Genomic DNA, 405,000 nt, shown 5'->3' with positions numbered 1-405,000 from the left:
GGACCCCGCCGCCACCTACATTAAATGTCTAAACCCCTAATGTGAGCCCCCTACACCGTCGCCACATACATTAAAATTATTAACCACTAATGTAATCCCCCTACACCGCCGCCATCTATATTAAAATTATTACCCCCTAATGTGAGCCCCCTACACCGTCGCCACCTACATTAAAATTATTAACCACTAATGTAATCCCCTTACACCGCCGCCATCTATATTAAAATTATTACCCCCTAATGTGAGCCCCCTACACCGCCGCTACCTATTTAAACTATATTAACCCCTAATGTGAGCCCCCTACACCGCCGCCACCTATATTAAAATCATTAACCCCTAATCTAATCCCCCTATACCGCCGCCACCTATATTAAATTAATTAACCCCTAATCTAATCCCCTATACCGCCGCCACCTATATTAAATTAATTAACCCCTAAAATACTAAAATTTCCCTACCACTAAACCTAAGTCCAACCCTACAAATAGCCCTGAAAAGGGCTTTTTGCGTGGCATTGCCCCAAAGTAACCAGCTCTATTGCCAGCCCTTAAAAGGGCTTTTTGCGGGGCATTGCCCCAAAGTAACCAGCTCTTTTACAAGCCCTTAAAAGGGCTTTTTGCGGGGGATTGTCACAAAGTAATCAGCTCTTTTGCCTGTAATCTAAATCCACCTATACCGCTGCTACCTATAATAAATGTATTACCCCCTAATCTAATCCCCCTACACTGCCGCCACCTATATTAAATATATTAACCCCTATTCTGACCTCCCTACACCGCCGCCACCTATATTAACTATATTAACCCTAATTATATTAGGGTTAATATAGTTAATATAGTTATTATATTATATATATTAACTATATTAACCTTATCTAACTCTAACACACCTAACTTAATTATTATTAAAATAAATCTAATTAATATTAATAATATTAACTAAATTATTCCTATTTAAAACTAAATACTTACCTATAAAATAAATCCTAAGATAGCTAAAATATAATTAATAATTACATTGTAGCTATTTTAGGGTTTATATTTATTTTGCAGGTAACTTGGTATTTATTTTAACTAGATACAATAGCTATTAAATAGTTAATAACTATTTAATAGCTACCTAGTTAAAATAATTACCAATTTACCTGTAAAATAAATCCTAACCTAAGTTACAAATACACCTACACTATCAATAAATTAATTAAATAAACTACAAATATCTAAACTAAAATACACTTAAATACACTAAACTAAATTACAAAAAAACAAAACACTAAATTACAAAAAAAAAGAGATTACAAGATTTTTAAGCTAATTACACCTATTCTAAGCTCCCTAATAAAATAACAAAGCCCCCCAAAATAAAACAAATTCCCTACCCTAATCTAAATTACAAAAGTAAACAGCTCTATTACCAGCCCTTAAAAGGGCCTTTTGTGGGGCATTGGCCCAAAGTAATCAGCTCTCTTGCCTGTAAAAAAAACAACAACACCCCCCATTACAACCCACATACCCCTACTCTAACCCACCCAATCCCCCCTTAAAAAAACCTAAGTCTAACCCCCAAGTGCTCCTTACCTGTCCTGAAGACCGGCGGAGAAGGTCCTGTTCCAGGCGGTGAAGTCTTCTTCCAGGCGGCGACCTCTACTTCTTCCAGGATCCAGCCGGCGCGGAGTGGAGGAGTTGAAGACCGATGACCGCGGAGCTGAAGACCGTCCATCTGGAGCTGAAGACAGGCGATGCTGTAACTGAAGATCGGCGATGCTGGAACTGAAGACCGCTGGAACTGAAGACCGGAGCGTGGAGGATCCTCTTCATACGATCGCTGCCGTACACTGAATAGGAATTCAAGGTACGCAATTAAAAATGGCGTCCCTTGAATTCCTATTGGCTGATTTGAGCCTTCAAATTCAAATCAGCCAATTGGATGCGAGCTACTTTAATTCTATTGGAATTTTATTATTTTGGGGGACTTTGTTATTTTATTAGGGGGCTTAGAATAAGTGTAATTAGCTTAAAAATCTTGTAATCTTTTTTTATTTTTTGTGTTTTAGTGTTTGTTTTTTTTGTAATTTACTTTAGTGTATTTAATTATATTTTAGTTTAGATATTTGTAGTTTATTTAATTAATTTATTGATAGTGTAGGTGTATTTGTAACTTAGGTTAGGATTTATTTTACAGGTAAATTGGTAATTATTTTAACTAGGTAGCTATTAAATAGTTATTAACTATTTAATAGCTATTGTACCTAGTTAAAATAAATACCAAGTTACCTGTAAAATAAATATAAACCCTAAAATAGCTACAATGTAATTATTAATTATATTGTAGCTACTATCTTAGGGTTTATTTTATAGGTAAGTATTTAGTTTTAAATAGGAATAATTTGGTTAATATTATTAATATTATTTAGATTTATTTTAATAATAATTAAGTTAGGTGTGTTAGAGTTAGATAAGGTTAATATAGTTAATATATATAATATAATAACTATATTAACTATATTAGCCCTAATATAATTAGGGTTAATATAGTTAATATAGGTGGCGGCGGTGTAGGGAGGTCAGAATAGGGGTTAATATATTTAATATAGGTGGCGGCAGTGTAGGGGGATTAGATTAGGGGGTAATACATTTATTATAGGTAGCGACGGTATAGGTGGATTTAGATTACAGGCAAAAGAGCTGATTACTTTGTGACAATCCCCCGCAAAAAGCCCTTTTAAGGGCTGGTAAAAGAGCTGGTTACTTTGGGGCAATGCCCCGCAAAAAGCCCTTTTAAGGGCTGGCAATAGAGCTGGTTACTTTGGGGCAATGCCACGCAAAAAGCCCTTTTCAGGGCTATTTGTAGGGTTGGACTTAGGTTTAGTGGTAGGGAAATTTTAGTATTTTAGGGGTTGATTAATTTAATATAGGTGGCGGCGGTATAGGGGGATTAGATTAGGGGTTAATTAATTTAATATAGGTGGTGGCGGTATAGGGGATTAGATTAGGGGTTAATGATTTTAATTTAGGTGGCGGCGGTGTAGGGCGCTCACATTAGGGGTTAATATAGTTTAAATAGGTGGCGGCGGTGTAGGGGGGATCATATTAGGGGGTAACATAGTTAATGTAGGTGGCGGCGGTGTAGGGGGCTCACATTAGGGGTTAATATAGTTTAAATAGGTGGCTGCGGTGTAGGGGGAACATATTAGGGGGTAAAACATTTCATGTAGCTAGCGGCGGTGTAGGGGGCTCAGATTAGGGGGTAATATAGATAATGTATCTGGCGGCGGGGTCCGGGAGCGGCGGTTTAGGGGTTAATATATTTATTATTAGGAGTGAGAGGGGGGATTGCGGATAGAGGGGTATACGTGTCGGGCTATGTTTGGGAGGCATGTTAGACAGTAACGGGAGATTTAATAACTTAGTCAGGTTTTTTATGCGGCGGCAGTTTCTAAAGTGCCGTAAATCACTGGCGACTCCAGAAATTTGTACTTACGCAGATTTCTAGACATCGCTGGTTTGTTAGACTTACGGCACTTTAGCATCTGACAGCGCCGTATATGTGATAGCTCGAGTTGCGAGCTGAAACTACGGGTGGCGCAGGTTTCCACGCTTGCGCCGAAACCTGCGCCATATATCGGATCGCGGCCCATATGCATATGCCCATATACATATATACACATATAAATCATATGCTCATACACATACATACATATACACATATAAATCATATGTTTATACACACACATACATACATATACATATATAAATCATATGCTTATACACACACATAAATACATATACACATATAAGTCATATGCTTATACACACACATACATACATATTTATATACACATATACATCATATACTTATACACATACATACATACATTTATATCCTGCCACACATAAACACATACACACACTAACAGATATGAATCTAGAAAAATAATTGTACTACCTTACCCAGTAGCTCTTAATTTAAAGGTACAAGGTTAAAAAAATAAATGAGGTGGAGGGAAGAGTTTGAATTTTAAATTTACCTTTAGAGGCAGCTTAAACCCGGAATTTCCCTATTTTTTTATTGTTTGAGTAGGAACTAATAATTCCCCCCCCCGTTTGTTTTAGGGTCAAAACTGAAGTTTTATGGTTCACACAGAACATGCAATTTTAGGGGTTAATATATTTATTATTAGGAGTGAGAGGGGGGATTGCGGATAGAGGGGTATACGTGTCGGGCTATGTTTGGGAGGCGTGTTAGACAGTAACGGGAGATTTAATAACTTAGTCAGGTTTTTTATGCGGTGGCAGTTTCTAAAGTGCCGTAAATCACTGGCGACTCCAGAAATTTGTACTTACGCAGATTTCTAAACATCGCTGGTTTGTCAGACTTACGGCACTTTAGCATCTGATGGCGCCGTATATGTGATAACTCGAGTTGCGAGCTGAAACTACGGGCGGCGCAGGTTTCCACGCTTGCGCCGAAACCTGCGCCATATATCGGATCGCTGCCCATATGCTTATATTATTATTATTATTATACTTTATTTATGAAGTGCCAACATATTCCGCAGCGCTGTCCATGGATACAATTAATTTAAATAAAACAATATAAGACTTGTAAGAGACAGGACAAAATTTACAAACATATACAGTAGGGATTGAGGGCCCTATCTACATACATATACACATATAAATCATATGCTTATACACACACATACACATATAAATCATATGCTTATACACATAAATACATATACACATATAAATCATATGCTTATACACACACATACATACATATACACATATAAATCATATGCTTATACACATACATACATACATATACACATATAAATCATATGCTTATACACACACATACATATACACATATAAATCATATGTTTATACACACACATACATACATATACATATATAAATCATATGCTTATATACACACATAAATACATATACACATATAAGTCATATGCTTATACACACACATAAATACATATACACATATAAGTCATATGCTTATACACACACATACATACATATTTATATACACATATACATCATATACTTATACACATACATACATACATACATACATTTATATCCTGTCACACATAAACACATACACACACTAACAGATATGAATCTAGAAAAATAGTGGGGGAACTCTGTTCCCATGCGTTTCCGCTCGACTTGACCCCTGGATCTGATATTACCTGAAACTCAACCATTTTAATAGACTGTGGTTTAAAAGCACAAAACCAGCTACTTCAAATAAACAAATAAACTTAAAAATGCAATTTCTCATACATTTTATACTCTGCAGCTGGTATAACAAGTCTTTAAAAATACATTAATATAAAAACAATTTTACAGTGTGCTGTCCCTTTAAAGGGACAGTAAATGTTTAGTAAAAGTATAGTGAATTTAAAGTATTACATCACAGATTACCCGTAGGCAGGGCCAGCTCTATAATCAGACCAGAAAAAGCCAAATAAAATTTGTCATGGGTTTATCAAGTCCTTATAGCTGTTGAATTTGATAAATACAAAAAAGTCCTGTAAATATGTAATTAGGTACCAAAAATGTAAGCCATGATCAGAAAAATAGAACTAGCATTTATTAAAGGGACAGAAAACAGTGTATAATTACTATATATTTCTTGTGTCTTGCTATACAATATCATGTCAGCAAAGTCTAAACATTTGTAAAACAAATTAACACGTTGTTTGCTGCAATTGTTTTACAAAAGCCAAACTCCAACCACCACTTAGCCATATTTAGAGGCTCCAATACAGGATTCAGTCTGCAGCTGACAAGACAAGGCGCAGTAATATTGCTAATATAAAAGGCATTGTTTTGCAAATGTTATCTTGCCATTTTTCGATTATTATAGCCCTTTAAAGGGACAGTAAATGTTTAGTAAAAGTATAGTGAATTTAAAGTATTACATCACAGATTACCCGTAGGCAGGGCCAGCTCTATAATCAGACCAGAAAAAGCCAAATAAAATTTGTCATGGGTTTATCAAGTCCTTATAGCTGTTGAATTTGATAAATACAAAATAGTCCTGTAAATATGTAATTAGGTACCAAAAATGTAAGCCATGATCAGAAAAATAGAACTAGCATTTATTAAAGGGACAGAAAACAGTGTATAATTACTATATATTTCTTGTGTCTTGCTATACAATATCATGTCAGCAAAGTCTAAACATTTGTAAAACAAATTAACACGTTGTTTGCTGCAATTGTTTTACAAAAGCCAAACTCCAACCACCACTTAGCCATATTTAGAGGCTCCAATACAGGATTCAGTCTGCAGCTGACAAGACAAGGCGCAGTAATATTGCTAATATAAAAGGCATTGTTTTGCAAATGTTATATATTAAAGGGACAGCACACTGTAAAATTGTTTTTATATTAATGTATTTTTAAAGACTTGTTATACCAGCTGCAGAGTATAAAATGTATGAGAAATTGCATTTTTAAGTTTATTTGTTTATTTGAAGTAGCTGGTTTTGTGCTTTTAAACCACAGTCTATTAAAATGGTTGAGTTTCAGGTAATATCAGATCCAGGGGTCAAGTCGAGCGGAAACGCATGGGAACAGAGTTCCCCCACTATTTTTCTAGATTCATATCTGTTAGTGTGTGTATGTGTTTATGTGTGACAGGATATAAATGTATGTATGTATGTATGTGTATAAGTATATGATGTATATGTGTATATAAATATGTATGTATGTGTGTGTATAAGCATATGACTTATATGTGTATATGTATTTATGTGTGTGTATAAGCATATGACTTATATGTGTATATGTATTTATGTGTGTATATAAGCATATGATTTATATATGTATATGTATGTATGTGTGTGTATAAACATATGATTTATATGTGTATATGTATGTATGTGTGTGTATAAGCATATGATTTATATGTGTATATGTATGTATGTATGTATGTGTATAAGCATATGATTTATATGTGTATATGTATGTATGTGTGTGTATAAGCATATGATTTATATGTGTATATGTATTTATGTGTATAAGAATATGATTTATATGTGTATATGTATGTGTGTGTGTATAAGCATATGATTTATATGTGTATGTGTGTGTATAAGCATATGATTTATATGTGTATATGTATGTAGATAGGGCCCTCAATCCCTACTGTATATGTTTGTAAATTTTGTCCAGTCTCTTACAAGTCTTATATTGTTTTATTTAAATTAATTGTATCCATGGACAGCGCTGCGGAATATGTTGGCACTTCATAAATAAAGTATAATAATAATAATAATATAAGCATATGGGCCGCGATCCGATATATGGCGCAGGTTTCGGCGCAAGCGTGGAAACCTGCGCCGCCCGTAGTTTCAGCTCGCAACTCGAGCTATCACATATACGGCGCCGTCAGATGCTAAAGTGCCGTAAGTCTGACAAACCAGCGATGTTTAGAAATCTGCGTAAGTACAAATTTCTGGAGTCGCCAGTGATTTACGGCACTTTAGAAACTGCCGCCGCATAAAAAACCTGACTAAGTTATTAAATCTCCCGTTACTGTCTAACACGCCTCCCAAACATAGCCCGACACGTATACCCCTCTATCCGCAATCCCCCCTCTCACTCCTAATAATAAATATATTAACCCCTAAAATTGCATGTTCTGTGTGAACCATAAAACTTCAGTTTTGACCCTAAAACAAACGGGGGGGGGGGGAATTATTAGTTCCTACTCAAACAATAAAAAAATAGGGAAATTCCGGGTTTAAGCTGCCTCTAAAAGTAAATTTAAAATTCAAACTCTTCCCTCCACCTCATTTATTTTTTTAACCTTGTACCTTTAAATTAAGAGCTACTGGGTAAGGTAGTACAATTATTTTTCTAGATTCATATCTGTTAGTGTGTGTATGTGTTTATGTGTGGCAGGATATAAATGTATGTATGTATGTGTATAAGTATATGATGTATATGTGTATATAAATATGTATGTATGTGTGTGTATAAGCATATGACTTATATGTGTATATGTATTTATGTGTGTGTATAAGCATATGATTTATATATGTATATGTATGTATGTGTGTGTATAAACATATGATTTATATGTGTATATGTATGTATGTATGTGTATGAGCATATGATTTATATGTGTATATATGTATATGGGCATATGCATATGGGCCGCGATCCGATATATGGCGCAGGTTTCGGCGCAAGCGTGGAAACCTGCGCCACCCGTAGTTTCAGCTCGCAACTCGAGCTATCACATATACGGCGCTGTCAGATGCTAAAGTGCCGTAAGTCTGACAAACCAGCGATGTCTAGAAATCTGCGTAAGTACAAATTTCTGGAGTCGCCAGTGATTTACGGCACTTTAGAAACTGCCGCCGCATAAAAAGTCATTTTTCGATTATTATAGCCCTGTGTGTTTAACTCCTGCAATTGGATTAAACACACAGTAAAAGTACCGCTTGGAACTCGCGGTGCACTGCTGGTCCCGTGCCGAAAACACAGCTGATCCAATCAGCAGTGCTAGTTGCACTTCTGAGTTGTGCGACTAGCACTGCTGATTGCAGCAGCGGGGAGTTCTGCTCAGAACCAGCAGTGCTCTGCAGGTCCAGAGCAGCACTTTTACTGTGTGTTTAACCCAATTAAATTACCTGCTCTAATGGATTAGAGCATGTCATTTTTTTATTATAATGCTCTTTTATTAAACCAAAAAGTACAGGGCTTGTAGTAACTCCCAGTGTCCAAACTAAAGTGCCACATTAAAGTCAAATGAATAAGTCCAATTTAAAAATTTGAAAATCTGTGGTTAAATTAGCCTGAAAACAATCTGCAGATTCGTTTTTTTTTAATGATCTTAGTTATTTAAATATCGAATAAATATGTTTAAAGTCTTAGTTTCTACAAAGTAGTTTAGTTTCTATAAAGTAATGGGTGTCACCTTGTTGGAACCAGTTTCCTCTCATCTCCCTTGCTGAGGATTATTAGGGACAGATTTAAAATGGGCAATACAGTGTCCAACACTGCACTGTGCTAACAAATATGCAGAATATGGTTATATAATATAGTTTTATTTATTACAGTAGAATAGGGATTCCCTAAGCCATTGTTTGCACAGTTCAGTGTCTCTAATTATCCTCAGAATATGAGATTAGATAAGGGGAAACCTAGATTCCAATATGGCAGTGCCCTTTACTTTTTATAGAAGCTCAGAGAAATTGGAAAGTATCCAAAAAAAGAGACAACCTAAAATAATGAAATTAATATTTTTTTGCAGCACATAATTCATTTTATATACAATCTTAGATAAATGTCCCATTGACAAAAGCTATTGCAGTACCACAAGCAGAATGAGTACATTTCTTTCATCAGACCAGTACCTGGAGTCATTGTGGGCGTGATTATTATAATATACAGGGCTGGGTCATGTATAGTAGGGGCTGGTTAGTGTGGAAAGAGAGAGGGTGCACCCCAGGATGCGGGCGTGGTTTATAGGCTGATGGGCGTGGTTTATGTTCATTGAGTTTCTCAGAGCTGTGAGGAGGCAGATTGAAATCTGAAGGAGAGAAGGGAGACAGCGCAGGGTGATTACTATGAGACAACCCTGAGTTATCCCACGAGATGTCTCCAGGAGTAACCCCATGACAGACCAGGAGTGACCCAGGAGACAGAAAAATACTGATCCTGCTAAGGAGTAATCCTATCACACCCGGAGTGACCTGGGCACAAGGTTAGGGAGCCAACCAGCAAATACTAATATCTCAAAGATCAGCTGGTGTCTGGAAATGCACCTCTACACACCCACAGACTGAGACAGCACCCCAGGATTTACAGAGGGGTGGTCAGGGATCACCTGTGAGTGCCAGTCTGGGCAGTGCCAACTTCCTATGGATTAATGGATTGGGGCTGGTAAAGCAGGTTCTGGAAGCTTTCACTGCAGGTAAGACAGATGTGATCAAAAAATGTTACCTCTGTTTTTGCTGTAGGATAAAGCAGTTTTTACTGAAAATAGCCTCTTTGTTTCCCTAATCCAGTATCATGGCATCCAAATACACATTAGTTACATCAGTGGTTGGCACTGAGCTGTTTATATTCACTTTACCCTCTTAAAAAAAGCAAAACGATAAGGAGTAATCAGATTCCCAAAATCTATGATCTTGTGTGTGTTATGTTCACAGGTTTTAGTATACAACAGGGCACAGAAAATCAGTAAATGTAACTTTCCCAAATCAGGAATGCAGAATAGTCACTGGCATTTTACTGCCAGACAGAATTGCTTTCTGCCAACTAAAGGGTTATAAGATGAAAAATGTGTGAAAAGTGAGTGAATAACATATTCACAATGTTTTTGCAACTGGGGATGCACATTTTTATATAGTGGGGAGGAAAAATTCAAAATTATTTTATTAATCAATAAACGTTATCCACAAAGGAAAAAGAGAATGGTGTGTCAGGCTAACACATGGTACTTATGCCTGACTGTTCAGAGAACAGTAGTGGTGTGAGCTTGTAATTTAGCAAATTGTTATGTTTATTATTATAAGATTTTCTCCTAGTATGAACCTGTCTCTTTTTCCAGTGCTGAAATGAATAGACCCATTCCATTAAATACTATACTAGGGCATTGCATATAACAGTGTAAATTTGGCAACAGGAGCCTTCACTCCACATCTGTGCTCTTTTTTTGTTAGAAGGTATAACATTACAAAAGGGTTATCGCTTTATAAATTATTTAAATGTCACCTGGTTTTAGTGTCTTTGGAAATGCATTTTTATTTTTTCCATATATATATATAATTGGAATATCTTCAATATCTTATCTCTCTCTGTTGGTTGTTCAGTCCCTGCTAAACATTTTTCTGTTTGAGTTGTGGTAATAAAAATACCATGGATTAAAGTGCTTTATTTTCATTGTCCAAGGATTTATTGCTATAAATAAAAGAATGTGCTTTTGGTGGCTGCCCTTGAAAGATTTTGGTGATGTTGAAACAGGCTTATAAATCAAGTAAAATTTAACTAGTGCCTAAGTGCTGGGAAAATACTTTACAAAGCCTATCTGCATATTAGCCATAGTGTTATGAGCTGAGGGTTTCATTGGCTTTGTACCTATATTTGTGGGGCAGCAGATGACTGATAGGTTTGCCTGTAAACACTATATCTGTTTGTGTGCTGTTGAAATGAGGGTATTGACTTGCAGACTATCAGTCTTTTTTTAACCCTTGTGCTATGCATTCCCTTCAATAGAAACAAAGAGTATTGAACCTTCATGTCTGGCGCACACTGCCCAGAATGGAAAGTATGTCATATTAACATGAGTGTGATCTGGGTAGTCATTGTAAAGGAGCAAGTATTTGCATGTGAAGGTCAGATAGGGAACAAATATACTCAACCTCACTAAGTAATGAGATTGAATCCATCCACTGAATGAAATGTGAATATATTACTGATGTAAGTTCACTTCTTGTTTCAGAGTAAATAAAGAGTGTACAGTGACAGTTGTTGGCTGCCTTAGCTTGTCCATTTAGGTCAAAGGACAGTTGCATCAACCTGGCAAAATGAATCGGATGTAGCAGATGTCTGATCCCAGCATTTTAAGTTATTGCAATCTAAACAAACTAGTTTACAGAGCTGATGTATTTTGAATATCAGCTCTGCGTGGGTCACTGACTGTCATTGTGCTACATTGGATTGTATAATTGTATTTCTTTGGTAGAGTATGGGTTCAAATATAAGGTCAGTTGGGATAGAAGGGAGTTGTTGGATCTGAAATTTGTTAGGTTCTTGGCTTGTCCAATTAAAGTTTTGGAATTTCAGAATCCTCACTACATTGGACTTAATTCATTGTCTGCTGTTGTGCTACATTGTATTGTGTGCTGGTAATCAAAGGGTTAACATACATCAGCCAGTTGGCATAGTAAGGAGTTGCTGGCTGTAACATAGCTTAGGTTATTGTCTTGTGTTTTTTAAGGATTTATTCAGGGATTTTTACCTCAATGAATTTCTTGTCCATCAGCCAGTAATTCCTTTAAAATCATTGTGCCCTAAAGCTTGTTTAGTCTGTTATCACTTGTATGCAGCGCTACAGAAAATGTTGGTGCTTTATCCATTTGCTGCTTTTTTACAATTACGCCTCCCACATCTGTGCTTCTACAGCAAGCAGCACAGCATCTTTGTTGCAACAAGCAATTTTATAGTGGCATCTGCATTTTATGACCCTAACCATGAAATTGGAGAAAGCAGCCTTATCTGCAGCTATGCAGTTCATATAATTAAGTGGAATTTAAAGGGGGAAAACACTGATCAGCCATACAGGTTTTTTTTGGATGCATGGAAGTTTTTACCAGCCTGTAGTATAAGTTCTGCAAGTGGAGAGGTCTGTATTAAAGAGATGAGGCTAAGGAGGATGGGGGTCTCTCCTTTGTTCCTATTGTTATGGGGAGGTGAATGAGCTGTGAAGCTGGGGGGAGGGTAGTTGTGATCTATTCAGCTTGGCAATAACAGCTGCTACTTCATTGCTGTATCTCAGGCAGGGGGGGGGGGATTCACAGAGTCCTGGATGTTGCATTGAAGTGGAAGAAAATACCAGCATAGTCTTGCTTATTTGTCTTATGCAATGATGCTTCTTAGGTTTGAGGACTTGTAAGACACCTGCTAAACATCAGGAAAGTAAACATTTAACTTTCATGGTTCAGAAAGAACATTCAATTTAAAAAGACTTTTCAATGTACTTCTGTTATCAAATATACATATTTAATATTTCCTACTTTGAAAAGCATACCTAAGTAGTCTCTGCTTCACAAATGTACTACTTGGATATAGCTGGTGATTGGTGGCTACACACACATGTATCTTGTCACTGGCTCACCAGATGTGTCCAACTAGTTCCCAGTAATGCAATTGCTGCTCTGGAGCTGATTTAACTATTTTGCTGCTCTGGAGCTGATTTAACTATGTTTTTAACACTTTTGCATATTTCTGAAGTTGTTTTTTTCTTCTTTTTTAATAAATAATATTTTGGGTCCATCATATGACAAGTTCTGTTGATAGCCAAGGGGTTAAACATTATAAACAAGTTCTCCAAGCTATTTCTATGATGAAATCTAGACAGCTTTATGTTCTGTTGCAGCACAGTCAGTCCACAGTTTCACCCCATCTCACAGACTGTTTACATTTCTATCCAAAGACTAATGTATTGATGATTGAGTGAATAGCTTGCAAAAGGGGTAGAGAGGGCAAACTTCTTTCTAAACTCAAAGGGTTAGATTCTATTCCAGTTTATTTTTTATTTTAATTTAACCATACAGGGACTTTGGAAAATGCATACAAAGCAGGGGTCGGCAAATCTGTTTAAAATTTTAGGAGCCAGTAAAAAAAATTAGGAGCCAGACTGTGGTATTTGTTCATAGATATATGGACAATAACTCAAAAAGTTAGGAACCGGGTTAAAATTCCAGGAGCCAGCTGATCCCTGACTTCTAAATTTGTTGAGCCCTGATTAAAGTGATCTTAAACTGTAAATATATGTAGAATATAATAATGTATTCAAATCATAGGCTAACCTTAGAATAATATGAAGATGTATTTTTTTACAGTTATATTTATTGTTACAGTATTGAAAATACAATCGTAATGTTTAGATTCTATAATGTGACGGGAGCTGCCATGTTTGAACCTAGGTTTCCCCCCATATCTGCTGAGGATAATTAGATACAGATATAAATCAGATGTTCATTTACTATTGCCTGTTTTTATACCTGGTCTTAAAGGGACACTCAATCAAAATTAAACTTTCATTATTCAGATAGAGCATGCCATTTTAAAAATCTTTCCAATTTACTTCCATTAACTAAATGTGCACAGTCTTTTTATATTTAAACTTTTTGAGTCACCAGCTTCTACTGAGCATGTGCAAGAATAAGTGTGTATGCATTTGTGAATGGCTGATGGCTGTCACATGGTACGTGTATGCATTTGTGATTGGCTGATGGCTGTCACATGGTACAGGGGGAGTGGAAAAAGACATGACTTTTAAAATTGTCAGAAAAAAATCTACTACTCATTTGAAGTTCAGACTAAGTGCTATTGCATTGTCTTGTTATCTTGCATTTGTTGATTATGCAAATTAACTGTGTTGACTGCTCCTTTAATTGTCTTGCACAGGATAGAGCAATACGTAAAAAACCTAAGTTAGAATATGGCGGCACCCATTAAAGGGATACTGAACCCAAATTTTTTCTTTTGTTATTTAGATAGAGCATGCAATTTTAAGCAACTTTCTAATTTACTCCTATTATCAATTTGTCTTTGTTCTCTTGCTATCTTTATTTGAAAAAGAAAGTTCAGACCCTGGACAGCACTTGTTTATTGGTGGATGAATTTATCCACCAATCAGCAAGGACAACCCAGGTTGTTCATCAAAAATGGGCCGGCATCTAAACTTACATTCTTGCTTTTCAAATTAAAATACCAAGAGAATGAAGAACGTTTGAAAATAGGAGTAAATTAGAAAGTTGCTTAAAATTGCATGCTCTGTCTGAATCACAAAAGAAAACATGTGGGTTCAGTGTCCCTTTAAAGGACCAGTATATACAGTAGATTTGCATAATCAACAAATGCATGATAGCAAGACCATGCAATAGCACTTAGTCTGAACTTCAAATGATTTGAAAGTTATGTCTATTTCCACACCTCCTGTATCATGTGACAGCCATTAGCCAATCACAAATGCATATAAGTATATTCTGTGAATTCTTGCACATGCTCAGTAGGAGCTGGTGACTCAAAAAGTGTAAATATAAAAAGACTGTGCACATTTTTGTTAATGGAAGTAAAATGGAAAGTTGTTTAAAATTGCATGCTCTATCTGAATTATGAAAGCTTCATTTTGACTTGAGTGTCCCTTTAAACTCAGTGGAATTTTGAAAATGAATATTTTTTTGGGGGGAAAGGGGACACAATAGACAATGGAAGTATACTGTAAGGATATATTTATTATTATTGCACATAATTAAATGTTTTATATACAATCACAAACTGAATAATGCCCCTTTAATAGCCGCAGTGTTTTGTATAGCCAGTTTGCATAGACTGTCCATGACTTTTGCTCTTTTTTTCCCAAGAGAGGGATCTTTTTTTGGTTATCTATTTATGTGTACTATTTTGTACTATTGAGAGTTTCCAGAATTCACTGATAAGTAGAAACTACAGGCAAGACACTTAGGTGGCTGTAAATAGAGACAATTTCGGTTATCTTCTGTATATAAGCACCAGCAGATAAACCAGAACATTGTGTATTGTTACTGAGATACAAATTATGTTACATTAGAGCTGAATAAAATCCAGGGAGAAAGTAACTTTAGCTTTAAAAAAAAAATTGGTTATGGCTCCTATACTTTTGGATTCTATATTCACCCCAATATAAAATCATCCTTTTATTTTGTAGCTTGAAACTGATTAAGAAAGGTGAGGAAAGAATCAGCAACATATTTGTCCTCATTCTTCTTTTAATCCAGAGGTTGACAGATTTATATGAAACTGAGAACCAACCAGAATATTAGGAGCCAGCCTCAAATTTTACATAGGAGCCAATATATATACCTGAACTAGCTCTCCCCTGCTGTGAAAAGCAAATACAAAAGCATGTGATTAGAAGCGGCCTTCAAGGGTTTAGAAATTATCATATGAGCCTTCCTAGCTCTAGCTTTCAACTAAGAATACCAAAAGAACAAAGCAAAATTGGTGTTAAAAGTAAATTGGAAAGTTGTTTAAAATTACATGCCCTATTTGAAACATGAAAGTTTTTTTTGGACTTGACTGTCCCTTTGGAATGTTACATTCTTGCAGTTTTCAGGGATTCAGGCTTACAAAGTGCTTACACTCACATAGAAGTAAATATTCACAGCCAAGCATGGAGGGAGCAAAGTTTTTAATATTAAAGCTGAACAAAAGATAGATATTTGCACAGCAGTCAATTGGACCAGGACATAACCAATCTATGGGATCAAAAGTATTTTATTTCGTTTTGATGCTATTCTGTTTATATCTAAAATAATCTAACTGGATTCTAAATATGAGATACATTTGTCAAACCAATACTGTAAAAATGTCTCCATTTTAATGAGTTTTTAGTTATCCATTTTCACCAAATATCTCTTTTATCTTTATTTTGTAATTTGAAATAGCTGCTTTTGCACCACCTATACTGAAATTGACAATACTGTGGTATTCCTTATGGGGGGGAAAAACCCATATAAACAGAAGTCAGCAGCAACAGAAATCAGTATCCCAGTGTCTTGTATTTGTTGAGTATAACTACCAGTTCCGTTATAGTTGTGTTTTGCAGTGTGTCATTTAAAATATGTATGCGTATTATAGTATATCTTAAAGGGTCATTCTACTCCAATTTGTTTATTATTAAAAAGGATAGATAATCTCTTTATTATCCATTCCCCAGTTTTGCATAACCAACATACAGGGAGTGCAGAATTATTAGGCAAATGAGTATTTTGACCACATCATTCTCTTTATGCATGTTGTCTTACTCCAAGCTGTATAGGCTCGAAAGCCTACTACCAATTAAGCATATTAGGTGATGTGCATCTCTGTAAGGAGAAGGGGTGTGGTCTAATGACATCAACACCCTATATCAGGTGTGCATAATTATTAGGCAACTTCCTTTCCTTTGGCAAAATGGGTCAAAAGAAGGACTTGACAGGCTTAGAAAAGTCAAAAATAGTGAGATATCTTGCAGAGGGATGCAGCAATCTTAAAATTGCAAAGCTTCTGAAGCGTGATCATCGAACAATCAAGCGTTTCATTCAAAATAGTCAACAGGGTCGCAAGAAGCGTGTGGAAAAACCAAGGCGCAAAATAACTGCCCATGAACTGAGAAAAGTCAAGCGTGCAGCTGCCAAGATGCCACTTGCCACCAGTTTGGCCATATTTCAGAGCTGCAACATCACTGGAGTGCCCAAAAGCACAAGGTGTGCAATACTCAGAGACATGGCCAAGGTAAGAAAGGCTGAAAGACGACCACCACTGAACAAGACACACAAGCTGAAACGTCAAGACTGGGCCAAGAAATATCTCAAGACTGATTTTTCTAAGGTTTTATGGACTGATGAAATGAGAGTGAGTCTTGATGGGCCAGATGGATGGGCCCGTGGCTGGATTGGTAAAGGGCAGAGAGCTCCAGTCCGACTCAGACGCCAGCAAGGTGGAGGTGGAGTACTGGTTTGGGCTGGTATCATCAAAGATGAGCATGTGGGGCCTTTTCGGGTTGAGGATGGAGTCCAGCTCAACTCCCAGTCCTACTGCCAGTTTCTGGAAGACACCTTCTTCAAGCAGTGGTACAGGAAGAAGTCTGCATCCTTCAAGAAAAACATGATTTTCATGCAGGACAATGCTCCATCACACGCGTCCAAGTACTCCACAGCGTGGCTGGCAAGAAAGGGTATAAAAGAAGAAAATCTAATGACATGGCCTCCTTGTTCACCTGATCTGAACCCCATTGAGAACCTGTGGACCATCATCAAATGTGAGATTTACAAGGAGGGAAAACAGTACACCTCTCTGAACAGTGTCTGGGAGGCTGTGGTTGCTGCTGCACGCAATGTTGATGGTGAACAGATCAAAACACTGACAGAATCCATGGATGGCAGGCTTTTGATTGTCCTTGCAAAGAAAGGTGGCTATATTGGTCACTGATTTGTTTTTGTTTTGTTTTTGAATGTCAGAAATGTATATTTGTGAATGTTGAGATGTTATATTGGTTTCACTGGTAAAAATAAATAATTGAAATGGGTATATATTTGTTTTTTGTTAAGTTGCCTAATAATTATGCACAGTAATAGTCACCTGCACACACAGATATCCCCCTAAAATAGCTAAAACTAAAAACAAACTAAAAACTACTTCCAAAAATATTCAGCTTTGATATTAATGAGTTTTTTGGGTTCATTGAGAACATGGTTGTTGTTCAATAATAAAATGAATCCTCAAAAATACAACTTGCCTAATAATTCTGCACTCCCTGTAGTTATATTAATATACTTTTTAAATCTGTGATTACCTTGTATCTAAGCTTCTGCAGACTGCCCCCTTATCTCAGTTCTTTTAACAGACTTGCATTTTAGCCAATCAGTGCTGACTCATAAATAACTCCACGGGAGTGAACACAATATTATCAATATGGCACACATGAACTAGCGCTGTTTATCTGTGAAAAACTGTTGAAATTCACTGAGATTACAGGAAGCCTTCAAGGGCTTAGAAATTAGCATATGAGCCAACCTAGTTTTAGCATTCAACAAAAAATACCAAGAGAACAAAGCAAATTTGATGATAAACTAAATTGGAAAGTTATTTAAAATTGCATGCCCTATCTAAATCATGAGTCGTATAATTTTGAATAGACTGCCCCTTTAAATAAAGTTACCTCTATTTCTGCAGCATCTGCCAGGTTTCCAATTCTGGACCATTTATTTTAAAACTATTTACAGCCAATCCAGCCAATCAGAGGCGATGGAACTGTTATCTTCAATTGGAGGCCACTCTTGACTTTGTTTATTGCTTTATAGAGACAATGCACATGTGTACAGTGTTTCACTTTCTAGCGTTTAAATGGGAGAGCAAGTCATGCAAAAAACTGCCTGTTTATCATAAACCTATGATAATGCTTATTAGAAGTGTATTAGCAAATTTAAAATGCAAAAAATGTTTCTATTCAGGTTTCTGCAACACAAAATCCTTCACGCAGGAAAAATAATTAAATCCTAGTGAACCTTTGCAGTTTTTCCTTATTTTCTTAGTGAGACAATGACAAAAGGCATATGTGTGTAGCGACCAATCAGCAGCTGGCTCCTGGTAGTGCATTGTTGCCCTTGAGTTTACCTACCTGCTTTTCCACAAAGCATACCAAGAGAACAAAGCAAATTTGATATTTATGTATTATTTTTATTTATATTATGTACAGTGTTTGGCAGATATGCTCTATTGAGTTTTTGGTTCTATGCTTGAGTTGTCACTATGTCCCTTTAAACACACAGACTTGCAGGGGGCACTAGTGATAAAATTACATATGATAACAAATTAGAGTGTGTCAGTTTTTTACACTATAATAGTCCTTTTTTATGAGATGATCTGAGCTGGCATCTAAGCATTAGGTCATAGGATGAGGCACTGGGTATCTATTCCGTGCTAAGAATCTAAAGTATTTCTAGCACTACTGACTTGCGTGGAGGTCACATTCCTTCTTGCAGTTAACCTGTAACACAGCCGAAGGTCTTTACAACAGGTGTGCAAATGGAACTTCACAGGCCTTTGTGAGCTAAGGTCACATCTGAATCAAAGGGGTTAAATGGTCAGCTTAATCAAACTTTTGCTAAGGGCTTTAATTAACCCCTTGATTGCCAGTGAAGAACCCAAGATGTTACAGTAGTTATTAAAAAAATCTCCATAGTAGTTGAAGAATTTGTGTATATACAGCTCTGGAAAAAATTAAGAGACCAATGCAAAATTATCAGTTTTTCTAGTTTTACTATTTATAGGTATGTGTTTGAGTAAAATTAACATTTTTGTTTTATTCTATAAACTACTGACAACATTTCTCCCAAATTCCAAATAAAATAATGCAAAGAAAACAAGTTCATATAAAAATTAATTTTTAAACAAGACAATACTAATGTTTTAACTTAGCAAGAGTTCAGAAATTATTATTTGGTGGAATAACCCTGATTATTAATCACACTTTTCATGTGTCTTGGCATGCTCTCCACCAGTCTTTCACATTGCTGGTGGGTAATTCAAGCTCGGCTTTGTTTGATGGCTTGTGACCATCCATCTTCCTCTTGATCACATTCCAGAGGTTTTCAATGGTGTTCAGGTCTGGAGATTGGGCTGGCCACGACAGGGTCTTGATCTGGCGGTCCTCTGTCCACACCTTGATTGACCTGGCTGTGTGGCACGGAGCGTTGTCCTGCTGGAAATACCAATCCTCCGAGTTGGAGAACATTTTCAGAGCAGAATGAAACAAGTTTTCTTCCAGGATAACTTTGTACGTTGTTTGATTCATGCGTCCTTCACAAAGATAAATCTGCCCAATTCCAGATCATCTTCTCTGATTAGTCCAATTTTCAGCTTTGCCCAACACCTGGTCATCTAAAGGTTAGCCGATGACCTGGAGAGGCCTACAAGTCACAGTATCTCGCACCCACTGTGATATTTTGTGGAGGATCGGTGATGATCTGGGGTGCTTCAGCAAGGCTGGAATTGGGCAGATTTTTATATATATTTATTTGTGTACCTAGGCTAGTCCACAATGCTGTAAGCTAAGACAATGATGGGCAAACAGGATTGTTTGGATGACCATACGCACAATCCCAAACCTCAGAATGGCAGAACTGTACTAGTAATCCATATTTATTTGAACAAAAGTATTTAAAAGAACATTGAAGACTTACATTTTTTTATGCATGAAAATGGAAATACATTTTTAAAAATTCTATTTTTATTCATGAAATACATTTTTTTTAGTCCATTTAACCATTTTTTCTGTGAGAGAGTTTGGTTATGGTAAACATCTGTGGCCAGGAAGTGCAGGTGTTTGTGGATTAAAGGGACAGTTTACTCAAAAATTTTCTCCCCTTTAATTTGTTCCCAATGATCCACTTTACCTGCTGGAGTGTATTAAATTGTTTACAAGTAGCTCCTTTACCCTTATATTGGCATTTGAAATTGTTAATTTAGCATGTGGTATCCCCACCTATTCTGAAAGTTTGTGGCCGCGCGTACCAGCTATAGATAAGCTTTGTAAACACAGCCAGCAGAAGAAATTACACTCCCAGTGTGATAAAGCAGAGATAAGGTAATAAAATGTTGATTTTCCATTGTTCTCTCAAAGTATTGGTGATTGTTTTAAGGACAGATATAAGATAAAGAAGCAGGTATATGTGCACAATGTGATACAGTAATGAGATCTGATTATACCTACAAGCTCAACCTATTTTATTAGGTTGTGGCTTCAAAACACAAAATCAGAGCTTTAATATACAGAAATAAACCTTAAAATGCTAATTTTCATACATTTTTTACTCTGCAGTTGGTAAAAAAAGCAATTGTAAACACATTAAGGGAAAAACTATTTTACAGTATACTGTCCCTTTAAGCACTATCAAAAGCTTTCAAGTGCCACAATTGGCCCCCAGGCTGACAAATTTCAATGTTTTTTTAATAATTTATTATGCTGCAATTGAATCTATTCCAAACAGGGTGATGTTTTAAGTAATTTGGCTTAAAAATAAAATAGTTCAAATCTTTTCAGAACAATTCAGATTGTTTAAATGTCATTACTGACTTCTAATAAATATGGATACATTAAATGGATAGAAAGGTGAATGCATATTTAAATAGAATCATTTTGGCTAATGGCACAAGGGTTGTACTGAAAATAATGCTTGTCATGTCATAAGTTCTTTATTAACAACATGAGACATAGAACTAAATACATGTGTAGACTTACTATGCATGTGCGTCACTGTTGAACCCACTTCTCAAAGTCCCTTTGGAAAAAGTCTTTGGGGCACTTCCTCACCCAACATCTGATCAAACATCTGACAAAAAAAATAGATTTCTGTGATTCGGAAAGTTTTTATTTAAGACATGTAAAGTAATTTAGTGCACTGGAAGTTTATCTGGCCAGATGGCAGTGATTATGTATATAATGTCCTGATTCTCACTGTGCTTTTAGTTTACATCAGTATTTTTCACCCTGGGTGTAAGTTGTTGAGGGTGTTACAGAGACTAGCTTTTTTTTTAGCATTTAAAGGACAGTCGTGTGTATATATATATATTGTTATTTTGATATATATATATATATATATATATATATATATATATATATATATATATATATAGCAGCAGTTTTGCAAGAATGTTATCCATTTGGAAGACCACTATGTGGCAGCACTATTTAATGCTATATAGCGCTCCAGATGACTACCTAGGTATCTCTTCGATTTGATACTAATTTGATAATAGTCGTAAATTGGAAACATTTTTAAAATATGTATGCTCAGTCTGTCTAATTCACAAAAGAACATTTTTGGGTTTCATATCCCTTTAATTATACATAGTAAAACAGCTTTGCAATATAGTATCATTATTTATTTTACCCGTTTTCATATCATTTATGAATATCTAAATCAGAGTATATCATTTTAAACAATTTCCAATTCATTTCTATTATCTAATTTGTTTCATTCTCTTGGTATATTTTGTTGAAAAGCATACCTAGTTATGCTCATGAGCAGCAATGCACTACTGGGAGCTAGATGCCGATTGATGGCTGCACATATAGGCCTCTTTTCGTTGACTAACCCCATTTGTTCCGCTAGCTCCCAGTAGTGCTTGGCTACTTATTCAACAAAAGTTACCAAGAGAATGAAGCAAAGTTGATAATATAAGTAAATTGGAAAATTGTATATTATATCGGAATCAGCAAGTGCTACCCAGTGTTCCAAACCAAAAATGGCCTGGCTCCTAAGCTTACATCCCTGCTTTTTAAATAAGGATACCAAGAGAATGAAGAAAAATAGATAATATGAATAAGTTAGAAAGTTGCTAAAAATTGCATACTCTATCTGAATCATGAAAGAAAAAAAATGTGTTTCATATCCCTTTAAAGGGACACTGAACCCAAATTTGGTCTTTTGTGATTCAGATAGAGCATGCAATTTTAAGCAACTTTCTAATTGACTCCTATTATCAATTTTTCTTCATTCTCTTGCTATCTTTATTTGAAAAAGAAGGCATCTAAGCTTTTTTTGGGTTCAGAACTCTGGAGAGCATGTTTTTATTGGTGGATGAATTTATCCACCAATCAGCAAGGACAACCCAGGCTGTTCACCAAAAATGGGCCGGCATCTAAACTTACATTCTTGCATTTCCAATAAAGATATAAAGAGAATAAAGAAAATTTGATAATAGGAGTAAATTAGAAAGTTGCTTAAAATTTCATGTTCTATCTGAATCCCGAAATCATTTTTTTGGGTTCAGTGTCCCTTTAAGTCTGAAATTTATGATTTTCCTGATCTGTAAACTGAAAGAGCATATGGCAGGGTTCACAAGCCTAACACTGTCACAAACCTCTCGGTAATTTGCAGTTTGTTATTTATCCATTGTTTGGCATCAGCAGAAATTATTATTTTGTTAACACAACAACAGTGACATGCTTAGTCACTTAAGATTGGCTCCTCCAATAAGGAATTTGGTGGGTGGAGTCTGACCATTGAAAAATAACTGCAGCAAACAGTGTTAACCTGAATAGCTTTCAGACTTTGCTGATATCTTAACCTATGGGAGGAAGCAGAAAAAATGTGTAATTATAGGGTGTTTACTGTTCCTTTACTGTGTTAAAGAGACATGAAACCCACATATTTTTTTCATGATTTTTAGAAAGAGCATACAATTTAAAAAAAAACTTTCTAATTTACTTCTATTATCTAATTTGCTTCATTCTCTTGATATTCTTTGCTGAGAAGCATATCTAAATAGGCTCAATAGCTGCTGATTGGTGGCTGCACAAAGATGCTTGGTGTGATTGGCTCACCCATGTGCAGTGCTATTTCTTCAACAAAGGATATCTAAAAAATGAAGCAAATTAGATAATAATAGTAAATTAGAAAGTTGTTAAAAATTGCATGTTCTCTATCTGAATCATGAAATAAAAACATTTCGGTTTCTTATCCCAGTAATCTCAAATATGTACAAAAAGTCATAAGTTAAAAAAACAAACACTTGGCAGAGTTATCCACAGAAAATGCTACCAGCCGTGTGGCATTATGAAGTAGCAAGGTGGCATTTTATAGTAGCTGGGTAGGGATAGTGTCATATTTACTAATATTATATAATTTTTCTGCTATCCAAAGCACAAATTAATTGCATAATTTAACATCAATGTATTTAATGATAATTTGTGATTACATTTTTTAGCCATGTGGTCAGTAAAATCAGCTGGGTGATGCACCCGCTAAAAAAGGTCTTGGGGAAACACTGCTTGTCTAGATTACTAGTGGCAGTGATAACTGTAACTGGACGACCTGCCTTCCCAGGAAATGCTCAGTTATCTGCGCTCTGTAAAGCACAGATACCCCCTGTCCCCAGGCAGATCACATTTCATGCATCGCTGATAGTGTCATGTCAATATTTGTGCCACATTGGCACCATTAAACCGGTCACTGCCTGAGGCCTACTGAATTATTGTTAGTGCTGAATGCATGAATTCCCTTTCTGCATGACACCGTATTGTTTATTTAAAGGGACTCACTCATGTAGGAAAGAGGTAAGAGTTTATATAAAGAAATACTGGTGTGCTGCAAAAAAAACGCAAGTTCAGCTAAAAACTAACCTTTTTTTTCTACAGGATTTAAATTGTATTTATTTTATTTTTAAAAGCCAAAATATTATTTTTTTAAATATTTTTATTATTATTATCATCACAAATAAATACATTTACATGTAACAGAGACACAGCTCCTAAATAAATAAATATATATATATATTATATATAAAACAAATAAAAAAAATAATAAAAAAATAATATACTGTATATATATATATATATATATATATATATACACACAGTATATATAATATATATATATATATATATATATAAATACTGTAAATCATAATACGTTTTTCATTACATATATTAAAATTGAGAGAATTATAGTTACAGGAAAATAATATTACTCGGAAAAAAAAATAAGCTTGTAATTAATACAGTAGATCTCTACAAGATTATATTCATACCACAAAAAATAATAGTTTGTGTAAATATCCCTATTCAGTAGAATTCTCTCCTTGTTTTATTAAAAAAGAGGTCAACTAGTTTTACAACTGTTTAGACTTGGCTGATATGTTATTCTATATATTTATATATTCTATATATATTTCTAAGCAGAAATGCCTTCCAGTTACAAGGTATTTAGGGGTCGACTTATCAATGTCTTCGCCCCCCTACGACTGCAGGTTCTCACTAAAGAACCTGCAGTCCATATTTATGAAGCAGCGGTCTTAGGTGGCGAATTTCAACCTCCCCGGTCTCGTCTGATTCGAGAGATTGACAGGGGCGGTGTTGCACAAGAGTGCAAAATTTCATATGTATGCCCCTGTCCGCCGTAACTTGATAAATCGACCCCTTAATATTCCTTCTTGACTTCTACAAATGGGTTAAACACATAGGTAAATTTCAACTCAAGAGCCACAATCATTGCTGTTTCTGAGCAGGAATCCGGCAGTTATTGGTGAGTATCTGCATTTACTACTCCTGATTGGCTGTCCAGCAGTTTTTCGAGCTTGTGGCATCTAAGTGAGACTTTACTTACGTGGAGGTTAAACACCTAGTTGCACAGACTTAGTTATTCAAAAATGACATGCTATAATGAAATATAACATTGATTTCAATTCAATTAATTGAAATTTCTGGTCAAAAAAATGTATGGCAGCTTTGTTTTTTCTCTTTTAATGCTATTCTTATCCATTAGAAGAGACGCCATTCAGACTAGTAAAACCTCAACGAAGATATCAGAAAAGGGCTTATTGCTGGCTTTAGGAGGGATTTTTGCAAAGATTTTCTCAAATCTTCACGGAAGGAAAAGATAAAAAGAGATATTCAGCCAGAGCAAAAATAAAACACAATGGCTAATTACTTCTGTATTGATGATGGCTGCCTGCTATGTTTAAATGCATTTTGTTTTTGTTTTTTTATCTAATCAATAATACTGTATCAAAGCACGATGTGGGCAATTAGCAATTTCTTACCACTTTGATTCATTTTAAGATTTACATTTTTAGAAATTCCATAGTAAATATTGTGATGTCGGTTTTTAAAGGGATATTATAGTGCAGTAATAATAATAATTGTACTATTGCTTGCGTATAACTGTGTTTAAACTTTGCAAATTATCTCCAGAACAGCAATGCACTACTGAACACTGGTGAGCCATTGATTAAAGGCATATGTGTGTAGTTACCAGCTATCTTCCAGTAGTACATTGTTTCTCCAGAAGTTACCTAGTATTCTTTTAAAGTGAAGGTCAATTTCGATGAATTAGTGCCCAGTTTTTAATAATCCTATTAAAAACAAAGGCACTTTAATTCATCAAAATTGACATTTCACTTGTTTTCTTCAAAAACTTACCTTTTAATCCTGACAGCCGCTGCAGCGCTTCCTCTGCCCGTCGCAAGCCTTCTTCACAGGTCCAAATGACAAATCCAGCTTTCTCCAATCACGGCATTGCCTCAGGTCATGTTTCCCCGGGAGGGGGGGGGAGCCGTGATTGGAGGAAGCCGGATTCATCATTTCTAATGTATGAAGAGGCTTCCAATGGCCGGGGGAATCGCTGGAGCGACTGTCAGGATTAAGAGGTAAGTTTTTAAAGAATTTTGATGAATTTAAGTGCCCTTGTTTTTAATAGGATTATTAAAGACTGGGCACTAATTCATCGAAATTGACCTTCACTTTAAATGTAAGCATCAAAAATGAATCACTGTGTTGCGAAAAAGATCTGTATACAACAAAAAAATGTATTAAACAATTTAAGAATAAATAAGGGTTTGATCAAAATCGTTTAGAAAAACTCAGAAAATGATTTATATACAAACATCCCCATAGACTTTAATTGTGATTTTCAGTAGAGAATCATCAATTGACTTCTTAGTTTCTTAGCAACACCCCTTGGAATACTTTTTGAGTGTTTTGTTTATCTTTGTCTGTACAGTTTTAAATGAGACCCTGCACATATTAAGCAATTTCTTGTGAAGGGCGAGATTCTGAATTTCACGGAATGTTACACCAGCCTCCATGATGCAGTGCTTTAATTTCAGGTTTAAATTACAGGAAGAGCAGGCAAATAAAAAATGAAAGCATGCTGTAAAGTTGTTTTACTATGTATAACTAAACATTTTTTGGTGAACTAGGCATGATGTGCATGCGTGTACGTAGTTAGCAAATGAATGCTGAAACCACCAGTGGCATTTGGCTCTTTTTTGGAGCCGGATTTCTTCTTGTGAAAGTGATCTGTGCAAATCCAGATCTTTGCGTGTTGCTCTTTTGCAATAAGAAAGCTGACTGCTACGGGCGGCGGCCATTTTTGGCATTTGTTTAGTAACAAAGTACCCAAATCTACATGGCTATGGGGAACCAAAAATAAAATACTCATAGGTCACAGTAACAATGGCCTCATCCTAAATATCCCAGTGGGCGTATACAAGGTACCAAAAATATTTTAGTAACTGGAAAGAAAATAGACAATATAGGGGAAAAAAATACATTCTTAGTGTATTGTCAGCCAATATTCTCTGCTATTTATACATACAGAGGACCTTAAGAGATAAGAGAATTGTGAGGTCTCATGAACGATAGGGAGTCTATTTTATAAACATTATATTTTAGAAGTGATACATTTTTTTTCTCAAGTGTTTCTTCTGTGCTAGACATAAACCAAACATTTTAATGTGTGCATAAAGGGGCAGTCTACACCAGAATTGTTATTGTTTAAAAAGATAGATAATCCCTTTATTACCCATTCCCCAGTTTTGCATAACCAACACTGTTATATTAATATACATTTTACCTCTGTGATTGCAGTGTATGTAAGCCTCTGCAGACTACCCCCTTATTTCAGTTCTGTTGACAGACTTGCATTTTAGCCAATTAGTGCTGACTCCTGGGTAACTCCACGGGCGTGAGCACAATGTTATCTATATGGCGTACATGAACTAATGCCTTCTAGTTGTGGGAAAAATGTAGATGCATTCAGATAAGAGGTGGCCTTCAAGGACTAAGACATTTGCATATGAGCCTCCTAGGTTTAGCTTTCAACTAAGAATACCAAGAGAACAAATCAAAATTGATAATACAAGTAAATTAGAAAGTTGTTTAAAATTAATGCCCTATCTGCCCTATCCCTATTTTTGACTAGACTGTCCCTTTAATCGTAAGAAGAAAGCATCTTTATTCATGAAGAAAAATCCTTAATACTTTGTTTATAAAGGAAAAATACCATGTCTTTGTAGATTTGAGTGAACATTGTGTCAGTGGGGATTCTAAAAACATGTAGTTAGAGATTATCACCAACATAAATGCTATCCTGCAATAAGTATTTAACCATTTGCTTGCTAGAGAGGGATGGGACAGCTTTATACTGTAGGTCTTATTAATGAGTATAAACTGTTAGCAGTTAAAGGGACAGTCTACAATTTTTATTGTTTTAGAAAGATAGATAATCCCTTTATTACCCATTCCCCAGTTTTGCACAACCAACACTGTTATAGTAATATACTTTTTACCTTTGTGATTACTTTGTATCTAAGCATCTTCTGACAGCCCCCTGATCACATGATTGTTTATTTATTATCTATTGACTTGCATTTAGTACTGTGTTGTGCTAAATTTTAAATAACTCCACGGGTGTGAGCACAATGTTATCTATATGGCCCACATGAACTATCAGTCTCTTGTGCAATACAAACAAAAAAGCATGTGATAAGAGGCTGTCTGTAGTGGCTTAGAAACAGACAGAAATTTAGAGGTTTGTAGGTTATAAAGTATATTAATATAACAATGTTGGTTGTACAAAGCTAGGGAATGGGTAGTAAAGGCATCATCTAACTTTTTAAACAATAACATTTTTACTGTTGACTGTCCCTTTAAGGTAACACTAAAGTCATTCTTCTAAATGTGAATCAGAAATGAATCAATGCATTGTAAATGGGATGCATGAAATACGTTTTAAAAACACTAAATGAATATAAAAGTGCTAACAGAAAATTGCTAATGTGTAAGAGAAGTGTTTACTGTCCTCAGGGCACACTACTAGGAAAGATTTTAAGGATATCCGAACTACAGCACAGGTTAAATAATCAGCTAATCAGTAACTATGATTATTAACCTGATGTCACCCAATGTAGACCAGAACCTCTGGCCTTGAGGACTGGAGTTGAGAAACTCTGTGCTAGAGTATTGTTTTATTATGCATATAACTGTGTTTAATCCCTGTATAGTTACAGTCTGCTCCAGAACAGTAATATACAACTGGGAGCTAGGTGAACACATCTGGTGAGCCAATGACAAGAGGCACGTGTGTATAGCCACTTATCACCAGCTAGCTCCCAGTAGTGCATTGCATCGCCAGAGCCTACCTACATATGCTTTTCAACAAATGATACAATGAAACTGAGTCCATTTAATAATAGAAGTAAATATAAAAATGTATCTTAAAATTGGATGCTCTATCTGAATCATGAATGTCTCTTCTGATATAGGACTGTCTGGACATAAGTAAGATTCGGGGCCACAGATACACAGCTTTCCATGTAATATTTCACATGTAGCTTTTTCCAAGTACACATTCCTTTTATTTTCACCTCTCTGTCTGACCTTGATGGATGTAATGATTAAACAACGCTGAATAGTTTAATGCCGTCAATGAAGTACCAGCAACGTAATAGCAAACCTCAGGATACTTTTTAAATGAATGGTTTTGCCTTAAAATGCTGCACATTCTAGCAACACATTGATCCACTCAGCACTTTAACACCTTGGAAGCTTTGGAGAACTGCAACATATAAGTTGTAACTCTGTCAGGCTACAAAGAGGTAACAGATTTCTTAGTCTTTGTCATCATTTTGAAAAGGTTCTGAAAATGCAAACATTGCATCAATTGCTAATGTTGTAACTAAGGCCAAATTCTCTAAACCGCTAATCTGCTATGGTCTTCTGACAAGATTATATAAAGAGTCCATGCTTCAAGGTCATTGACAATTCTTGATGAGAGAGTAAGCACCCAATTCTCTAATGTTTACCAGCACAGAGTGAAATCATCACACTGATCCTCACACACAAAGGGCTCAATTTATCAAGCCGTCTCCTCCCCTATGACTGCAGGTTCTCACAAGGCAACCTGCAGTCAGTATTTAGCAGCGGTCAATCCTGCCCGTGCGTGATTGGTGTGTGCAGGCAGGGGGCAGGATTGCATGCGAGCGCAAAATAGCGCTCCTGTGCAATGTTGAATTCCGCCAGCGGATTGCTGCCCGCCGTAGGTGAGCTGTGGCTGACAGGGGTGCATATGTCCGCCCTTGCTTGATAAATCTAGCCCAAAATGTTGACTCAACCTGCCTGTACCACATTCAAATCAGATTCTAGTGTTTCCAGTGTACTTTACGTTACACTCACTTCTAGTTTTGCTTACATGTCTTTTTCTATGCATGCGAGACAAATTTGTCAAATTACATTTGTCAAGAAAAAATATCAGCAAGACATGCAGGTGTAAAAGTGAGAACTTCTGACAGAGCCAAGACACCCCTGTATATCTCATTCTAAAAGGTTACGAGATTCATTTTACAATAGAAAAATAATGTATTCTTTTTTATTGTTCTTTTTGGTACAATTTTACATTTGTATCTTAAAATAAGATTATACTTTTTTTCTTGCATATTTTAAGTAATAATTTTTCAGTGTATTTTGTTAAAATTTGCAGTTTGCTGTGTACTTTTAATACAAGTGGTAATATGTGCTATGAAGAATTCTGTGTACTTCATACTAACAATACGCTTTTTAAACTGCTTACTTTATCAAGCACTTATAGCTCGATTTATCAATCCATGGCGGACAGGGGTACATATTCGCTCCTGTCCGCCCAAGCTCTCCTCTGGCAGGCACCAATCCGTTGCTGGAATTTAAAGGGACATGAAACCCAATTTTTTTTCTTTCATGATTTAGAAAGAACATGCAATTTTAAACAACTCTAATTTACTTCTATTATCTAATTTGCTTCATTCTCTGCTGACATTCTCTGCTGAAAAGCATATCTAGATAGGCTCAGTAGCTGCTGATTGATAGCTGCTCATAGATGCCTCGTGAGATTGGCTCACCCATGTGCATTGCTATTTCTTCAACAAAGAATATCTAAAAAAACAAAGCAAATTAGATAATAGAAGTAAATTGGAATGTTGTTTCAAATTGTATTCTTTACCTTAAAGGACCAGTCAACACAGTAGATTTGCATAATCAACAATTGCAAGATAACAAGACAGTGCAATAGCACTTAGTCTTAACTTCAAATGAGTAGTAGATTTTTTTTCTGACAATTTTAAAAGTTATGTCTTTTTCCACTCCCCCTGTACCATGTGACAGCCATCAGCCAATCACAAATGCATACACGTACCATGTGACAGCCATCAGCCATTCACAAATGCATACATACTTATTCTTGCACATGCTCAGTAGGAGCTGGTGACACAAAATGTTTAAATATAAAAAGACTGTGCACATTTTGTTAATGGAAGTAAATTGGAAAGTTGTTTAAAATGGCTTGCTCTATCTGAATAATGAAAGTTTAATTTTGATTGAGTGTCCCTTTAAAGGGACATTATACACTATTTTTTTTCTTTGCATACATGTTTTGTAGATGATCTATTTATATAGCCCATACAGTTTTGCTTATTTTTAAATAACATTGCTCTGATTTTCAGACTCCTAACCAAGCCCCAAAGTTTTATGAGAATACCATCAGCTACCTACTCCAGCTTGCTCCTGTGTAAAGGGTCTTTTCATATGCAAAAGAAGGGGGAGAGGGAGAGTGTCTTATTTCCCACCAGGGCCGTCTTTAATATTGACTGGACCCTGGGCAAAAATTTTCTTGGGCCCCCCCCCCCCATGCAATTACGCTCTCCACCCAACATTCCAAAAAACAACTAAATCAATTTTTTTTTAATTATTAGTCCAGCAGTGGATTATCCACTGCGGAGCTAATCATTTAAAAAAATGAAATAAATTGCAATATGTGAAACTGGACCTAAGCAGTACTAATAAGTAAATAAATATATAAATTCCTCCACTGTGGATTCATTTAATATTCTTTTGAATGTGATTCTGGTGTGAGGTTAGCTGGTTAAAGAGATTTAGGGCAGCAACAGGAGCAAAGCAAGGTAAACAATGAGGAGGAAGCATGGAGGTGCAGTATAAGTTTACTGACTGGAACAACAGAACTACTATGGGAAGCTGTAAAATTTGAGACAGAGAGAAAACATAAACTATAAAAATAAACCTTACATTAATGTGTGAAGTATCAGCATGACACTATACATCAGCCACAGCAACACATGTCACTTCTTTGCTAGAAACAAGTTCCCTCTCACCCTGCACTAGACAATGCTGCATGGGGAGGGGTGTGTGTGCACTCACTTATTCTTCCCACTGACACCTTTCTACAAAGCACTGTTCCCCTAACAAACTTCAGTTAGTTGATCTTAGGGCCACAGCAGAAAGAGCAGGGCTAAGGGGACCAGCAGACTGGATGCTGTCTGTCCAAGGCTGCATGGATACAGTGTGAGATGAGTCACCCAGCCTCAAGACTGAATAGAGCAGTGTATGCAGCTGCACAGATGCTCAAATCCTCATGTGCTTGCCGCACCAGCTTTCTGCTGCATGCGCCTACAGTCAGCCCTACCCAGAAACAATCCCCACCACCAGAGCAGTTACCTGGTAACAGTGGTAACCCCAGTAGGACCTTATATGATGCTGTGGGAATGGCTGAATGCCGAGTTAGGACTTTGCATTCAGTGCTGCACAGTGCACATCTAAAACAGCATATGGCAATAGCTTGGCATGTCACATGACACCGGCACGGTCTGGCACAGTTTTAAAAAAATAAATATAAACAGAGTACTTTTGACTGTGACAGTATTAGGACTGAATGTGTGTGTTCCCCATGTCACATCAGCAGTCTGGTATGACCATAAAAAAAAAAAAAAAAAAAAAAAAAAATTTTTTTTTTTTTTTTTTAGGACTCTTGGGCCCCTCAACAGAAACTGGGCCCTGGGCAGCTGCCCCTTTTGCCCTGTGTTAAAGACGGTCCTGTTTCCCACTTGCAGAGGGCTTTCCAGCTACCTTTTCAACAGAGCTAAACTGAGAGCTTCTAAGTAAGTTTTTAAACAGTTTTATACTGGATTTTTATATCAGTATCTGTGCATCTTATTCTTTATAGTAGTGTCTATTACATGCAGTTATATGAAAATGAGTGTATACTGTCCTTTTAAATACACTTTTGAAACAGTTATAGCTTTTATTAGAAGCATTTGTGCTAATACATGTATATTACAAAAATGTTTCTACTCAAAACTAAAATGTCCCTTTAATCAGGAAAGAACATTTTTGGGTTTAGTGTCCCTTAAACATTGCACGCGATCACTCCTTTGCACTCATGTGCAACCCTGCCCCCTGCCCACACACAGCCAATCACTAGTGGGCAGGAGCTATCAATCTTCCCGGCCGGACGAGACCGGGGAGATTTAAATTCTCCACCTTTTTGTATGGCTCGTACTGTACATAAAGTTTAAATATAACAAATTTCAACATGCTTCCTGGAAAATAGATGTTTGTTTTTATGTTTCAGCCTAAAAGTGGTCTGCTTTGGAGCAGGAAATTGATGATTTGTGGATCCAATTTCTTAAAATTGAAAATGAAGGCAAATTTGTAAAATCTAGGTGTATGAATTCCCAAACACATCTCCCACGCACGCGTTATCTTTTACACATGCACTTGCTATCTTTAACAGTTCTTGGTAAGTAAACAGCACTGTATAGAGACAGTAAACATAGGAATGATTAGCAATGCATGTTAAAGGGACATAAATGATATGCGTAGGCTGCATATCTACAACCCCAGCTTACTCCCTTGCAACAGTGGCAACAATAAAGCATTGTTTAAATTAGGGTTGGACAAACCCAGGAACCACAGAGCCATTGGCTCCTAGAATTTTACCCCGGCACCTGACAATTTGGGTTATTCTTCATATATCTATCTATATGCAAATAATGCTGTCTGGCTCCTAAACGTATGTCTGGCTTGTCCTAAATATGCTTACTGGCTCCTAATTTTTAAACAGATTTGTAGATCCCTGGCTTAAAGTGAGGGTTAACACCTTGAGATTTTAATATCAAATGTTTGGTTATGTGTATTAAACAACTTTTATCATTTATTTTGCCCCTTTTCATGTAATTTAGTTCTGAAAATTTTGGATTTTCTTATTCTCAGCTGGAAATGCACCCTGGTAAATTATCAGGCAAACCATACTACATATATTTCTTTAATTGACTTTAATAGAAAAGAACTGCAAAACAATGCATTTAACACTAGCATAATGATAATCAGTTCAGCCTTGCTTCCCTTTGATCGCAAGATTACCTGCCTCACCTTTTTTATTTTGTTATTAAATTGTTCCCATAACAATTTTAACAAATATAAATCCTTAGCTATAATCTATTACAACTCGTTGTACGTGTATTACTGTAAGATCTATTCCTAGAATCTTTTGATTATTCTACATATATTTACGTAAAATAAACAATAGTCTTTCTTGAGTTTTGTAAATATTTCAGCAAGAAGCAATTTGACAATCTTCACATTTTATATGTAGTTGAAAATCTGCTGGTGTCTCACTGCTAGTTTTCTTGGAAATTTTGACCAAAGTGTGTGTGGTGTGTTGAGTGTTTGTGTGTGCAGCATATAGTTTGAGTGTATAGAATATTATTAGTGTGTAGATATGCGTGTAGTTTGTGTGATTGTGTGTGTAGAATATGTGTATATGTGTGTAGTTTGTATGGGTAGAATATGTAGTTGGTGTATATGTGTGTAGTTTGTGTGATTGTGTGTGTAGAATATGTGAAGTGTGTGTATATGAGTGTAGTTTGTGTGGGTAGAATATGTGAAGTGTGTCTATATGTGTGTAGTTTGTGTGATTGTGTGGGTATAATATGTGTAGTGTGTGTATATGTGTGTAGTTTGTGTGTGGGTAGAATATGTGAAGTGTGTGTATAAGCATGTAGTTTGTGTGTGGGTAGAATATGTGAAGTGTGTCTATATGTGTGTAGTTTGTATAATTGTGTGTGTAGAATATGTGAATTGTGTGTATTTGCGTGTAGTTTGTGTGTGGGTAGAATATGTGAATTGCGTGTATATGAGTGTAGTTTGTGTGGGTAGAATATGTGAAGTGTGTGTATATGCGTGTAGTTTGTGTGTGTGGGTAGAATATGTGAAGTGTGTGTATATGAGTGTAGTTTGTGTGGGTAGAATACGTGAAGTGTGTCTATATGTGTGTAGTTTGTGTGATTGTGTGGGTAGAATATGTGAAGTGTGTCTATATGTGTGTAGTTTGTGTAATTGTGTGGGTAGAATATGTGAAGTGTGTGTATATGCGTGTAGTTTGTGTGTGGGTAGAATATGTGAAGTTTGTGTGATTGTGTGGGTAGAATATGTAGTGGGTGTATATGCGTGTAGTTTGTGTGTGGGTAGAATATGTGACGTGGGTGTAAATGTGTGTAATTTGTGTGTGGGTAGAATGTGTAGTGGGTGTATATGTGTGTAGTTTTTGTGGGTAGAATATGTGTAGTGTGTGTATATGTGTGTAGTTTGTGTGATTGTGTGGGTAGAATATGTGTAGTGGGTGTATATGTGTAGTGGGTGTATATGTGTGTAGTGTGTGTGGGTAGAATATGTGAAGTGTGTGTATATGCGTGTAGTTTGTGTGATTGTGTGGGTAGAATATGTGTAGTATTTGTATATGTGTGTAGTTTGTATGGGTAGAATATGTAGTGGGTGTATATGTGTGTAGTTTGTGTGATTGTGTGGGTAGAATATGTGTAGTGGGTGTATGTGCGTGTAGTTTTTGTGTATATGTGTGTAGTTTGTGTGTGTGGGTAGAATATTTGTAGTGGGTGTATATGTGTGTAGTTTGTGTGTGTGTATAATATGTGAAGTGGGTGTATATGTGTGTAGTTTGTGTGATTGTGTGGGTAGAATATGTGTAGTGGGTGTCTATGTGTGTAGTGTGTGTGTGGGTAGAATATGTGAAGTGTGTGTATATGCGTGTAGTTTGTGTGATTGTGTGGGTAGAATATGTGTAGTGGGTGTATGCGCATGTAGTTTGTGTGTATATGCATGTAGTTTGTGTGTGAGTGTGGGTAGAATGTGTATATGTGTGTAGTTTGTGAGTGTGGGTAGAATATGTTAAGTGTGTGTATATGCGTGCCGTTTGTGTGTGGGTAGAATATGTTAGGTGTGTGTATATGTGTGATTGTGTGGTTAGAATATGTGTGTAGTTTGTGAGTGTGGGTAGAATATGTGAAGTGTGTGTATATGTGTGTAGTTTGTGAGTGTGGCTAGAATATGTGAAGTGTGTGTATATGTGTGTAGTTTGTGAGTGTGGGTAGAATATGCTAAGTGTGTATACGTGCGATTGTGTGGGTAGAATATGTAAAGTGAGTGTACACGTGCGATTGTGTGGGTAGAATATGTAAAGTGAGCGTATACGTGCGATTGTGTGTGTAGAATATGTAAAGTGAGTGTATACGTGTGATTGTGTGGGTAGAATATGTAAAGTGAGTGTATATGTGCGATTGTGTGGGTAGAATATGTAAAGTGAGTGTACACGTGCGATTGTGTGGGTAGAATATGTAAAGTGAGTGTATACGTGTGATTGTGTGGGTAAAATATGTAAAGTGAGTGTATACGTGCGATTGTGTGGGTAGAATATGTAAAGTGAGTGTACACGTGCGATTGTGTGGGTAGAATATGTAAAGTGAGTGTACATGTGCGATTGTGTGGGTAGAATATGTAAAGTGAGTGTATACGTGCGATTGTGTGGGTAGAATATGTAAAGTGAGTGTATACGTGCAATTGTGTGGGTAGAATATGTAAAGTGAGTGTACACGAGCGAATGTGTGGGTAGAATATGTAAAGTGAGTGTATACGTGCGATTGTGTGGGTAGAATATGTAAAGTGAGTGTACACGTGCGATTGTGTGGGTAGAATATGTAAAGTGAGTGTATACGTGCAATTGTGTGGGTAGAATATGTAAAGTGAGTGTATACATGCGATTGTGTGGGTAGAATATGTAAAGTGAGTGTATACGTGCGAATGTGTGGGTAGAATATATGAAGTGTGTGGGTAGAATATGTGTAGTTTGTGTATATATATGTGTGTGGTTTGTGTGTGGGTAGAATATGTTAAGTGTGTGTATATGTGCGATTGTGTGGGTAAAATATGTAAAGTGAGTGTATACGTGCGATTGTGTGGGTAGAATATGTAAAGTGAGTGTATACGTGTGATTGTGTGGGTAGAATATATGAAGTGTGTGGGTAGAATATGTGTAGTTTGTGTATATATATATATATATATGTGTGTGGTTTGTGTGTGGGTAGAATATGTAAAGTGTGTGTATATGTGCGATGGTGTGGGTAGAATATGTAAAGTGAGTGTACACGTGCGATTGTGTGGGTAGAATATGTAAAGTGAGTATACACGTGCGATTGTGTGGGTAGAATATGTAAAGTGAGCGTACACGTGCGATTGTGTGGGTAGAATATGTAAAGTGAGCGTATACGTGCGATTGTGTGTGTAGAATATGTAAAGTGAGTGTATACGTGCGATTGTGTGGGTAGAATATGTAAAGTGAGTGTATATGTGCGATTGTGTGGGTAGAATATGTAAAGTGAGTGTACACGTGCGATTGTGTGGGTAGAATATGTAAAGTGAGTGTATACGTGTGATTGTGTGGGTAGAATATGTAAAGTGAGTGTACATGTGCGATTGTGTGGGTAGAATATGTAAAGTGAGTGTATACGTGCGATTGTGTGGGTAGAATATGTAAAGTGAGTGTACATGTGCGATTGTGTGGGTAGAATATGTAAAGTGAGTGTACATGTGCGATTGTGTGGGTAGAATATGTAAAGTGAGTGTATACGTGCGATTGTGTGGGTAGAATATGTAAAGTAGGTGTACACGTGCGATTGTGTGGGTAGAATATGTAAAGTGAGTGTATACGTGCGATTGTGTGGGTAGAATATGTAAAGTGAGTGTATATGTGCTATTGTGTGGGTAGAATATGTAAAGTGAGTGTACACGTGCGATTGTGTGGGTAGAATATGTAAAGTGAGTGTATACGTGCGATTGTGTGGGTAGAATATGTAAAGTGAGTGTACACGTGCGATTGTGTGGGTAGAATATGTAAAGTGAGTGTACACGAGCGAATGTGTCGGTAGAATATGTAAAGTGAGTGTATACGTGCGATTGTGTGGGTAGAATATGTAAAGTAGGTGTACACGTGCGATTGTGTGGGTAGAATATGTAAAGTGAGTGTATACGTGCGATTGTGTGGGTAGAATATGTAAAGTGAGTGTATATGTGCTATTGTGTGGGTAGAATATGTAAAGTGAGTGTACACGTGCGATTGTGTGGGTAGAATATGTAAAGTGAGTGTATACGTGCGATTGTGTGGGTAGAATATGTAAAGTGAGTGTACACGTGCGATTGTGTGGGTAGAATATGTAAAGTGAGTGTACACGAGCGAATGTGTCGGTAGAATATGTAAAGTGAGTGTATACGTGCGATTGTGTGGGTAGAATATGTAAAGTGAGTGTACACGTGCGATTGTGTGGGTAGAATATGTAAAGTGAGTGTACACGTGCGATTGTGTGGGTAGAATATGTAAAGTGAGTGTATACGTGCGATTGTGTGGGTAGAATATGTAAAGTGAGTGTATACATGCGATTGTGTGGGTAGAATATGTAAAGTGAGTGTATACGTGCGAATGTGTGGGTAGAATATATGAAGTGTGTGGGTAGAATATGTGTAGTTTGTGTATATATATATATATATGTGTGTGGTTTGTGTGTGGGTAGAATATGTTAAGTGTGTGTATATGTGCGATTGTGTGGGTAAAATATGTAAAGTGAGTGTATACGTGCGATTGTGTGGGTAGAATATGTAAAGTGAGTGTATACGTGTGATTGTGTGGGTAGAATATATGAAGTGTGTGGGTAGAATATGTGTAGTTTGTGTATATATATACATGTGTGTGGTTTGTGTGTGGGTAGAATATGTAAAGTGTGTGTATATGTGCGATGGTGTGGGTAGAATATGTAAAGTGAGTGTACACGTGCGATTGTGTGGGTAGAATATGTAAAGTGAGTATACACGTGCGATTGTGTGGGTAGAATATGTAAAGTGAGTGTACACGTGCGATTGTGTGGGTAGAATATGTAAAGTGAGTGCACACGTGCGATTGTGTGGGTAGAATATGTAAAGTGAGTGTACACGTGCGATTGTGTGGGTAGAATATGTAAAGTGAGTGCACACGTGCGATTGTGTGGGTAGAATATGTAAAGTGAGTGTACACGTGCGATTGTGTGGGTAGAATATGTAAAGTGAGTGTACACGTGCGATTGTGTGGGTAGAATATGTATTGTAAAGTGAGTGTATACGTGCGATTGTGTGGGTAGAATATGTAAAGTGAGTGTACACGTGCGATTGTGTGGGTAGAATATGTAAAGTGAGTGTACACGTGCGATTGTGTGGGTAGAATATGTAAAGTGAGTGTACACGTGCGATTGTGTGGGTAGAATATGTAAAGTGAGTGTACACGTGCAATTGTGTGGGTAGAATATGTAAAGTGAGTGTACACGTGCGATTGTGTGGGTAGAATATGTAAAGTGAGTGTACACGTGCGATTGTGTGGGTAGAATATGTAAAGTGAGTGTACACGTGCGATTGTGTGGGTAGAGTATGTAAAGTGAGTGTACACGTGCGATTGTGTGAGTAGAATATGTAAAGTGAGTGTACACGTGCGATTGTGTGGGTAGAATATGTAAAGTGAGTGTACACGTGCGATTGTGTGGGTAGAATATGTAAAGTGAGTGTATACGTGCGATTGTGTGGGTAGAATATGTAAAGTGAGTGTATACGTGCGATTGTGTGGGTAGAATATGTAAAGTGAGTGTACACGTGCGATTGTGTGGGTAGAATATATGAAGTGTGTGGGTAGAATATATGAAGTGTGTGGGTAGAATATGTGTAGTTTGTGTATATATATATATGTGTGTGTGGTTTGTGTGTGGGTAGAATATGTTAAGTGTGTGTATATGTGCGATTGTGTGGGTAAAATATGTAAAGTGAGTGTATACGTGCGATTGTGTGGGTAGAATATGTAAAGTGAGTGTATACGTGTGATTGTGTGGGTAGAATATATGAAGTGTGTGGGTAGAATATGTGTAGTTTGTGTATATATATACATGTGTGTGGTTTGTGTGTGGGTAGAATATGTAAAGTGTGTGTATATGTGCGATGGTGTGGGTAGAATATGTAAAGTGAGTGTACACGTGCGATTGTGTGGGTAGAATATGTAAAGTGAGTGTACACGTGCAATTGTGTGGGTAGAATATGTAAAGTGAGTGTACACGTGCGATTGTGTGGGTAGAATATGTAAAGTAGGTGTACACGTGCGATTGTGTGGGTAGAATATGTAAAGTGAGTGTATACGTGCGATTGTGTGTGTAGAATATGTAAAGTGAGTGTATACGTGCGATTGTGTGGGTAGAGTATGTAAAGTGAGTGTATACGTGCGATTGTGTGGGTAGAGTATGTAAAGTGAGTGTACACGTGCGATTGTGTGGGTAGAATATGTAAAGTGAGTGTACACGTGCGATTGTGTGGGTAGAATATGTAAAGTGAGTGTATACGTGCGATTGTGTGGGTAGAATATGTAAAGTGAGTGTATACGTGCGATTGTGTGGGTAGAATATGTAAAGTGAGTGTATACGTGCGATTGTGTGGGTAGAATATGTAAAGTAGGTGTACACGTGCGATTGTGTGGGTAGAATATGTAAAGTGAGTGTACACGTGCGATTGTGTGGGTAGAATATGTAAAGTGAGTGTACACGTGCGATTGTGTGGGTAGAATATGTAAAGTGAGTGTACACGTGCGATTGTGTGAGTAGAATATGTAAAGTGAGTGTACACGTGCGATTGTGTAAGTAGAATATGTAAAGTGAGTGTACACGTGCGATTGTGTGGGTAGAATATGTAAAGTGAGTGTACACGTGCGATTGTGTGGGTAGAATATGTAAAGTGAGTGTACACGTGCGATTGTGTGGGTAGAATATGTAAAGTGAGTGTACACGTGCGATTGTGTGGGTAGAATATGTAAAGTGAGTGTACACGTGCGATTGTGTGGGTAGAATATGTAAAGTGAGTGTATACGTGCGATTGTGTGGGTAAAATATATAAAGTGAGTGTATACGTGCGATTGTGTGGGTAGAATATGTAAAGTGAGTGTACACGTGCGATTGTGTGAGTAGAATATGTAAAGTGAGTGTACACGTGCGATTGTGTGGGTAGAATATGTAAAGTGAGTGTACACGTGCGATTGTGTGGGTAGAATATGTAAAGTGAGTGTACACGTGCGATTGTGTGGGTAGAATATGTAAAGTGAGTGTACACGTGCGATTGTGTGGGTAGAATATGTAAAGTGAGTGTACACGTGCGATTGTGTGGGTAGAATATGTAAAGTGAGTGTACACGTGCGATTGTGTGGGTAGAATATGTAAAGTGAGTGTATACGTGCAATTGTGTGGGTAGAATATGTAAAGTGAGTGTACACGTGCGATTGTGTGGGTAGAATATGTAAAGTGAGTGTACACGTGCGATTGTGTGGGTAGAATATGTAAAGTGAGTGTATACGTGCGATTGTGTGGGTAGAATATGTAAAGTGAGTGTACACGTGCGATTGTGTGGGTAGAATATGTAAAGTGAGTGTACACGTGCGATTGTGTGGGTAGAATATGTAAAGTGAGTGTACACGTGCGATTGTGTGGGTAGAATATGTAAAGTGAGTGTACACGTGCGATTGTGTGGGTAGAATATGTAAAGTGAGTGTACACGTGCGATTGTGTGGGTAGAATATGTAAAGTGAGTGTACACGTGCGATTGTGTGGGTAGAATATGTAAAGTGAGTGTACACGTGCGATTGTGTGGGTAGAATATGTAAAGTGAGTGCACACGTGCGATTGTGTGGGTAGAATATGTAAAGTGAGTGCACACGTGCGATTGTGTGGGTAGAATATGTAAAGTGAGTGTACACGTGCGATTGTGTGGGTAGAATATGTAAAGTGAGTGTACACGTGCGATTGTGTGGGTAGAATATGTAAAGTGAGTGTACACGTGCGATTGTGTGGGTAGAATATGTAAAGTGAGTGTACACGTGCGATTGTGTGGGTAGAATATGTAAAGTGAGTGTACACGTGCGATTGTGTGGGTAGAATATGTAAAGTGAGTGTACACGTGCGATTGTGTGGGTAGAATATGTAAAGTGAGTGTACACGTGCGATTGTGTGGGTAGAATATGTAAAGTGAGTGTACACGTGCGATTGTGTGGGTAGAATATGTAAAGTGAGTGTACACGTGCGATTGTGTGGGTAGAATATGTAAAGTGAGTGTACACGTGCGATTGTGTGGGTAGAATATGTAAAGTGAGTGTACACGTGCGATTGTGTGGGTAGAATATGTAAAGTGAGTGTACACGTGCGATTGTGTGGGTAGAATATGTAAAGTGAGCGTACACGTGCGATTGTGTGGGTAGAATATGTAAAGTGAGTGTACACGTGCGATTGTGTGGGTAGAATATGTAAAGTGAGTGTACACGTGCGATTGTGTGGGTAGAATATGTAAAGTGAGTGTACACGTGCGATTGTGTGGGTAGAATATGTAAAGTGAGTGTACACGTGCGATTGTGTGGGTAGAATATGTAAAGTGAGTGTACACGTGCGATTGTGTGGGTAGAATATGTAAAGTGAGTGTACACGTGCGATTGTGTGGGTAGAATATGTAAAGTGAGTGTACACGTGCGATTGTGTGGGTAGAATATGTAAAGTGAGTGTACACGTGCGATTGTGTGGGTAGAGTATGTAAAGTGAGTGTACACGTGCGATTGTGTGAGTAGAATATGTAAAGTGAGTGTACACGTGCGATTGTGTGGGTAGAATATGTAAAGTGAGTGTACACGTGCGATTGTGTGGGTAGAATATGTAAAGTGAGTGTATACGTGCGATTGTGTGGGTAGAATATGTAAAGTGAGTGTATACGTGTGATTGTGTGGGTAGAATATGTAAAGTGAGTGTACACGTGCGATTGTGTGGGTAGAATATATGAAGTGTGTGGGTAGAATATATGAAGTGTGTGGGTAGAATATGTGTAGTTTGTGTATATATATATGTGTGTGTGGTTTGTGTGTGGGTAGAATATGTTAAGTGTGTGTATATGTGCGATTGTGTGGGTAAAATATGTAAAGTGAGTGTATACGTGCGATTGTGTGGGTAGAATATGTAAAGTGAGTGTATACGTGTGATTGTGTGGGTAGAATATATGAAGTGTGTGGGTAGAATATGTGTAGTTTGTGTATATATATACATGTGTGTGGTTTGTGTGTGGGTAGAATATGTAAAGTGTGTGTATATGTGCGATGGTGTGGGTAGAATATGTAAAGTGAGTGTACACGTGCGATTGTGTGGGTAGAATATGTAAAGTGAGTGTACACGTGCAATTGTGTGGGTAGAATATGTAAAGTGAGTGTACACGTGCAATTGTGTGGGTAGAATATGTAAAGTGAGTGTACACGTGCGATTGTGTGGGTAGAATATGTAAAGTAGGTGTACACGTGCGATTGTGTGGGTAGAATATGTAAAGTGAGTGTATACGTGCGATTGTGTGTGGTAGAATATGTAAAGTGAGTGTATACGTGCGATTGTGTGGGTAGAGTATGTAAAGTGAGTGTATACGTGCGATTGTGTGGGTAGAGTATGTAAAGTGAGTGTACACGTGCGATTGTGTGAGTAGAATATGTAAAGTGAGTGTACACGTGCGATTGTGTGAGTAGAATATGTAAAGTGAGTGTACACGTGCGATTGTGTGGGTAGAATATGTAAAGTGAGTGTACACGTGCGATTGTGTGGGTAGAATATGTAAAGTGAGTGTATACGTGCGATTGTGTGGGTAGAATATGTAAAGTGAGTGTATACGTGCGATTGTGTGGGTAGGATATGTAAAGTAGGTGTACACGTGCGATTGTGTGGGTAGAATATGTAAAGTGAGTGTACACGTGCGATTGTGTGGGTAGAATATGTAAAGTGAGTGTACACGTGCGATTGTGTGGGTAGAATATGTAAAGTGAGTGTACACGTGCGATTGTGTGAGTAGAATATGTAAAGTGAGTGTACACGTGCGATTGTGTAAGTAGAATATGTAAAGTGAGTGTACACGTGCGATTGTGTGGGTAGAATATGTTAAGTGAGTGTATACGTGCGATTGTGTGGGTAGAATATGTAAAGTGAGTGTATACGTGCGATTGTGTGGGTAGGATATGTAAAGTAGGTGTACACGTGCGATTGTGTGGGTAGAATATGTAAAGTGAGTGTACACGTGCGATTGTGTGGGTAGAATATGTAAAGTGAGTGTACACGTGCGATTGTGTGGGTAGAATATGTAAAGTGAGTGTACACGTGCGATTGTGTGAGTAGAATATGTAAAGTGAGTGTACACGTGCGATTGTGTAAGTAGAATATGTAAAGTGAGTGTACACGTGCGATTGTGTGGGTAGAATATGTAAAGTGAGTGTACACGTGCGATTGTGTGGGTAGAATATGTAAAGTGAGTGTACACGTGCGATTGTGTGGGTAGAATATGTAAAGTGAGTGTACACGTGCGATTGTGTGGGTAGAATATGTAAAGTGAGTGTATACGTGCAATTGTGTGGGTAGAATATGTAAAGTGAGTGTACACGTGCGATTGTGTGGGTAGAATATGTAAAGTGAGTGTACACGTGCGATTGTGTGGGTAGAATATGTAAAGTGAGTGTATACGTGCGATTGTGTGGGTAGAATATGTAAAGTGAGTGTACACGTGCGATTGTGTGGGTAGAATATGTAAAGTGAGTGTACACGTGCGATTGTGTGGGTAGAATATGTAAAGTGAGTGTACACGTGCGATTGTGTGGGTAGAATATGTAAAGTGAGTGTACACGTGCGATTGTGTGGGTAGAATATGTAAAGTGAGTGCACACGTGCGATTGTGTGGGTAGAATATGTAAAGTGAGTGTACACGTGCGATTGTGTGGGTAGAATATGTAAAGTGAGTGTACACGTGCGATTGTGTGGGTAGAATATGTAAAGTGAGTGTACACGTGCGATTGTGTGGGTAGAATATGTAAAGTGAGTGTACACGTGCGATTGTGTGGGTAGAATATGTAAAGTGAGTGTACACGTGCGATTGTGTGGGTAGAATATGTAAAGTGAGTGTACACGTGCGATTGTGTGGGTAGAATATGTAAAGTGAGTGTACACGTGCGATTGTGTGGGTAGAATATGTAAAGTGAGTGTACACGTGCGATTGTGTGAGTAGAATATGTAAAGTGAGTGTACACGTGCGATTGTGTGGGTAGAATATGTAAAGTGAGTGTACACGTGCGATTGTGTGGGTAGAATATGTAAAGTGAGTGTACACGTGCGATTGTGTGGGTAGAATATGTAAAGTGAGTGTACACGTGCGATTGTGTGGGTAGAATATGTAAAGTGAGTGTACACGTGCGATTGTGTGGGTAGAATATGTAAAGTGAGTGTACACGTATGTATAAAGCCTTTTTAGATCATCTGTAACATGTTTGATCTTTGGCTAGTTACAGAGTCCATTGGCTTAGAATGATATAGATACCCTCAGCTGTAAAACTGCAAGGTGCACTGTTTGATTCATCTGCTCTCCACACCACCTCCCCCACAGGAGCAGCCTCACACTGCCTGATATCCTTTGGCTCTCTTTTTGTAGCCCCCCTCCTCCCCAGCTCCGCTCCTTTCAGACAGATGGTAGGGACACAACCCCTTTTGGAAGGTGTGAGGTTTTGCTTCTGTTGCTGATTGTACAAGGGGAGTACAGTAGGTTCTGATATTTTGCTAGTTATAAAATATGCAGACCCAGACACAGCTAAGAAGCAAAGTGAAGATGATTTATGTTATATTAAAGGGGCAATTAACACAAAAGCAATGCAAATTAAAGGAACATCAAACTTTTCTTTCATGATTCAGATAGAACATACAATTTTAAACAACTTTTCAATTTACAGCTATTATCAAAATTGTTTCATTCTCTTGCTATCCTTTGTTAAAGGAAAAGCAATGCACTACTGAGAGCTAGCTGAACACATTAGGTGAGCCAATAACTACAGTCATATATGTGCAGCCAACATTCACCAGCTAGCTCCCAGTAGTCCATTACTGCTCCTGAAAGTAGCAGCAATGAAGTAAATTGGAAAGTTGTATTCTCTATCGATATCATTAAATAACATTTTTGGGTTTCATGTCCCTTTAAGTTTGTTAGCTTAAAGAGACATCAAAGTAAAAATAAAAACTTTCATGGCTCAAATCGTCTTGCAGGGCTCAACAAACCCAGAAGTCAGGGGAATTTTTCTCCTGGCTCCTAACTTTTTAGGTTATTCTCCATATATCTATGTAGGGCCAGCAAGTGGTGATATAACAACAATAACAAGGGAGGCATTTTAGAGGTATGTAGTGAAATGAGTAAAAGACATTAACAAAATTCCAAACACAGCTTCCTGGGGATGAAGGTCCACATAAAGGGCCCGATCATCTATACCTCACTAGATCGGACAAGGTTTTTCTTGCAGACCCTCACGGGGGCTTCCCTTGTGAAATTATCATAAAAGAGGGACAGTCCCTGCAAGTGGCGACTGGCGAGATGTATCTTATTGAAAGCAATGGAGCTCGCTGGAAAGGGACACTTTGCTCAGTAGAGCGAAGTTAGCCGTGAGCACAGGGGGCGCACTTTAAAAAGTAAATCCTGCAGCCAATATTAATCACATTACGCTGCTTTCTGCGTATAGCATCCTAAAGTCGCCTATATTTTCATATACATGTGTTTTTCTATTAGGGTTATAAGTATTTGGAGTGTTTTGATAAAAGCTCTCCACCTTTTAGTTTGTGAGAAAAAAATGAGATCTGTAGTGCGAAAATCTTTACAGAATTACACTGGGATTAGAGAGACAATTTCATATACGCCCATGGAACACACTTTGTATTTTGTACTTATAAGTACAAATTACTGTGTGTGTTTTTTTGCGCATTCGGTGTACTTAAAATACGATTTATGCAGTGCATATTTTTAAAATTATTTATTAATGTGTAATTTATATACAAATTTTACATTTTTGATAACATACGATTTTTGGTGTAGAGATTTTGTTACGATTTTTGATGCTCCTACTGAGCATGTGCAAGCATTCACAGAATATACGTCTATGCATTTGTGATTGGCTGATGGCTGTCACATGATTACAGGAGGAGCAAAAATAGACGTAACTTTGAAATCTGTCTGAAAAAAAATCCACTACTCATTTTAAGTCCAGACTAAGTGCAATTGCATTGTCTTTTATTGTGCATTTGTTGGTTATGCAAATTTACTGTATTTACTGGTCCTTTAAAATATACATTTTATAGTGCAGTTTTATATGTATGCATCTGCTCCCTATACGAAAATGCACTATACGCCCCTTAGCGAGACATCCTGTTTTCAGGGTTAAAGTAACTTTAGATCATTCCACGAGGGAAATAGAATTATTGGCGAGCATTCTTTAATAATCTTTCCAGCCCAGAGACCTTAGATCATCGTGCCCTTTTTAAACCAGGAAGCTTCAAAATAAAGCAGAGTAGTTTTAGGTTTTGTTACTTTCCTTTAAAACTAACTTTGACAGAGGGATTAATAGGTCCTAACAATATATATATATATATAATCATCTCCTGGCAGAGACGGGAACAAAACTGCAGAATACAGCAGCCAATTTCTCTTGTTTAATTAAAAATACTGCTGTTTGTTCATTGCTCAGATTATCAGATGTTTAAAGGGACACTAAATTTTTTCTTTCATTATTCAGATAGAGTATGCGATTTTAAGCAACTTTCTAATTTACTCCTATTATCAATTTTCTTCATTCTCTTGTTATCTTTATTTGAAAAGCAGGAATGTGAAGTTTAGGAGACGGCCTTATTTTAGGTTCAGCACCCTGGATAGCGCTTGCTTATTGGTGGCTACATTTATCCACCAATCAGCAAGTGCTACCCAGGTTCTGAACCAAAAATGGGCCGGCTACTAAGCATTACATTCCTGCTTTTCAAATAAAGATAGCAAGAGAACGATGAAAATTGATAATAGGAGTAAATTAGAAAGTTGCTTAAAATTGCCTGCTCTATCTGAATCATGAAAGAAAAAACTGGGTTTAATATCCCTTTAAGGTTCAAGCGATTTTTTAGTTACCCACTTTGTTTCTTTTTCTTTAGAATGTATTAAAGTTTTAACATCTTTTATCACTATCAAAAGTATTTTAATGGGTCACTTAAAGGGACATGAAACCCAAAATGTTTCTTTCATGATTCCAAAAGAGAATACCATTTTAAAGAACGTTCCAGTTTACTTGTATTATCTAATTTGCTTCATTCCTTTGGTATCCTTTGTTGAAGTAGCAGCAATGCATAACTAGGAGCTAGCTGAACACATTGGGGGAACCAATAACATGAGACATATAGGTTCAGCCACCAATAAGCACCTCCTGAGTCTACCTAGGTATATTTTTCAACAAAGGATATGAGGGAACAAAACACATTAGATAATAGAAGTTAATTGGAAAGCTGTTTGAAATCACATGCTCTATCTGAATCATGAAAAAGAAAGTGGGTTTTCATGTCCCTTTAACTGCAATAGGAGTGTTGATTTCGAAGTTATTTGATTCCTAAGCAAAAAAGCAATTTTCTTTAAAATGTCATAGGTCATGGCTTGACAAATTCATGGAGTCAGGAAGCCTTGTTCCTAAATTTGTTATTGTATGTAACTCTCCATTAATTAGTGAATCAGAGTCACGGAATAACACACCTAGGAACAAGATGGGAAAGGACTTTAGTGAATTGCACCTATTGTACCTGAGATTGTCTGTTAGTGCAGGGGTAAGAAACCTTGGGCCCCCAGATGTTTTGCAACTACATTTCCCATGATGCTCAGACAGCCTAAAGAGAACCTCAGCATCATGGGAAATGGAGTTCCAAAACATCTGGGGACCCAAGGTTACTAACCCCTGTCTTAGTGAGACTGGTTGATACAGCACCTAAATAAAGACCCTTTAATTCAAGTAAATCGATGCATATTTTCACTTCTTCAGAAAACCAAGCAAAATCTTGTATATGTGTAATTCTCGTATCTTTGTTTATAAACCACATGAAAGTATGTTTTTGTCATTATGTTTTAAAAATAAAAACTGAAATTGCTCCTTGTTATTCTTCATTTATATCTTGTTGTTGTTGCAGGGTGTTCAGATTCAGAGGCCCATTTATCAAGTTCCGTTCGGAGCTTGTGGGCCCGTGTTTCTGGCGAGTCTTCAGACTCGCCAGAAATGCAAGTTATGGAGCAGCGGTCTAAACAACGCTGCTCCATAACCGTGTCCGTCTGCTCTGATGAGGCGGACAGAGATCACCACAATTCAACCTGAACGAGTACGATCGGGTTGATTGACACGGCCGCGAATCTGCAGGGGGCGGCGTCGCACCAGCGGCTCACAAGAGCTACTGGTGCAATGCTGAATACGGAGAGCGTATTGCTCTACGCATTCAGCGAGGTCTGTCGGACCTGATCCGCACTGTCTGATCAGGTCCGACAGACCTTTGATAAATAGGCCTCTAAGAGTACGTGCCATAAGATGTATATATTACATGTGCTACTGTCTTGGCTGGTTCTGCAGCATTACTTATAATAGAGTTCTCCAGAAAACAGACACATTTGGTAGCGTTTTTTGGTGCAAGTGAGCTCAAACGCCTTTTGTTCAGAATAGCAATTTTACACAGTACACTTGTACTTCACTTGATTAGGCTACTGGTTCCTGGATTTCAAGTGAATTGGTTGTATTGCTTGATTTTGAATAGGCACCTACTAGAGTATCTGGGCGGTGGGTGTGGAATACAGGAGGATTACTCTCTGGCTTTGTTGCATAGTGCAGTGTTCTTTATGTAATACATAAGTAGTGGAATGTTAACTCCCAGTGGGAATAAAGCTACTAGTCAGCAGTGCTGCTGCAATATGCTCCCCCCCCCCGCATTGTTAATAAAATAAATCAGTTTGAGCACTTTGGAGTGTAAATCAAGGGAATTAGTCCTCTAAGGTTTGTGAAACTAAAATAAGTAAGAAAGGGAATTTTATTTCGGATCAGATTGTCTGAAAGAATAATAAAGAAAATGTCTTCACTCTCTGTCCCATATTTGTCTCTTTTTCACACTTTGCTCCATTTCTTAAAGGAACAGTACAGTCAAAATTAAAATCTCACGACTCAGAGCGTACAATTTTTAATAACTTCAATTTTCTTCTGTTATGTAATGGGCAGTAGTGTTAGCAACTATGTATAGCATTGATGCAATATACTGTATGTGTGCATAGAAAGACCTGGAATTTTTCCTGTAATATACTGTATGTGTGCATAGAGAAGACCAGGAATTTGTCCTGTTATATACTGTATGTGTGCATAGAGAAGACCAGGAATTTGTCCTGTAATATACTGTATGTGTGCATAGAGAAGACCAGGAATTTGTCCTGTTATATACTGTATTTGTGCATAGAGAAGACCAGGAATTTGTCCTGTAATATACTGTATGTGTGCATAGAGAAGACCAGGAATTTGTCCTGTTATATACTGCATGTGTGCATAGAGAAGACCAGGAATTTGTCCTGTTATATACTGTATGTGTGCATAGAGAAGACCAGGAATTTGTCCTGTTATATACTGTATGTGTGCATAGAGAAGACCAGGAATTTGTCCTGTTATATACTGTATGTGTGCATAGAGAAGACCAGGAATTTGTCCTGTTATATACTGTATGTGTGCATAGAGAAGACCAAGCATTTGTCTTGTTATATACTGTATGTGTGCATAGAGAGACCAGAAATTTGTCCTGTTATATACTGTATGTGTGCATAGAGAGACCAGGAATTTGTCCTGTTATATACTGTATATGTGCATAGAGAGACCAAGCATTTGTCCTGTTATATACTGTATGTGTGCATACAGAGACCAGGAATTTGTCCTGTTATATACTGTATGTGTGCATAGAGAAGACCAGGAATTTGTCCTGTTATATACTGTATATGTGCATAGAGAGACCAAGCATTTGTCCTGTTATATACTGTATGTGTGCATAGAGAGACCAGGAATTTGTCCTGTTATATACTGTATGTGTGCATAGAGAGACCAGGAATTTGTCCTGTTATATACTGTATGTGTGCATAGAGAGACCAGGAATTTGTCCTGTTATATACTGTATGTGTGCATAGAGAGACCAGGAATTTGTCCTGTTATATACTGTATGTGTGCATAGAGAGACCAAGCATTTGTCCTGTTATATACTGTATGTGTGCATAGAGAAGACCAGGAATTTGTCCTGTAATATACTGTATGTGTGCATAGAGAAGACCAGGAATTTGTCCTGTAATATACTGTATGTGTGCATAGAGAAGACCAGGAATTTGTCCTGTAATATACTGTATGTGTGCATAGAGAAGACCAGGAATTTTTCCTGTTATATACTGTATGTGTGCATAGAGAAGACCAGGAATTTGTCCTGTTATATACTGTATGTGTGCATAGAGAAGACCAGGAATTTGTCCTGTTATATACTGTATGTGTGCATAGAGAAGACCAGGAATTTGTCCTGTTATATACTGTATTTGTGCATAGAGAAGACCAAGCATTTGTCTTGTTATATACTGTATGTGTGCATAGAGAGACCAGAAATTTGTCCTGTTATATACTGTATGTGTGCATAGAGAGACCAAGCATTTGTCCTGTTATATACTGTATGTGTGCATAGAGAGACCAGGAATTTGTCCTGTTATATACTGTATGTGTGCATAGAGAGACCAAGCATTTGTCCTGTTATATACTGTATGTGTGCATAGAGAAGACTAGGAATTTGTCCTGTTATATACTGTATGTGTGCATAGAGAAGACCAGGAATTTGTCCTGTTATATACTGTATGTGTGCATAGAGAAGACCAAGCATTTGTCCTGTTATATACTGTATGTGTGCATAGAGAAGACCAGGAATTTGTCCTGTTATATACTGTATGTGTGCATAGAGAGACCAGAAATTTGTCCTGTTATATACTGTATGTGTGCATAGAGAAGACCAGGAATTTGTCCTGTTATATACTGTATGTGTGCATAGAGAGACCAGAAATTTGTCCTGTTATATACTGTATGTGTGCATAGAGAAGACCAGGAATTTGTCCTGGTATATACTGTATGTGTGCATAGAGAAGACCAGGAATTTGTCCTGTTATATACTGTATGTGTGCATAGAATAGACCAGGAATTTGTCCTGTTATATACTGTATGTGTGCATAGAGAAGACCAGGAATTTGTCCTGTTATATACTGTATGTGTGCATAGAGAAGACCAGAAATTTGTCCTGTTATATACTGTATGTGTGCATAGAGAAGACCAGGAATTTGTCCTGTTATATACTGTATATGTGCATAGAGAGACCAAGCATTCGTCCTGTTATATACTGTATGTGTGCATAGAGAGACCAGGAATTTGTCCTGTTATATACTGTATGTGTGCATAGAGAAGACCAGGAATTTGTCCTGTTATATACTGTATGTGTGCATAGAGAGACCAGAAATGTGTCCTGTTATATACTGTATGTGTGCATAGAGAAGACCAGGAATTTGTCCTGTTATATACTGTATGTGAGCATAGAGAAGACCAGGAATTTGTCCTGTTATATACTGTATGTGTGCATAGAATAGACCAGGAATTTGTCCTGTTATATACTGTATGTGTGCATAGAGAAGACCAGGAATTTGTCCTGTTATATACTGTATTTGTGCATAGAGAAGACCAGGAATTTGTCCTGTTATATACTGTATGTGTGCATAGAGAAGACCAGGAATTTGTCCTGTTATATACTGTATGTGTGCATAGAGAAGACCAGGAATTTGTCCTGTTATATACTGTATATGTGCATAGAGAGACCAAGCATTTTTCCTGTTATATACTGTATGTGTGCATAGAATAGACCAGGAATTTGTCCTGTTATATACTGTATGTGTGCATAGAGAAGACCAGGAATTTGTCCTGTTATATACTGTATGTGTGCATAGAGAAGACCAGGAATTTGTCCTGTTATATACTGTATATGTGCATAGAGAGACCAAGCATTTGTCCTGTTATATACTGTATGTGCGCATAGAATAGACCAGGAATTTTTCCTGTTATATACTGTATGTGTGCATAGAGAAGACCAGGAATTTGTCCTGTTATATACTGTATGTGTGCATAGAGAGACCAGAAATTTGTCCTGTTATATACTGTATGTGTGCATAGAGAAGACCAGGAATTTGTCCTGTTATATACTGTATGTGTGCATAGAGAAGACCAGGAATTTGTCCTGTTATATACTGTATGTGTGCATAGAATAGACCAGGAATTTGTCCTGTTATATACTGTATGTGTGCATAGAGAAGACCAGGAATTTGTCCCGTTATATACTGTATGTGTGCATAGAGAAGACCAGGAATTTGTCCTGTTATATACTGTATGTGTGCATAGAGAAGACCAGGAATTTGTCCTGTTATATACTGTATGTGTGCATAGAGAAGACCAGGAATTTGTCCTGTTATATACTGTATGTGTGCATAGAGAGACCAGAAATTTGTCCTGCTATGCAAGTTACTTATTTGTAGCACACTGAGTGGAGCTGTCCAAATGTGTCATATTGTAATAGAAACACAAACCAGTAGTGGTGTAGTATGTGCAGTAAGTACATCAGCATCTTTTTTAGTATTTCAAATATAATTGCACTGCTTGTTTTAGATGTGGTACAAAAAAAAAGAAATTGTTGATGGCAGTGAAGCATGGGAAGGATCCCTATTGGCTAATTGTTGCACATGCGCTCCCAGAGAACACCCAACTGGGGTAAAGATACTGGCTAGTACTGAAGCTGAGTGCATCTGTTCTCTTGCAGTGGGAGTTTTGGTAAGAATAATGTACAGTTCAGTGTTCTCTTTCCCAATGACTGTAATATGGTAACCATCATTTTAAAATAGTCAGCAAAGTGTAAACAATCTGTCTCTAGTAATGAGTTGTGCACACACATGCACTTCCTGTTAGTTTAAATAATACTCTCTTTGTGCACAATATAAGTGATATCATTATTTGGAGTTTAATGGGGTGGGGGGGGGGGGGTTAAGGGACACTAAACCCTGCTTTTCAGCCCATTAAAGGAACAGGAACCCTATTTATTTTTCTTCCGTGATTCAGATAAACCATGACATTTTAAACAACTTTTCAATTTACTTCATTCTCTTAAAGGGACAGTATACACTCATTTTCATATAACTGCATGTAATAGACACTACTATAAAGAATAAGATGCACAGATACTGATATAAAAATCCAGTATAAAACTGTTTAAAAACTTACTTAGAAGCTCTCAGTTTAGCTCTGTTGAAAAGGTAGCTGGAAAGCCCACTGCAAGTGGGAAATAAGACACTCCCCCTTCTTTTGCATATGAAAAGACCATTTACACAAACAGGACCAAGCTGTGGTAGGTAGCTGACGGTATTCTTATAATACTTTGGGGCTTGGTTAGGAGTCTGAAAATCAGAGCAATGTTATTTAAAAATAAGCAAAACTATACATAAAAAAACAAATCTACAAAACATTTATGCAAAGAAAAAATTAGTGTATAATGTCCCTTTAATATCTTTTGTCAAAAAGCTTAGCTAAGTAGGCTCAGCACCTGGGTGCTTTTTGCTGATTGCTGGCTGCACACTGCTGCCAAATGGCTAAAGACCTATGCATGCTCCTGAGCTCACCTAAGATTACTCTTAAACAAAAGATACCAAGAGAACTAGGCAACATTTATAATAGAAGTAAATTGTAAAGTTGTTTAAAAAGTCATACTCTATTCAGTCAATTTAAAAAAAAAAAATGACTGTCTCTTTAAGACTCCTCTTTGGTCTGTTGATGTTTCACAGTATTGTGAAATCAAAGGAATGTCGGCCTTCTGTCTGTTGTGATTCCTTATCACTCCCACTCTGAGGGCAAGCGAGATAGGAGTACTCAAAATAAACACTGCAGCCCATTAACTTGCCCAGAAACCATTCCCTTTACAGCAAGATATCACTGTAGCGCTCCTCGCTATTGCACATGTGAGCACTAGCAAGCATGTGCCAAGCACTTTATTTCAACTCTTTCTCATGAAAGAAAAATAATCACAAATTAATTGATGAGCTTATGATAGTTTTTTGTTTTTTTTTTAAATACAACAGTGTATGCTGGTAAATTATTTATTTATAGTAAAGGGATAGTAAACACCAAAAATGTTATTGTTTAAAAAGATAGATAATCCCTTTATTTAAAATTTCCCAGTTTTGCATAAACAACATTGTTATAGAAATATATTTTTTACCTCTGTAATTACCTTGTATCTAAGCTTCTGCAGACGGCCTCCTTATTTCAGTTCTTTTACCAGACTTGTATTTTAGGCAATTAGTGCATGAGCACAATGTTATTTATATGAAACACATGAACTAATGCCAGAAAGAACAGGTAACACAGCCCAGCACACAGGCCACTGTAAGCCACGTAGGGTTACCACCACACCCCCAGATAAATCACAGAAAAACGAAACGAAGTGGCAGCATAAAGTGGAACAAAGAAGGTTTTATTCAGCACATAAAACACGCAACGTTTCGGGAACTTCTTCCCTGAGTCATGCCATAAAAAATGTGATACAGAGCATCCTTATATACCCCTCTGCAACCAGGGGGCAATAGAGGGATATTTACAAATTTAACTGTTTATCTACCAAACTAATACAGGTCAGTAGTATACTAGCAATACCCGGATGAATCAACATTGCTCAAACCTGACAACAAACATACAAAAAACATGCAATAATGCAGCAGTTTCACTTAAAAACAAAAAGCAGCCAACAATTACTTAGAAGGAATTTTTACTTAAGGGGATCTTTGCTTAAAGGGAAACTCTTACTTGAAGGGACATTTTACTAAAGGGACAATTTAACTTAGCTGGAATTACAAAAATACAGAGAGATCCCATTCCCTATTAAGGCCATCCTATCCAAGGGTACCAAACTCATGTATCCAAAAACACTCTCTTTGCTTTAAAAAGAGCTCTCTATTGCCTCCACTTGTGGGCCTAGGCATAAATTCAATGATCTGATGTCTAAGCTGATTAACAGCGTGAGCCATTCAATTAAAATGGCAAGCTACAGGGGCTAGTTTGTTATTGGTCCTAATCGTACTTTTATGTTCAATAATATGGTCCCTAATACAGCTAGTAGTTTCCCCTACATAGCCCCGCCCACACGGGCACTTGACAAGATTGTGATTGACAAGTAAAAAAAACATTAATTTTATATTTCCTGCCCGAACTCGGATGATAAAAAACCGAGCCCTTGATTAAATTACCACAGCAAGAACACCCCAGACAGGGATAACAACCATTATGTTTACTAGTCAAGTACACCCGTTTATTGTCAGCGACAGAGAACGAGCCAATATCAGCCCTAATTAGTTTTTGGTGTAGAATAGAGCCCTGTTTAAATGCAGGCATGGGGGTCACTGCAAATTCAGGAATATCAGGATTACATTTGGCAAGCAAAGGCCAATACTTCTTAATGATATTTTGTATTACATAACTTTGGGAATTAAACTCAGATACAAAGACCATCCACTGGTCATTTTGGCACTTATCCTTAATGGGCAAATTCTTTTTAGGACTCAACAGAGACTCTAGAAACAGAGGCCACCATATTCATCTCTTTCTCAATAATATGTTGCGGATAACCGCGTTCAACAAAACAGTCTCTCATTTCACTAAGCCTTAGGTCAAATAAACGCTTGTCAGTAACTATTCTACGAACAACAGCTGGCTCCTTGGCAAAGCCTTCAATAGGGCCAATGGATAAGCACTATTGAAATGTAAAATACTATTACGATCTGTGGATTTTCTAAACAGATCAATCTTTAAAGATCTTTTAGAATTAATGACCTTAGTGCCTAAAATACTACCTCTTCCTCACTATAAGTGAGTTTGAAATTCAAGTGACTGGTGGAACTATTAAGGTCATTTACAAAAGCCACAAGGGTTCCAACGTTGCCCAACCAAATTCCAAAGATATCATCAATATAGCGCCACCAACAACTGCCATATCAAATGAAATCTAAGTTGGAAAAGACAAACTTCTCCTCAAACATATTCATCAGCAAAAATTGCGTAACTGTAATTGTTGGAACCCATGGCAGTCCCCTGTATTTGTAGAAAATATTCATCCTCAAACAGGAAGTAGTTATAATAGAGTACAAACTCCAATAGTTGTATTAAAAATTCAATTTGAACACTGGAATATTCCTTATCATTACTTAATACATGAACTAACGGCCTCTAGCTATGAAAAATTGTCAATTGCATTCAGATAAGAGGCGGCCTTCAAGGGCTTAGAAATTAGCATATGAGCCTACCTAGGTTTAGCTTTCAACTAAGAATACCAAGAGAACAAAGAAAATTTGATGATAAAAGTAAATTATAAAGTTGTTTAAAATGACAAGCCCTATCTGAATCATGTAAGTTTAATTTGGACTTTACTATCCCTTTAACAAAGTGATAAAAAAAATTCTTGTAGATAAACAGTTATATGTAAGTGTTACTGTATATTTAGTGTAGGAATGTTTATAAGATTGAATGTTTAGATTTAATCAGAAAGTAAAGTCAAAATACAAATAACAATACAGACAGTAAGCATTTTTAAAACAATGTTTCAGTTTACTTTTAATATCAAACCTCTATTTTCTTGGTAACTTTTTGAAGAGTAAACCTAAATATGCTAATAAGAGCTCAGGAGCGTGCTTGTGTCTCTACCATTTTATGGCAGCAGTGTTTGCAACAGTGTAGAACAATGTTGCCTAGACTACTAAAGACACACACATGATCCTGAGATCCTACCTATTTTACTCTTCAACAAAGGATACCAAGAGAAATTGATAATAGAAGTAAGCTAAAGGTTGTATACAATTGTAAGTTAATTTTGCTCCCCTTTTATCCCCTTTTTGTAGGGGTTAACCTAAAAGATCCATTGTAAAAAGTGCAAAAAATACACAACCTATCAACTTTGATCGTGTCATTTTTTTTTTGTGTGCTACAAATTTAATTTATTTTCATAATCATCTATCTGCATTCATAATGAAACTTGTTTTAAAAAAATCATAATAAAAAATACTAAATTTAAACATGTTTTATGTTTTGTTTAGTCCCATAAACCAAAGCCTGATATTTTATTTAAAGGGACGCTGAACCCAATTTTATTTTTCCTTTCATGATTCAGATAGTGCATGAAATTTTAAGCAACTTTCTAATTTACTCCTATTATCATTTTTTCTTTGTTCTCTTGCTATCTTTATTTAAAAAGCAGGAATGTGATGCATAGTAGCCGGCCCATTTTTTGTTAATAACCTGGGTTATGCTTGCTTATTGGTGGGAAGATGTAAGCCTCCAATAAGCAAGCGCTATCCATGGTTCTGAATCTAAAATGGGCTGGCTGCTAAGATTTACATTCTTGCTTTTAAAATAAAGATAGCAAGAGAACAAAGAAAGATTGATAATAGGAGTAAATTAGAAAGTTGCTTAAAATGTCATGATCTATCAATCATGAAAGAAAAAAATTGGGTTCACAGTCCCTTTAATTAAAAAGAACACTTAAGTCAAAATGTAACTTTCAGGATTCAGATAGAAAAAGCAATTGCCTTTTAAAGTTCCCTTTGCATTGCTTAATTGATTGCACATTTTAACTATCCATAATTGTCTTCAGCAGAAGTGATAAGATAAGGGAAACATTAGGTTTCAAAATGGTAGTAGTCAATAAAGAAACTGACAGGAATTGGAAAGCCCACATTTTTCAGAGTTAATTTACAGGAAAAGGGAGCAAAATGAATAATAAAAGTATATTCCAAACTACACATAATTAAACATTGCATATTACAATCTTATAATGTCCCTTTATTATTTGGTGAACTCCAGCCTTCTGTCTGTGAACAAATTTAAATAAATATGATGCAATAGCCCTAGGGCAAATATTTCTTCTACAAAGGTGATAAATAGGTTAATGACAGAATAGATATTCTCCAGATTTACTGGGGAAGTTTGCACAAAGGACTTCAGTTATGCTGCTGACAGAAGAGGTTGAGCTGCTTCTGTCTTTCCCTAGGCAACGGCATCCGCGAACGCTAAGCATCCAGTTGGGTTCCTGAATTTGCTGATACAGTTTCTGATTGGTGCCTGATTGGCTGTGTCTTCCCAGACATTCTTTTATATGCAGAGCAGAGAGACAGACCAGGAGACTGCAACATTTAAAGATGTATAGAAAAAGCTATGTTAAATTATTATTATACTAGTTTCTTCCAGTGCACAAGGAAATAAGACATTTGTTAGATTTGGCACTGGAAGCAAATGTGCGAGGGGCATTGGACACAAAATGTAATTCCCCCAAACTGTTTAATTGTTCTTAGCAAAATAACATTGTAAAGCATTTTTATTACTTATTTTGCCAACCTTTCCTGTAATTCCAAAAGTACACCTGTACTAAGTATTGAGTTAAGGTGTTTCAGCCCTACCCATTGCTAACAGGTGCATAAAAAGCAGCACATATACATGACATTTCTATAAAAATTAATTGGCAGTACAGTGATTTGTCCTGGGAGGTCAGTCGCTTTAAATGTGGCACTGTCATGTCATTGTTGCCACAAGTCAGTTTGTGAAATTTCTTCCTTACTAAATGTACTGTAAGTGCTATTGGTGTGAAGTGGAAGCAACTATTAGCAACAGCCTAGTCACAAAGTGGTAGCCCTAGTAAAAAAGGATGATCTTCCTGGAGTCATTCTGAATAATCAATGACTCCAGACTAGTCATCAGAAGCCATTCTGAAGTATGCCCACAGGCCAAAATATTTAAATGAGATGACTCTAGAGGCATTCACTGGCTGTTCATGCTTGTGAAGTAATCAGTAAGGTAATCTGCTAATCATTCTGAAGTCATCACCCAAAATGTTTTACCTTAGCTGATGACTTTACAAGTCTGATGATGTGCAAATGACTTCTAAAGTAGTTTGATGATTATCAAATGACTCCAAGATGGTTTCTAAAGTTATCCTGTTTGTCTTGGGCGACCACACAAACTCACAGAGCTGGGTAAGGGTTGCCCAGTGCTGAAGCGTGTAGCACATCATATGTTGCATCACTCACTACAGAGTTCCAAACTGCCTCTAGAAACAACATCAGCACATGAACTGTGCCAGGAGCTTCATGAAATGGGTTTCCATTGCAAGCAGTAGTACATCAACATGTGCAATGCCAAGTGTTGGCTGGAGTGGTTTAAACCACACCGCGACTGGACTTTGGAGCAGTGGAAATGTGTTCTCTGGAGTGATAAATCAAGCTTCACTATCTTGCAGTCTGATGGAAAAAATGTGGGTGTGGCAGATGGCCAGGAGAATACTACTTACAAGAAAGCATAGCGCCTACTGTTAAGTTTGGTGGAGGAGGGATAAGGTCTGGAGTTGCCTTTCAGGCTTTGAGCTAGGCCTCTTAGTTCCAGTGAAGGGCCTTCTTAATGCTACAGGATACAAAGACATTTAAACAATTGGGTGCTTCACACTTTATGGCAACAGTTCAGGGAAGGCCTTTTCCTGTTTCAGCATGACTGGGCCCCTGTGCACAAAGCGAGCTCCATGAAGATATAGTTTGATGAGTTTGGTGTGTAGGACCTTAAGTGGTCTGCACAGAGCTCTGACCTAAACCCCACTAAACGCAGGTTGCAAACCAGACATTAGTATCTGACCTCTCAAATGCTGTTTTGAATGCAGACTGCCCCCTTATTTCAGTTTTCTTTTAACAGACTTGCATTTTAGCCAATCAGTGCTGACTCAAACATAACTCTATGGGAGTGAGCACAATGTTATATATATATCTTTCACATGAACTATCAATGTCTAACTGCAAAAAGCTAATAAAATGCCCTGAGATAAGAGGTGTCCTTCAATGTCTTAGAAATTAGCATCTGAGCCTACCTAGGTTTAGTTTCCATCAAAGAATACCAAAGATAAAAGAGAATTTGACAATAGAAATAAATAAGAACGTTGTTTAAAATGGCATGCCCTATCTGAATCATGAAAGTTTCATTTTGACTTTACTGTCCCCTTAAGGCACAGTGGGAGTAAATACATTAAACTGTCAGATACATCAAAATAATTAACTAAATCATGTCTGGAATGAAGATTTTACATGTAAAAAAAGTAAGGGAGAATAAATAAGGGAACCTGGGAGACTAATAAATAATGTATATAAAGTTTGGGCAAATAAGGGAGATCCTGAGGATAAGGAAGAGTTGGCAACCCCAGAAGTCACATTTGGACCCAGCATAACACTAGCTAAAACTGATATTTTTGGTATATTTGGCATGCACATCATGAATTTTGGGAGTAGATTTGCTTTTTTTCTAACAGTGCTCATTAATGTAGCAGGCGAGAGAGAGAGAGAGAGAGAGAGAGAGAGAGAGAGAGAGAGAGAGGAATAAGTATCAAATTTGCTGAGGGCAGCGATTCCTTGTGCTTGTTCTGTTTACACGGATGGTAATAAATGATGACATGAAGCTAAAGGTGGCGTTTAAACAGCTGTTCCCATATGGAAAACAATTGATAATATGTCTGCGTTGCCTTATGAATTGGTGCTGTAAGGATTTGACTATAACTTTACGTCAGCAAATTACACAGGTGAGGAACTTTTTTTCCAGTAATCTGAAAACCTAACAGTGTTATTGATCATAATTTGCAATCTCTGATTTCAAATGAACTCCATGGTGCTGATAGAGAGGATTGCAGACCTTTCTGGCAGCTAAATGGTTAAGCTGATATACCAGGAGAGTGCATTATATATTCTCAACATCAGTCTTGTTTTATATAAATGTTTTGTAAACTTGCATTTGACAGTATTTATTGCTGTTACTAACTTAGGCCTAGATTTGGAGTTCGGCGGTAAAAGGGCTGTTAACGCTCCGCTGGCTTTTTTCTGGCCGCACCATAAATTTAACTCTGGTATCGAGAGTTCAAACAAATGCTGCGTTAGGCTCCAAAAAAGGAGCGTAGAGCATTTTTACCGCAAATGCAACTCTCGATACCAGAGTTGCTTACGGACGCGGCCAGCCTCAAAAACGTGCTCGTTCACGATATCCCTATAGGAAACAATGGGGCTGTTTGAGCTGAAAAAAAACCTAACACCTGCAAAAAAGCAGCGTTCAGCTCCTAACGCAGCCCCATTGTTTCCTATGGGGAAACACTTCCTACGTCTGCACCTAACACTCTAACATGTACCCCGAGTCTAAACACCCCTAACCTTACACTTATTAACCCCTAATCTGCCGCTCCCGCTATCGCTGACCCCTGCATATTTTTTTAACCCCTAATCTGCCGCTTCGTAAACCGCCGCAACCTACGTTATCCCTATGTACCCCTAATCTGCTGCCCTAACATCGCTGACCCCTATATTATATTTATTAACCCCTAATCTGCCCCCACAACGTCGCCGACACCTGCCTACACTTATTAACCCCTAATCTGCCGAGCGGACCGCACCGCTACTATAATAAAGTTATTAACCCCTAACCCGCCTCACTAACCCTATCATAAATAGTATTAACCCCTAATCTGCCCTCCCTAACATCGCCGACACCTAACTTCAATTATTAACCCCTAATCTGACGACCGGAGCTCATCGCTACTATAATAAATGGATTAACCCCTAAAGCTAAGTCTAACCCTAACACTAACACCCCCCTAACTTAAATATAATTTCTCCAACATAGGTGTGTCCGGTCCACGGCGTCATCCTTACTTGTGGGATATTCTCTTCCCCAACAGGAAATGGCAAAGAGCCCAGCAAAGCTGGTCACATGATCCCTCCTAGGCTCCGCCTTCCCCAGTCATTCTCTTTGCCGTTGTACAGGCAACATCTCCACGGAGATGGCTTAGAGTTTTTTGGTGTTTAAATGTAGTTTTTATTCTTCAATCAAGAGTTTGTTATTTTAAAATAGTGCTGGTATGTACTATTTACTCTGAAACAGGAAAGAGATGAAGATTTCTGTTTGTAAGAGGAAAATGATTTTAGCAACCGTTACTAAAATCGATGGCTGTTTCCACACAGGACTGTTGAGAGGAATTAACTTCAGTTGGGGGAAACAGTGAGCAGACTTTTGCTGCTTGAGGTATGACACATTTCTAACAAGACTCGGTAATGCTGGAAGCTGTCATTTTCCCTATGGGAACCGGTAAGCCATTTTCTTAGTTTAAGTAAAAGAATAAAGGGCTTCATTAGGGCTTAAAAAACTGGTAGACATTTTTCTGGGCTAAAACGATTACTTTACTAAGTATATTTGGCAGATTATTACTTTTAATAGTTGTTAAATCTTGGGGATTGTTTTAATAAAAACGGCAGGCACTGTATTGGACACCTTTTTCACTGGGGGCCTTTTCTAGTCATAGACAGAGCCTCATTTTCGCGCCTCTAATGCGCAGTTGTTTTTGGAAAGCATGGCATGCAGATGCATGTGTGAGGAGCTAAGAACCACTGAAAAAGCTTATAGAAGGCATCATTTGGTATCGTATTCCCCTCTGGGTTTGGTTGGGTCTCAGCAAAGCAGATACCTGGGACTGTATAGGGGTTAAATGTAAAAACGGCTCCGGTTCCGTTATTTTAAGGGTTAAAGCTTTCAAATTTGGTGTGCAATACTTTTAAGGCTTTAAGTTACTGTGGTGAAATTTTGGTGAAATTTGAACAATTCCTTCATACTTTTTCACATATTCAGTAATAAAGTGTGTTCAGTTTGAAATTTAAAGGGACAGTAACGGTTTTATTGTAAAACGTTTTTTGTGCTTTGTTCACAAGTTTAAGCCTTTTTAACATGTCTGAACCATCAGATAACGATGTTCTATATGTATGAAAGCCAATGTGTCTCCCCATTTAAATATATGTGATATATTTGTGTAATAATGTCCAAACAAAGTAGGGATAATAATGCCATAGATATGATATTGCCCAAGATGATTCCTCTAATGAGGGGAGTAAGCATGGTACTGCATCATCCCCATCTGTGTCTACACCAGTTTTGCCCACACAAGAGGCCCCTAGTACATCTAGTGCGCCAATACTTATTACCATACAACAATTAATGGCTGTAATGGATAATTCTATTGCATGCATTTTTTCCAAAATGCCTACTTATCAGAGAAAGCGTGATTGCTCTGTTTTAAACACTGAAGAGCAAGAGGACGCTGATGATATCTGTTCTGACATACCCTCACACCTATCTGAAGGGGCCAGGAGGGAGGTTTTGTCTGAGGGAGAAATTTCAGATTCAGGGAAAATTTCTCAACAAGCAGAACCTGATATTGTAACTTTTAATTTTAAATTTCAACATCTCCACGCACTACTTAAGGAGGTATTATCTATTCTGGATGATTGTGACAATTTGGTCATTCCAGAGAAATTAGGTAAGATGGACAAGTTCCTAGAGGTTCCGGTGCCCCCCGATGTTTTTCCTATACCCAAGCGGGTGGCGGACATAGTAAATAAGGAGTGGGAAAGGCCCGGCATACCTTTTGTCCTCCCCCTATATTTAAGAAATTAGTTCCTATAGTCGACCCCAGAAAGGACTTATAGCATACAGTCCCCAAGGTCGAGGGGGCGGTTTCTACTCTAAACAAACGCACTTCTATTCCTATAGAAGATAGTTGTGCTTTCAAGATCCTATGGATTAAAGGTTAGAGGGTTTGCTTAAAAAGATGTTTGTTCAGCAAGGTTACCTTCTACAACCAATTTCATGCATTGTTCCTGTCACTACAGCTGCGTGTTTCTGGTTCGAAGAACTAGAAAAGTCGCTCAATAAAGAATCTTCGTACGAGGAGGTTTTGGACAGAGTTCAAGCTCTTAAATTGGCTAACTCTTTTTTATTTTAGATGCCGCTTTGCAATTAGCTAGATTAGCGGCGAATAATTCAGGGTTTGCTATCGTGGCGCGCAGAGCGCTTTTGCTTAACATCCCTTTCAAGGGTAAAACACTGTTTGGCCCTGACTTGAAAGAGATTATTTCAGACATCACTGGGGGAAAGGGCCACGCCCTTCCTCTGGATAGGTCTTTTAAGGCTAAAAAGAAGCCAAATTTTCGTCCCTTTCGCAGAAACGGACCAGCCTCAAATTCTACACCCTCTAAGCAAGAGGATAATACTTCTCAAACCAAGCCAGCCTGGAGGCCGATGCAAGGCTGGAACAAGGGTAAGCAGGCCAAGTCACCTGCCACTGCTACCAAAACAGCATGAAGTGTTGGCCCCCGATCTGGGAAGGATCTGGTGGGGGGCAGACTTTCTCTCTTTGCTCAGGCTGGGGCAAGAGATGTTCAGGATCCTTGGGCGCTAGAAATAGTTTCTCAAGGTTATCTCCTGGAATTCAGGGAACTACCCCCAAGGGGAAGGTTCCACGGGTCTCAATTATCTTCGAACAGGCATTCTTACACTGTGTAGAAGACCTGTTAAGCATGGGAGTGATTCATCCTGTTCCATTAGGAGAACAAGGGATGGGTTTTTACTCCAACCTGTTCATAATTCCCAAAAAAGAGGGAACATTCAGACCTATTTTAGATCTCAAGATTCTAAACAAGTTTCTAAGGGTTTCATCATTCAAAATGGAAACCATTCGAACGATCCTTCCTACCATCCAGGAAGGTCAATTCATGACCACGGTGGACTTAAAGGATGCGTACCTACGTATTCCTATCCACAAGGAACATTTTCGGTTCCTAAGGTTCGCCTTTCTGGACAAGCATTACCTGTGGCACTTCCATTCGGATTAGCCACTGCTCCAAGGATTTTCACAAGGGTACTAGGGTCCCTTCTAGCGGTGCTAAGACCAAGGGGCATTGCAGTAGTACCTTACTTGGACGACATCCTGATTCAAGTGTCGTCTCTGTCAAAAGCAAGGGCTCATACGGACATTGTCCTAGCCTTTCTCAGATCTCACAGGTGGAAAGTGAACATAGAAAAAAGTTCTCTGTCCCCGTCAACAAGAGTTCCCTTCTTGGGAACAATAATAGTTTCCTTAGAAATGAAGGTTTTTCTGACAGAGGCCAGAAAATCAAAGCTTCTAAGCTCTTGTCAGGTACTTCATTCTGTTCTTCTTCCTTCCATAGCGCAGTCCATGGAAGTAATAGGTTTGATGGTTGCGGCAATGGACATAGTTCCTTTTGCACGAATTCATCTAAGACCATTGCACCTGTGCATGCTCAGACAGTGGAATGGGGATTATACAGACTTGTCTCCGACGATACAAGTAGATCAAATAACCAGAGATTCACTCCGTTGGTGGCTGACCCTGGACAACCTGTCACAGGGGATGAGCTTCCGCAGACCAGAATAGGTCATTGTCACGACCGACGCCAGTCTGGTGGGCTGGGGCGCGGTCTGGGAACCCCTGAAAACTCAGGGTCTATGGTTTCGGGAAGACTCTCTTCTCCCGATAAACATAATGGAACTGAGAGCGATATTCAATGCTCTCAAGGCTTGGCCTCGACTAGCAAAGGCCAAATTCATAAGGTTTCAATCAGACATCATGACGACTGTTACATATATCAACCATCAGGGGGTAACAAGGAGTTCCCTGGCGATGGAGGAGCATCCGGGGGAGTGGGAACTCCATCTGGAAATCTTTGCCCAAATAACTCAATTATGGGGCATTCCAGACATGGTTCTGATGGCCTCTCGTCAGAACTTCATGGTCCCTTGTTACGGGTCCAAATCCAGGGATCCCAAGGTGACTCTATTGGATACAATAGTAGCACCTTGGATCTTCAACCTAGCTTATGTATTCCCACCGTTTCCTCTCATTCCCAGGCTGGTAGCCAGGATCAATCTGGAGAGGGCTTCGGTGACCTTGATAGTTCCTGTGTGGCCACGCAGGACTTGGTATGCAGACCTGGTGAATGTGTCATCGGCTCCACCATGGAAGCTACCTTTGAGACAGGACCTTCTTATTCAGGGTCCATTCGAACATCCGAATCTGGTTTTCCTCCAACTGACTGCTTGGAGTTTGAACGCTTGATTTTATCAAAGCGTGGGTTTTCAGATTCTGTAATAGATACTCTTATTCAGGCTAGAAAGCCTGTAACTAGAAAAATTTACCATAATATATGGAAAAAATATATCTGTTGGTGTGAATCTAAAGGATTCCCATGGAACAAGATAAAAATTCCTAAGATTCTTTCCTTTCTACAAGAAGGTTTGTAGAAAGGATTTTCTGCGAGTTCTCTGAAGGGACAGATCTCTGCTTTATCTGTTTTACTTCACAAAAGGCTGGCAGCTGTGCCAGACGTTTAAGCGTTTGTTCAGGCTCTGGTTAGAATCAAGCCTGTTTACAGACCTTTGACTCTTCCCTGGAGTCTTAATCTAGTTCTTTCAGTTCTTCAAGGGGTTCCGTTTGAACCCTTACATTCCGTAGATATTAAGTTATTATCTTGGAAAGTTTTGTTTTAGGTTGCAATTTCTTCCGCTAGAAGAGTTTCTGAGTTATCTGCTCTGCAGTGTTCTCCGCCCTATCTGGTCCATGCAGATAAGGTGGTTTTACGTACTGAGCCAGGTTTTCTTCCGAAGGTTGTTTCCAACAAAAATATTAACCAGGAGATAGTTGTACCTTCTTTGTGTCCGAATCCAGTTTCATAGAAGGAACGTTTGTTACACAATTTGGACGTTGTCCGTGCTCTAAAATTCTATTTAGATGCTACAAAGGATTTCAGACAAACATCTTCCTTGTTTGTTGTTTATTCTGGTAAAAGGAGAGGTCAAAAAGCAACTTCTACCTCTCTATCTTTTTGGCTTAAAAGCATCATCAGATTGGCCTATGAGACTGCCGGACGGCAGCCTCCTGAAAGAATCACAGCTCATTCCACTAGGGCCGTGGCTTCCACATGGGCCTTTAAGAACGAGGCTTCTGTTGATCAGATATGTAAGGCAGCGACTTGGTCTTCACTGCACACTTTTACCAAATTTTACAAATTTGATACTTTTGCTTCTTCTTAGGCTATTTTTGGGAGAAAGGTTTTGCAAACCGTGGTGCCTTCCATCTAGGTGACCTGATTTGCTCCCTCCCATCATCCGTGTCCTAAAGCTTTGGTATTGGTTCCCACAAGTAAGGATGACGCCGTGGACCGGACACACCTATGTTGGAGAAAACAGAATTTATGTTTACCTGATAAATTACTTTCTCCAACGGTGTGTCCGGTCCACGGCCCGCCCTGGTTTTTTAATCAGGTCTGATGATTTATTTTCTTTAACTACAGTCACCACGGTATCATATGGTTTCTCCTATGCAAATATTCCTCCTTTACGTCGGTCGAATGACTGGGGAAGGCGGAGCCTAGGAGGGATCATGTGACCAGCTTTGCTGGGCTCTTTGCCATTTCCTGTTGGGGAAGAGAATATCCCACAAGTAAGGATGACGCCGTGGACCGGACACACCGTTGGAGAAAGTAATTTATCAGGTAAACATAAATTCTGTTTTACATCTAACGAAATTAATTAACTCTTATTAAATAACTTATTCCTATTTAAAGCTAAATACTTACCTGTAAAATACATCCTAATATAGCTACAATATAAATTATAATTATATTATAGCTATTTTAGGATTAATATTTATTTTACAGGCAACTTTGTAATTATTTTAACCAGGTACAATAGCTATTAAATAGTTAAGAACTATTTAATAGTTACCTAGTTAAAATAATAACAAATTTACCTGTAAAATAAATCCTAACCTAAGATATAATTAAACCTAACACTACCCTATCAATAAATTAATTAAATAAACTACCTACAATTACCTACAATTAACCTAACACTACACTATCAATAAATTAATTAAACACAATTCCTACAAATAAATACAATTAAATAAACTAGCTAAAGTACAAAAAATAAAAAAGAACTAAGTTACAAAAAATAAAAAAATATTTACAAACATCAGAAAATTATTACAACAATTTTAAACTAATTACACCTACTCTAAGCCCCCTAATAAAATAACAAAGACCCCCAAAATAAAAAATTCCCTACCCTATTCTAAATTAAAAAAGTTAAAAGCTCTTTTACCTTACCAGCCCTGAACAGGGCCCTTTGCGGGGCATGCCCCAAGAATTTCAGCTCTTTTGCCTGTAAAAAAAACACATACAATACCCCCCCCAACATTACAACCCACCACCCACATACCCCTAATCTAACCCAAACCCCCCTTAAATAAACCTAACACTAAGCCCCTGAAGATCTTCCTACCTTGTCTTCACCATCCAGGTATCACCGATCCGTCCTGGCTCCAACATCTTCATCCAACCCAAGCGGGGGTTGGCGATCCATCATCCGGTGGCTGAAGAGGTCCAGAAGAGGCTCCAAAGTCTTCCTCCTATCCGGCAAGAAGAGGACATCCGGACCGGCAAACATCTTCTCCAAGCGGCATCTTCGATCTTCTTGCATCCGGTGCGGAGCGGGTCCATCTTGAAGCAGGCGACGCGGATCCATCCTCTTCTTCCGTTGTCTCCCGACAAATGACGGTTCCTTTAAGGGACGTCATCCAAGATGGCGTCCCTTGAATTCCGATTGGCTGATAGGATTCTATCAGCCAATCGGAATTAAGGTAGGAATATTCTGATTGGCTGATGGAATCAGCCAATCAGAATCAAGTTCAATCCGATTGGCTGATCCAATCAGCCAATCAGATTGAGCTCGCATTCTATTGGCTGTTCCGATCAGCCAATAGAATGCGAGCTCAATCTGATTGGCTGATTGGATCAGCCAATAGGATTGAACTTTATTCTGATTGGCTGATTCCATCAGCCAATCAGAATATTCCTACCTTAATTCCGATTGGCTGATAGAATCCTATCAGCCAATCGGAATTCAAGGGACGCCATCTTGGATGACGTCCCTTAAAGGAACCGTCATTCGTCGGGAGACAACGGAAGAAGAGGATGGATCCGCGTCGCCTGCTTCAAGATGGACCCGCTCCGCACCGGATGCAAGAAGATCGAAGATGCCGCTTGGAGAAGATGTTTGCCGGTCCGGATGTCCTCTTCTTGCCGGATAGGAGGAAGACTTTGGAGCCTCTTCTGGACCTCTTCAGCCACCGGATGATGGATCGCCAACCCCCGCTTGGGTTGGATGAAGATGTTGGAGCCAGGACGGATCGGTGATACCTGGATGGTGAAGACAAGGTAGGAAGATCTTCAGGGGCTTAGTGTTAGGTTTATTTAAGGGGGGTTTGGGTTAGATTAGGGGTATGTGGGTGGTGGGTTGTAATGTTGGGGGGGGGGGTATTGTATGTGTTTTTTTTACAGGCAAAAGAGCTGAAATTCTTGGGGCATGCCCCGCAAAGGGCCCTGTTCAGGGCTGGTAAGGTAAAAGAGCTTTTAACTTTTTTAATTTAGAATAGGGTAGGGAATTTTTTATTTTGGAGGTCTTTGTTATTTTATTAGGGGGCTTAGAGTAGGTGTAATTAGTTTAAAATTGTTGTAATAATTTTCTGATGTTTGTAAATATTTTTTTATTTTTTGTAACTTAGTTCTTTTTTATTTTTTGTACTTTAGCTAGTTTATTTAATTGTATTTATTTGTAGGAATTGTGTTTAATTAATTTATTGATAGTGTAGTGTTAGGTTAATTGTAGGTAATTGTAGGTAGTTTATTTAATTAATTTATTGATAGGGTAGTGTTAGGTTTAATTATATCTTAGGTTAGGATTTATTTTACAGGTAAATTTGTTATTATTTTAACTAGGTAACTATTAAATAGTTCTTAACTATTTAATAGCTATTGTACCTGGTTAAAATAATTACAAAGTTGCCTGTAAAATAAATATTAATCCTAAAATAGCTATAATATAATTATAATTTATATTGTAGCTATATTAGGATTTATTTTACAGGTAAGTATTTAGCTTTAAATAGGAATAAGTTATTTAATAAGAGTTAATTAATTTCGTTAGATGTAAATTATATTTAAGTTAGGGGGGTGTTAGTGTTAGGGTTAGACTTAGCTTTAGGGGTTAATCCATTTATTATAGTAGCGATGAGCTCCGGTCGTCAAATTAGGGGTTAATAATTGAAGGTAGGTGTCGGCAATGTTAGGGAGGGCAGATTAGGGGTTAATACTATTTATGATAGGGTTAGTGAGGCGGATTAGGGGTTAATAACTTTATTATAGTAGCGCTCAGGTCCGCTCGGCAGATTAGGTGTTAATAAGTGTAGGCAGGTGTCGGCGACGTTGAGGGGGGCAGATTAGGGGTTAATAAATATAATATAGGGGTCGGCGGTGTTAGGGGCAGCAGATTAGGGGTACATAAGGATAACGTAGGTGGCGGCGCTTTGCGGTCGGAAGATTAGGGGTTAATTATTGTAAGTAGCTGGCGGCGACGTTGTGGGGGGCAGGTTAGGGGTTAATAAATGTAATACAGGGGTCGGCGGGGTTAGGGGCAGCAGATTAGGGGTACATAAGTATAACGTAGGTGGCGGTCGGCAGATTAGGGGTTAAAAAATTTAAATCGAGTGGCGGCGATGTGGGGGGACCTCGGTTTAGGGGTACATAGGTAGTTTATGGGTGTTAGTGTACTTTAGGGTACAGTAGTTAAGAGCTTTATGAACCGGCGTTAGCCCAGAAAGCTCTTAACTCCTGCTATTTTCCGGCGGCTGGAGTTTTGTCGTTAGAGCTCTAACGCTCACTTCAGAAACGACTCTAAATACCAGCGTTAGAAAGATCCCATTGAAAAGATAGGATACGCAATTGACGTAAGGGGATCTGCGGTATGGAAAAGTCGCGGCTGAAAAGTGAGCGTTAGACCCTTTAATCACTGACTCCAAATACCAGCGGGCGGCCAAAACCAGCGTTAGGAGCCTCTAACGCTGGTTTTCACGGCTACCGCCGAACTCTAAATCTAGGCCATAGTGCACTTTTCTGTGTTATGTCTACAAGAGAATGTTTCAAAAGGTATTACAGTTTTTTTTGTTGGAAAAATGGCTGTCCCTGGGCTGAATAAACCAATCCTTTTTTCCCCTTAAAGGGACACTCAGGTTTTATTAAAGTTTCATGATTCAGATACAGCATGTAATTTTAAACAACTTTCCAATTTACTTCCATTAAAAAAAATGTGCACAGTCTTTTATATTTACACTTTTTTGAGTCACCAGCTTCTACTGAGCATGTTCAAGAACTCAGACTATACATATATGCATTTGTGATTGGCTGATTGCTATCACATGGTACAGGGGGAGTGGAAATATGCATAACTTTGAAATATGTTAGAAAAGAATCTACTACTCATTTGAAATTCAAAGTAAATGCTATTGTATTGTCTTGTTATCTTGCATTTGTTGATTATGCAAATCTTATGTGTTTACTGGTCCTTTAAAGGAACAGTAATTACAGTAGGTTTGCATAATCAACAAACGGATGATAAAAAGACAATGCAATAGCACTTGGGGCTCAATGGTTGAAAGCAGTGTTCCCTCTAAGGCCAGTTTTGTGGGCTCTCTCGGATGGTGACATTTTTAAAGAATGCTCGCCAGTCCTTCTATTTTCATGGTTTTACCCTGAAAACAGAGTGTCTCGCTAAGGGGCGTATACTTCATTTTTATATGAAAAGTGCACAGTAAAATTCGTATTTTCAACATCATACAAAACAAATATTTGAACCATTCACACAAAAATACTCAGGAAAAATTGTATTGTTAAGGTGCATCACAAATAGTAACAAAATTCTTCACCAAAAATCGTATTTCAATAAAAACGTTAAATTTGTATGTAATTTATACAGGAATAAATCATATTAAAATATACATAACGTAAATTGTAGTACACTGGATGTGCAAAAATCACACAGAAATTTGTACTTATACAAAATGCAAAGTGCAATTGTCATTTTTTTCATATAATGGGCTAAACATGGGCGTTCCATGGGCGTATATGGAAATGTCTCTCTAATGCCGGCGTAATTCTGTAAATATTTTCGCACTGCAGATCTCACAGTTTTTTCTCTCCAACTAAAAGTTGGCAAGCGTTTCTCAAAACATTCTGAATACTTAATACCCTAATAGAAAAACACATGCAAACGAAAATATAGACGAATGTAAGATGCTATAAGCAGAAAGCAGCGTAATGTGATTTATATTGGCTGCAGGATTTAATTTTTAAAGTGCGCACCCTGCTCCCTGCTAACTTCGCTTTCAGGAGCTAAGTGTCCCTATCCATCAAGCTCCATTACTTTAAATAGGAGACATCTCACCACTCGCAGGGACTGCACTTTTTTACGATCATTATACCAGGGCAGCCCCTGTGAGAGTCGGCAAGAAAAACTAGGTTTGAGCTGGCGAAGTTTATATCATCTAGCCCTTAGTCTGAATTTCATATGAGTAGTAGATTTTTTTCCTGACAAAGTTATGTATATTTCCACTCCCCCTGTATCATGTGACAGCCATCAGCCAATCACAAATGCATATACTGTACGTATATTCTGTGAATTCTTGCACATGCTCAGTAGGAGCTGGTGACTTAAAAAGTGTAAATATAAAAAGACTGTGCACATTTTGTTAATAGAAGTGAATTGGAATCATGAGAGTTTAATTTTGACTTGAGTGTCCCATTAAGAGCATTGTTCTTGTCAGTCAATAAGCAGTTAAATTCCAGAACTCAGTTGTACATAAGTATATGCTTCCTGTTAGTTTCACATTAATGTGAAATTAAATACATCTTGCCTTTCTGTAAAAAAAAAAAAAAAATGTGAATTTCCAAATTGTACATTTCCAAGAAAAGCCAAACTATGATTTGAGAATGCAGCGAATTCCATAAACCAGCTATATGATTTGCACCATTTTTGTTTAATGTCATTTTGAATTTAAAGGGACAGTTTACTCCTAAAATGTTCTCCATTTTAATGTGTTAACAATTATCCATTTTACCTACTAGAGTGTATTAAATTGTTTATAGATATCTCCTTTACCTTTATTTTGTCATTTGAAATACCTGATTTTGTCTTTTGTATCCCCACCTATACTGAACATTTCCTTAAGTTCTGGTTAAAAAAATTATGTAAACAAAAAGGTTTTGATTTAATAATTCTCCCGGTCGGGGTCTGTATCAAAGAGGTACTAAAATGTTAATTTTCTATTGCTCTCTCTCAGGGCCTGAAGATAAAAGATTCTCCTTTTTGGAGAGAAACTGTAGTGCAGACTTTACAGGGGCTAAACTCCCTAAATCCTAAAATAAAAAGTGTGGATCCCTCCAGCACTACGAGATTCTAGACTGAAAAATTTTGCTAAACATGTCTAAGGGGTGTTCTCTGCATTTCTGTTTTTGAAGAGGAGACAAGCCCATTGCAATATAGCACTGCATAATAATGGAGTTGTGTTACACTAAAATTTTGTACATTGTATTTTATATTACTTTACACTTTAGATTGGGTCCTTCCAGTGTTATTACAGTTGTGTTGTGCTTTCTATTTTAATACATTAATACATTTACATTTAGATCCAGCTGTGAATTTACAAATTCTGATTACATTTTTAAAGTTTCTTTGTTACTTTAACAAATATGGATCATAATTTGTATATTTCTGTGTATCTTTTACAATTTACACTGGTATTTTCTCTATTGTAAGATAAAACACAGCTTCTGAAAATGGGAGGGACAGGTGAGTTCAATGGACTGAACTGGTGAGTTCCCAGGGTATATCTGAAGCTCTTTCACAATTCTTGTAAAATGCTCTAAGCATTTTATACTAGCTGGTCTAACTGCTTTATCTCACCAGCTGTATGCAGGTGAAGTTTGTTTACAATTTACAGTACACTTATTTACCTGACAAAAAAGTAATAAACACTTAACTACAAGTTTAATTGTAGTATAAACATTACAGTTTAATTTGTATTTGCTGTAAAATGAGAATTTATATCAGCCCCAGGTATTCTCCCTCTCACTCCTGTGAAATTCTGTATTCTAGAGAGTGTCATTACTAGATTAGTAAGGCATCTCTCTGGGACTTTCCACCCTTTTGAATTCAGTGAGGTCAGCCCCAGTAAAATCTGCACTATAACTTCTATCTAAACAGGAGAATTTTTGCTTATTGGGTCCATAGAAAGTAATAAAGCTATATGCGAAAAAAACTGAAGCTGTCAGTTTTTCAGTTTTATTTTAAATAGAATACAATGAGCAATGTAATTTCTAAAACATACACATAAATATACAAAGTATGCCCCTGATAACACAGACACTGTGAAAGCATAATCAGTAATCACAGTCCTGCTGTATACAAAATAAAATAGAAAATAGAAAGTGCAAAGTTTTAAATATAATAAAACTTTGTCTGAAGTGTAAAGAGAGGTTTATATCATCATGCCTTTGAATAAACAGTAATAAAGTAGATAAGGGAACTTAGTGTAAAAATTAGACAGATAAAATAATTATGTATTCTCTCCTTACAAGATCAGCCCAATGCATTGGGTTGTGGTTTCAGTTGGCAGAAACAATTATTTCATATACAAAAATGTAAATAAAGGAACAATTTCCCATACATTTTAAACTCTGCAATTGGTAAAACAAATAATTGGAAACACATTAAGGACAAAACAGTTTTACAGTATATTTGTCCCTTTAAACAGATTTCTTTCATGTAATTGGCAAGAGTCCATGAGCTAGTGACGTATGGGATATACAATCCTACCAGGAGGGGCAAAGTTTCCCAAACCTCAAAATGCCTATAAATACACCCCTCACCACACCCACAATTCTGTTTTACAAATTTTGCCTCCTATGGAGGTGGTGAAGCAAGTTTATGCTAAGATTTCTACGTTGACATGCGCTTCTCAGCATTTTGAAGCCTGATTCCTCTTAGAGTACAGCGAATGTCAGAGGGATGTGAAGGGAGTATCACCTATTGAATGCAATGATTTCCCTAATGGGGGTCTGTTTCATAGGTTCTATGTTATCGGTCGTAGAGATTCATCTCCTACCTCCCTTTTCAGATCGACGATATACTCTCATATACCATTACCTCTACTGATAACTGTTTCAGTACTGGTTTGGCTATCTGCTATATGTGGATGGGTGTCTTTTGGTAAGTATGTTTTTTATTACTTAAGACACCCCAGCTATGGTTTGGCACTTTATGCTTTTATATAAAGTTCTAAATATATGTATTGTACTTATATTTTCCATGAGTCAGGTTCATGTATTTCCTTGTGCAGACTGTCAGTTTCATATTTGGGGAAAATAAACATATTAAGAAATATTTTTTCTTACCTGGGGTTTTAGTGATTTTTTTCTGATTGACTACATTTTTCTTACAAATTGCGGGCAGTACTAGGCTCGCGGGTGCGCCATATGCTAGATTTTATTGCGTCATTCTTGGCGCTAAATAAATTTTGCCGCAAAAGTACGTCCGTTGACGCAAGTTTGTCATTTCTGGCGTCAACTACCAAGTCTTACACATGGTTGTGTCGTTAGTGACGCAAGTGTGTCATTTCCGGATGTTGTTGGCGGCAAAAAATGTTCTCAGCTACGTTGTGTGTCATACTTGCCGCCAAATTTATCATTTATTTATTACCCCATTGCTATTTGCCTCTTGCCTTTTTCTATGTCAGAGGGCTATGCCGTTTGCATTTTTTCCCATTCCTGAAACTGTCATATAAGGAAATTGATCATTTTGCTTTATATGTTGTTTTTTCTTTTACATTTTGCAAGATGTCTCAATCTGATCCTGCTTCAGAAGTATCTGTTGGAAATTTGCTGCCTGACATCGGTTCTACCAAAGCTAAGTGCATTTGTTGTAAGATTGTGGAAATTATATCTCCGAATGTCATTTGTAATAGTTGTCATGATAAACTTTTACATGCAGAGAATGTATCCATCAGTAATAGTACATTGCCAGTTGCAGTTCCTTCAACTTCTAATGTACATGATATACCTATGAATTTTAAAGAATTTGTTACTGATTCTATTCAGAAGGCTTTGGCCTCTATGTAAGAAGCCGTCTACTTTCCTGCATTCGCCGGCCCAATACGCTCGCCTAACATCGCTGCCGCGGACCTGAATACATTCGCCAAAGTTATCAAGAAAGCTGTCAAGAAGCTGCGCACCAAGTACAGAGTGATGAGCAGCGGACTGTTGTTAACTGACAGTCATCAATCTCGCTGCTTATCGGCATCTTCACAGCTTTCTTGCTAGCCTGTCACTAAGCACCCACACTAAACTATACTGTTTTACCCCCTAAACCGCCTCTCCCGGAGCCCCCTGCACCTAAATAAAGTTATTACCCCTAAACCGCCGCTCCTGGACCCCGCCGCAACTATAATAAATATATTAACCCCTAAACCGCCGCTCCCGGACCCTGCTGCAACTGAATTAAATGTTTAACCCCTAAACCGCCGCCACCTATATTAAACTTATTAACCCCTAAACCTAAGTCTAACCCTAACCCTAACACCCCCCTAACTTAAATATTATTTTAATAAATCTAAATACATTTTAATATTATTAACTAAATTATTCCTATTTAAAACTAAATACTTACCTATAAAATAAACCCTAAGATAGCTACAATATAACTAATAATTACATTGTAGCTATTTTAGGATTTATTTTTATTTTACAGGCAACTTTGTATTTATTTTAACCAGGTACAATAGTTATTAAATAGTTATTAACTATTTAATAACTACCTAGCTAAAATACAAAATTACCTGTAAAATAAATCCTAACCTAAGTTACAATTAAACCTAACACTACACTATCATTAAATTAATTAAATAAATTAACTACAATTACCTAAATTCAATTAAATAAACTAAACTATAGTACAAAAACAAACAAACACTAAATTACAGAAAATAAAAAAATATTACAAGAAGTTTAAACAAATTACACCTAATCTAAGCCCCCTAATAAAATAATAAAGCCTCCCAAAATAAAAAAAATGCCCTACCCTATTCTAAATTACAAAGTAATCAGCTCTTTTACCAGCCTTTAAAAGGGCTTTTTGCGGGGCATTGCCCCAAAGTAATCAGCTCTTTTACCTGTAAAAAAAAAAAATACAACCCCCCCAACATTAAAACCCACCACCCACATACCCCTACTCTAACCCACCCAAACCCCCCTTAAAAAAACTAACACTAACCCCCTGAAGATCACCCTACCTTGAGTCGTCTTCACTCAAAAAAATTGTCTGCTTTCAGACAGACAATATCACAACTGTGGCATATGTCAATCATCAGGGTGGGACTCACAGTCCTCAAGCTATAAAAGAAGTATCTTGGATACTTGGTTGGGCGGAATCCAGCTCCTGTCTAATCTCTGTGGTGCATATCCCAGGTGTAGACAATTGGGAGGCGGATTATCTCAGCCATCAGACTTTACATCCAGGGGAGTGGTCTCTCCATCCAGATGTGTTTTCTCAGATTGTTCAGATGTGGGTCTTCCAAAGATAGATCTCATGGCCTCTCATCTAAACAATAAACTTCCCAGATACCTGTCCAGGTCCAGGGATGTTCAGACGGAAGCAGTGGATGAGCTGACACTTCCTTGGTGTTATCAGGCTGCTTACATTTTCCCGCCTCTAGTTCTTCTTCCAAAAGTGATCTCCAAAATCATCATGGAACAATCGTTTGTGTTGCTGGTGGCTCCAGCATGGCCACACAGGTTTTGGTATGCGGATCTTGTTTGGATGTCCAGTTGCCAACCTTGGCCACTTCCGTTAAGGCCGGACCTACTGTCTCAAGGTTCATTTTTCCTTCAGGATCTCAAATCATTAAATTTGAAGGTATGGAAATTGAACGCTTCGTGCTAAGTCTTAGAGGTTTCTCTGACTCAGTGATTAATACTATGTTACAAGCTCGTAAATCTGTCTCTAGAAAGATTTATTATCGAGTTTGGAAGACTTACATTTCATGGTGTTCTTCTAATAAATTCCTAGAATTTTACAGTTTCTTCAGGATGGTTTGGATAAAGGTTTGTCAGCATGTTCCTTGAAGGGACAAATCTCTGCTCTTTCTGTTTTATTTCACAGAAAGATTGCTAAACGTCCTGATATTCACTGTTTTGTACAGGCTTTAGTTCGTATTAACAGGTAGTAGAACGTAGATAAAAACAGGGATGTGAGATACAACTCACAAATTCAATATTGGTGTTCCAGTATTGCAAGACACGGCAAACATGTTTCGTGTGGGGCCTCCACACTTGTTCACTGCTGTTAATTGCAAGCACTGGATACACCTTTAAAGGACAATCAATCACCAAAAATTGTAAACATGTGTGTACTTAACCCTGCCTATACAGATAATTGCCAAAAAAGCAGGCTGATGACGTGTGCACTCGCTGAAGACACGCTGCCGGAGAAGACGTGGAAGTAGTGAGCGCTGGGGATCTGATGTGTCTGCTTTAGTTCGTATTAAGCCTGTCATTAAATCAGTTTCTCCTCCTTGGAGTCTTAATTTGGTTTTGAAGGCGTTACAGGCTCCTCCGTTTGAGCCTATGCATTCTTTGGACATTAAACTACTTTCTTGGAAAGTGTTGTTCCTTTTGGATATCTCTTCTGCTAGAAGAGTTTCTGAGCTTTCTGCTCTTTCTTGTGAATCCCCTTTTCTGATTTTTCATCAGGATAAGGCGGTTTTGCAGACTTCTTTTCAATTTTTACCTAAGATTGTGAATTCTAACAACATTAGTAGAAAAATTGTTGTCCCTTCCTTGTGTCCTAATCCTAAGAATTCTTTGGAAAGATTCTTACATTCTTTGGATGTGGTAAGAGCTTTGAAATATTATGTTGAAGCTACTAAAGATTTCAGGAAGACTTCTAGTCTATTTGTTATATTTTCGGGTCCTAGGAAAGGTCAGAAGTAGGGTTGCACCGATACCGATACTAGTATCGGTATCGGTACCGATACCAAGTATTTGCATGAGTACTTGTACTCGTCTAAATGCACCGATACTTATACCGATACCTCCACTTCCTACCCATATGTTATCTTGTGGCGTTTTTTCAAACTGTATGTTCCCATTTCATTTTAAGCTGAAGTGGAGACTAAACTAAAAATTGTTTACTACTGTTCTGCCAATACAAATTGCTGTTATTTGTATTATTGTAGGAGAGATCACTGTACCTCGTTCAGACAAACCCCTGAAGTACTGGTCAGTTAATAAACTGAGATTTCCAGGTCTGGCTAAAATGGACCAAAATATCTTTCTGCCCCATGCAGTAGTGCGGAAAGTGAAAGACTGTTCAACTTAGAGTCAAACCTCCTTACTGATAGCAAAAACAGACTTATAGCTGAACATGCAGAGAGGCTTCTGTTCTGTTCCTTAAAAAGAACTTGCCACTAACTTTTGAAAAAATATTCTAATTGCTAAATTGCCTTTTTTACTGCTAGTTCTCATCTTGCACAATGATGTTCAAAACATACTGTACTCTGAGGAACATCCATAGGTTAACTTATATAATTGCAGGAAGAGTACTCATGGCAAAAATTAAGTTAATTCCAATGAGCACTCATCCTGCAATTATAGGACTAGATTTAAATTACATTTGATTGGTAAGCTTTATCAATGCTTTGTTCACATTTCCAACTCCATAGACTTTAGCATAGCATTGGTAAAACTTACCAGTCAAATGTAATTTAGCCCATAGTGTTGTTCCCCATGATTAAACAGTGCACTGTTCTATTTTTACTATTTTTCTATTTTTTACTGTATTGCACTTTTGGTTGGTTGTGATTTTATATTTGTTATTTGTTGTTATTATTAATATATTTTATTGTAATATTGTTATTTATAAACATGTTCTGTGAAGTTTATGACAAATAAAACTGTTTTATTATTTCATAATGTCTTTTAAGTTATAGTCCTTCATAATTATAAAGAAGGAATTTTAAACAATTAGTCTGTATTTTGCTTGGTTAACTGTCACATGACATAAAAAAAAAAAGTATCGGTAATTGGTATCAGCGAGTATTTGAAAACAAGTATCGGTACTTGTACTCGGTCTTAAAAAAATGGTATCGGTGCAACCCTAGTCAGAAGGTTTCTGCTATTTCCTTGGCTTCATGGTTAAGGCTTTTGATTCATTCAGCTTATTTGGAGTCGGGTAAGACCCCACCTCAGAGAATTATGGCTCATTCTACTAGATCAGTCTCCACTTTGTGGGCTTTTAAGAATGAAGCTTCAGTTGATCAGATTTGCAAAGCAGCAACTTGGTCCTCTTTGCATACATTTACTAAATTCTACCGTTTTGATGTATTTGCTTCTTCAGAAGCAGTTTTTGGTAGAAAAGTTCTTCAGGCAGCTGTTTCAGTTTGATTCTTCTGCTGATGTTTTAAGTTTTTCTTGTCATTATAGAATAAATTTATAATTTGGGTTGTGGATTATTTTTTCAGCGGAAAATGGCTGTTTTTTATTTTATCCCTCCCTCTCTAGTGACTCTTGCGTGGAGTTCCACATCTTGGATATTGATATGTCACTAGTTCATGGACTCTTGCCAATTACATGAAAGAACATAATTTATGTAAGAACTTACCTGATAAATTAATTTCTTTCATATTGGCAAGAGTCCATGGAGCCCACCCTTTTTATGATTTTTTTGTATAAAGCACAATTATTTCCAAATTCCTTTGTTGATGCTTTTTACTCCTTTCTTTATCACCTCACTACTTGGCTATTCGTTAAACTAAATTGTGGGTGTGTTGAGGGGGGTATTTATAGGCATTTTGAGGTTTGGGAAACTTTGCCCCTCCTGGTAGGATTGCATATCCCATACACCACTAGCTCATGGACTCTTGCCAATATGAAAGAAATTAATTTATCAGGTAAGTTCTTACATAAATTATGTTTTCCCTTAACCCTTTTTAAGTAAAACAAATATATATAACATGTATAACTGATATATATATATATATATATATATAGGGAAGATTTGTTCAAGTGGTACTATCTTTCTGAATCCTGAAAGTTATTTTTTTTTACTTCTACCTCCCTTTATGATTCAATAAGAACATGCAGTTTTAAGACATTTTCACATTTTCTGGGGAACAAGAACTTACTGAGAATGTGCACAAGCGCACAGGGTATACATGTACTAGTCTATGATTGGCTGATGTCTGTCACATGATACAGGGGGCCCGAAAAATGGGAGAAAATTTAAATTTGTCAAAAAAAAAATCTACTGCTTATTTGAAATGCAGAGTAAGTGTTGTTACATTATTGTCTTTTATTATGCACTTGTTAATTATGCAATTCTACTGCATTGAGTGGTCCTTTAAGTAATGTATAAAGCTTATCTGTTATGTAGCTTTGTGTCTCTACATTTTTGGATATAAATGCCTATACATTTTTTCAGTGTATATCTACAGACTTATCACCTCTTTGCATTTAAGGACATATATGTTGCATGGTTAGCCTTGTGGAGTCTGCAGTGAGTACCATTTTAGAGTTGAGTTAAATTGCAAGAAAAAATTGCAAAATATATCATTCAAAATACCATGATTTACCATGTCTAATTAAACATTTTATATTACAATCTCAAAGCTTCATGTTTTTTAGATACAAATCCACTTAAAAAAACCCAACAACAAACAAACAAAAGAAAGAATCAATTCAGATAATAAAAAAAATAGCCAGTAATGATATTACTTTTATGGTTATGGTTTAGTTTCTTTTATAACCCATATTTGACATTCTTATTTTTTAATATAAGATAGTGTCTTTGTGGTGCATAGACAGCCCCTCTTGCCTGTTTGCGTTCTATCTGCCAAGGTCACCTTGGTGCTCCTGTATAGGCAAGGCAGTCTGCACAAATAAACGCGCAATGTCAGTAGAGCTAACTTTTCCTGGATCAAAGCTTTCATTATCCAGTGAGCCGTGCTTGATGCTCACCACAGGTACCAAATGATCTCAGTACTTGTAAAATACAAAAATAAAGTTGTACGTAACTAGAATGCATTTCTTTTTCTGCATTTGGGGCAAAAAGCTGTATGCTGTAATAAATTATATGTGTGGCAACACTGTGCATGTAAGCACAGAGAACATCATTTCATATATAATAAATGGACATAATTACAAGCTTCTGTATACAGCTGCTGTGGAAGGGCAACAGCAGAAGATAATATAATGTTTAATTTCTGGCTCTGTCTAGTTCAGGTCTGGCAGGGCTCTTTATATGTGTTGTGCAACTCTTCGGCTTATATGAAATTATCTCGTTTAAAGGGATATGAAACCCAATTTTTTTCTTTCATGATAGAGCAGGGAATTATAACCAACTTTCTAATTTACTCCTATGATTCTCTTGGTATCTTTATTTAAAAAAGCAGAAATGTAACTTAGGAGCCAGACAATTTTTGGTTCAGCACCTGGGTAGTGCTTGCTGATTGGTGGCTACATTTACATTCACACAGTCACATCACACACACAGCACACATACACACAGTCACATTACACCTACACAGCACACATACACATCACACATACACACACAGTTACATTATACACACACAGTCACATCACACATACAAACACACACACAACTCACATACACACAGTCACATCACACCTACACACACACAGCACACAGTCGCATCACATCTACACACACAGCACACATACACACAGTCACATCACACATACACAACACACAGTCACATCACACCTACACAGCACACATACACAAAGTCACATCACGCCTACACACACACAGCACACATACACACCACACCTACACATACACACAGTCACATAACACATACACACACACACACACAGCACACATACACATCACACATTCACACACAGCACAAATACACACACACACAGTCACATCACACCTACACACACAACACACACACATTCACATCACGCACACATACAGTCACAGCACACGCAGTCACACCACACATCCACACAGTCACATCACATACACACAGTCACATCACAAATACACACAGTTTCAGCACACACAGTCACAGCACACACACATATACACACAGCAGGCACACCCTGTGCTATAACATAGTACAGACAATAGCACAAACACACAGCAGCCACTCTCTGTGCTATAACATAGTACAGACAATAGCACAAAAACACAGATACACACAGCAGCCACTCTCTGTGCTATAACATAGTACAGACAATAGCACAAACACACATATACACACAGTGTCACAGCACACATACACAGTAACATGCTGCTGATTACACATGCACCAAGAACATACACGTAGTACATAGTACAGACAATAGCACAAACACATATACACACACAGCAGGCACACTCTGTGCTATAACATAGTACAGACAACAGCACAAACACATATATACACACACACAGTCACAGCACACATACACAGTAACATGCTGCTGACTACACATGCACCAGGAACATACATGTAGTACATAGTAAGACAATAGCACAAACACACATACACACACAGCAGGCACACTCTGTGCTATAACATGGTACAGACAATAGCACAAACACACATATAAACACACACTCACAACACACATACACTGGCACATGCTGCTGACTACACATGCACCAGGAACATACATGTAGTACATAGTACAGACAATAGCACAAACACTCATACACACACAGCAGGCACACTCTGTGCTATAACATAGTACAGACAATAGAACAAACACACATAGTCACAGCACACATATACAGTAACATGCTGCTGACTACACATGCACCAGGAACATACATGTAGTACATAGTACAGACAATAGCACAAACACACACAGCAGGCACACTCTGTGCTATCGTATTGCTCTTTTGCTCTTTGTCTGCTGGTGCTTGTTTTCTAACCAGACAATTGCTCAGGTTCCCTGCTGACCGGACAGATTGCCGATTGTAGAGATAATAAGCGCTCAGGTGCACAAATTGGCAAAGTAAAGGTTCCGCTGTCATTATCTTTCTATAAAAGAAAATACAGTGGGTGACAAATCTAATCCTCCTTTTACAGTGTTAACCCCTCGAATGCTAAAGAAAATGTCAAATACATACAGTATATACAATATCCCCAGAATCAGGATATATTAACAGCTCTGCTTGTGCCGTGTATTAAATTACTCAACTGAAGCAGAAGGAAACTTGCACTATAGAGACCTGTAATAAAGTAGCAGTTTATTCTAAAACAGGTTAAAGGGACAGGAAGCCCAACACTATTTTTCCAGGATTTAGATAGAACATACAATTTTTAAAACAATTTTCCAATTTTCTTCTGTTATGAAATGTGCTTTGTGCTCTTGTTATCTTTTGTTGAAGGATCAGTAATGCACCACTGGGAGCTAGCTGAACATATCAGGTAAGACAATGACAAGAGGCATATATGGGCAACCAACAATCAGCAGCTAGCTCCCGGTAGTGCATTGCTTTTCCTGCGAATACCTAGGTATTCTTTTCAACAAAGGATAGCACGAGAATGGAGCAAATTAGATAATAGAAGTAAATTGTAAAATTGTTTAAAATTGCATGGTCTTTCTAAATCATGAAATAAAAAAAATTGGGTTTCACATCCCTTTAACATTTTGGTCATAAAATCAGACCCCAGGATGGCAAGTATCTAAGAATTAAGGTATGTTTTTCAGTCCAGGGCAAAGCCTTCGGATAGAGCATGTTAATTTAAGTTTACTTCTGTTATCAAATTGACTTCATTCTGTTGGTATCCTTTGTTGATGAACATGCATTTGCAGGGGTTAAACACACAGTTATATAAAAAAAAAAGTGTGATAATAAGCATTTTCTTTCTATATTTTATGTCCCTTTAAATGAGACCAAAAGCATGTTAAATAAATAATGAAGGTAAACTGCAAAGTATTTTCACTACGCATAATTAAACATTATTTGGAGAATACTATGTAACTTTATGTTCTTAAAAGAGTGTATTGTGCAAGGAAAACAAATTATTTAAAACCTAGTAATATTTGATGTTATTCTGTAGGAAAAAAAGCACTCATTGCTTTTACTGTGTTCAATTAAGGGTTTATTTTTTCCACACCACTGATAGCAATTCACTGTCTCTGAACAAAATAAATACAGGTAGCCCTCAGTTTACGCCGGGGTTAGGTTCCAGAAGGAATGGTTGTAAATCAAAACTGTTGTAAATTGAAACCCAGTTTATAATGTAAGTCAATGGGAAGTGAGGGAGATAGGTTCCAGGCCCCTCTCAAAATTGTCATAATTAACACCTAATACATTATTTTTAAAGCTTGGAAATTAAGACTTTAAATGCTAAACAGCATTATAAACCTAATAAAATAATCACACAACACAGACTTCACTTGCATTTTTCTGCAAACAGTTCTTTCTATGCATTCCAAACTGGACTGATTTATAGACAGGAAGATCTTGTTCCTTTGAAATCTGCAGGTCTGGTTAAACGGATTAATTTCAGCTTGCTTGGCTTTGCTGCAACACAAGCGGACAGCTCCACCTACTGGCTATTTTAATAAATGCACTGCTTCTCAATGCTTTTCAATAGCAGTCACATGACTGGAAAAAAAGGTTGTTATTCTGAAACTGTGTAAATTGAACCGTTGTAAAACGAGGGCCACCTGTATATGCAAGAGTAGAGCTGTCAGCTACTGTTGCTGCATATATTGTATATACATTTTGTGTGATTTGTAAACTAATTTTTGTTCCTAAAACCACTTTCAATATGCAGCTATTTTGGAGGTCTGTGTTATTTAATAAAAAAACATTCATGAAAACCACAGAAATAGCAGACTTTCAGCTCTTTCTACGGGGCATAAGTCATTGTGCCTAATTACTGTGCAATTTGCTGGATCATTCCAATTTGAGAGAAGTTTTTTTAGAACGTACCCAAACAATGCCCTGTAACACCCAGATCTTCTAAGCCCAGTCTCAGACTGCCCTTTCTTAGACATGAGTCAAGTTCTGCTCCATGACTATCCAAATGTCACCTCTCATTTTAAATGGACATTATACACTTGATAAATAACATTGTGCTTATTTTGACTCCTAACCAAGCCCCAAAGTTTTAGATGTATACTGATGTATACAGACTTTAGATTTCTTCTGTTTGTATAATGGGTCTTTTCATATGCAGGGGAGGGGGTGGTTCTGCTACCAGCCCCTTTCAGTTGGTGTCCCAGGCTTATCTCAATATCCGTGTTACATTGGGAGCTTCTAAGTAGATTTTTAAACGGTTTTACAGTGGATTTTTATATCAGTATCTGTGCATATTATTCTTTATAGTAGTGTCTATTACATGAAGGTAAATTAAAATTGGTGTATACTGCCCCTTTAACACTACCCATTGCATATTTTCATGGCTTTTCATTTTAAAACGTTGTGGGGGATATTATATCACATAAATAAGTTGATTTCTGTGTAAAGCAGCACAATGAGACTATAAGTAAAAATACCATTTTATCTGTACTTGGCCTTACAGTGTCCTCTGTGGTCCTATAAGAAAATGACTTATGCCAGTAATCCTAGCTATGGCATCTCTGCCCTGACCAAGTAAGTAAGGTGTCAGTTCTTAGCCAATAGCGTAAGGTGTCAGTTCTTAGCCAATAGCTGATTTTTGTCATCTGCTCCTTTGTCAGCTCCTTTGTCAGTTACCATATCCATAAATTAATTTATATGCATCATAAGTCGTCTGCCTCTCTTCTACAGCGTCTACGTGCTTTGTTCTCACTGTACACCTGGTATAATATATTTACCTCTTGACTGCCAGAGAATGAGCACCAAATCTCTATGCTAAATGTGTGCCTGAAAATAGCAATGAATGCATTATATCCTGTAATTATTGTTAGCTAAATATAGAGCTAAATGCATACAAGCTAGGTAGACTTTTTGTGAGGAAAGTTAATTCATTATATAAAGTTAAAATATTGAGGCTAAAGCTTTACTATGTATGATTCCTTTAGTGACAGACACACTTATTCAAAGACAACAGTACATGGAAAGGCAATAAGCTATCACCCCACTCTGAAGAATGCCAGCATATCCGCTAGTCCTCACTGGGTGGATCGTTATGACTAAAAGAAATGTTTTTTTGAGAATGCATTTGTCGGCTGCGAAACGCATCAGTTTATGTCACATCTCTAGACATACCTACGCTCCGTGGGTGTTTGTACAATTTTAACCAAGTTTGAATAAAGTTTTGGATATACAAGAGGGCACATGGTGGCCTTTTCTAAACTTTCTACCTTAAACCACAATAGGGGAACCAACTTTCTTATGATCCATGTAGGCCTTCCTAAGCTAATATATACAAAAAAAACATGATGACCAAGATTGCTGTATATACAGAAAAGAAGGGCACAAAAACTATTATATCTTAGAAAATTAACCCATTGGGGTTGATTTATGAAGCAGCAGATGCTGCTTCCGACCCACTCCGCTTCAGGTCCGCTCCTTAGCTCGTCTGCCACCTCTGAGGCAGCGGACAGCAATCAGCCCGATCGGGTTGAGTGACACCCCCTGCTAACGGCCGATTGGCAGCGAATGTGCAGGGGGCAGCATTGCACAAGCATTTCACTAGAAATCTTGTGCAATGATAAATGCCGACACCGTATGCTGTCAGCATTTATCGATGTGCGGCGGACATGATCTGCTACTTAATCGCCCCCACTGTACAATTTAAAAAAAAACACCTAAGAGTAATACAGGGAGAGATGTGTGTTGAATATTATTTAAATAAACTTTATTTAATGTACAAACTTTCACTGAGCTGTCAAAACCAAGTTGTGATTCAAGATTTAAGCCAACCTCCTCATAGCTCCACCCAGTGTAGATATTAGTTTTAACCAATCAGCAAATGCATCATCCGATACTGAAAGTGTTTGTAGCTTTGAAGCAACTGCACTATGTTTTAACAATAAGATTGTACCCTTCTCTTTAAAAAAATAGATTTTTAAAAACTATTTTAATTAGTTGTTATACTTTTACAGATTTTTCTACTGTTCACTGTGGGTATTTAAATAGGAGTTGAACATTCTTGTATTTATTACATTTCTCGCTGCAAAACTGTGTATAGATTTGACACATCATTCAAAAACAGATCATTTTCTCCACAGGATACATATGTCTCTCTTTCATTTGGAATGTATGAAACTATTTGAATTGAAATTTAATTGAAAGGAAAAAAAGAAATAGTGTAATTGTTCTGTATTCACCTTTCAAGTACAGCTGCAATCTGCATGTTTTTGTGTTAATGACTGTACAGAAACAGAACATTTTTTTATATGACAGGCCTTAGTAAAGACTGTAAGAATCGCCCTTTAAACATGTCATCTGCACAATACGCTGTGACATTCTCTATAGTACTCAACTGTTCTTTAATTTCACATCCCTTTTGAAGCTTTTGTCTTGTTTCTTCTGCGCTAATTACACCCAATCAGCTGAGAGTATCCTGAAAGGTTCCAATTGAGATGAGAAGCAAAGGTTTAGAGAACAAGAGATGGTATGAAGACTTGGCACAAAGTTAGGGAAATTTGCAGATGTCTGGATAGGGTGATGAGAGGTCAGAATAGTGCGGAATTGTAGTAGACAAAGAGACAGTTAAAGGCGCAGGACACAGACTGTAGGAAAGGACGTTCCCCATTAGTCTTTCCAGTCTGTGCCCACAGCTCCAAAGCTCTCAGGTTTCACACGTCAATCTCTAACCTATATTATTTTCTAATTTACTGGCCATGTATTAGGGGTTGCGGTTATTCTGTCTGTGCTGGGACCATCATGAAGCATTGACTTCACATTTCCGGGTACATTATCAGACCGCCCCCATGTATTGAAGAAGCAGCTTCCAAGACAGACTCCAGTCTCATTTTGGGCCATTAGAAGCCGCTTGAGACAAGGGGTTATTATCACTACCTTGGCAGAACATCCGTGTTAAAATATCCTGGCAAGTTCTTCATTAGTTTGCTTGCTCTGACTTATTATTTAAGAGGAGACAGAGATTTTAGAACTCAACTTTAGCATTTTGTTTCACTAGGTTAAAAAAAAAAGTGTAAAGAAATACATTTTAAAGGGACAGTCTACTCCAGAATTTTTATTGTTTAAAAAGATAGATAATCCCCTTATTACCCATTCCTCAGTTTTGCACAGTCAACATGGTTATATTAATATACCTTTTACCTCTGTGAATACCTTGTATCTAAGCTTCTTTTGACAGCCCCCTGATCACATGGCTTTTTATTTATTATCTATTGACTTGCATTTTAGCCAATTAGTGCAGTGTCATGCAGAACTATTCTGGAGAGAGCACAATGTTATCTATAACATAGCTCACATGAACTAGCAGTCTCCTGTTGTGAAAAGCAAATAACAAAAAGCAGGTGATAAGAGGCTGTCTGTAGTGGCTTAGAAACAAGCAGAAATTTTTAAGTATATTAATTTAACAATGTTGGTTGTGGGTAGTAAAGGCATTATCTATGTTTTTAAACAATAACAATTGTGGTGTTGATTCTCCCTTTAAGGAACAGTACAAGCATACACAATCAGCTAGTATATAAAAAATACAATGCATAGTTGCTTACAAATCGAGTCTATATACTTCTACCCATCAATATATTTTCTTGCTTTTTCAAAACTAAATGCAACAGAATGTGTTCCAACCATTATGCAGATGAATGTGTTTGTATTGCTCTCTGGTAGGAACTTTAGCAAGCAGATGGGGGGAGCCTAAATAGTGTGATTTGGCACATATCAGCCCGAGCATGATAACTCTGCTTTTTTTTTTTTTAAATAGGAATTTCACACAATACGCCTGCAATATGCTTAGTGACAATGTGAAAAATACTATCTAAACTCTTGGCAAAGTGTATCATTTTTCATCATTGACGCCTGTTATTTGTGCTTCTTTGTGTGATTTTGAATAGTAGGTGTCTATATTTGATTTTGGATAGGGCTACCTGTCAGGCACATACTATTAACTAGATATGTTCTATCACGCACAATAACCTTATCAGGCACACATCTTCAGGTATGCACAATTTAAAAGGCACATTCTCTGCTGCCAGGCTCACACATACTCTCTTAGGCATACAAACTATATTAGTCATAGGACATTGTCTCAGGCACACATACTAGGTCACACACACGTAATCAAACACAGTTTTGTCAGGCACACATTCTATCAGGAATGCACACCTAGGGGCCGTATTAACATGGTGCGAGCAGACATGATCTGATATTGCGGATTATGTCCGCTGCACATCGATAAATACAGATAGCATACGTTCTCGGCATTTATCATTGCACCTGCAGTTCTTGTGAACTGCTAGTGCAAAGCCGCCCCCCTGCAGATTCGCGGCCGCTAGCAGGGGGTGTCAATCAACCCGATTGTATTCGATCGGGTTGATTTCCGGCGATGTCTGTCCGCCGACTCAGAGTAAGCAGACAGGTGTTTCCGGCGAGCCTGAAGGAACGCACGTTACAAGGGACACTCTGCGATACACACCCTGCCAGGCAGACACATTCTGCCAGGCACACACACCCTGTCTGCCATGCACCCTCTGTTGGGCATGTGCCCTCTGTGCCAGGCATATCTTGTCAGATATTCACTACGTTGAGCTATAATGCACACACATAGGGTAACCGTGACATTTACAAATTATCCTGGGAAAGTTACCTAGCAGCCCAGGCATTACTCCAACTGTATTACTGTCTGACAAATAACCTGTACTGGATTTTGAACTGCAGAGAGCAAGTCATGGGAGTCATTTCTTATACATTGGAGTGCGCCCTAAACCTTTTGACCACCAGAAATTGTTGCAATATTTTGTTGAAATTTGTAAGAGCCCTCGTTAATACTATGTAATATTGTTAACTCTGTCTCTGCGCTATGGCTTAGAACACATAGATGTTCATTGCCAACCTTACTGTCTTACATAGTGTTAATACTGATTTTGTGTTCAGAAAAAAAATCTGTTTTTAGAAATTTCCTAGTGTCACAGTTGGGAATGTGGAACCGGAGATAAGGAGATTGTTCTGTAAAGATTAGTGCATATGGTGCTGCTGAGCGAGAGCTGTATGTGGGTCAGGCGGATTAAACATGATATGAACCATCTATGGGGGAGTAGTGGAAAAGATCCCCAGGATTGATTAAATTAAAAAAAGCATTTTTTTTTATCTTTTATAGTTAAAGAAACATATTTCAGAATGATCTATGCAATATTTAAATAGATATTAAAGGGACAGTATATTGTAAAATTGGTTTCCCCTTAAAGGGACATTATAGACTAGATTTTTCTTTGCATACATGTTTTGTAGATGATCCATTTATATAGCCCATCTGGGTGTGTTTTTGTAAAAATGTATAGTTTTGCTTATTTTTAAGAACATTGTGCTGTTTTTTCATACTCCTAAGGAAGCCTCAAAGTTTTACATGTATACTGATGTATACAGACTTCAGACTGCTTCTGTTTGTATAATGGGTATTTTCATATGCAGGGGAGGTTCTGCTGTCGGCCCCTTTCAGTGGGTGTCCCAGGCTTATCTCATTAACACTGTTAAATTGGGAGCTTCTAAGTAAGTTTTTAAACGGTTTTATACTGGATTTTTATATCAGTATCTGTGCATATTCTTCTTTATAGTAGTGTCTATTACATGCAGTTAAATGAAAATTGGTGTATACTGTCCCTTTAACGTGTTTTTAATGACTTGTTATGCAGCTGCAGAGTTTAAAACAGGGCTTAACAAATCCAGAAGTTAGGGAGCAACTGGTTTCTAGAATTTAAGCCCAAGCTCCTAACTTTGTGGGTTATTCTCCATATATCTATATACAAATACCACTGTCTGACTTAAATGTGTACCTGCTACTAAATATTCTTACTAACTCCTAAATTTTAAACAGATTGTTCAACTGGTTAAAAATGTATAGGAAATTGCTCCTTTATGTATATTTATAAATGAAATAGCCATTGTTGCTTATTGAAACCATAGTCTAATCAAATGTGCTGAGCTTGCAGGGAAAGCAGACCTCAGCAAAATCCACCTTATCTTAACTCTCTATAAACAGTGAAACCAATACCTCAGGCCCAATTCTCTAAAGCTCTTTGGCGAGATTCTGTATTCAGTATTACGAGGCCCCTTAGGGATTGTTTTAAAGGAAATGTTTACATTGGAAATTATGTATCTCATTAAGTGGAGTTCTCTCAGTGCCATCCCGCCCTCTCTTGTGAGCATGATCTCTTCAGTGCCTTCTTGTTTACATATCTTTTCTATAACTTGTAGTTAAAGGGATACTGAACCCAAATTTTTTCTTTCATGATTCGGATAGGGCATGCAATTTTAAGCAACTTTCTAATTTACTCCTATTATCAATTTTTCTTCGTTCTCTTGATATCTTTATTTGAAAAAGAAGGCATCTAAGCTAAGGAGCCAGCAAATTTGTGGTTCAGAACCATGGACAGCATTTGTTTATTGGTGCTGTCCAATCAGCAAGGACAACCCAGGTTGTTCACCAAAAATGGGCCGGCATCTAAACTTAAATTCTTGCTTTTCAAATAAACATACCAAGAGAATGAAGAAAGTTTGATAATAGGAGTATATTAGAAAGTTGCTTAAAATTGCATGCTCTATCTGAATCACAAAAGAAAAAATTTGGGTACAGTGTCCCTTTAAGTATTGAAAGCTTCATTATAGCTGAGGATACAACAGATAAAAGCAACCATTTCAAATGACAACATAAACGTAAAGGAACAGTCTGTAAACAATTAAATACACTCCAGCAGGTAAAATAGATCATTTGGAACACATGGGGATTACAATAATCACAGTACACTCTCCCTTTAGCCTACAAATCTATATCCTGAATATGAAAGAACACTATTTAACATGTTCAAAATATTTTTACATGCATATTGCAATTTTGACCTATCCACAACTTCATTGGTAATATCGTCAAACAATTGTATTAAAGAGATATGAAACCCAAAAATTCTCTTGTGTTTCAGAGAGCGCATACAATTTAAAAAAAAATTCCAATTGACTTCTATTAACAAATGTGTTTAGTTTCCATGGTATTCTCTATTTGAACAGATATCTAGATAGGTGCGTGGAGCAGTAAATAGCAGGAAATAGTGCTGCCATATAGTGCTCTAACAAATGGACAACTTTTGCAAAACTGCTGCCATATAGTGCTCCTGAGCTTACAGCCCTGCTTTTCCACAAAAGATACCAAGACAACAAAAATATTTTTTATAATAAAGGTAAAATTGCTTGCTCTATATGTGCCATAAAAGTTAACCACTTGCTTGCCAGAGAGGAGTGTAAACGGCTGTGATAGATATGGATTTACCAGCTAATTATAGGACAACCAAATTCAACCCGCTTTAAAAAAAATCTTCTATAATCTTCTGCAGCTGCTTTTCTTTTTAATTTGTCTGCACATTCAGACAGCCATATATTTAGGAAGGACCACGGGTGATATCACCTTTACCTGCAGAACAGCGTACTATCTATTTTTAAATAGATTTGATTAATGTAGAAGGAAAATGATAAAAGCAAGGAAAATAAATAATAGCAAAACAAATAAATCTGTTTTCCTTCCTTGGTTCTTTCCATGCTTTGCTGTCTCAGCCCTTCCCACACCTTTATCTCACACAGTCTCACTTAAATAAGGCTTTTCTATCCCAAGGCAGATGTCAGCTACCAGCCAAGGTTTGATGGAAAGAGCCCACCCGTTTGTGGTTGGGTGACGCCGATCTTTCTGTGTTGCTGTAGAGGGCCTGTGTGTACTTTGGCATTTGAGTGAGCTAAGGCTTTCTCATCACAGCGAGGGCTGTGTTTATGGGACATCAGGACATAGAATGGCTCCTTTCTGTTGAGCAGAGCGATTACCCAGCTTCCCTTGACCGTCCCACCAAACTGTTTCCTGTTTGGATACACAGACACATCTCATACTGCCAGGAATAAAGTTTTACTAAGGATCAAGTACAGGATTAATCAACATGCAACCTCTTGTGGCAAACAAGAGGTTAAAGGGACAGTCTAGTATAGATTAAACTTTAATTATTCAGATAGGACTTTTAAATTTAATCAACTTTCCAATTTACTTTTATCATCAAATTTGCTTTTTTCTCTTGGTATTCTTAGTTTAAACTAAACCTAGGTAGGATCATATGCTAATTTCTAAGCCTTTGAGGGCTGCCTCTTATCACATGCTTTTTAAATCTTTTCAACACAAAGAGACAGAAAGTACACGTGGGCTATATAGATAACACTGTGTTCAGGCACAGGGGGTTATTTAAGATCTAGCACAATACAATGCTAAATTTAAGACAATAGATAATAAACAGTCACAGTCATGTGATCAGGGGTCTGGAAGAAGGTTCCTAGAAACAAGGTAATCACAGAGGCAAAAAGTATATTAATATAACATGTTGGTTATGCAAAACTGGGGAATGAGTAATAAAGGGATTATCTATCTTTATAAACAATAACAATTCTATGGTAGACTGTCCCTTTAAAGGGACATGAAACCAAAAAAAATATTTAGTTCAGATAGAGGATTCAATTTAAAAAAAAGTTATCACATTTGCATTGTTCTTATGTTATTCTTTGTTGAAGAGATATGTACATAGGTAACGTGCACATTTCCGGAGTGCTTCATGACAGCAAACAGTGCTGCCATCTTATGCTCTTGCTAATGTATAACATTGTTGCAAAACTACTGTAGACACGTGCACACTCCTGAACTTACCTTCCTGCTTTTCAACAAAGGATATCAAGAAAATTTAAATTTGACATTAGAAGTAAATTGGAGTGTTGTTTAAATTTGTATTTTCTATCTGAATCATAAAAGAAACATTTGGGGTTTATGCCCCTTTAAGAGATACACTTAAAAGCAGTGTTGGCACTTATAGTTGCCAGCTAGCCTCCTAAAAATACTGGCCAACCAACTGTAGATTGGAGAAAAGCAGAAGGTCGGCTCAGACCTCATATTAGACCCAATCAATGTTTCTACTGATATTCTATTGGCTAGTAGTTTTTTTTTTTTTTTAAATCAGGCTGTCCAGAAATGAGCTAAACCCCTGTTTGCAGCTTTATGCCCCCCCTGAACATCAGGGCAAACTGAATTGCCTGCAGCCGAAGAAAATAAAATGCTGGAGTCAGAATCATGTTCTGCCTGTATTAGACTGTGGGGCCTCTCTATCAAGCTCCGAATGGAGCTTGATGCTCGCCAGAAACAGCAGTTATGAAGCAGTGGTCACAAAGACCGCTGCTCCATAACCTGTCCGCCTGCTCTGAGCAGGCGGACAAAGATCGCCGCAATTCAACCCGATCGAGTACGATCGGGTTGATTGACACCTCCCTGCTGGCGGCCGATTGGCCGCGAGTCAGCAGGGGGCGGCGTTGCACCAGCAGCTCTTGTGAGCTGCTGGTGCAATGTTAAATGCGGAGATCGTATTGCTCTCCGCATTTAGCAAGGTCTTGCGGACCTGATACGCACTGTCGGATCAGGTCCGCAAGACCTTTGATAAATAGGGGCCCTTATGTCAGCTATATGCTCGCAGCAGACCTCAGATCAGACCCAATCATTGTTTCTACAAATATTTTATTTGCAAGTAGTTGAAAAATCAGGCTGAAATTCTGGACAGTAGCAAAACTATTGTTGCCCTTAAAGGGACAGTTTACTCAAAATTTTTCTCCCCTTAAATTTGTTCCCAATGATCAACTTTACCTGCTGGAGTGTATTAAATTGTTTACAAGTAGCTCCTTTACCCTTATATTGGCATTTGAAATAGTTGATTTAGCATGTGGTATCCCCACCTATTCTGAAAATTTGTGGCCGCAGGTCCAAGCAATAGATAAGCTTTGTAAACACAGCCAGCATAAGAAACTACACTCCCCGTGGGATATAGCAGAGATAAGGTAATAAAATGTTGATTTTCCATTGTTCTCTCCAAGTACTGGTGATTGTTTTAAGGACAGATATAAGATAAAGAAACAGGTACATGTACACAATGTGATACAGTAATGAGATCTGATTATATCTACAAGCTCAACTCATTTTATTAGGTTGTGGTTTCAAAACACAAAATCAGAGCTTTAATATACACAAATAAACCTTTAAAAGCTAATGTTCATACATGTTTTACTCTGTAGTTGGTAAAAAAAGCAATTGCAAACACGTTAAGGGAAAAACTATTCTACAGTATACTGTCCCTTTTAGAGTAGGTGAATTGGACATTATCTGACTTTTCAATTGAAAAAAAACCACACACCTCAAACTGCCCAGTGTCTGTTACCAGGTTAGCTAAACTTTCACCCCAGCCATTTTGTTATCAAAATATTGGGAGATGAGAAATGGTAGAAAACATAACAGGCTGTTATCATTTGTTAAACCAGGTAGGAGCCTCTCTGAGTGTAAGTGCCCCATGTCACGGGTGGCAAAAGAATGTGCACAGTGCACATTCTACAGTTATTCCCCTGGTTTACCACCATATTAACTGCTACTAGCACCATACACCCTGCAAGTCAATTTATTAGAAGATCATTTACCATTTAGGCACACACTTCATAAACAAAACGTTCACCTCTCCTGCTCTAGGCAGCTATCTACATTGCCTAATGAAAACCTGTCCCTGTTTATATGAAACTGTCCCCGAGCTCTCTACGATTTTGTTGTCATTTAAACGGAGACACAAATTAGGACCACTCAATGCAGTAGAATTACACAATTAACAAGTGCATAATAAAAAGACAATGCAATAGCACTTACTCTGAATTTCAAATAAGCAGTAGATTATGTTTTTCTGACAAATTAGTTTTCTCCCTTTTTTTCCCCTCTGTATCATGTGACAGATATCAGCTAATCACAGACTAGTATACACATATCCTGTGAGCTTGTGCACATGCTCAGTAGAAAGTGTGTATATAAAAAGACTGTGCAGAATTTGATAATGGAAGAAAATTGGAAAGTGTCTTTAAACTGCATGATCTATCTCAATCATAAAAGTTTATTTTGACTTGAGTGTCCCTTTAAAGGGACTCTAAAACAATAAACACATGTCATGCACACCCTCTAAATATAGGTGCTGCTATTTTGGCTGGCTACACTGCAGGTATCTGACCACACGTGCAAACAGGTTAGCACTGGGAAGGAGTGAAACCTAGATTTCAACATGGCAGCACCCATGACAAGAGGGATGCAGCAAATAACCTCAGTACTATGCTTATAAAATGTATTTAGTATTTAATCTACCTTAAATTATATGTTTAAACCCTTTGTGGGGAGTTAAACACACAGATTTGTAGGGTCAGCAGTACAAAATTACATGCTCTAACAAATTAGAGTCTGTTAATTTTAAACTAAAATGTCCCTTCAAGTCAAAATGTGATCTAAAAAGCTACAATCAACCATAAAAATATAAGTTGTTTGTTCTTATTGTGCTAGACAAAAACAGAGTAGTTGCCCACTGTTAGATACAAATCTGCTCAGCACATTCCTTCCACATTTTACCAGGCAAAGATAATTTATATACAGAATATCCAAGAACTGTACCCAAAATAATATTCTACAGTGCAAAAAAAATACATTTTTGTGCTTCATTTTTGTTCAGTTTTCAGAAGCTCATGTTCTGTGAGCACTGTGTGACCTAGATACGTCCGCGTGCTGTAATCCAACTTTCATGTTCAGAAAACCGAAGCACTTTAGTAACAGCGATAATGCACAAAATATTCATTGGCTGAATATTAAAAGCTGCCGAAGAAGCAGATCTGTGTTTAAATCCCATGTGAATACGGTGCCAGGAAAATGGAATATATGATGTTCCTTAGAAGCCGTAATGAGGACACATTATTAAAAGGAAATATTAATGTGTAATTAAAAAGGTTCTTTAAAATGATATTGCTTTAAAGGGATAGAAAGGTCAAAACTAAAATGTGCATTAATATAAAAACAATTTTACAGTGGACTGTCCCTTTAATGTTTTTCAGTGGCATATGCACATATGCTGTGAGGATCAGTTCACCAGTATTCAAGTTCAGAGAGCAGGGGGTTGTTTGTATTGTTTTTAGTGTCATACAATCTGCTGCTGACTCTCTGAGAAGGTGTGGTGTTTAAATGCTGGTACAAGGGCGCTCACAGCATGTGCGTGTAATTAAAGTTAATTTGATTGGATAGAGCATGGAATTTTAAAGAATTTTCCAGTTTACTTGTTATCAATTTTGCTTTGTTCTTTTGGTATCCTTTGTCAAAAATGAATCCTAGGTGAGCTTAGGAGCGTGCGCGGGTCTTAAAGTGAATGAAAAAGTTTAATGAATAAGTGCCCGGTTTCTAAAAATACTCTCAAAAACAGGGGCACTTTCATTCATTAAACTTTACATTAAAGCTTCTTTTTTAAAATACTTACCTTTGCTTTATGGAAAGCAGACTGGGGATCCTCTGCCCGCAGTTCCTACAGTTCCTGTAGTTAGCAGATCGTTGACAAATCCGGCTTCCTCCAATCGTTGTGTGCCCCCTTTAGGGTCCAGTTCGTGAGGCAATTTTGTTACAAACAAAATGACTATAGACTGCTAAAAACACATGCATGTACGTGTGTGTGTGTGTGTGTATATATATATATATATATATATATATATGCATATATATATGTGTGTGTGTTTGCTTGTGTGTGTGTATATATATATATATATATATATATATATATATATATATATATGTGTGTGTGTGTGTCTATCTATATAAAATTGGAAGCTTTTGGATATTTAGGGGACAATTTATCAAGCTCCGTACAGAGCTTGATGCCCCCTTTTCCACGCGAGCCTTCAGGCTCGCTGGAAACAGAAGTTGTAATGCAGCGGTCTAAAAACCGCTGCTCCATAACTTGTCCGTCTGCTCTGAGGCTGCGGACAGAAATCAACCCGATCGAATACGATCGGGTTGATTGACATCCCCTGCTAGCGGCCGATTGGCCGCGAATCTGCAGGGGGTGGCATTGCACCAGCAGTTCAGCAGAACTGCTGGTGCAATGGTAAATGCCGACAGTGTATGCTGTTGGCATTTATTGATGTGAAGCAGACATGATACGCTACATCGTATCATGTCTGCTCGCACTATGATAAATCTACCTGTATACCCCTATCATTGTACCCAGCGCTACGGAATTTGGCGGCGCTATACAAATAAATGATAATAATAATATACCTCTTAGTTGCTATGACTTTTCCACACTTTAAACTAAATCCCATTCTAGTTGTAAACTTAACAGCTGTTACGTCTATTAAGGATTTTTTTTTTGTATCTACAAATGGTTAAATTTACTACAGGAATGTGATTTAGCCCTTGATACGTTCTTTATAAACTATTGGTAACAAAATATTTCTCTGCAGCACTACTTATAAATTAGCACTCTCTAAATACTCTATGATGGCAAAAACTGAAATAACAGTTAAGAAAACATCACAGGCTTCTCAGTTTTGGAGAATGTAAAAAAGGGGTGAATGTTCTGTTTCTCTAAAGATCTAAAGAAAACATAAAACATCTTGCTGGGCTTTTACAGATTTGTGCGTAGTTTATTTGCGTTATCAAAGATTTTTGTTCATACAAACTGTTACTCAGTACTCTCAACTCATTAATTACACCTAAATCCTGGCATGTTTAAACCCCATCTTTTGTATATAACAAGTACTGAAATAATTTAAAGGGACATTTTTTAAGTAACAACATCATGTCATTTTTATGTGTTTAATATTTATATTTAAAGGGATATTAAATAGTAAATATATGCTAGATATTGATTTATTTAAAGCAAAGCTTAGCCTTAAAATAATATGTAGATTTTTACATTTATATTAGCTTTATAAGTGTAAAGGTTTAGTTTCTATAAAATAATAAGCACTCTGCTATGTTTTAATTGGTTTTTTTTTTATCTTCTGCTGTGAACTAAAAGGGACAGTTATAATTTGGGCAATAAAATAGAATTTGTGCAAACAAGGATGTATGAAAACCCTGTTAAATAATCTTATGCTCTACATAGGCTTTTCTAACTAGTCTTTTTTTATATTGCCTGTTTTATATCTCTCCCTAACTGTTCTCAGCAGGAGAGTAAGATAAGGGGAAAACTTAAGTTTAAACATGCCAGTGGCCATTGCTTGATAGAAACTCAGTGGAATTAATAAAAACCTGCAATTTTCAGAATTCAATTATAGGAAAGGGGGGGCAAAATAAATATTGTTTTCCAGATAAACATTTTAAATTATTATTATTTTATAAGGGCACCTTAAATTATATTATATTAAATGTTTTGGTAAAGTTATGATTTGTAGTTTTTCTGCAAGATTAGTTCATCTAAATATTTATTTATTTTCTATTTTTTGCCACACTGCTGTCCCCTAAAGAATTTAAATACTTATAATAAGGGGCCACAGACAATTTGAAACCATTAACCCTTCCAATTAATAAAATTCTATTACAAGTTGTCACTGAATACATTTGACCATGTGTCAGCGACAGGACCATTTCAAACCTAAATAGACATAAAACAAAAGTCAAAAGTAAACATTCGTGATTCAGATTCATTTTTAACAGACTTTTGACTTTACTTTTTTGGTATCCTTTGTTGAAAATCATACCTAGGTATGCTCAGGTGCAGCAGGATTCTGAGTGCCTAGGGCAGCACAAAACCTAAATACGCCCCTGCCACTGATACATTTTGTTGGTGTCTCATATTTATGAAGGGAACTCACAGAAAAATGACTGAATTTTCTGCAATCAATACAAAAGCATAGGGCCATGGAAATGGCAGATACTGTGTTTCCCAGAATATTTGTAATGCTGAGCAAGTTCTGCGTTTCACATATCAGTGAATTTGTCTAAAAAAAAATCAAATAACTCTACAGTGAGTCAATATTTTTAAAAAGTCTTTGCAAATAAATCTAAGATAACTCTTCATATCTGAAAGGGACATGCTACTCCGTTTGCTAAATCACTTGAAAGTGATGCAGCATATCCATAATATCTATAAAATATCAAATGAACTAAAAAAGGAAAATATTTTACCTAAAAATTTCTTCAGTTCACCAAAGTGCTCTGCGAGCAGTTAATCTTCAGCTACAGTTTTTAGTGTCATCTATGTGGTGGGGGAAAAAACAGCAAATCGGGATAATTAGTACTTAATTCACACTTTGCTAAATTGTGATCTTATGGGATTTCATCATTATCTTTCATTGTTAACTTTCTTAAACTGAAGAGGGAAATAAACATGTTCATACCCGATACACTCTCCCCTGTAAGTCCCAGGACAAGCATCCTGATTGGATGCTTATAGTCCCTATACAATAGGATATAACTACAGAGGAAATTTTAAGGTAAAATATTGTCCTTTTTATGTAGAAATGTTAATATATTTCTAGTTCTACGTATATGCTGCATTACTTTCAAGTCTTTCAACATTTGGGTAATATTTAATGAATCAGCTTTATAGGGAGAGACTTTGGAGCACTTTGCCTCAATGGTGAGTTGCTTGGATACTTATTAAGTCAGAGCAAAGGGTACCTGATCTTTTATACGGCTTCGCTCTTATAGCCAAGACAGTATCGTGTACCATACAGATAAAGGGTGTCTAAGCAGATTTAGGCTGTGGCAGCTTGGCTGAGAGCCACTTCTTTCCTCTCCCTATAAATGTATTTTTGTCCTCACTGTGAGTTCATGCTCTTGGCCTTAATATATTCCCGACAGTCGGGAACAGCAAAAATAAACCCTTGTCAGAATAGAGGCAGCAACCTTAGAGCATAAATACTGTTCAGATTGTGAGCAGGGCAAAAGTACAGTTCTAGTTTGTACAAATGAGTTGTGAATACATGAAATGGATTCCTGCCAGAGCGGGTAAAAGTTATCAGTTTAATGACCATTACATTTTTTCTGTCTCTCGCGCTGCTTCATAAATATCAGTTGCAGGCTCAAATAAGCAATCCTGCAACCTATAGGGACATTAGCCTCTGAATAAATATATATATTCATTATCTCACAAAAGTGAGTTCACCCCTCACATTTTTGTAAATATTTTATTATATATTTTCATGTGACAACACTGTGAAGAATTGACACTTTGCTACAATGTAAAGTAGTGAGTGTACAGCCTGTATAACAGTGTAAATTTGCTGTCCCCTCAAAGTAACACACAGCCATTAGTGTCTAAACCGTTGGCAACAGTGAACTGCTGGTGCAATGCCACCCCTGCAGATTCGCAGCCAATCGGCCGCTAGCAGGGGGTGTCAATCAACCCGATCGTATTCGATCAGTTTGATTTCTGTCCGCCGCCTCAGAGCAGGCGGACAAGTTATGGAGGCTCGCCGGAAACAAGGGGCCTCAAGCTCCATTCTGAGCATGTCTAGAACTCACAGAATAAACGTTTATGCATTTGTGATTGGTTGATGGCTGTCACATGGTACGTGTATGCATTTGTGATTGGCTGATGGCTGTCACATGGTACAGGGGGAGTGGAAATAGACTTAACTTTTAAAATTGGCAGAAAAAAAATCTACTACTCATTTGAAGTTCAGACTAAGTACTACTGCATTGTCTTTTTATCATGCATTTGTTGATTATGCAAATCTACTGTGTTTACTGGTCCTTTAAGTTGCCGTTTCTGGTGCTCCAAGCAGGGTTTTTATCCTCTGAATTGTGCAAGTAATAAAGGGTTAAATTAATTGTGGGTGGGTGTGTTTTGGGCAGTAGAGATGCTAAATCTAAATTTTAGCTTAAAAGTTTAATTCACATTGCTATTGAAATGTGTGTGTTTACAACTTCTGTGAGTGGTGAACAACAGGCTAAAATGAAGGTTTAGTTACTATTAGGGTTGCACCGATACCATTTTTTTAAGACCGAGTACAAGTACCGATACTTGTTTTCAAATACTCGCCGATACCAATTACCGATACTTTTTTTTAATGTCATATGTCCGTTTACCAAGCACAATACAGACTAATTATTTAAGATTCCTTCTTTATAATTATGAAGGACTGTAGCTCAAAAGACAATATGAAATAATAAAACAGTTTTATTTGTCACAAAGTTCTCAGAACATGTTTAGAAATAAAAATATTACAATAAAATATATTAACAATAAATAACAAATATAAAATTGCAACCAACCAAAAGTGCCATACAGTAAAAAATAGAACAGAATACTGTTTAATCATGGTGAACAACACTATGGGCTACATTACATTTGACTGGTAAGCTTTACCAATGCTCTCATTACACGTCCTACTCCATTAAAGGCTATCGAGTTGGAAATGTGAACAGAGCATTGGTAAAGCTTACCAATCAAATGTAATCTAAATCTAGTCCTATAATTGCTGGATGAGTGTTCATTGGGATTAACTTAATTTTTCCTATGAGTACTCTTCCTGCAATTATATAAGCTAAGATGTTCCTCAGAGTACAGTATGTTTTGAACATAATTGTGCAAGATGAGAACTAGCAGTATAAAAGGCAATCTAGCAATTAGAATAATTTTTCAAAAGTTAGTGGCAAGTTCTTTTTAAGGAACAGAACAGAAGCATCTCTGCATGTTCAGCTATAAGTCTGTTTTTGCTATCAGTAAGGAGGTTCAACTTTCCACACTACTGCATGGGGCAGAAAGATATTTTTGGGCCATTTTAGCCAGAGCTGGAAATCACAGTTTATTAACTGCCCAGTACTTCAGGGGTTTGTCTGAACGCAGTACAGTGATCTCTCCTACAATAATACAAATAAGAGCAATTTGTATTGGCAGAACAGTAGTAAACAATTTTTAGTTTAGTCTCCACTCCAGCTTTAAATGAAATGGGAACATGCAGTTTGAAAAAAACACCACAAGATAGCATATGGGTAGTAAGTGGAGGTATCGGTTTAAGTATCGGTGCATTTGCACGAGTACAAGTACTCATGCAAGTACTTGGTATCGGTGCAACCCTAGTTACTATGAATATAGACATATGCTAGCTTAGGGCTCGATTAGGGCTCGACAAACCCATGAGCCTGGGAGCCACTGGCTCCTAGAATTTTTCCCCTGGCTCCTAACTTTTTGGATTATTCTTCATATATCTGTATACAAATCCCACTGTCTGGCGCCTAAAAATATGTTTGGCTCCTAAATATTCTCACTGGCTCCTAAATTTGAAACGGATTTGTCAAGCACTATGCTAGCTTATTCTAATATTCTTTTTTTTTTTCTCTCTCTCTCCCTGCTGTGCTTTCCTTATTTAGATTAATTAATGGTACAGTGTAAAATAATTACATTATTGTGGCTCTGATTTGAACATAATGATGTAGCTCAATTTACAGACATGGAATTAACACAACACACTGACCTAAAATTAGACTGTATCATGTGTATGTTATAAAACCATACACACAGCACTGTCCAGTCTGTTAGAAATATGACAGTATACTCCACAGAAACTGTTGTCAGCCAGGTGGCATTATGAAGTAACCTGGTTGAGGTATTTGCAATATGATAATATTTTCTGTTATTTACAAATGTGTTTAAGCTATTCAAAGCACAGTATAATGTAGCATACATTGATTTAATGATAATATATGCTACAAACCGTGAAAAAAATGTCATAAAAGCTAATTTTACCTTAATAATATTGGCTTCAGTTTTAGTCAGGTGGTAAGAAAAATCAGCCGTGTGGTGTGCCCATTAAATAGTTCCTGGGGAGATCACTCTATGAATACATGTATTTAAATGGATCAAATAGTAAAAATTAATCTTTCAAGACTCAGATAACTTATACAATTATAAACATCTTTAAAGGGACAGTCTAGTCAAAATTAAACTTTCATGATTCAGATAGAGCATGCAATTTTAAACAACTTTCTAATTTACTCCTATTATCAATTTTTATTTGTTCTCTTGGTATCTTTATTTGAATGTAAGCTTAGGAGCAGGCCCATTTTTGGTTCAGCACCTGGGTAGCGCTTGCTGATTGGTGTATATATTTAGGCACAAATCAGAAAGTGCTACCCAGGTGCTGAACCAAAAATCAAATAAAGATAGCAAGAGAACGAAGAAAAATTGCTAATAGGAGTAAATTAGAACGTTGCTTAAATGGTATTCTCTATCTGAATCATGAAAGTTTAATTTTGACTAGACTATTCCTTTAAAACTTATATTATCAAATTAGCTTTGTTCTCTTTGTGTTTATTTTGTTGAAGAGTAGGTTCAGCAGCAACAACGCACTACTTTGAGCTAGCTGAGCATATCTGTTGAGCCAATGACAAGAGGCATATATGTGCAGTCACCAATCAGCATTCCTCTCCCTACCTATGTATTTTCTTCAACAAAGGTTACCAAGAGAATAAAGTAAACGTGGTAATACAAGTAAAATGGAAATTTGTTTAAAATGACATGCTCTGAATCTTGAAAGTATCATTTTTACTTTACTCCCTTTAATATAGAATTATGTTTAACAGACCAAAGTAAACACACCAAAGAGGCACAAAACTAATTATTATGTAGTCCTTGTATTATGCATAGCTTGACACATATTTTTTTAGAATCTAGGAGCCAACCTAAATATTCATGAGCCAGATACAATACAATGATTTCACCACTTAGTTACCAGTAACATGCACAATATTGTCAATTAGTCACTTGGTTGCCAATTCCAGGGACAAACATGTTTTTACCAGTAACTGTAAATGTTAATGCTGCCAAATACAGCTCTGAAAACCTAACATTATAACACAATATTTACACAAACCCATTTAAAGGGTCAGGAAACCCTAACATTTTCTTTCATGATTTAGATAGAACATACAATTTTAAACAACTTTCCAATTTATTTCTATTATCAAATTTGTTTTGTTCTCTTGTTATCCTTTGCTGAAGGAACATAATTGCACTACTGGCAGTTAGCTGAACACATCTAGGCCTAGATTTAGAGTTCGGCGGTAGCCGTCAAAACCAGCGTTAGAGGCTCCTAACGCTGGTTTTGGGCGCCCGCTGGTATTTGGAGTCAGTCAGGAAAGGGTCTAACGCTCACTTTTCAGCCGCGACTTTTCCATACCGCAGATCCCCCTACGCCATTTGCGTAGCCTATCTTTTCAATGGGATCTTTCTAACGCTGGTATTTAGAGTCGTTTCTGCAGTGAGCGTTAGAGCTCTAACGACAAGATTCCAGCCGCCTGAAAATAGCAGGAGTTAAGAGCTTTCTGGCTAACGCCGGTTTCTAAAGCTCTTAACTACTGTACCCTAAAGTACACTAACACCCATAAACTACCTATGTACCCCTAAACCGAGGTCCCCCCACATCGCCGCCACTCGATTAAAATTTTTAACCCCTAATCTGCCGACCGCCACCTACGTTATACTTATGTACCCCTAATCTGCTGCCCCTAACACCGCCGACCCCTGTATTATATCTATTAACCCCTAACTTGCCCCCCACAACGTCGCCGCAAGCTACTTAAAATAATTAACCCCTAATCTTCCGACCGCAAATCGCCGCCACCTACGTTATCCCTATGTACCCCTAATCTGCTACCCCTAACATCGCCGACCCCTATGTTATATTTATTAACCCCTAATCTGCCCCCCACAACGTCGCCGACACCTACCTACACTTATTAACCCCTAATCTGCCGAGCGGACCTGAGCGCTACTATAATAAAGTTATTAACCCCTAATCCGCCTCACTAACCCTATCATAAATAGTATTAACCCCTAATCTGCCCTCCCTAACATCGCCGACACCTAACTTCAATTATTAACCCCTAATCTTCCGACCGGAGCTCACCGCTATTCTAATAAATGTATTAACCCCTAAAGCTAAGTCTAACCCTAACACTAACACCCCCCTAAGTTAAATATAATTTTTATCTAACGAAATAAATTAACTCTTATTAAATAAATAATTCCTATTTAAAGCTAAATACTTACCTGTAAAATACATCCTAATATAGCTACAATATAAATTATAATTATATTATAGCTATTTTAGGATTAATATTTATTTTACAGGCAACTTTGTAATTATTTTAACCAGGTACAATAGCTATTAAATAGTTAAGAACTATTTAATAGTTACCTAGTTAAAATAATTACAAATTTACCTGTAAAATAAATCCTAACCTAAGATATAATTAAACCTAACACTACCCTATCAATAAAATAATTAAATAAACTACCTACAATTACCTACAATTAACCTAACACTACACTATCAATAAATTAATTAAACACAATTGCTACAAATAAATAAAATTAAATAAACTATCTAAAGTACAAAAAATAAAAAAGAACTAAGTTACAGAAAATAATAAAATATTTACAAACATAAGAAAAATATTACAACAATTTTAAACTAATTACACCTACTCTAAGCCCCCTAATAAAATAACAAAGCCCCCCAAAATAAAAAATTCCCTACCCTATTCTAAAATACAAATATTACAAGCTCTTTTACCTTACCAGCCCTGAACAGGGCCCTTTGCGGGGCATGCCCCAAGAATTTCAGCTCTTTTGCCTGTAAAAAAAAACATACTATACCCCCCCCCAACATTACAACCCACCACCCACATACCCCTAATCTAACCCAAACCCCCCTTAAATAAACCTAACACTACCCCCCTGATGATCTTCCTACCTTGTCTTCACCATGCCAGGTTCACCGATCCGTCCTGGCTCCAAGATCTTCATCCACCCCAAGCGGGGGCTAGACATCCACTGAAGAAGTCCAGAAGAGGGTCCAAAGTCTTCCTCCTATCCGGCAAGAAGAGGACATCCGGACCGGCAAACATCTTCTCCAAGCGGCATCTTCTATCTTCTTCCATCCGATGACGACCGGCTCCATCTTGAAGACGTCCAGCGCGGATCCATCCTCTTCTTCCGACGACTAGACGACGAATGACGGTTCCTTTAAGGGACGTCATCCAAGATGGCGTCCCTCGAATTCCGATTGGCTGATAGGATTCTATCAGCCAATCGGAATTAAGGTAGGAATTTTCTGATTGGCTGATGGAATCAGCCAATCAGAATCAAGTTCAATCCGATTGGCTGATCCAATCAGCCAATCAGATTGAGCTCGCATTCTATTGGCTGATCGGAACAGCCAATAGAATGCGAGCTCAATCTGATTGGCTGATTGGATCAGCCAATCGGATTGAACTTGATTCTGATTGGCTGATTCCATCAGCCAATCAGAAAATTCCTACCTTAATTCCGATTGGCTGATAGAATCCTATCAGCCAATCGGAATTCGAGGGACGCCATCTTGGATGACGTCCCTTAAAGGAACCGTCATTCGTCCGCCTACCCCAGTCATTCTCTTTGCCGTTGTACAGGCAACATCTCCACGGAGATGGCTTAGAGTTTTTTAGTGTTTAACTGTAGTTTTTATTATTCAATCAAGAGTTTGTTATTTTAAAATAGTGCTGGTATGTACTATTTACTCTGAAACAGAAAAGAGATGAAGATTTCTGTTTGTATGAGGAAAATGATTTTAGCAACCGTTACTAAAATCCATGGCTGTTCCACACAGGACTGTTGAGAGGAATTAACTTCAGTTGGGGGAACAGTGAGCAGTCTTTTGCTGCTTGAGGTATGACACATTCTAACAAGACGATGTAATGCTGGAAGCTGTCATTTTCCCTATGGGATCCGGTAAGCCATTTTTATTCAGACAGTAAATAAGGGCTTCACAAGGGTTTATTAAGACTGTAGACATTTTCTGGGCTAAATCGATCATATTTACACATATTTAGCCTTGAGGAATCATTTAATCTGGGTATTTTTTGTAAAATAATATCGGCAGGCACTGTTTTAGACACTTTATTCTATAGGGGCTTTCCCTAATCATAGTCAGAGCCTCATTTTCGCGCCGGTATGGCGCACTTGTTTTTGAGAACAGCATGGCATGCAGCTGCATGTGTGTGGAGCTCTGATACATAGAAAAGTCTTTCTGAAGGCATCATTTGGTATCGTATTCCCCTTTGGGCTTGGTTGGGTCTCAGCAAAGCAGATTCCAGGGACTGTAAAGGGGTTAAATATAAAAACGGCTCCGGTTCCGTTATTTTAAGGGTTAAAGCTTCCAAATTTGGTGTGCAATACTTTTAAGGCTTTAAGACACTGTGGTGAAATTTTGGTGAATTTTGAACAATTCCTTCATACTTTTTCGCAATTGCAGTAATAAAGTGTGTTCAGTTTAAAATTTAAAGTGACAGTAACGGTTTTATTTTAAAACGTTTTTTGTGCTTTGTTATCAAGTTTATGCCTGTTTAACATGTCTGAACTACCAGATAGATTGTGTTCTGACTGTGGGGAAGCCAAGGTTCCTTCTCATTTAAATAGATGTGATTTATGTCATAAAAAATTTAGTAAAAATGATGCCCAAGATGATTCCTCAAGTGAGGGGAGTAAGCATGGTACTGCATCATCCCCTCCTTCGTCTACACCAGTCTTGCCCATACAGGAGGCCCCTAGTACATCTAGCGCGCCAATACTCCTTACTATGCAACAATTAACGGCTGTAATGGATAATTCTATCAAAAACATTTTAGCCAATATGCCCACTTATCAGCGAAAGCGCGACTGCTCTGTTTTAGAAAATACTGAAGAGCATGAGGACGCTGATGATATTGTTTCTGAAGGGCCCCTACACCAGTCTGAGGGGGCCAGGGAGGTTTTGTCTGAGGGAGAAATTTCAGATTCAGGAAAAATTTCTCAACAAGCTGAACCTGATGTGATTACTTTTAAATTTAAGTTGGAACATCTCTGCGCTCTACTTAAGGAGGTGTTATCCAATTTGGATGATTGTGATTATCTGGTCATTCCAGAAACACTATGTAAAATGGACAAGTTCCTAGAGGCCCCGGGGCCCCCCGAAGCTTTTCCTATATCCAAGCGGGTGGCGTACATTGTTAATAAAGAATGGGACAGGCCCGGTATACCTTTCGTACCTCCCCCCATATTTAAAAAATTGTTTCCTATAGTCGACCCCAGAAAGGACTTATGGCAGACAGTCCCCAAGGTCGAGGGGGCGGTTTCTACTCTAAACAAGCGCGCCACTATACCCATAGAAGATAGTTGTGCTTTCCAAGATCCTATGGATAAAAAATTAGAAGGTTTGCTAAAAAAGATGTTTGTTCAGCAAGGTTACCTTCTACAACCAATTGCATGCATTGTCCCTGTCACTACAGCCGCGTGTTTCTGGTTCGATGAGCTAGAAAAGGCGATTATTAGTAATTCTTCTTCTTATGAGGAGATTATGGACAGAATTCGTGCTCTTAAATTGGCTAATTCTTTCACCCTAGACGCCACCTTGCAATTGGCTAGGTTAGCGGCGAAAAATTCTGGGTTTGCTATTGTGGCGCGCAGAGCGCTTTGGTTAAAATCTTGGTCAGCGGATGCGTCTTCCAAGAACAAATTGCTTGACATTCCTTTCAAGGGGAAAACACTGTTTGGCCCTGACTTGAAAGAGATTATCTCTGATATCACTGGGGGCAAGGGCCACGCCCTTCCTCAGGATAGGTCTTTCAAGGCCAAAAATAAACCTAATTTTCGTCCCTTTCGCAGAAACGGACCAGCCCCAAGTGCTACGTCCTCTAAGCAGGAGGGTAATACTTCTCAAGCCAATCCAGCCTGGAGACCTATGTAAGGCTGGAACAAAGGAAAGCAGGCCAAGAAACCTGCCACTGCTCCCAAGACAGCATGAGATGCGGGCCCCCGATCCGGGACCGGATTTGGTGGGGGGCAGACTCTCTCTCTTCACTCAGGCTTGGGCAAGAGATGTTCTGGATCCTTGGGCGCTAGAAATAGTCTCCCAAGGTTATCTTCTGGAAGTGATTCATCCTGTTCCATTAAGAGAACGAGGGATGGGGTTCTACTCCAATCTGTTCGTAGTTCCCAAAAAAGAGGGAACGTTCAGACCAATCTTAGATCTCAAGATCCTAAACAAGTTTCTCAAGGTTCCATCGTCCAAAATGGAAACCATTCGAACAATCCTTCCATCCAGGAAGGTCAATTCTTGACCACGGTGGATTTAAAGGATGCGTATCTACATATTCCTGTCCACAAGGAACATCATCGGTTCCTAAGGTTCGCATTCCTGGACAAGCATTACCAGTTCGTGGCGCTTCCTTTCGGATTAGCCACTGCTCCAAGGATTTTCTCAAAGGTACTAGGGTCCCTGCTGGCGGTGCTAAGACCAAGGGGCATTGCTGTAGTACCTTACTTGGATGACATTCTGATTCAAGCGTCGTCCCTTCCTCAAGCAAAGGCTCACACGGACATAGTCCTGGCCTTTCTCAGATCTCACGGATGGAAAGTGAACGTGGAAAAGAGTTCTCTATCTCCGTCGACAAGAGTTCCCTTCTTGGGAACAATAATAGACTCCTTAGAAATGAGGTTTTTTCTGACAGAGACCAGAAAAACAAAACTTCTAAACTCTTGTCGGATACTTCATTCCGTTCCTCTTCCTTCCATAGCGCAGTGCATGGAAGTGATAGGTTTGATGGTAGCGGCAATGGACATAGTTCCTTTTGCGCGCATTCATCTAAGACCATTACAACTGTGTATGCTCAGTCAGTGGAATGGGGACTATACAGACTTGTCTCCGAAGATACAAGTAAATCAGAGGACCAGAGACTCACTCCGTTGGTGGCTGTCCCTGGACAACCTGTCACAAGGGGTGACCTCCCGCAGACCAGAGTGGGTCATTGTCACGACCGACGCCAGTCTGATGGGCTGGGGCGCGGTCTGGGGATCCCTGAAAGCTCAGGGTCTTTGGTCTCGGGAAGAATCTCTTCTACCGATAAATATTCTGGAACTGAGAGCGATATTCAATGCTCTCAAGGCTTGGCCTCAGCTAGCGAGGGCCAAGTTCATACGGTTTCAATCAGACAACATGACGACTGTTGCGTACATCAACCATCAGGGGGGAACAAGGAGTTCCCTGGCGATGGAAGAAGTGACCAGAATCATTCAATGGGCGGAGACTCGCTCCTGCCACCTGTCTGCAATCCACATCCCAGGAGTGGAAAATTGGGAAGCGGATTTTCTGAGTCGTCAGACATTGCATCCGGGGGAGTGGGAACTCCATCCGGAAATCTTTGCCCAAATCACTCAACTGTGGGGCATTCCAGACATGGATCTGATGGCCTCTCGTCAGAACTTCAAGGTTCCTTGCTACGGGTCCAGATCCAGGGATCCCAAGGCGACTCTAGTAGATGCACTAGTAGCACCTTGGACCTTCAAACTAGCCTATGTATTCCCGCCGTTTCCTCTCATCCCCAGGCTGGTAGCCAGGATCAATCAGGAGAGGGCGTCGGTGATCTTGATAGCTCCTGCGTGGCCACGCAGGACTTGGTATGCAGATCTGGTGAATATGTCATCGGCTCCACCATGGAAGCTACCTTTGAGACGAGACCTTCTTGTTCAAGGTCCGTTCGAACATCCGAATCTGGTCCCACTCCAGCTGACTGCTTGGAGATTGAACGCTTGATCTTATCAAAGCGAGGGTTCTCAGATTCTGTTATTGATACTCTTGTTCAGGCCAGAAAGCCTGTAACTAGAAAAATTTACCACAAAATTTGGAAAAAATATATCTGTTGGTGTGAATCTAAAGGATTCCCTTGGGACAAGGTTAAGATTCCTAAGAGTCTATCCTTCCTTCGAGAAGGATTGGAAAAAGGATTATCTGCAAGTTCCTTGATGGGACAGATTTCTGCCTTGTCTGTGTTACTTCACAAAAAGCTGGCAGCTGTGCCAGATGTTCAAGCCTTTGTTCAGGCTCTGGTTAGAATCAAGCCTGTTTACAAACCTTTGACTCCTCCTTGGAGTCTCAACTTAGTTCTTTCAGTTCTTCAGGGGGTTCCGTTTGAACCCTTACATTCCGTTGATATTAAGTTATTATCTTGGAAAGTTTTGTTTTTGGTTGCAATTTCTTCTGCTAGAAGAGTTTCAGAATTATCTGCTCTGCAGTGTTCTCCTCCTTATCTGGTGTTCCATGCAGATACGGTGGTTTTACGTACTAACCTGGTTTTCTTCCAAAAGTTGTTTCTAACAAAAACATTAACCAGGAGATAGTCGTGCCTTCTCTGTGTCCGAAACCAGTTTCGAAGAAGGAACGTTTGTTGCACAATTTGGATGTTGTTCGCGCTCTAAAATTCTATTTAGATGCTACAAAGGATTTTAGACAAACATCTTCCTTGTTTGTTGTTTATTCTGGTAAAAGGAGAGGTCAAAAAGCAACTTCTACCTCTCTCTCTTTTTGGATTAAAAGCATCATCAGATTGGCTTACGAGACTGCCGGACGGCAGCCTCCTGAAAGGATCACAGCTCCTTCCACTAGGGCTGTGGCTTCCACATGGGCCTTCAAGAACGAGGCTTCTGTTGATCAGATATGTAGGGCAGCGACTTGGTCTTCACTGCACACTTTTACCAAATTTTACAAGTTTGATACTTTTGCTTCTTCTGAGGCTATTTTTGGGAGAAAGGTTTTGCAAGCCGTGGTGCCTTCCATTTAGGTGACCTGATTTGCTCCCTCCCTTCATCCGTGTCCTAAAGCTTTGGTATTGGTTCCCACAAGTAAGGATGACGCCGTGGACCGGACACACCTATGTTGGAGAAAACAGAATTTATGTTTACCTGATAAATTACTTTCTCCAACGGTGTGTCCGGTCCACGGCCCGCCCTGGTTTTTTAATCAGGTCTGATAATTTATTTTCTTTAACTACAGTCACCACGGTATCATATGGTTTCTCCTATGCAAATATTCCTCCTTAACGTCGGTCGAATGACTGGGGTAGGCGGAGCCTAGGAGGGATCATGTGACCAGCTTTGCTGGGCTCTTTGCCATTTCCTGTTGGGGAAGAGAATATCCCACAAGTAAGGATGACGCCGTGGACCGGACACACCGTTGGAGAAAGTAATTTATCAGGTAAACATAAATTCTGTTTTTAAGCAACTTTCTCATTTGCTCCTATTAACACATTTTCTTTGTTCTCTTGTTTTCTTTATTTTAAATAGCAGTAATGTAAGGTTTATTAGCCGGCCCATTTTTGCTTCAGCACCTGAGTAGCGCTTGCTGATTGGTTTGCTACATTTAGCTACCAATCAGCAAGCGCTACCCAGGTGCTGAACCAAAAATGGGACGGCTCTTAAGCTTACAGTCTAGCTTTTTAAAATCAAGATAGCATGTTAACGAGGAAAAATTGATAATAGGAGTGAATTAGAAAGTTGCTTAAAATTGCATGTTGTACCTGAATCATGAAAGACAAAATTTGGGTTTAGTATCCTTTTAATGTAATTTTTCATACAATCAACCCTGCTTTACCCTCACTTACTTTACGCATTTTCTGTCCAGCTCAGCAGCCATTTTCCCCTCTCTATATGAAGCAGTCAATCAGAAGCTAAATGTTTAAGTCTACTGAGACTGAAGGTGCTCACACAAGCTGCCTTTTCTCACTCTCTGTAGTCTCTATGCAGTGTACCCCCATGATTTATTTAGTTACTTTTCCTGCAAGCCTGGAAATTATATTTTTTTCCTTTGGCCCAGAGAGGACAGATTCAAAACTATGACCCTGCTACATTCTACACAGTGTTTGCTTAATTAGTACACACACACACATATATATATATATATATATATATATATATATATATATATATATATATATATATATATATACAGTATATATATATCCCTAAGTGGCCACAGCAAATTTTGCTAACAAATTGACAGCTTTTTAAAGGGATATAAAAAAACCCCAAAATTTAATAATTTAAGTAGAACATGCATTTTTAAACAACTTTATAATTTACTTCTATTATCAATTTTTCTCTTTGTATCATTTGTTGAAAAGCAGGGACATGTGCTTAGGAGCTGTCCCATTTCTGGAGCACTATATGGCAACAGTTTTGCAAGAATGTTATCCATTTGCAAGAGCACTAAATGGCAGCACTATTTCCTGTCATGTAGTTCTCCAGATGCCTACCTAGGTATCTCTTTTACACAGAATATCATGGGAACCAAGCAAATTTGATAATAAAAGTAGATTGCAACCTTTTTTTTTATTAAAATGGTATCCTCTGTCTGAATCACAAAAGAACATTTTTGAGTTTCATATCCCTTTAATGTTTTTCAAAGCAGCCGTTGACAAATCTGTTTAATAATATTTAGGAGCCAGATGTACATTTAGGTGCCAGACAACGGTATTTATATGTAGATATATGGAGAATAACCCAATGTTTAGGAGCCAGACGTACATTTAGGTGTCAGACAATGGTATTTATATGTAGATATATGGAGAATAACCCAATGTTTAGGAGCCAGACGTACATTTAGGTGTCAGACAACTGTATTTATATGTTGATATATGGAGAATAACCCAATGTTTAGGAGCCAGACGTACATTTAGGTGCCAGACAACGGTATTTATATGTAGATATATGGAGAATAACCCAATGTTTAGCAGCCAGACGTACATTTAGGTTTCAGACAACTGTATTTATATGTAGATATATGGAGAATAACCCAATGTTTAGGAGCGAGACATACATTTAGGTGCCAGACAACGGTATTTATATGTAGATATATGGAGAATAACCCAATGTTTAGGAGCCAGACGTACATTTAGGTGTCAGACAACTGTATTTATATGTAGATATATGGAGAATAACCCAATGTTTAGGAGCCAGACGTACATTTAGGTGCCAGACAACGGTATTTATATGTAGATATATGGAGAATAACCCAATGTTTAGGAGCCAGACGTACATTTAGGTGTCAGACAACGGTATTTATATGTAGATATATGGAGAATAACCCAATGTTTAGGAGCCAAACGTACATTTAGGTGTCAGACAACGGTATATATATGTAGATATATGGAGAATAACCCAATGTTTAGGAGCCAGACGTACATTTAGGTGCCAGACAACGGTATTTATATGTAGATATATGGAGAATAACCCAATGTTTAGGAGCCAAACGTACATTTAGGTGTCAGACAACGGTATTTATATGTAGATATATGGAGAATAACCCAATGTTTAGGAGCCAGACGTACATTTAGGTGCCAGACAACGGTATTTATATGTAGATATATGGAGAATAACCCAATGTTTAGGAGCCAGACGTACATTTAGGTGCCAGACAACGGTATTTATATGTAGATATATGGAGAATAACCCAATGTTTAGGAGCCAGACGTACATTTAGGTGCCAGACAACGGTATTTATATGTAGATATATGGAGAATAACCCAATGTTTAGCAGCCAGACGTACATTTAGGTGCCAGACAACGGTATTTATATGTAGATATATGGAGAATAACCCAATGTTTAGGAGCCAGACGTACATTTAGGTGCCAGACAACGGTATTTATATGTAGATATATGGAGAATAACCCAATGTTTAGCAGCCAGACGTACATTTAGGTGCCAGACAACGGTATTTATATGTAGATATATGGAGAATAACCCAATGTTTAGGAGCCAGACGTACATTTAGGTGCCAGACAACGGTATTTATATGTAGATATATGAAGAATAACCCAATGTTTAGGAGCCAGACGTACATTTAGGTGCCAGACAACGGTATTTATATGTAGATATATGGAGAATAACCCAATGTTTAGGAGCCAGACGTACATTTAGGTGCCAGACAACGGTATTTATATGTAGATATATGGAGAATAACCCAATGTTTAGGAGCCAGACGTACATTTAGGTGTCAGACAACAGTATTTATATGTAGATATATGGAGAATAACCCAATGTTTAGGAGCCAGACGTACATTTAGGTGTTAGACAATGGTATTTATATGTTGATATATGGAGAATAACCCAATGTTTAGCAGCCAGACGTACATTTAGGTTTCAGACAACTGTATTTATATGTAGATATATGGAGAATAACCCAATGTTTAGGAGCGAGAGAGGATCTCTGATGAAGCGCATGTGCCCATGCGCGAAACGCGTAAGATAGGAGCTTACCTGTGTCTGATGATAAGCCTGCTCCTAATAAACACTCTATTTCATCCACTCTGAAGACTCTGCATTCTTTTTCCTCATTTTATATGTAGATATATGGAGAATAACCCAATGTTTAGGAGCGAGACATACATTTAGGTGCCAGACAACGGTATTTATATGTAGATATATGGAGAATAACCCAATGTTTAGGAGCCAGATGTACATTTAGGTGTCAGACAATGGTATTTATATGTTGATATATGGAGAATAACCCAATGTTTAGCAGCCAGACCTACATTTAGGTTTCAGACAACTGTATTTATATGTAGATATATGGAGAATAACCCAATGTTTAGGAGCGAGACATACATTTAGGTGCCAGACAACGGTATTTATATGTAGATATATGGAGAATAACCCAATGTTTAGGAGCCAGATGTACATTTAGGTGTCAGACAATGGTATTTATATGTAGATATATGGAGAATAACCCAATGTTTAGGAGCCAGACATACATTTAGGTGTCAGACAACTGTGTTTATATGTAGACATATGGAGAATAACCCAATGTTTAGGAGCCAGACGTACATTTAGGTGTCAGACAACTGTATTTATATGTAGATATATGGAGAATAACCCAATGTTTAGGAGCGAGACATACATTTAGGTGCCAGACAACGGTATTTATATGTAGATATATGGAGAATAACCCAATGTTTAGGAGCCAGATGTACATTTAGGTGTCAGACAACTGTGTTTATATGTAGATATATGGAGAATAACCCAATGTTTAGGAGCCAGACGTACATTTAGGTTTCAGACAACTGTATTTATATGTAGATATATGGAGAATAATCCAAAAAGTTAGGAGCCAGGAGTGAAATTCTAAAATCAAGTGGCTTCCTGGTTTATGGATTTGTCAAGCCCTGTTTTAAATATTTGGCCTTTTGTTATGGATGTGCAATGCAATTACTAATTTAAACTGTGCATATCTAAAAACAATTTTTTTAAATAATTTTATTACCCATTAAATATCATATCATATTTGTATTAATCATGTGTCAGGATTAACCAAGCACCTACAGGGCAGTGTGGCCCTAACACTTGTGGATTACTAAATAATTCTGTGACCTTGTCTCTCTCCGGCCTCTTGTGTCCTCTCATGCAGTAAATCAAGCCTCTTTATAGGCTTCATGGCAGGCCGCAGCTCTCACTGCCCATTCTATAATTGATCTTGGCTTCCAACATAATGAAATTACCATTTCTTAAACCCTGAGATGGTTTGCCCTATGTAATGATTGGCAGTGTATTTTTTCTCACCAGTGCTGAAGGCTGATAAAATGCTCATCACTGTGATTATAAAATAAGCTGGTTTGACTTTGTAGAGGGAGAGCCAATTCCACAGGGTACAGAGCGTTTCTAAAATCCTCAACTCCAGATGAATTCACTTTATTTAATCTTGAAATTCAGCAGCTTTACCCTATGAAACCCATGCTTGTGCATTGCCTGGAACATCTGTAAATTCTACAGCAATACACATATTAACTTCTTTTATTATTTCTTTTAAAGGGGTATTCAAGTCAAAACTGGAATACACATGGATACATTTCAGTTTTGAATAGAAACATTTTTGTAATATATATGTATTAGCAAAAATGCTTCTAATAAAAGCTTTATCTGTTTCAAAAGCTTATTTAAGTATGCACCGTGCACCAGCATATTAAACTCAGCACTTACTCAGAGACTAAGGTACCTGTACCATCTGGTAATGATTCAATTTGTTAGTAGCTGACATGATACAAGCCCCACTGGCGCTCTGAACAGCTGCAGTATGTAAAATGCTAGTGCACTGAGAATATCTAGCAGAGAAAAATGAAAGCACTAAAACAGTGACAACTTTTACTAGAAGCATTTTTTCCAATACATTTATATTGCAAATATGTTTCTATTCAAAAAAGTTATGCATCTATGTGTATTTATTTATTTTTTTAAAGGGACAGTAAATTTCAAATTGATTAACCCCTTAATGACCGGACCATTTTTCAATTTTCTTACCCTTAATGACAATTGCTATTTTTACATTTCTGCAGTGTTTGCGTTTAGCTGTAATTTTCCTCTTACTCATTTACTGTACCCACACATATTATATACCGTTTTTCTCGTCATTAAATGGACTTTCTAAAGATACCATTATTTTCATCATGTCTTATAATTTACTAAAAAAAAATGATAAAATATGAGGAAAAAATGGAAAAAAAACCACACTTTTTCTAACTTTGATCCCCCAAAATCTGTTACACATCTACAATCAACAAAAAACACCCATGCTAAATAGCTTATAAATTTTGTCCTGAGTTTAGAAATACCCAATGTTTACATGTTCTTTGCTTTTTTTGCAATTTATGGGGCAATAAATACAAGTAGCACTTTGCTATTTCCAAACCACTTTTTTTCAAAATTAGCGCTAGTTACTTTGGAACCGTGATATCTATCAGGAATACCTGAATATCCCTTGACATGTATATATTTTGTTTTAGAAGACATCCCAAAGTATTGATCTAGGCCCATTTTGGTATATTTCATGCCACCATTTCACCGCCAAATGCGATAAAAAAAAAAAAAAAAAAAAAAAGTTCACTTTTTCACAAATTTTGTCACAAACTTTAGGTTTCCCACTGAAATTATTTACAAACAGCTTCTGCAATTATGGCACAAATGGTTGTAAATGCTTCTCTGGGATCCCCTTTTTTCAGAAATAACAGACTTATATGGCTTTGTGGTTGCTTTTTGGTAATTAGAAGGCCGCTAAATGCCGCTGCGCACCACACATGTTTTATGCCCAGGAGTGAAGGGGTTAATTAGGGAGCTTGTAGGGAGCTTGTAGGGTTAATTTTAGCTTTAGTGTAGTGTAGTAGACAACCCCAAGTATTGATCTAGGCCCATTTTGGTATATTTTATGCCACCATTTCACCGCCAAATGCGAGCAAATAAAAAAAAAACTTTACATTTTTCACAATTTTAGGTTTCTCACTGAAATTATTTACAAACAGCTTGTGCAATTATGGCAGAAATTGTTGTAAAAGCTTCTCTGGGATCCCCTTTGTTCAGAAATAGCAGATTTATATGGCTTTGGCGTTGTTTTTTGGTAATTAGAAGGCCGCTAAATGCTGCTGCGCACCACACGTGAATTATGCCCAGCAGTGAAGGGGTTAAATTAGGTAGCTTGTAGGGAGCTTGCAGGGTTAATTTTAGAGATCAGCCTCCCACCTGACACATCCCACCCCCTGATCCCTCCCAAACAGCTCTCTTCCCTCCCCCACCCCACAATTGTTACCGCCATCTTAAGTACTGGCAGAAAGTCTGCCAGTACTAAATGAAAGAGTTTTTTTTTTTTTTTTAAATAAAAATTATAAAATATTTAAGTTGTGATGGACCCCTGCCTTAGCACCAACCTCCCTGATCCCCCCCTCCAGCTCTCTAACCCTCTCCCCTACCTAATTATATATTATAACTTTTTTTCCCCTTCCTTTTTCATTGGTGTCAGTGTGGCTAATGCGCGCATGTGCACATGCACGCGCGCCCACCTGCACACGCACACCCGTGCACGTGCGCGCACATCGTGCACGCGCGCGCACACGCTCCCTCCTCCCACCGGACAAAGGCACCATCGGCACCATCACTACCGGTGCAGAGAGGGCCACAGAGTGGCTCTCTCTGCATCGGAGTCTTGTAAAGGGGTATTGCAGGATGCCTCCATATCGAAGCATCACTGCAATACCCTCAGAGCTGCTGGAAGTGATTGTGATCACTTCCAGCACTCTGTTAGACAACTGACGTACCAGGTACGTCCATTGTCATTAACTGCTTGTTAATGCATGACGTACCTGGTACGTCAGTTGTCATTAAGGGGTTAAAAGAACATAAAACCCTTTTTTTTTTCTCTTTCTTGATTTAGAAAGAGCATGCAATTTTAAACAACTTTCTAATGTACTTCTATTATCTAATTTGCTTTATTCTCTTGACATCTTTTGCTGAAAAGCATATCTAGATAGGATCAGTAGCTGCTGATTGGTTCACCCATGTACATTGCTATTTATTCAGCAAAGGATATCTAAAAAAAACTAAGCAAATTAAATAATATAAGTAAATTGGAAAGTTGTTTGAAATTGTAGTCTCCATCTGAATCATAAAAGAAAAATTTTGGGTTTAGTGTCCCTTTAACAATGAACTGCAGCAACCCTAAGGATTACCTTTAAAACCGTGAAACCGGCAGTCAGGATTTCATTCAGAGCCCAGTCGGATCTTGTTTCTGAGATTGCAGCCAGTTCCCCTGTTGGGAGCAGGAGTTAATTTAAAATTATGACACACCAAGTGGTACAGCCAATGAAAAGACCTGCCTCCCGCTTCATAGTGCATGATCCGTATTATCTAATGCAGAGCAGCATGGGCATATTCATATTAAAGGGACACTGTAACCAAATTTTTTCTTTTGTGATTCAGATTGAGCATGAAATTTTAAGCAACTTTCTAATTTACTCCTATTATCAAATTTTCTTAATTCTCTTGGTATCTTTATTTGAAATGCAAGAATGTAAGTTTTGATGACGGCCCATTTTTGGTGAACACCATAAAAAAGTGCTGTCCAGAGTACTGAAACCAAAAAAAGCTTAGATGCCTTCTTTTTCAAATAATGATAGCAAGAGAACGAAGAAAATTGAAAATAGGAGTAAATTAGAAAGTTGCTTAATATTGCATGCTCTTTCTGAATTACAAAAGAAAAAAATTGGGTTCAGTGTCCCTTTAAGTTTATGGAATGGTTGGTATGGCTGATACATGTATATTAAAGGACATGAAACCCAGTTTTTTTCATTCATGATTCAGGTAGAGCATACAGTTTTAAACAACTTTTTAATTTATTACTATTATTACATTTGCTTAGTTCTCCTGGTACTCCTTTGTACTGCATTGCACTACTGATCGCTAGCTGAACCCATCAGGTAAGCCAATAGCAAGAGGCAGATATGTGCCGCCACCAGTCAGCAGCTAGCTCACAGTAGTGATTTGCTGCTCCTAAACCTACCTAGGCATTTTTGCAACAAAGGATAGCAAGAGTACAAAGCAAAATAAATAATAGAAGTAAATTGGAAAGAACAATTTTGGGTTTCATATCCCTTTAATTGTAGCAGGAAATACATGTTTATGGAAAGGATGTTGCCGTATTTATGCTTATTAGCCGATAAGGACACCTCTGTGCAAACATATAGCTACAAAATCTTCGTAGACAAAATTTTTGCAGTATAATGGGCTGTACTGAAGAGCTCAGTGATTTTAAACATGTCACTGTTGTTTGATGCCACCTTTGCCACAAGTCAGTTTGCAAAATTGCTCCCCTACTAGACCTGTCCCAGTCTGATGTGAGGTGAATACCAGGAGAAAACTACCTACCGGAACGCATTGTGCCTACTGTAATGTTTGGTGTAGGAGTGTCATGGGACCAGGACACACCTCCTTACCAGGGGGTCCTCATTAGTGGGTGTCCTCTCGGCTTTCCAGCATTGCCAGCGCGGTGGGCATTTGTGGGAGCTTGCGTCGACGCCCGCAGAAATGCTATTTGCAGGTGTTGGGTCTCGAATGCGTGCACGTACATGTCCCTGGTGTCAGACTTAGCTGACTTCCAATTGGTCCCCTAGAGCAGTGTTTTTCAACCAGTGTGCCGTGGCACACTAGTGTGCCATGAGAGATCCTCAGGTGTGCCACGGCAGACTGACAACAGTGTGACATTTTTTAAACTTTGCTTGTTTTTTACTCCCAGTGCAGGGGTAGTTTGTAGGAGGCATGGCATAACAGCACAATACATACAGTATGTGTGTGTTTGTGTGTATGTGTGTATATATATACTGTATTAGGCTACAATGTGTGATTTTTTTTAAATTTTTGGATGGTGGTGTGCCACAGGATTTTTTAATGTAAAAAAGTGTGCCACGGCAAAAAAAGGTTAAAAATCACTGCCCTAGAGGGTGATTCCTAGCATCACCATGGTTAAGGGGGTGTCTGATCCTTGTTCCTATGGGCAATAAAGCCTAGGCAGTCCCATAGTCCAGTGCTAGATTATTCTGCCTGTTTCCAGAGACCAAGCGTTTTCTTCCAAGTACCTTTCCCTGAGTCCTTATCATACCTTGACTTCCTGGCTTCTGACTTACAGTTTGTTTACTGACTACGGTACTGCTGCCTGCCCTGACCTCGGATCTGCTGACCACGTTTTTGCCTTTCCCTTATTTGTTGTGACATATTGGATTCCTGCTTATATTCCTATAGTAGGTTATTCTCTGCCTCCTGCCATTGGGTTCTATTTGGGAAACGTGTCTTCTGACAAGGAGGGCTAATGGTCTGGGGCTGTTTTTCAGGGTTTGAGCTAGGCACCTTAGCTCCAGTGAAGAGTCATCTTAATGCTACAGGATGCAAAGATATTTTAGAAAATTGGGTTCTTCCATCTCTGTTGCAATAGTTTGTGGAAGGCCCTTTCCTGTCCCTGCATGACTGTGCCCCTGTGCATGGAGACATGTTTTGACAAGTTTGGTGTGGAGGAACTTGATTGTCCTGCACAGAGCCCTGACCTCACCCTATTTAATACCTTTGGGATGAAATGGAATGCTAATTTGCTATCCAGACCTTCTTGTTAAACATTAGCGTCTGACCTAACAAAAGCTGTTTTGGTTGAATAGGCACAAATTCCCACAGACACACACCAAAATCGTGAGGAAAGATTTCCCAGAAGAGAGGCTGCTCTGTTAAAGGGACATTGTACACTACATTTTTCTTTACATAAATATTTTGTAGATTATACATTTATATAGCCAATCTGGTAGTGTTTTTATAAAAATGTATAGTTTTGCTTATTTTTTAAGAACATTGTGCTGATTTTAAGACTCCTAACCAAGCCCCGCAGTGCCAGATGTATTCTCGCGTTTACAGACTCCTGAAGGCTACTGTTTATGTTATCTGTCTTTTCATATGCATGGAAGGGGGAAGGTGGGGTGTGTCTGCTCTTTTTTGTTTACCCAGCCCCTTTCACTCGGTGTCCCAGACTACCTCATCAACAGTGCTAAACTGGTTGTTTCTAAGTCATTTTTTTTATACTGTATTTTTAGATCAGTATCTATAAATATTCTTCTTTATAGTAGTGTCTATTACATTCAGTTGTATGAAAATTGGTGTATACTGTCCCTTTAATGCCCATCATTTTGGAATGGCATCTCAAACCATCTCATATAATTGTGATGGTCAAGTGTCTTTTGGCCATTTAGTGTATATATTTGTGGTTGTTAGAGAGTGTTATGCAGTTCGGTTCAGCCTTCTTCAGCCATGGGGTTAAAAAAAAAAGACACTTAATTAGGCATCTTCACATTACATCTCTAGAGAATATAAAACACCACTCATGTCTTTTGTGGTGACAATTACACTACTATTAAAGGGACATTAAACACATTTATTCTCCCTGTAAAATTTTAAATTAAAGGGATACTAACCCCAAATTTTTTCTTTCATGATTCAGATAGAACATGCAATTTTTAAGCAACTTTCTAATTTACTCCTATTATCATTTTTTCTTTTTTCTCATGTTATCTTGATTTGAAAAAAGCAGTAATGAAAGGTTTGGAGCCGGCCCATATTTAGTTCCGCACCTGGGTAGCACTTGCTGATTGGTTTGCTACATTTAGCCACAAATCAGCAAGTGCTACCCAGGTGCTGAACAAAAAATAGTCAGGCTCTAAAGCTTACAGTACTGCTTTTTTAAATCAAGATAGCATGAGAACAAAGAAAAATGGATAATAGGAGTAGATTAGAAAGGTGCTTAAAATCTCATGCTCTATCTTAGTATCCCTTTAAGGAAATTAAAACAACACTGCAATATATATTAATTATTTATTGTGTCTGCTTTTGCACTAAAATACCTCAAACAATATGATATTGTAATCGGTTTTAAAATTCTTTAAAAAAACAAAAACGTTTTTAGATATGCACAGATTATATTAGTAATTGAGTCCTGCATTGCAACACATCTGTAACAAAAGGCCAATTATTTAAAACAGGGCTCAACAAATCCATGAGCCAGGATGCCACTGGCTTTTAGAATTTTACTCCTGGCTCCTAACTTTTTGGGTTATTCTCCATATATCTTTATATAAATTCCACTGTCTGACACCTAAATGTACGTCTGGTTTCTAAACATTATTTAACAGATTTGTCGACCACTGATTTAAAAAGCATTAAAGGGATATGAAACCCAAAAATTAATGTATTGTGTTTCACTTTTGATATATCTAGCATACAAAACATATTAAAGGACCACTCAATGCAGAAGAATTGCATAATTAGCAAGTGCATAAAAGACAATGGGGCATATGTATCAATGTGCGAGCGGACATGATACGAAGTAGCGTATCATGTCTGCTGCACATCGCTACACTTCGATAAATGCAGACAGCTTATGAACTGCTAGTGCAATGCCGCCCCCTGCAGTCCTCTAGCAGGGGGTGTCAATCAACCCGATCGTATTCGATCTGGTTGATTTCTGTCTGTCGCCTCAGAGCAGACGGACAAGTTATGGAGCAGCGGTCTTTAGAGGGGCCTCTAGCTCCATACGGAGCTTGATAAATATGCCCCAAATGACTTGACACCTACTCTGAATTTCAAATAAGCAAATCAGCCAATCACAGACTAGTATACATATACCCTGTGAGTTTATGCACATGCTCAGTAAGATCTTGTTCCCCAAAAAGACTGCAAAATTTGAAAATGGAAGTAAATTGGAAAGTGTCTTAAAACTGCATGCTCTATCAGAATCATAAGTTTTTTGTTTTTTTACAAGTTGAGTGTCCCTTTAACTACACCTATTAATTATACTACACATACAACAACTAAACAAATACTGTTCCTAATACAGTTCCTTAATCTGAGCTTGAAAGTTTGGACAAAGTTTAAAGGGACACTCAATCAAAAATAAACTTTCATTATTCAGATAGAGCAGCCATTTTAAACAACTTTCCAATTTACTTCCATTAACAAAATGTGCTCAGTCTTTTTATATTTAAACTTTTTGAGTCACCAGCTCCCACCGAGCATGTGCAAGAATAAGTGTGTATGCATTTGTGAATGGCTGTCACATGGTACGTGTATGCATTTGTGATTGGCTGATGGCTTTCACATGGTACAGGGGGAGTGGAAAAAGACATAACTTTTAAAATTGTCAGAAAAAAAATCTACTACTCATTTGAAGTTCAGACTAAGTGCTATTGCATTGTCTTGTTATCTTGCATTTGTTGATTATGCAAATCTACTGTGTTGACTGGTCCTTTAATGGGATTGGTGTAAATTCCCTCTAGAGAGCTGATTCCTAGCTTTTTTTTTTACTGTCATGAGTACGTAGACATTACAAATGCGTCTGGAATGTTGATGCATGTATCCCTAATTAGAAATAATATTAAATCCACTTGTAATGCACAATGGTTCTTCCCACCGCTAGGGTTAAAAGGACCAGATCTGCATAATTCACAAGATTTTCTTACTGAGACCTCTGGCTTTAGTAAGCATCAGTGGTAAAGAGCATACAATGCATAGAGCAGATTACTGTAGGACAGATTAGGGCTGTGTTACACTCTTAGGAAAAAAAAGATTAGAAGATTTTAATATTATTACAGCTATAGAAAGAGCGTTTGGATCTATGTTTCACACAGTACTTATAAGTCACATAGCATTCTGGTTATTTAGATATTCCTGAGCACTACCAGATGACGTGACACACCATTTAGGGCTAGATTTATCAAGCCCCTACGGCAGCAAGTTCTCACAAGAACTTGCTCGCCACAATTTATCAAGCAGCGGTCACCAGACCACTGCGTCCCTAAGCTCTTCGCCACCTCTAAGGTGGCAAAATTCAATCTCCTCGGTCGAATCCGACCGAGGAGATTGACAGCTCCTGCCTGCGCGTGATTGGGTGTGCGCGGGCAGGGGGCGGGATTGCACGCGAGCGCAAAATTGCGCTCGTGTGCAATGTTGATTACCTACGGGTAATTTCGCCCCGCCACAGGCAGGCTGAGGCGTACAGGGGCGCGTATACGTGCCCCTGTACGCCTCAACTATGATAAATCTAGCCCTTAGAGTCTTATCTCTAGATCACACAGTGGATAAGCATTTTTATCCATGTGAATATCCCCTGTACCAGAAAGACACCAGTCATCTAACATGTGCTGATCATAACAAAAAGTAAAAGTAAAGTAAAAAATATTTAAAGGGGCATAAATGCTAAATTATACTTTCATGGTTCAATTTTAAAGGCCCACTAAAGTGAAATTGGATGAACTTAAAATATTCTACTGCTCATTTCAAATTAAGTGCTATTGCATTGTCTTTTTTATTGTGTATTTATAGGAGTTAGTGGTCCTTTAAGACACTTTTTAATGTATTTCTATTTTCAAATTGACATTGTTCTCATTGTAGTTTTAGTTAAAAAGCGTGGCCATTTTATAGAAATGAAACGTCCTACACATATTTCAGTGTTTATTATATTTTGTAAATAGCTATGGAAACATGTTAAAAAGCAAAACAATGTAATACAATATTTTATATATAAATACATTGTATGTACAAAATGATGTGATGTAACCTGTTTGGATAGATGTATATTTCTCCAACATAGGTGTGTCCGGTCCACGGCGTCATCCTTACTTGTGGGATATTCTCTTCCCCAACAGGAAATGGCAAAGAGCCCAGCAAAGCTGGTCACATGATCCCTCCTAGGCTCCGCCTACCCCAGTCATTCTCTTTGCCGTTGTACAGGCAACATCTCCACGGAGATGGCTTAGAGTTTTTTAGTGTTTAACTGTAGTTTTTATTATTCAATCAAGAGTTTGTTATTTTAAAATAGTGCTGGTATGTACTATTTACTCTGAAACAGAAAAGAGATGAAGATTTCTGTTTGTATGAGGAAAATGATTTTAGCAACCGTTACTAAAATCCATGGCTGTTCCACACAGGACTGTTGAGAGGAATTAACTTCAGTTGGGGGAACAGTGAGCAGTCTTTTGCTGCTTGAGGTATGACACATTCTAACAAGACGATGTAATGCTGGAAGCTGTCATTTTCCCTATGGGATCCGGTAAGCCATTTTTATTCAGACAGTAAATAAGGGCTTCACAAGGGTTTATTAAGACTGTAGACATTTTCTGGGCTAAATCGATCATATTTACACATATTTAGCCTTGAGGAATCATTTAATCTGGGTATTTTTTGTAAAATAATATCGGCAGGCACTGTTTTAGACACTTTATTCTATAGGGGCTTTCCCTAATCATAGTCAGAGCCTCATTTTCGCGCCGGTATGGCGCACTTGTTTTTGAGAACAGCATGGCATGCAGCTGCATGTGTGTGGAGCTCTGATACATAGAAAAGTCTTTCTGAAGGCATCATTTGGTATCGTATTCCCCTTTGGGCTTGGTTGGGTCTCAGCAAAGCAGATTCCAGGGACTGTAAAGGGGTTAAATATAAAAACGGCTCCGGTTCCGTTATTTTAAGGGTTAAAGCTTCCAAATTTGGTGTGCAATACTTTTAAGGCTTTAAGACACTGTGGTGAAATTTTGGTGAATTTTGAACAATTCCTTCATACTTTTTCGCAATTGCAGTAATAAAGTGTGTTCAGTTTAAAATTTAAAGTGACAGTAACGGTTTTATTTTAAAACGTTTTTTGTGCTTTGTTATCAAGTTTATGCCTGTTTAACATGTCTGAACTACCAGATAGATTGTGTTCTGACTGTGGGGAAGCCAAGGTTCCTTCTCATTTAAATAGATGTGATTTATGTCATAAAAAATTTAGTAAAAATGATGCCCAAGATGATTCCTCAAGTGAGGGGAGTAAGCATGGTACTGCATCATCCCCTCCTTCGTCTACACCAGTCTTGCCCATACAGGAGGCCCCTAGTACATCTAGCGCGCCAATACTCCTTACTATGCAACAATTAACGGCTGTAATGGATAATTCTATCAAAAACATTTTAGCCAATATGCCCACTTATCAGCGAAAGCGCGACTGCTCTGTTTTAGAAAATACTGAAGAGCATGAGGACGCTGATGATATTGTTTCTGAAGGGCCCCTACACCAGTCTGAGGGGGCCAGGGAGGTTTTGTCTGAGGGAGAAATTTCAGATTCAGAAAAAATTTCTCAACAAGCTGAACCTGATGTGATTACTTTTAAATTTAAGTTGGAACATCTCCGCGCTCTGCTTAAGGAGGTGTTATCCAATTTGGATGATTGTGATTATCTGGTCATTCCAGAAACACTATGTAAAATGGACAAGTTCCTAGAGGCCCCGGGGCCCCCCGAAGCTTTTCCTATATCCAAGCGGGTGGCGTACATTGTTAATAAAGAATGGGACAGGCCCGGTATACCTTTCGTACCTCCCCCCATATTTAAAAAATTGTTTCCTATAGTCGACCCCAGAAAGGACTTATGGCAGACATTCCCCAAGGTCGAGGGGGCGGTTTCTACTCTAAACAAGCGCGCCACTATACCCATAGAAGATAGTTGTGCTTTCCAAGATCCTATGGATAAAAAATTAGAAGGTTTGCTAAAAAAGATGTTTGTTCAGCAAGGTTACCTTCTACAACCAATTGCATGCATTGTCCCTGTCACTACAGCCGCGTGTTTCTGGTTCGATGAGCTAGAAAAGGCGATTATTAGTAATTCTTCTTCTTATGAGGAGATTATGGACAGAATTCGTGCTCTTAAATTGGCTAATTCTTTCACCCTAGACGCCACCTTGCAATTGGCTAGGTTAGCGGCGAAAAATTCTGGGTTTGCTATTGTGGCGCGCAGAGCGCTTTGGTTAAAATCTTGGTCAGCGGATGCGTCTTCCAAGAACAAATTGCTTGACATTCCTTTCAAGGGGAAAACACTGTTTGGCCCTGACTTGAAAGAGATTATCTCTGATATCACTGGGGGCAAGGGCCACGCCCTTCCTCAGGATAGGTCTTTCAAGGCCAAAAATAAACCTAATTTTCGTCCCTTTCGCAGAAACGGACCAGCCCCAAGTGCTACGTCCTCTAAGCAGGAGGGTAATACTTCTCAAGCCAATCCAGCCTGGAGACCTATGCAAGGCTGGAACAAAGGAAAGCAGGCCAAGAAACCTGCCACTGCTCCCAAGACAGCATGAGATGCGGGCCCCCGATCCGGGACCGGATTTGGTGGGGGGCAGACTCTCTCTCTTCACTCAGGCTTGGGCAAGAGATGTTCTGGATCCTTGGGCGCTAGAAATAGTCTCCCAAGGTTATCTTCTGGAAGTGATTCATCCTGTTCCATTAAGAGAACGAGGGATGGGGTTCTACTCCAACCTGTTCGTAGTTCCCAAAAAAGAGGGAACGTTCAGACCAATCTTAGATCTCAAGATCCTAAACAAGTTTCTCAAGGTTCCATTGTCCAAAATGGAAACCATTCGAACAATCCTTCCATCCAGGAAGGTCAATTCTTGACCACGGCGGATTTAAAGGATGCGTATCTACATATTCCTGTCCACAAGGAACATCATCGGTTCCTAAGGTTCGCATTCCTGGACAAGCATTACCAGTTCGTGGCGCTTCCTTTCGGATTAGCCACTGCTCCAAGGATTTTCTCAAGGGTACTAGGGTCCCTTCTGGCGGTGCTAAGACCAAGGGGCATTGCTGTAGTACCTTACTTGGACGACATTCTGATTCAAGCGTCGTCCCTTCCTCAAGCAAAGGCTCACACGGACATAGTCCTGGCCTTTCTCAGATCTCACGGATGGAAAGTGAACGTGGAAAAGAGTTCTCTATCTCCGTCGACAAGAGTTCCCTTCTTGGGAACAATAATAGACTCCTTAGAAATGAGGATTTTTCTGACAGAGACCAGAAAAACAAATCTTCTAAACTCTTGTCGGATACTTCATTCCGTTCCTCTTCCTTCCATAGCGCAGTGCATGGAAGGGATAGGTTTGATGGTAGCGGCAATGGACATAGTTCCTTTTGCGCGCATTCATCTAAGACCATTACAACTGTGTATGCTCAGTCAGTGGAATGGGGACTATACAGTCTTGTCTCCGAAGATACAAGTAAATCAGAGGACCAGAGACTCACTCCGTTGGTGGCTGTCCCTGGACAACCTGTCACAAGGGGTGACCTCCCGCAGACCAGAGTGGGTCATTGTCACGACCGACGCCAGTCTGATGGGCTGGGGCGCGGTCTGGGGATCCCTGAAAGCTCAGGGTCTTTGGTCTCGGGAAGAATCTCTTCTACCGATAAATATTCTGGAACTGAGAGCGATATTCAATGCTCTCAAGGCTTGGCCTCAGCTAGCGAGGGCCAAGTTCATACGGTTTCAATCAGACAACATGACGACTGTTGCGTACATCAACCATCAGGGGGGAACAAGGAGTTCCCTGGCGATGGAAGAAGTGACCAGAATCATTCAATGGGCGGAGACTCGCTCCTGCCACCTGTCTGCAATCCACATCCCAGGAGTGGAAAATTGGGAAGCGGATTTTCTGAGTCGTCAGACATTGCATCCGGGGGAGTGGGAACTCCATCCGGAAATCTTTGCCCAAATCACTCAACTGTGGGGCATTCCAGACATGGATCTGATGGCCTCTCGTCAGAACTTCAAGGTTCCTTGCTACGGGTCCAGATCCAGGGATCCCAAGGCGACTCTAGTAGATGCACTAGTAGCACCTTGGACCTTCAAACTAGCCTATGTATTCCCGCCGTTTCCTCTCATCCCCAGGCTGGTAGCCAGGATCAATCAGGAGAGGGCGTCGGTGATCTTGATAGCTCCTGCGTGGCCACGCAGGACTTGGTATGCAGATCTGGTGAATATGTCATCGGCTCCACCATGGAAGCTACCTTTGAGACGAGACCTTCTTGTTCAAGGTCCGTTCGAACATCCGAATCTGGTCCCACTCCAGCTGACTGCTTGGAGATTGAACGCTTGATCTTATCAAAGCGAGGGTTCTCAGATTCTGTTATTGATACTCTTGTTCAGGCCAGAAAGCCTGTAACTAGAAAAATTTACCACAAAATTTGGAAAAAATATATCTGTTGGTGTGAATCTAAAGGATTCCCTTGGGACAAGGTTAAGATTCCTAAGATTCTATCCTTCCTTCAAGAAGGATTGGAAAAAGGATTATCTGCAAGTTCCCTGAAGGGACAGATTTCTGCCTTGTCTGTGTTACTTCACAAAAAGCTGGCAGCTGTGCCAGATGTTCAAGCCTTTGTTCAGGCTCTGGTCAGAATCAAGCCTGTTTACAAACCTTTGACTCCTCCTTGGAGTCTCAACTTAGTTCTTTCAGTTCTTCAGGGGGTTCCGTTTGAACCCTTACATTCCGTTGATATTAAGTTATTATCTTGGAAAGTTTTGTTTTTGGTTGCAATTTCTTCTGCTCGAAGAGTTTCAGAATTATCTGCTCTGCAGTGTTCTCCTCCTTATCTGGTGTTCCATGCAGATAAGGTGGTTTTACGTACTAAACCTGGTTTTCTTCCAAAAGTTGTTTCTAACAAAAACATTAACCAGGAGATTATCGTACCTTCTCTGTGTCCGAAACCAGTTTCGAAGAAGGAACGTTTGTTGCACAATTTGGATGTTGTTCGCGCTCTAAAATTCTATTTAGATGCTACAAAGGATTTTAGACAAACATCTTCCTTGTTTGTTGTTTATTCCGGTAAAAGGAGAGGTCAAAAAGCAACTTCTACCTCTCTCTCTTTTTGGATTAAAAGCATCATCAGATTGGCTTACGAGACTGCCGGACGGCAGCCTCCCGAAAGAATCACAGCTCATTCCACTAGGGCTGTGGCTTCCACATGGGCCTTCAAGAACGAGGCTTCTGTTGATCAGATATGTAGGGCAGCGACTTGGTCTTCTCTGCACACTTTTACTAAATTTTACAAGTTTGATACTTTTGCTTCTTCTGAGGCTATTTTTGGGAGAAAGGTTTTGCAAGCCGTGGTGCCTTCCATTTAGGTGACCTGATTTGCTCCCTCCCTTCATCCGTGTCCTAAAGCTTTGGTATTGGTTCCCACAAGTAAGGATGACGCCGTGGACCGGACACACCTATGTTGGAGAAAACAGAATTTATGTTTACCTGATAAATTACTTTCTCCAACGGTGTGTCCGGTCCACGGCCCGCCCTGGTTTTTTAATCAGGTCTGATATTTTATTTTCTTTAACTACAGTCACCACGGTATCATATGGTTTCTCCTATGCAAATATTCCTCCTTAACGTCGGTCGAATGACTGGGGTAGGCGGAGCCTAGGAGGGATCATGTGACCAGCTTTGCTGGGCTCTTTGCCATTTCCTGTTGGGGAAGAGAATATCCCACAAGTAAGGATGACGCCGTGGACCGGACACACCGTTGGAGAAAGTAATTTATCAGGTAAACATAAATTCTGTTTTTGATACACTTTAAAAATAGCAAATTTGGGCTAAATTTGTTGACTGTAAGTAAATGTTTGCAAAACATTCAATATATTTTTTTTTAAATGAACATTAGATGTCCGCAAATTATTTGAATATCACATTTAACCTTTTGCACCAGAGAATTTTTAGCATTTTTGCTATCACTCTGTTTAAACAGAAATTAAGCCTTGTTTTTTGTTTTTTTTCATTTAACTATGAAAACTTTTAATATATATTTTTAAGTAAAAAACCCAAGGTATTGATCTAGGCCCATTTTTGTATATTTTTGTAAGTTTGATGCTACTTTTTGCCACTAAATACGATCATATAGAAAATTAACTTTTTTCACAAACTTTGGGTTTCTCACTAAAATTATTTACACACAACTACAGCAGTCATAAGACACATGGTTGTAAAAGTTTCAAAGTGGGAGGGTGGGGGTAGGGCAAAGTATATTATAACAAGAGGTTCAGTGGTTAAGGGCAGGTGGCCCAATTTGAGTTTTATAATCTCCTAACCACAGAGATCTCCTGCCACAGATTTAAAGTTAAGGACAGAATACAACTAATGAATAATTGTAAATAGGCTTACAAGTAGAAGTAGGTAACTTAAATCTGTGAGGAAAATTTCCACCAATGCCCTAACTGAATCAAGGCTAAATAGTTTTAATTTAGAAAAGAATGTTTTTTCATTCACACACTAAAGTTTATTAAATCAAAATTTAACCACACATACATTTAGCAGAAGCTAAAGATTAAAAACACTGCACCTAAGTTGAACTAAGATTTTTTGAATTAATCTGAAATCAGTATCACTGGTATCAAGCAGCAAAGATTATGGTTGTAAGCTAAGCCCTTACAATCCGAGGGCTATTTTAAATTTTAAATTTTTACAAATTATTAAAGCTGCATTTTTACCAGATCAACTAAGGTGAGCAAGTTAAAAGAAAGGGGAAAGACAAAGCGGTCCTGGGGATAAGCTTTGTCTTTCCCCTTTCTTTTAACTTGCTCACCTTAGTTGATCTGGTAAAAATGCAGCTTTAATAATTTGTAAAAATTTAAAATTTAAAATAGCCCTCGGATTGTAAGGGCTTAGCTTACAACCATAATCTTTGCTGCTTGATACCAGTGATACTGATTTCAGATTAATTCAAAAAATCTTAGTTCAACTTAGGTGCAGTGTTTTTAATCTTTAGCTTCTGCTAAATGTATGTGTGGTTAAATTTTGATTTAATAAACTTTAGTGTGTGAATGAAAAAACATTCTTTTCTAAATTAAAACTATTTAGCCTTGATTCAGTTAGGGCATTGGTGGAAATTTTCCTCACAGATTTAAGTTACCTACTTCTACTTGTAAGCCTATTTACAATTATTCATTAGTTGTACATGGTTGTAAAAGCTTCTATGGGGTTCCCTTTATTCAGAAACAGCAGATATGTGTGGCTTTGCCATTGGTTTTTGGCAATTAGACGGTGGCTACTTGCAGCTTAGCAGCACACTTCTGGAATTCCTGTCAGTAAAGGGGTTAATCAGTTATTTAATAAGATTAATTGTTGCTCTAGTATATAGATTACCCTCCCCCCAATCCCTCCCAAACACCTCTCTTCCCTCCTCCTTCCCCCACTGGTCACCACCATCTTAAAGGGATATGAAGCCCAACATTTTATTTAATGATTCAGACAGAGCACGAGATTTTATACATTTTTTAAAATTTACTTATATTATCAATGTTGGCAGTGCTATTTCCTGTCATATAGTGTTCCAGATGCCTACCTAGGTATCTCTTCAACAAAGTATATAATGGGAATGAAGCAATAGATGTAAATTTGAAACTTTTTTTTAAATGGTATTCTCTGTCTGATTCACAAAATAATATTTTTAGTGGTTTCATATCCCTTTTTGTACTGGCAGACAGTCTGCAGATTTGGGCTTTTATTTATTAGTTTATTTTTAAATATTTTTTCTTATTTCTGTAGTGAAGATCCACCTACCTGTCTCCCCCAACAGCTCTCTAACCCCCCCCCCCATTCTGCTCTGCCATTTTTGTTAATGGCTGCCAGTCTGCTAGTGACAAATTATTTGTTTTTAGCTTTTTTTTTTCTTTACTTTTATCTTGATTATTTCATTTTTTCTGTAGTGTAAGGACCCCCTCCCCCCCCCTTTAAAGTGTAGGTTTCCATCCCTCCCTGTCCCCTGCCTAATTGTTTTTCTGTAGTGTAGAAAACCCAGCCCCTCCTTCCCTACCACCGCTTCTACTTGGCACCAATGAATGATCGTTACAAAGAGTGACACTGACAGTGTCACTTTCTGTAACAATCTGCGATCTGGCGTCATATGGTAATGGAACATGATCAGTGCTTCCTTACCATACAAAGCCAGATGCCTTCTGCCCCCAGTTGCAGTCACTGCGGTCTAAGCTAACAGCAAGACCCGCAGCATGTGCCACAGTGCTGGACGTAGGACGTACATCAACACAGTTCACTGGGCAAAGTAGTATGTGACGTACCTACGTCTAATTAGTAAATAGAAATAGTATAACAGAATGCTATTTCTTACAGAATTCAAAGTGGGTCTGTGAGAATCTTTAAATGGACTGCCACCTTCATTATTTGAATGACACATTAACAATCAAAATATACCATTCATTTCAATTTGTGCAGTGTAAAGATTCAAATCAAAATAATGGGTTTATTGTGTAACATGTATTTATTTATGTTTCACATATGGAAATGACACTATACTATGACCTAGATCACATTCTATTTATATGTTAAAAAATAAATGTCTATGGTTCAGATAGACTATGCAATTTTAAATAGCCACTAAAGACTGAATTAAAGTTTAATGAAGGATAAAGCATGCAATCTGAAAACTTCCATTATTAAAATGTGCACAACCCTTTTATAAGCACACTTTCTGAGATTCCAACTCCAACTGAGCATGTGCAAAAGTGCACAGTATATACATATATGCATTTTGGGATTGACTGATGTCTGTCACATGATACAGGGGAAGGGAAAATTGTGTTAAAATTGTGCAGAACATATTGTGTGTTAAAATTTTGCAGAAAATATTCTACTGCTTATTTTAAATTCAAAGTGCTTTTGCATTGTCTTATTACAGTGTGTCATTTATTAAATTCTGTTGTATATAGTGGTCCTTTAATTGACTGTTCAATTTACTTATATTACCAATCTGACTTTGTTCTTTTGGTATCCTCTGTTGAAATGCATACCCAGGTAGGCTCAGGGGGCAGTTATGCACTGGGAGCTAGCTGCTGGTTAATGGCTACACAGATCATTGACTTACCATATGTTTTCAGCTAGCTCTCAATAGTGAATTGCAGCTTTTACTATTGCTTTGCTTTCAGTTCTTAAGCTGGACTTTACCTACGTGTTTAATACTTAGGGGGAGGATAAACACAGTGTTAGGGTTAGTGATGCGCACATGACACACTCTGATGAATAAAAGCATGTAATTTTTGCATTAAAATGTCCATTTAACAACAGGAAATAACAACAAAATCTTTATAGAATGGATTGAAATGTATCACTGTATATCAGAAGATTAAGTTACTTGGAAACAGATGACTTGTACAATTTATCATCACCTTTATTGCTCTTTAAAAAGAAGAAAAAAAGGCAACATATTAATTTGGGAATAGTCACACCCAGAGAGGATAATAACAGATAGTATAGAAAGTATAGAGCATGTAGCTTGTATTCTTACAATATTGTGCTGCTTTCTCTCTGTGGTTACATGAAACGACCTTAAAGGGACACTGAACCCACATTTTTTCTTTTGTGATTCAGATAGAGCATGACATTTAAAGCAACTTTCTAATTTACTCCTATTATTACATTTCCTTCATTCTCTTGGTATCTTTATTTGAAATGCAAGAATGTAAGTTTAGATGCCGGCCCGTTTTTGGTGAACAACCACCAATAAAAATGTGCTGTGCAAAGTGATGAACCAAAAAAAAAAGCTTAGATGCCTTCTTTTTCAAATAAAGATAGCAAGAGAACGAACAAAAAATGATAATTGGAGTAAATTAGAAAGTTGCTTAAAATTTCATGCCCTATCTGAATCACGAAAGAAAAAAATTTGGGTTCAGCGTCCTTTTAAATCAGAAATGGTATTGATCAGCATAAGTCAAACATTCTTATAAGACCCAAAATAATGGATAAACATTATGTATCAGTTCTCATTTTTTTGTAAAAAATCTTAAGTTCCTGAAAAGGATTAAACACTTAGGCCCAAATTTATCAAGCTCCATACAGAGCTTGAAGGGCCGTGTTTCTGGCAAGTCTTCAGACTCGCCAGAAACACAAGTTATGAAGCAGCGGTCTAAAGACCGCTGCTCCATAACCCGGTCCGCCTGCTCTGAGCAGGCAGACAGGAATCGCCGGAAATCAACCCGATCTAATACGATCGGGTTGATTGACACCTCCCTGCTGGCGGCTGATTGGCCGTGAGTCAGCAGGGGGCGGCGTTGCACCAGCAGCTCTTGTGAGCTGCTGGTGCAATGTTAAATGCGGAGAGCGTATTGCTCTTCGCATTTAGCGAGGTCTTGCGGACCCGATCCACACTGTCGGATCAGGTCCGCAAGACCTTTGATAAATAGGGGCCTTAAAGTTAAAGTGATATGAAACCCAGAATTTTTTTTTCATGATACAGATAGAGCATGTGATTTTGATCAACTTTCTATTTTACATCTATCAATTTGTATTTGTTTTCTTTGTATCTTTTGTTGAAAAGCAGGGACATATGCTAAGGTGCTGGCACATTTCTGGAGCACTATATTGCAGCAGTTTTGCAAGAATGTTATCCATTTGCAAGAGTACTAGGTGGTAGCACTATTTCCTGCCATGTAGTGCTCTAGATGCCTATCTAGATATCTCTTCAACACAGAATATCATGAGAACAAAGCAAATTTGATAATAGAAGTAAATTGGAACTTTTTAAAATTGTAGCTCTGTCTGAATTACAAAAGAAAATTTTTGAGTTTCATATCCCTTTAAGGTTGCATATTTGAGACACTCCAGCTCTAAACCACATGGGGACATAGCCATTGAATGGGGCATACACACGTATGCCCTCTTCTCATTTGCTGAACAGCTGTTTCCGCATCTGTAGTAACTTAGAATTTAACCCCTTATGCAAGGGAAAAACAAGTAGTAAAATCAATTAATTTCTTTAAAAAGAAAATGTTCTAATAAAAAAGAGCAATTTATTTTCACACTAGAGTGCCCATTTAAAAGGGATATAAAACCCAAATATTTTCTTTTGTGATTTAGGCAGAGCATACAGTTCTGGAGACCATATCTTCAGAAAGATATAAATAAACTAGAACCTGTCCAAAGGAGGGCTACTAAAATGGCACACATTCTAAAATATAAAGCGTACAAAGAAAGGCAGGAGATAGTGCTCACACCTGTTGCTTTTGCAAATGGATAACATTCTTGCACAACAAGAATCCCTGCTTTTCAACAAAAGATACAAAGAGAGAAGAAAATTTGATAATAGAAGTAAATTAGAAAGTTATTTAAAACTGCGTGCTCTATCTGAATCATAAAAGAAAAAAGTTGGGTGTTATGTCCCTTTAAAACTGCGTGCTCTATCTGAATCATAAAAGAAAAAAGTTGGGTGTTATGTCCCTTTAAATTTCAAATCTGTTGACAACCAATTTACTGACATTGATGTAAAAAAAATTTAATACCTGGGTTATGGGATGTGCATTTAATTAAAGGGCCAGTAAATAAAGTAGATTTGCATAATAAACAAATGCATGATAAAAAAACAATGCAATAGCACTTGGTCTGGACATCAAATGAATAGTAGATTTTTTTCTGACAAATTTCAAAGTTATGTCTATTGCTACTGGAAGTAAATTGGAAAGTTGCTTAAAATTGTATGTTCTGTCTGAATCATGAAAGTTTAATTTTGACTCGAGTGTCCCTTAAAAAAAAAAAAAAAAAAAAAAGTATGATTTTTCAAAAGATTATATTTTACATTATAGAAATGTATAACAGACAGTAACACTAAAGGAGTGTAATACAGATGTTATGTGGTCACTTTATCTGAAAAATTGATATTAGGGATAATCTAGGTCACAGCATTCAGAATGGAAAAGGACAGGAGGTCAGATAGCTCTTTACTTTGGGAATCGAATGGAAAAGCCCTGCATGAGAGAAGTAGATTATAGGCACACCAAAGGGAGTGGTTTGGAGCATATATGGGAATTGGATGTAGCATAGTGCGTTGTATTAAGGGCTTTGTGTGATAAGAGCAGGATTTCATGTGTAATTCAGATGAATATAAAGATCTGTAAGTCTGGGACATTTATGTTTTATTGGAATGACGCCATTCAGGTAAGAAAACCAAATGAGTGGTGTGTTACAATAGTCAGGATAGGAGAGGATGAGGCACTGAGCTAAACTTTTTTGTTGATTTTGGAATAGTTACTAAATGAAGGAAACTGAAGTGAGAGTGAACTACTGCTATAGAAATATCTCACACACACTAAAATGAGCATGATGTCCTGGCTCGCCAAAAGTACAAAAAAAAGTCTTACAAAGTATTTATTAGATATACACAGAATATTACAACGGTGCTGTGTATTTGTTGAAAATGAAAAATTCTCAAAAACGGCAAAGACATCTCTGCGCAGCAAGATGCAGTGTAAATTTACAAGACTCCTGTTCTCCATGGTACAATGTTATTATTAATGAGCAAAATCTTTTTTTAATTTTTTTGGTGTAAAATACTTGCTATTGCACCAGTGAGCTGGACTTGTTTAGTTCAGTATTGATTTAGAAATAGGGTATTTAATGGGAACTGAACCAGGACTTTTTGTTTTTTTATCTAATGTCACATCTCATTTTGTCTTTCAGCTTTTGCAACCTTGTAACTGATGAGAAACCAGAACACATTTCAATCTCTAAAATAAGGACAAATGGTAAGTGATTTTCCTAATTCCCCTGACAGACTTTTTTTTATGTTTTTTTTTTTTTTGGGGGGGGGGGGTAATATTTTTTATTAAAGTTTCCATAAACAAAATAACAGACAAACAAAATAAGTTTGTATACAATTTCCTTGAAAACTGATAATAATAATATACATTCTTAATTAACCAGGTTAAAAACTCAAAAACATTTTATATTAAGGATATCTGAAGTAATAAAATGATATAAAAATAAAAACAACTAACAGCTTAGATATTATAAACAAAGATGTCCACATCCTCTAACTAAATAACCAGATTGATTAGGCTAGTTAAAAAGGTCAGTTAAAGTATTAACAATGAGTCTGTTCACAATATAATTATGACCTTTATCTTATTAGTATAATGGGAACAATTTTTGAATTATATTTAATAGATCATCAGAATGATATAGGAATAAACATTTAGTTATATATATTTCCTCCATATTCTTCACTTTCTTTTTTTGATTCATTCTTTTCAGCTCTCTTATTATTTATTTACAATATTATACAACAACAATAATTCCATAAACCTGTCATAAAAACAATTATCAGTAAATTTCTTCAAATAATATCTTCTTTGTTCATAAAAAGAACAAGACTGATTTTGTTTGGGTGGTGTGTGTTTGTGGGGGGTTAATCAGCAAATTTGTTCTGGGTTAATTTGCTATATGAGATAACTTGTATATGTGATTTTTTTTAACCCCCTGTGGTTACTATAGTGCATGCATGAACTGTCATTCTAGTCTATGATACCTCAGAAGCAGTTACAATTTAGCTGTCTCTGTTGTTTTGCATTGAGGCAGGAGGTGTAACTGCTGATTGACTGTACCACTATTGATTGATAGCAGCTATAGGTAGGATTAAAGGAACATTAGACACCTTGTAATTACAAGACATGTCTTTTGTCTTACTATAGATAAACACAGTGCTCGATAAACCGAGGTCACCCTCACTCTATGCTGGGGGGTTCTGTTCCTGAAAGAGCTATTATCGAAAAACATTTGTGTAAAATGTAGGCATCTCTCAACACCGACATATGTTAAAAAAATACAAAAACTATTAGCTATATGTGCGCACACTATAATTAATGTAAAATGTAAGTGACGTGTCCCAGATCATTAAATGTTGAAATATTTTCCCTTTAAGTGCTAATATTTTTCAATTCCTGTTCGAAAATGCCTTTATTTTAGATAATTGTATAGTTCTGCTAAATAATACTTTTGAGTTCCCAACATAAAGTGCAATTATGTCATTTTCTCTTAATGCTGTAACGGTTGTTATTGTGAATAGGCTGGAAAATAAGCGTTACCTGTATTTGCTGCACAAGGGAGTGAAATATATATTGGGACAATAAGGATAATCAGAAAAGAAATTATAAGGCTACCAGGGATTTGTTTGGGCTATATAGTGTGAGAGAGACTTGGAGAATCAGATTATATGTTGGTCTATGAAGAGCAGATTGCGTTTACCTGAGGCTCGGACCATAAATTCAGCACCAATGCACTTTGTGTGCTTGTTGCTGCCAGCAGGAGGGGGTTAATTATTACATTATGTAATTGTGTCAGCTCTTTATGTAGGTAGCTTTTTTTCTTTTGTGATTTGGCCTTGCGATTTAGATGTGATTGCAATAAACTGCATTACCTGATCTCCTTGCCTGTAATTTCCCACATCACTGGAGTTCTCTGCTCGTTCATATACATTGCTTTTTCAATTTCAGCAGCTGACTATTATTTAACTCTCTTGAACAAAGATCTGTAGGTTAAAACATTTGTTTAAAGAAAAGAAAATCTGATTGACAAAATTACGATTCTAACATACATTTTTCCAGGGAGTTATGACCTAATTTTCTGTATGCCAATACATGAAAATAAATGCACTGATTCATTCAAAGGAGATATAAGTGCATTAATCTGCTAATTCCTTTACCACAAGACCTTAATGCCATAGAGGGCTGCAGCACTTACAAGGTATTAGAAGGTGTTGCAGTCTTGTTAGTCGGCTAATGGTTTAAAATAATATTATTTGGCACATGGGTTTTCCAAATAATGCCCCCCATTTCATTCTGTCTGAGTTTGCTCTTTTTTTTTTTAACTATGTATATGTGACAGATCCCCTGCTACCCCGACTGAGTAGCTCCGCCGAAACAATCTTCCAACACCTGGAACCAGCCTATATGTAGCGGAGAGAAAGTGAATTCCGCAATCCCCACCAAAATAACTAGATAACTAGCATTTAGGTGGAACAAAGAAGAACTCTTTATTGGGACAAACACACAACATTTATACAGGAACTCATCTTGATAAAACAAAGGACAATCCCACAATTTTCCCGCCATTCCCGCCCCTCCATAGCAGCCACAGTACCACAGAGTCTCAGTACCCAGGGGCGGCGGCTTCTGAGTGATCCCGGTGGCACTCCCAGGGTGTCATTTTAAGGCTTTCGGTCCCCAGATGCAACAGTCCAAAATGCGGCATGATTCGTTACTGGAAACCGGAGTTACAGCCCGGTAAAGATTGGGGGGTAGGGGTGGAGTTTTGGACAGTTCCCCAAGTAGCTCTTCTCCGGCAATTCCACCACCCCTTGTCCTCCTTAGGGGCTACCCATCCCCAAAAGAGCGGAGCTCTGAGGTAAAGGGCCGCTGGAGGACCAGGGGGAAAGTTAGTGGGTGTCCTGCTGTTCTGTGGCCGACCGGGAGTTCCAGGAGCCCAGACAGCCAGAGAGGGGTTAGGCGGGTGTCCGTTGTGAGGCGGCCGACTGGGATTTCCAGGAGCCCGGCCAGCCTAGGAGGGTTTTTCCAGTCAGAGACCAGCTCTTCTCTGACAAAGTAGGAACCCAAAAACAAGCACACAAAGATTCCTAGAGATCGTGGTGGCTGTGAGGAGCCCAAGTCCGCTGAGAAACAACAGGGATGAGGTAGTAGGGGGGTAGGGGTTTAACCCTTGCAGTCCGGTGACTGTGATAGTATATTTTGTAGCTTCTTTTTCTAAAGGGATAGTAAACACCAAAAATGTTATTGTTTTGCATAACCAACACTTTTATAGAAATATACTTTTTACCTCTGTGATTACCTTGTATCTAAGCTTCTGTAAACTGCCCCCTTATATCGGTTCTTTTGACAGACTTGCATTTCAGGCAATTAGTGCTGACTCTTAAATAACTTCACGTGCATGAGCACAGTGTTATCTATAAGAAACACATGAACTAACGCCCTCTAGTATGGATATGCAAGAAAACGTCCAATAGGAAAATGTACCTTCTGTTACATAACCAATCAGGACTACATATGTGTGTAGCCACCATTCACCTTGTCAGCTCAGGATTGGTAGTGATATAAAGTTTAAACTATGCATTTAACACATTTTCTTATTTGACTTTTTTGAATTTACAAACTGATGCTATGTAGTATTTTGTATTTGTATCATTTATGTGTGTGTAGATAGATAGATAGATAGATAGATGTGAGATTGATAGATAGATAGATTTGGATGTAATTTTCTTTGAGAAGGGAGTTTGCTGCCTTTAAATGGACTGTAGAATTAAAATTAAACTTAAAAGGACTTGATAGAGCATGAGAATTTCCACTTACTTCTGTTATCAGTTTTGCTTAGTTCTCTTGGTATCCTTTATTAAAGAGTAATCCAATTGTAGGCAAGCTCAGGAGCGTGCACATTTCTCTAGCCACCTGGCAACAGTGTTTGCAACATTGTTTGTTTATAGCAATGTCTTATACTGCTAAAGACACATGCATACTCCTGATCTCCTATCAGCCTACCTAGCTTTACTCTTAAAGGGCCATTTAACATAGCATTCAAAGAAAAGATTAGTCTGAGAATAACATGTAGATGTGTTTTTAAAGTTCCCTTAGTTGTTTAAATAGTGAAAAAATAAGTGTAAAGTTTTAGTGTCTATAAAACAATGCGAGCTGCCATGTTGTAACTTAGGTTACCTTCTCTGCTGTGGCCAATTAGGGACATTTATAAATAGGTCACTAGATAACAAAGCAAATATGATGACATAAATTGGTTGAAAAGTTGTTTAAAATCACATTCTCTATCTGGAAGTTTAATTTTGACTTAAGTGTCCTTTTAAGATGAGATTTGTTAGAAAAAAATAACATTGTTTTTACTTTGGATAAAAGTGCAGAATTTATTTTGAAATAAATGAAGACATTCCACTGGGATTGCTCCTAGAATATCATGCGTTTGGGGATTTTTTGCTGTTGTGTGTATTTTCTTATGAGGGCTGAGTTAAGCTGCTCCGCTGGGTTCCAGAAGCCTCTTTACACCTCACACATACAGTGCTACTTTGTCACATTCCGGCACCCAGGGAACAAATGCTTTATTTAGAAACCTTTATGCTTGGTTGGTTTTGAGTCTCTAAAAGTTTTGATTTACTACACAAGGGGGAGAATTATATATTTACAGCAGTGCCACTAATGGGAAGGTACAGAGTAAGCCTATACTGGCTGAACAGAGCCCACTCTCTAAACATCATTTCCTTCAGATGATACAAACTGTAACATCATAATAAAATGAATGTTTTTGTTTTTATTTAGAAAAAAAAATACAGATATTTGTTATAAATATTCACAACATACACACAGAACCCATGATTACTGGCTTCAATAATCACGGATTACAATCTCTAAAAATCCAGGATAAAGAAGAACTGAGGAAACAGGAAATCATGGAAGAAAAGAAAAAGTATGTGAAAAACAATTAGTGTCAAAGAAGAGGTGGGGGTGAAATGGATGAGATAATTGTGAGAAGGGAGAATAGAGGCAGTGAAGAGGGTCAAGGAGGGGAGGGGCATAGATAGGTAAGAAAGGGAAGAGAAACATGGGTGGGAAATTTAGAAGAGACATGGGCAGGGGAGGGAGTAGAGGCATGAGCGGGGGAGGGAGAAGAGACATGGACAGTGGACGGAGGAGAGACATGGGCGGGGGAGGGAGGAGAGACATGGGCAGGGGAGGGATAAGAGACATGGGCGGGGGACGGAGTAGAGGCATGAGCGGGGGAGAGAGGAGAGACATGGGCGGGGGAGGGAGGAGAGACATGGGCAGGGGAGGGATAAGAGACATGGGCGGGGGACGGAGTAGAGGCATGAGCGGGGGAGAGAGGAGAGACATGGGGAGGGGAGAGAGAAGAGACATATGCAGAGAAGGTAGGAGAGAGATAATCAGGGGAGGGTGGAGAGAAATAATCAGGGGAAGGGAGGAGAGAAGTAATCAGGGGATGGGAGGAGAGAGAGATAATCAGGGGAAGAGAGGAGAGAGATAATCAGGGGAAGGGAGGAGAGGGATAATCATGGGAAGGGAGGAGAGGGATAATCATGGGAAGGGAGGAGAGAGATAATCAGGGGAAGGGAGGAGAGAGATAATCAGGGGAAGGGAGGAGAGAGATAATCAGGGGAAGGGAGGAGAAGGATAATCAGGGGAAGGGAGGAGATAGATAATCAGGGGAAGGGAGGAGAGAGATAATCTTGGGAAGGGAGGAGAGAGATAATCAGGGGAAGGGAGGAGAGGGATAATCATGGGAAGGGAGAAGAGGGATAATCATGGGAAGGGAGGAGAGAGATAATCAGGGGAAGGGAGGAGAGAGATAATCAGGGGAAGGGAGGAGATAGATAATCAGGGGAAGGGAGGAGAAGGATATTCAGGGGAAGGGTGGAGAGAGATAATCAGGGGAAGAGAGGAGAGAGATAATCAGGGGAAGGGAGGAGAGGGATAATCATGGGAAGGGAGAAGAGGGATAATCATGGGAAGGGAGGAGAGAGATAATCAGGGGAAGGGAGGAGATAGATAATCAGGGGAAGGGAGGAGAAGGATATTCAGGGGAAGGGTGGAGAGAGATAATCAGGGGAAGGGAGGAGAGAGATAATCAGGGGAAGGGAGGAGATAGATAATCAGGGGAAGGGAGGAGAAGGATATTCAGGGGAAGGGTGGAGAGAGATAATCAGGGGAAGAGAGGAGAGAGATAATCAGGGGAAGGGAGGAGAGGGATAATCATGGGAAGGGAGAAGAGGGATAATCATGGGAAGGGAGGAGAGAGATAATCAGGGGAAGGGAGGAGATAGATAATCAGGGGAAGGGAGGAGAAGGATATTCAGGGGAAGGGTGGAGAGAGATAATCAGGGGAAGGGAGGAGAGGGATAATCAGGGGAAGGATGGAGAGATATAATTAGGGGAAGGGAGGAGAGAGATAATCAGGGGAAGGGAGGAGAGAGATAATCAGGGGAAGGGAGGAGATAGATAATCAGGGGAAGGGAGGAGAAGGATATTCAGGGGAAGGGTGGAGAGAGATAATCAGGGGAAGGGAGGAGAGGGATAATCATGGGAAGGGAGAAGAGGGATAATCATGGGAAGGGAGGAGAGAGATAATCAGGGGAAGGGAGGAGATAGATAATCAGGGGAAGGGAGGAGAAGGATATTCAGGGGAAGGGTGGAGAGAGATAATCAGGGGAAGGGAGGAGAGGGATAATCAGGGGAAGGATGGAGAGATATAATTAGGGGAAGGGAGTAGAGAGATAATCCGGGAAAGGGAGGTGATAGAAAAGGGAGGAGAGAGATGTGTGGGGAAATGGAAGAAAGACAACATGGATTAAAGGAAAGAGTAAGAAAGACCTGCAGGACAAAGGAATTGGGTACAAGTTAGATAGGATGAGGGGTGAGCTTAGCAGGACAAAAGATAGTTTTGACATAACAAGATAGAAGGTTAGGCAGGACCTGAGAGGACATTAAACACTTAATACATTTTGTATACATAGTATTGAGGTAATACCCTTCTCCCTCTAGCCATGGGTTCTGCCGTGTTGAAGTATTATCTTTCCCTATATTCCGTTGCTGATGTGTTTTTGTTTTTCATTTCTTTTCCTTTAGTGTGTAAGCTCATGAGTCCACCTGTCCTGTTGATCCTTTTATGTAAAGATAGTTTACAGTGACTCAAGGGCAAGGCCCTCTCCCCTTAAATTTTATGTAATTGTCTTCTGATTATTGTACTCCATAACTGTATACTTAATGTTACAGCGTTGTGTAATATGTTGACACTTTATAAAATAAAAAGATAATAATGATCTGTTTGCACATATGTAGCAACTCTCCTTCAGATATCTGTAGTGTAGCCTAGGTTCCAAAATGGTGGCACCCATAATTAGAGGGAGGTGCATAAAATGTATTTAGTGGTTAAAGGGACAGTTTACTCAAAAAATTTCTCCCCTTTAATTTATTCCCAATGATCCACTTTACTTGCTGGAGTGTATTAAATTGCATACAAGTAGCTCCTTTGCCCTTATATTGGCATTTTAAATAGCTGATTTAGCTTGTGGTATCCCCACCTATTCTGAAAGTTTGTGGCCGCAGGTCCAAGCTATAGATAAGCTTTGTAAACACAACCAGCACAAGAAATTACACTCCCAATTGGATATAGCAGAGATAAGGTAATACAATGTTGATTTTCCATTGTTCTCTCCAAGTACTGGTGATTGTTTTATGGACAGATATAAGATAAAGAAGCAAGTATATGTACACAATGTGATACAGTGATGAGATCTGATTATATCTACAAGCTCAACCCATTTTATTAGGTTGTGGCTTCAAAACACTAAATCGGCTAATTCATATACACAAACCTTAAAAAAGCAAATCTCATACATTTTATACCCTGCAGCTGGTAAAAAAAAAGCAATTGTAAACACATTAAGGGAAAAACTATTTTTCAGTATACTGTCCCTTTAATGTTCCTTCTAAGGTAAAGCAAGTAAGGCATGTGCTTACCCAGAATACCCAGCTCCAGTGAAAACAATGTATGCTGAGGGAAGACGGGTGTGATGGCATGCTATGACAGGTAAATGAGATCCATAATGAATTGTTTTATTTAGCCAGATATAAAGAGAGGGAAATCCAGATGAATAGAAGAGGGTCACCCTTAGGGTAATGAGGGAAAAAACAGGTTCAAAGAAGGGGCAGTGACACCCTTAAGTTTAAAGTGATACTGAACCCAAATGTTTTCTTTCATGATTCAGATAGAGCATTCAGTTTTAAGCAACTTTGTGTGTTTGGTCAAATAATCAAAAAAGTAATCTATAGAGAAACAATAAATTCTTCATGCTATACCTTTGCAGGAATTTTATATAGTTTCTACTCAACTGAAATCTCCTTTAGAATAGCGAGATGATGGTTTGACAAAAAAACTTACTTCATTAAGAAGCCAAAATGCTTTTGAAGAGTCAGAATCCTGTTATAATTAGATTGAAAGAATTCCCTAAATGGAGCTTTTTCAGTTCGTTACTTTGCGTCTGGCAGTGATAGAGTCAGAAAATGAGTCCTCTGTGAACTCCAAGAATCATTTCAAAAGAGGTTCTGTTTTCAGCTGCCTGTGATTTTATGTTTAAACATCAGACAGATATTCCCACATGAGATATCTTTACAAGCTGGAGGACGAGATGCATTACCAACTCCCGGCTACAGTGTTTCCATTCCTAATATTTATGAGAGTCTCTAATTCTATGTAATGTTTTTCATTTTATGGAAAAGGTGCCCTCTGGTACGCACTGATACAGATTACTGCGAGGGAAGAACTGAGACTTTACAATGCTCTTAGAATGGCTGTGAACCATCAGATAAGTAAATACTGACTCTGATCTGAAGTTAATATTATTACTAGATTAGATTACTGACAATGTATCTAATTTACACTATTAAAGGGACATTAGACTCCCTGTTGTGCATTTGAGGAGCATCAATTAAAAGGACACTAAAGTCAAAATTAAAATTTCACGACTCATACAATTTTAAAATATTTTTCTTTTACTTCCCTATTATTATTGGGCCAGATTACAAGTGGAGTGCAAAATATTGCTTTCGCAAGGACAATATTTGCGCTCCACTTTGTAATACCAGCACATGCAAATGTATGCTGGTATTACAAGTTAGGTGCAATGCAACCGCGACTTTGCGTTCGCATTGCACGGAAGCTCAGCGGGTAAGTCGCTCAGCGATGGACAGCAAATTTAAATATATATGATTATGTATATGCTGTGTAGTGATATTGAAGCTAACAGGAAATGCATATTTCACTGGCTGACGACTATCAAGCTGTATTGGTGGATAGGGACAGAAATGGTAAAATTATAAACTGCAAAACAACACAAGCTTTTTTAAATAAAAGACAGTGACAAAACCGTCTCTACTCCAGTTAGAAGTCCAGAAGGGTTTCCCGATTATGCAATCGATGAGTAGCATTTGACCATTAAAAAAAACTATTGTAGCAAACAAGCGGCAAGATTACATATGCGGCTTTTGCGGGCGACGCCGTTTTTTACGTGGTTTTAGTATCACATATACAGCACCGCATATAAATGCGGCGCATATATTTCACCCGCCGCCCGCAATTTTTAGTCCCATAAGCTAACATAGAACCGCATCACAAATCGGTATCACATATTCAGCGCAATACGGATAAGAGCTACTGAAATCCTATTGGTTGTTCAAATCAGCCAATAGGAGTTCAGTAGCTCTCATCCTATTGGCTGATCTGAATTTGAAGAATCAAATCAGCCAATAGGAATGCAAGGGACGCCATATTTAAACGCGTACCTTGAATTCACTATTCAGTGTACGGCAGCGATCATACGAAGAGGATCCTCTAAGCTGCATGGCTCCACGGTCGGAAGTCCTGCTCTGTGCTCATCTCCACTCCACGCCGGCTTGGTCCTGGATGAAGAAGGAAGTGGTCTCCGCTTGGAAGAAGATGTCGGCCGCTTGGAAGAAGACTTCATCGCCTGGAACAGGACCTTTTCCGCCGGACGTCAGGAACGGTGAGTACCTATTTGGGGGTTAAATTTAGGCTTTTTTTATTTTTGTGTTTTTTTGTTTTTTTTAGATTAAGGATTTATTGGGCACTCTTAAAAGAGCTGAATGCCCTTTTAAGGGCAATGCCCATACAAATGCCCCTTTAGGGGCAGTGGGTAGTTTAGGATTTTTTAGTGTTAGGTTTTTAATTTTGGGGGGTTTGTTGGGTGGTGGGTTTTACTGTTAGAGGGGGGACTTAATATTTTTTAAGGTAAAAGAGCTATTTAACTTAGGGCAATGCCCTACAGAAAGCCCTTTTTTGGGGGGCTATTGGTAGTTTAGCATTAGATTATGGGGTGTTTTTATTTTGGGGTGTTTTTTTGTCATAGAGATTAGGTTTAATTTTTTTATTTTAGATAATTTTGTTATTTTCTGTAATGTTAGACTTTTTATTTTTGGTAATCTTAGATTAAAGGGACAGTATACTATAAAATTGTTTTTCCCTTAATGTGTTTCTAATTACTTTTTTTTACCAGCTGCATGTATGAGATTTGCTTTTTTAAGGCTTATTTTGTGTATATAAATTAGCTGGTTTTGTGTTTTGAAGCCACAACCTAATAAAATGGGTTGAGCTTGTAGGTATAATCAGATCTCTTTACTTTATCACATTGTGTACATATAACTGCTTCTTTATCTTATATCTGTCCATAAACCAATCACCAATACTTGGAGAGAACAATGGAAAATTAACATTTTATTACTTTATCTCTTCTATAACCCACTGGGAGTGTAATTTCTTCTTCTGACTGTGTTAACACAGCTTGGCCTTGAGGCCAAAAAGACTTTCAGGATGGGTGGGGATACCACAGGCTAAATCAACTATTTCAAATGCCAATATAAGGGTAATGGAAATACTTGTAAACAATTTAATACACTCCAGCAGGTAAAGTGGATCATTTGGAGCAAATTAAATGGGAGAACATTTTTGAGTAAACTGTCCCTTTAATTTATTTTAATTTAATCTTTATTTTTCTAAGTACTATTAGGATTTTTTATTTTAATTTATTTATAATTTTGTATTTTATTATTTTATGTCATTTGGGGTTAATTTAGTGGGTGCTAGGTTAGGGGGCTTAGTAATTAAATTAGTTTAAATAATGGCGTAATTCCCAGGAGTAAATGTCATTCACTTATTGTATACAAGACCTTGGTGCTGTATATTGCCATGAAATTCCATAAGCATAAGGATAAATTTATATTTATACACATAAGAGAGAGTGCGCAGAGAGCAAAACAACTTATATCTTACAGTTCCAGTAAGCGATCAGAGATCCTCTGCAGGATATGGTTCACACTTACCCCTTTAATCAGAAGTTATCGAACACTCACTTGACCTCAGGGACCGGAAAGAAAGCCTTTGTTAAAGAAATGTATCTCACTGGCGGGGTGCATCAATTGAGGCATTTTAAATAGTCTCAGGCATTGATATTTACTCTGAAATTTGTTACTCAGTTATTGTATTCAAGTATACCACACATAGGGGCATATGTATCAAGCTCTGTATGGAGCTTGATGCCCCGTGTTTCTGGCGAGCCTGCAAAGACCGCTGCTCCATAACCTGTCCGCCTGCTCTGAGCAGGCGGACACACAGCACTACAATACAACCCGATCGAGTACGATCGGGTTGATTGACACCCCCTGCTGGCGGCCTATTGGCCGCGAGTCTGCAGGGGGCGGCGTTGGTGCAATGCTGAATACGGCGAGCGTATTGCTCGCCGTATTCAACGAAGTCTGGCGGACCTGATCCGCACTGTCGGATCAGGTTCGCCAGACTTTGATAACTAGAGGCCATAATATTTATAAGGTTTTCTACTTATGCTCAGCGTTATTATCAGTTAGGCCAATATGACATGTAACTAACTTCCATTCTTAATACTAGGACATGCCTTCATTGACCTATGTTGCTAATTTTGCACTATATACATATGTCTAACTTATTGCTGTAGAACACCGGTGGGGTCCATTAATTGAGGCATCCCAAATATTCTAAGGCATTGTTATATATTGTGAAATTTGTTACACATTTATTGTATTTAGGTATACTATACCATACATAATATTTACAAGGTTTTTTTGCATATGCTTAATGTCATTATCAATAAGGCCAATATGTCATATATCTTACCCCCCCTTCCTAAAATTAGGACATGCCTCCATCGATCCATGCTTTTATTCTGCCCCATACACACATGTTGAAAATAACACAGTGTTGATTTAAACCACTATGCACTATTGTATCCATAATGGACAGATAATGAATTTATGTCCAATAAATAGTTTTTGATGCGTTTGTGCTGCAGTTGTATTACAACACTGTGGCAATATTTTGCAAAATTTTGCTATGTAACGATGCATTTTTGTGCATACTCTTTTGTCTATGGTGACCGATCCAGCGGAGGTCTTCTTGAGGCCCCTATTAGATAAATAATGCTGTTATGAGTATATTTACATCTACATGTATTGTGTGAATTTTTGTATGCAAAGACTAATTTTTGAATGATCAATTAACAACTTTTGATTGTACATGTAATTTGAAAACATAATTTCTGTATGTAATATTGACAATATATTGTAAAGTTATAAGTATCCAGCAGGTCTATGATTACGGCATAGCGCCGAAACTAGTAAGACCAGCCTGGCTCCTGTTTTCTGTGCTGGTGGTTTTGGATTTTTTATCCGGTTTTGACTAATAAAGTTTTGGATTTTTAACCTGTCAAGAGACCCAAGTTTCTTCTTTGTTGATAATTAAATTAGTTGTTTGCATTTTGGGGGTTTGGCGGATTAGGGGTTATTAGTTTTAGGATTATTGCGTTGTGTGGCTTTGGCGGATTAGGGGTTAATAGATTTATAAGGTTTGTTGCGATGTGGGTTAATGGAGGATTAGGGGTTAATAGTTTTAATAGGTACTTTGCGATGTGGGTTAATGGAGGATTAGGGGTTAATACATTTATTAGGTAGTTTGCGATGTTGGGGTTGGCGGATTTAGGGGTTAATACTTTTACTAGGTAGATCGCAATGTGGGTAAATGGCAGATTAGGGGTTAATAGTTTAATTAGGCATATTGCGTTGTGGGGGGTAGTCGGTTTAGGGGTCAATACATTTATTATTAGTTATGATGTGGAGGGATTGCGGATATAGGGGTTTTACGTGTCAGGTTTATTTTTGGGAGGCGGGATAGACTTTTACGGGAGATTTTTTATTTATTTTTTCTTAGGCGCCGGCAGTTTCTAAAGTGCAGTAAGTCACTGGGGATTCCAGAAATGTATATTTACGCTAGTTTATCTGACTTACGGCACTTTATGAACTGCCAGCGCCGTATATGTGATATTTCAATGTGCAAGGTGAAATTACGGGCGGCGCGGGTTTGAGCAGTTACGCTGAAGCTTGCGCCGCATATGTAATCTCGCCCAAGGTGTTAATCTGTTCTGAAGATATCCAGACTCTGCTAATATTTTTATCTACTGCAAGACTGTAGAAAATGGTGTAATTACTGTCCCCTTAGTAGCCAGAATTAAACTTTTAGAAGCTTTGACACCTTGTGATTTGTCAAGTTCTTTTGTTTTCAGTAAAAACCCATCATATGATATATTTATTTTATGGAAAAAGTCTATCAATAGTTTTGCAATGCTGAAGAACAATGGTTTAATGCAATTATTAATAAAACCAACAATTGCACGGCACACCCAGCCTCATCAGTTACTCATACACATCATATGTATTATAGTTATAGTCTTACTAAAGAGATTTACTGCATAGTCACTCCAGATACAATGAGTTCAGCAAGGATTAGATATATTCATTTCTCCAACCCACCCTGACAATTATTCCTAAATATGCACAGCCCTAAATCTTTCACACTAGCAGCCCTTTTGCATTGGGAATTTTATATTTGCGGTAGTGCTTTTTCTACTTTCCCCAGAGAGACAGGAGTGAATAGCACATACATGGGAATCAGAATTTAAGGGACATAAAACACAAATTTTTTCTTTCTTGATTTAGAAAGAGTATGCAATTTTAAGCAACGTTCCAATTTACTTCTATTATCTAATTTGCTTCATTCTCTTGATACACTTTGTTGAAAAGTATATCTAAATATGCACAGTAGCTGCTGATTGGTGGCTGCACATGCCTTATGCCTTATGTGATTGGCTCACCCATGTGCACTACCATTTCTTCAACAAAGGATATCTATAGAATTAAGCAAATTTGATAATAGAAGTACATTGGAATGTTGTTAAAAATTGTATTCTCTATCTGAATCATGAAAGAAAAATTTTGGCTTTCATATCCATTTTAAAGTGTTATTATTCAGACAGCATATATAATTTTTAAATGGACACTAATGTAAATTAATTTTGTATAATTCAGATACAGCATGCAATAATAATAAAAAAAAATCTTCTAGTGTACTTCCATTGAAAAAGTGTGCATTATTTTTATGCATTCTTTCCGAGGCACCAGCTCCTGATGAGCATGTTCAAGAGTTCACAGTATATACGTATATGTGTTTTGTGATTGGCTGATGGCTGTCACATGACACGGGAAGGAATCAACTTTGAATTTTGCCAGAAACATAATCCACTACTATTAGATCTTCTTTTTATTGTGTATTTGTCAATTATGCATTTCTGTTGTATTTAATTTTACTTCTTTCTTTTGGTATAGTTTGCTGAAAGGCTTAGAACCATGCACGTGTCTTAAAGGGACATAATACCCAAATGTTTAAACACTTGAAAGTGATGCAGCATAGCTGCAAAAAGCTGACTAGAAAATATCACCTGAGCATCTCTATGTAAAAAAGAAAGATATTTTACCTCAAAAGTTCCTCAGTAGCCACATCCCATTGTAAAGGACTTCTAAGCAGCAAATCAGTATGTCAACGGAAGGAGCGAGCATTCGTGCACACTCATCTTATTTCCCTATTCAGTGTAAGGAAGTTTGCTATGAAATCTCATGACAGTTAAATGAAATCTCATGAGATCACAGTAAAGGAGTTCATGACCTCAGCACTGCTGATGCTAATTGGCTGCTGTTCATTTCTTCATTTTTTTTTTACCTGCAGCTGAACAGCAGCTGAGTATAACTTTTTACACAGAACTTACTCTGCTGAGCTGAGGAAATTGTGAGGTAAAATATCTTCCTTTTTTACATAGAGATGCTCAGGTGATATTTTCCTGTCAGCTTTTTACAGTTATACTGCATCAGTTTCAAGTGATTTAGCATATGAGTATTATGTCCCTTTAAAGGGATAGTAAACCCCAACATTTTCTTTTATGATTCAGATAGACCATTCAATTTTAAACAACTTTCCAATTTACTTCTATTATCAAATTTGCTTCATTCTCTTGTTATCCATTGCTGAAGGGACAGCATTGCACTACTGGCAGCTACCTAAACACATCTATTTAGCCAATCACAAGAGACAAATGTATGCAGGCACCAATTAGCAGCAGCTCCCACTAGTGTATGATATGTGCGTATTCACATTTGAAAAATAGAAGTGAATTTAAAAGTGTCTTAGAATGACATGCTCTATCTGAATCATGCAAGTTTAATTTTGACTGTCCTACCCCTTTAAGCTCTATATGGCAGAAGTATTTGCAGCAATGTTATACATATGGTGCTCAGGACAGATGCACACTCCTGAGGCTACATCAGTATGCTCAAATGGAAAAAAAAGCTAAGTTTCAAAAAATCATCAAGGTACATTGTACAATTTGGTAACACAGAGATTTCAAGACCAAGTTTTGGCATATTGATTTGCGTTGCGTTGCAGCCATCTCTGGAAGCCATTTATAACCTTTTTATTTCCTTCTGTTGCAGTGTGTGTATTGAGTGTTGTCTTACACAACCAGTGATTGATAACCAGACATAGACACACACACAAATGTACTTTATCCCTGGAAAGATCAACTACACTTCAACGTTCTAGCACCCATTGGTCCACTGGCAACCAAAATGGAAACACATGTTCAAGATACACTTCTATATGAACAGGAGAACAAATATGTGTCTGTGTTCTGCTTCTCTATATATGTACTGTGGATTACCGTGTTGATTCCTCCCCAATAACAGTAGCCCATTGAAGTGATTTTACAGAATAGCAACACTTAGTGAATAAGAGATATTGACCCAGATTCAATAAAAATGTGTTTGTAAAAATATCTTGCTGAAAACTTCACCAACTCAAAAAATGTGAAATTCCTAAAGATTTGTACCTGACCGTCATCAGAGTAGGGAACAGGGACACCCTTAGCATTTGCGGGGCCCTGGGGAAGACAAATTTGCGTTGCCCCACAGCCCTGCATTCTTATTCCCTGCCCTCTGTATGACCCACCCTTTCCCAACATTTAGTGTTATGTATGCAAAGAATAAGACTAAATATTACACCTCCTTATACCATAACCACTTCTTCATACACTAAATACAGGATATATATTCTGCACCTTCTCATGACCGCACCCCTGAAAGGGCGGGTTAAAGAGACAGTCTAGTCAAAATAGGGTAGGCAATTTTAAACAAATTTCCATTTTACTTTTATCATCAAATTTGCTTTGTTCTCTTTGTATTCTTTGTTGAAAGTTAAACTTAGGTAGGCTGATATGCTAATTTCAAAAACCCTTGGATGCCACCTTTTATCTCAGTGCATTTTGACTGCTTTTCACAGTTAGACGATGCTAGTTCATGTGTGCCATATAGATAACATTTCACTCACTCCCGTGAAGTTATTTATGAGTCAGCACTGATTGGCCAAAAGGCAAGTCTGTCAAAAGCACTGAAATAAGGGGGCTTTCTGCAGAGGCTTAGATACAAGGTAATCACAAATGTAAAAAGTGTATTAATATAACAGTGTTGGTTATGCAAAACTGGGGAATGGGTAATAAAGGGATTATCTATATTTTAAACAATCTGCATTCTGGAGTAGACTGTCCCTTTAAGTATATGTTTCCTAGTCTTCAGTCACTTCTTTTTAATGCAAAAGGCGGCTTAGCTATTTGTATTTTAGTCACTGCTCCAGCTTCCGATAAATAAGTCAAAAGAGCTTGGAAAAAAAAAGATGAGACTTAATAATGATTAACAGCCTAGAGAAAATGGAAAGTTGGAGATGCCGAAGAAGAGAGAAGCTAACACAGCCAGTGAGAAAAACATCAATAATTGAGACAAATTGCTTGGAAACAGGTTAACCTTGCAGTGTGAGTCTCTCGACTTTCCTGGCGTGAAGAGAGTTAGCTTGGTCTGGTACTGAAAGAGTTAAGCTGTGAGATTGTGCAACAGGGACACTAAAGGCATCTTGTTTGGACTGGAGGGTCCCTGAGAGTGCAGGAAGTCAGCTGTGGAGAGGGGGCACAGATTTGGATGTACGATGAATGATCTCTTTATATATTTCCAGGGCACATTTATATCTTCTTCTTTATATGCATTAACACAAGATCTTTGAAAGACCAAGAAATGTATATAAAAAAGTGCATTAAACAAGCTAAAGTTCCACAGAACAGCACAGGAAACACCACAAACGCTTCCAGAGGGCTAATGCATTTTTTATCTATTGGTGGATTATGTTTAGCATCGTAAAAAAATGTATAAAAGTATATTTATTTTTTTAGTTTATCAGTGATACCAGTTACCACTAATGCATTTTACCTAATGGGGGATGAAATGTACAACTTATTCATAAAACTTATAACTATTTTAAGTTGAAATTAATAAAAAAAAATGTACTTAAAAGGCCACTAAACACAACATTTTTATTTCATGATTCAGATAGAGAATACAAATTTAAACAACATTACGATTTACTTCTATTATTTATTTTGCTTCATTTTTAGAGCCAGGGGTGAAATGATCAAACCTGGTTTGTCGAGCCCTGTTCTAAGAGCAGATAAATAAGGGAACAAATAAGTTTAGGCAAATAAGGCAGGGAGATCAATGGAAAGAAGAGAGGGTTGACAGTCCTATGCTACATGGTGACTACGGCTGGAGCTAATTGATATCTGTCCCTTATTGATCACAACAGTCAAATTAAACTTAAATGTTTTGGATTTACTATGATATTTTGAACAACTTTACAATTTACTTTTTTTTTTTCATTTTGCTTAGTTCTCTTGGTGTCCTTTGTTAAAGAGTGACCCCAGATGAGCTCAAGAGCGTTCACGTGTCTGGGAACAGTGTTTGCAGTTATGGGGGGAATTTATCATTGCACAAGAGGATTTATGTGCAATGCAGCCGTCCTTCTTAGGTGCAACCAATTGCACTACAGCAAGGAATGTTGATCACCCCGAACGAGTGAGTTCCGCAGCGATTGATTTCACCACTTTAGTGGTGGCAGAGAGGGGGAAAAAGCTGCGTATGCACCCCTATGAATAACATTGCTATTAACATTGTTCCAAACACTGCTGCCATAGACTGCTATAGACATGTGCACATTCCTAAGCTTCTACCTAGCTTTACTCTTCAGCAAAGGATACCAAGAGAAGAACGCAAATTTGATAATATAAATAAATTGGAAAGTTGTATAAATTTGTTTGCTCTGTCTGAATTATTAATGTTTAATTTTGACTTTAAAGGGGCAGAAAACCCCAAAATGTTCTTTCATTATTTCGATACAACATACAAATTTAAACAACTTTACAATTTACTTCTATTATCAAATTTGCTTCATTCTCTTGTTATCCTTTGCTGAAGGAGCAGCACTGCACTACTGGCAGCTAGCTAAACACATCTAGTTATCCAATCAGAAGAGACAAATGTGTGCAGGCACCAATCAGCAACCAGCCCCCACTAGTTTAGGATATGTATGTATTCTTTTTCAACAAGGGATACCGAAAGAACGAAGCACATTTGAAAATAGAAGTGAATTTAAAAAAGTGTCTTTAAATTAAATGCTCTATCTGAATCATGGACGTTTATTTTTTATTTTCCTATCCTTTCTGCTAAGACGTTTCCCACCTGGGTGCTAAGTTGGATTTGAGCTTTGTTTTTTTTTAACATTTTTTAAATATATTTATTTTTTACTTTTTTGGCAGATCCCCAAAACTTATACCGTTGGAAAGGTTAGACAATTAGCTTTCCAACAGTGGGTCTTGGGCATCTGTAGCTGCTTAGATGCCTGAGATACAGGCTTCTAAGCAGCATGCCCCCATTTCCCTATATTGTCCATTGTTAATTTTAGATCAAGTTGCGCTGTGACGTCCAGATCGCCGGGATGGGAGTAGGGGGGAGCCCCCAGATTGCCCTCAAGGTGGGTGAGTGCGAGCGACGGCTCCGAGTCGTCGTCAGCACCTGACTGGGATAATTTCGACTGCTCAGAGCCGTCGTTATTACTCAAAGGGTTAAAGGAACAGTAAAATAAAAATTAAACTATGACTATGAAATTTTAAACAACTTTCCAATTTTAAAGCCTAAACTCTGCACGCTCTCTCCTTCCTCTAAATTGCATTTTTGTTAGTTGAACAAACAAGGGGATTCAGTGTTTGAGCGTGAACTTAAAGGGATATGGAACCCAAAAATGTATTTTGTGATTCAGACAGAGAATACAATTTAAAAAAAAACTTTCCAATTTCCTTCAATTATCAAATTTGCTTTGTTCCATGATATTCTTTGTTGAAGAGATACCTAGGTAAGTTCTGGAGCACTAGATGGCAGGAAATAGTGCTGCCATCTAGCGCTCTTACAAATGGATACGTTTCTTGCAAAACGTAGGCATTATAGTACACCAGACATGTGCACGCTCCTGAGCTTACATCCCTGCTTTTCAGCAAAGATACCAAGAGAACAAAGAAAATTTGATAATAGAAGCAAATTAGAAAGTTAAAAATCGCTTGCTCTTTCTGAGTCATGAAAGGAAAATTTGAGATTTCAAGTCCCTTAAAGGGATACTGAACCCAAAATCTTTCTTTTATGATTCAGATAAAGCATGCAATTTTAAGCAACCTTCTAATTTACTCCTATTAGACATTTTTCTTTGTTCTCTTCGTATCTTTATTTGAAAAAGCAGGAATGTAAGCATACATGCCGGCCCTTCTTTGGTTTCACATCTGGGTAGCGCTTGCTAATTGGTGGCTAAATGTAGCCACCAATCAGCATGTGCTATCCAGGGTGCTGAACTACAAATGGGCCGGCTCCTATGCCTACATTCCTGCTTTTTCAAATAAAGATACCAAGAGAATTAAGACAAATTGATAATAGAAGTAAATTAGAAAGTTGTTAAAAATTGCCTGCTTTATCTGAATCATGAAAGAAATTTTTTGGTTCAGTATTCCTTTAAACTCTAACTTAAAGTTGTTTTTTTGCAATTTAATGTAGATAGTTTTAACTATTTGTTTCATCAAAAATATTTGAATGAGTTTAATTTCCGCTCTTTGACATTACTAATTATTTCTTAAAAAAATTTTAGAGATTTTTTTTTCTTTAATATGACGTTAACAGTTATTTCTTATGGCATTGATTTCAGTATGATGTATGTAATCTTAGCTCAGTAACCTGTCTGACATTCTGGTAATTTGTAAGACGGAAACTGTTCCACTCCAGATTGCCTGGGGGGAAAATATAACTACTATATGTAGTCTACAGCATATCGATTTGTACAAGGGATAATTTCTTGCTGCATGTTTTATTGAGTAATTGTGATGAGTTCTGACCTTGCCATTAATGGGTTAATGACTTTTCTTCATAAACAGCATAAAAAAACATACGGTTAGATTACGAGTTTTGCGTTATGAGGGGTGCGGTACTACACTTACCTACAGCGCTGGTATTACAAGTTTTTACAAACCGGGCGTTAAAAGGCAAGAAGTGAGCGTAGAGCAAAATTGAGCTCCATACCGCACTCCAATACCAGCGCTGCTTAAGTCAGCAGTGAGCTGGTTGTACGTGCTCATGCACGATTTCCCCATAGACATCAATGGGGAGAGCCGGCTGAGAAAAAGTCTAACACCTGCAAAAAAGCAGAGTAAAGCTCCGTAACGCAGCCCCATTGATTCCTATGGGGAAACACATTTTATGTTTACACCTAACACCCTAACATGAACCCCGAGTTTAAACACCCCTAATCGTACACTTGTAGGTGTCGGCCCCCAACATCGCCAACACCTACATTATATTTATTAACCCCTAATCTGCCGCTCCGGACATCGCTGGCACCTACATTATATTTATTAACCCCTAATCTGCCGCCCCAATGTCGCTGCCAACATATTAAATTTATTAACCCCTAAACCTAAGCCTAACCCTAACACCCCCTAACTTAAATATAATTAAAATAAATCTAAATAAAACCTACTATTAATAACTAAATAATTCCTATTTAAAACTAAATACTTACCTGTAAAATAAACCCTAAGCTAGCTACAATATAACTAATAGTTACATTGTAGCTATCTTAGGGTTTATTTTTATTTTACAGGCAAGTTTGTATTTATTTTAACTAGGTAGAATAGTTACTAAATAGTTATTAACTATTTAATAACTACCTAGCTAAAATAAATACAAATGTACCTGTAAAATAAAACCTAACCTAAGTTACACTAACACCTAACACTACACTATCATTAAATAAATTACCTAAATTAAATACAATTACCTAAATTACAAAAAAAACAAACACTAAATTACACAAAATAAAAAACAAATTACAAGATATTTAAACTAATTACACCTAATCTAATAGCCCTATCAAAATAAAAAAAAATCCCCCCAAAATAAAAAAAAACCCCTAGCCTAAACTAAACTAGCAATAGCCCTTAAAAGGACCTTTTGCGGGGCATAGCCCCAAAGAAATCAGCTCTTTTTGCCTGTGAAATAAAAATAAAACCTAAGCTAGATACAATGTAACTATTAGTTATATTGTAGCTAGCTTAGGGTATATCTTACAGGTAATTATTTAGTTTTAAATAGGAATTATTTAGTTATTAATAGTAGGTTTTATTTAGATTTATTTTAATTATATTTAAGTTAGGGGGTGTTAGGGTTAGGGTTAGTCTTAGGTTTAGGGGTTAATAAATATAGTATAGTGGCGGCGACGTTGGGGGCGGCGATGTTAGGGACAGCAGATTAGGGGTTAATAATATTTAACTAATGTTTGCGAGGCAGGAGTGTGGCGGTTTAGGGGTTAATATGTTTATTATTGTGGCAGCGATTTCGGGAGCGGCAGATTAGGGGTTAATAATTTTTTTTTTTTTAGTGTTTGCGATGCGGGAGGGCCTCGGTTTAGGGGTTAATAGGTAGTTTATGGGTGTTAGTGTACTTTTTAGCACTTTAGTTATGAGTTTTATGCTACAGCTCTGTAGTGTAAAACTCATAACTACTGACTTTAGAATGTGTTACGAATCTTGCGGGATAGGCAGTACCGCTCACCTTTTGACCAAAAAAAAAAAAAGCTTGTAATACCTGCGCTATGGAAGTCCCATTAAAAATAGACTATACGCAAATTGTGTAAGTTGATTTGCGGTAGACTCTTAATAGCAGCGGTAGTAAAAAAGCAGCGTTATGAGGCTTAACGCTGCTTTTTTACTCATAATGCAAGACTCGTAATCTAGCCGATAACTTCTTAACCCCTTCAGGGGCACTAACAAAACACTGCACATCCCCAAACCGATTTATAGTTTTAGAAGTTCTGCAATATAGATTGGTTTAAACCAAGGATGTACAGTTTAAAGGGACAGTTCACTGTAAGATTGTTTTCCCCTGAATGTGTTACCCATGACTTGATATTACAGCTGCAGTGTATAACATGTATGAGAAATTGCTCATTTATGCTTCTTTTTGCAAAATAAATAGTTGGATTTCAAAATAGGCTTGGCTTGCTGCCAGATCATTTCTTGTTATCATATCACATATATGCTTCCCTTTCTTATTTCTTTCTCTGTACAATACTTACAAAAAACTATTTAAAATTACAATTTTAGAGCTTTATCTCTTCCACCTCCCACTGTGAGTGTAATTTCTTCTGCTGGCTGTGTTTACATAGTTTGTCAATAGCCTATACCTAGGTATAAAACATTTCAGTATAGGCAGGGATACTATAGGCTAAATCAGCAATTTTAAGTGCCAATATAAAGGCTAAGAAACTATTTGTAAACAATTTAATACACTTCAGCAGGTAAAATGAATCATTGGGAACAAATTAAAGGAGAGAAAGTTTTTTTGGGTAAACTGTCCCTTTAATGCTTGGAGAGAACAAGATAAAGTCCTACAGTAAAATATATTAAAGGGACATGTAATGCAGCACATTTCATTGATATGCAAAAAAATGATATAGAGGGCCGAAAAAGCAACTGTTAACTTTCATTATTCAGACAGACTTTTCAATTTACTTCTATTATGAAATTTACTTTGTGCTCTTTCTATCCTTTGCTGAAAAGCATACCTAGATGGGCTCTAATATAGCAGTATATTACTGGGAGCCAGTGTCTGATTGAGCCTAGACACATATGCCTTTTGTCATTGGCTCCCCTATTTTATTAGTTAGTTTACCTCCTTCAGATGACACCTTCAGATGTTTATATAAAATGTTTAGTTAAACATAATGAAAGAGCTTTGCAATATATTTTCATTTTTTATTTTGCTCCTTGAAAATTGAGCGATTTTTACTTCTCAGAGCTTCAAATGCACCATGTTGACGTATCAAGTCTAATGCTGTTTTTTTTAATGCACATTAATATCACATGTTTTAGATGCAGCAAAGAACATTATGAGGCCAATTTAACAAAGGTCTTGTGGACCTGATCCGACAGTGCGGATCAGGTCCGCAAGACCTTGCTGAATGAGGAGAGCAATACGCTCTCCGTATTCAGCTTTGCACCAGCAGCTCACAAGAGCTGCTGGTGCAACGCCGCCCCCTGCAGACTCGCGCCCAATGGGCTGCCAGCAGGGAGGTGTCAATCTACCCGATCGTACTAGATCGGGTTGAATTGTGGCGATTCCTGTCCGCCTGCTCACAGCACGCGCTGGTCTGGCGATTCCTGTCCACCTGCTCACAGAAACTGCTGTTTCTGGCGAGTCTGAAGACTCGCCAGAAACACGGCACTTCGGAGCTTGATAGATAGGCCTCTATGTCTTAAAGGACCAGTCAACACAGTAGATTTGCATAATCAACAAATGCAAAATAACAAGACAATGCAATAGCACTTAGTCTGAACTTCAAATGAGTATGTAGTAGATTTTTTTTCTGACAATTTTAAAAGTTATGTCTTTTTACACTCCCCCTGTACCATGTGACAGCCATTAGCCAATCACAAATGCATACACGTACCATGTGACAGCCATCAGCCATTCACAAATGCATACACACTTATTCTTGCACATGCTCAGTAGGAGCTGGTGACTCAAAATGTTTAAATATAAAAAGACTGTGCACATTTTGTTAATCGAAGTAAATTGGAAAGTTGTTTAAAATGGCATGCTCTATATCTGAATAATGAAAGTTTCATTTTGATTGAGTGTCCCTTTAAATGTCACTAGTTTGTTAGAACATGTCATTTTTTAAACATACCCTAAATAATGTGTTTAAAGGGACAGTATACACCAATTTTCATATAACTGCATATAATAGACACTACTATAAAGACGAATATGCACAGATACTGATATAAAAATCCAATATAAAATCTTTAAAAAAACTTTCTTAGAAGCTCCCAGTTTAGCACTGTTGATGAGGTTAGGCTGGGACACCCAGTGAAAGGGGCTGGGAAAACAAGAAGAGCAGTCACTCCCCCCTCCCCCTTCCCTGCATATGAAAAGACAGAGATAACATAAACAGGAACCAGCAGGAATCTGTAGTCCTACATCTGATAGTTAGGGGCTTGGTTATTAGTCTGAAAATCAGCACAATGTTATTAAAAAATAAGCAAAACTATACATTGTTACAAAAATACTTCCAGATGGGCTATATAAATGGATGATCTACAAAATCTTTATACAAAGTAAAAAACTAGTGTACAATGTCCCTTTAACAACTGCAAATTCCTGCTCAGTGACTGCAGAGTTTGTAGCCCCCCCAACTGGACAAGGCTGATCAACCAATCAGGAGCGGCTGTCGTACATCTTTGCTAATTCCCCTGCTTGTTTTGTGCATTTGAGCAGAATACAGGGGTTAAACACATGGGGCCAGATTACAAGTAGAGCGATATTCAGCGTTCCTGCTCACGCTTTAACTGCGCTAAAAGTAAGCTTTTTGTATACCTTGGGTTGCAATCATTTTACAAGTTGAAAGTAAACTATGTTTGCTCACGCGCTAATCCGACGTTCATAAAAAAAAACGTAGAATATTGTGTATGCGATTATTTATTCCCCCATAGAAGTCAAAGAAGCAAAAAAAGTGTAAAAAACACCCAATTCTCACGCAAACACAATCGCATATTCTCAAGTGTGCTAAACCAATATGAGAATATAAATATTTCACATTCCAATGTTCTTTACATAGAAGAATATGCTCCACTTATTCATAAATACATATATATGTGGTTATATGTGGTTAACATGTGTGGATATATGTTTTTTATGTTTTTTTATGTTTATGCACTTTTTAGGTGATAATTTTAGTTTCACTGATTTGGACACATGTATTAATATTCTTTAAATATATTTTTGAAATTTTCTCAGTCCTCTTTTTTCCCAGACGTGGATTGTATAATCTTTAAGTGATAATAGTTTACTTTAGGATTTGAGCTCATTTTTCGGCACTATGAGTTAATAACACGCCCATTAGGGCTAGACATTTAGCAATTGGCTAAATTTGTTTTACTGATTTATAGATGGCAATTTTTAAGAAAATATATTAAACATGTTGGACACCAAATAGGTGTTCTAGAAGTAAATCCTTGTTATAAGTTTAGTTATGTGCACCTAAGGGTATGTTACACTGGATATAGCTGATCTTTGCTTTATGTGCATCTTGACAATTTAAACATTGCGATTTCGCTGTATATGATACGGTTGCCGGTGCACAGAGGGATTGGAACAATGTGCTTATATTGGCTTTTACATTGGTGTATTTTGTGTCGTTGTGGTTTTGTTTTAGTTTCTATTTTTTATTTATTTTTTTATTTTTATTTTGGTCTCTGCTTGGGTTTTTGATTGCGGTATATCGGATGTCAGTGTATTTACGTTTGAGACAGGCAAGCCTTTATGTATACGCCTATTTTTCGTCGTGGCTCCTTGCCATTGGCTTCTTGGATGGTGGTGTATTAGACATTAGCATATCAACTACTGAGGCATACACGCTCCTATATACACGCCCACTCTTCTACATGGCATCTTGCCATTGGACGATTTTTTGTTTACATGTTTGTTAGTTCTTTACAAGGCGATCGGCTACAGAGTATCTAGAAAGGCGCAGACAATAAGGAACTTAGCAGTATATGCGCTATGGTGTGTGGTGATGCGTATTTGTTTTTGAGGGTTAGAGTTGGACCGAGGTCTGTGTCCCTAGTAAGCAGGGGCTGATCTGTAACTTTGTTTGATGGCTATAGTCGTACAGCTGATCGCGTCCCTGGCAACAAGGGGCGGATCAGGAGTAAGAGGATTGACGAATTGGAACCTATTACAAGTTGAGTTTTTGTAATCCAATGTTTGATTGGATGTTCAATAATAGACGACTTTATGATCTTTTTAATTTATTTAGACGATTGATAACCACATATGATGTTTATTGTAACTAGAGGGCATGACTACTAGCATTGGGGTCCAAAGGGAATGTGTTTTTAAAGCATTTTTTCAATAACGTTATAACAGTCACATGCACAATTTGGATTATGTTTTTTCATTGGTCCCTTTATGGGTGTGTGTAATTATTCAGCCTGATTGGCTGAACCTGAGGGGAGTGTATTTGGGAGCCTATTTAAGGCAGCTTTTGTTCAGTGTTTATTTGTCAGAGGAAGGGACTGTTGTTGTCCCGAAACGTCACAAACTACATTAAATTTCTGGTCACTTTTTGATGAAAATCCAGTGAGTGCTTCTTTTTTGCTTTTCTATCATACACCGTACAGCACCCTGGTAGTTGTTGAACGTTGGTGAGAGTGCGTATACACCAATTTCTTGCCTGTATATATATATATATTTGCACAAATAAATATATATATATATATATATATATATATTATCCAGTACTTTATAGATAAGAGAAAATGGTAGAGCTATATGAGATACCATAGCTAAAGTAGGGGATTTCAGCACTCAATTTTATAACCCATTTAATCCAATTTCTTAGAAATGTAAGACTGCAGAACAGCATAAAATCCAAAAACTGAACTGCACATGCACAGACTTAACCACATGCAAACAGTTTATTGCAAAAAATTACTAACACAAAATAAGCAGCTAGAAATTACTTATTATCTCTAGAAAACACCACTGCAGTGGATTATAAATACAGCATATCAAACATATTGGTAAGTCATCCCAGATAATTGAAAACATATGCAGCAAGCAAAGGTTGGATACATGCAATTTATAAATTACTAACTGACAATTGTACTTGAGTAAATGAACCATTTTGCAAACATATGTTCAATGATTTATGTTAACCGAGGTAAAGGCGTCCTCTAATGTTAACTAAAACTTGAAACTTGTACAGCTTGATAGCAGATAAATCATCTCTCAGTGGTGAAAAACAGATATAATGAAACAGACCTGTGTATAAGTATCGCAGCAACATCCGAGAAAACAAAGTCACAGGGCTATTAGCAAACGGACCGGGACATGAGCCTCCGACATTTTTATCTCACCTCTCACAACCGCGTCTCCCTGCTCAATGGGGACACAAACTTGCAGGTGAATTCTTTGCCTCTGTGCATAAACCGTATCCAGGCGGTTTGTGGGAACCACTTGATTACCGCAAGATCCAAGCTTGCTTCTTCAGTTAAGATTTGAAATTCCCGGGCAGGCTCAGGCCAACTGCTTGTTTCACAGGTGCAATGATAGCTGCTTTTTAGAAAGGTCGACGCGCGTTTCGCCCCATAATGCTGAGCGAAACAGGGGCCTCGTCAGGAATTTCAAAACTTAACTGAAGAAGCAAGCTTGGATCTTGCGGTAATCATTGAACATATGTTTGCAAAATGGTTCATTCAGTTGGATTACAAAGTTGATACAAATTGCTACTAACTGAAACATCTGATTTCCTCTATCGAGGACTTATATGGTCTGTAAAAAGGACTTTGTTCTCTATTTATCATAGAGGAACTTTTATGAATGTTTACTCAAGTACAATTGTCAGTTAGTAATTTATAAATTGCATGTATCCAACCTTTGCTTGCTGCATATGTTTTCAATTATCTGGGATGACTTACCAATATGTTTGATATGCTGTATTTATAATCCACTGCAGTGGTGTTTTCTAGAGATAATAAGTAATTTCTAGCTGCTTATTTTGTGTTAGTAATTTTTTGCAATAAACTGTTTGCATGTGGTTAAGTCTGTGCATGTGCAGTTCATTTTTTGGATTTTATGCTGTTCTGCAGTCTTACATTTCTAAGAAATTGGATTAAATGGGTTATAAAATTGAGTGCTGAAATCCCCTACTTTAGCTATGGTATCTCATATAGCTCTACCATTTTCTCTTATCTATAAAGTACTGGATAAAATAAATTTTTGAGGGGTCTGCACCTCGTCTGATTTCAGCTGACCCTGAGTCATTCGGTATACATATACATAATTTTACCAGAGAAAAAATTCCTGTGTCTTTGTATAAAGATAGGTTCTGGTTTTGCTTGTTTTTCTTCCACAAAAAATTTTTTGAAAAAAAAATATATTTTTTTGAATATATATATATATATAAATATATATAGACACACTCACCGGCCACTTTATTAGGTACACCTGTTCAATTGCTTGGTAACACAAATTGCTAATCAGCCAATCACATGGCAGCAACTCAATGCATTTAGGCATCTAGACATGGTGAAGACGACTTGCTGAAGTTCAAACCAAGCATCAGAATGGGCAAGAAAGGGGATTTAAGTTACTTTAAACGTGCCATGGTTGTTGGTGTCAGACGGGCTGGTCTGAGTATTTCAAAAACTGCTGATCTACTGGGATTTTCACGCACAACCATCTCTAGGGCTTACAGAGAATGGCCAGAAAAAGAGAGAAAATATCCAGTGAGCGTCAGTTGTGTGGATGACAGTGCCTTGTTGATGTCAGAGGTCAGAGGAGAAGCGGCAGACTGTTTTGAGATGATAGAAAGGCAACAGTAACTCAAATAACCACTCCTTACAACCAAGGTATTCAAAATACCAGGTCTGAACTCACAGCACATCAACACTTGAAGCAGATGGGCTACAGCAGCAGGAGACCACACCGGGTGCCACTCCTGTCAGCTAAGAGCAGGAAACTGAGGCTACAATTCGCACAGGCTCACCAAAATTGGACAATAGAAGATTGGAAAAACGTTGCCTGGTCTGATGAGTCTCGATTTCAGCTGCTACATTCAGATGGTAGGGTCAGAATTTGGCGTAAACAACATGAAAGCATGGATCCATCCTGCCTTGTATCAACTGTTCAGGCTGTTGGTGGTGGTGGTGTAATGGTGTGGCGGATATTTTCTTGGCACACTTTGGGCTCCTTAGTACTTAGTATCTATGCCATGAAGAATTAAGGCAGTTCTGAAGGCAAAAGGGGGTCCAACCCAGTATTAGCAAGGTATACCTAATAAAGTGGCCGGTGAGTGTATATAGATAGATGATTATATATAGGTATAGATATATATAGGAATATCTATTTATAATACTTACATCATATTCTGCTATGTACAGAACATTTGAATGTGAAATATTTACAGTAAATACACAGTATAGCACTTTATTAAATATGAATATTGCTTAAATATGTGTTTACATGTTTTCATCTACTCAACTGTAAAGATATCCAATGCACTTTTATATATAAAATAACGTGCTCTTTCTGGATCATGCAACTTTAATTTGGACTTTCCTATCCCATTTAGCAGAGCTCTGAGGTCGTGCTAACCCGACGCACGTTAACTTCAATTACACTCAAACGTTTACTTTCACCTTTTAATATGAGCTGAAACCACAACGTGCGCAAACACCACCAAAAAAACGCTTATCACTTGCGCGATACTGGTAGCACTCTACTCAAAATCTAGTCCATCGTTTGTGAAGTTAAAATACATACTGCTAGATTACGAGTTTTGTCGGTAAAGCCGTGCATTGCTAACAAGCCTTTTTTTTCCAGCGTTCACTTTAAACAACGCTGGTATTACAAGTTTTCTGAACGGCTGCATTAGCCTCAGAAAAGTGATCAAAACTTCTCACTGTAATACCAACGTTGCTTAATGTAGCGGTAAGCTGGCTAAAATGTGCTCGTGCACGATCTCCCCATAGGAAACAATGGGGCTGAGACGGCTGAAAAAAAACCTAACACCTGCAAAAAAGCAGCGTTCAGCTCCTAACGCAGCCCCATTGTTTCCTATTGGAAAAGTCTACACCTAACACCCTAACATGAACCCCGAGTCTAAACACCCCTAACCTTACACTTATTAACCCCTAATCTGCCGCCCCGGACATCCTCGCCACCTGCATTATATTATTAACCCCTAATCTGCCGCTCTGGACACCGCCGCCACTTACATTATACTAATGAACCCCTAATCTGCTGCCCCTAACATCGCCGACACCTACATTATATTTATTAACCCCTAATCTGCCGCCCCAACGTCGCCGCCCCCTACCTACAATTATTAACTTGCAATTAAATTAAAAAAACTAAATTACGGAAAAACCCCCCCACTAAATTACAGAAAATAAAAAAGAAATGACAATATTTTAAACTAATTACCCCTAATCTAATCCCCCTAATAAAATAAAAAAGCCTTTTTGTGGGGCATTGCCCTAAAGTAATCAGCTCTTTTACCTGTATCGGATTTTTCCTACCTTAATTCCGATTGGCTGATAGAATCCTATCAGCCAATCAGAATTCGAGGGATGCCATCTTGGATGACGTCATTTAAAGGGACCATTATTCGCCGTCTAGTTGTCGGTCAAGGAGGATGTTCCGCGTCGGAGGTCTTCAAGATGGTGCCGCTCCGGAAGGATGAAGAAAGAAGATGCCGCTTCTATGAAGACTTCTTCCGGTCTGGATGTCCTCTTCTGCCCGGATAGGATGAAGACTTCGGGCCCTCTGGAGGACCTCTTCTTGCCAGATTGGATGAAGACTTCGGCCTGGCTGGGTGAAGACGGCTCAAGGTAGGGTGATCTTAGTGTTAGGTTTTTTTAAGAGGGGATGTGGGTGGTGGGTTTTAATGTTGGGGGGGTATTGTATATTTTTTTACAGGTAAAAGCGCTGATTACTTTGGGGCAATGCCCCGCAAAAAGCCCTTTTAAGGGCTATTTGTAATTTAGTGTAGGGTAGGGAATTTTATTATTTTGGGGGGCTTTTTTATTTTATTAGGGGGATTAGATTAGGTGTAATTAGTTTAAAATATTGTAATTTCTTTTTTATTTTCTGTAATTTAGTGGTTTTTTTCATAATTTAGTTTATTTAATTTAATTGTATTTAATTGTAGGTAGTTTAGGTAATTAATTTTATTATAAAGTAGTGTTAGGTGTAATTGTAACTTAGGTTAGGGTTTATTTTACAGGTATATTTGTATTGATTTTATCTAGGTAGTTATTAAATAGTTAATAACTATTTAATAACTATTGTACCTAGTTAAAATAAATACAAAGTTGCCTGTAAAATAAAAATAAATCCTAAAATAGCTACAATGTAACTATTAATTATATTGTAGCTAACTTAGGGTTTATTTTATAGGTAAGTATTTAGTTTTTAATAGGAATAATTTATTTAATTATAGTAATTTCTCCAACATTGGTGTGTCCGGTCCACGGTGTCATCCATTACTTGTGGGATATTCTCCTCCCCCACAGGGAAAGGCAAGGAGAGCACACAGCAAGAGCTGTCCATATAGTCCCTCCCAGGCTCCGCCCCCCCAGTCATTCTCCTTGCCGCTCTGAACAAGTAGCATCTCCTCGGGGATGGTGAGGAGTTTGTGGTGTTTAGTTGTAGTTTTTTATTCTTCTATCAAGAGTTTGTTATTTTAAAATAGTGCTGGTATGTACTATTTACTCTGAAACAGAAAGAGATGAAGATTTCTGTTTGTGAGAGGATTATGATTTTAGCAGCAGTTACTAAAATCGTTTGCTGTTTCCACATAGGACTGTTGAGATGAGATAACTTCAGTTGGGGGGAACAGTTTGCAGACTTTTCTGCTCAAGGTATGACTAGCCATTTTTCTAACAAGACTGTAATGCTGGAAGGCTGTCATTTTCCCCTCATGGGGATTGGTAAGCCATTTTCTTAGTCTCAAACAGAATAAAGGGCTTATTATGGGCTATAAACTGGTAGACACTTTTAGGGGCTAAATCGATTGCTTTATTTAAGTATTATATGCAGTTTGAAGTTGAATTTCACACTTTTATAACATTGGGGAACGTTTTTTAGCACCAGGCACTTGTTAAGACACCTTCCCAGTCAGGAAGGGCCTTTCTCTGTAGTAGGCAGAGCCTCATTTTCACGCCATTACTGTGCAGTTAATTTTGAGTTCAGTACATGCAGCTGCATATGTATGGGTCTGGAATCAACTAAAAACGTTCCTAGAAGGCTTCATTTGGTATCATATACCCCCCTGGGATTGGTGAAGTTGCAGCAAAGGCTGTGGCTGGGACTGTAAGGGGGTTAAAATGAAAAACGGCTCCGGTTTCCACATTTTAAGGGTTAACAGCTTGAAAATTGGGGTGCAATACTTTGAATGTATTAAGACACTGTGGTGAAAATTTGGTAAAGATTGGATAATTCCTTCATAGTTTTTCACATATTCAGTAATAAGGTGTGCCCTGTTTAACATTTAAAGAGACAGTAACGGTTTTGTTTTAAAACGGTTTTTGTGCTTTATTAACCAGTTTAAGCCTGTTTAACATGTCTGTACCTTCAGATAGATCATGTTCTTTATGTATGGTAGCCAATGTGGTTCCCCCTTCAAATATAGTGTGATAATTGTGCCATTGCGTCCAAACAAAGTAAGGACAGAACTGTCACAAATTGTAAAGTTGCCCAGGATGATTCCTCAGATGAAGGAAGTAGACACAGTTCTACATCATCTCCTTCTGTGTCTATACCAGTTATGCCTGCGCAGGCGACCCCTAGTACTTCTAGCGCGCCAATGCTTGTTACTATGCAGTAATTGACGGCAGTAATGGATAACTCCATAGCTAATATTTTATCCAAAATGCCAGCATTTCAGAGAAAGCGCGATTGCTCTGTTTTAAACACTGTAGAGCAGGAGGGCGCTGATGATAATTTTTCTGTCATACCCTCACACCAATCTGAAGTGGCAGTGAGGGAGGGTTTGTCAGATGGGGAAATTTCTGATACAGGAAGAATTTCTCAGCAGGCAGAACCTGATGTTGTGACATTTAAATTTAAATTAGAGCATCTCCGTGCATTACTTAAGGAGGTGCTATCTACTCTGGATGATTGTGACAATCTGGTCAACCCAGAAAAATTGTGCAAGATGGACAGTTCCTTGAGGTCCCGGTGCACCCTGATGCTTTTCCGATACCTAAACGGGTGGCGGACATAGTGAATAAGGAGTGGGAGAAGCCAGGCATACCTTTTGTCCCTCCTCCTATATTTAAGAAATTGTTCCCTATGGTCGACCCCAGGAAGGACACATGGCAAACAGTCCCTAAGGTCGAGGGGGAGTTTTCTACTCTAGCCAAGCGCACGACCATTCCTATAGAGGACAATTGTGCTTTCAAAGATCCTATGGATAAAAAATTGGAGGGTTTGCTTAAAAAGATTTTTGTACAGCAAGGTTACCTCCTTCAACCTATTTCGTGCATTATTCCTATCACTACAGAGGCGCTCAGTAGGGAGACTCCGTATGAGGAAGTCATGGACAGAATTTACGCACTTAAGTTAGCTAATTCCTTTATTTTAGACGCCGCTTTGCAGTTAGCGAGGTTAGCGGCAAAAAATTCAGGGTTTACAATTGTGGCGCGCAGAGCGCTATGGCTAAAGTCTTGGTCGGCGGATGTATCTTCCAAGACAAAATTGCTTAATACCCCTTTCAAAGGTAAGACCCCTTTTGGGCCAGAATTGAAAGAGATTATTTCAGTCATCACTGGGGGAAAGGGCCATGCCCTCCCACAAGATAAACCTTTCAAGGCTAAGAATAAGTCCAATTTTCGTTCCTTTCGCAATTTCAGGAACTCGGCAGCCTCTAGACAAGAGGGTAACGCTTCCCAGACTAAACCAGCTTGGAAATCAATGCAAGGCTGGAACAAGGGTAAACAGGCCAAGAAACCTGCTGCTGCTACCAAGACAGCATGAAGAGGTAGCCCCCGATCCAGAACCGGATCTAGTAGGGGGCAGACTCTCTCTCTTTGCTCAGGCTTGGGCAAGAGATGTTCAGGATCCCTGGGCACTAGAAATAGTCTCTCAGGGTTATCTTCTAGAATTCAAGGAACTACCCCCAAGGGGAAGGTTCCACATGTCTCACTTATCTTCAAACCAAGTAAAGAGACAGGCATTCTTACATTGTGTAGAAGACCTGTTAAAGATGGGAGTGATACTCCCAGTTCCAACTGTGGAACAAGGTCAGGGGTTTTACTCAAATCTGTTTGTAGTTCCCAAAAAAAGAGGGAACTTTCAGACCAATTCTGGATTTAAAAATTCTAAACAAATTTCTCAGAGTGCCATCGTTCAAAATGGAAACTATTCGAACGATTTTACCTACAATCCAGGAGGGTCAATTTATGACTACCGTGGATCTAAAGGATGCGTATCTGCATATTCCTATCCACAAAGATCATCATCAGTTCCTAAGGTTCGCCTTTCTGGACAAACATTACCTATTGTGGCTCTCCCATTCGGACTAGCCACTGCTCCAAGGATTTTCACAAAGGTGCTCGGGTCCCTTCTAGCGGTTCTAAGACCCAGGGGCATTGCAGTGGCACCTTACTTGGACGACATCCTAATTCAAGCGTCGTCTCTTTCAAAGACAAAGGCTCACACAGACATTGTTCTAGCCTTTCTCAGATCTCACGGGTGGTAGGTGAACATAGAAAAAAGTTCCCCGTCTCCGTCAACAAGAGTCCCTTTCTTGGGAACAATAATAGATTCTTTAGAAATGAAGATTTTCCTGACAGATGTCAGAGAGTCAAAGCTTCTAAACGCTTGTCAAGTTCTTCACTCTGTTCTACGGCCTTCCATAGCTCAGTGCATGGAAGTAGTAGGGTTGATGGTTGCAGCGATGGACATAGTTCCTTTTGCGCGAATTCATCTAAGACCATTACAACTGTGCATGCTCAAACAGTGGAATGGGGACTATACAGACTTGTCTCCAGTGATTTAAGTAGATCAGAAGACCAGAGACTCACTCCGTTGGTGGCTGACTCAGGATCACCTGTCCCAGGGAATGAGCTTCCGCAGACCAGAGTGGGTCATTGTCACGACCGACGCCAGTCTATTAGGCTGGGGCGCGGTCTGGGATTCCCTGAAAGCTCAGGGTCTATGGTCTCGGGAAGAGTCTCTTCTCCCAATAAACATCCTGGAACTGAGAGCGATATTCAATGCTCTCCGGGCTTGGCCTCAACTAGCAAGGGCCAGATTCATAAGATTCCAATCAGACAACATGACGACTGTTGCTTACTTCAACCATCAGGGGGGAACAAGGAGTTCCCTGGCGATGAGAGAGGTGACCAAGATCATCAAATGGGCGGAGGATCACTCCTACCACCTGTCTGCGATCCACATCCCAGGAGTGGAAAACTGGGAGGCGGATTATCTGAGTCATCAGACCTTTCATCCGGGGGAGTGGGAACTCCACCCGGAGGTGTTTGCCCAGTTGACCTAATTATGGGGCATTCCAGACATGGATCTGATGGCGTCTCATCAGAACTTCAAGGTTCCTTGCTACGGGTCCAGATCCAGGGATCCCAAGGCGACTCTAGTGGATGCATTAGTGGCGCCTTGGACTTTCAACCTAGCTTATGCGTTTCCACCGTTCCTTATCATTCCAAGGCTGGTAGCCAGGATCAAACAGGAGAAGGCCTCAGTGATTTTGATAGCTCCTGCGTGGCCACGCAGGACTTGGTATGCAGACCTGGTGAATATGTCATCGGCTCCACCATGGAAGCTACCTTTGAGACAGGATCTTCTAGTACAAGGTCCATTCGAACATCCAAATCTAGTTTCTCTCCAGCTGACTGCTTGGAAATTGAACGCTTGATTTTGTCTAAGCGTGGGTTTTCGGATTCTGTGATAGATACTCTGGTACAAGCCAGAAAACCTGTGACTAGAAAGATTACCATAAAATATGGAAAAGATATATCTGTTGGTGTGAATCCAAGGGATTCTCATGGAGTAAGATTAAAATTCCTAGGATCCTTTCCTTTCTCCAAGAAGGTTTGGATAAGGGATTATCAGCGAGTTCTCTAAAAGGACAGATTTCTGCTTTATCTGTCTTGTTACACAAACGACTGGCAGCTGTGCCAGATGTTCAAGCTTTTGTTCAGGCTTTGGTCAGGATCAAGCCTGTTTACAGACCCTTGACTCCTCCCTGGAGTCTAAATTTGGTTCTTTCAGTTCTTCAAGGGGTTCCGTTTGAACCCTTACATTCCATAGATATCAAGTTGTTATCTTGGAAAGTTCTGTTTTTGGTTGCTATTCCTCTGCTAGAAGAGTTTCTGAATTATCTGCTCTGCAGTGTAATCCGCCCTATCTGGTGTTCCATTCAGATAAGGTTGTTTTGCATACTAAACCTGGTTTCCCTCCAAAGGTTGTTTCCAACAAGAATATTAACCAGGAAATAGTTGTGCCTTCTTTGTGTCCGAATCCAGTTTCAAAGAAGGAACGCTTGTTACACAATTTAGATGTAGTCCGTGCTTTAAAGTTCTATTTAGAAGCAACAAAGGATTTCAGACAAACGTCTTCTCTGTTTGTAGTTTATTCTGGCAAGAGGAGAGGTCAAAAAAGCTACTGCTACCTCTCTTTCCTTTTGGCTGAAAAGCATCATACGATTGGCTTACGAGACTGCCGGACGGCAGCCTCCTGAACGAATCACAGCTCACTCTACTAGGGCTGTGGCTTCCACATGGGCCTTCAAGAACGAGGCTTCTGTTGATCAGATATGTAAGGCAGCGACCTGGTCTTCTCTGCACACTTTGTCCAAATTCTACAAATTTGATACTTTTGCTTCTTCGGAGGCTATTTTTGGGAGAAAGGTTTTGCAAGCCGTGGTGCCTTCTGTTTAGGTAACCTGATTTGCGCCCTCCCTTCATCCGTGTCCTAAAGCTTTGGTATTGGTTCCCACAAGTAATGGATGACACCGTGGACCGGACACACCAATGTTGGAGAAAACAGAATTTATGCTTACCTGATAAATTACTTTCTCCAACGGTGTGTCCGGTCCACGGCCCGCCCTGGTTTTTTAATCAGGTTTGAAGAATTTCTTTCTCTATACACTACAGTCACCACGGCACACTATAGTTTCTCCTTTTTTTCTCCTAACCGTCGGTCGAATGACTGGGGGGGCGGAGCCTGGGAGGGACTATATGGACAGCTCTTGCTGTGTGCTCTCCTTGCCTTTCCCTGTGGGGGAGGAGAATATCCCACAAGTAATGGATGACACCGTGGACCGGACACACCGTTGGAGAAAGTAATTTATCAGGTAAGCATAAATTCTGTTTTTATTTAGATTTATTAAAAATAGATTTAAGTTAGGGGGGGTGTTAGGGTTAGGGTTAGACTTACATTTAGAGGTTAATACATTTAATATAGTAGCGGCGACGTTGGGGGTGGCAGATTAGGGGTTAATAATTGTCGGTAGGTGGCGGCGATGTTAGGGACGGCAGATTAGGGGTTAATAACAAATTTTATAGTGTTTATGAGGCAGTTTAGGGGTTAATACATTTATTATAGTGGCGGCGGCAGATTAGGGGTTAATAAATTTAATATAGTTGCAGCGACGTTGGGGGGGGCAGATTAGGGGTTTATAGGTAATAACGTAGGTGGTGGCGATGTCCGGTCGACAGATTAGGGGTTAAAAAATTTTATTTTAGTGTTTGCGATGTGGGGGGCCTCGGTTTAGGGGTTAATAGGTAGTTAATGGGTTTTAGTGTACTTTGTAGCACTTTAGTTAAGAGCTTTATGTTCCGGCGTTAGCCCATAAAACTCTTAACTACTGACTTTTAAATGCGGTAGGAGTCTTGGAGGTAGAGGCTGTACCGCTCACTTCTTCCAGGACATGTAATACCGGCGTTAGGAAAATCCCATTAAAAAGATAGTATACGCAATTGACGTAAGGGGATTTGCAGTATGGAAAAGTCGCAGAAGAAAAGTGAGCGGTACACCTGTACCTGCCAAACTTGAAATACCAGCGGGCATTAAAAAGCAGCATTAGGACCCCTTAACGCTGCTTTTTAAGGCTAACGCCAAACTCGTAATCTAGCCGATAGTTTTCTATAAGAGGTCACAGTTGAAGTTTGGATTTTTTAGGTACTCTGGTTATGCATGAAAAGAAATATTAACTTGTAGAATATAAGCTCATTTGATATTCAGTTAAAATGTGAAAGCGGAATCGATTTTACTCCGTTATTAGATCACAGTCTATACCATGTAGTGATTTGTGCCAACTTTGTATGACCCTAAAACAAATTAATCCTTGGAAATAAATGGCTTTACTCCAAACTTCTGACAGCTCTATATTCATTTCTGTCACCATCATCAATCCATTCCTATTAAAACGCTACAGGTATTTGATCAGATATAGGTTTTGCATCTCTCCTTGTCGATCTCTGTGCTTATTTATTTAAGTCAGCACTTTATTTTACAGTAAGTCCTTGCTAAATCCTTGTGAAGTCTATGGGGGATATTTATAAAAGTTTCAACTGAAAATATGCTTGAATCCCGCGTTGTATTTGACATGAGATTGATCCGCCGCAGTTATCAAAGCGTCAAGATCGTCAAATGTTAAAATTTGTGACGTAAATACGCTCCCACAATCTCAATCCGCCGCAGATCGATGCTTGCATCATTACAGATGTTTCAAATTCACATTCAACTCTATTTGACCCTTTTCCCAATTTATCAAACATTTAACAGGTACGCTCACGTCTATTCTGACGCAGCGTGCCTAGTTTTCAATCCGCCACCCTTGAGGCTGTGAATGCCATAGAAATCAATGGGAATCTGAAAACACAGAAAGCTTATGTTTGATGCTACAAGAGAATGAAGTATATTACATAATAAAAGTAAATTAGAAACTTTGATAACATTGTATACCCTTTCTAAATCAAACAATATTATTGCTCCACATTTAGTGCACTCGTAGATATAGGGATAAAAATGAAAAATACATTACTACTTATGGATTATGTTACAACTTCATCTCTCATTACAAAGCAAGGGGACAATATTATTTCTCCAAATTTGTTGCAAAGTTTTGCCCCAAACTTGTTGCACTAATAGATAGAGATAAAAATGAAATACATACACAACATAATATAGCTAACTTCCTTTTTAATCTTTTTGGAAAAATCTATTTGCACCATGTTTAAGACATGTAATACAAGTCCCACTCTCCACTTCGCACCAAATTTGACGCAACACTTTTTGCACCAATTATAACGCAAACTACTAAACAACCCACACACTAGTGAATTTTTCTACCACTTTTGATTGGAATATGCATAATCACATGATTTATGACATCAGCCAATCTGATTCAAATATACATTTCTTTCATGTAAGTGGCAAGAGTCCATGAGCTAGTAACGTATGGGATATACATTCCTACCAGGAGGGGGAAAAGTTTTCCAAACCTCAAAATGCCTATAAATACACCTCCCCCATACCTTCCTTAGTTTTACAAACTTTGCCTCTCATGGACGTGGTGAAGCAAGTTGTGCTTGATTTTTCTTCTGTGATAGGTGCTTCTAAGCATATTGAAGCCCAGTTCCTCTCAAAGTACAGTGTTTGTCTGAGGGATGTGAAGGGAGTAAGTGCCATTTGTTACATTGTGCATTATACTTTAAAAGTATGTATATGTGAAATTAGTATTAAAGATAAACATTGATGCTGACATTAAGACACACAGTGTAATATTTTGGACAATGATTTTAAAATTTGAATTGATGTTTGATTCAATATAATCTTCAGCTGATAGCTCAAAGGGATAGCCCACCCAACATTAAACTGTCATGAATCAGATACAGCAGAAATTAAAATCACCTCTTTACTGTAATGCTATTTTCAGTGTATTTCTTCCTTCTCTTGAATTTCTTTTTCAGTAAGAAATGTCAGCTTATATGCCAGTCCATTTTATAACACCTGTGTAGGGGTGGTTTTTGAAACTAGATTGTAATCAGGAGGGGTTACACAGGTACAGAGAGAAAACTGGCCCAGCTCTTAAAATATCCATTTAATGCAAATACATACATATGATACCCTGATTACATGTTATATTTGCAATTATTCCTGCTCAGAATAATAATAAATTTACACTACATACATATAGTGGTATAAATAAACACAGAGATATGAAAGACAACATTGTTTAGAACAAAAAAAGGAATTTAGGGACATGTAAATATGTTTGCAAAAGATTTCTGACACACACACACATATATATATATATATATATATATATATATATATATATATACATACATACACAAGTATGTGCAAAGATCTATGTACAAATTCTAGCATTAATATTCATTTATAAAAAAAAAAGAACATGAGATAAAAGCATATCATGACTTCTAGAAATATAAATACACATTAATTTATGTGAAAGTGTCATATAACAAATACATATAAAAAAACTTTCTGTGAGATATTGTTTGTTGAGGTATAAATGTAGCTATTTCTAGGGATGGGCGAATGTGTAAATTTCCGAATTCGAATGTTAACGTTTTTGAATGTCACTTTCCAATTCGAATGTTTATAATTAGATCGAATGTCCACATTCGAAATTTTGAATTTAACATTCTATTTAACAAATACTATTCAGAAGTTCAATAGTTCATGTGGTAGGGAATCTTGCAAATTGATACATAATAGATACAAATATATCAATTTGAATGTTTCTATTTCAATCGAATATTGCATAATTCGAATATTACATTTAAAGAAAGTATTAGAAATACTATTACAAATATATAAATTCAATTTTTTTTCACAATATTTTCAAATGTAATCATAAAATTTGAAACCGAACATTCGAAAATCGAATGTTAGAATTTTATGTAAACATTCTAAATTCGATTTGAACGAACGAATGTGTTACAATTCGTTTCATTTTTTGAATGTTGCAAAACATTTGCCCATCCCTAGCTATTTCTTGGACATTAACAGATGAAAAATAAAAGATTAGCTTTAGAGAAATGTGCTTGTTCATGGACAGTAATGAAATGGTATAAATAAAGTTGGGAAAAAACAGAATAACCGGGACATCAATGACTGTTAGTTGACAACAGTCCGATGGTCATCGCGCCGTACTTGATGCGCATGTTTTTTTACCTTTTAATTATAAATAAGGGCATCGTATGTGGATCTGCGGCAGCGATGTCTGGCGACCAAATTGATGGTGGCGAATGCACAGAGATTGACGCTTTGATAAATATCCCCCTATGTGTGTGAGTGAAGTGTATGTGTGTGAGTGAAGTTTGTGTGCATGTAAGTGAAGTGTGTTTGCTTGTGTGTGAGTGAAGTGTTTGTGTGTGTGTGAAGTGTGTCTGAGTGAAGTATTTGTATGCATGTCTGTGTGAGTGAAGTCTTTGAGGCCTATTTATGAAATGTCTGTCGGACCTGATCCGACAGTGCGGATCAGGTCTGACAGACATCGCTGAATGCGGAGAGCAATACGCTCTCCTTATTCAGCATTGCACTAGCAGCTCATCAGAAACACAGGCCCTCAAGCTCCGTACGGAGCTTGATAGATTGGCCCCTTTGTGTGCGTGTTTGTGTAAAGTCTTTGTATTTGTATGTGTGTGAAGTGTGCGTGTGTGTTTGAGAGCGTCTGTGTGAGAAGTGTTTGTATGTTTGCATGTGTGAAGTGTTTGTGTGTGGTGTGTGAAGTATTTGTGTGTGTGTGAAGTGTGTGTGCGTGTGCGAAGTATGTGAAGTGTTTGTGTGTGTGAAGTATTTGTGTGTGAAGTGTTTGTGCGTGTGTAAAGCATGTGAAGTGTGTGTGTGTGAAGTGTTTGTGCATGTGTGAAATATGTGAAGTGTTTGTGCATGTGTGAAGTGTTTGCGTGTGTGAAGTATGTGAAGTATGTGTGTGTGTGTGAAGTGTTTGTGCGTGTGTGAAGTATGTGAAGTGTATGTTTGAAGTGGGTAGTGTGTTTAGGAAGTGTTTGTGCATGTGAGTGTGTGTATGAAGTTTGTGTGCATGTTTGAAGCGTGTGTGTATGTGTGAGGTGTGTGAAGTGTTTGTGTGTGTATGAAGTGTTTGTGCATGTGTGTGTGAAGTAATGTAAGTGTGTGTATGAGTGAAGTGTGTGCGTATGTGTGTATGTGTGAAGTCGGTGTGTGTGTGTGAAGTGTTTATGCATGGTTGTGTGTATGTGTGAAGTGTGTGTGTGTGTGAAGTGTTTGTGTGTGTATATAAAGTGTTTGTGCGTGTGTGTGTATGAAGTGTTTGAGCATGTGTGTGTATGTATGAAGTGTTTGTGCGTGTGTGTATATAAAGTGTTTGTGCGTGTGTGTGTGTGTGTATGAAGTGTTTGTGCATGTGTGTGTGTGTGTGTGTGTGAAGTGTTTGTGCATGTGTGTAAAGTGTGTGTGTGTATGAAGTGTTTGTGCATGTGTGTGTGTGTGTATGAAGTGTTTGTGCATGTGTGTGTGTGTATGAAGTGTTTGTGCATGTGTAAAGTGTGTGTGTGTGTGTGTGTATGAAGTGTTTGTGCATTTTTGTGTGTGTGTGAAGTGTTTGTGCATATGTGTGAAGTGTTTGCGTGTGTGTGTGTGTAAAGTGTGTGTGTATGAACTTGTTTGTGTATGTGTGTGTGTGTGTGTGTGTGTGTAAAGCGTGTGTGTGTATGAAGTGTTTGTGCATGTGTGTGTGTACGAATTGCTTGTGTATTTCGCTCACAAGATCCATCACCAGTAACTGAATACAGAATGCCAAGTCTGTCTGATTTGCTGTCAGTCTCACTTGCTCACTGTAGACAGAACCACCTGCTGTAAGAATGAGATATTTGTCTGAATCTGTAAATCCTAAAAAAATTAACCCCTTGACTACCAGAAAGGACTGCAATGTCCTGTGATGCAATCAGTAACAACCCTCTCCAATAACAAATCTCTTGGCATTTTAGATCACTTTATCCAGTAGTTGTGTTTTGGTTTGAGTGTTTTGTCAAATAAACACTTCTTTATACTTCTTTAATCCATTTGTTACCATCATAAGGCTTGAATTTCAATACTTTGATGTGGATAGCTGACCTTAATATAACCTTAAAACCCTGATTAAGGTTATGAGATCTAACACTGAATTGGTGTTTATGAAAATTCAGCCCACACATCTCATAACAGCACAGACTCTTTTTTTTCTTCTGTTTTTCTGACTTTTAATTAAAAAGCAGAACACTATTTTATCAGTGAAGTGATGTTAGCCAATAGCGTGCTAGCCATACAGAATAATGCCAACTGGATTGCACTGCTATTGGCTAAGAGGTGGAAATGTCATTCTGCCATGGGAGGTCTGAGGCGCTCAGTGCGGCATATGCTGCAGGCAAATAAAGAAACATTCAGCACAGCATAAACTATTGCTGCAAAGAAAAATCTAGTGTACAATTTCCCTTTAATTTGCCAACATCCAGTGCCCAACAGTGACAAACCCCCTATTGCCCCCACACTCCAGGGTCAGACTCCACACTGCAGGGCCCCTGAGCAACAGATCCGCACCCATACAGGTACAGAGGCCACACTGCAGGGGCTACAAAGGGTTAATAAGGAAAAAAGGACCCTGGGAAAGGATTAAAGCGATAAGGTATTTGACAAGTGATGGTGGTGCAAAAAAGTCAGTGGTGTATGTGTTTGTATTTATATCTCACATTTAAGGGATGCTGAACCCAAATTTTTTCTTTCATGGTTCAGATAGAGCATGCAATTTTAAGTAACTTTCTAATTTACACCTATTATCAATTTTTCTTCGTTCTCTTGATATCTTTTTTTTTTTAAAAAAGCAGGAATGTAAGCTTAGGGGTCAGTCCATCTTTGGTTCAGCTTTGGTAGCCACTAATCAGCAAGCACTACCCACAGATGGGTCGGCTCCTAAGCTTACATTCTTGCTTTTCCAATAAAGATACTAAGAAAATGAAGAACATTGATTATAGGAGTAAATTAGTTGCTTAAAAATGCAGCTCTATCTGAATCATTAAATGTGGCTTCATTATCTCTTTAACACTGTGTACACAAAATAACTAAATTAAACATTTCACTACCCGAAGGTAAGTTTTGGGCTCAAGCATTATCTCACACAAATAATTTTAGGGTGGACCCTCCTATAAATCTATCACCTGAGAGCAATTATGCATCTGTGTTATCTGACATGAATACTGTAGTGCAGTGCTTGACAAATGTGTTTAAAAATTAGGAGCCAGTAAGAATATTTAGGAGCCAGGCATATTTTTAGGAGCCAGACCATTGGATTTGTATATAGACATATGGAGAAAAACCCAAAAAGTTAGGAGCCAGGGGTAAAATTCTAGGAGCCAGTGGCTACCAGGCTCCTGGGTTTGTCGAGCCCTGCTGTAGCGCACACTATACTACCACATGCACACAAGCTTTATTAGTGATCTCTCCAGCTTGCATTATTGTGCGTAATCTGTTCCATAGTTGATTAGGGTCAGTCATGCAAAAATGGCATGATCTAACCAAATTAGAATGCCCGCTAAACATTTACGGGGATTTAAATTGTGAGTTGAATGTCCCTTTAAGTGTTGCAAAATATATATATATATCCAAAGTCCAAACTACAGCATAACCCTCCAGTGGTCATCCGTCTGGGTGCAAAGATACAATATATATATATATATATATATATATATATATATATATATATATATATATATATATATATATATATATATATATATACAGAATGGTGCACTACATCAGAGTAAAAACAGATAGCAAATGAATCTGAGCTCTTGAAAAATGACATAACCGATTTGCAAGATTCAACTTAATTAATAATGAAAGAGATAAAGCCAGAATATTCTCTGAGGATGAAAACAGGGGGATTAGTTACACGTTCAGGCCGTCCCTGTGGGATAAGTCTGGACAGCATCCAGCCCGGATAATTTTGATGTCTTCATTAAAGGTAAAGTGCCTCATTATTCATTATCTGGCGTACGTCTGTGGTTCTAACTTCAGGCCTCACTGCATTGTCGCAGAATTTAGTGACAAACAAGAACCCGGACTACACTTGACTTTTCTATTTATTGTTAATTTGCAAATGTTTATTGAAATATTTTGAGGGAAACTTCCAAATTTGCTGAAATGTTAAAATATATTATTGTAAAGCTAATTATTTGTTTAATGGGGGGGGGGGTGAAGAATTAATGTGTATTAATTTAAAAAAGTAATTTCTCCAACATAGGTGTGTCCGGTCCACGGCGTCATCCTTACTTGTGGGATATTCTCTTCCCCAACAGGAAATGGCAAAGAGCCCAGCAAAGCTGGTCACATGATCCCTCCTAGGCTCCGCCTTCCCCAGTCATTCTCTTTGCCGTTGTACAGGCAACATCTCCACGGAGATGGCTTAGAGTTTTTTAGTGTTTAACTGTAGTTTTTATTATTCAATCAAGAGTTTGTTATTTTAAAATAGTGCTGGTATGTACTATTTACTCTGAAACAGAAAAGAGATGAAGATTTCTGTTTGTAAGAGGAAAATGATTTTAGCAACCGTTACTAAAATCGATGGCTGTTTCCACACAGGACTGTTGAGAGGAATTAACTTCAGTTGGGGGAACAGTGAGCAGACTTTTGCTGCTTGAGGTATGACACATTCTAACAAGACGATGTAATGCTGGAAACTGTCATTTTCCCTATGGGATCCGGTAAGCCATTTTTATTACAGAAAGAAAAAAAGGGCTTCACAAGGACTTTTTAAGACTGTAGACATTTTCTGGGCTAAATCGATTTATATATATACATATTTTATACTCCATAGCCTTGAGGAATTATTTTAATCTTGGGAATTATGTAAAATAACCGGCAGGCACTGTATTGGACACCTTATTCTCTAGGGGCTTTCCCTAATCATAGGCAGAGTCTCATTTTCGCGCCTCTATTGCGCACTTGTTTTTGAGAAGCATGACATGCAGATGCATGTGTGAGGAGCTCTGATACATAGAAAAGACTTTCTGAAGGCGTCATTTGGTATCGTATTCCCCTTTGGGCTTGGTTGGGTCTCAGCAAAGCAGATACCAGGGACTGTACAGGGGTTAAATATAAAAACGGCTCCGGTTCCGTTATTTTAAGGGTTAAAGCTTCCAAATTTGGTGTGCAATACTTTTAAGGCTTTAAGACACTGTGGTGAAATTTTGGTGAATTTTGAACAATTCCTTCATACTTTTTCGCAATTGCAGTAATAAAGTGTGTTCAGTTTAAAATTTAAAGTGACAGTAACGGTTTATTTTAAAACGTTTTTTGTACTTTGTTATCAAGTTTTTGCCTGTTTAACATGTCTGAACTACCAGATAGACTGTGTTCTGAATGTGGGGAAGCCAAGGTTCCTTCTCATTTAAATAGATGTGATTTATGTGACACAAAATTTAGAGAAAATGATGCCCAAGATGATTCCTCAAGTGAGGGGAGTAAGCATGGTACTGCATCATCCCCTCCTTCGTCTACACCAGTCTTGCCCACACAGGAGGCCCCTAGTACATCTAGCGCGCCAATACTCCTTACTATGCAACAATTAACGGCTGTAATGGATAATTCTATCAAAAACATTTTAGCCAAAATGCCCACTTATCAGCGAAAGCGCGACTGCTCTGTTTTAGAAAATACTGAAGAGCATGAGGACGCTGATGATATTGGTTCTGAAGGGCCCCTACACCAGTCTGAGGGGGCCAGGGAGGTTTTGTCTGAGGGAGAAATTTCAGATTCAGGGAAAATTTCTCAACAAGCTGAACCTGATGTGATTACATTTAAATTTAAATTGGAACATCTCCGCGCTCTGCTTAAGGAGGTGTTATCCACTCTGGATGATTGTGAGAATTTGGTCATTCCAGAGAAACTATGTAAAATGGACAAGTTCCTAGAGGTCCCGGGGCCCCCCGAAGCTTTTCCTATACCCAAGCGGGTGGCGGACATTGTAAATAAAGAATGGGAAAGGCCCGGTATACCTTTCGTCCCTCCCCCCATATTCAAAAAATTGTTTCCTATGGTCGACCCCAGAAAGGACTTATGGCAGACAGTCCCCAAGGTTGAGGGGGCGGTTTCTACTCTAAACAAACGCACCACTATACCCATAGAAGATAGTTGTGCTTTCAAAGATCCTATGGATAAAAAATTAGAAGGTTTGCTTAAAAAGATGTTTGTTCAGCAAGGTTACCTTCTACAACCAATTTCATGCATTGTTCCTGTCACTACAGCAGCGTGTTTCTGGTTCGATGAGCTAGAAAAGGCGCTCAATAATAATTCTTCTTATGAGGAGATTATGGACAGAATTCATGCTCTCAAATTGGCTAATTCTTTCACCCTAGACGCCACTTTGCAATTGGCTAGGTTAGCGGCGAAAAATTCTGGTTTTGCGATTGTGGCGCGCAGAGCGCTTTGGTTAAAATCTTGGTCAGCGGATGCGTCTTCCAAGAACAAATTGCTTAACATTCCTTTCAAGGGGAAAACGCTGTTTGGCCCTGACTTGAAAGAGATTATCTCTGATATCACTGGGGGCAAGGGCCACGCCCTTCCTCAGTATAGGTCTTTCAAGGCCAAAAATAAACCTAATTTTCGTCCCTTTCGCAGAAACGGACCAGCCCCAAGTGCTACGTCCTCTAAGCAAGAGGGTAATACTTCTCAAGCCAAGCCAGCCTGGAGACAAATGCAAGGCTGGAACAAAGGAAAGCAGGCCAAGAAACCTGCCACTGCTACCAAGACAGCATGAGATGTTGGCCCCCGATCCGGGACCGGATCTGGTGGGGGGCAGACTCTCTCTCTTCGCTCAGGCTTGGGCAAGAGATGTTCTGGATCCTTGGGCACTAGAAATAGTCTCCCAAGGTTATCTTCTGGAATTCAAGGGGCTTCCCCCAAGGGGGAGGTTCCACAGGTCTCAATTGTCTTCAGACCACATAAAAAGACAGGCATTCTTACATTGTGTAGAAGACCTGTTAAAAATGGGAGTGATTCATCCTGTTCCTTTAGGAGAACAAGGGATGGGGTTCTACTCCAATCTGTTCGTAGTTCCCAAAAAAGAGGGAACATTCAGACCAATCTTAGATCTCAAGATCCTAAACAAGTTTCTCAAGGTTCCATCGTTCAAAATGGAAACCATTCGAACAATTCTTCCATCCAGGAAGGTCAATTCATGACCACGGTGGATTTAAAGGATGCGTATCTACATATTCCTATCCACAAGGAACATCATCGGTTCCTAAGGTTCGCATTCCTGGACAAGCATTACCAGTTTGTGGCACTTCCGTTCGGATTAGCCACTGCTCCAAGGATTTTCACAAAGGTACTAGGGTCCCTTCTAGCGGTGCTAAGACCAAGGGGCATTGCAGTAGTACCTTACTTGGACGACATTCTGATTCAAGCGTCGTCCCTTCCTCAAGCAAAGGCTCACACGGACATTGTCCTGGCCTTTCTCAGATCTCACGGGTGGAAAGTGAACGTAGAAAAAAGTTCTCTATCTCCGTCAACAAGGGTTCCCTTCTTGGGAACAATAATAGACTACTTAGAAATGAGGATTTTTCTGACAGAGGCCAGAAAATCAAAACTTCTAAACTCTTGTCAAATACTTCATTCTGTTCCTCTTCCTTCCATAGCGCAGTGCATGGAAGTAATAGGTTTGATGGTAGCGGCAATGGACATAGTTCCTTTTGCGCGAATTCATCTAAGACCATTACAACTGTGCATGCTCAGTCAGTGGAATGGGGACTATACAGACTTGTCTCCGACGATACAAGTAGATCAGAGGACCAGTGATTCACTCCGTTGGTGGCTGTCCCTGGACAACCTGTCACAGGGGATGAGCTTCCGCAGACCAGAGTGGGACATTGTCACGACCGACGCCAGTCTGGTGGGCTGGGGCGCGGTCTGGGGACCCCTGAAAGCTCAGGGTCTTTGGTCTCGGGAAGAATCTCTTCTCCCGATAAATATTCTGGAACTGAGAGCGATATTCAATGCTCTCAAGGCTTGGCCTCAGCTAGCAAAGGCCAAGTTCATACGGTTTCAATCAGACAACATGACGACTGTTGCATACATCAACCATCAGGGGGGAACAAGGAGTTCCCTGGCGATGGAAGAAGTGACCAAAATCATTCAATGGGCGGAGACTCACTCCTGCCACTTGTCCGCAATCTACATCCCAGGAGTGGAAAATTGGGAAGCGGATTTTCTGAGTCGTCAGACATTTCATCCGGGGGAGTGGGAACTCCATCCGGAAATCTTTGCCCAAATTACTCAATTGTGGGGCATTCCAGACATGGATCTGATGGCCTCTCGTCAGAACTTCAAGGTTCCTTGCTACGGGTCCAGATCCAGGGATCCCAAGGCGACTCTAGTAGATGCACTAGTAGCACCTTGGACCTTCAAACTAGCTTATGTATTCCCGCCGTTTCCTCTCATCCCCAGGCTGGTAGCCAGGATCAATCAGGAGAGGGCATCGGTGATCTTGATAGCTCCTGCGTGGCCACGCAGGACTTGGTATGCAGACCTGGTGAATATGTCATCGGCTCCACCATGGAAGCTACCTTTGAGACGAGACCTTCTTGTTCAAGGTCCGTTCGAACATCCGAATCTGGTCTCACTCCAACTGACTGCTTGGAGATTGAACGCTTGATCTTATCAAAGCGAGGGTTCTCAGATTCTGTCATTGATACTCTTGTTCAGGCCAGAAAGCCTGTAACTAGAAAAATTTACCACAAAATATGGAAAAAATATATCTGTTGGTGTGAATCTAAAGGATTCCCTTGGGACAAGGTAAAAATTCCTAAGATTCTATCCTTTCTTCAAGAAGGTTTGGAGAAAGGATTATCTGCAAGTTCCTTGAAGGGACAGATTTCTGCCTTGTCTGTGTTACTTCACAAAAAGCTGGCAGCTGTGCCAGATGTTCAAGCCTTTGTTCAGGCTCTGGTTAGAATCAAGCCTGGTTACAAACCTTTGACTCCTCCTTGGAGTCTCAATTTAGTTCTTTCAGTTCTTCAGGGGGTTCCGTTTGAACCCTTACATTCCGTTGATATTAAGTTATTATCTTGGAAAGTTTTGTTTTTGGTTGCAATTTCTTCTGCTAGAAGAGTTTCAGAATTATCTGCTCTGCAGTGTTCTCCTCCTTATCTGGTGTTCCATGCAGATAAGGTGGTTTTACGTACTAAACCTGTTTTTCTTCCGAAAGTTGTTTCTAACAAAAACATTAACCAGGAGATAGTCGTGCCTTCTTTGTGTCCGAATCCAGTTTCAAAGAAGGAACGTTTGTTGCACAATTTGGATGTTGTTCGTGCTCTAAAATTCTATTTAGATGCTACAAAGGATTTTAGACAAACATCTTCCTTGTTTGTTGTTTATTCTGGTAAATGGAGAGGTCAAAAAAGCAACTTCTACCTCTCTCTCTTTTTGGATTAAAAGCATCATCAGATTGGCTTATGAGACTGCCGGACGGCAGCCTCCTGAAAGAATCACAGCTCATTCCACTAGGGCTGTGGCTTCCACATGGGCCTTCAAGAACGAGGCTTCTGTTGATCAGATATGTAAGGCAGCGACTTGGTCTTCACTGCACACTTTTACTAAATTTTACAAGTTTGATACTTTTGCTTCTTCTGAGGCTATTTTTGGGAGAAAGGTTTTGCAAGCCGTGGTGCCTTCCATCTAGGTGACCTGATTTGCTCCCTCCCTTCATCCGTGTCCTAAAGCTTTGGTATTGGTTCCCACAAGTAAGGATGACGCCGTGGACCGGACACACCTATGTTGGAGAAAACAGAATTTATGTTTACCTGATAAATTACTTTCTCCAACGGTGTGTCCGGTCCACGGCCCGCCCTGGTTTTTTAATCAGGTCTGATAATTTATTTTCTTTAACTACAGTCACCACGGTATCATATGGTTTCTCCTATGCAAATATTCCTCCTTTACGTCGGTCGAATGACTGGGGAAGGCGGAGCCTAGGAGGGATCATGTGACCAGCTTTGCTGGGCTCTTTGCCATTTCCTGTTGGGGAAGAGAATATCCCACAAGTAAGGATGACGCCGTGGACCGGACACACCGTTGGAGAAAGTAATTTATCAGGTAAACATAAATTCTGTTTTTAAACATTCTAAATTGTTGTTTTCATTAATAAAAGCCAAATTAAAGGCATTTAAATTATATTATATTGTGTGGCAGATATTTAATTCTCCAGTCTGTAGTAAACTAGTCCACAACTTGACGTTCTTGTAAATCACCCAGATCAGTCTGGGGTTATTTTAATCCTCCAACTCTGAGAGGGTTTAGAAATCTGCGGTCTTGACCGTTGCTTCATTAAAGGTATGGTAAACCCAATTTTTTTCTTTCATGATTCAGATAGAGCATGCAATTTAAAGCAACTTTCTAATTTACTCCTATTGTCATGTTTTCTTCATTCTCTTCGTATCTTTATTTGAAAAGCAGGAATGTAAGCTTAGGAGCTGGGCCATTTTTGGTTTAGACCTGGACAGCGCTTACTGATTGGTGACTAAATTTAGCTACAATCATGAAGCGCTACCTAGGGTTCTGAACCAAAAATGGGCCGGCTCCTAAGATTACATTCCTGGGGCAAGATCACATACGGCGTCGCCCACAAAAGTCGGCGACACCGGTTTTTAGTCCGGTTTTGCTATCACATATATACAATATACACATATATTTGCTATTGCATATATTTCACCCGTAGCCCGCTATTTTTACTCCCATAAGCTAACATAGAGCCACGTCATAAATCGGTATCACATATTCAGTGAAAGGACTTACGTGGCGAAAATGGAGAAATTTTACTCCATTTTCACCTCGCCACACATAGGCAGATGCAGCAAGCCTTGGTCTGAAAATGTGAGCACCGTAACTCCCTGAAAATAATAACTAACACCTAACGCATGTGCAATATCTATCTACCTGTCAACCGCCAACCCCCACCGCAATAACTAATAAAGTATATTAACCCCTAATCCACCAACCCCCACATCGCAAAGCATCTAATTAACCTATTAACCCCTAATCCACCAACCCCCACAACGCTATATACCTAATAAAGTGATTAACCCTTAAACCACCATCACCCAACAAAGCAATATACCTTTTAAACTATTAACCCCTAATCTGCCATTCACCCAAATCGCAAAATACATATTAAAACTATTAACCCCTAAACCGCCATACCCCACCAACTAAATAAACTTAACCTATTAACCCCTAATCCGCCAACCCCCCACAACGCATTAAACCTAATTAACCTATTAACTCCTAATCCGCCAAACCCACACAACGCAAATAACTAATTTAATTACTAAGCCCCCTAACATAACACCACCTAAATTAACCTCTATTACATTACATTACATTAAAAAATACCAATTTACAATTAAAATAAAAAACTTTACTTTAAAAATAAAAATACTAAGATTAACCCCTTAATGACAGAGGACGTACCAGGTACGTCATAGGAAAAGCTCCCCTTAAAGGGACATTATACACTCATTTTTTCTTTGCATAAATGTTTTGTAGATAATCTATTTATATAGCCCATAAAGTTTTTTTTTTAAATTAATGTATAGTTTTGCTTATTTTTAAATAACATTGCTCTGATTTTCAGACTCCTAACCAAGCCCCAAAGTTTTATGTGAATACGCTCGACTACCTACTCCAGCTTACTCCTGTTTGTGTAAAGGGTCTTTTCATATGCAAAAGAAGGGGGAGGGGGGGGGGGTGTCTTATTTGTCACTTGCAGTGGGCTTTCCAGCTACCTTTTCAACAGAGCCAAACTGACAGCTTCTAAGTAAGTTTTTAAACAGTTTTATACTGGATTTTTATATCAGTATCTGTGCATATTATTCTTTATAGTAGTGTCTATTACATGCAGTTATATGAAAATGAGTGTATACTGTCCCTTTAATGACAATTGACGTACCTGGTACGTCCTCTGTTGTTTGAAGTGCTGGAAGCGATCATGATCGCTTCCAGCTGCTTACAAGGGATTGTAGTGATGCCTCAACATTGAGCCATCACTGCAATCCCATAATTTACCCACCGATGCAGAGAGGGCCACTCTGTGGCCCTCTCTGCATCGGCTATTGCAGCTAACACATTCGTTGGTGGGTGGGAGCAACTTATATCAATTGTGTGGGCTGTTTGGTTTTCTCAGTTGTAGCCCGATCTGCTCTAATGTCTCACTGTCGGCGGTTGCGGCTGGGGTGGCGGGGTGACGTGTGCGCACGCGTGCGCGCGCACGCAACTTATGCACTCCTGTTCCAAAAAAAAGTTGATGCAGTTGAAGGAAGGGTCTCTCCATTGTCAAGTAAGGGATCTGGGAGGGGGAGGGATGTAGATTATTGAGGGGGGCCAGCTACACTACAGAAAACGAATGTTTTAAATAAAAAAGTAAAAAAAAAAACAATTTTTGGGGGCAAATTGGGTACTGGCAGACAGCTGCCAGTACCCAAGATGGCGCAAATAGGTAGGGGGGAGGGTTAGAGAGATGTATGGGGGGAATCAGGGAGGTTGTGAGGTAAGGGGGATCCATCACTGCAGACTGTATGAAGAAAATAATAATAAAAAATAAAAAAAATGCTTTTTATTTCAGTACTGGCAGACTTTCTGCCAGTACTTAAGATGGCGGGTACAATTGTGGGGTGGGGGAGGGAAGAGAGCTGTTTGAGGGAGGTCAGGGGGGATCAGGGGGTGGGATGTGTCAGATGGGAGGCTGATCTCTACACTAAAGCTAGAAATTAACCCTACAAGCTACCTAATTAACCCCTTAACTGCTGGGCATATTACAAGTGTGGTACGCAGCAGCATTTAACGGCCTTATTATTACCAAAAAGCAACACCAAAGCCATATATGTCTGCTATTTCTGAACAAAGGGGATCCTAGAGAAGCATTTGCAACCATTTGTGCCATAATTGCACAAGCTGTTTGTAAATAATTTCAGTGAGAAACCTAAAATTGTGAAAAATGTAACAGTTTTTTTTATTTGATCGCATTTGGCGGTGAAATGGTGGCATGAAATATACCAAAATGGGCCTAGATCAATACTTTGGGATGTCTTCTAAAAAAAATATATACATGTCAATGGATATTCAGGGATTCCTGACAGATATCAGTGTTCCAATGCAACTAGCGCTAATTTTGATAAAAAGTGGTTTGGAAATAGCAAAGTGCTACTTGTACTTATTGCCCTATAACTTGCAAAAAAAGCAAAAAACATTTAAACATTGGGTATTTCTAAACTCGGGACAAAATTTAGAAACTATTTAGAATGGGTGTTTTTTGGTGGTTATAGATGTGTAACAGATTTTGGGGGTCAAAGTTAGAAAAAGTGTGGGTTTTTTTCAATTTTTTCCTCATATTTTAATTTTTTTTTATAGTAAATTATAAGATATGATGAAAATAATGGTATCTTTAGAAAGTCCATTTAATGGCGAGAAAAATGGTATATAATATTTGTGGGTACAGTAAATGAGTAAGAGGAAAATTACAGCTAAACACAAACACTGCAGAAATTTAAAAATAGCCATTGTCATTTAGGGTAAGAAAATTGAAAAATGGTCCGGTCATTAAAGGGTTAAAGGGACACTGAACCCAATTTTTTTATTTCATGATTAAGATAGAGCATGCAATTTTAAGCAACTTTCTAATTTACTCCTATTATCAATTTTTTCTTCGTTCTCCTGCTATCTTTATTTGAAAAAGAATTCATCTAAGCTAAGGAGCCAGCAATTTTTTTGTTCAGTACCATGGACAGCACTTGTTTATTGATGCTGTCCAATCAGCAAGGACAACCCACTTTGTTCACCAAAAATGGGCTGGCATCTAAATTTACATTCTTGCTTTTCAAATAAATATACCAAGAGAATGAAGAAAATTTGATAATACAGGGAGTGCAGAATTATTAGGCAAATGAGTATTTTGACCACATCATCCTCTTTATGCATGTTGTCTTACTCCAAGCTGTATAGGCTCGAAAGCCTACTACCAATTAAGCATATTAGGTGATGTGCATCTCTGTAATGAGAAGGGGTGTGGTCTAATGACATCAACACCCTATATCAGGTGTGCATAATTATTTGGCAACTTCCTTTCCTTTGGCAAAATGGGTCAAAAGAAGGACTTGACAGGCTCAGAAAAGTCAAAAATAGTGAGATATCTTGCAGAGGGATGCAGCACTCTTAAAATTGCAAAGCTTCTGAAGCGTGATCATCGAACAATCAAGCGTTTCATTCAAAATAGTCAACAGGGTCGCAAGAAGCGTGTGGAAAAACCAAGGCGCAAAATAACTGCCCATGAACTGAGAAAAGTCAAGCGTGCAGCTGTCAAGATGCCACTTGCCACCAGTTTGGCCATATTTCAGAGCTACAACATCACTGGAGTGCCCAAAAGCACAAGGTGTGCAATACACACAAGCTGAAACGTCAAGACTGGGCCAAGAAATATCTCAAGACTGATTTTTCTAAGGTTTTATGGACTGATGAAATGAGAGTGAGTCTTGATGGGCCAGATGGATGGGCCCGTGGCTGGATTGGTAAAGGGCAGAGAGCTCCAGTCCGACTCAGACGCCAGCAAGGTGGAGGTGGAGTACTGGTTTGGGCTGGTATCATCAAAGATGAGCTTGTGGGGCCTTTTCGGGTTGAGGATGGAGTCAAGCTCAACTCCCAGTCCTACTGCCAGTTTCTGGAAGACACCTTCTTCAAGCAGTGGTACAGGAAGAAGTCTGCATCCTTCAAGAAAAACATGATTTTCATGCAGGACAATGCTCCATCACACGCGTCCAAGTACTCCACAGCGTGGCTGGCAAGAAAGGGTATAAAAGAAGAAAATCTAATGACATGGCCTCCTTGTTCACCTGATCAAGTACACCTCTCTGAACAGTGTCTGGGAGGCTGTGGTTGCTGCTGCACGCAATGTTGATGGTGAACAGATCAAAACACTGACAGAATCCATGGATGGCAGGCTTTTGAGTGTCCTTGCAAAGAAAGGTGGCTATATTGGTCACTGATTTGTTTTTGTTTTGTTTTTGAATGTCAGAAATGTATATTTGTGAATGTTGAGATGTTATATTGGTGTCACTGGTAAAAATAAATAATTGAAATGGGTATATATTTGTTTTTTGTTAAGTTGCCTAATAATTATGCACAGTAATAGTCACCTGCACACACAGATATCCCCCTAAAATAGCTATAACTAAAAACAAACTAAAAACTACTTCCAAAACTATTCAGCTTTGATATTAATGAGTTTTTTGGGTTCATTGAGAACATGGTTGCTGTTCAATAATAAAATTAATCCTCAAAAATACAACTTGCCTAATAATTCTGTACTCCCTGTAGGAGTAAATTAGAAAGTTGATTAAAATTGCATGCTCTTTTTGAATTACGAAAGAAAATTTTTTGGGTTCAGTGTCCATTTAAATTAATCTAAAATAACAGTAAAACAGTATAACAGTAAAACCCCCTACCAAACAAACCCCCCAAAATAAAAAAACCTTACACTAAAAAAAAACTAAACTACCTATTGTCCCTAAAGGGGCATTTGTATGTGCATTGCACTTGAAAGGACATTCAGGTCTTTTACAAGTGCCCATGAAATCCCTAAAAATAAATAAAAAATAAGCCTAAATCTAACCCCCAAATAGGTACTTACGGTTCCTGAAGTCCGGCAGTGAAATCTTGTTCCAGGGGGTGAAGTCTTCTTCCAAGCAGTCGGCATCTTCTTCCAAGCGGGGACCTCTTCTTTCTTCATCCAGGACCAAGCCGACACGGAGCGGAGATGACCGCGGAACTGAAGATCGGCGACTACAGAGCCATGGAGTGTGGAGAATCCTCTTCGCCGATGTACACTGACTATTGAATGCAAGGTACGCGTTTAAATATGGCGTACCTTGCATTCCTATTGGCTGAAAAAAATCAAATCAGCCAATACGATGAGAGCTACTCAAATTAGTGTTAGGTTTTTGTTATTTTAGGGGGTTTCGTGGTTGGGGGGTTTTACTGTTAGGGGGACTTAGGTTTTTTTTAAATGTAAAAGAGCTGTTTAACTTAGGGCAATGCCCTACAAAAGGCCCTTTTAAGGGCTACTGGTAGTTTAGTTTAGATTAGAGGGTGTTTTTATTTTGGGGGGCTTTTTTATTTTCATAGGGATTAGGTTTAATTTTTTTATTTTTGTTAATTTGGTTTATTATTTTCTGTAATGTTAGACTTTTATTTTTTGTAATTTTAGATTAATTAATTTTTTATTTTTTTTAGAGTAATGTTAGGTTTTTTATTTTAATTGTAATTTAGTATTTTTTAATTTTAGGTAATTGGGGTTAATTTAGGAGGTGTTAGGTTAGGGCGTTTAGTAATTGAATTAGTTTGCGTTGTGGGGGGTTGGCAGTTTAGGATTTAATAGCTTAATTAGGTTAATTGCGATGTGGGGGGTTGGCGATTTAGGGGTTAATAGTGTTGATAGGTATTTTGCGTTGTGGGTTTTGGCGGATTAGGGATTAATAGTTTTATTAGGTAGATTGTGATGTGGGTGAATGGTGAATTAGGGGTTAATAGTTTTATTAGGTAGTTTGCGATGTGGGGGGTTGGCGGATTAGGGGTTAATAGTGTAATTAGGTAGTTGGTGTTGCGGGTGAATGGCGGATTAGGGGTTAATATATTTATTAGTTAGATTGCGATGTGGGAGGTTGGCGGATTATGGGTTAATACATTTATTATTAGTTACAATATGTGGGTGATGGCGGATATAGGGGTTTTTACGTGTCAGGTTTATTTTTGGGAGGCAGGTTAGATTTTTATGGGTGATTTTACATTTCTTTTTATTTTCTTAGGCACTAGCAAATTCTAAAGTTCCGTAAGTCACTGGCGACCCCTGGAAATGTGTATTTACTCACATTTCTGGACTTAACAGTTTATGAACTGCCGGCAGGGTTTATTGTATTCCCTGATGTGCAAGGTAAATTTACGGGAGATGTGGGTTTCAGCAGTTACGCTAAAGCCTGTGCCGCATATGTAATCTCGCCCCTGGTTTTCAAATAAAGATACCAAGAGAACGAAGAGAAAATGATCAGAAGGAGTAAATTAGAAAGTTGCTTAAAAATGCATGCTCTATCTAAATCATGAAAGAAAAAGAAAAAATTGGGTTTCATATCCCTTTAATTTCCATTCCAGCCTAGTATGGGCGACCCTGCTAACAATAGTGGCATTCACAATTTAATAAACCTGCCCCGGAGATTAACAGGAAGTGTATATTTGTGCACAGCTAATGCCTAGAGACATTTTGCACACTGGATAATAAAAACAAGCTCCAGAGGACACTCCCCACAAAAATCAAAAAACAAAAAGTATTTTTACCCCAACAAAAAACAACTAAAAATGACAGGCTTTCATTTAGTGTATTGTAGGATGTGTTACTGCCCATCACTAGATGATCTCACTATCCCTCTAACCAAACTGTGCTCCAGCTCCTCCCACCAAGAACAGCAATGTTTACTGAAGCGTTTCTGTTCTCTTTCCAGAGGCAAAAATATTGCAGGAACTCCGTTCCCATGCGTTCCCGCCAGACTTGACCCCTGCTGCTAAGACTGGAGAGGCCAGTAAAGTAGGAAAGGCTAAAGAATCATCTCTGTCTGTGAACAGGCTTAACTCATTTATAAAAAACTTAAGAGGCAACTATAAAATGTAGGCCCTGCACACTTTTTAGGAGCCAGTTATGAAACTATACATAAGTTACAGATAAAAAGATCTGACATTATTTTGCTGTATCTGGACGGTGCCTTCTTAAACATTTTAAAATTCTCAGGAGTAGTTGCTACTTCTTTATCATCTAAACCAGACTGGTGTCAGCCTAGGGCATCTCATACGTATCTCTAAACTGTTACAGCCTCACATAAATAACATTTTGATCTATGGATGTGCCAGTGTGCATTAGCCTAGGGCAGAATGTGTATTAGCCCAGGACAGAATGTGCATTAGCCCAGGAAAGAATGTGTATTAGCCCAGGAAAGAATGTGTATTAGCCCAGGAAAGAATGTGTATTAGCCCAGGACAGAATGTGCATTAGCCCAGGAAAGAATGTGTATTAGCCCAGGAAAGAATGTGCATTAGCCCAGGACAGAATGTGTATTAGCCCAGGACAGAATGTGTATTAGCCCAGGACAGAATGTGCATTAGCCCAGGACAGAATGTGTATTAGCCCAGGACAGAATGTGTATTAGCCCAGGACAGAATGTGTATTAGCCCAGGACAGAATGTGCATTAGCCCAGGACAGAATGTGTATTAGCCCAGGACAGAATGTGCATTAGCCCAGGACAGAATGTGTATTAGCCCAGGACAGAATGTGTATTAGCCCAGGACAGAATGTGCATTAGCCCAGGACAGAATGTGCATTAGCCCAGGACAGAATGTGTATTAGCCCAGGACAGAATATGCATTAGCCCAGGAAAGAATGTGTATTAGCCCAGGAAAGAATGTGCATTAGCCCAGGACAGAATGTGTATTAGCCCAGGACAGAATGTGCATTAGCCCAGGACAGAATGTGTATAAGCCCAGGACAGTATGTGTATTAGCCCAGGATAGGATGTGTATTAGCCCAGGACAGCATGTGTATTAGCCCAGGACAGTATGTGTATTAGCCCAGGACAGTATGTGTATTAGCCCAGGACAGAATGTGCATTAGCCCAGGACAGAATGTGCATTAGCCCAGGACAGAATGTGTATTAGCCCAGGACAGAATGTGCATTAGCCCAGGACAGAATGTGTATTAGCCCAGGACAGAATGTGTATTAGCCCAGGACAGAATGTGTATTAGTCCAGGACAGAATGTGCATTAGCCCAGGACAGAATGTGCATTAGCCCAGGACAGAATGTGAATTAGCCCAGGACAAAATGTGAATTAGCCCAGGACAGAATGTGCATTAGCCCAAGACAGAATTTAATTTTAGCCCAGGACAGAAAGTGAATTAGCCCAGGACAAAATGTTCATTGGCCCAGGACAGAAATTGTATTAGTCCAGGACATAATGTGAATTAGCCCAGCACAAAATGCGAATTAGCCCAGGACAAAATGTGCATTAGCCCAGGATAGAATGTGTATTAGCCCAGGACAGAATGTGCATTAGCCCAGGATAGAATGGGAATTAGTCCAGGACAGAATGTGTATTAGCCCAGGACAGAATGTGAATTAGCCCAGGACAGAATGTGTATTAGCCCAGGACAGAATGTGCATTAGCCCAGGACAGGATGTTTATTAGCCCAGGACAGAATGTGCATTAGCCCAGGACAGAATGTGTTTTAGCCGAGGACAGAATGTGCATTAGCCCAGGACAGAACTTCTCCAGCATTTCTTACCAAACATACGGGTAGATTACAAGTCTTGCGCTATGAGTAAAAAAGCAGCGTTAAGCCTCATAATGCTGCTTTTTTACTACCACTGCTATTACAAGTCTTGTAGGTACAGCTGTCCCGCACACTTTTTTGGCCTTACCACAAATCAACTTACGCAAATTGCGTATAGTCTTTTTTCTATGGAACTTCCATAGCGCCAGTATTACAAGCTTGTCCTGGGAGGCCAAAAAGTGAGCGGTACAGCCTATCCCGTCAAGATTCGTACCGCATTCTAAAGTCAGTAGTTATGAGTTTTACACTACAACGCTGTAGCATAAAACTCATAACTAAAGTGCTAAAAAGTATACTAACACCCATAAACTACCTATTAACCCCTAAACCAAGGCCCTCCTGCATCGCAAACACTAAAATAAAATTATTAACCCCTAATCTGCCGCTCCCGACATCGCCGCCACTATAATAAACATATTAACCCCTAAACCGCCGCACTCCCGCATCACAAACACTAGTTAAATATAATTAACCCCTAATCTGCCATCCCTAACATCGCCGCCACCTACCTACATTTATTAACCCCTAATCTGGAGCCCCAAACGTCGCCGCCACTATATTATATTTATTAACTCCTAAATCTAAGTCTAACCCTAACACCCCCTAACTTAAATATAATTTAAATAAATCTAAATACAAATTACTATCATTACCTAAATAATTCCTATTTAAAACTAAATACTTACCTATAAAATAAACCCTAAGCTAGCTACAATATAACTAATAGTTACATTGTAGCTATCTTAGGGTTTATTTTTATTTTACAGGCAAGTTTGTATTTATTTTAACTAGGTAGAATAGTTACTAAATAGTTATTAACTATTTAAAGGGACAGTCAAGTCCAAAAAAAACTTTCATTTTTCAAATAGGGCATGTAATTTTCAACAACTTTCCAATTTACTTTTATCAACAATTTTGCTTTGTTCTCTTGTTATTCTAGTTGAAAGCAAACCTAGGGAGGCTCATATGATAATTTCTAAGCCCTTGAAGGCTGCCTCTATTTTATTTACTTTTCATAGCAGGGGAGAGCAAGCTCATGTAGGCCATATAGATAGCATTGTGAGCACGCCTGTGGCTAGTGGCAGACACTGCACTAATTGGCTAAAATGCAAGTCAATAGATAATAACTAAAAGTCATGTGATTAGGGGCGGTCAGAAGATGCTTAGATACAAGTTAGTCACACAAGTAAAAAGTGTTGGTTTTGCAAAACTGGGGAATGGGTAATAAAGGGATTATCTATCTTTTTAAACAACAAAAATTCTGGTGTTGACTGTCCCTTTAATAACTACCTAGCTAAAATAAATACAAATTGACCTATAAAATAAAACCTAACCTAAGTTACACTAACACCAAACACTACACTACAATTAAATAAATTAACTTAAAATTAAATAAAATTAGCTAAATTGCAAAAAAAAAACCCACTAAATTACAGAAAATAAAAAACAAATTACAAGATCTTTATACTAATTACACCTAATCTAATAGCCCTATCAAAATAAAAAAGCCCACCCAAAATAAAAAAAACCTAGCCTAAACTAAAATACCAATAGCTCTTAAAAGGGCCTTTTGCGGGGCATTGCCCCAAAGAAATCAGCTCTTTTACCTGTAAAAAAAAATATAAACAACCCCCCCAACAGTAAAACCCACCACCCACACAACCAACCCCCCAAATAAAACCCTAACTAAAAAAAACTAAGCTCCCCATTGCCCTGAAAAGGGCATTTGGATGGACATTGCCCTTAAAACGGGGCATTGAGCTCTATTGCGGCCAAAAGCCCTAATCTAAAAAAAAAAACACCCAATACACCCTTAAAAAATCCTAAAACTAACCCCCGACGATCCACTTACCGGGAGAACTCTTCATCCAAGCGGCAAGATGTCCTCAACGAAGCCTGCAGAAGTGGTCCTCCAGACGGGCAGAAGTCTTCACCCAGACGGTATCTTCTATCTTCATTCATCTGGTGCAGAGCGGCTCCATCTTCAAGACATCCGGCACGGAGCATCCTCTTCTTCCGACGTCTTCTTCTGGAATGACGGTACCTTTAAGTGACGTCATCCAAGATGACGTTCCTTAGATTCCGATTGGCTGATAGAATTCTATCAGCCAATCGGAATTAAGGTTGAAAAAATCCTATTGGCTGATGCAATCAGCCAATAGGATTGAACTTCAATCCTATTGGCTGATCCAATCAGCCAATAGGATTGAGCTCTCATTCTATTGGCTGATTGTAACAGCCAATAGAATGCAAGCTCAATCCTATTGACTGATTGGATCAGCAAGGGCCGCCACTAGAAATTTTGACTTAACCATTGATCAGCCCCCCCCCCCCTCCTTTAACATGTGCAATGTTTGAGCAAGTGACTAAAACATATATGCACTTTATTCTTAAGTGTCTATTTAAACTTGGAAATGTTGTAAAGGTAGTAACATACAAACACACAGACACACTCATACACTGAAACACTCACACACTCATACATAAGGATTCACATATAGACACTCTAGCAGACACGCAAAGAAACACACTCAGACACAGACACCCAAACAGACACTCAGCACTTGTTTACATTGACCTGACAAGTAATGAGGTAAACTACAGTTTTGTAAAAAAAGGAGATTTATTTCCCCCATTTTCCCCAACCAAGAGCACCACTTCAGAAATAGTGTACAATCTGTCAGCTGTACTTATGAATTTTGAAAATGCTGTACTCTATATGGTCTTGGTGGAACCATAAGCTGTGGCACTCATACCATTAGATCTGGTTAAATGCAGGATTTAGGCTTGTTGGTATGTATTTCAAAATTAAAGGGACAGTCAAGTATAAATTAAACTTTCATTTTTCAGATAGGAATTTTAATTTTAATCGACTTTCCAATTTACTTTTATCATCAAATTTGCTTTTTTCTCTTGGTATTCTTAGTTTAAACTAAACATAGGTAGGCTCATATGCTAATTTCTAAGCCTTTGAGGGCTGCCTCTTATCACATGCTTTTTAAACCTCTTTTCAACACAAAGAGACTGAAAGTACATGTGGTCTATATAGATAACACTGTGTTCAGGCACAGAAAGTTATTTAAGATCTAGCACAATACAATGCTAAATTTAAGACAATAGATAATAAACAGTCACTGTCATGTGATCAGGGGGCTGGAAGAAGGTTCCTAGATACAAGGTAATCACAGAGGTAAAAAGTGTATTATTATAACTGTGTTGGTTATGTAAAACTGGGGAATGGGTAATAAAGGGATTATCTATCTTTTAAAACAATAACAATTCTATGGTTGACTGTCCCTTTAAGTCAGCTTTAGTGTAAACTGAACAGTTTTAAGTTTACCTGTCTCATTTCAAACACTGAGCAATCTAAGTCTGAGAGTATAACGTGTTATGCAGATGTAAAAATCTTAGATAAAATGCCTCCTTGCATCTGGAAAGTCCTTGCATAAAGGGGCAGTAAACTGGAATGTAATACCATTTGTGTATTGAGGAGGAAACATTTCTGCATGGTTTTAAATATAGAATTTCTACAGCATTGTCAAATAATCATAAATACACTGCTGCTAAAAAAAAAAGTGTTTTTATGGACCCCTGGCCCCATCATAAAACTATTACCACACTAGTTACAATCCGAAATTGCACAAAGAAATAAAAAACATTTGCTAAGTAAGTCCTACCTCCTCTGCAAATGAAAGTGATCTGCCGTCTGACTCAGGCACACACTGTACAAACAAAGTGCCAAGCCTGTCTCACACTGTGCATAGTGGTTTAGTGCACACTCATAAATCCTCTCAAATGCTAATACTTTACTCCTTGTAATAACATTTCCCATGCTCAATTAGCTTTCTGCTGTAGTACCCACTGGTGGCTGCCAATTTTTTTTTTTAAAGTTCTTGCCTCATGGGGCCCCCCTGGCCCATTGGGCCCCTGACAGGAGTCACCCCTGTCAACCCCTGATGGCGGCCCTGGGATCAGCCAATAGGATTGAAGTTCAATCCTATTGGCTGATTGCATCAGCCAATAGGATTTTTTCAACCTTAATTATGATTGGCTGATAGAATTCTATCAGCCAATCGGAATCTAAGGGACGCCATCTTGGATGACGTCACTTAAAGGTACCGTCATTCCAGAAAAAGACGTCGGAAGAAGAGGTTGCTCCGTGCTGGATGTCTTGAAGATGGAGCCGCTCCACACCGGATGGATGAAGATAGAAGATGCCGTCTGGGTGAAGACTTCTGCCCGTCTGGAGGACCACTTCTGCCCGTCTGGAGGACCACTTCTGCCGGCTTCGTTGAGGACATCTTGCCGCAAAATACTTCATAATATTTAATAACATACACAATAATTAAAATCACACACACACACAGTCTGGGGATCCCCCTGTTAAACTAAAGCAAGATATAACCAGAATAGTGACTGGAGTGGTGCACCACAACGAAAGTCAAAGGTTGCTTGATGGAAAATGGCAATGAAGCAAAGCAGACTGTGTGTGTGTGATTTTAATTATTGTTTATGTTTTTAAATATTATGAAGTATTTTGCATCAATTATATGTATTTGTTTTCCTTTCATATATAATCTATAGTTGCTGTATTACCTAGACTTTTGGATTGCACTTATTTGTGCAATACACTCTCTCTTTTATACCTATATAGTTAATAATATTTAACTAGTGTTTGCGATGCGGGAGTACGGCGGTTTAGGGGTTAATATGTTTATTATAGTGGCGGCAACATTGGGGTGGCAGATTAGGGGTTAATAACATTACGTAGGTGGCGGCGATGTTGTGGGCAGCAGATTAGGGGTTAATAAATATAATGTAGGTGTCGGCGATGTTGGGGGCAGCAGATTAGGGGTTAATAAGTATAATGTAGGTGGCAGCGATGTCCGGAGTGGCAGAATAGGGGTTAATAAGTATAATGCAGGTGTCGGCGATGTTGGGGCGGAATATTAGGGGTTAATAAGTGTAAGATTAGGGGTGTTTAGACTCAGGGTTCATGTTAGGGTGTTAGGTGTAAACATAAATTTAGTTTCCCCATAGGAATCAATGGGGCTGCGTTACTGAACTTTACACTGCTTTTTGGCAGGTGTTAGACTTTTTTTCAGCCGGCTCTCCCCATTGATGTCTATGGGGAAATCGTGCACGAGCATGTACAACCAGCTCACCACTGACTTAATCAGTGCTGGTATTGGAGTGCGGTATGGAGCACAATTTTGCTCTACGCTCACTTCTTGCCTTTTAACGCCCGGTTTGTAAAAACCTGTAATACCTGTAGGTAAGTGAGCAGTGACAATAACGTGCAAGTTAGTACCGCACCCCTCATAACGCAAAACTCGTAATCTGGCCGATAAGCTTTTTCTAGGGTGATTTGTCTAAACCTATCCCTGCAGATTGGTCCTAAATAGACCTGTAGCTCTGCATGAAATGCTTCCTAAGCGGCTGCTACTTTGTCCTCTATAATGAGGCCAGTGCAGAGTTACCTCAGTGTGGAGACAATTTATTCTTAAGATAAATAACTCTCACTGAGCCCAAATTACCGCGGTGGAAGAGAAGAAGCTGCGTTCAGCATAAATTAACCCCGTAGGGCACACAAGCCTGAAAGCAGACAATTCATCTATCCATCATCTTAAAGGGGCACCATCACCAGAATTGATCACTGTATAATTAGGAAATGTTCCCTTTTATTCTGTTTTGCTGATATTTTCTTTTATGCGCACTGCTTTTTTTTTTTTTTTTTTTGTTCCAGTCCTATTTGTTTGTACACATGTTGTAGGTCCAGGGTAAATTCATATGAATCTGCAAGGAAGCAAACATTTTAGGGACAGTATACACTCATTTTCATATAACTGCATGTAATAGACACTACTATAAAGAATAAGATGCACAGACACTGATATAAAAATCCAGTATAAAACTGTTTAAAAACTTACTTAGAAGCTCTCAGTTTAGCTCGGTTAAAAAGGTAGTTGGAAAGCCCACTGCAAGTGGTAAATAAGACCCTCCCCCTTCTTTTGCATATGAAAAGACCCTTTACACAAACAGGAGCAAGCTGGAGAAGGTAGCTGACGGTATTCTCATAAAAATTTGGGGCTTGGTTAGGAGTCTGAAAATCAGAGCAATGTTATTTAAAAATAAGCAGAACTATACATTTTTTTTTAAAATAAAACTTTATGGGCTATATAAATAGATAATCTACAAAACATTTATGCAAAGAAAAAGTGAGTGTATAATGTCCCTTTAATCTGCAAAGCTTGAAACCTCCCAAACAACAAAATTCATGATAAATTGGTTAAAGACTTTGACTTCCCTATCAGCTGACTTGAATTTAGATTTATTCTGATTGGCTGTAAATCCATTGCCTGTTCTTAGTCAACATATGACCGCCATTAAATTATATGAAACGTTTATGGTTCAGACAGGGCACACACTTTTCAATTTGCTTCTGTTATCAACTTTACTTCGTTCTCTTGGTATCCTTTGTTTAAAAGCAGGGACACGAGCTCAGGATTGGGCATATGTCTTGAGCCCTATATGGCAGCATTTCTAAAAAAAAATGTTATCCATATGCAACAGCACTATTTCCTGTCATGTAGGTATTACGCCTACCTAGGTATCTTTTCAACAAAGAATATCATGGTAGCGAAGCAAATTTGATAATAGAAGTAAATTGGAATCTTTTTTAACTGAATGCTCTGTCTGAATCACAAAATATATTTTTGGGGTTTCATATTCCTGTAGTCAGCAGACAGAAGATGTATATATGTGTAAATGAAGGAAGAAAACAGGTAGCTTAAAGGGACATTCCGGTCAAAATAGAAATGCACATAGAAGAATTACATCTCTGAATAGAAACATATTTGCAATATACTTGTATTGGGAAAAATCTTTCTAGTGACAGTTATCAATGTTTTAATGTTAACATTTTTTTCTGCACGCGTATTTGAAGCATAGCTAAATATTCTCAGTGCAAAAGGATTCTAAATACTGCAGATGCTTCAAGCACCAGTGGGACTTGTACCATGGTACAATAATCTTAGGCTCTCTGAGCAAGTGCTGTGTTTAAAATGCTGGTGCACAGAGCATACCTAAATACATGTTTGAAATAGCTATAGCTTTTATTAGAGGCATTTTTGCTAATACATGTATATTACAAAAATGCTTCTATTCAGAACTGAAATGCAGCCATGTGGATTCCAATTTTGGCTGGAATGTCCCTTTAACCTCGTGACTCGCATACTAACAAGTGTGGTACAACTCTTAATAAATATGGAAACAAGAAAATAGTTTATTAATTCACAGAACAAAGTAGGTTGACATTGGTTTAGATTTGCTAAAATCCTGGAAGATGCTCTTTATTGCGTTATTCAGTAAACACTTTCTCAATCAATTTAATCCTTTTAGTCAAGGTGAGGTTTAACCTTACCTAATTATACGCATATTAAGGGTGTGTTTTCTATTGTGATATACTTGACACAGTGTCATTTGGAAATATTTGGCCCAAGTAAAGGACAAATAATGTTAAAACCCATACTACTTCATAATAATGCTCAGTGACCATAAACAGATATTGTCTTTCTCCTTCATGAATAAAAACAATTTAAAAAAATAACAGTATGTTGAACAGATAGTTATAAAAATGCATCCCACAAGCTCTAGACTGGCAGGTTTGACTTGCTGGTGTCAGAACCAATGGAGCCTTCACATACAAATGCATGAGGCTGTCATTGTAGTAGAATCGCTATTTAGATGTAGCTGTCTGCATTTTTATTAAGAATCACTAAAAGGGCGGACCCCAGTGTATGTTGAAATCTATTGTGCTTTTATAATACATTCTTTTTCAGTATTAAACTTGTTTGTTTTTCATTTGTCTGACTTTGAGATATAAGGTTTTTTTCTCAGGTAGAGTTGCTGATCATTGAGACACACTGAGGACTTATGATATGTTGTTCTTTCCCTGTAAGGTGACCAGGGGGAGCTGTTTGCTTGTTAAGTCCTGCTAAACCATTAGACCAGTGATTTTTAACCTTTTTTTTGCCGTGGCATGCTTTTTTACATTAAAAAATCCTGTGGCACACCACCATCCCAAAGTTTTAAAAAAATCACACATTGTAGCCTAATACAGCATATATATATGCACATACACACAAACACACACATACTGTATGTATTGTGCTGTTATGCCATGCCTCCTACAAACTACCCCTGCACTGGGAGTAAAAAACAAGCAAAGTTTAAAAAATATGTCACACTGTTGTCAGTCTGCCGTGGCACACCGGAGGATCTCTCACGGCACACTAATGTGCCACGGCACACTGGTTGAAAAACACTGCATTAGACAATCGAATGTGTGGTGTACAGCAGTGATTATACCCTGCCCCTGTCTGCTCTGCAGGTCCTTGGCAGTTTGTGATTTCCATTACTGAAAGCCTGCAGGATTTAGTGAACTCATTCTCTATCCAAAAAGGATTTGCTGTGGAACCTGCTTATGTTATTGCTGCATGAAGAGACCTGTTCGTGAGCTCTTCTTAAAGGCAGCTTGTACCATTGCATCATCTTTATTCTATGTGCCCAGATCTCTTGTATGGACCACTATAATGAGCATTTATACTCATCTTAACCCTTGTAGCAGGGTATAAAATCCAGCAATATATCTGCTCTTAAAGGGACAGTCTACACCAGAATTTTTATTGTTTTAAAAGATAATCCCTTTATTACCCATTCCCTAAATTTGCATAACCAACCCAGTTATATTAATACACTTTTTACCTAGCCTCTGCAAACTGCCCCCTTATTTCAGTACTTTTGACAGATTTGCATTTTAGCCACTCAGTGCTAACTCCTAGGTAACTCGATGTGGATGAGCACAATGTTATTTATATGACACACATGAACTAACACACTCTAGTGGTGAAAAACTGTCAAAATACATTCATATAAGAGGCGGCCTTCAAGTTCTAAGAAAATAGCATATGAACCTCCTAGGTGTAGCTTTCAACTAAGAATACCAAGAGAACAAAGCAAAATTAGTGATAAAAGTAAATTGGAAAGTTGTTTAAAATTGCATGCCCTATCTGAATCATGAAAGTTTATTTTGGACTAGACTGTCCCTTTAAAGGGACATTAAAGTGCAATAATTACATGCTCTAATTTGTTTGTCAAGCCGTGCATTAATGCATCAAAGTGCTAAAACGTGATATGAAGTTGTGAAGAAATACATATTGGCTATCTGTTGTGGGAGCCATCCTTGTTAATACTGTAAGTAAGTAATTCAAAGTCCCAAGATTACAGCTATAAGTAACAATATAGAAGTTTATATTAAAGGGACAGTCTACTTGAAAAAGTATATTGTTTACAAATATAGATAATCCCTTTATTGCCCACTCCCCAGTTTTGTATAACCAACACTGTTATATTAATATACTTTTTACCTCTATGATTACCTGTATCTAAGTCCCTGCAAACTGCCCCCTTATCTCAGTGTTTTTACAATCTTGAATTTTAGCCAATCAGTGCTGGTTCTTGTATAACCATTATCATTCTCTGCAGGAGTGAGCACAATGTTATCTTTATGTCACACATGAACTAGCACTGCCTGGCTGTAGTGCAAGATTGTAAAAAGTTAATAAAAAGCACTGAGATAAGGGACAGCCTGCAGGGACATAGAAAAAGGCAAACTTAGATGTTATAAAGTATATTAATATAACAATGTTTGTTGTCCAAAGCTAGGGAATTGGTAGTAAATGTGTTATCTAACTTTTTAAACAATAAATAAATCAAGTTGACTGCAATAGTGATTGTAAAATATTGTAAGAAACAATATGTAGGCTGCACCATTCGCCCCTAAAGAGATATTAAACAGTAAATACATGCTAGACATAATGATGAATTCTAAGCAAATACTAGCCTTAAAATAAGTAGATTTTTTTTATAGTTAAAGTAGTTGTTATTTAACATATATTTGTAAAGGTTTAGTTTCTATATAGCACTATAGTTTCTATAATGTAATGGGTGCAGCCATGTTTAAACTTTTTCCCCCCTTATGTATGTTTCCTGCTTTGGACTATTAGGGACAGATGATAAAACAGGCAATAAAAGAAACACTAAAAACATGAAACTTTGTTAGATAATTACTACGTTCCACACAACCTGGTTTTTCAGTCTCATTTAATGCTTGTTGTATATATGTCCCTAATCGTCCTCAGCAAGAGAGATAGATAAAGGGCCAGTAAAATGTCATGATTTTCTAACAATTGAACTATTGGATGTCTGAATAGTATTTGTTGTATCGAATGATACAATCGAAATTTCGAATGTGGAAATTTGATCTAATTATGAACAGTCAAAAAACGAAAGTAACATTTGAAAATCGTAAATAACATTCATTTAACAAATTTTAAGGGGTCGATTTATCAACCTCTTTAGCAGGCTTTCGTCTGCCTACGACTGCAGGTTCTCACAAGAGAATCTGCACGCCGTATTTAACAAGCAGCGTTCATTAGACCGCTGCTTCCCTACCCTTTCACCACCTCTTAGGTGGCGAATTTCAATCTCCCCGGTCTCGTCCGACTGGGGAGATTGACAGCTCATGCCTGCGCATGATTGGCTGTGCGCGGGCAGGAGGTGGGATTGCATGCAAGAGCAAAATAGCGCTCGTGTGCAATGCTGAATTCCGCCAGGGCAATTCAGCCCGCCAGAGGCGAGCTGCGGTGGACAGGGCTACGTATATTGGCTGTGCGTGGGCAGGGGGCAGGATTGCATGCAAGCCCAAAATAGCGCTTGTGTGCAATGCTGAATTCCGCGAGGGGAATTCAGCCCGCCAGAGGCAAGCTGCGGCAGACAGGGGCGCGTATATGCGCCCCTGTCCTCCACCGCTTGATAAATCAACGTCTAAGAGGTTTTCGTCCAAAACGAAGGTCCACATGACCATTCATTCATTCGACCAAACAAATCGCACTTTCGACACATTCGCCCATCTATACCTATGATATAGAAATATTATCATATGTAAGAAGCTGTAGACCATTATGTTTTCACCTTCACAATGCAATAACCACATAATTATCTTTAATTAACAATGCCATGACAGTGAGCTGTGTGCTTGTCTGCAGTATGTGTGAGTAGCTAATAATCCCGCACGATTATCTGTACTAGCACGTTAGCCTGTCATTAACGGATGAGTAAATATATGTATAGCCAGTCTGTATCATTCTCTCTTGTGTTATTTTGCCTTTATTACCAACATTGCTTTCTCCCCAGTCATTCTTTTCATTGTTCCATCAGCTCTTTCTCCCCAGTCATTCTTTTCATTGTTCCATCAGCTCTTTCTCCTTTTCATGTAACTTTTTCTGTTTGTTTGTTTTTTTCATTCAGGATTACAGACTTTAAAGTGCAAATTAGGTGATAATTTAAAGGGATAAAACAAAAATGTTCTTATATATATATCAAATGTGTTTTGTTACCATGGTATTCTTTGTTGAATTGATACTTAGGTAGGTGTGTGGAGCACTATATGGCAGGAAATAGTGCTGCCATCTAGTGCTCTTGCAAATGGATAACATTCTTGAAAAACCACGCTGGCAAGCTTCATGCCCCTGCTTTTCAACAAAAGATACTGAGAGAATGAAGAAAAAATGATAATAGAAGTAAATTAGAAAGTTGTTTAAAATCATAAGCTCTATCTGAAACATGATAGAAAAATTTTGGGTTTCATATCCCTTTAAAGTCCATTTTTTATAGCATATTTTCAGACAAAAAAAGTGTGCAATACCCCTTCTGGATTCATTCTCCTTGGTTAGTAAATACACAGGAACTTAAAGGTATAGTAAATTCCAAATTAAACTTTCATGATTCAGATAGGGCATGTAATTTTAAACAACTTTCTAATTTACTTTTATCATCAAATTTTCTTTATTCTCTTAGTATTCTTAGTTGAAAGCTAAACCTAGGTAGGCTCATTTGCTAATTTCTAAGCCCTTGAAGGACACCTCTTATCTGAATGCATTTGACAGTTTTCACAGCTAGAGGGCGTTAGTTCATGTGTTTCATATAAATAACATTGTGCTTATGCGCGTGGAGTTATTTATGAGTCAGCACTAATTGCCTGAAATGCAAGTCTGTCAAAAGATCTGAGATAAGGAGGCAGTCAGCAGAAGCTTAGATACCAGGTAATTACAGAGGTAAAAAGTACATTTCTATAACAGTGTTGGTTATGCAAAACTGGGGAATGGTAAATAAAGGGATTATCTATCTTTTTAAACAATAACTTTTTTGGTGTTTACTATCCCTTTAATACACAAGCTTTCCTATGTTGAATAGCAAAGCTGAAACTGAAAAGTTTCACTTAGAGGGAAATATCATAAACTTATTATGAAATGTGGGGCAAATTGTCTGTAAATTAAAGAAAACACAATTTTATCTCACTTTTTAGCTATCATTTTAAAAAAAGAACAAATGTAGGTTATTTTAAATTAACTCTTTAATCATAATACAACTCTGGTTAAACATAGCTTCTGGAAAAAGGTAACTGCTGGGGAGAGTTTGGTTATTGAAAACAATTGCAGAAAGCAGCACGTTTATTCAGACATTCATTCAGCCTTTATGATATTTTTTTGCTAGATTTACACAAAAAGCTGGTCGCTTTTACTGAGCAATTGACTTTTCCAACAGTAATCATTTAGTCATTATAGGATTATGAGAGTCCTCATTTCAAATGAGAGGTCTTTCAACCTTAATCCTGTGCTTAAAATGTCAGAAGTAACATATAACAAGATAGCAGCTAATCTAATCTGTATATAGTTATACATTAGTCAACAGATATACTGTATTAATTTAAGAAGATACTTTAAATATAAAGGTGCATAAAAAAATGCAAAAAGTAAATACTCTAATATGTCTGAAAATGTTGTTATTGCCCTGATGTTTGCATATATCTATGGGTTTAACCCCTGACAAAGGATTAAACACACAGTTAAAGGGATGGTGTACTGTAAAACTGTTTTTGCGATGACTTGTTATACCAGCTGCAGAGTATAAAATGTATGTGAAATTGCTTTTTCAGGTTTTGTTTTTTTTTAGATAATGGAAGTGAATTAAAAAGTAGTTTAAAATTGTGTTCTCTATCTAAATAATCAAGGTTTTATTTTTACCTGACTGTCCCTTTAACATTGTATTACTCATCTCTCTTAACCCCCACTGGGAGTGTACTTTCTTCTGCTAACTATGCTTACACTGCTTTTTCTTTAGCTAATACTTTAAGGGACAGGAAACCCCAAATCTTTATTTCATGATTCAGATAGAGAATACAATTTTAAATAACATTCCAATTTACTTCCATTATCTAATTTGCTCCATTCTTTAAGTTTCTGTTTGTTTTTGGACAAATGCAACAAATCTGGAAAAAACATTCATCAGATCCAAAAAGGAATGCACATTGCCAATATAAGTGTGTGTGTGTATGTATGTTACATAGTTACATAGTAGATAAGGTTGAAAAAAGACTGAAGTCCATCGAGTTCAACCTATACAAATCTAAAATACTTACAAAAAGCTCCAGTTAAGCTTAAATAACCCCATTAAAATGTGACCCATTTAATACTAGCAATCATATCCATGAATTTTGTTTATATACAGAAATTTATCCAGACTATCTTTAAATGTATCTATGGTATTGGCATTCACTACCTCCTTTGGTAATGAGTTCCACAATTTTATTGCTCTTACAGTGAAAAAACGTTTCCGTTGCAGGAGATTAAATCTCCTTTCCTCCAACCTTAAATTATGACCTCTTGTCAGAAACAATTTTCTTGGAATAAACAGAGCTTCTGCCATCTCTGTATATGGGCCTTGAATATATTTATATAAAGTAATCATGTCACCTCTCAAGCGCCTTTTTTCTAAAGAAAACAGACCCAGTTTGGCTAGCCTCTCCTCATAGGTTAATTTCTCCAATCCCCTTATTAGCTTTGTGGCCCTTCTCTGAACTTTTTCTAGTTCTGCAATATCTTTTTTAGCAATTGGTCCCCAGAACTGCACTCCAAACTCAAGGTGAGGTCTTACCAGGGCTTTATATAATGACAGAATTATGCTTTCCTCCCTTGAATCAATGCCTCTTTTAATACATGCTAGTATCTTATTAGCCTTTGACGCCGCTGCCCTGCATTGTGCACCCATCTTTAGCTTGTTATCAATTACTACTCCCAAATCCCTTTCCTCCTGTGTTTGGCTAAGTCTTGTCCCATTTAAAAAATACATAGCCTGCTTATTTTTACTTCCAAAATGTAGAACCTTGCATTTTTCCGTATTAAATCTCATTTTCCATTCACTTGCCCATAGTTCTAATTTTAGCAAATCCCTTTGTAAAGAGAGTTCGTCCTGCTCTGACCTTATGACCTTACTTAACTTAGTATTATCTGCAAAAATAGAGATGTCGCTATTTAATCCTTGCTCCAAGTCATTTATAAAAAATATTAAAAAGAACAGGGCCTAGTACTGATCCCTGGGGGACGCCACTGATTACCTTAGTCCAATCTGAGTATGATCCATTTACTACTACTCGTTGCTCCCTATCTTTTATCCAGTTATTTATCCATGAGCTAACATTTTCAGCTATTCCCAGTCCCTTAATTTTGTGCATTAATCTCTCATGTGGCACTGTATCAAATGCCTTTGCAAAATCTAAGTATATCACATCAACTGATTCCCCTTTATCTATATTTTTACTTACTTCCTCGTAGAATCTAATTAGATTAGTTTGACATGATCTATTTCTCCTAAAGCCATGCTGATTAGAACTCATAATCTTGTTTACACGAATATGCTCATCAATATAATCCCTTATAATCCCTTCAAATATCTTCCCCACTATTGATGTCAGACTAACTGGTCTATAGCTTCCTGGATCATCCCTGCTTCCCTTTTTGAAGAGTGGCACCACATCAGCTTTACGCCAATCCTGTGGTACCATGCCTGAGGATAATGAGTCTTGAAAAATTAAGAGTAAAGGTTTGTCTATAACAGTGCTAAGTTCCCTTAACACCCTTGGGTGTATTCCATCTGGGCCTGGAGTTTTATTTACCTTAATATTTTCCAGTTTTTTCCTGATATCCTCTAAACAAAACCCAGTTAGTGGTATGGACTGGAATGTTCTATTCTGTTCCAAAGTATCATTCAATGGTTCCTCTCTTGTATATACTGAAGACAAAAACTGGTTTAGTACCTCAGCCTTCTCCCTGTCATTATTTATCATGCTACCCTCCACGCATTTTAATGTACCTATATTATCCTTCTTAGATTTTTTGCTATTTATGTACTTAAAGAACCTTTTAGGGTTAGACTTAGAATCCTTGGCAATTAATTTTTCATTTTAAATTTTGGCTAATTTGATTGCTTTTATGTATGTGTGTATATATAAATATATACATATATGTGTGTTTGTGTGTGTATATATATATATATATACTGTATATACAGTTGTATGCAAAAGTTTAGGCACCCCTTAAAATTTCTGTGATTTTCATTCATAAATAATTGGGTGTTTGGATCAGCAATTTCATTTTGATTTATCAAATAACTGAAGGACACAGTAATATTTCAGTAGTGAAATTAGGTTTATTGGATTAACAGAAAATGTGCAATATGCATCAAAACGAAATTAGACAGGTGCATAAATGTGGGCACCCTTGTCATTTTGTTGATTTGAATACCTGTAACTACCTAGCACTGATTAATTGGAACACACAATTGGTTTGGTGAGCCCATTAAGCCTTGAACTTCATAGACAGGTGCATCCAATCATGAGAAAAGGTATTTAGATGGCCAATTGCAAGTTGTTGTTCTCTTTGACTCTCCTCTGAAGAGTGGCAACATGGGGGCCTCAAAACAACACCCAAATGACCTGCAAACAAAGATTGTTCAACATTATGGTTTAGGGCAAGGGTGGGCAACTATCGGCCTTCCAGATGTTATGGATTGCATTTCCCATGATGCTTTGCCATCATTATGGCTGAAAGAGCTTTATGGGAGATGTAGTCCATAACATCTGGAGGGCCGATAATTGCCCACCCCTGGTTTAGGGGAAGGCTACAAAAAGCTATTGCAGAGATTTAAGCTTTCATTGTCCACTGTGAGGAACATAGTGAGGAAATGGAAAACCACAGGCACAGTTCTTGTTAAGGCCAGAAGTGGCAGGCCAAGTAAAATATCGGAAAGGCAAAGGATGGTGAGAATGGTCAAAAACAGCCCACAGACCACCTCCAAAGACCTACAACATCATCTTGCTGCAGATGATGTCACTGTGCATCGTTTAACAATTCAGCGCACTTTGCACAAGGAGAAGCTGTATGGGAGAGTGATGCGGAAGAAGCCTTTTCTGCACACACGCCACAAACAGAGTCGCTTGAGGTATGCAAACGCACATTTGGACAAGCCAGCTTCATTTTGGAAGAAGGCGCTGTGGACTGATGAAACAAAGATTGAGTTATTTGGTCATAACAAGGGGCGTTATGCATGGCGTAAAAAGAACACAGCGCTCAAAATCTACTCTGGCATTTATGCAGAGGAACAAGTACAATGTTCTGGAATGGCCATCCCAGTCCCCAGACCTGAATATCACTGAAAATCTGTGGGGGGATTTGAAGCGGGCTGTCCATGCTCGGCAACCATCAAACCTAACTGAACTAGAGATGTTTTGCAAGGAGGAATGGTCCAAAATACCTTCATCCAGAATCCAGAGACTCATTACAGGCTATAGGAAGCGTCTAGAAGCTGTTATTTCTGCTAAAGGAGGTTCTACTAAATATTGATGCAATATTTCTTTTGGGGTGCCCAAATTTATGGTCTACGGTCTCATTTCGTTTTGGTACATATTGCACATTTCTGTTAATCTAATAAACCTCATTTCACTACTGAAGTATTACTGTGTCCTTCAGTTATTTGATAAATCAAAATGAAATTGCTAATCCAAACACCCAATTATTTATAAATGACAATCATGGAAATTGTCAGGGGTGCCTAAACTTTTGTATACAACTGTATGTATATATATGTGTGTGTGTGTATGTATATATATATATATATATATACATATATATATATATACACATTCATATAACAAATATATATACAGATGCACATACATTCTTTTATATACTGTATATATTTAAATTCATACACACACACAATTGTGTTCAAAAAATATTTTCAGAAACCTAAAACACAAACACATATGGAAACCAAATTTTCTGCCTATGCTAAGACAAGTTTAAACATTAACTGAAGCCTCAGGTTATACACAATACTACAATTACAAGCAGAAATGATTAGATCACAGTGTTAGACTAATTATTACCTTATAGACAGGCTGCAGCAGTAAGGAAAGCTGAGAATGTAAGATCTTTTCCCTGTCTTGTGTGCATGTTTATTACAGTTGCACGTAGAGACAAGCTAATTCTTGGCATTGTATAGTAACTGAGCAGCTGTCTTAGGTTTTGTAGTAAAAACTTTAAAGATCTCTTCTGGAATATATTTCCATTCTTTCTAAGTTAAAACTGCCAAACAACCTGTAAGGAAAGCCATTTATTTCCTGGGTTTCTCAGAGGGAAACATAATGACTGAATGAGTCTTCTGTAATAGTTTGTAACAATGTGTTTGACCTGAATCACTTAGAACTTTTTTTTAACAGAGCAGCGGAAGCGTTTGGTTCAATACAGTAGCTCTTTGGATAATAAGTATCCAAGACGTTTTAACTGGGCAGATTCATAGGCCTAGATTTAGAGTTCGGCGGTAAAAGGGCTGTTAACGCTCCGCTGGCTTTTTTCTGGCCGCACCATAAATTTAACTCTGGTATCGAGAGTTCAAACAAATGCTGCGTTAGGCTCCAAAAAAGGAGCGTAGGGCATTTTTACCGCAAATGCAACTCTCGATACCAGAGTTGCTTACGGACGCGGCCGGCATCAAAAACGTGCTCGTGCACGATTCTCCCATAGGAAACAATGGGACTGTTTGAGCTGAAAAAAAACCTAACACCTGCAAAAAAGCAGCGTTCAGCTCCTAACGCAGCCCCATTGTTTCCTATGGGGAAACACTTCCTACGTCTGCACCTAACACTCTAACATGTACCCCGAGTCTAAACACCCCTAATCTTACACTTATTAACCCCTAATCTGCCGCCCCCGCTATCGCTGACCCCTGCATTACAGTTTTAACCCCTAATCTTCCGCTCCGTAAACCGCCGCAACCTATGTTATCCCTATGTACCCCTAATCTGCTGCCCTAACATCGCCGACCCCTATGTTATATTTATTAACCCCTAATCTGCCCCCCACAACGTCGCCGACACCTACCTACACTTATTAACCCCTAATCTGCCGAGCGGACCTGAGCGCTACTATAATAAAGTTATTAACCCCTAACCCGCCTCACTAACCCTATCATAAATAGTATTAACCCCTAATCTGCCCTCCCTAACATCGCCGACACCTACCTTCAATTATTAACCCCTAATCTTCCGATCGGAGCTCACCGCTATTCTAATAAATGTATTAACCCCTAAAGCTAAGTCTAACCCTAACACTAACACCCCCCTAACTTAAATATAATTTACATCTAACGAAATAAATTAACTCTTATTAAATAAATTATTAGTATTTAAAGCTAAATACTTACCTGTAAAATAAATCCTAATATAGCTACAATATAAATTATAATTACATTGTAGCTATTTTAGGATTAATATTTATTTTACAGGCAACTTGGTATTTATTTTAACTAGGTACAATAGCTATTAAATAGTTAAGAACTATTTAATAGTTACCTAGTTAAAATAATAACAAATTTACCTGTAAAATAAATCCTAACCTAAGATATAATTAAACCTAACACTACCCTATCAATAAAATAATTAAATAAACTACCTACAATTACCTACAATTAACCTAACACTACACTATCAATAAATTAAATAAACACAATTGCTACAAATAAATACAATTAAATAAACTAGCTAAAGTACAAAAAATAAAAAAGAACTAAGTTACAGAAAATAAAAAAATATTTACAAACATAAGAAAAATATTACAACAATTTTAAACTAATTACACCTACTCTAAGCCCCCTAATAAAATAACAAAGCCCCCCAAAATAATAAATTCCCTACCCTATTCTAAATTAAAAAAGTTACAAGCTCTTTTACCTTACCAGCCCTGAACAGGGCCCTTTGCGGGGCATGCCCCAAGAAGTTCAGCTCTTTTGCCTGTAAAAGAAAACATACAATACCCCCCCCCCCAACATTACAACCCACCACCCACATACCCCTAATCTAACCCAAACCACCCTTAAATAAACCTAACACTAATCCCCTGATGATCTTCCTACCTTGTCTTCACCATACCAGGTTCACCGATCCGTCCTGGCTCCGATATCTTCATCCAACCCAAGCGGGGGCTAGACATCCACTGAAGAAGTCTAGAAGAGTGTCCAAAGTCTTCCTCCTATCCGGCAAGAAGAGGACATCCGGACCGGCAAACATCTTCTCCAAGCGGCATCTTCGATCTTCTTCCATCCGGTGCGGAGCGGGTCCATCTTGAAGCAGGCGACGCGGATCCATCCTCTTCTTCCGATGTCTCCCGACGAATGACGGTTCCTTTAAGGGACGTCATCCAAGATGGCGTCCCTCGAATTCCGATTGGCTGATAGGATTCTATCAGCCAATCGGAATTAAGGTAGGAATTTTCTGATTGGCTGATGGAATCAGCCAATCAGAATCAAGTTCAATCCGATTGGCTGATCCAATCAGCCAATCAGATTGAGCTCGCATTCTATTGGCTGTTCCGATCAGCCAATAGAATGCGAGCTCAATCTGATTGGCTGATTGGATCGGCCAATCGGATTGAACTAGATTCTGATTGGCTGATTCCATCAGCCAATCAGAAAATTCCTACCTTAATTCCGATTGGCTGATAGAATCCTATCAGCCAATCGGAATTCGAGGGACGCCATCTTGGATGACGTCCCTTAAAGGAACCGTCATTCGTCGGGAGACATCGGAAGAAGAGGATGGATCCGCGTCGCCTGCTTCAAGATGGACCCGCTCCGCACCGGATGGAAGAAGATCGAAGATGCCGCTTGGAGAAGATGTTTGCCGGTCCGGATGTCCTCTTCTTGCCGGATAGGAGGAAGACTTTGGACCCTCTTCTGGACTTCTTCAGTGGATGTCTAGCCCCCGCTTGGGTTGGATGAAGATATCGGAGCCAGGACGGATCTGTGAACCTGGTATGGTGAAGACAAGGTAGGAAGATCATCAGGGGATAAGTGTTAGGTTTATTTAAGGGTGGTTTGGGTTAGATTAGGGGTATGTGGGTGGTGGGTTGTAATGTTGGGGGGGGGGGTATTGTATGTTTTCTTTTACAGGCAAAAGAGCTGAACTTCTTGGGGCATGCCCCGCAAAGGGCCCTGTTCAGGGCTGGTAAGGTAAAAGAGCTTGTAACTTTTTTAATTTAGAATAGGGTAGGGAATTTATTATTTTGGGGGGCTTTGTTATTTTATTAGGGGGCTTAGAGTAGGTGTAATTAGTTTAAAATTGTTGTAATATTTTTCTTATGTTTGTAAATATTTTTTTATTTTCTGTAACTTAGTTCTTTTTTATTTTTTGTACTTTAGCTAGTTTATTTAATTGTATTTATTTGTAGCAATTGTGTTTATTTAATTTATTGATAGTGTAGTGTTAGGTTAATTGTAGGTAATTGTAGGTAGTTTATTTAATTATTTTATTGATAGGGTAGTGTTAGGTTTAATTATATCTTAGGTTAGGATTTATTTTACAGGTAAATTTGTTATTATTTTAACTAGGTAACTATTAAATAGTTCTTAACTATTTAATAGCTATTGTACCTAGTTAAAATAAATACCAAGTTGCCTGTAAAATAAATATTAATCCTAAAATAGCTACAATGTAATTATAATTTATATTGTAGCTATATTAGGATTTATTTTACAGGTAAGTATTTAGCTTTAAATAGGAATAATTTATTTAATAAGAGTTAATTTATTTCGTTAGATGTAAATTATATTTAAGTTAGGGGGGTGTTAGTGTTAGGGTTAGACTTAGCTTTAGGGGTTAATACATTTATTAGAATAGCGGTGAGCTCCGATCGGAAGATTAGGGGTTAATAATTGAAGTTAGGTGTCGGCGATGTTAGGGAGGGCAGATTAGGGGTTAATACTATTTATGATAGGGTTAGTGAGGCGGGTTAGGGGTTAATAACTTTATTATAGTAGCGGTGCGGTCCGCTCGGCAGATTAGGGGTTAATAAGTGTAGGCAGGTGTCGGCGACGTTGAGGGGGGCAGATTAGGGGATAATAAATATAATATAGGGGTCGGCGGTGTTAGGGGTAGCAGATTAGGGGTACATAGGGATAACGTAGGTGGCGGCGCTTTGCGGTCGGAAGATTAGGGGTTAATTATTTTAAGTAGCTGGCGGCGATGTTGTGGGGGGCAGATTAGGGGTTAATAAATGTAATATAGGGGTCGGCGGGGTTAGGGGCAGCAGATTAGGGGTACATAAGTATAACGTAGGTGGCGGTCGGCAGATTAGGGGTTAAAATTTTTAATCGAGTGGCGGCGATGTGGGGGGACCTCGGTTTAGGGGTACATAGGTAGTTTATGGGTGTTAGTGTACTTTAGGGTACAGTAGTTAAGAGCTTTATAAACCGGCGTTAGCCAGAAAGCTCTTAACTCCTGCTATTTTCAGGCGGCTGGAATCTTGTCGTTAGAGCTCTAACGCTCACTGCAGAAACGACTCTAAATACCAGCGTTAGAAAGATCCCATTGAAAAGATAGGCTACGCAAATGGCGTAGGGGGATCTGCGGTATGGAAAAGTCGCGGCTGCAAAGTGAGCGTTAGACCCTTTAATCACTGACTCCAAATACCAGCGGGCGGCCAAAACCAGCGTTAGGAGCCTCTAACGCTGGTTTTGACGGCTACCGCCGAACTCTAAATCTAGGCCATAGGGAGTTAGTTAAAAGCGACATGAAACTGTAAATTAATCTTTCACAATTCAGACAGCATTCAATTTATTTATATCATTACATTTACTTTGCTCTCTTGATATTCTTTTTTGAAAAGCATACCTAGGTAGGCTCAGAACCAGCAATGATAGCTGGTGATTAGTGGCTACATAGATATGCCTCTTGAAAATGCTCAGAATGTGTTGGAGTATTTTGTCATTGCACTAGTGCATATTACTATGTGTTTGGAGCATATTAAAATGAGTTGCTGTTTCATATATATACATTTTTTATAAGTTTGTGAATTCTTGATCTAGCTCACCTTTCTGAGTGCACCATGCTGTTAGTTTCTCATCCACACAGTGTCTCTATCTTGTTTATTCGATGATTCATCAGAATTTCAGTGGAAGGGGTCACTGCATTAACTGCCCCCCCCCCTAATATTCTGATTGGCTAATCAGTTAGGGGGACATCCTTAGTAAGAGAGATGGAGTTCATGTGGACATTGACACATCTGACAAATAATAGTGACATGCATGAGATATTATTGTTTTTATAGTTTAGGCTCCCTTAGAAAGAAATAAGACCTAATACAATGAAGCACAAGATCTATTGTATCTCTGAGCGCTTGATTTACACTATTCCAAGAGTGCCACATTTAGTTACCGCTTACAAGCTGCGAATACTGCAGTATCATGTTGTATTCCATTGTCTTCCTGTGAAATCCGGCTTGGGATGTGGCAGAACAAATAGGCGCCTTATTATTTGTAACCTCAGCCTTACCAGGTTGTGAAAGGTGATACATATCAACAAACACACCCAATCTAATAGCTGTACATGTCATCATTCTCATATCCTAAAGCTGTCTGTTGTCAAATGTTTTAATTAGGAATGAAAATGATTGCACATCACATATGTCAGGGCTTGGTGTGTGTGTGTCTGTGTGTAATGACATGTATATATTTTATATATAAATATGTGTGTGTGTAATGACATGTATCTATTTTATATATAAATATGTGTGTGTGTAATGGCATGTATATATTTTATATATAAATATGTGTGTGTGTAATGACATGTATATATTTTATTTATAAATATGTATGTGTGTGTGTCTGTGTGTGTGTAATGGCATGTATATATTTTATATATAAATATGTGTGTGTGTCTGTAATGGCATGTATATATTTTATATATAAATATGTATGTGTGTGTGTGTCTGTGTGTGTGTAATGGCATGTATATATTTTATATATAAATATGTGTGTGTGTGTGTGTGTGTAATGGCATGTATATATTTTATATATAAATATGTATGTGTGTGTGTCTGTGTGTGTGTAATGGCATGTATATATTTTATATATAAATATGTGTGTGTGTCTGTAATGGCATGTATATATTTTATATATAAATATGTATGTGTGTGTGTGTCTGTGTGTGTGTAATGGCATGTATATATTTTATATATAAATATGTGTGTGTGTGTGTGTGTGTAATGGCATGTATATATTTTATATATAAATATGTATGTGTGTGTGTAATGGCATGTATATATTTTATATATAAATATGTGTGTGTGTCTTTGTGTGTGTGTAATAGCATGTATATCTTTTATATATAAATATGTGTGTGTGTGTGTAATGGCATGTATATATTTCTCTTGTTAAGTGTATCCAGTCCACGGATCATCCATTACTTATGGGATATTAACTCCTCCCCAACAGGAAGTGCAAGAGGATTCACCCAGCAGAGCTGCTATATAGCTCCTCCCCTAACTGCCATTACCAGTCATTCTCTTGCACCCAACGAATAGATAGGATGTGTGAGAGGACTGTGGTGATTATACTTAGTTTCATACCTTCAATCAAAAGTTTGTTATTTTATAATAGCACCGGAGTGTGTTATTCCTTCTCTGGTAGAATTTGAAGAAGAATCTACCTGAGTTTTTCTATGATTTTAGCCGGAGTAGTTAAGATCATATTGCTGTTTCTCGGCCATCTGAGGAGAGGTAAACTTCAGATCAGGGGACAGCGGGCAGATTAATCTGCAAAGAGGTATGTAGCAGCTTATTATTTTCTGACAATGGAATTGATGAGAAAATTCTGCCATACCGATATAATGTAAACTCAGCCTTAAATGCAGTAGCAGCAACTGGTATCAGGCTGTCATGTATGTATATTTTACACTTCAGTATTCTGGGGAATGGCACTTCACTGGAATTATACTGTATGCATAAAACTTTAGCCTAATTTGCAGGGACTAGCAACAGGCTTTTTAATAACACTCAATTTATTAATGTTAAACGTTTTTTGCTGGCATGTAAAATCGTTTAATTTTCTGAGGTACTGGGTGAAAAAATGTTTTGGGCACTATTTTTTTCCACTTGGCAGTCGTTTTATTTAATTTATGACAGTTTACTGATCTCTCTCACTGTTATGTGTGAGGGGGAGGGACCTTTTTTGGTGCTTTTGCTACGCATCAAAAAATTCAGTCAGAAGTTTATTGTCTTCCCTGCATGATCCGGTTCATCTCTACAGAACTCAGGGGTCTTCAAAACTTGTTTTGAGGGAGGTAATCACTCACAGCAGAGCTGTGAGATTGTAGTTGACTGTGATAAAAAAAAAAACGTTTATTTCTGTATTTTTTTTTTTTTTTCTGCTATCAGGGTTAGTTATCCTTTGCTAATGGGAGCAATCCTTTGCTAAAATTGTGTTTTTTACAAAGATTTTATGCTATAACTTTTCAGTTTATTTATTTTCAACTGTCATAACTTTTTCTGTGCTTCTTATAGGCACAGTACGTTTTCATATTATAGTAAATTACTTGAAAAGTATTTCCAAGTTGCTAGTTTATTTGCTAGTGTGTTAAACATGTCTGATTCAGAGGAAGATATCTGTGCTATATGTGCTAAAGCCAAAGTGGAGCCCAATAGAAATTTATGTACTAACTGTATTGATGCTACTTTAAATAAAAGTCAATCTGTACAAATTGAACATATTTCACCAAACAACGAGGGGAGAGTTATGCCGACTAACTCGCCTCACGTGTCAGTACCTGCATCTCCCGCTCGGGAGGTGCGTGATATTGTAGCGCCGAGTACATCTGGGCGGCCATTACAAATCACATTACAGGATATGGCTACTGTTATGACTGAAGTTTTGGCTAAATTACCAGAACTAAGAGGTAAGCGTGATCACTCTGGGGTGAGAACAGAGTGCGCTGATAATATTAGGGCCATGTCAGACACTGCGTCACAATTTGCAGAACATGAGGACGGAGAGCTTCATTCTGCGGGTGACGGTTCTGATCCAAACAAACTGGATTCAGATATTTCAAATTTTAAATTTAAGCTGGAAAACCTCCGTGTATTACTAGGGGAGGTGTTAGCGGCTCTGAATGATTGTAACACAGTTGCAATACCAGAGAAAATGTGTAGGTTGGATAAATATTTTGCGGTACCGGCGAGTACTGACGTTTTTCCTATACCTAAGAGACTTTCTGAAATTGTTACTAAGGAGTGGGATAGACCCGGTGTGCCGTTCTCACCCCCTCCGATATTTAGAAAGATGTTTCCAATAGACGCCACCACACGGGACTTATGGCAAACGGTCCCTAAGGTGGAGGGAGCAGTTTCTACTTTAGCTAAGCGTACCACTATCCCGGTGGAGGATAGCTGTGCCTTTTCAGATCCAATGGATAAAAAGTTAGAGGGTTACCTTAAGAAAATGTTTGTTCAACAAGGTTTTATATTGCAACCTCTTGCATGCATTGCGCCTGTCACGGCTGCAGCAGCATTTTGGTTTGAGTGTCTGGAAGAGACACTTGAATCAGCTCCATTAGATGAGATTACACACAAGCTTAAAGCCCTTAAATTAGCTAACTCATTTATTTCAGATGCCGTAGTACATTTAACTAAACTTACGGCTAAGAATTCCGGATTCGCCATTCAGGCACGCAGAGCACTGTGGCTAAAATCCTGGTCAGCTGACGTTACTTCTAAATCTAAATTGCTTAATATACCTTTCAAAGGGCAGACCTTATTCGGGCCCGGGTTGAAAGAAATTATCGCTGACATTACAGGAGGTAAAGGCCATGCCCTGCCTCAAGACAGAGCCAAACCTAAGGCTAGACAGTCTAATTTTCGTTCCTTTCGTAATTTCAAAGCAGGAGCAGCATCAACTTCCTCTGCACCAAAACAGGAAGGAGCTGTTGCTCGCTACAGACAAGGCTGGAGACCTAACCAGTCCTGGAACAAGGGCAAGCAGGCCAGGAAACCTGCTGCTGCCCCTAAGACAGCATGAATCGAGGGCCCCCGATCCGGGAACGGATCTAGTGGGGGGCAGACTTTCTCTCTTCGCCCAGGCTTGGGCAAGAGATGTCCAGGATCCCTGGGCGTTAGAGATCATATCTCAGGGATACCTTCTAGACTTCAAATTCTCTCCCCCAAGAGGGAGATTTCATCTGTCAAGGTTGTCAACAAACCAAATAAAGAAAGAGGCGTTTCTACGCTGCGTACAAGATCTTTTATTAATGGGAGTGATCCATCCGGTTCCGCGGTCGGAACAAGGACAAGGGTTTTACTCAAATCTGTTTGTGGTTCCCAAAAAAGAGGGAACTTTCAGGCCAATCTTGGATTTAAAGATCCTAAACAAATTCCTAAGAGTTCCATCGTTCAAAATGGAAACTATTCGGACAATTTTACCCATGATCCAAAAGGGTCAGTACATGACCACAGTGGATTTAAAGGATGCTTACCTTCACATACCGATTCACAAAGATCATTACCGGTATCTAAGGTTTGCCTTTCTAGACAGGCATTACCAGTTTGTAGCTCTTCCATTCGGATTGGCTACGGCTCCGAGAATCTTCACAAAGGTTCTGGGTGCTCTTCTGGCGGTACTAAGACCGCGAGGAATTGCGGTAGCTCCGTACCTAGACGACATTCTGATACAAGCTTCAAGCTTTCAAACTGCCAAGTCTCATACAGAGTTAGTACTGGCATTTCTAAGGTCGCATGGATGGAAGGTGAACGAAAAGAAGAGTTCTCTCTTTCCACTCACAAGAGTTCCCTTCTTGGGGACTCTTATAGATTCTGTAGAAATGAAGACTTACCTGACAGAAGACAGGTTAACAAAGCTTCAAAATGCATGCCGTGTCCTTCATTCCATTCAACACCCGTCAGTAGCTCAATGCATGGAGGTGATCGGCTTAATGGTAGCAGCAATGGACATAGTACCCTTTGCACGCCTACATCTCAGACCGCTGCAATTGTGCATGCTAAGTCAGTGGAATGGGGATTACTCAGACTTGTCCCCTACTCTGAATCTGGATCAAGAGACCAGAAATTCTCTTCTATGGTGGCTTTCTCGGCCACATCTGTCCAGGGTGATGCCATTCAGCAGGCCGGACTGGACAATTGTAACAACAGACGCCAGCCTACTAGGTTGGGGCGCTGTCTGGAATTCTCTGAAGGCTCAGGGACAATGGAATCAGGAGGAGAGTCTCCTACCAATAAACATTCTGGAATTGAGAGCAGTTCTCAATGCCCTTCTGGCTTGGCCCCAGTTAACAACTCGGGGGTTCATCAGGTTTCAGTCGGACAACATCACGACTGTAGCTTACATCAACCATCAGGGAGGGACAAGAAGCTCCCTAGCAATGATGGAAGTATCAAAGATAATTCGCTGGGCAGAGTCTCACTCTTGCCACCTGTCAGCAATCCACATCCCAGGAGTGGGAACTTCATCCGGAGGTCTTTGCCCAAATACTTCGACGTTGGGGCAAACCAGAGATAGATCTCATGGCGTCTCGACAGAACGCCAAGCTTCCTCGTTACGGGTCCAGATCCAGGGATCCGGGAGCAGTTCTGATAGATGCTTTGACAGCACCTTGGACCTTCGGGATGGCTTATGTGTTTCCACCCTTCCCGATGCTTCCTCGATTGATTGCCAGAATCAAACAGGAGAGAGCATCAGTGATTCTAATAGCGCCTGCATGGCCACGCAGGACTTGGTATGCAGATCTAGTGGACATGTCATCCTGTCCACCTTGGTCGCTACCTCTGAAACAGGACCTTCTGATCCAGGGTCCCTTCAAACATCAAAATCTAATTTCTCTGAAGCTGACTGCTTGGAAATTGAACGCTTGATTTTATCAAAACGTGGTTTTTCTGAGTCAGTTATTGATACCTTAATACAGGCTAGGAAGCCTGTTACCAGAAAGATTTACCATAAGATATGGCAAATACTTATATTGGTGCGAATCCAAGAGTTACTCATGGAGTAAGGTTAGGATTCCGAGGATATTGTCTTTTCTACAAGAAGGTTTAGAAAAGGGTTTATCCGCTAGTTCCTTAAAGGGACAGATTTCAGCTCTGTCCATTCTTTTACACAAACGTCTGTCAGAAGTTCCGGACGTTCAAGCTTTTTGTCAGGCTTTAGCTAGGATCAAGCCTGTGTTTAAAACTGTTGCTCCACCATGGAGTTTGAACTTAGTTCTTAATGTTTTACAGGGGGTTCCGTTTCAACCCCTTCATTCCATTGATATCAAGTTGTTATCTTGGAAAGTTCTGTTTTTAATGGCGATTTCCTCGGCTCGAAGAGTCTCTGAGTTATCTGCCTTACATTGTGATTCTCCTTATCTGATTTTTCATTCAGACAAGGTAGTTCTGCGTACTAAACCTGGGTTCCTACCTAAGGTGGTCACTAACAGGAATATCAATCAAGAGATTGTGGTTCCATCTTTGTGTTCTAATCCTTCTTCGAAAAAGGAACGTCTGCTACACAATCTAGATGTAGTCCGTGCCCTGAAATTTTATCTACAGGCAACTAAGGATTTTCGACAAACGTCTTCCCTGTTTGTCGTTTATTCTGGTCAGAGGAGAGGTCAAAAAGCTTCGGCTACCTCTCTCTCCTTTTGGCTTCGTAGCATAATACGGTTAGCCTATGAGACTGCTGGACAGCAGCCTCCTGAAAGAATTACAGCACATTCTACTAGAGCTGTGGCTTCCACTTGGGCCTTTAAGAATGAGGCTTCTGTTGAACAGATTTGCAAGGCTGCAACTTGGTCTTCTCTTCATACTTTTTCCAAATTTTACAAATTTGACACTTTTGCTTCTTCGGAGGCTGTTTTTGGGAGAAAGGTTCTTCAGGCAGTGGTTCCTTCCGTATAAAGAGCCTGCCTGTCCCTCCCGTCATCCGTGTACTTTAGCTTTGGTATTGGTATCCCATAAGTAATGGATGATCCGTGGACTGGATACACTTAACAAGAGAAAACATAATTTATGCTTACCTGATAAATTTATTTCTCTTGTAGTGTATCCAGTCCACGGCCCGCCCTGTCACTTTAAGGCAGGTAATTTTTCCATTAAACTACAGTCACCACTGCACCCTATGGTTTTCCTTTCTCTGCATGTTTTCGGTCGAATGACTGGTAATGGCAGTTAGGGGAGGAGCTATATAGCAGCTCTGCTGGGTGAATCCTCTTGCACTTCCTGTTGGGGAGGAGTTAATATCCCATAAGTAATGGATGATCCGTGGACTGGATACACTACAAGAGAAATAAATTTATCAGGTAAGCATAAATTATGTTTTTATATATAAATATGTATGTGTGTGTGTCTGTGTGTGTGTAATGGCATGTATATATTTTATATATAAATATGTGTGTGTGTCTGTGTGTGTGTAATGGCATGTATATATTTTATATATAAATATGTATGTGTGTGTGTAATGGCATGTATATATTTTATATATAAATATGTGTGTGTGTCTTTGTGTGTGTGTAATGGCATGTATATCTTTTATATATAAATATGTGTGTGTGTGTGTAATGGCATGTATATATTTTATATATAAATATGTATGTGTGTGTGTCTGTGTGTGTGTGTAATGGCATGTATATATTTTATATATAAATATGTGTGTGTGTCTGTGTGTGTGTAATGGCATGTATATCTTTTATATATAAATATGTGTGTGTGTGTGTGTAATGGCATGTATATATATTTTAGATATAAATATGTATGTGTGTGTCTGTGTGTGTGTAATTGCATGTATATATTTTATATATAAATATGTGTGTCTGTGTCTGTGTAATGGCATGTATATATTTTATATATAAATATGTATGTGTGTGTAATGGCATATATATTTTTTATATATAAATATGTGTCTGTGTGTGTGTAATGGCATGTATATATTTTATATATAAATATGTGTGTGTGTCTGTGTGTGTGTAATGGCATGTATATCTTTTATATATAAATATGTATGTGTGTCTGTGTGTGTGTAATGGCATGTATATATATTTTAGATATAAATATGTATGTGTGTTATGGCATGTATATATTTTATATATAAATATGTATGTGTGTCTGTGTGTGTGTAATGGCATGTATATATATTTTAGTTATAAATATGTATGTGTGTGTGTGTCTGTGTGTGTGTAATGGCATGTATATCTTTTATATATATATATATATATATATATATATATGTATGTGTGTGTGTCTGTGTGTGTGTAATGGCATGTATATCTTTTATAAATAAATATGTATGTGTGTGTGTAATGGCATGTATATCTTTTATATATAAATATGTGTGTGTGTCTGTGTGTGTGTAATGGCATGTATATCTTTTATATATAAATATTTGTGTGTATGAGTGTGTAATGGCATGTATATATTTTATATATAAATATGTGTGTGTCTGTAATGGCATGTATATCTTGTATATATAAATATGTATGTGTGTTATGGCATGTATATATTTTATATATAAATATGTATGTGTGTGTCTGTGTGTGTGTGTAATGGCATGTATATCTTGTATATATAAATATGTGTGTGTGTCTGTGTGTAATGGCATGTATATCTTGTATATATAAATATGTATCTGTGTTATGACATGTATATCTTGTATATATAAATATATATGTGTGTTATGGCATGTATATCTTGTATATATAAATATGTATGTGTGTGTAATGGCATGTATATCTTTTATATATAAATATGTATGTGTGTTATGGCATGTATTATATCTTGTATATATAAATATGTGTGTGTGTTATGGCATGTATATCTTTTATATATAAATATGTGTGTGTGTTATGGCATGTATATCTTTTATATATAAATATGTGTGTGTGTAATGGCATGTATATCTTTTATATATAAATATGTATGTGTGTTATGGCATGTATATCTTGTATATATAAATATGTGTGTGTGTTATGGCATGTATATCTTTTATATATAAATATGTGTGTGTGTTATTTCATGTATATCTTTTATATATAAATATGTGTGTGTGTTATGGCATGTATATCTTGTATATATAAATATGTGTGTGTGTCTGTGTGTAATGGCATGTATATATTTTATATATAAATATGTGTGTGTGTTATGGCATGTATATCTTGTATATATAAATATGTATGTGTTTAATGGCATGTATATCTTTTATATATAAATATGTATGTGTGTTATGGCATGTATATCTTGTATATATAAATATGTCTGTGTGTAATGGCATGTATATCTTTTATATATAAATGTGTTGTGTGGGTCCAATGGCATGTATATATTTTATATATAAATATGTGTGTGTGTGTGTGTGTGTCTGTGTGTGGGTGTGTCTGTTATGGCATTCATTCATATATTATATATAAGTGTGTGTGTGTAATGGCATGTATATCTTTTATATAAATATATGTATGTGTGTATGGGCATGTATATCTTTTATATAAATATATGTATGTGTGTATGGGCATGTATATATTTTATATAAATATATGTATGTGTGTATGGGCATGTATATCTTTTATATAAATATATGTATGTGTGTATGGGCATGTATATCTTTTATATAAATATATGTATGTGTGTATGGGCATGTATATCTTTTATATAAATATATGTATGTGTGTATGGGCATGTATATCTTTTATATAAATATATGTATGTGTGTATGGGCATGTATATCTTTTATATATAAGTGTGTATATGTGTGGGCATGTATATCTTTATATAAGTGTGTGTGTGTGTGGGGGCATGTATATCTTTTATATATAAGTGTGTGTATGGGCATGTATATATTTTATATATTATATATGTGTGTGTATAGACATGTATATATTTTATATATGATATATAAGTGTATGGGCATGTATATCTTTTAAATATATAACTAATATGTGTGTGTGTTTATTGGCATGTATATATTTTATTTATGTGTTTATGGGCATGTATATCTTTTATATATATCTAAATATGTGTTTGTGTGTGTATGGGCATATATATATATATATATATATATATATATATATATATATATACTTATTTCTGAGCATATCTCAGTATGCTTTCTTGGAAAGGAGCTAAGATTTAACCAAGGATTTTATAATACCTTTTTCATCTCTAAAGGTTTAGAAATATTCTCACTGAAATGTTTGTAGGGTACCATGCAAATCAGTTTATATATCTATGTATAATTGTCTGTATATATTTCTGTATTTTTGTTTACTCATAGATATCATATACAATATTTTTATACAATATTAAAGGGATATGAAACCCACAATTTAATCTTCATGATACAGACAGAGCATGCAATTTTAAATAACTTAATCATTTACTTCTATTAGCAATTTTTCTTTGTTCACTTGGTATCTTCTGTTGAAAAGCAGGGACGTAAGCTTAGGAGCCAGCCCATTTCTGGAGCACTATATGGCAGCAGTTTTGCAAGAATGGTATCTATTCCTTCCTATTGCCTACCTAGGTATCTGTTTTACACAAAATTTCTTGTGAATGAAGCACATTTGATAAAATAAGTAAATTGGAAACTTTTTTTTAAAATGGTATTCTCTATTTGAGTCACAAAAGACAATATTTGTGTTTCATATCCCTTTAAGGCTGCGTGTCATGGTGTTTTTCTCAGCACTGAAAAACACAAGGTGGCATCTGTTCCAGTAGTGAAGGGGTTAGTGCAAAGCATGCTGGGTAATCTCCTTGCAGGGATACAAGAGGCTGAGTGTACCAGAAGGTGCCAGTTAAGTGCAGTTATATTCACTCAGCCCATTAAAATTGCTGCAATGTATTAAACTGTGAATGGTATTCCTATGCATTACTCAGGCACCGTGTAATATAAATCCTTTTCAAAAGCAAATTATTCTTTTTCAATGCTGTGTTGTTCTGTACTTAATGCCTCCCTGTAATTACTCTCACAGCTGAGTCTTAAAGGTGCAGCCCACTTGCAGGATACAGACAAGAGAATAGGGACAAAAGTCTGTACATTTCTCTATGGGAGCCAGCACTGAGGGTGCACGTGTAACCCATTCAGTACCAGACTTCAGTATCCCATATATCTTACATGGGACTTTTGGTGTTTGACCCGTATACTTAGGACCATGACTGCAGTCTAGGGAGTGCTAGATTAAAGGGACAGTAAACTCAAAATTTGCATATACAATGTTTAAATCTGTGTATTAACAAAAAAAAAACTGCTGTAGATGCCCATTATTTGTTTTGCTCACCGTTCCTACATTTTTATCTTATAACAAGTATTGTGTTTTTTTCCCCAACACAAACAGAGAAGCTGAAGTTCATCCAGGATTCAGAATACTTACCCTGCAACTTGCTACATAGTAATTGCTTGATCAGTGCAGGAGCTCATTCTTATCTGTCTTTAACTGTCCACAAAAAAGGAGATGTGATAATTAAATTTGCAGTGCCTTCCAATCAGTCTATCCCTGGACTGCAAAACCATGCACATTTTGCAAACAAAATTATGTATATAAATTGTTTGCAATACAATGCTTTAAAGGGACACAAAAGTGAAACTTTTATGATTAAGATAGAGCATGCAATTTAACCTTTTAGCGCTGCTATGCCGTTGTATTCCGTCCAGACAGCGCTGGGCTTTAGCGCCGTTAGGACGAAATACATCGTAGCCGTTTGGCTGTCCTGAAGCCATCAGTGCTTCCTGGATGGGATCTCAGTCTGGAGGGCGTGGCTAGAGTCATAGGGACACCCCCCTGACCCGATCCCATAATTGAAATCTCACGATCGCGGGATTTAAATCTGTCCACATCGGAACGTTGTTCCGATGTAGACATTATGACCCTGTCATGAAAGGGTTAAACCAACTTTCCTATTTACTTCTGTTATCAAATTTGCTTTGCTCTCTTGGTATCCTTTATTGAAGTGTAAACTTAGGTAGGCAGATAACAGCTTAGGAGTGTGCATGTGTCTTCAGCAGATTATGGCAGCAGTGTTTGTAACTGTGTATAACATTACTATAAGCAATGTTACAAACACTACTGCCAGGTGGCTAAAGACACATGCGCGCTCCTGAGCTCACCTAAGATTACTCTTTAACAAAGCAAAAGAGAACTAAGCAAAATTACTAATAGAAATACATTTTAAAAAAAGTTGTTTAAAAATGCCTAATCCATTTAAGTTTAGTTTTGGCTTTACTGTTCCTTTCCTATGCAGATGTTAATTTTATTCAGCTTATGAAACATCAGTGATCCCCAGACTTGTGCAGGTGCATTAACCTCCTATTTGTTAATATTGTTGGGTGTTCAGAAGTTGTTTTTTTTTGGGGGGGGAGCACAGAAACTAAAGCTAACATTTCCATATCAACAACATATTCAAGTGTAATTATATATATATATATATATATATATATATATATATATATTTAAAGGGACAGAAAATACCTTGTTATTACAAGACATTTCTGTTGTGTTTCTATAGCATATTAAACTGGCAAAATTTAAACATTTAAAAATAAATAAATAAACATTGTTTGCTTCAGCTGTTTTTCAATAATCAAACTCCACCCATCCATTTGCCTTGTTTGGAGGAGCCAATCTGGGCTTGAGTGTGCAGACAACAGGGCTAGCCACTGTCATTATGTCAGTATAAAGTGAATTGTTGTGCAGTTTTTTTCTGCTAAAGCCAGTTAGGAAAATACACATACCAGCATTAGCCTTTTTTCTTTCGTAATTCAGATAGAGCATGAAATTTTAAGCATCTTTCTAATTTACTCCTATTATCAAATTTTCTTCATTCTCTTGGTATCTTTATTTGAAATGCAAGAATGTAAGTTTAGATGCCGGCCCATTTTTAGTGAACAACCTGGGTTGTCCTTGCTGATTGGTGGATACATTCATCCACCAAGAAAAAATTGCTCTCCAGAGTCCTGAACCTAAAAAAAAGCTTAGATGCCTTCTTTTTCAAAGAAAGATAGCAAGAGAACGAAGAAAAATTGATAATAGGAGTAACTTAGAAAGTTACTTAAAATGTCATGCTCTATCTGAATCACGAAAGAAAAAATTTGGGTTCAGTGTCCCTTTAAGAAGTCTGCCGTGTGCATTTTCAGTTCTGAGAAATAGAAAATACACATCAGAGCTAAATTAAAATCTCAAGGTGTTTACTGTCGATTTAAAAACATTTGAGGATTTTGTTGATAATATCAATCAGTCATTATACTTCTGTGTAATAACAGGTACCAAGTTACTGAGTATTAAAGACCCAGTACTAAGGATATAGGCCATTGTTTTTGTATGGAGGGTTAGTTGTCAGTTCATAGCATAGAAGATGTTCCAGGTTCTGCTTTTATGGTTTCTGGAGCAGTTTAATTTCTTTAAAGGGACACTGAGGTCAAAATAAACTTTTATGATTCAGAAAGAACATACAGTTTTAAGACACTTTGCAGTTTACTTCCTTTATCAAATTTTGCACAGTCTAATTATTTACGCACTTTCTGGGGAACAAGATTCTACTGAGCATGTGCACAAACTCACAGGGTATATGTATACTAGTCTGTGATTGGCTGATGTCTGTCACATGATACAGGGGGCTGGAAATAGGGGGGGGATAAATATGTCAGAAAAAATTCTACTGCTTATTTGGAATTCAGAGTAAGTATGAAATCATTGTCTTTTTATTATGTACTTGTTAATTATGCAATTTTAGTGTATTGAGTGGTTCTTTAACCTTTAGTGCCGTAAACTGACTTACCAAGGATCATGTGCTAAACGCAGGGGTCAGCAACCTGGGTCCCCAAATCTTTTGGAACTATATTTCCCATGATGCTCAGACAGCCTATATAGTGTCTCAGCATCATGGGAAATGTAGTTCCAACACATCTGGGGGCCCAAGGTTCCTGACCCCTGTACTAAAGTATCTAATGTAGAAAACAAAGGCAGAAATGAAAATGTGGAAAAAGCAACGCATTAATTTTTTAGCAAACCGTTAGTCGATTAAGTACAGTAGCTGTAAATGGAATTAACTTGCAGAATCTGTGACCAACAATTGCTAAATACATTTATCAGCCCATTAAGGAAATGTAAGCACAAGCGCTAGTGTTATCTGTCTGCGCTACATGGTCCATGAATGAATGATGGTATAGACCTTACGCATTACAAATCTCCGAATAATAACAAGCCTAATGGTGTGTGCTAAGTGACCATGGTGGCTTCAGAAAGGCCTAAACATTATCTGCTCTTTTATCATTTTTTTAGAACAGGCTCATTGGCCAAGTTCCTAAAAGTGCACAGAATGTGAGGGTAGCCAGTATTTTACTGAGTAAATGTCAGCAGATGGGCTCAGCTCCATTAGCTGGTTGGATACTGAGAGGCAGATATAGAATTGGTGCCCATTTTCAGTGCATTTAGCAACATTCTGCACAGAAGGGATTAGAATCAGACGACTGAATTAAAGTGACAGTGTGCTGTAAAATTGGTTTCCTCTTTATCTGTTTACAATTGTTTGTTATATAAGTATAAAAGTGTATAGTAATTTGCTCATTTAAGTTTATTTTTGCATTCAATATAATTGTCTCCGTTAACTAAAACCATAACCCAATAAAATTGGCTGTGCTTGCAAGGAGAGAATATCTCATTAGTTTATCTCTCTTTGTTTATACAATATCCTCAGACTAATACAGTTCAATGAAAAATAAAGATTTTCATATCTTTCTGCCCCACCCTCTCCTGGGAGTATAATGCAGGGGTTAACAAATCTGTTTAAAGTTAAAGGGACACTGAACTCAATTTTTTTTCTTTTGTGATTCAGATAGAGCATGCGATTTTAAGGAACTTTCTAATTTACTCCTATTATCACATTTCCTTAATTCTCTTGGTATCTTTATATGAAAAGCAAGAATGTAAGTTTAGATGCTGACCGATTTTTGGTTAACAACCTGGACTGTTCTTGCTGATTGGTGGATAAATTCAACCACCAATAAACAAGCGCTGTCCAGTGTTTAGAACCAAAGATTGTCTGGCTCCTTAGCTTAGATGCCTTCTTTTTAAAATAAAGATAGCAAGAGAGCGAAGAAAAATTGATAATAGGAGTAAATTAGAAAGTTGCTTAAAATTGTACGCTCTATGTGAATCATGAAAGACAAATACAAAAGAAAAAAATTGGGTTTAGTGTCCCTTTAAGGAACCAGTAAGAATATTTAGGAGCCAAACAGTGTTATTTGTATATAGATTTATGGAGAATAACTCAAAAAAGTTAGAAGCTGAGGGGTAAAATTAGATAAGCTTCCATAAGCTTGACAAGAAAAAAATTGTTTAGTGCATGCGCAACCTTAAAAAAAAGTCTGTAACACATTTTGGAATGTTAGATGCTCCTTTAGCTAATCCCAGCAAGTATTATAGCAGTGAGTGAGATAGCCATATAACTTATGTCTTGCTCACTAATTACACCAGCATTACAATAAGGGAGGAGGACCAGGGGTGAGATCTCCAAAATATTGTCTCTTAATGTCTGAGATTCAAAACATTCTCTAGTTAGAAATAAAGAGCACATGATAAACAAAAACAAAAATTTATTTATCTCAGTGTATTAATTGGACTTCTTGTTAACCTTAGCTACTGTGTCCATATTACCTGTCAACCATTGAGAACTAATACAGCTGTATGAGGTGCACTTGTCAGTCAATGAGCACTAATACAGCAGTATGAGGTGTGGCTGTCAGTCTGTGAGCACTAATACAGCTGTATGAGATGTGTCTGTCAGTCATTGAGCACCAATACAGCTGTATGAGATGAGCCTGTCAGTCAGTGAGTGCTAATATAGCTGTATGAGATGTGCCTGTCAGCCATTGAGCACTAATACAGCTGTATGGGGTGTGTCTGTCTGTCTGTGAGCAGTAATACAGTTGTATGAGGTGTGCCTGTCAGTCAATGAGAACTAATACAGCAGTATGAGGTGTGCTTGTCAGCCAATGAGCACTAATATAGCAGTATGAGGTGTGCCTGTCAGTTTGTGAGCAGTAAAAGAGTTGTATGAGGTGTGCCTGTCAGCCTGTGAGCAGTAATACAGCAGTATGCGGTGTGCATGTCAGTCAGTGTGCACTAATACAGCTGTATGAGGTGTGCCAGTCAACCTGTGAGCAGTAATACAGCTGTATGAGGTGTGCCAGTCAGCCTGTGAGCAGTAATACAGCTCTATGAGCTGTGCCGTCAGCCAGTGATCACTAATACAGCTGCATGAGATGTGCCTGTCAGCCTGTGAGCAGTAATACAGCTGTATGAGGTGTGCCTGTCAGTCAGTGATCACTAATACAGCTGTATGAGATGTGTCTGTCAGTCAGTGATCACTAATACAGCTGTATGAGATGTGCCTATCAGCCCGTGATCACTTATACAGCTGTATGAGATGTGCCTGTCAGCCTGTGAGCAGTAATGCAGCGGTATAAGGTGTGCCTGTCAGTCAGTGTGCGCTAATACAGCTGTATGAGATGTGCCTGTCAGCCTGTGAGCAGTAATACAGCGGCATAAGGTGTGCCTGTCAGTCAGTGTGCGCTAATACAGCTGTATGAGATGTGCCTGTCAGCCTGTGAGCAGTAATACAGCGGCATAAGGTGTGCCTGTCAGTCAGTGTGCGCTAATACAGCTGTATGAGATGTGCCTGTCAGCCTGTGAGCAGTAATGCAGCGGTATAAGGTGTGTCTGTCAGTCAGTGTGCGCTAATAAAGCTGTATGAGGTGTGCCTGTCAGCCTGGGAGCAGTAATACAGTTGTATGAGGTATGCCTGTCAGCCTGGGAGCAGTAATACAGTTGTATGAGGTGTGCCTGTCAGCCTGGGAGCAGTAAAACAGTTGTATGATGTGTGCCTGTCAGCCAGTGAGCAGTAATGCAGCTGTATGAGGTGTGCCTGTCAGCCAGTGAGTGCTAATACAGCTGTATGAGGTGTGCCTGTCAGCCAGTGAGCAGTAATACAGCTGTATGAGGTGTCCCTGACAGCCAGTGGGCAGTAATACAGCTGTATGAGCTGTGCCTGTCAGCCAGTGAGCACTAATACAGCTGTATGAGGTGTGCCTGTCAGCCAGTGAGCAGTAATGCAACTGTATGAGGTGTGCCTGTCAGCCAGTGAGCAGTAATGCAACTGTATGAGGTGTGCCTGTCAGCCAGTGAGCAGTAATTCAACTGTATGAGGTGTGCCTGTCAGCCAGTGAGCAGTAATGCAACTGTATGAGGTGTGCCTGTCAGCCAGTGAGCAGTAATGCAACTGTATGAGGTGTGCCTGTCAGCCAGTGAGCGCTAATACAGCTGTATGAGGTGTGTCTGTCAGCCAGTGAGCAGTAATGCAACTGTATGAGGTGTGCCTGTCAGCCAGTGAGTGCTAATACAGCTGTATGAGGTGTGCCTATCAGCCAGTGAGCAGTAATGCAGCTGTATGAGGTGTGCCTGTCAGCCATTGAGCAGTAATGCAATTGTATGAGGTGTGCCTGTCAGCCAGTGAGCGCTAATACAGCTGTATGAAGTGTGGCTGTCAGCCAGTGAGCAGTAATGCAGCTGTATGAGGTGTGCCTGTCAGCCAGTGAGCAGTAATGCAACTGTATGAGGTGTGCCTGTCAGCCAGTGAGCAGTAATGCAATTGTATGAGGTGTGCCTGTCAGGCAGTGAGCGCTAATACAGCTGTATGAGGTGTGCCTGTCAGCCAGTGAGCGCTAATACAGCTGTATGAGGTGTGCCTGTCAGCCAGTGAGCGCTAATACAGCTGTATGAGGTGTGCCTGTCAGCCAGTGAGCGCTAATACAGCTGTATGAGGTGTGCCTGTCAGCCAGTGAGCGCTAATACAGCTGTATGAGGTGTGCCTGTCAGCCAGTGAGCGCTAATACAGCTGTATGAGGTGTGCCTTTCAGCCAATGAACAGTCATCTATAAGGTCTGTTAGGTTGCTGTTATAAACTATATAAATTGGTTGAAACATAAAACATCTCCCTAGACTTGAATGGGGATAGGTTGTAACCACCAGTTGACACAGTTTGCAAAAGCAATGGAGAATGGTCCTTAGTGAACAATATTTTGCTATTTGTACCTAATAAGACTAAATTTATAAAACAATTAACAGTTAAGTGAAAAACCTACTTGGTGCTTCTGGTAATTTTGTTGTTTGTATTAAAGGGACAGTAAAGTCATAATTAGACATTCATGATTTAGACAGAACATATCATTTTAAACACCTTTCCAATTTACTTCTATTATTTAATTTGCTTCATTTCTTTTTATCCTTTGCTAAAAGATTTATCTAGGAAAGCTCAGGAGCAGCAAATAACCTAGGTTCTAGCTGCTGATTGGTTGCTGCATATATATATATACACATTGTCATTGGCTTACCCATGTGTTCAGTTAGAAACCAGTAGTGCATTGCTGCTCTTTCAACACATGATACCAAGAGAATGAAGAAAATTTGATTATAGAAGTAAACTGGAAAGTTGTTTAATATTGTATGTTCTACCTAAATCATGAAAGATTTAAATAATGTCCCTTTAATTTTCTGCTGTCTGATTTCTGTTCTTTTTGACTGAATTAGTTTAACTCTGTATGAACAATGAAGAGGTTTCGCATACAATTTTTAGAGGCATTGGTACAGACAGTGTTATAAGTTAGGGCTACTTTGGTGACATTTACAGAGTGAGACTTTAGCCTGTGAGCAGTAGACTAGACAACATTTGCAGCACAGGAACAATCTGATCGGCATGGGGAGGATTGTCCCAAAATCTAATATTCTTAAGAAAACACATGATCTGTTTTGTTATACTAGCGATTGTGTGGAGGTTTTTGTTGCGTCACTTTCTTTCACATTCTTGGTGACTCCCCTGTGCCATTGCGTATCCCAAGAGTTAACTCCAGATTCCAGTTTATTTGGCTGAGTCTGTAGCTTGAGAGTTGTTACAGGATTAGCAAGTTCCTCTCCCTATTTAGCAGCCGGTTTCTGCTTACCAGACAGTATTTTTTCGCTTTAAGGGTCACTACCATTTATAATCACACAGACACAATCAATAGGGCGCTTGTTAATAATAAAGTCAGACTCAATATTCTTGTTGTTTTTTCCTTTCACTGTTGGCCTCTGAAAATTTTTGTTCATTCTCTGTCTTTCTGAACAGTATGACCCACACCAATGTGCTTCAGTAAACTTCACTGACCAGAATCTCAATGGTCACATATTTATGACTAGTGCTAAAGCAGGAATATTCTTAACTTTATTATCTGTCTTCATTTTTACAACATTAATATCATAAGCAACAATATGGCTTCCGTAATGTCATGGACACAGAGTTTGTCTTTAATTGCTGCCTTTGATATTACACTGCAAGAATCACCCTGATCTCCCATTTCAGTGACAGATAATTAGTGGCATTGTGGCAGTTACTATTAAGGCTAAAGGGAGGGTTATTGTTAAGGTTAGTCTTATAGTTAGATTTAGGGCCAGAACTAGGCTTAGGTTTATGCTTAGGGTGAGGGCTAGAGTTAGGGTTAGGTTTATGGTTAGGGTTACAGAGTTAATATTATGGTTAAAGATAATTTTGAGATAAGAGTTAGAAAAAATGTTTTGTTTTTGGTTAGGATTTTAGCTAAGATTATGGATAGCGTTGTGGTTAGGGCTACGGTTAAGGTTTGGTAAGGGTTAAGATCATAGTTAGAACCTTGTTTATGGTTAATGTTAGCATTAGTGTATTGTTTTTGGTTATGATTTGGACTAGTAATATCGCTAAGGTTGTGATTAGGTCTAGGATTAAATTTTGGTTGGGTTTAAGATTATGGTTAGGGCTTTGTTTGCAGTTAGCGTTAGGACTAGCGTTTCGTTTTTGGTTAGGCTTTGGGCTAGGGTTATGGCTAAAGTTGATGTTAGGTCTAGGGTTAAAGTTAGGAATAGAATTAAGATTATGGTTAGGAAGTTGTTTGTGCTGAGGGCTGGTGTTTTGTTTTTTATTAGAATTTGGGTTAGTGTTATGGCTAAGGTTGAGGTTTAGGGCTAGGGTTAAAGTTAAAGGGACAGTTCACCCAAAACTTTTCTCCCCTTTAAATTGTTCCCAATGATTCATTTTACCTGCTGGAGTGTTTTAAATTGTTTACAAGTAGCTCCTTTACCCCTGTTTTGGCATTTAAAATAGCGGATTTAGCCTGTGGTATCCCAACCTATACTGAAAGTTTCTATACTGGAGTATATTCTATTAAATAGCCTAAGTAAACACAGCCAGCAGAAGAGATTACACTCTCAGGGGGGGGCATGATAGTTAAGTAATAAAATTATAATTTTCCATTGTTCTCTCTAAGTATTGAGCTTTGGTTTTCTAGACAAATATAAGATAAGGAAGCATGTCTGTGTACATGAAAGTGATAACATAATGATCTGATATTACCTGAAGCTCAAGCCATTGTAATAGGCTGTGGTTTAAAAGCACAAAACCAGCTACTTCATATACACAAATAAACCTGAAAATGCTATTTCTCATACATTTTATTCTCTGCAGCTGGTATAACAAGTCTTTGAAAATACATTCTATAAAACAATTTTACAGTGTACTGTCCCTTTAAGGATAGCCAGCCTGTGGTTTGTAGACTAGATTTTGGGGGTGGGGGGGGAGCGAGTTACTTGATGTCACTTGGTTTCACATACAATGCCAGCCAGAGCTGTTAGTAACATGGCGGAGAGATTAGGGGGTTGAGTGGCCGGAAGAGTGTGAGCATATATGTAGCCCTTCTATGCAACGCAGTAGGTCTCCCCACAAACATTAAGATGGCCAAAAGCCATTGGCTCCTAAATTTATGGACTGGCTCCTACATTTTGAACAAATTTACTAAGCCCTGGACTATAATGTGTACTACAGTTTACCAATCAGAGAAAAAGGTTACTACTAATCTGCTCAACATTAAATAAATGTAGAAGTCAAAGCTAAGGAGCGGGCATGTATCTTGTTATAGCAAACCTAACAGTCATATCTGTTTAAATATAGGATATATAACATAGTGACATAATAGATAAGGTTGAAAAAATACAGAAGTCCATCAAGTTCAACCTATACAAATCTAAAATACTTACAAAAGCTCCAGTTACGCTTAAATAACCCCACTAAAAGGTGACCCATTTAATACTAGCAATCATAGCCATGAATTTTGTTTATATACAGAAATGTATCCAGACTATTTTTAAATGTATCTCGGGTATTGGCATTCACTACCTCCTTTGGTAATGAGTTCCACAATTTTATTGCTCTTACAGTGAAAAAACGTTTCCGTTGCAGGAGATTAAATCTCCTTTCCTCCAACCTTAAATTGTGACCTCTAGGCAGAAACAATTTTCTTGGAATAAATAGAGCTTCCGCCATCTCTGTATATGGGCCTTGAATATATTTATATAAAGTAATCATGTCACCTCTCAAGCGCCTTTTTTCTAAAGAAAACAGACCCAGTTTGGCTAGCATCTCCTCATAGGTTAAATTCTCCAATCCCCTTATTAGCTTTGTGGCCCTTTTTTGAACTTTGTCTAGTTCTGCAATATATTTTTTTGCGATCTGTCCCTAGAATTGCACTCCATACTTAAGGTGAGGTCTTACCAGGGCTTTATATAGTGACAGAATAATGCTTTCCTCCCTTGAATCAATGCCTCTTTTAATACATGCTAGTATCTTATTAGCCTTTGAAGCCGCTGCCCTGCATTGTGCACCCAACTTTAGCTTGTTATCTATTACTACTCCCAAATCCCTTTCCTCTTCTGTTTGGCTAAGTCTTGTCCCATTTAAAAAATATGTTGCCTGCTTATTTTTACTTCCAAAATGTAGAACCTTGCATTTTCCCGTATTAAATCTCATTTTCCATTCACTTGCCCATACTTCTAATTTTTGTAGATCCCTTTGTAATTAAAGTTCATCCTGCTCTGACCTAATGACCTTACTTAACTTAGTATCATCTGCAAAAATAGAGATGTCGCTATTTACTTCCTTGCTCCAAGTCATTAATAAAAATATTTGTTGTCAGTTGTTGTTTTTTTATGTCATAGACTGTTGGACTTGTTGCAGTTCATATATACACCACTCCAGTTCTACTAAATTGTATTTTTCCATCTATTCTGGCTGGTTCCTACGTTGAACACAGTTTTATTTAAATTGATAATGAAATATCAATGATAATAAAATAACAAATTGACTCAATGACATAATGAAATTCCACGATATAATGTTTGAAAAATATTTTACTTTATACCACATTTTTTAATGTTTAATTTAAAAAAAGATATTTCAAAACTTGTGGTGGTGTGTTCATGTTTACCGGTAGAGCTGATGAAGTAAGCAATAAACACTTAGTTATTAATTATGCACACATATTATATTTTTGCAGTATCTGTTTAAAATGGTTTAGCTTTTGTAATAGTATCTTACAATAGAATTTAGTTGAGTACAATATTCATTTAACATTATATTTCTTTAGTATTTTTTATTCTGTAGTCAGATTCCTACTTAGTGAATGGCAATTGTGACACTGGTGATAAGAAAATGTTATTATATGGGGCAATTAATTCTTATCCTTAAAGGGACAGTGAAGTCCAAAAAAAACTTTCATGTTTCAAATAGGGTATGTAATTTTAAACAACTTTCCAATTTACTTTTATCACCAATTTTGCTTTGTTCTCTTAGAATTCTTAATTGAAAGCTAAACCTAGGAAGGCTCATATATAATGTATAAGTCCTTGAAGACCGCCTCTTATCACATGCTTTTTTATTTGCTTTTCACCACAGGGGAGAGCTAGTTCATGTAAACCATATAGATAACATTGTGATCACGCCCGTGCATTGTGGCAGACACAGAACTTATTGGCTAAAATGCAAGTCAATAGACAATAAATAAAAAGTCATGTGATCAGGGGGCAGCCCCTTTCACTGGGTGTCCAAGCCTAACCTTATCAACAGTGCTAAACTGGTTGCTTCTACGTACATTTTTAAAAGGTTTTATACTGGATTCTTATATCAGTATCTGTGCATATTCTTCCTTATAGTATTGTCTATTACATGCAGTTATATGAAACTCAGTATATACTGTCCCTTTAATGCATGATGCTCTTTGACATTGCTGATAACTTGTTCTTATCGTTTTTACAGAATGATCACCATGCCACCCGGAATGTTCCTGTTTGCTGCCTTCTGTTTCCTAGGCATACCAGTCTCTGGAATCTTACCATATGCAAGTTTTTCACAGAACAACACAAAATTCAACCATCTCACATTGGATGCCAACACAGGGACCCTTTACCTTGGAGCTACAAACTTCCTTTACCAATTGACTGAGGATCTAGTGTTGGAGACCAAAGCTGAGACTGGACCAGTTTTAGATAGTAAAGACTGCTTACCACCTGTATCCAAGGAAGACTGTCCTCATTCACAATACACAGATAACCATAACAAGCTCTTGTTGGTTGTTCCAAGCCAAGAAGAGCTCATTGTCTGTGGTAGTGTACACCAAGGTATCTGTGAGAAGAGGCATTTAGGGTCAGTTAAGAATGTTCTTTTTAGACCGGCAAGACCTGTAGACACCCAATATGTTGCTGCAAATGACCCAAATGTAACTACAGTTGGTTTGGTTGGTCTCTCTAAAGATGGAACACCTTTGTTGTTTGTGGGTCGGGGTTACACCAGTAAGGGGACGGGTGGCATCCCTCCAATTACCACTCGGAATTTGGAGGTGGGAGATACCAGGGAAATGGACTCACATTCTGTCTTTTCCTATGAAGACACAGCAAAATTAGCAGTGGTTGGGCGGCTTTCGGAGTATAACCACCATTTCATCACAGCTTTCACTCATCGGTCCAGTGTTTACTTCCTCTTCTATCGACGAGACCTCAAATCACTGTCCCGGGAGTACAAGACTTACATTTCTCGCATTTGTCCTGATGATTCACATTACTATTCCTATGTGGAGCTGCCTCTAAGTTGTGTAGGTAAAGAAAAGACCTATAACCTTCTTCAGGCAGCCTATGTTACCCAACCTGGAGACTTGTTAGCAAAAGGCCTGATACACACACAGGGGGATGTTCTGTTTGCAGCCTTCTCCCCATGGCAGCCCGCTTCTGGGAAAGTGAGTGAGGAATCGGCTTTGTGCTTATTCTCTATGGATCATATTGATCGCTCAATTAATCAGACAAGAGACACTTGTTATACCAAGGACGGAAAAGGAGACGATGGTAAAGAAGTGGCCTATATCGAGTATGATGTGAAATCACACTGTGTCCAGTTACCGTCGGTAAGTGAGATTACTTGTCGTGCCATATAACACAAGGTATTTCTCAGTGAGAACTAAATGACCTGCACTCCACTTAGAATTGCCATTTCTCAGTTTGGCATCTTTATGTTCTTCCATAACTATTATTATTTTTATCTTATTTATAATATGGTAACAGATTATACAGTATTGTGTAATACAATAGACCATAAATTACTGTACATATATTTATATTCAGTGCTAGATTAATCATCAGGCAATATAGGCAATCGCCTTGGGCAGGGTTTGACTAATCCTGGGAGCCAGAGATCCATAGCTCGTAGACATTTTATATGTATAATATATATACAGGTAGCCCTCAGTTTACGCCGGGGTTAGGTTCCAGAAGGAATGGTTGTAAATCGAAACCGTTGTAAATTGAAACCCAGTTTATAATGTAAGTCAATGGGAAGTGAGGGAGATAGGTTCCAGGCCCCTCTCAAAATTGTCATAAGTAACACCTAATACATTATTTTTAAAGCTTTGAAATGAAGACTTTAAATGCTAAACATCATTATAGACCTAATAAAATAATCACACAACACAGAATATATAATTAAACTAAGTTAAATGAACAAAAACATTTGCTAAACAGCATTATAAACCTAATAAAATAATCACACAGCACAGACTTTTTTTTGCAAACAGTTCTTTCTATGCATTCCAATCTGGACTGATTTATAGACAGGAAGATCTTGTTCCTTTGAAATCTGCTCGTTAGCTCAGGTCAGGTTAAACTGATTAATTTCAGCTTTGCTGCAAAACAAGCGGACAGCTCCACCTACTGGCTATTTTAATAAATGCACTGCTTTTCAACAGCAGTCACATGACTGGAAAAAAAAGGTTGTTATTCTGAAACGGTGTAAATTGAACCGTTGTAAAACAAGGGCCACCTGTATATATATATATATGTATGTATATTTACATACCAATGCGCTCCTGGCTCAAGCGGCTTATCAATATTCTTGTGGCTGCTAAGTTTGATATAAATTGGGATACAATGTTTAGTGAACTCCCTATCATCTTGCATTCTGTTCTACTGTCCTTCACAACCAATCACTAATTATCCTAAGGAATAGGCTCATCATAAGCAAATATCCGTTTGTAGGTTGCAGTGCTAAATGTACATGTTGGTGTTGACATCTATGGTTGCCAGATGTCCTTTACAGAACAGGGCGACCAGTTGGTTTTGTGGGAAATCATTATCAATAGTTGTGGTTGTAATCAGAGCCAAAGTGTTAAACAAATGCTTCAACAATTTGCATCTTCAAACAAAATTTACGAACATTTATGAACCTTGATTAAAATATATCAGAGAAGTAAGATTCATTTTCAAACTATATATTTTTAAGATGTTTTTTTATGTGCTTCTTGTGTTATCCCTTTTACCTTAAAGGGACATAAAGCAAAAGTGTACAGTTAAAAATAAAATAAAATCCAATTTACTTTGTTCTCTTGGTATTCTTTATTGAAAAGCAGGTAAGCAGGTTCAGGAGTGTCCACATCGCTGCCATATGTGTTCAAAAGCATTCTTTCCAAACTGCAGCCATATAGTTCTCAGGCACGTGCACACTACCTACCTAGGTATTCTCTTCAAAGAATATCATGACAGCAGCATAAATTTGATAATAGAAGATAGATAGACAGACAGAAAAACAGATAGATAGCTAGATAGGTAGAAATACAGATAGATAGATAGATAGATAGATAGATAGATAGATATTTATATTTCAAAAAGTGCATTCATTGCATAATGGTTTTTAGAGAGAGCAATAGGAATTAGTATTAGTATATATGAACAAACTGTTCATATACATGGTTGTAGGCTGACAGTGCACGTTATATTGATGACATCTAGGGTAGCTTTTTAGGGATAATTTTGAACTGAACCAATGAGAACAAATAAATCAATTGATTGAATTTAATTGAGGGCACAGCTGGTCAGTCAGGAGCCGGGCACAGCTGGTTAGTAAGTCAGGAAAAGGGCACAGCTGGTCAGTCAGCCAGGAGCAGGGCACAGTTGGTCAGTTAGGAGGAGGACACAGCTGGGCAGTCAGCCAGGAGTAGGGCACAGTTGGTGAGTAAGTGAGGAAGAGGGCACAGCTGGTCAGTCAGGAGGAGGACACAGCTGGTCAGTCAACTAGGAGCAGGGCACAGTTAGTCAGTAAGTGAGGAAGAGGACACAGCTGGTCAGTCAGGAGGAGGACACAGCTGGTCGGTCAGCCAGGAACAGGGCACAGTTGGTCAGTAAGTGAGGAAGAGGGCACAGCTAGTTTGTCAGTCAGGAGCAGGGCACAGCTGGTAGGTCAGTCAGGAGCAGGGCACAGCTGGTCAGTCAGTCAGGAGCAGTGCACAGCTGGTTAATCAGTCAGGAGCAGTGCACAGCTGGTTAATCAGTCAGGAGCAGGGCACAGCTGGTTGGTCAGTCAGGAGCAGGGCACAACTGGTCGGTCAGTCAGGAGCAGGGCACAGCTGGTTGGTCAGTAAGGAATAGGGCACAGCTGGTTGGTCAGTCAGGAGCAGGGTACAGCTGGTGGGTCAGTCAGGAGCAGGGCACAGCTGGTTGGTCAGTCAGGAGCAGGGCACAGCTGGTCGGTCAGTAAGGAATAGGGCACAGCTGGTTGGTCAGTCAGGAGCAGGGCACAGCTGGTCGGTCAGTCAGGAGCAGGGCACAGCTGGTCGGTCAGTCAGGAGCAGGGCACAGCTGGTCGGTCAGTCAGGAGCAGGGTACAGCTGGTTGGTCAGTCAGGAGCAGGGCACAGCTGGTCGGTCAGTCCGGAGCAGGGCACAGCTGGTCGGTCAGTCAGAAGCAGGGCACAGCTGGTCAGTCAGTCAGAAGTAGCAGTCACACAGCCCCAACAATTACTGACCATTTTATTACAGCTCCCAGGTAGGTGCTTACTTATGCGTTTAGCGCCCTTGCTAGGAATAAACACAGGTATTTAGCTCATTAATGGAAATGTTACATACTGTAATACATACAAAATACATTATTTAAAATCATTTAAAACTGTAACTTTGCAAAACTACCTTAAAACCCTGCTCAGTATGTTTATATTATCTCTCTTGATTGTTCAATTATGACCAGCTGTAAATGAGTATGTGCAGTGCTCTAAGCAATCACATAGCTGGTTTAAGCAATTTTCTGCAGTTTGAAGTAAGTTTGCAGAATTTACTTTTCTCCTTCTCTAGGAATCATGGGACAAGCACATTTTTACACAAAAGCAAGATGTGATTAATGCCCCTATAATCTATTATTTATATACCTGTATATATATTATCCAAATAAATGCAACTTATTAATATTTCTATCCATTTTCTTTAAGAACTTCATTTGACCATCCCACCTGCTTTTTTCATTTGTACACAGGATACCCTTGATGCTTATCCATGCGGCTCAGACCACACTCCAAGTCCAATGGCAAGTCGAGTACCTGTGAACGCACAGACTGTGTTTGAGAGTTCCAACATACATTTCACAGCCATAGCTGTTCACGTGGAGGGGGAGCACACCATTGCATTCATTGGAGACAGCAAAGGACAACTTAACAAGGTGCAGAATTAGAAGCCAGCAGAGTCTAATTAGAAAATAACCTTTGACTTTGACATTTGAATTACAGAATGCATGTTCCCCTTGACATTCATTCTGTATCTTAAATGCTTCTATACAACTACTGTTTAAATTTGAATAGCCAATAACATATTGAAATACTTAAAGGGACACTAAACCCAAATTATTTATTTCATGATTCAGATAGAGCAGGCAATTTTAAGCAACTTTTTAATTTACTCCTATTATCAATTTTTCTTCGTTCTCTTGCTGTCTTTATTTGCAAAAGCAGCCACCAATTTAGCCACCAATCAGCAAGCTCTAGCCAGGTGCTGAACCAAGGATGGGCCATCTTGTAAGCTTTACATTCCTGCTTTTTCAAATTAGAATGTTGCTTAAAATTGCATGCTCTATCTGAATCATGAAAGAATTTTTTTTTTAGTTCAGTATCCCTTTAAATGCATCATTGATATGTGAATTCCAAAAGCACATTGTTGTTGCACTTGTGTACCTTTAAATAGGTAACAACTTTTTTGGATGACTGTTTAATTTTTAACCCATGGGCTGCCAAAAAAGACTGAAAGATTTACTATGCTATGAGTCACAGGCCCCTGTAGCCACCATATAAAGATAATAAAACGAGCCCTGTACATTACTTTTCAGTGTATGCAGTACGTGGTGTCTTTTGCTACAATGTAACAAGATATTAAACATTCTATCACACATATGAAATATTGCAAACATGTTAAAAATGCTTTGCATGAAAAAAGGTTAACATTGTTTATTGTTACTGATTATTACTAACAGGAAGTGTATGTTTGTGCACAATTTATCCCTAGGGACAGACGCCACAGCTTTAAAGATACGCAGTGACACATCACACAAGCTAAAAACACTTTAATACATGTTATAATTGCTCTTTAATGTTCAACAAAGAAAAAATGTCTTAAACCCTTTCACTACCATGACTTCCAGACAAAAACTTGCCCAAAATACCAGAGCATTTTTAGCATTTTTGCTATCACTCCATTTAAACAGAAATCTATCAAATCTATATATATATCTATATATATATTTTTAAAGTAGACAACCCAAGGTATTGATCTAGGCCCATTTTGGTATATTTCATGCCACCATTTCACCGCCAAATGCAATCAAATAAAAAAATGAGTAGTTTTTTCACATACTGTTTGTGCAATTATGTTTGTAAAAGTTTCTATGGGATCGACTGTGTTCAGAAATAGCAGACATTAATGGCTTTGCCATTGCTTTTTAGTAATTAGAAGGCCGCTAATTGCAGCTGCACAGAACACTTCTATTATTCCCGGCAGTGACAGGGTTAATTAGGTAGCTTAAAAGGTTAAAGGGACAATGAACCCACATTTTTTTCTTTCGTGATTCAGATAGAGCATGCAATTTTAAACAACTTTCTAACTTACTCCTATTATCAATATTTCTTCGTTCTCTTGCAATCTTTATTTGAAAAAAGAAGGCATCTAAGCTAAGGAACCAGCCAATTTTTGGTTCAGAGCCATGGACAGCACTTGTTTATTAGTGGGTGAATTTATCCACCAATCAGCAAGAACAACCCAGGTTATTCACCAAAAATGGGCTGGCATCTAAACTTACATTCTTGCTTTTCAAATAAATATTCCAAGATGATGAAGAAATTTGATAATAGCAGTAAATTAGAAAGTTGTTTAAAATTGCATGCTCTGTCCGAATCACAAAAGAAAAAATTTGGGTTCAGTGTCCTTTTAATTTTAGCTTTAGTGTAGAGATTAGCCTCCCACCTGACACTTCCTACACACTGATCCCTCCCAAACAGCTCTCTTCCCTCCCCCGCCACCCCACTTGTAACACCCATCTTAGGTACTGGCACACAGTCTGACATTATGAAAACATAAGGCTTTTTTTTTTCTTTATTAATAATTTTTTCATTAATTTTGATATTTTCTGCAGTGTAGGATCCCCTCTTACCCCCCAACCTCCCTGATCCCCCCCAAACAGCTCTCTAAACCTCCCCCCTAACTTTCATCTGCCATCTTAGGTAGTGTCAGCTGTCTGCCAGTACCTACAAACTGCATTTAAAAAAAAAATATCTTTTATTTTTTTAAATACTTTTTAAATTCCTTTCTGTAGCGTAGAGACCCCCCACCCCACCCGCAATCTTTTTGTTAGGGGACTCCCACACCCCAGATCCCCTTTTCTGTAGTATAGCTGCCCCATCCCTCTCTGTCCCTTTATTTATTTATTTTTTTCGTAGGGCCTCCCGCCTTCACCTCCCGCCGGCTCCAGCAGAAGATCGTTACAGCCGGTGACACACACAGTGTCACCGTCTGTAATGACAAGGCATCTGCCCTCATTTGAAACCGGAGCACCGATCGCGTTATGGCTCCGTATGAGGCAGATGCCTGAAGCTTCAGGAGCTCCAGATCTCGGCTGTAACTTAAAGGGACACTGAACACAAATTTTTTCTTTCATGTTTCAGATAGAGCATGCAATTTTAAGCAACTTTCTAGTTTACTTCTATTATCAATTTTAATTCGTTCTCTTGCTATCTTTATTTGAAAAAGAAGGCATCTCAGCTAAGGAGCTAGCAAATGTTTGCTTCAGGACCATGGACAGCACTTGTTTATTGGTGCTTACCAATCAGCAAGGACAACCCAGGTTGTTCACCTAAAATGGGCCGGCATCTAAACTTACGTTCTTGCTTTTCAAATAAACATTCCAAGAGAATGAAGAAAATTTGATAATAGGAGTAAATTAGAAAGTTGCTTAAAAATGCATGCTCTATCTGAATCACGAAAGAAAATTTTTGAGTACAGTGTCCCTTTAACAGCCAAGAGTGCTGGAGCTTCCTGAAGCAACGACGTATATATACGTCCTGCAGTACGATAGGCAAAGTACTGCACTACTTATATATACGTCATATTGGGTGAAGGGGTTAAAGGGACGTGAAGCCCAACATTTTTTCTGTCATGATTCAGATAGAACATGCCATTTTAAACAATTTTCCAATTTACTTGTATTATCTAATTAGCTTTGTTCTCATTGTATCCTTTGTTTAAAAGCATACATATTTAGGGTCGGGAGCTGGCTGCTGATTGGTGGCTGCACGTATATACCACTTATCATTGGCTGACTGATGTGTTCAGGTAGCTCCCATTAGTGCATTGCTGCCACTTCAATAAATGATACCAAAAGATTGAAGCTAAATTTATAATAAAAATAAATTGGAAAGTTATTTAAAATAACATTCTCTATCTGAATCGGGAAAGAAAGGTTTTGTGTTTCATATCCCTTTAATGCTCGTTGAGGACAGGAGCTTTGCTTATGAGCTAATTGGCACATCAGCCCCAGGCTTTTGCAATGCTTGTCACAGTTTTGTCACCAGAAGGGACACTTACAATACATTCACCAAGCTGCCTTACATTTTTTGCAGTCATTTAAACCTTTTACTCTGTCGCCATCTGCAGGCAAAAGCTCTAACTGAAGGTCCCATTGAAGGACAATTTAAACCACATACAAGAGCCAAGTCCTGCCTCTGTTGCTCAGTGCTCTATCATTCTTCCCAGAGCTCAATTGTTCTATTCTTTGATGGGGTCAAAAGAGAGCTGGGAAACACTTAGCAATGTAATTGTCAAGGTTTCTCACTTTCTCACAAAGCAGTTGGCAAGCAGATGTACAGGCCCAGAGCTTTAATAAAGGCAAACATCTGATTTCTCTCTACAATGCATGAACACTATGTAATTCTCTGTTTTGCACAGCTTCTCTTGTTGCTAAGTGGATGCAGCCACCGGCAAATGACAGTTTGACAAATAAAAAAGAACAAACACAAAGTCCCAGGAGCTAAATGTTAAAGGGACATGTAAAAAGTATATACTAGTAATTAAGCACTTCATTGCATATAAATGCATTATAAGCATTCGCAACTGAAATTTTGTTAGCAAAATTAGCATGGTTTTGCTGTCTCAGAGTAGTCCAGGATTACACCCCTTGAAACCCCTGTTGAATGTATTTGCATTGTCTCCTTTTGCTGTGACCAATCAGAGGCCAGATGTAAATGAACTTATGCACAGCTCTAAGCAATCACTGTGGATCATGTATCACAGTCAAGTAGACTGCAGCATACTTAGGTATGTATGATGCACTCTGGCCTCACTTGGGGTAAATGGAAAAGGTACAATTTGCAAAAGTAAATTAGACAAAATGGATTACCAAATATATAATAAATGTAATTTTCATTGTATTTTACTATGTTTTATTAATGGGATATAAAAGTGCAATAAGAAACTCCTCTAATGTGCTAGAGGTGTTTGTGACTCAGAGAGAGCATGCAATCTTAAGAGACTTTCCAATTTACTTCCATTAACAAATTGTGCATTTTTAATTGCATACTTTCTGATGCACCAGACCAGCTCCTGGAAGCATGTACATAGTGTATACATATACTAGTATTTGATTTGCCAATGGAAGTCACATGATACAGGGGGCTGGCAAATGGGGGGGGATTTATTTGTCAGAAATAATCTACTGCCTTTTTTGAAATTCAGTGTCATTGCATTGTCTTTTTATTATGCACATATTAATTATGCAATTCTAATGTATTTAATGGTCCTTTAAATGGATAAAAAATAGTCAAATCCATTTCTGATCTTGCAGTGTACTTCCACTCCCTAACAGGACATGGCCATTGGGCCAATCAGAATAGGTATATTACGCATAGGTGCCAATCCCCAGCCATATCCTGCTTATGAGTGGTGTTCTGCCAGTACAAACCAGACTCAATGATATTGTTAGTGGTAAACAGTAGCCTTATAGTAATATGTTTTAGTGCTTTAGAGCATTTTCTTATGTCCCTTTAAATATTGTATTTTATATTCTATGGGGTATTTCATGCTCAGTTTAATATCCTATAAAAGGGAAGTAAATATCTTAACATTGTAATATAAAATGTTTAAATAGCTTTGTTGTATACTTTATATTTTTGCTCCCTTTTCCTGTCATTAAGTCTGAAAATTGTGGTTTTCCCAGTTGTAAGAGTTCAACGTGCACACAGCAGTCTTTACAAGCCTAACCCTGCGACATATATGTCCATAATTAGCTTCAGTAGAGGTGATTACGAACTGCGGAACAATTTAATGTTTGCTAACATAATGACAGTAGCTAGTATTGTCTACTTCACTAACAAGTCCTGATTGGCTCCCCAAAATAAGTCAAGTGATGGTCAGAGTTTGGTTATTTAAACACAGCTGTTGCAAACAATGTGTAAATGCACTCCTACAATGTCCATACTCACCTAAAAATGATTCAAATACAGCATACAATTTTCCAATTTATTTCTGTTATCTAATTGTCTTTATTTTCTTGGTATCCTTTGTTGAAAAGCATACCTAGGCAGGTTCAGGAGCATCAATACGCTACTGAAAGCTAGCTGCTGATTGGTGCCTGCACTTTTATGTCTCTTGTTATTGGTTCATTTGATAATAGAAGTAAATTGCAATGTTGTTTAAAACTGTATGTTTCATCTGTATTATGACAGAACAAAATTAGGATTTAATGTCCATTTAAAGGAACAGTCTAGTCAAAAATAAACTTTTAGGATTCAGATAGGGCATATAATTTTAAACAACTTTCCAATTTACTTTTATCATCAAATTCACATTGTTCTCTTGGTATTCTTTTTTGAAAGCTAAACCTAGGAGGCTCATATGCTAATTTCTAAGCCCTTGAAGGCCACCTCTTATCTCAGGGCATTTTGACAGTCTTTCACAGCTAGAGGGCGTTCATGTGTGTCCTGTAGATAACATTGTGCTCATGCCCGTGGAGTTTTTTATAAGTAAGCACTGATTGGCTAAAATGCAAGTCTGTCAAAAGAACTGAAATAAGGGGTCAGTCTGCAGAGGCTTAGATACAAGGTAATCACAGAGGTAAAAAGTATATAAATATAACAGTGTTTTCTGTGCAAAACGGGGGAATGGGTAATAAAGGTATTATCTATCTTTTTGTAAACAATACAAATTCTGGCGTAGACTCCCTTTAAAGGGACAGTTTACTCAAAAATGTTCTCCCCTTTAATTTGTTCCCAATGATCCACTTTACCTGCTGGAGTGTATTAAATTGTTTACAAGTAGCTCCTTTACCCTTATATTGGCATTTTAAATAGTTGATTTAGCTTGTGGTATCCACCTATGCTGAAAGTTTGTGGCCGCAGGTCCAAGCTATAGATAAGCTTTGTAAACACAGCCAGCAGAATAAATAACACTCCCAATGGAGTATAGCAGAGATAAGGTAATAAAATGTTAATTTTCCATTGTTCTCTCCAAGTATTGGTGATTGGTTTACGGACAGATATAAGCTAAAGAAGCAGGTACATGTACACAATGTGATAAAGTAATGAGATCTGATTATACCTACAAGCTCAACCCATTTTATTAGGTTGTGGCTTCAAAACACAAAATCCGAGCATTAATATATACAAATAAACCTTAAAAAGCTAATCTCATACATTTTTTACTCTGCAGTTGGTAAAAAAAAGCAATTGTAAACACATTAAGGGAAAAACAATTTTACAGTATACTGCCCCTTTAAGTCAGAGTCCCTTCTATTATTTTGATGTTTTCATTCCAATCCTCCTAACCCTGAAACCACAATCAGACAGTTTCTAATCTCTACAACTGATAAATACATTAACAGGGTACCAAGTCGATAAAAATGTTTTGTCTAATTCCTTTTTATCAACACAGAAGCAGAGCTGTAGAAAAATAATATATATTTTATTTAAAGGGACATAATACTCATATGCTAAATCACTTGAAACTGATGCAGTATAACTGTAAAAAGCTGACAGGACAATATCACCTGATCATTTCTATGTAAAAAAGGAAGATATTTTACCTCACAATCTCCTCAGCTCAGCAGAGTAAGTTCTGTGTAAAAAGTTATACTCAGCTGCTCCCAGCTGCAGGTAAAAATTAAAAAAAATGAAGAAATGAACAGCAGCCAATCAGCATCAGCAGTGCTGAGGTCATGAACTCTTACTGTGATCTCATGAGATTTGTCTTAACTCTCATGAGATTTCATAGTAAGCTTCCTTTACCTGATTGGTGAAATAATATGAGAGTGCACGAGGCTCATCCCCTAAGCTGTCCTAGGACAGACACACTAAAATGCTGCTTAGAAATCCTTTACAATGGGAGGTGGCTACTGAGGAACTTTTGAGGTACAATATATCTTTCTTTTTTACATAGAGATGTTCAGGTGATATTTTCTAGTCAGCTTTTTACAGCTATGCTGCATCACTTTCAAGTGTTTAAACATTTGGGTATTATGGCCCTTTAAGTAACAAAAAAATACTAAATCTGTGGATTTTGCTCCTCGTTTACATCTTCAATGATGATAATAACTTTGTAAAATTAGCTAATATTCTAAATGTCTTCAACAAACGTCAGTCATGAAAGCTATTGTGAGTGAATAAGGAGTAATACCTGGTGTAGTAAACTAAAAAGAAGATGCAGATTGAGCAGAACATCAAAAAATAGGCGAAAACCCAACAGAAAGAAGTAGTTAAATTACTACTAAACACAGTATAATAGAATAATAAATAAATGCATAATAAAGAGACAATACAAAATCACTTAGTTTGAATTTCAAATGAGTAGTAGATTTTTTTCCAACAAATGTCAAAGTTAGTTACATTTTTCTTTCTAATGCATCATGTGACAGCCTTCAGCCAATCATAAAAATGCATATACTTATATACTGTGAATCTTGCACATACTCAGTAGGAGGTAGTGCCTCAGAAAGTGTGTATATAATAAAAGACTGTGCACATTTAGATAATGGAAGTGAATTGGAGAGTTGTTTAAAATTGTGTTATCTACCTAAATCATGAAAGTTTAATTTTGACTTGACTGTCCCTTTTACAATAAACTGTAAGAAGAATTTTGTAGAAAAATCATTAGATACATTTTTTTTTTAAAGAATTTGGATTGACCCAGAAATTGGTTTGGGGTTTGATTCTAAAGGTCTTTAAGGGACAGTAAACACCTTGTAATTTACAAGACATAACTGTTGTTTTGCTATAGAAAAACATATCACGTCAGTTAGTATAAAGTGAATTGTTTTTTAGTAAAATCAGTTAGGGACATATATGTAGCAGAGTTAGCCTTGGGAAGTCAGCGGGGTGCAGTATTAGAATTAGAGATGGCTCAATTTTCAGAGATGAATTACACAAAAGGGGGGCAAAATAAATGATGAATATATATTGCAAAGTTATTTCATTGCACACAACTTAACATTTTGTATAAAAATCTCAAGGTATTTAATGTCCCTTTAACTCTTTTTGTTTGTATTTTACAGGTGTATATCGGAGGCAATGGGGAAGCACTTCAGTATGACCATTTTGCCAGTCAGTCGAAGACACCTGTAGCCAGTGACCTATTATTTGATCAAGCAGAGAAACATCTATATGTCATGACTCAGTCCACGGTAAGATACCGCTGGGGTCAAATAAAAAAAAATAAAAAAACATACAAAGGGTCATCGCCTGTTTAACCCAGGCTGCTAGAAAAATCTATAGCTGGCTTCCCAATTTCCAGATGCACTCTTGTGTTTGAACAAATAAGGAATGGGACATGGGAATTATTATTTCAGATGGTTTAAAATTTGGTAAACAATGTAGTACTGCAGCGAGTAAGGCCAGTAGGATACCTGTTTGTTTTGGTAGAGGTATTGGCAGCAGAAATAGTAAGGTTCTTAAACCACTTTACAGATCATTAGTTAGGCCTCATCTTGAGTATTGTGTGCAGTTCTGGAGGCCATGGGATCAATTTATCATAGTCCGAGCAGACATGATACAATGTAGCGTATCTTGTCCGCCGCACATCGATAAATGCCGACAGAATACGCTGTCGGCATTTATCATTGCACCAGCAGTTCTTGTGAACCGTTGGTGCAATCCCGCCCACTGCAGATTCGCAGCCAATCGGCCGCTAGCAGGGGGTGTCAATCAACCTGATCGTATTCGATGGAGTTGATTTCTGTCTGCTGCCTCAGAGCCGGCGGACAACATATAGAGCTGCGGTCTTCAAGAAAAAGGGTCTGTCTGTCTTTCTCTCTCTCTCTTTCATTCTCTCTCTCTCTCTCTCCCTTGCTCTCTCTTTCTCTTTCCCTTGCTCTCGCTTTCTCTCTTTTTCTCTCTCTCTCTTTATCTCTCTCTCTCTTTCTTTATCTCTCTCTCTTACTTTATCTCTCTATCATTATCTCTTTTTTGTTCTCTCTCTCTTTCTCTCTCTCTCTCTCTTTCTCTTTTTTAACTCTCTCTTTCTCTTTATCTCTCTTTCTTTCACTCTCTTTCTTTATCTCTCTCTATCATTCTCTCTTTTTCTTTCTCTCTATCATTCTCTCTTTTTCTTTCTCTCTCTTTCTCTCTCTCTCTCTTTCTCTCTCTTTATCTCTCTCTCTCTCTCCCTCTCTGTCTCTCTCTTTATCTCTCTCTCTTTCTCTCTCTCTCTCTTTCTTTATCTCTCTCTATCATTCTCTCTCTCTCTCTCTCTCTGTCTCTCTCTTTCTCTCTCAGTCTCTCTCTATACAATACCAGGGTAACATTTGCATCGCTGCCAGGGTGCCCCCCCCCCCCCCCGCAGAAGGAAGCATCTGTACAATTCATCATGAGGACACTCAGTATGCTAATACCTCTACATGCTCTCTGACTCCAGCTGTTATGTATTACAGTGTGTTGCCTATTACTATGGGACATAATGCATTACCTTGAATTTCTTTCTATAGGTAATGAAGGTTCCCCTGTCTGAATGTTCTCTGCACACTGACTGTGACTCGTGTCTTTCTTCTGGGGACCCCTACTGTGGGTGGTGTGTCCTCCATGGCAAGTGAGTTGGGCTACTGATATTTTGTCGTTTAGTTCTGTTTGGACGGTACACGTGCCCAGCTCCTACTAAGCATATGCAGAATGCAGAGTATATAAATATGCATTTTGTGATTGGCTGATGGCTGTCACATGATACAGGGGAGGGAAAATTGGATTATAGGAACAGTCTTCTTGAAAAATGTTATTAATTACAAAGATAGATAATCCCATTATTACCCATTCCCCAGTTTTGCATAACCAACACTGTTATATTAATATACTTTTTACCTCTGTACAGTAATTACCTAGTATCTAAGCTTTTGTAGACTGCCCCTTATCTCAGTGTTTTTTTTTACAAACTTGTATTTTAGCCAATCAGTGCCCACAGGAGTGCACACAATGTTATCTATATAGCACACATGAACTAGTGCTGTTGAACTGTGAAAAAACTGTCAAAATGCACTGAGATAAGAGGCGGCCTTCAAGGCATATGAACATACCTAGGTTTAGCTTTCAACAAAGAATACCAATAGAACAAAGCAAATTTGATGATAAAAGTACATTGGAAAGTAATCTACTGCTCTTTTCAACTTTAAAGTAAATGGAATTGTATTGTCTTTGTGTATTAGTCAGTTATTCAGTTCTAATGTGTTTAGTGGTCCTTTACCTATTAAACATGCATTGATTATAGTTAATACAGTAATTGTTCCTCTGTCTGCTCCCAAGCTTAATGTTTGCATTTAATCTCACAGATGCAGCAGGCGCCATGAGTGTGCACGTGCAGAGCAGAGTTATCAATGGCTTTGGGCACATGATTCAAACCAGCAGTGCCTTACGGTGCACTCCCTGAGTCCAGCAAACATCAGCAAAGAAGAGAAGAGAAATGTGAGCGCATATAGGGAGGCTGTGCCTGTATCTGCATGTATCACTATGTCTGCGCTTGATCGTGATCATTGAATTGAAATTACATAAGTTATTACATAAATCTGTTTTCTCATTGCTGTTTTTTTTCTATGTTCTTAAAGGGACAGTCTACACTTACATTGTTATTGTTTTAAAAGATAGATAACGCCTTTACTACCCATTCCCCAGCTTTGCACAACCAACATTGTTATATTAATGTACTTTATAACTTCTAAACCTCTAAATTCCTACCTGTTTCTAAGCCACTACAGACAGCCTCTTATCACATGCTTTTTTATTAGCTTTGCACAACAGGGGAGTGCTAGTTCATGTGGACCATATAGATAACATCATATTCACACCCAAGGAGTTATTTAAGATTTAGCACAACACAGTACTAAATGCAAGTCAATAGATAATAAAAAAGTCATGTGATCAGGGGGCTGTCAAAAGATGCTTAGATACAAGTTAATCACAGAGGTAAAAAGTGTATTAATATAACTGTGTTGGTTATGCAAAACTGGGGAATGAGTAATAAAGGGATTATCTATCTTTTAAAACAGTAACAATTCTATTGTAGACTGTCCCTTTAATATATAAAAAGACGAACCAAGACTGGCTGCATGCGTGGGTGCTTTTATGCACCCGTGCCTCTATATATGTGTGTGTGTGTTTATAGATATGCATGTCTGTCTGTATGTGCGTTTGTATGTGACTGTTTGTGTGTGTGTGTATGTATGTGTGTGTGTATATGTATGTGCGTTTGTATGTAACTGTGTGTATTTGTGTGTATATGTATGTGTGTGTATATGTATGTATTTGTGCGTGTATATGTATGTGCATTTGTATATAACTGTGTGTATTTGTGTGTATATGTATGTGCGTGTGTGTATGTATGTGCGTGTGTGTATGTATGTGTGTGTGTATATGTATGTGCATTTGTATGTGACTGTGTGTGTGTGCGTTTGTGTGTATATGTATGTGTGTGTGTATATGTATGTGCGTTTGTATGTAACTGTGTGAATTTGTGTGTATATGTGTGTGTATATGTATGTATTTGTGCGTGTATATGTATGTGCGTTTGTATGTAACTGTGTGTATTTGTGTGTATATGTATGTGCGTTTGTATGTGACTGTGTGTGTGTGTGTGCGTTTGTGTGTATATGTATGTGTGTGTGTGTATATGTATGTGTGTGTGTGTATATGTATGTGTGTGTGTATATGTATGTGTGTGCGTGTGTATATGTATGTGCGTTTGTATGTAACTGTGTGTATTTGTGTGTATATGTATGTGTGTGTATATGTATGTATTTGTGCGTGTATGTGTGTTTGTGTGCGTGTGACAATATATGTGTTGTAAAACACACGCAGAAAGAATAGGGGTTGGTCTGACTATCTATCTGTCTGTCTCTGTCTACTTGTCTGACTGTCTAGTTCTTCTGCTGTCTGTTACTTTTAACAGTCAGGATAGACATTGTCTACTGACTTGTCTAGTCACCTATAACCATAGTGCTTACAGTTTGAAAATGATCAGTTCTTCTGTTGAGTTCTGCTGTTTGTCTGTTTTCATAGATCTTCCTTTCCATTCCTGAGTTACCTTCACTGGAGCATGAAGAATCGTACTCTTGTTTTTTTGAGGATTATGAGAGCCGTGCTGTGAGGACAGACACTGGAGTTATGTGTCCTTCCCCGGATCCCAGCAAAGCTCCTGCCATCAAGCCAGGCACAGGTCAGTGAGCTTGAAAAAATAGAGCAACTTCTGAAGTAGAGATAATGAGCTGATGGCTTCTGCCATAAATGAGATTGCATTCATATCAATGTGAAAATGGCCAGAGAGTTCTGATAGCAGGAAGTGGCAGAAAAGACAGCCCAATCTAGGTTTGTGTGAGCTCTTAGCTTTGGGAGGTGCACATAGTTCTGGTGCTGAAATGGTTACTGCAGATAACTAAAGAGATTCACTAACATTAGTGTGAACTAGACATTTGCATTTGGCTATTTCAGGCTGATCCGAATGCCGTCGATGGCGGCCACAAGCTAATTCTGCCATTTTTGGAGACGGATTTACAGACTAGGATCTGAATTTGCACAGATCTTAGTGTTGTGGTGGTAATTGTGTACGAGAATATTAAAAACTAAAAAGGGTTGTCCACCTTTTAAAATAGTTTATTGGAAGACAAATAATATAAGCATGAAATTAACAAATGACTACAAGCTACAAAGGTATTAAACACGCCTTTAAGAAAATACCAGAAATTACAACATCCAGTCCAAATTTCTACAGAGCAACTGTAGCTTCCATAACCAATAATTTGTGCTACACTACTAACTCAATACTGTATAAGAATCACAGAGAATTTATCCCAGGAAAAGAAGGTAGAATACTACAAGTTTAGAATAGACATCAAGGGAAAAAATATCAAAGTTTAAACCTTCATTAAATTTTAAAGGGACATGAAACACAAAATTTTTCTTTCATGATTGAGATAGAGAACACAATTTTTTTTAAAAAAAGTTTCCAATTTACTTCTATTATCAAATTAGCTTCATTTTCTTGTTATTCTTTGTTGAAGAGATATCTGTATAGGTAGCGAGCAGAAGTCTGGCGCACTACATGACAGGAAATAACACTGCCATCTAGTGCTAATATATAACATTGTTACAAAACTGCTGCCATACTGTACTGAAGACACGTGCACACTCCTGAACTTTACCTTCTTGCTTTTCAACAAAGAATAAGAATAAAACAAAGAAAATTTGATAATAGAAGTAAATTAGAAGGTGTATCTGTATCATGAAGACACTTTGGGTTTTATGTCCATTTAAGAGACTTTTCATTTTACTCCTGTTACCAAATTTACTTCATTCTCTAGATATCCTTTTGTTTTTTTAAAGCCTACCTGGGTAGGCTCAGAAGTAGCAATATAATACTGAGAGCTAGCTGCTGAGTGTCTTCACCTATATGCCTCTTGTCATTGGCTCCCTAGATGTGTTCAGCTAGCTCCCAGTAGTGCATTGCAACTTAAGCTTACTGCTAGATGTAAACAACAGTACAAAAATACAACACGTTTTATTTTGCATTGTTATGTACTTTTATGTCATTTTTTTTTTTTTAACTTTATAAAATATATTTGGGAAATTTGATATGACAAATCCTCTATTGAAACTCAAAAATAGGCATCCGTATCAAACATAAAAAAGGTTGGTACTTACCCATCTCTATTTTTAATTATATTTTACCTTTTTATTGTAACCTGGCTTCTGGCAATAGACATTGATCTGTTGGTTCCTATAGATGTTGCTCGCTAGTCTCCTACAGATGTTGCTCGCTAGTCTCCGATAGATGTTGCTCGCTAGTCTGTTGCTCGCTAGTCTCCTATAGATGTTGCTCGCTAGTCTCCTATAGATGTTGCTCGCTAGTCTCCTATAGATGTTGCTCGCTAGTCTCCGATAGATGTTGCTCGCTAGTCTGTTGCTCGCTAGTCTCCTATAGATGTTGCTATGTTGCTTGCTAGTCTCCTATAGATGTTGCTCGCTAGTCTCCTATAGATGTTGCTCGCTAGTCTCCTATAGATGTTGCTCGCTAGTCTCCTATAGATGTTGCTCGCTAGTTTCCTATATATGTTGCTCGCTAGTCGCACTGATGCATGTACTTGTTAGTAACATCACTCTTTTGTCTGCTTTTAGATCACATACAAGTGAAGTTGCTTCTTCAGTTTGGGGAAGTTGTAATATCCATTACCGAATTTACATTTTATGACTGCACAGCAGTAGTACAACTCTTAAAGTCAGCTCCGTAAGTACTGTGTACAGGCTTTTTCATACAATTCATCTCCCACCAGAGCTGGGAGAGATAAATACAATATTTATAGACCTCCTAGATTATCTTGCATTGTTTTAAAATATGTGTACTAAAATAGACATTAGCAAAACAAATAATAATAATATTGAAAACCAACAGTGTTACATTATGGGCTAGATTACATGTGGAGCGCTAATTTATCGAATTAGCCCATTAACAGGTGTGCTATAAATAACCTGCCGTTAAAAGTGGCTGGTTATTGCTACCATGAACCCGCGGTAGCAATTAGTGGTCTGAAAATTAACCAGAGATCAGCGCTCTGGTTAATTTTCAAAATATCCCCCAATTGCTTTAAAAATAAAGTGTGTTTTAGTTTTAAGTAAAGAAACATTTTTATTTTATTATTTTTTTAACAAAATAACTGCAAGAAGCAGTTATGAGGGATTAAAGTGAGGGGATGTGGGAAGTTAAAAAAATGGCACTGAAAAGTGCCTTTACATTGTGGTCTAAGGGGAACTATGTGTTCCCTGTAAATATATATGAATATGCTTATATACATATATATTTATGTGTTAATATGTGTATATACACATATAAACACATAGATAAATATGTATATATTTATATACATATATATTTAAATTTGTTGTCCATTGCTCCGGGATGGAACACCTTCGCTGTGCAAGGTTGTCTGCCGTGTCTCACCGTGTGAGAACAAGGCACCCATTGGAGCCTATGGAAGTGCGCTCTTGTGAGAGCAAAGCTTTCATGCAATGGGAATGCGAATTTCATTTTACGATTTTCTTCACATAGCAGAATATATTATATTTATTCATAAATAGATATTTCTACATATATCTGATGGAATTTTGGTATATCTATATACTGTATATATACATATATGTATATATCTGAAGACGGGGTAAAAACCCTGAAACGTCACAATATTGGAATAAAGCAATTTGGTTTTTTAAATTCTACTCCTATAACAAGTACAGACTGGCTCCTCCAGATACCAAGTGGTGAAGGGAGTTTGGCCATTGAAAAAAATTGCAGCAAACAAGGTAAAAATGTACTCATGAAGTTTTCACATTTGGCTGGCATGTTAAAATTAGTACAGGCTTACAGTAAAGTCCCATTAAGCATGTGTGTTTGTAATTAGTTTGAGCTCACTGGCTGTGCTTATTATCCAGGTGCCGCGGGTGTGTGAATAGTGACTGGGGTTGTAACTGGTGCATCCAGCAGCATCTGTGTACCCATAAAGCAACCTGTGAAGAGGGCAGCATCATATACAACAAGCTGGTAAGTCCTTCACTGTTTTACATGTCCTCCTTTAAAGGGACAGTCTACTCCAGAATTATAAATGTTTAAAAGGATAGATAATCCCTTTATTACCCACTCCCCAGTTTTGCATAACCAACACAATTATATTAACCCTTTAAGGACCAGAGCTGTTTTAACACTTTTAAAGGGGTTTGTGTTTAGCTGTAATTTTCTCTCTCTCATTTACTGTTCCCATACAAATTATATTTTGGGTTTTTTTCAGGACAAGAAGGGCTTTCTTTACATACCATTATTTGTATCATGTCATATAATTTACTTTTAAAAAAATAATAAAATATGGTGAAAATTTGAAAAAAAAACATGTTTTTTTCATTTTACTTGGAAGATCTTTTATTCATCTACAAAAGTTAATAAAAAAAACTGCTAAATAGATCCAAAATTTTGTCCTGAGTATAAAAACACCCAGTGCGCGATCCAATATATACGGCGCAGGCCCGTAGTTTCATCTCGCAGAGCGACCTATCACATATACGGCACCAACAGTTCCTAAAGTGCCGTAAGTCGGACAAACTAGCGATGTCCAGAAATAAGCGTAAGTACAAATTTCTGGAGTCGCCAGTGACTTACGGCACTTTAGAAACTGCCGCCGCATAAAAAAAACTAACTAAAGTATAAAATCTCCCGTTACTGTCTAACACGCCACCCAAAAATAACCCGACACGTATACCCCCCTCTCACTCCTAATAATAAATATATTAACCCCTAAACCGCTGCTCCCGGACCCCGCTGCCAGCTACATTAAATGTCTTACCCCCTAATGGGATCTCCCTACACTGCCGCCACCTATTTTAACTATATTAACCCCTAATGTGAGCCCCCTACCCCGCCGCCACCTATATTATATGTACTACCCCCTAATCTGACCCCCTTACACCGCCGCCACCTATATTAAATTTATTAACCCCTAATGTGTGCCCCCTACACCGCCGCCACCTATATTAAATTTATTAACCCCTAATCTAATCCCCCTACACCGCCGCCACCTATATTAAATATATTAACCACTAAACCTAAGTCTAACCCTAACACCCCCTAACTTAATTATTATTAAAATAAATCTAAATAATATTAATAATATTAACTAAATTATTCCTATTTAAATCTAAATACCTATAAAATAAACCCTAAGATAACTACAATATAATTAATAATTACATTGTAGCTATTTTAGGGTTTATATTTATTTTACAGGTAACTGTATTTATTTTAACTAGGTACAATAGCTATTAAATAGTTAATAACTATTTAATAGCTACCTAATTAAAATAATTACCAAATTACCTGTAAAATAAATCCTAACCTAAGTTACTATTACACCTAATACTACCCTATCAATAAATACATTAATTAATTAATTAAATAAACTTCAATTATCTCCACTAAAATACACTAATCTATATTACAAAAAAAAACAAAACACTAAATTACAAAAAATAAAAAAAGATTACAAGAATTTTAAGGTAATTACACCTAATCTAAGCCCCCTAATAAAATAAAAAAGCCCCCCAAAATAATAAAATTTCCCTAAACTAAATTAAAAAAGTAATCAGCTCTATTACCAGCCCTTAAAAGGGCCTTTTGCGGGGCATTGCCCCAAAGTAATCAGCTCTTTTACCTGTAAAAAAAAGAACAACCCCCCATTACAACCCACCACCCCCACACCCCTACTCTAAAACCCACCCGATCCCCCCTTAAAAAAACCTAAGTCTAACCCCCAAGTGGTCCTTACCTGTCCTGAAGACTGGCGGAGAAGGTCCTGTTCCAGGTGGAGAAGTGTTCTTCCAGGCGGCGACCTCTTCTTCTTCCAGGAACTAGCCGGCGCGGAGCGGAGGGTTGAAGACTGATGACCGAGGAGCTGAAGACCGTCCTCTCTGGAACTGAAGACCGGCGATGCATGAACTGAAGATCGGCGACGCTGGAACTGAAGACCGGAGCCATGGAGCGTGGAGGATCCTCTTCATACGATCTCCGCCGTACACTGAATAGGAACTCAAGGTACGCGATTAAAAATGGCATCCCTTGAATTCCTATTGGCTGATTTGAGCCTTCAAATTCAAATCAGCCAATCGGATGAGAACTACTTTAATTCTATTGGCTAATTTGAATAGCCAATAGAATAAGAGCTACTGTAATTCTATTGGCTGATTAGAATAGTGAGGTGTTAGTTTAGATTCTTCAATCAAGAGTTTATTTTTTTCAAATGGTGCCAGTGAGTACTCTTTTTCTCAGGGTGGAGCATCAGAAGTTTCAGCAATGGGAACTGAGGAGTTTTCTACATTATCACTTCACTCCCCATGCTGGTGCTGCCCTGCTGATGGTCTTATAAGATGTCACATAAGGACCTATTTGTCCCCACAGACCTACAGGAGGTGATGTAAAGAAACCTCTTCTTCGTGTGGCACAGGTTCAGATCAGCACTACGGTATGTACAGTCTTTTTGTTTTCTGGGGAGAGTGTAGCTCAGAACAGACTGGACGTTAGCTGCTGCAACACAAGTGGGGTAACTAACTTGCATAATAAAGTTTTATTCCCCTATCTGTTTCACTCCTTATACTATTTATATAATATGCAGTGGGTTGGTGTACTTATGTGATCCGTTTTTTCGTTATGGGGTCAGAAACAGTAACACTTATAAGCAGGCTGACGCTGGAGAAAGATTGGGTAAAAAGGGTTCATTATACCTTTATTTTTGTGACAATAGTTTGTTTTGAGGGACACATTGACTGTTAAACGGGTCGGGTTTAACCGACTGATTATTTTCATGCAACGTTGATTTTTTTCTATACCGCCCACAAAGGGCGGGGCTTACTTTTGCGCGCTTTGCCGCGCACATGTTATTCCAGTCTCTGCAACGGAGGAGTATTACAGAGCTCCTGTTGCTTCCTAGGTCCGCTTGGTTTGACTTACTCGCAAGCGGACTTAGGCAGCGCTTCTTGGACATCTTGTTGGTGTGAGGTAGGCGCCACAGCGGAGCTGTGGTTTGGTGCAGGGGTTAATTTTAGTCAGAAGGACTATAATACCTAACGATGTAAATATATCTTGTTATAGCACCTGCATATTACTTGTTATTATACATTTGCAGTAGAAAACTTATATTGTTGAAATCTTATATCGTTTCACATTTGCAGGGAAAATTCATGTTGTTTTAAAATTTAAAGGCACAGTTCCGTTTTTCAAATTTAAAGACACAGTACTTTTTTTTTTGTTATTTCATATATCTGACACGACCAATATTGCTCTTGTTTTTCTGTTTAACATGGCTGACCTGCTGGAACAGACTTGTTCTATGTGCTTAGCTGCCAATGTGGAACCCCCTCTTACTTTTTGTCCCTCATGTACTGAGAGGGCCCTACAGTTTAAAGAACAAATTTTCTTTAATGCAAATAGCTCTAAGGATGCTTCACAGCTTGATGAGACTCTGGGTATGCCGCTACTTTCTCCCCAAGCGTCACAGCCTTTAACACCCGCTCAGGCGTCGTCAACTGCGTCCACCTCATTTACTCAGCAGGAGATAGCGGCAGTTATGTCATCTACTCTTACAGAAGTTTTGTCTAAGTTGCCAGTGTTGCAAGGCAAACGTAGTAGTAGAGCGGACCAGGTGGTCCAGGCGACTTCTGACTCTTTGATGGCGATCTCCGATATACACTCCCAGGGCTCTGAAGTGGGAGGTAGGGAGGCTCTATCTGACGGGGAATTGTCTGATTCAGGAAGTGCATTACCCCAGACATATTTGGACGTAATGTCCTTCAGATTTAAGCTTGAACACCTCCGTCTGTTGTTGGGGGAGGTTTTGCTGACTCTGGATGATTGTGACTCTATTGTGGTACCACCAGAGAATTTGTGTAAGATGGACAAATACTTAGAGGTCCCTTCTTATTCTGATGTTTTTCCGGTTCCTAAGAGAATTTCGGATATTATTACACAGGAATGGTAAAGACCGGGTATTCCGTTTTCACCTTCCCCTACCTTTAAGAAAATGTACCCTATAGCTGACACCGTTTGGGATTCTTGGCAGACGGTCCCTAAGGTGGAGGGAGCTATATCTACCCTGGCTAAGCGTACGACTATCCCTATTGAGGACAGTTGTGCTTTCAAAGATCCTATGGACAAAAAGTTGTCGGGTCTTCTAAAGAAACTACTTATTCATCAAGGGTTTCTATTACAACAGACGGCCTGCATTGTCCCAGTTACAACTGCGGCCGCATTTGGTTTGATGCCTTAGAAGAGTCTCTTAAGACTGAGACTTCTTTAGAGGAAATAATGGATAGGATTAAGGCCCTTAAGTTGGCGAATTCTTTTGTTACGGATGCCGCTTTCCAGATCGCCAAATTGGAGGCTAAGAATGCAGGATTTTCCATTTTAGCATGCAGAGCCTTATGGTTAAAATCTTGGTCTGCGGATGTGTCCTCTAAATCCAAGCTTTTGGCTATTCCTTTCAAAGGTAAGACTCTTTTCGGGCCTGACTTGAAATAGATCATTTCTGACATTACGGGAGGTAAGGGTCATCTCCTACCTCAGGATAAGACTTCTAAGCAGAGGGGTAGACAGAGTAATTTTCTTTCCTTTCGAAATTTCAAGGGAGTCCCCTCTGCCTCTTCCGCTAAACAGGAAGGGAATTTTGCCAAGCCAAGTCCGTCTGGAGACCCAACCAGGCTTGGAACAAGGGTAAACAACCCAAGAAGCCTGCTGCTGCTCCCAAGACAGCATGAAGGGGCGGCCCCCGATCCAGGACCGGATCTAGTAGGGGGCAGACTTTCTCTCTTTGTCCAGGCTTGGATAAGAGACGTTCAGGATCCCTGGACACTGGAAATCGTGTCTCAAGTGTATCAGCTGGAGTTCAAAAATTCCTTCTCAAGGGGAAGGTTCCTTCTTTCACGATTGTCTGTAGACCTGATAAAAAGAGAGGCATTATTACGTTGTGTAAAAGACCTCTCCACTATGGGAGTAATTTGTTCCGTTCCAATTATGGAACAGGGGCAGGGATTTTACTCAAATCTTTTCGTGGTTCCCAAAAAAGAGGGAACGTTCCGACCCATTTTAGATCTTAAGAGTCTAAACAAGTTTCTCAGAGTCCCATCCTTCAAGATGGAGACTATTCGGACAATTCTTCCATTGATCCAGGAGGGTTAATATATGACTACCGTGGATTTAAAGGATGCATACCTTCACATTCCTATCCACAAAGATCATCACCAGTTCCTAAGATTTGCCTTTCTGGACAAACATTTAAGTTCATGGCTCTTCCCTTCGGGCTGGCCACGGCACCCAGGATCTTCACGAAAGTTCTAGGGTCTCTTCTGGTGGTTCTCAGACCGCAGGGCATTGCAGTGGCGCCATATCTGGATGATATTCTGATCCATTCATCGTCTTATCAACTGACAAAGTCTCATACCGACATGGTTCTGTCCTTTATAAGGACTCACTGGTGGAAGGTGAATCTAGAAAAGAGTTCACTAACTCCACAGACAAGGGTTCCTTTCCTGGGAACTCTAATAGAGTCTGTATCCATGAAAATCTTCTTGACAGAGGTCAGAAAGTTAAAGATTCTGAATACATGCAGAGCCCTTCAGTCCAATCCTCGGCCTTCAGTGGCTCAGTGCATGGAGGTAATTGGATTGATGGTGGCAGCAATGGACATCATTCCGTTTGCTCGTTTTCATCTCAGGCCTCTACAACTGAGCATGCTCAGACAGTGGAATGGAGATTATGCAAATTTGTCTTCTCAGATAGATCTGGATCAGGAGACAAGAGACTCTCTTCTTTGGTGGTTGTCACAGGTTCATCTGTCCCAAGGGATGTGCTTCCGCAGACCCTCAATGGTGATAGTGACAACGGATGCCAGTATACAAGGATGGGGTGCAGTCTGGAATTCCCTGATGGCTCAGGGTGTGTGGACTCGGTCGGAGTCTCTACTCCCAATCAATATTCTGGAGTTAAGAGCGATATTCGATGCGCTTCAGGCTTGGCCTCAGTTGGCTTTGGCCAAATTCATCTGGTTTCAGTCGGACAACATCACGACTGTGGCTTACATTAATCATCAGGGAGGAACAAGGAGTTCCTTAGTGATGACAGAAGTATCCATGATAATTCGTGGGCGGAGGCTCACTCTTGTTATCTGTCAGCAATATACATCCCAGGAGTGGACAACTGGGAAGCAGACTTTCTGAGCTGACAGACGTTTCATCCGGCGGAATGGGAACAGCATCCGGAGGTCTTTGCCGCTCTGATTCTCAGGTGGGGCAGACCAGAATTGGATCTGATGGCATCTCGTCAGAATGCCAAGCTCCCAAGATACGGATCCAGGTCAAGGGATCCTCAGGCCGAACTGATAGACGCCTTGGCAGTGCCTTGGTCGTTCAACCTAGCTTATGTGTTTCCACCGTTTGCTCTCCTTCCCTGGGTGATTGCACGGATCAAACAGGAGAGGGCTTCGGTAATTCTAATCGCTCCTGCGTGGCCGTGCAGGACTTGGTATGCGGATCTGGTGGACATGTCCTCTCTGCCACCGTGGAAGCTTCCATTGAGGCAGGACCTTATCATTCAGGGACCCTTCCATCACCCAAATCTAGTTTCTCTGCAACTAACTGCTTGGAGATTGAACGCTTGATTTTATCTAAGCGAGGGTTCTCTGATTCGGTCATTGATACTTTGATTCAGGCACGTAAGCCTGTTACTAGAAAGATTTACCATAAGATATGGCATAATATCTTTATTGGTGCAAATCCAAGGGCTACTCATGGAGTAGGGTTAGGATTCCCAGGATTTTATCTTTTCTCCAAGAAGGTTTGGAGAAAGGGTTGTCAGCAAGTTCCTTAAAGGGACAGATTTCTGCTTTGTCTATTCTGTTACACAAACGTCTGTCAGATGTTCCAGATGTTCAATCTTTTTGTCAGGCTCTAACTAGAATCAGGCCTGTGTTTAGACCAATTGCTCGTCCTTGGAGTTTGAATTTAGTTCTTAATGTTCGCAGAGTTTCTGAGCTTTCAGCTTTACAATGTGATTCTCCTTATCTTATTTTCCATTCTGATAAGGTGGTCTTACGTACCAAACCTGGTTTCCTTCCTAAGGATGTTTCTAATAAGAATATTAATCAGGAAATTGTTGTTCCTTCCTTGTGTCCTAATCCTTCTTCTAAGAAGGAGCGTCTGTTACATAAATTAGACGTGGCTCGTGCCCTGAAGTTTTACTTGCAGGCGACTAAGGATTTTCGTCTATCATCTTCATTATTTGTTCTTTTTTCTGGGAAATGTAGGGGCCAGAAAGCTACGGCTACCTCTCTTTCCTATTGGCTGAAGAGTATCATCCGTTTTGTATATGAGACTGCTGAACAGCAGCCTCCTGAAAGAATTACGACTCATTCTACTAGGGCTGTGGCTCCCTCATGGGCATTTAAAAATTATGCTTCTGTTGAACAGATTTGCAAGGCTGCAACTTGGTTGTCTCTTCACACTTTTTCCAAATTTTCCAAATTTTATACTTTTGCTTCATCTGAGGCTGTTTTTGGGAGAAAGTTTCTTCAAGCAGTAGTGCCTTCCGTTTAGGTTCCTGTCTTGTCCCTCCCTTTCATCCGTGTCCTATAGCTTTGGTATTGTATCGCATAAGTAAGGATGAAATCCGTGGACTCGTCATATCTTGTAAAAGAAAAGGAAATTTATGCTTACCTGATAAATTTATTTCTTTTATGATATGACGAGTCCACGGCCGCCCTGTCAATTCTTCAGACAGGTTTTTATATTTGTTAAACTTCAGTCACCTCAGCACCTTGGCTTCGGTCGAATGACTGGAGTGGGAGGGAATGGAGGAGCTATATATACAGCTCTGCTGTGGTGCTCTTTGCCTCCTCCTGCTGACCAGGAGGTGTAATCCCATAAGTAAGGATGAAATCTGTGAACTCGTCATATCGTAAAATAAATAAGTTTATCAGGTAAGCATAAATTTCCTTTTTTTTTCTTTCATTATTCAGATAGAGAATACAATTTAAACAACATTCTAATTTACTTCTATTATTTAATTTGCTTCATTCTCTTGATATTCTTTTTCTGAAAAGCATATCTAGATAGGCTCAGTAGCTGCTGATTGGTGGCTGCACATAGATACCTCATGTGATTGGCTCAACCATGTGCATTTATATTTCTTAAACAAAGGATAGCTAAAGAATGAAGCAAATTAGATAATAGAAGTAAATTGGAATGTTATTTAAAATTATATTCTCTACCTGAATCATGAAAGAAAAATGTTGAGTTTAATGTCCCTTTAACTGCCCCTTTAAATTTTATTTCCAGTCAGATCACTAAGAAATTCTATAAAGTACAAAAGACAATTAATTATATCTCAGATTTGAAATAATATGTCAAGTGAGTTAAAGTATGTTACATATGTTAAGATCTCAAAGGTTTGGTTTCTTCCATCAGTAACGGGAATTAAAACTGGGGACAGATTATACAAAGGATAAAGAAAGACCAAAGCGTATGTTTATTGCCCACTTCTGAGATAATTAGGAATATGCAAATTAAGTGATTCTTATCACAAATTCATTTTCTCAGTTTCTTATTAAAAGTGTGGTTACTGCAATTAAAAAATAAATGTTAGACCAATTTATTAGTATAAGAATGTCCCTTGGTAACATATAGTTATAGAGACACTAAAGTCAGATTTAAAGTTTCATGATTCAGATAAAGCAAGTTATTTGAAAAAAAACAAACCTTTCAATACACTTCCATTATTAAAACATGCACATTGTTTTTATTTGCACACTTTCTGAGGCACCAGCCCCTACTGAGCAGGTGCAAAAGTGCCCAGTATATAGGTATATGCATTTTGTGATTGGCTGATGGTTGTCACATGATACAGGGGGAGGGAAAATGTATTAAATCTGAAATTTGCCAGAAAATATTCTACTGCTCATTTCAAATTCAAAATTAGTTCTATTGCATTGTCTTTGTATTGTGTATTTGATAATTATTCAATACAACTGTATTTAGTGGTCATTTAAGCTTGCTCAGGACAAAGCTGGTAATTTGTCACTTACATGCCCGTTTCACTCCTGACTGGCTCCTGAAACAGTGCTCATTTAGCAAACACTAATATTTTAAATCAAAGTGAACATAAAAAACAGATTGCATTAAAAAAACAGCAAACAACTTACTATTTATTTTGCTAAATGAGCACAAGTGTAGCTACTGCCTACTGCTAGATAAGGAAGCAGACATTGCAAAACTTAGGTTCTATGGTCACATGATTTTTTTTAAAAGTCCTCTAGTGAACATCTGCAATAAACTGACTGCAGATAGGTGTCTCCTAGCAAAACTATTCCTTTGTTTTCCTGTTTAAACTATAGTCCCCCCTTGTGGGTGCCCATGATTAGTCAATTACTATAGTCCTAAATTGTCCAATCAAGGCATATCTCTCACAGATGTCATGTGCAAGATATAGACCTTGATGTACCTTTGCAAGAGTTAGCACAGTTACTAAAGGACAATATAGTATTTTATTATTGCATTAAAATTTCTCCATAAACACTTCTGCTTCTTCAGAGATGTTGAGAAGCTAAATGTTGAATTTTTCTATTATTTGTTTAACCCCAACGTGCATTTTACTTGTTATTTTGTCTATACACAACCTATTAAATAGATCTATATTCTGTTTTGTTTTCCATGCCAGACTCAAATTCCAGTTCCAGAACCATCTGTCCCCCCTGAGATAACTACAGAGTCACAAACTACAACTGCTCCTTTGACCACCCATCCTGAAACAAGTCCCACTCCTGTCCCAGAAACCACTACACCTACCACTACGAGTACAACTATAGTTATCGTTGACACCACACCTACGCCAGTCCCTACCACTGTGCCAACCACTTTGCTGCATACTACCACAGTACCTACTACAGAACCAAGCACTATTCCACAGACACAACCTACTACAATTGACGTCACCACCGAGGATACAACTCCAGAAATTATAACGCAACTTTCAACAGAAGAGCCAAACTCTATCCCTACAATAAGCTTGACCACTGAGTCTTTGGAACTACCTACAAACCCACCTACAACAGAAAATACGTTTCTTGCCCTTACTCCTGGGAAAGATGACTTTTTGGATCTTTCGACCAATGAGAGTCCAACCACTTCAAATGTTGCTACCATGCCTCCTCTTGCTCCTGCACCAACGGTTTATGATGATGAAAGTGAAACCACATTAGTTCATACAACAGTTCTCCCTACTCCAGAGGAGATTACTTCTCCTGTCCAATCCATCTCAACCAGTACTGAGTCAATGAATGTTCCTTCTTTGCCTTACTTTCCTGACGATCTAGAGAGTGAAGTGCCATTCTCAGAAGCTCCACCAACTGTTATAGTGAAGATGCCGCATGAGGAAAGTTTGGACCATATTGAGGCAGATGACTGGGTAGATTCTGCTGTTATGGAAAATGACACCTCATCTTTCTCAGCGTCCACAGTCCTCTCTGGAGATGGAGACAGTGACGTAGTATCTCCAAATTTCCCTGGTATCATAGAACCTGGATTGGACTATCAGTATGATTCTCCTGGTTTCATTGAACTGGTAAGAACAGGGGTGGCAGTGCACTTATCTTTAAAGCTTTATGTCTTACACAACCATAAAAAAACTTATTTAATTCACCATAAATAAATTATGAAACAATATTGCAATATACATAAAAATAATATATATATATATATAGAGAGAGAGAGAGAGTGAGAGAGAGAGAGAGAGAGAGAGAGAGAGATTTCCATATTGCTTCATACAATTTTTTCCTTTCCTGTAACTATATGTTTATCTATGCTAGAGAGACAAGATAATGTAACCTAGGTATGGCAATAAATACTGCAAGTTCCTTGAACCTCATACTACACAGTTATTGCTTAGAGCAGGACACAAGTTCAGTTACACCTAGTATTAATTGGCTAAAAACAATTAAATGAGATGTGGCTGGTTAAAGAGACACTGAACCCAATTTTTTTTTTCTTTCCTGATTCAGATAGCGCATGCAATTTTAAGCAACTTTCCAATTTACTCCTATTATCAATTTCTCTCCGTTCTCTTGCTATCTTTATTTGAAAAAGAAGGCATCTAAGCTTTTTTTGGGGTTCAGAACTCTGGATAGCACTTTTTTATTGGTGGATGAATTTATCCACCAATCAGCAAGACAACCCAGGTTGTTCACCAAAAATGGTCCGGCATCTAAACTTACATTCTTGCATTTCAAATAAAGATACCAAGAGAATGAAGACAATTTGATAATGGGAGTAAATTAGAAAGTTGCTTAAAATTGCATACTCTATCTGAATCACAAAAGAAAAAAATTGGGTTCAGTGTCCCTTTAATGCAGGTTTGCAGCAGAAGTTGATTTTCAACTTCTCTAGGGATTTAGGGACAGTAAACAATTGAATTTTACAGCAAAATAAAGCAATATATATATAACAGATGTTAATTTTCATTAAAGGGACACTAACGTCAAAATTAAATTTTCCTGATTCAGTTCAGATCCAGCACACAATTTAAAAAAAAAATCCAATTTGCTTCCATTATCCAAATGTTCACAGTCTTTTTATATGCGTGTATTCATAGGTACCGTCGCCTACTGAGCATGTGCAAGAGAGCATTTTGTGTTTTGCGATTGCCTGATTGCTATCACATTATACAGGGGGAGGGAGAAGAGAATTCATTTTAAAATTAGCCACTTGACAACTATAATAAAAAATTAACAGTTGCTAAAAAAAAGACACAAATCAAAAATCGTTACTTTAGTCATATCAGTTTATCAGCTACTTTCGAAGTCAGTCATGGTTGTTTACATTTGTAAGCAAGTTGATTTTCTAAATATACATCACATTTTTATAATCTTGAATTGTTGAGTTTGACTGAGTTTTGCCAAATTTTTCTAGCCAACTTTTTTAAACAGGTCAGCTGAACTATTAGTGAATAGAGCATTAAGTATTTTCTTGTTTTATGCTGTAGATTTAAGAGAGAACCTCAATACAAACAGACATCTAATTGCTAAACAGCCCTTGCTGCTTTGTGCTGCCCCTTTGATATGTTCAGCCTCTCAGACACAGCAGGATTGCTCAGATGAAAGGATTTGATTTCCCACTGGGTGGCATTGCCAGGCTGCGCCTTGCCTCTGATCAGCATCCAACACTAGATCCTCACAGAAAAAAATAATCTATTAACTTTCAGAGTAGAAGAGATTTCTTAAAACTTAAAAGTGTAACCCTGATGCATTTACTGAAGAGTTTTTACCGGAATAATAAACCAGAGAGATTAACATGAAAAGCGTCTGTGAGAGATAATTTGCTGATAAAAAGGATATGCCTCTATATATATTTATTCATTCCATAGCAATCATGTCATTGTGCTCCAAGGGTTTATAGTACTAATTATAACACAGAGAGAGAATTAGTATGCAGACTTCCTGTTATGTATAGTGGTGAAAAAAAAATACAAACATTCTGTATTATTTTGCACTTTTACCAAAGGGAATCTCTAACCAGGAAACAACATTCAATTTGACTTGCCTCAGGCTCTGAAGCAAATATCATCAGTAGTTGATTATTTAATTTAATGTAATTAATCTGTGTTTAAAGGGACACTGAACCAAAATGTTTTCTTTCATGATTCAGATAGAGCATGCAATTTTAAGCAACTTTCCAATTTAAAAGCAGGAATGTAAGCTTATAAACTGGCCCATTTTTGATTCAGCACCTGGGTAGCGCTTGCTGATTGGTGGCTAAATGTAGTTAGCAATCAGCAATTGCTATCCAGGGTCTGAACCAAATATGGGCCGTCTCCTATGCATCACGTTCCTGCTTTTGCAAATAAAAATACCAAGAGAACGAAAAAAAAATTGATAATAGGAGTAAATTAGAAAGTTGCTTAAAATTGCATGCTCTATCTGAATCATGAAAGAAAAAATTTGGGTTCAGTGTCCCTTTAAGAGTTTTTTGCCATATAAGTTTCAATTCTCTTTGTTGCAGAACTTTAATAATATAATATTACTAATGCTACTAGCAGTCCCAAAAACACTTATTTTGTGTTGTACATAAAGATAAAACAAATTGTGTCTAACCTAAATGTTTCTGCAATTTATGAAAACTGCAGCTTCCAAGCTGAACACAGCCAGTTGTTGGCTAGGGTGTTCTATTGGCTCTGCTGATTGGTCTCACAGGCTGTTTCTGCTCCTAGCAGTCTCTGCAGCTTTGTGTTTAACCCATTTACAGGTTCATTCCAGCATGTAAGTTTGTACTACTATGCTTCTTTAAATAACCCTAAAATAATTAAAGGAACTTCAACCCCTTGACTACTGGCACATTCCGAGAAAAACTTGCCCAAAGTACTGGAGAATTTTTAGCATTTTGCTTTTTTATTTTCTGTAGTGTAGTGGCCTCCCCACCTCCCACGATCCTCAGTTAGGGATCCCCCAACCCCTTTTTTCGGTAGTGTAGCTGCCCCATCCCTCCCTCTCCCTTTATTTAAATTTTGCTGCAGTGTAGGGCCCTCCCACTCCCTCCACCCGCCTCCTGGATTCTCTCCTACACCTCCTGCCAGCCCCAGCAGAAGATCATTACACACAGTGACACCATTAGTAAGGCATCTGTCCTCATTTGGAACCAGAGTACCGATCTCGCTTGCTCCGGTTCCATATGCGGGCAGATGCCTGGTGCTTAGGAACTCCAGCTCTTGGCTGTAACTTAAAGGGACACTAAACCCATTTTTTTTTTCTTTCACGATTCAGATAGAATATGCAATTGTAAGTAACTTTCTAATTTACTCCTATTATCAATTTGTCTTCATTCTTTTGCTATCTTTATTTGAAAAGCATGAATCTAAGCTTAGGAGCCAGCCCATTTTTGGTTCAGAACCTGGGTAGTGTTTGCTGATTAGTTGCTCTGATTTGAACATTCAAAGGAACAGTCTACTTCATTTTTTGGGAAATTGTTTAAAAAGATAGATTCTGGGTCCTATCTATCAAGCTCCGTATGGAGCTTGAAGGCCCGTGTTTCTGGCGAACCTGAAGGCTCGCCAGAAACACCAGTTATGAAGATCGCTGCTCAATAACCTGTCCGCCTGCTCTGAGGAGGCAGACAGACATCACCGCAATTCAGCACGATCGAATACGATCGGGTTGATTGCCACCCCCATCTGCAGGGGGCGGCGTTGCACCAGCAGTTTACAAGAGCTGCTGGTGCAATGCTGAATGCAGAGAGCGTATTGCTCTCCGCATTCAGCGAGGTCTGTCGGACATGATCCGCAATTTCGGATCATGTCCGACAGGCCTTTCATAAATAGGCCCCAATGCCTTTACTACCCATCCCCCAGATTTACACTACCAACATTGTTATATTGATATATTTTATAACCTCTAATGTTGCCTGTTTCTAAGCCCCAGCAGACCACCCCTTATCTTAGTGCTTTTTAAATCTTGCACAATAACTAGAGATTGCTAGTTCATGTGTGCCACATAGATAACATTGTGCTCACTCCTGTAGAGATGTTAATGGTTATGCAAGAACCAGCACTGATGGGCTAAAATGCAAGATTGTAAAAAGCACTGAGAGAAGGGGCAGTCTGCAGAGGCTTAGATACAGGTAATCATAGAAGTAAAAAGTGTATTAATATAACGGTGTTGGTTGAGCAGAACTGGGGAATTGGTAATAAAGGGATTATCTAGCTTTTTAAGCAATAACCATTTTCAAGTAGACTGTCCTTTTAACGCTTTTGTAGGCAGATCTTGTCTCATAACCTTGATATTTCTCAGTTTCATTTGGGCTGAATACATTAGATTTATAGATTGTTTGGTAAAATATTCTTTATAAAGATCTGGTGCTTTAATTGATAGTAATAAGTACGTATGGTGCTCTTGTCTTTAGCTTGGCAGCAGTTTTGAAGGATTTGTTACCATATTGAGTTTAGCACAGCAAAGCCAGCTGGCTCATATGGTGCTCAATTATGAGCAGGGCACATTATTGTGGATTTTTTGCCATTCACGTTGCACTGCTGTGAAAAGCTTGAAGCTCAGTACGAGCCAGCTGGCTCTCAACAAACACCGCTGTGACAAGAGATGCCCCTTTATGTTCAAGGACAATGTTACTGATGTTGTCAGGGAAAGATCCTTTGATTGTGAAGCTTTTAAAGAGGTGATTATATATTCCAAGTTCTGCAGAAAAAAATGGTTCTGGGAGAAAGGAAATAAACTTTTGTTTAAATTAGAAGAAATTCTTTGTAGATATAATGAGATTAAAATTCTATAAATTGAGGTACTGCTATAGTTCTATATATTCAACCCTCATTTAGATGATACATAACAATCTCCAGAAGCACGTGGTCTAGTCCAGGGGTCGACAAATCTGTATAAAATTTAGGAGCCACTAAGAATATTTAGGAGCCAGACATATTTTTAGGAGCCTGAAAGTGGTATTTGTAAATAGATCTATGGAGAATAACTAAAAAAGTTAGGAGTCAGGGGTAAATTTCTGGGAGCCAGTGGCTACCTGGTTCCTGGGTTTGTCGAGCCCTGGTCTAGTCACAAAGCTTTGACTTCCCAAACGACTTTTTGTAAAGAAAGCTAGTTATAAAAAGTTGGAATAAAAACATTTTGAGAGACAGTCTACACCTATTTTTATTGTTTATATGATAGATAATCCTTTTATTACCCATTCCCCAGTTTTGCATAACCAACACAGTTATATTAAAATACTTTTTACCTATGTGATTACCTTGTACCTAAGCCTCTGCAGACTGCCCCCTTATTTCAGTTATTTTGAAAGACTTGCATTTTAGTCACTCAGTGCCCTCTCATAAGTAACTCCACAGCATGAGCACAATGTTATATATATGGCACAGGTGAACTAACACCCTCTAGCTTTGCACTGAGATAAGGGCTTAGAAATTAGCATATGAGCCTCATCCTAACCTAGGTTTAGCTGCTCCTGTGTGTCCACCATGCAATGTGTGGAGTGTGCATACTTGTTGCAAGCTACATTATAGCCCAGAAAGGTGTATCTGCAGTTATCCTAATAATGTTAAAACTTTTGTATCCTGTGTGTAACTCTCCCAGCACTACCCATTGCCCAGCACAGAGTGTAAAGGGAGTATATATTGGGTTATCATCAGTAAAAATCACTCACTTGGTTTGTGTATCCTGCAAGCTCATCCCTGATTAGACATAAACCTGGATCTACAGATAAGCTGAACAACTCTCTTCTTCCATCTCCCTACTGGCCGGGTTATTGTGCAAACTGATCCAGGCTTGCAGCTTACACCCAGGTCCAACCTGCTGCTATTCAGCATAGGAGCTACCAAGCCTGACTGTGCTTTTTGTATTCAGCTGGGTTATCGCTTGTGTTGCATTCCAGATAGAGAGCTCAGCAGATCTAGATTTATATCTAGATGCTAATAGCACTGGACAGGTTAGGTGCCTTTGCTGGTGTCACAGGCTGTTAGGTGGCGGAAGAAGCTCATTGGCCCTTAGCTGTGATGATGCTGCACCGGGTCCTAGCACCATACTCCACTGATGCCCCGGACTATGAGGCGGATGTAGAAATACCATATTACGTCTTTTAAATGAGACAAACACAGGTAACAAGCAGGAGGGGTTGAGTGAGCATGAAGCAGGGAGCAGTGAGTGATGATGAATGAAGCTTGGCAGGGGGCGTTAAAAATAGCTTAAAATCATTAAAATATTTAAAAATATATATACTGTACCGAAGAATATGATCACCGTGCATTTATTTTAAAAAAATGCAATTAAAGGGATAGTAAACTCAAATTTTTTCTTTCTTGATTCAGATACAGCATGCAATTGTAAGCAACTTTCTAATTTACTCAGATTATCAATTTGTATTCTTTCTCTTGCTACTTTTATGTAATGAGCAGGAATCCAAGCTTAGAAGCCATCCCATTTTTGGTTCAACACCTGGGTTGCGCTTGCTGATTGGTGGCTAAATGTAGCTACCAATCAGCAAGCGCTATCCAGGGTGCTCAAACAAAAATGGGCCGGCTCCTTAGCTTAGATTCCTGCTTTTTCAAATAAAGATAGAGAACTAAGAAAAATTGATAATAGGAGTAAATTAGAAAGTTGCTTAAAATTGCATGCTGTATCTGAATCATGAAAGAAAAAAATGGGTTTAGTATCCCTTTAACAAACACAATTACACAAAGCAAACAGTTTAAAATGCAAAGGAGAAAAAAAACAGTCCTTAATAACTACCAGTGTAGTCTCTGTCCTTCAGAAATTGGAAGAAGAAATGGTCACCAAACTATTGCCCGTAGATTCTCAGGAAATTACATTATAATCCCAGATTCAAAATTAAATACATTTTTGCCTGAGGTCATGTGTCTGATCAGGGCAAGGAATATAGCCACCCACTTTGCAGCAGGCCATAAACTAGCTCTCAAGCATGACTAAAATTATATAATACTTCATAATTTTATTTAGGTGCATTAATTAACAATATATTGTAGATCAGTCACATCACAGAACCATGGGGATTATTTTGATAGCAAACATGCCATGTTTGTTATATGTGGTCACCCAGTAACATGAAAATGATTAAAACATACTGAGATGTTCTTTCTGGAATAATGTGGCATGTGTTTTTTCTTATACCTGTTGTCTATCAGCCACCTGACAGGTAGGCATGGGCGAATGTGTTTATATTCGAATTTGAATGTTAGAACGAATGTTATTTACATAATCGGATGCTGATAAGAACAAATATTCTTAAATATTCTATAATCAAATGCTATTTACAGTTTTCGAATGTCACTTTAGATTTCAAATGTTCATAATTAGATAGAATGTAACATTTGAAATTTTGAATGTTAACATTTGATTTTATACTATTCAGACGTTCAATAGTTCACGTAGTAGGGAATTTAGTAAATAGATACATAATAGATACAAACATATCAATTTGAATGTTTCTATTTTGAATATTGCATAATTTGAATATTACATTTAAAGAAAGCATTAGAAATAGTATTAAAATATATAAATTCAATTTTTTCATATTTGAATATTGCATAATTCGAATCGAATTATTAGAACATTTTGAATTGAATATTACATTTAAACAAAGCTTTAGAAATACTATTACATTAAACGAATGTACATTGTGCAAACATTTAAAATTTGAAACGAACAAATGTATTAAAATTTGTTTCATTTTTCAAATGTTGTGAAACATTCACCTATCCCTACTGACAGGTTTACAACAGAGTCTTTCAATACACTCAGTCCAGCAAAGTAAATAAATTGCTGAAGCTTGACATTAGATACTCGCCAGACTTTACTGAAACAATTTATGTCCACTTTAGTCACTAAAAAAGAAATTCTCTTTTTAACCAAAAACAAGAAAATATCTTAACCCACAACATGCCAGGTACTATTTACCTCATGATAACAATGAGAATAGACATGTGCATTTGTTTTCAGTAAAACCGGTCTACTTTTTCCATATTTGTTAATTTTAAAACAATAACCAAATGTCCCTTTAACAAAAAAAAAAACAAGCAAACTAAATGCGAGAAAAAATGTAGTTGATTTAATTGTGCGATTAAAACCACAACTCTTCGGATGGGAAATGCTTTGAATGTCTTTGTAAGTTAATTGATCCCACTGTCCACCAAAAATTATGTAAGCTTCACTACTTGGCCAGTCCTGACACCATTTAAAGAGGGGGAAAAAACGAAAAAATATTTTTGACTTGCAGCAGTGGTGCTCACTGCTAGTTTAACTTTATGTTTAAGTTGCTATCCAGTTGCTCCTCTGCTGCCTTGAAGACGTTCCTCATAGGAAATAGCAAATAGATTTTCGTTAACAATGTCTGATCACCACCTTTATTGAATATCAGACAAAATAAAAGTGGTTTTTTTTCCTGCAGATTCTGTAGAACCATTTATTAAGCTGCTTTTGCAAGCCCACAAAAAGCAAGTGATGTTAAACCCAAAATGTTTAATTCATAATCCAAACTAAGCAAACAATTTTAAACAGCTTTCCTTTTTACTTCTATTATCAAATTTGCTTTACTCTCTTGGTATCCTTTTTTGAAGGAGCAGCAATGCACTACTGGGAGCCAGCTGAACATATCTATTGAGCGAATGACAAGATACATATACCTGCAGCCAATCAGCAGATAGCTCCCAGCAGCCCATTGTTGCTCCTGAGCCTACCTAGGTATGCTTATCAACAAAGAGTACCAAGAGAATGAAGCAAAATTGATAATAGAAGTAAATTGGAAAGTTGTTCAAAATTGTATGCTCTGTCTGAACCACAAAAGAAAATTTTGGAGTTTTATGTCCCTTTAAACAGCAACCTTATCACTGCAGATGTTTTGGAACTACATTTCCCATGATGCTGAGACACTCTTTAGGCTGTCTGAGCATTATGGGAAATGTAGTTCCAAAACATCTGGGGTGCCACGATTGCTGAACCCTGCTTTAAAGGGACATGGTAGTCAAAAATATTTTATCGTGCATATGTAAAAGCAAATTTAAACACGCTTAAATATGTGTTTGTATGGCAGTGCTTTCCAAACTGTGTGTCGTGACACATTAGCGTGTAGGTGTGTCCCTGCTTCAGTACAAATTTTTTTTTAATTTAAAATTATTTTTACCTTTTTTTTTTTGGTTTCCGACTTTCTGCCTGCCTACTACGCATATCACGTGGTTGACACGTGATTAATACCTAGTGGGTCACAGATCATCTTAACCTATTGGCGCAGCTTAGCGGGAACTGAAACTATTCCCATTGACGTCACATTGGCTCCTGACTGCACGTGTAGTCTCCTCAATCGGCTTGTGGCTACATATCTAGTCAGTGAGTGAGACAGCAGTGTGTTTGCAGAGTGGGCAGTAGTCAGTCGGACTTGCAGAGCTCTGAGGGCAGCAGCTTAAACGCTAAGCTGAAGTCAGAAGTCAAAGTGTTTTTATTTTGCAGCTAGCTCCCAGTAGTGCATTGCTGCTCCTGCTCTTGATATATGGATAGGAAGTGGAAGCTTAAAAATGCGAGTATCTTTATCTAATATTCCACCAAATATTCAGAAACTGTGTTCATCCCATCAACCTCATAAATCCCATTAAAATAGTAAGTAGCTATTGGTGTTATTAAACTTTTTGTAATTCTTGCCCATACTGTTACTTGTAAATACATTATAATTTATGTATGTACCCGTATCTCTTAAAACAAGTTAGTTTAACTTCCTGTTTGCTAGTGCAACTGAATTACTGTGCCGCGAAGTGATGTAGGTCTAAAAAGTGTGTCCCCAACATGAAAAGTTTGGAAAGCTCTGTTGTATGGAAATAGGCTCAGTAAAAGTAAAGTAAAAGCTGTTTAAAGTGAAATTAACATAAAGTGATGATTGTGTACAAATGGTTCCTGAGATTCTACTCATTTGTTCATTTAGCATAGGAGCAGCCATTAAAAAAATAAAAAAAAAGGATTTACTGTGCACAGTTAATAAAAAAATATTTAAAAGTTTATTAAATATGAAGCATAAAAATAAAGCACAACAATACATTTTGAAGATGAGGCAGAGAAATACTTGGGTATCACTGACATTAAGAAGCAGCAGTATGTGCCTGAGAACCTTTTCGGACTAGAGTAAAGTTTGTGGGTTCCTTTGACTGTAAAGGGAAGTCTGCATGATGTGAATATTTATACTGCAAGTCACTTTACTGACCACTTTATGAGGATATTTTTGTGCCTGACAGAATGAAGAAGAATTGTTCTGGGGGCCAGAAGCCTGTCCCTGTGTGGAAAGTATCCAGAGCTCCCCTCTGCTGCCAGTCAATGTGGAACGGAAGATCACTTTAATTGGAAAGAACTTTCATCACTATCAGGTTTTACTTTGGTTTTCTTTATGAAATTATATTGTTTGATAATCTGCAATATATTATATGCAAGAGAGTTCACAGAGATACCACTGGCTTTATGAAGTGGCTGGGTGCGGGCAGTGTAATACTTTGCAATATTATAACAATTTCTGTTATTTATAATTGTTACTTAGGCTATCCAAAGCACAGATTAAAGGGACATACTACTCATATGCTAAATCACTTGAAACTGATGCAGCATAACTGTAAAAAGCTGACAGGAAAATATCACCTGAGCATCTCTATATAAAAAGGAAGATATTTTACCTCACAATCTCCTCAGCTCAGCAGAGTAAGTTCTGTGTAAAAAGTTATACTTCACCTGCTCCCAGCTGCAGGTAAAAATAAAAAAAAATGAAGAAATGAACAGCAGCCAATCAGCATCAGCAGTGCTGAGGTCATGAACTCTTACTGTGATCTCATGAGATTTGACTTAACTCTCATGAGATTTCATAGTAAACTTCCTTTACCTGATTGGTGAAATAATATGAGAGTTCACGAGGCTCATCCCCTAAGATGTCCCAGGACAGACACACTAAAATGCTGCTTAGAAATCCTTTACAATGGGAGGTGGCTACTGAAGAACTTTTGAGGTAAAATATCTTTCTTTTTTACATAGAGATGTTCAGGTGATATTTTCTAGTCAGCTTTTTACAGCTATGCTGCAACACTTTAAAGTGTTTAAACATTTGGGTATTATGGCCCTTTAATTCCATAATATAACATAAATTGATTTAATCATAATTTGTGCAACAAACATTTGAAAACATTTTTAATTTTATCTTAATATTGCCTTTTAACCGTGATGCACGTACTAAATACTAAATAGGACGTACACACACATAGATATATATGAATATATATATTTATATATATATACATACAAACACAGTGTATGTATGTATATATATATACATATACACATACATACACATATATATATATATATATATATATATATATATATATATATATACACATACATACACACATATATATATATATACACATATACAAACACACACACACACACACACACACACATACATATATATATATATATATATATATATATATATATACATACACACATATACATATATATATATATATATATATATACACATACATACACACACACACACACACATATATATATATATATATATATATATATATATACACGCAGACATACATATATATACACACACACACACACATATATATATATATATATATATATACATATACATACATACACATACACACACACTTATTGCAGGATCTTGCTCATTCCCTAGGTTTGCACTTTTTTCCTCAGCCAGTTAGAGGTTATATTAACCAAGCCAAAGAGACACAGGACATTGTGCATTAAAGGGATACTAACCCCACGTTTTTTCTTTCATGATTCAGACAGAGCATGCAATTTTAAGCAACTTTCTAATTTACTCCTATTATCAATTTTTCTTTGTTCTCATGTTATCTTGATTTGAAAAAGCAGTAATAAAAGGTTAGGAGCCGGCCCATTTTTTAGTTCAGCACCTTGGTAGAGCTGCTGATTGGTTTGCTACATTTAGCCACAAATCAGCAAGTTCTACCCATGTACTGAACAAAAAATGGTCTGGCTCTAAAGCCTACAGTACTGCTTTTTCAAATCAAGATAGCATGAGAACAAAGAAAAAATGATAATAGGAGTAAATTAGAAAGGTGCTTAAAATCTCATGCTCTATCTGAATCATGAAAGAAAAAAATTGGGTTTAGTATCCCTTTAATGTTTGTGCATCACTTTCATGTCAGTAGAAATAATGTGTTGAAAACTATTATACATTATTATTTAAACAGCTGTCATCTGTGTCTCACAGAGTGCTTCTCCTTCATTTTGTTGAGAACTTTGCCATGAATGGTCTTCTCATGTGTGATATGTGAGACAGAGATGGAATTGTGTGACCTATCCATCCACAGTCTCCTCTGCTCCTCACAAACCATTTGATCATGAGGGAGAGGGACCCTGCAGTCTTTACAATTTAGCAGTCAGATCACTTACCCAAACTCATGTCTCTGTGTTATGGTTCAGGATCAGCAGCTGGACTACAAGTGTGTCCTGATCTTGGAGGGCAGAGCTGTAGTCACCAACGCTTTTGTAGAATATGACCCTCTGCAACAGTCCAGATACTACATTACCTGCCAGTCACACCAGGTAACAAAACCAGTATCCTCTCTTGTTATTTCCTTTCTGCTTCACATCTCCTTTTTCTTTCTTTATTCCTGTATTTCCTTCTAATTATACAGTTATGTTTGTAGATGTTTCTTTCTCCTCCTAATATTGTTTTTTTGTGTCATTTGGAATTGTTTGACTTACCCTGCATTAAAGGAACATCAAACACATTGAGATTGTATTATAAAATGTTTAAAGGGACATGAAACCCAAATGTATTATTTCATGATTCAGATAGATCATGCAATTTTAAACAACTTTCTAATTTGCTTCTTTTATCCAATTTGCTTCATTCTCTTAATATCCTTTGTTGGGAAGCATATCTTAAAAAAGGCTCAGTAGCTGCTCATTGGTGGCTGCACATAGATGCCTCATGTGATTGGCTCACCCATGTGCATTGCTATTTATTTAAAAAAGGATATCTAAAGAATGAAGCAAATAAAATAATAGAAGTAAATTGGAATGTTGCTTAAAGTTATATTCTCTATCTTAATCACGAAAGAAAATATTTGGGTTTTATTTCCCTTTAATTTTATGTATTAAACAAACCTTTGCAAGATACTTCTATTGTTTATTTTCTCCCCTTTTCCTGTAATTTACCTCCGAAAATTGTGGGCTTTCCAGTCCCACTGAGTTTCTATCAAGTAATGGGCGCTGCCATGTTGAAACTTAGGTTTCTCCTTATCCAGTCTGCAAACAATGGCTTTGATATAGCAATGCTAAAAGGTCTTTAAAGGGGTACTGAATCCAATTTTTTTCTTTCATGGTTCAGATAAAACATGCAATTGTAAGCAACTTTCTGATTTACTCCTATCATCAATTTTTCTTTGATCTCTTGCTATCTTTATTTGAAAAAGCAGGAATGTAAGCTTACGAGCCAGCCCATTTTTGGTTCAACACCCTGGGTAGCACTTGCTAATTGGGGGCTACATTTTATCACTAATCAGCAATCACTACCCAGCTGCTGAACCAAATATGGGCCGTCTCCTAAGCTTACATTCCTGCTTTTTCAAATAAAGATACCAAGAGAATGAAGAAAGTTTGATAATAGGAATAAATTAGAAAGTTGCTTAAAATTGCTGAATCATGAAAGAAAATGTTGGGTTCAGTGTCCCTTTAAACCCTGATAAATAAAATTACTTTAATATTGGTATATTCCACACAGCTGTTGTTTATGCATACTTTATGCAGAAGAAATTAGATAATGGCAGTGATTACTTTATAGAAACTAAAATTTTACACTTTTTTCTTCAACGTTTAAAGGGACCTGAAAAACAAACATTTCTTTCATGATTGACATTGTGAAGTCCATTTTAAACAACTTTTCATTTTACTTTTATCATCAAATTTGCTTAATTATTTTAGTTGAAGGAGCAGCAATAGACTACTGGCAGCTAATTGTGCATATTGTGTGAGACAATGACAAGAGGCATATATGTGCAGCCACCAATTAGCAGCTAGCTCCCAGTAGTGCATTGATGATCCTGAGCCTACCTAGGTATGTTCTTCAACAAAGGATACCAAAAAAACTAAGAAAATTAGATAATAGAAGTAAATTGGAAAGTTGTTTTAAATTGAATGCACTGTCTGAATCATGAAAGTTTAATCTTGACATTACTTTAAAGAAGTTATATAATTTTAAGAACGGCATCTACATATCATTCTTAGAGTAATCTTTGCATTGAATACATTATTATATCTTGCATATATTTACTGTCCCTTTAAGTAATTTTCGCTATATGTTTCACTGCATTGCAATTTAAAACTGTTATTTTAATTGCAATGTTAGCAGACCACGGACACACCTCTTGTAAAGGATTTTGACTGTTCTTTATATTATCTCCTTTGTTGTAATCAAAGTTGGGAAATTTATAAACAATCTCTTGCTCTGAAGCAAGCTCTGCGTAGCATGTTGCAGGGTAAGTGTCTGCAGGATGCACTCTGGCCTCTCTGAAGCAATCGGAGAAAACACAATTATTAGATATAAATTTCATAAAGAAGGAAAATACATTACAGTTTTTATTACGCATAATTAAGCATTTTATGGAGAATCACATTAAAGGGACAGTTTACTCAAAAATGTTCTTCCCTTTAATTTTTTCCCAATGATCCACTTTACCTGCTGGAGTGTATTAAATTGTTTACAAGTAGCTCCTTTACCCTTATATTGGCATTTGAAATAGTGTGTGTGTAAATAATAAATAAAACAAACCTGTGCACTGATGTCCCCATTTAACAAGTCACTTTCTGTTGTTTTTGTAGTACAGCTATTCTGCTCCCCAACCAGAATTTAAGGCCATGGTTTTTGTGCAGAGACAGCAGGACCTGAGAATAGACAGTGCTGAAGATCTGCATGGTACAGTATAAACACCACTGGGATAAATGACAAGACCCTCTGCTTTTATCTCACAGACCCCTAAACAGCTGTGACCCTTCTTTGTTCCGCAGTGACTCTGTATAATTGCTCCGTGGGACACTCGGATTGTAGCCGGTGTCAGACAGCTGATCCCAAGTATAACTGTGTTTGGTGCGGAGGGGCTCGTCCAAGCTGTGTCTTCCAGGGGTCCTGCACGAATGAGGTTGAAGGGACGTGCCCTGCCCCAGTTATTCATTCAGTACGTAAATATCACACCACAGATTTTACAGGAGTTGTTACAAACAGAAGCTGTGACAAGGACAGCACTGATTACCACTGCTGGTATATTACATAAACTGATATCTGCAAGCTTTAAAGTTAAAATTAAACCTATAGATCATATAGACCATTTAATTGCAATTTATTTCTATTATCAAATCTACTGTGCTTTCTTGGTAACCTTTGTTGAAAAGCACATGTAGGCAGGCTGAGGCGGCGAAACGCACTGCTGGAAGCTAGCTGCTGATTGGTGAGTTTACATCTATGCCTAATGTCATTGGCTCACCAAATATATTCAGCTAGGGTCCAGTAGTGCATTGCTGCTCTGTAGCTGACTTTCGCTATGTGTTTAATCCCTTGGTATGAGACCATATTGAGCTAGGCTCAGCATTGTGCACATGTTTTGAGCACTATATATATATATATATATATATATATATATATATATATATATATATATATATGTATAATGTTGTTTCAAACACTGCTGTCATATAGTGCTGAACACACTACCTAAGTATGCTCTTATAGAAAGCATCTAAATTTCAACAAAGGATTCCAACAGAAAGAAGTAAACTTAACAGAAGTAAATGAACTGGAAGGTTTTTTGTTTTGTTTGTTTTTTTCAAATTGTATGCTGTTTTAACCCCTTAATGACAGGCCAGCTGTCTCTTGTGCATATAGGGGTGTAATAGTACGGGTCTCACTAACAGCGGCAAGATCACGCTATTTGTATGCGCATTAGTGCCTGAAGCACGCAGAAATAGCGCAGTCTGCCACTTTCGGTGAGACCCATGCTGTTACAGCCCTGAAAACCTCTTGCGACATGCGATGTGCAGGGTATGACACAGTTGTTAAGGGGTTAATTATACATTTTAAATTTGGACTTCCATGTCCATTTATATTACAGTTTTTACTGAACCGGCAAATAATATTCTTTACATGCTGCTCATTCACATGCACAATACAAATTATTTGGGTACAGTGTCCCTATTTTTCTTCATTACATGACTCTGGTCCATATAATATACACAGTTTAGCTAGTACTAATATAAACCATCTAACTGTCCCTATTTTAGAGGGACAGTCCCTGATTCTGAGCTGTGTCCCACTGTCCCTCTTAGACAGTCATATGTCCCTATTTGCAGAATTTTCCTTAGACCCGCCCACAAACTACCCAGACACACCCACAAACTGCCCCAGCACACCCAAAAACCATACAGACACGCCCCCAGGGACTTCTCAGAAATACCCACAATCCCACCCACTATACACTTGTGACCTGCCCCTTCTGACAGCCCCACTCGATGAGGGCCCTCCTCAACCTCCCGAGCCCCTAATTCCTATCCACAAATATTGAGAGGTATGAAAATGTAAACCTTTTAAATAGGTTTAAAGTGAGAATTCTGTTTATAGTGTACAGTTATTTCACACACATTCTCTGAGGATCGCTAACTGCATTAATTACTCATTACTGTTGTGATGATGTGGGACTTGTTGTGTTACAGATTGAGCCACTTTCAGGCCCGGTGGAAGGGGGGACAAAGATTACCATCACTGGTTCCAATCTGGGACAGAAACTGGATGATATTGTGGACACTGTATCTGTGGCTGGAATCCCTTGTATAGTGGATTCTCTTAAATATGAAATCTCTAGCAGGTATTTGTATTGTTTTCATTGGTCCAATATTCAAATATACGTGTGTGTCTGTGTGTGTATATGTGTATATATATATATATATATATATATATATATATATATATATATGTTTTCATTTATAATTAAAGTGTGTCCATTTTAGAAACAATATCATTTGTTATTTTTTGGTAAATATGTCTAGAGAAATATTTGTATTGTATATGATAAACAAAAAGTCACTTAACATAATTTGTGACACCTGACGAGGTTCATAAGCTTTTTAGCTGTATATGTTTCATCATACGTTCTAAGATTTTGAGGGTGTTTAAGAATCCAAAAATGATAATTGTTTACTTAGATGGGCAGAAAAAATAACTGTAGTGAGCTTCATTGACAGACACACAGTAGTACTTAATAAAACACTAATTCTGTTATCTTTGTTTTCTTGCGTATAAAGCATTGTGTGCATAACGGGAGAAAGCACGCTTGAGCGGTCAGGACACGTTTCTGTGGAAGTGGCCGGAGGGGGCCATGGCTCTTTTACCCAGGTCTTTATATACCAGGTAATGCCCTGTTGTCCGATTTTCATGTTGCCAGTGCCTTTGTATTGATCAACAAAACTTCAGAAAAATCAGTGAACTATTTATATTTAAATATTTTTCAGAACCCAGTGCTAACATCAATTTTCCCATCTCGTGGTCCAAAGTCTGGAGGGACAAGGCTGACTATTACAGGATCCAAGTTGCTGACTGGACGTCCAAGTGACATGGGCGTCCTAATTGGTGATATCCCTTGTTACATGTAAGAATGCAGCTATGCAGTGCACGCCCGTAACCGAGCTATGCCCACTGAACAAATTATATTTAGATATTTTTTTCTGGGTTATAATTTATTAAAGTCATTGACTGTAAGTTAAATAGTTCAATGTTAAACTTATTTAGGAATTAATTAAGCAATTTGCAGTAAGGTTGAAAGACTGTTAATTGTATAATCTATAAAGAGTAAAAATACATTTGTAGCTAAATTGTTTTGCACTAATCTAACATTATCTATATATGTTCTCACATAGGGCCAAATTCTCATAGGTTTGTTTGTGTGCCATGATTTTATCATATCTTATCTTACAATATTATCATCTGGTGCAGTTTAAAAAAAACAAAAACAATAGTCTGCAAAGGCAATCTGAAAAGTTCATTTCCATTGTAAAGTATAGGTTTTGCAGACTATATATGTAATGCTCGTGGGATATTTCTCTATCAGACCAAACTTAGCCAGTAGTCTTCTTATCCCGGCGTCAAGTGGAAGGATAGGAAATATCACAGAACAGAGTGAGTTTATGAAATGAGGTAAGCAGTACTCACGGTAGACAGGGTAGTCCTTCACGGCAATAAGATGAAGGCAGAGAATGGTCAAGACAGGCAGAATCCGGCAACAGGAAGGCAATCTAGCAGAATAACAGTTCAGGGGTAAACCAATAGAATGGTCAGGAACAGGCAGGTGTCAGCAACAAAGGAAATCAAGCAGTATAACAGTTCAGGGGAAAACCAATAGAATGGTCAGGAACAGGCAGGTGTCAGCAACAAAGAAAATCCAGCAGTATAACAGTTCAGGGGTAAACCAATAGAATGGTCAGACAGGCAGAGTTCAGCAAGCAAGGCAATTCAGCAATACAAGGATTAAGCAAGCAGAGTGGTCAGGCAGGCAGAGTTCAGTAAAGATATGGCAATCCAGCAGTACAAGGGTTAAGCAAGCAGAGTGGTCAGACAGGCAGAGTTCAGTAACAATATGGCAATCCAGCAGTACAAGAGTTAAGCAAGCAGAGTGGTCAGACAGGCAGAGTTCAGTAACGATATGGCAATCCAGCAGTACAAGGGTTAAGCAAGCAGAGTGGTCAGACAGGCAGAGTTCAGTAACGATATGGCAGTCCAGCAGTACAAGGGTTAAGCAAGCAGAGTGGTCAGACAGGCAGAGTTCAGTAACGATATGGCAGTCCAGCAGTACAAGGGTTAAGCAAGCAGAGTGGTCAGACAGGTAGAGTTCAGTAACAATATGGCAATCCAGTAGTACAAGGGTTAAGCAAGCAGAGTGGTCAGACAGGCAGAGTTCAGTAACGATATGGCAATCCAGCAGTACAATTGTTAAGCAAGCAGAGTGGTCAGACAGGCAGAGTTTAGTAACGATATGGCAATCCAGCAGTACAAGGGTTAACCAAGCAGAGTGGTTAGACAGGCAGAGTTCAGTAACGATATGGCAGTCCAGCAGTACAAGGGTTAAGCAAGCAGAGTGGTCAGACAGGCAGAGTTCAGTAACGATATGGCAATCCAGCAGTACAAGGGTTAAGCAAGCAGAGTGGTCAGACAGGCAGAGTTCAGTAACGATATGGCAGTCCAGCAGTACAAGGGTTAAGCTAGCAGTGTTGTCAGACAGGCAGAGTTCAGTAACGATATGGCAATCCAGCAGTACAAGGGTTAAGCAAGCAGAGTGGTCAGACAGGCAGAGTTCAGTAACGATATGGCAATCCAGCTGTACAAGTAATACAGCACCCAGGAGCACACACAGTAACACCTATACTTGGGCAGTGAGATGAAGTGAAGGAGGTACTTACATAGACGCCTGTTCACGCCAAGGAGAGCTCCCAGGTGTATGGGGAAGCGGCATCAGGAGAGAGAGAGAGAGAGACAGCATGTTGCGATGACGTCATCGCCGCACACTCACAACAACGGCCGGGTCTATGACAACATCCATAGCAATGAGTCACCACCGTCATAACTTTAATGATTCAGATAGAGCATACAATTTTAAACAAATTTCAAGTTCACTTCCATTATCACAATGTGTACAATCTTATTTGCACACTTTCTGAGGCACCAGCTCCTACTGAGCATGTGCAAGAGTTCACGTTATATGTATATGCATTTTGTGATTGGCTAATGGCTGTCACATGATGCAAGGGGAAGGGACATTTAACTAACTTTGAAATTTGTTAGAAAAAGAATCTACTACTCGTTTGAAAATCAGACTAAGTGCTTTTGCATTGCCTTTTTAATATGCATTTGTTGATTTTGCAATTATACTGAATTTGGTCCTTTAAAGGGACATAATACTCATATGCTAAATCACTTGAAACTGATGCAGTATAACTGTAAAAAGCTGACAGGAAAATATCACCTGAGCATCTCTATTTAAAAAAGGAAGATATTTTACCTCACAATTTCCTCAGCTCAGCAGAGTAAGTTCTGTGTAAAAAGTTATACTCAGGTGTTGCTCAGCTGCAGGTAAAAAAAAAATGAAGAAATGAACTGCAGCCCATCAGCAGTGCTGAGGTCATGAACTCTTTTACTTTGATCTCATGAGATTTGACTTAATTCTCATGAGATTTCATTGTAAACTTCCTTACACTAAATAGGGAAATAAGATAAGAGTGCACGAAAGCTCGCTCCTTCCGCTGTCCCGGGACAGACATACTTATTTGTTGCTTAGAAGTCCTTTACAATTGGATGTGGCTACTAAGAAACTTTTGAGGTAAAATATCTTTCTTCTTTACATAGAGATGTTCAGGCGATATTTTCTAGTCAGCTTTTTACAGCTATACTGCATCACTTTCAAGTGTTTCAACATTTTGGTATTATGGCCCTTTAAAGACCAATTGTAAATCCTAGTGTTTCACAAACGCAAGGATTTACCATCACTTATGTTACAATACAACCATAATAGGTGGTCAGCTAGATTACGAGTTTTGCATTATGAGGGAAAAAGCATCGTTATGGCCCATTGCTATTACAAGTCTTGTCAGAATAGGTGTACCGCACACCTTTTTGACTGTCACGCAACGTCAGTACCCAGTCAATGGGACTCCCATAGCGCCGGTATTACGAGTTTGCCTGGAAGGCTAAAAAGTGAGCGGTACAGCCTAAAATGACAAGATTTGTATCGCCATTTAAAGTCAGTAGTTATGAGTTGTATGCTACAAAGCTGTACCATAAAACTCATAACTAAACTGTCACAAAGTACACTAACACCCATAAACTACCTATTAACCCCTAAACGGAGGCCCTCTCGCATCGCAAACACTATAATAAAATTATTAACCCCTAATCTCCGGACATCGCTGCCACTATTAAAATGTATTAACCTATATTCCGCCGCTCCCCGACATAGTCGCCACTATAATAAACCTATTAACCCCTAAACCGCCGCCCTTCCGTATCGCAAAAACTATTGAAATATTATTAACCCCTAATCTGCCGTCCTCCCACACCGCCGCTATAATAAACCTATTAACCACTAAACTGCAAGCCCCCCACAACGAAATATACTAAATTAAACTATTAACCCCTAAACCTCTGGCCTCCCACATCACTACATAAATATATTAACCCCTAAACCTAACCCTAACGTAACCCTTAGCATAACCCTAACGTAGCCCTAACCCTAACACCCCCTAACTTAAATTTAATTAAAATAAATCTAAATAAAACTTACAATTATTATCTAAATAATTCCTATTTAAAACTAAATACAAACTTACCTATGAAATAAAACCTAAGCTAACTACAGTATAACTAATAGTTATATTGTAGCTATCTTAGGTTTTATTTTTATTTCACAGGTAAGTTTGTATTTATTTTAACTAGGTAGACTAGTTCGTAAATAGTTATTAACTATTTATTAGCTACCTAATTAAAATAATACAAAGTTACCTGTAAAATAAAACCTAACCTGCCTTACACTAAAACCTAACATTACAATAAAATAAAATATTAAAATACAATTATCTAAGTTACAAAAAGAAACAAAACACTAAATTACACAAAATAAAAACAAAATTATCAAAAATAAAAGCGAATTACTAATCTAATAGCCCTATCAAAATAAAAAAGCCCCCCCAAAATAAAAAAAAACCCTAGCCTACACTAAACTGCCAATGGCCCTTAAAAGGGCCTTTTGTGGGGCATTGCCCCAAAGAATTCAGCTCTTTTACCTGTAAAAAAAAAATACAAACACCCCCCCCCCCCAACAGTAAAACCCCCCACCCCCACAACCAACCCCCCAAATAAAATAACTATCTAAATAAACCTAAGTTAACCATTGCCCTGGAAAGGGCATTTAGCTCTTTTACATTGCCCAAACCCTAAGCTAAAAATAAAACCCACCCAATAAACCCTTAAAAAAACCTAACACTAACCCCGACGATCCACATCCATCCTCATCAATGCGGCATAAGTCCTCATCGAAATCATCGAAGCCGGCAGAAGTCTTCATCCAAGCAGGCAGAAGTCCTCCTCGAAGCCGGCAGAAGTCTTTATCCAAGCGGCAGAAGTCTTCATCCAGACGGCATCTTCTATCTTCATCCATCCGCTGCGGAGCGGGTCCATCTTCAAGACATCCAGCACGGAAAATCCTCTTCTTCCGATCGTCGCTGGAAAATGAAGTTTCCCTTTAAGTGACGTCATCCATGATAGAATTCAGCCAATAGGAATTAAAGGGGAAAAAATCCTATTGGCTGATCCAATCAGCCAATAGGATTGAGCTTGCATTCTATTGGCTGATTGGATCAGCCAGTAGGATTAAAGCTCAATCCTATTGGCTGATTAGATCAGCCAATAGGATTTTTTCCTCTTTAATTCCGCGCCGGATGGATGAAGATAGAAGATGCCGTCTGGATGAAGACTTCTGCCGCTTGGATGAAGACTTCTGCCGGCTTTGAGGAGGACTTCTGCCCGCTTGGATGAGGACTTTTGCCGCCTGGATAAGGATGGATGTCCGGTCTTCGAAAACTGTAAGTGGATTGTCGGGGGTTAGTGTTAGGTTTTTTTTAAGGGTTTATTGGGTGGGTTTTATTTTTAGCTTAGGGTTTGGGCAATGTAAAAGAGCTAAATGCACTTTTCAGGGCAATGGTTAGCTTAGGTTTATTTAGATAGGTTTTTATTTGGGGGGGTTGGTTGGTTGGGTGGTGGGTTTTACTGTTGGTGATTGTTTTTATTTTTTTACAGGTAAAAGAGCTGATTTCTTTGGGGCAATGCCCCGCAAAAGTCCCTTTTAAATGGACATTATATCATTTTTTCTTTGCATAAATGTTTTGTAGATGATCTATTTATATAGCCCATGAAGTTTTTTTTGTTTTTTTTTGTTTTAAAATGTATAGTTTTGCTTATTTTTAAATAACATTGCTCTGATTTTCAGACTCCTAACCAAGCCCCAAAGTTTTATGAGAATACCGTCAGCTACCTTCTCCAGCTTGCTCCTGTTTCTATAAAGGGTCTTTTCATATGCAAAAGAAGGGGGAGGGGGGAGTGTCTTATTTCCCACTTGCAGTGGGCTTTCCAGCTACCTTTTCAACAGAGCTAAACTTAGAGCTTCTAAGTAAGTTTTTAAACAGTTTTATACTGGATTTTTATATCCGTATCTGTGCATCTTATTCTTTATAGTAGTGTCTATTACATGCAGTTATATGAAAATGAGTGTATATTGTCCCTTTAAGGGCTATTGGCAGTTTAGTGTAGGTTAGGGTTTTTTATTTGGGGGGGGGCTTTTTTATTTTGATAGGGCTATTAGATTAGGAGTAATTCATTTTTTATTTTTGATAATTTCGTTTTTTATTTTGTGGGGTTAATAGTTTTATTTAGGTGGCAGCGATGTTAAGGGCGGCAGATTAGGGGTTAATAACATTATGTAGGTGGTGGCGATTTTGGGGGCAGCAAATTAGGGGTTAATAACATTATGTAGGTGGCGGCGATGTTGGGGGCGGCAGATTAAGGGTTAATAACATTATGTAGGTTGCGGCTATGTCAGGGGCAGCAGATTAGGGGTGTTTAGACGGGGTTTTTATGTTAGGGTGTTAGGTTTAAACATAACTTTTTCTTTCCTCATAGACATCAATGGGGCTGTGTTACGGAGCTTTTGTTTCCGCGATCGCAGGTGTTAGGCTTTTTTTTGCCGGCTCTCCCCATTGATGGCTATTGGGAAATCGTGCGCGAGCACATAAAAGCAGTGCTTGTATTTGGGTGAGGTATGGAGCTCAACGCCACCATATCGCTCGCACAAGCCTGCTTTTTCAAAACCTGTAATAGCAGCGCTATAGGGAGGTGAAATACCGCCGCTTTTGTGGCGGTTGTTAATTTTCCTATAGCGCTCAAAACTCGTAATCTAGCTGAGTGTCCATATTCACTATGGATATTTTTTATCTCAAGATAACCTGTTAGTTTACTTTTAATGACTCATCTCTAAATAAATAATATTCATACAGACATTGTGTTATTTCTACATATATGATTCACAATAGGAATTGTCCAAACTGTATTTTAAGAACACGTCCATTTGTGTAACTGTCACTATTACTTGCAAATTCTATAGAGATATCAAACACAATTAACGCCTCACAGAATCTTGCATAATGAGTAGCCTTTAGAGATCGAGTTCAAACATATTTCTTTGGTAATACGTTTCTAACTCTAAGCCTTACGTTTTTTTTCTTAATTTCCCATAGCTTCTCAGAAATGAAGGAAAATCAGATAGAATGCCTAACGGGTCTGATTAATGCAACGGCTGAACTCCCAGTAACCATCAAGTATGGCGAGCAGGAGCGCAGATGTTACAACTCGCTATTTACCTACACCCCGGATCCTAATATCACCTCAGCCAGCCCCGCAAAGAGCTTCATTAGGTACAGACCCCCTTTGCAGTATGCTGAACTAATGTGTATCCAGTGTGTCACATACTTAAGGGACAAAAAAATCAGACATTTTTAATCATGAAAAATCAGATTCTAAATATTATTGTTGTGCAAAGAGTATAAAACATAGGTAAAATCTGATTTGAGAGCCTCAAGCACCGCAGTATAAAATGTATGGGAAGTTATTCATTCAGTTTTATTTAATTTTATAAATAGCTGTCTCTGCTAATTGAAACCGCAACCTAATCAAATGGGCTAAGCTTTCCGGAAGATCAGACCATATTAGATAATCACTCTCTCTATATTTAAACAGAATCCTAATTAACTTATGTCCCTGCTTACACAGTGAAACCAATACTTAGAGAGAATAACTAAGGGAAAAAGTAAGACTTTAGTATCTCTCTGTAGCACCCTCTAAATGGAGCATGATGTATTCTTGTTTACATAGCTTTTTTAGAGCCAGTACTTAAAGGGACATGATACCCAAATGTTGAAACACTTGAAAGTGATGCAGCTTAGCTGTAAAAAGCTTACTAAAAATATCACCTGAACATCTCTATGTAAAAGAGAAAGATATTTTATCTCAAAATGTACTAAGGACTTTAAGCAGCAAATCAGTATGCCTGTCCTGGGACCTGCAAGGGAGCGTGCCTCATGCACACTCATTTTATTTCCCTATTCAGTTTAAGGAATTGTACTATGAAATCTCATGAAATCACAGTAAAACAGTTCATGACCTTAGCACTGCTGATGATGATTAGCTGCTGTTCATTTTTTTCATTTTTTTTTTTTTTTTAACCTGCAGCTAGACAGTAGCTGAAGTATAACTTTTTACACAGCACTTACTCTGGTGAGCTGAGGAAATTTAGAGGTAAAATATCTTCCTTTTTTACATAGAGATGTTCAGGTGATATTTTCCTGTCAGCTTTTTACAGTTATGCTGCATCATTTTCAAGTGATTTAGCATATGAATATTGTGTCCCTTTAAGCATTCATATTTACGGTATAGGTGATGTCAGAAAAAGCATTTATTAATCAGTGGGAACACATTAAATGTAAAATAAAAAAATGAAAGTCTAGAAAAAAATAATAATATTGGTTTTATGTTGCAGTGGAGGTCGAGTGATTTTGGTAAGCGGTCAGAATCTGGATGTAGTACAAGCCCCAAAAATCAGGGTGACAGTCTCCCCAATAGAACGGCAGCGGAGAAAGCGCAGTATGGCGAGACACCGTCGTATTGTCCCAGAGACTGGATGTGATGAAAATTCTCTGTGTAATGTTCAGCAGGTACATAGATTACTGCTTATATTTTTGGACTTTCTTTGATACTCAAGTGACAAGCTTTATTCACTGATAGAAAAATTAAATGTGCTGCATTATATCAGAACACAAGAAGTGAAATTAAAACATTGTTTTATTCTTGAAATATTTTAGCCTTTTTGAGTATTAAAGGGACACTCAAGTCAAAATAAACTTTTATGATTCAGATAGAGCAGCAGTTTTAAGACACTTTCCAATTAACTTCCATTATCAAATTTTGCACAGTCTTTTTATATTCACACTTTCTGGGGAACAAGATCCTACTGAGCATGTGCACAAGCTCACTGGGTATACGTATACTAGTCTGTCATTGGCTTATGTCTGTCACATGATACAGGGGGCCGGAAAATGGGAGAAAAAATAAAAATTTGTCAGAAACAAAATCTACTGCTTATTTGAAACTCAGAGTAAATGCTTATTGCATTGTCTTTTTGTTATGCACTTGTTAATTATTCCATTCTCCTGCTTTGAGTAGTCATTTAATGTCTGAATCGTTTCTTGTTTAACTTTTCTCCTCTCTGCAGTATGAAGAGATTTGTCAGATAAATTCATCTTTCCTGCTGCTGTGTAAGGCGCCAGCCATTAACCCTTTGCACTGGAATGCTCGGGTCGATGTTGAATTCATATTGGACAATTTACATTTTAACTTCAGTGTAATTAACAATTCCCCTTTTACATATGAACCTGATCCAGTACTTAAGCAACTCAATTCTGAGGATTCTGCAAAACCCTATCGTCACAAGCCCGGGAGCGTCATCTCTGTAGAGGTACACGTTAGACTTTTACTTGTCTTTCAGTCTTTAGGTTTTTTTTCCTCTCAGATTTACCTACTTTGTAAACATGACTACTATAGCTTGAGGTTAATACTCACAGTGTGTCTCCCTCCCATAATTCCTCTGGGCTACACTCCCTTAAAGGGACACTGTACCCAAATATTTTTTTCCGTGATTCAGATAGAGTATGAAATTTTAAGCAACTTTCTAATTTACTCCTATTATCAAAATTTCTTCATTCTTTTTGTATCTTTATTTGAAATGCACAAATGTAAGTTTAGATGCCGGCACATTTTTGGTGAACAACCTGGGTTGTCCTTGCTGATTGGTGGATAAATTCATCCACCAATAAAAAAGTGCTGTCCATAGTACTGAAACCAAAAAAAGCTTAGATGCCTTCTTTTTCAAATAAAGATAGCAAGAGAATGAAGAAAAATTGATAATAGGAGCAAATTAGAAAGTTGCTTAAAATTGCATGCTCTTTCTGAATTACAAAAGAAAAAATTTGGGTTCAGTGTCCCTTTAACCTTAACAAATGTTCTACTTTATTAAAGAACCTTAAGCACAAATTAGAAGCTTCTTAATACTACAGCTTCATATCTTAGCAGTAAATAATGTATATTTGTTTTGTCATATTAGTTTATTTTTATGCTTTTTCTTTTCACTGATTACCCGTTTTCAAGAACAAAAGTCACACTCTGGCCATATATGTGGTGTATGAATGTGCACTGTTGTTCACACATATGCAGTAGTAGAAAAGTGGTAACCCCCCCATTTACTTCATCTAATTTAGCACTGATTTTTCTTTAACAATTTAACAATTCATGTCATTTTAATATATATATATATATATATATATATATATATATATATATATATATATATATACAGTATATATCTGCCACAAATCACTATTTAAATCCCATAACATTCTTAACTTCTTTAGGTCTATTCTATATGTAGAATGTTTGTAGAACAAAAAGAACAAAGCTGGGCTATAAATATATATATATATATATATATATATATATATATATACCGTATTGATCTGCATATAGGCCACACTTTTTTCCCTTGATTTCTACCTTTAAAGTTGCAGTGCGGCCTATATGCGGGGCGCGGCCTATAATCGGTATTTTTTGTGTTTTGTTTTTTTTTTGGCTTAATATTGCCTATTATAGTAAATACCGGGTAAGGAATGTACCGGTAACAGACCAAGCTCCTATGAAATAAGCATTTATATAATCACCCTATAATCATCCTCCTTGTACAGGTACTTGTATCAACTACGGACTCTGCATGCCTTTCCGTTCAGCACACAGCTCCTACTGTGATGACATCATCATCTACAGCCACATCTGCCGCTCCGTCCCTGCAGACTGCAACGCCTGTGAAAGAAGCATTTAGCAACGTCTTCGGTTCACTCCTAGAAGACTGCTAATGCTTAGTCGCAGGTATTGGTAACATTAGCAGTCTTGTAGGAGTGAACCGAAGACGTTGCTAAATGCTTCTTTCACAGGCGTTGCAGTCTGCAGGGACGGAGCGGCAGATGTGGCTGTAGATGATGATGTCATCACAGTAGGAGCTGTGTGCTGAACGGAAGGGCATGCAGAGTCCGTAGTTGGTACAAGTACCTGTACAAGGAGGATGATTATAGGGTGATTATAGGAATGTGCAGAAAGGCAGTATGCAAGGTATGGTAAGGTATGGTAACTAAGGATGTTAAGAAGGAGGCCCTTAAAAGGAGAGGAGAGGAGGCCTTATGGGTATTGTAGTGTGGGTAGGGAGGAAGTGGGCAGAGCACAGGATGTCCCATGTTAGTCAGTTTTGCCTCTGATATTGGTAAGAGACTGTTTTTTCCCCCCTCACATCATACCTGATAAAAATACTGTACTATTAGGGTAAATAAAAAATTGTAGCTTTAATACTGGTCTGTTAAAATAAAACAAAGGAAAGATGCTGAACTCCTTAGTATGGTAATTTCAAATGTGAAAAAGCCTTTGTTTAGCCATTATAGCTTTAATGCCTAAATAAAGTTTTTTTTTCACATTTGAAATTAGGTACCATACTAAGGAGTGCAGCATCTTTCCTTTGTTTTATTCTATACTCTTGGGGAAGTGGAAAAGGATCCCCCTGTTCTATTACTGTTTTATTAATGTGTGTATTTTCTTTAAAATTTAATTTCTTTAAAATGGCACCAAACTTTAAGGGTGAGGCCTATATTCAGGTGCGGCCTATATAAGAACAATACGGGTATATATATAATATACACACACACACAGGGCTTGACATTTCCACCTGTGACATTGCAGCAGAGGAGTAAAAAATGTGACTTTTTCTTATATTTAATATTGAGTTGACTGGTACCTTTTTCCCTCCTGGGCTAGTAACTTTTAACCCCTGACTAGTAAACTGTATTGATATGTATCCACCCCTGTATGTGTGTGTGTATATATATATATATATATTTATATAAAATATCATATAATCTCTCACTGTTGCCTTGGCAGGGAGAAAATCTTGACTTGGCAGTCACTAAGGAAGAAATGGTAGCCATGATTGGGGAGGGTGTCTGCACAGTGAAAACTCTGACAAAGAATCACCTGTATTGTGAACCACCTGAGAAACAGCCGCCAACTCGCCAGCCATCCAGGCGAGAAGGAGTGGACTCCTTGCCTGAGTTTACAGTAAGCAAAGCTTTGTCTGTAGGATCTCTTGTTCTCTAAATACATCAGTACACCACTGACTACATTAAAGGGACATTAAACCCACATTTTTTCTTTCATGATTCAGATAGAGCATGCAGTTTTAAAGAACTTTCTAATTTACTCATATTATCAATTTTCCTTGTTCTCTTGCTATCCTTATTTAAAAGAGAATGTGATGCATAGGAGCCAGCCCATTTTTGGTTAAGAACCTGGGTTATGCTTGCTTATTGGTGGGTAAATGTAAGCCTCCAATAAGCAAGGGCTATCCATGGTGCTGAACCTAAAATGGGTTATACATTCCTGCTTTTAAAATAAAGATAGCAAGAGAACGATGAAAAATTGGCGTAAATTTGAAAGTTGATTAAAATGCCATGCTCTATCTGAATCATAAAAGAAAAAAAATTGGTTCAGTGTCCCTTTAAGGCCTGATGTTGTGTTGAAATATATTGCTTATCAATACTTTTATTGATGCTTGAAATCAGTAACCCACTTTTTTATTGTTGCTGTTAAAATCGATCATCTTGTTTTCCTATTTAAACCTGAACTGTCTGTCATGAAGCCGTTTATCAGTTTAAACATTACAAAAGCCAAATGATCTACAATATGATTTTGTTTTTATTCTTCACACAGGTGCAAATTGGGAATATTAATCTGGTTTTGGGAAGGGTGCAGTACGACACTGAGAGCCAGCTCACATTTCCTCTAGAAGCTCAGATTGGTTTGGGCGTTGGAGCGTTTTTCGTGGCGCTAATTGTATTGATTATCGTTCTGATTTACAGGTAATAAAACAAGCTTCAGCTTCTTAAAGTTCTTTACATATTGTATCACAATGTTTTATCAGTCTTCCATTCCTATACATTTTAGTACTGTTGGCAAAAAGATAATTAAATATTACAATTAATATTAAGATGCCATTTTTTTAAAATGTCGTAATCCTCAGCTGCAACCAATTTAAAAAAAAGTCTCTTGAAAAAAGTTGTACAAACTTGAACTGTACAATTGTTTTCCCCTTAATGTGTTTTTTCGAATGACTTGTTTACCCAGCAGCAGCAGCGTATGAAATATATTAGAAATGGTTAGTTTAGGGTTATTTTTGTATATGAAATAGATGTTTCTGATAATTAAAACCACAACCCAATGAAATGGGCTGAGCTTATAGGGAGAGCAGACCTCATTGGCACACAAAAGTATCTTCTTTCTCACTGTTTACTCAAAAATCAATACATAGAGAGAACAATGGAAAATTAAACATTGTTGTATCGCCCTTTCACACACCCCACTGGCAGCATGATTTTATGTAAACCTAGTTTTTCAGTCTAGGTGGGGATAAAACAGGCAAAATCTGCTGTTTCAAATGACAAAATAAAGGAAAGTTAGCTATTTGTAAGCAGTTTAATACACTCCAGCTGCTAAAATAGATTATTGGGAATGCATTAAAAGAGATAAAAAAATAAAATAATAGTACTCTGTCCCTTTAAGTCCTAAATATAGCAAGTCGCAGATGAAGAGTAAGCCGACTTGAAATCCACAAGTTTGGCTCTAAAGTCTTCTGTATATCAGATTTGCTATACGTCTTCTATAAAGTCACTGTTGATGTCAAGCTCCCTCATTGCTTTCAGTGCAATAAGGGTATATGTATATATTGTCTGTTTTTTACCTAAAACTGTTTGGTTTTAAATTTCCCCTATTACCTACAACATAACTATCCAATGTTGAAGAGCACAACTGTAGCTTAAAGCTGGGTTTTGTACACAACCAGTGGCATCATTTTGACATTACTGACCATAGATAACTATAGTATGTGGTAACCCCCACAAAGTGGTTAAACACAAAGATAGAGTACAGGTCTAGATCCACAAGCATTGCAACTCCCGGGCACTAAAACGATAGTTAGCCAGTCAGGAGCAGCAGGTGCACAAATCCCCAATCACTATCCGCGTGGAATGCTAACGGCACTGAAACAGGATTATAATTATTTTTACTTTAGATGCCCATTTAAGGCCTAGTTTCCTTTGAGGTGGTAAAGTTTGGAAACTGGTTGTAACATAATATTTCTCTTTAGACTTTAATGGAGATAAATGTTTTTAAAACCAGTTTCCAAACGTTACCACCTCAATGGAAACTAGGCCTATGTTTGCACCACTAGTAAACTGACGATTTTCATTGCATGTAGAATTAAAGGGACAGTTCACTATAAAATTGTATAATTCTGTCCTTTCTAGGAGAAAAAGCAAGCAAGCTCTAAGGGATTACAAGAAAGTCCAAATTCAGCTGGAAAACCTGGAAACAAGTGTTCGCGATCGGTGCAAGAAGGAATTTACAGGTGCGCTTCTATGTGATTCCGTACTTGTACAGTGTATATTTGACATGACAGCTGATGTTGGCGTTACATGATACAAGTGTGCACTCATTTACTCTATAGTTTATACATTTAAAAGCTCACATATCCACTAACGTGTTTTGATTTATTATGTTTAGCAAATGTATGCATGTCCTCATCTAATTTACTTTCATAGGAATTAGTTGTATATCTTATACATGGGAGTGAATGTTAGTGTTATGGGGACTGTAAATGCTAGCGACATGGGAGTGAATGTTAGTGTTATGGGGACTGTAAATGCTAGCGACATGGGAGTGAATGTTAGTGTTATGGGGAATGTGAATGCTAACGGCATGGAAGTGAATGTTAGTGCTATGGGAACTGTAAATGCTAGTGGCATGGGAGTGATGAATGTTAGTACTATGGGGCTGTAAATGCTAGTGGTATTGGAGTGGTGAATGTTAGCGGTATAGAGAACATGTGAATGCTAATGGTATGGGTGTGGTGATTGTTAGTGGTATGGGAGTGGTAAAGATTAGTGGTTTGGGAGTGGTGAATGTAGGCAGTATAGAGACTGTGAATGCTAGTGGTATGGGGACAGTGAATGCTAACGTTATGGGAGTGGTGAATGTTAGTGGTAAAGATTAGTGGTATTTAGACTGTAAATGTTAGTGGTATGGGAGTGGAGAATGTTAGTTATTTGGGAGTGGTGAATGTTAGTGATATGGAGACTCTGAATGCTATCAGTAGTGCTATTTGGAGTGGGACCATGTTTATGGGGGTTATGTATACTATGTGTAGTGATGAACCATAAATGCTTGCAGTATCATTGAAGGAATACTAGTAGTATTGTGCCTCGGATGCTAATGGTATGGGGGCATAAGCAGCACAAACCTGATACCAGCCAGAAGTGGTTTGGAATAAATATAATTTGTATATTAATTCACACTATAAATGATGATTTTAGAACTCTTTTTCCAAACTGTATCATTATAACCTAAGGTTTATGAGAGTTTTGCATGATGTTGGCTTTGTCGAGCTGATTTTTTTTTCTGTTCAGACCTGATGACAGAAATGATGGACCTCACCAGTGACCTGGTTGGGACAGGAATACCCTTTTTGGATTACAAATCCTACGCAGAGAGAATATTCTTCCCTGGACACCGAGAGTCCCCCTTGCATAGGGACCTTGATGTTCCAGAGGGAAGACGACAGACAGTAGAGCAGGGTCTAGTGCAGCTCTCAAACCTTCTCAACAGCAAACTGTTCCTCACCAAGGTAAGAAAGACAACTCAACCATCAGAACGATGCAGCTTGGACTTCTAAATGTAACCTAGTTGGTGAGATGTCCTTTATCTCACTTGTTCTCCTCATCCTTAGTTTATTCACACTCTGGAAAGCCAACGCACTTTCTCCCCGAGGGACCGCGCTTATGTTGCTTCTCTCCTCACTGTGTCACTACATGGGAAGCTGGAATACTTCACTGACATCCTTAAAACTCTTCTCAACGATCTGGTGGAACAGTATGTGGCAAAGAACCCCAAACTGATGTTAAGAAGGTAAAAAGTGCTGTTTGCCGTCAAACATGATTAGAACGTTACATCTACAAAGTTCTGAACTTGATCTCTTTAAAAGGGCAGTAAACTCCTTGAGATTGTAATATAACATGTTTAATTATGCATAGCAAAAAAACTAAATTGCAGTATAATTTAATTATTTATTTTGGCCCCTTTTCATGTAGTTTAACTCTGAAAATTAATGAATGTCCAAATCCTTCATTAACTAGATATGCACACTTACACAGTCATTGTCTGGTAACTTATTTACTTATTTAGTAACTCACCCCTTGTCCATATTATTATTAACTCTGAAAAATGTGGGTTTTCCCATTGTGAGAACTGGAAATTCAACACTGCAGACTTACTAATGCCCTGCTACCATGTCTGTCCTTCATTGGCCTTAGCACATGATAAACCGTAAAGCAATGCAGGTTCTGCTAACATAATGACAGTGGCAAGTCTTGTCTACTTCACTAAAAGATCCAGATTTGCTCCTCCAAATAAGGCAAGTGGTTGGTAAAGTTTGGCTATTAAAAAAACAATTAGAGTAAAAGATGAAATAACTTTTAAAATGTTATTCTGTAGTGAGATTGCAAACATTACAAGGTGGATAGAGTCTCTTTAAGTAAGACATGTTTTATTTGGCTTAAAGGGACACTGAACCCAAATGTTTTCTTTTGTGATTCAGATAGAGCATGCAATTTTAAGCAACCTTCTAATTTACTCCTATTATCAATTTTTCTTTGTTCTCTTGCTATCTTTATTTGAAAAAGGCATCTAAGCATTTTTTTGGTTCACACCTCTGGACAGCACTTTTTTATTGGTGGATGAATTTATCCACCAATCAGCAAGGACAACCCAGGTTGTTCATCAAAAATGGGCTGGCATCTAAACTTACATTCTTGCATTTCAAATAAAGATACCAAGAGAATAAAGAAAATTTGATAATAGGAGTAAATTAGAAAGTTGATTAAAATGTCATGCTCTATCTGAATCACAAAATAAAAAATTTGGGTTCAGTGTCCCTTTAAATAGGCATTGTAGTGGAAAACGTACCTGCTTTAACTTGTTAGAGAACCTTGTTTTAACACTACTAACCCTCCAATTCTATGTATTTAACCCACACAAAGGGGTAATCAAATACCACTCAGTATTCACAGAGAACTGTTGGTCTCACGCAGACACAGCACGTGAGCCAATCAGTAGTGGCAGCTGCAAAAAAACACCAAGCACCAGCTTTGTCATTTCGGGATCAGCAGTTCTCTGTGGTTCCCAGGAGGTGGTTTAACTATGTGTTTAACCGCTCTGCAGGCTGTGATAAATAGGATCAGCAGTACTAAAATTGCATGTTCCAATGATTAAAGGGACACTGAACCAATGTTTTTATTTCATGCTTCAGATAGAGCATTCAATTTTAAGAAACTTTCTCATTTACTTCTATTATCAATTTTTCTTCGTTCTCTTGGTATCTTTATTTAAAAAAGCAGGAATGTAAGTTTAGGAGCCGGCCCATCTTTGGTTCACACTGAATGAAAGAGAAATAAAATCCATTTGCACCTTTTAAAAAAAATAAGCTTTTCTCTTTCATTATAGTCACTTTGCATGGTTAAAGGGACATTAAACTCAATATTAAATCTCTGCTTTGCTATAAAATATCTTTAAAAATTGTGCTTGCTCCACTTTCAAAAGAGACTGGAATGCCTCTATCATTCTTAAATTTAAGGAATTTAACTGACCCTGCAACATTCTACACAGTGATTGGTTAGCTCAGATCACAAGCAATTGTTCCTAACTGACCCGCATAATTTAATTCATGAACTTGAATTACACTTGGGATTTTAAAAGGATTATACCTGAACTATTCTTAACAACATGGCAGTGTTAAAGTCAACATTAAACTTTAATGATTCAGATAGAGCATTTAATTAAAAAAGATAAACAATTACAATTTACTTCCATTAACAGTTTTGTGCTGAGTCTAAGAGGCCTATTTATCAAAGGTCTTGCAGACCTGATCCGACAGTGCGGATCAGGTCCGCAAGACCTCACTGAATGCAGAGAGCAATACGCTCTCCGTATTCAGCATTGCACCAGCAGCTCACAAGAGCTGCTGGTGCAACGCCGCCCCCTGCAGACTCGCGGAACAATGGGACGCCAGCAGGGGGTGTCAATCAACCCGATCGTACTCAATCGAGTTGAATTGTGGTGATTCCTGTCTGCCTGCTCAGAGCAGGCGGACAGGGTTATGGAGCAGCGGTCTTTAGACCGCTGCTTCATAACTGCTGTTTCTGGCGAGTCTGAAGACTCGCCAGAAACACGGGCCCACAAGCTCCATACGGAGCTTGATAAACAGGCATCTAAGTTTGCAATTAGCTGATTGTTGTCACATGATACGGGGCAGGGAAATGGAAGCCCTCTTTGAAATGTATTAGAAAAATCTGCTGCTAATTTGATATTCAGAGTAAGGGATTTGTGTAATTGCTGAAATATGATGCACGTTTGATGTTAATGAACTCAGAAGTAATGAAATAATGTTAAAAAAAGTGATCTATTAGCTGGCCAGGATTCAGTCTAATGTTTATTTATTTTTTTCATCCCTGCAGGACAGAGACCGTAGTGGAAAAGCTTTTGACCAACTGGATGTCTATCTGCTTGTATGCCTTTGTGAGGGTATGTATGTATGATCGCCTGTAAACTTGCTGCAGAGACTTGCAATGCATTGTGTAGATATATAAGTTGCTAGCTGTGTGGCAGTCAAGGGGTTAAAACTATACAGGAACCACACAAAACTCAATAAACAACACCAATGTTGTAAGAACTCTTAAAGGAACATGAAACTTTATTTATATATAATTTTTATACACTTTTAAACAAATTTCCAATTCACTTCTCTTATCTAATTTGATTAGTTCTCTTGAAAATCATATCTAGATAGGCTCAGGAGTTGGGGGCTAGCTGCTGATTGGTGCTGAACTTATTTACCTCTTGTTATTGGCTAACTCTTGTTTTCAGCTAGTCCCCAGTAGTGCATTGCTGCTCCTTCAGCAAAGGATGCGAAGAGAATGAAGCAAAATGTTAACAGAAGTAAATTGGAAAGTTGTTTAAAAATGTAAACTGTATCTGAATCATAACAGAAAAATGTTGGGGTTCCTGTCCCTTTAAATCCTTGATATCTAGGTTAAACAAAATCCGTATACTTTCATATTAATATTGTTTTGGATAAAGGGGTAGATTCTATTCAAGTTAAAAAAATTTTATTAACATTTACTTATATAGATATTCCCATTAAAGGGACAGTTTTGGTCATCTTAAAGTCTTACCTTAGATTAAACTGCAAATAGCCTCCTGCACTTTGTCTATATCATGCCGCAGGAATGGTAAAAAATTTATTTTAAAATTATTATTGCTTCTGGCCACTTTGAAATGACTGCCAAGCTCTGCCCACTGATAACATCACGATCTGGGCTGCATATGGCATCCAATCACAAAAGGCTCATTAGTTGGATTTAACAGACTGTCAATGCTATTCAGCAGAGTGCATAGATGCAGCCCAGATCATGATGTCATCAGTGGGCTGAGTTTGGTAGCCATTTCAAAGTGGCCAGAAACACTGTTCATTTTAAAATAACTTTTTTACTTTTCCTGCTGCATGATATAGAAAGGGTGCAGGAGGATATTTGCAGCTTAATCTAAGGTAAGACTTTAAGATGACTAAGGTGTAGATTTTCCTTTTAACTCCTTAATGACCACGGTGTACCTTGTACGTCGCTGGTCATTAAGGGGTTGTCTGGTTATAATAGCGCAGGTCTTGCCACGAGCAACAAGACCACACTATTAGACCTTCCCTCCCTCCTGCAGACTTGCTAAAATAGCATGGTCTCGCTGCTGGTGCCGAGACTGCACTATTGAACAAAAGTCACCCCCTTAGAAAGACCAGCAACGTACCCTGGTTGTTAAGGGGTAAAAGTCTACTTGGATTTACGTTGATAAAGCATTTGAAAGGCTTTTCTTCAGCAATAGAATCAATCCAAAAGTATCCCTGTTGCTTGCTATGCAACACGTATGGAATATCAATTCAAAATTATGTATAAAAGAGCTATGAAAAGATTTTTTTTAATCTTTATTGTATTAAATTATAGATCTCAGCACTTATACATCACAAGCATATTATGATCATTGTTTACACAGAGGAAGGTATTGGACTTAAAGGGACATGAAACCCAACATTTTTCTTTCATGATTTAGGTAGAACATACAATTTTAAACAACTTCCCATTTTACATCTATTATCAAATTTGTTTCTTTCTCTTGGTATCATTTGTTGAAGGAGCAGCAATGCACTACTGGTTTCTAACTGAACACATGAGTGAGCCAATGACAATCGGTATAAATATGCAGCCACCAATCAGCAGCTGGAACCTAAGTTCTTTGCTACTCCTGAGCTTTCCTAGATAAACCTTTCAGCAAAGGATAACAAGAGAAGGAAGCAAATTAAATAATAGAAGTAAATTGGAATAAATATGCAGCCACCAATCAGCAGCTGGAACCTAAGTTCTTTGCTACTCCTGAGCTTTCCTAGATAAACCTTTCAGCAAAGGATAACAAGAGAAGGAAGCAAATTAAATAATAGAAGTAAATTGGAAAGTTATTTAAAATTGTATGCTCTAAATGTCTAAATCATGAATGTCTAATTATGACTTTACTGTCCCTTTAATTGTCTTTTCTGTCTTTATCTCAGGACTCAGTCGGTGAGCCGCTCTATATGCTGTTCCGAGGTATAAAGCATCAGGTGGACAAGGGACCCGTGGATTGTGTGACAGGGAAAGCCAAATACACTCTGAACGATAACCGGCTACTGAGAGATGATGTAGAGTACAAGACCTTGGTGAGTACAAAACAACACCTAGACGTTTTACATTTGTTTTCGGATAAATTATACGAATAACATTTTTGTCTCCGTTATTCTGAGTTTTTATTTGCAATCAAATAATGAGTGTCACTTTTAATTAATCAATTAACTAATTAACAAAATTAGTTCATGTATTCGTTAACGGGCTAATCAAATATACAAATCTGTAAATTTTTATTTGTGATTATCCCTTTAACAACTTGAGAAATAAATGAAATACAGTGTTCTCTTCAGAAATTGTTGTTGTTAAAGTCTTACCTTAGATTAAGCTGCAAATAGCCTCCTGCAACTTTTCTATATCATGCAGCAGTAACGGTGAAAAAGTTATTTTAAAATGAATATTGTTTCTGGCCAGTTTGAAATGGCTACCAAGCTCCGCCCACTGATGACATCATGATCTGGACTGCATATGGCGTCCAATCACAAAAGGTTCACTAGTTGAATTCAACAGATTGTCAATGTTATTCAGCAGAGTGTCTAGATGCAGCCCAGATCGTGATGTCATCGGTGGGCTGAGCCAAACTGTCCAGAAACAATATTCATATTAAAATAACTTTTTTCACTGTTCCTGCTGCATGATATAAAAAGGGGGTGCAAGAGGCTATTTGCAGCTTAATCTAAGGTAAGACTTTAAGATGACTAAGGTGTAGACTGTCCATTTAAATGATTCATTTGTGCAATAAACATTGAAAAATGTTAATATTATGTAATTTTAGCTAAATGTTTGCTAACATTTTAGCTGGGTGGTCAGTAAAATTAACTAGGTGGTGCACTCGTTAAAAAGGGTCCTGGGCAGAACACTGAAGTAATTTTTGTTGATTTGTTAATTAGTTAATTTCTTGATTAGTTAAAAGTGACATTTGTTATTTGTTAGCAAATAAAAACTCTATTACTGAAAGGGACATGAAACTCCAAATTTATCTTTATTGATTCAGATAACACATTGTTTTTTAAACAGTTTTCCAATTTACTTTATTCTCTTACTATCCTTTGTTAAAGGAGCTGCACTACTGGGAGATAGCTGAGCACATAAATAAGCCATTGACAACAGGCAATTATGTGCAGCCACAAAGCAGCAGCTAGCTCCCGAGCCTACCTAGGTATGCTTCTCAACAAAGCATACCAAGAGAACTAAGCAAATTAGAATATAGAAGTAAATTGAAAAGTTGTTTAAAATTGTATTGTCTATCTATATCATGATGGAAAATGTTTGGGTTTCATGTCCCTTTAAAAGAAAGAATACATGGTACTCTACATATTTCAAATGAGCTATGTTTAATGAGTAATTTCTTACAGCTGAGCTAACCTTAGATATACGACTTGTGCAGCCAAGACATTTTCAGTTTGTCTGAAATTTTCGTACTGAATATTTGGTAAAATTTGTTTCCCCCTAATATTTATTGGTTGCACTGTTCGGTATTTGTTTTGTTTATAACTAAATAAATACTAAATTTAAGTTAAACATTTTACTTTAGTTTTCGTTAAAACGAATGTAAATGTTCGAAGCTACAGGTGAAAAGTTCTCCTGTAGCTAGAATACTTACCTTAAAGGGACACTGAATCCAATTTTTTTCTTTCATGATTCAGATAGAGCATGCAATTTTAAGCAACTTTCTAATGTATTCCTATTATCAATTTTTCATCATTCTCTTGCTATCTTTATTTGAAAAAGAAGGCATCTAAGCCTTTTTTTGGTTCAGATCTCTAGACAGCACTTTTTTTATTTGTGGATGAATTTATCCAACAATCAGCAAGAACAACGCAGGTTGTTCACCAAAAATGGACCGGCATCTAAACTTACATTCTTGCATTTCAAATAAAGATACCAAGAGAATGAAGAAAATTTGATAATAGGAGTAAATTAGAAAGTTGCTTAAAATTTCATGCTCTATCTGAATCATGAAAGAAAAAAATTGGGTTCAGTGTCCCTTTAAGTGCAGGTCCTGGGAGCTGGCGCGCTAAACCTCCTGTTAGCGCAGCCGGGCTCTGGCAAGCAGAGGGTCGTGTTAGGGCGCTCTCCAGAGAGCATTAAGGTAAGTATTAACCCCTTTAAAAAAATTAGAGGAGACAAATAAATACTGACAAGTTTTTTGTTTTCTTTCATTTTCATTGGTGCGTTCATTCATATATTCATTTAGTTAAATTAATATCCAATTTTCGTCACAAAAGTGCATCAGTGACAAAACGAATGCGCCTTTCTATAAGATACACGCAACCCCAGAAACAATTCTGCTAAAAGAATGATGAAAGTTTAATGTTGACTTTAGTGTCCCTGAAGTTATCTCCTTGCGAATAAATCAACTGGTTTTAAATATATTAACTTATTTATGCCCTGCAGACACTTAATGCTGTGACTCAGTCAAACACGGGGGGAATCGGAGAAGAGGAGGCGCAGGGTGTGCCAGTAAAGATACTAGACTGCGACACAATCACGCAAGTGAAAGAGAAAATCCTAGAACAAATTTACAAGGGAACTCCGTACGGTTTACGGCCAAACCCAGAGTCTCTGGACCTTGGTAAGTGACTGCAGTCAAGTTATGGTCGTGATTATCATATAACAAAGGGTTAATAAAAAAATGTGTGACAATAACTTACTATAATTCTATGTTGAGGAAAAATTATTTAATTTTATGTCATGACTAAAACTATTAAAAGTTTAACACTTCTTAACCCCTTTGCTACCGGGAATTTCTGAGAAAATCTTGCCCAAAGAATTTTTAGCATTTTTGCTATCATTCTGTTTAAACAGAAATAGAGCCTTTGTTTTTTGTTTTTTTAATTTACAGTAGACAACCCAAGGTATAGATCTAGGTTGATGTTAGTATATCTGATGCCGCTATTTGGCCGCCAAATACGATCATATAAAAAAAAAACTTAGGTTTCTCACTAAAATTATTTACACACAACTACTGCAGTCATAAGTCACATGGTTGTATCAGATTCTCTGGGGTCCCATTTGTTCAGAAATAGCAGACATGCATGGCTTTGCCATTGTTTTTTGTATTAATGCAGCTGTGCACCACACTTTTGAAATTCCTGGGTAGTGAAGAGGTTAAACAGTTAGCTTGTAAAGTTAATATTTACTGTAGTAAATGGATTAACCTCCCACCTGACACCTCCCACCCCCTGATAGTTTGCCAGTATTCAGTTTAGGGCTTTTTTTTCTGTAGTGTAGGGAACCCTCCTCACTCTCCCACCTCCCTAATCCCCCCCCCCCCCCCGAGCAGTTCTCTATAACCAACCCCATCTGACTGCTCCTGCCACGTTTGTTACTGGCAGACAGTCTTCTAGTAGCAAATTCTTCTTCTTTTTTTATTTTGTTTTATATTTATTATATTTATTTTTTCTGTAGTGTAGGGACCACCTCCGCTCCAGCCAATATTTTTCCATGGTGTGGAGAGCAATCTCTCACTCTCCTTTCAAAACCATTTTCCGTAGTGTAGAGAACCTAGCCCCTCCCTTCTCACCTACTGCACTAGGCTGTACATTATCCTTCCTCCCACTCAGCACCAATGTAAGATCATTACAGTGAATGACACAGACAGTGTCACTCTCTGTAACGATCGGCGATCTGGCTTCATATGGTAAGTGAGCATGATCAATGCTCCCTTATTCTATGAAGGCAGATTCCTTTTCCCCCCAGGTTGCTGGCAGCGGGGACCGCAACATGTCCCTCTGTGCTGGATGTAGCTATTACATCAACACAGTACGATGGACAAAGTACTGAGTGATGTAGTACTTATGTCCATATGGTGCAAGTGATTAATATTTCATTCAAACAATCTGATGAGTGGGCAGAGTTTAATAAACCAAACTCCTAAAATAACCCTAAGAGATCCCCCACAATTAGGTAAATATCGGAAAAGATTCAAACGTATATTAGGAGCGCTCAGAGGCTAAAGGTTTACAGATTTTTGAAACTTTTCCGATATTTACCCAATCTGTAAACCTTTAGCCTCCGAGCGCTCCTAATATATGTTTTGAATTTGTTAATATTTCATTATCACAATGTTTGCTTTCATCACAATTTTGCTCTTTCTTCCTGACATCAGAATGGCGATCAGGGCTGGCAGGTCACCTCATTCTCTCAGATGAGGATCTGACGTCTGTGGTCCACGGCTCCTGGAAGAGGCTAAATACACTTCAGCACTATAAGGTAAGGAAGCTGATCACACGCTGCAGAGCTAGAACAGATGTGGTGTAGCATTAGGCTGATATGTGCTGAAAATATATTTTCAGTAGAATTCTGATAAGTTTAGCTTGAAATATAAAGCTGTTAACCCCTTAAGTGTAGATGACATCATGTGGTCATCATTTGCACATTGTATTTAGTGCAGATGACAACCATGTGTTGTCATCTGGGGGGGTAGCTTTCAGTTTTTACCGAGACCACCTTCACTTACCCCCATCCCTGGTGGTTTAGTTGCCCAACATCACCAATGAAATTCAGGGATACCGGTGATGTCATCATGCATGTCCAGAAGTCCCTGGCAGGACCAGAGGGCTTAAGGGAGATGGATGGGGGGGGGGGGGGGTAAGTATTTAAACCCTTCATTCTCAGCTCTCTGAAACCCTAGATACCCCAAATACGCTATGTTTAAATGGAAATCGCCTGCTCTTTCAAACACTGTCTATGAGTCTTGAGGTACAAAGTAAAAACACACATTATTAAAAAATAAACTTTAAAATGCACTTTATTTTTTTTAAATGAGGGGGTTTCTAGGTAATCAAAAATGTCTAGGAACCCCCAAGACCCCTTGCTTTAAATTGAGGATCATGGTAGCCTCTATGTGCAAATCAAACATAACTATACCCAAAGGCCCTTATTTATATGACTATATCCCCTTCTTTTTACTATAGAGTTTAGAGGTAAAAAAAACTATATAGAATTGCGTATAACCTTGTTTATTAAAATTGTAATTAATTTGTTACAGGTTTCTTGCATTACATAATATACTATATATATTTATTTTATTTATATATAAATATATCTGCTGGGAGTGGGACTCCTAAAAAAAAAAGATATATTATATGTGTTGGTCTGGTAGTGCTTAAATATCAACATCATCTAAAACCTGCAAAACAGCTCAGCACATAGGTAGAATATATATATATATTTATTTTTTTAATAAACTATATATATATATATATATATATATATATATATATATATATATACACATGTTTTAGCATACTTGCCACAGTTTCATTGGTTACTACTAATACAAAGGAGGACAGTATAGGGTTACCAAAGTGTATGCGTTGTTCAATTAGGACATATGATTATAGCTATCCAATTAGGTAACAGACACAGGTATATATTTTAAAGGTTTTAATGTGATTGATGTTTATGATTAAAGGGACATTCCAGTCAAAATTTAAATGCACATAGATTTATTAAATCTTTGAATAGAAACATTTTTGCAATATACATGTATTGGCAAAAATGCTTCTAGTAAAAGTTAATACTGTTTTAGTGTTAACATTTTTCTCTGCACGTGCATGTCAAGCATAGATAGATATTGTCACTGCATCCACATTTTACATAATGCAGCTGCTCAGAGCACCAGTGGGGCTTGTATCATGTCAGCAATTAACAAATTGAGTCATTAACAGATGGTACAAGCACCTTAGGCTATCTGAGCAAGTGATGTGTTTAAAATGCTGGTGCACGGTGCATACTTAAATACTCTTTTGAAACAGCTTTAGCTTTTATTAGAAGCATTTTTGCTAATGAAAGTATATTACAAAACTGCTTCTATTCAATACTGAAATGCACCCATGTGGTTTCCAATTTTGGCTGGAATATCCCTTTAAGGCCTTACGGTCGAAACTTGTCAAGCATGTCATTCTGTGAGAGCTGCTAATTTGTGTTTTAACCAAGTATGAAATAAAGGAACTTTGCTTTTAACACACCTTTCTGCTGGCTGGATTCTCGTTTCTTCATATATATATATTATTCAGAATTCAGGGGAGGAAGGAGCACAGGGACCAGCAGTGATAAACCTTGTTCCAGTTTTAACCCAAAAAAAGGCCTTTAATTTTTAACTGTTCAGACTGGTATGACCAGAGATAGGAGCACAGACCAGATTCCTTGTGTGCAGAAGATGCGGGTGAAGAATTTGTTTCTCTTTTGTTGATATAAACTTTTTATCCTCAGGTACCTGATGCAGCGACAGTCGCTCTGGTTCCTCGGCTCAGCAAGCACATTCACCCAGAAAACCACGATTACATTCCAGGAGAGAGTGAGTCACACTGTTTACATTGTCAAGATTCTATTTAGTGGTTGACTGGGGATTCCGATGTCTAATAATGGCATTGAAAGGGACAGTGAAGTCCCACATTTATATCTATCATTGAAAATATATTAACCAACATAAATCATTTTTGTTTATTGAAAATGAAGTCATCTGAAGTGTAAAAGCATCTTATGATACAGGCAGTATATAGCTTAAAAGGATATGAAACCCACATTTTTTGTTTCCTGATTCAGATAGAGCATGCAATTTTAAGCAACATTCTAATTTACTCCTATTATCAATTTTTCTTCATTCTCTTGCTATCTTTATTATTAAAAGCAGGAATGTAAGCTTAGGAGCCAGATCATTTTTGGTTCAGCACCCTGGGTAGAGCTTGCTGATTGGTGGCTACCAATGAGCATTTCATTTTACACTTAATTTTTAAAGGGAAATTCTTATGCAATTTTTTTTACTATCAATGCTCCGGTTTTATGTGTTTAACTCCTTTGTGTGTGTGTGTGTGTGTGTGGGGGGGGGGTAAACACATAGTTAAAGTCCCACTTGGAACCACAAGTGCTACACATGCCATGCTGAACATAACCAATGATTGTGGTAGTTGTGTGACTGCCGATTGACCCACCGCTGTTACATGTTTGGGACCAGTAGTTCCCTGCAGCACTTAAAAGGACATTAAACCCTTTTAATTTCTTTCATGATTTAGATAGAGATTATCATTTTAAACAACTTTCTAATTTACTTCTATTATCTAATTTGCTTCATTCTCTTGATATTTGTTCCTGAAAAGCATATCTAGATAGGCTCAGTAGCTTTTGATTGGTGGCTTCACATATTTGCCTCATGTGATTGGCTCACCCATGTGCATTGCTATTTCTTTAACAAATGATATCTAAAGAATGAAACAAATTACATAATAGAAGTAAATTGGAATGTTGTTTAAAATTGTATTCTCTATCTGAATCATGAAAGAAATGTTTTTGGGTTTAATGTCCCTTTAAGTAGAGCTTTAACTATATATTTAACTCCCTTTGCGGGGGTTAAACACAGAGTTTGAGTGTCGATAGTGCAAACAATTATATGCAATGAATTAGCGCATGTGTATTTTGCACTCTAATGTCCATTTTAATCAATTTGGGTTAATTTTTAATAGTCAATCACAGACTGAATGTTAATGTGTAGAGATGTAATTTTATTGGCTTTAAAAGATTAAATACAATAGAATTGCATAATCAAAAAGTATATAATAAAATCACAATGCAATAGCACTTGCTTTCAATTTAAAGGACCAGTCAACACAGATAGATTTGCATAATCAACAAATGCAAGATAACAAGACAATGCAATAGCACTTAGTCTGAACTTCAAATGAGTAGTAGATTTTTTTCTGACAATTTTAAAAGTGATGTCTTTTTCCACTCCCCCTGTACCATGTGACAGCCATCAGCCAATCACAAATGCATACACGTACCATGTGACAGCCATCAGCCAATCACAAATGCATACATGCTTATTCTGTGAATTCTTGCACATGCTCAGTAGGAGCTGGTGACTCAAAAAGTTTAAATATAAAGAGACTACGCGCAATTTTATAACACAAGTAAACTGGAATGTTTCTTAAAGCTGGATGTTCTATCTGCATCATGAAAGTTTAATTTTGACTTTAGTCAGACATTAAGAGCTCACCTGGTGAGTTTATTTTCAACGTGAAAGGAATATAGAAGTAAAAAATAAAATGCTGTGTGATAATAAGAGCTGGATTACAAGTGGAGCACTGTTTACCGCTTCCACTCGTGCGTAAACTCCGCTAGAAGTAAGCGTTTTTTGTGCACATCGGTTAGCGCATTACAAGTTGAAAGTAAAACGTTTTCACACAATCGCTTACCTGACGTGCGTAAAAAGCCGAACTTAGAATATTGTGACTGTGTTAACGTCTTCCCCCCCATAGACTTCAATGCAGAGCAAAAAGTGTGGGGGGGGGGGGGGGGGGAACTAACACTCTAACTCACTTGCAAACCCAATTGTGTTTAACCAAAGTGCACTAACCTGACATGAAATCTGAATACTTCACATTCCAATGTTTTTCACATAGCAGAATATGTTCTATTTATTCTTAAATACGTATATATATATGATGATTTTTTGGTAAAATATATATCTATACCAATATATATATATATATATATATATATATATATATAGTTGATTATATAACAATTTGATTAGATAGTTATTATGAATGTAACTGTACTTTTAAATATAATTCTGATGTGTTTTTTGCTACTTTTTTATCTCACATAAAAGTTAGCCAGAGCACTAAAGTCGTGCTATCCCGACACGCATTAAATTAAATTGTGCGCCCTACTTCCGGCATGAGCAAAGAGCTGCGATAAAGCGCTTTTCATATTTTAATGAAGTCCTAAATATAATACATTTTGACTAGCGCGTCCTTTTTGTTGGGGGGGAGGGGAAGGTAGAGAGCTAAGCCCATTTGATGGGGTGTGTTTGCAGCAGCTTTGAATATAATAAAATCTTCACAGCTACTTGCCTGAGTACGTAGATAGGAAACCATACTTACGATCACTTAATACACATCTCTTATAAAGAAACCCACATGCTCGCATAACAGATTTTTTGGCACTTACATTTTTTTATATCACTAAATTATTTATGCAGTGAGTTGGTTAGATTTTCTACATCTGTTTTCTGTACAAACATCTGTAGATTTATATGTGACATATGCTCTGTTCACTTTCCCAGAAACTCCAATGCTTGAGGATGCAGATGAGGGTGGAATAAAACTCTGGCACTTGGTAAAACCTACAGATGAGCCAGAACTTCCCAAACACAGACGGGGAAGTTTAAGGGACAGAGAGCGAGCTAAAGCGATCCCCGAAATCTACCTGACGCGGCTTCTGTCTATGAAGGTAGGACAACGCGCCTATAGCCCTCTCTCCAGTCATACACAGTTTTCCCACTCATTGACTAGACTAGAGAGGGACTAGGGATGCACCGAAATGAATATTCTGGACCGAAACCGAAAATTCAGGATGCTCTTGGCCGAAAACCGAAAATGACTTTTTTTTAAACAAATGATTTTAAACACCTAAATAAAATCTACTGTAAACTTATTTTCTTAGGCAACTATTTTAAAATATTTTTGTTTTAGTTTTTTTATTTTGCATAATTAGATTATTTATGGAATTAATCTGAATTGAAGAACTGCAAGAAAATAAAATTAAAATAACCCCACTTTTATTAAAAGTAACACACAAAAAATAACTTAAAATAATAATATGCTACACAATAATTTCACCAAGAAAAAAACAGGCAAAAAATAATGATAATGCCATTTTCGGCCAAAATGTTTCTGCGACCGAAATTTCGATGCATCCCTACACAATATTAAGGGGCATATTTATGATTGTGCGAGCGGACATGATCCGATATTGCAGATCATGTCCGCTGCACATTGATAAATGCCGACAGCATACGCACTCTGCATTTATCATTGCACCAGCCGTTCTTATGAACTGCTGGTGCAATGCCGCCCCCAGCAGATTTGCGGCCAATTGGAGTCAATCAACCCGATCGTATTCGACCAGGTTGATTTCTGTCCGCCGCCTCAGAGCAGACGGACAGGTTATGGAGCTTCATAACTTCTGTTTCCGGCGAGTCTTCAGACGAAGCTTGATAAATATGCCCCTAAGTATCAATATACAGTTTTCTTTCATGTAATTAACAAGAGTCCATGAGCTAGTGACGTATGGGATATACATTCCTACCAGGAGGGGCAAAGTTTCCCAAACCTTAAAATGCCTATAAATACACCCCTCACCACACCCACAAATCAGTTTTACAAACTTTGCCTCCAAGGGAGGTGGTGAAGTAAGTTTGTGCTAGATTCTACGTTGATATGCGCTCCGCAGCAAGTTGGAGCCCGGTTTTCCTCTCAGCGTGCAGTGAATGTCAGAGGGATGTGAGGAGAGTATTGCCTATTGAATGCAGTGATCTCCTTCTACGGGGTCTATTTCATAAGGTTCTCTGTTATCGGTCGTAGAGATTCATCTCTTACCTCCCTTTTCAGATCGACGATATACTCTTATATTTACCATTTCCTCTACTGATTCTCGTTTCAGTACTGGTTTGGCTTTCTACAAACATGTAGATGAGTGTCCTGGGGTAAGTAAATCTTATTTTCTGTGACACTCTAAGCTATGGTTGGGCACTTTATTTATAAAGTTCTAAATATATGTATTCAAACATTTATTTGCCTTGACTCAGAATGTTCAACTTTCCTTATTTCCAGACAGTCAGTTTCATATTTGGGATTATGCTTTAAATTATCATATTTTGTCTTACCTCAAAAATTTGACTTTTTTCCCTGTGGGCTGTTAGGCTCGCGGGGGCTGAAAATGCTTCATTTTATTGCGTCATTTTTGGCGCAGATTTTTTTGGCGCAAAAATTCATTTCCGTTTCCGGCGTCATACGTGTCGCCGGAAGTTGCGTCATTTTTTGACGTTATTTTGCGCCAAAAATGTCGGCGTTCCGGATGTGGCGTCATTTTTGGCGCCAAAAGCATTTAGGCGCCAAATAATGTGGGCGTCTTATTTGGCGCCAAAAAATATGGGCGTCGCTTTTGTCTCCACATTATTTCAGTCTCATTTTCATTTGCTTCTGGTTGCTAGAAGCTTGATGTTTGGCATTTTTTTTCCCATTCCTGAAACTGTCTTATAAGGAATTTGATTTATTTTGCTTTATATGTTGTTTTTTCTCTTACATATTGCAAGATGTCTCACGTTGCATCTGAGCCAGAAGATACTACAGGAAAACCACTGCCTGCTGGATCTACCAAAGCTAAGTGTATCTGCTGTAAACTTTTGGTAGCTATTTCTCCAGCTGTTGTTTGTATTAATTGTCATGACAAACTTGTTAAAGCAGATAATATTTCCTTTAGTGATGTACCATTGCCTGTTGCAGTTCCCTCAACATCTAAGGTGCAGAATGTTCCTGATAACATAAGAGATTTTGTTTCTGAATCCATAAAGAAGGCTTTGTCTGTTATTTCTCCTTCTAGTAAACGTAAAAAGTCTTTTAAATCTTCTCTCTCTACAGATGAATTTTTAAATGAACACCATCATTCTGATTCTTTGGACTCTTCTAGTTCAGAGGATTCTGTCTCAGAGATTGATGCTGATAAATCTTCATATTTATTTAAGATGGAATTTATTCGCTCTTTACTTAAAGAAGTACTAATTATAATTGCTTTAGAAATAGAGGATTCTAGTCCTCTTGATACTAATTCTATACGTTTGGATAAGGTTTTTAAAGCTCCTGCGGTTATTCCAGAAGTCTTTCCTGTTCCTAATGCTATTTCTGCAGTAATTGCTAAGGAATGGGATAAATTGGGTAATTCATTTACTCCTTCTAAACGTTTTAAGCAATTATATCCTGTTCCGCCTGACAGGTTAGAATTTTGGGACAAAATCCCTAAAGTTGATGGGGCTATTTCTACCCTTGCTAAACGTACTACCATTCCTACGTCAGATGGTACCTCGTTTAAGGATCCTTTAGATAGAAAAATTGAATCTTTTCTAAGAAAAGCTTATCTATGTTCAGGTAATCTTCTTAGACCTGCTATATCATTGGCTGATGTTGCTGCAGCTTCAACTTTTTGGTTGGAAACTCTAGCGCAACAAGTAACAAATCGTGATTCTCATGATATTATTATTCTTCTCCAGCATGCTAATAATTTCATCTGTGATGCCATTTTTGATATTATTAGAGTTGATGTTAGATTTATGTCTCTGGCTATCTTAGCCAGAAGAGCTTTATGGCTTAAGACTTGGAATGCTGATATGGCTTCTAAATCAACTCTACTTTCCATTTCTTTCCAGGGAAACAAATTATTTGGTTCTCAGTTGGATTCTATTATTTCAACTGTTACTGGTGGGAAAGGAACTTTTTTACCACAGGATAAAAAATCTAAAGGTAAAAACAGGGCTAACAATCGTTTTCGTTCCTTTCGTTTCAACAAAGAACAAAAGCCTGATCCTTCGTCCTCAGGAGCAGTTTCAGTTTGGAAACCATCTCCAGTCTGGAATAAATCCAAGCCTGCTAGAAAGGCAAAGCCTGCTTCTAAGTTCACATGAAGGTACGGCCCTCATTCCAGTTCAGCTGGTAGGGGGCAGGTTACGTTTTTTCAAAGAAATTTGGATCAAATCTGTTCACAATCTTTGGATTCAGAACATTGTTTCAGAAGGGTACAGAATTGGTTTCAAGATGAGACCTCCTGCAAAGAGATTTTTTCTTTCCCATGTCCCAGTAAATCCAGTGAAAGCTCAAGCATTTCTGAATTGTGTTTCAGATCTAGAGTTGGCTGGAGTAATTATGCCAGTTCCAGTTCCGGAACAGGGGATGGGGTTTTATTCAAATCTCTTCATTGTACCAAAGAAGGAGAATTCCTTCAGACCAGTTCTGGATCTAAAATTATTGAATTGTTATGTAAGGATACCAACGTTCAAGATGGTAACTGTAAGGACTATATTGCCTTTTGTTCAGCAAGGGAATTATATGTCCACAATAGATTTACAGGATGCATATCTGCATATTCCGATTCATCCAGATCATTATCAGTTCCTGAGATTCTCTTTTCTAGACAAGCATTACCAATTTGTGGCTCTACCGTTTGGCCTTGCTACAGCTCCAAGAATTTTCACAAAGATTCTCGGTGCCCTTCTGTCTGTAATCAGAGAACAGGGTATTGTGGTATTTCCTTATTTGGACGATATCTTGGTACTTGCTCCGTCTTTACATTTAGCAGAGTCTCATACGAATCGACTTGTGTTGTTTCTTCAAGATCATGGTTGGAGGATCAATTTACCAAAAAGTTCTTTGATTCCTCAAACAAGGGTAACCTTTCTGGGTTTCCAGATAGATTCAGTGTCCATGACTCTGTCTTTAACAGACAAGAGACGTCTAAAATTGATTACAGCTTGTCGAAACCTTCAGTCACAATCATTCCCTTCGGTAGCCTTATGCATGGAAATTCTAGGTCTTATGACTGCTGCATCGGACGCGATCCCCTTTGCTCGTTTTCACATGCGACCTCTTCAGCTCTGTATGCTGAACCAATGGTGCAGGGATTACACGAAGATATCTCAATTAATATCTTTAAAACCGATTGTTCGACACTCTCTAACGTGGTGGACAAATCACCATCGTTTAATTCAGGGGGCTTCTTTTGTTCTTCCGACCTGGACTGTAATTTCAACAGATGCAAGTCTCACAGGTTGGGGAGCTGTGTGGGGATCTCTGACGGCACAAGGAGTTTGGGAATCTCAGGAGGTGAGATTACCGATCAATATTTTGGAACTCCGTGCAATTTTCAGAGCTCTTCAGTTTTGGCCTCTTCTGAAGAGAGAATCGTTCATTTGTTTTCAGACAGACAATGTCACAACTGTGGCATACATCAATCATCAAGGAGGGACTCACAGTCCTCTGGCTATGAAAGAAGTATCTCGAATTTTGGTTTGGGCGGAATCCAGCTCCTGTCTAATCTCTGCGGTTCATATCCCAGGTGTAGACAATTGGGAAGCGGATTATCTCAGTCGCCAAACGTTGCATCCGGGCGAATGGTCTCTTCACCCAGAGGTATTTCTTCAGATTGTTCAATTGTGGGGGCTCCCAGAGATAGATCTGATGGCCTCTCATCTAAACAAGAAACTTCCCAGGTATCTGTCCAGATCCCGGGATCCTCAGGCGGAGGCAGTGGATGCATTATCACTTCCTTGGAAGTATCATCCTGCCTATATCTTTCCGCCTCTAGTTCTTCTTCCAAGAGTAATCTCCAAGATTCTGAGGGAATGCTCGTTTGTTCTGCTAATAGCTCCGGCATGGCCTCACAGGTTTTGGTATGCGGATCTTGTCCGGATGGCATCTTGCCAGCCATGGACTCTTCCGTTAAGACCAGACCTTCTGTCACAAGGTCCTTTTTTCCATCCGGATCTGAAATCCTTAAATTTAAAGGTATGGAGATTGAACGCTTGATTCTTGGTCATAGAGGTTTCTCTGACTCCGTGATTAATACTATGTTACAGGCTCGTAAATCTGTATCTCGAGAGATATATTATAGAGTCTGGAAGACTTATATTTCATGGTGTCTTTCTCATCATTTTTCTTGGCATTCTTTTAGAATACCGAGAATTTTACAATTTCTTCAGGATGGTTTGGATAAGGGTTTGTCCGCAAGTTCTTTGAAAGGACAAATCTCTGCTCTTTCTGTTCTTTTTCACAGAAAGATTGCTATTCTTCCTGATATTCATTGTTTTGTACAAGCTTTGGTACGTATAAAACCTGTCATTAAGTCAATTTCTCCTCCTTGGAGTTTGAATTTGGTTCTGGGAGCTCTTCAAGCTCCTCCGTTTGAACCTATGCATTCATTGGACATTAAATTACTTTCTTGGAAAGTTTTGTTCCTTTTGGCCATCTCTTCTGCTAGAAGAGTTTCTGAATTATCTGCTCTTTCGTGTGAGTCTCCTTTTCTGATTTTTCATCAGGATAAGGCGGTGTTGCGAACTTCTTTTGAATTTTTACCTAAAGTTGTGAATTCCAACAACATTAGTAGAGAAATTGTGGTTCCTTCATTATGTCCTAATCCTAAGAATTCTAAGGAGAAATCATTGCATTCTTTGGATGTTGTTAGAGCTTTGAAATATTATGTTGAAGCTACGAAATCTTTCCGTAAGACTTCTAGTCTATTTGTTATCTTTTCCGGTTCTAGAAAAGGCCAGAAAGCTTCTGCCATTTCTTTGGCATCTTGGTTGAAATCTTTAATTCATCTTGCCTATGTTGAGTCGGGTAAAACTCCGCCTCAAAGAATTACAGCTCATTCTACTAGGTCAGTATCTACTTCCTGGGCGTTTAGGAATGAAGCTTCGGTTGACCAGATCTGCAAAGCAGCAACTTGGTCTTCTTTGCATACTTTTACTAAATTCTACCATTTTGATGTATTTTCTTCTTCTGAAGCAGTTTTTGGTAGAAAAGTTCTTCAGGCAGCGGTTTCAGTTTGAATCTTCTGCTTATGTTTTTTGTTAAACTTTATTTTGGGTGTGGATTATTTTCAGCAGGAATTGGCTGTCTTTATTTTATCCCTCCCTCTCTAGTGACTCTTGTGTGGAAAGATCCACATCTTGGGTAGTCATTATCCCATACGTCACTAGCTCATGGACTCTTGTTAATTACATGAAAGAAAACATAATTTATGTAAGAACTTACCTGATAAATTCATTTCTTTCATATTAACAAGAGTCCATGAGGCCCACCCTTTTTTGTGGTGGTTATGATTTTTTTGTATAAAGCACAATTATTCCAATTCCTTATTTTATATGCTTCGCACTTTTTCTTATCACCCCACTTCTTGGCTATTCGTTAAACTGATTTGTGGGTGTGGTGAGGGGTGTATTTATAGGCATTTTAAGGTTTGGGAAACTTTGCCCCTCCTGGTAGGAATGTATATCCCATACGTCACTAGCTCATGGACTCTTGTTAATATGAAAGAAATGAATTTATCAGGTAAGTTCTTACATAAATTATGTTTTTTTTTTACCATTTATCCAAATAAAGTATAGTCCTAGAAAACTATTATTAAATGTAAAACAGTAAGTCAAGTACTGAACTCAAACAGCAGCTCTAGGCTAGCATCAAATTTGAAATATGCTACACAATAATTTTACCGAAAATATCAGGCAAAAAATCCAAAACAAAAATAACCGAAAATGCCATGTTTCTGCGGCCGAAGTTTCGGTGCATCTCTAAGAGGGACTTTTCATGGTAAAAGACTCCCACTACACATTAGAGCCCAGAAAAAAAATACTAGCTTTCATGCTTTGTACCTTTTCAGTCTATATGAACCACTAGGCAGCATTTGCATAAGTTACCCTCTGATTTCCACCCGTCTTGTCGCTACAGGGTACACTGCAGAAGTTTGTGGATGACCTATTCCAGGTGATACTCAGCACGAGCCGCCCTGTGCCCCTCGCAGTCAAATATTTCTTTGATCTGTTGGATGAGCAGGCATTGCACTATGGTATCTTAGACCCTGAGACCATCCACATCTGGAAGACAAACAGGTGATTAGACAAGGACTATTTGCTATGTGACAATAAACCCAAGGATTTACGTATTTTGTGTGCGTACATGTGTGTGTATATGTGCATGCATGTGTATATGTGCGTGCATGTGTGTGTGTGTGTGTGTATATATGTGCATGTGCGTGCATGTGTGTATATATGTGCTTGCATGTGTGTGTGTATATGTGCATGTGCGTACATGTTTGTGTGTGTATATGTGCATGTACGTGAGTGTGCATGTTTGTGTGTTTATATGAGCATGTGTGTGTGTATATGTTTGCATGTGCGTGCATGTTTGTGGGTGGGTGTGTATATGTGCATGTTTGTGTGTGTATATGTGCATGTGAGTGAATGTGTGTGTGTGTAAACTGTATATGTGTATGTGCATGCATGTTTGTGTGTGTATGTATGTGCACATGTGCATGCATGTTTGTGTGTGTGTATATATGTGCATGTTTGTGTGTGTATATCTCCATGTGCGTGCATGTTTGTGCGTGTATATCTGCATGTGCCTGCATGTTTATGTGTGTATATGTGCATGTGCATGCATGTTTGTGCGTGTATATGTGCATGTGCATGCATGTTTGTGCGTGTATATGTGCATGTGCGTGCATGTTTGTGCGTGTATATGTGCATATGCGTGCATGTTTGTGTGTGTAAATGTGTATGCATGTTTGTGTGTGTGTAAATGTGTATGTGCATGTGTGTATATGTTTGTGTGTATATGTCCATGTGCGTGCATGTTTGTGTTTATATGTGTGTGTATATGTCCATGTGTGTGCATGTTTGTGTGTGTGTGCATGTGCGTGCATGTTTGTGTGTGTATACATGTCCATGTGCGTGCATGTTTGTGTGTGTATATGCGTGTGTATATGTCCATGTGCGTGCATGTTTGTATGTGTTTATATGTGCATGTGCGTGCATGTTTGTGTGTGTATATGTGTATGTGCATGTGTGTATATGTTTGTGTGTATATGTGCATGTGTGTGCATGTTTGTGTGTGCATGTGTGTATATGTTTGTGTGTATATGTGCATGTGCGTGCATGTTTGTGTGTGTGTATATGTCCATGTGCGTGCATGTTTGTGTGTGTATATGTGTGTGTATATGTCCATGTGCGTTCATGTTTGTATGTGTTTATATGTGCATGTGCGTGCATGTTTGTGTGTGTATATGTGTATGTGCATGTGTGTATATGTTTGTGTGTATATGTCCATGTGCGTGCATGTTTGTGTGTGTATATGTGTGTGTATATGTCCATGTGCGTGCATGTTTGTGTGTGTGTATATATGCATGTGCGTGCATGTTTGTGTGTGTGTATATGTGCATGTGTGTGCATGTTTGTGTGTGCATGTGTGTATATGTTTGTGTGTTTATGTCCATGTGCGTGCATGTTTGTGTGTGTATATGTGTGTGTATATGTCCATGTACGTGCATGTTTGTGTGTGTGTATGTGCATGTGTGTATATGTTTGTGTGTATATGTCCATGTGTGTGTATATGTGTGTGTATATGTCCATGTGTGTGTATATGTGTGTGTGTATATGTCCATGTGCGTGCATGTTTGTGTGTGTGTTTGTGTGTGTATATGTGCATGTGTGTGCATGTTTGTGTGTGTATATGTGTTTGTGTGTATATGTCCATGTGCGTGCATGTTTGTGTGTGTGTATATGTCTGTGTATATGTCCATGTGCGTGCATGTTTGTGTTTGTGTATATGTGCATGTGCGTGCATGTTTGTGTGTGTGTGTGTGTGTATATGTGCATGTGCATGTGTGTATATGTTTGTGTGTATATGTCCATGTATGTGTATATGTGTGTGTATATGTCCATGTGCGTGCATGTTTGTGTGTGTGTATATGTGTATGTGCATGTGTCTATATGTTTATGTGTGTATATGTGCATGTGCGTGCATGTTGGTGTGTGTATATGTTTGTGTGTGTATATGTGCATGTGCGTGCATGTTTTTGTGTGTGTGTATATGTGCATGTGCGTGCATGTTTTTGTGTGTGTATATGTGCATGTGCGTGCATGTTTGTGTGTGTATATGTGCATATTTATGTTCTCCAATGTATTTTACGTTTTGTTTACGCAGTTTGCCATTGAGATTCTGGATCAACATCATTAAAAATCCGCAGTTTGTATTTGATGTTCAGACATCGGACAATGTGGACGCCGTCCTGTCAGTTATTGCACAGACCTTCATGGACTCATGCACTCTCGCTGACCATAAGCTGGGAAGGGTAAGAGACTGGGTTATATTGGAAGCAGAGCATAAATTAAATTGTACTGATATGAAAACAAAGGAAAGACACAGTTTTCCATGTGTGTACAGTTTTTGTTCTTTTGCGCCAAGATATCTGAATGTATAGGGTTTGGGGAGAGTGCTATTTTGTTAAACGGACAGTTTACTCAAAAATGTTCTCCCCCTTAATTTGTTCCAAAGATCCACTTTACCTGCTGGAGTATATAAAATTGTTTACAAGTATTTCCTTTACCCTTATATTGTCATTTGAAATAGTTGATTTAGCCTGTGGTATCCCCACCTTTTCTGAAAGTTTCTGGCCTTAGGTCCAAGCTATAGAAATAAGCTGTGTAAACACAGCCAGCAGAAGAAATTACACTCCCAGTAGGGGATAGAAGATATAAGGTAATAAAATAATAATTTTCCATTGTTCTATCCGAGTATTGGTCTTTGATTTACAGACAGATATAAGATAAAGAGACATGTATATGTACACAATGTAATAAAGTAATGAGATCTGATTATACCTACAAGCTCAACCCATTTTATTAGGTTGTGGCTTCAAAACACAAAATCTGTTAATTCATATACACAAATAAACCCTTAAAAGCAAATTCTCATACATTTTATACTCTACAGTTGGTAAAAAAAGTAATTGGAAACACATTAAGGAAATAAACAATTTTACAGTATACTGTCCCTTTAAATAAAATGTCAGCTTGCAATATTTTTTATATACATATCCCTAACTCTAAAGTTCTGTCCAGGAGCTGAAAAACATTGTGATTCCTCAGCAGTCCAGCTAAGGAGTTGCAGTGTGTTGCCGCGTACAAGGGGGACATTAGCTATGTATTTAAAAAGGTACCAAAAATCCAAAATTGTTCTTTCATGGTTCAGACAGAGTGTACAGTAAACAAAAGTGCTAAAGATAGCTCATCGGGTTTCGCTTGTGCGCAAACAATTTACTTTACAAGCTACAAAATGTAGCACACCACTTGCAAACTGCCCCAATGTTTTTTATTGTGAAGTGATTTCTGTTGTCAATATTATATTTATATTACCAAATATGTTAGAGTGTGTGATAGGTAGAAAAACACCTTTCACAATATAAAGTAAAAAGGGCCATATATAGATGGAGTCTTCTACTTAAAGGGGCAGTAAACCTAGAAAATAATGTCTGGTTTTCCCTCTGAGCGCATCTGGGCAGCTGTCTAGTCACAGCCCGGCCCGATTGCGCCATTACACTCAATGTAGCTCGCTCCCGCTGTCAGCCAGAGCAGAAGCAAGTTACATTGAGTGTAATGGCGCAATCGGGCTAGGCTGTGACTAAACAGCTGCCCAGATGCGCTCAGAGGGAAAACCAGACCCGCTCAGTAGAGCACAGAGGGTAGGTCTGAAAAACCCTCTTTTTTAATAAAAATTCCAGCGGCAATATTATGTTACATAAAGCTAGCACTAATATAATGTTATATAATTCTGCACTATGTAGCCTCCGTCTCATATACATATTTATGTCATTCTATTGCCGTTACAGGACTCTCCCATAAACAAGTTGCTGTACGCCAGAGACATCCCACGTTACAAGCAGATGGTAGAAAGGTACGTTCCTCCTGTTTAACATGACATAGCTTGCAAATATTTTCTATAATTTATACGAAAGATCTGCAATTTTTAATTTATATATTTGTTTATAATATAATTTTTATATATTTTTTTTTTTAACTAAAATACTGTAATTTATTTTGAAACCTTTTTGTTAACATTGAACAATAAAAAAAACAGTGTATGCATTTTGTTCCAAGGAATCTTAAGGCATGTCCTATACATTTTACAGGTATTACGCAGATATCCGCCAGACAATCTCAGCCAGCGATCAGGAGATGAACTCAGCGTTAGCGGAGCTGTCTAGGGTATGACACTTCTCTGGGCAAAATCTTGTGCATCAATCTATAGAGTTAGACTAGCTTGTTTAACACTTACTTCCCTACATGCAGTTATATTTTAATTTGACTACTGCCAAAATCACATAATATAATTTGCTGTAATGAAAAATGTTCTAGCGCAATTTACTTGCGAGAGACGTTCCGATTTATGATGATTTAAAGGGACACTCAATCAAAATTAAACTTTCATTGTTCAGATAGAGCATGCCATTTTAAACAACTTTCCAATTTACTTCCATTAACTAAATGTGCACAGTCTTTTTATATTTAAACTTTTTGAGTCACCAGCTACTACTGAGCATGTGCAAGAATAAGTGTGTATGCATTTGTGAATGGCTGATGGCTGTCACATGGTACGTGTATGCATTTGTGAATGGCTGATGTCTGTCACATGGTAAGGGGGAGTGGAAAAAGACATAACTTTTTAAATTGTCAGAAAAAAAATCTACTATTCATTTGAAGTTCAGACTAAGTGATATTGCATTGTCTTGTTATCTTGCAATTGTTGTTTATACAAATCTACTGTGTTGACTGGTCCTTTAAAGGACTAAGAAATACAGTAGATTTTCTAAATCAACAAACACATGATAAAAAGACAATACCATAGCACTTCGTCTGAACTTCAAATGAGTATTAGATTTGTTTTTCCAACAAATGTCAGTGTTATGCCTATTTCCACACACCCTGAATCATGTGACAACCATCAGCCAATCACAAATGCATATATGTATATTCTCTGAATTCTTGCACATGCTCAGTAGGAGCTGGTGACTCAAAAAGTGTAAATATAAAAAGACTGCATATAAAAAGTTGTTCATAATTGCATGCGCTATCTGAATCATGAAAGTTTAATTTGACCTGAGTATCCCTTTAAAGGGGCATCAGCAATAGTTTAAAAAGTCTTAAAGACCTTGGGCCCCATCCGATATGCAGTGTCGCCCGCAAAAGCCGGCAACGCCGTTTTTTGCGCGGGTTTGGTATCACATATACGGTGTAGCATACAACTTACGCCCGTATATTTCACCCATCGCCCGCAATTCTTACTCCGATCGAGCAGAAGAGGTCCTCCATCCGGCAGAAATCTTCATCCAAGCGGCATCTTCTATCTTCATCCTTCGGGCGAGGAGCGGCTCCATCTTGAAGACATCCGACGCGGAGCATCCTTCCTGCACGACGACTACCCGACGAATGGCTGGTCCTTTAAATCAGTGATTTTCAACCTTTTTTTTGCTGTGGCACACTTTTTTACATTAAAAAATCCTGCGGCACACCACCATCCCAAATTTTTACAAAATCACACATTGTATATATAAAAGTTATTTCACAAAAGGCAAGCACTTGCTGGTATTTTTTCAAACAACAGTATTTACTGTACAACAAATCAGTGAACGTTTTCGGGCATCCGCCCATGTCTGAGGACAGGCGGATGCCCAAAAAAGTTCACTGATTTGCTGTACAGTAAATACTGTTGTTTAAAAAAAATACCAGCGAGTGCTTGCTTTTGTGAAATAACTTCTCTATGTACAGATTTGGTGGGCACCCTGGGAGTTGGTACGTTATGAATGTGCTGGGTTCTCCTGGACTATGGTATATATAGTCATCATCTCACTCAAAATAAAAAAAACGTCCCAGAATATAAAACAAGAAAAATTTAAAAAAAAATATCACACTGTTGTCAGTCTGCCGTGGCACACCTGAGGATCTCTCACGGCACACTGGTTAAAAAACACTGCTTTAAATGACGTCATCCAAGATGGCGTCCCTCGAATTCCGATGGCTGATAGGATAATAGCTACAATGTAATTATTAATTATATTGTAGCTATCTTAGGGTTTATTTTATAGGTAAGTATTTAGTTTTAAATAGGAATAATTTAGTTAATAATAGTAATATTATTTATATTTATTTAAATAATAATTAAGTTAGGGGGGTGTTAGGGTTAGACTTAGGTTTAGGGGGTAATAAATTTAATGTAGGTGGCGGCGGTGTAGCTGGGTCAGATTAGGGGTTAATAAATTTAATGTAGATGGCGGTGGTGTAGGGGGGTCAGATTAGGGGTTAAAAAATTTAATGTAGGTGGCGGCGGGGTACGGGAGCAGCGGTTTAGGGATTAAACACTTTATTTAGGTGCTGCGGGGTCCGGGAGAGGTGGTTTAGGGGTTAATACATATAATGTAGGTGGTGGTGGGCTCCGGGAGCGGCGGTTTAGGGGATAATACTAGGATAGGTTTATTGCGGTGTGGGCTATGGCAGTTTAGGGGTTAATAATTAGGCTTATTGCGTTGTGGGGGGTTGTCGGTCTAGGGGTTAATACATTTATTATTAGGAGTGAGAGGGGGGATTGCGGATATAGGGGTATACGTATCGGGCTTATTTTTGGGAGGCAGGTTAGACAGTTACGGAGATTTAAAAATATTTTTAACTTTTCTTAGGCGCCGGCAGTTTCTAAAGTGCCGTAAGTCACTGGCGACTCCAGAAATTTGTAGTTATGCTTATTTCTGGACATCACTAGTTTATCCGACTTAAGGCACTTTAGGAACTGCCGGTGGGGTATATGTAATACCCCGATGTGCGAAAACTACGCCGTATATTGGATTGCGCCCCTTATGTTTTCACAAAATGTTAAATGTTTTGTACTCCAGTGACATAGCACTTGAAAAGTGTAATTTATCTTATCTCCTTAGGTCTTGATTTATATGAAATTAACTCCAGACTCTCTCTGAGGGAAGTGGAAAACTTCAATTTTCAGATTTAAATGACATGAAAAGTGGGCAAAATAAATAAAGTGGATTTCAAAGCTTTTTACTGTGTATAATAAGGGAACATAAAACTCAAAACTGAAATATCCATAAAAGTTTTGTGTTTAATGTAATTCAGTGCCCCCCAAAGTAAAAGCTTAGTAACTAGATAAGTGTATCTTTCTAATTATATTTTAGTTTAAAGTGATATTTTTTCACCCTATTGGTCCATAAAAAAAATGTTAACATGGTAACAATGTTAACACTTGGCACGAAGTAGAGTTCGATACAAATGTATCAATATCCTTTTTACTACCAGAGAGATGCAGCCCTGTTTGGAAGTCAAGGGGTTAAAAACTCATTTGTGGGTGAAAGTTAAATCACTATGGTGTTATTGCTGTTTAACTTAACTATAAATAGTAAAGATGTGAAGTCTGATTTTGCCAGTTGCCTTGATTCGGTAGATCTAGCAAAATCATCATGATAAAGAAACGTCAAAGGGACTTGACACATTTTTTTCTTTTATGATTCAGATAGAGAATACAATTTAAAAAAACTTTCCAATGTACTCCTATTATCTAATTTGCTTAGTTTTCTTGGTATCCATTGTTGAAAAGCATGCCTATGTAGGCTTAGGGGATGGAAGCAAGCTGCTGATTGGTGGCTGCACATATATGCTTTGATTCATTGGCAGTTTGTTCAGCTAGCTCCCAGTAAAGCATTGCTGCTCCTTCAATAAAGGATACCAAGAGAATGAAGCAAAATTGAAAATAGAATTAAATTGGAAAATTGGTTTAAAATGTATATTTTGAGTCGTAAAAGAAAAATGTTGGGTTTCGTGTTACTTTAATGCTCAAATAGGCCCTGTGTAATATGTAACAAATTCTTGTCTAGACCTTAAAGTGAAAGTAAATCCTAGCGTTTTACAAACGCTAGGATTGACTTTTGAAACAAATAAAGGGGACTTTCATTCATGAAGTATAAGATACTTCATGTAGAAAGCTCCTTTATTTGTTTTAATCGATCGCTGTTCTTAGCTGCTACAGCAGCCCACGGCTAAAAAATTTTTTTGCTAAGAGGTGACGTTTTCACCTCTTAGCCAATAGCCGTGCGGTAAATCCGGCTTGGCGCCCATGGGAGCCAGATTTACCGCACGGCTATTGGCTAAGAGGTGAAAACGTCACCTCTTAGCAAAAACATTTTTTAGCCGTGTGCTGCTGTAGGAACTAAGAGCGGCGATCAATTTAAACAAATTAAAGTGACACGAAACCCAAATTTTTTCTTTCATTATTTAGAAAGAGAATGCAATTTTAAACATCTTTCTAATTTACTTCTATTATCTAATTTGTTTTATTCTCTTGATATTGTTTGCTGAAAAGCATATCTAGATATGCTCAGTAGCTGCTGATTGGCTGCTGCACATAGAAGCCTCATGTGATTGGCTCACCCATGTGCATTGCTTTTCTTCAACTAAGGATATCTAAAAAATGAAGCAAAATAAATAATAGAAGTAAATTGTAATGTTGCTTAAATTTGTATTCACTATCTGAATCATGAAAGAAAGATTTTGGGTTTAGTGGCCCTTTAAAGGGACATTAAACACTTTGAGATGGTAATATAAAATGATAAATTGTATATAATAAAACAACTCTGCAATATACTTTCATTATTTAGTTTGTCCTCTTTGCCTGTTATTCCATTCTGAAATTTTTAGCTTTTCAGTTCCTGTTAGAAATGGAAGTGCAGAACACTGTTAAATCCAGCACAACCATTGGCTGCACACTCTAATGACCTATGTATAACTGTCCCTAATTGGCCACAGCAGAGAAGGTAACACAAGCTACAACATGGCAGCTCCCAGTGTTTTATAGACACTAAAACTTTACACTTATTTTGTCACTTTTTAAACAACTAATGAAACTTTAAAAAATACATCTACATGCTATTCATGGACTAATCTTTTCTTTGAATGCATCATTCTATCTAGCATGTATTTAGTGTTTAATGTCCCTTTAAGGAGCTTTGTACATGAAGTATCTTATACTTCATGAATGAAAGTGCCCTTTATTTGTTTCAATAGTCAATCCATAGTTTGTAAAATGCTAGAATTTACTTTCACTTTAAGCGTTTAGTGATCTCTAAGTGTAAAAGATTTTAGTTAAAGGGACTCTCAAGTCAAAATTAAACTTTCATGATTCAGATAGCGCATGCAATTTTAAACAACTTTCCAATTTACTTCCATTAAAAGTGCACACATTTTTTTTTTTTTAATTTCAACTTTTTGAGTCACCAGCTCCTACTGAGCATGTGCAAAAATCCACAGAATAATCATATATGCATTTGTCACATGGTACGTGTATGCATTTGTGATTGGCTAATGGCTGTCACATGGTACAGGGGAGTGGAAATAGACATAACTTTTAAAATTGTCAGAATAAAAATCTTCTATTCATTTGAAGTTTAGTCTAAGGGGCATATTTATCAAGCTCCATATGAAGCTGGCAGGAAACAGAAGTTATGAAGCAGCGGTCTAAAGACCGCTGCTCCATAACTTGTCCGCCTGCTCTGAGGCGGCGGACAGAAATCAACCCATTCGAATACGATCGGATTGATTGACACCCACTGCTAGCAGTGAATCTGCAAGGGGCGCCATTACACCAGCAGTTCACAAGAACTGCTGGTGCAATGATAAATCCGACAGCATATGCTGTCGGCAATTATCGATGTGCAGTGGACATGATACGCTACTTCGTATCATGTCCACTCACACATTGATAAATATACCCCTAAGTGCTATTGAGTTGTCTTGTTATCTTGCATTTGTTGATTATGCAAATCTATTGTGTTGACTGTGAACCAGCTCACTACAATGTGAAGTTACCCCAATCTCACCAGTTTTACAACTTTCCTGAAAATTACAATTTAAGCCATTTAATTCATTATCTGTGTAGGAGTTTTTTGGGGTACATTTTAAGATAATTTACAAAAAATGTATAATTGTTTTTTTTTTCCTTTTAGAATTGCTCAGGTGAACTTAATTCATTGGTGGCTCTGCATGAACTCTACAAATATATTAATAAATACTATGACCAGGTAATTAAGCATATTCTACCCTCTACAATAACATGACTGCACTATTTGAGATACAGAGATTGAAACTGAAGCGCCCTTTTCAAACAAAGGGGTTAAATGTAATGTTTTCTATTTAAAGTGCCATAACACATTTTGAGTTATGTGCATATTATAAAAGTATCAACTGATGTAAAACAGTGTGTGAAAAAAAAAGAAGCTTATAAGTATTTTAATAAAATTTCCAAAAATCTGCAAAATTGCTTACACTTTAGTGTTGCCAAGTGTAGCCTGCACCACCCCTCTTATCAGTGTCCTACTCCAAACCTTGTGGTATCAAGTAACAAAGTGTGCACGTGAGAATAATTACTTATGCAAGTAAGGGTGGGTTGAGGACGGACAGCAGGTACAGTACTGCTATTGGAAAATCGGTTTTCTAATGCACAGCAGAAGAAAAAAGTGTGTACATAAATAGCACTCCACAACACGTGAATTACTGAACAAGGGGCTCCCAAGAAACATAAGAAAACCCCCAGTACTAGGGGTAAAACTTAGCTTTTATTAATAAAAATTAAAAAATAATGTTGTGTATTAAAAGCACAGAGGAGTGATGTGGCAGCTTCTTTACAGGTTGGAATCCTCAGACACACAAAAATAAAACACAATTACTATCACAGTTGTTTATTATTGGTAGTGGTTAACTGTGTGGTAATGGACAAGTTAGGATAATAATCAGGGAGGGCACAATATTAGCCCTGATAGCTAGCAGATATACCCACTATGGAATAAGTAATCTGGACCTCTTGAGAGAGAGTATTGATGACCAATAGGAGTAGTTATTAAAATGTGCACACAACTATATAGTGGTAGGCAATATGGTGATACAATGCACTATTGATGTACACACATGTAATACTATAATGAACCTGAGGTAACTGGATAGTTGGAACAAATAGTTTAGGTAGAATCCTAGTTGTCTACCAATAGTCAATTTTGAACAGCTGTATATTACCTGCTGTCAATTTAATGGTATTAGCCACTAGTAGACAGAGTGAATAATTGTATAAAAATTAATTAACATAATAATAACAACTATATAGAAATATAATATTAAGACGCAATATGTGCGAATATGAATTATTTATTTTTGTTATTAATAGTATTGCTCCAAGTGGGCATTATTAAGCTGCCAGTAGTAGAACAAAATGATATTTACTGTATAATAATGTAACAATTCAACATAATATGGCTAGTTGTAACTTCCAACCTTATCATTTAAATACCATGTCATTATACTTTCCTCCAATTTATACTATTGGAATTGTCTAGATAACTTGTAGTGATTGGTTGATAGTATATTAAAAAATAGAGAATGACTTAAATAGGAGATTATTATACTATATTGTTCTGCAGTTGTCAGCTTAGCTGATTATACAATACCCAGGTACTAAATAGTATAAATTATTGTAAGGTAGGTCGTTAGTAACACACCCTCTCCCACTGTGATAACAATGTAATGGTAGTACTAATAGTCCATTGGGGTTCTACTATATTATTTCCATATGAGTCTGCTTAGCCAAAGATATATTCATCTAATATTGGAAATTGTAAGCTATTACGACTCGGTAATATTTAAAGGAGCCCCTCCCACTGTGGTAGTCATATGATAGTGACCAAAATAGCAGGTAGTCTAATATACCGCAATAACACCATACATCAGTAGTGTTAAGAGGCTACAATTTACTTGCCCCCATTAGTGATAATCACCATAGTAACGTTAGCTTAGCGTAATGTCAATGCATGTCTCTCACACATATCACCGGTAAACACAATTCCGCTTGTAGCTACAGTTTAACCACTCCCCACTGAAGTAACCACTATATGGATTTACATAAATTAAGTTATCGTTGTGAGCTAGGATTATTGCTCCACTAAGGACGCCAACTTAGGTTAATTATAAAGAACGTTATTTATTTTAAAGAAGCTAACATTCGCACATTCTGCAGTTAAAAATGGAGACAACACGTCCCCAAACGCCCTGACATGTTTCGCCTTGCGGCTTTGTCATATATTAACCCTTGTTATCCACACAGGGGTACGATTCTATTTCATTCATGAGGGCAACACGAGTAGTGCCATCGTTTTCTTTTTCTTCTTGTGACAGTACTGCTATTGTTTGTTGCCAAGAGGCTTGCTTGTTTCTATGTGGATAATGTCACATGCTTTGTGAAAGCTTCAGCCTTATACTGTGCACTGCTTTAGTCAGGTGTCATGTTACTGTTCCCCCTACCGTGCATGTGCATGAGTGCAGTCTACTGAAGCTATGGCCTGGATAGCACCTTCCATATATGAAAATGCCCAGGGGGAGCTTGTTGCAAAAAAAACTATGCCTGGATTAATGGGGGTTAAAACAGAAACTGTTTTGCAGGTAAGCTTTGGCTGCATTATATATTTAGAAATGTATGTTAGTTCATACTGTTTTATGTCCCTTTAATAAAATGTAAGTTATTATTTTGATATGATAAGTTCATTTTATATTGAGAGAAAGTTTATTTTTTATGAAGGTTTGATTTGTAAGGTCATATGTGACAATATAATAATTACTTGTTGTCTCCTGCAGATTATCACAGCACTTGAAGAGGATGCCACTGGCCAGAAAATGCAACTTGGCTACAGATTACAGCAGATTGCAGCTGCTGTGGAAAATAAAGTTACAGACTTGTGACATTCACACTGACTCGTACATTACTGGTCATACAGACCGTCCCTCTGCGCTCCATTGAAGATTTTTATAAAATCGCAGAAAGGAAAATTCTGCCGTTGAGAAGCAGAAACTACCGTATAAATATGTTATCATATTTTCGCCACACGAAATACTGAGAGCAGGAGCTAATGCAGAAGGCGGATGAAATATTAAAAAAATATATATATATATCTGTATATTTTTTTTTATGGAATAGAATAATGGATTTTTAGCCCATGAATTTGGGTACTGTGGTAATCTTGGACGTTACAAAAAAAAAAAATAACAGGTGACTTATATCTTGCCATGTGCCAAGGTCTGCGTTTTCATATTCATTGTGGCGCCATATTGCTCTGCCTAGTACACATGAGCCGTCATCACCGGCCTCCTGCTAACGGACCAGACTGAAGGCCTATTCGTTCTTGTACATTCATGAATTATGGTTTTATGAAGTTACTAAAAGGACAACCAATATTTAAACTTTTTATGTATCAGTGTAACATACCAGCTGTACTCACTAATGGATAAAACGAAATCAGTTGAACTTACCTAAACCAACCGGTATTCTTCTCACTTGAGAGTACAAGGGGGGGGGGGTTATACAACATTGTGCACAGAGGCAACTTTAGATGTAACAACATTTTTTTTTCTTTGCCTTTGACACAAGTTTTTATGGTCACAATTGTAAATGTTAAATTTTCCCCATTTGCTTTCAATTCCTAAAAAGTTCTTCCTTATAACTTAATTCCATCTTTTGTCTGTCGATCATATGAGCCATGTTGGATCAGAAAAAAAAAGGAATCGATACAAACCCTTTATCTTGGCCCTCCCTGGTATTAATACCTACCAATCAGAACCCCTCCCTGAAGGTGCGTGGACAGAACTGCCCACTCCCCTAAAGTGTCAGTGTCCTCCTGAGTCTGACAGTCAGGGTGCCGTGCGCTGTGCGCACAGAAATAATTTTTCACTACTCACGCTGCTGCCGGCAGCCAGGCAGCTCCGGGGCCCCCCTTAGCAAGGCGGCTGCCTATACTGCCTTACACAAGCACCGGCCCTGCTAGGTACCTGTACAAAATTCTTTGGTTAACCATGCTTGGAGTCTTTCTCCTAGACCAGTGCACTAAACACATATAAATGATTGTCTATAAATCCAACAGACAGCTCTAACAGTCACTCTTGTTTCATAGACACAACTTGTAGTATTCCATTTATTGTTTTTTTTTTTTTTGCTGCTCTAAACTGGACGTGTATATATAATAGTAAAGAAAATATTTAAATACTAAAGGATTGTAATTTATTTTAAAAAAGACAGCACACTGCCCTTAGATACTTATTTTGCATATTTTGTTTTGTTTATCATGTGCATTTTTTATTTTATTTTTTGCTAATAATTTCCAGATATCATTGTGCTGGCTTTTTTAAGGAATTAGAATTCATGCCTAACCTAATATAAATAAAAGTCGAATAAAACTTGAAACTGAATCTTATGAGATAGTGTTATAACAATTTATAGATTATGTTCGGAAAGATACGAATCTGTGAAAAAGAAAAGCAACTGTTTGCATCAACTCGTGAAACGAATGTAAGAAACAGAACATTCTTAAAAGAAAAAATTTAATTAAAAAATAAATGGTTGCACAGATTATTCAATAAAAAAATTCAATGTAGTAGTTTGCAGTTTTTTATTTTATTTTCTGGTTACTTAAAGGGACAGTATACTGAAAAATAGTTTTTCGCTTAATGTGTTTACAATTGCTTTCTTTACCAACTGCAGAGAAAAAAAATGTATGAAAAATAGCTTTTTATGTTTTTGTGTGTATATTAAAGCTCTGATTTTGTGTTTTGAAGCCACAACCTAATAAAATGGGTTGAGCTTGTAGGTATAATCAGATCTCATTACTGTATCACATTGTGCACATATACCTGCTTCTTTATCTTATATCTGTCCATAAAACAATCACCAGTACTTGGAGAGAACAATGGAAAATCAACATTGTATTACCTTATCTCTGCTATATCCCACTGGGAGTATAATTTCTTCTGCTGGCTGTGTTTACAAAGCTTATCTATAGCTGGGACCTGCGGCCACAAACTTGCAGCATAGGTGGGGATACCACATGCTAAATCAACTATTTCAAATGCCAATATAAGGGTAAAGGAGCTACTTGTAAACAATTTAATACACTCCAGCAGGTAAAGTGGATCATTGGGAACAAATTAAAGGGGAGAACATTTTTGAGTAAACTGTCCCTTTAAGGTGCTTCTTTAAATTGCTAATTGATGTTATTTTTTTTGGTCATGAATATTAAAGGGACATTCTAGCCAAAATTAAACTTGCATGATTCAGATAGGGTATACAATTTTAAACAACTTTCTAAAGTACTTTTATCATCAAATTTGCTTTGTACTCGTGGTATTCTTTGTTTAAAGCTAAACCTAGGTAGGCTCATATGCTAATTTCTAAGCCCTTGAAGGCCGGCTCTTATCTCAGTGCATTTTGACACTTTTTCACAGCTATACAGCGCTAGTTTGTGTGCCATATAGAAAACATTGTGCTCACTGCGTGGAGTTATTTATAAATCAGCACTGATTGGCTAAAATGCAATTCTGTCAAAAGAACTGAAATAAGGGGGCAGTCTGCAGAGGTTAAGATATAAGGTAATTACAGAGGTAAAACGTGTATTATTATAACTGTTGGTTATGCAAAACTGGGGAATCCTATATAATAAAAGGACAAGTGTGTTTGTCCGAAGCCGTCATGCGCAGTAGACACTGCGCGCGAGGACAAACACACCTGGCCTTAGCTTCCCTACCTGAACAGACGGTGCGGGCGAAAGTGGGTATGGCCGGGCGTGAGCGATGTGACTGGGGCGTGGCGTGGTCGGGCACGCAAGAGGGATAGAAGTGAGAGGGATAGAAAGAGAAGGGGAGAGAGATAGAAAGAGAGGGGGAGAGAACAAAATAGATGGGAAAGAGCAAAAGATGGGAATGAGCAAAATAGAGAGAAGAGAGAGCAAAAGAGAGGGGGAGAGAGAAAATAAGAGGGGGAAAGAGAGAGAGCAAAAGAAAGGTGGGAGAGAGTGCAAAAGAGAGGGGGGGAGAGAGAGTGCAAAAGAGAGGGGGAGAGAGAGAGCAAGAGAGAGGGGGGAGAGAGAGCGCAAAAGAGAGGGGGAGAGAGAGCGCAAAAGAGAGGGGGAGAGAGCACAAAAGAGAGGGGGAGAGAGAGCGCAAAAGAGGGGGAGAGAGAGCGCAAAAGAGAGGGGGAGAGAGAGCGCAAAAGAGAGGGGGGAGAGAGAGCACAAAAGAGAGGGGGAGAGAGAGCGCAAAAGAGAGGGGGGAGAGAGAGAGCGCAAAAGAGAGGGGGAGAGAGAGAGCGCAAAAGAGAGGGGGAGAGAGAGAGCAAAAGAGAGGGGGAGAGAGAGAGCGCAAAAGAGAGGGGGAGAGAGAGAGCGCAAAAGAGAGGGGGAGAGAGAGAGAGCGCAAAAGAGAGGGGGAGAGAGAGTGCAAAAGAGAGGGGGAGAGAGAGAGCAAAAGAGAGGGGGGAGAGAGAGAGCGCACAAAAGAGAGCTGGGAGAGAGAGAGCGCAAAAGAGGGGGAGAAAGAGCAAAAGAGAGCGATGGGGAGAGAGACAGAGCAAAAGTGAGGGATGGGGAGAGAGACAGAGCAAAAGAGAGGGAGGAGAGAGAGAGCGCAAAAACGAAGGGGGCAGAGAGAGCGCAAAAGAGAGGGGGAGAGAGAGCACAAAAAAGAGGGGGGGAGAGAGAGAGCAAAAGAGGGGGAGAGAGCAAAAGAGAGGGGGGAGACAAAGCAAAAGAGAGGGGGGAGAGAGGGAGCAAAAAGAGAGGGGAAAGAGCAAAAGAGGGGGGGATAGAGAGAGCCAAAGAGAGGGGGTAGAGAGAGCAAAAGAGAGGTGGAGCGAGAGAGAGCACAAAAGAGAGGGGGAGAGAGCACAAAAGAGGGGGGGAGAGAGAGCAAAAGAGAGGGGGAGGAGAGAGAGAGCAAAAGAGAGGGGGAGGAGAGAGAGCAAAAGAGAGGGGGAGGGAGAGAGCGCAAGGGGTGGGACCGCTGTACTGCACTGCAAAAAATGGCCCGTGTGAACGGGCTTTATGACTAGTCAGTAATAAAGGGATTATCTCTGGTTTAAAACCATACAAATTCTGGAGTCGACTTTATCTTTAATAACTATTTTCTGCAAGTAAAACTCCACATTATAGCTTGCTATACATTTAAGAAAGAAAACAGAAAGCAAGGTCATTAAAAAGGTAATGGAAAAAAGGGGCATGGAACACATTTTCTTTCATGATTCAAATAGCACATACAATTTGAAACAAATTTTCAATTTACTTTTATTATCAAAATTGATTCATTCTCTTGATATCCTTTGTTGAAGGAGAAGCAATGCACTAGTGGGAGCTAGCTGAACACATTGGCCCCTACTTATCAAGCCGTCAACCGCAAATACGCTGGAATTCCACTGCGTAATTGTGGCAAGCTTGATTCCCCTTATTTATCAAACCCTACAGACTGGCAAAAGTAGAAATCTGTGACGTAACATACAATCCGCCGGTCTCAGTCCGACACAGATTGATGATTACGTCACTACAGATGTTCTGAATGTTAATTCGGCACTATCTGACTACTTTTGCTAGTTATCAAATACCTACCAGGTATGCTCGCCACTATTCCGGCCCAGCGTAACTGGTTTTAAAACCGCCGCCCTTAGATTAGGGTTTGGGCTGCAATAGAGCTAAATGCCCTTTTAAGGGCAATGCCCATACAAATGCCCTTTTCAGGGCAATGGGGAGCTTAGGTTTTTTTAGTTAGGGTTTTATTTGGGGGATTGGTTGTGTGGGTGGTGGGTTTTACTGTTGGGGGGTTGTTTGTATTTTTTTTTTTACAGGTAAAAGAGCTGATTTCTTTGGGGCAATGCCCCGCAAAAGGCACTTTTAAGGGCTATTTGTAGTTTATTGTAGGCTAGGGTTTTTTTTATTTTGGGGGGCTTTTTTATTTTCATAGGGCCCTTAGATTAGGTGTAATTAGTTTAAATCTTTCATAAATTTTTTTTATTTCGTGTAACTTAGTGTTTTGTTTTTTTTGTAACTTAGTGTTTGTTATTTTTTGTAACTTAGTTGTTAGTTTTCTCTTGCAAGATATATCGAGTCCACGGATTCATCCATACTTTTGGGATATTCTCCTTCCTAACAGGAAGTGGCAAAGAGAGCACCCACAGCAGAGCTGTCTATATAGCTCCTCCCCCAGCTCCACCCCCCTAGTCATTCTCTTTGCCTGCTTAACTGCTAGGAAGGGTAAAGTGAGTGTGGTGACAAAACAAAATTATTTTCGTTCCTTTCGAAACTTCAAGGGTGGTCCCGCTTCAGCTTCCCCTGCTGCAAAGCAAGAGGGGAATTTTGCCCAATCCAAGTCAGTCTGGAGACCTAACCAGGCTTGGAACAAGGGTAAACAGGCCAAGAAGCCTGCAGCTGCCTCCAAGACAGCATGAAGGGGTAACCCCCGATCCGGGACTGGATCTAGTAGGGGGCAGACTCTCTCTCTCTTCGCTCAGGCTTGGGCAAGAGATATTCACGATTCCTGGGCTTTAGAAATTGTGTCCCAGGGATATCTTCTGGACTTCAAAAACTCCCCTCCCAAGGGGGAGATTTCACATTTCTCAATTGTCTGCAAACCAGACAAAGAGAGAGGTGTTCTTACGCTGTGTAGAAGACCTACATACCATGGGAGTGATCCGCCCGGTCCCAAAAGCGGAACAAGGGCTAGGGTTTTACTCAAATCTGTTTGTGGTTCCAAAAAAGAGGGAACTTTCAGACCAATCTTGGATCTCAAAATTCTAAACAAGTTCCTCAGAGTACCATCATTCAAGATGGAGACTATTCGGACTATTCTACCTCTGATCCAGGAAGGTCAATATATGACTACCGTGGACTTAAAGGGACACTCAAGTCAAAATTAAACTTCATTATTCACATACAGCATGTAATTTTAAACAACTTTCCAATTTACTTCCATTAACAAAATGTGCTCAGTCTTTTTATATTTACACTTTTTGAGTAACCAACTCCTACTGAGCATGTGCAAGAATTCACAGCATATACATATATGCATTTGTGATTGGCTGATGGCTGTCACATGATACAAGGGGAGTGGAAATAGACATAACTTTGCAATTTATTTAACAAAAATCTACTACTCATTTGAAGTTCAGACTAAGTGCTATTGCATTGTCTTCTTATCATGCATTTGTTGATTATGCAAATCTACTGTATTGACTGGTCCTTTAAAGGATGCACATCTACACATCCCTATTCAGAGATCATCATCAATTCCTTAGATTCGCCTTTCTGGACAGGCATTACCAGTTTGTGGCCCTTCCCTTCGGGTTGGCCACGGCTCCCAGAATTTTCACAAAGGTGCTAGGGTCCCTTTTGGCGGTTCTAAAACCGCGGGGCATAGCAGTGGCGCCTTATCTAGATGGCATCTTAATTCAGGCGTCGACTTTCTAACCAAGTCTCACACGGACATCGTGTTGGCTTTTCTGAGATCTCACGGGTGGAAGGTGAACATACAAAAGAGTTCTCTCTTCCCTCTCACAAGAGTTTCCTTCCTAGGGACTCTGATAAACTCGGTAGAAATGAAAATATTTCTGACGGAGGTCAGAAAATCAAAACTCTTAACCACTTGCCGAGCTCTTCATTCCATTCCTCGGCCATCAGTGGCTCAGTGTATGGAGGTAATCGGACTCATGGTAGCGGCAATGGACATAGTTTCTTTTGCCCGCCTACACCTCAGACCACTGCATCTATGCATGCTCAAACAGTGGAATGGGGATTATGCAGATTTATCTCCTCAAAAACATCTGGATCAGGAGACCAGAGATTCTCTTCTCTGGTGGTTGTCTCAGGACCATCTGTCTCAGGGAATGTGTTTCCGCAGGCCAAAGTGGCTCATAATAACGACAGATGCCAGCCTGCTGGGCTGGGGTGCAGTCTGGAACTCCCTGAAAGCACAGGGCTTATGGTCTCGGGAGGAAACTCTCCTCCCGATAAACATTCTAGAACTGAGAGCGATATTCAATGCGCTTCAGGCGTGGCCTCAGCTAGCTGCGGCCAAATTCATCAGATTTCAGTCGGACAACATCACGACTGTAGCTTATATCAATCATCAAGGAGGAACACAGAGTTCTCTAGCGATGATGGAGGTAACCAAAATAATCCGATGGGCGGAGACTCACTCTTGCCATCTTTCAGCAATCCATATCCCAGGGGTAGAGAACTGGGAGGCGGATTTCCTAAGTCGCCAGACTTTTCATCCAGAGGAGTGGGAGCTCCATCCGGAAGTATTTGCCCAGCTGACTCAGCTATGGGGCACACCAGAGTTGGATCTGATGGCGTCCCATCAGAACGCCAAACTTCCTTGTTACGGGTCCAGGTCCCGGGATCCCCAGGCAGTACTGATAGATGCTCTAGCAGTGCCCTGGTCCTTCAACCTGGCCTATGTATTTCCACTGTTTCCTCTCCTTCCACGTCTGGTTGCCAGAATCAAGCAGGAGAGAGCTTCAGTGATTTTGATAGCACCTGCGTGGCCACGCAGGACTTGGTATGCAGACCTGTTGGACATGTCATCTGTTCCACCGTGGACTCTGCTGATGAGACAGGATCTTCTAATCCAAGGTCCATTCAAGCATCCAAATCTAATTTCTCTGCGTCTGACTGCTTGGAGATTGAATGCCTGATTTTATCAAAGCGTGGTTTCTCTGAGTCAGACATTGATACCCTGATTCAGGCTAGAAAGCCTGTCACCAGGAAAATGTATCATAAGATATGGCGAAAATATCTTTCTTGGTGTGAATCCAAGGGTTACTCATGGAGTAAGATTAGGATTCCTAGGATATTGTCTTTTCTCCAAGAAGGATTGGAGAAAGGATTATCAGCTAGCTCCTTAAAAGGACAGATATCTGATTTGTCTATTCTTTTAAACAAACGTCTGGCAGATGTCCCAGACGTTCAGGCTTTAGCCAGAATCAAGCCTGTATTTAAACCCGTTGCTCCGCCATGGAGCCTAAACTTAGTTCTTAAAGTTCTTCAAGGGGTTCCGTTTGAACCTATGCATTTCATAGATATTAAGCTTCTATCTTGGAAAGTTCTGTTTTTAGTAGCTATCTCTTCGGCTCGAAGAGTTTCTGAGTTATCTGCTTTACAGTGTGATTCACCTTATCTTGTTTTCCATGCAGATAAGGTGGTTTTGCGTACCAAACCTGGATTCCTTCCTAAGGTTGTTTCTAATAGGAATATCAATCAGGAAATTGTTGTTCCTTCACTGTGTCCTAATCCTTCTTCAAAGAAGGAACGTCTGTTGCACAATCTTGATGTGGTTTGTGCTTTAAAGTTCTACTTACAAGCAACTAAAGATTTCCTTCAAACATCTTCATTGTTTGTGGTTTATTCTGGTAAGCGGAGAGGTCAAAAGGCTACGGCTACCTCTCTTTCTTTTTGGCTGAAAAGCATCATCCGTTTGGCTTATGAGACTGCTGGCTGGCTGAAAGGATTACTGCTCATTCTACTAGAGCAGTGGCTTCCACATGGGCTTTTAAAAATGAGGCTTCTGTTGAACAGATTTGTAAGGCAGCGACTTGGTCTTCGCTTCATACTTTTTCCAAATTTTACAAATTCAATACTTTTGCTTCTTCAGAGGCTATTTTTGGTAGAAAGGTTCTACAAGCAGTGGTGCCTTCCGTTTAAGGTACCTGTCTTGTCCCTCCCTTCATCTGTGTCCTAAAGCTTTGGTATTGGTATCCCACAAGTATGGATGAATCCGTGGACTCGATACATCTTGCAAGAGAAAACATAATTTATGCTTACCTGATAAATTTCTTTCTCTTGCGATGTATCGAGTCCACGGCCCGCCCTGTCTGTTTAAGACAGGTAGTATATTTTTATTTAAAAAAACTTCAGTCACCTCTGCACCCTATAGTTTCTCCTTTTTCTTCCTAGCCTTTGGTCGAATGACTGGGGGGGTGGAGCTGGGGGAGGAGCTATATAGACAGCTCTGCTGTGGGTGCTCTCTTTGCCACTTCCTGTTAGGAAGGAGAATATCCCACAAGTATGGATGAATCCGTGGACTCGATACATCGCAAGAGAAAGAAATTTATCAGGTAAGCATAAATTCTGTTTTTTGTAACTTAGTTGTTAGTTTTTTATAACTTTGTAATTTTTTAGTTTAGATTTAAATTATTTGAGTAGGGTAAGGTGTTTAAATATATAATATAGTTAATTTAATTTATAGTTTAATGTAATTGTAGTATAATAGTTAGGGTAGATTAATTATTAGTTTAATATAGTTTCCTATGGGGAAACACTTCCTAAGTCTGCACCTAACACCCTAACATGAACACCCCTAACCTTACACTTATTAACCCCTAATCTGCCGACCCCGCTATCGCTGACACCTGCATTATACAATTAACCCCTAATCTGCCGCTCCGGACACCGCCGCAACCTACGTTATCCCTATAAACCCCTAATCTGCTGCCCCTAACCCACGCCGACCCCTATATTATATTTATTAACCCCTAATCTGCCGCCCCCAACGTCGCCGCTACCTACCTACAATTATTAACCCCTAATCTGCCGACCGGACCTCACCGCTACTCTAATAAATGTATTAACCCCTAAAGCTAAGTCTAACCCTAACACTAACACCCCCTAAGTTAAATATAATTTTTATCTAACAAAATAAAATAATTCTTATTAAATAAATTATTCCTATTTAAAGCTAAATACTTACCTGTAAAATAAACCCTAATATAGCTACAATATAAATAATAATTATATTGTAGTTATTTTAGGATTTATATTTATTTTACAGGCAACTTTGTATTTATTTTAACTAGGTACAATAGCTATTAAATAGTTAATAACTATTTAATAGCTACCTAGCTAAAAGAAATACAAAATTACCTCTAAAATAAATCCTAACCTAAGTTACAATTAAACCTAACACTGCACTATCAATAAATTAATTAAATAAACTACCTACAATTATCTACAATTAAATCAACTAAACTAAATTACAAAAAAACCAAAACACTAAATTACAAAAAAAAAAACCCCCACTAAATTACAAAAAATAAAAAAGATTACAAGAATTTTAAACTAATTACACCTACTCTAAGCCCCCTAAAAAAATAACAAAGCCCCCCAAAATAAAAAATGCCCTACCTTATTCTAAAATAAATATTTTACAGCTCTTTTACCTTACCAGCCCTTAAAAGGGCCTTTTGCGGGGCATGCCCCAAAGAATTCTGCTCTTTTGCCTGTAAAAAAAAAAAAATACAATAACCCCCCCAACATTACAACCCACCACCCACATACCCCTAATCTAACCCAAACCCCCCTTAAATAAACCTAACACTAAGCCCCTGAAGATCTCCCTACCTTGTCTTCACCACGCCGGGTATAAATTATTATTTATATTGTAGCTATATTAGGGTTTATTTTACAGGTAAGTATTTAGCTTTAAATAGGAATAATTTATTTAATAAGAATTATTTTATTTCATTAGATAAAAATTATATTTAACTTAGGGGGATGTTAGTGTTAGGGTTAGACTTAGCTTTAGGGGTTAATACATTTATTAGAGTAGCTGTGAGGTCCAGTCGGCAGATTAGGGGTTAATAATTGTAGGTAGGTAGCGGCGACGTTGGGGGGGGCAGATTAGGGGTTAATAAATATTATGTAGGTGTCGGCGGTGTTAGGGGCAGCAGATTAGGGGTACATAGGGATAATGTAGGTGGTTAAAAAAATTTAATAGAGTGGCAGCGATGTGGGGGGACCTCGGTTTAGGGGTACATAGGTAGTTTATGAGTGTTAGTGTACTTTAGAGCACAGTAGTTAAGAGCTTTATGAACCGGCGTTAGCCCAGAAAGCTCTTAACTCCTGGCTTTTCTCTGCGGCTGGAGTTTTGTCGTTAGATTTCTAACGCTCACTTCAGCCAAGACTCTAAATACCAGCGTTAGAAAGATCCCATTGAAAAGATAGGATATGCAATTGACGTAAGGGGATCTGCGGTATGGAAAAGTCGCGGCTGGAAAGTGAGCGTTAGACCCTTACCTACAAGACTCTAAATACCAGCGGTAGGACAAAACCAGCGTTAGGACCCCCTAACGCTGGTTTTGATGGCTAACGCAGAACTCTAAATCTAGGCGTTTATTTAGTTGTGGTGGGCTCCGTGAGCGGCGGGATAGGGGTTAATAACATAATGTAGGTGGCGGCGGTGTAGGGGCGGCAGATTAGGGGTTAAGAACATAATGTAGGTGGTGGCGGGGTCCGGGAGCGGTGGGATAGAGGTTAATAAGTTCATTAGAGTTGCGGTGGGCTCTGGGAGCTGCGGTGTAGGGGTTAATAACTTTATTTAGTTGCGGCGGGGTCCGGGAGCGGCGGGATAGGAGTTAAACAGTTTAGTATAGTGGCGGTGTTTAGTGACAGTATACAAATAAAGCTGGGAAAAAGCCGAATAGCAGCGAGATCGATGACTGTTAGTTAACAACAGTCTGCTGCTCATCGCCCCGTACTTGGTGCGCGGCTTTTTGACAGCTTTTTTGTTAAATTTGGAGAACGTATTCAGGTCTGCGGCAGCGATGTTAGGCTATGTCAGGCGAGCGTATTGGTGCCGGCGAATGCAGCATAGTTGATGGCTTGATAAGTAGGCCTCATTGGGTGAGCCAATAACAAGAGACATAAATGCACAGCCACCAATTAGCAGCTAGCTCCCAGTAGTATATTTCTGCTTTTGAGTCTACCTAGGTATGCTTTTCAATAAAGATTCCAAGGAAACAAGAAAATTATTTAGAAGTACATGAGCTGTCTGAATCATTTTACTTACTAAATGACACATGACCGGAGTCCGTTGATCCAGGGGAAGAAGCTGAAAAGTTTGGTAAGAAATAGCGGTGCCCTGAGCTACTGGATACGGAGGTCGCCCGCGAAGGGGAAAAGACTTGTGAATTTAAACAGCCGATGCTGTGCGAATATTGGAGGTCTGTTAGGAGCGTTTTGTGTCCTATCTTGCTTATTGCTTAACTTTTGATGTCCTTCCAAGTCACAGTACCCTGAGTATACGGACAGAGTTGAACATATTGAGAGAGCTACTATTTGAGAAGGCTTCTCTATCATTTGTCTATATGATTCACTCTTTTTTGATTCTATATTGCTCTTATAGGCCTAGATTTAGAGTTTTGTCGGTAACGACCCGCGTAGCTAACGCCGGCTTTTTTCTGGCCGCACCATAAAAATAACTCTGGTATTGAGAGTCCACAAAAAGGCTGCGTTAGGCTCCAAAAAAGGAGCGTAGAGCATTTTTAATGCAGCTTCAGCTTCGATACCAGAGTTGCTTACGCAAGCGGCCAGCCTCAAAAACGTGCTCGTGCACGATTCCCCCATAGGAAACAATGGGGCTGTTTGAGCTGAAAAAAACACCTGCAAAAAAGCCGCGTTCAGCTCCTAACGCAGCCCCATTGTTTGCTATGGGGAAACACTTCCTACGTCTGCACCTAAAACCCTAACATGTACCCCGAGTCTAAACACCCCTAGCCTTACACTTATTAACCCCTAATCTGCCGCCCTCGCTATCGCTGACCCCTGCATATTATTTTTAACCCCTAATCTGCCGCTCCGTAAACCGCCGCTACTTACATTATCCTTATGTACCCCTAATCTGCTGCCCCTAACACCGCCGACCCCTATATTATATTTATTAACCCCTAATCTGCCCCCCTCAACGTCGCCTCCACCTGCCTACACTTATTAACCCCTAATCTGCCGAGCGGACCTGAGCGCTACTATAATAAAGTTATTAACCCCTAATCCGCATCACTAACCCTATAATAAATAGTATTAACCCCTAATCTGCCCTCCCTAACATCGCCGACACCTAACTTCAAACATTAACCCCTAATCTGCCGACCGGAGCTCACCGCTACTATAATAAATGTATTAACCCCTAAAGCTAAGTCTAACCCTAACACCCCCCTAAGTTAAATATAATTTTAATCTAACGAAATTAATTAACTCTTATTAAATAAATTATTCCTATTTAAAGCTAAATACTTACCTGTAAAATAAATCCTAATATAGCTACAATATAAATTATAATTACATTGTAGCTATGTTAGGATTAATATTTATTTTACAGGCAACTTTGTAATTATTTTAACCAGGTACAATAGCTATTAAATAGTTAAGAACTATTTAATCGCTAAAATAGTTAAAATAATAACAAAATTACCTGTAAAATAAATCCTAACCTAAGTTACAATTAAACCTAACACTACACTATCAATAAATTAATTAAATAAAATACCTATAATTATCTACAATTAAACCTAACACTACACTATCAATAAATAAATTAAATGCAATACCTACAAATAACTACAATGAAATAAACTATCTAAAGTACAAAAAATAAAAAAGAACTAAGTTACAAAAAATAAAAAAATATTTACAAACATAAGAAAAATATTACAACAATTTTAAACTAATTACACCTACTCTAAGCCCCCTAATAAAATAACAAAGACCCCCAAAATAACAAAATGCCCTACCCTATTCTAAATTACTACATTTCAAAGCTCTTTTACCTTACCAGCCCTGAACAGGGCCCTTTGCGGGGCATGCCCCAAGAAATTCAGCTCTTTTGCCTGTAAAAAAAAAACATACAATACCCCCCCCCCAACATTACAACCCACCACCCACATACCCCTAATCTAACCCAAACCCCCCTTAAATAAACCTAACACTAAGCCCCTGAAGATCTTCCTACCTTGTCTTCACCCTACCAGGTTCACCGATCCGTCCTGAAGAGCTCCTCCGATGTCCTGATCCAAGCCCAAGCGGGGGGCTGAAGAGGTCCATGATCCGGCTGAAGTCTTCATCCAAGCGGGAGCTGAAGAGGTCCATGATCCGGATGAAGTCTTCTATTAACGGCATCTTCAATCTTCTTTCTTCCGGATCCATCTTGCAGACCTCCGACGCAGAACATCCTCTTCTCCCGACGCCTACTAGCCGAATGACGGTTCCTTTAAGGGACGTCATCCAAGATGGCGTCCCTCGAATTCCGATTGGCTGATAGGATTCTATCAGCCAATCGGAATTAAGGTAGGAATATTCGATCAGCCAATCAGATTGAGCTTGCATTCTATTGGCTGTTCCGATCAGCCAATAGAATGCGAGGTCAATCTGATTGGCTGATTGGATCAGCCAATCGGATTGAACTTGAATCTGATTGGCTGATTCCATCAGCCAATCAGAATATTCCTACCTTAATTCCGATTGGCTGATAGAATCCTATCAGCCAATCGGAATTCGAGGGACGCCATCTTGGATGACGTCATTTAAATGAACCGTCATTCGTCTTTCAGTCGTCGGCCAGGATGGATGTTCCGCGTCGGAGGTCTTCAGGATGCTGCCGCTCCACTCCGGATGGATGACGATAGAAGATCCCGCTTGGATGAAGACTTCAATCGGATGGAAGACCTCTTCTGCCCCGCTTGGATGAAGACTTCAGCCGGATCATGGACCTCTTCAGCTCCCGCTTGGATGATGACTTCAGCCGGATCATGGACCTCTTCAGCCCCCCGCTTGGGCTTGGATCAGGACATCGGAGGAGCTCTTCTGGACCGATCGGTGAACCTGGCAGGGTGAAGACAAGGTAGGAAGATCTTCAGGGGCTTAGTGTTAGGTTTATTTAAGGGGGGTTTGGGTTAGATTAGGGGTATGTGGGTGGTGGGTTGTAATGTTGGGGGGGGGTATTGTATGTTTTTTTTTACAGGCAAAAGAGCTGAACTTCTTGGGGCATGCCCCACAAAGGGCCCTGTTCAGGGCTGGTAAGGTAAAAGAGCTTTGAAATGTAGTAATTTAGAATAGGGTAGGGCATTTTGTTATTTTGGGGGTCTTTGTTATTTTATTAGGGGGCTTAGAGTAGGTGTAATTAGTTTAAAATTGTTGTAATATTTTTCTTATGTTTGTAAATATTTTTTTATTTTTTGTAACTTAGTTCTTTTTTTTTTTTGCATCAGCCAATATGATTTTTTCTCCTTTAATTCCGATTGGCTGATAGAATTCTATCAGCCAATCGGAATTCAAGGGATGCCATCTTGGATGACGTCCCTTAAAGGAACCTTCATTCTTCGTTAGCTGTCATCAGAAGAGGATGCTCTGCGCCAGATGTCTTGAAGATGGAGCCGCTCCGCGCCAGATGAATGAAGATAGTAGATGCCGCCTGGATGAAGACTTCTCCTGGCTTGGATGAAGACTTCTGCCCGCTTGGATGAAGACTTCTGCTGGCTTTGATGAGGACTTCTCCCGGCTGGATGAGGATGGATGTCCGGTCTTCAAAAACTGTAAGTGGATCTTTGGGGGTTAGTGTTAGGTTTTTTTTAAGGGTTTATTGGGTGAGTTTTATTTTTAGCTTAGGGTTTGGGCTGAAAAAGAGCTATTCTTAAGGGCAATACCCACCCAAATGGCCTTTTCAGGGCAATGGGGAGCTTAGGTTTATTTAGATAGGATTTTATTTGGGGGGTTAGTTGTGTGGGTGGTGGATTTTACTGTTGGGGGGTTGTTTGTATTTTTTTTACAGGTAAATAAGCTGATTTCTTTGGGGCAATGCCTCGCAAAAGGCCCTTTTAAGGGCTATTGGCAGTTTAGTTTAGGCTAGGGTTTTTTTTTATTTTGGGGGGCTTTTTTATTTTGATAGGGCTATTAGATAGGTGTAATTTTTTTAAATATTTGATAATTTCTTTTTTATTTTGTGTAATTTAGTGTTTGTTTTTTTGTAATTTAGTTAATTGTATTTAATTAATGTAATTTATTTAATTGTAGTGTAAGGTTAGGTGTTGGTGTAAGACAGGTTAGGTTTTATTTTACAGGTAAATTTGTATTTATTTTAGCTAGGTAACTAGTAAATAATTAATAATAATCTACCTAGTTAAAATAAATACAAACTTAGCTGTGAAATAAAAATAAAAACTAAGCTAGATACAACTATTAGTTATATTGTAGCTAGCTTAAGCTTTATTTTACAGGTTATTATTTATTTTTAAATAGGAATTATTTAGTTAATGATAGTAATTTTATTTAGATTTATTTTAATTACATTAAAGTTAGGGGGTGTTAGGGTTGTCCGGAGCAGCAGATTAGGGGTTAATAATTTTATTTTAGTGTTTGCAATGCGGGAGGGCCTCAGTTTAGGGGTTAATAGGTAGTTTATGGGTGTTAGTGTACTTTTTAGCACTTTAGTTATGAGTTTTATGCTACAGATTTGGATCTTGACGGTATATGCAGTATACTGTCCTTTTAATTTGTTCCCAATGATCCATTTTACCGGCTGAGGTGCATTAAATTGTTTAGAAATAGCTCCTTAACCATTTATATTGGCATTTGAAATAGCTGATTTAGCCTTTTAGTATCCCTACCTATACTGAAAGTTTCTATACCTAGGTATAGGCTATTGAGAAACTATCACCTAGATTACGAGTTTTGCGGTAACAGGGGTGCGGTGCTAACGGGCAGTTTTCCCTCACCGCTCACCTACAGACAACGCTGGTATTACAGGTTTTTTTATTAACCCCTAATCTGCTGCCCCCAATGTCGCCAGCGCTATAATAAATATATTAACCCCTAAACCTAAGTCTAACCCTAACCCTAACACCCCCCTAACTTAAATATAATTTTAAATTAATCTAAATAAAATTAATACAATTAAATAAATTAATCCTATTTAAAACTAAATTCCTATCAAATAAACCCTAAGCTAGCTACAATATAACTAATAGTTACATTGTAGCTATCTCAGGGTTTATTTTTATTGTACAGGCAACTTTGTATTTATTTTAACTAGATACAATAGTTATTAACTATTTAATAGCTACCTAGTTAAAATAAAGACTAATTTACCTGTAAAATAAACCCTGACCTAAGTTACAATTACACCTAACACTACACAATCATTAAATTAATTACCTAAACTAACTACAATTAAATACAATTAAATTAAATAAACTAAAGTACGGAAAAAAAAAAACCCCACTAAATTACAAAAAAATAATAAAATAATTACACTTCTGCCGGTTGGGTGAAGACGTCTCAAGGTAGGGTGATCTTCAAGGGGTTAGTGTTAGGTTTTATTAAGGGGGGACTGGGTGGGTTTTAGAGTAGGGTTGGGTGTGTGGGTGGTGGGTTGTAATGTTGGGGGGGTATTGTATTTTTTTTACAGGTAAAAGAGCTGATTACTTTGGGGCAATGCCCCGCAAAAGGCCCTTTTAAGGGCTATTTGTAATTTAGTATAAGTTAGGGCTTTTTATTATTTTGGGGGGCTTTTTTATTTTATTAGGGGGATTAGATTAGGTGTAATTAGTTTTAAAAAATTGTAATTATTTTATTATTTTTTGTAAATTAGTGGGGGGGGTTTTCGTACTTTAGTTTATTTAATTTAATTGTAGTTAGTTTAGGTAATTAATTTAATGATAGTGTAGTGTTAGGTGTAATTGTAACTTAGGTTAGGGTTTATTTTACAGGTAAATTTGTCTTTATTTTAACTAGGTAGTTAAATACAATTACTACAATTAACTAAATAATTCCTATTTAAAACTAAATACTTACCTATAAAATAAACCCCAAACTAGCTACAATATAACTAATAGTTACATTGTAGCTATCTCAGGGTTTATTTTTATTTTACAGGGGGGGTTAGACTTAGGTTTAGGGGTTAATAACTTTAATATAGTGGCGGCGAGGTTGTGGGCGGCAGATTAGGGGTTAATAAATGTAGGTAGGTGTCGGCGATGTTAGGGACGGCAGATTATGGGTTAATAAAATGTAACTAGTGTTGCTATGCGGGAGTACGGCGGTTTAGGGGTTAATACATTTATTATAGTGGCGGCGATCTCCGGTTCGGCAGATTAGGTGTTAAAAATTGTATTATATTGTTTGCGAGGTGGGGGGCCTCGGTTTAGGGGTTAATAGGTAGTTTATGGGTGTTAGTGTACTTTGTAGCACTTTAGTTAAGAGTTTTATGTTACGGCGTTAGCCCATAAAACTCTTAACTACTGACTTTTAAATGCGGTAGGAGTCTTGACAGGAGAGGGTCTACCGCTCACTTTTTCCAAGACTCGTAATACCGGCGTTAGGAAAATCCCATTGAAAATATAGGATACGCAATTAACGTAAGGGGATTTGCGGTATGCTCGAGTAGCGGAAAAAAAGTGAGCGGTACACCTGTACCTGCCAGACTCGTAATCTAGTCGTTAGTAAACATAGCTTTAAATGTTCATGTTCACTTGTACAGAGACATAGATCAGAAAGGGAAGCATTTGAGTGATAAGATACCAAGATTGGATCGCACTGCAAGCTTAGACTATTTTGATGGGCTGTAGTTTCAAAGAGCAAAAAAGTATTTTTTTTCTATTGTAAAATAAGTCTTGCAGCCTTGGTGAGTGAGCTGAACAGGGGCTTATCTGATATTCTCTCACAGGTCTGGTTTTTTCTATGCATTACACCTGCTGGTCTCACAAAAAAGCCGGTAAGTTTGACTCAAAGTGCGCTATGCACATATTGCACTGAAAAGCACATGTAAGAAAAACTAGATGCAAATGCAAAGTAAATAACACTGAAAATAACACAATTTGATTTGTATTTGCCTCAAATCAAAAGTTGCTATCAGTGTCAGGTGCTGCCTGTTACATTCACTCTACCCCTGAGCAGTGGTGGTTAAATACAGTAGGACAATGCTGCAAAAAGTGGGAAAAAATGTCACCACCGATAATATTTAACTGATGATGAGCCACTGAAATGTCATAAAAACAATGTAATTTCCCCACACCATATAACCTTATGACATGAAACTATGGAGGCCTTCAGAATGAAATGTTGCTGGTAATCAGCATTTAACATAAGTGCCAAAAATAACATCAATTTATTTTATCAGAGCCAATGCTGAAATGTGTAACATAAGTAACATTTGAAAGAAAACAATCACATATAACAAAAACAGTATTTTGACCAAATAAAAGGGTACAACAATGTGTCATTTCTATTTATGGAAGCCAGTGCTACTGTGGACAGTTGAGTGTGATTACTTGAGTATTTGAATTGGTGGAATCCTGAGTCGATTGAATTTTAATCAAATATAGATACATAGATTGCTGTCATGTTTGGCAAATATTGACACAGTGATATTTTTGGCTTCCTATTATTCAGAACTCTAGCACTACAGCAACAGGACACAGCGTTTGTGCTGTCTGGCAAAACAGTCCACAAATACATTAAGATCCACGGCCTTGACCCTTCTGGATTCTATACTTTGCCTATTGCAAAAAGACATTAGTAGCTCCTCTCTTGACTTCAATACATGTTGCTGCCGTTCTCATTCTCATCTCGCATCCGGCAAGGCAGTGTTTGGATGCCGTCGCTCTAATTAATCTGTGTAGAACGCTGAGTCACATTACATTAGCTCCGCTTTTGGCTCTAGCACATAAAATCTTAATAACTTAATTAATTAATTAATTAATTAACATTAAATTATTAAATTTTCATTTTATTATTCAGTCAGCTCAGGGGGGAGGGACATTTTTACAGGGGCACTGGCCCCTGTAGGCCCCCGTTTAGAACCGCCACTGCCCCTGAGATTTTGAATCATTACTTTCTATGGGAAGCAGCCAGGTTCAGCCACCGTTTTAAAGAACTGAAAGAGGTCTGTCTATGTTATAATCAGTCGGATGATTTTGTTTCATGCTAACTTACACATGAAAAATGCCTATCTCCATATTCCCACCCATCCATACACTACTAATGGTCAAACTCCACTGACCCTGTTCCTTATTTGAAGCAGCCAATCTGCACTTGAGTCTGGAGACAGCAGAACTTGCCACTGACATTGTGTTCAAAAAATATCCATTGTTTGTCTTCAGAAGAAATAATAAGATAACAGGCTGCGAATAAGATACAGATATGTGACAGAGTTAGGCTTGTGAAGCCGCCATGTGCGCTTTCAGTTTTCAAGACTGGAAAATTCAAAATGTTCATACTTAAATTACAGGAAAAGGAACAAAATAAATAATAAAAGTATATTGCAAATTTGTTTTTCTGTGCATATTCAAAGTGTTAACCGACCCTTTAACAAGAGCCTTTGGCCAGACTAATCTTCTACTGCATACAGAAAGAGAGTGCGCTCTACCGGGAACGAACAACAGCTCAGTAGCTTCTCCTATGGCGACTTTCCGCCTGGAAATAGCCTCTTTTAGCCCAATTGTGCTTTTCACTGAAGAGAAATTTCCTGACGTATATCAGTCTGATCCCACCTAACAAGGGCAGTCATACATCTTCTAAACATAGCTCTGAGGTAGATAAATCACAACAAAAGCAAGATAGACCAGCCTTTGCCAACACTTTTACATGGGTCTCCAATGACCGGATGTGAACAGATTTTTTTTTATTGGAGTAGTAAGACCAAGGCTGATGAAATTTCAAATAATGAAGTTGAATTTTTGTGGGTCACATTTGTTGACTTCTGGAACAAATTAAAAAATAACTTATGTATTAATTTATTCTAGCTAACAGATAGAGAAATTGAATGAACAAATGTAATTGTTTATTCGGTTTGTTACAGAAATAAATGAATTATTCTTGCTGCATAAAGAAAGAAAATCAGTTTTAACGCCCCTTTAAGCTTTTTGTGTGTGTGTGTTTTTAAAATTCAGATTTAATTAATTTATCAAATCCTCCAGTCAACAATTTTAGCCAATCATTGCTCACTCCAGGGTAACTTCATGTGCATGAGCTCAATGTTATCTGTATGAAACACATGAACTAATGCCTTCCAGTGGTCAAAATGCATTCAGATTAGAGGCAGTCTTCAAGGTCTAAAAAATTAGCATATTAACCTCCTAGGTTTAGCTTTCAACTAAGAATACCAAAAGATCAAAGCAAAATTGGTGATAAAAGTAAATTGAAAAATTGTTTAAAATTACATTCCCTATTTAAATCATGAAAGTTTTTTTTTGGATTTGACTGTCCCTTTAATGATCTTCAACTGAAACTCACGACTGATAACAGGGATGAATATATTAAACAAAACAAGCACAAGAACTGACCCCTGACGAGCACCACTGAATTCAGTTTCCTTAAACCTCTAAACGACAGCCGGCTTTAAATGCACTCCATTCATTTAATCTCTCCATCCTTCATCTTTAATCCAATATTCTTGTCTAATCCAAGGCAATGCAGTTTATGAAAAAGGGACAAAATGGTTTACTAAAATCCAGATATGCAACAGATAGTGTTCCCTACTTATGTATCACTTTAGTTACATAGTTAAAGAGACAGTCAACACAAAAATTGTTATTATTTAAAAAGAAAGATAATGACTTTATTACCCATTCCTCAGCTTTGCACAACCCACATTGTTAGATTAATATACTTTATAACATTTAAACCTCAAAATTTCTGCCTGTTTCTAAGCCACTACAGACAGCCTCTTATCACATGCTTTTTTATTTGCTAGTTCACGTGAGCCATATAGATAATATTGTGCACTGATGACACTGCACTAATTTGCTAAACTGCAAGTCAATAGATAATAAATAAATAGCCATGTGATCAAGTGGCTGTCAAAAGAGGCTTAGATACAAGGTAATCACAGAGGTTAAATGTATATTAAAGGGCCATGATACCCAAATGTTTTAACACTTGAAAGTGATGCAGCATAGCTGTAAAAAACTGACTAGAAAATATCACCTAAACATCTCTATGTAAAAAAGAAAGATATTTTACCTCAAAATTCACACCACATTGTAAAGGACTTTAAGCAGCCAATTAGTATGCCTGTCCCGGGACCTGCAAGGGAGTGTGGCTCATACACCCTCATGTTATTTCCCTATTCAGTTTAAGGAAGTTTACTATGAAATCTCACGAGATCACAGTAAAACAGATGATGACCTTAGCACTGCTGATGCTGATTGGCTGCTGTTCATTTCTTTCTTTCTTTCTTTCTTTTTTACTCTGGTGAGCTGAGGAAATTGTGAGGTAAAATATCTTCCTTTTTTACATGATATTTTCCTGTCAGCTTTTTACAGTTATACTGCGTCAGTTTCAAGTGATTTAGCATATGAGTATTATGTCCCTTTAATATAACCATGTTGGCTGTGCAAAACTGGGGAATAGGTAATAAAGGGATTATCTATCTTTTTAAACAATTAACATTTTGGAGTTGCCTGTCCCTTTAAAGAATTTAACTCAATTAGACTACCATGCTCTTCATGCAGAAAATTGTGCTTATCTTTGATTTTTTTTATATAAGACACAAATATTTTAGTTTTCTACAAGTAGAGCTAGATTTTTTTTTACTGTTTTTTATTCAGGAAGTTATAATGTGAGCCCAGCACAAGAAGAAAAAAAACCCTCTGCCAACTACAATTTATTAGTGATGTTCAAGAGTGTAACTAGACCTCATTGGGTATCACTATTTGAGTAGTGCCTTTTCTGGCCACTTGCCGAACCGATAGGACATTATGTATAATGTCAGTATTAGGGTGAGCTCCTGAAAGGCTATGTATAATGTCAGTATTAGGGTGAGCTCCTGAAAGGCTACATATGATCTCAGTATTAGGGTAGGCTTCTGCAAGGCTATGTATAATGTCAGTATTAGGGTGAGCTCCTCAAAGGTTATGTGTGATCTCAGTATTAGGGTGAGCTCCTGCAAGGCTATGTATAATGTCAGTATTAGGGTGAGCTCCTGAAAGGCTACATATGATATCAGTATTAGGGTAGGCTTCTGCAAGGCTATGTATAATGTCAGTATTAGTGTGAGCTTCTGAAAGGTTATGTGTGATCTCAGTATTAGGGTGAGCTCCTGAATGGCTATGTATAATGTCAGTATTAGGGTGAGCTCCTGCATGGCTATGTATGATCTCAGTATTAGGGTGAGCTCCTGCAAGGCTATGTATAGTGTATGTATTAGGGTGAGCTCCTGAAAGGTTATGTGTGATCTCAGTATTAGGGTGAGCTCCTGCAAGGTTATGTATAATGTCAGTATTAGGGTGAGCTCCTGAAAGGCTACGTATTATCTCAGTATTAGGGTAGGCTCCTGCAAGGCTATGTATAATGTCAGTATTAGGGTGAGCTCCTACAAGGCTATGAATGATCTCAGTATTAGGGTGAGCTACTGCAAGGCTATGTATAATGTCAGTATTAGGGTGAGCTCCTCTGAGGCTATGTATGATCTCAGCATTAGGGTGAGCTCCTGCAAGGCTATGTATAATGTCAGTATTAGGGTGAGCTCCTGTGAGGCTATGTATGATCTCAGTATTAGGGTGAGCTCCTACAAGGCTATGTATAATGTCAGTATTAGGCTGAATTCCAGCAAGGCTATGCATGATCTCAGTATTAAGGTGAGCTCCTGTAAGGCTATGTATGATCTCAGTATTGAGGAGAGCTCCTGCAAGGCTATGCATGATCTCAGTATTGAGGTGAGCTCCTGTAAGGCTATGTATGATCTCAGTATTGAGGTGAGCTCCTGTAAGGCTATGTTTGATCTCAGTATTGAGGTGAGCTCCTGTAAGGCTATGTATGATCTCAGTATTGAGGTGAGCTCCTGTAAGGCTATGTTTGATCTCAGTATTGAGGTGAGCTCCTGTAAGGCTATGTATGATCTCAGTATTGAGGTGAGCTTCTGTAAGGCTATGTATGATCTCAGTATTGAGGTGAGCTCCTGTAAGGCTATGTTTGATCTCAGTATTGTTATGTATGTATGTATGTATGTTTGATCTCAGTTTTGAGGTCAGCTCTTGTTGTAAGGCTATGTTTGATCTCAGTATTGAGGTGAGCTCCTGTAAGGCTATGTATGATCTCAGTATTGAGGTGAGCTCCTGTAAGGATATGTTTGATCTCAGTATTGAGGTGAGCTACTGCAAAGCAATGCATGAGCTCAGTATTACCTTTTATTTACCATTATCAGTTAGTGTCATTGTCTGGTAAGCTTCTCCGATGCTGTTCTGTCTTTTTGTTGATTTCCAGTTAAATAAAACACGATATGTTGGGTCTCAGTATAAAGGTGCAGGGTGCTCTCCCGTTAGTGTGAGGGGATCTCAGGGTAACGTGGACTTCACCCTCTTTAATCTCTGAGTCTCAGTCTTTTTCACTCAGTTTCCGTCTTTTAGTTTTAATTTCTCTGACTGCTTTCTGTCGCGCATGCGCACTGCGCACTGTTTTCAGCACCCTGGACAGCGGTTGTGACGGCGCCCTGGAGCTAGAGAGGGAACCGGGGCCAACCGAGGCTACAGTGGACGTGAGTCCGAGACAGGGGAGCTGCAAGGGGCGCTTGGTGGTGGCGAAGGAGCCGAGGTCCAGTGGGGCTGCTGTTGTGTTGTATGTGACCAGGAAGCTGTACTGCGTAAAAATAGGGCCCCGGCGCACGAGATCTGATTTATCCACCGATTCTAAAGCCAGAGATAAGTGATTCATCCAACCCTGGTGATCCAAAGCACCGATAGCCCAGATCCGGAGACCTACATGTTCCCTAGCCCACTAGCTTAGTGTGATTCGCTGCAGCAATACCCCAGCTAGCAGTAATACAGACATCCAGCACCCATCTCCAAATACTCACAGGGGCCTAACATACCCATGTACACGTTATAATAGGGTCCCAACACCCTATTTACAAAATTAGCACGTGATCCTATGGTCCAACACCCCATTTGCAAAGTGCCACAACCTGGCATGTACAATTTTTCATAGGCCCTGACATCCCTTATCATGAAAAGGTTCCAACACCCCATTTATAAGTCATACTAAGACATCAATATCTTACTTACAAGTGATCCATAGGGCCCCAACAGCCCTTCTTGGATTGAGCCCCAATCCTCAGAACACCCCAGGTAAGATAGACACAAGTCTCTCATATTTCTAGCATAGGGAATATATAGCTCTCCTACAAAGTAGATTATACAGGAGCCCACATTACACTGTCTCAGAATGCCCCACCGTGTCCAGTTTTCTGGACCTGGACAAACTTTCTTAAATGTAAAAAGGTGATCAAACCCTTAGACTGGGAGTGAACTTCAACTGCAGTCAGTCTGTATTATTCAAAGGTAGTTTAACTGCAAACTAATCCTAAAATAAGACTGCTCCCTCTCATCAGTTCTGAATAACTGGACTCAACTAGGGGAGCTTTTTTCAAGTCTTTCTTCCAAGCACAGTGGGAACCTACCTCCCCAGGACACTCTTGTTGTGGACGCAGACAATTGTGACTCAGACAAAGGTTAACCTGGATATCACTGACATTTACACATCTATCCTTGATCAGTCACAACGTAACTCTCTTAAGGCATAGTACACCCTACAGAGCTAGAACAGAGCCGTGTTCTACCAAGGGCAGAAAATCATCCATGCTCTTGCAGCGAGGGAGGCGGCCGTTGTTATGGTGAGATAATTACTACTTTGTGCCCACTTAAAGTGACAGTTTACTCAAAAATGTTCTCCCCTTTCATTTGTTCCCAATGATCCACTTTACCAGCTGGAGTGTATAAAATTGTTTATAAGTCCTTTACCCTTATATTTGCATTTGAAATAGTTGATTTAGTCTGTGTATCCCCACCTATTCTAAAAGTTTCTGGCCTTAGGTCCAAGCAATAGATAAGCTGTGTAAACACAGCCAGCAGAATAAATTACACTCCCAGTGAGGTATAGAAGAGATAAGGTAATAAAATGTTAATTTTCCATTGTTCTCTCCAAGTATCAGTCTTTGGTTTAAGGACAGATATAAGATAAAGAAGCAGGTATATGTACACAATGTGATAAATCAAGTAATGAGATCTGATTATACGTACAAGCTCAACCCATTTTATTAGGTTGTGACTTTAAAACACAAAATCGGCTAATTCATATACACAAATAAACCTTAAAAAGCAAATCTCATACATTTTAAAGTGAAGGTAAAGTTGCCTGGTTGTCGATCTAGTATAACTTTCTTTGTCCCAAATCAATATGAATTTAATTCATCATTTTTTTTAAATATAAGTGTGAATAAAGTTATAGCCATAATTAATCAATTTTTGAAGGTCCACAAATTCAACCCGTTATAAAAAAATATTTCTGTGTTGATCACGTTTTCCGAGGATCCAATTGAAAATCTGGCCATTAGGCGGCCGTCACTATAACGTCATCAAAGTCTTGTTGATCTGTGCATGCGCTATTCTTTTTTACTTGATCGTGGAATCCATGAGCGCTCCCGTTTCGCGCATGCATATTAGTTTCCTATAGGAATACCCCTAATATGCCATCGGCTAACAGGCAGCTCTGATACTTACAAGCACAGTAGAGAGTGAAATAGCCGATTTGCGCATGTGCATTTTAACAGAGAATTGTGAATTTGCTTTTGAGATACGTATTGAGCGGGTGGAACCGCTCTATACGTCACAGCACAGAAAACCAGGAAAGGAAAGGAAAGGTTGGGAGGAGTTAGCATCAAAACAATAGCGAAATATATATATATATATAGTCGGAAATTGTTACATTTTTATTGAAAAAACTTAGCGATTAGCTTATTGTAATATTAACTAATGCATTGATGTTTTCACAATGACCAAACTTTACCTTCACTTTAATTTTATACTCTGCAACTGGTAAAAAAAAGTAATTGGAAACACATTAAGGGAACAACAATTTTACAGTATACTGTCCCTTTAAATGTCCCCACCTCATTTATTTCTCCCAACGAGTAGCCATGAACAGATGAAGGGGTCGTGTCACTACAGTAGAAAAGCATGGATAATTGATTGGTAATAAAATTAATAAGTAATCTGGAGAGTATAGGACTGGGAAGGTATTACATTATAAAACTACCCTCTCAATAGTTGTTGCCCTCCCCAAATCCTGCTGCCCTAGGATGTGACAGAAAAATAATGAAGACTTCGACTCAATGATGGGATTTGCTGCAATGACAATATTATGGCTGCAACTATGTCACAGCCAAGGTGTCTCCATAGTCACAGGGTCCTTATGGCTATAACGTGGCTGCAGCATTGTTATCTGTGCATCAGTGTTGCAAGTAAATGTCTGTTAACCCTTTGTATCCTAGAGGGAGTTGTGATACATGTACAGAGATTATTGAGATGGGTGATTTTTGACATTCTTGTAGAGGGATTTCATGTGTGGCAATGCCTTAATATAGACACATTTTCACCCCAAGCATTGTGAGTGAGAATTGTAATTGACACAAAATATAATTTAGCTATAAAGTATTAAAGGGACAGTCTAGTCAAAATTAAACTTTCATGATTCTGATAGAGCATGCAATTTTAAGCAACTTTCTAATTTACTCCTATTATCAATTTTTTTTGTTCTCTTTTTATCTGAATTTAAAAAAGCAAGAATCTAAGCTTAGGAGCTGGCCCATTTTTGGTTCAGAACCTGGGTAGTACTTTCTGATTGGTGTCTAAATGTAGCCACCAATCAGCAAGCGCTACCCAGGTGCTGAACTAAAAATAGGCCGGCTATTAAGCTTACATTCAAATAAATATCCCAAGAGAATGAAGAAAAATTGATAATAGGAGTAAATTAGAATGTTGTTTAAAATTGCATTCTCTATCTGACTCATAAAAGTTTAATTTTGAATAGACTATCTCTTTAATATACCAGGGCAAGTTATACAGCTGTACTACTATCTTCATGTATACAGAGTTCTACCTAAAGGGACATTGTATTGAAAATTGAACCCCCATAATTATGCATAGTTAAAAAAAATATACTTTAATTATTTCACCTGATTTTCTTGTAATTTATCTCTGAAAATTGTGTTTTCTCCATTACCCCCTAAAGACAGATTGGGATGCGTCCTACAGAAGCATAAAAAAAGACCCTGCAACAATCTTAAAGGGACACTGTACCCAAAAATTTTCTTTCGTGATTCAGATTGAGCATAACATTTTAAGCAACTTTCTAATTTACTCCTATTATCAAATTTTCTTCATTCTCTTGGTATCTTTATTTGAAATGCAAGAATGTAAGTTTAGATGCCGGCCCATTTTTGATGAACAACCTGGGTTGTCCTTGCTGATTGGTGGATAAATTCATCCACCAATTAAAAAGTGCTGTCCAGAGTACTGAAACCAAAAAAAAGCTTAGATGCCTTCATTTTCAAATAATGATAGCAAGAGAACGAAGAAAAATTGATAATAGGAGTAAATTAGAAAGTTGCTTAAAATTGCATGCTCTTTCTGAATTACAAAAAGAAAAAATTTGGGTTCAGTGTCCCTTTAAGAGTTAACAGTTAACTGCAGTATCTAATTTATATCTGTCCCTTACAAACCAAAGCAAAAGATATAAGATAAACATATTGAAGATGCTTTTCAAGGTGTATGCCCCCGGAATGTAAAGCCGTGCACATTTTGATAATAAAATTGCAGTTTTAAATGTGTTTTTTTTTAAGGTATAACTTGTATGTAGTGCTTAATGTCAGATATAGGACGCACATATACATATATGCACACAATCCTATGTTATTCATTTGATTTTAATGACAATAGATGTTTTTATAATCCAGCCTATTTTGCAGTTCTGTGCTTTGTCACGCAGGTAGATGGTACTTTCTGAAGATTTCTCCCCATGAGACAAATGGGTTTTTACATTAGTTCTTTATCCCGAGCTCCCTGCACCAAGACACAGGTGAGACATTATCAAGTGGCTCCCAGTTACAATTACAAATGGACGGATATCCACTATGAGGCGAGCAGAGGCAATACCGAGAAACTGCGCATGCTGCTGAGTACATCAGGTTTGCTCACAAAGTTATTGAATGTCTTTGTTTTTAGCCTGTCTTAAAGGGACAGTCAACTCAAAAATGTTATTGTTTAAAAAGAAAGATAATCCCTTTCGTGTCATCCACTACCCACGGGCGTGAGCACAATGTTATCTATATGGCCCACATGAACTAGTAGTCTCCTGTTGTGAAAAGCTAATAAAATAGCATGTGATAAGAGGCTGACTTTAATGGCTTAGAAACAGGCAGGAATTTAGAGGTTTAAATGTTATAAAGTATATTAATATAACAATGTTGGTTGTGCAAAGCTGGGGAATGGGTAGTAAAGGCGCTATCTATCTTTTTAAGCAATAACAATTTTAGTGTAGACCGTCCCTTTAAAGATTAGTGTGGGGGAGGGAATTCTGTAATGTCTTGTCAAATTAGAAACAATATGTTTGTTAAAAATCACAGTTTTCTATGTAGTTGTTTTAATTAGATTAGTGATTAAGTGAGGCATTATTCAGGTTCTATATTTTCATAGTCCGATTAATCTAGCCTGACCATTCACTAAAAAATAATCTCTTGGTTTAAAGGGAAATTAAACTCAAAATTGAATTGCCCATAATTCTCCCAATTGTACTTTCATTATTTATTATAATTGCTTTTCAAGAGATATGTCCCTGTGCTGCAAAACAGTGCAAATATTTTGCAATACAGTGGTTAAAGGGACAGCAAAGTAAAAATTAAACTTTCATGATTCAGATAGAGCACACAATTTTAAACAACGTCTGTTATAAACTTTTCTTTGTTTTCTTATTATCCTTTGTTGAAAAGCAGGGATGTAAGCTCAGGAGCGTGCACGTGTCTGCAGCACTACATTTGAAAGAGCACTAGATGGCACTATTTCCTGTCATGTAGTGCTCCAGACTTGTCTTACTAGACAGCGTGCCCGCAATGCGCTTAGAAGAAAAAAACAGACCCGCTCAGTAAAGCCTGGAGCGGCGTTCTGTAAAATTCAATTTTAGTTATAAAATATCTCTCTAATCCTTTGCTTTAGAAATCTGGCGCTAAGCTAATGTTATATAATTCTGCACTATGTGCAGAATTACATAACATTATTTGCTAGGTTTACTGCCCCTTTAAATAACAAGGCAGTCAACAGGCTTAAAGGTGACATAACATCTCAAAGCTACTTGTATTTGTTAAAGGGACATTCCAGCTTAAATTGGATGCATTTCAGTTTTCAATAGAAGCATTTTTGTAATATACATGTATTAGCAAAAATGCTTCTAATAAACGTTATAGCTGTTTCCAAAGTGTATCTAAGTATGCACCATGCACTCAGAGAGCCTAAGGTGCTTGTACCATCTGGTAATGACTCAATTTGTTAATTGCTGACATAATACAAACTCCACTTGTGGGCTGAGCAGCTGTAGTATTTCAAATGCTGGTGCACTGAGAATATGTAGCTATGCTTCACATGCACGTGCAGAGAAAAAGGGTAACGCTAAAACAGTGATACTTTTTACTAGAAGCATTTTTGCCAATACATGTACAGTATATTGCAAATCTGTTTCTATTCAAAGATGTAATTCATCTGTGTGCATTTAAATTTTGTCCGGAATGTCCCTTTAAGATAAACTGACATCGTATTTTATCCCAGATCTTCATCCCCCTAGGTAACTGATTGAGTCAATTGATTGCGTAAAGAAACATTCATATAGTAAACTGAACATGCTAGACAGTATCAGCTAAAGGGCGATGAAAGTCAAATTTAAAGAGACATAACAAGTCTGTCTCATTGTTGTAATAAAAGAATCTCTAAGCAGCCTGTTATGCACAATATAAATCATTACAATTTGTAGTATTCATCATTTTAAAATGATTTTAGCTTTTATTTTTTATTTTATTTTTAAAGGTAATTTGTGTGGGGTCCACTACTTCCAACATTAAGGCAAAGGAGCAGCTTTTCCTATGATGTGTGTTTAGGATACACCTATAATAGCTGCAGTCAGTTTAATGCCAATGCTCTTTAGAGGATGTTTTCTGCAAACATCATGCGGCAGTAGAACTTAAACATGGAACCCAAAAACTTTATTTCATGATTCTGATAGAACATGTAATTATTTATTTTTTTTTATTATTTTATTTTATCCAACAGTGAGTACAACATCAGTAATAATGCAAAGCAACATGATAATACAGTCCACCAATATAAGATGATATCCCAAGAGAAAACAAGAAAGAAAAAATAATGTATATTACATATCATATATCTACATGACTGAGCTAACCGGTCTGTCATAGTAACTCAATGTTGGGGTTTTTTAAATTTGCCCCCCCCTCCCCTCCCTCCCGGTTCCATCTCATTAACCATCGCAATCAACAGAAAAAAAAAAAGAAAAAAAAGGGGGGGGGGAGAGGTGGCCAGGTAATCAGTTGCAGCTTACACAGAATTGCCTCTGATCACCATATACCTAATAATACTAACTCCGAATTCCTAAATGGATATATCAGGTATTCAATTTCTCTTTCAGGGAAGATCTTAATGAAGGGCGCCCATTTATGAAAACATTTCTTTATGTCGCATTCATTGTCTATATTGGCATTTCTTTGTTCTAAGATACATTGTTTCTTTAGGTGGTTCCTAATTTCTGGGATAGTTGGCGTCGCCCTCATTTTCCACTTCTTGCATATCAAGTATCTGGTAGCAAGAATAGATAAGTTGACTAATAATTCATTAGGCTGACGCTCCTCTCCAGGCCTCAGACAAAATATGATCTGAAACAGGGAGAGTGTTACCGGTTCAATTTTGAGTACTATCTTAAGCCAATATTCCAGCTTCCTCCAGACATTTCCTATCCCGGGGCAGGACCAGAACATATGTATTATATCCGCAGCTATATATGAGCATCTAGGACATTTACTAAATTCAGAATTTCGGACTCTGAGGCCTCTCTCCGGGGTAAAGTACGCCCTATGGAGAAGTTTCAAATGGGCATCTCGCCAGTTAGAGGAAAGAGTTGTTTTTAATACTTTATTCAGAGAGAGTTGAATAGTTTTAATTTCTATATTATTATGTGGAATTATATTATTCCAACTTGTGACTAGATTCTCCCCTAACGGGGTCGCTTTACTAAGGGTCAGTAAATAATAACATGGAGAGATGGACATAGAGGACTCTTTGATTATTGTAAGCCAAGATTCCACTTTGCCTAAGGACCAGGTCCAGCCAACCTTATGTATTAATTCTGTAATGTAGTGTCTTATCTGTAGATAAGCAAAAAAATCTTTATTTGTCAAGGTATATTCCTCTTTCAATTGTGTAAAGGATTTGACGCATTTTCTATCTTGATCTATAAAATAAATAACTTTATCTAATCCATTATTATGCCATCTATTGAAGACGGTTGAGTCTAGGCCTGGTTGGAAATTCGGGTTTCTAATTAAAGGAAGAAATTTTGATGCTTTAGGGTTTATTGATAAAAGTTTAGTTAGTCTAAGCCAGGCTTTAATTGGGTTCCAGATAAATTTAAGTTCCTTAATATTTAATGGAAGATATTTAGGATCCATGTGTGGTAAAGCCTGTAATGCATAAGGTTCACATATATTAGATTCTAGGTCAATATTTGTAACATAGTTCTTTTTAGCGAGCCAGTCAGCTACTATACGGACTAAAAAACAGAGGTTATAAAATCTTAGGTTTGGAAGAGCGAAGCCTCCCATCTCTCTAGGTGCTACTAATTTAGAGAAGGCAATCTTAGCTCTTTTTCCTTGCCAAATAAACTGTCCAATTGACGAGTTTAGTGACCGTAAATCTTTCTCATACAAAATTAATGGAACATTCTGCAAGATGTAAAGCAATTTTGGAAGCAGAACCATCTTAAATAGAGCAGTGCGACCAGAGATTGACAAGGGTAAGGATTGCCAAGTTTTAAGCTTTTCTTTAATGTATGCTAACATTGGAGTTATATTTATTTTATAAAGATCTTTTAGATTCAGTGGGATTTTAATTCCTAAGTAGTTCATGAATTCTGTTATCACTTTAAAGGGTATATCTGTTATACTGGCTTTATTTTTCCTAAGCCAAATTATCTCGGATTTTATAGGATTCACTTTGTAGCCTGAGAAAATCCCAAAATGGCCAGTAATATGCAGAAGTTTAGGAATGTTTTTTGCTGTATTAGAAAGATATATGAGTAGATCATCTGCATATAATCCAATTTTCATTTCATAATTTTGAATTTTTATGCCTTCTAACGAGGACCTAATCTTAATTGCTAGTGGTTCTATAGCTAGATCGAATAGGAGCGGGGAGAGAGGACAGCCCTGACGAGTGCCCCTCTGCAATGCAATTGAAGAAGAAATCTCGTTGTTAATAATCAGATTTGTAAATGAATGGGTGTATAGGTTTTCTACCAATTTAGGAAAATTCCCCTCAATCCCAAATTTTGTTAGAGAGAAAATTAGGTGCCTATGAATTACTAAGTCGAAAGCTTTTTCCGCATCAATTGATACAATGGCCATGTCAGGGGGGTCCACTCTCCCCGCCCCTTGTGGGGATGTTCTTTGTATATATTCCATTGTAGCTAGTAATTCTCTAATTTTTGCTGAGGAATTACGATTATTGATAAAGCCTGCTTGGTCCGGATGGATTACTTTGATTAGGATAGATTGAAGTCTTTTTGCTAAAATAGACGCGATAATTTTATAGTCCGAGTTTAATAATGCAATAGGTCTATAAGACCCTTTGCATGTAGGGTCCTTCCCATCTTTTAAGATCAAAGTAGTAAATGAAGACGCGAAGGAAGGCGTAACCTGTTTATGCTTAATAAAGATGTCATTGTAAAGATTACCTAAATATGGTGCTATCTCCGATACTAAGATTTTGTAAAACTCATTGGGTAATCCATCCGGACCAGCCACCTTGTTTAGAGGAAGCTTAGTGACCACTGCCCCAATTTCCTCTAGGGAAACAGGTGCATTGAGTCTAGCAATCTCCTCAGTTGTGGCCGTTGGAAAATTAATTTTACTGCAGAATTCTGTTGCTTTATTTATATCAAATTCTTTACTAGTGTAAAGTTGTTGAAAGTACTGATGGAATACCCTGGTTATATCTTCTGTCTTAGTTAAAAATTCCCCGTTATGTTGGAGTCTGTCAATGTTGGGTTTTTTATTCTCGTTCTTAATTAGTCTATTTAACATTTTACCTGACTTATTGCCAAATTTATACAATTTGGCTTGTAGCTTAAGGTCATTATTAGTTTCCTGCATTAGGTAGAAGGTATCTCTTGCAGCTTTAGCACGTAAGTATCTTGCCCAATTTAATGGTGTTCCTTCCAGTAAGTACGAATTATAGGAATTAATTAGAGAACTACAGACTTCCTTCTCTCTTGCTTTCCTTTTTTTTATTTTGAATAGCAGAGTATGCAAGAATTTCTCCTCTGAGGACTGCCTTGGCAGTTTCCCAGAAGATATCAGACCGTTTAATATAGTTATTATTAAATTGTAGGTACTCCCTAAATTTATTCTTAAGACACTCTTTAAATTTGAAATCATTGTAAAGGTAATAAGGAAAAAAGAACCGCTGATTCTTTGGTCTACCATAGGTAAAATTAAATTCCAGTGAAATGGGCCCATGGTCTGACAGAAAGATAGGCATTATCTCGGATTTAACCATTGTAGGACTTAGGTGGTCTCCAATTAAAAACAGGTCAATCCTGGATAAGGTTTTGTGCGCTTTAGATAGACAAGTGAAGTCTTGAGTATCGGGATTCTGATGTCTCCAGATATCGCGCAAGGAGAGCACCTGTTTAATTTTTTTAATTATTTTAAAATCAAGATTATCTTTTTTCTGTTTCAAACATTTAGTGTTTTTCCTAAGTCTATCAATGGGACATTTGGGGGCCATATTGAAGTCCCCCCCCAAGATTAAATGCCCTTCAGACCTTAGAAGGAGTTTTGTCTGCAACGTGTCCCAAAATTCAGGGTCACTTTTATTTGGGCCATAGATGTTGCAAATTGTATATTTTGCCTGGTCTATTTTCACCTTAGCCAGGATATACCTCCCCCCGGGATCCGCCTCAGAGTCCAAAATCTCCACCTGGAGTTTTTTGCCTACGAGTATTGCTACTCCTCTCTTCTTCCCGACACTCGGGGCTATAAGAACTTCTCTTACCCATGATGTTTTTAATTTTAACGATTCCTCCTGATCTAGATGTGTTTCCTGTAATAAACCAATATCTGTCTGAGTTTTGCGAAGGTGTGACAGGATTGCTTTACGTTTGATAGGGGGTGAAATTCCCCCTACGTTCCATGATACAATTTTAAATTTTTGTGTCATGTTTCTCTATTGTGTAGGGGGAGAGAAAAAAACAAAGAGAGGGAAGGAAAAAAAAAAAAAAAGGGGGGGGGGGAGGGACCAGGGAGGAAGGATGGAGGGGGGACCCAATTCCCCATAAAATGCTGTCGCCATAAACCTGTTTTCATTTTAATACAAGAAAAAAGAACAAAAAAATCATTTTGAACCACGTATATCAGGCCAAGAATCATAGCTTGACCTCTACCATAACCTGTTTCCATTTTAATACACCGAAAAAATAAATAAGAGCAAAATGACCCTATCAACCACATATATAGGGCCAATAATCGTAGCTTGTCCCTTAAATCTATCCAGTAAGGGATTTTTAGAGATTTTCAGCTATTTGAACATCCTCTGTAATATGTGTTATGCCGTTTAATACTACTTTTAATTTTGATGGGTAAATCAGAGTCGACCTGTGGCCTTGTTGTATAAATTTTGAACAGATCGGGGCTAATTCCCGTCTTTTTGAGGCAGTGTCTGCCGAAAAATCTTAAAAAATCATAATTTTGTTACCCTCTATCATATTGGTTTTTCCGTGAATACTGCAATAATAGATCTTTATCTTTGTAATTAAGTAGCCTAGCTATTACCGGACGGTTTCTACTACTATTATTGCCTTCTGATCGTGGGGGGCCTATTCTGTGGGCTCGTTCCACTATGATTGGGGAATGTGAGGAGGGGATCTTTAAGGCTTTAGTAAGAGTATCGGATATGAAAGAGTCAAGATTTTCAAATTGTTTATTTTCGGGGAGACCGATTATTCTGAGATTGTTCCGTCGTGAGCGGTTTTCAAGGTCTTCTAATCTGTCCATAATTTTTTGTAGTTTTTTGTCAGAATTCTCAATCTTAGTACTATGGGTGATTGTTTGATCTTCCAGATCCGATACTCTTTGCTCCATTTCTTGGAGTCTATTCGAAAACTGCCGCACCTCTTGTGTTAGAGAGGAGATATCCTGCTTGACCTCAGATTTGAGAGTTTCAAATTTAGGGGCTAAGGCTTCTGCAATGTTGGTCACTAAGGCCTGCATATTGAGATTGTCTGGTATGTTTGTTAGAGTACTAGGACTTGATTGTTCAGTACCTGATTCTACTAAATTCTTAAGCTTCTTATCTCTGTGCCTTCCCGTCATATTTGGGGAGGGATGTTTTGGGGAATTGGAAAGATATTTATCCATGTGCCGCGTGAAGTGAATTATAGGAGTGCTCGGAAGGGAGAAGGAAAGAAAAAAAAAAAAAAAGGGGGGGGGGGGAAGGTGGGGAGAAGGGGAAAGGGAAGTGTGTGAGTGGTAGTAGTGAACGGTTATCAATAAGACGGTGAGGGTGTGCCAGTGGGGAAGGTGGGAATAAAGTGTAAGGGGGCTACAAGGCCCGAGGTGAGGGGGAACATTGGATTGAGGTGATTAATAGTGGGGCGTTAAATTAGTGATTATGTAAGGAGGTGAATTTTAGTGTGATTCGTGATAAGTGAGTTTATTGCGGCAACAAGGATATAACTTTCTCAACTCCTCTGAGTCCGGCCTAATCTTCTGCAATCAACTTCTTTCGGTTTTTAAGTTATGATTCTATATGTATGTTTTCACACAAACCAGACACAATATACTTCCTCTCTTTCAGTATTTTACATCTTACATTAGAGTTTTGATAGGGAGGAATAACATATAGCCTATCCTATATTTGTATAAAGTTATTTGTGGGTGTGACACCTAGGAATGTAGTCCTAAAGAGACTCCTATAAAGAGGGGGGGTTATGTGAGTTAGTATAGCAAAAAATATAATGAGAATTATCTCCAGCTATTCGTAGATTTTAGAAACAATTATATTTATAAATATGAGAGATGAGGCTGCAGGAGAATTCTCTCCTCCAGCCTCTTCGTTATAACCAAAATTTATGTAAAATGACTTTGCCCTTTTCTTTTCGAGTGAATAAAGTCGTTATTATAGTAAAATAGGGATTCTACTATAGTATATAATGCTTAATCTATAATCCAGGAGAGAGAGAAAAAAAAAAAAAATTCTTTCTCTCTCCTCCCCCTTTCTCTAAGTACCTAGGTATAGCTTCTTACAAAAATTTCCTCATATAGGTTCTAAGAGGTATGGTAATAAACTAGAACAATTTACCCTTAGAGCATTGATTAAGGTGTTTACCAATACAAATGTTTAACATTTCAACAATCTTACATATTATTTCAATACTTAGAGGTATAGTAATGCCAAATGAGCCAAAAAGAAAAAAAAAAAATGACCAGGACATAGCCTCAATTCTAACTTAGTTGTGTTTGTAATTTAACCTCTTTCCTTTCCCTTCCAGCCTTTCTCCTCCTTTTAAGTAAAAAACAAGGTCGACCTTACATCTGTCCCGGTTCTTTACAATGGAATTTAAGTGCAAGGGGAATTGAGATAGTTGTTTATATTTCAGCTTAGTCCGTCTTCAATGTGTTTACTTTCCCCCTGCTTTCATATAACTTCCTTGGACATTCCACCTGCTATTAGACCCTTATGGTAGTCTTTCTTTATTTCCCCCTTCAAATGTAGCCTTGTGTAATAATTGTTTCCAATTTGAGGATAAAATGTTCACAGTCTTTAGACCTGGCTATGTGTTCCCCAGTGTTCACCTTTTAACTTTACTATTATCTTCGCCGTGTAGCCGGCTATGCCGTGCAACTTACCCTCTCCTCTGCTACCCAGTCGTCCCTCCGATGACAAACGAAGAGGCGAAGGGAATGCGAAAAAATCAGTGAGAGGAGGCACTTGAATACCTCCTTCCAGACAACCCGGTGTATACTGATGCTTCCAGCGAGAGACCAGTCCCACACCCCCTCTCACGCAGCACCGGTGGGAGAGGGGGGGGAAGAGCGAGGAAGAGGACCTGCGGGAATCGATGTCAGAGCTTGCGCTGTTCTCAGCGTCCAACGAACCTCTCACTGCCTCCTCCCGCGCAGCCTCGGTGGGGGAGGGGACAGTTCTATCACCGCAAGTCGGGCAGGGGCAGCAGCGTCCCCTTCAACAGACCGCTAATCCTCCGTCCTCTGGCAGAGTGCCAGTGAGTATAACCGGTATACTATTGAGCTTGAAGTGGGTGCAGAGGGAGGGCAAGGTCTTTACTTCCAGCTCGATATTGGCAAATCGGTTTAGCCTTGACTGGGGTCAGGAGGGTTCAGGTATCTGAAGCCGTTTTCTTTGCTCTTTCTCCCTACGGTTTGTCTTATTACCAGGTAATCCCAAGGGGGAGAGAATGTTTCTAGTGATATTCAGATTTTAGTAATACAGCTGTAGACAAGTTATATGGCTGTTCCTGCATCCAGGCAGTGGGTTGGATTTCCACTGCTCGGCACCGGAGGAGATGTTAAAACCTGTCCAGGTAGCAACCCCAGGTAGTGGGGAGGCGCGAAATTCCTACCGCCAGGTGCTGTGAGACTGTAGGAGGAAGCTCAGCAATCACAGCCTTGCTCCTCCTCCACCAGGTGCCAGAACATGTAATTTTAAACAACTTTCCAATTTACTTCTATTATCTAATTTGCTTTGTTTTATTGGTATCTATTTTTTAAAAGCATATCTAAATAGGTTCAGGAGCAGCAAAGCACTTCTGGGGGCTATTTGCTGATTGGTGGTTGCACATATACAGACATAGCCAAAAGTATTGGTACCCTTCCACTCTTTTTTAGAAAAAGCACAATTTTCTCTGTACTAAGTAAAAATTGACAAATGTATTTGGTATCTACCATTCTTTATTTCAAATGTAATAGAATAGTTTATTCCCATCACTATTGATTTATGACTTCACATGTTACTTTAAACAGTAAATCAAATGAGAATGTCACAGACAAAAATATTGCTACTTTTAACCTAATATTTCGTAGCACAACAGTTAGAGACAATAGGGCCGAATTATCAAGCTCCGAATGGAGCTTGATCTGATGCCCCTGTTTCCCCGCGAGCCTTCAAGCTCGCCGGAAACAGAAGTTATAAAACAGTGATCTAAAGACCTGCTCTGAGGTGGCGGACATAAATCCACCCGATCCTATACGATCAGCCTGATTGGCACCCCCTGCTAGTGGCCGATTGGCCGCGAATCTGCAGGAGGCAGTATTGCACAAGTAATTCACCACAACTGCTTGTGCAATGATAAAGGCGTATGCTGTCGGCATTTATCGATGTGCGGCGGACATGATACGCTACATTGTATCATGTCCGCTCGCACTTTGATAAATTGGCCCCAATAACTGCAATCAAGCGCTTTCTATAGCTCTGACTAAGATCTCTACACGTTTTGCCTGGGATTTTGACCCACTCTTCTTAAGCAAACTGTGCTCCAGTTCTCTCAGGTTTGATGGAAGCCTTTTTCCAAATTTGAGTTTCAGATATTTCCACAGATGTTTGATGGGATTCAGATCTGGACTCACAGAAGGCCACTTCGGAACGGTACAATGTTTTCTTCTCATCCATTCTTGGGTCCTTTTTTGAAGTGTGTTCCGGGTCATTATCCTGCAGGAGGACCCATGACTTGTGACTGAGACACAGCTATCTGACACTAGGCAGTACGTTTCACTACAGAATGCCTTGATAGTCTTCTGATTTCATAGTGCCCTGCACAGATTCTAGGCACCCAGTGCCAGAGGCATTAAAGGGACATGAAACCCAAATTTTTTCTTTCATAATTTAGAAAGAGCATGCAATTTTAAACAGCTTTCAATTTTACTTGAAAGTTGCTTCATTCTCTAGTTATACTTTGCTTAAAAGCATATCTAGATAGGCTCAGTAGCTGCTGGTTACTGCACATAGATGCCTCGTGTGATTGGCTCACCCATGTGCATTGCTATTTGTTCAATAAAGGATATCTAAGGAATGAAGCAAATTAGATAATAGAAGTAAATTAGAATGTTGTTTAAAATTGTATTCACTGTCTGAATCATCAAAGAATTTTTTTGGGTTTAGTGTCCCTGGCTTTAAATTAAACCAAAACATCACTGAGCTGCCCACATGTTTCCCAGTAGAGATGAGGGGGTCCATTTATCAAGCTCCGGATGGAGCTTGAGGGCCCGTGTTTCTGGCGAGCCTGCAGACTCGCCAGAAACAGCAGTTATGAAGCAGCGGTACCGCTGCTCCATAACCCTGCCCGCCTGCTCTGAGCTTTGTGGTGTTAGTGCTCAGAAAAGGGCGAATCTTGGAAATATTGCGTAGATGGTTGTGGCAGGATGTAGAAAGTGATTGGATATGGGGACGAAGGATAGATTTGAGTCAAGTGTAACTCCGAGGCAGCGGACTTGGGGCAATGGGGAAATGGTGATGCCGTCAACAGGGATAGAGAAGTCACAAGTCGGCGTAGAGCTTGAGGAGGGGATAAGAAGGAGCTCAGTCTTGGACATGTTAATATAATACAACAAACAAATAATGTAAATAGAGTTAGACCTGTTCTCTAAAAATATGTTTATAACACATACGCATATAAAAAGTGCAAATTAACCAAAGCAAACCTATATAGAAAAATAGATTCCTAAAATTCAAAACTCGAAAAAAAACGCACTGTGAGTGGATGCCCAACTGTATTCCACACATATGGGTCTCCACTCAAATGTCAAAGCAACTCAAATCCACAAAACATTATTTCCAATAATAAGCCCAATTGTGGTAGCTACTTAGGCTACATAAAATAGCTTAAACCGGCTATTTGATTTGCAGGACATAGGATCTGCTCTCTGGTCTCTTTAGGGAGTGTGGGACAAGTTATAATTTTACTCAAAACAAGAGCCGTTTAAAGGGACAGTCTACACCATAATTTTTATTATTTAAAAAGATAGATAATCCCTTTATTACCCATTCCCCAGTTTTGCATAACCAACACTGTTATATTAATACACTTTTTACCTCTGTGATTACCTTGTATCTAAGCCTCTGCAGACTGCCCCCTTATGTCACTTCTATTGACAGACTTGCATTTTAGCCAATCAATGCTGACTCCTAGGTAACTCCACGGCTGTAAGCGTAATGTTATCTATATGGCATACATGAACTAACACCCTCTAGTTATGAAAAATGCATTCAGATAAGAGACGGCCTTCAAGGACTAATAAATTAGCATATAAGCCTACCTATCTGAATCATGAAAGTTTATTTTTGACTAGACTGTCTCTTTAAAATGAATGTTTCCTAAACAGCTTTACACAATACCCTACCTTCTATTATGTGTCACTAGAGGTCCCAATGCAAACTTGTTTCAATTTTTTTTTTTATGTGTAAAAAATTATTTACAGTGTTCCAGAGTGCTACAGTCTACTCTAGACTAATGTTGTAATCATGTTGGGGAGGGATTGTGTAGCCTGAAGAGAAGTTATTTATTGGTTTCTGAAGGTAAGGTGGCATTGCACTGTCCTGGGCTTTGCTTTATATTTGTGCAATTCATGGAGGAATTAGATATCAAACACTGATATCAATTATATGCTTTGTCCTTGTTTGATATTGGAGCTCAGTGTACTCAGATTCTTCTACCCATTATTGTACTCTAGATAAGGAGCTGGTTGACAGGAAGGATTACTATGGGAAGACACCGCTGTATTGGGCAGCATATAAAGGCCAAAGGATTTCAATGGAACTTTTGCTACAGCATGGAGCGAATGTGAACAGCTGTTGTAAACATGGCGGCACTCCCTTACATGCAGCTATTGGGCTGTTTCCTGACTGCGCTCTCTTACTGATACAGGTTAGTATCATATAAAGTCTTGCTAAGCCGTGAGAATAATGTATATTTGCAGGTTTTTACTTATTTCTCAGACCATGTTTTAAAAGACCCTAGTCTGAATGACAGAGGAACTGTTCAACCCATTTGGTCTATACGCGTGTGTGTGACAGTGTGCATGTAAGTGTGTACGTGCGTGCGTGCGTGTGTGTAGGTGTGTGTAAGTGTGCATGTAAGTGTGTAATTGTGTGTATACGAGTGTGTGTAAGTGTGTGTGTAAGCCTGCATGTAAATGTGTGTGTATGTGTGCAAGTGTGTAAGCCTGCATATAAGTGTTTGTGTATGTGTGCATGTAAGTGAGTGTGTAAAAGTGTAGTGTGCATGTAAATGTGTAATTGTGTGTGTAAGTGTGTGTGCAAGAGAGTGCGTTTAAATGTGCGTGTAAGTGTGTGTGTAAATGTGCGTGTAAATGTGTGTGTAAGTGTGTAAGAGTGTGTGTAAGTGTGCATGTTAGAGTGTGTGTAAGTGTGCATGTAAGAGTGTGTGTAAGTGTGAATGTGTGTGTAAGTGTGCATGTAAGTATGCGTGTAAAAGTCTGTGTAAGTGTGCGTGTAAGAGTGTTTTTAAGTGTGTGTGTAAGAGTGCATGTAAGTGTGTGTAAGAGTGTGTGTAAGTGTGCATGTAAGTGTGCGTGTAAATGTGTGTGTAAGAGTGTGTGTAAGTGTGCATGTAAGTGTGCGTGTAAATGTGTGTGTAAGAGTACATGTGTGTGTGTAAGAGTGTGTAAGTGTGCATGTGTGCGTGTAAGAGTGTGTGTAAATGTGTGTATAAGAGTGCATGTAAGAGTGTGTGTAAGTGTGCATGTAAGAGTGTTTGTAACTGTGTGTGTAAGAGTGCATGTAAGTGTTTGTGTACATGTAAGTGTGTGTGTGTAAGTGTGTGTGTAAGAGTGTGTAAGTGTGCGTGTAAGTGTGTGTGTAAGTGTGTGTGTAAGAGTGTGTGTGTGTGTGTAAGTGTGTGTGTGTGTAAGAGTGTGTGTAAGTGTGTGTGTGTGTAAGTGTGCGTGTATGTGGATGTGCTAATAACTTCTGAAATGCAGCAAAGACACCTGTATAAGATCAGCTATGCACAAAGTATGGCCATACTCGGTTTACCTGGTCACCAGTAAAGTAGAAAAACAGCAAACCTGATTACTACAATAGTTTATAAATTATGTGCCTATATATGTCCCTCAGCTGGACCAAATATTCTTGAATCTCTAGAGACAGACATGTAAAACGTCATAAGCGTGTTGATTATTAATATAACAACAACCAGTGACTTTGTATCTGAGCTCATTTATATAAATGTTAATTTCTGGTTTATATTATATGTAGCATGGGGCAGATGTCAACCTTCAGGACAACTGGGGTGTTACCCCCATGTATTTGGCAGCTTGCAGTGGCCAGATGGAGTGTATACGGCTCTTGGTGCACGCAGGAGCGGACATCACTTACAAGAATAAGGTATGAGCTGGATTTACAACACACATATAATTTATTTTGCTCACTTTGTTGATCTGGTTTATATAATTGGTAGTTAACTGGAATTTTGTTCTTTTAGAAAAAAATGTCCTTTTGATTAACCCCTTAGTGACCAGACGGTTTTTCAATTTTCTTACCGTTAGGGACCAGGGCTATTTTTACATTTTTGTGGTGTTTCTGTTTAGCTGTAATCTCCCTCTTACTTACACACATATTATATACCATTTTTCTCGCCATTAAATGGACTTTCTAAAGATACCATTATTTTCATCATATCTTTTAATTCACTATAAAAAAAATTATAAAATATGATGAAAAAGGGGAAAAAATACACTTTTTGTAACTTTGACCCCCAAGATCTGTTACACATCTACAACCACCAAAAAACATCCATGCTAAATAGTTTCTAAATTTTGTCCTGAGTTTAGAAATACCCAATGTTTACATGTTCTTTGCTTTTTTTGCAAGTTATAGGGCAAAACATACAAGTAGCACTTTGCTATTTCCACACCACTTTTTTTCAAAATTAGAGCTAGTTACATTGTAACACTGATATCTGTCAGGAATACCTGAATATCCCTTGACATGTATATTTATATTTTTTTAGTAGATAACCCAAAGTATTGATCTAGGCCCATTTTGGTATATTTCATACCACCATTTCACCGCAAAATGCGATCAAATAAAAAAAAATTGTTGACTTTTTCACAAACTTTAGGTTTTTCACTGAAATTATTTACAAACAGCTTGTGCAATTATGGCACAAATGGTTGTAAATGCTTTTCTGGGATCCCCTTGGTTTAGAAATAGCAGCCATATATATGGCTTTGGCATTACTTTTGGTAATTAGAAGGCCGCTAAATGCTGCTGAGCACCACACTTGTATTATGCCCAGCAGTTAAAGGGTTAATTAGGCAGCTTGTAGGGTTAATTTTAGCTTTAGTGTAGAGATCAGCCTCCCACCTGACACATCCCACCCCTGACCCCCCCTCAAACAGCTCTCTTCCCTCCCCCACTTAACAATTGTCTGGACTCCTGACCCTTGAACACTGCTGATTTGCATTCTCAATTCCTTGGATATCTTTTTATATCCCTTTCCTGTTTTATACAGTTCAACTACCTTTTCCCGCAGATCCTTTAATAATTATTTTGCTTTCCCCATGACTCAGAATCCAGAATTGTCAGTGCAACACTGGATGAAAGATGCAAGGGTCTGTCAGGAGTTCAGAAACTCATTGACCTTTTATACACACACACTAATTACAAGCAAACAGATCACAGGTGAGGATGGTTACCTTTAAAGGGACAGTCAACCCAAAAATTACTGTAACTTATTTAGATTCGTTAATTAACGATCTTTACAGTAAACTGTAGCACAATTTTCATCTAAATAAACTTTGGCAGAAAATAAACTTACTGATCTCATCTGGCAGTTTTGAAATGGCCGCCTGAGTCCTCCTCCTCTGTCTGCCAAAAGCTCCCACTAGTACAGGATCCTTTTCTCTAGTCTCGTCCCTGCGCGCTCCTGTGTCTAATTCAGTTCAGTGAGACACATGCTGTTACACGCAGTGTCCGGGTAGGGGGGACGTGTGGTGGTGATACTGGATAAGATCACTCGGTTCCTCTTGTAATCTGGTCTGGGGGGCTCTTGGTTTTATTGTTACCCAGGCTGAAATTTATTTAATCATTTCGCCATGATCAGTCCGAACAGTTCCTGCTGTGTGATCTCTTGCAGCAGCTGATCCGCTGACACTCCTCCAGCACGCTGTGCGGGTCCGGGTGTAATCCCAGTAATGACATAGATTCGGTATAATGCTTCCTGCAGAACTGGTTGATTTAATTAAACTGTAATCTGGAGCGTTTATATACCTGTGTCCATTTATAAAGGAGTAACCTGCTTTTCTCCCTCGGTAGGTTTACAGCTGAGACCTCACAAGTGTGCACCCACACCCTTTACAATATTACAACTGGAATTTAAATACATATTGTGGCGGGTTACTAAGAAACAACCTAAAGATTGCACTGTAAAATGAGTATTCTGTGCACAGCGCTGTGCAGATGGCGCCTATGCACTGGTATCCCTGTATGAGGTACATGTGTGCACACTTTCGTCACTGAGCTAGTAAATAAAAGCATCTACTTGTTTTTTTCTGAATACAGGATATTTGTTATTACTTCACGACACCATCTAAAGTATGAATGTACCATCCATTCATATATACTGTTATCGACCCCTTAGTTGTGTACACTGCAGTCCATTCCTAGTATACAGTTAAACACATATACATTCTGTCAAATTACTGTCTAGCTGGTACATATACACGGCTATGTAGTACCGATTACACGTAATCATTACACTGCACATGTATACTACTATAACAGGGATGGATGTCCGTGCACACAACTGTATAAAAGGGATGGATGTCAGTGCACACAGTTTTATAACAGGGATGGATGTCAGTGCACACACCTGTGTTACAGGGATGGATGTCAGTGTACACAGCTGTATACCACCAGGGATGGATGTCAGTGCACACACCTGTGTTACAGGGATGGATGTCAGTGTACACAGCTGTATACCACCAGGGATGGATGTCTGTGCACACGCCTGTATAAACGGGATGGATGTCAGTGCACACACCTTTATAAAAGGGATGGATGTCAGTGCACATGCCTGTATTAAAAGGATGGATGTCAGTGCACACACCTGTATAAAAGGGGCGAATGTATATGTGTTTAACTGTATACTAGGAATGGACTGCAGTGTACACAACTAAGGGGTCGATAACAGTATATATGAATGGATGGTACATTCATACTTTAGATGGTGTCGTGAAGTAATAACAAATATCCTGTATTCAGAAAAAAACAAGTAGATGCTTTTATTTACTAGCTCAGTGACACTACCCGGACACTGCGTGTAACAGCATGTGTCTCACTGAACTGAATTAGACACAGGAGCACGCAGGGACGAGACTAGAGAAAAGGATCCTGTACTAGTGGGAGCTTTTGGCAGACAGAGGAGGAGGACTCAGGCGGCCATTTCAAAACTGCCAGATGAGATCAGTAAGTTTATTTTCTGCCAAAGTTTATTTAGATGAAAATTGTGCTACAGTTTACTGTAAAGATCGTTAATTAACTAATCTAAATAAGTTACAGTAATTTTTAGGTTGACTGTCCCTTTAATAGCCATTCAAACCCCTTTGTGTCAACTTGTGTGCATGTTATCAGGCCAAAATAACCAGGGTATGTAAACTTTTGATCATTTGAGTAGTTTCGGTTGTCATTATGATTTAAAAAGAGTAAACACAATTGATTGATAATAAATGGGCTTCAGCCAAACACTAACCATGAGTGAAAGAAAAGTTTTTGTGTTATCATTCAAATTCTCTGAAAAATGGCCAAGAAATCATAAATTCTGCCAGGGTACATAACTGTATATGCCTATTTGTTATTGACTCACCCAATGTGTTTCACTAACTCCTAGTAGTGCATTGCTGCTCTTTCAGCAACAAATAACACAAGACTTAAAGGGACAATCTACCCCCAAATTTTTGTTTAAAAAGATAGATAACGCCTTTACTACCCATTCCCCAGCTTTGTACAACCAACATTGTTATATTAACATAGTTTATAACCTTTAAAATTCTAAATTTCTGCCTTTTTCAAAGCCCCAGCAAGCTGCCTTTATCTCAGAATTATAGCGTTACAGAGCAGAACCCTTTTGAAAATCTATCCCCGTTCCTCTTTTTTTTCTGCAACTAAAATAAACGAAAATATAAACACAATCTTATCTAAGCCCAGTGCCTGAGGGGTAAAACCTCACATTTATGTTTACAACTCTAGTAATATAGAAAGATAAAACAGAGTGCAACTATAATTTACTTAAAGGACAAGTAAATAGTAGATTTACATAATCAACAATAGCACTTAGGGGCCGATTTATCAAGTTCCGTATGCCCCTGTTTCTGCGCGAGCCTTCAGGCTTGCCAAAAACAGAAATTATGAAGCAGCGGTCTAAAGACCGCAGCTCCCTAACTTGTCCGCCTGCTCTGAGGCCGCGGACAGAAATCAACCCGATCGAAGACGATTGGGTTGATTGACACCCCCTGCTAGTGGCCGATTGGCTGCGAATCTGCAGGGGGTGGCATTGCACCAGCAGTTCGCAAGAACTGCTGGTGCAATGATAAATGCCGACAACGTATGCTGTCGGCATTTATCGATGTGCAGCAGACATGATACGCTACATCGTAGCATGTCTGCTTGCACTATGATAAATCTACCCCTAGGTCTGAACTTCAAAAGTCTAGTAGATATAGGAAAACAGACGCCTTCAGCCCCCCGCTGCAGTCTCCGCTGTCTGAGGTACTACGTCAACACAGTACGCTTTAGTACCTACGTCCAATTACCAGAATGGGTTAATCACACATCATTACAGCGTTGCTAGTGTGAAAATTACATGTTCATAATAATGGCCCTTTAAAGGGGAGACATTTTTACATTTCAATATCCCTTTAAGAAACAGGTGAGCAGGCTGGGGAGGAGAGAAGGCTGAATATTTCCTATATATCCCAATAAGCACAGTCACACAGTCATTAGTTATAGGGTGTTCAATTATTTATTTATTTTAATTGGTCTCACACACCTTCAAACATTTGGTTTTGAAGACACTATCAACATAGTTGGTATAATATGCAAAAGACACATAATTTAAATCACAATTAAACATCTCTCTCTAGCCCTTTAAATGAACAGTAAACAATTTAAGATTGTAATATAAATTATTTTCATTGTTTAGACTACCCCCTTTTTCTGTAATTTAACCCTGCAAATTGTGGATCTCCTGTCCCGCAAACAGACAGAACCTATAACAGGCTTCACAAGCCTTACCTAAGCCACATATCTCTCCCTAATTTGCAGTTTTGTAAATTAATTTTTCGGGTAAAGCCAAACAATGGATTTTTTTAACACAATGACAATAGCTAACCCAGTCTTCTCCATACACTTACTCAAGATTGACTTCTCCAAATAAGGACAACAGTGGGTGGATTTTGACCATTGAAAAACAGTTGCAGCAAATAAGGTGTTAATCTATTCTAATAACATTAAGAATCTGCTGTTATATTTATTTATTGAAATACTACAGAACAATAGAAGATGTTTAATACTGCAGTGTCGGTTGTGTACTTCCTACAAATGCTCTCTGGCTGATCAGGACAAAATCCTGTAGTTCTGTTGGTGAAGACTATGTCATTGGTTTACTCAATACAAGAACATGCATTTAAACAAACTGAAAAACCCTCTTTTAGATAAAGTGACATTGTACACTAGATTTTTCTTTGCATAAATGTTTTGTAGATGATCCATTTATATAGCCCATCTGGGGGTGTTTTTGTAGCAGTGTATAGTTTTGCTTATTTTTATATTACATTGTGCTGAGTTTCAGACTCCTAACCAAGCCCCACGGTTTTAGATGTATACTGATGTATACAGACATCAGATTGCTTCTGTTTGTATAATGGGTCTTTTCAAATGCAGGAGAAGGGGGAAGTTTCTGCTATCAGCCCCTTGCAGTGGGTGTCCCAGGCTTATCTCATTAACAGTGTTAAATTGGGAGCTTCTAAGTAAGTTTTTAAAAGGTTTTACACTGGATGTTTAAATCAGTATCAGTGCGTATTATTCTTTATAGTAGTGTCTATTACATGCAGTTAAATCAAAATTGGTGTATACTGTCCCTTTAAAACAAAGAAAGCAAATACTACACTGTCCCTTTAAAAGAAACTCTTTTGTTTTAAAAACTCACATTGTTCTTTCATTGTGCAGATCTTTTAAATAATAAGATATTCTCATAAATTTTGTTAAAGAAAACTGTGGTTGTTTTTGTATTCCAGAAAACAGGATTACCTCCTAAGCGCCTTGCTTCCCAAGTGGGGTTCATTGCCTGGATCGAGTCCTGCTCCCATCAGCCCCAGTCTCTCAAACACCTCAGCCGACTACGGATACGTGCCACTCTTGGACCCCAGAGACTTAACGCTATTAGGACCTTTAACTTGCCGCAGTCACTAAAAGGCTACCTTATGTTTGAGGACCTGACACTACAGGAAACACTTTAGCGTTTATTAACTTATATGATACTGTCTCACTGACATGGAAATGTTACTTCCCGCAATAGCGCCACTTTGCAGTCATGTGGCGTCTTGTAATGAAGACTAATACCTTGAACAGAAACATCTGGCATTGAGCCATAGCTGAAGAGATCAACTTAAGCCAGGAACATACTCATCACCAGAAGAAGGAATCTCACACCAGTCCTGTCTTCTGTGGGCTTCCATTAAGTTTCAAACAATAGCAAGTGATCTTTATTGCATCTAATATGCAGATAATGTGTAAAGAGAGACAAAACATGTCTGTCCATGTGAGTTTTGGATGACTATAATTTTCAGGATGCATTGAGGAATCATAAACTTCTGCCAAGAACAAGCATCATTGGTGCAATTCTAAGAGATCAAAATATCAAGTTATGGTAAAAAACATAACAAAAAACAAAGATTCAGCTGTGAAAAGCTGTTGTTGGAGAAATAGATTTTGCCATCACCCAAGTCTTTTAATTCCTCTGGTTATAGAGGGTTGTAAACGCATTACATAGCAATGTGTACGGTTCTCTCTGACGGCCAAGGAAAAAAATATTATATATAAGCACTTAAATATGTCTTAATCATCTCTGCAATATGTGTTTTCAAAATGTTGAACTTCTGGTTTTCTAGATTAGACTGTTCCTTCCTTGTACTTCATTTATCAACAGGTCTATTCCACTCTATTAGAAGAGCCATGGCGAGTATTTGGTATGGCTTTTTTTATGTTCTTGTCCTTTCCAATTGAATAGAAAAACAATTGAAAAAAAATATAGCTTTCCAATGGTTTTCCCACAACTTTGCTCCATATTAACTTCACCAATACACTAATACATTTCACTGAGATCATTCAACAACAGTATTCCAATCCACAAGAAAACACATAGAACAATTTTCCTTGGTATTTTTGCCTTTTTTAATTCAAGAGCATTGACCTCTTTAAAACACATTTGGCCTGTTTTGAATACCTTATCTGCTTTTTACTTCTTTTTTTTATATTATTATTTTTACATTTTATAGCATAATTAGTTTTCATATAAATAAACACGACTGTTTATTTTTAATAAAAAGTTAAAACTTTAGCTCAAATCATAATTTTGAACCACAAATATTTTGCACAACTAAAATTTGATCAGAAAGTTCCATTATGTTTGCACTGCAAGGGAACATCTGACTATTCTACGCATGCGCTATAAACATGAAAGCCATATTTGATGGTGCACTGGCGTTTTTTACTTATAAACAGTAGCCGCTGTGTGTATAGTGCATATGCAGAACGTTCACAAAACCTTCCAGGGAAGCAGAAAGATAGTAACCCTTTTGCAATGAATGGGGAAGTGTGAGGGTGACATTAGGACTTTAATCCTAAATCTGGACAGACCCATGTTTTTTGGGACAATTATGAGTGAATATTGTGTCAGTTTGGATAGGAAATGTGATTATAGAAATGTAATAGGAGAGAAACAAGCCTTTGTATTACAGTTTATCGTGCATTGTAATTTTACTAAATATGTTTCATTTGGTTAAAAATGTAATCAGGGTTTTGATTAATGATGTAAAAAAAACTCAGTCTATTAAACATGGAAACAAATACTTATATTGTTGCTCTTATAAAGAATAATATTTCCAGAAACACTTCCTCCATCAATATAATCCGTCACTACACAGCACAGGTGGCTACGCCTTTATGCTTTGTCTATATTCCACAACTGCAGTGGCGGCTGGTGACTTTTGAGGATGGGGGAGCACTAGCCCCGCCCCTCAGATGGCTCCGCCCATTTTAATGTATGTGTGTGTGTGTGTATGTATATATATCTATATATAACTTACATTATCAAATTTGCTTCATTCTCTTTGTATCCTTTATTGAAAGAGCATCAATATCTCACTGAGAGCTAGTTGAACATATTGGGTGAGCCAATGACATGAGGCATATATGTGCAGGAACTAAACATCAGTTAATTCCCAATAGTGCATTGCTGCTTTTGAGCCTACCTAGGTATCCTTTTTTACAACAGATATCAAGAGAACAAAGCATATTAGATAACAGAAGTAAATTGGAAAGTTGTTTAAAATTGTTCTATCTGAATCATGAAAGGAAACATTTGGGTTCCATGTCCAGTTAAATATTTTATATTACAATCTAAAGTTGTTTTATGCCACCATAACTTAAAAGATTTTGCCTGAATAAATGTAGCTTTAATCAGTCATTACACAAAACTGTGTAATGTGACAGTTGTAGAGAGTTGCCCCTTTAAACACTAATAATTCTGTTTGTGGTTCTTACAAAAAGAAAAGAGAGAGCAGTCTGGGCTCAGCTTTTTTAAGTCTTTTCAGAAGTTCATCATTTCCCCAATAAAGTTAGACAGACCTCACTCATAGATTAGTAACTCTATTCACAAGTTCAGCAGGGAGGGGGGCTTAATTCAGTAAAGGGCTGGGGGATTCCATAGAGTTCCCAATGAAAGGGAAAAGGTCAGCAATAGGGATCTGACTGAAAACATTCCCCAGTTTTTGTTCTCTGTTTCAGCCTTGTCTAACATATATTCATTTTCCTTTCATTCTGATGACAATGACATATCATGTGACGTGCGGTGACGTCAGAGGCTGGTGAGGCAGTGGCTAGGATACGCCTTCATTCTTTAGATATCCTTTGTTGAAGAAATAGCAATGCACATGGGTGAGCCAATCGCATGAGGTATCTATATGCAGCCACCAATCAGTAGCTACTGAGCATATTTAGATATGATTTTCAACAAAGGATATCTGATTTTCTTCATTCTTTTGATATCCTTTGTTGAAAATCATATCTAAATATGCTCAGTAGCTACTGAGCATATTTAGATATGATTTTCAACAAAGGATATCAAAAGAATGAAGAAAATCAGATATTAGATGTAAATTGGAAAGTTATTTAAAATTGCATGCTCTTTCTAAATCATGAAAGAAAACATATGGGTTTCATGTCCCTTTAAATGATGTCTTGGAAAACTGGTCAACTTAGTAAACATCTGATTTTAGTCTAAAGGATTGTAACAGAAACTCTTGCCAGATAACAAAATGCTTGCTCTGATTATGAGATCTAGAAATCCATCTCCTGCCTAAAATGTTTTTTCCATCACATACTGCTGTCTGACAACACACACATTGCCTTGCTGTCACACACAGACATACTGCTGCCTAACAGGACCTCACTTATCACATGCACTTTTTTTATGTCATACAGTTTGTGTCCTGTGTTCCTTTGTCACCTCTCAGTGCACGACTATAACATATTTGTAAGAAAAAACTGTTATTTTCATAACTTATTAAAAAAATATATATATTTTTTTGTAAAAAAAAGTGCATGTGGTGTTTGCCCTCACTGTAAATTCCATCAATATTATTTGATCATTGTATCTGCTCATTTGGTTGATCTCTGCTCCCAGTGCACAGTCTGAACTGTTGCACACACATTATGAGCTTATCATAAGTTACAGGGCATGCTGTCTGTTACACAAAAATATCTGAAGCACTCACATACACAGATCTGCCAAACCGACCCACACTGTCTCTAATTGGCCTTAGAGCAGAAAAAGAAAAGTTACAATATGTGGTGCCCACAGCTTGATGGACATTAGAGTAGAATGTTACACTTATGTTTTCAACAAGCAACTAATATAATTTAAAAAACATATGCATATATTATTCTCCAGCTATTATGTGCTCTGAATACATAATTCTATCAATTATTTATTTACCATCAATGTCCCTTTAAGAAACTAATTCTGGACACCCCCATGAACAAAGCGAACTTTTTTTGTGATGAACAATTTGCCCTAGACAAGTTTTCTATGTGCTCATGGCTTCCATTCATATTACACATTTCACTACACTAATGTCCAAAAAAAATTTATGTCACAGACAGACAGTCATTATGTTAGTAATTACTTGTCACCGCTGATCCAGAGACATTTATTGTACCCCCCTATAAAGAGATGAGGAGCTGATGCCACATTACAAATAAAGACAAATACTTTGCTAATGCCTTATGTTTGGATAAAAGCTGAATATGACCTAATGTGCTCACCACTCAGTATGGATTGAAAGCTGCTTTTTTGAGGGCAAAGTGCAGGAATTCTTCCTGTTGGATTATAATTAACAATAGCCTTAATTTAGTTAGGAGAAAGCAGACATGTTGATGTGTCCAATAACTGATTTAGAAGAGGTTTTTTTTTTTTAACACAAAGTAAATCCCAGTATGACAAAAAAATACAAGACAAACACAGAACATGTATAACACAAACATACTGTATGTACAGGGAGTGCAGAATTATTAGGCAAGTTGTATTTTTGAGGATTAATTTTATTATTGAACAACAACCATGTTCTCAATGAACCCAAAAAACTCATTAATATCAAAGCTGAATAGTTTTGGAAGTAGTTTTTAGTTTGTTTTTAGTTAAAGGGACATTATACTGTAAAATAGTTTTTCCCTTAATGTGTTTACAATTGTTTTTTTTACCAACTGCAGAGTAAAAAATTTATGAAAATTAGCTTTTTAAGGCTTATTTGTGTATATTAAAGCTCTGATTTTGTGTTTTGAAGCCACAACCTAATACAATGGGTTGAGCTTGTAGGTATAATCAGATCTCATTACTGTATCACATTGTGCACATATACAGCTTCTTTATCTTATATCTGTCCTTAAAACAATCACCAGTACCTTGAGAGAACAATGGAAAATCAACATTTTATTACCTTATCTCTGCTATATCCAACTGGGAGTGTAATTTCTTCTACTGGCTGTGTTTACAAAGCTTATCTATAGCTGGTACGCGCGGCCACAAACTTTCAGAATAGGTGGGGATACCACATGCTAAATCAACCATTTCAAATGCCAATATAAGGGTAAAGGAGCTACTTGTAAACAATGTAATACACTCCAGCAGATAAAGTGGATCATTGGGAACAAATTAAAGGGGAGAATTTTTTTGAGTAAACTGTCCCTTTAAAGCTATTTTAGGGGGATATCTGTGTGTGCAGGTGACTATTACTGTGCATAATTATTAGGCAACTTAACAAAAAACAAATATATACCCATTTCAATTATTTATTTTTACCAGTGAAACCAATATAACATCTCAATATTCACAAATATACATTTCTGACATTCAAAAACAAAACAAAAACAAATCAGTGACCAATATAGCCACCTTTCTTTGCAAGGACACTCAAAAGCCTGCCATCCATGGATTCTGTCAGTGTTTTGATCTGTTCACCATCAACATTGCGTGCAGCAGCAACCACAGCCTCCCAGACACTGTTCAGAGAGGTGTACTGTTTTCCCTCCTTGTAAATCTCACATTTGATGATGGACCACAGGTTCTCATTGGGGTTCAGATCAGGTGAACAAGGAGGCCATGTCATTAGATTTTCTTCTTTTATACCCTTTCTTGCCAGCCACACTGTGGAGTACTTGGACGCGTGTGATGGAGCATTGTCCTGCATGAAAATCATGTTTTTCTTGAAGGATGCAGACTTCTTCCTGTACCACTGCTTGAAGAAGGTGTCTTCCAGAAACTGGCAGTAGGACTGGCAGTTGAGCTTGACTCCATCCTCAACCCGAAAAGGCCCCACAAGCTCATCTTTGATGATACCAGCCCAAACCAGTACTCCACCTCCACCTTGCTGGCGTCTGAGTCGGACTGGAGCTCTCTGCCCTTTACCAATCCAGCCACGGGCCCATCCATCTGGCCCATCAAGACTCACTCTCATTTCATCAGTCCATAAAACCTTAGAAAAATCAGTCTTGAGATATTTCTTGGCCCAGTCTTGACGTTTCAGCTTGTGTGTCTTGTTCAGTGGTGGTCGTCTTTCAGCCTTTCTTACCTTGGCCATGTCTCTGAGTATTGCACACCTTGTGCTTTTGGGCACTCCAGTGATGTTGCAGCTCTGAAATATGGCCAAACTGGTGGCAAGTGGCATCTTGGCAGCTGCACGCTTGACTTTTCTCAGTTCATGGGCAGTTATTTTGCGCCTTGGTTTTTCCACACGCTTCTTGCGACCCTGTTGACTATTTTGAATGAAACGCTTGATTGTTCGATGATCACGCTTCAGAAGCTTTGCAATTTTAAGAGTGCTGCATCCCTCTGCAAGATATCTCACTATTTTTGACTTTTCTGACCCTGTCAAGTCCTTCTTTTGACCCATTTTGCCAAAGGAAAGGAAGTTGCCTAATAATTATGCACACCTGATATAGGGTGTTGATGTCATTAGACCACACCCCTTCTCATTACAGAGATGCACATCACCTAATATGCTTAATTGGTAGTAGGCTTTCGAGCCTATACAGCTTGGAGTAAGACAACATGCATAAAGAGGATGATGTGGTCAAAATACTCATTTGCCTAATAATTCTGCACTCCCTGTATGTATGTATGTATGTATGTATGTATGTATGTATGTATGTATATGTGTATATATATATATATATATATATATATATATATATATATATATATACATAGTACATACACACACACACATATGAGAGCAAGTCAAAATGAATGCAGAACTCACCGGATTTTTCAAAGGATAGGTCACCTTTATTGTGATGAACCACATTTACCATTTTGTTTGCCCATTGAAAAGCTGTTGGGCTGTTGGCAGTTGGTGTGGTCAGAACTGCAGACTGGAGCTCTGCATGTCTCCCTCCTGTACCCAGCTTTAGCTTTGAACAAGCTTCTTTGCCGCTAAGCTGGTAATGTGTCAGAGCGTTGCCATGGTAATCCATGGCAATGCTCTGATTTGAAACTCTCAAAAGTAAGAGTAGAGTCACACAGCCGAACAGGCAAATGGAGGGGCCGCGGGGGGAGGGGGATAAATTATGTAAAAAAAAAATAGTTTGAAAAAAAAAGTTTGAAAAAATGTGCAGAAGCTGGGGCCCCCCTGATGAGGGACCTCCTGGGGGCCCGGTTGCACAAAACTTCTAGAAATAAAGTTGATTAAATTAGTTTATGTACAATACATTGATTACACTACCAAAAAGACATTGTAGAGAATCATGCCGGTTGAGCTGGCAAAAAAAAAATAAAAAAAATAAAAAAAAGTTTAAAAAATAAAAAAAAGTGCTGATGAGCATGACAGCTTACTGCCCGCAGAACAGAAGTGGTCTGAAAGCAAAGGGCAATAGGGAAACATGCTCCAGTCCAATGGAGCATGTTTGTGCTGCAAAATAAACAGTGTCTTCTCATGCGCAATGCAAAGCATCATGGGGACTGTAGTATTGGCTCTCAAAATATATAGAGACAGCACAGCACCTGTCTGTGACACACAGCTCTTAGTGCGCGAGTGTCACGTGACAGCTGGTTCCCGCACACTAAGAGTTGTGCGATTAAGAAGGTTATGGGCTGGCCTGTAGGTGGCACTGCAGTCAATGCAGTTTTAAAGTGGAAAGGGATTTTGCGTATACTTCTATCTATCGCACTGCACAGCATGTGCTATAGATAGAAGTATAGGCAAACAGCCCTTTCCACTTTCAGCCTTAATAATTAAAAACTGAAAATTTAATGTTTTTAGTAAAATATGCAGTGGAGCCTAGGAGATTTTTTTTATTTTTATCAGCAAAAAAAGTTAAAAAATGTATATTGTTTTTTTTATTTCTCACTTTTTTTTTTTCATCAGGGGTCAGGGGTTTCCAGGGGTTTTTCCAGGGGTTCACGTGCTCAAGTGCTCCTATAGAGGAGCCTCCACTGCACAACTCTAAAAAAAAATCAATATATATAAAGCCATTTGTTGTTTGATGTTTTTGTAAATTGTGCATAACAAAAAAAAAGGTTATTGGAGTGTTTTCAGTTTTTAATTAAAAAAAAAATAAAGATCATAAAATGCTTATACTTTAACCCTTCTTGGCAGCACAGGGTTAATGTATAATATATTCCAGAGTTTGAGCTGTAGTTCACAGCAGTGAGAGAAACCTCTCCTTTTTATATGTTGGCATGGCAAAAAAAGCATCCAAACAGCTGGGTTTAAAAAAATGTGAAAAGATTTAAATTTTTTACTGCAAACTGTTAAAACATTAGAATTCACAACAGCATTGACTTATACCCATATCGGGCAAGAAACCTGTAAGCTGGGTATCAGTCTATGTGTGGTACGTCTGCCTGGTTTGGAAACAGGATTTGGGCTTCACGGGCTGGGTGGGATTGTAGAAAAGAGGTCACAATTTGTGTCTTGTAGAATTCATCTTTACTTACTTCAGCAAATAGAAGCTATAGTTTGACATGAGGTCACCCTGCAGCACAGATTATGCTTGACGGGAGTCGTCTGCTGTTGCTTACAATGTACACAATATCCCTATACAAGTTTTGGCTGATTATAACTTGGAATACTGAGGTTATGTTACTTCTAGACATGTGCGCAATCGAAATTCAGACTCATTTTTCAAATTCGGAGCTTTGGATCGATTTGAATTACCATAGCACCGAAACTAACGAATAAATCCGAATTAGTTTGGATTTATTCGTTACATTCGGATGGCCATGGACTAATCACAATTACACTAGTATTGTACAGTATATTAGGTTATATCACTCTGCTATGGGTTACACCTAATATTACAGTACATAATACTAGTCTAATACACAGCACATCCCACCTAACATATACCGAACTTCCGAATTTACGAATTGAATCCGAACCGAATACATCCGAATTTATTTAAATCCGAAACTAATGCATTGTAATGTATCCGAATTTGAATCGATCCGAAAACGAAATTCCAAAACATCCGAATCGATCCGAAACAAATTTTTCCGCGCGCACAAGTTTAGTTACTTCTGCTGTAAGAATAAGTTTAAAGGGACAAGAAGCACAATTTTCTTACTTTCATGGTTTAGATAGCGTTTGTAATTGTAAACAACTTTCCAATTTACTTCTCTTAGTTATCTTGGTATCTTTTGTTAAAAAGCAGGTATGTAAGCTCAGGAGCGTTCATGTGTCTGCCGTGCTATATGACAGTAGTTTTAAATGAAGGTTATCCATTTGCAAGAGCACTAGATGGCAGCACTGTTTCCTTCCACATAGCGCTTAGACATGTGCATGCTACCTATTGTACCTAGGTAGCTCTTCAACAAAGAAGAGCAAAACAAATTTGATAATAGAAGTAAATTGGAAACTTTTAAAAAAAAAATTATTCTCTGTCTAAATTACTTGCCCTGTTAGTTCAAAATAAAGACGTTTAACCTTTTTTATGAAAAATAATAATATATACACTGTATATATATACGTGTTTGTTTAGTACACGTTGAGTTTAAGAATAAAACAATTTTAAGAGAAAAACTAAAGATAATGTTTTAGTAACAAGAGATATATCATGACGTATCTCTTCCTTTGCAAATAGACAGGGCAGCTGGTTTAATAAATTATCTGGCTATTTTTTCAGGTGACAGATGGGTAATAATAGGACATGTAAAAGGTACACACCAAATTAAACTTGTATGCAGGTAATGCCATTCTAACTCTCATATGTAATCTCATCCTAACTGTTCACAACTATCTGAAGGTCTCCCATCATAATTCTGAAAGTTCTACTCTGTGAAAAGCATTACTGGGCTAAAAGAAACTGCACCCGGGTGGTAAATCGCCATA

The 405,000-nt window shown here is 38.1% G+C and overlaps 2 protein-coding genes across 3 annotated transcripts; both read left to right on the top strand.

Annotated features, from left to right (window-relative positions):
• Positions 1-9,565: 9,565 nt before the first annotated feature.
• On the top strand, positions 9,566-347,549 carry PLXNB1 (plexin B1). Of its 2 annotated transcripts, none has more exons than XM_053720873.1 (38): positions 9,566-9,956; positions 141,363-141,427; positions 247,498-248,635; positions 252,024-252,206; positions 260,568-260,696; positions 261,996-262,096; positions 262,827-262,959; positions 264,550-264,706; positions 266,662-266,770; positions 267,970-268,078; positions 277,781-278,683; positions 288,851-288,979; positions 291,087-291,209; positions 293,490-293,583; positions 293,676-293,842; positions 295,371-295,522; positions 295,959-296,064; positions 296,166-296,302; positions 302,988-303,164; positions 304,286-304,460; positions 305,018-305,260; positions 307,777-307,953; positions 308,605-308,753; positions 310,197-310,297; positions 311,355-311,572; positions 311,675-311,853; positions 314,457-314,523; positions 316,592-316,738; positions 319,101-319,278; positions 320,815-320,918; positions 322,923-323,007; positions 325,777-325,943; positions 332,987-333,147; positions 335,240-335,387; positions 336,924-336,988; positions 337,224-337,299; positions 343,089-343,163; positions 345,760-347,549. In XM_053720873.1, exons 3-38 carry the CDS (start codon positions 247,499-247,501, stop codon positions 345,862-345,864), a joined length of 6,666 nt encoding a protein of 2,221 aa, XP_053576848.1. In that variant the 5' UTR covers positions 9,566-9,956; positions 141,363-141,427; position 247,498; the 3' UTR covers positions 345,865-347,549. The 2 variants fall into 2 exon arrangements, with proteins under 2 accessions (XP_053576848.1, XP_053576849.1); XM_053720874.1 differs by lacking the exon at positions 9,566-9,956 and adding an exon at positions 32,919-32,998.
• A 26,987-nt stretch (positions 347,550-374,536) lies between these two features.
• On the top strand, positions 374,537-387,755 carry LOC128636347 (ankyrin repeat domain-containing protein 23-like). Its single transcript, XM_053689373.1, has 2 exons — positions 374,537-374,715; positions 387,547-387,755. Exons 1-2 carry the CDS (start codon positions 374,547-374,549, stop codon positions 387,753-387,755), a joined length of 378 nt encoding a protein of 125 aa, XP_053545348.1. The 5' UTR covers positions 374,537-374,546.
• Positions 387,756-405,000: the final 17,245 nt, after the last annotated feature.

This window comes from Bombina bombina, chromosome 7, assembly GCF_027579735.1.
Source record: "Bombina bombina isolate aBomBom1 chromosome 7, aBomBom1.pri, whole genome shotgun sequence".
Lineage (NCBI taxonomy): Eukaryota > Metazoa > Chordata > Amphibia > Anura > Bombinatoridae > Bombina > Bombina bombina.
The sequence above is the reverse complement of the archived record's forward strand: the minus strand, read 5'-3'. Positions and strand labels throughout refer to the sequence as shown.

Excerpts from the sequence above, each read along its gene's own strand:
- LOC128636347 (XM_053689373.1), top strand. The coding sequence starts at position 374,547 with ATGAGACAAATGGGTTTTTACATTAGTTCTTTATCCCGAGCTCCCTGC. Across the intron at positions 374,716-387,546 it reads CATGCTGCTGAGTACATCAG|ATAAGGAGCTGGTTGACAGG; the intron begins GTTTGCTCACAA and ends ATTGTACTCTAG.
- PLXNB1 (XM_053720873.1), top strand. The coding sequence starts at position 247,499 with ATGATCACCATGCCACCCGGAATGTTCCTGTTTGCTGCCTTCTGTTTC. Across the intron at positions 288,980-291,086 it reads AGAACTTTCATCACTATCAG|GATCAGCAGCTGGACTACAA; the intron begins GTTTTACTTTGG and ends GTTATGGTTCAG. Across the intron at positions 296,065-296,165 it reads CCCAGGTCTTTATATACCAG|AACCCAGTGCTAACATCAAT; the intron begins GTAATGCCCTGT and ends AATATTTTTCAG.